Below are 576,716 nucleotides of genomic sequence, written 5' to 3'. Positions count from 1 at the left end.
ACTCCAATTATGCTTGAACTTTCTCAAGAGTAGTAGCGTTTTTTTTCCCCTTCAGTTATATTTTCTATAAGATCAGGTATAACTCCTAACTGTCACCGGTTCAGTAAAAGTTACAAGGATAATTTTGAGGCAAGACAAAAGTGACTAAATTCTATGCACCCTCATATCATACAGAATCCTTTTCTATTTATTTCCTTTTCCATTTTACTCTTTCAATATAGATTCTTCTTGCTAAGGAAACTATGTTGTCTACATACTTTTTTTTAACTAACGCAATGGTCATTTAGTGACAAGACTAAGGAAAGTTGCTAAAATTTTGTAACTGTTCCTATGGATTAGTAATTTAGGTCCCTTTCAATTTTTTTCTATGGATAAAAATAAAGAATAAAATTTCTTTAATTACTTTCACCTGCTGAACTATAGTAGTTGAACTTGGCATCGTTCATGGACTGATCCACTCGTGTCTCTGGGCTTAAGGATTGTAATTAAAGGGATAAAAGAAGCAAAGAAATGATGGCTCAATTGAAGTCTAAGTGTCTCTGGGCAGGTTGTTTAGTAAGTAGAAATATTGGCAAGAGTAACCTATGGGCTAAAATCATCAGAAAGTACTGGCAATTTTAATTTTTCTCCTTGAGTCTTCATAAGCTTCTTAACCTTCAGTTCAAGCTTGGATCTACTGTATAAATTTGAGAATCCAAGTTCAGTGTCATAACTCACAAAGCAAAAATAAAAATACATTCTCTTTTGTTGAATGCTCAGACTTTTTCTGAATACATACCACAGAAACAAGATCTTGTATAAGATACATCTCATTGGTTTATATATAATAACCAAGAAATAGACTTGAATTCAAAGTGTAGTTGGCCCACAGTCTCTAATTCTAGCTGCTCAGAACTGAGATGTGAAAGATCAAGGTTTGAAGGTAGTTTGAAAAGAAGTTTATGAGACATCATCTTCAAAATAACCAGTGAAAAGTAAGGTAGGAGGCATGACCCAAGTGGTAAAACACCAGTTGAATGAGCAACCAAGCAAACTAAACAAACTCAAGTACTACCACAAATAAAAATAATAAATATCCAAAAGTATAGAGCTAAATCATTTGCTATAATTACATTATGTGATCCTTATGAGAGAAACATGCTAATATAAATTCTTTATAGCTAAGTTAAGGTTATACATGGCTTATATTAAATGAATAATTCTAGTTATGTTCTCTTATGTGTAATATATATATATATATATATGTGTGTGTGTGTGTGTGTGTGTGTGTGTGTGTATGTACAGATTTGGCAATTTTCCCAAAATTTCTAAAATGAATATATGCATTTGAACATAGAGGGAAAAAAGAATTGGAAGCGTACTTGCTTGGCAAGTGCAAGACTCTGAGTTCAGTCTTCAGCTCTGAGGAAGGAAGGGAGGAAGGAAGAAAGGAAGGAAGAAAGGAAGGAAGGAAGGAAGGAAAGAAGGAAGGAAAGAAGGAAGAAAGGAAGGAGGGGAGGGAGGGAAGAAATGAAGGAAAGAAGGGGAGAAACGAAGGAAAGAAGGGGAGAAATGAAGGAAGGAAGAAAGAAGGGATAGAAAGAGAGAAAGAAGGAAAGAGTGAGAGAAAGAAAGAAAAGAAGAAAGTAAAAAGGAAGGAAGGAAGGAAGGAAAAAAAGGCCATAAATGCTTCTTTAAATGAGGGGGGTAACATATTTCATACTTACTTCATAGTATCTGTTGAGAACGTAACATTAAAGTAGAGTGTACATTTGTTGAAACTAAATCCATAAATCTCTGTTAATATCCAATTAAAATAAAATTCTTTCCTGGGGGTAGGAGAAAAAGGAGAGGTAAAGGGAGGAGAGGAGGAACCTTGCAGACCTCTCAGCTGTCCTGTTAAATGGAATCTGTCTGGGCATGCTGTGCTTAAGCTGCCAAACATCTTTTCTCAAAGAAATATTGAGGTGCTGCTGCTATGGCTGATGAAATCAACCTAACCCATTCTTTTTGTCTCCCTACTTCCTCCGCCTCCAGTGTATTGTGCAAGAGAAATCTTAAACCATCTTCCTGTCAGGTGAAAAGAGAGGATAAGTACCAGGTGGCCATTCTCCTTGTCCACATGATCAGGGCACAGCTGCTGGTTTAAATGGCCAGGCCTTGGCCTAGGGCACACACTCTCCCTGCACTGAGGGCTTACTAGGTACAAGACACTCACTCCGTGTCCAAAAGCCTGGGTATTCAGATTAAGGAGCCAGATTCTTGTGTTCTTAGGTTGAATGACTATCAGGAATGCATGAAACAAATTAATTCTTTTGCAAGAGGAATTTTACCTGGCAAGGTCAAGTCAGACACCCTCTAATGACTACAATAAAAGCTAGGATACAAGGAACAGCTAAAGCATAGCAGAAAGTCTGCATCTATTTGATCTAAAACTGGCAGAGATGGGTTCTGGTGGTTCATGCCTGTAATCCTAGCTACTCGGGAGGATGAGATCTAAGGTTACTAGCTCAAAGGCTGCTGGAGCAGTCTCTTGTCTCCATTTAACCAGCAAACAAAACCAGAAGTGGAAGTGTGGCTCAAGAAGTAGAGTGCCAACCTTGAGCAGAAAAATCTTAGGAACAACTTCCAAACTGAGTTTAAGTCCCAGTACTGGCCTACACATAAAGAAATTGAATATTTAGTAAGGTACCTTCTAGGTACCATGAGATAAACAAGCAAATTAGAGTGGCTAGCTATGTCCTTCAAGCCCTTTCACTTCCTACCTAGGTGACAGACATGCTAGCCACCGAGTCTGATGATTTCATGATGGGAAGAGGTATTGAGATTTGATATACCATCTGTCGCCACTGGTCTAAACTCATTGAACAAAGATGAGTGTCACCAAAATATAGACATTTTGGCTGCCTGAATTCTTGGATAACTAGATTGCTAACATGTTGGGCTAGAATAATAACCATAAATATAAGATTTGATAAATATCAGAATAAACAGTGTCTATCTTGGTTGAATGGTTGCCTGAAATTTGTACTTTGGAGGAAGTTACTTCCCTGTTCTGAATTGCATGTTTTTACTAAAGCGCTGCCAGGTTCTGGAATTTTTCTAATGATCACAGAAACAGCATTTCTATGAAAGTCAGTGAAGGAAGACTAGCCATGTTAGAACTGTTAACCTCTCAGCTGAAATTACAGAGTGAATCAGAGATAAAAGATCCCCATGTCAGTCCTTGAATTCTTCCTACTTTCTCTTCCTTTAGATTCCTTACTGCAACTCCACTCAATTCACGGCTGTGTTGTTGAATTCCCCAGAGATGCACCCTGACGGGAAGGCCAACATGCCAAATGTACTACCAGAAGTGCACGTTAACAAGTAAACCAGGAACTTTGAAGTTGGCTTAAGAAAACTTTTTGTCCACTGATAACCTGTCCAGTTCCTTTCAGCCTTAGCAAGCTCTGCTTCTGGCCCAGTTCAATTCTCTTTTATCTACCATAGAGCACACTGCTGGGTACAATGTAGGCCTTATCTCCATACCTGAGAGGAGTATACAACACATCAGTTTAGAAGACACAAGACAATCAGTGCTCTTCAAAAAAAGCGAAACAATGTGTGGTAATAAGATGAGCAGACATCTGGCTACATGATACATAGTGGAAGAGAGGTCATTTAAACTATATCTTGGAGTTAAGTACTCATATAGCTGGTATAAAGACTAAAGGAAGCCATACAGAGTGAGTTAGTATGGGTACAAATTAGATGTGTAGGTGAGAACATGTTTGGATAATAATATACACAGTAGGAAGACATACATGGAATGGTTGGTTATGCTTCATTATAGAATGCTTTGGACACACATGCTTAAAAGAAGAGACTCTATGATAGGGAACAGATATCTTCTCAGTGTTTCTGAGTATAGAAGTGATGTGACTAGGAAAGAATATGTGCCTCTAGAAATAACACTTGTCCAAGTAAATGATGATGAGATCTAGGTATTGAAGAGGGTATATCTATATGATAAGGAGAAAGTCTCTTGGACCTAGCCATGTGTCGGTCCAGTTATCCAGTCACAGGTTGGCAGAGTTGCAAAAGTCAAGGACACCAAGAGGAAAGGTTGCTCTTATGCAAGGCACGTGGGAGCACTGAGGACATAATAGAGATATTGACTCATCAATCTGAAAAGCAGGAGATGAGCTACAATTTCACTTCAGGTGATTTTCTAGGTTGGTAAGCATCACTTCCCAGAGGTGTGTTAAGCCATGAGTGTGGATGAAGAGTGTGTTTGTAAGATCTGTGTAAAGAAGAAAGAAGGTTGCCCTTCTGTCTAAAGCTTTCACTGAACTCTGCCCTGCATGTGTAGAAACATAAACTGTGGCTTTGTTGGATCCACTCACATTAGTGACTAGTCAATTCCAAAGCCTCAGCAATTGGTTTGGGTCTGAGTTTGACCACAGGAATCTGATTTCGACCAGAGTAAGCTCTAGTGGTCAACGTTGCTGCAGAGATGGCCTGGTGTGGATGCCACTGCTTCCGTGTGTTTTCTTTTCAACATAGTCACTTCCTGATCACGAACTGTGATGCTGAAATGTTTACTAGAGAATGAGACATCTAAAAAAAAAAACTTTAAAAAATTACTCATCATTGCTGGGAGCTAGTGGTTTATGCTTGCAATCCTAGCTACTCAGAAGCTGAGATCTGAGGACCTAGGATTAAAGCCAGCCTGTGCAGGCAAGTCTCTGAGACCCTTATCATCACCTAATCAGCAAAAAGCCAGAAATGGATATAGTAGGGCTCAGGTGGTCAAGTGCTATCCTAAAAAAAAAAAAAAAGCTAAGGAACAGAGCCTAGGCCACAAGTTCAGACCCCCAGTACTGGCACACACACACAAAATATAAATCATTATACTACCATTATAATTGTTACAGGTGATGAAGTGAATAACAGTAATCAAAATGATAGATCTTTCAAGAAAACTAGAGCTCAGAGTAGACAACAGTCTGCCAGACAGAAGTCATTCAAGGAAAGAATGTAGACCCCTGAACATCTTTCCACGTCTCATCCAAGGTAAGTCCTTCCATCACCTGTGGTGTTTTACAGTCTGTATAATATAATGTGATATCTGGTAGAAAAAGGTCTTATTTCTTCCCTTTCACTTTTAATTCTAAATTTAAAGATATTTTCCAAAAGATACCAGTAAGATGGACGATGGGGAACTACTTAAATTCAATACTATTGAAGTTGATTACATATTTAATTGGATAAACTATCTGAAAAATGCTCTTGAAGAAAAAGAGGTGAGTCATTCAGGCTCTCTCTTCCAGTACTTGAGTTCCTGTTTGGAGACAGACAAGCAAATGGCTATGACAAAGCTGAATGAGATCTGAACTGACCTGGAAAAAATCAACAGATTTAACGTTTTTGATTTTGTTCACTTCCTGAATGCAGAGAAAACTGGCCGTTCCAGTATTTGGTATCCCTAAGACATGCTAGAAAAGAAACAAAATAACACTTACATAGGACATTTTTCCATAGTGCCAGACATTTTAGAATAGTGTATTTTAAAACATGGGACATATCTCACCTGTGTTTATACACTATCCAACTCCACTGGTCTTCACAGTAGACTTTAGGAGAGGTGGATGGAAGCATCCTGTGACCCAGAACTCCCAGGACAAGAAGCTACAGGGTTTTGGGACCATTGCCAAGTGGTGAGAAGAATCTGATAGGGTTCCTAAATAACAGCATGCCCTCAGCCTCAGGCCTGACTTCATGCTATTCCAGTCGTGTGACCTGTCTCCTTCAGTGATCTAAGATAACACTTATCATGGCTGCCTTGGAATCAAGTTACTGATGTGTGTGCCTGCTTCACCACTAAATGACCATGACTTACTGAATTCTATCCCCTAGAGCACTTGGCACAGAACCTGGCACACAGTAGATGCCCAGAAGTCTTGCAAAGTTGGCTGGAATTTTGATGCGACTCCTCATTTAGCATTGGTTAAACCTATGGTGGTTCTTGCCAATTTTGAGAAGAATAAACAATACAATAGATTGAAGACTCTGGATTTGATTTTGGAGATCAAGTCTTTAAAGGAAAAGGATGTCTGTCATTTACTTCCTGTGGCTATCGGGGCCAATCTTATAAACCCCTACACCCCACCACACACATTTGTTTTTCTGTATCTACTCAAAAGGGTAGTATGTAATGCTCTCAAAGTTCAAAGTTCATGCTTTTTATGTTTCTTTTATTTTGTAATGCAGGTTCATGTGTAAAACCAGCTAGGTTCAATTTATTTTTCTCATAAATAATAGTCTAATAATATTCAAGGTAGTAAGCTATTATTCTACATTTAAAAAGATTTATTATGGACAATACAGTGATGTCTAAGAGAAAGAGTTTGGCACAATTATTCAATGAGAATAGTCATTCCATAACTGGTTGTTATCTTCTAAATTTTGGATGAAAAATTCTTTGTAAGAATTTATTTCCTATTACAAGGTTTTTTGTTGTTGTGTTTTGCTTTTGTTTGTTTTTTTAAAAATTAATTTTGGCTGACAGATAAGGAAACAGTAGAGATGTTAAAAAATTCTCTGAAAATCGTAAAATTCAGTCAGAGGTAGAATCAGAATCTCAGCTCAGATTGACTTACTATGTACCTCTCTGGATCTCAGTTTGAGTGTAAAAATGCACTTAAATTATACTTAGTCTTTGTGGGAAATTAAAACCATATATATAAAGTAGTAATAAGTCTGGAAACCTAGAAAGCTAAACAAGATTATTATAGTACTAAAAAGCCAGGGTAAATGACAAAATAAGGAAGCCTTACTTTGAAATTAAAGTGAAACAGTTGATCTGCTTAACAAAAAGTCCACAATCCTGATAGTTTTCAAAGCTTTGTTAAGTTGCATCCCTATATCAAGATAGTAAATTCTTTCTTTTCTTTTATATTGCCAGTCCTGGGGCCACAACTCCAGGCCTGGGCACTGTCCCTGAGCCTTTGTGCCCAAGGCTAGCATTCTTCTACTGGAGCCCAGCTCTACTTCCAGTTTTTTTTTTTTTTCTGAGTGTTAATCCAATGGACAGTAAAAGACAATTATACCTGGACATGATTAAACAGTAGTGTAAACATTCAAAAAAAAACAGTCTCACAGACTTTCTTGTCCAGGCTGGCTTCAAACTGGGTTCCTTAGCTTGCAGCCTCCTGAGTAGCCAGGATTACAGGTGTGAGACAGTAGCACCCAGTTTATATTGCATTTCTTATTAATTCAAATGTACTTGCTTATAGAACTATAAGTGTTAGGATAAAAACAAGAAACCTAAATATTATCCCTGTGTATTCTCTTATTATTAAGTTAAACATTCAAAAAGATAATCTTCACCAAGATACATGGAACAGTGCATTGGCATGTACAGCTTGTTGATATTATCAGATGATAATGTTCATATTTACATACAATCTGTCTGGTAACTGCTTCTCCAGTAATGACTTATAAGGCAGAAATATAATTGTAAGTATATGAATATACCTGTCTCTTTTCCATTTTAACATACTTGACTTTCACCCCAGTCAGAATAAAGCATCCATTTGCTGCTTATGAGAGTAAAGAATAGGGAAGCTCAGAGGGTAATTCTGGTTGCAAATTCAAGAATCCAGAGAGAAAAATGTAATAGTCAGTTTCTGGCAACCAAAATAGAAATTTTATGCCCATAGGAGGTTAATTAAAAAAGGCTTGTTAACAGGAAAGTTTTCTCGGTTTCTACATCTTCTCTACCAAAGCTTGAATGATTTGGTCTTAGCAGGATAGTCATGATAGGATGGGAAAAGGAAGCAGCCCATCCCTTCCCTCAATAATCACGGGAGAAGAGAAACCAAGATCAGATATCCAGCTCATCTTCCTTGTCCTAAGATCGTACTCTATGATTTACATGTCATGGACTAAATCCAGAAACTTCAAAGTAAGCTTAGGGTCACTCAAAGACAATTGGGATAATGGTTACTTTAAAATTCATAACATTCTGAAGTTTAATGCACTAAAAAATCTCCAATCCACTGCCACCTCCAAGACAGGCCAAGCAATGAGGATGAGATGGCTGGGGAAGGCAGATGTACCGGGGGTAATACATAGTATGTTCATGACCCTCTTGCTAGCAATGCTAAGAGGGTACACCTAGCTCACCTATTGATTACAAAAAGAGTAATGTTTAAATAAGATGAGATGCTCTCTTGTGACAGGGAATTATGGGAATATAATACAATCCTAATACATAAAATTCTGTAACATTTTCTCATTTTCTCCATGATTATCAAAGTAATTTTGACATGCTTAACTTCTTTGGCCATAAAAGAAATGCAAATCAGCTGGGCACCGTGGCTCATGCCTGTAATCCTAGCTACTCAGGAGGCTGAGACCTGAGGATCATGTTCAAGCCAACCGGAGCAGGAAAGTCAGTGAGACTCTTATCTCCAATAAACCACCAGAGAACCTGAAGTGGTGCTGTGGCTCAAGTGGTAGAGTGCTAGCCTTGAGCTGAAGAGTTGAGGGACAGTGACCAGGCCCAGAGTTCAAGCCTCACAATAGACAAAAAAAAAAAAAAGCAAATCAAAACAACATTGAGATTCCACCTCATCCCAGTTAGAATGGCTATAATCAAGAAATCAGATAATAACAGATGTTGGAGGGGATGTGGCCAAAAGGGAACCCTACTGCATTGTTGGTGGGAGTGTAAACTTGTTCAACCACTTTGGAAAGCAGTATGGAGGTTCCTCCAAAAACTACACATAGAGCTCCCCTATGACCCAGCAATCCCACTTTGGGGCATATACCCAAATGAAAACAAACAAGCCCATACTAAAGCTACCAGAACAACTATGTTTATTGCAGCATTAGTCACCAAAACTAAGATATGGAACCAACCCAGATGCCCCTCAGTAGTGAGTGGATCAAAAAAAAAGTGACATATATATATATTCGTATTTATATGAATTCTATGCTTCCATCAGAAAGAAAGACACTGCCCCATTTGTTAGGAAATGGAAAGACTTGGAAAAAATAATATTAAGTTAAGTAAGCCAGTCCCAAAGAAATTTAGGTCCCATGGTTTCCCTTATTCCCAATAATTAGTATACATATAGGATAATCTTACCAGATGAGTTCAAAAGCTCAAACACTATGTACTTTTGATCATATAAGATGATGCTAAGTGAAATGAATCCCAAGATATGAACACAAGAGGTCTGTCTTTGTTGTTATTGTTTTAAATGTACCATGCGATTTGTTTTTGTTTCTTTTGTATGTTCTTCCACCTATAGTATATCCCCTGTTGTCCCTGTACTTGATTTTGGTACCTTGCATCTTGTATATACATTTGTCTAATCTGAGGAGGGGAAGGGGAATAACAAAACGGTGAAACAAGGACACAAGATGGCCCGTAGCAACAACGGTACCCACAAGACAGTATATTGGAAATGAACTTTACAACTTTGGGTTGGGGCTGAGGAGGAGTGTGGGAGGTGGGGGAGGGAAGGGATAGTGGGACAACAACGAGGGCAAGGATCACAATGATCGACAATGGGCTGGGAAGGTGGCTCAGCGGTAGAGCGCTTGCCTTGCATGCCTGAGGCCCTGGGTTCAATTCCTCAGCACCACATAGGCAAAAAGAAAAAAGCCGGAAGTGGCGCTGTAGCTCAAGTGGTAGAGCGCTAGCCTTGAGCTGAAGAGCTGAGGGACAGTGCCCAGGCCCAGAGTTCAGGCCTCACGACTGGACCCAAAAATCAAAAAACAAAAAAACAAACAAACAATGATCGACAAGTCATGCACTCATTGTCTTACTCATGTAACTGTAACCCCTCTGTACAGCATCTTTACAATAAAATAAAAATAAAAAAAGAAGGTGGAGATGGGGAAATTTGTTATTTGAAGCCAGCCAGGGCATAGGAAAACAAGTCATTCTATGTTGAGGTCACAGATGTGTTTCCTCTACTTTCATATACACAAATTTATAACATTTTATAGAATAATTGTTCTTTTTGAAAATAGAAATTATATGGTTTATTTAGGTTTATCAGTGCTATGTCATCAATATTTTGGCTAACATAAAATTCCCAAAACTTTCATATTTTTAATTTTCCTTTTATTCTTCATATTATTTTGAACTGAACCCTGGCTACAGCACAGACATTTGTTCATACTGATCGATTTTATCCAGAACAAAGGCTACAGTTGGACACAGATCTTTTCATGTATAGGAAAAAGACAGGACTTTTTCAAAGAGCTTATACGACTGTACTCTATGGGGAATATTCTGAATTCCTCTCTCTTTTCTGTTACATATTAATATTTCAGATCACACTATCTTTACAAGAAGCGATTGTGTGAGAGAAACAAACACACTGAGAACAGAAGTGGCTGGTGTTCCTGGAGAAAGAGGGCGTAGAGTGTGTTATGGTTCCCTCTGAGCTTCCTATGTGGGACACTCTTACCTCTTCTGCATCTGTCAAAGCATCAGCTGCTCGAGATGTCCTTATTCCTTTCACCTCCAGATCCAGCCAAGGTAGCATTGACAAATGAGGTCAGACTTGGGGGCAAGGCTGTGAAGACAGTGAAGCATTTTGTATTTTTATCCACACGCACACACACACACACACACACACACACACACACACTTGCTCTGTGCTCCAGTGACTTCAGGGGACTTTCCGCTGGCGTGGGTGTCCTGTGTCTGGTGTGAGGTAACTGCCTGGCCAGGTCAGTGAAGTTTCTGCACGCAAATCCCTAGGTGAAGGGTTGGGTTCCAGTGCTGATTGACTGATGATGCTCATGAACCCTCTTCCTCTTCTGTTCTATCTGTTCAAAGTGACACTAACACAAATGCAGGACTTTTCATTCTGCTTTATTTTGTATTCTGGTCTCTCTCATGGCTGGTTCCAAGTTTGAGGATGCACTGATAAGGTGACCTCATAGTACCCAAGAGAAAGGCTGTAAATTTTATGGATGATTGTTCTGATAAAACTAACCAGGAGCAATACATCTCCATAATACAAATGAAACATTCAGACGGGTACCTGGCACAAAACACTACTAGATAGATATATGGAACTCAAGCTTTCTGTTTGGAGAGGAGTGCTGGTGTGGATAAAGAGACAGACCTAGCAAATAAAAAGAAATGGCATAAAATAAATGAGATTTGATAAATTAGAACATGTGGTGAGTCCCTATTTTTAGGTAAGGCACTGATTTAAGATGCAGAGAAAAAAACCATTAAGAAAATAGATTACCTTCCAGCCCTACAGCCAGAAAATCAAATGAGTGGAATGTTGTTCATTTAAATTTGCTACACAGTTATGAAAGCTGTACATATAATACCATAGGTATCAGTATATATGATACACATCCTACAAGATGGTATGTAAGTAACTGAATTAAGGAAAATTGAACAAATTTAATAAACTGAGAGGACTGTGGATATTCTCTTCTTATTACTACATTTTTTTGTTGCCCCACTACTGGCCCTGGATACTGTCTTTAGCTTTTTCACTCAAGGCTCTACCACTTGAACCACACCTCCACTTCCAACACTTTTTTCCCTGCTTTATTGGAGATAAGTGTCTCGTGGCCTTTCCTGCTAGGCCTGACTTCAGTCTTCTATCCTTAGATCTCAGCCTCTAAGCAATTAGGATTACAGGTGTGAGCCACCGACTCATACCCACATGTAAACCTGGCTGTATTACTGTATTTGGAACACAGCCTTTGGAATGCCATTTTTTCCACCTTGTACCACCAGAACAAAGAGAGTTTAAATACATTAAAATTGTATCGTGGTGGTTGTGGAAGAGACTGCCAAACTACTCAATATTTCGATGTATTTTTGTTAACACATTTGTTTGTGTTTTGCTTGAAGTATAGCTATGGGATAGGGTTTCCATTCATCCTTCCACTATCTCAGAAGATGGGTCTTGAGTATTTGAGGCGAAGGTTATGCTAGGGCTTCCTTCCTTGCTAATGACTAGCTCACTAGGGGCAGACAACCCAGTTCTGGCCCATGGAAAGCAAGGGAAAATGTGTTGGGAAATTACAAATAAAAGGGCTTGAGAATTAGATTCAACTGCAATATGATTGGATGGTTAAATTGATACAATAACATGCAAGTGTAGCCTTGGACATATCAATTAACTTTTCTACGTTCACTTTCTATATTGTACTATAACGATTAGTAATCCTTGAAGTGTCTAGTAAATAGAAAAATTGTTAGTATTGTGGAAAAAAGAATAAATATTGAAGTAATTTCCAACATGTAAGGATTACTATTAATTATTTTGAAATCAATTCAAAAATTGACATAGAATTAATCAAGAATATCTTGCAGATATATGCTAATTTGCTGACCTTTGGAAAATATAACTTATGTGGAGGTGTTTAAAAGATTGCCTATGTATTAACCATACATGCATGCTTTACTTGCAATTTCTTAATTAATTGCCTTTCAATCCACTATAGAGTTACTTTTCCTTCCTTCCTTCCTTCCTTCCTTCCTTCCTTCCTTCCTTCCTTCCTTCCTTCCTTCCTTCCTTCCTTCCTTCTTTCTTTCCTTTCTTTCTTTCTTTTTTTTTTTTTTGCCAGTCCTAGGGATTGAACTCAGGGCCTGGCACTGTTCCTCAGCCTCTTTGTGCTTAAGGCTAGTGCTCTACCATTTAAGCCATAGTGCCACTTCCAGCTTTTTCTGAGTAGCTTATTGGAGATAAGAGTCTCATGGACTTTTCTGCCTTGGCTGGCTTCAAACCATGATCCTCAGATCTCAGCCTCCTAGTAGCTAGAATTATAGGCATGAGCCACAGTTACTCAGCAGAATTACATATTTTAAGATACGCAATTTTGTCTTGAATATTTTATGTCCTTCCTATTAGTAGAAGCCTATTGCTTATTTTATTTTATTTATTTATTTATTTTGAGGTCCGGTTGTGGGGCCTGAACTCTGGGCCTGGGTGCTGTCCCTCAGCTCTTCAGCTCAAGGCTAGTGCTCTACCACTTGAGCCACAGCCCCACTTCCGGCTTTTTTCTTTTTGCTTATGTGGTGCTGAGGAATCTAACCCAGGGCCTCATGCATGCAAGGCAAGCACTCTACCACTGAGCCACCTTCCCAGCCCCCTATTGCTTATTTTAATGCTATTACATTACTATTTGATCCATAATTTATTTTGATTTTTTTTTTTTAGTTTTCTGAGAGCAGAAATTTGATTACCGTTCTATTGATTGCTAATTGTGCTACATTTCCTAAGATATTATTTGAATATTTAGAAGGGCTCCTCTGTTGTTGATAGTTCTAGGAAATGGTATATGGTTTGAGAGGTATTGCTTACTCTTTTTTCCCACCAAGAGATACTCTACCTAAAATTGAAGCCAATACAGGACCAAGACAGGAAGGAAAAGCAAGAGCTAAATATACTAGCCTATGAATCAAGCTGCTTCTACCATCTTAGCTGATGTTCCAATTGTATAACATTTCTCATTTTTTTCTCAAGCCTGTCTACACTCAGTAAGAAGAGGTAAATTAAAGACAGGATGTCAAGGAATATATTTCTTTATCCTCTGAAATCACAAGTCTTGGCTGTTCGAGAATGCCACAAATTATGCACTATGATTTCAGCTTTTATTACTCAGGAACTTTTGTTTCAAGTAAAATCTCATTTAAAATATATCTCTGACCACTATTCATATCACAAAGGCAGTGAGTGACACATTGCTTTATCAAGGCAAGAGATATACTAGTTCTGGTGTCCTCACTAATTTCCCTGGCTTTTGCCAGTATTTAGCAAATAGTAGTCCCTGGTGACAGTGTCCATGCTCAACCACTTTAGACTGCAGTGAACAGAACATATATATCCTAAAACTGATCTGGGTGATTTCAGCCTTCAGCACTTCCTGGAATAGCTACACATAATGGTTTAGTTTGTAAAATGCTTCAGAGTAAGCCAGAGAAACAAAGACCATCCTTCAATGGAAATGTAAGCAGAATACAGCCAGGAGTAAGTCACTTCTTTCTAACAGGCTTTCTGAACATTGTGGTTGTTTTCTTGTCTTTTTTTCACATTTCCTTGGCTCCTGGTCTTGGCTCACATGTCCATTTTCTCTTATATTGTTAGTAGTTAATCTTTGTGTTTCTTACATCTGACATAAGAAATTATGTCAACTGAAGAGAGGATCTATCCTCTCAACCTATCCTCTAATCTAGATGGCATTTTCCCCATTTTTACCCATGACAAACTTCGTATAAAAGAGGTCATTTCCTTTAGATTATATAGGTAACAGCAGCAGGGCTCAGACTACTAAAGAATTTTGTATGCTTGGGGTCATACAATATTTTTACCCTTCGACACTACTGTTTGAATTCAGCTGAATTAGTTACAGTAGGTCAATTAACAGCTTCAGTTCTGAATGAATTAACACAAGTTTATTGATCCTTCTTATAAAATTTGAAGATGGTGATTTCTCTATGCAATCATAAAGCTTCATAGGTCTACGGTGCACCTCTACCAGACTCCATCTTCCAAGTCCTCTCCTTGCAGCTGAAAATGAAGAGACAAGGGAAACGTGGGGTTACCTACCGAAAGTTTATGGGGTGGTTTGGATATGATGCTTATCAATTTTACTCACTTGTTATTGGCCAGAACTCAATCACATTGCTAGGATGATTGGCCTTGAAAGGGTTAAAAGGGGGAGGAATATGTGGAAGATAGGATCTATGGGATTCAGCAGAGCAAGAAACATGAATGGCTATTTTTATTTTCTTACAGTAGAATCTCTATGTCAACTGAACATAAGCTTTGGCCAGTCAAAAGATTGAACTTTCCATTTTCCTAGTAGTTATAATGGCTGTGAAAATAGCTTTTAGTGAATGAAATATATATCAAAGTTGAGAAGGATGTTTTGGGGAATTTCCATAAAGGATTCAGAAAAGATAGTTGGGGAAAGCCAACTTCTCTTTCCTCTTTCGAACTTGTAATATGGACAGGAGAAGGGAACGTAAGCCAATCAGAACCATGAGAGTCTAGATTTCTAATGTTGGTGGAGATTCCATGCTTGCTCTGAAACAATCCTAAGATTCTTTTGCACAAAAGAAAGAGGGTGAAAGAATTTTTTAACTAGTTGAAACTGATATTATTTTGTGATTATTGATATTTGTCTTTGATTCTAATTGATTTAAGGTAAATTATATATGTTGAAACAATATTAACAATCCTATATAAGGGTTTCTATTTCAAAATACACCTACCAATCATGAAACCTTACATGAGTAAGGTAATAAGTACATTTCTTGTCTAACATTGTTACCCTCTCCTTTGTTTTTCACCTACTATCCCTTCCCTCCCAAATCTCCCCCACTCCTATCCTCCCCCAGAAATTGTAAAGTTCATTTCCAACATGTCTTGTGAGTATCATTGTTGCAATGGATCATCCGGTGTCCTTGTTTCAGCATTTTGTTATTCCCCTTCCCCTTCCCAAATTAGATAAATGTATATACACGATGCAGGGTACCAAAATCAAATATGGTGACAACAGGGAATATAGCATAGGGAGAGAACATACAAAGGAAATAAGAAAAATTACATAATACCTTAAAAACAACAGCAACAACAAAGAAAAACCTCTTGTGTACATATCTTGGGGCTCATTTCGCTTAACATCATCTTTTAAATTTTTTTTGTATATATTTTTATTGTAAAGATACTGTACAGAGGGGTTACAGTTACATGAGTAAGGTAATGAGTTCATCGAGCACTGAAACCATTAATTTTTAAGGATATTTTAAGTCAACTAGCTCTGAATTACATTAGAGAAAGAAAAAATTGATGTTGGAAACATTATTTTTCCTTTTTCTGCTAGCAACTTAACTAAGCCCTATTTTTCAGACCCTAATGAAGTTGTTCTGAGTGAGCTCTGGTCAATGAGAAATGAGTAACTTGGTTAATGGTCCAACACAATGAGCTTTAAACATACTGGAATATTTGTTACTTCTGAAGTACTTTTATATATCTTGGTATTTTTAGATATCTTTGCTCATGATTGTTTGATTTATTTTTATTTCTCCTAATGGGAATTACTTTCAATTCAATTGTATCCACTTGAGATACTGTTCAGTTCATGGAGGTATTCCCAATATACTGGCTGGAATTAACTTTTATTTCTTCTGTGTTTCCATAACAGTTACTTTTTTACTGATATCAAAATGCTTATCACATTGCATGAGTTAGTTTTCATTTTTCATATTTATGTTTCTTTAGAAAGAAAATTCCATTTCAATACTAATCTTATACCTTTAAACAGATTTAATAATTCTTGATAGATAATTCAGCCTCTGCCTGAAGGATTAAGGTTTGTGCTCACTGATTCAGATTTCTGGTCAGCCTCTCCCATCTTGGTTTCTTTCCAAATAATTAGATAAGACTAGAAAAGAAGTAATTTAACCTCAAGACTGCAAGCCTGGCACATTCTTGATTTAGCATCCTCTGTATTCTTGCTGATACACTCAGTAATATCAGATGTTTGTGCTTCTGTTTGGATTGATGATAATTAAAGAATAGCTGGTTCTATGTTCCCCCACGCCCCAAGTGGGGAAACTTGGTGGGGTCTGAAGTTAGTCTTTTCCCATTTAGCTGCCTCCTGATACCTTCAAGTGCCATTCCCAAGGCAGGTAGACCCTGCCTTGGGAGATTCATTGCCTAGGGTTTTTACAATGTTGGTCACCGTCTCCCTGACATTGCTTCTAGATCTATATATATCCTGAAAGTAATGCCTAGCTGAACCATTGACTTTTGTTAAGGTTTTTAACTTCTCTGGGTCTTAAGCTTTCATTTTCTGAGTGCTCTCAATCTAAGTGTGGTGAATTTATATATTAAAAGTGTCTACTAAATTGTGGGTTTTAGTTTGTTTGCTAGTTCAGGGATTTGGACTCAGAGCCTTGCAGTGGTTCAGCTTTCTTTATTCAGGGCTAGTGCTCTACAACTTGAGCCATGCATCTAGTCTGAAATTTTAATGGTTAAATGGAGATGTAATCTCTTAGACTTTTCTGCTTGGGCTCATTTCAAAATACAACCTTCCCAGTATCAACTTCCTGAGTGGCTAAGATTACAGGCATGAGCCATTGGCACAGGGCTTGAAGTTTCTTAAAGTAGAAAAATAAGAATTTTGGTACCTGACCTCCTACTTTTTCTATCTTACTTCTTTTACTCAATATTGGTTTGACTGTATGATTTTGTCCTTTGTCATTTTTTTCTGTTTTGAGCATGAAGCCTCCATGGCACAGGCCAAAAGACAATGTCCATTGTACAAATATTTAGAGCCTAGTTCTGATGCTTATGAAAATTATTTTTGTTTTCCAGTACAAAAGTTTGAACTCAGAGTCTTACACTAGTCTGATGAGATTATATTTACAAGTATTACAAATTAGGACCAAAATGTATCTTTTCAGGAAGAACATAATTCAATTCATAAAAACCATCTTGGGGAAGTAAAGCTGTGGCTTAAGTGGTAGAGTGTCAACCTGGAGCAAATATGCTAAGGGACAATGCCTAGACCCTGAGGTCAAGCCCTAGTACTGGCACCAACAACAACTCTTTTTTTCTCATAGCAGAGAAAAAAAGAGTTGTACAAAATACAGAGACTTATCAGTAGTAAAAGGTTGAATACTCAAAGGAAGGGATGTTTCCAGAGTTTTAGTTGAGCTCAGATGCAGGACTTCCCTCCAACTCACTTCATTGTCTTCCAGATTTTTCTCTTACCCATGACAAAATAAACTATAATATATAATAAATTATACTATAGTAAATTGTGTATATAGCAAATATGTTAAATAGTAGTGAATAGTAAACAGTAAATAGTAAAATTGTAAATAAACTATACTGTAGTAAATTATATCCAACAGATATTATCAAATTAAGAGAACAGACTAAAAATACTATAGCCAGAAAAGGAAATATGGGATAACCTTTGGGACAAAGAGCTGAACCATTAGAGAAGCATTCATGAAGGTTATAGTCCTGAGACACAGGCTCATTAAAGACAGATCTAATCAGAGGATTACAGAACACTCTCCCTCCCAATACCTCACCCCCACACCAGTGAGGCTCCAGTGTAATAACATGGATTACAGCTGAAAGAGCTGCAAGACACAGACTTTCTTTGAAGAGGAGTACTTAAGAAAGCCAAAGTCAAAAAGAGAGACAAAAACAAGGGCACTACAGGAATCCAAATCGTCTGGCACGTATAGAAGAACAAACACTGCACACATCCCAACTCCTAGTCAGATTAGAATAAATCCTCATACTAAAGGCCTATTTATCTCTGTCTCTATCAGTCAATAAAATATATCCAGCTTTCAGAGCTTGCCAAAAGACAATAAAAAAAACAGTCTAAAGAGACAAATCATCCTCAAACATATCCTCAGATATGATACAGACATTGAAATAGTCACACAAAGAATTTGAGAACGATTTGATCTAAGGTCTAAGGGGAAAGTAGATACTACACAGGTTCACAGAGGGAATGAGGCAGAAAGATGGGGACATTAAGAATAATTTCTAGGAATCAAATACCCTGAAACAAAAGCAAAGGATGCTTTTATGTTTCATCAGTAAACTTGTTTGTACTTATGAATCAGAATACCCCAAGAAAGAGAAGTAAAGAGTTATCAAAGTGAAACTCAAAGTAGCAAAGGGGAAGGAAAGGAAAGTAAATAAGAAAGAAAAAGAAAGGAAGGAAGGAACGAAAAATATATGAATGTCTAACTGAACATTCTCTAGAATATAAGAAATAAAACAGAGAAGGGAAAACTATATTTATTTTATATTTATGTGTATATACATTATATATTATACATATATATATACACATCTATACATACAGACATACATTCGTATTTATAATGGCCTCAAAATTAGTTACAGGCACATACAACATGAAGTTCTGAGAACACCAGCAAAAATAATAAGCACATATTAAAAAAATGCACCATCCCTATTCTTAAATTTTCAAATTTCAGTTAAATAAGATTAAGAAAATAAGTTGGATAAAGTTGAGTGGATCAAGAGCTCATTTATCTGTAAAGAAACAAGGATAAGAGTTATAGCAGATTTGTTATCAGAAACCATGTACGCAGAAATAAAATGGAATGATATTTTCATTAAAAATATAAAAAAAATCAATCTAGGATTCCATATCTGGATACATTATGCAACAAATGTGAGAGGGAAAAAAATCTTGCTCAATCAAAAATTGAGAAAACTTATTTCTAGTACATTTTGCTCATATGAGATCTTTTAAAGAACTTTTTAGGCAAAATAACAATAAAATGGGTTAGGAAATTGGATCTAATGGCAACAAATCTTTTAAATGAGTTTGTGATTCTAGGTCTGCAGCAGGAACATCGAAGAGGTCCATGACATAAAGAATTGTTCAAAACCAATAAAATGAGCTGAGCTAGGGAACAAAGAGCCAATATGAAAGAATCCCCAATGGACAAATCTGAAATTACCTGAGTAAAAAGTTAAATAACTTAGCCTGGGTTGTTTCTGGGACTATGCATTGTTGTCTCCTACTTTGTTTCCCCTTCCCATCCCTTCCCATCTCCCACCCCCTCACCCCCCCCCCCACTCCACGCCCCTCTCCACCCCCGGGCAAAGTTGTAAAGTTCATTTTTCGACAGAACGACTTGTACATCTCATTGTTGCAATGGGTCCACCTGTATCTCTATTTAAACAATTTATTTTTTCTCTTCCCCTCCATCAATTATACCAACATCAAATACAATGAAAGTAGGGGTTATACCGTGGGGGAGGGACATACAAAGCAACAAAGAAATAATCTTATAAATATGTTAGAATCAAACCATTTTTTTTGGAGGGGGTCCGATCGTGGGGCCTGAACTCTGGGCCTGGGTGCTGTCCCTCAGCTCTTCAGCTCAAGGAGAGTGCTCTACCACTTGAGCCACAGTGCCACTTCTGGCTTTTTTCTTTTTTTCTTATGTGGTGCTGAGGAATCGAACCCAGGGCCTCAGGCATGCAAGGCAAGTGCTCTACCACTGAGCCACCTTCCCAGCCCTCAAACAATTTTTAAAGTGGAAGGTAGAGCAACATTCCTTACAGAAGAAAAGTCCACGTCATCCACATAGGTAGATTGTGTAGGTAGATTCCTTCCAGAGTCTTGAGCTTAATTTTCCCTCTTGTTGAGTACTTAAGATTCTTGTAGAATTTATTCCCAAATAAAATGTATTGGAATAAAATATACAGTGACTATAGTATATCTTATGTCTAGCAGATATAAGATCAAATTGGGGGATACTATAAAATGCCTGGCCTTACCTCTTTCAAATAATCAAGGTCATAAAAAGCAGAGAAGCCTGAGATATTGTCAGTCAGCAGAAGAAAAGAAGACATCATCAATAAATTTAAAAAAATATGATTAAATTCTGGATAAACTGGTATAACTTAAATAAAATCTAGAGCTAATATTAATTCACTAAAGCTAGTTTAAAACCCTTGCTTTTGTTTAAAAGTTTTGACAAATGTACATTTTCATAAAACGTTAACATCAGGGAGAAATATGTGCAAAATATATAGAAATAAAATACTGAAAACAAGGCACAACACAAATGAAACATTTTGAAGTGACTGTATCTGAAAAACACTTTAGGAAAAAAATCACTGAGATAAGGTGACATATTTCTAAAGGTAAGAAGGTAAATACCAAGGAGATGCAGCAATCTAAATTCAGCCAATAATTGAGCTTCAAAATACAAAGTGTAGATTATGGTCCAAATACTTTATATTCATGGACGTCAATAGAAGAATGAAATTCAGTAAGTAGTTCTAAGAAGGGAGAGACAATGAGGAAGAATGAATGAGAGTGAATACATTGAATGAATGAGTGTGAGTACATTGTATAGTACACGCAGGTATATGTTTTATGTATATCACAATGAACCCTCCCCCCACTTCCTACAATGAATGAAGCTAATTTTTTAAAATCTGAGAATGAAGAAGAGATGGTGAGAGGATGCAGTCGACAATTTAATGTATATCCTATAAAATTAAGAAATGTAAGGGAAGAAGTAGGTTCAGAGGAATGGATAAGAATGTTGAAAGGAGTGACATTAATCAAGATTGAATTTATAACAAAAGAAATCAGAAACACACAGGAAGGGAAGTTAGTAGAAGTAATACAAGAAAGCAAAAAGTATCAGTTATTTAGTACATGAGTTCATTTTCTCACGTAATTCTACAGTAACGGTAGGCTATTTCAACATTTCTAATACAATAATAAAAAAAAGTGAAGATATAGAGCAAGTCAGTGACTGAAAACAATACAAACTAATTGAGATTGTAAAATCTTTTTCCCACACCAACTGTATACCTTCCCCTCTACTAAATATGGAACATATATTCTAGGTTTGGTATGTTTATTTCTATGTTTACAGTGGTTCATAAACTAAAAATTAGTTAATACAAAAGGATAAACACCATAGAGTGTTTTTAACATAAATTAGAAACAAAAACAAGAACAAACTTGAATATTTCCAAATAGAAATTAAAAGGTTCTAAATTTCAAAAAGAATCACAAGGAAATTAGAAAATATTTTAAACTATGTAAAATATCACACTGTGTGTTTTTTTTTTTTTTTTTTTTTTTTTTGGTTGTGGGGCTTGAACTCTTGTACTTCTTCAGCTCAAGGCTAGTGCTCTACCTCGAGAGCCACAGCATTACTTCTGGTTTTCTGAGTGATTTATTGAAGATAAGAGTTTTATGATCTTTCCTGCCCAGGCTAGCTTTGAACCTCGATCCTCAGATCTCAGCCTCCTGAATAGCTAGGATTATAGACATGAGCTACTGGTGCCTGGCTATGTGTAATATTTAACTAAAACGAAATTTAGAGGGAAATTTCCTGCTTGAAATTCTTAAATTATAAAAGAAGAAAGGCTTGGCTCAAATGGTAGAGTCCTTTTCTAGAAAGGAAAAGAACCTAGTTTCAAATCCTAGAACCCATAGAGATAGACAGACAGACAGACAGATAGATGATAGGAAAAAATCTAGCAAGAAAACGGTAAATGTAAGGAAATAAAACCTAAGTAGATAGGAGAAAAGACTAAAAAGTGGGAAGCCATGTCAGAAAACCAAAAAATAGAAGACCTCAATGAAAACAATCTTGTCTTCAAAACAATAAACTCTTAATCATTCTCATTAAAGGGAAGAAAAGTCACAGGCTATAAATATCAAGCTGAGACACTGTACAATACTTAGAACAACAAAAAGGTATCTGGAGATATGAAAACCTTTAGGAGCAACTTAGATAACATGCACAATTTCTAGTTTGAAGACTAGGCAAGGGGTGGTGAGGATACAGAATAAATGAAATGTTCTTTTACTGCTGGTGAGATTTAAGCAGGTCGCAAACACTTTCTTAACACTTGGTGAAATGAAACCCTCTTTCCCTGAGCACTGACAGTCTTGGAAGCCCATCACCGTCAGCCTTACCCAACATTCTCAGTCCACCTGCCTTCAAACCACCATTCAAGACATTCCCTCTCACTTGGGACACTTCCAAGGCTCAACCAGATCCAAGGTTCTCGGTAGGATTGGTGGAAGCCATTGTTAATCAACTTTCTGCCCCAAAAGCACGCACACTACTACATGAGCCATTCTACCAGCCCCATAGACATTATATTGTAGGGCACCTGAATGGTGAACTCTCTACAACTTGTTATTCACTCTGCTCTTGTTCAGTTTGAGGCCTTCTACAAAGAACTAATAGGACCAAAATCAATCCTTTCTCATCATTCTCTTACATTTCATTTTGACTTCTGGATTTTATGATTTCTTAAATTAGTATGGTTTAGAATTAACATTTTAAAATCTTTATAATTTCTCACCACTTTCTTGACTGTGGAATAGTATCTCTTTAGTCTTTTTTTTTTTTTAACTCAAGGTTAGTACTTTACCACTTAAGCCACAGGAAGTGTCTCCCAGACGTTACTGCCTGAACTGGCTTCAGACTATGAACCTTAGATCTCAGCCTCCTGAGTAGCTAGGATTAATTACAGGTCAGTTTTCTCTTTGGGATTTTTAATATGTATTTCTCTCATGATGAATGCTGTTAACTTTTCGACATTTACCACATTTCTAGATATATTTATCTTATTTCTCTTAAAGTATGTGTTCTATTGATTTGCCCATTTTTTTCCAATGAACTTTTCTGTTTTCTCGTTATACTGGAAGGATTTATTACCCATTTTGGAGACAAGTGCTTTATCAAATGTATTTACTCATTAATATTTTCTTCCACCATGAGTAGCTTTCGCATTCTCTTCATACTGTTGATGAATACCTGTTCTTGAATTTTAAAGGCTGACAGGATGGCAGGTGTCTGTATTTGCAGCTACTTGGAATACTGAGTTAGGAGGATCTCCCAAGCCCAGAAACTTGCAAATATCCTGAGTAAACATAGTAAAGCTTCATATCAAAAGAGATTCTGTTTAATATTAATCAAATCCAAATTGATACTGCTTTGGAAACTTACATCTAATGTGCACTGTATATATTTACAAATGGCCATAGTATCTATTTTTTAATTGTAAGAAAGATTTTAAAAGTTTGTGTGTGTGATGTGTGTGGGGGTGGGTGAGAACTGGGTATAAGAATGAATAATAGGGAGTAAATATGCTCAAAGTATGTTGCATTTATATGTGGAAATATATCAATGATATTCCTTATATTGAATAGTTAGTAAACACTAATTTCTGGAAAGCTCTAGAAGAGAAATAAGCAATTGATACGCATCTATATCTCCATAAAAGACATAGTAGTAGAATATTGATAGGTAGCTTATTGCTAATAATAATTAACCACAAAAATAATAATAATGAAAAATTTCCATAATCATGTGGCTATATAATTGTGGAATAGTCATTAAATGGATTATTACACATCATTGACAAAGAATGGGATTAAATTATATCTAAAATTGTGAGTGAGTCTGATGAACAAGCAATGGAGCAAAAGAAGCTGTACACAAGGTCACATGTAGGAATGCATTTTAGTATAGAACAAAAGAAGGAAGTATTTTCCTGTAATGCTAGCTTCTAGGATGGTAGTTAACTTTGGGACTAGGATGTTCCATTACTAGAAGGGGTCACTTCCAGATGTCTGGAATTCTGTCAGTACCCTATTTCTTAGTTTTCCTGGATGTTCATTTGGATCTGATCATTGACCATGATTATGACAAAATATATTTGTGAACTCTTACTACTGTAATATACCTCAAAAACTCATTCTCCCAAATGTAAGACTGCATTTGTACCTACTAATATTCTCTGTAGAGTTTTGGTTAGAATGCCATTGTCAACATTTAAGAGATGAAGAAAATGGAGCCTTGAAATTTCAATTTAATGTAACGAATAGTTTTCCAGGCATATAATATGTGCCATAAAAAAAAAAAACACTCTGGTGGTATTATATAAATGGTCCTCATAGCTGAAAAACAAATGAAAACAACAACAAAATAAACCTTGAAATTTACCCTCAGAGCAAATGGCCTAAAAGTACCATAGAATTCTTGAGACATAAAGGACCACCACATTCTTTCTGGACCAAGAGTTTGGGATTTTCGGTGGCCTTGATTCAGCTTGGATTTCTTGTTGACATTTAATCTCTGGGGATGACTTTGGGTAAGATACCCTTACCCTTTAGGTGATACGAGGGGCTATTCACCTTTCCTCCCATGACTTTACAGTTCCCGTCACTAAATGCAGACAAAGTGTGTAGGATTGGGTATGCTGGGATGTTAGGGGCATGGCGCATGGCCCTGTCCACTTTCCAGGGAACCGGCCTGTACACAGTGTAGGTTTCATGACCTTCAGGTGATCCCTTGGCCCAGCAGGGAGACAGATGCTCTGAAGCTGTGAGGGTACAGCTGACTAATCCTTTCTGGGAGGAAAGCAGATACAGCAGCCTGGAAAGCACACGTTCAGGGAGGCTGAGGAGTGTGTCGAGCTTAGATGAGTAAGGACCACCATCCTGGGTATGTGATGCAAAGCCTCGGGAATGTGTCCGAATCCCATCCAGCGGCCGGCCGTCCTTATGCTGAGCCCTGACAGCTGTCAACATGACTGATAAGTGGCATCCAGACCTTTGCTGACGCTGCCTTTCCGTCTTCTCTCTCCCTCACTGCTGATCCTGATTTCCAGATACAAAGGAGAAATGGGATTTACAGAAAGTCAGTCCATCACCTTTCCCAGCACTGGTTCTCCACTCCCTATAGGTATTTCGATGGCTACTCCTGCTTAGCAGTCTCTTCTTGACTCTTCTTGACATAAGTTGTGTTTGTGCCTGAAAGATAAGCAACAAGTGGGCATTCTCTTGTATTCATTGTATTTCATCAAACTGGGGAAAGAGAATATACAAATCAAATGGAGAATCTGATATAACTTTGAAAATCACTCCGAATAGTTTCTTTAGGCAGTCATATCTAGTGACTGAAACTTAGGGTTGCCCTGCTCCCCTATTTTTGCTGTGATTGTACCCTATGCACACATTACACTGAATTTAAGTCCTCTCTTTAAACAATTGTCACCATACCTTAGATGTAAGACACTTTGCTCAAGAACATTTTACTCGTCCTTGTATTTTCTAGTATCTGAGCCTGGTAAGTGCTAACATTTCACTGAAGGTTTGATTGATCATGGAATAATAAAGTCACCAATAATTGAGAGTCAGATGATACAGAGGTAATAAAAAGGTGATATAACCTGACCTTTCTTCTATTGAGAACACTGAGTTTAGAGAGTAAACATGACAGATTCAAATTGAGTAAGAGAAAGATGACAGAGTATGCTTAGTCAAGTGCTACATCTTTTCAAATCACACCATTCTTCCCTTCAGTTTGCTATCAGGTAATTTTGATCACGGCAACAGAAAAGTAACTAACACATGCTTCCCATGTCTAGGTTCAGTTTTTTTTTGTTTTGTTTTGTTTTTTTTTTTGGGTCTGGTTGTGGGGCCTGAACTCTGGGCCCGGGCGCTGTCCCTCAGCTCTTCAGCTCAAGGCTAGCACTCTACCATTTGAACCACAGTGCCACTTCCGGCTTTTTTCTTTTTGCTTATGTGGTGCTGAGGAATCGAACCCAGGGCCTCAGGCATGCAAGGCAGACGCTGTACCACTGAGCCACCTTCCTAGCCCCTAGGTTCAGTTTTTTAAATGCAGTTTTTTGGTTGTTTTTTTGTTTTTACCAGCACCATTTGGTGAAGAGTTTTTGTGCTTTTGGATCCTTTGTGAAGGATCAGAGGACTGTAATTGTATGGTTTTATTACTGAGTCTTCGGTTCCACTGGTCTTTGTGTCTGTTTTTGTGCCCATACTACGCTGTTTTTATTACTATAGCTCTGTAGTATAATCTGAAGATGTATCGTAATAACTTCCATTGTTGCTCTTTTTGCTCCGTATTACTTTTACTACTTGAGGCCTTTTATGCTTTCATATGAGTATTAAGATGTTTTTTATATTTCTACCAAAAATGACATTGGGATGTCGGTAGGTGTTGCAATCTCAAGACCTTGAGTTCAAACCTGAGTTCTGCCAAATAAAAGAAACTTCTAATATGGAAAGGGAAAGATTCAAGAAAATGTCTCTCAGGTCAAATCCCAGGACTGGGTCATTATACATGTATAACCCCAACATCTCCCAAAATAGACCCTCCTATAAAAGAGAGTGGTATGCCACAAAGAATCCACAAGAATAAAATTTACAAGAAGCATAAAATATCCACTGTCATCTGTTAATCACGCATTTAGACATCCAAGCCTAAAACACTCTTCTCAATTTTGAGATCTACCTGAGTATGTCCATACAGCCAATGCCAACCATTATATTTCTGTGATTAACATTTAATGAATGGGTAATAATGGAAGGCAGTTGCTGAGCACTTCACCTACATTTTCTCCTTTAATCCTTCAGGGCATGCTTTAGGATGTGTCCATTCTGATGCCCTGAGCTAGTCCATCATTTCTCATGAAGAAAGTGCCGTTGTTATTAATGTCTGGGAAAGCCTGGGATTATTAAGTATGCTTGGAAAACACAGTTCAGGTCTGAGACTTAGGAGAATGAAGATTCTGTAGGCAGACCACATGCTCAGCTCTACTTAAACAGTCCACAATAAAGCATACTGTGGCCAGTTTCCTAAAGGAAAACTGAGAGTAGAAAAACACAGTCTGAAAATCTGACTTTAATCTGTGCCCAGTGAACTCAGGTTCACACGAAGTACTTTGGCATTTCTGCTTGCTACGAAGGATCCTAACAGTATGATGTAATAGGACAAAATTATCCTTCACAATGTATCAAGACACAGAGAAATACAGTCACTCATGCCTCAACTCATATTTTATGGAGGAAGAAGAAAACAAAGTTTAGTGAAGTTAATACCTTAATCACAATCACATGGATAGAAAAAATGGCATTCGAAAACAGGTTCTCTGACTCCACGTCCTTAGCTCTTACTAACAAATGTATAGATTGTTGATTCTTGCTGTATAGGATTTAGTATATAGAAATTAGCCCTAGCACACATCTCCCTAGTATTTCAGGGAACTTCCACCTACTGTCCTTCACCATTCTTATGAATGTGCTTTCTTTACCCGGCCCCCATCACGGCTTTTATCACCTGCTTCAGCATCTTTGGAGGTGTCACTGCCTATAAACCAGCTAGTGTTGCCTTTCCATGAATCCAAGTCAAAAAGAGATATCCCCATGTATATTGTTAGCAAAAATTTAAGGGACTTAAGTTGACTCTGGTCCTTGTGTTTGATAAAAGAAGAGTTCAAGAAAGACACAAACATAATAAAGGTGATAGGGAAATTTGTTAGAAGAGAAACATGACGGAAAGAGAGCATATGGTCTGGACATGCCATAGGAAGATGCTTCCATCTTGTATCATCTTCTTCATTATAGAGATTAGTCTTAGGTTAAAAAGGTCGAGTTGTTGTCCTTCAAGATGCTCTTGGATTAGTGGGATTCCTTTCTGTCTCCTGTAAGGTTATGGCATGAAGGATTTAGCACCTTGTTCTTGCATCTTCATTCTTTTTTCTTATTTCGAGATTCTTTCGTAGCCCCCCTGTTTTTATTATTGTTAGGCAGGTATTTATTTTCAGCTTAGTCTGCCATCTAGAAGCTCTATAGACCACAATCCCTTACTGCCTGGATTTCTTCTAATTCATATCACAAGAAGATTTTCTCTTATGGTTTCTGAAGATTGGTTTTGCTTTCCTGAAATCCATCTCACATCTGTGGCCCACTTACACTCTCTAGGCCCCAAGGGACTAGGAGTCTCATATTAGAATTGGGGGTTTTTTGTACTAATCCATATTAACTTCTATGGAAAGGTAGAAAGAAAAATCTCTTTCTTAACTACTTGAGGTGGATTTCAAGGAAACCCCATTTCGTTGCTGGCAGTTTTAAAGCAGTCTGCTCCTTCAGCATCAGTGTCTGCTTTTAGAATTGAATGCTGCTTATGTGACTGTTTGGGCTGACACTGTGTGAGTCAGCCAACTCTTCCATTTTCATGTTCACTATCCCAAATCAAATGGTTTTCTAAAGTTATTTTTTATGCCTCCCCCTCTTAAGTTTTTAAGATTTCAGATGACATTTGTCAATTCCTAGGATAAATGAGCCTTAATTTAATGAAGGTCCTTAAATGCTGAAAAATTGTTACCACAATCTTCAGAAAGACCTGGTGCATCTGTCATTTTAATGGGTAAGAAAGGACAAAATAAATATGAAGCATCATATTCTTCCTGGTCCTCCAATTGCAGCCAGTTTTCCTAAAGATAATGGATAAAGGGTTGATTTAGAATGTTTGTTGGGGATTGGATGATGGACTTAACAGATTCTCCTACTTGTCTTTTTCTCTCTGGTCTTTAACCTCAACTGTGTCCTTTGTCCTTTATAGTGTCATTTGCTTGGATTATGTCACTGATGGTATATTTGGTATAAGAGATTCCCCCCTTTCCCAAAACAGTCCACTCGCTTATCACCACTATTGTGAATTGAGGACTCTTCAATAGTTTTGGCTTCATGGATTGGAATCAATTGCTCATAGCACTCAAATAGGAAAATTAATCTTATATACTTTTGCTCTTGAACATTAATATTTCTAACTATTTAGTGATCTAAAACCAAGGAGCTAGCATTCACTAAGCTACCAATTTCCTGCATTTTGGGGAATATGAAAGTATTATTACTTAGGTAAGGAAAGGCTTATTGAACAGTTTCTTTCAATTTGCTCTTGCTGAGCACCCATTTTTGAAAGCTCTATACCATGAACTATAATAGTGACTTGGCAAAGCTGGACTATCAAGAAAATAAGTAATATATTTACAGCATTCTATTTAAAAAATGCTTATTTTGAAAGCCAGGACCTGATGCTTCAATCTGTAATCCCAGCTACCTCAGGAGGCTGAGAGTTGAAGATCACAGTTCACAGCCAGCCTGAGCAGAAAAGTCTATGAGACTTTTATCTCAAATTAAGCAACAAAAAGCCAGAAGTAGAGGTGTGGCTCAAGTGGTAAAGTGCCAGCCTTGAATGAAAAAACTAAAAGAGAGTGCTGTGACCCTGTTCAAGATCCTGTACTGTCACACACACACACACACACACACATACACACACACACACACACACACACACACATTTTGAAATTTAACATGTATCACTAGCATAACTAACTATAATTGAAAGCAGTTTTTTTTAATCTAGGGGTAATAAACCATATAAGCAAGTTTCTACTCAGCAGAGGCGATCAGGGTGAGGTAAGTATTAGAGGAAGTGTTGGTCCCCAAAATGGCAGGGCTCAAGTCCTTGAAAGTGGAAAGTTGAATCTGACGTTACTGGACCTGATGTGGAACTTGGATAGAGAAACAGGGAGTCATAAGCATAGACACTTGCCAACTCTGGAGAAATGGAGAGCTTAGCTGCTCATGTCAGAGATTTCAAACTTCCTTTCTGAAGCTGGGCAGAATTTTGAGGGAGGGTTCTGATTTGGGGAGCTCTGTGGCTACAAAGGGATCTTCACAACCTATCAATAGTGTGGAGAATAGAATGGGAGAGTAGCAGGGATTATCTTCCTCTGAGCAGTCTAGGGGCCATGTGGCCAGAAACAAGCTTGTGGCATGAACCGATAAAGTGAAAAAAATCTGTTTTTATTTTTTATATTTTGCTTACTTCTTATCATGTCTATGTTATCTCAATGTAGAAAGTTGTAAAAATAGTGACAAAAATAAAATGAATTTACAACTGCCCAGTTTAGAATGCAATAGTTTATGTTTTTGCTTCCCACTTGTCTTTTTTCTGTGAAATTGTGTACAAGTTGCTTTTTTCATTGTAAAGATTTTATTGGATATACAATGATGGATTTTAAGCTTCATATAACAACATGAGTAGTTTCCATACATCGTAACTAAGGTTTTAATAATATTTTAGATAAACTGATAAATAATCCAATAAAAATGTTTCTTAAGTGATTACAATTTTCTTAGGTTAGTCCTCTATTAATTAAAAGTCTAGAGACACAAGTAAAGAAAACCAATCTGTTATACTACAATTTGGAAGTAATCACTGGTGATTATCCTTCAAGTATATTTTAAGAATAAAAGCATATTGAAAAATTGGAATGATAGAGTATAAAATAGTTTAGAATATTTGTTTTTTAAAAATGCGAACTTTTCTGCTTATGATAAAAATCATTTGAAAGTACTTAAATGTTGCCTAATATTACATCATAGAGATACATTTATTCATACCTTGATATAATTACTAATTATTGCTTCATAGCCCAAACACTACTGATAGAAAGCCTATTTGTTAATGCTTTCACTGCAAATCAAGAAAGTAATTAACCATGACACAGAAAGACACCAAGAAAATGAGCTGGAGAAAAGTAGAACAGCACCAAGTAATAAGGAAATAAGAAACAGAAAAATATTAATAATAAAAAGTAGTGTAAGTCACACTAATTTTCTGAATCTAGCAATAATTTTCATTTTCAATGTTGATTTTCTTCCTGTGCCAATGGTTCCATGTGAATAAACATAATCTGGACTCTTTTTCAACACTATCAGCAATTAATTCAGTAGAGATCAGATAAACACAATCAAATTTTCACTATTAGAAGGTTTCTATTTCAAGTTAAAATATTTTAGCCTAAGTTGGTGGTTCATACCTATAACCCTAGTTCTTTTGGAGACTGAGAACAGGAGGATTGTGGTTTAAGGACAGCATGGGAAGAAGAAAATTTAAGACCCCCTTCTCTACCCATCGGTAGGCACAGTGTCATTTCAAGCTACATGTGAGGTTATGATTCGGAGGATCATGGTTCCAAGCCAGCCTGGGTAGAAAGTCCATGAGACACTAAAAAATATCCAAAGCCAGGCACCAGTGGTCACACTTATAATCTTAGCTACTCAGGAGGCTAAAATCTGAAGATCATGGTTCAAAGCTAGCCTGGGCAGGAAAGCCTGTGAGACTCTTATCTCCAATAAACTACTCAGAAAAAGCCAGAAGTGGCAATGTGGCTCAAGTGGTAGAGCATTGAACACAAAGAGGCAGAGCTCAGGCCCCAGGACTGGAAAAAAAATTCTCCAATTAACCATGGAAAGGCCAGAAGTATAAGTGTGGCTTAAGTGGTAGCTCACCAGCCTTGAAAGGAAAATGTTAAAGGATAATGACCAGGCCCTAAATTTAAGTGCTAAAATACACACACACACACACACACACACACACACACACACGAGTAAATAAGACAGCAATAAAACATGGTTTTTGTCCTAAGGTTTTTGAATTTTATAGGAATAGAACTCAAATCAAAGCAAAGAAAAAAAGATGTATGTGAATTGGGCTGGGTTACTTCTTTGGAAAAGGGATGACACAGCTATACCCTGAAAAATCAGGATTGTAGTTTTATGGAGTAGAAACCTGCTGAAGTAGGTCTTCAAAGTTCTGCTTCATTGTCCTAGGCAGTGAGGGTGTTTTCAATTTCTAGGAACACTTGCAGCCTTCACAACCTGTGATTTAGGAATGGTGTTCTGGCCCCAAAGTGAGAGGCAAGAGTTTATGGTATAGCTCCTTCCTTCTCCACCAAGCAGGAAGTCGAGTCTAGTGGGTATAGAGACATTGCAGTGAATTGAGTGCCCTCTGAAGCTTTGTGAGTGATAGTTACTGTCAAAGGAAGATTTCTTTGACATTAATGCTTATTTCAGAGATGTGAAGCATAGGTTGTGAGCATGAATTTGACTTTATTTACCTTCTCTAAATAGCTAACAGGTTCTGGAGCAAAGAAATCTTCGTGGCACATTAGGTTACTGAGACACTTTCTTTCCTGTACAACTAAATAGGCATGTCTGGCTCAGTCTGGAAAGTCTTGTGTGAATGCACTGATGCTTTGCACAAAAGCCTGAGATAGGGCCATGTGTTGGGAGCTTGGTAATTGATCATCTTTATTGTAATAAACTACAACTGTGGTACTTGATCTGGAACACACCCAACCCACTACTTAGCTGTGCATTCATATAGGAAAACATTATATCTTATCCCCACAGAAAGACTGGAAAGTTAATTTTGCTCCAAGATTGGAAGCAGACTCATGTTTGAGCAATTTAGACAAAAAGGTCTATTTTTCACCACAGTATCATTTGAAAATGTTTTTCACTCATTTACAAGAAAATGGTTACAGTTTATTTTAGGAGTAATCAGCTTTATCATCAGTTGTATAACGTCTGAGTACAATTTAGTTATTTTTGAAGTTTGAGCTATGTTCTTTTGTGAGTTTTCTTTCTGTGCTAATCCTCATACTGTGTAATTTACCAATTGGTTTTGTTCTATCTGTTAGGTCTAAATTTAGAAAGGAGCACCATGAAGAATAAATATAAATAATTTATGTATATATTCATTCATTGCCTTAGATGTTTCATAAGCACCTACTGTGTGTGTCAGCCACTGTTATAAATATCATGTGACGCTGTCTGATGAGGCTTTTTTTTTCCTTCTGGAACTTATATTTCTGTAAGAGTCTAAGCTTACCCACAAAAAATCTCTTCTGTAATTCAAATGATGTTATTAATTCATTAAAGGAGTTTGTTAAACTCTGTCCTTCCAGAGGACACTACATTGTAGATGAACTTAAAGAATGAGTGAGAGTTAAACTACTAGAAATGGGAAGATCAAATATAAGGACAGCTGTGTGAAAGAGTAAAACACTGTAATTTGTTTGAAAAAGTAGAAAGAGTAGGGAGACACAGACGTGTTGGAGTTATATTCAACCCTCAAATAGCTAGGGAACCTCAGGCAAGTTACCTAACTTCTGCTGAAAACTGATAATGCCTACTTCGAAGGGTTACTCTTTGATTAGGAGAGATAATGGTGTAAAAGCTCTCATTACCTTGAGAATGCTCACTGAATCTAGTCAAATATTACTGTGGAGGAGCAAGTTTCCTCAGGGTGGAGCATGGGTGTGTGGAGGGAGTGGAAAGAGAATCTAGATTAGAAAGATAAGTTGGGCCAAACCATGTGAATGTGAAGTTGAGTCATTTTAGATTTATTGTGAAGGCAACCAGGACCAATTGGATTTTTTTCCCCAACAGCTTATCTTTTTTGTTACTTCTTTCATCCCTAAAATTAAAAATTAGACTAGGTTTAATGAATAGTTATTTACTATAAGGAAAAGAAGCAGATGGAGCCCAAAACCTGGGTCTCAAGTTGCTCACTTTTCAAGGTAGCACATTACACAGTTGGGTTACTTGCCTGTTACTCCTTTTCTTCTTCTTCTTCTTCTTCTTCTTCTTATTTATTATTATCAGCATTATTTTGTTGGTCCAACAGATAACTCTCATTTCTCAGTGGCTCCTTGCCATTCTATATGGCCCTCATTTAGCAGACTGAGTTCCTTAAATTGAGCACTCAGTATTATTATTTCCAGAGAATATGCTTTATCCTAACACATATTGATTATACAAAGTCTTCATTGTGGTGTTTCAATACATATCTTATTCACAATCAGATTCACTTTATCTGTGTCTGTCCTTAGCCGCTTAAGTAGATCTAGGCTGTAGTCACATTTAAGTTCTAGGGAAATCAACCTGGGACAAGGAGAATATTAGCTTGAAGAAGAGCTAAATTAACCAGGGATTGCAAGGTTTTTGGAGCAGTTAAGGTCAGATAGGCTGAGAATTTAAACTGAGCACTGGTTGTGTCTAGAAAGATGGAATGGACCCACAAGAAATACGATGGAGGTGTCAAGATCTAATTGACAGTATTCAAAGCACTTGGGAATATGGAAGTGAAAAACCCCAAATTATCAGTGAAACACTGTTGCTTAACTGACACACTATTTTGTGTTGCTTCTGCAATTACATGAATGCTTTTGCTTATTTATTTGCCCAGCTGCTTGGCTTGGAGAAGTCTGAATCCACACTGAGAAAACAAAACTATTTTCTGCTACTTAGTCATTGATAGGCAGGTGGGGAGGGTGGAGGGGAAAGGATGTAGGAGAAATTTAATTGTACTGTCTCCTAAACTGGGGTATATGGCAGATCTTTAATTCTTTGGAGAAGGGTGTAAGTCAACTAGCAGATTCCACTCTTACTTGACAGTCCAGGAAATGGAATCCCAAACAGGAAGTGGTCTAACTAACAATTAGAGATTACACAGCACCAAGGTTTTCACAGTCTTAGCCCATTGAAAATTTCTTTTTAATCACTTCAATAAAACAAATTGTTGGGAATTGAAATTATGCATCACAAGTAGCATTAATAGAAGTGAACATTAATTTTTCTTGCTCCTAGTCACAAAAAGATAAGCATTTAACTTTTTTAAAGCTCAATTTCAAAAGCTTAAGCAAATGGAGCTAAATTTTCCCAAAGTTTCTAGATAAACTAATAATAAAATATTTGCTTGTGAAAGAATATATATATGTATGTACATACACAAAAATCTATATTACTAATCAAGCAAGATGAGTTTCTGTTTTCTTAATTTTGATTACAAATTCATAAGCATCTGTTAATAAAATGTTGCCCATGGCTAGGAGTTAGTCCAATGCTCATTATACATAAATAGGAAATAATAATCACCCAATTAAAGGTATAATTAGCAACAAAACTACTATTTAAAACACTGTGGGTGAGTGTGGTGGTTCAAGCCTATACTTCCAGCTATTTGAAAGGCAGAGATAGAAAAGAAACCCAGGGGGAAAAATAAGCAAAGCTGTCTTTCAACATAAGCCATGCCTGTGATATATGCCTGTAATCCCAGCTACTTGGGAGACGTAGATAAGAGGATTACATCTGAAGCTGGCCCTTGGTAGAAAAGTGAGACCCTATTTGAGAAACAACTAGTTGCCCCATGTGGCTCAAGTGGTAGAGCACTTGCCTAGCAAGCATGAAGCCATAAATTCAAATCCCATTACTTCCCCAACAAATAAACCCTGTAAATTATAATCAACCTTCTTTCGTTTCCACTGTCTAAACTATCCTTTTTACTTATGAACAAAATATTGCTCAGAGTATAATCTACATAATGAATACTTTAAGAATCATTTGAAAAGTCTTTTGGGATCTTAATTGTTGACTATATTGCTGTGATTTGTTTGACAGTGTATTCCAAAGCCATTTCAAAACATTTGGATTTGGATCATTATTATGAATAAAGAGTCACAGAATGTTATGTATAGATGTGTTCTTAGATATGCTCTACTCTTTTTTATTGTCTTTGTGATTTAATATATAGAGCTTGGTCCTGAGATCTTCTGGTAAAAAGGGAATAACAGATATAAATCTATTGGTACCCCTTATCTAATCGTGGAGCTATGTAGATGATCAGAAGGAGAAGAATATCCAATGTAGAAAGAAAATTTAAATGCATGCCAATTCACAGGATCCCAGAGCAAGACAGTAGTTGGTAGGGGCTGTGTGGAGGGGAAATGAGGAGGGGTGAATCAAATTTTCATCTACACACCAACAGGATGTACCTACAGCATATGTGGGGATAGATGCTTTAATCTGATTGATAATGCGTGCAAATATCAAATGAACACATTACATACCTTGAATACAGTCAATCTTCATATGGCACTTACACATATCTAAATTTAAGTAGGTCAAATATGAGGTACAATAAACATTGCTATCTGAGAGAATGGAGTAGGAGAAATGAGATCTGGATTCTAATTCCAGCTGTCTTTGCTCTGGGTTAAATCTCCTCTGTGCTTTTTTACCCTCCTCTTTCTTTCTTTGGGCTACAGCTGCTTTGTTTGTAACAAGGTATCAGGTCTGACCCTCAACGGTTCTTCCACTGACAGTGTCAGCAAAGTTCAGGACAGTCTGATTTAACTCAGTAAATACAATTCAAAATCATTCCCATATTTTGACAAAGTTTTTTTTTTTCTTTCTGAGACCTGACATTGAATGAACACTGGTAAGTGTCCCCAAACTCACAAAGCACATGAAGTGTATTCACTCATTAAATCTTTCAACTTGTATGAAGTAGGTACGCTTTGGTCTTAGCAACTTCTTCACATCATAGGATATTTTTATCATGGATCTAGTAGGAAATATAAACAGCCTTGCTAGTGTTACTGTAAGCAGGATGTGAATCCAAGACAGCGATCTCTAATTATTACCAGAGCATCTTTCTTCACTGGAGAAGGCTCATTGGCCACACGTGTCCCTGCTCTGCCCAATGGTGTATCTTCTTACCCACTGTTACCAGGATCACTAGGCTGGCAACCAGACTTAGGAAGTTTACATCATGTCTATATTTTTGAAGTTACTAAATGTGAAAAATATCATGACCTCAGTGTTCCCTCGCTGAGCCAGATTCATCCCATCACCACCACCTGCTCTTCCAAAGGTTTCCATTTAATACAGGTTTAAAAATAAGGTCTCTGAACTCTCTTGCTCTTTCTTTAGAGAAAAGGTGTAAGTTTGGCTGGAGTGTTTAAGAAACTCCAGGGGGGATGCCATGGAACGGCATATTTCAGTTTTTCCCTATGACCTTGAGGAAATCAATTTCACAGGCCTTGCATGTCTTCGTCTCTGAAAACACAGCAGTCAGCTAAGACAAGTTGGTTGAAGGAGAAGGTATATGGATTGCACTGTGTTGTTATTTATCTTTAAACTTCACCCCATGGTAGAGTGCTTGTTTAGCATGCACAAGGCCCTTGCTATAATCATTAGCACCTTTCTCTTTTTAGAAATGATCCACATAAATTGTTTTCATTATTATCTCCAAGTAGTTATACAAAGGAGTTTCAAGTCCATAAATTGATTTGTAAATATAATACATCTTCATCAATGACACCCCTTCCATTGTTCTCCCCCAACATTCCCAGACCTAACCATCTCCTCAAGCTACTTGCGTACATTCCCCTATATGTACATTTTATATAGTAACTCTGTATTCACCCAGTCTTCCTCTTTCCATTCATTTACCCCCTTCCCCTTGGCATCAGCTCCTTGCCCCCACCCCCAACACATTTCAACATTCTAGCATTCATTTTGTTAAACTGTTCATTAGGTGTTAGAGGTGTTTTACACTATTAGAATCCTCTCCTGAGTATACCATATTTTAGTCATTTTCTTGTGTGTGTGTATACATACATGGCCATGTAAATAGCTCTGTAAACACTAGAATGTGCAATGGGAACATTGTAGCTAAACTACAAGGGGTGGCAGAATCTCTTGGTTTTCTACAAAGACCTGTAGGTAGAGCCAAGATAATTCATCTATCCTGAATCTCAGGCCACAACTCTTCCTATTGCATCGTGCTGTGAAACCCACCCCTTGCAAAGAGAAGCTATCCCAAAGGTAAGGTGCTGCATTATTTTCTTTCAGTTTTATGGCTTTACAAACTGAATGTACAAGAAATTTCACATTTACACAGAGAGTAAGCAGGTATTATTCAGCCATTAAAATTATGTTTTCTTATATATATATATATATATATATATATATATATATATATACTGATATGGGAAAAATATAAAGCTACAAAATTACAAAAGCATAACATACAATTACATTTAATGGTCTCACAGCAGGACATCAATGACTTATGCCTATAATCTAACTACTTTGGAGGCTAAGTAGTTAGCTCCTAAGGACTGAAGTTCAAAATCAGCCTTGGTAGAAAAGTGCACAAGACCCTATTTCTAAAGTAACCATTAAAAAGCCAGACTGGAGACATGATTCAAAAGCAGTAGCTGAATTAAAGCCAGCAAGTCAAACAAAGGCAGGGCCTTGGGTTCAAACGCTTGTGTTGCCAAAAGTAAGTAGTTATAAATCATATAAAATAGAATATATGTATAACAAACAACAGAAGGGAATGTAATAATATTTTAAATGTATCATGGATTAAAAACTTAATGAAAATTTTCCTCCTTACTGTTTGTTCTTACTCAATGTTTGTTTAGCTAATTAATTTTTTAAACTTCATTATGTTTTTAATAAGTTTTTGTGAAAATACTGTACAGAGGGGTTACAGTTACATGAGCGAGGTAATGAGTACATTTCTTATCCCTTTAGACATAGTTAAGCCAGGTTCTTATTCCAATATGAGCACTCAACTAATGGATAAACTCAAATACCCAGCCTTTCTATGCTCTTGTGATTTTCCTTCTCTTCCAGAATATTAATCGTAGATATAAAGCAATTCATAAGTATCAGGAATTCTGGTAGTACTGAGAACTATTGTTAAATATGCTACCAACTATAAAGTGTTGTGTCAGCAATGTTAAGTAGCACACCAGAAGAAAATGGAACTTTATTTTTCACAAAGCAAATACCATGTTGTTGTGTTTTTTCATATTTATTTTTTATTTATATGACAGTGACAGACCACTAATTTTAGAGATTAATAAAGATGTTTCTCTCAGGATCCTCTAATTAACTCTTTTTTATCTCCAACAAGAGGGATATTTTATTCACAACTTTCAAAAAATATAAGGTGTTAAACCTCTGTTTAATATAAAATAAGAATTAGAATAGTAGTAATAACTATTTTGAACAGGATAAACCCTAATGTCTACAGGTACAGCTCATTTACATACTTTATTAGAGAGAGTGAAAATAGGAAAGAAGAGGAGGAGTCCTAAGATGATGTCACATAGGTGGGAACACAAGTAGGTTCCTTTTTCTAGAGAATGTCCTCTCTTAGAATGCTAATTTGAGATTACTAGCCCAGAACAGCATTCAGTAATCCCTCAGTAAATAGTAAATCCCATAATAACTACACTTGGAGTAGATCTGTTTAGTGGAGCAACAGAGTATATATTGACTGTTCTGATAACCGATGTTCATCCATGTGTTTCCCCCAAACCTCAAACCAACTAACCAATCACACTCAAATTCTAACTCAAGAAAACTTGTAAATAATGTATCTGTAGAGGAGGTTTTCTGAAGGTGCTATTGAGAACTTTCAATAGCCTAACACATTAACAGTTTCTAAACATTTTTGCATTCCTGCTATCTTTCCTCCATTTCCTCTTTCCCATTTATGTTTTATTGCTCCCAGAATGAGCAGTGTCTAATTGGCTTCCTTTTCTAGAGAAGGAAATTTTTTCCCCACAGAATATTCATAGGGTACATTGATGAGTAAAAGGATTGATTTTCAACAGGTAAGAAATGGAAGAGAAGGTGGAGAAGGGAAATTGGGAATGAGCAATACTTTCACCTAAGATGATCTAGGCAGATACTTCTCCATCTGGGAGACAGTGGGGTTTTAACCAGCTTAACTATCACCTTTTCACAGAACATTTTATTCTTCTGTTTTTGCATGAGTAATGCAGACTATCAGAGAGGGCTGAGTATCACAACAGATACATGAAGAATGAGAGTTTAGGAGTGGAGAATTGAACAGGAAAATTCTGTAAGGAAATCAATAATTGAAGATTGATTTTTGTATATGTATGTGTGCCATTGAATATTCTGGTTAGAATATTCCTAAGGTTTGTAACCTTCTAAAGCACACTGTTGTTGTTGTTGTTGTTTAAAAAAGGTAATACTTCAGCCTAATAAAGTAATTGAGGGCTGTAATTCTGATGGCTGTTTTGGGTGCTTAGACTCAAAGAGATTTATTTGGCAAGACAGCAGAGCTGTTTTATTTTCACATAGGGAAAATGAAATCTTCTTCTAGAGCCAAGGGAAGAATTTAGTACTTTTGAAGCAGTGGTGCACAGCTCTCACTGCAAATCAATATTACCTGTGGAGACTTAAAAAGTATGCTTGCCAGCCCCTACCCCAGATCCTCCTCAGGTGATTGATATAGGCTTCAGTAATTTTTTTACAACTCTCCCAGTAAATGTGAATATGCATGCAGTAGTTGAGGATCCTGCTTTGAAGGGGTTGAATAACGGAAAGAAAGTAAAAAGCGATACTTCACAAAAATAAAAGGTCAGATATTAATGAGAGAGTAACTGACATTTATAGATTTCACATCTATCAACCATACCTATGTAAACCAAAAACAATCCACTTTATTTTTATTGTGGTAGTAGTGCTGATGTTAAAATTCGCTTAAAAGATGATAAAATAAATTAATAGATGATTCTGGGTAACTATATATAGGGGAAGTGTTTTTTGTGTTTTTTTTTCTGATCCTCTATATTTATAATTCCTTCTGAAATAGCTTGGAATGTGTTAATTTTCTAATCAGAAGAAGATATAAATAAGATACAAAAATGTGCAAATTGAATCACACTATTTACATTATCTGGGAGTACGTATCTATAATGACATGATAATGGAGACCTAGCCAGCTAAGAAAAGATCTTTCAAATATGATAACAATTTGAACTTACAATTGTACCACTGATTTTTAAATATCTTTTGCTTTTGTTAAATAGCCTCATTCACAAGGACACCAACATGTGTGTGCACAGAAGTTTCTGTGTATAATCTTCTGAAATCACTGCAATGCTGGAGTAGGTATTCCTATGTATGCCATCTTATGTGGCAACAATGCTGAGGTTGGGGGCAAGAAGTTACAGCACATGGCATATGTTAGATGTGCCTGCTCTCCACGGTCTAGCATTACTTGCTGCCAATATGTTCTTATGTATTTTGCAGCCTTCAGAACATTCAAAGAGTTCAAGTTCTCCTTTCCCCAGAAATCATGCCCACTGATTTTAATGGCAAGGAAGGCATGTACGTCGTTGTCAAGTATATAGCAATACTCCCCACATGAAAGAGTTAGAAAAACCCTCAAATCTACAACTGTGAATGCGTTTCAAGCCCATTGCACAGTGAAAGCTCAATGTAGGCAGGGAAGGGTTATTTTCCACTTAAATAACAACAATCCCAGGAGGAGGTGGTTATCAGTCTTCATTAGCCCTCACTTTACTTTAATAGCCATTAGTGACAACAGAGATAAATTTTATAGGTGCTAATTGACCCTGCAGGAAGCCTTTGAAGCTTCCCTACTGGCTTAGGACTTCTTTGAAGTTTTGTTTAAACTAAAATACTCCAGTGAAGACCTGGGGAAAAACATGTACATTAGAGAAATAAATGCAGTTACCAAACCTTTGCACTAAATGACTAACTGTAAAACTGTGGTTTAGTGACTGTGACCAAAATGAACCTGACCTACATTTGACCATAAGGATTTTCCAAATTGCTCAAAAATTGTTCTACAGGGCATACTTGAGAATGTTTTGGAGGTGTTGCCACTATCTTCTTAGAGCATTAGAAAGAGTAGAAAGCAGCCTGTGTATTTACAGAGCTGTGCAGCTTTTATGTCTTATTTTGGACTACATAAAACCTCCATAAGTAAACTGAAATTCAGAGAAGTAAAACAAGTCCCCCAGTGCCTGGGAAGGTGTGGGGTGAGGGTTGTAGCTCAATGGTAAACTACTTACCCAGTACGTGTGTGGTCCTGGGTTCAATCCTCAGCACCACAAAATAATAATAATCATCTACCTGAGTTTACCCTACCAAAGGAAAGAGGTGTTGGCACTTGATCAGAGGGGTGCAGGATACCTTTCACTACAACATAGCTGTTGTGCACATTTACTCTAGGCTAAGTTGGAAAAGTTGAATTAGAAGAGACAGAGTTGCCAATCTAGCCATTGTGATGTAAGGGGCAAGTAGAGAGTTAAAAAGAAAACGTGATTTGCAATTACTAGTATATGTCTGAAACAAACAGAAACAGTCAGATAAGTTGATGTTAGTGAAATGAACCACAAGATAAGTATTCAAATGTTTTCTTTCTTGTGATTGTTTCTAACATATTTATAAGATGATTTCTTTGTTGCTTTGTATGTCCCTCCCCCACAGTATAACCCCTGCTTTCACTATATTTGATGTTGGTATAATTTGTGGAGGAGAAGGTGGACCCAATGCAACAATGAGATGTACAAGTCATTATGTTGAAAAACGAACTTTACAACTTTAGCCTGGGTGGGGGAGGGGGTGGTGGAAGGGGGTGATGGGAAGGGATGGGAAGGGGAAAAAAAGGAGGAGGCAACAATGCTTGATAAGAAATGTACTCATTATCTTGCCCATGTAATTGTAACCCTTCTGTATGGTATTTTCACAATAAAAAAAAAAAAAAGAAAATGTGCACTAGGACTAAAAGTTTATGTTCTAATTATGCTCCTAAATTGAATGATATCCAATTGAAGCGAGGTGTGAGAGAAAAGAATGCAACAGTCTAGAATGTGAATATTTCCTATTTATTTATTTATTTGCTAGTATTGTTCTTAACTCAGGGCCTGGGCACTACCCCTTAGCTTTTGTCCTCAAGGCCAATGTTCTACTGCTTTAACCACAGCTCCATTTCCATCTTTTTCATCATTAATTGAAGATAAGAATCTCATGGACTTTCCTAAACTGGCTGGCTTTGAACCATGATCCTCAGATCTCACCCTCCCGATTGGCTAGGATTTCAGGTGTGAAGTACTGGCTCCTGGCACATCCATTATCTTCTATTGTCTTCCAATCCCCCCTCTACCTTCTCATCACATTATTTAGATGTCAATTAGAGAAATGACAACAGAAGCCTGTCTTAAACAGTATGATATGCTAAGATAGTTGCAGAAAAAGCAAATCAAGGACTGTGTCAAGGGTGTCAAGGGTGAGAAGAAATCAGACTATTCACCCAGAGCCACAATGTTAGGGTATGAATGGCCATGAGTATCCTGTGAAGTGTTAACTCCAGAGCATTGAACTAGATCCAGATCCTCTCCATGGCTGGAAAGAGGATGAACCCTAGAGCTCTCTGCAGAGATGAGTCTATGCACCACAGAACTGTCTGCCTCAGAAGCTGTGACAGTACAGAACAATATACGAGTGCAATGCCATCCAGGAAGGCTTCTTGCAAATGTCTTCATCATGTAAAAAACATTCCTCCGTTGAATGGGAAACTGAAGTTTTTTTCTAAAACTTTTCTTGCAAGTGTTCCGAATGTTATCATATATTTCAATTTTGCATTATTAAAATGAAAACTCTTTCTAAAAATAGTGGAAAAAATATACTGAACTCTCTTTGGAGCTGTGGTGAAGACCAGCTGTCCCTCATTTCCAAAGATGGCAGCAAGAACACATGAACTTACAATATTAACTACAGAAATACAAAATACAGAAACACATTGAAACTATCAAGATTGCTGGGAACTGGTATATCCTACCTGTAATTCTAGCTACTCAAGAGGCTGAGATCTGAAAACTGAGGTTCAAAGTCAGCCGAGACAAGGAAAATCAGAGAGCTCTTACCTGTAATTACCCAGTAACAGGCTAGAAGTGATGGTGTGGCTCAAGTAGTTAAGTGCTAGTCTTGAGCAAAAAAAGCCAAAAGAAGGCTGGTGGTCCTTTGTTTAAGGTGCCAGTACCAGAAGAAAATAATAAACACATAAATGTCAAGGTTATCTAATTTTGCCAGGTTTCAAAGAATATTCACAGACGATTCTCTGAGAGACAGGGTGATATTATCCACAAAGAAATGTACTCATTACCTGACTATTTAACTGCAACTCCTCTGTAGATCACCTTTATAATAACAATAAAAATTAATAAAAAAGAAATTAGAAAGGACTATTCTCTACAGCAAAGGAGTTTGTTCTCTTGTGCAGGAATGGATATTCTTGGCAACAGAAGAAACTAAGTAGGTGGGAAAGATGGGGGAAAGAGGATAACTAGTTTAGCAACAGTTAATTTGCCTGAAGTCTCATACTCACACTTGAGAGTTATGACAGGAAAAATATAAAATCTTGTCCCAGCAGGATAATCATTGGTGGAAGGCCTCCTAAAGTAAAATACAACAGGGAAGATGGTGCCTGGGGATGATGTAGAATTAGCATTACCAAGGGGAAGGAGAAAAAATATCATAACTATTCCAGAAATGGGAACTATGGAGTAGATGAATTCTTCCAGGCATTTCCACTTGTCTGTTTTTCTTTGCAAAAATCTCTCTTTTATCCCTGAGAACATTGGAATGATTTCAAAAGACAAATAGTCTTAGCACATTCTGTGTCTCTTGAGAAGCGTGGATTAAAGGGGCACATAAATTTCAGTTATTAGTACTTACGTGAAGTAATTTTAGTTGGATTTCCCTGACACACCTTTTCCTTTGTAATATTTTTGAGGGAGTAGTGTATGTGTGTGTGTGTGTATGTGTATGTGTGTGTCTGTGTGTGTGTGTCTAAGTGGCTTTGACCCCAGGGCTCTCTTTGATTTATAAGCAGCTCTATAAGTTATGCTGGGGTGGTTTCAGAGAGCGCCTGTTTGTTCTGGCATCCCAATAAAGCCTTGCTTCCCATGGCAACTCCAGCCTACAAAGCACGGCCTAAGGGAAAACTTGGTTTTCCTTGCCAGAATGAAGCAATCACACTTTTGGGGGTGCTATTTTGTGGGGTGGCATATTATTTCTCAAGCAGCTCCATTTATGAAAAGCTCAAAAAACTTCTGGGACTGAGTATCACCATGAGATGGTGAAATCTGTTTTCCTCACATAAATTGATTTCATTAAAGCCTATTTAGTTTGGAGTTCATTTTTCATCTTGCCATCTGTATAGTGGCCAGACTTGTGGGTATGACTCCGATGAGTAGAAATAACATACGCACATTCCTCTTCTTTTTGTGTATGTTTTGGAGCTCAAGATTTAACTTTAAGATCAATTCTCTGCTGTCATTGATGCCTAGCCAAATTTACTTTACTTTTGGAAAGAACCTGTACTTGTCAGTCTCAGATATACATCAGAATATCAGGGCAGTGAGGGGGGGGAGGCTTTAAAAATAAATCAATGTCCAAACTCCATCAGTAGAGGTTATAAGGTATGAGAAAACCCTTGGGCATCAATTCTTTACAAAGGCCCCCAGGGGTTTTAATGTACTGCCAAAGTCTAGCACCACTGATGTGGATCAATCTCTCTGTCACTGAGAGAGAAGGATCTTCCTAATGGCTGTTAAGCAAATGGGAGAGCCTTTGACCACACATGTCGTCTTCAGGTTGATTAAAATGCCGATGTGTAGTTACTTGAGCTCTATTATTATCTAAATCGTTTTCTCCTAGTAAATTAGATAATCTAAAGCAGCTGAGTTCCAAAATACAGGTAATAACTTCCATTGCTTTTTAATCCAAACAAGCATCTTCCAGTTTGTTATAATCAATCTATGGCCAACGGATGAGGAAATGTAGTGTAGCGTTTGATCAGACTGGCACACCTTCTGCTTTGTGGACATTTCCTGGCATTATAAGTTCTCTATACTGGGAAAGTGATTCATTCTGGTGGTGGTAAAAAACACTGTTAGGTGTTTTCTGGGAATGAATTTATCCCTCAAAAAGGGATTTTTTTTTCAATTTTTGTATCAATGCCTTGACCTCTCACTTGGCTGGAGCTTTACCATGTGAGGCACACCTTTTTGATTTTTGCTAATTAGAGGTAAGAGGCTTGCAGACTTTCTTGTCCTGGATGGCTTTGAACTGTAATGTTCGGAACTCAGCCTTCTGAATAGGAGTACAGGGATGAAACACCAGAATTTGATTGAAGAAAAATTTTTGTGGACTCTGTATCCCCATTCTCTTGTTTGGTGATTCATGCAGATATGTGTATTTGTGTGTATATGTATGTGTTTATTTGTGTGTGTATGTATGTGTGTGTGTGGGGGGAGAGATAGAGACAGAGACAGAGAGGGGAAGTATGAGACTTTAGTAGCATTCTAAGCAAATTAGTTCATGATTATTCTAATACTGTACCAAGAGATCTCAACTTATCAATGCATGTATATATTAGAAACCCAAACGTGTGTGTGTGTGTGTGTGTGTGTGTGTGTACACATGTGTGTACACATGTGGTCTTTAATCTTTGCTTCAATATGATCCTTACCAATAAATGGAACTGTCTAGGCCATGATTTTTACTTCTCTGATATATTTTAATTATTTTCTACTAAGATTTCTTTCTTTTTTTTTTTTTTGTCCCGTCGTGGGGCCTGAACTTTGGGCCTGGGAGCTGTCCCTCAGCTCTTCAGCTCAAGGCTAGCGCTCTACCACTTGAGCCACAGCACCACTTCCAGTTTTTTTCTTTTTGCTTATGTGGTGCTGAGGAATCGAACCCAGGGCCTCTGGCATGCAAGGCAAGCGCTCTACTACTGAGCCACCTTCCCAGCCCTCTACTAAGATTTCTTTCAACTATTTTAATTCATTGTCTAGATGAAAGTTCTTTTATGTATTCTTTTTATCAAAAAAACCCCCAGTAACTCATTTATAGTCACTGTTAAAACACCACATGTATTTGGTATAAATGTGAACTTGATCTCATGCACACATATGATTTAGAATATAGCTTTCTGCAAGTGTGGTTGAGTTCATGTGAAAAAGACTAGCTATCGCTGTGTATCAGTTCTTTGGAAAAAAAAGGAGTTTCAGAGTACAGGAAGGGTGGGGCAGAAATCTTAAAAAAGACAGAATTCATTTTAACATTGGCTTCTTGTAGCCTCAATCTATCTTATTACTCTTCTTCCAACAAATGACTACTATGTCAGCACCAGTGGACACATTGGTGTGGACACTATGGTGTGTACCTATTATCCCAGAGAATATGGAAGGTCTAAAACAAGTGGGTCATATGTAGTCCAGGCATATGCCCAGGCACGAAGCAAAATCCCATCTTAAAAATACCAAGTGAAAAATAGTGCTAGAGACATGGCTCAGTGTCAAACAACTTGCCTAGCAAGTGTGAAGTCTACAATACTAGGAAGATAAATAAACACATAAATAAATACATACATACATAAAATAAACGAATTGAATTTAAAGAGTATTATTTGGGCTGTCTTAATGATCTCAGAGGAATATCTCTATTTTCTGCTTGTTAGTCCTATCAAATGTCAAATGGGGCATTAGCATGGAAAACAGACAATTAGCTCTTTTTGAAAAGACATTCTCTAAACTAGAAGCTTTGAGGACTCTATTACTGTGTAGTAAAAGAGTGACCCCATTTTTAAGCCATAGTCTACTTCCAAGTGCTTTTTTACCAAACTGAAAATGACTATAAAACTATATAGCCAGAAAACAGCCTCCTTCCCTCGTGTGTATGCATGTGCCCAACCCTTACCCTCAGCTTCTCTTGATAAAGACTATGTGAGTCATAAAACCACAGGAATAAGAAAGAAATGTGAAGCTCCTAAAATTTAAAAGCTGTACACATCATTTACAGCAATGTTTTCTCGTGAATCTTCTATCTTTCTAGAGGGAAGACATCCTGGGAGATCTCTTGAGAACAAGGGCCACCAGTACTGCTTCCAGTGATGAGTGTTAGAACCGAAAAAAAATAAGAAAAGGGGTTATACCATGGGAGAGGGACAGACAAAACAACAAAGAAATCATCTCATAAATGTGTTAGAAACAATCTCAAGAAGGAAAAAACATTTGAATCCTTATCTTGGGGTTCATTTCGCCTCACATCAACTTATCTGACCTTTTTGGCTTGTCTCAGGCATACACTAGTTATTGCAAATAAAGGAAACCATGTTTCTTTGGGCCTGGCTTACTTCAGTTAATATCATTTTTTCCAAGTCTTTCCATTTCCTAACAAATGGGGCAATGTCATTCTTTCTGATGGAGGCGTAGAATTCCATTGTGTATATATACAACATTTTTTGATCCATTTATCTACTGAGGGTCATCTGGGTTGGTTCCATATCTTAGCTATGTATTTGATGTTGGTATAATTTGTGGAGGGGAAGGGAAAAAACAAATAGTTTAAATAGGGATACAGGTGGACCCATTGCAACAATGAGATGTACAAGACGCTATGTTGAAGAAATGAACTTTACAACTTTGGTGGGGGGAGGGGTGGGCATGGGGAGGTGAGGGGGGGAGGCTGGGAAGGGGTGGGAAGGGGAAACAAAGGAGGAGGCAACAATGCTTGATAAGAAATGTACTCATTACCTTGCTCATGTAATTGTAACCCCTCTGTACGGTATTTTCACAATAAAAAAAAATAAGAAAAGGGGAAAAGTCAATGTAGTTAGCAGAAATAGGACAAAACATTTAAGGCAAAACCTCTTTGTATAGAGAAACTCCAAATTAATTATTAAAGCCAATTTTCAGAGATAGAGACTTAAGAGTAAATTATGGAGTTAAACAAATAAAGTGCAGTAAATGATGATAGAACTCAGAAAGAGCCAAAAAACCTGGAAGGTGGTTTAATTTTGGATGTAATAAGTAAAAAACTTCATATGTGTTCTGGTAAATGTTATCAAAACCCTTATAGGGAATGAACCAAAAAGGGAACCTGGGATGTTGTTTTTGCTTCGATGACATTACTTTGCTTATTGAGACTGTAATTGTTATTTTACTATTTTACTGCTAGTTCTGCTTCTGTAAACCTGCTAGCTCTCACGTTCACCACCACCTGCCCACCTGCGTGTGGTTTGCTTGTCCCTTTGAAACCCTGCTGCAAGAGAGTTTGGCTGCTGTTCTTTACTGTTCAGGTCGTCTGATTAACTGAGTGTTGGAAACTCCTTTCACCTATCCTGGGTCCCACCTGCCCCGGGAGGATTGGGATACTTCAATGAGTAACTTGGAGACTGTGTTATCACCAGCTCCACCGATCAAGAGTGTTCAGAAACTCTCTCCTCATCTTTACCCCATGGGTGATGTGGACTCCGGGCTCTTCAGAAAAGGAAGGTAGATGTAACCTGGTCTGGATAGCTCGTTCTGCCTGGGGTTTAAAATGGCTCCAGGGAGAAAGTTCAGACATGAGTAGCCCCACCCAGAATGAATGAACTCCTTTGAGCTCACACATTCTAATGAATGTCTGGAAAGAACCCCCACCTTAGGTGGTGGAAAAAGCAGCTCTGGAACTATAAAGTCCCTGCCAAGCTATGGAGCATTCTTTCTGGGACAGATAAAACAGTTCTTCTAACACAAATAAATGAGGTACTCTGACCTCAAGAATCAACCCACCAATTCAAAAAATGGTTTTTTTGGCATTCCAATTTTTGAGGATATGAAAAAGAAGTGTATTTTACTCCCAAGAGATAGAAAGGTTTTCAACTTCAGAAAACAAACTCTTCTCTTCATTGTAAATGGGAGAGTGAGTGTAGGTGTTTGCTTTGCATTAAGATGACAAGCGGTGCATACCTTTCCAAGGTGAGGTCTGGATGTACTGGGGTGTGTGTGTCTTAGAGGAAGTCAGTGTTCCGAGCTTTATTTTGTGTGTGAGCAATTTAGTTTAATTATGCCCATGCTGCTAACTTGCATTTTATTATTACTCTTATTCAGTTTAATACCCCTTTCCTTTGGCATAGCATAGAAAAAAAAACATTCATTTCTTATTTGAACAGCATCAAATTTATGATGTCCTATTAGTCTGCAGAGTTGGAGACTCTACTATGAACGTGCTGTAATAATAGTTAAGAGAAGATGAGCTCTGATCTAGTTTGGAGTTCAGAAGACAGGAGCTTCAAAATTTAAAGCACTTCCCTGATTTGAGGAATGAAAAAAACAGGGCAGAAGGGAAACAGGGGCCCAGGAGCAAGATCAGAGGAGTGAGACTGACAGTGCATATGTCTGTTCAAGTTTTAAATTGGTAAGTAGAATAACAGATTAGACACTGACATCCTGAGAATAACAGCTGTCAAAACTGTCAGTCAGCAAGAGATTGATTCCTTTCAATTACTGCTTGAACCAAGAAGTTAAGAGATGGAAAAGATCTATGAGGCCATCCACCTCACTTGCAGTCTTTCTACTTCGGCAAATTCCTTTGTTAAATTCAGTGTTCTTATTTGTGTTGATATGATAGAGAAGGCAAGGAAGAACATCTATCCATTGCTTTATCTCATTCAATTATCCAACCATATTCCATCTCACCTCCACTTTCTCTAGACTGGACCAAGTGTTACAGGTTTACATTCAGGTCATGCAGATACCAAGCACTAAATGCTGGTTGTTCAAAATCTGTAAGATTCAATCTCTGTTCCTGAGGAACAGAGTATGCAGTATGCAGCATGTTGGGTGCGCTCACTCAAAAGGTGTGCTGTGGGAACCGAAGCAAAACAAGAGAATAAAGGTGACCACTTTTCCTCACTGGTATCCAGAAAGAAAAAACATAGCTGAACTATATCTTGGAAGAAGAAGAGGAGTAAGCTTCTATTCCTTCGTAGGCAGACTGAGAGCCTTCTCCTTACCTCAAAGCCGTGAAGACTCAGTGCAATCCCAGCCTCTTGCTTTCTTTTCCATTGTCTAAGAGACATAAGAGTTTTGAAGAATTAGTTTAGCTTTATTTTCATCACCTGAGAAACTAGGATCTACACTTTGCAACTTTTCAAGTTCTGTTCCAGTTAGTCCAGAGGGAATTTGTAGTAATATGTAATTTTGGTTAATTAAGTAATTCCTACATATGATTATTACTAAGAATCACAGAAGAAGCAATTACTCACCAAATATGGTCTGCAGACCAACAGAATTCCCATCTCTTGGAAATTGATCTGAAATGCACATTCTAGAGCCCCATATGTTATTTATTCAAGCAAAAGTTTTGAAGAGTAAGATCAGAAGCCATGGCCAGTTGGTAGCTCACACCTATAACTGTAGCTACTCAGGAACCTGAGACCTGAGGATGTCAGCTGGAGTCAGCCCTAACATGCAAATCTATGAGACTCATCTCCAATTAGCCAACAAAAATGCAGAAGTGGAGGTATGGTGGTATGGTTCAAGTGGTAAAGCACCAGCCTTGAGCAGAAAAGTCAAGAGCCCAAAGCACTGAGTTCAGACTCTAGTACACACACACACACACACACACACACACACACGATTATCCAACCATAATTGGATACAAAAAAAGATTGGAAGCTATTAATCAGAGGCAATCAACTAGCTAAACAGATTGCTCATCCATTAATAACTGAAAAGTGTTTATAGGCAGACTGCTCTCATTGGTGTGAAAAGTCTTAGGAGGACAAAAAGGGATTATACAGAAGCTCTAGGGACATTTAAATAGTTTCACCAAGGCTTAGGGATAAATGGAAAGGAGAGATGTCTCAGGACTCTAGTAAGAGTTGGAGTTTGAAAGACAGGTCATGTTACAGGCCCTGTATTCTCGCAGATACAGGGAGGCAGTGATGGGAAGCAAAGCACATGTACACTGACCTCTCTTCTTGCCCCCTCTGACTTTGTACCTAGATTTTTCTATGTTTCAGATTCAAACAGAAATGGAAATTCAACAATATATCTCTTAATTAAAGTTGGGATAGTTCAACTATCCAGGGTATAGCATAAAGAAAACTAGAAGTGCCAGGAATTGGTTGGGCATAGAGTAGAAAACACATAGCCAAACCTTCCAGATTCTCCCTTCCAAAAGAATCATCAGAAGTGCCTTGAAATGTTTTCAACACACATACACACACACACACACACACACACACACACACACACACACACACACACACACACACACATCTTTCTAATGTGTCCAATCCCCCCAGACTTTGTTGTTAGTAGTTTTTTTCTGAAAAAAAAACCCAATGTTTTCTTCCTTTGTCTTGTGTACATATTGTTATCTTTTCTCCTTCTAGGTGGATGTAATCCTCTCTTGAGTTCATTCAATAGATCTTCAGCTCTGTGAAGATGTCTATCTTGTTCTCTTAGTATTGTTTATCATTTGGCTCAGACACCTGTGATTTGGTTTAATGTTCTTCCTCTGATTATGTCTGAAATACCTTCAAGTCTGTTTACCCTATTTTGTGCAGAGTGCAACTTATTCATCCAGGTAGAACAGAACATGAGGCTTACATCTCCATCAGAAACCTGAACAGACCAAACTGACTTAATTAGCCTTTGCCCGTATCTTATAAGACAAGGGAGTTGTCAAAGTCCTACCTCAGGCAGCTCACTGTAGGTTCTGTATCTTCGAAATTATGTCATGCTTTTTAAAGAATTATACAATCTTTGACTTGCCTTATTTCATGTATCATTCACATATTCTGCATAAGCAAAGATCAGTGTCTAATATTATGCCCATATTTTATGCCAGGGCTAAGGAATTTTCCCAACTTGCATGTCTTCTGGCTTGTTTTTGTGGTTTGTGCTTCCAAAAGGTAAGCTGTAGGAAGAAAAAGGTGCTGTATTTTATTTGGGGGAAGAGAAACATAGCACTATATACTCTCATATTTTGATGATAGTTTCTCTTAAGGAAACAAACTAATAGGTATTCTAAAGAGTCTAAAGTATCTTTATACCCATCTGGAAAATCTCTACTTTATCATCTTAGTAACATGATGGCCTCAGAGCCTTAGGGATGGAAAGCTCTTAGAACTTGTAGCCCACTTTCAGTCTTTAACATAATGAGTTGAGGGGCTTCAAAATCAGTTGAAGGATTTCAAGCCCCACCCTTTATTATTTCCCACTCAGCAGGATATTGGTGGAGCCTGAGAATTGGCATTTCCAACAGATTCCCAGTGATGCTGTTGCCTTTGGGAACCATACCTTGAAAGCCACTAATCTAGTCCTCCCCCTTTATTTTCAAGATAAGATCACAAAAGCTCAGAGTAACAAAGAAAGTTGCCTAAGAAAGCAAGGTCACGTCAGACAGCTGAGTCTTCCTTCACATTTCCTGGCTTTTCCATTACACAATTCCCATTACATGATTGCTACTTCTGTTTTTTGTTTGGTTAATTGGGGACAAGAGTCTTATTGGCTTCCTACCTGGGCTGGCTTTGAACTGTGATCCTCAGATCTCAGATCCTCCCCCACCCAAGTTGTTAGGATTATTGCCTTATTATCTAATTATTAGATTATTGACACCTGGCTTTGAAAGGCATTTCGTTCAGTCTCTTCATAATAGTATTAGGTCGCTGACAGTAACCAGTCAGTAGGTACCTCAATATCTTATGAAAGGCTGTGATTTCACTGTACAAAATGGCATCATGATATTTCCCTGGCTGTCCCTTTAATAAGAGATCTCAGCCAGCAACCACTACCTAAAGAACAAAACCCACAGCCAAGTACAATCTCCTTTTTTTGTAACTTTAATAAAAGACGAGTGCGGCTTACTAAATGAGCTCCTGTCCAATGGCAGATGTCTGAAAACTGATTAGAAACTTTGAGAAGTTCACTTAATCTCTCTGTGTTTCTATTCTCTCCATCTGTAAAACGGGGTCAGCTGTATTGTGCCTCATGTACAAATCTGTGTGTGGTGAGTTTTAGCGGGTAAGTGACTGCAAATCTGTGTATGGTGAGGTTTAGCGGGTAAGTGACTGCAAAACATGTTGCAGATGGATGTGTTATGGAGGAATGCTTAATATCAAAGCGAGATGTCATTTTCTTTCACTCTGCATCTGTAGTTTGTAAAACAAATGCTTCTAAATTCACAGTATTTTTCTCACATGAACTATTTTTTTCCAGGGTGATATTTTCCCAAAGACTCATGCTGACTTAAGCTTCTGGAACCTTGTGGGTGGATCTGCTAAATTAAAGACTTGTATTTAAATTTTCTGCATAACACTGGTGGGCTGATGGCATCAAAGTGACTGAGAGAAGTAGAAAAGATTTCTAGTCCCAGGGGCTTAAATTGAACTCTGGGTCAGAAAGCTGTGAATCCAACAAAATTGGAAGCTAGTTCTTTGCACAAATGGATGAAGAGAGCATCACTGATATTCTTAAAAACATCCCTCAAAGCTAAAGCTCACAGACTAGATAGATGATAGATAGGTAAACAAATGCATAGTTTAACCCTGTTTTTTCTAACATGATTCATTATCATAGTTTACATTGGTTTTAAACATGGCTTAACATCATGTTTTTCTGGAAATGTTTTTCTGAAGATGATACTGGCTTTAGTTCTGACTTCATTGCCCTACATATAGCATTGAACCAAATTCTAAGCTTTACTTTGTGAAATGGGTTAAGAACATTTGTACTTCCTACTGCTGAGTCCATTTGAAGGACTAAACTGAATACGAAAATGAAAGCTCTTTGGAAAGTCCTATGTCTATGTAAGGATTTTTAGAAATTTAATCTGTGCTCTTGTCTTTCACCAACCTCCATTTTCTACATGGAAGACTTGATGTTTTCATATTTTAATATCCTAGGGACACATCCTTAGACTATATTTAAAGGAATAAAGATGAACAAAAACAACTAAATAATACATTCATGCACATACATGTGTACATATAGCCATATATACTTTATATATTGATATATATTTATATATGTTTAGCTATATATCAATAATATGGTTATAGTTCAAACATAATTTCTATTCATAGAAATTTTGTTTAAATAATATGTAGAAAATGAAGAGAAGGAAAAGTCCTGTGTAGAATGAAAGAGACCTAGTTGTTTCACTCAGAGAAATGTTATCTCTCTGTATGCTACAGGACTGAATTACTTGGATTGAGATCCGAGTTTCTCGTAATTCAATATGAAAAGCTTATACAGCTCACATTGTAAGTAGTAGAGAATCTTCTGTAAATGTTTCTTGAATACAAGTCTTCATAACAAATAACAAGCAGGTTCTCAATTCATAACCTCAAAGTAGGTTCAGTCTTTGTTTTAATGCAGTCTTGACTGTGGTTAATTTACCTCATCACAATGGGTATACTAATTCTAAATGTTGAGCTGTCAGCCAGAAAACTTACACAAAAAATATACATCACCATGTATTTCATTGAAACAACCTAAAACATCCTAGGCATTCTGATGTCTGTTAGTTGAGAAATTGTTGGAGATCTGCTATAAATTTATGTTTATTATTGCTGATTATAGTCTGCCACCCTGACCTTTTAGGGAGCATTGGATAAACTGTTAAAGAAATGCAATGGTCTTATGAGAAAAGCTGACCTCCCCAGGCTTGAAAAATTCTCTTAGGATGAAGTAGCTCATACACAATCTGAGGAAAATAATATGTATCCCTATTTAAATAATTAGTTTTTTCCCTTCCGCTTCCCAAATTATACCAACATCAAATACAGTGAAAACAGGAGTTATACCGTGGGGGAGGGACATACAAAGCAACAATTGACACATTGCAACAATGAGATGTACAAGACACTATGTCAAAAAATGAACTTTACAATTTAGGCAGGGGAGGGGGGGTTAGGGAGGATGTAGCTGTAGAGATGGGAGGGAAGGAATGGTAGGGGGAAAACAAAGGAGGAAGCAACAATGCTTGATAAGAAATGTACTGATTACCTTGCTCATGTGGTTGTAGCTCCTCTGTACAGTATTTTCATAATAAAAAAACTTATTTAACAAAGAAAGAAAATAATGTGTATCTCAAGTATTGTCAAGAGAAGTTAAATATACAGTTAAATAATATTCCAAGCATATTATTCTGTTTTTTCCTCAGTGGGTTTGGTCAGCAACATTCTATTTAGTCCTGGGACAGTCTTCCTCTTCAGATTAATGAGACATAGAAAGTCAGATAAAAAGAAATACTTTAATGGATGAAGATTGAAGTACGAGAAAATGACAATGAAACTATAAAATTAGAAAGACATTACTACTAGGAGAATAGTGATTATGTACATTTTTGTCTCTTGATTTTCATCCCAGGAAGATTTAGATGCCAAGAAAGGAAAGCCTATCTCTCCTATGACCCCAGTATTCAAAACTGGCAAACCTTCATTTTGGAGCCTCTCAATTTTCTCAAGAAAGGTTACTTTGGCATAAATCTTCAAGTATCATGCACAACAAACTACATTAAATAACTCTTCTCTATCCAGTATTATAATCTTCACTCAGTCTAATTCACAGAGGCCAGAGCCTTTTTTTGGTATAAGTATAGATTGGTATAGGTCTGATCTAAAGAACTTTTCTCCTATTTTAAAAGTCACCTTCTTCCTCTCAGTTTTTTTACTATCTTTGGTGTGGGAATGAGGCTGTTCATCTTATGGCAATCTAGTGATTACACTAAAGAATGATCTTGCTTGCCAGCCTTGCCCATTTTTAGCATTTAATATATTGAAATTTCTCTGAAGATTTAGTTTATAAAAATTATTATTATCACTCCTTGGCCTTCAGGCTAAGATCAAGTATAAAAAGTATTATTATATGTTTTTGAAAGACATTAAAAATCTTGTTTTGGCTGGGTGCCGATGGCTCACACCTGTAATCCTAACTACTCATAAGGCTGAGATCTGAGGATCATGGTTCAAAGCCAGCCTGGGCAGGAAATGCCGTGAAACTCTTTTCTCCAATAAACCACCAGAAAACCAGAAGTGATGCTGTGGCTCAAATGGTAGAGCGCTAGCCTTGAGCTGAAATGCTGAGGGACAGGGCTCTGGCCCAGAGTTCAAGCCCTATGACCAACAAAAGAAAACCCAAAAACCCCCAAAACAAAACAAAAACAAACAAACAAAAAACTTGTTTATATATATGGAAATCTATTAAACTATTTGACCACAGCACTGAGTTCCTTGTGGTCAAGACTGGTCATAACTTTGTCCTCTAAAGTGACCACTGTGTGCCAGGCCCCTAATTTCTTTTCTTTTCTTTGTTTCTTTTCCTTTTCCTTTTTCTTTTCTTTTCTTTTTTATCGGTCATGGGGCTTGAATTCTGGGCCTGGGCGCTGTCCCTCAGCTCTTCAACTCAAAGCTAGTGCTTTACCACTTGAGCCACAGCGCCACTTATGGTTTTCTGGTGATTAATTGGAAATAAGAATCTCACAGACTTTCCTGTTTGGTCTGGCTTTGAGCCGCGATCCTCAGATCTCAACCTTCTCAATAGCTAGGATTACAGGCATGAGTCACCAGCGCTGGCTAAGCCCCTAATTTCTTACTGTTGTTTGTCATGATTGAGATATCTCAAAGTCTTAAAACCATGAATTAAAGTAATTAAAGTAATATAGAACTCAGTCATTAAGAATGTTCATTACCTCGCGTCAGTGGTACCATTGGCCCAAACAGCTTACACGTGGAACTCTGTCTTGTAGAAGAACAAATTGGAGTACATTATCTATCCTAAAGTCAATAGCACCCTTCATTTTGGATGGTTGCTACATTTTATTTGTTTGCCCTCCAAGGATATATATATATTTTTTAAAGTTATACTAATTATTTTTAAGCTACAGAATAACTTTTATAAGACAAGTCTTCAGAGAAATTCCAAGATATTAAATGCTAAAAATGGGCAAGGCTGGTAAGCAAGATTATTCTTTAGTGTAATCACTAGATTACCAGAAGATGAACAACCTCATTCCCACACCAAAGATAGTAGAAAAAGGGACTGAGAGGAGGAAGGTGAGTTTTAAAATAGGAGAAAAAATCTTCAGAGCAGACCTATACTAACCTGAGAGTCATTTTCAGGCAGGTACATGTATGGAGATGATGCTTTAATGGTGCCACCGAAGCTTTGGAAGTGAATAACATAACTGAGAATTTCTACAGATGTTCTGTCTCTATCTTGAACTCAAGGCCTCAACACTGCCTCTGTGTTCTTTTTGCTCAAGGCTAGAGCTCTACCACTTGAACCATAACACCACTTCCAGTTACTGTTGTTGTTGTTTTGAGTAGTTTAATGGTGATAAGAATCTCATGGACTTTCCTGCCTGGTCTGGCTTCATAGAGTAGCTAGGATTACAGGCAAGAGCCATGAGTGCCCAGCTTTTATCCTTTTTTTTTAACTGGTTGAATCTGTCTGTGAAGTAGTTTTGCTTTCTTGCATTGCCACACTGGGAGTTAAGAAGTTGTCAGGGATCCTGGATGGCATCTCAGTGTGGGGGCCTTCCATGAGGCTTAACACATCAAGCACTTTGCATAGCATGCCTATATTTCTCTATTCTATCCTCTTTTGTCTGGTTATGGTTAGCCCCCTGTAAAGATTCACCTGTTTTTCACATTTTGCAAAATAAGGATTCTCCTCTTTTTGGGAGTTGTGTATTGTGTCCTGGTGACAGTAGCTGCGGTGTGACTTAAATCGAACTACTTCTGCCAGCGCAGTGCCTTTATCGTATCTGCCTGCTTCTCTCTTCTCTCTACCTGTCCTCCACTATCAGTTCTTATTTGAGGATACATAAATACAAATTTATTCATATATACATTTCTTCATAATAAAGTTATGGGACCAGTGAAATCCGGAAAATTACTATTTAGATTCTTACTTGTTTTGGAAATAGTTCCAACAATTTACCATTCAAGTCCAAGCAAAATTTATGTACATATGTATATTTGAATACATGTACGTATATATTTGTCATCTACTATCGATCTTCTACCTCATCATAATCATCAGCTAATTAAAATTAAAACCATTCAGTTCCACAAATACATCATTGATAACCTTTCGTTTCTGTAGTTCTTCCATTTATGCCTTCTCTGAGAATCATTTCTATTTGTACAGATTTGTAGTCACACACACATGCACACAGACACACACACACACACGCACACATGCACACACACACACACACATGCTTGCTAAGGTTTAGTTTTTGCTTTGCTAAATACAATGCTTCCTTAGAGCTTTATGGATTTTGTTAAGAAAAATGGCATTTGTATTTTCTGTGGTGTGGTATAATACTTTATACATATAAATTAATAATTACCCTTTAATACTATTTATTAGAATCTATGCATATCTATCTATGGTATAAAAAAATCCACCTAGCTGAGATACAACCTATGATTTCTGACTTCTATTCCTAGGCTCTCAGCAAATTATTTCAGAGTTATTTGTGGTAGAAAATATCATCCTTCCACACACTGAATGAGAAGCTCAGAGTTGGAGAATAAAAGTTAATTTCTCAGGATCTAAGTAATCATTAGAGCTGTTCACTAAGTATTCTAGGCACATAGTATAATTGCATTTCTTTGAACAGTTTAAAATAAGACATGTCTTTGTGACTAGTTTGGACAATAGAGTGTGATGTTGTTGATGTAGGAGAAATGTTAAATGTCATTTCCAGGCAAAAGCCTTTAAAGAATCATGCCTGATTCATCCCATTCTTTTCTGCTTGCCATAGTGATTGCTGACACTCTATGGATCAGAGGCTCTGTCATCTTGCATACTTATGTTACAGTGATCTAGAGGCAGCCTCAAATCAATCCACAATGAACTCAAATTATGAGTGAGAAATAACCCTTTACTATTTTAAAACCTTGAAAACTTTACAATTATTTGTACAACAACACAACCTAACTTACCCTGATTTTTCAACCATTAGTTATTTGCTCTAGGACAAGAGGTAATTCAAATTGTTACCAAATGTGCTGAGCACCCAAAACATCCTGTTCAGTCATGATCCTTGTTGGGAAGGGAAGATGAAAAGACAGATCATGTGCCCTCCAGGCCTTACGGCAATGGCAGGATATGTACCCATAGCTATGAAACAAGACAGTATGAAGTAAGAACCTTAAAGCAAGGCCAAGAAATGTGCAAGGGACTTTCAAACAAGTAATAATTACTTCCTGTCTGAATGTCATAGAAACCTTCAAGGGCATGTGCACATACGGTAAGTTTTAAAGGATGGGGGAGGGTAATAATATAGGGGAGAGTGAACAGTCCCTAAGCCAATAAACAGAGGGCGTTCTCCAGAAGGGCGAATATGTTTGTCTGCTGATAGTAATACAGCCATGGATATCTTCATTGAGGTAAGGATGGCTGTTCCTTGGAACAAATGAAGCTCTGATTGTTTGTGACTGACAAAGGCCAATAGTGCTATCTTCCTTGTATAGTAGATTGCAACATTTTACTTCTAACCAGTGGTTGTATATTTACTTCAAAATTGGTATGGTCCATCCAATATATTATCCACATGTATCAGATCATATTATATCATATCTATCATATATTATATCTTAGCTATCAATATTAATTCTACAATAGATAGCCTTCCACAAAACTCAGATATATATCTATATATATCCTACATATTTATGCGATACCTGGCAATAATTTAATATAGCATGTATACAAAGGGTAATGAGGAAAACATGGCAATTACCATTTTTATCTCCTTTAAACATTTTTCATTTAGGTTAGAAAACTTTTAATTTTCCTAGTTTTCTCTTAAAACATTTACATTGTTGTAAGCTCTACTCACCCTACTAAGTGGGAGTTTACACAAGTGTAGTTGGATACTTGTTGCCTGAACTGCTTCTCACTTTCTTACCTCACACTTCTCCCACCTCAAGAGACCCTATTGCACCCTCTGCTTCTTTGAAATTAAATGTTTTATCTTCCTCAAGTGAGTAAGAACATTCATTCTTCTGTTCCTGAAGAAGAACTAAGGACATTCATTTGCCCTACTGTCTTTCCTCTCTCCCACATTTTTTACATGAAATTATTGATAGTCTACTAATTGCAAGTATTGCACTATTTTATTTGCTTCATGTTTTATAGAGCACTTCCTTTTTGTGTTTATTCTTTATTCATCTTTAATTTTTCTTTCATTCCTTGTCCCCTTTTAACCCAGAAATTTCCTGAATGCCCTAGATATTTTGTAGAATGGTTTCTCCTCATTCCCTCCTCAGATATGAAAACGATCATATTTGCCCAAAGGTGTTTCTAGCCATAGTGGATCACAGTGGGCACCCATTTATCATAGTATCTTGCCTTCTTTGTGCTAGCCAGAGGCCCAACTACCCTGTTTCAGCTGTGTAAATTGGAGTCAGATCACATGGCTGCCAGGGTATTTGTGGTTAAACTACTCAAACACCTTGAGATTATGTTAACTTTGTTTTCGTTTGAGGGAGGGTATATGGGCTAGAGACTGATCTGATTTACACTGTTGTTGTTTTATATATATATATATATATGTTGGAGCAGGTTCGCTTTGGTAAAATAAAACCAACTACAATGAGAACTGGTTTTGTTTGCTTGCCAACAATGTTGGATCAAAAGTAAAAACCCAAAACTGGTGCCCAAGTGAGGTGAGAGGCCATGAAAGTAATCTACTTGAAAGAGGGAGAAACTTCCTTCCTGGCATTCATATCGAATATAATCTAAAAGGTGCTTTGGAAAACTATACATGATGACAAACGGAGAAATCTTTTGTAAATGCTTTTAGAATTTGTGTTTGCCTCAGGATATGAAGTCTTCTTATTAGAAACAACTCTGATTAAGAAGCCTCCCAAGCCGGGCGCTGGTGGCTCACGCCTGTAATTCTAGGTACTCAGGAGTCTGAGATCTGAGTATTATGGTTCAAAGCCAGCCCAGGCATGAAAGTGGTACTGTGCAAGTGGTACTATGGTTCAAGTGGTAAAGCGCTCGCCTTGAGCTGAAGAGTGCAAGGACAGTGCCCAAGCCCAGAGTTCAAGGCCCACGACGGGACAAAAAAAAAAAAAAAGAGAGAAGCCTCCCAAAAGATGTATCTAGAATTCAGCTATAGTCAATAGGTTCTGATTTCTCATTAGTTTTCCATTTCTTGGGCTTAAACTTGTTGACTCCATCTGTAATGAAACTGAACTCCCTCTCTTTTGTTGTTTTCTTGCTGTTGAGAATTGATCAAATGTACGTGTTATTCTCCTTTAGTGGAAGGAGGATAGCAGGCAGTTGTCCTACCATTGATGATGGTCCATTCTGATAGTGTGAATAGATGCACACGTTACCATCTACGTTTTCAGACGATATATGACTGAATATAGGCAAGAAAATAGCCTAAGCTGTGGAACACAGAAAGCAAGTGACAGTTCCTAGAAGTTTTCAATCTGGAAATGGCCTCATGGGTCATTATATATAACTTCAATTGCCAGTCAAGACAATAACCACACAAGGCAAACATAGCGACTCAATGGTACATCGAAAGGGTCAATCAAGGAAGGGTTGAAAAACTGCTTTAGATAGAACAGAATGTGGAAAAATAATAATGAAAGGGAATGTAGGTTGTACTTTAAAAAAAACCACATTTTGGAGATGGCTGAGTGGAAGGAGAATGGAGTCTGAGGATTAAGTGGTAATGACAAGTCAACATGCCTGTCTCATTTTCATAGCTGTTTATGATTTATCCAAAAGAATGTCTTTGTCAGGACTATATGCTGTTATGTTCAAGGGTAGCATTGGCCTCATGAGAGCATAATCTTCACTAATATATATCTTCATATAATGCATAATACATAATCTTCAATTATATATATATATATATATATATATACATATCAGGAAAAATGTTGCACGATTCTTGCAACTTTTAAGTTTAAAACTATTTTAAAAGGAAAATAGCCTAAAATAAAGCAGAGAAAATAGCTATTTTTAATGAATTCCTCAGGATGTTTTGTTTGAACATTAAAGATGTGACACAAAGCATCTTGGTATTATCCACAAACGCTCAGACCTTTGCTATTCTCCTCCTTGCAACTTTCCATCAATAACAGTTAGAAAATCAAAGCATTCTTCTCCAGAGGAGTAATGGGGATTACCTTACCAAATAATTTCAACACGTTCCAATAGATATTTGACATTATTTGGGGGTAGAAAGCCATTAATAGAGTGTGGAAAATGTTTTGGGTTAGTTATTATGTGTCTTTCAATCCAGTGTAGTCCCTTCTCAATATTCATTTGTTGGCATTTATTTCACATAATCTGAGTCAGGGCCTCTGCTGAATGTACCTGTTTGCCTAGCTCCACCTTGTATCACCTAATATTTTCTTCTATCTGTTATATTACCCATAAACGCATAGCTGATGTGATACTTCTGTGCTATGGTGTAAAGCTTACCCAGTATCTCTAACTTGGTAATTCAGTGACTAGTTCAATCCTGATTCTAGCTCAAGATAGCTGCTTTCACAATATAAAAAAGTGTTGAGAATATTGTCAAGAACTTTAAGTACATTAGGCCACTTAAAATTACTGCCTTCATGGAAAAATGGCAATGGTAGCATAAGTTTTTCAGTCACGTGAACTCTACATAAACATAGAGCAGCTAGAGTGCGAATGCAAAGCAATCAGAACACAAACACCATGAACAACATACGCAGTTAAGGGCTGGGAAGTTGGCTCAGTGGTAGAGCGCTTGCCTTGCATGCTCGAGGCCCTGGGTTCGATTCCTCAGCACCACATAAGCAAAAAGAAAAAAGCCGGAAGTGGCGCTGTGGCTCAAGTGGTAGAGTGCTAGCCTTGAGCTGAAGAGCTGAGGGACAGCGCCCAGGCCCAGAGTTCAGGCCCCATGACCAGACCCAAAAAAAAAAAAAAGACTTATTTAAAAAAAAAGATAAATAAATAAAATAAGCTTGTCTTTAAAAAAAAAAAAACATACACAGTTAACTCCTGTGACAAAAACTTCACTAATGCCAAATATATCTACAATCAACATGCTGTCAACCTGTGTGAGAACACAGTCTGATTGGCCTGAAAAGAGGAAAATCCCAATGAAAAGGATGAATATTCATCCTAAACCAGGTTGGCCCAGTTTTGAACACATCTCTGAAAGTAGATGTCTCTGCCCAGGTAAGATCAGAAAAGACTGAGCAGTGTACCCCTATAAATACATAAAATTGACAGCCAGGATCCCTTGCCAAAACAGGGCCACACAAAGAGAAGAAGTGAATATCAAAATAGAACACAACTAAAAGTGTATGTGTGTGTGTTGGGGAGTTGCAGTCATAATAGGTAGTGCATATTCTGTGAAACTAGGAAAATTGAGGGGGGGATGGGGCAGAATGATGAAAGCGATAATACCGAACAAGATGAATTATACTTATAAACTGTCGTGTTGAATGGTAACCCTTTTGTACAACTACTTAATTTGAACACAACGGAAGGTAGACTAAAAACAAAAAAAAAAAGCAGAAACGCTGAGGAAGTAACCAGAAAACATGAGCTGAGTAACAAGAAAATGTGAGCTGAGGATTTTATATACAGAAAGACTGACTTTTCACGTAAGAAAGGCAAAAAGAAAGTTACCAGCAGGTAAGAATTCAGGAATAACTTCCCCCAAGACCTAGTCTTCTAGAGAAGCTGCCCAAAGACAAAATCGTTAAGGAGACCCACTTAAAAGGTTTGGATAGTAAGCACTTATTAATAATAGAACGTTAGGATTTGGATATGGTGTCCCTTCATTGGGCCACAGTGTTGAAAGTTCCCAGTTTGGGGGAGGGTCACTATGGGGAGGTAAAGGGGTCAAAATGACACTAATCTTGTCAATGAGTCACTTCATTGGTGAGCTCATAGCTCAACGTAAGGTTGATTTGGAAGTGGTAGGGCACAGTGGGAGGGGCGGCATGCCTTCGGAGGGTATAACTTGTCTGCTTCTTAGACACCATGATGTAAGTCTCTCTGATGTTCTATGCCTTTCTACCATCTTTTAAAATTGTTTTTACCCCAGATGTTGTGTCCAAGCAACAGAAAGTGACATCACAAATAGCTAAGGCTAAATGTGAATTAAAGGGGAGATCTTCATTAGCAACAGTCATATGTTCAGGCAGTGAATATGGTACAACCCTAGAAAATGCGAAAAGAATAAGGAGACTCTAAGCAACATGCATCGTCCTGTCCTCAGAAACTGTGTTTGTGGTAGTAGATGTAGTCTTGCCACTAAGATGTTACATGTACAAGACAAAGGAAGTGAATAGTTGTAGCATTCCCTTCACTCCTGTATCATGGAGAACTATGGGTTCTTTCTGAAACAAAAGGTGCCAATATAACGCAGAAATGAATAAATTAAAATTGTCTATAGTTTGAAGTTTACTTGGAAATATTAATGTGATCTTATGAGGTAATTTAAACACACACACACACATTCCCCATTGAACAGACCTAGAAACAATATTCAATTAGGTAGCATTAAGCATTGCTAAGAACTAGGCTATAATACTGAAATAACATTTCCTATGAAAATATTGAAGGTGTTAAGAGAAATGGGTAATCCTAGGCCTGGGACAGGAAGTGCAGAAGTTATGCCTGAAATAACAAAGATGCTATAACATCACAGAATTAAGGCTAGACCTTAGGCCTTGATTAGAATTAGGCCTAACATAACTCTGTTCTAAGAGTTTAGCCACTCTGTTGTTTAGCCACTCCATTAAGACCAGGAACTTCCTTTATAAGACCTGTCTGGATTACATGAGAATCTTTTAGGCTCTAACCCATCTGGTTCATAGTTAGGGATGATTTTATGACAAAAGCACCTGTTTCTTCAGATCTAAACCCTAATCCAGTGTGAGCTCCCTTCATACTGGCAGCAGTAATTTCCAGCCCCTATCTACTTAGGATGAATTTAAACAGGTGTCTTAGAGGCAAAAGTCCCCTTATAATATTACAAAATACCTCGGCATGTGGTAATGTCCATTAATGAAATCCTTCTTGAACAAGAATATAATAAATGTCAGGAGAATATCTTTTTCAATAGGACCATTGAAATTGCTGTTGTATCTTTGTTTCATATATGAAGCCATCAATTAATTAACTCAATGAATTTGAATTAGAGCCTACTGTGAGCCAGACACTGTAAGACTCTGAAGAGTGGGCACAAACCAAGGCATAATTGAGCCCTTGATTCCTGCTCTGAGAACTTCACATTTTTCCTTTCCTACAATAGGAAAGCTCACAAAGTTCAGGCTTTGCACAGCTTGATGTTATGCAATGCTGGACAAGATTTGTTGTCTCAGGCGAATAAATCTCCAAAATTAGAATGGCAAATTAGCAGTTTTCCCCATGACAGAGGTAATAAAGTGTTCTGTGAAAGGATTGTGTGTGTGTGTGTGTGTGTGTGTGTGTGTGTGTGTGAGTACACACACATGTTCACACACACCAAGGCTCAAAAACAAAAGACAAATGAAAAACAGAGCAAACTACATGGAATGAAAACATGCTTGTTGAATATACTCTTAATTCTTCCATTGTGTTCTAAGATGTATTGGGCAAAAAACTATTTTGTGTATGAATATTTATATGTAAGTGTGTATGTGTCTGTCTGTCTGTCTGTCTGTCTGTCTGTCTGTCTGTCTGTCTGTATGTATGTATTTGCCAGGGCTTGCACTCAGGGCTTGTCTCTGATCCTCTTTGTGTTCAAGGTTTGTGCTTCACTACGTGAGTCATATCACTACTTCTGGCTTTTTCTGAGTTTATTGGAGATAAGAGTCTCATGGACTTTCCTGCCCAAATTGGCTTCAAACCTTGATAATCTTAGCTCAGCCTCTGGAGTAGCTAGGATTACAAGTGTGAGCCACTGGCCTGGGCCATTTGGGCCATTTGGGCCCCCCATTTGGGCCTGTTTCATATATACACATTTCATATGTTTTAATTTTGTCTTTTCCATAAAAGCTGAGAACATCAAAAAGGTACACATTCATGGTGCTGGGTAGATCATAAATGACCAAAAGTTGTTTCCTGAGTACTTCAGAGTAATGTTTAATTCATTAAGAAAAACTTCAAAAATACTTTTCCCTTGGGGCTTTCTATACAAAAAATTAGGGAACAAATATCTCTTTCATTAATGACATGTTTAATTTTAAGCTATTTTTGCTTTAAAGAACATATTCACTCCTTCATACAAAGTCTAAGCACAGAAATTATTAAGCTATTTATTTTACCTGTATGTTTTGTCCAAGCGTGCAAAGGATGTAAAAGTACTAGTCACTTAAAAAGTCTCTTTCCTGCCTCTCTTTGTTTTCTTTTATGGTAAAGAAAATGTCTTGTTTGTATTCCCCTCTCTTGGCAGACTGCGGTGGATTTAAAAATTTTTAATCTGTGATCTGCATCTATTCTCATATTTACCTACCTCTAGATCTTTTCACAAATGGACATTGTCTGTATTCTTCAGAAATGGATGGCCAAGGATCTCATTTTTTGTTGTCTTTAGAGATTACTAATAATTTTTAACATCATACCAGAAAGTCAACCTTTACTTTTCACTTAGTGCTTTGCCAGGTTTGAAACGGAATTTTTGTTGTTATTGAGTAAGATGCACAAACTCATGAACAAAAATTGTTAACACCATAAATAGGGGTAAGGTCAGCTTATCCTAATCTTGATTCCTTTGTTGAAGAGTCCAAGATGACAGCTTGTAGAAAAAATTGATAACTGAAATATAGTCTTGTGTGTTTGTGTGAACAGTTCTTCTCTCTGGCGATTCTGAGTGTGCTTCTATGTATTTTTTAAAGAGATACTCTGCTATTTCCTTTTCCTCTCTAAGCTTGTGCCTTCAGCTTACTATAAAAGCATTGTTTGAGGTTGTTCAGATTCTCTCTTTTCTATCCCTCTTTCAAAACCGTCTCTTCCTTTTCCTTCCCTTTTCTTCCCTTCTTTTTCCTCTGTTCTTCCTTCTTTACTTTCTAACTAAAACTATAGAGATATATTTAAATATTCTTTTTCTTCTTTAGATTTCTCCTAGCATTTATCCTTGAGGAAGTAATTGTCTGCCTTTGGTGTGTATCATTCTTACACAAATTTTTCTATTTTATTACATATAACTATACAAAGCCAAAGTGGCATTATTGTGTGTGGTTAAAGCTTACAGAATTGATGTGCGTTCTCTGTATCTTTTTATAGTTTTTCCTTTCACCAAGATTATAACTTATTGTGTTTTCAAAGGAGGTGCTGGTAGGATGATCACACATTCCTTGATAAAAGTTTTGGAAGAAGTACAAAACCCACACTAACACAATATGGATTTTTTTTTACTTTCTTTCATTTGACTAATCCAGAGTTAGATTGACCAATCAGATTCAGATATTTCAATGTGAGCCAGGAAAATAAACTCAGTCACTCCACAGTGACACAAAAGAAATTGGGAGTAAGGGATTTCTCTGCAGCCATAGTTTTAATAAGGAAGAAAGGACATGTGATCTTAATGAATAGAGATGAAGAAACTCAAGGAACCCTTCAAGTGCATGTTCCCAATCTCTGAGGCAGATTGCCCTTCTCACAGTTTGATTTGTGAGGAATATGCAATTTTTTCTTAAATCCTACTCAATTTATGTTGGACCTCAGCAACAAATTTTCTTGTACAATTATCTTTTTTTTTCTTGACCACACAATACAGCTGAGGTGGAGAAGAAGGGAGGAAGAGAGGGGGAAGGAGAAAGAAAATAAGCCCATGTTGAAAGCCTCCTGTATGTTGATCTTTGCTTGGGCACTGCAAACATTATCTCAATATTTACAACAGAAATTCTTATTTACAATTAAGAGATTCATTTCTCAGAAGCTGAGACACAGAGAATGTTAATTGTTTAATAAGTACAAAGTCAAAATTCAAACTCAAGTGTTATTACTTTGACATCTATTCTATTTTGCTATTCCCAGTTATATCTATCCTATCAAGTAAGCCAATATCAAATCTGGTCTCTAAGGAAGCAACAGAATTCAGTGGAGGGATTTATCAGCAGCCATAGATTTATCTGCAGCCATAGTTAAGCAAAGAGATAAGTTCCATCTCTCTCTCTTTCCCATATTTAGCTATGTCACTAGATCAGCCAAAACCCTTTTTTGATTATTTTCCTTCATCTGTAGAATTTTATTTTATAGAAATTATAAACAGCCATCATTAGATTAGTATGATTTTATCATAATTTCTCCAATATGGTACATGTTTTCCAAAAGCATCCCACAAATCCCTTTTTCGGGATGAGACCAACTTGTTTTGAGATGACTGAAATGGGCTAATATTTTCCTTTGTCCACAGCCAAGACCAAAAATGAACAAAAGACTTGATTTAGGATTGAGCCTCCAAATTCAAACTCATACTGTTGTTCTCGCTTGGCTTTTATACTTGAAGCTGTTGCTCTACCACATTTGGCTCTTTGCATGTTAACTGGAGAGAATATGGGATTTGTCTGTCCAGTCTACTTTCAAACCTGAATCTGCAGACTCATCCTCTGGGAAGCTAGGATTAGAGAATATAGTTCTTAATCAATGATCATATACTAAATAATTACCCATAAGTTAGCTGTAGATATTAATTCCTTGTCATTTTCCAAATTCAGTTTTGCTATCAATAAATATGACTATCCCTTTATTTTGGCATAAATGAGAACTAATCTGGTAGTGTTCGATGCTGAAATTATATTATCATATTCTACTTACATGTTACAGGTTAAAATATACTTTCCAAAACATCACAACCTCCTTTTGCAAATCCTAAAGGAAAAATACAACGTTGAGGCAAAAGCTAGTTTGACTAGAAAACAAGTCTCAAAATATTAACTCTTAAGAAGAAGAAAATAAGTTACACTAACAGAATGAAAAAAGTTGTTTTCTCAAAGACTTGCTGTTGATCTGTAGGTGCAGCCAGGTTTTTCACACATCCTACACTCACCTAGAATTTGAATATTAATGTTTCTTTTTTATACTATAAATACTGTGTTTTGATATTTCAGGTTGGTTGAGCTTTTGTTGTTTTCTTTTTATGGCATTTGAAAACTTTATTCATTTCAAACTTTCTCCTACTGACATGACTTTGTTGACACAGAGAGCTCACGTGAAGAATAACAGTGAAAAGGTAGTTAATTTAGTCAAGCAACTGGTTCATCAATTACTATTCATTCATTGACTTAAAATTTTACTTGTCTTTCTTTTCAGATTTTCACCACAACTAAGACTAGGTACTGAAATTTCTCATATTCTACAGTTAAACAAACATTTTAGGTTACAATTCTTACTCTCTACTGCATTATGTATGAAACAATCAGCAGAATCTCACAGCTTGTGATATACCATGCTCTTTAGTGGGACCACTCTGAAAAATAAACTAGTGGCATTTTCAACCTAGAAGACACTTTTTCAATAACTCTATGAATTTTAAAAGGCTTTTACTTGAACTTTTTTTGTTGTTGTTGTTGCTCCAGATTCCTATTCCTTTGGACAAAACATTTTAATTTCTTTCTTTCTTATCAGTGATTTCTTATCTGTTGTGATTTTCCATTGTCAAACTTGGTCAAGAGAAAAAAAAAAAAAACACTTACCCAATTGGTGCAGGTGGCTCTCATCTATAATTCTAACTATGCAGGAGGCTGAAATTTGAGGATCCTGGTTGGAAACCAACCTAGGCAGCGAAGTCATGAGAGTCTTATTTCCAATTAATCAACAAAAAGCCCAAAGTGACTCAAGTGATAGAGCACTAGCCTTGAATGAAAAACCTTAAAGACAGCACCCAGGCCCTGAGTTCAAGCCCCAATATTGGCACAGAGAGGGGGGGCAGACAGACAGAGAGACAGAGACAGAGATAGAGGCAGAGACAGGGACAGACAGAGACGGAGAGAATCTAGAATTGCTGGCCGAAGAGTGACCATGACACATTAAAGTTTGATGATACAGAAAAACAAAAACTCAGAATTTCATCATCCTTCATTTCATCACACTAAAAATGGTAATTCTAAGATTGTTCTCTAAATAGATATTTCTTGGGAATGAGAGAGTGATTTCTTCTATTATTCTGATCCTTCCACAGAAGATCGTCACAACCTTAAAATGGAGAAATCTGCAGGCTACTTTGCAAATAGGACTCTGGCAATCACGTGTCCCTTGCTCTTTGGCTATCAGACTATTCTCAATCATCTGCATGGCTTCATCTTTTTCCCCTACTGGCTTCTAAGAGTACTGCCATGGAGTCAACCTGGAACTTTTTCTCAGTCTGCACATACATGTAAACTTCTCCATGATCGTTATGCATTATTTATTCAACTATATCTCTTTGAGCACTGTTTTCTCCTTTATTTCACGTTCCTGTGAACAAATGGCTTCTCCTCTGGAGTCCTCAAACTCAGCATACATTCTGCCTACATGAACAGTGTTGAGACGTTCAGGTTGAAAAGATCATATTCTGTTTTCCAGGAACTTAGAAAATGAATGAAGGTAGGAAATATAAGTGATTAGAACTTAGTCATTTTGATAGCAGTCAAGAAACAAGTCCTCCAATTTCCTGCTTGCCAGGTAGAGTCTCCAGAGGCATCTAGTTTCAAAGTGCAATTAGCGAGTTATAATTGGACATTCAAAATCTATAAACTTTGAAACATGAGCCTGATAGGGAGTTCAGTGAGATGCTCCTGGAAGGCAAAAGTTTCAGAGACTGGAACCAACTAAAGCATAACAGGGACATGTCTCCAATTCATTTGTATGCCATTAACCTCTTCCCTTTCCCCCTTTGTCTTCAGAAGTTAAATGCATGGTATAAATGAATGAGTGAACAGAACTCTGCTGGATTACTACTCTGTTATTGTCAAATTAGCTATTTTTATTTAATGTATCCACTTGGTAATTATTTCCCCCATTTGTAGGTAAGATATTGTAGTCTCAATGTTATTGGGCTGATTGAACTTGCAGTGAGAATTAGAATCCGAGATGAAAAACTCCAAAAATGTGTTGTTTACACATGGAACTAAACTGAACACTGGGGAGGATTTTTATGGCTGAGATGGTCCAAGGTAACATGGTGAGGAAGATAACCCATAAACATAAAAATAAAACATAAACATAAAAATTCAGACAACCTGGACAGCAGTTGAGGAGGAAGATAATAAGTTGAGGGAAGAATCTGAGAAAGATCTTTGATACATAAGATCAAAACATTTAGGAAAGGTAAGACTATTCCAGGACTTCAGAACATAATATGTATGTAGTGAGATGGGAGAAAACCAGGTCAAAAATATAAATTGAGAAAAAGAATTAGATATCACCAAAGAGTAAAGGAAATATGGAAAAAGAAGGAAGAAATGGAAACAAAGAAGGGAAGGTAGATAAAGAAGTCAAGATGTTATCAATGAATTTGTTCATTCTGTGTAATAAACTTTCCTAATTTTTTTGAGCATTTGAACTAGGACAGGGAACTATATAAACCTATTTTTGACTAGTTTAGATGAGACACATGGGTACTGGGCATTCTTATCCAACAATAATTCCTAAGAGGCAGGAAAAAGATGAAGAAAGTCCTGTGGTTACTCCCAATTTATGACCCTGGAGGAGTTTCGTGGCTGGATGGCATAAAAGAAGAATGCCCTTGGTTCTAAGTTCAAGTGTCTCTCTATATTGAGCAGAGACAGGATTTGGAGAAAGCCAGAAAAGCCAAAGTCCATAAGCAGAAGACGAGAGTAAGAGTGGAGGGTGATGATTTCTCAAATATTTATCAAAGCACTGATTAACGCTTGCTTGTGAGAAAGCTTGTTAAAACAGGAGATGAGTTGAGCAAAAAGGTATCTAAAACTATCTTGAAGAAAAGTAATTAGAGCTTGCACAGAGTGACATGTTTGTGCTTAATAGACAGAAAGGAAATTCTCATAATTTGGCGGGACATCAGAAATGTAAAGAGAATATTGTCTCATTTGTGGGAAGCAAAAACTGTACCTAGATCAAATGCTGTGTTGTTGGTTCCACCTAATAAAGGTTAATAGTGATACCAAGAAAATGAAAATGCCTCAGAGTATTTTAATAGAATAAAGCCAAAGTATTTATTTAGGAACACAAAACTGTCTTGTACTCTGAAATTTAAACCTTACAACAAAAAAGTGGAGAAGAAAACACAACCCATCCTGAAGAAAAAAAGCAATCGATTTAAACTAACCAAAGGATAGCACCAATTATAGAATTGTCATTCAAAAACATTGAAATGTCTACTGCCACTGCATCCAGTATGTTCTAGAAACTAGAGGGAAATGTAGAGCCACGGATGAGAAAATAGGATACAAACTTCTCGAGATGAAAAGTACAATGAAATAAAATACCTATAAGTAGGTCAGAATTTTAAAAGAAAAGGATTTGTGAAACTCAAAAGCTATCCATAAAATTACACTGCAACAATGAGATGTATAAGTTGTTATGTTGAAAAAACAAACTTTACAACTTTGGGGAGGGGGGGAGATGGGAAGGGATGGGAAGGGGAAACAAAGGAGGAGCCAACAATGCTTGATAAGAAATGTACTCATTACCTTGCCCATGTAATTGTAACACTTCTGTATGGTATTTTCACAATAAAAAATAAAATAATTATACCAAAAGAAATACAAGGAATATAGCAGACTAAAAGAAAACTCTCTACAATTCAAAGCTCAGTAATTCCAAAGAAATGAGGAAATTATACCAATGCACATGAGAATCCAATTCCTTCAAACTAGTGGTAAATGGAAAACTATTGAAATAGAACATTCAGAGGAAATAGATGATTTGTAGATACTTGCACACTATAAGACACATTATTAACAAAATTAGGAAAGAAACTAAACACAACCAGGAAAAAATTACATGACTATTTCAAAGTCAGAAGTGAAGTCTGGTGAAGAGCTGGGTGCCAATGGCTCACACCTGCAATCCTAGCTACTCAGGGAGGCTGAGATCTGAGGATCGAGGCTCAAAGACAGCCTGCGCAGGAAAGCCCGTGAGCCTCTTATCTCTAATTAACCACCAGAAAGCCAGAAGTAGTGCTGTGACTCAAGTGGTAGGACACTAGACTTGAGCTAAAGAGACAGTACCCAGGCCCAGATTTCAAGCCCCATGACTGACAATAAAACAAAAACAAAAACAAAAAATCTATATTCATTTATTAGTTAAACCATGGGCTAGCTCTACAAATATTTAGCACAATCTAATGAAAATATTCCATTCTATTTTCTATTACCATTTACAAATTTCATGCTACTTAAATATTCTCATTACATTATACAATACATTTAGATACATATAAATAGACATCCACATTTCTCTAAGAGTCAGCAGCTAGACACTTAGCAGTGTCTAACTGGACTTCTTTTTTCAGTTCATAAATTTACACCTTTAGCAGTTTTCTTCCTGGGCCTTTCTACCTTGGCCCTTTTAGGTAACTTGACGGCAGAAGCCAATTTACTTTCTTTTAATGGGACTTACCAGTCCATGATCTGTGAACCATTAATAAGAGTTTTTTAAATTTACATATCCATGACTAATTAATATCCTGGAGTAATTTTCACAATCTAAAACAGTCCGATTTCTTACAATGACAGTTTTCTTAGCTTGAGCTTTGCAGCTTCAATCAGCATATTCCTATATAACTTAAAAAAGATAAAAACCATGAGACTGTCTGATACAATAAAAAACAATATTTTGTACCACAAGAAATAACATTAACAAGGTTAAAAGCCAAACTAGAAAAACCAAAGGCAAAAACATTTCAAATAGTTAATAGCTGTAATCAGTAAATAATTTTTATGTGCGTACATAAGACAGTTTAAAAATCAGGTAGAAATTGTGAAGAAAACTTTCTCAAGGAAATTCAAATGACCAATAGAATACTGTAATAATCTCACCAGATTTCAAAGCAATTAATATTCAAATAAAACAGCAAGTCCACTTTTAGTTACTAAGATTTTAAACCAATAATTTTATTCAGACGCCAATGGCTCACGCCTGTAATCCTAGCTACTCAGGAGGCTGAGATCTGAGGAGCGTGGTTCAAAGCCAGTCTGGGGAGGAAAGTCCTTGAGACTCTTATCTCTAATAAACCACCTGGAAACCAGAAGTGGTACTATGGCTCAAGTGGTAAAGCACTACCCTTGAGTTGAAAAGCTAAGGGACAGTGCCCAGGCTCAGAGTTCAAGACACACTGCTGACAGGAGAGAAAAAAAAAAGTCCAATAATTTTGGAGATTTTGGGAAGAGAAGGGACCTTTTTTTTTGGTCATGGAGCTTGAACTCTGAGCCTGGGCGCTGTCCCTCCGTTCTTCAGCTCAAGGCTAGTGCTCTACCACAGCACCACTTCCAGTTTTCTGAGTGGATTATTGAAGATAAGAGTCTCATGGACTTTCCTGCCTGGGCTGGCTTAGAACCATGATCCTCAGATCTCAGCCTCCTGAGTAGCTAGGATTACAGGTGTGAGCCACTGGCGCTCAGCAAGAGAATGGATTTTAAGTATTCTGAATTGTATTAAACAGGCAGATTTCTTAGAGGGCTTTAGAGGAGGAGCTTTACTCTCCTGGTGCTGGGCCCTGCATTCTGCTCAACTGGTACTCTACAACTTGAATGGTGTTTCCAGCCCAGCTTTTTGTTGGTTATTTTTGAAGATGGAGTCTCGTGAACTTTACTGTTCCAGCTGGGTCTGACTGGGTCTGCTGCTCTTTACCTCCAAGTTCTACTTCAAGTCATTCTTCTTAAGATAGTAGTTAAGGATATATGAAAAGATGCAGCTCAGAGAAAGTTTGCCACTTTCTTTAAAATAATAATTTTTTTTCATGAATTTGTATTTCTAACAGGAATGCATATTTACATAAATGCAGATGATTAAGCAACCATAAGAAAATTAATTAAATGTGATTGACTTGCACTGAATGACTTTAAAGATACATACATTTGGTGTAAAAAAATGACAGATTTGGAAATGTGTTCACTATTACCTAACATTTTACAGAAATATATAGTTTATACATATAGTTATATACATTCATATATATATACATGTATTTATCTATCTATATAGCTATATAATTGGTGATAGAGAAGGTATATATGTATATCCATACACACAATGAATAAAGTCTTGAAGGAGCTTTATTTCAAGTACTTTTTTTTTTTAAATAGTATTCTTCATTTGTATTTCATTTTCTACTTCGAGTAGGCATTATTTGTATAAAAAAATTTTCAAACCTTACTCATACTACTTCAGCACTTTATGAATTGCATAATCAGGTGATTTGTTGGTCCTTACATTCTTTGGAAATGCAGCTGCTTTGCTTAGGGATGCATTTGGAAGGAGCTCAGCAGGATAAGTATAACCTAGCTGAGCACTCCTGGAGGGAGGAGAATTCCTTGGGTTTGCACTTTTTCTGGCTATACACATGCTGTGCTGACTCCAGCAGCCTGCAGGTGGCTTCTCCCTCCTGCCGGCCTGTGAAAATATGAAGTGACTGACTCATTTTACTAGTGATATGACTCTGGGTTTGGTTACCCACAGGCATTTCTGCTGTGACTGGGTCCCCTGGGGGAAGCTTTTTCTTTCTTTTTTTTTTCTCAACATATTAAGAGGCTTTTCCAGCCCAAGTGAGAGGTTGTGAATGGCCTTGAGGGAGACCTCACCCTCTCCTGTTATATCCATTTATAGCTTACAAGGGTTGGGACAATCTGACCTCTTGGGCTTGTATCCTTGGGCAACTCTGGGCAAAAAGCCTCAGACTTATGATTTCAAAGTTAGAATTTTGACTACAGGACTGTATCCCACAGTTCATCTATCTCTACTTCTCTAGACACCAACCATGAAAGGGCCAATATCTAGGCTACTGCTGAAGATTAGCTCAGAACTGAAGTTATCTGCCTGAGACAACAGAAAGGTTTTCAGGAAATGTGCTCTATACAATGAACAGTGTCCTCATCATTTATTTAACTAACTGCTGGCAAAGATAGTATTAAAAGCAATCAACTTTATCAAGCTTCAGGGGCTAGTGCCTGTAATCTGAGCTATTCAGGAGACTGAGATCTGAGAATCATGGTTTGAAGCTAGCCCGGGAAGACAAATGCTTGTGACTCTTATTTCCAAATAACCAGGGAAAAGCCAGAAGCAGAGGCATGGTTTAAGTGGTATAGCATTGGTAAGGAGCAAAAGGCCCTGAATTCAACTGGCACATTAATACATATATACATATATATATATATATATACACATACATACATGCATACATGTACATATATAATGTGTGTATATATACATATATATGTAATCAAGTTGATCATCTGTACAGAACTTTACAAATATTTTAAGAGCTACATCAGATGTTGGGAAGAGAAAAATAAAGACAAATTCCTGACTCTGGTAACAAAGTCTATAAAAGATTGGTTGTGAATTGTAAATAAATGTAACTTTTCATAAAGCCCAGAAACAAAGGCATAAATGTATAATACGTAATACCTGTGTTATGTCAAGGACGCCTTCAGTATACACAGCCTAGTCTGTAATATTATCCATGTCCCCCGACTCTTCAATGTAAAATGGTAAGTACTATGGTGAGAATATAGAGGCCAACTCTATATTCCAGTGAATGAGTACATCTGTGGAGACAAATTAGTCAGTGAAGAAGAAGACGAAGGCTTTTGGAGGTTGTTCATAAGGTAAAGAAGACTCAGGTTGCATAACATAGTGTCAAGGCCCTAGTGCAAAGTGCACAGAAGAAACCAAGGAAACTCACCTGATGTCACTTAATTAGCTATGAGAAATGAAGATTCTCTGTCCCTTTCAGGCCTAAACGATGGAAATTCCATTTTAACAAGCTTGTCTGATCATTTACATAGTCCAGATCTATATTCACCATACGTGAAGTAACAAAAGTCTAACCCACAGGTTTTCTCACTCAGATATACACTGGAATTAGCTGGGGCGTTTTACGATCTCTGATCTTTGGGTGGAAGAGAGGGGACATCATCGTGAAAAGATATGATCAAAGCATAGATTCTCGGGGCAGAACAAAAGAAAATGTGATGATATGAACTGATAAAGGATCAACAGACAGATTAATGATACAGACAGGTGTATTGGAAGAGGTTCGAGAATGCTTTTAAGAAGCGTTAGTCAGCATTTGGCACAATATCATCTGCAAATAACTATAAGGGAATACACATTGTAAAATGTAGTTTCTGGACTTCCCTATTCTGAATCAACATCTTCAAAAGGAGACCAAATGATCTGAATTTTCTATATATGACTCAGAGAAGAGTGCTACAAATACAAAAGTTTAAAATGTTCTTGTTTAGATAATATCCCAACTAACTGTAGACAATCTGAATGAAAGGATTTCACTTTGGAGGCTTTTTTGGTGAGTATTTGGACAGGATAATTCTTTATTTGTCAGTATTAAATTTCAAATTGGAAAATATTTAAAATACAAAGCTACTAAATGCTGTAAGTGGCTCTTGTCATTGTGACAATCAAAATGACCTTTCTTAAATTTCCCAATGGTACCTCCAGGGTGGAAAATCCTATAATAATTGATTATACTGAATATTGCTAGATGTAAATATATTGCTGTATGCAAAGTCTGAGTTTTAGCAAGTCAAATCATGCTTACTGGAGCTGCAAATGTGTCTATGTAAGAGTGGTAGGGCAGAGTGCAAAGAACAGGACCTGAGAGCTGTTGGGTCTGAATTATAATCTAGTTGCTCAACATCAGGTTACTTTTTTTGGGGGGGGAGCTATTTCCTTTGCTGTTAAATCAAAATTGCTTTAAACGCTTGATCCAGTTATCTAACTACTGGGAAACATGATACATGGGTACTTTGTGCTGTAACATTCTATTTAAATGGCACTTAGCATTTTCTAAATAATTACTTTTCTCTCTTTAAAATGGGAAGCTTCTGAGGTAAGTATCAACAGAAAGCCAGATACAATTTTATAAGCTTTACTGTAGCCGTGGTAGTGCCAGGCAGCAAGCCCTCCCTCCCATTAGTTGAAATTGTGCATCAAATGCTCAAGTAAAAATAAACTGCAGCTGCATTGTTAAAGGATGTTTTCATACTTTAGTCACTGTACCCTAAAACCTCTTAGAATTTCCCATACACACATTAAAATGAGGTGGTCAGTGGGAAATTCCCACCGCACAGCTTTTTGTTGTCATTTTGAGCCCCTTCTAGAGATTTTTCCTACTTTTCATTTTTACTGTATTTACTTACCTTTATCTATTTCTTGTTTATATAAATATATAAACCATACTCTGACTGTATAATATTCCTTCTGCTTTCTTCTACTTTCCAGGTAGATTCAGCCCGTGGATACTTCCAACAGGAAATTACGAAGTAGGGGAAAGTAAGGCTCTTTATCTCTGCAGTTACTAAATACTTATCTGTACTCCTTCACACAAGGTCGTCTACTCTTCCTTAAAACAGTTCTTCCATGGGTCTTACTTTCCCATGTTCATTTCTCCCATGTGTTGACTCTTTGGTTCTTGGGATGGGACATGGCTGCTAGAGCTGTTCTCAGTGTCATTGCTCTATCTCCTGTGTTCCATATGTTTGTGTGAATTTATTTTTTTGTTTATACAAAGTTTGAGTTCTTCTTATATGACTGGACATCTGCATTCTGCTGGGCCTTTTTCTAACACAGGAGCATAAGAAAAAATATGTAACTCTGATCATTGAGAATGTGGACTAAGTGTAATCTTTACTCTTCTACTAATTTTGCCCACTAATGCTTCAGGACTGTAATAAAATAAAAGATTTTGATTGTTTAATCTCAAAGATCCCTTCCCCAACACCAAATGAAAGGGTTACAACAGAATAAAATAAGAAAATTTCCTCAGAGATGTAAGGTTTTGCTATGATTATCCTGAGCTCAAATTTGCATACCTGCATTCTCTTTTCTGTCATTTCATCAACCAGGGCTTGTGGCATCTGTGCAGGTGAAAATGGAGCTTTCTGATGTTTGAATTACTTTGACACTTATTAATGTATGTGATTCCTGGTGGGCGATGGTTTTGATCGCTGTTTGCTTATTTGGAAATGGCATGCAAATTAAATTTAGACATGTCTGATTGTTGGCCTATGTTGTCCAAATTTGAATGGTTTCAAAAAGGAAACACAGCTTTCTGTTCTTTTAGACAACACTCATCATCGTCCATCAATCAATCAACAAGCTGTCTTGGAACACTTACTGTCACTCAAGCTGATGCCAGATTCTCCGTTACCATTGTTTTGACTCTTGGGAGGCAAAGAAAAGCACTCTGAGGAAAGGAAATGACAAGGAGCACTTGTCCGTGGCAGCCTCTCATTTGGAGCTGCAGGGACACTGCTGGCTTCCTTCGAAGCAGTGCTGTGATTTTGTCATGTTCCAATCTTATGTAAATTTCCATTGAAGGAGCCTAAATCAGAAAACTTGTAGTTTACTGTTTGGGATAGAAAGGATTTATGGTACTGATGGGCAACCTGTCAAGATTTATTCAGGACCAAATCACTCAAATATGTATTTCTTTGCAATCAGGACCAAATCACTCAAATATGTATTTCTTTGCAATCTAGCCTAGTGTTGTATTGCTTACTTTTTTCTTTCCTTTCAAACTTTCTGAATTGATTTTTAAAGAAAATGTTAAATATAACCTTTAAAAAAGTTATAATAATTAGTAATCTGTAGACAATATGTAACAGCTTGCATATTGTCTTACTCCCTCTCATTTTATTTGACCCCCGCTATTATAAACTATTATCATGTGTACCTGGGCTGTGGTGGTAAATGGTGACACTGTTATACTGTAGTATTTCCTATTACACAATCAAGGTTGCATTGTGCTGCGCTGGATAGGTGTCCTGTGCTCTGGGGGGAGTAGTCCATGCCTGGGGAAAAGGCTCAAATTCTTCCTCCTGAAGCCCAGGACAAGGGAAGCACAGAGTTGCTTCAATAATATGCAAGACGGAAATGAAGAGGCATCTGAAATGGTGTAAGGAGAGTTTCTTCTTTATCAAGAAGGAAAGCTCTTTACTCCACTTTTAACTCTTAATTCAAACTTCTTTTCAACTTAATTCATGGAAAGAGAGTCAGAGGCGATTTGCAATTAGGTTCTGTCACTACTAGCTGGGTAGCACCAATTATTGAAAGCTGTTTCCCCACTTATGGAACATGAGAAATGATGTCTGTTTTACCTAGCTATCTATAGATGTGTTAAAGGGTAACATGAGGTAATGTACAGTAACATGACAAACTGAAAAGTTATGTGCTGATGTGACTACTACCATGAATAAAGAGGAAGAAAGTAATGAACAGTCCCATATTAGTCAGAACTTCAAAGTGAAAATCAGAAATTCCCCTAGAGAAATACTCTTGAAACTTAGATCTGAAATCCCCTAGGCCTTCACAAAATGACATAAAGGGCGCAAGGGAATGAGGAATTTAAAACAAAGCAATTTCAGTGGCCATTGGCTAATCCCTGTAATCCTAGTTCCTTAGGAGGCTGAGATCTAAGGATTGTGGTTTAAAGTCAGCCTGAGGAGACAAGAGAAAAGTGACATCTCTAATTAACTAGCAAAAATCTGAAAATGGAGGTGTGCTTCAAGTGGTAGAGTATGATGACCTTGAATCAAAAAGCAAATCGAGGCTGGGTGCTGGTGGTTCACTACTATAATCCTAGCTACTCAGGAGGCTGAGATCTGAGGATTGTGATTCGAAGGCAGTCCAGGCAGGAAAGTCTATGAGACCCTTATCTTCAATTAACTACTTAAACAAAAAAAAAAAGAACAGAAAGGATGCTGTGGTTCAAGTGGTAGAGTGCTAGACTTGAGTAAAAAGAAGCTTAGGGACAGCACCCAGGATCTGAGTTCAAGCCCCAGAACTGGCCAAAAAAAAAAAGCCAAGCAAGAGCATAAGACCCTGAGTTCAAGCCTTGATACTTGTTAAATAAATAAATAAGTAAATACCTAAAACCAAAGCAATTTCTAGGTCCTTAGTGACCACAGGAGCTCTTCCTTGTGATAGTTGAAATAACAAAGCTAATGAGCAATGTGGATTTTAGAAAACTGTGTCATTTATCAAGTATTTATCATGAGGACTGGTCATGGCTATAAGTTGAGATAAAGGAGTCTCTTCTTTGGTCTAAAGGAAACATGATTTCAATATTTTTCCATTTACCACTAGTTTGAAGGAATTGAATTATCATGTGTGTTGGTATAATTTTCCTCATTTCTTTGGAATCACTGAGCTTTGAATTGTAGGGACTCTTTGTATAGTTGAAGTAGGATAAAAAGGCTCAGGGCTTACCCATTTGATTTCTCACATTTGATGACTGAAATAATTTTCTAATTGTTCCTTTGAATCATACTGTTGCACTATTTCTTGGAGCACTTGGTCAGAGACAGGAATAGCACATGTTAAAATAAGTTAATAGGATAAATGAGTGGGTTGAAGGATGAGACAGCAGATTGGTCCTTGGAAAGAGGAAGAAGCCCAAGTCCCTTGAGGGATGACATTATGTGGCTACACTGGTCATTTCTGCACTAGTTTCTTGGGAAGAATTTCCTTTGGGCTATGGTCTCAATCAAGCCTATAAGGATCATCTTAGTTAAAACTCTTCTTGGTAGATACTGGTAGCTCACGCCTGCAATCCTAGCTACTCAGGAGGTTGAGATCTGAGGATCGAGCGCGGTTCAAAGCCAGCCTGGGCAGCAAAGTCCTTGAGACTCTTACCTCCAATAAACCACTAGAAAACCGGAAGTGGAGCTGTGGCTCAAGTGGTTGAGCGCTTGCCTTGAGCTGAAGAGATCAGCCTGAGTTCAAGCCCCATGACTGACAAAAAAAAAAACCCAAAACTGTTCTTCTTTTCATCAGAGTAACTCCCATCTTCATTTTCTGCTCTATTTTCCATAGCATTTATTTCTTCCAACAATAGTTTACAATTTCTTTGTGCATTTTGATAACTGGACTGATTGTCTTTCTTGGCTCATTGCTCTGTCCCCAGATCTCCTAAATCAGAAAAGGCGAGAAACATAAATCACAGGTCCCAGGTTCCCTTACCAACTGTTTTCAACATAGATTTCTCAGTACAAGAGGCTAAAGACACAGATAAATCATTGTATTTTGTTTCTAGTCTTACCTTGACTAGCAAAAATAACTGGCAGTTACTGAGGGCACTGAGTGTCAGCCACTCGCTGGGGCAGCAATAGAGTCATGGTGGTATGGCATTCTGTGGTATGTATGTGTGTGTGATGTGTGTGATGTGTGTGTGTGTGTGTGTGTGTGTGTGTGTGTGTGTGTGTGTGTGTGTGTGTGTAGATAGGTAGGTGGGCCTGTGCTTGTCATGGTTCCTGAATACAGGACCTGGGTGCTAAAGGCTAATGCTCTATCACTTGAGCCACAGCTACACCTTCAGCATTTTAGTGGTTAATTGGAGTCAAGAGTCTCACAGACTCTCCTGCCCTGATTGGCTTTGAAATGTGGTTCTCACACCTCAGCCTCTTGAGTAGCTAGGATTACAAACAGGCCTGTAGCATTCTTAGTAGTAATCTTTGGGGCCACATTTTATCCGATCATTTGCGCATAGCTATTGAGCCACTGTGATCCTCTTCTAAGAATATCCTCCGTGAGTCTCACTGTGTGAATGTTTAGAGTCTTGTTTAATTAATATGCTCAAGTGTAATTTTTTTCTCTCTTAATATCTGTTTGGTTTGCTTGTAGATTTATAGGCACATTCTAATTTTTACAAATGAGGGAAAACATGCAACCTATGTTTCTTTGGATCTGGATTACTTTGCTTAGAATAATTTTTTCCAAGTTTTTCCATTTCCTTACAATTGAAGCAATGCCATTCTTTCTAATGGAAACATAGAATTCCATTTTCTTGATCCATTCATTCACTGAGGGACATTCCATAACTTAGCTAGGGTAAACAATGCTGCATTAAACATGGTTTTGCTGGTGGCTTTAGTGTGGCCTGGTTTGTGATCATTTGGATACAAACCCAGGAGTGGGATTGTTGACTTATAGGGAAGATAGTCTTTTAAGGAATCTCCATACTGCTTTCCAAAATGGTTGAACAGGTTTACATTCCTACCAACAGTGTAGTAGCATTCCACTTTTGGCCACAACTCTGCCAGTATCTGTTAAATTCCACATTTTTATCCAAAATCCAAAACAGAATTCTTAATGTTCTTATATTTCATTTCATTATGTCTTGTACGTGATACAGGTGAAACTCTAGTGTCTGAGCTGTCATGTAATATGAAAAATAGTTAATAGTATACTAATGAGTAGTTCATGACAAATAAAAAGTCCATACCACCAAATGGTTATGGATATGAAATCAGGAACACATGAGTAGGATATTACTGCTTTCTAAACTTGACTCTTTGTTTTCTCCTTTAGGAGCTTTTTGAGTTAGAATTATTGGCAAATGTAGAGAGTCATCTGAACTCTTCAACAATGCCCTTGAGTATGGGTCTACAAGTGCTTGATTTAGATGGCTAAAAATCTGCATTTTTGTTTATTCTCATTAGCATGCGATAGACCAAATTCATTATTTCTATGTCTAGAGAAAATTTTAACTCCTTGGATTAGCTGATATTTTTCTGAGATTATTAGATATGAGATTATTAGATTTCAGATCTACTAGTAACTATTCATCAAAGACTGGTTCAATCAAGCAAACTTTATAATTTACGATATTTCAAACACTATGCCATATTTATAATGGAGTAATGAAGGACTGTATAGGAAAAGGTAATATTTCCTCAGTGATATATGGTTAATTAGAATAAAAAGCCCAAGATTCATACTGGTGCTGTGACTCAAAGTGGTAGAATGCTAGCCTTGTGTGAAAAGCTTAGGGATAGCATCCAGGCCCTGAGTTCAACCCCATCAATCACTGTCAAAAATACAAAAAACAAACAAAAAACAAGACTGACAAGTCTTGCAATTCCTGAATGCTTTTCATTATGGCAGGAGTTTGAAAATTGTGGCCCATAAAGTAAACATGGCTAGCCTCTTGCTTTATCAATAAAATTTTATCAAAACACATCCATGTCTAGTTGTTTATGCATTGCCTATAGCTTCTTTCATGCTACAATGGTCAAACTGAGTCATTCCAACAGATAACAAATGTCCTTAAAATCTAAAAATATTCACCGATTACTTTTTGTGAGAAAAGGATTATTACGTACTGTACCATAGCACAATTACTGTTCATGGATTGCTTCTAAAAATGGTTTTAGGTCATGAACTTGGAAGTGGAAAAACAGAAATAATAATTACTGCCAACAACAATAACCCACATTTACTTTATAGCTTGAAATTTCCAAAAGCATTTTTTAAAATGTAACTACCAACAATGGAAACAATTAATGGATCTGTGTTACATATAGGTATTGGCTTCACATGTTTAGCGTATATAGAAGTTTACTCCATAATATAAAAACTGTTCTTGCTTGCCTAGGTATTGGAATCCTAACATGCTATTGTGACTTGATATTTGTCTTTCAGTTCAACTGAATTTGAATCATTGTGGCTACAAGGGACATTTTTGTTTGGGATTTCTAACTACAGCGAGTATAGCTGATCTAGGTTTAAAATCAGTACTATCAGTAGAAAGTCTTGTAGCAACAATTTTTAGTCCTATACTCTGACTCTAAAGCCCATGTACTTGAACATGAAGGCAATCATTTATCTTGACATTATTAATTTAATTTTCACTCACTATTACTATATTTGTATTGAGTCTGGCACATGATACAACCAGAAAAGTTATTGATTTTAGTCTCTTATAGCCTCAATTTCCTCAGCTCTGAAATAGAGATGTTTTGTTTTCTTTTGTTTTCAGGAAAGTGTCCCTGTCCTGGAGCTTGAACTCAGTGCCTATGTGCTGTCCTTGACCTTTTGTGCTCTAGCCTAGTGCTCTGCCACTGAAGTTACAGTTCCCCTTTCAGCTTGAGTTACTCGGAGATACAAGTCTCATGGATTTTTCTGCCTGAGCTGGCTTTGGACTATGATTCTCAGATGTCAAACTCCTGAGTATTTAGGATTCTAAGTAATGAGCCAATTGTGCCAGACCAGAAATAGAGATACTTTTAAAAAGTACCTTAGAGAAGTATATTAAGGCTTAAAGGAGATAAGCCATACAATGATCATTGTTATCAGTGATTTTTCCTGTAGATGTTATAACACAACAGAGATTTAATTAGGACACATAATCGTAAGGATGGAGCATCAAAAGGTACAACTGGCCACACTGAAGGTGGATGACTTCAGGAGTAGTATGGGTATGTAAGTTCTTGAGTACAAAATCAAAAATCGGCATCTGATAAATATACTTGGATGACAAATTGCTGACCTCTAACTGAAAAGGAGGGACCTTGTATATTACAAGTAGCCAATTGGTCTCCTAGAGAAATAGTACCATATCTAAGAATCAGTATTAATCTTTCTTGCTGACACAATAGATATGCAGAGGCAGCTGATCTGACTAAGTTGGTCTGACACAGTGGATATTCACAGCATTAAAAGTAGGCCTATCCTTCAACTCTGCCAGTATGAACACTTAACTTATTCTCTGTTTACATCTAACTTAAAGCAACCCTACTGGTTTGTATACCTGCTTGTGCAATGCTATCTCTTCTGATAGGTATTCATATATGATACAGAAATATTCATGCTTTGTAAAGCTTATCCATATTTATGTAACCACATTATTCTTACTACAACCCTCTTTAGTATACATTGTACAATGCTTACTCGAGGATAAACATATCTGTCTCAAACATTTATCATTATTTAATAGTTAAAAATATCTTTTACTCACACTACTATTACCAAATACCAGAGATTGAGTAGTTTATACACAACAGAAACTTATTTCTCACAGTTCAGAAAAATGAGAATCTCACGATCAGGTCACTTATAGATTTGGTGTCTGGTGTAGATTCCATTTTCTGCTTCAAAGATACTATCTTCTCCCTGTGTGGCCAACATAGTAAAATTGCATAGGCATTATGTCTCCTATTTTACAAAGTCATTAGTTTCACTTTGAGAGCTCTACTCTCCTTAACAAATTACATCTGAAGAGAACCTAGCTTTTGATAACATCATTTTGGGAGTGAGGATCTCATTATTTGGATTTTGGGAGACACAAATACTCAGACTGAAGTATATACGATGGTAAAATCTTAGCAATTACTTCTTTTTGTAAATTATTCCTTTTATGAACATATCTACTAAGTCAACAAAATAAGACTATAGGAGAGGGATACAGTACAATCACACTTAAAACTAAAATTGAACATGAAAGACAATAGTTGACTTAAACTAAAATTAACCAAAGTCCTTGTTTCAAAAAAGGAAAAGATCTGATCTGTAACATCAAGGAAAAATCTTTTTTATTATTATAATTTAACGATCCCTCTAAGTCATGTATGAATCTTATCGGTAATATCATCCTAAAGTTCAGAGAAGTCAAAAGTCTCTTTGGACCTGCCATAACTGGAATTTTCTGCAAGAAGTTTTGCTAGCAAAGTAGCTTGGCTCCTGGAAGGGTATGTGGAAAAATTCAGCACTGCAATTCGATTTTGTTCTGTGTCTTTAATGTTAATAATAAGGCCAACAATATAATCTGATGAAGAAAGCTAAGGTATGCAAGATTTCATCAGACAAGGCTGCACCCATGGCCTCTGGGAATTTTTGTCCTGTGGTTCTGAGCCCTGGGTGCCTATCTGGAGATCAGGAACTCCAGCATCTCAGTCATCAGCCCAGCTCTGAGCTGCAAAGGAGCATGCGAGCTACACTAACTATACCTTGCTGCAGCAAATTGACTCAGATGTGGTATTTTAATTGGTGTTAAGCAGAATTATCACTTAATTAAAGCAAAGCTAATTAATTTTCTGAGTCATTGTTTGTGCAAAAGATGTTAAATTCCAGTCAAAACCAATTTAATAGAATAATATCAAATACCCAATTTGGTGCCTGCAGGAGGTCTATTTTGTTTCTTTTCTTATCTAAAGAGATACTTTTATTAGAAATAGTTTAAGATAGAATATTTAGATGCATTAAATGTCACAGAGGAAGGGGTCTTTGAAGAATGCTGCCAGCTTACTCATTTTGTAGATGGCAAAACTCAAACGGAGAAAACAGTAGTAACCCAGGATCACACTTTGTTAAGGTTGAACTAATGACTACTCGCCTCATGACAAAGTGCTTCAGTGCATTCTAACATCCTGAGGAAGCAAGAGCTCTCTCAGAGAATCTATCACTTGCTACATAAAGGTAATTTCACAGATGATCTTTCTGATACCTCCATTTATTGTTGGGGGCACTGAGGACCAGTGGAAGAAAAACAAAATTGCCAGGATCACATATCTGGGCCAGGGGAGCCCTGATATTTACTCTAGTAACGGATTTACCACAATATATTCTCTGGACTAAAAACTTCAGAGTGGATGAGCCTTTGGTGGTAAAGAGTCATGATATGTAAACTGGGCAACAGTGGGTTACACCTGTAATCCTAGCTACTCAGGAGGTTGAGATCTGAGGATTGTGGTTGAAAATCCAGGCAGGAAAGTCCATGAGCCTATCATCTCCAATAAACTACTTTAATAAGCTTCAAGTGGTACTGTAGCTCAAGTGGTAGAGTGCTTGCCTTGAGCCAAAGAACTGAGGGATGGCGCCCAGGCCCAGAGTTCGAGCTCCAGGACCAGACAAAGTAAAAGAAAAAGAGACAGGATTGTGTCCCGTGCCACCATTTTTGAATTACTGAACATTTTGTTTGTGTGTATGCCAGTTCTGCCATTACTTAGTGTTACTTTATTTATTTCTTTGCTCAAGCCTAGAATTCTACCACTTTAACCAAAGCTCCACTTCGGAATTTTGGGTGGATAATTGGAGATTGGAGTTTCATGGACTTCCCTGCCAGGGCTGGATTTTAATGATGATCCTCAGATTTCAGCCTTCTTAGTAACCAAGATTATAAGTGTCAACCACCACCACTGGTGATTTCTGAACATTTGAAATAAAGACTCTAAAAAGAAGTTTTTCTTTTACGAGAAGGGAAATCTTGACTGACACATAAGACTCAGTATTCCCAAGGTACAACCCTTTCCCCTAGGTAAGTTTTGCTCTTTCAGAGACCAGTTCTTTAGTGAAGAAATTCTAGGGCTTAAGGTCACTATTTACTTACCAAGTGTCTTTGTGTCACTTAGATCTACTGTGTGCCTTGTTTTACCACTCTACACCACTTAATGAATTTCTGCACGTACCTCTCTAGAGTCAGTCTGGAAATGCTGTAAGGGAGGGTTTTCAGCTTTTTCAACTTCTATAAAATCTTAACAATAACTGGTCATTTTGACACAGATGGTCAGTATGATGATATCCACTACCTTAAGACATGGAATGAATACAACTTGTTAACAAGAGCTACAGACCTAAAACAACAAGTGGCTTAGAATGTATGAAGTTATATGGAACAAGATTTGAATCCAGTACTGGTTCACTTTCTGGCCTTCTGAATTAAATTTCCTCATGTGAAAGTGGTTGCTATAATACTTATTTTACATGTCATAATAAAGGAAAAAGGCAAGTATATTAGCCACCTGAATAATGCCAGACAAATTCTGTATATGCAAGCTAGAGTTCTTTAGTTAGGACTAAAAATCCTTTGCCATCTGAAAGGGGAATGACCCTGACACTTCATCCAATGTTTTTTAGTTCTTTGTGGCTTGGCCGTGGCTGTTGAGGTGGAAAGAATTATATTGATCACTTCTGTTCCACTATGCACATTGTCTGAAATAGCTTTGTAATATCCACTCTCAGAGATTTTTTGTTGTTGTTGTTTCCTTGCTCATGTTTAAAAAAGGAGAGGCTCTGTCAAATTGCTTGCACTTGTCTTAATTCTAATTTAGATAGTCTTTGTTTTTCCCTCCTTAAACTAAGGCAATGAAGAAGCTAATAATGGTGACTTGCTGCTGGAAGCTTGTAGGCATATTTATGTAGAGATGAAGAAAGGTCAGCACGGTGGGCAACTGAGATCAATATGGAGCCAGTGATCCTTTCTTTGGCAGGAACTTAGCCAGGGTGAAGACATCAGCCTATGCCTTCAGTGATTGTCTCCACGAGATAGATCCTTACTGATGAATTAAAGGTTTTGCATAAACCTCAGCCATGTCCTAGGAAATAATGGGCTAGTGCCAAGTTCTTCCTTCAGAAACATGTGTGTGACTCTGAGCTACATGAAGGGTGAGCTTAGAGCAGCTGGACAGGCATGTGGAAAAGGAAGATATGCAAAATCTTTCTCTACAATGGTTACATCAAGAGTATTATGGGTTTTCCTATACCCAGGCCTCCCATATTAGAGATTGGTGAATTGTTGGGGTTCCATTTGATGACTTTCCAGAATCTGTGAGTCTCAAGAGAAAAAAACAAAAAAACCTTAGGGGAGTTTTTAACTGTTGTGCCAGCAGAAACAGGCTTTAATGAATATCAGTGACAACCCCATGAGGAAGAATGACTCTTAAAAAGCCCTAGGGTGATGGCGAAATCCAGAGAAGCGTGGTGGAGAGTGAGCTGTGGATCTTCCTAGAGACAATCAAGGGCAAGGCTAGGGAAAAGAAAGAACTGTCCAGGGGAAGTTTAACATCTCAGCGTTGAGAGTGAGGGAGGAGCATGGTTATTCCCATGGATCAGATTGTAAGTCTGGGACTCCAGAACAACATTAGCGGAAGGATTCCCAGAGATGAGGTAAAGGCATGTCAGACTGTTTCCTGTAAGGATGAGGAAGTCTTTGATTCTTCTTGCCCTTGAAAAATAGAGCTAGATATGACCTTTACCTCCTCAGGACTTACACCAAAAAAGAAACATTACAAACTTCCTACGGGTGCCAATCAGAACTGTCCACTTAAAGAGCAGCATAAAGTAAGAAAGTTTTAGAATAAAAGGGGACCAATTGTAGTCAGAGAGGGAGAAGTCAATTAGAGCAAGTCACTTAAGCCTAGCCTAGGTTTCATCAACTATAAGTTGATGGTATAGTGGTAAGGTAAAGTCAGATACACAAACACACTATAAAACATTGTTAATGTAAGGGATATTACTTTCTCTTCTTCACTTTTCCAATTTCTTTTTTCTCATTTTTGTATTGAACCATGTTGGAGCCAAAGGAAAGAAGGTACTAAAGATAACCAAATCACAAGAGTGGAAAATTTCTTCACAAAGAAATGTTCAAATCTTTTCCCCCATGGTCAAAGAAAGAATGGATAGAATTCACAACTTCTGACACTTTTCCTTTGTGACATGTGTTTTACATAAATTACTTTGATCATCAAAAAACTTATTTTTTGCTGGTGTGGGGCTTGAACTCTGGGCCTGGGTGCTGTCCCTCAGCTCTTCAGCTCAAAGCTAACACTCTACCACTTGAGCCACAGCACCACTTCTGACTTTTTCTGCTTATGTGGTGCTGAGGTATTGAACCCAGGGCCTCATGTATGCGAGGCAAGCGCTCTACCACTGAGCCACCTTCCGAGCCTTCAAAAAACTTATTAAATGAACATCCCCATTTCTACTTGACAAATGAAGAAACTGAGACTCAAGTTACTTTCCCCAGGTGACAATTCAGCAAAGTGGAGAAGCCATGAGTCCCAACCCCAAGCACTTCTCATTGTACTGTCTCATGCAGTTCACAGGTCTTCTGGAATGATGAAGCAATCAGGTGTAATGCAATATCCCAAGAGGCTTTGGAACAATGAAAAAAAAATGTGGGAAGATATTCAGGACCTAGAAAGGATTCAGCCCGGGCTTAGAATAATAAGATATAGATTATATCCAGGCGATTGTAGTTAAATGTGTGCTGTCTCTCAACTAGGAAAGTGACTTTCTTGATAACATTCAAAACACAGACCCTTTTCCTGATTCTGGGTGATACATGCAATAGTAATGTCTAGGCTCCAGAGATCAGTGTGGGATATGCCTTGAAACCCAGGGTACCTGAATTATACCAGGAATGTGCATAACCCTTGCAGAGGCTAAGCAGTCTTGGGGAGAAGAGAGACTTCATCCCAACTTCTTTTATTTCAAGTTTATATTATATATATTTAAGTGAACTTATTTCAACTCAGTTATTTATGGTTTGGGGTAATAGTTCATGCTTGAGGACTACGGATCTAAGTACCAATTCCTGCCTTTTGTAAAGGAAAGAACAAACCCAAGGAAGGAAATAATTGGCTCAAAGCAACAGCATTATTTAGTGGAAAGCTAAACAACTTGGGCTCCCACTTCAGTGATGTTTGTTTTAAGATTAGCACAAATCCAAGTCCCAGTATTCCATTTTATTCTGAGGCCACTTTTTATATCTTGGGGAACTGATGGCATGCATTCTCCATCAGCTTGTCTGAACTACCTACAGAAGTCTAAGCTGGCAACCTAGCCTCAATTTCTCCATGCTTGGTATGTCCAAGTGCACTGTTAGATAGTTCTTATTGTTGGTAAAGCGAAATCATTTTACCTCCTTAGCACATTTTCCCCACATACTCATTTTGATTCCTTGTTGCTGTAAGAACAATCTCTGTTTCTCTATCAGTTGTTTCTCAACTAAACTAAATATCTTCAAAAGACTTCAGTTCTCTTTCTAAAGTCATTGTTCTATGTATCGTGAAATGCAGCAGGTTAGTTGTCCTTGTTTAAATGTCCTATTGTGCTTCTGGAATATTCAATATGAGTTGCTTTCTGACCCAGGGAGTGATCTTTGTGCCTGAATGTGTCATCCTGTGTGTCATCCTCTGGGTGTCTTTAAGCTTATCTTTAATAACTTAACCAGTTTTTTTTTCTTGCTTCTCCCTTTAGTCATCAAAGAGCTTGCCATTAGACTCTCATTTTAAATAGGTAACCACACAAAGAGGGACTGAAGAATCAGAATTGAAAGAGGAGGAAATGTGAAACTTTCCTCATGTAAAAATTGCACTCTAAGCTATGGTGGTGTTTTTTTTCCATTATTATTATTATTATTGTTAAAGAGCCATTTAACAAAGCAGTTTAAGAATATGGTGCATCGGTTTTGTTCTTACTGTTTTTGACAATCAGACTGAGAACTTATTAAAAATATGAAGAGATGTTGAACGTATCCCTTCTTTCCTTATTTTTCACTTCATCTACCCTAATAATACTACTAATAGTGTGGTGGCTACCTTGAAATCACTTCAAATCCCTATAATTATAACTTTGTTCCCTAAACCAACTTTGTGACTCAGCTCCTTCATTTCTGATATTGTGCTTATTGTCTTCAAAGATGTTAAAGTCTAATGAAATACAAAAGAATTAACCTGTAGATGCTGTTGGTTCACATCTATAATCTTAGTTTCTCAGGTGGCTGAGATTTGAGAATCACAGTTTGAAATCAGCCTCAGGAGGAAAGTCTGTGAGACTCTTATCTCTAATTCACCACCAAAATGCTGGCAGTAGAGCCAAATGGTAAGAATGCCAGTCTTGAGGGAAAAGGCTAAAGGCCAGCACCTAAGCCCTGAGTTCAAGACCCAGTAACTTTAAAATGTAGTGTTAGAAATAGCTCGGGATGTTGGAGTGTCATGTAGGAGGAACAGGATACCAACTCTAAAGGAACTCAGAAAGGCAAAGCTTACTTCTGCAGAAGAGTGCACCATTAGGCCTAAAATCTGGCAAGCAAGCACACAGAGCAGGCAGGCTGCTCTGTTTTATCCCTAACCCGGCAGACCCTGACCCTCTGATCAGATTGGCTCATCTCAGGTTCACAATCTGCAAAAGGGTGTGGTTAAATGAATAAGAAGTAATTAAAAGTGAAGGAGCGACTAACAGATTGTCTTAATTAAAGTGCTCAGGAAAAGGATGTAGGTAACTAAAATGTAATTAACAAAGACCAAGCATCCTGGTCAAAGAAGGAACTTTTCAGAAAAACAATTCTCTCAAGGTTAACAGAAGGGAAGAAAATTACTTTGATAGAAAAGATGCTTTTCTATTAAAATAATATATTAATCCAAAATTGCAGTTTAAAAAAAGTATTTCTGCAATACAAACAGAAGAACAGAGAGAGGGGGTGGGAAAGGAAGCTGGTTTGATAATTTATGAGACTTACACTGTATATCCATTCATTTGTTTTCCAATTACTTAGTGTCTGAAGGGAGTGAACATGGAAGCTGCATTTATCACAGAAACTAGAGGACAAGAGCGGATGGACATTGTATATCAATACTGCTTTGATGCATATGCATATAAGGGGAACTGGTGTCACTTAAAAGACATACAGGAGGGTTTCCCAGAGAGAAGCATGCTAAAATTTCCTAAAAGTTGCTTGTTGAGATTCTAATTTCCTCCAAAGTCAGAGTAACAGGAAAAGGGAAGAGAGATCTTTACATAATTTTAGCCCCAATAAACCAACACCTCTCTGCCTATTAAACCCCTCTAGTCCATGGGAGCATCTTAGAGATAGTCCCTGGAAATTTTTCTCAGCACCACCAAATGATGCATGTCAAGTTCTTTCCAACCAATGAGTCTGATGGAAAGACTGGAGGTCCAGAGTGGGAAGAATTTAAATTTGACAATTTATGATACTTGATATTAGCTTATTTAATCATTTATATTTGCAGTGACTTAATGCTGCAAATATTCTCCCTTGTTCAGTTAGGGTGCAAAGTGAATGAATAACAGAGTCTCATTTGTCCCAGAAAGGATAGTGGAGGACAAACTCTGGTGGAAGCTACATTTTGATTCATGAATTCAGAGGGGAAGTACATAGTAAATCCTTTTCTTCTTTTAATATTTAACACTTTAAAATTTATTATTTTTTTATTGTAAAGGTGATGCACAGAGGATTACCATTACATAAGTAAGGTAATGAGTACATTTCTTTTTTAAATACTTTTTTTTATTGTAAAAATACTGTACAGAGGGGTTACAGCTATATGAGCAAGCTAATGAGTACATTTCCTATCAAGCATTGTTGCTTCCTCCTTTGTGTAAATCCTTTTTTGAGTTGAAACTTCTGTCTAGATTCTGGGTATATAGAAATGATGTCACCCTCCATCACTTTGCAGTTCTTGACGTTTTGCTGCCCGAGGAACTAATAACGACCCAATAGAAAATTCCTTTTACATTAAAAGAGAAATATTGTGCTTGATCCTAGCTACTCAAGAGGCTGAGGATTGTGTCAGTTTGAACCCAAAACTCAGAAGACTATTATCTCTTATTAATCACCAGAATTATAGCAGTAGCTTACATGGTAGATGAGCATTGAGCAATAAAAAATAAATGACATGATCTAGGCCCTGAGTTCAAGACAGGGGATGTGGGGGGGGGGGGGGTGGAGAGAAAACAAAAACAGAGAAGGGGGAGGGATTATAAAAGAAACACCTTGTTTCTTGACCCGGATCCTAAAACATATTGGCCATAACTGGTGGCTGTAATCTGAGCTACTTAGGAGGCTGAGTTCTGAGAATCATGATTCAAAGCCAGCCCTGGGCAAGGAACTTTGTTAAACACTTATCTCCAATTATCTAGCAAAAAGCTGGAATTGGAAATGTGGTTTAAGTGGCAGAGCACAACCCTTGAAACTGAAAAGCTCAGGGAGAGTGCCTAGGCCCTGAATTCTAACCCCAGGACTAGCACGCACACATGTGTGCACATGTGCGCACATGCACACGTGCGCACACACACACACACACACACACACACACAATAAAAAACAAACAACAGCAAAAATATATTGGCTATAACTTAAAGTCTTCCAAGTCACGGAGTGAGATTATTAATTTTTCTCCATAAATTTCAATTTTGAATTTTAAATTCAAGAAAATTATGTCTGGATGGGAAAAAGTCCTTCATTTTGTAAATGTGACAACTGAAAGAAAGTTAAGCAGAAAGTGTGGGCTTTGAAGCCTTTATAATTGTTGAGCAGAAGAGACTTCATGCCGTCAGTCATGTGAAACTTTTACCAGTGGGTTGGCTGAAATGATTGTTATTCCTCCCCACACCATTTGCATTAGTGCTATTGTAATGTGTATTGCTGAGTATATAAATCTATACTTTGTCAGAAGTTAGCAGGGCCAGTCAGATAAGCCACAAATATGAAGAGAAAATCCTTAGGAACATAAATTTTTTTAAGTTTGTTAGGGTGGGATAAGTACTAAAGAGTAGAAGAACATCAGACACTTGAAGGAGAGGTGATAGGGCCATTAAATGACACATAAAGGATATCAGGAAAAAAAACACAGAGGAGAAGAGAACCCACACAGCACCATGTGTGGGCACTGAGTGCTGTCCTCTTGTTTATGTGTGACAATGATAACTATGCACGGCAATCTTGCCATGTGCACACATGCAGCCTAATTGGACCATTGTCACTGAGATGAATGACACATGGTAGCATGCTTTGCATGTTTATGAGCTATTGTCAATGCTGTCAACTTGATTATAAAGGAGCTTTGTTCCAAAAGCTATGTTAATTGGGGTATCACCGCAATGTTACAGATGGCTTAAACAAGATGCTGATGAAACTGGAAATTACCATCAAACCCTCCAAACTCCACAGCTGGAGTTATTTATCTATGGAAGAAGGGAGTAGTAAATTCTAAAGTCTGTAGCCAAAATCTGTCCCCTCTTTCATTTTTTCATTCATACCTTCATGTAACAAACATTATACTTCTTGGTTAAAGTCAATGTTGAGGTCTGCTATACCTACTAAGAAACAGAATAGTCTTACAATAGCATATAAGTTTGATCAGAATTCTAGCACATAATCATTCTATTAGTAATATATTGATACCAGTATATAGACATGCTTATTTGTAGGTTAGGCTAATGTCTGAACATGTAGGAACTACATTTGAAATATATATGTGAAATTTCCACAATGCCTAAATCCATTTGGATATTGTTAAAGAATTTGCTGGGCATGGTGACTCACACCTGTAATTCCAGATATTGGGAGGCTAAGATCAGGGAAATGGTATTTCAAGGCCCAAAGTAGCAAGATGACATCTCAATGACAAACATCTGGATATTATGGCACATGCTTGTAATCTCAGCTACATGGAAGGCATTAAGCAGATTGCAATTCAGTAGGTCTAGGGGAAAAAATCTGAGACTCTATCTGAAAAAAATAAGTAAAGCTAGGGACATGGCTTAAGTGGCATCCAGTCAGTGGAATGCTCTGAGTGGAAACCCCAGTACTGCAAACAGCAAAGTCAATGCATACTGGAATAATATGGATTAAAAATTAGTATTTATATTTTATTGATATTTTAAAAATAGAAAAAGAAAATACTGTCTAACTAACTATAAAAATGATGACTGAGGAACACACATCTTCTCATAACTCCTCACAGAAATATCAATTTGAAAGTTCATCCAAACATAAGAGATTACATTCAGGAGTGAGAAATTGCAATAACTGTAGAGCACAGCGGACAGAGGGCAGGAATGTGCTTCTCATTTCTCATGACACTCCTCCTCCAAGCCTTTACAGAGCAGACTGGAGATGCCTTCTTGTTCTAGTGTGGATCTATCATGAGTCCCAAAGATCTTTGTGGCAAAGGCTTGGTCCCCATGGTGAGGTTACTACAGAATATTTAAGAGGTTGTACTTGGTGGGAAATCTTAAATTGCTGAGAGAATGCTTGCAAAGGGGTTGATGAGATGCCAGTCTATCTCTCTTTCATATCTAGATTGCCTTTAGGCTATCATTTGCCATACATGGGCAAGCCAACCATATATGGAGATTTCCAAAACTGTGATACAAAATGAGCATTTTCCCTTTCTTAAACTGACATCACAGATACTTTGTTACAGTAATGGGAAACCAACTCATACATTTCCACCCCAGTAAAGAGATTAAATTAAATTAAACATCTGATACCACCATGGAACCTAGTATGAGATTCACTGCATGAACATGTAGCCTCCACAAACCCAAGCTCAGGGCCAGAACCTTTGTAGACTCTATGTCTAAAACCACTTAATATCCAAGTCACACACCAAAGCAGCAAGCCAGCCACTGTGAACCTACTTATGAGACCTTCCTTCCAGCTGACCTCAACACCAGACAAGCTCTCCTATGTCTGCAAAACAGCAAGCCCAGCATAGACCCCACAGCTTCCCCTCAGAGTTTTAGCCTCAGTGGGTAGGTGAAGTGGATTCTTGTCCCAGCTTATAAAAATGAACATGAAATTTATATATTCAGATGCACAAATACCAATGCAAAAATTTCAAAAGACGAATAATAAAGAATCAAAGCACATCACTATAAAAACAAATCACCAATGGTGTGAGACGTGGCTCACTTGGTAGAGTGTTAACCAATGCGCAAAAGCATCTGGTACTGACTTTTGAGTTCTGACCTTGAACCTAAAAACAGAAAAGAAAGGAAAGAAAAATAAATTACTAAAGAAGACAGAGAAGAAAGAAAACTTCAGCCAAATTATAATATAACAAAGTATGAGGTATAATTCCTTGCTTTCCATAACTACCTTAAATTTAAATAAATCAAATTCTGTTACCAAGATGTAGAGTGAAGAGATGCTGTTGCAACAGATTAACAAGAACACATAGGTTAAAAATGAAGGGAATGGAGCTGGGCTTCAGTGGCTTAAGCTGTAATTCCTGCTACTCAGGAAGCTGAGATCTGAGGATCACAATTTGAAGCCAACAGGGGCAGGAAAGTCCTTGTGACAATTATCTCCTAGTGTACACACACACACACACACACACACACCACATACACCACACACACATATACATGGAGCCAGAACTAGACCTGTGGCTCAAGTGGTAGAGTGAGAGCTATGAGCAACAAAAGCTAAGGAACAATTACCAGCCGGGCACTGGTGGCTCACGCCTGTAATCCTAGTTACTCAGGAGGCTGAGATCTGAGGATCTTGGTTCAAAGCCAGCCTGGCCAGGAAAGTCCATGAGACTCTTAGCGCCAATAAAAACCACTAGAAAACCGGGAGTGGCGCTGTGTCTCAAGTGGTAGAGCACTCGCCTTGAGCTGAAGAGCTCAGGGACAGTGCCCAGGCTCCAAGTTCAAGCTCCAGGACTGGAAAAAATAGAAATGGAAAAGATATTGCATATAAAAGTGGATTTAAAGTCAAAATCTATGATATGAGACAAAGGAAGAAATCGTACAGTGTGATAAATCAATTCATCAAGTAGTTCAAACAATTACAAATATGTAAGCACTCAAACCAATGTGTAAATGAAAAAATAAATATAATAGCAAAAATTTCAATGGCCCATTTTCAGCAATGGATATCATCCATGGAGTAATAAATACTGAAATAACAAATGTAAACCAAACAACAAAGCAAATGAACCTAACAGATAAAAGCAGAACATGCCAGTGAACAGCAGTAGCATGCACATTTTTTTTTAATATGGAACATACTCTCAGATGGAGTAGAAATTGCCACAAAGCAAGTCTTAACAAATTGAAGCTTAAAATTATCTTATATCTTTCCTCAATGCTATAAAACAAACAGGACAAAAATAAAGTTAGGAAATTTATAAATATGTAAAAGTTAAACAATTCATTCTTGAGCACTAAATTGGTAAAAGGAGAAAGAAAAAGAGAAATAAACTCTTTTAAGAGAAATGAAAGGGGAAAATAAAACATAAGATTTTTAGCAAAATCGCATGTAAGTGGGAATATTGTACTGATGAAAGGCTAGCTGAAGAGTAAAGAAATAACCAAACTTACATCTCAAGGAGAATAAATATACCTAAATTTTGCATAAGGAAAGAAATAAGAAAGATTAAAGTAGAAACAAGAGAGTAGATAAATAATTAAAAAGATGACTGGAAGTAAGACTTTGAAAAGATAAAATAGGCAAATTTTTAGACAAAGAAAAGGCAGAATTCAAATAAGTAAAATTAAAAACAGAAAAGGAATTATTTCACCTGATATCATGTAAACATTGACATTATAACTGGCAGCACTTGACAGAGCAAAATTATATGCCAACTAATATGATAATCTAGAAGAAATAGATTAATTCCTAGAAAAGGCAACTTGCTAATGCTGAAAAGTATAAAGAAAGTGAAATCTGAACAGGAGAACAGTAAAGAAAATAAAAACCTCAAAAACAATAATAAAAAACAAAATCAAGTGCCTCATGGCTTCTCTACTGTTTTGCCAAACACGTATCTCTCTAATTTTTCAAAACAAGAAAGAACACTTCTAACACATCGCACAAGGCTAGCACTAATTGTTATCAAATTGAGATAGATATTTTAAGAAAATAAAATTTCAAGCTGATATCTCTACATACACAAAGTCCTGAACAAATTACAAGCAGAAGAAATTCAACAGCCCATTAAAGGACAACGCAACACAACAAAGTGGTATTTATTCCTGGGATACAAAGATGGCTACATGCATGCATATCAATATATGCAATACAGGATATTACCAAAGTGAAGGTTAAAGTCATGTGATTATATCAAGAGATGCACCAAAAAGCATTTGACATTGTACAACATCCTTTCATGCCAAAAACCTCTCATTGAGTTAGATATGAATGAAGTATAACAAAATAATGAAGGCCATTTAGAGCAGCCATTGCTAACATTATATTTTTATTTTTCATCTGTTGTTCTCAGATCAAGAGTAAGACAAGGATGCTCATTCTAGTTTACTTCTATACAACATGGTACTTGAAGTCTCAAATGTAGGAATTAGGCAAGCAAAAGGAATGACCATACAAATCAGAAAGGTAAAAATGACTCTTTGCAATTGATATGATCTATATAAAGAAAACACTACAGACTTCACCAAAAAACAATCCTTCTCATATAAATAAATTCAGCAAAGTTTTAGAATTAATAATTTACAAAAATAAAATAAATATGAATCATTTAATAAACAAATTAAGAAATGAATCTCATTGATAATACTATCAGAAAGTACTTAAGAATAAATTTAGCTTCCTACAACACTTTTCCTAAATTATGGTAGATTTAAGACTAGTAAAAATCCCAACTATCAGGCTAATGTTCTAATAATTGAATTAACTTGCCTTTTCAGCAAATTTTCAAAGGGATACTCTTGCAAAAAGACATCTGCAGAATCTGCCAACAATATATTAACACTTAGACTTACTCTTAGATTTAAAAAAAATACGTTTGAAGTGACAGCAAATACCTTATTTGAAATCAGCATATATATGAATTTGAATGTCCATTAAAAGCATACATACTATCTGATACAGCTGTCTTTGTTATAGAGAGGCTAATTGAATCTCTAATCAGTGTAAAATGTGTTGAAAATTAGAGTTGTGTTTCTATTACCTTGTCGTTTTATATTTTCATATTTTCACTAGATGCTTATTTTTTTAAAAAGCTTATACTTCATTTTCTGCCTGGATAGTATTTATTTCTTATCTCACAGTTGAACCTATCTTTGCTTTAAATCGAATGGGCTCTATTAATGACCTTATTGTATGAATTTGAGCAACAAATTTATTTTCATGGAATTTATAAACTGTTTTCTACTTCCCACACCAGGGGAGGGGGAAAACATTTGTATTTATTGATGCTTCTTCAGAAATATTCCCAACTCTTGTTTGCAGAGAGGCAAGTGTCTGGCTGGAGTGAACATGGATGCCAGGAATCAAGTAGCTTCCCAGAGACTCTAGCTTGACCTGCCTGGGAATCATCTTCAAAACCTCCTAATTACTGATTCACAGATGCTTTAGAAATCATGGAAAATTTAGAAGCAGAAGGTTTAACTAGAAAATTAGAGGAAGAGCCCTCACACTCTCAAGTTCCTATATTGCCTTGGAATACTGAAAAACAACTTGTTTAGTTGAGTAACTTAGCTGTTGCTCATCTGTGAGTTATGCTATTAGTCAAATTCAGACAAAAAAGGGCAATGTGCTGCCAATATATGCTTTTTATTAAAAAAAATAAGAACACATAGATCTAGTGCCTATATTCAGAGATCCACATAAATTACAGAGAACTCTGAAGAAAGCAAGGCAACTTATTTGTAGAGTGTCCATTCCATACTCCCATGGTGCACAGCTTTTCTGTACCAACAGGAGGTCTTTGAAGAGGGGGTCAAGGAGAACTGGCAAAATTTTTCTCTTGTCAGTCATTGTGACTTGTTTCCCATACATCTCTGCTGTCCCATAGGGAACTTAAATAAACCCTCCATAGGATGCATGCATGTATTAGTATTAGCATCGCAGAGTTGTAGCCACTATATAAAGATGTGACTTTCAACATGATTCTGCCCCTGACCACTTTAATCATGTTAGAGGAAACCTCTAAACTCTCAGGACCTCTTCTACCACCAAAAGAAAAAAAAAAGAAAAACGGTGAAGACAACTTATTTATGAAATTTTCCAGAGTTAGAGAACTATTTGAAGTGATTGCACTGTAAATAAAATTAGAGCTACTTAAAATATGTCAAGGAGAAGGCATGTAGGAAAGTAGATATGAATGAGAAGTTACAGATGACCACAGTAGAAGAATAGCTGGCAAAGAGTCTGTAATCATGGTGGATGTGACTTATTAGTGGATGTAACAAGCTCAGACACCTCAGATCTTCAGAGTGATCTGTGTATCACACACGTTGTCTTGGTCTGTGAAGATTGTACCGTTGAAGGGAGAGTCCACAGGCCAAGAAAGGAGGGAGGAGAGCAGAGAGAGCCTGCCATGAAATCCCTCAGATCTTTTATATGGGTGGGAGTTGTGAAATGCTTTTTGCATCTATAATTAGGGAATGAAGTGGAGCAGATGGCTACAGCACAGTTATAATTAAAGTATAATGCACAGTAAAATCACCTTGTGCAGCCAGTGATACATCCAGCCAGAAAAAAATCTTTATTCTCCTCAACTGTGCTTTTAAGCTAGTTCTTAGGGCAGCAGGGAAAAGTTGTTGCATCATGAAACTGATTTCACAGACTTTGTGTACCAGAAGTTCCGTTTGCAAATTCTGGATTGCTGTGTATTAAATTATATAGCACACAGAGGCAGCAACTTTCAAATGAACATGATTGTCAAAATCAAGGCACATACTTCCCTTTAATGGTATTGAGCTAGTGGGCTGCAGCATAGCTTCTTGGGTAAAGAACTTGCTTCAAACTTTTCAGCTGCAATGGTAAATAAGATCTGAAAGATGAACATAAATATGTGAAACAGAAGGATCTCTTTGTTCCAGGACATAGTTGCTAGGCTGGAAAATAGTTACATATTAGGGAAAGCACATTCGTAGATTCCTAAAATCCAAAGGGTTATTTCTCTTCATTCTAGATAAACAGTATTACAGCAATGGAACAAGTATTGGGCTTAAACAGCACTGTGGTTATAATTTCAATTTCCTGTGTATTTTTAAGCCAGTCCCCTACCCTATAAAGTGAGAAAGTTCGATTAGCTAAGTTTCTGTATTTTCCTCCTATTCTATCTCTTGTTCTTCTATTCCTTTTCCTCCTCTTCGTTTCCCTTCTCTTCCATCTCCTTTGCCTCCTTCTTTCCCTCTCCTCTTCCTCCTTGCCTTCTTTCTTGATCTTCTTCTCCCTGTGCTCCTTCTCCTTTCCTTCCTCTTCCTCTTTCTTCTCCTCCTCCTTTTCCTTCTAATCTTCTTCTTTCTTTTCCTTTTTCTCTTCCTTCTCTTCTTCTTCTTCCCTTTCTTTCTCACTTATTTTCTCTTCAGATCAATTTTCTCTATAGTAATGTTACTCTTGACAATTTTGCTCATTTTTAAGAGGAACATGATGAGCAGAAATTGTCTCTCTTTTGATACATGTGTTATTTTATTTTGTTTTCAAGGAAGCTGAGAGATTGGTGATAAATTATTACTGTTATTCCTGTGCCATAAATCACTTGACATCCCGTGTATGCAATAAGTAGATAGTTTCTGTGACTTTTTCAACCCTAGTTGCTATTGCTTTCATGGATATAAGAAACACAATTCTGAAGTCACAGATTTTTTTTCCCTATTCACTGATTTATTTCAGCATTTCAGCTATTTATTTCCATCCTTTGTGTATTAAGCTAATTTTTGTTACTTTAAGGAAATTGGGTACATGACTCAAAGCCAATGGCTCTTAGCACTCACCTGGAAATTACAAGTATTGCTTCATTCTCACAATAGTAAAATTTTAAAAAAGAAGCCTAAGATAAACAAAATTCTTTTTAATTTCAGCATCTAAAAGTAGCACGTTAGCCACGTCTACTGACAATGTGTTTGGAACTTCTGAGCAACTGAATGGGTGACACAACACCAAAAACAAATGTACTTTCTTTAAGAAAGAATCACTATTCCAAAGGATTTTACACCATTCCAACCTCCCCTGCATATACCATATGTTAGTTAACAAAATGAATACCAGAAAGTTGGATTTGTTGTTGTTGTTGTTGGAAGATACACTGTGAGCGCAGGGTAGGGTACAGACACATGGAGAGGGGAAGGTTGGGAGAATGCAGTTCTATGTACATATGAGAAAATGAAATGAGGTAAACTGGGGGGATAGATAAATTGAGGTGATAGGTTAGAGGAGATGAAGGAGAATGCTGAAAGGAGCAACATTGACTGAGGTGCACATACTCACGTGCATTAACGTGACATGTTGAATTGAAGCCCCTTTTTATAATGACCTAGATATAATAAAAAACAAGGTAAAATTAAAAAGTGAGCATTTTTAATAAAATTGGTATATATTTTAAACATTTTAATTTAAAATATTGATGCTCCACTGAACATTAATTATTAATTTAATTAGTTTAAATCAAAATGTATTATAAAACCCGTAAACCAATTTATAGAGTCGCACAAATCACTCTATTTGCTGTTAAAATACAAATTTGAATTTGGCAACAAAAAAGGAAAGAATTAACAGAGAAAGAAAAATGACGGTTTCAGAGGAGCAATGTTCCAAGAACATTGTCTTTGAAATCAGATGGTCCTGAGACTGAATCTTAAATCTGCCAAAATCTGCCACCTCTTGGTGCTCAGACTTTGCAAAACACATACAAAAGTTTAAAAAGGAAATCTGTAACCTAATCAAATATTTTTGGGGAAGTACCAAATCTTTCTAGAAATTAAAAAAGTGAAAAGTTTAAAAGATCTCAGTAGATGAGAGAATAGAGACTTAGAGGTCAAATACAAAGAAATGACTCCAAATGACACATAGAGGTTAGAGATGACAATGAAGGAATCCAGGTGTGCTGGTATATGCCTGCAAGCAGGTAGTATGAGTTTGAGGCAAGAGGATTGTGAGTTTGAAGCACTATCTCAAATAACGAAGTGAAATAGAAGTACGAGTAGGACAAGAATACAGTCAATATTTAAAGATGTAGGCTAATCATTTTCTAGTAAGATGTGAGACAACTAATAGTATTAATGAGAAATTAATCTAAGTTTTCTTTCTTTATTGTTGGTTGTGGGGGTTGAACTCTATCTAGGTCTGGGCACTGTCCCTGAGCTCTTCAGTTCTACCACTTGAGCCACAGTGCCACTTCCAGCTTTTTCTGCCTATGTGGTGCTGAGGAATCGAACCCAGGGCCTTATGCATGTGAAGCAAGCACTCTACCATTGAGCCACCTTCCCAGCCCTCAATCTGAGTTTGATACATTGTAATAAAACTTCAGAGAGAGGACTATGGAATAAAAATATGTTCTGTCTGAAACCAGTTGATGCAGTCTGCAGGAGAAATTTTTAGATAACTATGGAAGCTTGATTTATACATTTCAGATAACCACTGAAACTTTATTATTAATAATAAAATCAATCTAAAAATAGAGAGGGAAAAGAAAAACATATATAAATCTTACCATCCAGACAGTAGTTTTACAATGCAAAATACCTTCTCTAACATTCTAAAATGCTGATGCATGGACATAATATTCTTTGAAGAATAACTTCTATATTTTGCAACTACAGGAAGAGCAACTTGGAACATCACAATGTTTAATTTCATTGGATTCTGCATGCCAATTTCAGCCACCTTAACGACTGTTGTTTTTCAGTTTGCTCTACTATTTTAAACGTTCCAAAGGTTTCCTCACTAGAGATAAGCCTAATATTTTATCATGTACACTTTGATATTATGGAAACAAGGCCACATTGCCATCCTGGATAGACTGAAGACCCCAATTTATTCATGAGAGAGCATCAGATAACTATGAATTGAAACACTTAAGAAATTACGTGGGGGAGTCCCCCAGTGTTAAGAGCATGCCCTCTCAGAGTGACACAGAACATGGGTGACTAAAGACATCTAAGAACAACTGCATTATGACATCCCACATCAGTCCCAGAGCAAGATGAAAGCTATTACTGCAAAAATGGGTGAAATATTTGTGGAATCTGGAGTTTCGTGAACGTTGACTTTAAAATCCTGCGACATAGAAGCTGCATGAAGTCATTGGCAACTCCTGGACTGTTTTCACAACTTTTTTCTTCATTAAAAACAATTTCAAAAATTTGAAAAACTTAATCACAAAAGTCAAGTATATAGAAGATTTGGAGAAGGTTTCCATTATTCACTGCAGCTTTACCTGTTATAATAATTACTTCTAATTAAAATTAAAATGAGTTTAATGATAGTAAAATGGCTAAGTAAAAGGATATGTTTTAAACCAGTAGGTATGAAATAGTTACATTGCTTTCTAGGACTATTATTAATTTATAAAAAATATTATAAGGGGAAATAAGAAACAGAACATGACATGTAACAGAGTTTCTGTCATAATGAGTGTTTTTTACATATATTTTAAATTTTACACACAGTAAGTTGTATGCTTTTGGACAAAATCCAGAAGGAAATGTCAAAATTTAGATAGTGGTGAGCTACTATAAAATTATGTTTTTTCTCTTCTATACATTTACAGTGAGCATAACATATTTTTTTAATATCATGTTGCTTCACAAACAATTCTAATATTGTAATATATGGTACTAGAAGGTTGAAAATATGATAAAAAAAAACTTAATTGAATTCAAAGAACCTACAATAAGAGTTAATCCTTACAAAGAAGGAGAGATCTTAGCTTGGGATAGAGTGTGTAAAACTTCAGTTTATTTTTCTCATCCTTCCAGAGCATCTGCCATCAGAATTCTAGAAATGAGTTTTCTGGCAATTACTTCTTTAGTCTGTGGACTTGAATTCTGCACACATGATCAACTATGTTTCCTAAAGTACAAATATATTTTACAGTTAGAAATACAAGCAAGGCAATGATTCAATTGAAGTAATGATGAATCCAAATTTTACAAACTGCAGGTTATATAAAAATCTGTATATATTTACATTTTTGGATGTTTAGTGAGCTTGACTTTGTTCATTTGTACCTCATTTCCAAACAAATTTAAGACAGAGTGACTTAATTAACAGCTATCTACATAAATTGCCCCTGAAGTTATTTTACTCAATGTCTTTTAATTTTTGACTTTCAGAATTCTAATGAGCAAAGCCATAATTTGTTTCCTAAACACTAAACTCGTATTACTTTTTAGAAATGCAATTGAGTATTTTAATATCTTTACATAGAAACCCTCAATCATACCACTTTGATATAAACTTCGGAAGATTACATTTTTTTTAAAAAGTTCACTAATTCTCTGTCTCTCGATAATATGTAATAATGTTTCCTCCAAAATTTGGAGCAACTAGTATAATTAATTTATTTTCACCTTTGTGCAGTGCTGGGGATCACACTCAGGGATTGGTACTAACTAAACAAATACTCTACCACTGTCCTATGGCCTCTGCACATTAATTATGAATTTAATGGGTGGTTTGAAATCTTAGACACTCAGGAGGCTGAGAACTGAGAATTGTAATACAGAACTAGCTCCAGGAACTAGCCCAGGCAGACAAATTGTAGAGACTCTTATTTCTAAATAACCACAAAAAGCCCTAAGTTGTCTGTGGCTCATGTGGTAGTGTTAGCTGTAAGCGAAAAAGCTAAGCAAGAGTATATAGTCCTGAGTTCAAACCCTAGTACCGAAACAATTAATAATAATGATAATATAACAACAACAATAAAAATTAATAATGATGATGAGTATAGGAGTTTCGATCTCAAGATTCAGGGAGAAAATTCTATTGTTTCATGTGATGATTCTTCCCCCTTTTTTATTATGAAATTGGCATACTGTCAATTGTGCCAGGCCAATTGTAACACTGAATCATATATTTTTTGAATTCATCATTGAGGTGTTGGTGTGTGAAAGAAGATATATGGGGGTAAATGGTACTGACATACTTTTGAAAATCTCTGGAGAATCTAAGAGGGAGATATTGTAGTGCATCACCCTGTGGGAAGAGGTTTGTTGGAAGCATCATTATCATTAAGAGGTTAGGTTAACATAAAAGTTCCTTACCTCTTTAGAACTACTCTTCAATGTCTTTCCACACATGAATGGCAGGTGCGTTTCACATAGCACAGAGCAGATGTGAACCAAGTGTATTTATATGAATGATTTCTCTTTATTCTTTTGGAAAACAATAATATTCAATGTGTTGACACCATAACAGCAGAAGCAAGAACTGAGTTAAGAGGTTCCCAGTGGAGTGTGTCATTACCACTCACTGAAAGTTTAGCAATCCAGTGGCCCACAATCAGACTTAACAAATGCTCTCCAGCACACTGTGGTCCTTTGGGATGAATGGTCCTGTATTACTACTAAAACCACAGCAACTTCTCTGACTCAACAAGTCTCAGTGAGACTTACTCCCTTTTCTTCTTCATCACTTTTCATCTCTTTGAAAGAAATCTAATGAGGGAAGGAAAACTGTGAGAGAGCCAGAGAAAGGGTGACATTGTCCAAAAAGAAAAGTACTATTTATTTGACTTATGTATCTGTAGCCCCTCTGTACAACACCTATGTAATAACAACTAAAAACTTAAAAGAAATCCAATAACTGTAGTTATCCATCCATTCATACATTTAATTTCCCTTCGTGTCTTTGGTTGTCTTGCTTTACTTCAATGTCTCCAGTGTCTTCCAAAGAGCCAAAGCTCTGATGAAATACATTTAATCTGAAATTGGCTGTAAAAGTTGGCTTTCAAAGCTTGGATGTGTCCAGGCACCGGTGGCTCACGCCTGTAGTCCCAGCTACTCAGTAGGCTGAGATCTGAGGATCATGGTTCAAAGCCAACCTGAGCAGGAAAGTCCGTGAGACTCTTATCTCCAATAAACCACTAGAAAACCGGATGTGACACTGTGGCTCAAGCAGTAGAGCGCTCACCTTGAGCTGAAAAGTGTAGGGACCCAAGCCCAGAGTTCAAGCCCCACAGCTGACCAAAAAAGAAAGAAAAAGAAAAAGAAAAGATTGGATGTGGTCAAAGATAATTGAGAGGTGTCACACAGGGGAGTAAGCTCTTAGTATTAACCCAATACAGATTACCTGAACTATAGGTGCACATGCCACCTGTGTTTGAGAAAGCAGGTCAAAATGTCAGACATCGGAATGCTAGCTGTGAGAGAAGGGCTGTGTCATCCACCCACAGAGCTACTTTCCCACCCAAGTGTAGACAATTCAGTTCATTCACAAGCTAGGTGAGGGCCTGCCTTGATCTGTATTGTTATTGATCCAAATGATGATTATATAGTTTCCTAAAGGATCTTCTGACAGGTAGGCCAGAATAATCCTTTTTAAATGCTAACTGGACCATATCATATCTCTAGTTAGAAACTTTCTAAAATTCCTCATTACTCTTTGAGTAAGAAAAGGCAAGATATAAATTGGCTCCTGCACACTTATGTCCTTTCTTGTACCATATCCCCTTATTCACACTGTCTTCTTCCAGTCCTTGGAACACTCCTATTCTTTGCTCGCCTCTTTGTTCTCTCCTCTTTGCATACTCTCCTCCTCACTCTTTGCCTGGCTCCATCTTTCACTACTACAGAAAGCCTTTACTATTTAAAGTAAGTTTACCTCTCCTGCCTGTCCTGCTCAGGTTACATAATTTCATACATAGAATTCCAGGTTCCCAGTATGGCAGTTGCTGCATTGCCAATTTTTTTGGGGGGGAGGGTCGATCATGGGGCTTGAACTCTGGGCTTGGGCACTGTCCCTGCACTTTTCAGCTCAAGGAGAGTGCTCTATTGCTTGAGCCACATCTCTGCTCCCAGTTTTCTAGTGGTTTACTGGTGATAAGAGTCTCATGGACTTTCCTGCTGGGCTGGCTTTGAACCTTGATCCTCAGATCTAAGCATCCTGAGTAGTTAGTATTACAGGCCTGAGCCACCAACGCCCAACCATAATTTTACATGTTTACTTCTTGAATCTATTTTTCCTGAATTCTGATACACATTAGCCTGTGATACAAAAATCTTCAAACACCATTCCTATTCTCCTACATCCATCCTCTGGATCTCCTTGCTCCAATCTTGCTATTCCTTTCTTCTTCAATCATTGACAAGAGAGCCATACCATTACATGTCAGTGCCCAGGCACCTATTTATTTTATTACCTACCTCAGGCCATGTCTCCTTCTTCACAAAGTGGATGACCAGGTTCATTCTTCTCAGATCCACCCTTTGGGAAGATTTCCTCTTTCTAGTGTCTTTCAAAACCATTCCCAAATGTTGATAGCTGTCCAGTTTAAGCCCATCCACAACACAATTTGACCTGCAGAAGAACACATGTAGTTCTGGCACTTAAGAGGTTGAAGTGGGAAGATTGTGAGATTGAGGTTAATGTAGGCTACACAATGAGACCCTAAAGAATAAGATTTTAATCAATATGGAAACCTTAAAAAATGATGAACATTATTAGAAACTCAAAATGACAACACTTTATGATATCACTCACTATACAGAAAAAAATTTACTTCCTTGAGCCCATCCCCAAATAAGGTGACACAAACCTAGATTCTATACAAACCCTTTGTAACATCTTTTTCATCGATCTTCATGGTTACCTCCTTACTTACTATAAAAGATAAGAAGTCCAACTTGTTCTACCAAAGACATTATTGATTAACTTTGCCCATAAGTACCCATATCAGAAGATAGCTGGTGGACTGCAAGGGAGAACAGAATGGCTCATGTTCACCAAAACCTCTTGTTCTGATTGGGCTCAATTTGTGTATGACCTTTTCATCATCACTTGGTTAATTTGGAAGAATCTAAATAACACAGCTTAAAATGTGCAGTTCTCGACCTAGGATCTTCTAGTGCTTTATGATCAAGTTTCCAATGGTACCATGACCTGTTTGACTAAAAGATTCTTTTCCCTTCTGTAGGTGGCTTGGTCTTACACCTCAATATCAAGGCTTGCACTATGATTCTCCCATTCAGACTTGTCATAAGCTGTCTGCTGACTTTTTTTTTTGCACAAGACACCTGAATCATTTCTTGTCACCCAGTACATAGACCAGACACTTTTCTTACTCTCTAGAACTCAAAAATAAATTCCAGATTCTCTGTTTCATTTTAGTAGGAGATGTGAGACCCATTTTCCTTTGTTTGAAAAGCATTGTTTGTGCAGTTCCTGAAAAGCAATTCCTAAAGATTTCATTGAGTATCATGACTGAATCTTTGTAAGGCAATGCCTTCCCTCTGAACTATATGTCTTACAAAGAGTTCCTGCTCACAAACATCCATTGTTGGCATTGCCTGATTAGCACGATGCTATTGACATAAGATAACCTCAGTGGCATACAACGTGATGTTCTGTGGATTGACCAAACAACCTAGATACCTTCAGCTCACAATATGACAAAAACATAAAAGTGATTCAGCTCTCAGGGGAAAGAAAAGAAAAAAGAACTTCAAATGAATATTGACTCATTAATTCTGATCCTCCTTTATCATTGAAATAAAGAAGAATACATTTCCCAAATCAATGACTGAATTATGTACTTGAAAATGTGTCAGTCTGCAACAGTAAAGATATTGCTTCCCCTTAGCAGTCAGGCTACCACTTAAATAAGATTTCAAGGGTCTGCCCTCAAGTCTCTAGGATCTATCCCAGATGTTTAAGATTCATGTACAGAAAATTAACAGGTAAATGATAAAATCTGTCCCATAACATTCTTGCAGAGCCACATTCTTTTCTACTTAATGAAAAACTAATATGCTTGATATTTATGATGTTTCTTTGTACATGTACTTTGTATATATACTCCCACTGGACATGTAGGAGTAGGGAGAGACAGTGATTTCCACTTCATCTGTTCCATTCCGATAGATCTTACTGTAAAGGCCAAGAACTCAAGGTGAGTATCATTCTAGTCACCAATTTTATTATTACCAATTAAACCCTTGACGCTGGAAAAAATGAATATGAGTGGGTTTCCAGATTCAGTGGACTCACTTTAAAGCTAGATTTTTAACAGTATTTGTTTCATGATGATATGAAATCCTACTATAGCAGAAATTCATGATTACCCTTGGGGGTTGTCTGGATATTAGAGTCAACAATATTCTCTGTACCTGCTATAACTACCCAACTCAATATCAGTAGTAAAAATGTATCTATACAGTGTGAACAATCAAATAGGAATGCAAATGTGGAGACTGCTCTTTAAAGAACTTGATTTAAAATTTCAGGGCAGTGACAGTAGGTCATTAAATGATCTATGATACATACAGTGACCATCCCTGACCTATTCATGTCTGCAGATCAATTTAGAGAAGACTGAAAGGATAGCCAGAGTATTGTCTGTTACATGGTTCTTTTTCCCTAGAAACTTAAATATCACATCAGTTAACAGATTCTAGATGTATAAATTGGCACCAGTCAAGGAATTCAATAAAGGATTATGATTTTGTATTGATATAACCACTCTCAACCTCCCAATTTCCCAGTTTTGATCACTTTTTTTTCTGGCTACAGGTGTGAAATATTCTACCCTTTGAAATGCCATGTTCTAGTTATGATCTCCACAACTCCTTGAAGATCAAGCTTCATTGGCCATGCCTCTAGTCTTTCTGTCCATTATGGCAATTACACCTTTCTGAAACCTTTCAGGAAAATATCATCACTTGATATCTATTTCTTGAGGCAAGAAAAGCTCTATCCATGTGAATATTAACAAACCCAACTCTGTAGTCAATTCTCTTACTACCAGGTATAAGCTACTGAGAAAAGCCAGCACTGATGTTGGCTTCTCAGTGATCCTATTACCCTTTTCTCCAGCATGTTCATGATAGCTGTGGTCAATTTTGTGTTTGTCCTCTTGGCCTGTCCATCTGACATCCTTCCCTGGTGGATCTTTTGGTTTTACATTGTGTATCTATTCCGACTAATCTACTTTATTTTCATTTTACCATCATGTGCTTCATCTTCACTCAACCTTGTTTGTTTTTCCAAACTTTTAATATCAATTTACATATCCTGGGTTGTCAGTAGCAGTAAGTTAAAGCTTGTAATCATAAGAAAATGTACCCAAGTTAATGAGCTTTTTATTATATCTTCTTAATTTCCAGCCCAATCAATGAAGCACAATAAAAATCCAACCTTAAAATTTCCTTGTCTTCTACTAGTACATTCTTCCTAACTCTGGAAACCCCTTTGGTATGCTATTGCTGCTTTCCCTTGCTATGACCAGCATATCTCAATCTGAGTTCTGCTAGGAGTTAACCATGGTTATGAGTCTGACAGCCAAGAGAAGTGACAGATGAACTCTTGAGGTGGGGTACCTGTTGACTTTCAGGAAAGCTACATTTTGAACACAGAGGATTGACAGCTCATCTAGAATCTGAGGGTTTAAGAGAGTCTTCAGAACCAATGTAACAGAGGAATCCAATGTCCTCATACTATAATTCAGGATAACAGCTGTTCTAAACAGCCTTTGCTAAGTAGTCAAATGCTTTTTGAAGCTTTGTGATTTTAACTGCCAGGTTAGTCTGATACTTAGTTGTGTTTGTTCTTGAAAAGAGGCTCTTGTACATGAAGAGACCATCTGGCTCTTTCATTTAGCCTTTAATGGAATGCTAAGAGCTCTCATGCAGTATCTCAACATCTATGTTGGGTGTTATTAAACTGTTGTAATAACCATACAACACTGTTGTCCTTGTAGGGGCTGTTTCCTTTGTATCCCCTCAAAAGACTAAATCTTAGTACCTATAAGATTCCACCCCGCCAATGGGTGTTTTCAGATCAATGTGAATGAAATCTCCAACTAGATTCTTACTTTCAACCCAGAACAAGCCATATTGCATACACCTCAGAAGATAAGACTAATTGCAGTCCTAAAATTTCAACTTCCTTCCCCAATTTTGGATCCCTCTCAGTATCTCCTATATCACTCTTTGCCTGTTAAGAAACAAAACTAAAGAAGCAATTGAACGTGCAAGAGAGATATGCAACGGGATACCTGTGAATAGCTGTGAATTGTAAGGGTGCGAGCAGAAGAGAGGCACCTTGGAGGATAATGAATCCACTTTCTTCAAGTCATGAAGAAGAAGAATGGATGGAGTAAAAACACTTTCAGATGGAAGGGCAATTTTAAGAAAGGTTTGGCCAAGCCAGTGAGACAGTCTCCACTCAGAATCACCCATCAGAGTTGTCTCATGTGCCTCTTGAGTGAATCTAGTTTAGCAACCCCACCAGGTTCAATCAATGACAAGAAACAGCCTAGAGGAAGTTGGTCCTCAGTGGAAAAAGCAATGTGTGTCCAAGGAGCAGCAGTGTGTTGCCACCCATCATATGCTCTGCAGTGTGAAATACTGCTCTTTAATCTAGCGACTTTTGTCACAAAATTCCACTCTCATTAGCTAGCCCATTGAAATACTCTGTATACCACCCTACACTCTCATAGTACATGTCTGGGTATACTTCAGATTAAGGAATGTATAACGTGTTCCCGTTCTTTTTTTCTCTTTGGTAATAGGGCTCACACTCAGGGCTTCTTATTCACTATTCTTGCTTGTTCATTATTGGCATTCTATTACTTGAGACCAAATCTCCAATCTGGCGTTTTTCTAGTTAATTAGAAAATTAACGTTTCTGCCTGAGCTAGCTTTGAACCAAGATCCTCCAAGTTTCTGTTTCCTGAGAAACTATAATTACAGATGTGAGCCACTGGCACCTGACAGTTTTCCCAATAGTTAGCATGTTTCTTTCCTTACAGCTTCCCAAGACAGACAATACAGAAACTGAGATAGATCCCTTTTAATACCATCTGTATTATTTGGCAGCCATGATGTTTCAATTCAGTTGTAGGTGTTCTACCATTGGAGCCACTACTCCTTCCTTTTTCGCTTTTGTTATTTCAAGTACAGTCTCACTTATGGTAGCCTTGGACTATCATCCTCCTATCTACTGTATCCTACATAGATGACAAACATGTACCACTATATCCATCTTATTGGTTGAGATGAGATTTTGGTAACATTTAGCCTAAGGCTGACATTGAACTGTGATAGTTCTAATGTGATATTAGAACTAAGATCACTTTCCTTTTCATATACAAATACTCAAGCTAAAAATTCCCCAGAAATTATTTTTGATGGTTATTTCTTGTTGGCTAGCAGTCTTTTTGTGTATGAAATCCATGGTCTTGCATATTCTAGGAAAGCATGAGATCGCTTAGCTACATTCCCAGAACTTGGACTTTTTGACTTGCTATGTTTCCCTGACTGGCCTTGGACTCTCTGGCTTCAAATTCATTGCCTGCTAATCTAGACTTCCAAAGTGCAACACTAAAGCTGGTAGTTATTTCTTCAGGCAAAAAAGATGTATATATACATACTGTATACTTTTTTTCAAAACAACATAAAACATGAAGAAAATCCTTTGTCCATTTCATGATCAAGAGGTAATAACTATTAAGAGTCCATGAATTGCCTTTGCGATATTTCAAGCCAGGATACAATAAAGACATTTGCACACCCATGCTCATCGCTATACTATTCACGATAACCATATTTTGGAGACACCTCAGATACCCTACAATTGGATGAGTGGATCAAGAAAATGCCATACATATATACAATGGAATTTTACTCATCTATCAGAAAGAATAATGTTATGGCATTCTCAGGGAAAGGGATGGACCTAAAAAGATAATTAAGTGAAGGCTCAGGCTCAGGGAGAGAAACAGTATACGAATTCTCATGTATGTGGAAACTGGATCTAAAATACAAGATAACATATATAGGGTTTTATGCATATACACAAAAACAAACTGATGACATAATTAGCAGATGAGTTCAATGGTATAACTCCTCTGAAATGTTAACAATTTAACAAAATAAGCACAAGGAAATAGGAACATATTTGGGAGCGAGGAGGGAAAATGGGTGCCACTAAAATAGGAGAAAAGATGGACAAATGTGGGCATTGTATTCAGTGTGCATTATGTAAAAATTGACCTATGTAACTTGAGGAGAGTGGAGAAGGAAAAATAGGGAAAATGACAGAAGAGGTGACATTAAGATGCACTATACTCATAAGCTGACTTATGAAATGGTAAACTCTGTACAGCTACTTAAAAATAAGAAAATAGTTTGTGAATTGCCTTTGTTCTGCATTTATGATACATGTTCTGCATCATGAGTATATTGCAGAGAATGTTTTCTTTCTCCATTAGAGCATTGATTTTTATTTTTACAAATAATTTTGCTTTGGTTGTTTAGAAAGCAGGGAAAAAAGAAAATTAGAGAAGAAACTTGACTAATAGGTTGTCTTTTGGATATGCATATATACAATTGAAATATTTGTATATATGCATGTAAAATTCAATAGTTAAAGTTAAAACATTAATATTAAATCACAAATATTTACAATATATTATTCATATCATATATAAATATGGACATACTTTATATTTTTATAAGTAAATATATATACTGCATACAATACATATGCACACATATTCACATGTGTGTATGTTTATTACATCTAATATTTATATGTATCTATATAAATATCATCAGTCTATTTTTAACATATGTATCTATTTTCTCTCTGATCACATTTTCTATATTTACACATATTCTAGATCTTTTGATACACAAAGATAGCTTTTAACTTGAAAAAAATCCATTCATGATCACTATAATAATATTAATAGCAGTGCAGTTCCATGGTAAAAATTATTCATTATATTCAGAAATATAATGTCAGAGATAATTAAACAGAAATCATTGAGGTAAGGTAGATGGGTAAGTAGAATGGGTAAACAGGGTGTTAACTCACCAAAGCAAACAAAAAGTAATCCTGTTTTTAGACTCAGTTTTAATTTACCATATAAAAGCTTGACACAGAGGGACTGATGGAAAGAAATTGCAATCAAGGCTTCTCATGGACATCCCCTGTCAGGATGCCCTGAGAATTATTTCCATCCCACAGAAGCATTTTATCAGTGTTTCCACCTCCACCTGCTTAGCAGTGCGTACAACCCTGATTTCAAAACAAGCAAAGTTAATATTCTTGACTCGTGACCCAAATGTGGGTACTCTTTATGAGCTCATGCCTTACCTTAGGGACTGGCATTTGTGGGATTTATAGCAGGCTAAGTGAATCAGAAAAACACATGGAAGGATGTGTGCTAGAAACCATACATAAGACGATTAAAAGTTAAAATATATGCAGAGGATGGGCCTGAAGTGGCTGCTGTGTCAAACTATGGCAATAACTTTAGGGAAATTGGTTTACATGAGTTCAGATCATGGTCCTATTGGGCAGTTCAGATCATGGATCTATTGGGCTGTTCAGATGATGGATCTATGGGGCAGACAACTATTGGGCAGTACCAAATGATTAATGCACTCCAGCTGTCTGTCTGTCTGTTTCTGTCTGCCTGCTCACTTGTCTCTCTCATAGTGCCAGTACTAGTGCTTGAACTCAGGGCCTATTGGGCACTGTCCCTTAGTTTTTTCTCTCAAAGCTGACACTATACCACTGGAGTCATAGCTCTACTTCCAGTTTTTTGGTGGTTAATTAGAGATAAGAGGGGAAAGCAAAGGCGGGGATAACAATGTTCAATAGGAAATGTACTCATTACCTTACTCATGTAACTCTAACCCCTCTGTACAGTATCTTTACAATAAAACATATATTTAATAAAAACAAGTAAAAAAATAAATTAAAAAAAGAATTTCATGGACTTTCCTGCCTGGGCTGACTTTGAACTGAGATCCTCAGATATCAGCCTTCTTAGTAGCTCAGATTACAGGGGATACCCCGCAACTCAGCTGTCTCTTCTTGTGTAAATGGATAAAAGTACTTTCCACTCCATTTACCTCCTAAGGATTTTAGTGCTTATCTAAGTAGGTAATGTACATAAAATATTTAATGAATGAGAATAAGCACAGAAATTCTGGTTTTGAAAATGTTATATATAAAGGGAAGAGATTTGGTTTTATTCACCTTTCTCAAGAGTCTTTTCAATGCCAAGCACAGCATAGGCATTTAATTAGAGTTGTCTAGCTGAGTGAATGGCTTCAAGTCTGGCTTGCACCCGAGTCCTTTACAGGCTACAGCCACTGATGGTGGGATCATGTCATGTTGAGTCTCAGCTTCCTCATACAATAAAACCAAGGTAATGACCCACACCTGTCCCAGACATTGATTTCTCACGACAATTGGAAGGCTGAGATAACGTCTGTGAATGTGTTCCGTAAAATCTAAGCGAGTGAGAAAGGCTTGTTTTTAAGCCATTCTACTTGCTGGAACTTTTCTTGTCAGTACATAATATAAAAATCCCTTTGTTACTTAGTGTATAATTTATTTTTAAATAGGCATTTATAAATATTTCTAGCCCATCTTTACAAGTTGAGTTCCATAGGTAAACACTATATTTCAGGATGTTAGCAAAAAGAAATCATCTTGCCATAGAATTCAGAATGTGCAGATTCTGGCTCATGCTAATCTTCTCTCCTGCCAGGAATACAGCTTTTATGATTTCCTAAGGAAAAGCACTGAAACAATAGGGCATAAATTTGTGAATGTGTGTCTGGGGAGAATTTCAGACACAGCTGTCTCTGTGGAGCTCAAGCCAACCACAGAAAAGCAAATAAAAATATTGCAGCCTCTTCTCTCCCACCTACACATGTGCTTTATGAATGCCAGTAAACATCTTATCTCATCAGTGTTAATCAGACAGCAGGTACACCAGACGAAAGCCCAGCAGGCAAATTGGTCATCAGTAACTCAAGGGTACAGCTATGTCACAGTCATTCTTCTGTCTGTAAAGTTTAAGATGCAGGAAGGGAAAGAAAATCATCCAGGAAGCCATTTGAACATAGGAATTGGTTTTAATTGATCTACTGGTTATGAACAATTCTGAACATACTGAATCTATTAATCAATAAATGACTTCTATATATCTTTGTGAGTATTGTAACAGAAACCCACAAGAAATTCAGGTCTTATTACAATGTCATCTCTGGATGTTCATTTGCAATGAGAAAATCACATTCAAGTACAAAACTAGAAAGCTAGTTTCAGTGTATTTTAATATTAAAATCATTTCAACAGATATTTACTTTTATATTTATAATATGCTATGTGTAATGAAAGTCTAGGCTATTAGTGGGAATTACAATTCTATCAAAGCTCTCCTTAGAACTTCACAAATTCATGACCCTTAAACACAAGTGTAGAATTAACTTTTTGTTACCTATACTGAAAACAATACTTTCCTTGGTTTGCTTTTCATTTTCTTACCTTTGATCTACATATTTTTATGTAAATTAAATATAGTATAAAAATATGGTTGCACCCTAAAGTATTTTAAGTGTACAGTTCAGTAATAATAAATATATTCATATTGCCATGCATTTGATAATCATTAAATTGCCATTCCTTAGTACTCCCCCCAATAATCTTGAACATGTACTTTTTTATTTTTGTATTTTATAATCTACAACAAATAACATGGAAACAATTTAATTGTTATAATGATAGATTAATAGATGGATTATCTTTAAAATTTTTTTAAGAAGTTCACATTGATAGAATCGAAGATTCCTGGAGTTAAATACAATCTTTTACGTCATATTTTTTTAAGTTTATGTTCTAGTTATAGCCCAGTCTCAGACTTAACATGGATACTTACTGTTTGTGGCATTTCATACGTTTGTGTTCCTACAACCCATAAATATCATCAAATCTACTTATACATTCCCATCATAAATGACCATAGCATGCCTAGTATATTTATAAATGTATATGAGAAAACTTGGGATTTGAATAAATAATATTGATGTTATTGATGTTGCTGTCCACAATTTTACATGCCTGATAAAAGGAGCCATGCAAACAATTCCCCTGCCATTACTGTAGGAGATATTAATGTTGTGATATGGCCTCCAGCCAGATCCTTCAGTGACTTCATCCACAAAGGTTAAGACATGGGCAGGAAGGGAATCCCAGGTAACAATTTGTATACCTGGAAGAGTAGCTCTCACTTAACTCTACACAAAGGAAACTGAAAACTACCTAAACACATCCTATTAAATCCAAGGTAAAACTGGTCTTCATCAACTTGTCTTTGACTGCACTGGAAAAAACCCCACAACTTTTCCACCTTAACCCCATATGAGACAGAAGTAAAGAGGAAGAAGAAGATGGAGTAGGCCAAGACAATAAGGTTAAAGAAAATTATAAAGCATTTCACACTCATGTATTTGACAAAACCATATGACAATGATATATAGGAACTATACTCCTTCCTAGGACTTTGGAAGAAACCCTGGGTCTCCTTGGCTCAGGCCGAAATTTTCTGAATAGAGACCCGGAAACACAACAAATCAAAGAAAGGTTGGACAAATGGGATTGCATAAGGTTGCAGAGCTTCTGCAGGGCAAATGACATAGCTAGCAAGATCAATAGAAAGCCCATGGATTGGGAGAAGATCTTTACTAGCCATACAACGGACAAGGGTCTCATATCTAAAATATACTTGGAACTCAAAAAATTAAACCACCCAACAACAAATCCTCAAAGAAACAACTGCCCAATAAGTAAGTGGGCGAAAGACTTAAAGAGAAGCTTCTCTGAAGAAGAAAGAAGGATGGCCAATAGACACATGAAGAAATGTTCAACATCCCTAGCCATAAAAGAAATGCAAATCAAAACAACATTGAGATATCACCTCACTCCAGTTAGAACAGCAAAAATCAAGAACTCTAACAACAACAGATGCTGGAGGGGATGTGGACAGAAAGGAACCTTACTTCATTGTTGGTGGGACTATGCAGTTTTTAGCATTTAAAATTTTTAGGTTCACAGCAAATTTGCTTATAAGACCCAGGGAAAATACATTGTTGAGCATTGAAAGCCAAGTAATTCCTGATATGACACACTGAGATGGACACTGTCTCACTTACGTGATGTTTCTACTAAAAGCGCATAACTGAATCTAACGATGAGGAAATACCAGTCAGACAAAAACTAAGATACCTTCCTCAAAACATCTGCATAAACATCTGTGTCATAAAATACACATACTGAGGGACTCTTTCTAACCAGATTTGAGTCATTGAAACCACTTGCAGCGCATGACCTGAGATTTTTCTCTTGACATAAAGACATGATAGCCAGACCACAGGTGAATTTAAGTAAACTATCCAGTGTAGGTAGTAGTTTGTAGATTTTAGTTTACTGATTACCAGATTGGACAGTGATTTTGTTAGCGATTTCCTTGTGCTAGGAAATACAAAGGAAAACCTGTAGAGCAAACATGTTTGCAACTGACACATGGTTTACGAAAAATAAATCAGGGAAGTGCCAAATAAGGACTTCCTGTGTTTCCTTATTTATCTCCTACTCAGCGTGGGCTTTGAAAAAGGAGGGGTGGGAGTGAGCAGCAGCCTCCACACAGCTGTTCAGGGATGTGTGGAAGAGAAGCCCACCCACATTGCTTTGGACACTGGGTGTGCCTTGGAGGGTATCAGGTTTGTCTGTTAGGGAAACTGCCAACCTCCTCCCTACCCAATTGGCTTCAAGTTTCCTTGAATGCCCTCTGAATAAAAAAAAAAAGTTTCATTTCCTGGGGACACCCCCTCTTCTGAAGCCACTTCTTTGTTCTCAGGAGATTCTACTACCTTCGCTTAGTTATAAACTCTTCTATTCGGTGAATTCCCAAAGCTACAAGAAAATAGAAGTTAAATCAGAAGTAGGTAGCTAAAACTGAATTGTATTTCCTTTGTCATAGAGCACATTTTTACATTTTTACATCATCCAGTACACCTAATTTCTAGCTCCGGCTTTACCTCACCTAATAGGAAATAGTCTATCTATAGAACATAAAGGTGGAAGAATGGGTAGGATCTCTCAAATCAGACCTTGATAACCACTTCTATGAAAACACAGACTGCATAACTAAACTGACATTAGGTACTGAAAAAGGTTATATAAGGAAAAATTACAAAATTCTTCAGTTCCTCTGATTTGAATGAGTTGGTAGAATATGCTATATGTTATGATGCCTTGGAAAAGCCAAGAGCACAAAGGAATTCATCACAGTGAACACATAGTCACAGACTTCCAAAGCTCTAAGGAACGTGGGAGATATGATCTAAATTCTTCCTGGTGGCATCTGTTGTTTTTGATCTTCCTTACCTATTTCCCACTTCCATGGCTAATTAAACCTGTATTTTCTCTTGACAGTTTTTACATTTGATGGGGCTCTTCATATAGGTGTTTAGAATTCTGACCCCTTCAAATCTGAATCTTAAACTGAATGACTGAAATGAAAAATACAACTGGATCTAATTTGTGCATATATTGCACAGTGGTTCTCTATTCATCCCATTAATTAGATCCTAGAACTATCTAGAGGTGGTCTTTATTAAAACTGAGTTTTCCAAGCTTTCTTGTTCATTCTGAACGTTTGTTAACCTCTTTTCACTTTTTTGTTTGTTTTGGGTAGGAAGAGTGTATTTCTGTTGGTTGTACAAAAGAATTCAATTTGACAAATTCTTTCTCCCTAATCTAAAACTCATGGAGAATAAGCTATTTGATTAAGGTCTGGGAGTAAGTTAGGACCAGAGCCCAGGTTAGCCAACATGTTTACATTAGAAACTTGAGTTGCTTTTGTTGGTTTTACAGCAGTCTTAGATGGAAGGAAGCTACTACATTTCCATGGAGCCCAGTAAGAGCAAGTACTAGGATGTGTTATTACTGGCTCTTATGATGTTTATTGAACTTTGGCTTCTGGAGTTGATTGAGTATCTGAGACCAGAATTTATTATTAATAGCCAAAAATAAAGAAAAAGGGTAAAGGAGGAAGAGGAGGAGGAGAAACAGTGAGAGGACAAAGGAGAAGGAAGAGAAAGGAAAGGTGGAAGAGAAGGAGGAAGGAGAAGAAAAGAAGATGAGGAAGAAGGGAAAAGATGGAGAAGAGGAATATAAAGGGGAAGATCAGAAGGAGAAGAAGTAGAAGGAAGAAGAAGAGAAAAAAGAAAGTAAAAGTGGAGAGGAGGGGGAGGGGGAGGGGAGAAAGGAGGAAGAGGAGAAGGAAAAGAAAGAAGGGGAAAAAAAGAAAACACACATGTTCAGTATTTATAAAAATATGAGTTTCTGATAAGGTAAACATGGCTATATCTCACAACCAATAACATCATGGAATGAAGGAATCTAGGCACAAAAGAATGTAAACACTTTCATTTATGTTACATTATAGCATTGTGCTATACAGCTTGTATCTGGCTACTTAAATTGAATTAATTAAAATTAAAAATTAAAAAGTCAATATGTTTAATCACATTGGTGGCATTAACTAGTGGCTACTATAACCAGGGAAAATAGAGAGTATTTCCTTCCTCATAGCAAGTCCTATTGGATAACATTGTAGTCAAAGACACAAGTAACTTTCAGTGACCAAAATCAAGAGCATGATTACTGTAGGACTGAAGTGAGGGAGGCCCGGTTGCAAAGGGGTTATGAAGGGACTTAAGTAGAATGGAAATATTTAATGTCTTCTTTATGATTCAGGGTATATGAGGTATGACATGTCAAAATTCTTCAGAATTGGTGAATTTCACTGTATGCAAATTTTAGAGTATGCAAATTATATACCATAAAACTGATTCGAAAAGGTTACACATGTTTCATTTTTAATTAGATGCAATATAATATTAAATGATTTTTACAAACACATTAATAAATTAATAGTGCAATACTGGGATAGTTCCTGGAGATACAAGATGAGTGAGAGATTAAGCCTGGCCTGAAATTGTTCCTAGTCCAGCACAGGAGATGAGTCTTACACAAAAGTAGATAGAACCCAAGAGGAACCCTTACAAAAACAAGTGTGGACAATATGATTTGGGACCTGAGAATTGAGGATGGTTCCTTTTGTTGTAAAGATACTGTACAGAGGGGTTACAGTTTCATGAGTAAGGTAATGAGTCCATTTCCTATTGAGTATTGTTACCCTCGCCATTGTTTTTCCCCTTGCCCTCCCCACCTCCCTAGCTCTTCCCTCCCTACCCCCAAGTTGTAAAGTTCTTTTTTTTTTTTTTTTTTGTCGGTCGTGGGGCTTGAACTCTGGGCCTGGGCGCTGTCCCTCAGCTCTTCAGCTCAAGGCGAGCGCTCTACCACTTGAGCTACAGCGCCACTTCCGGTTTTCTGGTGGTTTATTGGAGATAGGAGTCTCATGGTCTCTCTTGCCCGGGCTGGCTTTGAACCGCGATCCTCAGATCTCAGCCTCCTGAGTAGCTAGGATTACAGGCGTGAGCCACCAGCGCCCGGCTAAAGTTCTTTTTTAACATAGTGTCTTGTACTTCTCATTGTTACAATGGGTCAACCTGTATCATTGTTTCACTGTTTTGTTATTTCCCTTCCCCACCCCAAATTAGAAAAATGAATATACAAGATACAGGGCACTGGAACCAAACAGGTGTGTTATACCATGGGGGAACTATGTACAAAAAAAACAAAAAAAATTTCATAGTACATTAAAAACAACAACAACCAAGAAAAACATCTTGTGTCCCTAGCTTGGGGTTCATTTTGCTTAGCATCATCTTATATGGTCTTATGTACATAACTTTTGACCTTTTCGGCTTGTCTAGTAAGTTTACCTTAGACCTATATTAGTTATTGCAAATAAGGGAAACAATGTGCCAATCCTGGGGCTTGTTGTCCCTGAGCTTCCTTTGTTCAAGGACAGCAGTCTATCACTTGAATCACAGCTCCATTTCTGGCTTTTTCCATAGTTTGTTGGAGATAAAAGCCTCACAGAATTCTCCTGCCTCGTCTGGCTCTAACTGCAATCCTTAGATCTCAGTCTCTTGAGTAGCTAGGATTATAGGCATCTGGTACTGGCACCCTGTTAGATTGATTCCTCGTATCTCAAAGAATGAGGGAGATTTGATTCTTGAAGTCTATGCAGATGAAGGAGTGCGTGTATGCATGCGTGTGTGTGTGTGTGTGTGTGTGTGTGCATGCGTGCGTATGTGCACACGTGCCTGCCTATGGGTGTGTGTACCAGTACAATAGAGGGGCTTATTAACTTTTTCTCTCAAGGTGAATGCTCTAAAAATTGTGTCACCACTCCAGTCTGGCTTTTTGGTGGTTAATTGGAAATAAGAGTCTCATGGAGTTTTCTGTTCAGGGTGGCTTGCTTATTTATTTATTTACTTGAATGATATTTTTGGCATTACAACTAGTTTATGAAATTTGTACCTTTTCCCAAAAGTAATCATTGTCTTTAATTTTCCTTCTTTTATTTTTATTCTTATTTAATTTTATTGTCAAAGTGTACAGACAGGTTACAGTTATATAGGTCAGGTAATGCGTAAATTTCTTTTTGAACAGAGTCGCCTCCTCCCTCATTTTCTCCCAGTTTTGTTTCTTCCGGACTACTCTCCTCCACAACTTGTATAGTTCATTTCCAATGTGGTGTCTAGTGAATATCACTGCTGAATTAGTTCATCCTTTGTCCCACCATTTCTGTGCTTCCCAATATTTTTCAAAACTATTTAGTTTGTTGCCACCTAATATCTTAGAACTAAATCTTAAATCCTAAATTTAGGATTTTTGAATATTTATTAATGTCATGGCCTACATATTAAATGTTTTATAGTACAAAATAAGCGGTAAACCTTTTAAAATAAAAAAAATCACATCTGGGTACTAGTAGCTTAAGTATAATCTTAGCTTCTCAAGAGGCTGAGATCTGAGGAACTAAGTTTATAGCCAACTTGAGCAGGAAAATCCCCAAGTCTCTTTCTTATTTCCAATTAACTAGCAAAAGCTAGATGTGGAGCTGTAGATCAAGTGGTAGAGTGCCAGCCATGCACACTCATGCACACACACACACACACACACACACACACACACACACACCCCAATAGGAATATTTGCAAATCGTTTTTCTGGGAGTTTGTGGTCTTGGATGTAATTTAAAATATTTAAGAACGATTTATTCCTCAATTCCAAGAAGTATTGAATTCTAAATACCAAATCTGCAAAAAGCTCTAGATATTGACACATGGTCCCAGGGCCACCCATAATAGCACAACTTGGGAAAGTGTTATTACAAATGTAATGTCTCAGGAGGCTCATGTCAGACCACTGAGCCAGAATCCACATTAAGATGTCTCCTAGGCACAGTAAGTTTTGAGATACTGCCCTTGAAATCATCATTTCACTTTTTCACATTTTTTTCCCCCAAGAGTGCTGGAAACTAAATCTAGGGCCTCATGTGTGCTAGGTAAACATTCGGCCACTCAGACAAACTCCCTGTCTTTGGAATTTTGAAGCACAATCTTGCTACATAGCTTAAGGTGGCCTCAAACTTGAGATCTTCCTTCCTCTGCATTCTGAGAACTCTGTGGTAGAGCCCCTTGGCTATGGGCATGGCCATAGGCAATTATTTATTCACAATTTAAGAACTGTGTATTTTGGTCACCACTATCTGCTAATAGCAGGGAAGAAAGCCAAACATTTTAATTCCAATGAACAAATCTATAATTAATTAGCAAAGTGATCTTCCCTTCGAATTTCACATTTTGTAGAACAAGCTGTTTGATTTGGCTGGGGCTCAGGCCAGCATGTTTGTGAATTTCACAATTCACAGATGTTAGACACTCTCAGGCTAAGTAAAGGAAGAGAATGTCAAGTTTTAAATAGCTTCTCCCTGGCTGAAGCAACAAATAAAACATCTTTATGAACACATTTTGAACCAGAATTTCTTATAGGGAAATGTCAGATTTCTCAGAAAAGGACTGCAGATTGTCTCACAACTCTGGCATTTACTGATGTCATGAGTTTACAGGTGCCCTGTGATTTGGGGACGGATGGAATATGTTTGCTTGTCATGTTAGTGACACTTGGAATCATTTTTTTTCCTTGTTGGACTCTATTCTAACTTAGCTCCTGAATCATATTTCATTCAATTCCTAAATTTCAAGAACTAAGATTTGTTTACAGTGCACATGTAGAAAGGAAGGTGGTTATTTGAAATGTAGACTTTTCCTGGTACTATGTTAATTCTTGAATCTATAAGTTTTATTCCAAAGTAGATCACGTCAAAGCCACACCACAGAGCAAAATTGAGACCTAAGAGTGAGTGAGACTGATAGAGAGTGAAATAAACTAAAATGCTTTCATTCATAGGAACTATGAAATTATGTGGTCAACTTCAAAATATTCTAAAAAATTATATGATTTCCTGTCTTAAAATTGTGTTAAGAAAATTATTACATATATGTAGAGGTGTGTATAGGTAGGATATTTAAACAAGTTGATAAAGGTTATTTTATTTAGGGCAGGCAAAATTTCTAAAGAGATGTGAATGGATATCTTTTTCTCTTAGTTAAGAGGAAGACTGAGTTCTAGGTTAAATATAATCAAGGAATTTCCCTGTCTTTGCTATTTGAGATTGTGACCACAACAGGCGGTTGGCTGAAAGGGTGGCTGAAGCGGGGGAGGGAAGACAGATTAAACACACACACACACACACACACACACACACACACACATACACTTTCTTAAACAGCTTTGCAAAACTTTTTTTATCCCCAGAAGAGTGGACAGATACCATCAAATCAACTCAGTATCCAAACCCAAGGAAATGTAATGTAGCTGGAGTGAGATGGCCATTCCTCAGACTTGTTATAAAAGTCCAGGCTGCTGAAATTAAACTCTGATGCCATTCATGCCAACATCCAATCAGGAGAGAGATCAGAAGTTCAGAGATGCCTCCAAGTTGCCAGCAAGTGTGGCCACTGTATGTCAAGGACTCTAAAGCCGTGGAAGAAAGGGAAGAACAACTTTAGTGAGGATGCCCAGCTGGTAAGAATCAACTGTTTGTGATGTTTTAGTCACTTGAGGAATCTCATTGGCTAACTTGAAGAAAGGCTCCACCTCTTTGCAAATATGTGGAATGGGAGAGAGGGGGTGAGGAAGGGGAAGTGTCTGAACTTCTATATCTGATGGCATCTGACCCTAATGCTTTGAGCCTCCTGGCCATATATCTACATATACACAGGTATATGTGTATGTTTTATATAGTTGCTCTCCATTTGTTGATATCAAAGAGAGTTGAAGGAAATGAATTTTGAAACGTCACGGTGTGCTCCCCTACAGTACTGCCCCGACCCTTACATCCAGCGGTGAGTTTGAATGTGACATACTTCTATAAAAACTTAATTGGAGTACCTGGTGTGTAATGAATGTCTCTGCGTTATTAAAGGGGGACTTCCTTCTTGTTTACTAAACAAAGTGATACTATTTTGTACTTTAGGTAGACTTCAAGCGGTCTATGGGCTTCTCTTCTAGATTTCTCCTTGGATTTCTCTGGATTTACAAAGAAACAATGTTTGAGGTCACTTATTATTTTTTAAAATTATCATAATTTTTAAGATGTTTACAATACAATAAATGCTTTTCTCAGTATCAGCCACAAAAGAAATTTTACTGGGTAGAGAGTGAAGGATCTATGGACAAATCCTTCAAATCAAAATAAACACTGGATAATTCTGACTTACATGTTAAAATTGATAAATAGCCATTGTTACTTAGAACAGATGGTGGCTTGTCATTTTAGCTCCAAGAAATGTTTTCCTTTTGAAAAAATGTTTAATAACAAATATCATCTTCTGACAAATCTGACTTTTGGAACCTGTGATTCTACTGATTTTTATTTGTGTTTCCAAGAAGAAATATTTGCCTAGCACTGACAAGGAATATTAGAGTGAACAATTTGTGTGTGTGTGTGTGTGTGTGTGTGTGTGTGTGTGTGTGTGTGTGTGTGTGTGTGTGTGTGTGTATGAGGGGAGACTGTTTTAAATTAGAGTTTGCTATTTTTAAACTGGTAAATGAAATCTGAACAGTGTTTTCCAGTCATAGAGTTATGAGAGATATTCAAAGTCGCACAAAGCAGTGTGATGTTGTTAATTTAACAGTAGATTTGATGTAAGTTTGTACTTTATGCAATTTATGAGAGAGTTCTTCTGATTGTAGAAATGGCAGGGTTTGAAAGGGGTTAAACTGACATTTGCCACCTGTGCCTACTGGAACTTCATACTAGAAGTGGAGTCGAGTGGCTCTGGCTGGGACTCAGTAACTGTGCTATTGCCTAGCGGATTAGGAAAGACTTGTGATCCACTTTCATTAGCATGATTTGCTACCATGTAAAAACACTAATGTTTAGGACTATGCAGATACTATTCTCTTCCTGTGACTTTTCTGATGAGCTATTTGAGAAAGGAGAAGAGAACAAGTAAACCAGGAAAGCTAATGCAATGGGGAAGACAGGTAGAAAATAAAGGGAAGAAGAGGAAAGGAAGGCAAGAAAGAATCTAGGTTGTGGTTGGTCTAAAAGTTTGAAATGGGAAATGTGATTGGTGTATTTGATACCCAGCTTGTTGTCTGCTATAAACAGCAGTGTAAGTTAAAAACGTTGTCTTGGAGTTTATCTTCTTGGATGATGTGGAGTTGGGAATGGAGGTTGATTAAAAAAATAATAAAAAGCAATACCAAAGATGGTCTTGTCCTCAACATTATTCTAATCACAAAGTTATCTTTTGAAATTGTATTTCTAAGAATATAATTGTGAGGGAACATCAGCTCTATGTTTCTCTTCAAAGTCTTTCCTAAAGTAGATACTTGAATCCACAACAATTTTACTGAAACTTTTTTTCTGTTGACTAGCAGATATTGGTGTGGAGGAATTTCTAGTGCTGTGTGACAGAAGCCCATACGCATAAATTAATAAGGAAATGGCTTTTCATATTGCTTTGACAACATGCTAGCTCGTGGAGTAAATATAATTTCTCCTTTTACAATATTATAAAATTCTAGACAGTAGTAGTATTTTTTCCCATAGTTTAAATTTTCTTCAACTTCTTGGAACTTGAATTCTGGTGAGTGTGATTTGAATTTGGGGAGCTGGGACTGTAGCTCAGGAAGATCAGGAAGCACCCATTTTTGTAATGAATTATTTGGGACTGCACTATGTTCCTCTCATTTATAATAAAAAGTTATTCATCAAATGATTTAGGGAAAAGAAAAAAATGTTTGCTACTGAGCCAGTGAGTAAGAATCTCAGACATGGTAGCATACACTTGAAATCTAGTACTTGAGAGGAGAGACAGGAAAGGTAGCCTGTACTATATCGAGAAGCTTTATCAGAAAGAGAAAGAAAGAAAGGAAGGAAGAAAGAAGGAAGGAAGGAAGGAAGAAAAAGAAAGAAAGAAAGAAGGAGAGGAAGAAAGAAAGAAAGAAGGAGAGGAAGAAAGAAGGAGAGGACGAAAGAGAGAAAGAGAAAGAAAGAAGAAAATGAAGGAAGGAAGGAAGGAAGGAAGGAAAGCAGGCAGGACAGGAAGGAAGAAAGAAAGAGGGAAGGAGAAGGCGAGGGGAAGGAGGGAAAGAAGAAAAAGAGAACAAAGCAAAGATATACTTACAATGTTTACTTAATTCTTCATAATATATTTAATAGCAGACATTTTTCACAAATATTTTAATTATTTTTCAAAAACTTAAAGAACCGAATTATCATATTTTATCCCTCTTAGTGAATAAATGAAATTTATTATAAAGAATTCATATAGTACTATGCATTGTCAGTGCAAATACTGAAAAATTCTCACTCTGGTGCTCAATGAGTGAATGGATTTGACTTGGTTTTTCTAAGCAACCTTGTGGTTCTCAGTTTACAAAATCTATTTTAAGAAAGACCAAATTTAATCATTCCATAATCATAGTCATCTACATACTTAAATTTATCTTTCTTGACCTTGTCTTTAAAAAGAAGTCATGAAAAAGATTCTTAACAACAACAACAGAAATTTAGACAGCAGGATTTCTTGGTATTTTTAACTCTAAGTTGCCATAATTCATGAATTCCGGTTCACATATAATATAGTAAATAACATGCATTTTCATCACTTGCTGAATGTCATGTCCAAAAAGTCAGTTTTAATACATAGAAGAGAGCATGAAACTAGTAATTCCACTGAAAGTGAGATTTCATACTCCCTAGTTTGTTCTTGAGGTTTGGAGCGAATTTTTGTTTTTTGTGTTTTTTTTGCACCTGACATATCATGTACTTGGTTGTGTTCTTTCCAAATTTTTCTGAAAATATAAAAGCAGTTAAAACTATGGATCTTAATATATTATTCTTTTGATGATATTGACAATTTATATAAAGAAAGAACTTGTGGACAAAATTGATAACTTGTCATATGACTATTAATTTTAACAAAAATCTCAAAGCATGGTAAAATCATTCAAGATTAATAAATAAATCAGTGAGCTAGTTAACATTATTACCAAACCTCCATGAAATTGAGTTTATAGTTTATTTTCTTATTATATGGACACTTAAAATCAACCTAAAATTCAACATTTCAGAAACTAACTTCAGTAGGTGTAGGATACAATGGGTCATGTTATATTCCCTTGCTTTTAGAAAGCTCATCTAGTTTGTAAAATGTAATAATATTATTATATTTTTTTGTCAGTTATAGGGCCTGAACGCTGGGCCTGGACACTGTCCCTAAACTCTTCAGCTCAAGGCAAGTGCTCTACTACTTGAGCCACAGCACCACTTTCAGTTTTCTGAGTGGTTTATTGAAGATAAAAGTCTCGTGGACTTTCCTGCCCGGGCTGGCTTTGAACTACAATCCTCAGATCTCACCTTCTAAGTAACTAGGATTATAGGTGTGAGCCACCAGCACAGGCTAAAATGTAGTATTTTTAAACTAATATATTCTGGGATAGATTAAAGTATTTTGTTATCTTTTCAAAAATAGAACAGTTAAAGTAGTAAATATAAATCAAGATTAAATTTAGAAATAATGTGCTTATCAAGGCTTAAAAATAAAAGTAAACATAAATTACTATGTGATCCACTTGTAAATCTTTTGTATTCCTTTCATTGGAGACTCAAAAGAAACATGAAAAAGCTAAAATATTGTAAGAAGTATTTCTTGCATGGATTACATATTTGTAGGGAATTTTATGCCTTTAGTATCTTAAAGGTCAACTTCATTAACTGTGCTTTCTAAATAGGTCCTTATAGGGGTGTTGGTAAGGTCCTGATGAGGACTTATTCTCTCTGAAAGGCAGGTAAAGTCATGTCCTAGGCATCCTCCACTTACTTTCCACATCGGCCATCATCCTTCTTTCTAAATTCAATGCCTCAGCAAGCTCACTCCTGAAGAATATATTAACAGATCCTCTCTCCTCTGCTTTTCTGATGAGTTCAACGAGTAGAGTTTGTCAGCAAGAGAGGGACGCTCAGAGGGAACCTCAGATACTATTTTGCCTGACTGACTCCCCATTGAGTTTTGTGTTAAATGCTCTCTGTCGAAGGACCTTGCCACAGATTGAAGACTCTTGAAATAGAGTGACTACTCTCCACCCTTACTTTCTTTCAAACCGAGTGGTAGTAACCATTTCTAGCCACTACTGATTCCAGAGAGCAAATACTATATCCATTACCTTTAATTACTCCTTTTCCTGCCAGATTTACAAGAACAAAAGATAAAATATACCAAAGGTGGTAGCATTGTGATATATGCCAGCATCCAAGACAATTGATTAATATAATTTCTGTGTGTGTGTGTGTGTGTGTGTGTGTGTGTGTGTGTGTGTGTGTGTGTGTGTGTGTGTGTGTGTGTGTGTGTGTGTGTGTGTGTGTGTGTGTTGGTACTGGGGCTTGATTAAAGGCCTTAGTGTTGTCCCTTAGCTTTTTCTCTCTAAGCTAGTGCTTTATCACTTGAAACACAGTTCTTCTTCTGGCTTTTTGGTGGTCAATTGGGGATAAGAGCTTTTTTATGGACTTTACTGCTCTAGCTGGCTTTGAACCACAGTTCTCAGATCTCAGTCTCTTGAGTAGCTAGAATTACAGTGCGAGCCACTGATGTTTGGCTTAATACTATAATTTCTAATGGGAGATAAGGAATTTCTCCATTACAGTGAGGAAACAGAATTTAGCTTTCTCCATAATGAAAAAGTTTTTTTTTTATTGATTAAAAGGAACAAGCCAAGTGTCTCTGTTTATGTTCAATAGTAGAAGCAAGGCAAGTGATAGGAAAATTTAGTTATAAATGAATGTGGTTACAGTTTATGAACAGGATCTAATGTATGGATAGGTTGTGATTAAGAAAAAGTGCTTTGAACTGTTACAACTTAAGAAAAAGTTTCAAAATGCCCATAGGACCAACCACAATGAGCAACCTGCAGATACATGCATTCTCATTTCTGATTTTCTCACTGATGGAGAGAGATGTTTTTATCAACTTGGCAACTAAGATCCAATAGGTTTTGGTGGAGTCCGAAATTACAATATAAACAAGAGGAAATAAGTAGTTATCAGACTACACTGAGAGAAACAGCTCTTGACTTTTGTGCTCAAAGTCCTTTGTTGATTATTGGTTCCAGATGGATGCTTTCCTCTGATAATTTGGGCATAAAATCAAGGAACACAATTTGTTTTTTATTCCGCAATCCAGATTATTCTCTTGTTTGTACATTCACTTTTGAAAACTAGTACCTAAAGTCAGGCAAATTTACATGCAATTCCATAGTAGAAACCATCAAAAGGTAGCAAGTAATAATGAAGGATGAAGACACAGCTTTCCAGAGACTTCATGTTCTCACTTTACTTAAAAGCCAAATGGATTGGGAGATTAATGTGGCAATTTTCAATCGGTTTCAGGACAAGAAAGCCAAGTTTCTGATTAGCTGTTTTGAAGCTCAAATTTGTCCTGACAGGGTTTCTACCTCCTTTAAAGAACTCACCAAGAATAGTCCTCAAGCAACAAGTGATGGATGGATAAAACACTGTAATTACGATCAAAGTCCAAAGACTCCTGTCTGTGTAATTATGCGCTTCTCAGACTCCGAAAGACACTTTGTTCCATTTAAAAGAGGATGCAAAGTGGACAGAGTGATATGTACTTATTGGTTAGTCAAGGTTTGGGAAATGACAGTTATTAATATTTGTGTTTTACCTTAAGGCATAATATTTGGGGGGACAATTTAGATGGAGAAAATTAATTATCCTTCTATTCTTTTGCTTATTCTTATTGTTTGCTTTTCATTTTCCACTTAGGTCTTACCTGCTTATTACACATTAGACACTTTGAAAGTTAGGATGAAATTGTTAAAGCTTAGAAGCACAAATGTAAGGGCTCAAAATCTTTTGCCACCTGTGAATTTCCTTGACCTTTTACTTTTGTTTTGAATAAGCAAACTTAATCTGTCCAAGTTGAACAGTAAACATCCAATCTTAAAGTTTATTTAACTGAGGCAAGTCACTCATAATTGAGGGAAAAATCAATATCATCCCAATATTAAGTCAGAGAAAACTTTTGCATTCAAGAAAAAAAGAAATACAAAGTGAAAGTTTGCAATGATTTATCTCTGCCATATTCTTACTCAATATGAATTTTCAGTTTTATATATATATATATATATATATATATATATCCTTTATCCTTTGAGTGTGTGTGTGTGTGAGAGAGAGAGAGAGAGTGTATGTGTTGGCATGGGGACTTGAACTCAGGGCCTAGCATCTGTCCTTTTGTCTTTTTACTCATATACTTCCAAGACTTTTGCCTTTACAATTAAGAACATTATACTTGAAGCTTATTTGTTGTATTTAACTATCCACTGTATCTTGACATTTCTGTAAGGTGATAGTTTAAAATATCTTTATAAAATCCTAAACTTTAAACATTTAGTTTCAAATTCATCAATGAATATTCTTTCATCCTTATCTTTTTCTGTTTCAGTGAAACTTCCACTTTTTTTTTTTTTTTTGTCAGTCATGGGGCTTGAACTCTAGGCTTGGGCGCTATCCCTGCGCTTTTCAGCTGAAGGTGAGCGCTCTACCACTTGAGCCACAGGGCCACTTCTGGTTTTTCAGTGGTTTATTGGAGTAAGAGTCTCACAGACTTTCCTGCCCGGGCTGGCTTTGAACCTTGATCCTCAGATCTCAGCCTCCTGAGTAGCTAGGATTACAGGCGTGAGCCACCGGTGCCTGCATTTCATAGTGTCATTAACTTTTTACATATAAATAGAATATATTCCTTAGACCTTATAATAAAGAAACCTGCTTTCTTTCTTGTTTTCTCATCATTCTGCACCCACATATAAACTTAAAAATGCTAATAAGATACATATTTCTATTCTATTTTTTCTGAACATGTTTGTGCCCTCAGACAAGAAATGGCAACTTTCTCCTTGACAGGATCTTTCAAACTAAATTATAAGCAATCAAAGGAATTCTAATATGAGATTAGTATGCCTGATTTAATTGAAAAAAAAAAAACCAGCTTGCGACAGCATCCTAAGAATTGTGATTTATACATACATATTAACTCTTGTAATTCTTATTTGTGGCTGAAGTCATGGAAGCACTGAGATGGAATGTAGCCTCTACAGAGTAGTACAGTTAATCATTGGTGGAGAATAGGATCTTCATTCCTATTACAAAAGCTTTTTGCCAGTCCTGGGGCTTACATTCAGGGCCTGGCACATGTTCCCCGGGCTTCTTTTGCTCAAGGCTAGCAGTCTACCATTTGAGCCATAGTGCCACTTCCAGCTTCTTCTGTTTATGTGGTACTGAGGAATCGAACCCAGAGCTTCATGCATGCTAGGCAAGCATTCTACCCTTAAGCCACATTCCCAGCCCCTACAAAAGCTTTTTAAAATATATTTTATATTTTATATGTTGTTATTATCTTTAAGTAGTTATACAAAGGAGTTGCCATTCAGCAAAGGAATTTGTGAATTTAATACATTGTGATGAATCTCACCCCTTTCAATATGCTATAGAATCTTTTCTATGCTCAGAGCCACATTGCTCTCAGTAAATTCTATATAGGGATGCTTTTCAAATATAATGAAATGTGTAACACATACTTTCAAATTTAATAATGCAGCGCTGAGAAAAATGATGAGGCTTTGGTGAAGGCATGTCCTTCCAGATTATGCTATTAATAGAAACTTAATGAGCCCAATTTGAGGACAGTTATTTTCTGCCTCAAAATGAAAAGGTACATTAGAATAACAGGTCCTTTACAGACAGGGCTTAATCTTTGAAAGCTAGGAAATGTCCAGATGGGAAACTTGTAGCTCTTTAATTGATTGAAGAAGAAAAAACTTGGGAACTCTATTTTTTAATAAATATTTCAGCTTAATTTTTTTTATAATTTTGTTTTATCTTTAAGTAGTTGTACAAAGGAGTTGCCATTCAACAATTCAACAAAGCACCTTTCATCATTCTTCCCCATTTCTCCCAGCCCTACCCTTCCCTCAATTTTCTTTTTTTGTTTTGTTTTGTTTTGTTTTGTCGGTTGCGGGGCTTCAACTCTGGGCCTGGGCGCTGTCCCTGTGCTCTTCAGCTCAAGGCAAGTGCTCTACCTCTTCAGCCACAGCACCACTTCTGGTTTTCTAGTGGTTTATTTGAGTTTAGAGTCTCACAGACTTTTCTGCCCGGGCTGGCTTTGAACCATGATCCTCAGATCTCGGCCTCTGAGTAACTAGGATTACAGACGTGAGCCACTGGCACCTGGCCTCAATTTTCTTGTTTGTAGAATATGCTTGAATTTTATGAATGTATTCCCTCGTTCTCTCTTCCATCACGAACACATTCCACCAGAGAAGAATTGCACTATGTCCCCAAAGGGAACTCCTAAAAGAATAGTAGTAGTATCACCTGGGAATGTGTTACAAATGAAAATTCTCAGCCATGTCTGAATTTTAAGAAACTAACATGGCTACCTAGCAATCTCTATTATATCTTCTATGCCTCATCTTTTTTTAAATAACCTCCTTGTTTCAGCATTTTGTAATTCCCCTTCTGCTCCCCATATTAGATAAATGTATATACAAGATTCAGGGCACCAAAATCAAATAAAATGAAAACAGGAGATATACCATAGGGGAAGAACATACAAAAGAAACAAAAAAAATCAGTACATTAAAAACAACAACAAAGAAAGACCTCTTGTGTCCACATCTTGGGGTTCATATCGCTTAGCAGAAGATTAATGAGCAGAGTAAGATTATCCTAGACATATACTAATTATTGTAAATAAGGGAAACCGTGGGGCCTATATTTCTTTGGGTCTGGCTTACTGCACTTAATATGACCCATTACAACAATGATACTCAGAAGACACTGTGTTGGAGATGAACTTTACAACTTACAAGGGGTGGGAGAGTAGTGGGAGAAGCGGGGGTGGGAAGGGATAGTAGGAGAAAAACAAAGGAGGGGGTAACAATGCTCAACAAGAAATATACTCATTATCTTACTCATGTAACTGTAACCCCCGTGTACAGCATCTTTACAATAAAATAAAAGTAATAAAATAACCCCCTTCTTCCCCTTTCTAGAGACACAATACATTTTAAAGATGTTAGGGAAATACCTTGGCTTAGAAAAGATCATAACTCCATTGTGTGTGTGTTTGTGTGTGTGTGGGGGGGGGGTAGAGAGAGTAGTAAATCAACCTCTTTTACCTACATCAGGTACTTTTACAATAATGCAGAGCTAAGTATTTTGTTGTGGAAATACAAAACTGAATGAGACATACAACAACTGAGCTATATCCCTGTTTCATCCCATTGGGAAGACTAGATTGCTCATCTGACTTCTAGTTTGCAGGACTCCTTGGTGGCCAGATTTTGCTGATCTCCTGTGGTACTCAAGTTGTACCTCAGTCTTGTACTCCAATTATCTCTTGTCCACAATTGTCTTTCCCTTGTCTTTGATGTAATTTTCCAGGTACTGGGGTTTCCACTTTCTGCTCCACCAGAAGCCACATGGTAGTAGTCTGTATTTTATCATTACTAGTCAAAATATTAAGTGTAGCAGAAATTTGAGAACCTAAACATTTGTCTGGTTAGGGGAAACTATTAATAGTGCGTAGTTTGGTATTCCTTATGGTCATTGAGTAAGCATTTCAGTTATAATCATTGAATGAATGAATGAAGCTCTTGCCTAGCTCAATGAATAATGTGTTCTTTTCTTTCTTTGTTAGCCATAGAACTTTATTTCTCCTTCTTTTAAGGCATACTTATTTAAATGATTAATCACCTAATTATATCTGAATATATTCTACGTCTTGCATTGAGTACATGCATATTAAGTAGGTAACCAATAAATGTTTGATTTGATCGACATGCTTTATTCTGCACCTTTCCATTCTATACCTTTCTATTTTCCTACAACTCATACACACATGTGCATATGCATACATACCTACACAGAGATATACAGACTTTCTTTCCATGACACATTGTTTCAGATCAAGTGCAAACCCAAATAGCATGTATAACAATAATGAAAACTTGATCTGGGATTTATCTTCTCATATCCACAGAAATAAATCTTAGGAAATAAAGTTAAAAATGGAAGTAGTGAGAAAGATATTTTTTATTTTTATTTTTTTGGAGACTTAAGGTAGTTCCTGGCCAGGTTCATAACTTATTGTTTGATAAAATGGCTTTTCTTGCTATGTAAAAACATGTAGAATGAATGCAGTGTAAACACTGTTGGAAACCAAGGGCAGCCTGGGTCTGGATGGACCGAAGAATGCCATTCAGTTTCAGCCAATGAAAACCCTGAAATAAAATTGTCAAGAGAAATAACTAATGTTACTTTTGGCAACAGCATCTCATGGATCCTTTTCACTGAGCAGGAACAGACTGTAAATAATAGTATTTCTAGCACTCTGTCACCTTTGAGAACTCCAATGGCTTAGAAAAGTAGATTCTAATGTTCTTTGCCAGCTTACAGGTGGATAGCTTTTAACATAGTAGACCCTTGGTATCTACATGGATTTGATTCCAAGAAGAGAGCTTTTTAGTAAAAATTATGAATTCATAGTCAGCCCTGTACTGTGGATGCTTGTTTTTCCCCATAATATCACCAAATTTCCACTGAAGACATTTTGTCTTCCAACAAATCTAAAATATTCTCTATTCAGTTAAGCTCATTCATTTTTTTTCTTTACTTTTGGGGTTACCAGTTGCTTTGGGAGAGGTAGATCTTCACAAAATTAAACGTGAGAAACACTCAGCAGATCACAATGATTTACACACCTGATTATAATAGCAGACTTACTGACAGCTTGTCCACATAAACTGAGTTGTGTGATGCACATGGAAATCAAACATTTTTGTCAGGGAAGAGTCTTTTTATGTTTTATTGTTATTTCTTATTGTGAATTGCCATTGGTAATAGATCTACAGATTAAACCAGCTCACTACAAAACTGAAATGAACAATCTCTAATACTGATGAGATGCTTCAGTATAAGATCTTAGGCTGACAATGACTATTCTTTGATTCTGGTCAATTTCTGTAATGAGCTATGCACAAGACATTCTAAGCCTTCACTCAAGTATCATTTTTTCCATTTAACAATGGGATGGTAGGGGGACCAAGAAAGAGAGAGAAATAGATTATGTTAATTTGATTAAATTATAATAAATATACATATGAATTACATGGTGAAAATCTTTTATTCAATTAATATACTTTGAAAATTAGACTCAGAAAGTGAAATTTGAAAGCATATGGTAAATGACTCAACACCACACAGCAAGGAGACTCTAGCTTTGGAATTAATATGTCACAGAGTTTATTTTTCTCAATAAATCTTTTCACCTATCCTGTTAGTAAGTTTAGAAGTCTCCTTTGTCCATGTTACTCATAATTGTTTATGGGTTTTTCATGTAAATTTTTTTTCACATAGCGTAGTTAAACCTCAGAACTTCATTTTTTTTAGATAAACTGAAGGGATAGAGAAGCAGGGATTTGCTGAAGGGCCTAATTAATAGCAACATCAGGATTACATTCACCGAATCCCTTAGTTATTAGATATTTATCTCTTGCTATTGTTCATTTAAAAATGTCCCAAGTACAATTTATGTGTCAGTTTCTCTTCTAGGCAGTAGTGAGCAAAAACCAATACATCATAGGCTAGAATTCTTAAAAGTAATTGTATTGTTTAATTGTCCATGTTTATAATTGTTACCACCAGTTTTTATTTTATTTTTCTTACTTTGCACAATTTATCATTTTTATTTCAAAATTATAAACACTAGATCAAAACACTTTATACATATAGTTTTATACACATAATATGAACTACTTATAGTAAGTTACATGCCGATTAATTTTCTTTTTATAAAAATTTAATTATCTTTTAGTAGTTGTATAAAGGAGGTACCATTTAACAAAGCAATTTATGAACACAATACATCTTGATCAGTGTCACCTCCTTCTACATTCTCACCTCTCCTTCTCTCCACCCCTTCCCTTATGTTTCTAAATTTTGTGACTTATACAATGTACTTTAAGGACTCGATAGATTCCACACCCTCTTCCCCAAGTTACTAGAACTGATTTTAAACTTTGGCAAAGTAGCAGCTAAAAAAATCAACCCACAAAAGTCAGCAGCATTTCTATATGTGAACTATGAAAATATCAAGACTCAAATCAAGAAAGCAACCCCACTTGCAATAGCTTCAAAAATTACCTATGAAATAACTAAAGATCTGAAAGAACTCTGTTGTGAAAAGCTTAAAAATCTGAGAAAGGAAATTGAGGAAGCCTTAAGGAAATGGAAAGACTTTCCATGCTCCTTTGGAAGAATTAACATCATGTATTAGAATTATACCTTCATTCCACCAAGAATCACATGATATCTTGAGTAGAAATGTATATCTGCATAAAATAAAATTAGTAAGGGATCTACAGAGAGAATGACAGCATTGGAAAGAGCTGTTGATATGTGATGATCTTCTAATAAGGCCTTGCAACAAGTGAACGTTGGCTCTTAGGCAAGGATCTGAAGACAGTGAGGATATAATTTGGTAACCGAACATTCCAGGTAAGGAATGCAAGGAACAGAGAGGGGAGATGAGGCTATTTCTAAAGGGACAGGGTTATGGTGAGAAGAATGTAGCACTTAGGCATTTTTCTAATATTTGAGAAAGTCCCTTTAGCTGCATGTTGGATAGTGAATAGATAACTCATCTAGTGTCTCTTAATCTGTTTAAGGGTTGATGCTGATTTCCTAAGGGAGTAAAGTATGGTAGTGTGAGAGACAAATATCAATTTTTATCAATAAAAATCTTGAACATCATGAAGATAAACATTATCCTAGGCCTGGGTGTTATCTGTAGAGGGAGATATAGAGGTCATTACATTACCTGAGTAAATATGTGTCAATCCAAAGTTGGCCCTCCATCTTGAAAGTTTAGAAGCCTGATGTGTCAGTACAAGGTCAATTTTCAGAAACTGAAAGACAACACATTGCTTCTTACACTGAGAAACATTGCTGTCTTAAATAAGTTTCTGTCATTTTCTCCCAGGCTTCCTGTAGACAATTTTCAGTGGTCAGCAAATTAGAGTCTGAAGGTTGCTGATTGAAGATGGCATAACAGAGAAGTAGATACATGGAAAATTTGAGCGTCTGGCATATATATTTCCTGAGAGCTAATGCCATAAGGAAATATCTGTTAATAGAACATAGAGATACTGTATTCCGTTCTGAAACATACATGTACTACAACAAAACTGGAGATCCTATAGTCAGAATATACTTCTCTTCTGTTTTCTTTTGTCCTAATGACTAAAACCATCTCCACTGATGTAACAAGCACATTCTTCCTTTGGATAAGTTAATAGTTATCAACTAACTGTATTTTGGTTTTGGCTTGAGATTGTTCTGTCTCAGAAGGAGATCTGTTACATTCTCATTTTACTGATCAAGAGTAACCAGTCTTCTTCAGCTTTTGAATTATCCTTACTGTGTGTCACCTTATGAGCGATCTTGTATAATCCTCTTAGAAATCTACTCAATGACATTATCTGCTACATTTAAACTGATTGAATCAAAATATGTAATTTTGTTTTCAAGTTATGTGACATGTTTATCACTCTGCTTTTATACAAAGAATTCAAATTTCTTTTTTTATGATGGTAAAAATTTATGTGTATTTTTTATTGTGAAAATACTGTACAGAGGAGTTACAATTACATGGGCAAGATAATGAGTACATTTCCTATCAAGCAGTGTAGCCTCCTCCTTTGTTTCCCCTTCCTAAACCTTCCCATCTCCCCCCACCAACTCCCTATACCCCCCCATACTCCTGCCCCCCCCAACCCTCCACCCCCCGCCAAAGTTGTAAAGTTCGTTTTTCGACATAACGACTTGTACATCTCATTGTTGCAATGGGTCCACCTGTATCCCTAGTTAAAGTATTTGTTTTTTCCCTTCCCCTCCACAAATTATACCAACATTAAATACAGTGAAAGCAGGGTTATACTATGGAAGAGGGACATACAAAGCAACAAAGAAATAATCTTATAAATATGTTAGAAACAATCGCATGGAAGAAAAAAAAACATTTGAATACTTATCTTGGGGTTCATGCCCCTAACATCAACTTATCTGACCTTTTCTGCTTGTCTCAGACATATACTAGTTATTGCAAATAAGGGAAACCATGGGGCCTATGTTTCTTTGGGCCTGGCTTACTTCACTTAATATAATTTTTTTCAAGTCTTTCCATTTCCTAACTTATGGAAATTCTTTCTGATGGAGGCATAGAATTCCATTGTGTATATATATCTACCACATTTTCTTGATCCATTCATCTTCTTGATGTCTTACTTAAGTGTAGATGAAGCCACACTTTTATTTTTTTCCTGGACATATGTAGTCAAACCAAGGAATTATAATGTTAAGTAAAAAAATTTCAAGTGTTTGCTTTTCCTTAAACCTTTACCCTAACCATGTTTAATTTATAATAAGATAGTTTTCTATTTTCAAAAAACCTTTATGTTTTGAGAAATTAAATCTTATTCTTTGTTATTTTTACACCAAAATAGTGGGTTAGAGAGAAATACCTCATCTTTCTTATAGTCCTTTGTGCTTGGGAGAACAATATTTGAATTTTAAACTGTCCTCTACTAGAGCTGAAGAGATTAAAGAATCAAATGATAATTAAAGCCTCTCTTCATGTGTGCTTATGTTATTCATAATAAATTCCATGTACTTAATCTCCATTTATTTGTGAGACAACTTTGTTCTTATTAGCTAATGCTAGAAAATCTTTAGCTTTTTTTATTTCCAGTAAAATGTCTGGCAATATGAAACCAGTTGAAAAATCCTTCTAAATATATGGACAAAAGTATTTACTTAAGTAAAATAATGTCACTACTGAACTTAATAAAATTACCATCTTTCCACAGAACCAAAATGATAGATCTAATGGCAAAATGTAAAGTCTGGATTGTTCCATGAAAATGAATGTGAAAGAAGACGTATTTCCTCCATATGCACTAGAAATATAAAATCAATTTAATACTATATTAAATGACTATTTTATTTACTAGCTTTTATATTGAATATTAAGGTGTCTCAACTTACTATTTCAAGAATTAGCTAAGAGGTAAAAAGTAAAATGAGGGGTTATACTGTGGGGGAGGTACATACAAAGCAACATAGAAATCATCTTATAAATATGTTAGAAACAATCACATGAAAGAAAAAAAAACATTTAAATACTTACTAGGGGTTCATTCCCCTAACATCAACTTCTCTGACCTTTTCTGTTTGACGTTGACATATATCAGTTATTGCACATAAAGGAAACCATGGGACCTATGTTTCTTTGGGCCTGGCTTACTGCACTTAATATATTTTTTCCAAGTCTTTGCATTTCCTAACAAATGGGGCAATGTCATTCTTTCTGATGGTGGCATAGAATTCCATTGTATATATATGTACCACATTTTCTTGATCCATTCATCTACTGAGGGGCATCTGGGTTGGTTCCATATCTTAGCTATGGTCAATAATGCTCCAATAAAAATAGTTGTGCTGGTAGCTTTAGTATGGTCTTGTTTGTGATCATTTGAATAAATGCCCAAAAGTGGGATTGCTGGGTTATAGGGCAGCTCTATGTGGAGTCTTTTGAGGAACCTCCATACTGCTTTCCAAAGTGGTTGAACAAGTTTACACTCCCACCAACAATGTAGTAAGGTTCCCTTCTGTCCACATCCCCTCCAGCATCTGTTGTTATTAGAGTTCTTGATTATAGCCATTCTAACTGGGGTGAGGTGATACCTCAATGTTGTTTTGATTTGCATTTATTTTATGGCTAGAGAGGTTGAGCATTTCTTCATGTGTCTCTTTGCCATCTTTCTTTCCTCTTCAGAGAAGTTTCTCCTTAAGTCTTTAGCCCACTTATTTATTAGGTAGTTGTTTCTTTGAAGATATGTTTTTGGGGGATTTAATTTTTTGAGTTCCAGGTATATTTTAGACATGAGACCCTTGTCCATTGTATGGCTAGTGAAGATCTCCCAATCCAAGGGCTTGCTATTGATCTTGCTAGCTATGTCTTTTGCCATGCAGAAGCTCTGCAGCTTCATGCAATCCCATTTGTCCTACCTTTCTTTGATTTGTTGTGTTTCTGGCCTGTGCCAAGGAGACCTAGGGTTTCTCCTATTCCATCCTGTAATTTTCAGAGTGTCTGCTTTGACTCCGAGGTCTTTGATCCATTTGGAGTTGATTCTGGTGCAGGGTGATATAAAAGAATCTAGCTTTAGTTTTCTACTAGTAGTTCTACTAGTTAACTACTAACTAGTAGTTAACCAATTTTGCCAGCACCATTTACTGAAGAGGCTGTCTTTCTTCCATTCTATTTTTTTAGCTCCCTTATGGAACATTAGATGATATAGGTCTGTAGGTTCATTTCCGGGTTTTCAATTCTATTCCATTGGTCCTGAGGTCTGTTCTTGTGCCAGTACCAAGGTGGTTTGACTACTATGGCTTTGTAGTAGAGTTTGAAATTTGGTATTGATATTCCTCCAGCACTGTTCTTTCTGTTAAGGATTGTTTTTGCTATTCAGGGTCTTTTATTGTTCCATATGAATTTTTGGATTGCCTCTTCTATTTCTTTGAAAATGAGGTTGGAATATTGATAGGTATCACATTGAATTTGTAGACAGCCTTGGGAAGTATTGCCATTGTCATGATGTTGATCTTTCCAATCCAGGAGCATGAGAGTTTTTGCCACTTTCTAAGTTCTGTTGCTTTCACTGTATTTGATGTTAGCATAATTTGTGGAAGGGAAGGGCAAAAATAAATCGTTTAACTAGGGATACAGGCGGACCCATTGCAACAATGAGATGTACAAGTTGTTATGTCGAAAAATGAACTTTACAACTTTAGTGGGGGGGGGGGGGAGGGAGGTGGGGGGAAAATGGGAGGAGTATGGGAAGGGATGGGAAGGGGAAACAAAGAAGAGGCAACAATGATTGATAAGAAATGTACTCGTTATCTTGCCCATGTAATTGTAACTCCTCTGTACGATATTTTCACAATAAAAAAAAGTAAAATGAGTTTTTGTGTATATATTTGTTTTGTACAAGTTAATTTTAAAAAGGAATTTTCCACTGATTTTTTAAGAATAAATATATTAGCATTGTCGACTTCTGGGAGATGTGCATTCTCTGAACTAACAATGCTATGAAGCACTCACAAAGATCTCTGTATCTACAAATCAAACTGAAGAAATGATCAATAGAATAAAGTGAAAACATGTAGAAACTGTGAAGTGCTTCACATGTATTAAACAATGACTTAATAATTTAGAAATTTCCAGTGCACCCAGATACCCCATACTCAGAATACAATATAAAATTTCCTGGCTCAACTTTGCCATGCTGTGCAATCTAGTTTCCATTGTCACCTGCCTTCAATGCAATTTCTTGCTCAGCTTTGTGAGCTGGGAAGGCTTTTAATTGGGTTGGTGGAGAGAAGCCAGATTTTAACCTTTGCATCTCATTGAAAGCACTTGGAAGGGAGATCTTGAGATCATTTTTGAATTCATGGCCCTGCAATAGATTCTTAAGTGATTTCCAGTCTTGGTTACTAGTAGGAAGAAATGTCAAAACAGGTCTATCTATGAATTTACAGAATCTGGGAAAATGAAAGAAATATTACTGATTATTGGTAACTGTTTTTAGCTGATTGGAACATAATATAAGAAGAAATGAGATACCCATGTATATAAGAGAATGTTTCCTTATTTAGTTTCCAGAAGAGAGCTTGAAAGTTGCCAATCTTTTACAATAACTGAAAAAAAAAAACTGAAAAAAGCAACAGCTTTTCTGCAATCTATCAGAGTCTCCAAAGAATGAATACTGTTAACTGAAGAAAGCATGTCATAGTGAACATAGCTAAATATAAATATCAGATGTTCTAAGTTCCATATAATAGTGTGCATAGCTAAAACTAAAGAGTAAGATGTGGAAGGAATTCATGGGATCAATGTCAATGAAACCCTGTTTTATCAATGAAGGATGCATTATCATAAACTAGAGCCTCTTATAGAATCTCAGCTTAAAGTGGTGACACACTTGCCCTTGTAGTCACAAAGATAAGTTACTACAGAACTAACCTATCATTTCATGAGGCTTTATCTCATTATTAACATTTTTTAATTTTGGGAACAAGTAGCTAAAGTACGGCATATGCTGGAGTCCAATGGTGTAAGTTTGAACAAATAACTCGCTTCACAAAATGAATTAAGCTAGAACATGCGTTGTGTGTGTTGAAGAATGAGGTCAAGGGGAAGGTAATAGATAAGTGGAAAGGGGTGGGAGAATACAGCCATATTATTCAATGTACATATGTGGAAATGGAACCAGGTAACTTTAGTGATGGGTGAGGTTGGGAGAGATGGGAGAGTTGACATCAAGACACACTGCAGTCATAAACTGACACATTAAATAAACCCAGTTTGTACAACTATTTAAATATAATTTTTAAAAAAGCAATTAAAGAGTGAAATTAGCTGGGCACTGGTGGCTCATGCCTGTAATCCTAGCTACTCAGGAGGCAGAGATCTGAGGATAGCAGTTCAAAGCTAGCTTAGGCAGGAAAGTCTGTGAGACTCCTATCTCCAACTAACTACCAGAAAACTGGAAGTGGCGCTGTGGTAGAGTGCTAGCCTTGAGCTGAAGAGCTCAGGGACAAGCACCCAGGCCTAGAGTTCAAGCTCCACAACCATCCAAAAAAAAAAAAAAAAAGAATGCATGAAATTAATAAAATAACATAAATTATGTAAAATATGAAATATGAAGGTTAGTAAAATGCTACCCAAAGATACAAAGAAATACTTTTTTACCTTTATTGAGAATTTGAAGTCTTGGCCTCATAGTGTCTCAAGCTAGTGTTCCAGCGCTGAACCCTCATACATTTTCATTTTCATTTAAAGTAGTAAACTTTGCAGTTGGAGATGATGTCTAACATGGTGCAACATTTCTTCCATATTTTCTACTTGAGGTAAACTGTGTCTTTATGATAAGGTATGTTTCACACAGGAACCAGAGTCTAAACTGAGGAACACAGTGACTCAGGATTCAAAACTTTCAGTCCCATATCTTATTGAAGATGCTATTTTCAGTTTCACACTTCTTTTCTCTTGGTCAAATGTTCATCAACTGTGATAGTAAGACTTTTTAATTTGTGTTTTAGTTCCCTTTTAAGTTATAAAATACTTTAGGGAAGAGAGAGCTGAAGACCAATAAGCAAAAGCACTGGCTGAGCTTGGCAGAGAAAGAAGAGAAGAACTTTTGTTCTTGGAGGTGTTATTGAACCACAGAATTGATTCATTTTAGAATCAGATGTTAGGCATCTTATGAAAAAAATACTTTAAAGACACTTTCTATGGGGGTATATATTATTTGCAGCAGAAAGTAACCTAATATACCAATTACTCTTTTTATAGATTAAAGTCAGCTAATTCCTACAGCCAAGACATTTAGGAAAGTTCATTTAAGGTCTTATTAGCACTTCTATTTTGAAGACTTGCCTTTTTATTTTTAATTTTAAGTACAACTCTGACTTAATTATAGCTTCTAGTATATGAACATGTTATTTGAACTGAGGTCCTTTTCTGTGAGTTATAACCAGAAAAGAACCTTTAAAAAAGTGTGAGTGGTGCAAAAATATATTCATATATTTAAGAGCTCTATGGATAATGATGACAATGTAATATGTATCATAAAACAGTTTTCCTTAGTAAAAGAATCCAGTTCTTCAAATGGGTACTAGGTTGCTGTTATTTTTACAGGTCATTACAGCCATTTTAATGAAATATATTAGTAAGCTCAGATCCAATTAGAAACTGATGAATACCACTGAATTAACCATTATTTTTATAACTGCTTGAGAATTCTTTTAGTTATAGAAACAATACAAGGGTCCTAATTTTATTCTACTAAACATGTGCTCATTTTATTTGATTAAGAAGGAAGTAATCATCCAACTATCATTCAAAATACCCTGGGGATAAGTACACAAAATAATATCAACTAGTAAAAAATAATGATTGCTGGCTAATATTTCTCCTATGTAATGAAGGGTTAGAGAATAAGGTGATACTTCTCCACAAGTAAGCATGACATTCATATTCTAGCAAACCCATAAAGTTGAGAGTGTTTAATATCAACCTTCAACACATATTGCAATATTATTATTGTAAAAGAGGAATAAGAGGGAGAAGTAGATGACAGGAGGTGAATATTAATAATTGAATATAATAAGTATAGAATGGGTAAGCAATTTATTATTATTATTATTACAACATAGTATAATATTACTTAGTGACTTGGTTGATTTTTGCCTTGTGAGATGTCAGCTCACAAAGGAAAGTTAGCTGAAGAAAGTTGGAAGAGAATGATACATTCTCCTAAACTCCCTTCATTATATGAGTATTTCTTGCATAATATAAATGTAAATCCACTACTGATGCAATATTTATTAAAGGGTAAAATGTTTCTAGGTGTCAACCTGCTTGCTTAGACACATGCATTTACAAAGAAAGTAGGTTTAACATTTTAAAATGACAATAAGGGAACTTACTCTGGTGACCACAAAAAGCACTCTAATATCAAAAATAGAACATGAAGAACCATCCAAAAACCTTTTTTTTCAAGCACTGGAGAGGCTTACAATTCTCTTCAGAGAAGGAAAACAGAGTGTGCTCAATGATTGTCTCAACAATGTACCTAAGAAAAATTTCTAACACTATGAGAGGGACCTGAAATCTAGAGATTACAGCTGCAGTAAACATTAGAATGGACTGTGGCCCAGGTTGTTGAGATTGGTAAGGAGAGGGCACTAGAAAGTAGGCAAGGAAACTGAGTAGGGACTTCAGAGTTTGTGTCTGGGTGACCTTCAAGGCAAATGTCTAAGTGCTGAGTTGCCCATAAAATGAAAGAGTCTTTGGAGAGGCTAACCAGTAGCTAAATATTATACATTAGAAAAAAGAACTGAAGACTTAACAGTTCAGGGAAAATGGTGCTCCAACTCAGTCAGAGTGTGAAAATCTAGTCAATATCTCAGCATCCAACATTCAGCTGAGCTATCAGAAACGCCATGTCATGGAGAAGAGTTATCAGGTTCTTTTCTGTAAAGGAATTGAGAGCAAATATTTTAGAATCTAGAAGTCATATGGTTCTGTTGTCTACTTAACTCTGCTTTTGTGGCATGAAAACATCTATACACAATTCATAAATGAATGGGTGTAACTATGCGCTAATAAAGCTTTAATTATAAAATTACCAGGTGTTTGTCCGGCTTTGACCTGCAGGCCACAGTTTGCTGACTCCTGTTAGAGACCTGTGTTATACCTACTTATTAAAGCTTAAAACTCAGCTTTGATAATGCCAGAGAAACAGCTTCAGACTTAAAGACTACTAAGTTAGAGGAACTTGAGAAACATGGTTGGCAATACATTAAGACATCCTAACAATGCATAAAACTAAGCTTGTAGAGGTGCAAAGTAAATCTATTTGTTTGCTTGGACAAAAGCCATAATTTTAAAAGATAAACAACAAAATCCAGTAAATGTACAGCATAAAATTCTTTTTAAAATAACTACCTAGGAGAAAAAATTGAAATTAACAAATGAAGACTTAGAAAAGTCTTAATGTTTTATTTAGCAAATAAAAACTTAAAGTGAGTTATGGTTAATAATTTCAAAAGATAAAGGAAAAGAAAAATATACTCTTAATATTAGTCAAATGAGGAATCTAAGTAAAGGGCTGAGAGAAGTTTAAAAGAAAATGAAAGCAAAAATATACAACAAAATAACTGAATATAACTGAAAATAACGACAATAACTGAAAATTTTAAAGATGAGCTTTATAGATGACAGGAATTAGAAGAATGTAATGAAAGAACTTGAAGCAGATTAACAGAAAATCTTCAGAATTTAAGAAGAATGAGGTCGAAGAAATGTGAACAGGACCTCAAGAGAATATAATATTAAGTTAAAGGAGCTTAGAAATATTTCACTTTCATTTTAGAAAGAAAAGAAATTGATGAGTGAGAAAAGTGTGCAAGTGATTTCTGAGCTATCCTCAAAATTTCATGAAAAACAATAATTTACAAATAAGTAAGAATCCTAGCAAACAAGAAGTAGAAATAAAATGTACAGAGAATTAAACCCAGACATGTTATAAACACATTTCTAAAATCAAAGATAAGGAAAAGTCTTGAAAGCCACCAGAGCAAGTGATAAAAAATACTATTCAGGGAAAAAACACCTCCAAATTAGAAAAAAGAGAAGCCCAAGTATAATAAAATGGCATTATTTAAGCAGCAAAGGAAAATAAAACCTAACAAGAAAACCCCTGCAAACTACGAGTGCATATATGTAAAAAGCCATTGAAACACAATGATTAAAAGAAAACAGTTTCATAAAAGCAAATGATGATAAAGTTGTTGTTAGCAGGCTCATGTTACCACACAAACATGAAAAATGATGTGCTTTACGTTGGAAGGAAATTATAACAGACACTCATACATACAGGAAATAAAGTGTAACAGAAATGATAAATTGAGAAAATATAAAGGGGTTTTGTACTTTTCTTTAAAAGACAGTTTATTGAGGCAAAAGGAACACTGTGTATCTAATACACAGGAAGGAGTAAAGGAGGAGTAATATGTAAGATACTACATCCCAAACAACTGATGGAAGTGGCAAGAGGGAAATGTAAATGTGAACAGAGAAATTTAATTCTGAAATGATGTATATCGACTCTAAGTAGACAATAATAGGTTAAATACACATAACCTTGGCCCAGAATAAATAACATGCCATGAAAAAATCTAGAAAAGAAGTAGAGAACATAAAACAAATAATTAAAGTATATGATTAACCTAAGAAGGACAAGAAATGAACAAAGGGAAAACAAAACAGAAGGGTCAACTGGAAGGAAAGGCAATGGCAAAATGGTAGATGTATCTACAATGAGCAACATGTACACTGACCAGTAATTAAGCCCTCAACTAAAAAAGAGACTGATATTAAATTAAGTTAAAGGCCAGGGACAAAACTACTTCAGAAACTAAATTTAGGGAGCTGAAATAAATAAAATAGAAACCACAGAGTATTAATAGAAGTAAAACATAATTAAAATTATAAACAGCCAATGAATCAAGAAAAAAAAATTTAAATGTGTATACATCTAATGACAGAAATACAAAAACTGACAAAAATCAAAAATGAAATGGCTGTACCCAATCACATTATGTTATTTTATATCATAGTAATTGATAGAAGAGTAAAGAAAGTTCAGCAAAGATATAGAAGATCTGAACTATGTCATTAACCAAGTTGACCCAATGCTTATTGGTAATTTATGATATCTAACAGATACAGAATACATATTAATTTAAATATTTATTTACTACTCACTGAAACACACCATATGTTAAGTTATTAAATGTCTTGACAAATTTTGAAATGTTTAAATCATAGAGATAATGCTCTGTGACTGTAATGACAAAAATGACACTAATATAAATAGCATTTTAAAATTTCTATGTATCTGGAATTAAATTACAGTCTTCTAAATAACCCATGAGTGAGAGAAGAAATTACAAAAGAAAATTTGTTGAATTAAACGAAAACAAAAATAGATGAAAATGTGTATGTTGTAGAATAGATGGAAATGTGTATGTTGTAGTATAGGAGTACAGAGGGACCTGTGTCACTTCAAATATCTATTTTTGGAAGAAATAAAGGTTTAAAATGAATGATGTAAGTTTATACATTAAAATAGTAGTAAAAGAAAAACAAATTAAAGCCTACAAAATCAAAGGAAGGAAATCAAGCTTTTAGCAGAAATCAACATTCAAAAATTAGAATTTAAGCTGGGCGCCGATGGATTATGCCTGTAAGCCTAGCTATTCAGGAGGCTGAGATCTGAGGATCACAGTTCAAAAATAGCCTGGGCAGGAAAGTCTATGAGACTCCTATCTCCAATAAACCATGCAGAAAACCACAAGTGATGCTGTGGCTCAGGTGGTAGAGTGGTAGCCTTGAGCTGAAGAGCTCAGGGACAGCACCCAGGCCCAGAGTTCAAGCCCCACAACTACCACCACCATCAACAACACCAAAAAATTAGAATGTATAGTTGATTGAACTGAATTAATAAAAATAGCTAAAATTCTATAGAAAAACTAATCAAGAATAAAAAAGCACATTGTTAATGTCAAGAATAAATGAAGTGATATCAATGTAAGTCCTACAAAGAAAATTAAAATACCACAATACTATGAAAATTTTCATAAACAAATTCAGTAACTTAAAAATTAATGAATTTCTTGAAAAATATAATTTACCAAAATTGACATAGAGAAATAAGACTTCTGGATTTGCTACATTTTTTATTTAATAAATGAATTCAATTTTTAAAATCAAAGACATTTTAACACAGAAACCTTCAAACCCAGATAGTTTCATTCATGAATCTAATCAAAATATTAAATGATAATCAATACCAATTTCTGCTTGCCAAAATGAGATAAAGCTATTTAAAAAGGAAAAAAGAAAATGACCCAATTGGCTCTCACAAATGTAGATGAAAAAAATCCTAATGGCAACATTTGCTTATCAGTCTAATATTGTGTAATATTCTAATATGCTAAGTTGGTTTGTTCCAAAAATGTAACTTTTGCACAAAAGTTGAACATTGTTTATTTTCATTTACCATGTCATCAGAATAAGAGAGAAAGTCATATAATGATCCAAATAAATGTAGAATAAAATGCTTCAAAGAGTTAAACATCCTTTCTGGATGATAACCCTGTGATCTCACAGACTTTCCTGCCTAGGCTGGCTGCAAAAGTTGATCCTCAAGTCTCAGCCACCCGAGTAGCTAGGATTATAGGTATGATTCACTTGGACCTGGCTCTATGTTTCTTTTCAATGATATAAATTTAAGATAATGCCCATTGCATAGATAAGAGAATGTCTCAGAGCAACCATAAAGCTTACCCAAGTCTAAATATTAGCGTTAGAGTGAAGACATCCATTAGCTATTACTAACTTGTGAAGTCCCTGCCATGGATGTGATGTTTGGATAAATATTTGTAGTAATCAATTCTCTTTTAGAAACACATCCTTCTGGGACAACTGACTTGCAGAACTATAAGATGCTCAAGGTAGATGCTAGATGGCCAGTAGGCAGCAAGGGGGAAAATAAAGCTACTTCTAATCATGAAGAGTTCTATTTCTCCCTTAGCATCAGTGAGTCAGTTTCACCCCCTATCATATTTAACATATGGAATGTCCCACCATATAGTTGGACAAATTCAGTTCTCTAACAGCCAAGAAGATGATGTCATCCTCTGTTCCTTTGTTGGGAACTCAGCCTCCTCTTTATCCTTGAACATGAAGTCATTGTAGTAGCCTGCCAGTTGAACCTCACTGCTTCTGAATTTATAGCATCTCTGTCTTACATGACCTGAAATAACAACTCAGCACCTGCTCTCAAAGTGTTAAAGTGTCCAATGTTCTCACCAGAAGGAAATCTGCAGAATTCAGATATGTCACCTTGGATGAGAAATAGGTTCAGTAAAGTTTTATACTCAAAGATTGAATCAAAGATTTGATTACAGCCTTGACATCTGGCCTCAACAAGTGCAGGGAAGCAGTTGGTGTGGTAAAGTAGCATTATGACTGAAATGCAGGATATGAGCTGACCAAAGAGAATCCTTGCCATGAGGTAGATTTTCTATAGAATTATGATAGCACCTCAACATTACAGCTCTCTGTTTTCCAAGAGAAATACTTACCTTTTATCTTTTGTTCTTATAGTTGGTAATTCAGCATGCATTTTGTTCCAATAGTGTGCCCCATATTTTCCTAGGTGCCAGAAATACTTAGCTCAGCAGGATACTCTTGAAAGATAATGGATCCTGAAAGGAAAAAAAGATTAAATATTATAAATGCTGTACTTGACAGTTCACAACACATTGAGGGTTACACTCAAAGTGACTGTCCTCACCTTACAAAGAAAGAGAATGTGAGAGGGAATCACTGAATGGATGCATACCAGCAGGAATGAGGCAGTATTCTGAGAATTGTGTGTCGTTTCCTGGGTCTTAAAATGAGAACAGGAATTCGGAGTAGATAAAAACCATGGATATGAAGTTAAAGCACATAAAATCGATCTATTTCTATGAGAGACACAATTGTTAACTTTCAGGAAACTGAAGTAGAAAGAAATTTGCATCTAAAACTAAAAATAGAAATATTTATTAGTAATGCTAACCCTGAAAGCAGTAACAAAAAATATGGGCAAATAGGAGACTATCATCTTACACTATAATCTTTTGTAGTATTTAAACTCTTACATTGTGAAGCTACTCATATTGTCAAATATGTAATAGAGAGAAGCTAAAGTTAACCAATAAATGCAACATAGAATAGTTTCGAAGAAGTTTAAAAAGAATAATGAAGACTACAAAGTATGATAATCCCTAAGAAAAATGAAAACTAGAAGAGCCAAGCAGAATCTGATTTTTCAAAAAAGATTATGACATTTTTACTAAAACATGTGAGTAATTGTAAAAGGTAACAAAAGATAAAAAATAGTGAGTAGATTATCATAGCGCGAGAGATTTACAGTGATACCTCAAGGATTAGTGTAGGTGGAGGGGCTGCTCTGGAAGATTTAAGGTAGAAAGGCCAAGATCCCAAAGGACAGTGATCGCCTTTGTCTCTTCTTGGGAGATATTTCTGCCTTTGCCTTCTGCATGTTGACTCTTCCTTTCCTCACTATGTTCTAAAAAAACTTCCATAATTTTCATCCTCGGTTATCAATCGCACTCAACCTCTTGTGTTCCCTAGGGCCTAGCTTTGGGTCTTCCTCCTGTGAGTTCCTGTAGCATGAACTCCAGTAAGCCAGACACGTCTTAACTGTGCATTTCCAAGACTGTTTTGCAGTAAGTGTATGTCCAGTAAGTGTATGTCCAATGGAAGAAAGGAAAAAAGGCAGGCAGGAGGAGGATGCCCTTTCTCTTACAACTTGTTTTTCTACGGACTGGGAAATAGGATATTTATTTAGCACATTCATGTCTTCCAAGCAGTCTTGCTTCTAAAGGGATAAGAAGGTAAATCAGTCCTTCATAAGATAACCACCTTGAGAAAATGTGAGATCAAAAAGGAATGGAAACAGCTGGAAAGCAAGAGGACATGGAAAAGAATAGAGCAGTAACATTAGTCTTTGGGAAAGTGGAAATTCTGCATAAGTGCCTTGACCTTTCCCAAGTGCCAGCCCCACCTTGTATATTGTAGCCTCACATTTCTTTCTTTAAAAAATATTGTAAGGCGATGTACTGAGGGATTGCAGTTAACTAGATCAGGTAAGGAGTACATATCTTTTTTAACAGTGTCACCTTTTCCTTGTTTTCTCCCAGATTTCCCCTCCCAATTCCCTCTTCCATAAGTTGTATAGTTCATTTTCAACATAGTGTCTGTCGAGGATCACTGCTATATTAGTTCATCTTTTGTCCTACTTCTGTGCTCCTCTTACCCTCTCCAATTCAGATAAACAGACATATAAGAAAAAAGGTACAGAAATCAAAAACAACAAACTGGGGGGGGGGGGGGGGGGGCAGGAAAAAAAAACAGAAAAAAACCACAAAAAGTAAAAAAACCTCTTGTTTCCATTTCTTGGAGTTCATTTCGATAAGCATTATTTTATAAATATGATCACATGCACATAGCCATTGAGCCCTATTGATCCTCTCCTAAGAAAATGTCCTCCTTTGTACCCATGGTGTGAATGTTTACAGTCCTGTTTAATTGATCATGTCCCAGTGTAATTTTTGTGTTTTTTTTTCTTTTTACTATCCACTGGGATTACTTATAGATTTATAGGCAGCCTCGTATTTCTAAGTCACAGTTCCTGCTCCTGAAAAATGATGAGTTGGACTAAGAGTTTACTCAGTTATTTCATTTTGTGGTAGAAGGACAGGAAAAGAGGTTCAAAGGTGACATTCATTATTTCAGGAAAGGAGAGAAAAGCAAAGAGGAAGGTGTACTCAGAGTTCAGGGCTAGACTCCATCTTGGTTACTGAATTTTGAGTTTGCCCTTGTACTTTTTTGTGAAACAAAAAAGAAGAAAAATTAAATTGAATCTTTGCAGCTTCTCCTTCTCAATACTGAGGTTGAGAGTGAAAGAAAGCAAATAAGAATCATTCTATATATAAACAGCCAGGAAATGAATAGTGTTATGATCAGGTTGGTATGGCTGGCCAATAAGATGTGCTATAGAAGAGTTCTTCAGGACCAAGACCTTTTCAGTCTTCAAAGATTTGAATTGTAGGTGGCTATTGACTATGGCTTCTTCAGAAACATAAGATTCATGGAGTAATAAAAAAAAATTTAAAAAGTGTTCCAGAGATACAAAAATAATAGCAAAGTCTATTAATTTTCGAGCTAGCGGAACAGCACCAGGAAACATCTTTACTGAGAAATTCACTAAGAGAAATGACTCAAAGTTTTTAAGTGGTACAAAGAAGAGGCTCATGTGGTTGAGTTAATGAAGAACTGAAAATTAACACTCTGGGTAGTGGAGATGTAGTCTGTGGTTCTGAAAAGAGTTGAGCAGAGTCAGCCTCACTGTTTACTAGTCAGAAAAAGTCTAAGCTTTAGAGTATAGAGTGCTACTACCAGTCCAAATCCATGATCTTTTATCAGCTTCATTTGATTTCACTCAATGGTGGCATAGATGTGTGTGTGTGTGTGTGTGTGTGTGTGTGTGTATATATATATATATATATATATATATATATGTATGTATTTATATACATATGTATTTATATACATATATAGTATGTGTATATATGCAAATGTATGTATGTACATAAATACATATATATCCCCCCCAGATTGAGTTCACATAAATGTGACACTCTCTCTCTCTTTTTTCTGTTGGTCCTGGGACTTGAACTCTGGGCCTGAATACTGTCCCTGAGCTCTTCAACTCAAGGCGAGTGCTCTACCGATTGAGCCACAGTGCCACCTCTGGTTTTCTGGTCGTTTATTGGAGATAGGAGTCTCACAGAATTTCCTGCCTGGTCTGGCTTTGAACCATGATCCTCAGATCTCAGCCTCTTGAGTTGCTAAGATTATAGGCATGAGCCACCCCCCACCCCCCGGCCGGCATCTGGCTGATGCTGTCTTTTTACATAATGTGATGATGCCTTTCATTCAGAGATAGGAGAACCAACCAAATGTGTGCAAGCCCTTGCCTTGTTTGCAAATGCTCAGCTCAATGTCAGACATCAGTTTGTATTGTCCCCTTGACACCAGCTACTTGTATGCCCTCAATCATCCCTTTCCATCTGGCCCGGAGTTAAAGACTTTACTTCCCTTGTAATTGGTGCTCTCTCATATAATTTCAAAGGCATGGAGAAGTATAAATGAAAAGGAAATAGACAAGTAAAAGAACCGATGCCTTTCAGTTTTCTAGGTTATTGCAGACAGCCGAGCAACCACATGGTAGGGCCACTGTAAGGAAATGGCAAGCTTCTCATGGTAACTGGGCAGAAGGCTGTTCCAAGTGGTACAGAATTCTAACGTTCTATGGTAGAGGAGCCATGACCATCTTCTCTCCACCTTGAACATTTTGTGTGCAAAAATAATGAGTGACTCAACAATGCTCTGGGACCTAGCACATATCCAATACATATATGTTCAAAGAAATGTGGAATTGGGGGCCTCTTGGCAAGTATATTTATCCAAGATAAGACTCTGCTATGTTTCTCTGTTTCCCTTTGATCTAGAAGAAATACTTAATGTAATTTGGTCTGAAGAAAAAAATAAAAATAAAACTAGCATCTCTTAACTCTCAGCAATTCTATCAGAGGTAAAGGGAAGTAATGTTCCTATCAAAGAGCTTAGAAATAAGGCTCAGTGGCTGGCTTGATGTCTGAAACTTGAAAGAATTGAGTTTAAAGTAATATTTCAGTTGTAAGAAAAATGTACTGAAATTAAAGTCTTCCAACTGTAAAATGCCTTAGAAGTGAACTTGTCTGACCCCTCTTTCACACACATTTTAGAGATGAGTAACTGGAGACCTAGAAGAGGGCTATAAATTAACCCAAGTCACAAATTTTAGAAACATTATTAGTGAATGTGAGCAGAGCTGGTGATCTTTCCTAAGATAAGGAAGATTTATTCTAGCGTTTCTGTGCCTGAGGAAAGCTCCTTGATCATAAATAGACCCTTGGTTGCTTATGAGGATGCAGTTTATACCAACTTCTGACACTGGGAGCTTTGGCTAAAGCAGCCCTGGATCTGAAAAACAGCTGTTCCATATCCTCTGGCTCTGCAGCTACTTCCTGCTGATTCTCACTCAAAACTCAATTGACTCCTTATCTCTGTATCCTATTGCCCAGGAAGATGTGGCTGCGATAAAGTTCAGTCCTCCAGAGGTTTATGGCTGCTAGACTTGAAAAGGAAGCTGATGGGAAAACTGATATCCAAAGCAACACTCTTCATCCTCACCTTCCACAAGCTAAGACTTGGCCAGGAGCAGTGTGTTTTCTTATCTACAGAATTGTGATGAAGACACCCTAAAAAAATTTCTATTTGGGGTAGGCAAATCTATTTCTAAGGGCTTATTAGGGAGATCAAGTTGGGTTATTATTATTATTTTTGCCCAGCTTACATTTCCCTGAATAAAGAAGTTCAAAGTTTTAGAGCTATAAGGCACTTAAGGAACATCTTTAATCATGCCTAACTTCACAACTGCAGAGACCAAGCCCCAGGAAGAAAATATACTTCTTAAATCACAACACCAGGACAGTGACCAGTGTTTTACAGACTCCTGGAATCACGTCTTTACAGTCATCTTCTTTCACTAGTTATGTAAAATGACAGACTATGTCCAAGTCTATTCCTGTATAGGTAGACAAAAAGACCAGGAGGCTCATTAACTTGTTCAAAATCATATGTACTTAGTGGCAGCCTGTTCAACTACAGATATAGTTCATGTAAAAGTTTTGAGCTGATAAAAAATAGAATGGAAGAAAGCCTCTTCAGTAAATGGTGCTGGCAAAATTAGTTAATCACATGTAGAAAACTAAAGCTAGATCCTTATATATCACCCTGCACCAGAATCAACTCCAAATGGATCAAAGACCTCAGAGTCAAAGCAGACACTCTGAAAACATTACAGGACAGAAAAGGAGAAACCCTAGGTCTCCTTGGCACAGGGCGAAATTTTCTTAATAGAGATCCATAAACACAACAAATAAAACAAAGGTTGGACAAATGGGATTTCATGAAGTTGCAGAGCTTCTGCATGGCAAAGGACATAGCTAGCAAGATCAATAGAAAGCCCATGGATTGGGAGAAGATCTTCACTATCTATACAATGGACAAGGGTCTCATGTCTAAAATATACCTGGAATTCAAAAAATTAAATCCCCAACAACAAATCCTCAAAGAAACAACTGCCCAATAAATAAGTAGGCTAAAGAATTACAGAGAAACTTCTCTGAAGAGGAAAGAAGGATGGCCAATAAACACATGAAGAAATGCTCAACCTCCTTAGCCATAAAAAAATGCAAATCAAAACACTGAGATTCCACCTCACCCCAGTTAGAATGGCTATAATCAAGAACTCTAATAACAACAGATACTGGAGGGGATGTGGACAGAAGGAAATCTTACTGCATTATTGGTGGGAATGTAAACTTGTTCAGCCACTTTGGAAAGTAGTATGGAGGTTCCTCAAAAGACTGCACATGGAGCTCCCCTATGACCCAGCAACCCCACTTTTGGGCATTTACCCAAATGATCACAAACAAGACCATACTAAAACTACCAGCACAACTATGCTTATTGCAGCATTATTGACCAGAGCTAAGATATGGAACCAACCCAGATGCCCCTCAGTAGATGAATGGATCAAGAAAATGTGGTATATATACACAATGGAATTCTATGCCTCCATCAGAAAGAATGACATTGCCCCATTTGTTAGGAAATGGAAAGACTTGGAAAAAATTATATTAAGTGCAGTAAGCCAGGCCCAAAGAAACATAGGTCCCATGGTTTCCCTTATTTGCAATAACTAGTATATGTCTGAGACAATCAGAAAAGTTCAGATAAGATGATGTTAGGCGAAATGAACCCCAGGATAAGGACACAAGTGGTTTTTCTTTCTTGCTATTGTTTCTAACATATTTATAAGGTGATTTTTTTGTTGTTGTTTGTATGTCCCTCCCTTACAGTGTAACCCCTGTTTTCACTGTATTTGATGTTGGTATAATTTGGGGAGGGGAAGGAAAAAAAAAACAAATAGTTTAAGTAGTGATACAGGACCTATTGCAACAATGAGATGTACAAGATGCTATGTTGAAAAACAAATTTAAAACTTTGGCAGGGGTGGTGGGGAGAATGTGGTCCTGGAGATGGGAGGGCAGGGATCGTAGGGGAAAAACAAAGGAGAAGGCAACAATGCTTGATAAGAAATGTACTCATTACCTTGCTCATGTAATTGTAATCCCTCTGTACAGTATTTTCACAATTTAAAAAATTACATTAGTTCATCTTAAAAAAAAAAAGTTTTGAGCCGAACATTGGTGGCTCACTCCTGTAATCCTAGCTACTCAGGAGGCTGAGATCTGAGGATTGCGGTTCAAAGCCAGCCCCTGCTGGAAAGGCTGTGTAACCCTTACCTCCAATTATCCACCAGAAAACTGGACACAGCTCTGTGGCCCAGGAGGTAGAGTGCTTATCTTGAGCTGAACAGCATAGCGACAAGCGTCCACAACCAGAGTTCAAGCAAGTTTTGAGAATTCTTGACATTTTTCTAGCATTTTTATAAATTATATGCATATAAACAAATACTGAAATTGCATGCAAATATGTACTTCTTTTCTTTTGTTTTCTCTTTTGTTTGTTGTGGGGCTTGAACTCAAGACATGGATGCTGTTCCTAAGCTTTATCACTCAAGGATAGTGCTCAGTCACTTTGAGCCACAGCACCACTTCCATTTTCTGGTGGTTCATTGGGGATAAGAGTCTCATGGCGACTTTCCTGCCTGGGCTGACTTTGAACCACAATCCTCAGATTTTGACCTCCTGAGTAACTAGGATTATAGATGTGAGCCTAGTACCTTGCCAATAGTTCTGAGGGATTAAAATCTTCAGTTCCAACTACTGGTGCCTCTTGCCTATAACCCCTAGCTCATCAAGAGACTAAGATCTGAAGATTGCAGTTTAAAGCCAGCCTGAGGCTGGGAATGTGGCTTAGTGGTAGAGTGCTTGCCTAGCATGCATGAGACCTCGGTATAATTCCTTGGTGCCACGTAAACAAAAAAGTAAATGAATAAAGTTAATTTTTTTTAAAAGCCAGCCTGAAAAGACAAATCTATGAGACTCATATTGAATTAACCATTCAAAGCTGGAAGCAGAGACGTGGCTCAAATGGTAGTGCACCAACCTTGAACAAAAAAGCAAAACAAGAGTGCAAAGGTCCTAAGTTCAAGCAACAGCACTGGCATAGGCACGCACACACAAGCTGGTTTATTATATAGCTTTTAAAGTGCATGAAATCATACACAGGAAGAGTGCCTTGAATTGTTGGAGAACTCTTTCCAGTAGATTTTCCCTTCTGAAAGTTATGGTTACCATGATGTTCTATTCCTGATGATACCAGCCACTTTATGGGGCAGGAAGCTGACAGGTGGTGAAGCAGGTTCGTTTTTGGAATGTTCTCATATTGTATCCTATTTTTAGCAGAAAATGTTCTGGGGATTTTTCATCCCAAAGCCATTCAGAAAACGTATAAGGAATCCTTCCTGCCTGTCTTCCACCTCACCACCTTCCTCTCTGCCACCCCGGGGGTCTCAGACACACTTAGGGACTGTGTATGAGATGGCATAGGTTTAAATTCCTGCTCTTCAACCTGATAGCTCGGCAGCCTGGGAACAGCACTTTTTCTTCTCAGACTTCCAACATTTTGGAAAATGTCTTAATAAGTCCTAAAGAAATCTATCTGACTAGATTGTATGTGTGCGCACGCATACCCATGCATGGGACACCCTCGGGATTGAATCCAGTACTCATGCTTGCTAAGCAACCAGCAGGCAACATCACTAACTTCCTTTGAGTAGACTCTTGATCCCAGTAATTTAAAAGCTATCTGGAGTTATCACTGCCATGATTTTCAGTCTCTGTTCCACCATAACAAACAAGATTCAAAGTGATTGAAATTGCTTACAATATATTCAGTATATTAACTTTGCCCATTTATTGCCAAACACATGCAAAGGTAATTCACTGTATATGGCAACTTAGAAACTGCAATTGGAGGCTGCGAAACTTTGCTGTGGAGAGCTCTCCAGTGCATTGTAAAATGATTATCAGTATTTCTGGACTCTGCACTAGTTGCTTATGGTACCCATGGTCTCTCCGCTGCATTAAACAACAATGCCTCTATGTATTCCCACATTTCCAGAGGGACAGAATTGCATCTGGTTTAAAGCCACTGCTTTAATTGACCCCTTTCTTTCCTTGTTTGGGTGTCATGGTTCTTATCTCTAAAATGAGAGCATACCAGGTGTTGAGTCTATATTGCTATCCTCTTATGTAGACAACAGAAGCAATTTCCTGCTAGGAACTATTGTCTTTTGTTCTGCTATTATTGTCCTTTGTCTTTTATTGCTACATACCATATAAACAAGCCAGATTTTTTTTACTGGGTGACTAATAGAAGCATGGAATAATATAACTATAACAACTATTTGAATACATCATCAATTCATGTTGCCCAAGAGACATACATTTAAGATATAATAGAAAATGAGGTGCTCAAGGCTTGGCTGGCTCAAATTAGAACTGAAACACAGTATTCTTAACCCTTTCTCTCTATTAAAATTCAAATACAGCCCAGCACTGATGGCTCAGACCTGTAATCCTAGCTATTCAAGAGGCTGAGAGCTGAGGATCACAGTTCAAAGCCAGCCGGGGCATGAAAGTCCGTGAAACTCTTCTCTCCAATAAACCACCAGAAAACCAAAAGTGGCACTGTAGCTCAACTGGGAGAGCACTAGCCTTGAGCTGAAGGGCTGAAGGACAGTGCTCAGGCCCGAGTTAAAGCCCCATGACCACCACCACGAACAACAACAAAATTCACATACTTTGAGTTGTTTATGGCCAAAATCCACCCCCCCACCCCCACTCCTCCCACCCTCTACTGGTCCTAGGCCTTGAACTCTGGGCCTGGGCACTGCCAAAGCTTCTTTGGCTCAAGGGTAGTGCTCTACCACTTGAGCCAAAGTGCCACTACCTGCTTTTCTTAGTAGTTTATTGGAGATAAGAGTCTCAAGTGCTGGCTTCGATCCTCAGATCTCAGTGCAATCCTCAGATCACAGCCTCATGAGTAGCTAGGATTACAAGTGTGAGCCACTGGTTCCTGGCCAGCCATCCTTTTTTAAAGCAGCTGTATATTACTTAAAATAATTATTTCTAGCACTCTTTATTTCCTTGATAGCACTTAGGTGTTAAAGCTTATGTGAATGAATACTTAGCAAACTCACCAAAGTTTGTCTCTACTTACTACTGTTACCTTTTTAAAGGCTGTTTTATTTGGGGGCTTTAATACATACAAAATGGCTTTTGCTTTTAGAATATAGTCTTCATTGTTTCCCTTTTGTCTTTTAACTTTTTATCTTTCTCTTTGTTTTGTCTCTTTTTCTTTTTTCCTTTTCTCTATATTTTTCTTTTTATTTCTCCTATCTTTTCTTTCTCTCTTTTTCTTTTCTTTTTTCTTTTATTTTAATACAGGTTACCCATCAGCCCCAAAAGCATGTGATATACTTAAAATTCTGTATCATCCTGGAAACAGTCATTAGCAAGTATATTGCAATCTACTTAGCATGGTCTCCAAGGATATCTCTTAAATAAAAGAGCTCAGGAAAGTCTTTAGAATGGTATATACTCATCATTCCAAAGAAAGTAATTGTTTTCAGATAACTTTGTCATGATTACTAATTCAAAACCATCTTTGATTTGTATCCTATCTCCAGCATCCTCTCACTGTGTGGCATAATGGGAAAATACAGATGACATTTTCTGACTCCAGAATTTTTTATTTCATTACTCTTTAATGTTACATGATAAAGGGAAACAAAGATATTCTCTAAATGTATATATTTTAATATGTATATATTTTAGAATTCAAGCAAACTGATTCAAAATTAATACTTTAGAGATGACAAAAATCTTCCTTACATTCACATTCTACAGAATCATTTGGATTTTGAATTATGAATAGCCTAGAAAATACTTTAATTAGAGCCAAGGGAGAGGTAAACAAAGTGTGGTAATTTTTTCTCTAAGAATTATATATAGTAAACACCTAAAATATTAGCTTTTGTTTGGGGAAAGATAAAAACTAAATCCAAGGTTTTGTTCATCATTAACCAATAAACTATTTCATGAAGTATAGGACATAATATATGCTAAAAAAAAAGTTTGAAAGCATCATTGAATAACACTTAAATGAAGGCCATTATTTTGAATTTGTATTAATATAAAATAAAAGAGTACTGTGACATAAATTAGGACTTTTTTCCTGCTTATTTGAATGGATGAAGCCACAGTAAAGTGGAAAGCCTTGAAAGCATGGAATTTGACTAGCCAAAATGAAGGTTCTTTAATTCTTGGGCAGTCTAATTTGCCTCCCTGGGTCTAGTGTGTTCACATAAAAATGAGTGTATACAGTGCTGAACATGCACTCTGCAAGGTCCTAGAAATGTTCAATGAGCAAATACTGGAAGATCACACAGGAGAATTTCTGACCTGAGCAGTAATAGTAATGTGTTCTTATTACATAGTCAAATAGTTTATATGTGCACAATATGTGCATGAATTACTTATCTTAACTCTTCCAGAATTTTGATGTGAGAAGCATAAATGTGACTAAGCACTTATGAAATGATATCAGTAATAAGTACTTTTCAGAAATATTTTTAGATTTTACTAAATTTGGAGTTTTAAAAGTCTAAGGTTTACCACCAAAGCCCTACCATGGTAGATTTATCGATACATGGGTATATATTTTAGACTTTGGGTTGTAACTAAATGCTATTTATCTTCTTCAAATTACTCCAATATTAGTACTGGAAACTAAGCTCCTGTTTCCTCTTTCTCCCATCATTAGTTTTCCTTTTTGCTTCTTAGTTCTTCTTTAATTTCTGGTGTTCTAAGATACTCCAGACTCATCACACATGTTTCTTTCTTCAGTCCTACCATCAGCTATTTAACCAAGGATCCCTGTTTTTCTTTTAGTGGGGAAGGTTATTAGAATCCAAGAGTTGAGCATTACAGGAATTTCCATTGCTGCCAGGGTATTGTTCTTCTGAATGCTCTCAGATGACAGAATAAGGAAATTATGGGCATATTCTGACCTATGTAAATACACTATTCTCATCTTTTTCCCATTTAATTTTTTTCTATTGTTAAGTTCTAGTCCTTTGCATATTTTAGAAAAAGTTCTTCTACCACGTATACAGATAGCAAATACTTTCTGCTTGCTAGTCTTGGTTCTCTTACAAAAGTTTTCTTCATAAAGCAGAAAGTTTTAATTTAGTAAAGTCTATTTTAATATTGTTTTCTTTTGTGGTATTGATTTTTATTTAAACTAAGTGATAGGATAATAAGAGTTTATTGCTCGAGATAAATTTTTACATCAGTTTTTGAATAATTGCATCATGTGTTTTTGGATAAAGGGGCATAATATTATGAAAGTCACGGTGAATAGTAAAAAGAAAAATCTCTATCATATATAATTGTATTGGAAAGAAAGCAAATGACAGACATCATAATAATTAATAATTAACCTTGATTTTTCAATTTGATTGGACTGAGAAGCATGTAGGAGACTAGTGGAATATCTGGGTCTATCTCTGGGAGTATTTCTAGACAGCATTTAGTAAGAGGGAAAGCCCCTTCCTAAATGTGAGGCTAAATGATATGTTGAGGCTCCCAGAGTGATAAAAGAGGAAAAAGGAAAAGCCAGTTCACACTAATATATTCTCTGTGTCCTGGCCACCATTAAGTCTGTTCATCATACCCTCCCTTCCTTAATGAACTGAAATATCTGAAACTGTGAGCCAAAATCAAATCATCCTCTAAGTTGTTTACATCAAGTATTTTCACATGTAAAAAAACAATGCTATTCCAGACAGTATTGTAAGTCTAGAAAGAGCTGACCATGGCACATGAGGAAGTGTCAAGTATTGTCCCTGATTATAGTGTTTGTAAATTCTTCCTCCATGCAGAACAGTAGATATCTCTGTCTAAAATGTCCACACTCACTGTCCCAAGCTACTCTTTTCTGTGTATGTGTACGTGCCAGTCCAGGGGTTGGATATTATCCATGCTGTCATGCCTGGCTTTCTACCACTTTAGCCATAGTTTCACCTCCAAAGTTTTGATATTTAATTGGAGATGACAGTCTCATTGCCTTTCCTGGGACTGGCTTTGAATTGCAATCCTCAGATGTACTCTTAATACACTTATCTTGCTTATACAGAGAAATGAACGTACAGATTGATATTGATTTGGGTCATGAAATCAATAAATGATTTTAAACTCTGGACTCAGGCATTGCTCTCCATGTGAAATTCCCTGCCTTCTATATTTTGTCATGCTGTCCGCCAAAAAAACTATTCTATTATTTTTTTGCATATGAAATTTGAATTGAAAACCAAATTAAACATTTAGCTCTGTGTGTAGCTCAACAATAGGGCATGTGCTTGCTTTGCATGAGGACCTGGGATCCATCACCAGTATAAAAAAGTAAAAAGCTTAGAAATCCCCTTCTTATTTGTGGTGGGGTTGGATAAGCACCTAGAAACTTCATTCAAATATTATGAAACATTGCATTTGAATGAAAATATCACAAACTAATAATCCACTTATCAATTGTTTTGTCCAAAGCAATAATGCAAAAAGTCTAACATGACTAAATAGTTAACATCAGGAAATTAGGAACAACCTTCAACTTGTCAATATAAATTCCATACCTTTGGGTAAAAAATGGCATACATATTCACACACATATGCATATATACACACATGTATACATATATATATATATGTATGTACATATTCACATATGTATTTATACACACATACACACTTATATACACACATATATAAATATATAATATCATCCTATAGTTTACAAAACCATAAATCTAAATTTTCAGGAACAGCCTTATGCATACTGGCATTGTTACTACAGAGAATTTGAATTCATTCTACCCTTGACATGAATGGAGAATAAGAAATTAATTTTTACATTTTAAATTATAATGTGGAACAGTTAATTAACCTTTAGTTCTTTACTCAAATCAGATTTTAGCTATTAAAGGTTATCTCAGGTTTGGCCATATCCTGTTTAGGAGACAGAAGAGTTGTAAGTACTGACGTTGTCTGGTGACGAAGGAACATTTGTCTGATTGTAGTGCTGAGTGGATAAATCCCTTGTATCTTTTAGAAGTCTTAGCCACTTAATCTTAGTTGGACATTTGAGGTGTCTACAGTGAGCCTTGATAAAAGGTGGATCAGCAGGTTGTGCAATAACTTGAGGTTAAATGCCTTCCCAGAGGCTTGCAAAGATGATCTTTTTGATTTTTCTAATTGAAGTCGTTAAACAGCTCCTGCAGGGCAGCCTGGTGATGAGCAAGAACACTAGCAGGATGGTGGATATAATCCTGTCTGAAGTCTGAACTCAGACATTATAAAAGGATGGTGTCCCACCTCAGAGCTTCAGCTCAATAAGCATTTATTGCACACCTCACTGAATCAGGCTAGTGTTTGGGGCTCGCTTGGTTCTCACTTTTATATATACATATATATATATAATAACTGGATGCAAACAAATGGAGAGAAATTGGATTCAAAATTTAATGAAGCACATACCCATTGCAGAAGATATGAGGGAAAAATTCAACCATCTTTCAGGACATTACAGACAAGGGTTTATGAGAACTGATATGAAGCAACGAGAGGAGATATATACATATATATATATAAATTAATTAATATAAATTACATAGATATACATTATAAATATTATACCTAATATATAGTATATATTCTAAATAATATGTAATATATAAGATACAATACATTCTATGTTGTATAATATGTGATATATTGCATATATTATATATTACATATATGTAATATTTTATATTTATACATAATTTTTAAACAGAATAAATGTGGGAGGAATGTAAAACAGAAACTCTTGGGCTAGTACTGACTTCTTCAAAAAAAAGAAAAACAAAAGGCTCACAAACTTATAGATTTGTTCTATAAGTTCTGGTGCATAGAAGCCTGGACTTGAACTTCTCCATGTGGAGCTCAGCCCCTTTCCCCTATTTGCAAGTTCAATACACTTGAATGGGTTACGTCTGTGTCTATACTACATTGTAAAACAAGAGTGATTGCACCTGGCACACAGATGATGTTTAGCCCTGTCAACGGAATATAACCTCAAACCTGAAATACCTTTTCTTTGATGTTCTAGTTTTCTTTTTTCCTGTTTCCTCTTCTTTCCCCATGGTAGATAAACATGGCGTGCACAGTTTAACCTTGATAATTTAAGTAAGGGCAACTTCTCTACACATTTGAAATTTCTGAGGGCAAGCACATTCATCCGAGGGCAAGTACACTTCCTTCACAACCTTGAATCCACCAAAACACCCCTCAAACAGCACTAGAGAGTCTCTAGAGGGTTTGCCCTTGATTATTGGACCTGCTATGGGCCTTTGGGTTTCTTTGGTTCTGGAGGTTAGAACTAACCTTCCAATGGACTCCTGTTATTTTAGTAGCTTTCTTGAGAATTAAAGGTTTTAACTGAATGTGAAACATCAGACAGAAACTGTAGCAACTATTTATTGAATGAATCTAAACTTTCCAAAGGTTCATTTGAAACCAACTTCCTTTTAAGCCCAAATGATTCAGATTTGAAAGCCTCCAGGGGGCTCTAAAGCTCCCTTTAGAGCTTTGGGGAGGCTTTACCTTTCTATCATAGATTATCTTTCCATTGTTTCTTGACTTGTAGAGGGGCAAGTTTGATTGGTAAGTCACTTCTTCCCTAAGGCCTGAAATTCTTTACTCATTCAGAAGCTAAGTAGGACTCTGACTGTGCATTCCATAAAGCTTTCACTCCTGCACAGGTCCCAAGGCAACTAGCCTGAGCCCTGCCAAGGGCATGGTGAACAAGGCTGATGCCACAGGAAAGACATGGTTGAGAAGTGTGGGTTACCATTACGGGTGCATTGTTTTTGTTTTTTCTTTTTTTTTCCCCATCAAAGTAATGAATTGTAATTGGGTATACTAGAAGCACAGACTTAAATTTGAGTCTTAGCTGTCATTTGAAAAACTGATCTTAGTAAACTCAATAATGTCTTTCCAGTGTTCTTTTACCTTGACTATAAAGTGGCAAGAATTCCTGCTATCAACAGAAATGTTGCATGCTCGATGAATAGTAGGAAAGGAATAAATGTCATCATTAGCAGTGGTGTTATCCACTGACTCCAGCTCCGTGTGCAAGGCCCTGTGTTCTGCCATTTATTCATTATCACATTGATTCCTCTGGAGATCTACAAAGTGCACTGTTAGCATTTCTGCTTTGCAGATGGAAATAAATACTAGGTTTGGGGGAGTTAAGTAACTTTCTCCCAGCTATCTGGTAAGTGCTGCAGTCAGAATGAGGACCAGGTTATCTCCAAAGTCCACTCTGTGTTCATAAACCCCTCTGAAGGATTCTACTTTTCCAGGGGCCCAATCCAAGACTAGTTAAATGACAAGTAAAATGAAAAGGCAACAGATTGCCAGTTTGAGCACCATTTGTATATTATAGAGTGAAAAGAAGAGATAGATGGAAGGGGGAGGGGTTAGGGTTTAAAATGAAAGTGATTTTCAATATCTAGAGCCTTAAATCCTAACACTGAGAAGAGCCAGAAAGTATATGAACATTCCATTACTACGTTTGTGTGTCATGCGTGTCACATAAGGGAATCTAGGTCTCTGCTGATTTATCTTTTCCTCTAAAGAGAAAGAAACAGAAGCTCAGTAAGTGGCCATGACTCATCTAGAGTCACACCAAGAACTGTTGAGAGAATTGAGGCCCCAATACCATTACCAAGCACTACAATCCATCCTACCTTATGCAACCTCATCCTGCTTTCTGACAAAAGAGTAAGAACCAGTGTGAGAGAGCACAAAGACTGGTAACGAAAATCCTTCTGCTGGCTAAGAAGTGAGAGTAATTGCTTATATTTTGTGTCAATTACAGGCATTTTACTCTTGCCTTTCTCAGAGAGCATTATCTTGGGTTTTTATTTGGGTAGCCAACCTATAGATACATCCTCTTTCTACTTACCAGCCAGATTTTGCTTACTTCAATCAAGTTCTGTGGGACACACATAATGGTGACAGATCATTTTGTACAAAATCCATTTTATATATATGTGGTCAATACTTGGATAAATATTAAGGTAGAAATGTAGAAATGCCCTTTGGCCAGTGCACAAGTATGTGTGTATAAAGTACATATGGGTGCCTATGTGGGAATTCCCATCTTACTTTGACTTAAAAAGAGTAATCAGTGAGGTCATCTCGCTTCAGGTATTTTTTTTTTCTTTCCAGAATGTTCTTTGACATTCAACAGGATAATCTTGAATTACCTTTTCAAATGCTGATTCCCATTACTTCCCTCAGGAAGCCACCAGATAACTTACAAAATAGTTTCTGCAGCTTTCTAGACAGCCAAATATATAGATAACATCTACCTATTGTTTGGCTCTCACTTTAAATGTCACCATCTCAGAGACATATATCAAGATATGTGGCTTGGAGTCCCTAACACAAGCTTTCATTCTAGCTTCTATTTTTCCCCCTGAATTTACTTGCTTGAGTTCTTAGTATCAGCACATTTGTGTACTTGACCATAAGCTTTAAAGTCTGTTCTCAAAATTCTTGTCCTAAGCTCAACTTCCTCAACACTTAACAGCACATTCTGCTTAGAACAGACCTTCAATAAAGATTCCTTAGCTGAAGGAGTAGCCATCAATGTCTTGTATATAACTTTGTGTACTTCACCAGATCTTTTTTTTCTTAGAGTTTAGTGACTCTAAGCAACTGTGGGCCACTAGGAAAAGCTAACATGAAAATTTCGATGAGTTAAAATGAATAATAAAATGAAAATCCCTTGCCCTAGAAAGTTTTGTAAATTAACACATGTGGCCAACTAACTAGAAAGTTTCCTAGGTGTGGTTTATCATTTATTTCACGTTTTGAGAGGAAAATATAAATGTCACAGAAATATTGTCTCTAAATATTTGTAAAATATTTTGATTTTAAAATTATGTTCCCCAGATGTGTGATTTTTCTAAATTATTATCCAGATCATTGTAACTCTTTTTTTTTGTATACTAGGTGTTAAATCCAGGGCCTTGCACATTCTAACAAGTGCACTATTACAGGAACTATACCTCTAGCCCAAGTATACAAATTTTATAGATATACCATAAATTTTATAAATATCATAATTATTCTTTATTTAATGGGCTAGTGATGTAGCTCACTGATAGAGCATTTACTAGGCATGTTTAAGGCCCTGTGTTTTATCCCCAACAATGAACAAAAAATTAAATGATTGATTATGTCGGTTTTTCAATGTCTTAGCAATCTCAAAAGCTCTTCAGTATTTGGAGTTTTCGAATTTGGAATTTTGAGCCAGGCTTGGTGGTGTATGCCTGTAACCCTAACACTTGGAAAATTGAGGCAGGAAGATCATGGGTTTAATTAAGGTCAACCTGATCTACTTATCAAGAGTTTATGTGAAAAAGTAAATAAATAACACCAGTGGGGCATGGCTCAAGTGGTAGAGTACCTATCTGGCAAGTGCAAGTCTGTAAATTCAAACATTACCTTTAAAAAACAAGTTATGGTCTCTGTTTCTCTTACTAGAAGAGTCCTTCAGGAAAGGTACCCAACCTGAGTCTTAATTCCTTCCTGGTTAAATAGGTTTAGTAAGAGAAACTACTTCATAGGATTAACGTTATGGTAAAATGAGATATGGCATGGTTTAGCTTCCAGTAAATTGTAAGCGTGAGCTAAGAAGAACAAAAAGAAAACCTTGTTATTTTAACTTCTCAGTTATATTTTAGTCTTTAAAGAATTTAGGGCTGGGACATTCCTCAGTGGTAGACAAGGGTGTGCTTAGGGAGTGTTAAACCCTTTGAGCACACACACACACAAAATTACTAAATAAACACTAGTTTTTAGTAATTTAAAGAAGTCAAAAAAATGAAACTGAATGGAAACAGAATGGAAACAGACATAAAATCATCTCTCTTGAGAGTTGTTAAGGACTTCAGTTCTAGTTGTGTGTAAGATGCATACCATCAACTAATCAATATGTTGCTGCAAACCAAAGTATTCCATACATTATCCCATACTGAAAAATATTTATGCATAATAGGATGTCAGGGCCACAAGCACAGCTGCTTCATTGCTGCTGCTCTTGGATTAGTGCACTTCCTGCAAAAACAGAGACATCTTCATACTGTGGGAGCAGGATGGAGAAATCAAGAAGCCAAGGACATGCTGTAATTTCTAAAGCTACATCCTTGAATGAGAAAATGCCACTTTCTGGGCCTCAGTCTTCCATGCTTGCTGTCTTCCTTTTCCCTTACTTCTGCACTTTTGCTTCTAATGGCATTTTACTAAGGACCGTAAACAACTCAAATGAACCCGGTCCCACTGTTTGTGATGGCATAAAAAAGAAAAGAAACATAGATGAAGAGGCATTGGATAAGATTATCTCTGAGAATTTCCTGCAATCTCTGAACCAGGGGGTATTTTCACTCTTGGGCTCCACATGGGAAATGGGTAGAGATACTGTGAAAACTGTAGATATTCTGACCCAAACTCTATAGCCTGCTCTGATGAAGCTAGGGTGCTTCTTGTGCACTGGTAATTTATTTTGCATTTATCTAACTCTTTGCATGCATGCAATTTTTACATGCATGTAGAAAGTTTCACAAATGTATTGATTCTCAAACATGCTCATTCTCCCTACTTTCCCATAAGAACTTAAAAATCAGTCACTTGAGTGCCTAGGGTAGTTCTGTGAAATGACTGGAAACATTGGAACATACAACTGCATTTAAAAGATTCCTATGGGATTAGCTTCTATGTCACATACAATGGTGGATTTTTTTTTTATTTGAATTTTCATGATTTTCCTTATTGGATTGTGTTTGGAGAAACCTACCACATGCTACTATGGATCTAGAGTTCCACGTAAACTCAGATCCATCTTTCTTAGAGAGGGCATACTTCCTGTTTCCATGCTAATGCAGAAAACCTCTGGTAAACAGAAGAACATGTGTTTTGTTTGTTTCTGTTGCTCTGGGAACTTGAATTCAGGTCCTCCCACTCTTGTTTGGCTTTACCAATTGAGCCACACTTTCACTTCTGGCTTTCTGCCCTGCTTAATTGGAGATAAGAGTCTCATAGATTTTTCTTTCTAGACTTGCTTCAAACCAGGATCCTCTGATTTCAGCCTCCTGTGTATCTAGGATTACAGATGTGAGCCACTTGTGTTTGGCTACATGTAAGGTTTTTAAAGTATTTTTTAAAAATAAAATATAATTTTATATTTGGAAAACTGAAAATGAATCTGTTGCTTTCATGATGCTTGGAGAAAATTCTCTTGAGGGCTTATTGGATTAGCCAGGTGTATGTAAGAATTATTTTCCACTTCCAAAGGCAGAAATAGCTACTAGTTTAGGCTTGAAAGGAAATTATTTGCTACTTTAAATTGCTCGTATGAATAAGAAAATACCAATCTACTATGAATGCATACTGCTAGCCATTCTTTAAGTGTAGCTGGCTCAGTCAAGGCCTTAGACTATCGAAGGGAGGCCAAATATGACAGGTATTGCACATGCAATACCATTTACCAAGACCTGGGCTTTGGGCTTTTCCTGCTTTGCTCTGAACTGTGCATTTTAAGAATGGAGAGTGTTCTTATAACATATTGTAACATTTCACCTCCCAGATATGTAACAGATATGGCAAAATTATTTTAGCTAACAATTAGAGAAAACAGCATGCCATTGTGACCTTCGTCCTTAATTCTCTGTGTGTGTGTGTGTGTGTGTGTGTGTGTGTGTGTGTGTGTGTGTGTGTGTGTGTGTGTGTGTGTGTGTGTCTTAGCACTGGAGAATGTGCCAGTTGTATGCCTGTGGACCTTCAGAATCTTGTGATGTTCACACATATATCTGATGCTGGAATACCAGTCCTCCATCCAGTACTGATAAATCAAACCTAGAATTAGCTAGACTCCACGTATCAGCCAGGGGAAAGGTAAAACTCTCTAAGACCAAAGAAATGGTCAATATTTCAACAAAGCTCTGATTGATAAGAGAGTAACAGAGGGCTTGTATGTTGTTTAATGCTATGACTCAAGACTTCTGCTATTTTAATGGTGAGCCCAAATAGGCCTCTGAATCTAGTCAGGTGATCTCAGTATATTGCACAAGGTCTTCTACATGCAAGAACTCCATATCATACAATTGTTTTCACTTTATTTTTCTATGATTCCTTTTCACTTTATTTTTCTATGATTCCTTGAAATCATTCTCTTGTTAGCTCATTTTCCTGAAATTTTAGCAGGATTTGCAGATTAAGTATGTAATGGTTGTCAACACTGATTGCATTTCAAAACATACAATAAGGTTTAAGAATATGGCTTTAGGATAATATATCTAAGAGCAGGGTATTACATAAAAACATCTACTACTTTATGATTCCAGCAAATTAAACATTTCTATTTTTCTGATTCCCTTTGAAAGTCTAGCTGGATGCTTGCATAATATTTGCATATCTGTAATCATGCCATAGATCAAATTATATTACTTAAATATATCTTAAATGCATTTTCTGAATTTGCCATGGTGATCATTTTAATGATTGTATATAGTAGTATATTATTTTTCTAAAGTATATTAAAATAATATTTTTTTGGGGTCCAGTCGTGGGGCCTGAACTCTGGGCTTGGGTGCTGTCCCTCAGCTCTTCAGCTCAAGGCTAGCACTCTACCCCTTGAGCCACAGCGCCACTTCTGGCTTTTTTCTTTTTGCTTATGTGGTGCTGAGTAATCGAACCCAGGGCCTCAGGCATGCAAGGCAAGCACTCTACCACTGAGCCACCTTCCCAACCCCTATTAAAATAATATTTTATGTTCCATTTAGGTATTATGCAATTTTGTTATTGTCAATGAATCTATGGTTATCTTTGTATACATGTATATTCTGTTATTTTAAAAATTGACTTCTAGAGATAATCCCATGTCAGAGGGTAAAGATATATTTATAGCTTGGCATATGACTTTTTTGTTCTCTTACATATTTTATAATAGAATCTTTGTAAGCAGAATGCCATCAATTTAAAATTTAGATAATTGTTTTAGGAAATTATTAGTTTCTTTTTGGTGTGTGTGTGTGTGTGTGTGTGTGTGTGTGTGTGTGTGTATGTGTGTGTGTGTGCGTGTGTGTGTGTACAGTCCTGGTGCTGTACATTGCCTTTGAACTTTTTCTCAAGGTTAGTGCTCTAGCCCTTGAGCCGAAGCTCTACTTCTGGATTTTTTTTGTGTGATTTATTGGAGATGAGATTCTTATGGAGTTTTCTTTCCTGGGCTGGTTTTGAACTTTGATTTTCAGATCTCAAGCTCCTGAGTAGCTAGGATTATAGGCATGAACCAGTGACACTTGAGTAGGAAATGATTGGTTTTAATATATTATATTATATTATATTATATTGGTTTTAATATATTATATTATAATACAATTATAAATATTAATACCACAAATACTATGACTATTAGTATACGAGATGATAAATCAGCAAGCTAAATTCAAGGCCTATATTTATTATACTACAAACATTTCCCATGTATACTACTGCCAGTTAAAAATGGATATTAACCAGTGTGTGTGCACGTGTGTGTCTTGGTACTGGGGCTGGATCTCAGGGCCTAGTCCTTTTGCTTGCTTTTTTTTTTTAATTCACAGCTAATGCTGACAATTGAGCCACACATCCAATTTCAGCTTTTTGCTGGTTATTTGGGGATAAGCATCTCTTGCATTTGTTTGTCCAGACTGGATTTGAACCAAGAGCCTAAGATCTTAGCTTCTGGAGTAGCTAGGTTTATAGACACAAGCCATTGGTACCTGGTTTAACTATTCTTAAGCGCGGTTTTCCAAGATTTTTACCACTAGTCATAATAGAGATGCTATTTATGTGGCATATGTGTCCTGTATACACACAGTATGAGTGTATGCACAAAAGCACACAACTGTCCATATCTATAATTAAGCTTCAGAATTACATAAAATAATACTCATACTGCTTGCAATCTGGTATGTTCCAAGTTGTTCTATGTAAATGTATTGTATTTCAGAGTCATCTATTGTTTCTTTTCTTCTTTCTTATATTTACTCTTTTATTTTCTTATGCTGCTAAGTTGCTTTCCTGATCTGGATCAGCAGACTGAAAAACAGTCTTACAACAGTGTTGACAATATCTAGAGCTTAAGAAGTGTTTACTAACATGGAATCCAAACAACTCTATGCACTATCTTTTAACTTCAAATTTGGAGTCAGTTGTAGCAAACACTTCTTTTCTGCCAGTTGTAGTTGTCATAAGAAATATTTTCACTTAAGGAACCCAACCTGTTGTTTTTTTATTTGAACAAAAGTATGAGAGAAACCACAAGCTATCTTTTTGTTTCCTCTTTGGTTTGTTAACTAGAGATTGAATTTCAGTTCTCTCATTTGTGTGTTTTATTCCAAAGTCTAAATTCTGATGGCATGCAACAGCATACTGTTTGGTTAGTGAAATTGCCTTCGTGCCCTGAATGAATCTAATTTCTGGGAAAAAATCCAAACAGTACATCCTTATGGCAATATGACTTGCCAAAAAGGCTAATGGTACTTTATCCATGAGTAGAACCATAAAACCAATCATAGTAAAGCTGGTTACAGAAAGAGCACTCACTAAGCCCTAAGCATCCCAAACCTACTGGCCCTCAAGGACTGACTGATTCTTTCCTTAACTATTCTTTTACTAGTCTCTATAACGAGCATAGCCTAAAATACTAGAAAATCACATTATGTGCAGAAGACTACAATTTTTTGATGAGGAGAGGGGTAGGACTGTGGTTTGTATTCAGCGCTCTACTCTGTCCAGGGTTGTTTGCTTGGCTGGTGCTCTACCACTTGAACAACACTTCCAGCTCTTCATTTTATTGGTTACTTTGGAAATGGACTCTTACAGACTTTTCTACCTAAGCTGTCCTTGAACCACCATTCTCTGGATCTCAGCCTTTTGAAATGTTATAAGTACAGGTGTGAGAAACTGTGCCTGAATTCTTTTTGTATTATTATTATTGTTCTTATTATTATTAGTCTTTGATAGCTATACAAAGGAGTTGTCATTCAACAAAACAGTTTATGAATACAATGCATCCTGATCAATGTCCCCCCCTTCAACGTTTTCCCTCATCCCTCCCAATTCTACACTTTCCCTCAATTTTCTTAATTTTGTAGGGTATGCATTAAATTTTAGGGCTGATTTCTCCATCTCTCCCTGTCATCTTAAATGTATTTACTCTTTATACACTTTTTTATACTTACAGATTATTCCACAGCTAAGACACTAGTATAAGAGCAGAGCTGAGAAGCTTTATGTTTATGAAACTCCAATGTGCCGAATTTTTTTTTACAATACCTACAGAAAGTAATCTTCTTACACACCAGGAATAGTATTTAATGTTGTATGTTTCATTGCTTCCCCATGTAGTAATATATCTATATCCATCTATGTATCTAATATATATGGTTGTAGTTATGTAGCTCTTTCAAATATACTTTTGCTTTTAATCTATTAACTTACTGTAATAATATTTACTTATTATTAATAGGTATTATGGTATATGCTATTTATCTTATGAATCCTTTAAACTTATATCAACTGAAATGTTGATTTTATTTTCAGTAGTTGATACTTAGCTTTATTAAAAGTATAGGAGATAAAAGATTAAATGAATTATTACTTCATTCTTTTAGGATGCTTTGAAATTTGCTTATAACCAGTTATTATGATGGTTTTTTCTGCTTTTAAACTTTTAATTTCGTCATAACTGTGCTTCACAAAAGTTTAACAAACGTAAATATTTTACTTATAGCCCTTTAACAAATTCTTTGTCTTCTTCCTTTGCTTTTTCCATTACAGTCAACCTTAAACTGCAGTATAATGTTTATTTAAGTGTTGATTTATTTTTGTACTTATTTAGTGTTGGCTTTTTGAGGCAGGTCTCACTGCGTAGTACAGCATGACCTTGAACTAGCGATTCCTGTGTGCTTACCTCCCCTGGGCTGAGATGACAGGCACCAGCCCCCATGCCCAGCTTGTTATCTATTCTGAATGGAATGAAGAGTGAAGAAAACATTATTTGCGCTTTCATTGAAAATTACCATTGCTTTAAGTATATATTCAAATGTTTCTGTGGGTCATTTGTCCTGTGTCTCATTTATGACTCCAAAGCTGACACACTTTGGGAGTTCAGTGTGATATGAGGAGAGATACATTAAGAGATCACAAAACTCAAGGAAGGTACTTCTTCTCTGAAGCTATGGCTCATACATCTGAGCCTTTGTTCTAGTTTCCTCTGTGCATATCTTGCATACAATTTATAGGAATATTTTAGAAGTGAAAAGATATATACCTACAAATGCTTTGAATTATTTGAAGTAGAGGCACTATAATTATATTCTTTATAATGTACTGATTGCAGTTATTTCCTTTTTTATTTCTTTTTTCCTTTGGTTTATTTCCTTTTTTCACTGTTTTTGATTTCTGTACCCTATGTCTTGCGTATAAGTTTATCTGATTTGGGAAGGGGAAATCACAGAAACAGTGGGACAAGGTGTGAACCAATTCAGCAGTGATATTCACCAGACACTATGTTAGAAATGAACTTTCTAACTTGGGGGTGGGGAGTTGGAGATTGGGATGGGGAAAAGTGGAAGAAAATGGAGGGAGTAACACTGTTCAAAAAGAAATGTCCTCATTACCTGATGTATGTAGCTGTAATCTCTCTGTACATCACCTTTACAAGAAAATTTAAATTTAAAAACATACTGTTTTCATATACATATGGAGACTATCACATATTCAAAAGCAGTCTATATTGACTACACCTATTGAAACACTTAGAAATTATGTCATGTAGTTCTGAGTATGTGTCAGGGGAATGGATGAGGAGAGGAAATAAAGTGAGAAAATATATCTTAACAACGTCCTTGGTGAATATATTTATAAGTAATTCTCTTAAACCTAGATGGGCACTGTGGAAGAGGAAAATACAGCTCAAAAACCCAAAATAGCTCATTCAAATATTTTGATCAATAAGTTATTGAGCTAGGATTTGTACTTAGCTACCAGCTTCACCAAAGGGTTTCTCTGCTTTCAAACTGCTGCTGTGGAAACTTCTGTTTACAGCTAAAACAAGAATAGGACAGGGTTAATTTAATTGAAAAGAAACAATTTACAATATTACCAAAGAGATTTCTTTGTTAGCTTCTGTCAGTGTTTCCATTACAGTTTTAGCTGAAGATTGGGATCATTTCTTATTTTATCTTGCTGTTTTGTCCAGCTCTAGTTCCTGGACTTACAAAAATATACTTGCTAAAGATGAATACAAGGGCAGGACTTAGACCGCAATTTCTCTGTTCAGTTATTTATGTTCCGAAAATGGTTGTTTCAGAGAGTGCCTGAAGGTTGGGCGAGAGGTGGGTGATGGAGGGAGGGGTGGCTTGACAAGAGTTAGGGAAATTCCAGATGACAGAGACTGCCAGATTTCCTTCTGGCTCTTAATTGCCAAACTCCTCCTCCTGCTCTCCTTGGACAGCTGTGCTCTTCATTAAATAGTCATGTCTACAAATCACAGCAGTGTTAAAATGCAGAGCAGGGGGAATTCCTGTGCGGTGGCTGCTGCCAAGTTCCTAGAGTTTTAACAGTACACTCATCAAACTGCCTCTATCTCCTCTATAAATAAGTTCAATATCAGGAGTGTTTTCATCAAGGATAGTGCCTTTCTGTTCTCTTGCAGTGTTTGGATAGTGAGCAGAGACATTGGTAATGGTATCTAATGTCTAAGGCAGAATGCCATGGGTTGTGTGTTATCAGTGGTGAGACTTGGTCCTGCTTCTGATCTTCCAGTGGAGTAAACCATTGCTTAATTTTTGAAAGTACAAATATTCGCCTTCAAAACCTGAGAGATAGATGGGTGGAGTTGGGAGAGGTGAGGGGAAGGATAAAAGAGATGGCGTGGATCAAGATGCATTGTCCTCATACGCTGACATGTTCAGTCGAAATCCCTTTGTACAACTCCTTAGTGATAATATAAATAAATGCGTAAATAGCTTTTCAGAAACTGCCTTGTCTAGCTGTTACTGCTCCAGGGAGGTTTGAAAAAAAAGAGAGTGATGGACATTTATTTTAATAGAGATATGTATTTTATTCAATATACTTAGGGTTTATATATGCAAGGTCCCGTGTTGGATGAAGGAGAAAATAACACTAAAGTACAACAGGGCTTAGGTAAGCTCTGAGGTATTTCAGTGTTGCTAAAAAGATGCATGGTCACACTGGAGGAGAAAGGGAAATTCTATCCAGAGGTATGGGATAAACTTCCAGGAGGAAGTCTTTGAAGGATGGGAAATTGCGTGGATAATGATGGAGACACTCCAGTGTTGGGAGAAAATTAAAATCAACCTACAGAAAATAAAGTTCACAGTGTCAGCAGCACTATGTGATGCCTGATGTGGAAATTGTACTAAAATAATTAACAGTTCACTTTACTCTCATTTCTGGCGTTTAAATAATAAAATAACCAATTTACCTCAAATGAACATATTTTTGTTAGCTAGGCCAAGACATTTCTTATTATTTCTTATTCATGAGCTTAGGTAAGGAAAGACAAGCAGATTGATGGAACATCTCTATTAGGAAGCTGATAGGTTGGAAGTCTAAGGATGGATAGAAGAAAAGCAAGTATATGAAGGACTAGAGTACGTCTAGAGATCCCTAAAAGACAAGCAGTAGGGGCTGGGAATGTGGCTTAGTGGTAGAGTACTTGCCTAGCATGCATAAAGCCATGGGTTCGATTCTTTAATACCACAAAAAACAGAAAAAGCCAAAAGTGGCACTGTGGTTCAAGAAGTAGAGTGCTAACCTTGAGCAAAAGCAGCCCAGGGACAATGTTCAGACCCTGAATTCAAGCCTAGGACTGGCAAAAAAAAAAAGAAAAAACAGAAAAAGAAAAAAACAAGCAGTAGACAGGAGGTAGGCAGAACTTTTTTTTTATCTTCTTCCCTCTGGAATGTTCTAGTGCCCAATCTGGAGAAGAAAAACATATAACCTTTCAAATTAATGATTATTGTTGAACACAAACCAGATACAACCACTAGAGAAGGCAGAGATAGATATTAAAATACAATCTATTTCCCCGGTCTTCAATTTTTGAGGAAAAGAGAAAAGAGAAAAAAACATGCACATAGCTATTATTGCACTCAGTGAACTTAGTAAGAGCTAGATGTTTACCATAGAACTATGGATGAAGACAGATTTTGATTGGGAAATATTCTTTAAAAATTCTATCTGAAAGCCAGGTGCTGGTGGCTCATTCCTATAAATAACCCTACCTGCTCAGGAGGCAGAGATCTGAGGATCACCGTTCCAAGTCTGGTGTGGGCTAGCCTTTCCAAGATGGCATATTCTGGTTCTGTGCTCACATGATGGAAGAACAAAGCAGTTTTCGGAGTCTTCTTTTTATTTATTATTGATTTATTCATTTTTGTGTGAGTAATGAGGCTTACACTCAGAACCTCAAGAACTTGTTTCAAGCTAGCACTCTGCTGAGCCACACTTCCCACTTTCTTCTTTTTTTGCTGGTTAATTGTAGATAACTGTATAGTTATAGGTATGAACCACCAGTGCCTAGCCAGGTTCTCTTTCCTATGGCCACTAATCCTATCCCTGAGGGCTCGCATCTCCTCATCTATTCACCTACCCAAAACTCAATCTCTTAATACCATCATCTTGGGGGTTCGGTTTCAAAATATAAAATTTAGGGAGATACAAACATTCAGACTGTGCTACAAAGTAAAAAAAAAAAAAAAAACATGGAAAGTTATTATTTTTCAAGAACACAGAGAAACTCTGAGATGCAAGTAACTATTTCAGAAATTAAGACAAGGATATGAATTAGGGTTTATTATGAGATACAATTAGGATCAGATAGGCAAGTATGGTATGGCGTTGATGCCATGCCACTGAGTTTGAACTTAAAACACACTTGGGAGCTTTCTGAAACAAGAAGGTCTATGGATAAACCCAGGAGTTCTGGGGAACTCTTATTGCTGCATCTCAAAGTGCCAAGAAAGAGCTAGCTGTAAATGGTGTTCTGCAGAACCAGCCCAGCACAGGGAGGTAGGTCAGGACTGGAATTCTTAATTATTTGAATCAAGGTTCAGCTAGGGATTGAGATAGGCAAACCTAACCTAATGTATTTTCTGGCCACTTCATCTCCATTCCCACCCCACCCCCACTGGTGGGCTTTTATAGCATTCTATTTATTCTCTGTACTTCTGACACTTAAAAAACTCCATGGCAAGTAATAGGTACTCAGTAAATGTTTGCTGAATGAAGGGACAAACTACTAACTTGTTTCAGCACTAGAGAAGAATCTGGTTATCAGTGCTTGAGTAAACAGTCTACATATGTTCATCTGGTTTGGAGCAGGAGAGAAAAACCAGTCTTGGGTTCTGTTCCTTTTATCATCCAGTTCTGGACAACTATTTTATTGTCTTGAGATGAGTTTCCTTTATTTGAAACAAGATTTTTTCCATTTTAACTCCTTCAGGGTACTGTTCTTCCAGTGGACTAAATCCAGTTTCAATTTCAAAAAGCCAAGTTTCACATTTACCTAAAATATTTGCTCTTTAAAGCCTGAAATGAACAGTGATTAAAGCCTGACATAAAATAATAAAACCATTTTTTCAAAAATATTTCCTTATAAATATATACCAGAATAATATTAAAAGCATTGAAAGTTAATGGTCTGAGCTAATTATTAAATACCTAACATTATATTAGGTATATATTTTATGGAAATGTTTTATACTCATTTTAATTATAATTAATGAGTTTATAACATTCATAATTGCATATTATATTGACAAACAAGCCCATAGTATTATAAAAATAAATACTAAACTTTTTTTTAATATTAGGGTGTGGATTAAGGGACGCACACTTGCTAGGCAGGTACGCTACCACTTGAGCTCTACTTCAGCCCATTTGAGCTTTAGTTATTTGTCAGATAAAGTCATGTAGTTTAGGCTTGGGGCTTGCTTTGGACCAGCATACTCCTACATATGACCTCACACATAACTAGTATTACAGACATGTGCCACTGTACCCAGCCCAAACCAATATCAAAGTCTTTTAAGAAACTTTGTAAATTACTAATTAGGGAATATTAGATCAAGTAGAATGTTTTGAGCTTATGATGGTGAGAGTGATTAAAGCCTTGTCTTTATTCACTTCATGGTGTGCTTTTATTACTGTCCATTCATTACTAACACATCAGTTAATAGTGATGTTTGGATAAATAAGAGGTTTTCAAATCTCTAGATTACATGGGTATTCACAGATCAGTGCTATGTTATTTAACTGAAGATGAATTAAAGGCACCATTTAAATGGCAAGGTATGTTAAGCAATAGTTGTGAATGTAGATTTGGCTATGTGATTTATAACCACACAGTATATATGTGGCATCTATTTTGTATTTTTGTGCTGGCCCTAGGGCTTGAACTCAATGCCTGGCCACTGTCCCTGAGCTCTTTTACTCGAGGTTAGAACTCTACTACTTGAGCCACAACCTCACTTCTGAGTTTGTGGTGATGAATGAGAGATGTGTGATGATTAACTGAGATGTAAGAAATGGTCTTTCCTGCACAAGCTGACTTCAAAGCCCCATGCTCACATCTTAGCCTACTGAGTAGCTAGGATTTCAGGCATGAGCCAGCACCTGGCGTGTGTGTGTGTGTGTGTGTGTGTGTGTGTGTGTGTGTGCGCGCGCGCGCGTGTGCATGTGTGCGCATGCACATGTGTGAACATTTGTGCTAAAAATCAAACCAAATAAAAAGTCCAAGAACTTAACAAATTTCCCACTCGGTCAGGAAGGTGAGGGACAGAGAATTCCGTGTTTACCAAAGTAGTTTTTTTTTCTTCTTGTGCCCACTTCAGTATATTTTACAGCTTCCTTTAAAGCCATGCCTAGCCATTTGACTGGGTTTAGGGAGTTCTTTCATTTGTCCTTAAAATTACTCTAACATCCTCTGCTTCCTTCCTAGTTTTCCTCTCTCCTCTCAGACTCCTCCAGTTTTCTTTCTTCCACCTCTCTCCACTCAGAGGCTGGATGGAAAGCACCCAAAAGAAAGCTTTTACATTGGAGAAGACCACTGAGCGGCCAGGATTTCTAGTTCTGTGAACCATTGCTTGCAAGAAAACTAGGAAGTGGGGGAGGGGCCGCCTTAGGGAACTATCCTAAGACTTGGTGTGAGTAAGAAACGAAGTTTGATGGTGGCATTGGGTTTACAGTTACAGCATTTACGTTTTGCCTTAGCTTTCAATCTCAAACAGGGATCATTGGAAATGGGTGCTGATCTTCTGGGAGATTAAGTTCTCAAGAATGGAACATTTGGTTTCTCCATGAATTAAAACTTTTGTTCTCAGAGGGAATGTGCCTTGATAAACACTAAGACCTGGGAGGTGTGTACATGTCAGCAAAATGTGATTGTAATTATAGACTGATGTTGGTGATAAATGCCTCTAAACACTTAATATTAGGTCTCAGGGAGTGAGTCTGAGACCATCCCTCCGGTGGTTTGGGATATAGTAAATCTGACACACAAAAAAAATAATCATAATTAAAGCAGCTAGCCATGTGAAACATTTGGATGCTATACACAAGCGACAATACAACGTGCTATGAATTGGAAATTTATGTGCACCAGGTTGGTTTGTTTGTTTTCCTTTTATTGAAAAATCAAGAGACCATAAAATTACCTGAGAAATAAATTTAAGTCTGAAAGAATATTGACTCTCCCCCCCACACCAGGTACTGAACCACTTTCCTTGTCAATCCTGTGCCCATTGTTCTCAGAGGGAGGGCCATTTAACGTCAGCCCTCACTTCTGCTTAGTGATAGCCATTTACTGGGTACCTGCTAGCTACTGTCCTAGTCATGTTTTGTACATTTCACTTAGTCTTGCAACAAAATCACTTGTTAGATATTTTTGTCTTTATTGCTGATATGAGGAAACTGAGATTTTAAAAGGATAAATAACTTGGTCCATGTTAAAGATCTATAGGAAAGAAAACTAAGGCTTTAAAATGGATATTCCTCTGCTGTTGATGTAGGTTAATGGCATAACATCAACCTTGCTTACCCAGGACCCTGGCTAATCCACAACACCACGATAATAACAATAACAATAATAATAGCAACAAAATTCATGTACACACATAGTGCTCAATGCTTCCAGTATAGAACTTCATATTTTTTGAAATCTTTAGCTGTATTAAAACCTCCCTGATATGCATAATGCCCATTTTTGTAAAATACATTTATACATGCTCTTTAAATATGGCTCAACCTCCAAGGAATAGCATATTTGCTTAAGAACATTTGTCTTCATGAGTATTTTTAAATGTATTTTTAAAATTTATTTACTTACTCTTTTCCTTATGTGTGTGTGTGTGTGTGTGTGTGTGTGTGTGTGTGTGTGTGTGTATGCACATCAGAACTGGGGCTTGAACTCAGAGCCTTACATGCCACTTGGCTTTTCCCCTCAAAGGTAGTACTCTACTACTTGAGCCACAGTTCCATTTCTGACTTTTTACTGGTTAATTGGAAATAAAGGTCTCTTGGATTTATCTTCCTGGGCTCCTCAGATTTCAGCATTCTGAAAAGCTTGAATTACAGATGACTAGCTCTAGAAGTGTTTTTAAATTCTCTGTCACTGAACAGTGGGTGTATCAGAGAATTGATGGTATAGTGTAGGATACCCTTCACTTATTTTGAATTTCAGTGTTAAAGTATCCTGAAACTGTTCCTTCTACGATGACTTACCTTTAAGGTTTCTGGTCATTCCCCCACTCAGTGAAAGGCTTGGAAAGGCATCATTAGAAATGGGACTTTCCAGTTCTCACATCACATAACACAAGGGAGATGAACTAAACCCAATACTCTTACTCTCACAGAGCTAAACACTTTTATGAAGGCCAATGTTTTTAAAGGTCCCCAAAGAAAACCTCAACTGTCTTCCCTACATTTTCTGAATTTTGTTTTCAGTCCTTCTGCATATCATAGCACTAGCCTTCTTTGATTAGATGCTCCTGTGTCTTTATACTTAATTCACACAACTCAGAAACACATCCATCCAATATCAGTGAATACTGTGTGTACCAACACACATACACACACACACACACACACAAAACACACACACGCACACAGTTTTCTGCCAGAAAGCTGCACCTATGTTTCTACTGCTATCCAGTAAATCTAACATGCAAACACACACATGCTACTCTTGACCAATTATAGAATTATTTCATAATAAATAACATACTAAATGGTTCTCACACTAATTAAGGGATCAACTTGAAAAGGGATGTCATTACTTTTGATAAATTTGGGAAAACCTGAAAAACTATAAGGTCAGATGTATAGTATATATGTTTATTATATACTATATTATACATAACATATATAGTATATTCACATATACTATATATGTATATTTAAAATGTGAAGAGCTGACATCTTCTCAAAATAAATGAGAAGAGAGAATGGGTGTCATTTTTACTCAGCTATGCTGAATTTGAATTCTTCTATGCTACAAGTCATAGAAAAATCTAAAGTTAGGAATATAGACATCCAAATGAAATGAAGTTGCTCTCACTAATCAAAAGCAAAGCAGCATTTATCCCATACCTTAGTTGTTTCCTGCTGAGCATTTGGCTAAAGAATTTCTGTTCTACACTGGATAAACCTTTTCTTTTAGAGAAATCATCTTCTTTCATTTTTCCTTTTAGCTTGAAATCAGATATAGCTTCCAGAAGTCATTCTTTTTCTTGACATGGAAGAAGCAGAAGCAGGAACGTACACTCATAGAACACAATTAACAGAAGGTGTTCATGTGGGCAAAGGTGATAGCTTGCCATGTAATCTGATGTTTCAAACTTTAATAGGATAACACTGGAAAAATCATATGACAGCAAAAGGTGTTCTGTTGGACAAAAGATAAAATTAGAAAAGAGAATAGGCTATGGGATAATAGAAATTGCTAATCTTGAGATAATAAACCACAAGGAACCTTTGCAAGCATTTCCATGTGATGATCTTTGATAGACTTGAGGGACTTCTGTAGGTGTGACCTTCCAGGGATGAAGCAACACGATACAGGTTCCTGAGCAAGTGGGCAGCGTGTGTTTTAGTTTTTGAATTAACTATTTAAAGAAAAAAATAAAATATAAATCTCACAGATAATGTTTAATTACCTAAGGATGAACACCCTTGATATACCACTTAAAACTTTAGTGCTTACTGTAGGAGATATATTGTTAAAAAATATGTAAGCATACAACAATTTTACTTACTTAACTAGCACACAATTTGATTTTCCCAGAGAGACTACAAATGTAAGATGATCTAGGGGTAGGTTGAAAAGATGGAAATGGCTTTTAAAATCTTAAAAACTATTCATTTACCTATAAAAAACAAAAATGAAAAAACCCCACTGAACTCAGAATATTACATATGCCAACCATGCATTCTACTATTGAGCTGGAAAGAGGAACAATTAACCAGATGTAGACTGTAACAATACAGTATTTATATCTGTGGATGTGTTTAGTTTAAGTGGTCTGCATGAGGAACTCCAATATTTTTCAGCTATACCACAAATATGACTGAGAAAGTATAGATTTAATTACCAAATCCAGGTACATTGGAAGAAAACATTAATACAGAGATCATGACCTATGTGTGCTAGAGCAAGCTGCCAATCCATAGAAGACAATGTCCCAAATTTGGAGAAAGAATTTCTATTTATGAATTTATTTATTTAATTTTGTTGTCACTACTGTGGCTTGAACTCAGAATCTAGGCACTATCCCTTAGTTCAGGGCTAGTGCTCTGTCACTTGAAACACAGCTCCACTTCCAGATTTTTGCTGATTAATTGGAGGTAAGAGTCTCTTAGACTTTTCCTCCCAGGGCTGGCTTTGAACCTTGCTTGTCAGATTTCAGCCTCTTGAGTAGCTAGGGTTTAGGGGTGAGCCAGTGGTGCCAAGCCTGAGAGAGTTTATTCTTTAGGAATTGTGGCTCCTTCTGGTAATGTCAACTTTTATTTATATATAGCCATAGAGCATCTATTTACAAACTAAGCTGCAGCTGGTTTTGAAAAGCTCAACTGTTGATCAGTTCCAAGCTTCCCGATCTGACTTGCGACTCCCATGGTACTCAGCTTGTTCTCTCCCATTACTTACATACCATTCACACTTTTATAGCTGTTTTTTTGCCTCCAGTTTATCAGAAATAACATTATGCCATTAAATCATTACTATAACCATTCTACCTGATCAACAACAAGTATACCTATTTCTTTCCTTTGGAAATTGAAATATTTTTAATTGGGCAAGGAATTTTCTTTTTACATTTTAGGTAGGGTTTGAAGTTTTTAATATAGTATCATATGGAAAATATTTTCAGCTGTGGGGCTGTTCTCTATCACAAGCCTTTAACTCTGCCACTGGAATGTGAAATCTATAGACTATACCTCACTAAATGGGCATTGTCTAAACATCTGGCAGAAAGGCATAGTGGCTAGCAGTTTTTATACTTCTGTTTAAGAAAGAGTAATACATCGAAAAGAAAAAAAAAACCTGTTGAGGATGCTATTTCTTAGAGGGAATGGTGCAGGGAGTGTAATAAAGGTGTGTGAAATTGATTGGAATTCAGCATTAACTGGGGTGAGTTGTAAAAATAAAATAAAAATAAAATATATTGTGGCTCATGCCTGTAATCCTAACTACTCAGTAGGTTAAGGTCTATGGATCAAGTTTTGGAGCCAGAACAAGCAGAAAAGTCTATGAAATTCTTCTCTCTATTTAACTAGCACAAAGCCAGAACTGAGACTGTGGCTCAAAAGGTAGAGAGCCCTCAGGAGTGAGACAAGGATGTCCACTCTCTCCACTTCTCTTCAATTTAGTATTAGAATGCCTAGCTACAGCAATAAGACAAGATACAAGCATAAAGGGGATCCAAGTAGAGAAAGATGAAGTAAAACTCGCTCTCTTTGCAGATGACATTATCTTGTATTTAAAGAATCCCCTAGACTCCACTCCCAATTACTCGAGCTGATTTGAAACTTTGGCAGAGTAGCAGGGTATAAAATTAACCCTCAAAAATCATTGGCTTTTCTGTATGCCAACAATGAAACGAGTGCAGCTGAAATCAGGAAAGCAACTCAATTCATAATGGCCCCATAAAAAATGAAATATATAGGAATTAACTCAACCAAAGAAGTGAAGGACCTCTATGAAGAAAACTTTAAAAACCTGAAAAAGGAAATCAAAGCACAACTTAGAAAGTGGAAAAACCTCCCATGCTCCTGGATTGGAAGGAGCAACATCATGACAATGGCAATACTTTCCAAGGCTATCTACAAATTCAATGCTATACCTATCAATATTCCAACCTCATTCTTCAAGGAAATAGAAGAGACAATCCAAAAAATCATATGGAACAATAAAAGAACCCGATTAGCAAAAACTATCCTTAACAGAAAGAACAGTACTGGAGGAATATCAATACCAAATTTCAAACTCTACTACAAAGCCATGGTAATCAAAACAGCTTGGTACTGGCACAAGAGACCTCAGGACCAATAGACTAGAATTGAAAACCCAGAAATGAACCTAAAGACCTATAGTCACCTAATCTTTGAAAAGGGAGCTAAAAAAATAGAATGGAAGAAAGACAGCCTCTTCAGTAAATGGTGCTGGCAAAATTGGTTAATTACCTGCAGAAAACTAAAGCTAGATCCTCATATATCACCCTGCACCAGAATCAACTCTAAATGGATCAAAGACCTCAGAGTCAAAGCAGACACCTTGAAAACATTACAGGATGGAATAGGACAAACCTTAGGTTTCCTTGGCACAGGCCGAAATTTTCTTAATAGAGACCCAGAAACACAACAAATCAAAGAAAGGTTGGACAAATGAGATTGCATGAAACTGCAGACCTTCTGCATGGCAAAGGACATAGCTAGCAAGATCAATAGAAAACCCTCGGATTGGGAGAAGATCTTCACTAGCCATACAACAGACAAGGGTCTCATATCTAAAATATACTTGGAACTCAAAAATTAAATCTCCTAACAACAAATCCTCAAAGAAACACCTGCCTGGTAAATAAGTGGGCTAAAGACTTAAGGAGAAACTTCTCTGAAGAGGAAATAAGAATGGCCAATAGACACATGAAGAAATGCTCAACCTCTCTAGCCTTAAAAGAAATGTAAATCAAAATAATATTGAGATTCCACCTCACCCCAGTTAGAATGGTTATAATCAAGAACTCTAATAACAACAGATGCTGGAGGGGATGTGGACAGAAGGGGACCCTACTGCATTGTTATGGGAGTGTAAACGTGTTCAACCATTTTGGAAAGTAGTATGGAGGTTCCTCAAAAGATTCCACATAGAGCTCCCCTATGACCCAGCAATCCCACTTTTGGGCATTTACCCAAATGATCACAAACAAGACCATACTAAAGCTACCAGCACAACTATGCTTATTGCAGCATTATTTACCATGGCTAAGATATGGAACCAACCCAGATGCCCCTCAGTAGATGAATGAATCAAGAAAATGTGGATATATGCACAATGGAATTCTATGCCTCCATCAGAAAAAATGACATTGCCCCATTTGTTAGGAAATGGAAAGGCTTGGAAAAAATTATATTGAGTGCAGTAAGCCAGGCCCAAAGAAACATAGGTCCCATGGTTTCCCTTTTTTACAATAACTAGTATATGTCTGGGACAAGCAAAAAGGTCAGATAAGATTACGTTAACAATGTATGAGTCAAGTGGAAAAGGTCAGATAATGTGATGTTAGGAAAATGAACCCTTAGATATGTATTTTAATGTTTTTTTCTTTCATGCATTTGTTTCTAATGCATTTATAAGATTATCTCTTTGTTGCTTTGTCTGTCCCTCCCCCACAGTATAACCCCTGCTTTCACTATATTTGATATCAGTATAACTTGTGGAGGAGATGGGGAAAAACAAGTCGTTTAAGGATACAGGTGGAACTGTTGCAACAATGAGAAGTACAAGTTGTCATGTCGAAAATGAACTTTACAACGTTGGTGTGGGGGGGGGAGGGGGGGGGAAGAGGGGAGGATTGGGTGGGGGGGGTAGGAGGGGAGGCTGGGAAGGGATGTGAAGGGTAAACAAAGGAGGAGGCTGCAAGGCTTGATAAGAAATGTATGCATTATCCTGCCCATGTAATTGTAACCCCTCTGTACAGTATGTTTACAAAAAATAAAAATAAAAAAAAAGATTACGTTAACAAAATGAACCTCAAGATAGGAGCACAAGTGTTTTTTTCTTCCTTGCTATTATTTCTAATGTATTTATAATGTACCATGTGATTTTTTTTTGTTTCTTTGTATGTTCCTCCCCCATGGTATAACCCCTGTTTTCACTATATTTGATGTCGATATAATTTTGGGAGAGGAAGGGAAAAAAACAAATTGTTTAAATCAAGATACAGATTGACCCATTGCAACAATGAGATGTACAAGATGCTATGTCGAAAAAATGAACTTTACAATTCAGCCAGGGGAGGAGGGTTGGGGGGTGCTGTTGAGGAGGTGGGAGGGATGGAATGGGGGATGGTAGGGGAAAAACAAAGGAGGAGGCAACAATGCTGGATAAGAAAAGTCCTCATCACTTTGCTCATGTAGCTGTAATCCCTCTGTACATTATTTTCACAATAAAAATCTTATTTAAAAAAAAAAAGAGGTAGAGAGCCAACCTGGAGCAAAAAAAACTAATAATCAGCACCTAGGCCTCAAATTTAAGCCCACACACAAAGGGAAAAAAAGAAAACAAAAGAAAAAGGAGTCATCAATTTTCTTGAATCAAATTTCCTTTGAGAACCATTTTCTTTTTTTTTTATTTTTATTATTTTTATTATTTTTTTATTGTGAAACTACTGTACAGAGGGGTTACAATTACATGGGCAAGATAATGAGTACATCTCTTATTTTTTTTTTTTTTTTTTTTTTTTAAATTTTATTTTATTTTATTTGAGAACATACTGTACAGAGGGGTTACAATTACATGGGCAGGATAATGCATACATTTCTTACCAAGCATTGCATCCTCCTCCTTTGTTTACCCTTCACCTCCCTTCCCAGCCTCCCCCCTCCCTCCCACCCAATCATACCCCCCCTCCCCCCCCCCCACCGACATTGTAAAGCTGGTTTTGACATGACATTTTGTACTTCTCATTGTTGCAACAGGTCCACCTGAATCCTTAAACGACTTGTTTGTCCCCGTCTCCTCCACATGTTATACTGACATCAAATATAGTGAAAGCAGGGGTTACACTGTGGGGGAGGGACACACAACGCAACAAAGAAATAATCTTATAAATGCATTAGAAACACATGCATGAAAGAAACAAAAACATTAAAATACATATTTGAGGTTTTGTTTTCCTAACATCACATTATCTGACTTTTTCCGCTTGACTCATACCTATACTAGATATTGCAAATAAGGGAAACCATGGGACCTATGTTTCTTTGGGCCTGGCTTACTTCACTTAATATAATTTTTTCCAAGCCTTTCCATTTCCTAACAAATGGGGCAATGTCATTCTTTCTGATGGAGGCATAGAATTCCATTGTGTATATATACCACATCTTCTTGATCCATTCATCTACTGAGGGGCATCTGGGTTGGTTCCATGTCTTAGCTATGGTAAATAATGCTGCAATAAACATATATCACCCTGCACCAGAATCAACTCCAAATGGATCAAAGACCTTGAACTCAAAGCAGACACTCTGAAAACATTACAGGATGGAATAGGAGAAACCCTGGGTCTCCTTGGCTCAGGCCGAAATTTTCTGAATAGAGACCCGGAAACACAACAAATCAAAGAAAGGCTGGACAAATGGGATTGTATAAGGTTGCAGAGCTTCTGCAGGGCAAATGACATAGCTAGCAAGATCAATAGAAAGCCCACGGACTGGGAGAAGATCTTTACTAGCCATACAACGGACAAGGGTCTCATATCTAAAATATACTTGGAACTCAAAAAATTAAACCACCCAACAACAAATCCTCAAAGAAACAACTGCCCAATAAGTAAGTGGGCGAAAGACTTAAAGAGAAGCTTCTCTGAAGAAGAAAGAAGGATGGCCAATAGACACATGAAGAAATGTTCAACATCCCTAGCCATAAAAGAAATGCAAATCAAAACAACATTGAGATATCACCTCACTCCAGTTAGAACAGCAAAAATCAAGAACTCTAACAACAACAGATGCTGGAGGGGATGTGGACAGAAAGGAACCTTACTTCATTGTTGGTGGGAATGTAAACTTGTTCAACCACTTTGGAAAGCAGTATGGAGGTTCCTCAAAAGACTCCACATAGAGCTCCCCAACGACCCAGCAATCCCACTTTTGGGCATTTACCCAAATGATCACAAACAAGGCCACACTAAAGCTACCAGCACATCTCTTATTTTTTTTAATTTAATTTTATTTTATTTGTGAACATACTGTACAGAGGGGTTACAATTACATGGGCAGGATAATGCGTACATTTCTTACCAAGCATTGCAGCCTTCTCCTTTGGTTTACCCTTCACATCCCTTCCCAGCCTCCCCCCTCCCCCCCAATCCCAATCCTTCTCCTTCCCCCCCCTTTCTCCCCCCCCCCCCCCCCCCCCCCGCACCGACGTTGTAAAGCTCGTTTTGGACATGACAACTTGCTCCAACTCAGGCCTTTGAGAACCATTTTCTATAGAAATATGCCTCTTATACTAGATGAACATTGTGTGTGTGTGTGTGTGTGTGTGTGTGTGTGTGTGTGTGTGTGTGTGTGTGTCTGCCTGTTACTGGGACTTGAACTCAAAGCCTCATTCTCTTACTTGGCTTTTACACTAAAGTTGGCACATACTATACCACTTGGGCCATACCTCCATTTCCATTTTTTTTCTCTTGCTGGGCTAATTGGAGACAAGGGTATCACAGATTTTTCAGCCCTTGTAGTCTTTGAACAAAGATCCTCAAATCTCAGCCTTCTAAGTATCTAGGATTACAGGCATGAGCAACCAACATCTGTCAATGAACTTTAAAAAAAGTTTCTATCCTGAAATGTACATAGTTGTCTTAATAACATAACGCTTTGGATACCTCTGAAGCCCTGACCCAAATGATTTTATCTTCTAAGTGGTATTAAGAGGTAAAAATAAACACATTTTATTTTATTTATTTATTATTTATTTTTGGTCAGTCGTGGTGCCTGAACTCTGGGCCTGGGTGCTGTCCCTCAGCTCTTCAGCTCAAGGCTAGCGCTCTACCACTTGAGCCGCAATACCACTTCTGGCTTTTTCCTGCGTATGTGGTGTTGAGGAATGGAACCCAGGGCCTCATGCATGCAAGGCATGCACTCTTCCACTGAGCCACCTTCCCAGCCCAAATAAACACATTTTAAAGGCTTTATTGTTACTCATCCAATCCCATCTTTTTGAAATTTTCCTTTGTGTTTGTAGAATATTAAAGACCTAGAGATAAAGTCTGGCAGAGATAGCTCCTGGCACAGTAAGGAAGAGTGAAGAGGTCTGAAGTCATGCTACTGGCTTCCAGTGGGCATCATGATACCATCTTTACCAGGTGCCCTGAAAAGGTTTTCCTAGATGAGTTGCCTATTATCAATTGAATGCAGAAAGTACAGAGGCTGCTTTTGTCAGTGAGGAACAAATACGAGTGTGCCTTAAATTAATAGAATAATAAAATGGAAAGAAAGCTTAGAGATTATCTAATAATCCAATAGCCTTCTTTTACATAGTCACCTCACCAGTTAGTTCAGACAGCAGCAAAGAATGTGATCCTTACTGCACTGCCTAGTATTTTCAGCTCTGCATGGATCTTTAGGATTCAAGAAAACAACCAGAAATTTTAAAAAAAGAAAAGAAAACAACCAGGAGTAGGACACAACAAGATGCCTAGGGTTGTGTGGAGAATGCAGGTGAGAAGAGAAAATAATGATCCATAGATTACAATTCTTTTTCTTTCTTTTTTTCTTTCTCCTCTCTCTCTCTCTCTCTCTGTCTCTCTCTGCCTTTCTCTCTCTCTGCCTCTCTCTCTGAATCTCTCTCTCCCTTTTCTCTGTCTCTCTCTGCCTTTCTCTCTCTCTGCCTCTCTCTCTGAATCTCTCTCTCCCTTTCTTTTTTGTGCCAGTATTGAGGCTTGAATTCAGGGTCTAGACACCATTTCTTAGCTTTTCCCCTCAAGGCTCATTCTCTACCATTTGTGTCACACTGCCACTTCTAGCTTTTTGGTGGCTAATTGGAGAAAAAGCCTGAGCTGGCTTCAAACTGGAATCCTCAGCTCTCTTGTCTACTGAGTAGCTAGGATTATAGATATGAGCCTCCAGTGCCTTTTTACAACTCTGCTTCCTAAAGAGACTTCTTGAAACCACTGGAGAGTCATTTGCCCCTGTGCTTCACATGTCCAGACTTCCCTCCCTGGAATCAGTTGTGCCCAGTTGCCCAGTGATTGTAATCAGTTGATCCTGTACACTTGGGGATCCTAGGTAGAGACAGTAATGGTTCTCTACTGCATCATACTGTAGATCTTCTGGTGAAATGCTAAACTTTTAAGTAATACTTCTTCATTGTTTCTACTCTTACAAGTTCTGACTTAGACTGAAGTCATGCTCTCCTTGATATATTCTAAGCATCCCAGGTTTGAGAAATCAGGGCTAAGGGGAGACTGAGAGGCTAAGTGGTTAAGGCTGGAGAGGAGAGAGGGAGAAGAGGGGCCTGAACCTGATAGGCCTCCCTGAGAAAGTTATGAGGCTTCAACAGGATCAGGTGGATGTACTTAGAAAGCCAGAGTAAACAAAGGCCGCAGAGGTTAGAAGGGTACGTGGGAAGGCAGATCTCTCCTGTCTAGGCTGAGATACACTTGGTTTCCTCAGTAAGAAGGAATCACAGAGGACAGCATTTTGAACTGACAGGTAAAATAATAATAATAATAATAATAATGGGCAATGTTAGAAAAGGGAGTGCTATTTTGGTGTCAGCAACCCTTGGGCATTAGTGTATCAGAAGTTTCCTGTAAAATAAATGGTAGAAACTTTTGACCACAGAGTTTTACAGTTCATCAGAGCTAGCCAGCTCTCAGAGGGACATGTGAGCCAAAAGGGCACAGACCTGCCCAACTTCTCAGCCACCAAACTCATCAGGCCTAGAAGGCAGGGATCTCCCTTCCATGACCCCGCCCTCCCATGTCCAGAGCTCTGACCTCTGACTACCCTTAGGAAAATCAGAGTGTGACAGTTAAAAACACAGGCCCTGCATCCAGCCTGCTGGGCTTGAACCTTCATTGTTTTCATTGACTATACATATTACTTTGGAAATGTTTGTGTGAGTCTTCTGCCACAGTTTACTATATTATGAATTAAAGATTTTTAATGGGGATCAGAACTGTATCATTTATTAAGCATGCCAAAAGGCATATTTTTAAATGCTGAGTGTGCAATATTTGTTATGTAATAGTGTTACCATTATATTGCTTTGTTCAAATATTAACATGATACTTGAGTCCTGGAGATATAGCTCAGGGGTAGAGCATTTGCTTAGCATGCATGAGATTCTGCATGTTATCCTCAGAACTGTCCAATAAAGACAAGCTATCTGAATGAATAAAAACTGAATAAGAGCTTGCCTTCTTAAGGATGGCTATTTAGACAAATGCACTTTTAAGAAGGGAATCTCAAATAAAACCTCTAAACAGATTGAAATGTAGTTGAATCTTGAAATTGTGTGTTTTCAAAAATAATTGGTTTAACGTATGCATTTGTTATTTCATGAGACATTTGAAATAGGAATTCTGAGAAGAGACAGGGACTATCATTTTCCAAATATAACCCAGGCCATTTTATTGATTATTAAGTTATGAATACCTACTGCCCCTTACTGGAAAAGAGTAAGGGTTTTCATTTTTTTCAAGGTAAGGACTGCAATACTTCCCTAGTTCTTTGAGATTTATGCTATTCTCTTTTTCACTGATACCAATATGGAATGTAAGCATACAGGAAGTGAGTTGCTTGTACAGTCATTAATCTTGAAAAACATCAAATTAGGCACCCTCAAACTATATCCTTAACAACCGAATTCTCTTCCAGGTGTAGTGGCTCATGTCTAATCCTAGCTGTTTCAGGAAGCTGAGATCTGAGAATCACCATTCAAAGCCAGCCTGGGCAAGACGGTCTATGCGGCTCTTATTTCCAATTAGCCACCAAAAATCTGGAAATGGGAGTTGTGGCTTAAGTGGTAGAGCCCTAGCTAGCTTTAAGTAGAAAAGTTCAGGGATAGCACCCAGGCCCTGAATTTAAGCCTCTGATCTCTCCCTCTCTCTCTCTCCCTCTCTCTCTTCCTTCCTCCTCCTCTCTCTCTCTCTCCCCCTCTCTCTCTCCATCCCCCTCTCTCTTTCCTTCTCCTCTCTCTTTCTTCCCCTCTCCTCCCTCTCTTTTTCTCTCAATTCCCATGTAATCCTGAGCATGCTTTGATCTGTAAAATGTGGTAGTATTGATATTTACCTCAAAAGTTGTTGTGAAATAATGTCTATCAGGTATACTGCAGAGTAACTTGCTCATGAAAGCAAGCAGATGTTAGCTTTCCTTTTACTGATGTTGGAATTGCTGTTTCTGCTTTGCTTTTCAAGTATTTCCTTTCTCGATTCAAATCTTCCCTTCTCCAGTATTTTCTTTACATCTGCTCTGTGTTAGGTTTTGTGTTAGAGCGAAACCAAGAATGGACAAAAACTAAAATATGGTTCTTACTTCCAAGGACCTACCAGGACCCTAGAGGCCATATTTAAAAAGAGAAGAGAAGGAAAGGAAAGGAAAGGAGAGAAGTGTACCATAAATCAAAATGTGATTCTGATCAGAAAAACAACAGCAACGAAAATGTTATGATTTCTTAAAATTTATTTTTGAAATCTACATGGGAAACGGGAAATATGTTATTCAGGATAGTTGAGTTTTCTGCATAATTGAACATAAACTACTTACATAATATATTGTTTTTCTTATACATACTTTCCTGCTTTTTCTTTTGTCTTTCCCTTTTTTAGTTCTGGTACTGGGGTTTGAACTTAGGGTCTGAGCACTGTCCTTCAGTTGTTTCATTCAACGCTGGTACTCTACCACTTGAGCCACAGGTCCACCTTTGACTTTTTGCTGGTTAAATGGAGATAACTCTCCCATGGATTTGGCTTCAAGCCCTGATCCTCAGAGCTCAACCTCCTGAGTAGCGAGGCTTGAGCCATTCCTGCTCAGATTTCTGCTTTCTTCAACAACAACAAAATATGCATTTTTGTGAATTTTTCTTGAACCTGCAGGGTCACTTTTGCGACTGTACTTACTGAGTTGTGGCATCACACCTGCATTCTTAGGGACTCAGGGGAACTCTCTTTATTCTTGTATTTTGTTTTTAACTTTTTCTGCTTCACTATTGTAAACTATCTGCCACATTCTTTATAGAAGACATTATTATAATAAGCAGAAAGAGGAGTAGAGATATATTTCAAGTGCAGAGTACATGTCTAGCATCGCAAGCCCTGGATGTGATCCCCAACATGGATCTGTGCCTATGGCCATCCACAGGACAGTCATTTATTATACACATTTTAGAGTTTACATGTTTGTTCATGTCGATTTTTACTACTAGTTAGAGCTTTTTACAATTTTGTTGTTTTGTTCATGCAGTGTGAAGGACTGAACAAAGGTTCTAAAACACATGTGTGACAAGTGATCTGATACTGAGCTATAATCATGGCCCTTGTATGTATTTTATTTTATTTTGAGGGCTGGTATTGAGGATTGACTGCAGGGCTTGGGTACAGTTCCTTTGCTTTTTTTGTTTAAGGCTGGTCTACTACCACTTCAGCCACAGCTCCACTGATAGCTTTTTGGTGGTTAATTGGAGATAAGACTCTCATGGACTTTTCTGTCCAGGCTGGCTTGGAACCACAATCCTCAGATCTCAGCCTCCTCATTAAGTAGGATTATAATCATAGTTCACCATTTTCTTCTTTTTGCTATTTCATTTTGACCAGAAGACAAATTTTAAAATAATTTAAACATACCTAAAGGGTCACACAGGTATTTATAACTTTCACTTTAGCAACAAGTCCACTGATTTTCAACTCCCTCCTGTTCATTAATTGGTAGAATGTGAAAATCTGATGTCTGCCCACATTCAAAAGTAAGATTAAATTGAATTTCACTTTTAATTTAAAGATATGGGTTTTCAGATGCTTTTCTAATTATAGAAAAGTTTTCAAATTGTGTCCAGAAAAGCCATAACAAAGACTGACATTCCATTCTTCTATTTCCACCCATTTAAATTTATCATTACACTGGATAGCTGCTTTTCTAAACTCATAGAAACACCTACCTCTCTTGCTCTCTTCTAGCTACAATTTTCTCACATGTCCCAAGCTATTGTAATACGGTAGAGCAGTATTTACCTAAATAGTTTTTTGTGTTACTGTCATACAGTGCTCCACGCCTGGCTAATTTGCCCTCATCATTTTCATTTTTCCCTGGTCCTGTAAACTACACTGTAAACTTTGTGTTCAGTCTTATTCATTTTACGTGTCCATTGCCAATTATGTTTCCTGACAAACAAAACATTTTTCTATATGTTTAAGTTGAGCAAATGGCTAAATTTCTACAGATAGCTTGAAATGTTAGTAAATCTTCAATATATTTCAAAATTGAAGGGGATAGTTAGTAGACTGTCCAAGTTTATTATTTATTTAACTGTTTATAGTATCAACAGATAAGATTCAGAGTTTAGCTTATTTTATTCTAGGGTAGAATTAGGGGGTGGGATCTCCACAGATAATGTTCCAATTCGGAGAATGTCTCACCTGAGCTCAACAGGATTCCCCTGCGATATGTAGGGATCAAAGTTGAAAAAGACAAGTGAAGGTAACTTGAGGAGCCAGCAACGAACAAAGCCAACAGATATGATATTAATTTGTAGTGTTTCAATGTTTATTCCTTAGTCTATTACAGAATTCTAAACTCTGATTAAGAATTACCTCCCCCACCCCTCAACACACCAATGTGAGTAACTAGAAATTTATTATGATTACTCTGAGGTTGAAATTTAAGTTTTCCAAGCTCATTCCGGTTTTATAATTTGACTCCTTAACTGCTGGAGGCAGAACAGGCAGCTAATCAGTTGAGACATGTATAACATGGGTTTAATGTTAGACTTGGTGTCAGGCTTAATGAGGAAATGTTTATTTTCTTTTGGAAATCTGAAGAACACAGATGTTGGATAGTGAGAGAATAGCACATAATAACAACATTATTAATTTGGAAATATGTATTTTGATAGGAGACTTGATTATTTAGTCATCTAAGTCTGTCTGACTTTGTGGCAAAGTGGGATTCATAGTGTTACCTAAAGAAATATATCAGTTGTGCAAGTGTTAAAATGTACTCTACAGAACTGCATAACTGTATAGATTCACTTGATGTTTTCTTGATAGACTATGGTTTGATTTAAACATTGAGTATCATAAATACAGAAATTATAATAGCTTCATTTTTTTTGTCTTCTTAAGTTTCATAGAAACCCCAGCGCATTTCTCTTGGAAAGAAAGTTATTACCGATCCACCATGTCCCAGAGCACACAAACAAGTGAATTCCTCAGTCCAGAGGTTTTCCAGCATATCTGGGATTTTCTGGAACAGTAAGTATCAAAAGAGCAAGAAATATACCTAAAACTACTAATAATTGGTAAATGGAGGTCAAATATGGTCAAATATTAGGGCTTTCTGTTTTCTAGAACCAGAAATTAGTTAATGTTGTTGGAGAAAATTCATTGCCTCCAATATTGTCTATGTTCAAAATACAGTAGTTATTTGTCCACCATCCTATACCAAACCATAATTGTTATTAAAAGCAGTATCATTTGGGGAACTCTAGAATGGACAAAGTTGAAATAATGTCCCTAGGGTTTCTCTGATAACTTAAATAAATCCATTCCTGGAACTTTGAAGACATACATCAAATTTTGGGGGCATATTTTTTATCTTTTTAGGAAATTATTATTACCCTTTTATTAGATTTGGATTAGTGGATATATTAAGGTGTTGGTGAAGAGAATATCATTGCCCTGAAAATCCTATAGGATAGGTAGAAAAGACTATATATTTAATCCATCCATTCTGTTCCAATTCTTACCCAGCAATTCAGATTGCTATCATGATTCCCTTTTAGCCAGCATGGTCCACACATGTGCAACTTGAAATTACCCATCTGAGAAAGGGGTTCAGCCAGGATTCAAATTTGGAGTTTCTGATTCTAAGCTACTAAGGAGTTTTGTCATCTTTGAAGCACAACATGTTCCTTTTACCAATGGGGTGAATGTGTTTTACTTTGTGCCAGTGTCTCATAAATAATATACTTTCCTTGGGATTGTCAGGCCTATATGTTCAGTTCAACCCATTGACTTGAACTTTGTGGATGAGCCATCAGAAAATGGTGCAACAAACAAGATTGAAATTAGCATGGACTGTATCCGCATGCAAGACTCAGACCTCAGTGATCCCATGTGGGTGAGTAGAATGGGGTTCCTCTTTCATCTGTAGGCCATGCTATCCACCATTCTGCTATGTACTTAAAGGCATATACAAAGGCAATCGGCTCTGAACTGGCAAGTTCATTATGTTTGCTGAGAAATGATTAGTAGTTGTCTATGGGTTCTAGATCTTCCTCAACTTCCTGTAATATGTAGGCAAAGAGGAGGGAAATAACTCTTTATATCTCTATTCTGTATGCCAATCTCACTTCACTTGGGTTTACCAGGTAAAAGAGGGACAGAATCTGGACTTAATTCTACTCTACACAGAGAATGCTTCATAAGTAGCAAACCACCTCTCTCTGAAATTTCATTTACTGAAGAAGGAAGAAGTAGGCACATGCACAGGTTTAAGTACTTAGTAATAAAGAATGAAGGTTACCTGGTACATTAAAAAGACATTTGGCTTTAGCACTGAGACATTAATTCCCTCATTCCCTCAGGCTTCAGTTTCCTGTTTTGTCTTTTTTTTTTTTCCTGGGCCTGGGCACTGTCCCTCAGCTCTTCAGCTCAAGGCTAGCACTCTACCACTTGAGCCACTGCACCACTTCCAGTTTTGTTTATTGGAGGTAAGAGTCTCTCGGACTTTCGTACCCAGGCTGGCTTTGAATCACAATCCTTAGATCTCAGCCTCCTGAGTAGCTCGAATTACAGGCATAAGCCACCAGCACCTGGCTAGTATAAATATTTCTAAAGTTTCCTGTTTTTTAAGTGTTGACACCTCATATATTATGTACCTCCTGGAAATGCTAGAGAATGACAATAGTTGATGGTGCAAAAATGCTTTTCTGAGATGTTTTGTTGAGATGAAATTTTCTGTGTCCATGCACAAGATAGTGCTGTTGGGTTGCCTTTCCTTTTATTTATTTTTTATGCTGGTACAGAAGCTTCAATTCGTGGCCTGGGTTCTGTTCCTTAGCTTTTTCACTCAAAGCTAGCACTCTACCACTTTAGCCACAGATCTATTTCCAGCTTTATGTAATTGGAGAATAATTAAACGTAAGAATTCAATGGAATTTCCTGCCCAGGCTTCTCTGACTGCTAAAGGGTTGGGAGTCATATTGTATCATGCCTAGTGCTTGAGAGCACATAGTAGGTCCCCATAAAGGAATTCAGAAAAAGCTAAGTGAGGCATTGACAATAATGGAAACAAAACAGAGCCAGCTCTACTTCCAGGCTGTATTGAAAGGAAGTAAAAACTGAGAATGAACTTCACCTAATAAGCAAGCCTGCCTATCTGTTATGTACTCTATGTCTCAATAGAATTGGCATTATTCATAATTAGCTTTTCAAAAGTTTTTCAAGGGTCTTTCCTTGCCTTAGGACTATCTTAATATCTTCAGATTCCATATATTTACATGTGACAATTACACAGCAAGGCCTAGAGTACCATAGCCCTCAGATGCAGGACTGACAAAGTACAAGACTTGCTCAGGATAGTAGAAATGAGTGTTCTGAAGAAGTAGAGCCTCTTCAGCCCCTAATGCTTTTAACCTGTGATAGCTAGTTGTGTGGTTCTTTTGTTATTGTAAAGGTGATGTATAGAGGAGTTACAATTACATAAGTAAGGTAAGGAGTTCATTTCTTTTCAAACAGTGTTAGCCACCCTCATTTTCTCCCTCCTCTCCACTTCCCCCCCACTCCCCCCCCCCCCCGCCCACCTCAAGTTGTAAAGTTCATCTCCAACATAGTATCTAGTGAGTATCACTATTGCAATGGTTTAGCCTTTGTTTTGTCTCACCATTTCTGTAATTCCCCTTCCCATCCCCAAATCAGATAAACTTACATACAATAAAAAGGGTATTGAAATAAAAAGTGACAAGGGGGGTAAACAAAAAAATAACTGCATAGAGTATACGAAGAAAAACAAAAACAAAAAACTCTCTTATTTCCATATCTTGTAGTTAATTTTGATTCGCACCATTTTATAAGTTTAAATGTACATAGCTATTGAGTTATTGTGATCCCCTGCTAGAGCTATCGAACAAGGCCACACTAAAGTTACCAGCACAACTATGTTCACTGCATCATTATTTACCATAGTCAAGACATGGAATCAACCCAAATACCCCTCAGTGGATGAGTGGATCAAGAAAATATGGTATACATACACATGGAATTCTATCCATCCATCAGAAATCACCCCATTCTCAGGAAATGGAAAGATTTGGAAAAAATCCTATTAAGTGAAGTAAGCCAGATCCAAAGAAACATAGGCTTCCTTGTTTCCCTTATTTGTAATACTTAGTATATTGTTTTATTTTGTTTTCACTGCCTGATAGTGTATTTTCTTCCATGTTAATCTTGCTAACTTTAGTCAGTACATATTTTACTTTCCTTTTTGATATGTACATTGGATGTTGGAATCTCAGCCCAGTATTTTCTCACTTTTCAAGAAATACAACTCTATAATGCATATGAGATGACATGTCAGATTATTAGGGAAAGAAATATTGAAATTGAGAAATTCATCTTATTTTTAGTAATTCTTGATAAATGTTTACCTTACTAATCAAGACAGGCAATCTTATTGTTTTGCCTTTCATTGCTAATAGGACATTTTAATTGCAGCACTCAGTATTAACTCCAGGGCCTTGCATGGTGCTACGCAAGTAATGTTACTGCTTGATCCATGTCTCCAGGCCTTTTGTTTTGTCTTTTTATCTTACTAACATTGCTCAAACTTTTGATCTTCCTTCTCCTCTGCCTCCTGAGTAGCTAGGGTTATATTTGTGTGCTACCACACTTAGTCTGGGTCTTTTGAATTAGAGAAACATTTGTAATGTTACTAAGAATAAGCTCCCTTAAATAGTAGAGTGAATAGAATTTCTCAACAAAGAGTTTCTCAAAAGAAATTCATAGTTTAATCTATCTTTACCAAAACCTTCTTGGTTTTTGACTCTGTTGACTACTATATTACTTTATTTCTCATATTTATACAGATTGAGCATATGAAATATGCCTTTCATACCTTTAAGAGGTAATATTAACAACTGAACCTTGTGTATGTTATTATGCATAGTTATATTTTAGGTCTAATTTCCACATGTGAGAGAAAACTTGTGTTGTCTCTGAGCCTGGATTACTTCACTTAACATGATTTGTCCTAGGTTTGTCCATTTCCCTTCAAATCACAAAATTCTTTCCAATGGATGGGCAAAATTCCATAGGGTGTATGTATATATATATTTTTTTCTCCATTCTTTTACTTTTGACCTATCTTTATCATTATATTTGAAGTTATTTATCCTACACAACCTATATTCAGATCACATCTCTCTTCTGGCAGTCTCTGTTTTTTAATTGGTATATTTTCAATTGCATAAAACATAATTATATTTTCAGCATTTTTAGGATTTATTTAGTTCTTCAATTCTTTTTTCCTTTATTCTATCTTTTAGATGATTTGACTTATTTTTATTTATTTTAATTTGTAATTATATTTGAGGTATTTTGAGGACTTTTCCCCCATTTGTTCCCTCAATTCTTTTTTTGTCTTTTAGATGATTTGACTTCTATTATTTAATTTTAATTTATTTATTTTATTATTAATTTTATCTCTTTTTACATTTTCCCTAAATAACTCAGTGTTAATGTTTCCCCCAAATCTACTGAGAATCAATATTTGATCACTTCAAACAGAATATGAAGCCTTACTGTAATGTTAATTTATCATTATTTACCATTTGTTTCATAGTTATCATATCTATTACATGTTTGCACTGAAAATTAAATCACGGTAGTAATTTTTATTTTTAACTGTTAATGTAATTAAATCAAGACAATATGTTCCTATTTTATTGAGTAAGCTGTTTCTTGATGTTGGTACTCTTTGTTTTCATCAATGCTATACTTCTCACTGGATATTACCAAGAAAAATATGGAACTATACATAGTTTATCAGAATGATATTTTTTCTAAGTTTTACATTTTCTAAGCAGTACCACAAATCAGACCAAAGTTTTTACTTGTGGGATTTAAAGTTGATTTGTATTTTATAGATATTATTTCCATGCCTCCTATCTTCTTTTGCTCTCTGCTAATGCTTGTAGGTATATTGCCAACACATACATGCACATGCACGCGCGCGCGCGAGCACAGACACACACACACACACCGACTCATATATAATTTGATGGGAAACACACCTGTAGACATATCTTTGTATTAGAAAATTGAGTTAAGGGGCTGGGAAGGTGGCTTAGTGGTAGAGTGCTTGTCTTGCATGCATGAGGCCCTGGGTTCGATTCCTCAGCACCAAATAAGCAAAAAGAAAAAAGCCGGAAGTGGCGCTGTGGCTTAAGTGGTAGAGCGCTAGCCTTGAGCTCAAGAGCTGAGAGACAGAGCCCAGGCCCAGAGTTCAGGCCCCACGACCAGACCCCCCCCCCCAAAAAAAAAAAAAAAAAAAAGAAAATTGAGCCAAAATAATTTGTTTTGCAAGTTGTTTCAAATTTTCATTTGAGGATGTTTAGTATTTTAGTATAGAGGTTAAGCATATATTCTATTGACAGAGTATATTTTATGTCAAATTTCATTGGCTGACTTAATTACAGTCAGAGCCCAAGATGCCAGTCGATAATACCATAATATGAGTCACACAAACACACTCAATCCTCTTCCCTGCATGCTTCCTCTGGGCTATAGAAAGTGGAAAGGATCTGAATCCTGGTTTTATACCAGCAGCAATCATCTTCTACATATCTTAATCTCCCAAACTTTTGAGATGTACATTAACATCAAAAGCTTGCTCTTCTCTATTCTCCTACATATCCCCTTATTTGTTTTCATGTTCTCTTGGTGTCAGCTATGTGCTTGTATGGTCATTCAGAAAATCACTAGAATTCAGTATAAACAAGTTTGATAAGAAGGCTTTTAAAAAGTTGATGGCTACCTTATTTTTAATATAAAGACTTTACCATTTACGATTTGCTTTGGAATTAGAGTATTAGATTGGTCATTGAATTGGACTTGGGTCTTTATTAATTTTAATGAAATGACATCAAAATAATTGAGTATCTGTCTTTCCTTGGCTGTATAAATCAATATATCAGCAATTACTAGCCTCAGAGAATTGTGACAATTTCTTTCACTTATTTCATTCAAGGTCCTTGACACATAAAAATATAGTCAAATAAAAACTTGTTATTTTTTTATTATTGTCTATTCTAGTTTTCTAGTTCCCTCTGTACAGCATCTTTACAATAAAATAAAACTTAAAAAGGATATGTATTATCTTTTATTATAAAATACCAATTAATAAATTTATCTGATTATTGAAATAAAATTAGAAAGAACTTTATAACTGCCACAATGATGTATATCCCTGAAGATTGATAATACTTAAGAATGTTTGTTTTGCATTTTTTCTAAAAGTTTTATGAAACACATTGAAGCTATGTTAGAGAGAAAATTTACAATATGTGATTTTTCAAATAATTTCTTTTTTTTTTTTTTTTTGGTTGGTCATGGGGCTTGAACTCTGGGCCTGGGTACTGTCCCTCAGCTCTTCAGCTCAAGGCTAGCACTCTACCACTTGAAACACAGCACCACTTCTGGTTTTCTGGTGGTTAAGAGATGAGTCTCACAGACTTTCTTGCCCGGGCTGGCTTTGAACCCCGATCTTCAGATCTCAGCCTTCTTAGTAGCTAGGATTACAGGCATGAGTCACCCGACGTCCGACAAATTTCATTATTTTTAAGTAGCCATACAAAGGAGTTGCTGTTTTACAAGACAGTACATAAATACATAAATGTAGCCAGGAGCTGGTGCCTCATGCCTGTAATCCTAGCTACTCAGAAAGCTGAGAGAGGATCACAGTTCAAAGCCAGAATAAACTACTCAGAGAAAGCCGGAAATGGCCCTGTGGCTCCAGTGGCAGAGCACTAGCCTGGAGCACAAAAAGGCTCAGGGATAGAGCGCAGGACCTGAGTTCAAGCTCCAGGACTGGTAATAAATAAATAAAATAAATAAGTAAACATAAATACATACAATGCATCTTAATCAATGTCCCCCCTTCGACATCCTCCCCTGTTCCTCCCAAACTGCCCCTTTTCTCGCTTTCCTTAATGTTGTAGGATAGACATTGAATGTCTTCATTGCTTTCTCCCCACTTCTCTTTATTCATCTGTCCCTCCCTTTAGGGCCCTCCCCCGCCATTTCAAGTGCCTGTTTTCTGGTGTTCATTTTGTTGAACTTTGACATTGCCTTTCCAAAGTTTTGGAGTTCTCTCTTGGATTTACCATAGTTTAGTTAATATACTTGTATATACTTGCATACTACCTAATGTATTTACTTATTAGTTTGTAAGCTAATTCTAGCTTCTATATATAAAGGAAAACATAAAACCTTGGTCTCTCTAGGTCTGACTTAAATTTTTTTTTCTAAATATTTCCGTTTCTTTAAAAAATGATATATTATTCTAATGTGTGAGAAAAACTCCATTTAATATAGTATGGTATATATAATAGTATATTATATATAAAATCCCATTTTATACATATATATATATAATCCCATTATATGTATATGGTATATAAACCACATATACACCACATTTATATTCTGAGCAACCTGTTTGTTTACTGACCTCCCAAGCAATCAATATGTTTATATCATTGCCAAAATACACCATAATTTAAACGTTCTACTCATAATTCTTAGAAGCACATTATTTTCTCATGTTAAATTCTAACAGGATATAATTTTTAGGTAAGGTGATATGAACAATATTGTTATCAACTTACTTTCCTTAATTTTCCCCTTCATTAATGTTACTGTCTATTTATACACACACTGTGTAAGGGGGTTTACAAAATTGACATCAGTTTTAGCTGTGTCTCTTCTTTGAAATTCATAAAGACTAGCCAGGTATATTTCTTTCAAATCTATGATCCTAAAACTAAGGAGTCAGAATCAGAAGAGTTGTGAGTTTGAGGCTAACATGGGCCATATAGTGAGATCTTGTCTCAAAAAATGCAAATACTTGTAAGTTACTGAAGTAAGTTTGGTTATTTGCATGTCTAGATGAAAGAGTCTCTTTGACTGAAATTAAAGCTGTATTGAAATAAAATGGTAGGGGTGGTAGTTTGGGCCACAAATGAGGAAGGCAGTGGAGACTGGAAGACCTTTGTCTTGAGGTGAACTGATGTATTTGAGATTATAATGAAATAAGGAAAGATGTAGTGGAAAAATCAGTATTTCCAACTATATTTCCAATCTTTCTCCTAGAATAGTCCTTGAAAAGGCAGAGGGATAGCATTTTTTTCCTTTTCTTCTAGAATTTCTTTTTTCTTTTAATGTGCCTGTCCTGAGGCTTAAACTCAGGGCCTGGTTAGTTTTCCTGAGCTTTGTTGCTCAAGGCTAGGACTCTGCCACTTTAGCCATACCTCCGTTTTCAGCTTTTTGGTGGTTAATTGGAACTGAGAGTCTCAGGGACTTCTTCCCAGGCTAGCTTCAAAGCATGAGTCTCAGATCTCATCCTCCTGAATAGCTAGGTTTATAAGCATAAGCCCCTGGCAGGCACCTAACTTCTTCTAGCTCTTGCCTTAAGATTCTTAACCCTTGGTTATTATCATTTTAAAAATCATTCAGATGCAATTTGTCTAATGTAGAGTTTATTCATTCTAGGAATATAAAAACATACAAACAAGAAAACACATTCCACATGGTAAGATATTGCTTTCATTTTTATAAAATGGAGTTGTAATTACCAGCATTGTTTAGGAGGTAGCTCACTGTAGACTCGGTTTAGACTAATTCAGGTGTCCCAATAAGAGCAGACTCTATTCTCTTCTTTGTGTAGCATAGCCAATGAGAAAGTATCACTTTGTTCAAGAGAGCCAATTCAGAGACTTTACCTTAAACCCAAGTATGCATTTCTAACCTTGAACAAACAGGCTGCTTAATAAAACAAGGGAAGAGGTTTTCTTTTTCTTCTCTCAAAATTCACAAATATCACTTGACAGGTGACAGTTCTTCCTTTACAAAAAGGGGCTGTTTGCTTTTGGCTTGGTGTTTGGGTATACTACTGCACACACTGGCAGAAAATGTATTGCCTAGGGCAAGGTGTTTGCTGTCTCTGTGTTTAATCTGAAAAGAACCGCTTTTCCTTCTTTGCTCCCGCATTTTTTTTTTTTTTGAGAAGGGAGAGTTAGAATTGATAGCCCCCAGGGAAATAGTTCCCTTAACACCTGTCTCTGGTGTAACCTCAGTAATGTTACTTAAGCCACTGTGCTCAGCATGTATGCATTTGGAATGACAAAGTTGAAGAGGGCAGATCAACACCAGGGGATTGCCGCCCGAAACACGGGAGCTGATTCTGACCTTGTGTCCTCTCAAACACTGATCAGGTTGAAATCCTAGCATGCTGGTTAAAACGCACATGATTTCTTTCCTGTTAGTCACCTTAGCTTTTGTTTGGCAAGAAAATAAAATTTCCATCTACAAAAGATAGAAAACTGTAGAATGTTATACATAAAAATTTTTAAGAATACTCTAGAGTCCAGCCTTGAAGATAGAAAACCAAGATCCAATTCGAATACTTCTCCAACATTTCTCATAAAGTTTGCAAGTAGGTCAGGGCTAAGCCACAACATCTTAAATTCTCTAAACCTGCTTCTCCACCTGTTATGAAAAGTAGGATAAAGTGTTCAGGTTCTGGAGGTACATGGCCAACCTATCTATATTTGATTCCGTCTTCATCATTAATTATTTGGATGACCTTAGAAAAATTAGATTGTTTCAGAGCCTCCGTTTCTCCATTCACAAAATGAAGCTAATTGTCCTAATAGCATACAGTAGGAGAACAATTTTGATAATTTAAATACAGCATCTGAAGCAGCTACCATGTATGTACCTGCCTGGGCCCAAGTCTCACTGGAAGTGGGCATGTGACATGTGTGAAGACATTGAAGTATTAATCACAAGTAGAACAATATACATTCCTGATGCAAGAAGAAAAAAGAAATTTGAATAGATTTATCATTTTGGTATTTCCTAATTTTAAAATCTGATAGTATTTGAAGATAGGATAGCATTTCATAAAACATTGACTATCCTTTTCTATATGAAACATGAGAAAAGTGAATTTTCTTTATATGATAATCAGTGGTTTGAAGTAGACAAATTTCTTTTGGAAACCAAGATAATCAGTGTTGGTTCAGGTCTCATAGAATTAACAAAACAAACTTATACTTAAAAAATATTTGGGGGTGTGGGAAGGTGGCTCAGTGGTAGAGTGCTTGCCTTACATACATGAGGCCTTTGGTTCGATTCCTCAGCACCACAGAAGCAGAAAAAGCCGGAAGTGGCTCTGTGGCTCAAATGGTAAAGCGCTAGCCTTGAGCTGAAGAGCTGAAGGACAGCACCCAGACCCAGAGTTCAGGCCCCATGACTGACCAAAACAAAACAAAAAACTATCATTGAGTGATCTTAATTTAATGTTCTCTTTTCCAGTCTAATGGTTAAGAAAATTTGTAATTAGAAATGCATATGTACCTGGGTTAGAATCTTAGCATAATAATAAAGTCAGAGATGCATAGACTCCTATATAGTTTAATTCAACAGTTCTTACAATATGGTCTCAGGGTGAGCAACATCAACACTAAATATCACTCCAGATCTAGAATCATAAATTGGATGGAAAGAAGACCAATATCTCTTCACACATTTTCAAGATTATTCTGGAGTTGATAGGGCCACTGAGACAATCATTTCATATATAAATTGATAGATGAAGAATGACCGGCCTGAAGGTATACAGCTAATCTGATAGAGAAGAAACATACACCAGTCTCTACAATGGATATTTCTAATGCTTATATATAAAAAAACTTAAGGATTTACTACATTGTGAAATTTATAAATTAAAAGTTAAAATTAGGCCTAGTGGTACACACTTATTGTCCCAGATATTAAGACAGGAAAATAACTGGAGATACAGCGGTGTCAACAGGAGTGAATGATTTCAAACTCCACACTCTCTTGTACTTATTTGTCAATAAATTAGGCATTTTGGAAGTTGCCTTGGAAGACTTTTCATATAAGGCAATATTTATTGTCCAATTTTTCTTTTCCAACATAGGCTGGGTGCTAATTTTTGGAGTAGGAACAGAAAACGAGTATTCTCTTAGTCTGTTTGTTGTTTTGTTTTGGTGCTGGTACTAGGGCTTGAACTCAGATTATGGGTACTTCTCTGCTCAAGGCTGACACTCTACCACTTGAGCTACAGTTCTACTTAACTGCTTTTTGGTGATTAATTGGAAATCTCAGGGATTTTCCTGGCTTTGAACCATGATCCTCAGATCTCAGTCCTCAGAGTAGCTAGGATTACAGGTGTGAACCACCAATATCCAACTTTCTTAGCGTAAAGTCTCATCTGGAATACAGCTGTGTATGTCACTAACTATAAAAGTAGATCCATACTAATAAGATATTCAAATAAGGATATGAAACAAAGCTGATAAACCCAGAAGCTGTATATATTATGTCTGATTAGAAAGATTATAGGAGACATTGCCAGGTAAAGGAAAAAATTGAAAATATACACATGTATTTCCGATTCTTTTTTTCTCCCATTGGGAGCTTTTTTGAAGAGGTTCCTTTGACTTTCCACCAGTTTGCTTGTAGACAATTGGTGCCAAACAGGAGTATCTTGTCTACAGTGATGCAAGCTTCCTTCTTGTCTCTTCTGTCTACAAAGTTATTCTTGTGTATAGAAAAGACATTCATTGATATGCTTAACAAATCAATTCTAACTTCATTTTGTTTATTTAACATTGTCCCAAGAATCTGAGAGCTCTTAATTCACATTGTTTAAGTCATTTCTCGGCACACCCTTTACTTTAACATCTGAAATTTTGTAACTCTCCAGCCCAGAGTAATGAAATAGAAATAACATTAAAAATAAAAACCATGTGTTTTATCTAGGAGTTGAGTACACGTTGTTCCAGAGAAAGTTGCTACCTGCTTTTGTTCAAATTAAAACTAGATGGCCTTATAAAACATGGCTTTTTAAAGTAACTCTCTATAATTAAAGAAAAGGAAAAGATTCTGGGAAAGGAAAGATTCCGTTTTATGAATGATTAACACAGAGATATCCTTCTGTGTTATCTCTTTTTCCTTCAGATTTTGGAATTAATAAGTTATTTATAAGATTCAACTCTCTGGTAGTTCTTTGACATGGAAAGGAAACAGACTTTTCCACTTGGGGCTTTATGCCTCCTTCAATTTTTTTTTCTTTTGTGTCAGTACTGGGGCTTGAACTCAGAGCTTTGTACTCTTGCTTAGTTTTTTTTTTTTCCACTCAACTCTTAGTTTTTTTTTAGTTCGGTCGTGGGGCCTGAACTCTGGGCCTGGGCACTGTCCCTCAGCTCTTCAGCTCAAGGCTAGCGCTTTACCACTTGAGCCACAGCACCACTTCCGGCTTTTTTTCTTTTTGCTTATGTGGTGCTGAGGAGTCGAACCCACGGCCTCATGCATGCAAGGCAAGCGCTCTACCACTGAGCCACCTTCCCAGCCCTCAAGTCTTAGTTTGTTCCATGCTACCACATGGATTTTAGCTAGTGACTGGAGATAAGATTTTCATGAGTTTTTCTGCCCCAGCCGGCTTCAAACTGTGGTCCTCAGGACCTCAACTTTGTGAGTAGCTAGGATTACAGGAGTGAGCCACTAGTGCCTTGCTGTCTCCTGCATTTTTTAAAACAAAAATTTTCCACTGTTATTAGAAAGGTGATGTACAGAGGGATCACAGTTGTATAAGTCAGGTAAAGAGAACATCCCTGAATTTTAATGACACTCCAACTTTAGGAATCATGAAATCTGATTAAACAACAACAGCAAGGAAACAACAACAACAACAAAAGACTGGGAGTTTGAGCTTTTTCCAGATTCTACCCTGCTGGTGCTAATTGGTTTTACATTGATAAACAGGCTATCTCTCCCTCTGGTCCTTATAGAAAAGAGCATGGAGTTGGTCTACATGAGTGAGTGCTCAGCCTCTTGCACTTGGTAATGATGAATGTCACTTCCTAGCTTTTGAATTATATCTTTTTAAGACTCCCTACATACTTCCATACAATGCCTAGGCGAGCTGTCAAGAGGTATTTATGAAAGGGCGCATATACCAATGCCACTGTCAGGAAACGTAACACAACATGTCTTCTAAGCAGTCCTCATGTGGCATAGGATCTAAAGAGTTTGGGATGATGTATCTCTTTTCTATTTATTCTTGGTGTATGAGGGGAGGGAACAGGCATATTACAAAAATCCCAACTACGAAAGCAGTATTTTTTTCTCTCTCTGGGAAAATGATTGGTTCCTAATCAGAATCTTTTGTGGAGGCAGAGTGGGCGGCAACAATTGCCCTAATAAAGATTAGTCATAAATATGAACACTGTCTGGCTTGCTGAAGGCAGAAGTACCTAACTTCTGTTGCTCTTACTCGCTTCTCTGAAGCTGCCTGTATCTCCTTGGAGCCTCAGGCAGTGTTCCTTCAAAACAACTACTTGCCTAACCAGTTCGCTGGAATGTCTTTCTGTAGCTGATCTCTTCATTGAGATTTCTTCTGGAACTAAACCTCTAAAACATAAATCATGCTTTAAAAACAGTGGTTGAACATTTGTGCGTGCGTGAGCCTGTGTGCACACACGCACACACACAATCTCTTTGATTTTTTTTTTTTTGAACAAGATGTGCTTTCTTTAACCAACAATTGTTTACTATTAATAAAAGATCTCACACTTGGGAAAGTGACATGTAAACGCAAACACTTTTGTCCAGTAAACTGACAAGTCACTTTTGCCCAATTAAATGGATGATCAGTAAATTGTAGAATGTTTTCTCCTGGAAGGACAATATGTTCTTTGTTGTTGTTGTTGTTTTTTCATGCACAGACTTACCTATCACTTTGAACAACAAAATCCAAACGAAATTGTATCTCTCTTTCCTTTGAAAGAGTGTTTATTTTCTTGGTTGTGTATTTTTCCCCCTTTGGGTGACAGGGATTAAGATTCTCTTGATGTAACCTGTTCTTGTTCTTGTTGTTACACACCTTTTCAATCCTTCTCTCTGGTTGCATAAAGTGATTTTATGAAAAATAGTAAGTATATGCTGTCTTTACTGTTAGATTTTGATTAATAAATGAATGTGCAGCAAAAGATATAAATCCCACAGGTACAAATAAGTTGCCATATACTCAGTCTTGCATTAATAAATTGTATACAAATGGTTCATCAGAAGTGAAGTTGTAGTTCATGTGGTAGAGTGCCACACACACACACACACACACACACACACACACACACACACACAAGCATGCACGCATGCACGCATACATGAACGCACACAGACACCCCACTTTCTTAATCTATGCTGAAAAGTTTAGTAATCATGAGTTTTATGCTTCAAAAACTTATCTTCAGTGTATACAACATCATAAGCAATAATTGAGCTGCCTGGATGATTTTTCTGAGCCAATTGTTTATCCAGTTTGGGATGAACATTTTCTTATTTTGATTATATATAGAGCCTAATTAGGGCTATTTTTGTAACTTTTATTTGATAAGGAAAAACAATGAAAGTATATCTGTTTCTCAATTTATGGAAATAGGATCCCATTCAATATGAAATAAGCTGAGTTTTTTTCATTCTCTGTTTAAAACTTGAGTGGCAATTCAGGATGAAATGGGCATTTTATTTGTTGAATTCTATTTTGGAAAAAACAATCTCAGAATCATTTGAATCAATCTGAAGCTTAGTTTTCCTTTCTATCTCTCCTTCTGCAGCAACACCGTAAAATGAACTGTACTCATTAAGAAATTCAAGTCATAATTAGTACATACTTGAAAAATATAAGCCTTGATATAGGACACACCCTGGGAAATGAAATGGTCCAAAAGCCAATAAAAACTATTATCATATGCCTCAATTATCTCACAATATATGCAGATTCTATGTCTTCATAGGCAGATTGTGGTACAGAGAAGAAGGAGCTGTGTAGAAGCTCTGGAACTTAGATTCTGGCCAGGGATTTTCTATTTACATGTGACCTGGTGCATGTCACACATTCTCTCTCCGGTGTTTGATCACTCACAAAATAGCCCAGGTAATTGATGGTTCAATCTAGATGAGAGAGATTTTTCTTTTAAGAATAACCATAAATATTAAGTTTTGTATAGTAATGCCAATATACAAAAACATTTAATATTAGAGATTTATTTTAGAGGCTACCTACTCCACGGTGTGTTCAAATACCTTGGATACAGGAATAACTAATTATTACTGAACTTTCGAGTCTTTTCCTTCTCTCTTTTCTCTCCCCTCTCTCTCTACCTTCTCCTCTCTTCCCTTCCTTCCCTTTCCTTCACTTTCTTCCCATTTCCTCTTTCTTCCCCTTCTTCTGTCCTCTTCCTCTCCTCTCTCCTCTTTTCTAAAACTGACATTAGTATGAGATCGTAAGTATAAATAGTTATGACAATAGCTTGTTCAATAAATGGTATCTTTTCTTTAAGACTCACTTTTTGTTAGGTCATTTGTTGAACACATGGGATATTTTAAATAAATACAAGCCAAGAGGTGGCTTTGTGTTGATGTTACAATGGTTTGCTAGCCTCCAGTTCCAATTCCTCTTTATTTGTGAAACAGTGTTAATTCTATTATTAGATATTTGTTGCCAAATATTTCAAATTACAAATAATGATAGGGGCAAATTATTCAGGTTACTTTTTGTCAGTTATGGGTCTTGAATTGGGGGCCTGGGCGCTGTCCATGAGCTCTTTTGGTCAAAGCTAGAGCTCTACCAGTTTGAGACTCACCTCTACTTCTGGCAAATTATTTTTGAAAAATGTTCTTTGCCAAACTGGTGGTATAGCTCAGGTGTTAGAGCACCAGCTGTGAGCTGAAATTGCTCTTTTTGCAATCTTATTAATAAACTTGCTCCAAAATTCTTAACAATGAGTAGTAAAAAGTGATTTTAAAGTTAAATACTATTATCAAACAATTGCTTTCCTTCTTTATCATACGTAATTCTAACAGAGCATCCAAAATTTCTCATTGGCATTAGAACTACCTATGACATAATATCACCCAAATGTACATAGGGTTGTCACTGGAGATGATTGATGTAACATTAGTTTGTGACAAGAGCTTGTTCCGAATGTATATTTGATAGTGACCTGTGATTGTCATTTTGAAATTTTGTCTACTGATTTAAGGACACATAGCAGATAGAGCACAGGGCCATAAAACAAAATAAAACCAAAACAACTAGGAGAGTTACAATTTCCCAGTTAATATCAGATACATACGTGTAGGTAGCCATAGCAATGGATGGAGAAGTTTTATCTGGAAGTCAGCAGGAAAGCAAGTTAATGTTTCTGCAGAAGATCTGGCCAATGTCCAATTCTATCACTTACTACTTGTGTGATATCAGGCAAATTCTTCTTTTTCATCTATAAAATGTGAATTTTAACAACACTTTCCTCCTAGGCTGATATGTTAAATTAGTCCATGTATGCAAAGTGCTAAGAATCATGCTTTGCCTCAATAAGCATCTCAGCCAGACACCAGTTGCCCATGTCTCTAATCTTAGCTACTTGCCAGGCTGAGATCTGAGGATAGCAGTTTAAAGCCAACCCAGTCAGAAAAATTCTACAGTCTTATCTTCAATCAATCAGTAAAAAACTACAAGTGGGCCCAAGTGGTAGAATGTCAGCCTTCAGCAATAAGGCTAAGGGAGAGTGCCCAGCCCTGAGTTCAAGCCCCAGTACTAGCATATGCATATGAGTAGACACAAAGTAATGTAAGATAATTTTATTTTACTAAATGTTATTAATGCTTACTCCTGTGGAGAATATTGGATAATGAAGCAATAATATATATATATATAGTGATTTATTTCTGTTACTCAACATTATCTTCTGTTGAGATTAGAAATTTTGTGCTATGCTTAGCCTTACTTTTTTGTCTTATTTGATATTTATTTCAAACAAATAATTATTTGTTCATAATTAAGTAGATGGCAATATTGTCTTTGAATAAGGATATAATCACAATAAATAATAGATCATAATAGGTATCATAATAGTTTATATACTCTAGAAGAAAAATATTAAAAGAACAATGGAACTATTTCATTTTCTGCTAGTATCAGAATGTAAACATATTTCCAAGAGGCCCTCTTGGCCAATTATGTCTCTTCAACTCCTTGTCACTCATGTTCAACAAAATCTTATTAGAAACACAAAAAAATCCTTATTTTAATGCTAATTTTCCCCCAAATTTAAGACACAGTATCTAATTTGATAACTCAATTTATGTATTCAATTTGGATGAAGGTGTTTTTTTAAAAGATGAAAATGTATCACCATTGATAATCATCCAGTAGTGAATCACAGACTGATTCATAAATCCTAGCAGATTTCTCAGCAGGCTCCCAGCTCCATGGAAGCAGAAGTCATATTTTTCTCTTCTATTAAAGATATTACAAAGCCCATAGGGTTAGAACTTGTTTGATGAATGCTTTGGGGATTCATAGTCCCCTTTAATAAATCTGTTAACTCCTACAAAAAAGTAGTGGCTCTGAGATTTCTACATTTCGCACATCTGCTCTGGGGCTGGAGTTGAACACAAGGGCTAACAGACATTAATAGTATGTGCACTATCCACATTGTCTTGAAATGAGATTGCAAACTAGACACAGCCCCTCTAATGCTTGCTGGACATTGTTGTTAGATTTCATGTTAGTCTCATATGTTATCTATTGCTTTCATGTTCATCTGGAGTGAGTAAATATTCATCTAAGGTGCTTCTTTGACATCTATTAAACAATACAATTAAGCAGCAAAAGTGTAGCCATTTAGGCAATTGTCAGAAAAGCATTGTGCCTAGAAGGATGTTATTTTTTTTCTTCTTTTTCTCTGAGATTATGCAAATTAGAGAAGGATAGTCCAAGTTATTATTCCAGATTGTTAGGCAGGGCAAAATGTTTAATGTTACAAGTTTTTTCTTGAAATCAGTGAGTCACTTCCATTTTATAAATCATGTAATATGTCAGAGGTTTCCATTTGAATGAACCAAAGCTAATTGCAGGAAGGGTTTAAAAATATAACCTATTTTCTGGAAATAAATAAAAACTTTCTTCTTGCATAACTCTCTACAGCTTAAAAAATTATTTCATGATCTTCCTGACAACAAGCGATGTGTACCTAACACTATTCTATCTTTGGGGTTAATTATTTGTTATTCAAAGCCACTTAATTCCATTACCATGCAAGGAAATGTGTATAACTAAATAAAAGGTCCTCATAATATTTTATACTAACATGAAACAAATGAAAATATGGTACTTGTTCTGAAGCTCAAGTTAAAAAATTAAGATCTGAAAGACACATTTTCTTTAAAAATATATCATGTTGTTTTACTTGACAGTAACAGTTACAATGAAACACAGAACTCAAGGCTTGAGCTTCAGAAAGGCCTGAATTCTATCCCCAGAACTACAAAACGGGAGGGGAGTGGAGAAATGATGATGATGGTGTTTTGTTTTGTACCAGCACTGAAGCTTGAACTCGGGTCCTAGACACTTTCTCTTAGCTTTTTGCTGAAGGCTATCACTCTACCCTGTGAACCATAGTAGCTCCACTTTGGGCGTTTTAGTGGATAATTAGAGATAAGCATCTCACAGATTTTTCTAACTGGTTGGCTTTGAACTCTGATCCTCAGATCTCAGCCTCCTGAGTAGCTAATATTACAGATGTGAGCCATCTGAACCTGGCTTGGGTGAAGGAATTTTTTTTTTTAATTTCCAGACTGTCATCTGGTTGAAACGGAGGGCCTGGGCACTATCCCTGAGGTTTTTCACTCAGAGCTAGTGTTCCACCACTTTAAGCCACAGAACCACTTCTGGTTTTCTGGTAGTTAATTGGAGATTAGAGTCTCATGGACTTTTCTGCTTTGTCTGGCTTTGAACCAGGATCCTCAAACGTCAGCCTCCTGAGTGCTGGATTATGGGCATGAGCCATGGGCAACTGGCCAGGGTGACGGAATTTCTAACATTAATCAACTAGTTGGCCTTGAAGATTACTTACTTTTCTGATTACTGATGTTTGCCTTCTCCTCAACAAAGTTCCACACACACTTTTAGACCTGCTTAGTTGAAGAGTTGTACAGACTTGTGTACAGGTAGTGTTAGTACCACTGTGACTTAATACAGGTTTGTTTGAGTGGGAGATACTGGCTCTTGGCTAATGTGGAAATTATCTGAGCATGCTGAGCACTGTGCATAGTGCTCAGCAGAGTGCACATCAATGTGCAGCAAAATTGTCATGTGATTCATTTCCTATTAAAATGGGTTGGAAACTTGCTGTGTGTAATAATACTGTTTAGTGTTTCTCTGTCTAGCCTGATAGTTTTAGTAGGGATGTTATCCTCAAGAGGATTTGGTGGTATATCAGACATGTTTATTGAGTATGGCAAAGTGATAAATGATGCTTTTGTTTGCATGACTAATTACAAAGGGTTGGAAACATTCCTTTGATGTATTAAGAGCAGCTAATGAAGACAGATAAACAAACCATTATAATGTGTCTAGTAGTTCATATAGACATTCTGCTAATTTGCTTCTTGTCCCTGACCCAAATTTTTGTGTATATCCTTTTATACAGAACACCTATGTAAAGACAAGCCAGCTTGTATGTATGTGTTTATGTATATGTATATGTATATATATATATATATATATATATATATATATATATAATCTGAGAGATCTCTATATATATCTATGTATCCCAATTTTCTACTCAGAATGTCCTTGTTGAAACTGACTTTAAAATCATCTAGTAGCTAATGCTTTTAAAATATATAAAAACATAAATAAGAGCCCGGAATCATGGAAAGTGAAGTGGCAATCTCTAGTTCAATTATCAGGTGGTATAGTAGCCAGCCATGAACTCATATTTCTTCCTTATATAATAATTTCTCTTAAAAAATTCAGCACTTATATATTATCTCTTGAACCTAAGTCTATATCTCACCAATCAAGGTATACCAACTTGGAACTACCAAATGTTGAGGTGTAATAGTACACAGTTTATTTCACCCTGTCCTATAACTAATTGGAAAAAAGTGTTAAGACTTTTCCTCTGATGCACTTATTTCTTCCTTGATGGTTGGCGTCAAGACTCCATTGTGTTTAGTAGAAAATTAGATTGAATTTCTGCCATAATTTTTTTAATCAGCCTATAGGCTTTATCCTTTAGCTATTTTGTGCAAGATTGGTGCTCCACCACTTAAACCACAGCTTCACTTCTTGTTTTAGGGGGTAATTGGAGATAGAGTCTCATGGAATTTTCTGTTGGCATTAGCTTTGAAACATGATCCTCAGATCTCAGCCTCCTGAATAGCTACTCAGATACAGGTGTGAGCCACCACTGTTCAAGTTTTGCCATATTTTAAAGACTAATACTGTAAGAGCATATCATAATTCCCATCCTTCAGTGTCTTCCCACAGCATCAGTGGTGTAATGAATTCATTTTACGTGAGTCAGCTGCTTCTCAAGGACTAAACAGGGAATCAAATCTTCCCTTTGTAGTAAGTCAAACTGCCAAAGTGATTGATACTGCAGACAGAAGTAGGACTCCAAGGAAGAAATAAGGATGTAAGCGGGGTAATAAGTGGATAGCACTAGTACTTTGCATGTAGTGTCTTTTAGTTGTGTAGCTGATAACAGCTGTGTCTTCAGGTATCAGGGCCCCTTGTGTTTGTGGACCTCCTCTGTGACTGATAAATCAATTAACTCATTTCCAAAGATGACCAGTGGTGAGTATTTTTCTCTGGAAAGCGATGTCACTACAATACTAAACTATGAAACAATCACTCTCCAAGTTATCTCCATCTTTTTTTTTGGTCATGGGGCTTGAACTCTGGGCTTGGAAACTATCCCTGTACTCTTCAGCTCAAGACGAGTGGGCTACTGCTTGAGCCACAGTGCCACTTCTGGTTTTCTGAGTAGTTAATTGGAGATAATAGTCTCATGGACTTGGGCTGGGAAGGTGGCTCAGTGGTAGAATGTTTGCCTTGCATGCATGAGGTCCTGGGTTCGATTCCTCAGCACCACATAAGCAAAAAAGAAAAAAGCTGGAAGTGGCACTGTGGCTCAGGTGGTAGAGTGCTAGCCTTGAGCTGAAGAGTTGAGGGACAGTGCCCAGGCCCAGAGTTCAGGCCCCATGACCGGACCCCCCCCCAAAAAAAAAAAAAAAATAAAGAGTCTCATGTACTTTTCTGGCCGGGCTGGCTTTGAACCATTATCCTCAGATCTCAGCCTCCTGAGTAGCGAGGATTACTGGTGTGAGCCACCAGCACCTGGCAGTTATCTCCATCTCAATGCAGTGTTTTATTGTGCACTTTCCTCTACAACATTTGGATGTGAAAAGAAAAACTTCAGCTATTCCATGTAAGGCATATACTGTATTCTTTAATCCCTTCTCATTGTGTCAGATTCACTCCCTCTGAGTAATTCTCATTCTTGCATTTATGTTGCTCCTCAAAAATTTCCTTTGTAAATCTTCTTTTAGGTCAAAGTCCTTACACAGTAAATTTTCCAGACAGCTTCAAGCCATTATAGCTCCAAGGAACTATTGTGAAGTAAAGCTGTCTTGAATAAAGTTGATGGGCCCTGTTAGAGATCTCTATAAGTATACCTTCATTAATTTTGTACACATCTAGTTAATTCAGACAAAGAGGGGACATTGCCAAGCCAAAAATTGTTTCCTTTTAGTAGAGTATGACTCAAAAGTCAGAAGCCAACTCCTAGGAGAGCTAGAGAACAATACTGGCTGCCTCATGTTTGTTTTTAAGTAACTTTATTCCTTATTTAACAGAGACAAGAATGATTTTCTAGACATTAAACGACCAGACATAAATACTAAATGACATTAAAAATATCAGTTAGACATCATGTCTGTTTATGGCTGTATTTGTTTGCTGGTTTAACTCTCTCCCTTTTTCTCTCCCTTCCCCCTCCCCTCCCTTCCTCCTTCTTTCCATCTTTCCTTTTTTCCTTCTCCTTTTGTTTGTGTGTGTGTGTGTGTGTGTGAATTATAAAAACCTTTGGGCTAGGAGAGATCCACTAATGTCATCATATCTAACCACCCAAGTAGTTACCTTTAATTCTATAATCTCACTGTGGAGTTACAGAAAAATGAATAAACATGAAACAGAAACAAAACAAAAACACTAGGTTAAACATGTGCTTCAAATTTTATACCTCTAAAGACAGATCTGCTTTGTTTTCTGTTTTTTTTTTCACATCTTTGTAAAATAACAGTGGGGTTTTGAACTCGGAGTCTAATGCTTCTTAGGCAGGTGCTCTATAGTTTTACCATTTGAACCATATGTCTAGGTCTAGTTTTTGCTGAATGCTTTTGAAATAGGATTTCCCTTCCTCTCTGAGCACATGTATGATTTCTGTTCTTGGCTGGGATGTCTAATATAGTATCCATCTTTTTGAGAAAGAATCTTTCCTATGTGGGCTGGGCAGGCTTTGAACTACAATTCTATTCTCAGCTTCCCAAGTAGCTATTATGACAGGGATATGCCACTGGTCCTTAGCAAGATCTGCTTTCTTTAATAAATATTTCATTTTAAACATAAATTTTAAGCTGATCCCCAGTGCTCATGCCTATAATTGTAGCTACTCAGAAGGCTGAGATCTGAGGATCATGGTTCTTAGCCAGCTCAGACAAAGAAATTCATGAAATTCATATTTCTAATTAAAAAACAAAATGCCAGAAGTAGAGCCATGGCTCAAGTGGTAGAGTACTAGCCTTGAGCACAAAAGCTCAGGGATAGTGCCCAGGCTCTGAGTTCAAGCCTTAGGACTGTCAAAACAACAATAACAACAACAACAAAACCAAATGATAAAAACCAATCAATTTCAGGGTCAAATATAGCTCAGTGAATTTTTTTTCTAATTTTCCCAAGGGGCAGTTTATTGGGCAGCAACTAAGAAATCAGCTATTGGACTTGGCCACATGATCTTTACTAGCTATACATCAGACAAGAGCCTCATATCTAAAATATACTTAGAGTTCAAAACTTAAACCCCACCAAAAATGAATCCTCAAAAAAACAACAGCCCCATAAATAAGTGGGCTAAAGACTTAAAGAGACACTTCTCTGAAGAAGAAATAAGAATGGCCAATAGCCACATGAAGAAATGTTCAACATCCCTAAAAGAAATGTAAATCAAAACTGCATTGCTTCCACCTCACCCCAGTAAAAATGGCCATTATCAAGAAAGCTAATAATAACGGATGCTGGTAGGGATGTGGCCAAAAAGGAATGTTACTACACTGTTGGTGGGGATGTAAACTTTTTCAACCACTCTGGAAAGCAGTTTGGATTTTCCTCAAAAGTTTAAACATAAAGCTCCCTTATGACCCAACAATCCCACTAATGGGCATTTATACCCAGATGGCCACAAAGAAGGTCATACTAAAGCTACCAGCATAACCATGTTCATTGCAGCATTATTTATCATGGCTAAAATATGGAATAAGCCCACATGCCCTTCAGTGGATAAATGGAAGAAAAGATTATATATACACAAGAAAAGGTATGATATATACACAATGGAATTATAGGCTTCCATCAGAGAGAATAGCATTGCACAATTTGTAAGGAAATGGAAAGACTTGAAAAAAAATTATATTAAGCAAATAAGCCAGACCCAAAGAAACTGCTTAGTCTCCCTCATTTGTAATAACTCGAATAATTGTCCAAGATATTTTTAGCAGAGGATCACAATAGTTCAATAGCTATGTGCATATGACCATATTAAATGATGCTTATTGAAATGAACTAGAGTACAAGTATACTGCTTGCAGTTACTTCTTTTTCCTTTTCTTTTTCTTTTTCTCCTTTGGTTTATTCCCTGTTGCCACTGTTTTTGATTTCTGTGTCCTCTGTCTTGTATATAAGTTTATCTGATTTGGGGAAGGGAATGTCCACCACAGAAATGGTGGGATAAAGGGTGAACCAGTGCAGCAGTGATACTCACTAGACACTATACTGGAAATAAACTTTACAGCTTTGGGGGAAAGGAAGGAGGGGGAGTGGGTGAAACTGAGGAAGGTGGCAACACTGTTCAAAAAGAAATGTACTCATTACCTTACTTATGTAACTGTACCCCCTCTGTACAATAAAAGAAAATGTTAAAAAAAATATATGAGTCAGTGGTAGAGCACTTGCTTAGTATGTATGAGGCCCCGAGTTTAATCCATAGCATTAAATATAAATTTGAGGTCTTGACCAGACCTCAAGAAAGGTGTGTTTATTCCAAGTCATGACAGAAGAGCTTACAGCACATAGAGCAAATCAAGTGTATTGGTAGCAAGTGGTGTTATCAGGATCTGGATAGAACATTGGTCATTTTGGATACAGATCTTTCCTGCAGAAAGGAAATCAACTTATAAGCCAAATATGAAGAAGTCATTTGTCATGATTGAGTACATTTTTGATAAGGATTTAGGATTCCTACATTATTGTCTCCTATCATAGTCCAATTTCCTTTTATTGCCCTAAACTTAGAGGCTAACTTGTCATGCTAGAGTTGATGTGCTATTCTTACCATAAAACTACCCTTTATATGACTTTTTAGATGTTGTCTCATTGTTTCTCATTTGTGTGTGTGTATGTGTGTGTGTGTGCACGCACACACGCGTGTGTGTGCACCTGTGCCTGTACTTGTGTGTGTGTGTGTGTGTGTGTGTGTGTGTGTGTGTGTGTGTCCTGGAGTTTAAAGTCAAGACCTAGGTGCTGTCCCTGAGCTTTATTGCTCAAGGCTATATCACTTGATCCAAGCTCTACTTCTGGCTTTTTTGTAGTGAATGGGAGGGAAAGCCTCATGAATTTTTTTGCCTGTCCTGGATTCAAACTTCAATTGTCAGATTTTAGTCTCCTGAGTAGCTAGGTGTACAGGCATGAGCCACCAGCTCCTAGCTTTGTTTCTATGTTTTGTAGGTTAACCTTGAAAATTCTCCCGCACTCTTGTGCCTCTTTGTCTGAAGTAGCTTGCTTTCACTATCCACTGATACCTAATCTTCCATTCCTCACTTAACTTACAAGTGGTGTCTTCCATCTTTTATAAGACTATAACCAAGAATTCAACAATCTTTCTCAGAGACAGAGGTTATCTTTTGCTAACACCTTAGAAAACTGTCCGAGTCACTAAAATTTAACTGATTTTACAGAAAAAAACTTGAGGAAAATTTCTGGTACCCTTGGAATACTGGCCATTGGCCACGGGTGGAAATACATGCGTTTAAATGTTATGATCAGTTCTTTTATTTCTGGGCTACAATACTAAGGAGAGAAACTTGGTGTTCACAAAACAGTAGCAGAGCGATGGGGCACTTTTTTTCTATCCTTTCGTCTTACCCTGTTTATTTCTAAAGTATAAAAGTTTGGCTATATGATGTCTAAATCCCTTAAAGATGTAAAATTTTAGTTCAGTCTTTACTAGTGCTGAGAAATACTGCTCATAATATTCATCTCTTCAAGCCAGTCCTTCTTGCTATTTTCCCATCTTTTATCTTGGATTTCTACATTTCCTCAAAGAGCCAAGATCAGAGCCCCATCTCTCTTCCCTGCTTTTCTTCCTGGAGCACAAGAAGTGAAAATGGAAATATCACTATGGGTGTGTGCATAGAACCAGGAAATAATTTAAACAGAATTTATGAGTGGATGCTTAACTGAATCCTGTTTAATATTCACTTGAGTAACTAACTACTCATTACTCAATACAGAAGAGTAATGGCTTAAAAAACCTGAATGATCCTATCATTGTAAAAGAAATTCAGTTAAAAAAAAAACAGTTGTTTTTATATTAATGTTTATTTGATTTTTTTAAATAAAAGGAATCCTACATTTCTCCTAAGAACATAAGCCAGCCCCAACTGGGTTAGTATCCTCAATGGCCAGGGGTCAATTAGGAAGTTGGTGTTTTATAGGTTTAAATGTAAATGTTAGTCTCATATGGGTAGAGTTTAACTCTAATTAACCTGCAGGTTGGTTTTTAAAGAAGCAAGGGTGTAGCATTCAGCATTGTACAAAGGCATCCTGTGCCATTGTTTGCTAAAGGTCAGAGGGTAAATGCTGTTGTGACATTTGGGTGGACTGGGCACACTTCTTAGGGAGAATGAGCCAGAGAAGAGGAGTTGATGTTGATCTTTAGTGATAGCAAAAAAAAAAGGCAGTCCTCGGAATTCTAGGTTATCTTTTCTGCATATTTTAATTCACATAATTTTCTACTTTTAATGCAAGGGGTTAGAAAAATGAGAGGAAATAAGGAATAACCTAGCCCATACTTTTCCAGCCAGGGAATTTAAGTCATAAAGGCTCTGGTATCCCAAGGTTGCCTTTAGTATGAGAAAGATGCAAACAATTCAAGCCTACCTCAGTCTTATTCCAACATTCCTTTCCTGCTCCATCTTCTATCTTTCATGTCTTACTTGGCTCACTAACTCTACTGTCTGATTCTGAGTCGTTTTATGTCGGTCTTTTGGCCAGTACTACTACTTTAATTTGAGAAAGTCTTCTTTTCTTCCCCTTCTTTCCAAGTTTTGTTCTCAATCCTAAAGGTTTAACATCCATTATCTCTATGAAGATTTCATCAGTCTACCTACTTTAATTTTCCAAAGAACTTGCAACTTAGTACTTGTTAGGTTTTTAAGAAGCTGCTGAGTAAGAACACCATGCACATTGTATTCAGGAAAGGGGTAGGTTTATTCATCGTTCCAGCTGGCACCAGGCCAGGTTGACACTCCACGAGGCTGGCCAAAGAGAGCGTCTGGCCTTGGGCTAGGCCTTATCTAGGGTAGGGGTGGAGAAAAGTGTGGCCACATCAAATCCAGATGTGACCTCAGTGGATGCAGATGTGACCTATTCCAGGTGTGCCAGTTGTCTAGGCAATGCAGCTACTGGACAGAGACTTGGCTGCAAGGAGGGCGGAGTCTGCTCATCATCAAGGAGCGGACCTTACATTCCAGCCTTTTAATAATCATGAAATAGGGTGCAGATTCTCTCTGGCTACTTCCTGCTGACAAGGGGCATTGACATTAGGGATAAAAGGCCGGAATGTGGTCCTCTCCCAGAGAAGGCAGCAGCCAGCAGTACCTGTCCCTTGGTAGGTGTGAATCCTTAGATGAAGTCTGGAGGAGGCAAGTCTCTTGGATGAAGTCTGGAGAAGTCTCAGGAGGCATTGAGGGGCTGGACAAAAAACAACAATACTAGAGAGCAAACAAATAGCAAGAGGAAGGGCTTAGAGCTGAAAACTTAAAATTGGATGACTTGGCTAGAATGGCTAGTTCTTATCTCCTTACAGTATTTAACATCAATTTTATCCATTTCACACATATTTTAACCTGACTTCATAAACATATTACTGTGTATAGTATATAAATATATATATAGTATTTCTTAAACATATATATTCCTTTCTCACTACATACTGAAACTTATTCTTTTTTTAAGTCTATTTATGGGATAATGTGCAATAAAATAATACAGATAATGTTTGGAATAAAATGTATGTTTGCAAGAAATAAAGTGGTGTCAGATGGTCTGCAATACATCATCTAGCCTTAACATCTTATCAAATGGGTCTATTGTTGATGACATAATCAAAACAATTATTGGATACTATAGTCTTCATAAGTTTGGCTTTCATTTTTTGGTCTAGATTTTCAATTGCTTAAGGGACAAATTGTCAAATTTGATAATTTTCCAAATTAGGTGAACCCAGAAGCCTTTTTGACTTGGACTAAAATAGTGAGATCAAAAGGAATTTTGGTATGTTTGGGGACAATGAGCAGCTATTTACCATGACTAAGAATATATGATAGTAGCTAGATGAAATGATGAAATGGACCTTTTTAATATTTCATTTTGTATTGTTACTATAGAGTGTATATACAGAGGGGTTACAGTTACATAAGATAGGTAATTCTTTTTTGGACAGTGTTACTACCTTCCCTCATTCTCTCCCAGAAAAACTGGCCTCTTGAAGAATGAGTTAGGAAGCTGGACATATCTTTAAAAAAAATTATTGTATTGTGAAGATGCTGAACAGGTCTTTTAAAGCAATGCTCAGACTGAAGCCCCAGTAACTAACTTTGGCCACAATCCTACAAATCCAAGACATAGCACTTACACTCTAATCAGTGACAGATTCCCTGTGGTAGAACATATGTGTGTTTTAAAGTACATGTCAGTCTTTTCTGGGAATTATTTATATTTCTTAGGTGCTTCACTCCTCTAGTGAGTTTTAAAAATCTCTTTCTCACAGAGTTGACCAGTTAATGATCTGTACAGATAATATTTCCTGACAAAATCAAACCAGCGGCCTTCAGAGGCCAGAAGATCTGGCTCAACAACCTGGTCACAGAGGCACACCTACTTGGTTGCACCACTTTTTAATCAAGTTGTGAATCACGATTGGGAAACTAGAGTTAAGTCCATTTATTGTGTGTATATCAGTAGGAAGCTCCAGAGAACCGTATTTAGGGAAAACTACTGGTACGGGGGAAAGAGTCATCTGTGCTACAAAACCTCTCATCTTCCCTCACAGAGCAGGCATACACAAAAAGTTTCTTTCCTCAGAGACTACATTTCCTCCACCCTGTTGGTGCATGTGCAAAGATCTCCTTGTGAGGAGCAACTTGTGCTGTGTACTCAGAGTACATGGTTTGGAGACAACAGACTTGAGTTTCCAGTACTAGCTTGGATGTGTGAACTTCATTATCATATTTAACCCCTCTGTAAGCTGTTGTCTTTATCTGAGAATTAGGGATGATTAGATCATGCCTACTTCACAGACTGCTAGGAGGAGGAACAAAACTAGGAAGATTTTGTGTAGCAAAACATTGTTTGAATGCTGACTTTGCATACTCTCAAAGCTTCAGGAACCATAGAGCAAAATCTGGGCAGAACTGTTTCTGTGAGGTTCCTATTTTACTGTGATTCATGAAAACATGATTAAAAGGCAATGAGATGAGATCTACAATAATAGAGACATTGCTTTTGGAGAGCAACTGGCTGCCAAGAAAATCTAAGAATGACAAAGCAAAACCAAAAAGAGGGAGGTGGGGGGGGGCAGAGAGAAAGAGAGAGAAAACATCTAAGCTAACTAAGCACTTATCAGACACTCAAAAAGTACCAGTAGAAAAGGAGATAATGTGTGCTATGTTTGTATTAATGCATTTGAGTTTGCCTCTCAGGGGAAAAAAAAAGAGGTACTGTCATTTTCAAAGCTACAAAATGGCAAAATCAAAACATACAATATATACACTGGTGCTTTTAGTATACATCGCCAAATTATTGACTTCTTTTGGGAAAGTTAATGTGGCTTTTGTTGTTGTTCATAGGGCTTGAACTCATGGCCGAGGCAGTGTCCCTAAGCTCTTTTTGCTGGTTTTCTGGTAGTTAATTGGAGATTAGAGACTTTCCTGTCCAGGCTGGCTTTGAAACATGATTCTCAGAATAGCTAGGATGAGAGGCATGAGTCACTAGTGCCCAGCATGGAGCACTGTCTATAGACATACTCAACCACACCAGATACCTTAATGAGGATCTTAATTTAAAGCTGGCCTGGGCAAATAAATCTGAAAGACTCTTCAATTAGCAAAAAGCTGGAAGTAGAATGTGGCATAAGTAGTAGACTGTCAGCTTTGAGTGAAAGAGCTAAGTAAGAGCTTGTTGCTCTGAGCTCAAACCTCTGTACTAGTACATATACATGCATATACACTCCAATAATAATAATAATAATAACAGTAGTAATATCCAAGTCTCTGCTCAGCAGAAATAGAGTATTAGAATTGACCATGAGAAACTTTCCAACACTTTTTCATACAGTTTTAAGTTAATATTTATCTATTATTTAAGCACTGAAAACAGTACAAAATTACTTCCTAATTTTACATTATGGATCCTTTCTCTTTTTTTCTTTGATAATTCCATACATTTCTCTCTCTCCTGTACTCTGGGACTGTAGAATAAAAATAACAGTAGGAAGTCAATTACTTCGGGGTTAATTTTTTGGACCAGGGTGAGACAGATCATGCTAGCTGATGATCTTTATGCCTGAGAAAAGAAGCCATTGCAAACTTTGTCATCAGTTCTTAAAAGCACTGTAGTTGGTTGTGCCTGAAGTGGCTTCAAAACTTTGTTGGCAGGCTGGGAAGGTGGCTCAGTGGTAGAGCGCTTGCCTTGCATGCATGAGGCCCTGGGTTCAATTCCTCAGCACCACATAATAAGGAAAAAAAGCCAGAAGTGGTGCTGTGGCTCAATTGGTAGAGCGCTAGCCTTGAGCTGAAGAGCCGGGGGACAGTGCCCAGGCCTAGAGTTCAAGCCCCACGAACAGAACCAAAAAAAGAAAAAAAAAACTTTGTTGGCACGTCAGTAGCCCTAGGTCTAGGCAGAGTGTCAAGTTTTTACTGGATCATCTCAAGTCTTTAATAATGTAGTTTTTCCTTGTAAAGACCTGATTTCTGCCACAGAAATCAGTATCAAAGCCTTTGCATCAGAAGGAAGTGGCAACTCTTAGAAGTATATAGAGAATCAGAGAATGTCAGGCCAGGGAAGGCTTTAGAAATGCTGCAGGATTTGATCGATCTTTTGTTGTAGAGAGTTAGGACACAGGGTAGAAAGCAATGTCCAGAGCAGACAGTAAGTCATGAAATAGGTAAAGTGAAACTTTAAAAACTTATAAACCATTATTATAGATAGCTTATTTGAAGACTTAGCATCTAGAAGCAGTGCCATTCTGAAGAGTGGAACAGGGCACGCATTTAGTTCATTCCCCAGGGTGTATGGTGTTGAGCTGGTATGCATGCTGGCCAGAAGAAGCACAGATGCAATTATTGAATTTTACACAGACTTCTCCGTCTGTGTTTTTGAATCAGAAGCCACAAGTGTACACATAGCTACAACTGAAAATGCATACCTTTAGGAATTGAAAAGAGAGAAGGATGTTGAAGCTCTTAGAGTAAAATGTAATTCTCCCCTCTGGAGATCAAAAGTAAATTCAGCTTCTTCTTATGTTGTCTAGGGATCATTCTCTTCCCTTAAATGGTAGAGAAGATCTGTATTAGAAAGTAAGAACAAAAACTGAAGTAATTCAAAGTACAGAGTGTGGGAAGAAAGAGGTCTGTCCTGTTGAGGAGAGAAAAAAAAATGAAGAATAAAAATGAAGCCAAAAAGTCACCAGGTTGAAATACTTTATAGAAGTCAAGTGTTCTGTGAAACCAACTATCTTTGGGGAGAAATTTCCATGACAGGCAGATATCTAAGCTGTCTGTCTTCATCAGAAAGTAGACAAATACAAATTCCTTAAAGGCTGGAATCACAGTTATATTGTATGCAAATATATTACAACATTGGGTCTAATTGGCAAACTGAAAGAAACAGAGGGACAGCTAGGGGAAATGCTATGCTTCAGTTTACTGGAAGGAGGCAGGACTTATTACTAAGTCCATGACTCTTCAGACAACGCCCTTTCATGCATCATCCTTACAGGCAAGTAGAATTGCCTTTTCTATAATTTTAGGTAAATTATTGAAATCTAGAATTGCATGGGAAATAGCCCAGTCTGGACTCAGAAGGAAAGGTGATGTGTTGTGTAATTACTGTGAGCTAACACTTTTTCATTATCTACTCAGTAAAAGAAACTAACTTAAAATCAAATAAATGAGATTTTTTTTCACTGCTCTTCACCCTCTCTCTTGTTGGCAGTTGAATGCATCATGTGTAATCAATGGGAATGGAGATGAATGAGCCTGTTATGTTTTGTTTTGTTTTTTTTTTGTTTTTGGTCGGTTGTGGGGCTTGAACTCTAGGCCTGGGCACTGTCCCTGAGCTCTTCCGCTCAAAGGTAGCACTCTACCACTTGGGTCACAGAGCCACTTCTGGCCTTTTCAAACCCAGGGCCTCATATATGCAAGGCAAGCACTCTACAACTAAGCTACCTTCCCAAACCCAGAATGAAGCTGTTTAATGAGTAAAATAAAATAGCAATTTACTAGACATTTGTGGCTCATGCCCGTAATCCTAACTACTTAGGAGAATGAGATATGAGTGTCACGGTTTGAAGTCAGCATGGGCAGAAAAGTCTATGAGATTCTTACCACCATTTAACCAACAAAAAGCCAGAAATAAAGGAGTGACATTGTCAAAAAGAAATGTACTCATTACCTGACTTGTGAAGCTGTAACCCCTCTGTATATTACCTTTATAATAACAATAAAAACATATATTACAAAAAGCCAAACATAGAGCTGTGGCTCAAGCCTTGAGCATAAAAGTTCAGGGATAGGACCCAGCCCTGAATTCAAGCCCCAGGACTGACACCAAAGAAATAAATACCATGGAGGAAGAACATACAAGAGAAACAAAAGAATCACATAGTACATTTTAGATACATTAAAAACAATAGCAAGAAAAGAAAAACAAATTGTGTCCCTATCTTGGGGTTCATTTCACTTAGCATCATCTTATATGGTCATATGTACATAGCTTTTGACCTTTTCTGCTTGTGCTCAACTTATGCTAGTTATTGGAAATAAGGGAAACCATGGGACCTATGTTTCTTTGTGCCTGGTTTATCTCACTTAATATAATTATTTCTAAGTCTTTCCATTTCCTAACAAATGGGGTAATGTCATTCTTTCTGATGGAGGCATAGAATTCCATTATATGTGTGTGTACATATATATATATATATATACATATATATATATATGTATATATATATATATATATCACATTTTCTTGATCCATTCATCTACTGAGGGGCATCTGCGTTGGTTCCACATATTAGCTATTGTAAATAATGCTGCAATAAACATAGTTGTGCTGGTAGCTTTAAAACTTGGTGGGGGGAGGGGGAAGTTGGGGAAGTGAGGAGGGAAGGGATGGTAGGGGAAAAACAAAGGAGGAGGTAACAATGCTCAATAGGAAATGTAGTCATTACTTTACTCATGTAACTGTAACCCATCTGTACAGTATTTTTACAATAAAAACCATAAAAAAGAAAAAATAAAATAAGATAGCAATTTGACAAATCTAGCTTCTTCTTAAGTTTTTATAGCAAAATGTTTGAAAGAATTTTAAATAATATGAGGTGGTCGTAAGGGGAACACTGTTCTATTTTCTTGATCAGTTTCATCCAGCTTCGTGTCACTGTAAGAAAATACCTCAAAAATAAAAACTTAGAGGAGAAAATATTCATTTTGGCTCATGGTTTTAGAGGATTTTTGTTCTGCCTCTCATTGCTTGAGGCTTGTTGTCAATCGTGGGTTGCTTTGGTCATGTTGTCAGGCAATAATTCATTATGGTAGGCTGTGTAGTACATGCACTATGATGGGTTGTCTTGGTACTATGGTCTGGCAATATACCATCACACAGAAGAGGAAAGCTGAACATGTAGTATAGCTACGAATCTGGGTGTCAATATACCTTTCAAGGACATTCCCCAGTGATACTTTCTCCATTGAATCCCCATTGCTAAATGTCCACCACTTCTCAGTAGCTTCATCAACTGGGGATGGAGCCCTCAATAATGGAACTCTTGGAGCATATTTAAGATCCAAATCATAAAATTGTCAGCCCTATACTAATATGATGTCTTGAAATCAATGTACAGGCATCTGTTAGCCTTAGAATATCATTTAAATTGAATAACTAGCTTATATTAGTGCATTCTAATTAAGCATACTTTTCTGGTCTTCAGTATAGTATTAAAAACTGTGATATAAAATGAATTCCCAATTAATGGGAAATGATTAATTCAGTAGTACTGTAATAACAATTTAAAGTTAAAATGATTTTTAAAGTATTTTTAATTATATGTATATTCACAAGTTAATTTTATTAAATTGGTGAATGCATGGGTATATGCAGGTACATTATATATTAAAATATGTTTTTAAATTGATAATATTATATATGTATAAGTTATATACATATGTATAAGTATATACATATTCTTTTTACATACTTGGGTATAATATACCAAAAATTTAACAGTGGTTACTTGTAAATTCTGGGTTACTTGAGTTTTTTCTATATTTTCTATATTTTCCTTGTATTTTCCTTTTCCTTATATATGGAAATATATACTAAAAATGAAACTAACATGAAAATATTTGGTAGATTTGTCAAAGCGTTAATTATTTTTTTTTAAGTCGGTCATTGGGCTAGAACTCTGGGCCTGGTTGTTGCCCCTCAGCTCTGCAGCTCAAGGTTAGTGTTTTACCACTTGAGCCACAATTCCACTTCCAGATAAGAGTCTCATGGACTTGCCTGCCCGGGCTGGCTTTGAACCACCATCTTCAGATCTCAGCCTCCTGAGTAGCTAGGATTACAGGTGTGAGCCATCAGCGCCCAGCTAATATTTTTATTAATAAGGAATTTATTACTAATCCAATGTGAGAAGGCAGAGGGAAAAATATTAAAAATGAATTTAGGACATGAATACATCATTTAAAGAACAAATTAAAAGGGGGTAATAGATACACTACTAGTAGGTTGGGCTAGGTGGCACAACTCTATAATCCTAGCTACTGCAGAGGTGGAGTTTGAGAAGACTATGGTTTGAGACCAGCATGAGCAAAATAGTAGGAAGAACTCCAACTCAATAAACAATAAGGAACAGCTGGAAATTATCATGTATATCTGTGAGCCCAATTATTGACAAGCATAAGAAGGAATATGAGACTCTATCTGAAACAAAAAGGCAAATAAGGGCTGAGAGTATGATTCAAGTGCTAGAGCACCAACCTAGTAAGCAAGAATCCCAAATAAACAACAACAAAATCCTCAGACGAAAGAATGAATATTGAAATGAGATTTGTTTTTCATCTTTTAAGTTGCAAAGAGATGAGCCTGAAGGCTGTGGTAGTTATCCTTATACAATATGTATTTTGGTGCAATCTTTTCGGACAATATGTTGACATCATATCTATTTAACATTTTAAATTATAGCGTTTGGCCTAGTACTTTTCATTGTATGGATACTTGGCAAGAGAAATGGTCAGAATACTACGATAACTAGCAAGACTATATTAAACATGCTTTTAACTTTACTGGTATGAATATGCAGGATGATGCCAGTAGGAACTTTAGCAATAATTTTGAGTGTTATGCTTAGAATTGGCATTCTTGCAGTTTGGATTTTATTATTAATTTTTGCTTCTAATTATTGTATTTTTAATAAAAATATTTTCAGTGCACAATGCAAAAGACTATGAAGAAAGGTGATTTTTATCTCAGTTCTTCATCTATTGGGTTGAACTGTTTGTGAAGCCCTTTAGTAGTAAGGCAATCTTTAAATCCAGGGAAGTAGTTAAAAAATACTGTTATTATTATAATCACAGAGTGGACTGTCTGGCAAATGAGCTGTAGGGCTGCTGTGGACATGACACTGAGTGAGGGATAAATATGGGGTAAGGGGAGGAGAAATGGAGATGCAATTTAATCATAACAGTAGAGGTTTTGTGTAAATTTGGGAGCTAAAATATATGGGTTCTGACCTTGATTCCATCATTTAGCATCTGTCTGCACTAAAGCAATGATCAGATGCCTACATCATAAATTTTCATGAGGATTAAATGAATATACTATATGTAACATACTCTGAAAAGGATTAGACATAAAGAATCTAAACCCTGTTTAATATTTTACTTTATTTATTTAGCTGGTACTAGGGCATGTACTCAGGCCCTGGTCACTGACCCTTACCTTTTCACTGAAGGCTAAAGCTCAACTCTTCTTCTGGCTTTTTGGTGTTTAAATGACAATCAATAGTCTCACAGACTTTTTTCTATGGGCTGGCTTCTAACTCTAATCCTCAGATCTCAGCCTCCTAAGTAGCTAGGATTACAAGTGTCAGACAAAGATATCTGGCATTAATTTTTCTTTTTATAACAAATTTTATTTTATTTTTTGTAAACATACTGCACAAAGAGGTTATAGTTACATCAGTAAGGTGATGAGTATGTTTCTTGTCAGGCATTGTTACCTCCTCTGTTGTTTTTCTCCCACTATCCCTTTTCCTTCCCCTCCTCCCTCTCCCCCCCCCCCTCCTCCATCTCCCCTCACCACCACCTTGGCAAAATTGTAAGGTTCATTTCCAACATACTATTTTTATGTGAATATTTACACCAGTACTTTTTTAAAAAATTTTTTTGAATACAACTGTAGGATTTAGAATGGGATTAATTTTCCCTTCTATGCTTACAAAGATTCCCCATTTTTCAACAGAGCTGGTGACCTTAAAATGGATAGGTTTTATATCTTGCTTTGGAATGTGGCCTTTAAAGAAAAATTTGATTGGGTGGATGCCTTAATTTAGTGGCCTTCTGACTTCTAAAAATGCTTGCTTGTTTCACCTATGTGAGGAAGAGGTGGAAGCAAAACACTTAACTCAGGAGTGATTAGAGCTTCACAAGTTACTCAGTGTTCTATGTGGATCATCCTTTAATTTAAGGTTAGCTGATGTTGAAAAAGATCTAATTGATTTTGTTCTGGAACAGCGTGGAAAGTCCCAGCATTTCTTAGCTTTCACACATAATCTGAAAACCTCAGTCTTTTTTTTTTTTTTTTTTCGGTTTCTCTATTACAGGTTTACCTTGTTGGCAGCTTCCCTTTTGAAAAATAATTGCTAAGCATATTAAATACTGAGCTTGGATTGAGAGTATGATTATTTTTTTTCAATTTTAATTAAGTGCTATGCTTTGATTCAGAGAGGAAAGGCATCTCTTCAAAATAAGTACCTCATAAACTTTTGGAATGAATCCACTGTTCAAATTTCATAAAGAATAAAACCAATTTACTTGAATTTATATTCCTTGAGATTTTAGACACTAGATATGATATGGACAGAAACATACTCTGACTTATAAAATTGGATGGAAAAGGCAGAATACAACTTTTTGCATTAAAAGGCACAATTTTGTTACTGTATTTACACACATTTGTGGAAAGATTAAGCTTTAACATTGGGGATTGGAGAAATCCTCACAAAAATATTATTAAAAGAATCCCAACACAAATGTCTTAGGTAAAATTATGAATATATACCAAACTGAGGGATGGAGCAGAAGCCAAGTGTCAGCAGCTCATACCTGTAATCCTAGCTACTCAGGAAGACTACTGAGATCTGAGCGTTAAGGTTCAAACCTAGCATAGGCAGAAAAGTATGGGAGACTGCTCTCAAATTAACCAGCAAAAAATGTAGAGGTGTGGTTCAAGTGGTAGAGTACCAGCCTTGAGCACATAAAGCCAAAGGAAACTATAAGACCTTGAGTTCTAGGACCAGTACCAACACAAAATGAAAATAATGAATCAATCAATAAATATGAATAAATAAAATAGATGGAGCAGAAGGACAGAAATGGTTGTGCGGAAACTCATGGAGTAAGTGGAGTGAAATATAAGAAAGATGAAGTAGAGCAGATATCTATCCAGATTGTGAAAGGCTCTGAATACCTATCTAAGAAGTTGGTTGTTCCAGTGGCATCAGGGCCCCCAAAGAGTGACAAGGTCAGGGTTGTTTTTAAGAAATACAGTTGTTGAGAAGCCTCTGGAAGAGGATGAAAGAGGACTAGAGTACTACTGTCTCCAGAGCCATCTAAAGGCTCTTGAAATCATTTAGTATGCTTCTCATTGATTGTCCATGGTCTGTTTGTATCTGCTTGTATGATGATTTTTTAAGCCCATGATGATATAATAAATATCCAAATCGTCCTTGGTAGAAGAGAGGGCTCCTACCCTTGATTGATACATTTAGAATTAGCTACACGCTCTTTCTTAGGGTCTCATCTATTGCTATTAAAAGCAAAAGCAATTTTTATTCCCTTTGATAACTACTTAGTTCCAGCCAAATATACCCAGTCCTTGGCTTTTTTCTAATCTTCTCTTTCAACTCAAAAGAACTAATACTGTAATAAGATACCTCACTATCTCCTTAACTAAGCTTTGCAAAACCTAAACATTTCCCTTCTACACCTATTTTTACCCATAGAATACAGACATAGATTGAAGAGCACAAAATTGTCTCAATTTCTAACTTTCCAGAAGTTTGTAAGTACCATCTTGTTCCTTATTTAAATCTACATGACATGCATAAAGAACATAAAGCAACTGTTTCTTTTTCTTTCTTTTCTTTTTCTTTTTTCTTTTTGTTGTTGTTGGTTATGGGGCTTGAACTCTGGGCCTAGGCGGTCTCCCTCAGTAATTCAGCTCAAGGCTAGTGCTCTACCACTTGAGGAACAGCACCACTTCTGGTTTTCTGGTGGTTTATTGGACATAAGAGTCTCATGGACTTTCCTGCCCAGGCTGCCTTTAAACCTCAATCCTCATATCTCAGCCTCCTGAGTAGCTAGGATTACAGGCCTAAGCCACCAATGCCTAGCAAAACAACTATTTTCTATGTGTAAAGATTTATCTGAATGCTTATTTTTCTCCCACAGTGATATAAAATGAAGCTATTTGATATATTATGACAAGGACAGTGACATTTCAAATTAGAGAAAAAATGTGTTATTCAATACATGATAAATATACTTTTGTTTTTAACAAGCACTTAGAGACATTTTGTTTCTCATAAAAATTCTGGAAAACAAGACTTCTATGTAAAAAGAATATAAATTCTGTTGCTGTGATTTTGAAATATATTAGCAGCTCTTTATAGTGTTGAGATCAAAGGCCTTATCTAAAAGACTTTTCTGAAAACCAACAGATCATACAGTAAAAAATAATATAGCCAGGTGTTGGTGGCTCACACCTGTAATCCTAGCTACTCAGGAGGTTGAGATCTGAGGATCGCAGTTCAAAGCTGGCCTCATCAGAAAAGTCCCTATGAGACTTTTATCACAATTAACCACTCAAAAAACAGAAGTGGTGGGGCTGGGAAGGTGGCTCAGTGGTAGAGCACTTGCCTTGCATGCATGAGGCCCTGGATTCGATTCCTTAGCACCACATAAGCAAAAAAAAAAAAGAAAAAAGCTGGAAGTGGCGCTGTGGCTCAAGAGGTAGAGCGCTAGCCTTGAGCTGAAGAGCTGAGGGACAGCGTCCAGGCCCAGAGTTCAGGCCCCACGACCAGACCCCCCCTAAAAAAACCAAAAAACAGAAGTGGTTCTGTGGCTCAAAAGTGGTTGAGTGCTAGCCTTCAGCAAGATCTCAGGGACAGGGCCCAGGCCCTGAGTTCAAGCCCCATGACAGGAAAACAATAATAATGATAACAATAACAATAATTTGTCCATAGAAAGATTAAAATTCCAGACTGTCATGAAAGTTGGGGAACCAGATAAACAGAAAAGTATTCATAGCACTTACAGGAAGTAAAGCATATTCAGCAAAATTCTAGTTTTTCTGCATAGCATATGTTTTGACCCCACATGTAAAAATTCTTTTTTCCAGAGTTGTGACTTTATAACAGTGATATGCTAATTCAGGGGTGACACTAATCCCTAAGTCTGAGGCCAGTAAGCTTTAAGACATCTGGAGAAATGACTGAGAATACAAAGTTACGAATTTTAAATGGAGTTAGTACCAATTCCTGAGGAATATTAACTTAAGATCTTTAGTTTTGTTCATTTATCTTTAAAAGATGGATAATAATGATTCTTAGATTATTAGGTTGTTGGAAAATTAAAGCACATTACCAAACCCCTGATGTTTACAGCTCAGTGCTATTTTGTAATGAGCATACAGAAGTGTTACTTCTTTGTGACCTCTGCTTAAATAAATGCATGATTCTTACATCAGCTACCTACACTCATTCCAGACTCAAGCATTGTCAGAGGTTCTTTAATTAACTAGCTCTCTTATGGAAATGTTTGTGTTAAGTTCCAATTAATGCTCACTAGTAGCTAGTTTTTCACTTGGAGAATATTATAAAGAAAAAAAAACGCATACCCATGCATTGCTCCATTTTCTCTGTATTATTTAATATCTAAGTACAGATTCCACTGTTTTACTTATACAATATAGACAGGGGCAAATTAAGGGGAACTATCCAAGTAAAGTAAGAGAAATATGACTAATCATCTAAAACATGTCTCTGTATTCTGGGCAAAGGCACAGGTCTTCTCTGTAATAGTCTTTAGAAATCATTTAGTTCTGCAGCTCTCTCATTTCACAAATGAGGAATTGGAATCCAGAGTGGTTAAGTAACTTGCCCTTGGGGCACAGAGCTAGTTAAAGACAGACCTAGAAACACAGTCCCTAACTCCCAGTCCAGGGCTCTTTTCTTCAACTACCCGAAGTTGTTAAGTAGTGCAGTGGACAGACTGTCTTGGATTTTTGTCTAGGATCTGGGAACATATATGCTAGACTGAGAAAATTGTGAGATTCCTTCATACTGTGAATTTGACTTTTCACCCAGAGATCCCACAGGAAATCTATTAACTCTGGAAGACAACATTTGTTTACCTTTTGATTGTATACCATAAAAAACTTGAAATCTTGCCTTTAGATTTAGGGGTCAAATGACTACATTATCCCATTAGTGGACCAAAAGAACTTACCACAGTAATGGTGCAGCTGTATAGCTGTACTCACAGCATCTATTCTAGAGCAGTCCTACCCAGGCATGGTGCATTCAGGACTGCCTGAAAATATCTAAGGATTGGGCTTGCAGCTCTGGAGTATCTAATGTAGTAGAGCTGGGGCCCATCTACATTGGTTCTCCAAAAATACCTTGGGTGATTCCTAGGATTATCCTAGTGTTGAACCACTGTAATAAAACACACAGCTTTAAAGAAGCAATGCTCTGCATTCCATTACCATTAACCTGACAGTATAAAGTTGAAACTCTGTAAAATTGTTATAAATATTTGTGCTATATACTATAAGTTTTTGTTTCTTTGCTTTGTACCCAACATTTACATGGTTCATGGCAGGAGTAAGAGAGGTTGTTCTTGCTAAAATTTACATGAGGAAATAAATGTTTTGTGCAACCTAGGTTTGTGGTGTGGCAATATTATCAGATTCTTGAATATTTGAGATCAACTGTTATGTTAGGGGAGATGGATGTTAATTAACAAAAGCAATATTGCCAATAATTCAATGGCATTAAGATAACTTTTAGTCCAATGACTGTATCATTTTTATATGCATGTATATAGATGCATTTTATAGATACCAAGGTGAAAGGAAAGAGGAAGCAAATGCAAAGTCATAAACATAGTTGCAAACTCAGTTTCTGAAATTGATATAATAATCTATTCTGACTTCTAATTTTCTTTTCATCTAACTAGATTCAAGCACTGAGCAATAATGAAAGAATACTTTACTGATTCATATAACCAGCAGGTTGCATTGTACTTTCATTGTGCTGTGATAACCAAAACCAGATTCTACATGACTATTCTTTTGATTATTAGGACTTGAATACAGGGCCTGATTCTCTCACTTGGCTTTTTCACTCAAGAATTGTGTTCTACCATTTGAGCCACACCTCTACTTTCAGATTTTTGCTATTTGAATGAAAATAAGAGTCTCACAGATTTTTCTGCTCCACCTGGTTTTAAACCTTGGTCCTCAGATGTCAGCCTCTTGAGTAGCTAGGATTACAGATATGAGCCACCAGAACCCAGTTTACATGATTATTCTTATGTATTTACACAAATACATGTTTAAGTTAAAAAAAACACTGTCATGCTTCATGAAAAATTCTATTAGTCATTTGAGTGGAGAGAACATGTAAAATAATAGGTTTCATTACCCACTTACAGGAAAAAGTATCTTTCTTTGAGTCTTAATTTTAAAAAAGTGTTTAATAGAGGAAATGCAAAAGAAAATTGAAAAATTTTGTTTTTATTATGCACATATTTCCTAGAATTTCTATTGATTTTATGTATTATAGAAGTTTTGACAAGCTAACAAGACTAATCGCTTATATTATTATGGAAATAAGTTCTGAAAAAAATCAAATGGCTCATGTCATTGAGTGGTTTGAAACCACTAGTATTTATCAGAGGAAAATAGGTGAATACTTTTTAGCCAACAGGCAGTAGGTATGGATTTTTATATCGAGGAAATATAACAGTAGAATTAAGTATATTCCTCTAGTTTGTAACTCAGTATAATCAGTTTTGAAGTCCCAAATGTAGTTGTTTTTTTTTAAGAGCCTTTCCCTGAAGTTTTAGTTTTGTAAAACTTAAAAATAACTTTCTGAAATGCCTTCTGTAAGTGGTAGTAGTGGTATGTGGTAAATTTGTTTGGGGAGATTCTGATTTGTTTTTAGGAGAGAGTTCACTTTCTTATGAAAGAGACAGGTAAAGTTTTACCTGTCTGTCTCTCTCCTTTTTTTTTTCTCCTTTTCTTTTAAAGATTGGTGATAAGGAATTCTAACTACTTAATGAGATGGGAGAGGCTTCACTCCATTGGAGTGGAGGAGTCCAGGTGGAAGTTGATGGATTGGACAGGTAAAGAGAAGAGTCCCGCCCCCTCATGCCTATGGTTGGGTATATATTAGAGAACCTTAAACTATGTACAGAGAGAGAAAGAGAGAGAGGGATTTGAGTTCTGTTATCTTCTTGGTAGATTCCTATTGTAAGGGTCTCAGAGGGGGTGGGGGGGTTGCAAAAATCCTGGAACCAGAAGAGAAGACAACAGCCTTGATCAATCTTACAGCTAACATGTTGTACCTGGAAAACAATGCCCAGACTCAATTTAGTGAGGTAAGGATTCTAGATTTTTAACGTTCTATTTAGAGATGATTTTTCAGTCTTAGTTTTTTAAATAGAAACTTACATATTTGTGGTTCTTGGTTATCCAATGTAATTTTTTTTTTTTTTGCAAATTGTATATAGGAATCTCCTTTACTTAGCGAATGTTTTCTATTTAGTGAATCTGAGATATTCTTTCTGATTCCATTGATTTTGTTTTTAAATTTAAGTGAAAGATAAAATAGTGGGAGAAAAGAGAAAAGTAAAGTCCTGGGTAGCACTATGTATGTAAAGAAATTTAGTATTTTATTTTTAAAAAAAATCACTTTTTATGAAAAATAGACTGCGAAAGCAGATCACATTCTGCTAGCTATACTGGAATAACTCAGTTGATGGGTATTCTTGTATCAGTGAGACAAAGTAGGTGATGTGTCTTTAACTTTTTATCTCAGATCTATATATCCAGATTTCATCCTAAAAACAAATAGAGTTTAGTTTTTCAAAGTAATCAGGAGTTATTTTTTTAAAGAGCCATCTTCGTTTATTACTTATATCAATCCATACACGCATTTAAATTCAGAAGAAACTTTAGTAATGTCTGTATCATCTGGCTGTTTGCTTAAACGTTTACTGTATAATGACAAATAAAGGTATTTCAGGCTATAAATGAATAACTGTTTATGCATGCATCCATGTAAGTGTGCAGGAGGGCATTTCAGATCCTGTTCAAGATCCCAGTGTCGGACTTAGGCAGCCTCAGACTTAACAAATTTGACTTAAGGATTTACAACATTGAGCCAAGGGATAAAGGGAAAGAAAAGTACTGAAGGGACTGTAAGGCTTTGAAGAAGTTTCCTAAAGTTGAGGGAGGTCTGACAACAATATTAGTTTACATTCCTCCAAATAGGGCAGCTGTGTTGACACTAATCAGATGGGGTGGAGGGGGGAGAAGGCTAGTTGTTCAGTGTTTGAGATAAAAATGCTTGCAGGTGAATGCTTGGAAAAATAGGTTAGAGTACTCAAATCAAGCTTCTTGAACGTCAAAACAAAATGCATAGTACTCAGTACAGACCGCAAAAGGAAGCGCCAGCAAAGAGCAACCAAGCAGGGCCGAGGCACTATGGAATGACCATGCTATTGTCTAGACACCTGAACTGTGTAAATATAGCAGGGGAAATATCAAGTTATCTAAAGAAGCAAAAGGAAGTGTCTATTTTCCTTTAAAACACTCATGCAGCCACGCTTGTGTTCAGGAACAGAAACTTGAGTTTCTTGTTTAATATTGAAAGTTAGCTTAAAATCTTAGCAAACTTTTTTTTTTTTTAATGGAGGTCACTTTTTTGATTAGCTTGTGGTTTCTCCTGGAGCCAATTCTGCTCAGTCTGTAAAAGAAATGATTCGTCAGGTCATATATGATTTTATCTATAGTTGTTACTAAGCTATGTTAAATAAGATTTCTAAACAGGGTGCAATCTGACTAAGTATGTTGAAGAATTAAAGAGAAGAACCAAAAGTTGGTTCAGAGATAGAAGAAAAAAAATACTGGTGGAAAGTGGAGAAAATGTTTTTTGTTTTTGATTTTTTGTTTTGTTTCTTTGTTTTGTTTCCAGTGAAATGTTCTGAAATAAAAGAACTGCATAATTGTAATCATTAAAAGGTATTTTTTTAGAATTATTGTCTTCTACAGAGGCAATGAATTATGCTATATGTGAAAATATAATGTCCTTATGATGTTTGGACCTATCTTTACAAAGTGGTTTACATTTTCCTAATATTAGGGAAATGTGTGGTTCTGAGTTCAAAAGGCTGTACTTGTCTCTTTTCTATTGGAATGCTGATAACATGTGAAGAAATCTCTGAAAAAATATGGCTGAACTTTTCTACCTTCCCTGTGTGTTTTTGTGTTCTTAATATGACTTCCAGATTCTTCTGCCAGTGTACCTATTATGCGATAACTTCATGGTGGGATTTCTGTGCCATTTAAGTTCATCTCTTTTTTTCTGCTTAGAATTCTTCTGTAAGATATAGTCCTGTCTTAAAATGCTGTCTACATGCAAGTGTCTGAAATCCTAGGTCCCTGTGACCCTAAGACTCCTTAAATATCAAAATTGTGATGTTGTGGTGTCAAGTTTATTACGAAATTCGGGAGTAGCAACCTACTATTACTGCACAAGAACACTTAAAATAGTCCAGACTATCAACAGAAAAGGTGCAGATTTTCCAGTGAGAGGAAAACTTATTTAAAACCTATAATCAATTCTTAGACTTCAAATCATTTTTAATTTGCTTAACATTTTGAGTTGATATCTCTAAAACAATATAAAAGCAGGGCCTCCTCTCTCTCTCTCTCTCTCTCTCTCTCTCTCTCTTTCTCTCTCTCACTCTCTCTTTCACAACCTTCTAGTTATTTCCCCTCCAGCAGGGTTGGATTTAAGGAAACTGTTCATGAACAGGAAGGGTCCGGAAGGGAGGAGAAAATGGACAAGATGTAACAGGCAGGGCTTGGGCTTAAGGTGCGACTCTAGGGTGACAACTGGAAATTTCAAGCAAGCTCCACATCTCAGACATGGAGAAAGAGAGCTTGAAAGGAAAGAGGTTTCTTCATTCCTGGAGTTTTACAGGAACTTTCTTGCCAGAGTTATGTCAGAGATATGTGTGTGTGTGTGTGTGTGTGTGTGTGTGTGTGTGTATGTGTGTGTGTGTGTGCATGCATGCATGTGTGTGTATGTATGCATACAAACACTGAGTCTCAAATTCCATCTTAGAAAGATATATTTACTGAAACTGGGTTGGTAAATTAATTATCATACCAAACAGAACTCAAGTTCCATATACCATTTTGCAAATCAGTGCTTAATGAGTTTTCTTTTCATATTTGGGAAAGCTGTGTATAAATCATGGAGTTCTACTAATCCATAATGTCTCCTTAATTCCAGGGAGAGATTGAATATGTGTCGTTCAGAGTGTAAGTTCCAGAAAGCATTCTGGGAAAAGCTACTTGCAAAGCTACTTGCATTCAAGAAGAAAGTGGCCAAGGCAGCAGTAGGAGCTCTGAGAATCAAGACTTTCCCATGATGTGTTTCTCAGGTGTTTTAATTACCCAGACAAAAGAACAGTGGTCAAGAAGCAGAGCTGTTCGTTAAATTCAAGTGCTGGCTAGGCCTCTTCCCTGATTCTGTGCTATGGCATTAGATCACACTACTTGTTTTCCAATTGGGTGCCCTCCAGCCCGGCCCAGAGGGGACTGGGAGAAAGAGATCTTAGATGGGAGATCACAGATCATACTCCCTTCACTACTATTAGAAAAATGACTTGGCGATAGTAAACTACCTATTCTTTATCTAGATCAGGGAAAGTATGTTTGTTTGGTTTTGACTTTTTAGAAGAGCAGTGATCCTCAACGGGCTGTGAGGAACAGGGAGCATGAATGGATGTCTGGATTTTCTATAGAAACCAAAAGAGGGCTGATTGCTTTTTCTTCATGTTTAGTAAGATTTTCTAGACACATTATTGCTAACATTTTCCCAGAGATGACCATATAGAGACATTAGATTTCATATTCTACGTATTTAAGGAAGTATATATGTGAGATCATGAGATTTTTGTTTATCAAAGAAGAATATGGGTCAAATAGTTGAGAAATATATTGTCACAAATGCCCTCTAGCTTTCTTTGATGTATATACGATTGTTTAGGGTGTGACTTGAGCCCTTCCTTGAAAGAGAAGTATAAATTAAATATATATATATATATATATATATATATTTCCTTCATACTACAATTATGAAGCTAGAGATTTTTCTCCTGCTGAATGTTCTCACATTCTAATTATTTTATGTCAATAGCCAAGGAAGAATGAGCAAAGATAAACAAAAGATGATTCAGTTACTTCATAATTATTGTAACTTACATGAAGTTTTATAGTTTTGTTTTGTTTGGTTTGGGATTTTGGTGTGTGTGTGTGCACACACGTGTGCATATGTTCATGTGCATATACACACATGCACATGTGTCTTGGTCCTGGGCTTGAACTCAGAGCCTGGGTACTGTCCCTGAACTTTCTCAACCAAAGCTAGCACTCTACTACTTGAGCTACAGTTCCATTTCCAGTTGTTCTTGGTGGTTACTTGGAATCCCACATACTTTCCTGCCCAGGCTGGCTTTGTACCATGAGCCTCCGATCTCAGCCTCTTGAGTAGCTAAGATTAAGGCCTGAGACATAGCCCAGCTACTATTTGGAAAGGAAGATTTTTTTTCTTTTTCAAACCAGTGGACTTTCCATTTTCTTTTCGTATCTCATGAGCAATAGTTATGATAATACATTATTTTCCAGTGCCAATTTTGAGGAGCCTGTATAATGTGTTCAATAGGAAAGGTTTGTTTGGGATCTGGAAGATAATGAATTGAACTATTAAGGGAAAACTTGTTGTAGAAGTTAATCTTAGTCCTAATCTACTCCTAAAAACACACAATTTGGAAGCATGATGAAGAGAAATGTGTCTCCTTTTTTAATTTTTGATTGTCAGTCATAAGGCTTGAATTCTGGGCCTGGGCACCATCCCTGAGCTCTTTAGCTCAAGGCTAGCACTCTACCACTTGAGCCACAGCACCACTTCCAGTTTTCTGGTGGTTAATTGGAGATAAGAGTCTCACAAACTTTCCTGCCCTGGCTGGCTTTGAACTGTGATCCTCAGATCTCAGCTTCCTGAGTAGATAGGATTAAACAGCTATGAGCCACTGGTGCCTGGCTTACTATGGCTTATTAATGTACTACTTCTCTAAACATTTTATAATTTTTTTTGGGGTCCGGTCGTGGGGCCTGAACTCTGAGCCTGGGCGCTGTCCCTCAGCTCTTCAGCTCAAGGCTAGCGCTCTACCACTTGAGCCACAGTGCCACTTCTGGCTTTTTTCTTTTTGCTTATGTGGTGCTGAGGAATCGAACCCAGGTCCTCAAGCATGCAAGGCAAGCACTCTACCACTGAGCCACCTTCCCAGCCCCACATTTTATAATTTTTATTTATGATTTTTAGCTGAGTTGTACTTTGCCAATATCTATCAGAAGCAGTATTCAATAGATGAAACAGAAGTTAGGGAAAAATCTTACTTATTCTTTTCAAATAAAGATTTGTGAAGCACCAATTATGTATATAATATTATGTAAGATCTAGAATGGGGTACAAATTATTTCCTAGACTGACATTTAAACCTCATTGGGAAAATGAAACAATTATACATAAACATATACTTAAAACAAGCCAGATCTTAAATGCTATATGAAAAACATGAGCAAAATAAAATGGCAAAGAAAATGGAAGGCCATAATAAGGAAATCAAGAAAGCCTGTATGTATATGCAATATGCGGCTGTACTTGGAAAGAGAAGGAGAACTTCCCACCTCTTAAAGATGCAAGACCAAAGGAAGATTTCGGGTAAAGCCAAAATAAGAAGGGCACAGGGATGGGCCGATGATTGATGTACTCAGAAATGTCAAATAAATGGTTCATATAGAATTGAAAGCAGGTGGTATTAGGAGATCAAATTAGAATCCTAAGATAGAGTGGCTTAGGAAAGTCCATACCACTGGGAGGTGAATAGATTTAGTGTAGTGGCAATGTTAAGCCTTGGAAGGGTTTGTAAGAGGAGTGGTAGAATTGAAGGTCTCCGAGAGAGCCCTTGGTGTGTATGCATGGCTTTGTGTGACTGGTTGGAAGTATAAAACTGCATTTCTCTGAACTCCACAACAGTTGCCTGTTTTGCAAGAATATCAATCACTCTTGTGGAACCTTTGAAAGAGGAAGAATGAGGTCCTATTCAACTTACGTTGGTTTTGTTTGTATCTCTCTTCAATAGCCATACATAAACTCTGCCATACATAAACTGGAAACCATTGCTCTTAGTTTGATCTTATTTATGCCTGTTATTTCACTATGGTTATTAATAACACTTCTCAGTTTCAAAAGTATCCTACTTGGAACATAAATTAGTCACTCCAAAATTAGATTGCAATATTTTTCTCATTCTTTTCCTCAATATATCATCCCCAAATGGAAAGCTTGTAAAATTTTGCCTATTAACTGGATATACTGCTTTTGATGGAACAGCCTTGAACCACTCAGACTATATCTCCCACTGAAGGAGCATTTTTTTTTCTAATTCAGCACTGGCTGAAAGCCAACGAAGTATAGACATGGTGTTAACTGCCATGAAGCAAGCAGAAATAAGTAAGGTTTACCCATACACCTCTTAAGAACTCAACAGCCCAGGAAGTATTGAATGACTCCAATGTAAAACTGCCTGCTAGAAGACATGAGAGAATCTAAGGAGAGAGTTTAACCTGTTCGCAGTGTCTGCTTGAGTTTAGATGACTCTCCCAGATAATATTTACCTGTCAATTGAATATTCAAAAACTAGACTTCATATGAAGCACCTTTTAGTCCTAGGTAGGATAAAAACTGGAAAGAATAAACATTTCTGGACCATTACTGGATATGTGTAGAACATAAATTGATATTTCATGCTTGTAATCTGAGTTATAGCTTGTCTCTGTTACTTAAATGGAAAATAAAATCCATGTAAAAGTGAGAGAGAGAATTTTGAGTATGCTGCCAGACGCGGGAATTTATGAAACACTCTTGTCAGCTACTCTGGAAACACTACAAAAGAAAACGTTCTACTTTCTTATTGGTGTTAAAGCCACTAATAGGTGCAGTTTAGTATAATACCACCATGAGAATTACCACCCCCAAAGTGAGCTTGCTTTGGACAAAATTCTACACAGGCATTTTCTCCTTCCTTTTAATCTTGTGCAAAATACCCAAAGGGGCCATTTCCAATCCAAGCAGTGATCTTTCTCAAGTTGATTCTTTCTCAGATCACAGAGACAATGGAGAATAGGCCCTGTTTACTCAAATCAGTCTGGATTAGTGTCACTGCATTGATGGAATCAGAATTAAAAGGAAACCCATTACTTCTCAAAAGGTACCATCAGATGTCTGGGGGAATAGCTGGTTACATTTAAATAGACTGTGTAAGGAGGTGTAGGATTCTACAAGATATATACAACAGAGAATTGGTAAAATGGGGCAAGGTAGGAAGCGTATCTCAGCCTTAGGCCTGGAAGAATACAAGTGCTTGAAAGGCTGAATATCAGAACAGGGGAAGACTCTCTTCTCCTGCCTTTTTTGTTTCTATACTCTAACATCTACACTCAAATGTTTATCTGTAGGCCAAGTTCTTTCCAGTCATTAAGGCTCTGGTGGAGAGCTACAGCATCCTCAAAAGTTTCTCAGATCCTTCCACACAGAAGAAAGCCTCTTCCCTTTTAACTCTTTATTTTGTCAGATGCCTCCACTCCTAAAAAAGTGTTTTCTTTAGTCCTGTATCCTCTACAGGGCCAATAAATTGTATTCCGTGAATACAAGCATCCGTGGATACAAGCATCTGTTGCTATGGTTTTGAAGTGCTATCTTCAGATAGAAATGTAGCGCATGGTATCTATTTAAAGAAAAGGTTGTTACTGTCCTGCAGAAAAAGTTAAAGTAATCCCCACACATTACACAAACCTTGTTCACCTAAATGTTCTGTAGGTAACTAAAACATTTGTTTTTGTGGACAATATGCAACCTGAATTTTGAAAGTGAGTCAGATGTTACTCTATTTTAATTCAAATGGCAAGAAAGGTTTTCAAATGGAGGGCAGTTTCCTAAATGACTTACACTCTGCCAGGTAAATAATGTTAAGTGTGTGCTGCTTCCACATAATTGATTACCTACAGGATAGATAATGTGTTTGATTAAAAGAAAAAAAAAACAACAGAACAGATCAGGTTTTTATCTGGTATTGCCATCACTTTTAAAAGTGTTTACTTGCTTCCATGCTATTTGCTTGATTCAGTCTGTCCCTTGAATGTATGTCTCTTAGTCATGGCCAGAAAGGTGAGTGGTTTGATCTGGGTGAATAGGCTTGATGATTGGCAAACACTGTCGCCTTTTTATTTTCTATGGTCTTATTACTGAAGGAGGCCTAAGAAGGCTTGAAATCATTTCACTCAGACATGGTGTCTCAGGATTATTTTTACTCAAAGACATTAATAAGCTATTGCAGTTACTAACCTGACATATATGGTGGTGTAAATAAAATGGAACAGATAAATGCTCTTTTGGAGTAAAGCATGTCTTCTATATATCTGGAAACCTCAGTTTTAATTTGAGGTAAAAGTGACAGCTTAAAGGAACATTCCAATGGTATTTAAATCTCCATGTCTAATCCCAAAGCTTAGGAAATTACTGAAAACTTTACACCAACTAAAATACGTAGCAAACAACAAAGCACTTGACAAACCAAGTTAAGTTGGAGAACTGGGGCCATTGTACACTTTGCCTAGCATGTGTGAGGCCTTGGGATACAAAAGAAATGAGAAGAGAAGAAATAAAGTAAATTAGAACTCATGAAAGAATACTCCTCATTTGAGGAGTAGTATGATCCCTGCTTTCTGCTTCTTATTGGCTTCTGATTTGGTCTCAGTGTATATGTTATAAATCTGGACAATGAAGTCATGAATTTATATCATTTCCAAGAAATAGTTTGTAAAGTCTGACAAACCACAATCTTAGTTCCTCAAAAAATACATTTGTATGCCATTAATTATGTTATTATTCTAAACTGAATTCTGACTAACTGGGCAGAAAATCATAGAAATTATACAAGGAGAGGCCAATTTTGTGGCCAGTCTTCCAGAAATGAATAGTCTTAATTCTAAATTTGTTTTCCAGGTGGTTTCTTTCCAAAGTAGTCTACATTTGGCCATAATTGACATTAGTAGGAAGTGAATAATGACATGACCACAAAGATTTGTATCCTTAGTGCTGACTGAGGTGCAAAATCTAAATGATTGGATCAGAAACATTGCTTTGGCACAAACAAGAGTGTGTTATGTGTTCATTTTGAGGAAGTAGAAACTCATTAATAAACTCGGCAGCTATGTGTGAACCTCCAAAGATTATTACTCATTGCATCGTGAGTGACAATACTGGCTATTCTGCTACTAGTTCCCATCAAAGCTGAAGCTGAAAACACAGTTCCCACCTAACCAGACAAAGCCTAGCACAAAGGAAAGGTCATAGAGATTACTTGAGAATACATTATAACATTTACTTGGCAGTAGAATGTATAGAAATCAGCTCAGGGGCTGGGAAGGTGGCTCAGTGGTAGAGTGCTTGCCTTGCATGCTCGAGGCCCTGGGTTCGATTCCTCAGCACCATATAAGCAAAAAGAAAAAAGCCGGAAGTGGTGCTGTGGCTCAAGTGGTAGAGCGCTAGCCTTGAGCTGAAGAGCTGAGGGACAGCGCCCAGGCCCAGAGTTCAGGCCCCACGACCGGACCCCCCCCAAAAAAAGAAATCAGCCCAATTGGGGCACACACTTGCTTCAGGATTAAAAACTAAAAAACAAAAAACAATACCCTACTGAGTTAGAATAAAAGAGGTAGTTTTGCAAAGTAATTTTTAATTTCAAAGTGTTCTGCATGCATTTTTTAAAGAAGTATTTGAGCATCTACTGTGTCTCAAACACTGGTCTAGATACTAGAGATTTCCTAGTAAATCCTAGTAAATATGCCAGGTAAGAATGCATTATCTAGCAGAGAAAAGCATCATTGTTAAATATCTATACAGATAGTCCGTTTTGACTATTATTATGTGATGCAAATGGAAAATCCTATAAAAGTGTGAGGCAGAAAGCAGTGGTCTTTTCAGCAGTGAGAGAAGGTGCTTTGCAGAGGAAAATTAAATTGAACACTGGGAAAGCTATTGCATAATGAACCCTGGAGCGGTTGGGATGTGCCAAAAGCATTAGAACTAAAGGAGTTGGTCTTTGAAAAGCTACAGGAAAACCCATTTGCTAAAGGAGAGCATGGGGTGACATAACTAGAGCTGGTAGTAGCTCAAAGGAGTTAGAGCTCTTTTTTCTTTTTATTCCTTTTGTGCCACTACTGGGGCTTGAACGCAGTGTCTGGCTCTGTCCTTTAGCATTTTAACTTGAGGCAGCTAGTGTACTGTTTGAGCAACACCTCCACTTCTGACTTTTTAGTGGTTAATAGGAAATAAATGTCTTATAGATTTTTCCTGCTTGAGCTTGGTTTAAACCACAGTTCCCAGATCTCAGCTTCCTGAGTAGCAGGACTATACATGTGAGCCTACAATGGATTTCTTAACTCAGGTTTCTTAACTCTCCACAAATATCCACATTCTAGGAGTACAGATATGGCTAAAATGGTAGAGTACCAGTTAAGAGTAAACACACCCTGTGGGAACACAAGGTCAGGCTGGAGTTTAAGCCTCAGTATGGAACAAAATGGACAGAGCATTACTATTGAACTTGAAAAGTCTCAAGGGTTCATTTCCATACAAATAGACTAACTTTCACTAAAGAGTTCAGTTATTCTACACTTCCTAATCTCAACTATGTAGGCAAAGCAGAGGTAGTAAGATGACTATTATTTTTATAGATTGAAATGTCTTCAAGAAATAGAAGAGAAAATTGCCTCAATAATAGTTTCATTTGTACCTTTATAAATAGCTTTTGGTTTGAACAAACTGAAATTGCTTACATTTCTCTAATAAGTGGATGGAGAATTATAGACTATTAGAATTACATTCATCTGCTTGTATTCAGCCTGTATTTGCCTGAACATAGTGATGTCAGTTTCCTATAGATTCCTTATAATTTTATTTTGTTCATCCTAATTTCTAGAAGGGAACATTTTCTAAAGTCATATAATTTACCATTTATTTCTCTCTAACTGAACAATGTACATTTTAATTTGGCTATCTTTGGTTGTGTCATTTCTTCCTATTTTTTCAAATGCTATCTGTGATATTAGTTGATATTTTGTTTGCTTGATCAGCCAACTTTGAATTTAATTTCTTTCACCTGTCAGTTTGAATTTCAAGGGAGCTCTTTCTTCCACTATAGATTCTTGGTCATCCAATAATCTTGCCATTTTGTGTCATAAAATAAAATGTTGTAGTTGACTTTCTGTCTATATGCCTTCTAGAATTTTGTGTGACAAATTATTTATTGTTATATTTGGCTTACTATAAGATATGGGAAAGTTATACTTTCAGACATTCCCTTTCCAAAATTATTTTAGAACACAAACAAAAGTAAAAAGTTTTACATTTAACAAAACGTGATTTTTATAAATGTGACAGTAAGTAAATTAATTTTTTTTTTTTTGTCGGTCATGGGGCTTGAACTCTAGGCCTGGGCGCTGTCCCTGCACTCTTCAGCTCAAGGCAAGCACTCTACCTCTTGAGCCACAGCACCACTTCTGGTTTTCTAGTGGTTTATTGGAGATCAGAGTCTCACAGATTTTTCTGCCCGGGCTGGCTTTGAACCATGATCCTCAGATCTCAGCCTCCTGAGTAGCTAGGATTATAGACGTGAGCCACCGGTGCCCAGCTAGTCAGTCAATTTTTAAGGTTGAACCATGCTACTTATCTTCTTGACTTCAAATGTAGTTAATTGTATTTAATTCTAGTATAAAACAAACTATTCTCTGAAGTGAGACAGGTAGTAAAATACTTAAAAATGACAAGTATTTTCCCCTTGGGCAGGGTTTGTTGAAAATTTGTATCCTGCTAATATTAGAAGATAGAAATGCAGTACTGTGTGCAAAAATATAATATAGGCTTTGTAAATTCAGGGTCATGAAGAAACTGTTTTCTTTTTCCCAGGAGCGTCTATAGAATGTTCACAAAATCTTCTTCAGGAAGTGAAAGGTCTTACTTAACTGAAGAAACTATAGATACTGTCTGAGATGTTTTTGATTTTCAGATTTGGCCAGAGAAATATGTGCAAAGAAAAAGCAGTTATTTTATGCACCTGTTTTGAAAATGGTCTGATAGCATTACTATAAAATAGCTTCCCATGGAGGGTGATTAAGGTGCTTCAGATGAATGGAGAGTAGAAGGGTAGGTGAATACAGTCATTATATTCAATGTTCATATATAAAAATGGAACCATCACTTGAATTTATGGGTGGAACTGGGAGAGATGAGGAAGAAGAATGGAAAGGGTGACACTGATCCAGTGCATTGTGTTTATAAACTGACAAGAGTTGAAACTACTTCTTATCCATGAGTATAAAAAATATAGATAAATAGCTTCACCATGGAGCTAGAAGAATGTTAAGAGCTGGGGCAAACATTGTATCCCATCTTCAGATCCAGTTTCCTCAACTTTACATGGATTTTTACCTTATATGAAGCTCAGTGTCAAGCTGTTCAACTAGATTACCTGGAGGTACATAACATATTAGTGGCTAAGGCTGGCCTCAAATTCAGTTCTACTATATCAGCCTCACAAGTGCTGGGATTACAGGATTGTACTACTACATGTGGATAAATCATGATTATATATTCCAATAGTAATCTCTCTTGTCTCTGACTTAATTCTGTTCCCCATTTTCATGACTCTCTTGGTATATGCTATTGGCTATTGTTGCTATATGAATATCACATAACTAGTACAGAGAGTAATACCTAGGAAAGAGGACCTTTGTCTTTTGCAGACATGGTAGAAAGAGAGTTTTGGAAACACAAATTGCATTTAAGGTTCTGTTTGCACTGCATTTATCAAATGACTTGATGGTAATCTGTTTTTGATATTAACTTGTTTCAGAACCAGAGGCTTGACTCATTCTTGACCTGGCATTCTGGTGGCCCTAGGTTTAATCCCTAGTATGGAAATAAATGGGTTAATTAAGTAATGTTTCATATGAAAATAATTAAAGCATCAATTTTAATTGCACAGAAATCCAGATATTTAATATTCAGCTTTGTTTACAGAAGTCCACCAATACATTATTATGGAGCCTGTCTGGGAAAATCCATGATTTATTCAGAATTCATGATCATCAGAAGGGTTTAATTCAAGAAAGCAAAATAAAACATCACTAGAGAGACTATATTCAGAGAGCATTTTATAAAGGACACACAGAGAAAATCTGGTCATATATAATTTATTTCTTACCTATCTTTATTGTAGCACCTTCTACAATTTAGTGGGGAAGTGGAGCAGAGGCTAGAAATGGCCATAATATTAAGTGTTTTTGTCCCAAGTCTGTATCATCCTTCTTATGGAACTGTTGGCTCACCTGGTTTGAACTTGAATATGTTATGAACATTGATAACAAGCCAGGGTCCACTCAGAGAGTCTGCTCTCTCCAAGTTCATAAGGAATAAAATGTCTATTGAAACTCACAGGGAGTCTACTGGTTTATTCAATCAGGATTACAGCAGTTCAAAAACACAGCTCAGTTTTGTCTTTTATGTTTTGTAGAAGGAAGACTACCTCATCTTTCACATGTGATTGGATAGACACATAATATGCATTCATTATCCATATATATGCAGAGTATATGAAGTTTATTCTGAAACCAATGAACTTTATGTTTAGAAAGGGAGAATATATACATTATTTCATTTCAGACACTCTAATAATCTTTGTTACATGAGACATATAAAGACCAGTAAGTTCTTCCAAGGGTAGTGTTTATGCCATATATGCACATGTCATGTCCTAATCTCTGGAACTCTTTTAAAGGCATTGTCAATAAGCATTGTATTAGCATTCTGGCATAACCTGTTTCTTCCTTCTGTGTTTATGGAATGTCTGAGAGTAAGAAGGGAACTGTTCCTTTCCTTCCAGCAGCTTCACTATGATGGGAAATGAGGGGATAAATATTCTTCACATTGTCCTGGAGAGAGAGCCACTTCCTGGGCAAGAAAACTGTGTGGTAACCTCCTTAGAAGAGCGCTGTGCTTTGCTTCATGCTGTACTATCACCATGTACAAATGCTTAGTAATTTATGAACAGAAGGCCCTGAATTTTTGTTTTGCACAGAGCTACAAATGATTTCCCTGTCCTATCTTAGTAACACTTGTTCTTCTTGGCTCTGTTGCTTTGCCCATGGCCTCCAAATCATACTCTGTCAACATATGTAATCTCTCTTCAAATCAAAAAATAAACAAATAAGAACCTTTAAAAAAAAACTAAATATTTTAAAACTCCATTTCTAATGAGCTATATCCGTGGTAGTTTCTTGACTTACTGGTTTGTGTGGTGGTAGTGTTGGGATGTGTGTGTGTGTGTATGTGTGGGTGGGTGGGTGGGTGTGAGTGTGTCTATGTGTGTGCAAGAGAGAGAGAGAGAGAGGAGAGATGGTCCTGAGACTTGAACTCAAGGCTAGCAACATATTACTTGAACCACAGCTCTACTTCCAGCTTTTGGTGATTAATTGGAGACTTTCCTGTCTGGGCTGGTTTTGGACGCTGATTCTCAGATATCAACTTCCTTAGTCTGATTACAGACATGAGCCACCAGCACTGGTGACTTACTGTTATTTTTTTTTTCTTTTTTAGTTTTTTGTTTGTTTGTTTGTTTTCAGTTAGTGATGGGGCTTGACTGTGGGGCTTGAACTCAGGGCCTGGACATTGTCCCTGAGCTCATTTGCCCAAGGCTAGTGCTCCATCACTTTGAACCACAATTCCACTTGCAGTTTTCCAGCGATTAATTGAAGATGTTTCTCATGGACTTTCTTGCCCCAGCTGGCTTTGAATGGTGATCCTTAGATCTCAGCCTCCTCAGTAACTAGGGTTATAGGTGAGCCTGTAACAGGCTGTTTATTTATTTATTTTTTAAAATAAACTAAGATAAGTATTCAAATAGATTTCCAATGATGCAACTCTTACTTGAGTGGTCTCATTGATTGTGTTTTTTAAAAAACAAGTTAATAGGGCTGGGAAGTTGGCTCAGTGGTAGAGCACTTGCCTTGCATGCCTGAGGCCCTGGGTTTGATTCCTCAGCACCACATAAGCAAAAAGAAAAAAGCTAGAAGTGGCACTGTGGCTCAAGTGGTAGAGCACTAGCCTTGAGCTGAAGAGCTGAGGGACAGCACCCAGGCCCAGAGTTCAGGACCCACGACCTGACCCCCCCCCAAAAAAAAAAGTTAATAGTGCTGGCATTACTACTACTAAAAAAAAAATAAGCATGCTATTTGAATTCTGATTATTTGAAATTAAATTGGGGAAGAATTTAAATTAAAATATGTTCCCAAATTTTAGATGGAATTTTATTTTGAATTATTATGCTAATAATTATGCCCAGGACTGAGAAATCTAGCTTGATGCTGTATGAACTGAGCCATTAACCTTAGAAACAAATTCTTTTGTCTCTCAGTATGATATTTTATCTGGAACGTATGCAACTTAAAAATATGTCATTTACAAAAAAGATCCATCAGCTCCCACCATGCTTATTAATGAGTTTTGGAATACAGCTTGAGCTTCATTGGTTCCAAACAGCATGGTTAATCTTATTGCAAAGGTTGAGAAGTCCTTTTGTGACCCCTTTTGTATTTCCATTTCTCTTAAATCCTTGGAGAAACTATGAGTGTTTCCCTCACTGCCTGATAAAGCTGGGCCTCCCACCTTAACCTTTCGCTTTATATGTACATATTGTGGCGGGAAATTCAAAGGGTCAGTGGGTGTTTCTTTGTTCTCATTCAAGCCCACAATTAGCTGCTGTGCCTCTGGGAGGGGAGGAGGAGGTAGAGGTGGCCCAATGGCCCTTTTACTGCCTGCAGAAAGTGCTCAGCCAGTTTCTTTGTCCTTTCTGTCAGGCATGGCTGCCTCCCTAATTGTAGCGCTGTAGGGAAACACGTGCCTTTGTGAACATTATCTGATTCCTACAGGACTTTCAGGAGTGCTTTGTATACTGACCCCTAACAAACACAAATAAGATCTTCTCAATTCCTTTTGCAGGCTGATATCAGCCTCAGGCTTCAGTTCAGCCAGGCGACCCTGAATACTTGTGTGTGTCAGCCTCAGTCTCTGATTTTTCTTTCTTCCTTTTCTACACCTACAGTGTTATTTATTCATTTCTTTTGCCCAGTCCTTCAGAGGTTGAAGATGGAGGATAGGAAAGGAGCAGGAGCTATAGAAGTCAGAGGGGAGAAGAGGCGAGACAAACAGCTGCTCTTGTCAGCATGGGGATAAGTGTGGATAGATTAATAGCAATCTGCAGAGCAAATGGGGAGGTGGCATTCGCGGGGAATGTGAACGCATGAATGTAATGGAATGGGCATGCGACTGTTAAGGTTTAGACAGATGCTCTCTCTGGACTGAATGGAATGGTCGAGTCAGTTTCTTCTCCCCATGTGGCAGAATGAATGCTGGGTAACTTTATTAAAGTTTAAATATAAAACAAAGGAGGAGGCAACAATGCTTGATAAGAAATGTACTCATTACCTTGCTCATGTAATTGTAACCCCTTTGTATGGTATTTTCACAAAAAAAAAAAGTTTAAATATTTAAAAGGCACAAGCCCTAATTTCTTTGTGACATTATTTCTTTTCTTTCCCCCTAATGTTCTTTAGCTTGGGTCTCTGATTTAATTGAAAAGCCTTGTTTTCTTTATAAGATACGCACCAACATATGTACCTTCCTCTTGCTCTTGATTAGCTTAAGGAGAAAATGAGATTTCCCTGTCTCAGAAGGGTTCACAAAAGGAAACTACCACAGGCTGCTTTTCCCTTTTGGAAACGTGTTCATTTTGACTCAGGTTTCAGGATGGACTGCAGGCTGTTTGACAGTTATGAGGTTCTGAACAGAGTTCTGAGCATATGTACATGTAAATACACACACATACACATGAAGCAGTTTTACATTTTCTTCTCTGCTTATTAACCAATGCTTGGACAAATTATTTTCCCTCTCTGATATTAATGTGATAATGTTGGTTTGCAGGTAAAATGAGAAGAATTTAATCCATTCCTTCCATCAACACCTTCCTGAGTATGTATTTATGCTCACGTTCACACACATTGAGGAGATAAAAGCATCTCCCAGCATAGCTACATGAGCTAATACTCTCCTGAATTCTATCAAGAGCAGAATTTTATCCATAGCTACTTGATGTTTTGTTGACTTTCACGTTCTCTACTCTGAAGTGAATGTTGCCACTGAAAATGAAACAAAAACATATTTAAAAGATAAATTAGTAAGTTATCTATTATAATATATAGTTGAAATCAGACAGAGTGATGGAGATACTAACTGGTGAGTCCCAGTCAGGGAAGCACTTCACTCCAGTAGTTAAAGAACAGCTTGGGCGATATAGGAAGACCTGCATCTCAGAATATGACTAGATCAACAAGAGAAAATAAATCAATACGCAAAATAAAATTGTATTTTTCGGCTTCCCTAACCCTGTTGCCCATTTGCGTGAATCTTTGTGAAATTCGTTCCTAGGATTGGATTGGATGGGATGGGGTGGGGGTGAGTACAAAGCATAATGTAGGACAACAGAATTTAGAATTAAAACAAAGGAAATTTGAAAATCATCTGATTTTTGTCCCACATATGCGAAGATTTTGATGTGTAAACTCCCTTCAATTGATCAAGTTGGTCCTTTTCAGTATGAATATTATGAATACTCTTCCTCTCACAAAGGAATAAAGCAAAGTATGTCTTCATTATAAAATACTTCTAGATGAGGCTAAGTGGCTCTGGTCTGTTAACTCTGTTATTCAGGAGGCTGAGATTTGAGGGTCACAGTTCAAAATCAGCTCAGGCAGACAAATCTGAGAGATTCGTACCTCTAAATAATCGGTTAAAATGTTGGAAATAAATGAGTGGATGCCAGCCTTGAGTGAAAAAGCTAAACCAGGGTAGAAGGCCCTGAGTTCAAGCCCCAGCATCGGCACATATACAAACAATAATTCTATGCAGTTCTTGAGCACTGGACACATTCTGCCTAGCTAGAGTACTATATATTCTTTCACACATTCTTCAGGATACCAGTCACCAAGGTGATGTAATCTTTGAAGGTCATTCAAGGTCATTAGGGCTCAGACTTGATGTTTTCCAGTGAGTCACAAATGGTTGATTTTTTACTTTGTATATGAAGTTTTAGACTTGGAGTGGGTTTTGGGCATGTGCAGGCAACAAATAATGTCTTTTTTTTTCTGGAGTTTCCATGACTAACGTTGGGGTTCTGGGTGTTCACGCAGCCACAGTACACGAACCTGGGGCTCCTGAACAGCATGGACCAGCAGATCCAGAATGGCTCCTCGTCCACCAGCCCCTACAACACAGACCATGCACAGAACAGCGTCACGGCGCCCTCGCCCTATGCGCAGCCCAGCTCCACCTTTGACGCCCTCTCTCCATCACCTGCCATTCCCTCCAACACAGACTACCCAGGCCCGCACAGCTTCGATGTGTCTTTCCAGCAATCGAGTACCGCCAAGTCAGCCACCTGGACGGTAAGAGCACAGGATCCCCAGGCCATCAAGCTTCACTTCCAACCATAAGGAAGGTGCTCATCACCTGGCAGGGTGATTCCTCTGCCAAAGTTAGAGTGTCATTGTTTCCTGATTGGAAACTTTTGTTGTTTTGGATATTTAATGCTTAAAACAGAGAAAAAGAAAGACCAGGTGCCATTTAACAAGGAAAGTCACATTTGGACCCAAATGCCCCTCTCCATTCCATACAGGTCCTAGTCACTGCAATCGTTGTGACATTCTTGCTTTGTGATGTCTTTTTATTTTTGAGGATTTCCAGAAAAACAATGAAACATTATGCCAGTAAGAAGTATCATAATCATAGCCTAAAGATAGAATGTATGTTTACCATCTACAAAATTTCAAGAACTTTATATCTCTTTATGGTAAAGATGTAAATATTATAGGAATTGATTTTTCAAAAATATGTTTATTCTACTTCATAGTTTATTTTAGAATATATAATAATATGAATAAAGCTCAGATGTGTAGGTGACACCTACAGAGACGTTGTTTACTAATTGGTCAAAGTATGCTCATGGCCCAAGTACCATTTATTAATTAATTTAATGTTTGCATGGATCACAGAAGTTCATCTAACTAATCCTCACCACGTCAAAAAAAAAAAGTAGCTTCAGTATTTTCTGAAGTTCTTTTCTCTCCTGCTTTGGCAAATACAATTCTCTGATAAACATTTCCATTCTTTACTTTACCTATAATATCTAGTGCACTATTGTCTTTTGTGCAACTGAAGAAGTTATTAGGTATCTGATTTGGTAACTCTACACTTGACATAATTTCACATCTGCCCACTGATTTTGACTTCATATCTTTATCAAATAGGCACAAACATTTTATTTTGTTTTGTTAACTCCTAATATGCCAGTGAGGAAGCCTGGAAAACTGGAGACTAAGTGACATGTGAAAGTTGCAGAGGCTCTATAAGAGCTAGATGTATTTCTGGTTCCTACCTTTCCTCAATGAACTATGTTCTTTTTTACTTTTTATATCAGAATGTCCCCAAATTGTCTCAGAACCTGTTTTGTCATTGGACTTTGTTTTGTTATTTGAAAAGAGGCCATGTTATGATTCATATTTATACATAAAGTATAAACATTAGCTTAACTTTTTCTTCCTGGTGTCCTTTATCAATTATCTCATAATCCTTGCTACCATTTGCCTTTATAATCCTGGACATGGACCTGAAGGTGAGTAAACTTGAATTTATAGGCTTTCTAGAGTTGGTTGGTTGATCCAGGTGATATTTTTTTGGATGGGGGGAGAGTGGTCACCTAGGGCACATTCACAAACACTAATCTTCAAGGTGAATAGTACATGTCATTCTGAGTTCAAGGTCCATTATAATATGAGTGAGCTTGTCTGAAGGAATGATTGTCTTGTGGAGGCAGCCAAATTAAAAAAAAATCACTTCCCTTCTAAAATCATTTAAGAATTGAAGGGGTAGAGCTTGTCATACATTCACCAGGATGATTAGTTTTCTCCTTTCTTCTTCCTTTACCACCTCATCATCCAGAAATCCTAAGCTTTATTTGCAAATTCAGCACAACGAGAAACCATTCCCATTCAAAACCTCTGTTTCAGGGAAGTAGGATCTAGAAAAGAAATGATGTTGGTGTAATACACTGTAAAATACTTTTTACATATGACAGGCACTTTAGGTGATGAGAAAAGATTAGTGAGGGAGAGCCAGAAAACCTAGATTCTAGTGTGGTCATCTGAGTGACCTTAGTCAAATCACTTCACCTTTCTGGAATTCAGTAGGTGCCTCAAGCTAAGATAATGAAATCTACTTATTTTCTGAAGGCCAAGTGATAGCATTAATGATCTGTTTTAGAAGTAATTAGGTTCTTATTGAATATTTGGTCATATGGAATGAACTTCAACGGTTTTTCATGTCTTGAATTTCTGCTTCGTTGTCTATTGTCTTAACACATTTTACAGAATAAGTATATTCTAAGTTTATTATAGGACATATTTTTACAAACTTATCAGCAGGCTTATTTCAAATTTATTTTGCATTTCCTCTAAGTCTAGTGCCCTTGAACTCTGGTAGCTGCTCAGGTTACCTAAAAACTCACTGTATACATGGACACCTGTACCTTGGATATAGCAGCATTTAGCTCTTTCAGACAAATTATGTATCCTTTCCTTTATGCAGAGGTGTTGCTGCTTAAAAGGATTGTATCATATATTTATCTTAGTTGAACCAAATGACCAAGTCTGTGAAGAAACTTTCAGCAGTAGTCACAAGGTTCATCATAAGCCAAAATGAGAGAGGAGCCCAGGGCCTCACATTCTAGGTATAACTCCCACCATCCTATCTAGACTGTCTCGCCTTGTGCTTGACAGAAAGAAGGTTGGAGGTACAGTACTTCTCTGCACATTCTCAGGTTGGCCTTGAATAGTATAGAGCTGGTATCTTAGTGGCTAAGGTATTTTGTGTGCCATTTTACACAGTACCAATTTGTTAGGCATGTACACTTAAAAATACTCACTCAAAATAAAATGCTTCCTTTGGAATTGCCCACAGACTGGTAGCTGGCTGAAGTTGCTGTCATTAGCGAGATGCAATGCTTCTTGCATAGTCTTTCTGGTAAATCATTAATTGAAAAAAAAAAGTTTTCAGAGCTCCTTTTATCACTTGCCATCCCCTGTGGTTTTTTTCCCTTAGAGTATTTCTGATTTTCCTTTCAGGATTACTGTCAAAATATAACTAACATTTAAAGTAACTACACATTTTTCTTTGCTTTCTCTATTTCCTAAATAATCAATGTCATTATGATTCCACTTGTCTTAAAATATAGTATTTATTTTAAAGTTCTTCTAATGAAAGCAAGTGGTGTCCTATCATTATTTTATATACATAGCACATGCCCAAGGTAATGTTCAAGATTTTTGTTTCAGATTTTCTTCTTTCCACAATTTAATTGATACTAATAATAGAAGCTTGCTATTTAATGTGTTGCATTACTGGTCTCGTATGTTAGCTGAGGATATCAGTCATAGGATAGTTGAAAGAATGGCAGTTTGTGAATGACATGAAACATGCATAGATTTCAGTTCTGAAGTTTACTAGCAGCATATACCCTTCAAGTCCAGACTCTCTCAAAGTTACTCTGTTCACCTACAAATGGAGTTGTCATTACTTCATTGTCACATAATAATAACAGAGTAAATATAACTTCAGTGCCTGGTTAGTGTTAGGCAAACAAATACTCGGTGAGTTTGAATTCGAATCCTTTTGTCAGGAGAGTTTACAATAATTTTCTTGAGGGTTCAATTTGAAAAGCAGACAATAATTTGAATGAATAAAAAGTGTTTATTACGGGTTTTTTTCTTAATGTTTTAGGGCTCTTAGAATGCATATTACAAGCCAGATGCTGGTGGCTCATGCTTATAATCCTAATTACCCAGGTGGTTGAACCCAAGGGTTCAAAACCAGCCTGAGCAGACAAGTCCATAAGACTTTTGTCTCTAATTAATGAACAAAAAGCTAGAAATGAAGTATGCCTCAAGTAGTAGAGTGCCAGCCTTGAACAGAAAAGCTGAGAGAGTGTTCTGCCCTGAGTTCAAGTCCCAGTACCAACACAAACTAAAAAGAAAATAATAACAACCAAAAAATGAATACTAGAGCCTAAAAGGACTGCAGGTAATATTAACCACTATCAAATAGATGAATAGATGGCAGAAGACAGTAACAGGCTCTCCTAGATGCCAATCCAGAGAGTGCTGCCCTACTTACTACCTTCCCAAGCAGATGCAAGCTCACCTTCCCAGCACAAGGAAGGATCCTTTCTGGATTTAAAGTATGCTGACCTGGGCTGGAGGTGTGACTCTAGTGGCAGAGCTCCAGTTCAGTAACCTGTCGACTAAATGCAATTACTCACCTTGTTGTTTTTTGTTGTTTGTTTGTTTGTTTGTTTTTGGTTGTGAGGCTTGAACGTTTGGGCCTGGGCACTGTTCTTCAGCTCTTCAGCTCAAGGCAAGCACTCTACCACTTGAGCCACAGCACCACTTCCGGTTTTCTGGTGGTTACTTGGAGTTAAGAGTCTTTAGGACTTTCCTGCCCGACTTTCTTGCCAGTGCTGTCTTTGAACCTTGATCCTCAGATCTCAGCCTCCTGAGTAGCTAAGATTACAGGCGTGAGCCAACATCGACTTAAGGTTAGCCACATTTAACTCGGATCCAGCACAACATCAGATGTAGGGTAAGGCCTTTAAGACTTACTCAGAAGCTTTTTTTCCCCTTACTCATGGTTAAAAGAAACAATTCTAATTTCAAGCAGTACCCTTCAGTGCGAATCCTGATTGTTAAGTATCTATGGTTTGGTCCCTTTGGGCAGAGTGGCCCAGGAATTTTGGAGAACATTCTTTCTTCTCGTTGCTTAATCATGCCAGGCTCCTATAACATTTAGAGCTTTGAAGAATTTGACTTGAGCTCCTGGAGAGATTAGGGAGGTGTCTTTTGAAATGGGAACAGCCAGTTCCCGGGAGAGTTCCATTGATCCCAGCGTATCAGTCTTGGTCTCCATCTGGCAAGCTGGCTCCTCTTGGCTCTACAGGCAGGCAGGCTGAGATGTGCGTCTGGGGCCCACCCTGCCTGTCATCAGGTTACCTGTAATGTAAGACTTTCAGAAAACGGCTGCCAGCTCTGCAGAAATCAAATGTAAGCCAGACCATTGCATGGCCCTCTGGAATGTAGAGACTCTTAAGAATAGCTATCAAAGGACATGATGTCCAGACGAACTTCGAGGTTGGATAGGATTTATCAGCTGGCTTCACAGGGCAAATACTTTTGGGCTAGAGTGTAACTCAGTGATAGAATATAAGCTCAGCATGCACAAGGTTCTAGTGTGATCTATAGCACATACATACCCACACTGGTACACTTTACCCTTTAAAATTGGTAAGCCTTAATTTGGACTTGATGTAATCTTACAGTTGAACATCTGTTAGGTGCTTTTCTTTGGTTTTATTTTTTGTTTGTTAATTTCCTTCAAGACAAGATCTTGCTGTGTAGCAGAGGATGGCCTCAAACATGTTTACTGGCATGTGTCACCATGCCCAACAATGGCTGTTAGGTTTTATTGATGATGGAAAGGAGAGAAATTTTGTAACTCATACCAGTGATACACTTATTCATAGCTGTTTTATACATCACCTGTAATACATATAGAGCTGCCTTTTTGCACCCCTCCTGTAACTGATATAAGAATGACACTGAGGATATTAAGCTTCTAACCAAGGTATTTGTTAGTTGTCAGCATTGTGAAGAAGAATCCTCAATAAAGTGCTTGGTGATTGTTGGTGATAGCTCATGAAACTTCCTTCTAGGACTTGGGCTTACAAATATCCATGGTAAGGCATGCTGCAGTAATGTTCTTCTCTAGTCAAGCAAAATAACTTAATCACCATGCCTGCCCAAATTCATTTAGATTGACTCTGGGTTAATACATTTGCGATAAGCTGCTTTCACCTAATCTAATGTTTATCACCTTCTCAATTATTCAGAATGATTCGTTGACTGCAACCTGGAGTTTCTATTTAAAAGAAAAAAGCATCAGTCGTGATTTATTGCATATGAATATTGCTATTGTACAACAGAAACAAATGAAGCTTACTTGCTATTTTTCCTACTAAGAGGATAATAGCATTTTTCCCTTCTTTTTGTTCTTTGTCTTCCTCTTCCTCCTAGTTCTCTGGCCTTAGAACCTGGTTTTCCTCTTCATCCTCATCCTTCTCTTTCAGTTGGCATTTGTAGTTTTCACCATCCAAGCTGGTATCTTATTTTTCTACTTCCCTGGGATGGTTAGTTCATATGAGGAAGATCATGATAGAAGCAATCACAAAGGCATTTTCATCAAGATCACAAATCAGTTTATCAGCCCTTTGTATCCAGCCAATCACTTTGGCTAACAATGGGCTAATAATGCCAAATGGGCAAGGAGAGAACCATAATACTTGAGCCAGATGATGACTACAGGGACTATGGAGATATGAGCCGGCATGCCTGACTGTAGGATCATCTGCTTTGTAATCCCAGCAGTGTTGTTGTAGGGAGAAAGAACCATATATCTGATATTCACTGGTAGCTCATGCTATAATCCTACTTACTAAGGAGACTGAGATCTAAGGAGAGATTTGAGGATCACAATTCAAAGCCATGTTAGGTAGGAAAGTCTCGTACAGCCTTATCTCCAGTTAACTGCCAAAAAATGGAATGTAGAGTCATGGCTCAAGTGGTATAGTGCCAGCCTTTAGCGAAAAAGCTAAGGAACAGCATTCAGGCCCTGATTTCAAGGCTCAGTACTGGCACCTCACACCCCACACATACAAATTAAAAATATTTCAGGTTAAACAGTTAGTTTAACATTTAGTTAACAGTTAGTTTGACATTTTCTGCAAAGCACTAACAAGGAAAGATAATTCAAATTGAGGAAGATAAAGTAAAGCGTACACAAGGGAAAGGTTACTAGTAGATGTATTTCATTATGGGTTGATAATTTTCTATCCCTTTAAAGAATACATATTCAAGTAAGCAATACATTATGGGATTATATTTTTATTAATTTTTCTTATAGTATATATCTTCTTTCCCTCATATTTCTATAATATTTATTTATAAAAACTAAGGCTGGTTGGGCACCTGTGGCTCACTCCTGTATCCCAGTGACTCAGAAGGCTGAGATCTGAAGATCATGGTTTAAAGCCAGCCCGAGTAGGAAAGTCCATGAGACTCTTTTCTCCAATAAACCATCAGAAAACTGGAAGTGACGCTGTGGCTCAAGTGGTAGAGCACTTGTCTTCTGCTGAAGAGCTGAGGGACAGCACCCAGGCCCAGAGTTCAAGCCCCATGACCAGAAAAATACAAAAACAAAAAACCAGTCTGATAATATGCAGTGTTAGTTACTTGGCATAAAGTATTTTTTAACTTGGTTTTGCTCTTACCCTGTTGGAGAATTTATGGAATTCTGAAACTTAACTCTAAAATTGGCCAAAGCCATAATCAGAAAAGGGCAGTGAGATTTAAAGGTCTTCAAATCAATTTTCCCAGCTTGCTAACGGAAGGTGTATTTTTAATTGGCCCATTGAGCATGTGGGGGAGCAAAAATCACCTGAAAATTGATATATAAACAGTGGATAACATCCTAAGAATTTCTTAATGACTCAAGACAACTATAGTATATCATTAAAGTCAACAGAGATACCTTGAAATGAATGTGTATTTGAAATCAGCATTGAATGATGAGTGCCTCTTGTGGGATTGTTGCTCCTGGTGTTTTCCCATATATGTGTTTTGTATTTTCTCTGGTTTGTAACCTGCCTCCCAAAGTAGGTATTCCTATAATGTACCTGCTCTGTTCAATAGTTGCCACCCCTTTTAGGGAAGGGCAGATGCATGTTTCTCATGAAAGAGATTTAGCTAGCAATTAACTGTATTTCATGAGTAGAAGCAAATAGAAAGTCTTGTGATTTTTATATCAGCAACCATGAGTATATTTACTCAGATCACTGTGAATGAATGAATGAAGCTTTAAGTAATTCAACTTTCCTGCTCAAAACACTGATAATCCCTCTAGATACAAGAAGAATTTATTGTTGAACAGGAAGGTAAATCTTAGACGCTTTGAAGCCTTACAGATGTGTCTGTAGACTTGGAAAGGTTTTTAAAACAAGGGGTCCTATAATTAGGCATTCAGAGGCCTAGAGGTAATGATCTTAGGAGAAGGCTCTCCTGTGGTTTTTAATAATGATGTTGACCCTATCATCAGACACAACGTAAAAGAAAATTTGATAGTAGCCAGGGACCCTACATCTAATTTACTGTGTGGTAAATTAGGGAGAGTTTCCTACCTTATGTTTTAGGCTGAGTTAATACTAAAAATTTAAATTCACAAATAGAGAACTCATTCTCAGGTTACTAAGTTTTCACTTTATTCATTTTCATGTTACTTAACCATTATCATCTTCACTGAGTTTTGTGAAAAATGTAATGAATAAGTTAAGGAGACTATTTCAAAAGACTTTTTCTTTTAATGACTTCCACACTGAATTCTATACAAAGAACAAGGATGGGGGTTGGTAATAACAAAATACATTATGTCTCTATAGCATAAGGAAACCCAATAAAAGCTGTTAAAAATGAGATGAGGGAAAGAGAGAGCAACAGAGGGGTCTAATCTGACCAAAGTATAATAAGGCATGTGTGAAATACTACAGTGAAATCCCCTGGTACAGTTCATACATGGTAATAAACCAATAAGATTGAACAAAGGTTGCTTAATTTGAAGGTATACACTTGAACTTCTGAGGTCATCTAACAGGATCCTGATCAGTGTGGCTCATTAAGTAAAACAGAACACTCAGAGGCTGCTTTGGGGTATAAGTGATATGAACTGGGGCAGGTGGTTTTGTCTCTGCCCATCTGTTAAATGGGTATTATAATATTTACTTGGCAGAATGGCTGTGAGGCTTAATTAAAGTTTATGGGGTGATTTGAGAGCCTGAGAGATGAAGCTTTGAAAACTTAGCATGTTATTATCTCATCTGAGATTTCTGTTGCTTACATTTCTCGTCTTGAACACTGCAGCATATCCATGCCTATCATTCAGAAAGCGCTCTGTGATTTTTTTTGTTTTGTATAAAGACATCACATAAGACAAGAGAAATATGTCCCTAGATATGATCATATGATTATATATAGAGAGATAATTTTGTAAGCTTAAAAAAGTTCTCTTAAAAAGTTCTATCTGATGAAGCCTATATCTATTAATCAGCTACATTTTTAGTGCCTATATATTTTAATTGGTGACATTTCATTAGAACCAATAAAAATGTTTTAAAATGAGAGGGCCATAAGAAGAAAGTTTTACTTTCTTTGATGAAATGAAAAGCCTATTGTGCATGCATATATATATTTGCATGTCTATATTAATTTACACACAGAAGAATGCCACTTGAGTAGCAGTGGAACTAATTTTCAATAATTTTAAGTTGATAAAACATATTTGTTCGTTTTCTTTCCATCTTGCTTACCTTTCCCTTCTGCTTTATGAGTTAACTTGAGGTTGTCATATTCATGAATTTATAACTCATACTCCTGAGTTACTAACTGCCACTTCTCTATCATTGGGAATAATTCTCTATCATTAGAATAATGTAAATAATGTAATAATTTTGAATTACATTCTGGCTAAAGAATTATTATCAAATAAGCCTTAGAAATATGACCAAACATAATTCCTATAAAGTTTAAATGTCATGTATTCTTTGGCACATGTAAGTTTTTTATTATTTATTTAATTTTTTTTATTGTGAGAATACCGTACAGAGGAGTTACAATTACATGGGCAAGATAACAACATGTAAGTTTATTTAAAACAAAACTGTAAGTTATTTTTGTGAATTTATCTTACCTAAAGTTAACTGCTACTATAATAAATCACATTTTCTCAATTCAGAATTATAGCACATTAATATAACATAACTTGAGAAAACCATGTAACAAATTTTCTAAAGGGAAATTAGATTCTCACATAATATATTCCTATAGCTAAAAACAATAGTTAAAAAAATACTGACCAGGTGCTGGTGGCTTGTACTTGTAACCCTAGCTACTCAGGAAGCTAAGAATTGAGGATCACAATTTGAAGTCATCCTGGGTGGGAAAGTATGTGAGACTCATCTCCAGTTAATCACCAGAAAACCAGAAGTGGAGCTGTGGCTCAAAGCATTAGAGTAAGAGAAAAACTCAGAAATAGTGCCCCATGACTGACAAAAACAAAATAAAAAACCCGATAGTGTAAAATTGTTAAAGAAATTCTATCAATAATTGACAATATCATCAAGGATTTCACTTGTAAGAAAAATCCTGCATCTTACTATATTTGAAAAGTGTGTGTGTGTGTGTGTGTGTGTGTGTGTGTGTGTGTGTGTGTGTGTGTGTGTGTGTGTGTGTGTGTGTGTGTGTGTGTGTGTGTGTGTGTGTGTGTGTGTGTGTGGTCCCTGCCTGACATGCCACTCTTAAAGTAGTCTTGAGGCAGAAAACTGCAAAGGCAGTAGCTGCAAGAAGGGCTTGTTGTATTGATGAGGAAAGTCTTTTGCTGATGTCAGAAAAACTCAACTCTGCAACAATAGACAGTACGTTGTTCAACATCAGGAATAGGATGGCAAAGAGAAAGTGTATATTAACAGCAAAACAATAAGATAATGGAAAATTGGTGACAGAATTCATAAATAACATCATCTTTACTCAGGTCCATGAAAAAGTAGAAAAATTTCATCATCACTTTGGACAGGAAGAAACTGAGAAGGAAAGTGATTTGTTGAATGAACAAATATCCTTTTTGCTTCATTAATCTTTTCATTGTATTTAATTATCTTTATTACAAATATCTTACATGAAGCAATTTCTAAGTTTTTGGTTTAACATGGATCAAGTCCTTTGGTTAGTAAATACATACATTTGGGTAATAACAACCAGAGTTATGCTGGCAACAGTCTTTTAAGTTTTATAGACCCTTCCCATCCCCACCTTCTACCCAACAGTAATTATCATCTTAGGCACTTTGGGATTAAGAGTAGGGATGGAAGAAGATAATTAGAAGGAAGAATAGGAGAGAGGGGAAGTAAAAGAACTCATTAGAAAGTTGTGTGTGAAGCCTTTTACGAAAGTATTTTTTAAAATGTTAGATATTTTAAGACATATTTTTAGCACTGATAATATATATTTATGGACATAAGCTTCTGCTTTGGGGAGGAAATCCACACTAATTCAAATAGAATGTTCAAAATTAAGCTAAAAAATACATTTTCCCTTTCTTTCTTTCTTTCTTTCTTTCTTTCTTTCTTTCTTTCTTTCTTTCTTTCTTTCTTTCTTTCTTTCTTTCTTTCTTTCTTTCTTTTCTTCCTTCCTTCCTTCCTTCCTTCCTTCCTTCCTTCCTTCCTTCCTTCCTTCCTTCCTTCCTTCCTTCCTTCCTTCCTTCCTTTCTTTCTTTCTTTCTTTTTCTGGGCACTGTCCTTGAACTCTTCAGCTCAACGCGAGCACTCTATCACTTGAGCCACAGCTCCACTTCCAGTTTTCTGGTGGTTAATTAAAGATAAGAGTCTCAGGGACTTCCTGCCTAACTTTCCTGCCCGGTCTGGCTTTGAACCATGATCCTTAGATCTCAGCCTCCTGAGTAGCTAGTATTATAGCCATGAGCTACTGGTACCTGGCTGTTTTCATAATAATATAGCAACTTAGATATCATTATAATCCTAGCTACTAAGGAGGCTGTGGTCAGAGAATCATGGTTTGAACCTAGCCATGGGAGAGAAATCCAAGAGAGTCTTGAAATAAGTATAAGTGTGGCTCAGGTAGTAGAGTAACAGCATTGAAGGAAAAATGTAAAAAAGCCAAGTGAAAACATGAGACCTGGAGTTCAAATCCCAGTATTAACAAAACAAAAATAAACAAAAAAATCCTTATTTTCTTTTAGAAGTGTTGATTGAACTATTTCAGGAAATGAAAGAAATAATTGGTAAATTCTCCTTCTTCTTTCTTCTTCCTCCTCCCTCCTCCCTCCTCCCTCTTCCCTTATCGTCTTTCTCCTCCTTCTCCTCCTCCTCCTCGTCCTCTTCCCCCTCCTTTTTCTTCTCCTACTCTTCCTCCTTCTATTCTTCTTCCTCTTCTGTTTCATTAGGAGAAATGTGTAATTTTTCCCCCAAAATATACTTCAAGTAGACTTAATGAATAAATACATAATTCTATATATGTACCCAAATTGCTTTGGAATTTCTAAGAAAGGTCTCATTCAAAATCTGCCAATATTTTAGTGAAAAAAAGAGCATTGAAATGCTAAGACTCATCACTATTACTGAGATTGAAACAGTTCTCATGTAGAACAATTTTTTCTTGTTTATATGACCTTTCTACTTGCTAAAACTACCACTTCATTTTAGACATACGTTTTGTGAAAGACAAGGTTTCACCCTGCTGTGAAGTCTAGCATCAAGTGATCCTTCTGCCTCGGTTTCCTGAGTAGCTGGGATTATTATAGGCATATGCTACTAGACCCAGAAGTTATTTTTTATAATTACTTTGGAATCTAGATTGTCTTTTCTACTAACTCAGAATACAATTTAACTTTGTAATGTTTGGATTAGATGCTTCTGTTCTTAGGTTTACCTTTGGGGGCGTGGGGGTCTATGTGACTTCAATGATCCCTCTAAAGAGGATGAGTACCTATATAAAGAAGAAATGGCCAGAGCTACATTGCCACCTTTTGTCACTGGTCCTAAGAGAGGGGTAACTGTACTTCACACATGGGAGATGCCATGAGAGAATGAAAATTAGAACAGAAGGAATTAGGATGTACATTTGTTCCCTGGGCATAATCCACATTGTTCAGTAACCACTAAGAGAGTTTATACCTGTCTAAGGCTGACTTGCATTTTCAAGCTAACAGGTTGTCTTTATTCTAAATCCTTTGAAAATTGTTTTTGAAGTTGTCACTTAAGTATATGCTTGGGGGGTAGAGTTAACTCCTGATTTGTTGCTTTCTTAATTTTTTTTTTTGCATTGGAGTTTAGACATCAGACACAGAAAATGAAATACATTGAATGTGTATCTTTTCACACATTCCTGATTTAATATTTAGAAAAAAATAAATTTTCTTATAAATTAAAATTAGCTATCATATGTCAAATAATATGTACTATTGTAAAATATAGGAAGTTCTAAGAGGTTAAAAATATTGTTTCTGGAAATTTTCTCTTCTTTTGGAGATAAGGGAAATTAATAGTTTTATTCTGTTTTTACAAAAGTATTTCAATCTTGCATTTTGATATAAACATATTTGAATATATTTTTCCTTCTTTGAAAGATATCTCTAAAAACATTATCCTGGGAAAATGAGAAATGTGTATTTTGTGTCTTTGGGTTAGACCTAAAAACACTACCATCTATACTTCTGATAAACAATTTCCATCAACACTTGTCTAAAAAGCACAATGTTGAGGTAAATTATACAGTGCTAAGATAAAAGCAGAGAGACGTATTTCTCTTTGTAACTTCAACATATAAAGGACTAGGACCCATGTGAAGGAATGGCAAGATTATGTGGCCAGAATTATTTTATCACGCACTGTCCTGGAACCAGCTACATTCTAGATTTGGCTAGAATGGATCCTAAAGACACAGTAACCGCTTAAAAGGCAAGTCACTGTGAGGTGGCTCTGGCTCCAAACGGAAAGCTGTCAGGATTCTCAGGGCCAAGTGGTGTATGTTTGTAGGCTGTAAGCTGTAACCTTTAGAGAGCATGAAACCGGAAGTGAGGCCTGTGGCCCATGATTTAGATGAAAAATGAATCAAGCAAGTTTCCAAGTGAATTCAAATTCTGTACGTCTTTAAGAAAAATCATTTATAGTGAGAGAGAGAGAGAGAAGGAAAAAGACAGAGAGAAAAAAAGAAAAAAGAACAACTGAATTATTCTGTGCAGAGAATTGTTGCGTGGGAGGCAGATTCCACTTTTCACACACACAGTGGAGGTAACTAAGGTAAGTGAAAACACAATGAGTCTGCACTGTGTTTCCCAAGTCAGTGGCTGCTCTCCTCCTCTGCTTCAAGTTGTGGTCCAATATGGGATCTATGCAAGGGAAGAGTAAAATGGAACCAGACTGTGTAGTTCAAAGTGTTCAGAACATAACTTCTCGGCCAAGTGCTCATCTTTAAAACCTTTAAAACATCAATGTGAAGTTGGCGGTGGCAGTGGAGGTAAAGAGAGCAGTGTGAAAATGCCAGTTTATTTCAGGTACAGTGGTAGGGTACAGGGCTCCAGTGTGACAGGATTACACTTGATATTGGGAAGATAGAGATGAAGGAGGACAAGATTAGTGATGATTGCCATCTCTGGTGTCTCATGTCTATAATCCTAGCTGAGATCTGAGGTTCCTGGTTCAAAGCTGGCTCAAGAAGAAAAGTCCTTCAATGTTATTGAATTTGGACAAGTTTGCTTTGTGACCTAAAATGTGATCTATTTTGGAAAATGTTCCGTGTGCTCCTGAGAAAAACGTGAACTCTGATGCTGTTGGGTGAAATATTCGGTAGATGTCTGTTAAATCTAGTTGATCTATACGGTTGTTTAGGTCTGTGGTTTCTCTGTTGAGTTTTTGCCAAGTTGATCTATCTAGTGGGGTCTATCCAGTCTTTGGATCTATGTGGGATTTGAGGGAAAGTAGTGTTTCTTGGATAAATTTGGGTGCTCCGTTGTTTGGCAAATGGAAATTTAGAATTGTAACATCCTCCTGAAGCAGAGATCCCTTAATTAGTATGTAGCGACCGTCTTTATCTCTTCTCACTAATTTTAATTGGAAGTCTATTTTATCAGATACTAAGATTGCAACTCCTGCCTGTTTATGGGGGCTGTTTGCTTGGCAGATTTTGTTCCAACCTTTCACTTTCAATATATGTTTGTTTTTATGGGCAGGGTGTGACTTCTGAAGACAGCAGATAGAAGGATCTTGCTTTTTAATCCAACTAGACAGTCTGTGTGGCTTAATTGGAGAGTTAAGTCCATTAATGTTTAGAGTTAGGACTGAGAGGTGTTTGGTAGTTCCTGCCATATTATCCACCTTCTTGGAGACTACAACAACTGGATTCTTCCAATGGTTCTTGGATTCTCAGTTTGGGTGCAGTTTCTTGGCCTTTATTGTGGTCTTGTTGGTTTTCTATGCATAGAAAATGTGGTAGATATACACAATGGAATTCTATGCCTCCATCAGAAAGAATGGCATTGCCCCATTTGTTAGGAAATGGAAAGACCTGGAAAAAATATTAAGTGAAGTAAAACAGGCCCAAAGAAACATAGGTCCCATGGTTTCTCTTATTTGCAATAACTAGTATATGTCTGAGACAAGCAGAAACGGTCAGATAAGTTGATGTTACGTGAAATGAACCCCAAGATAAGGATTCAAGTGTTTTTTTTTTCTTCTTGCTATTGTTTCTAACATATTTATACAATATTTCTTTGGTGCTTTGTATGTCCCTCCCCCACAGTATAACCCCTGTTTTCACTGTATTTGATGCTGGTATAATTTGGGGAGGGAAAGGAAAAAAACAAATTGTTTAAATAGAATACAGGTGGATCCATTGCAACAATGAGATGTACAAAACGTTATGTCGAAAAACGAACTTTACAACTTTGGCGAGGGGAAGGGGGAGACAGGGGCGGGAGTGGGGGAGGATGGGAAGGGATGAGAAGGGGAAACAAAGGAGTAGGCAACAATGCTTGATAAGAAATGTACTCATTACCTTGCCCATGTAATTGTAACCCCTCTATACAGTATTTTCACAATAAAAAAAGAAGAATAGTCCACGGTAATGTGGCCAGCCTTCAGAAGAAAAAGCCAAGCAAGTGAGTTAGGCCCTGAGTTTAAGCCCCAGTACCATCATGCACACATGATCATCATGCACACACACACACACACACACACACATACATTTTAGGGGGGAGGATAAATAGAATTTAACAGCCACTGGGGACTCACATCTACAATCCTAGCTACTCAGGAGGTTGAGATCTGAGGATCCTGGTTTGAGTCCAGACAGACAAATCTGTGAGACTCTTATCTCAAAGTAAACAGCCGAAAAAAAAAAAAAAACCCAGAAATGAAAGTGTGGTTCAAGTGGTGGAACACTAGTCTTAAGCAAAAGAAGCTCAGGGACAGCACCCAGGCATTCCTTTTTGTTGTTGGTGGTGGTAGTCCTGGGGCTTAAACTCTGGGTCTGGGCACTGTCTCTGAGCGCTTTAGCTCAAGGCTAGCACTCTACCACTTGAGCCACAGTGCCACTTCTGGTTTTCTGGTAGCTAATTGAAGATAAGAGTCTCATGGACTTTCTTGCCCAGGCTGGCTTTGAACCACGATTCTCAGATCTCAACCCAGCACTCCATTTTTAAGCCCCAGGACCAGCACACCACATACACAAAAAAGAAGTTGAAATCACTGCTTTTTTTAGGAGCTAGATAAAAAAGGAGGGAGGCAAAATGGAAAGTCAGAGAGGAAGCCAAGGTGATTACCCAACATTACTAGAGCAACTCTGTTGGAAAAGTGGGCTTGCTTGTTCCAGCTAGGACCTTAGCAAATGGTATGACCCCAATTGCCCCCCACACTCCTACTTGCCCCCTTATCTTTAAATGAGGATAGAGATCCCTACCCTAGGAGGAAGTTGTCAGGATCCAATGAGATAATGAGGTAAAAGTGTTTCCAGAACTCAGAAGTCTATCCCCATGTGAGGTGTGGCTGCTCTTTGGGGATAGAAACCGCAGCTTCCTGCCTTACAATGAACTTCACGTCCTCTCACTTGGTGTTCAAGCTCAAGGTCATACTTGAATGAGATGATTCCTATCCAGCCTATTTCAAAACCTCCTACCACATTCTCTCTTATCCCTGGTAATAAAAGCTAAGAACCTGCTCCACGGCCAGAGCTTTGTGATCCTTCTGCCTTTTCTGTGCTCCTCAAGGAGAAACCAAAGCAGTGTCAAGAATAGAATGTACACTTTTGTCCTGGGAAGCTGGCTATGGGAGAGGAGGGCCTTTCTGTGGGATTGTCCCGAGTGGGGTGGGGTGTGTTGTGGATGCCGTTAGGTTACTGCTTCTCGGTAGAGACAGCTGTGTCCGTATTACCTCTTTCCTCGCCATACTGATCACAGACATGTTAGGTAGTGACTATGCCTCAATCACGGGCTGTCCCTACGAAGAAATGATTTCCCCTCACTAAGCTCCAATAAGGGGAGAGGCTCATCAGAATTCTCACGACTGAATCATTGCCATGAGCTAATGTCTCCAGCTTTATGAGTCAGTGCTAGCCTAGGCATTGGTTTTGCAGGTAACCAAAAAAAAAAAAAAATGAGGACACAGGTTAAGCTCCCTCATTGTCATTTGCTTGTGCAGGAAGAAAGCAAACAGAGCTGTCACTAGATAGTGACATTTCATAGGCTCTGATGTTGAGTCCTTCTCTGGGCAGGAGGTAGGATGAGAAGAGTTGAAGAGTTAAATATCATCACAATAAAAATCTCTGTGATTTGTGTGTGTGTGTGTGTGTGTGTGTGTGTGTGTGTGTGTGTGTGTGTGTGTGTGTATGTTGCCTGGCTTCTGGCAAAGTAGACGAAATGATGTGTTTGGAAGATGAATGTACATGTAACAGGCAAGACGTAGCTTGCAGAAGAACATCTGTAACCAACCCATTCTGTATGAGATAGGGCCAAGACTTGTTTGTGCTTTAGCACCTGTTTGAACATGTTGAATATTTTAAAAGATTTATAAAGTTTTAGAGGATATATCTTCTATTGTTATTTTCTCATATAACAGGCATATGTATTAACAGCCTGCTTAAAAAAAACGCATGTACATATCCTGAATTTGGATAGTGCCACTATTGAACTAAATGATACAAAAGTGAATTGTTAGCATTATAAAGTACTTATGAAAACATTTGGAATCATATTGATTTTATGTTAAGTATTAAAAATCATATTGAATTCATATCAAGTTATTAAAATGAAGTAAGCAGCTAACGAATCTACCTACTAATCTAGCAGTAGGTAAAAATACATAGTGCTTTCCATGTTTCTACATGTTCATTGTAGAGATTTTGTAGAAAGAATAACAGAAGTACCTGTATATTTTGCTCAAAGCTTGATCAAAGGGCTAGAGTATGGCTTTAACCAGAAATCTTTGCCTCACAAGTCTCAACTTCCTAGTTCAAATCTTAGTACCATAACAAACCAACCAACCAACAAACACTACAAACTTCATTCCAAAGAAAAGCAATGGAGTGGAGAAGAGAAATCAGTGAGGGATAGTAGGTTTAAATAATATCTATCAATCAAATTACAGGATTGTTAACTGCCCTTGTCTTTAAGATATGTGTGTAAATGTGTACATACATGGAAAATCTTGAGAGAAGTCTCTTATCTTGAGTAAACTACCAAAAAGCTGGAATTAGAACTGTGGCTTAAGTGATAGTGCATCAGCCTTGAGCTAGGCCCTGAGTTCAATCCCCAGAACTGGCACACACATGAAAACATGTGCAATCTTCTGTGATGGTAATGTTCTTCACAACACACCTTTTGGGAAGAAAATGAAAGATATATGCTATGACTGGTAACAAATATTCAGAATTCACAAAAGGACTGTTCTTCCCATCGGTCCATTACCTTCTCTTCTGTTCTTCCTCTCCCTCATCTCTTTCTTGTTTCCTGCTTCATTCTCTCAAGAAGGAAATGACATAAAGAAAAAGACAAAGGAAGAAAGGAATAGGAAATGGTGACAGAAATATTGAGAAACTTAAATTTTAGTTGTTCTTCAGTGAAATGAATCATTTAAGCTTCCACAGGTTAAACTAGCTTAAATAAAGTCTTTGGGTTCATATATCAAGCCTTTTCAAAACGTCTGAGCCAACTATACATATTGTATACAGCAAAGACAAATGTTGTCTTCTGACATGGAAAACTCAGAAATGTTTTGACACAAGCATCTGAGTTGATTCCATTTGATCAACTTCTTGGAAAAAGCATTAGTTCAACAGGCAAAAAAGTAATTTCTAGTTTTCCTTAGACATTAAAATAGCTTAATAGATACCAAAATGTTAACAATGGGTCTCTCTAGGAAGTAAGAACACATATTTTTTTTAATTTTTAGTTTGTATTGGCTTTATCACACACACACACACACACACACACACACACACACACACAAGAAACTTTACTGGAGAGAAATCAATAAAATGTACTATGAAAGAACTATACCAAAGTAGTCTTGATCTAAATGAAGTGTCCCAATAAAGACATAAAAATCTTTTTCTTCCTCAGTAAGTTCTAAGAAATAACAGCTATGTTTAGAACTCCATGATTTCAAGGGGGAAAAAGCCAATGTTAAAGAATTTTGCTTAGCATTTTTCAAATTTTATCTTCTCAGAAATTTCAAAATGACAAGCCACTCAAGCTGATATGTCCAAATGGAGGCTTTTAATAGCTGTCACATGATTTGGTCAATGGCTGTTGTATAGGTTTTGTATCATAAAGTGAGGATCTGGTAAGGATCTGGGGACCAATACCCTTTGTTGTAGCTAAACTGAGACTCTCCATCAGGTCTCAACTGTTATTGTAGACTGAAGAGTGCCATTAGTTTTAAAATACATTTCTTGAACGCTAGTGTTTTTTTGGAGAATAACAGGTATAACTGCACAGTTTATTACCTGGGGTAAATAGGCAAGTGACCAGACCTCTTTAAAATTTAATTTCTTCATCTTTCAGGTGGAAATAATCTCTCTTGAAGGTTGTTAACTTTCAACTTATGAAGCTTATAGTCCAAAGCCTGCCTGTGAGCAGGCCCTTGACGAATCATGCTGGATGCTGTAGGGTAATCATATTAATAGACAGATAAGAGCCCTTCTTCAAAGAATTCATAGTCAATCAGGGCAAACGGAGAAAGCTGCTAGCTATAATTCAGTGTGACAGGTGCTATAATCTTCCTGGAATGTCCCTCTACCCACTACCACCTTTGTCTTCCAGGCAGACTCCTACTCATCCAATTAAACTCACTGGAAGCTTAATTGTAGATGAAACCTTTCCTTACTCTCCCCTTCCCCCCACTCCTATGTACACCCACTTACTCTGTGGTTCACTGGCATTAGCCTGGCCTTTTCATGTGGGTGTCTGACACTTGTAATGGGTCTAAAGAAATATCTATCAGAGAATATTTCTTTCAGATTTGCTAGCTAGACTGATGCTTTGTCACTTATTTTTTGTTGTTAATTTTTGAGATAGAATCTTGCAAACTTGTCTGCCTGAACTAGACATGAATTGCAGTCCTCCTCTTCTCAGCCTCCTAAGTAGCTAGGATTATTAGTGTGAGCTACTAGCTCTTCTTGTCTAAACAAAATGTGATTCAGCACACACACACACACACACACACACACACACACACCTAGTTTTGTAGATAGTTTAATGTTCAGTGGTAGCTCTCAAAGTGGTAGCTCTCAAATCAGAGCCTTGAAATTAGGAGAAAAATAAAATGTAGAGTGAATAAGGATGAACGAAAACAGGCAAATGTCAACATTTGAGAGAGGAAAAGTTGAAGCTAGGGAGAAGTCCACTGAGCCAGAGTGAGCAGGGCTTGGAATATTATCCTTAAATATGTATCTGTAGTTTTCAAAGAATGGAGACACAAGAGAGACTGGTGATGTCAGGTTCTCCTGAAGGAGATAGCAGATCCAGTTAGGAGGCTGGAAGGCAAGGGCAGGAAGACTGATTGGGAGTGTGTAAGGATTCGGAGAAGAGATAAGAGATAGGGGAAAGGTATGGTGAGTGTGGGACTGGAAGTAGATTTGCAGTATATATTTCAGACAGAGAGAAGACCCACTTCCTACAATTGAGGTGATTTTTGACTCCTGAAATTGTGGTATTTCCTGTATGTTGGTTTTAAGATTACTTCTTATCAAGATTGTACTCATAAATAGGTCAAATTGTTAGATTCCTCAAGTGTTTGGGGATGTTACTGAGGGATATGTTTTGCTTTCTTCATTTTTGCATCTTTGCATTCTTCATTGGCTGTTTAGCCTACTTCCTTGTGTATGACAAGACCCAAATGTAAATAGTTGGCCCAATAAGGAAATTCTTCATGATATATGTAGCTTGACTTTAGTTTGAAGGGTTATGGGTCAAAAGGGAAGACATATATATAGGGGTCCAGTGACTGACTTCCTGGCTATGAACAGGCCATTCTTCTGTTTGAGGTCTCAACTTTTTTTAATCTATGAAATATATAAATATGTGTGTATACATACATATATTAATATGTATTAAGCCTTCCTCCTGTTTTTTATCCTAATAAGAGTGAATAATTCTGTGAAAATAATGTCACTAACAGTAGTTTATAAAAGAGCAATATCTTAAGTTTTAGACTAATGAAGAAGAGCATATGCTATTCATGAGTAATGCTATTGCCCAAAATTACCAACCAGAAATGTACTTATTCTCTGATCCATGGTGGTCCTCAGTAAATATTGAGCAAATATCTTCTTTCCTGAATAATAGGGACATGAATTTATTACAAAGAATATTTACCTAGTATTGAGTTGATAAGCTACTTTTATTTTCACAAGAACTCAAAGGAAGATTAAGAATTCTTGACAAAAAACCCCATATTATTCAATACTGTATTATTAAATCTTGCTATAGCAGCTGGACCAAACTAAGAAGGCAGAATTGTCTGCCTAGAGAACCAAGAGTTAGGAAAATAAATCAGGAATCTAATGAAATGTTTCTCTTTGCTTTAATGCCTAAAAATATACTACAGAGATTGTTCTGACACTGAATATGATATGGTTGTGAGCTTTAAGAATTTATACTGAAAGGTAGTTACAAGCAAACATGTTAGATGCCATCTGTCAATGCTTAGAAAATGACCTTCTCTATTTTCTAATGGTTTGACCTGAGATTAGGAAGAGTAGCAAATAGCTGGAGATGAGCTGCTGTGTTTATTTTAAAGTGATAGCAGGATAGTGGTTGGGGACAGTTCCAGAGTTTATTTCACTTCTAACTAAATTCAGTGCCAAACATTTCTATGCTACATTCAACTATACTCTCAATCCTCCATCTTGGTAGAAAGACATCAGTGGAAATTTACTAGGATGGCAATTGGATGGGTGAAAGGCTTTGGCCAGGGAGTCTTAAACTATTGTTTGCAGAAAGATGGTTGAGATGTAACTGAAGACTTGAATAGGAGACTCTAGTTGGTAAATACAACTATACCTTTAAAAAATATAGTTAAGAGCTATCCTTAGAGCAGTTTGTCACAGTTCCTGATACAAAGATTGATAACTTGTGGATTTGCAAAGCAAAACAAAACACATTTACCCTTCAACTTGATTAACTGCAGTTCTGATAATCATGAGTTTCACGGCAAAGGTTAGGGACAAAGTTCATTCTATAAAACTAAGTATTGGAAATTGGATATCAGCATTCAGTTCTAAGGAGTGAAAGACTTCAAATTTGGCAGCAAGACTAAAAATCATCAACATCTTTTCTATTGTCATAGTTGTACTGTTCATATCAGTGATATAATTATCATCCTATTTTCATTGGTTTTGTACAAGTAACATCTCACTTTACAGAGCAAACATGCAATTTTGTTGTTGGTAGTATTGTCATATTTAGTCTATCACTAGATTGAAAGATACATAAAGTAAGATTTCTATGTAGAAATTTAGTGTCTTGACAGGAAAAACAAATGAAGGACTATGGTTTTAATAAATAAAAGATATATATGTATGTTTGTATATATATGCATTACAAAGAAAACAAATACAAATTCTTTGAGAGACTTTGAAGGAAAAATGATATAACTGCTATTCTATAAATGTTGTTTGAATAAAGGAATGAGTGTGTAAAAGTGAGAAAAATATCCCACGCAAATCTAGAGTAAATTAAACAGAGACTGCTCACACAGATTTACTTAGGGCCTGAAAATGTCATTTTAAGTTATCCATGAGCAATATAAGAGAAATGGAGGTGGGGGGGGAGAAAGAAACAAACCAAAGCTTCTTGCCCCAGCCTCTGCCTGTTGAGATGACCAGCAGAGCTAACTCAGATGAGCAGCCCTGCTTCCCTCTGCTCTCTGTGTGGTTCCCTTCTCACTACCAGTTGCCAACTTCTTGGCAACGCAAACCCCATCAGGAGTACAGAGTCTAGCCAAATGAGAACAGTGTGGTGCTATCTACAACAACATAAATCCTTATAATTTCAACATGGAAGATAGTTATTTAAATCAGTTGCTTGAGGTTCCTTGGCTCCTGAGTGTTTTCTGTACCTAATAAAGATTTCCACTTGATTATTGTCTATCCAATGATTGCATTAAGTATACATCTTTATTTTATAAATAAATTATGTAGGAACACATTTCCCCCCCCCCCCAATTATCTTTGAAAACATTTCTGGTGTTATTTTCTTAAGGAGTTGCTATTATTTTTCCATGTGTAAGTTGCAGGACACTTCTATTTTGTGGTATCATTTGATCATGCACTCTGAGATGTTAAGGATGAGAACACAGACTGAACAGATAGTCTCTAAACTTCCTATGTGGTAGAATTGAGATTCTGATTCCCTGGTGAGCTATTCATGTGACAATGGCAGTGTGAATCTACTTCCAGTCTGCACTGTTTAATCTTCTTCTCCTCCTAAGTTTATTTCTCTATTATAGGAACATTACAATTAAAGAAGCAGAATTTCTGGCTGGGAAGGTGGCAGAGCGCTTGCCTTGCATGCCTGAGGCCCTGGGTTCGATTCCTCAGCACCACATAAGCAAAACGAAAAAAAAAGCTGGAAGTGGCGCTGTGGCTCAAGTGGTAAAGCGCTAGCCTTGAGCTGAAGAGCTGAGGGACAGTGCCCAGGCCCAGAGTTCAGGCCCCACGACTGGACGCCCCCCCCCCAAAAAAAAGCAGAATTTGGCTGATAAACAGTAGGTTTTAATTTTTAATATGTAAGGCTAGCATTATAATTTTCAACCTAAAAGTCAGTGTTCTATGAAAATGACCCTGCTCTCATTAGAGGAAAATGAATCTTCAGATGATGTGAGTAACTAACTTCTTTTTGCCATTGAGCTTTTACTAAATAACTAGATGATGGAAAACATGAACAACATTATCTTGATGGAGTACAGTATTCTCATAGTCACCCGGATAGATAACTGTTAGATCCAAAGTCCTTGATACAATGATTGTTAAGGGTCAACTCTCTGCTTTAACTAGTTCTCAGCTAAAATGGCTTTAGTACAGCTCAAGTTCAATGGCTGTAGCTGTAGTAAGCTCACCAGCCAAAAACCAAAAGTATTAGTGACAACACAATGACAAAGGCTAAAATTGAAAGCTCTTTGCTATCATCCTCATTTTCTAGTAATATATAATGTGTGGCCTAAATTTCAACCTCCAGCATTTTGCTTATTTTCCTATGTATGTTGTTATGATATCAGGAGTTGACAATTGATGACCAACTCTGAAGTTTGGAAGATGAACTGCAACTTGTAGTTACCATTAGTTAACTATAAAGCCAAGCAATCCATAGATATTTGGCCGTGTCATAATAATTCTCCAAAACAGGGAATTAATATTTCCATTGTATATTGGCTTTAAGTCACCTGTTGAATACAGAGCTCTTCTTATATCTGGGAATGCCTGGCCCTTGTAAACAGAGTTGTTCCTGCTATTATCATGACATCAAATGTTTTTGTTTTTGTTGGTCATGGGTCTTGAACTCTGGGCCTGGGCACTGTCCCTCAGCTCTTCAGCTCAAGGCTAGCGCTGTACCACTTGAGCCACAGCACCACTTCCAGCTTCTTTCTGCTTATGTGGTGCTGAGGAATCGAACCCATGGCCTCATGCATGCAAGGCAAGCACTCTACCACTGAGCCACCTTCTCAGTCCCCAACATCAAATGTTTTAAGCACATTAACTGTTGTATAGTTCCTATTTTTGCTTGCTTAAAATTAAGCACTTATAAGATAAAGAGAGCAAGGGCAGAGGTGGGACTGGACTTTCTCTTATGCATCACTGTAAACAGTGAATGGCATCAAATTTGCTCAGGGTTTTTTCTTTTACCTTGCCCCCCAACAACCTGAGGTTAGGAAATAATATAAGCTCCACCTAAGCTAAGTTTATATCACTCATGATTCAACTATCTTTCCAATTTAAATTTTTATCTGAAAGAAATCATGTATGCTGCTGGAGAGCTGGGAGGTAAGGAGAAGTATGGCCTGGAGAAGAAAATGCAGTGAATGAGTAGAAGCAAATAAGTACTTCAAACCAAAGGATTGGCTCATCTCTACTGCAAAACATGCATTTGCTTTGGCTCAAAAAGTGTCTTCCTCGTTTGTGAGCATGTTCCGGATTATGTAAGCAGTGTCCAAATAACAAACCCAATACCTCTTACCTAAAGAATGCAAAACACTTTGCAAACAGTAGAACTTAGTCCCTGTGTAATAGAGCAACATCTTTTTAAAATGCTCTATTTTATAGATTGGGAAGTAAACTCAAGGAGACATACCAATCTGTCCGTGTTGACAAAATAGACTAAACTCTAACTGTAGCTTCCTGTCTCCTTAGAGGTAGACCACACTGAAAGACAAGTCTTAAGTCAAGGGTAGCAATTTTCTCTTTCTCTCTCTCTCTCTCTCTCTCTCTCTCTCTCTCTCTCTCTCTCTCTCTGTCTTTCTCTCTCTCTCTCTCTCTACTCTCTCTCTCTGAAAAACACAAATTACAGGAGACCTATTTGCATAAAGATAGATCTCTAAAAACGTTGACTTTTCCTTTTACTTCGGACAGAAATTAGAAAGATTAGATCTCTTCCCCCACTGGATTTTAGAGTAGAGAAGTTTACCAAGAAGAAAAGACCATCTTTTTGCATTCTCTCGTCTTTTCATGAAAAAAAAAACATTAATCCATTCAGAATGAGAAATATTTTATTTGGAAAGTGCACAAGAAAGAATAGTTATAAAGCAGATATACTTAGAATATGCATAGATATAAATTAAAAGTAATTCGAAGAAAATAAACGTGTGTGCCCGCATCTGTGCATGTGTGCTGCAGCTAGAGCTGATTTTGAAAGTTGGGAGACATGACGCTACTTGTAAGGTATGAGGGAGACAAGACCAGAGGCGCCGAGAGGCTTGACTACCGTGGAGTGCTCAGTTGAGACTTGTCTTTGCCCCATGGCCTGCAGCGTTTATGTAGAAATTGGGGACGCTTTTACTTGTTCCAAAGCCTTACCTGATCAGACCTGCCCATGTTGGAGTTTGGGAAAAAAAGTGTTTGAAGTAAACAGGAAAATTACTCACCTTAATGATGTGTTTTACTGGCACTGACAGTGCTTTGATAGTCTGACAGATTCCTTTTTTTTTTTTCTTTTTGCTTTCTTTTTTTTTTTTTAAGTTTTAAGAGGGGAGATTTGGGGGGAAATTACTGATGTACTGTTTGGACAACATTGACTTTGGTGCTTTCTTTTCTGACAATAAGGGGGGAAAGTGGGCATTGTGCCACTTAAACTTGTGGGCTTACCCCTCCTAATAAAGTCTCAATCGGGAATTTTCCATTAGGAATTCTGGTGGAAAAATCACAACGATCGTGATACCACGTATTCTGAGTGCATTTGTGGGCCACATGTCTCCACACTCCAAAGAACAAATTGTTCCCATTCAGGTTCCTCAACATGGAGGTAGCTTTCTTCCCTAATTGGTGATGAAGGTGTAAACCTACTGGCTTGATGGAAGCATTTAATACCCAAAACAGAACAAACACCTCCTTCCTCCTACTTGGTATCACAAACTATAATCTCCACACCTAAATCTGCTTGGGTGGGTCATTGACGTTAAATCTCTACTTTTCTTTCTCCTTCCCTCTCTCTCTTTTGCTTTCTCATTTTTCTCTCCCTCTCTCGATAAATTGTTAAGGAATGAGTATGTTCCCCCTGTTTGGCTGAGAACTCTGTCATTTTTTTCTAAATGTTTGATCTATATTGATCCTCTGATAGGATTCTTGTGATAATGAAATTTGTGTTTTGAATCTGCTCTTAATTCACTAAGATCTTGGTGGGGTAAAATCCTTTAATCCTATTTGGATCTAGACATTTAAATTAATAATATTTTTTAGGATGACATTCTCTCCCCCTGTATATTCTCAGATTTTATATGGCTTTTCCAACTAGAGAGGGATGTTTGTACAATCTGAAAAGACGTGGCTGATCCATTGATTTTTGGCTTAAAGACCAAATAAGGGAAAAACAAATGGCAGATTATGAAAGTACTTAAACAAAGTAGTCTGGAAGCCAGGTTTCTCCTCTTAGCACTCTGACTGGGACTAACCTGAGCATGTTTTCTTTGTCTTAGTCTTAAGTGAAAAAGAACCTCGTGGCCAGAAAGATAAAATAGGTGGAGAAATTGGCTATGTGGTGTATATTCCAGCCCTCTGGTGTCTCAGGTATAATTAGCATAATGAAGGGATTGCAGCACCTTTTTATGGCATGTACAGCCTATGTTCGTCAGCTGCTATTGGACTGCCTCTAGAGCAAGTCTGGGTTCAAATTCTTCTAAGATGTTCCACAGAAGTGGGCTAAGAAAGATCTGGCTCCTTAGTCAGATGTTACTAGTTACTATTGCTGAGTCTATCTTTGAAACAGATACTCTATTGTCTATCTCTTTGATTGGCTGGATAGTTGTTTATTTCCATGGGTATTCACTGCTTTCAAAATATTCACTCTTAGTGCTATTCATACTCCACATTCAGAATAATTCCAGTTTTGGAAGCGGAGACCATGTGTATTTGGCTATCCTAAAGAAATGAATCAAGTGGTACATGTATCAATTAGAATGTCAAACAATTCACTATTTGATTTTTGGTTTTTTTGTTTGTTTTGTCTTTATCCTTTAGTGTCTGTACCAGTGTTTAAACTTAGGGCATCAAGGGAGCTTAGCTTTTTCATTAGCAGCTGGCATTCTACTACTGGAACCACACTTCTACTTATACCTTTTTGGTAATTAATTGAAGATAAGAGTCTCACAAATTTTTCTGCCCAGGCTAGCTTTGAAAACAATCCTCAGATCTCTGCCTCCTGAGTAAATAGAATTGCAGATGTGAACCACCAGCACCCAGCTAGAATTCATGGTTTTAACAAAGATTTTTCTTATATTATTTGATATAAGATAAAGAGTATATTGAGTATTGGAGTTTTATAAAAAGCAATCAGCAGTTATGAGAGTTTTCAGCTAAAGAATATGGAACTGCTTAATAGATCCCTTCTAGCATTGTGAGAGATAAGCAATATATCTGTGTTCCTATATTGAGAAATATAGCTGTTCCCTGTATGGGCAAGCTAATATGCTTTCCCTGTCACTTATAGAAATAATAGCATTGGCTAGCCAAATTATGCCATCGTCTCTCATCTCTTTTACTAGAAATTTGGTCAGTGCTATAGCTCTTCTAATCTCATTTTCCCTACTTCATAGCAAGCTCTTCCATATATTGGCATCTTGTTTAATGGGTACTATGTCCCCATTCTTGCTTCTGGACTTTTTCTTCCTAACTTTTTAATCTTCAGCATCAGGCAGAAGGATCTTTTTCACATATAACTCAGATCAGAAATCACTGTTGGTGACTGTATACTGACCTCCTAAGCATGTCACACTCTGATAGGGGTGTTTTCTTTGAGCGCAATTTTGAACCATTAACGATAATCCCCTTCTGTTTGTAAAATGCCTTAACATTTTCAAAACAAACATGTATACATCATCATATTTAATCCTAATAACATACCTGCCATGTTGGCAGGTATGATCATTTCTCAAATGTACAGTTATGTAACTTTTCTTGAGATTATAGATCAATTTGAAACAGAGAGAGTTGAGCTTCTGCCTGTCTGAGCAGCATCCTTAATTGTATGTTTTGCTTTTAGATAAATACCCTGCCCCACCACCAGAGGACCTACTTTGTAGTCTCCACAAAATGAACTTTGTTCTCCTAACACATGCTTCCTTTCCGGCTATCTATTTGTCCCTTGGCCCTAAATTTTCTCTGTCCTTTCTAGTTTCTGCTTGTGAAGATCTCTTTCTTTTGAAAGGAGATTGATAAAATATCTCTCTATTGTCAATAAATGACAGCTGTATGCACTTCCTTAAATTTGATATTTTCAATATGAGTAATATAAAGTTAAGAAAATTTATATCTATCCTACTTTGCTAGAGTTGCTACGTGTAGCAAATAATAATCCAGATGTCCAGTTAGGAATAAATCTCAATTTAATAATGAAAATGTAGTTTCTATAAGTACATTGAGCAAGCTGTTTGGTATTTACATCAAAATAATTATTCATTATTTTTAAAATTGAACTTTAACTGAATATGCTGAGTTTTCTTCAGTAACCACATTCTCAAATCATGCAACAACTCTCTAAGCAGGAGTTAAATTTTCATCTCTCACCATCCTGTATTTAATATTACTGATCTGACCAAAAGTTAAAATGAGTTTAACAAGAACTCAATAATAACATTTATTTTTCCCAACCTCTTGGACCTTCTTTTCCCTTATCTTTTACCTTCTTCTCTCCCTCCATGTTTTTCTTTTTCTAAAAAAAAATGTTTCTTAACCTTTTTCTCTTATCTATTATAATGTTTCCTTTTCCTTCTTTGAGATGAAGTCTTGATATGTTGTTTAACCTTGAATTCCTCAAAAGATTTTCCTGACTCAGACTCCCAAGAATCTAAAACTATAGGCACACATCACCTACCTGAGATTTCCAATCTGTTGGCAAAAGGCACTACTCTTAACAGGCTTCCTTGATTTTTTTTTTTTTTTGTAATTTCTAGAATATTTTGATAAATACACTCTAACTTCATGGCATGGTATTGACAGGTAGGTTGCATTCTTTTCCCCGTTGAGACTAGTAAGTTAAGAATAAACAAGGGGGCTGAAAGGTGGTTCAGTAGTAGAGTGCTTGCCTTACATGCATGAGGCCCTGGGTTCAATTCCTCAGCACCACATAAACAGAAAAAGCCAGAAGTGGTGCTGTGGCTCAAGTGGTAGAGCGCTCGCCTTGAGCTGAAGAGCTGAGGGACAGTGCCCAGGCCCAGAGTTCAGGTCCATGACTGGCAAAAAAAAAAAAAAGAAAGAAAAAGAAAAAAGGCCAAAAAAAAAAAAAAAAAAAAAAAAGCAAGAAGAAGCATGGTCCCATCTTAAATAGAAGAAATGTAAAGACACAAGAAGTCACTTTATGATGTTTTCAGGAGGCCTTGTAAGGAGAGGAAAGAGTTTGTTTAAATCTCTTCTTCAATTGCCATGGATACCTATATAATACTGGCACATGGGGGAAAATAGACAACCATGGAAATAGACATTTCAGAATTATTTTAGTTCTAAAAGATTTAATTTAAAAGAGTGAGAAACCAAGAGTTTGAGTTGGCTTAAAGCTATTGAACACTAAACTTGATCTAATTTATTAAGTTACACCTTCCCTTTTTGGTAGTCTGTTAACAATAACCCCAAGATCTCAGTATTTCAGCAGGTTCGCTTCCTGTACTTATCTGAAATAGAGAAACTCAGCAATTGGCCTTTATGATGGGGCAGCATGGAAAGCAATCTGTCTCACCATTGTTCATTTGGAAACTTGGGGACAGCTGTTAAGCAAAGAGACTTTAAAGTCCCTTATACTTTTCTTAGAATGTGTAATTACTCTCCTAGCACAGGAAAAGCTCCTTGCATCATCCAGCAAGTTGAAGAGGAGCAAGCATGGCCTCTGTTTATGTTTTGAAATCTACTTGCTACTCATTGCCCTCATTAAAAAAAATCCTATTATATTTACACCTGGCATCTATTTCTCAGGGGTTAAAGGAATAAAGGATATAAAATATCAGAGTAATAATGATTCTCAACAATTAGTGTCTGTCCTCTTTCATGGAATTAAAACTCTGTGCTAATCTGACTTAGTTCTTGGCAAAAGGAGTATAGTTTAAATATCATAGATAGAGCATAAAGTGTAACCAGTACTTCCCCATACACTGGGAAAAAAGTAAAAGAACCTTAGAAACAGAATTGAGAAGACCAGCTGCTGGCTCATGCTTGTAATCCTAGCTACTAGGGAGGTAGAAATCAGGAGGATTGAGATCCTAGGCTAGTTTGCACACAAACATTAGCAAGAACTCAATATCAGTAGGTAAAAATCTGTTTATAGTGGCATGGGCCTATCCAGGATACCCCAGATATAAATTGAAGAATATTTGATAAATAAAACAAATGAAAATAATTCTGGGAACATCTGTCTAGTAAATATAAGACCCTGAGTTCAAACCTTAGTATAATTCAAAATAAATTAATAAAAGCTGAGAATCTAATTGCATCGATTTCACTTTCTGTGCTAAGAACAGCCTTGACTTTCCTTTTCTTTCTTTTCTTTCTTGTTTTGTTTACAGATCCATCCCAGGAACCTATCTTCCCAGATGATAGTATCAGCTAGTACCCAAGTCAAAGAGGGGGTCCTCTAGAAGTTTGTTTAAAAAGTATTTTGTGTCCCTAAAATAAATTTTACAGTTATTGATCTAACCACAAAGACCTGCAGCAAAAATAACTGCAGAGACTAGACAATGTCTACAATAATGGTAGCTCTTCTAGAATTTTTCACAGAACAAGCACTCTGTGGGCCCCATGGAGTGGTTCCTTTTCATTAAACACTCCGAGCAAGCTTGGGGAAAGGCAGTAGTAGTTCTTATCTATCCTAAAGAGAAAGAGAAAGGCAGAATCAACTCCGAGTTACGTTTCTTGACTCAAGTCACATAGGAGCATGCATTCTATGCTTTTCCCTGGGCAAGTAAAGAACAGAAGCCTTGAAGTCAGGGAGATCTAGCATGCAGCTGAGTGCTTCCAGGTAGTAGCTATGAAGGATGGCAACTTATTTAACCACTTGGAGTCTCATTTCACTTCTTGGTAATTGGCAACAACTGTACCAACTTAATAAGCAACTAAGCATTTAACATAGAAAGACTTTATCAAAGTGCATAGACTATAAGTCATATTCAATAGATGTCAGCTTTTTGGATTTTTTTATAAACCAGGCATGGCTCTTTTTACATCTGTCTTTTCATCTTGTGACCAGTTTGCATGCAATTAAGGTATGAACCTAATGCTGATATATGCTGTGGTTTACTATTATGTATTTATTCTCAATATGTAGATATGTATTCATAATTTGTCTTGTGTATTAAAACTTGTAATTGAAATCTAAACAATTGAATTGTTTTTCTTTGAATTTAGGCAGATAGTATTAAATAATGTTCTAAAAAGAATTTCACTGTGAACACATTATAGGTGTGTATCTGTGGGGGAGGTAGCTGGAGAGAGAGAGAGAGAGAGAGAGAGAACATGTGCCTAGAAGATGTTTGTTGTGATATTTATAATCCCTCATCCATGAAAAATATTTTTAAAATATTCAAGTTTTCTCAATAACCTCCTTGGAGTTTGAACTCAGAAAGCACTTACAATTCAATTTTTCCTATATTCATATTTTATAGCCTGTGATTGGTCATAAGTATTTGTATATATTAATGTTTCCCAAATGGAGTGTGTTACTTGGTATCTCTTCCTATCCTAACATGTAGTATAATAATTTGAACATAGTAGGGAACACATAGAAAAATATTACAAAATACATGTATATGGTATGCATATATGTATGTAAGTACCCTAGACTTGAACCTGGAGTTCTACCCATTTAAAAATAGTTAAATAGTTTACCCACTTAAGCCTCTAATTCTGATTCTTTGTTGACAAGAAGGAATGAAGATAATTCTCATATAGTGTTAGCCAAGAAGTAAGTGGATAGGCTGTTTTAAAATTCTCTTTAAACGGTTAAAGACTGTACAGATGCATGAATAATGGTGTCATTTATGACTATCAGTATATGCTCTGACATTTGTACTGTCAATACATACTGACCTATTTCTTCTTAACAGTGTATTTTTTCTCTTCCATTACAAAGATTATTCCACAGATACAAATTACCATCATTGGAATAGAGGCTCACTTTTGGAGTGGACATACAAATGGAGCTCCAAAACAAGCAACAGATTTTTTTTAAAGCAATCATTGCTAATGTGTTTGGTGTTATCTTGCCAAGGATGCCTGAGCCATTACACAGGAGTAAAGCTCTAAATGCTCGCAGCCATGAATGGTTTTTCAGTGTGTTCCTATTAGGAATGATGTGGCTCTCATTAGGAACTAGAGATTTAAGAAGTGTTTACAATGAGTCATTTTAAAAGACAAGGAAAGAACATGCGTAATGGAGTAGACACTAACCTTCAACTGTAGCATGTAGGGAAAAGACACCTACTTTGAGTGTAAAGCTTTCTCTTGTTACAGGATACAGATACATTATTGTAGGCAATGAGAAACCAGAGCTCTGGACAGAGCCTTATGAGCAACGCCTGCCATTTTGATCAGCTGAGGGCAAGCTGAAGAAAGATCAGGGCAGCAGATTTGGGCCCAGAACAGAGACAAGAATAGTTATAGTAGCTCTAGGCTGCTGTTAGGGAGCCATGAGTCACCCTGAGGGCCAAGGATAATACTTTTGGTTACCTTGAGGGTAAATGCCAGCTAACAGCTAGAACAATACCCCTCATTGGACATGCTGCTTTTCTAGGTATTTGGCCCTATCTTGTCTTCTGGAGAGAGGCAGAGACAGAGACAGAGTGAAAAAAAGAGAAGAGTGTATGCATGCATATCTACAGGTCTATAAAGCTTTCTTATCTGTCCCTGAAGCCTCCACCATCAGATACCATCTTTTTAAAGAACAGAGGTACTGGTACATTGTAGAGTAAAATAATTATGGGCTTAGAAATTAGAAGGCATGGGTGCTAGTCTTGTCTTCCTGATAACTTCTTGTGTCATTATTTCTTTCCCTCTGCATCCCTCATTTATTTTTTTAAGGGATTGAAATTGAATGTGCTCAGTGGGGCAGCGTTCTCTGCCCACCAAGGTTCCTGCTAGAATTTTCACTCCCTAGATACCTGTTTCTCCACTTATGGGTGAAGAATAGCCATGTTTCTTTTACTGAGAGGCAAGGAACATGCATATGTCAGGCAATCTGGAATACTCTTTGCAGATGTTTGACCAGAACACTTAGAGTTCCTATCTCTACACTTACTGTTTAAATACGGCTTTCAATATTTGAACTCTTTCTTAATAAATAGCAGAATCAAGTCACTCTAGCCTTCTACTTAATTTTATGGCTGTGACTTTGGGAAACATATGAAGGTAAGCTCACATCTACTGAGCACCTGCTGTATACCAACATTGACAAATGCCTTCCAGGATCTGCTTAGAGAAGGTACCTGTGACTACTGTTTCTATTCATACAGGGTTTACACAAGACAATGGTGGCAGAATATTTTATTCTTCTTGGGTTTTAACAATCAAATCAAATCTTACCAATCAAGTCCTTTAAGACTGGCTTTCTAAATTCAAATCCTCAGGCAACTAGAATAGACTGTCAAGCTCCAATCCCACCCCTTCCCAAAGATGGAGAAAACAGGCTGCCCTCTAGCCTTCCTGGCAGTGCCCTTGTATAGAGGTGCACAGAGGTCCCAGGGCACATTCCTGTCTGCAGAGGTGTTGCTGCTTCATGATGCAGTGTAAGTGTCTCCCCAACCCCCCACCTGCCTGGCCCCATGGGCTTTCTCTGGTCTTCACAGTAAGCAGGTAGCAGACAGCCCACCTGCTTGATGTCAACATCTGTGGGTGAGGCCCCAGGAAGAATGTGCCGCTCCCAGCCTTAGCTCAGGTAATTAATCCCCACAACTGACAGGTGGCAACAGGCGGCCCTTTGGCTGGGGCCGTCAGGAAAAGTGCTTGGAGGAAGGATTTTTTTTTAAACTATCAAGAGCACAATTCGTACATGTCTGGCAGCTAGACGGCTGTGGCAGGAAGGGAGGTGGGGAGAAGTAAATACCTTGCCAGAAGCCTGTGGGGCCCATTTGGGGATCTGCTCTTACCTGATCCTATAGATTCCAACAGGATATGGTGGCCTGGAAGCTGTTTGCAAGCTCACTTGCAAAGTTCCCATTATTTGCTGCGGATTCAGTCTTAAGGTGGAAAGCCCAATGTCTGAATCAAGTGGTTGCGGCCAGAGAGAGGAAATGACTTGTCACTGAAGATGCCAGAAGTCAGTGGACAGGTCAAAGGCTAGAATTCTGTCCTCTTGACTTCATTAGACATAGGAAACCCAGAAACCAGGAGAGAAAACAGAGGCTTTGCTCAGAGGAAGGATAATTAGATAGTTCTTGGATGCTACTTTGGTTTTCAAACAAACTTCTGACAGCAGGCTTTTCAAGAGAACCCTGTTACTCCATTCCCAGACCACACAAAATTCATTAGTTCTTACTTTTTTTTTTGTTTCTGGAGTTTTGGTACATGATCCATTATAGATCATGAAATTTGTTTAGAGTGGACATATTGAAACTTTAAGTGAACACTTTCGGTAACTTTTCATTTTTAGTAATTAGAAAAAAAATCTTTCCCTAGTTGTAAAATGTTTAGTGTTTCTGATTTATAGATGACAGATTCAGAATTCCATAATTACCCAAGCACAATTCAATGTGATACTTGCTGGCTATGTTCAAAACATAGCACACTGAAGGTGAATCTCATTCTTTCTGACTATAACTTCCCATATCTGAGTGAGATGTTTTGGGTTCATTTTCCAAAGTCTCCTTATTAAAATTGAATCTTTTTTTATCTACTGAAAAGGTTGAGGAGCAGAGGTTTTCAGTCAAATAAGTAATGAGTACAATTTGTTTTTAAATACTATTACCCCATTCCTCATTTTCTCTTAATTCACATGTACTTTAATTTTCTTCTGTGTTCATTTGCTTCTCCCCCCACTCCCCCCCCCCCCCCCACACACCAAGTCAAATGTTAGGATTTCATTTGGTTATCTCTGAACACATTGTGTGTTTCACCAATTCTAATCATTGACTCCATTATCTTCTTGGCCTTATGAAAAGCAAACTCTTGATTGTCACTTGTCAGGAATAGAATTTAGGAAGGAAAATGCTGAGACACTAGATATCGTAGAATAGCAAGAAAGCAGGTTATGGAAGTTGACCATGGCAAAAATGCGATTCACAGATTTTTCATAATAGCCTTTGGCTTGACCTTTGTATTTCTTGTCAAGGGCTATTTGATGTAGTACAGGCCATGTGTTATCTCTTGAAGTCTTTTGAATTCTTTGCAAATAGGAACCATACATTAGAAATCCATCCAGCATTTCCTGTTAGTGAATGGTGGCTATTTTACAGATTGCAGATCTCATTGTATTTTCTATTTATTTTTTTTCTGCTAGTGCCACAATTTGAACTCAGAAACTGGAACTTACTGTGCTTGCCTTCTTGGTTGGTGGTGTAAAACTTGAGCCACACCCCCAACTGCCTTTTGGCTGGTTATTTTAGAAACCTATCTTGAGAACTTGGCTGTCTAGCAGGCATCGTACCATAGTCCTCCAGATCTCAGCCTCCTGAGTAGCTAGGGTTACAGGTGTGAGCCTCGTTTCTTTTCTATTTTTTAAATAAATCCAAATCCATTTAGAAGCACAGAAGTAAAATTAGACTCATGCATTAATTTATGTATTTGAAATGTATTCATTTCTTTCCATCTTCTTCAGATCCAGCCATCCTCTCTCAGTGAAGAAACATGCCATAAATGTTAATAGGCCACAGCTGCATCTGGTTTTATAAGCTGAGGTTAATTATTTTGTGGGCAAACATCCAATAAATCATAATGTGTATAGTATTACATTAAAAGAGAATTTTCAAACGTTCCCTTGGAGTATTATAGCATACCAGAGATGAGTTGATCTGGATTTGTTGAATTGTGATGATTTTGACATTGGCTTGTATAGTTGCTTCCCTTAAGAGATATAATTATTTACTTATTTGTTTCATTGAGAATCAATTCATCCATATTTAATCCAATATGTGCATACAATAATGTGTTTTGTTTTCTGGGAGAGATTGAAAGAAGTGAAGGTTTTATTTATTTTGTTTTTGATGCAGTAGGGAGGAAGGGTCTTGAATGTACCTTGAGGACTAGGAGCTGTTGAAAAATTATGCAGGTGTGTACTGATACTAGCTGGCATCTCTATGCATTGTGATACAGAATTACCAGTCTGGCAGCCAAGAGTGTGTAATATAGAATGTCACTAAGGCAGGTGGTAAGGATAGGGTCCTAGTGACAGGAATGCTTTTTTTCTCTGCTATTTGCAGCAGATTATTAGTAAAGGAACTGAATTTGCTCTTGTTTTTTTTTTTTAATACCCTGGAATCATTTTATTTGAACATGATACTTAGCTATAAGCAGCTCACCCTCTCAATATACCAAACCTCCTTCCTTCCATATCCATGCAAAACAAAGCTTAAGCAAAGCTTGCTTTTCCATTCTGTGAGGAGTATTGTATAAAAAGAGGGAGTTTAGTTTAGTTGATGGTTTTCAGACACTTGTCTGGTATGCCACTGAAGACATACTTTGTTCATTTTGATATTTAAAACGGTCATGACTATGTATGAGGAAATTTGATTGAAGCCCAACAAAAGCTAAGACTCCTTGCTGGTGAGCTAGTGCTTCATTGGCATGAATATAATGAAGAACAAATACTGATTCCTACTCTTTTAATATATTTCTGATTTTTCAAAAATCACCATTTTGTTTTTGTCATTCTTTTTAATGTATTCTTTTTTTAAAATTTTTTTATTGTGAAAATACCATCCAGAGGAGTTACAATTACATGGGCAAGATAATGAGTTCATTTCTTATCAAGCATTGTTGCTTCCTCCTTTGTTTCCCCTTCCTATCCCTTCCCATATCCCACCCCCCCTTCCCTCCCCCTTCCCTTCTTCCTTCCACTCTCCCCCTCTCCCCTCCAAAGTTGTAAAGTTCGTTTTTTGACATAACGACTTGTACATCTCATTGTTGCAATGGGTCCACCTGTATCCCTATTTAAACGATTTGTTTTTTCCCTTCCCCTTCACAAATTATACCAACATCAAATACAGTGAAAGCAGAGGTTATATCATGGGGGAGGGACTTACAAAGCAACAAAGAAATCATCTTATAAATACGTTAGAAACAATCGCATAAAAGTAAAAAAGATTTGAATATTTATCTTGGGGTTCATTTCACCTAACATCAACATATCTGTCCTTTTCTGCTTGTCTCAGACATATACTAGTTATTGCAAATAAGGGAAACCATGGGTCCTGTGTTTCTTTGGGCCTGGCTTACTTCACTTAGTATAATTTTTTCCAAGTCTTTCCACTTCCTAACAAATGGGGCAATGTCATTCTTTCTGATCGAGACATGTATTCTTGACAATATAAAACCTGAGACTAAGATTCTCTAGGAAGTTTGCATGGAACCATCAAATAAAGCTGGATGCTGGTGGCTCATCTCTTTAAATCCTCACTACTCAGGAGGGACTATCTAATGATTGAGGTTCAATCTTATCTCCAGTTAACCACAAAGAAAGCCAGAAATGGAAGTGTGGCTCAAGTGGTAGAACTCCAGTCTTGAATGGAAATTGCCAAGCAAGAGTTTAAAGCCCTGGGTTCAAGCCTAGTATGGGCTTCAACACAAAGAGCAGCAACCACATAGTCCATGACAATAGTCATCTCACAGGCTTCTGAATTTCCTAAATAGGAATGATGAACTCAAGATCCAGGGAGGATCTGGTGCAAGGCCTGAAATTCCTTCTGAGTTCTTGTTCATATCCATGATTCCTTTGGAGAAACCAATCACTTTCATCTTCAGACATTCATTAATTTAAATGTGCTTTCTTAGCACCTTGCTATAAGTGTTAAAGCCATGTGATACATAGTGATCAACATTGAGCTACATGTCAAGATGGTTCTAGTTGTTGAGTGTTCATGATAAAATCTTGTCTCCTTTCTGGGGTTTTGGTTTCTCATCTGTGTCTGACGTACTTTGAATCAAATGATCTCGAAGCTTGAAGCCTTCTGATTTAACATTCTAGGATAATCTTAGCAAAGTTATCTTAAGCCTAAAAATGCCTTAAAATAGGGTGATTCGATTATAGAAATGTAGACGCAAACCCTTGCTTTAAAAATGTCAAGTTGTTTTCTATAGAAACTGTGATGAAACTATGACATGTAATGCAAACATTACCTTCACAGAAGTGTGTGTGTCTGAATTCAGGCTCTTGTTGCCTAGATTTAGATGTGCCGCTAAATTGCCTCCATTTCATGTTTAGAAATCATGTTTTTAGAAATCACGTTTTCTAGAGATGTCTTCCAAACTAAGTAAGCCCTCAATTTTTCTTTTGTTTTTTTTTTTTTTACTTTCTCTCTTTTTTTCTTCAGAAGCCACATTGTAATTCTAGAAGTCACTTATTGAGTGTGAAGAGTTTCCTTTAGACCCATTTCTTTAGGGCCAACTCCTGGGTCCCTTGTACCCATACAAAGCCAGAGATGAAGCACAGGCTCTGTAAATATTTGTTGATGAACAAATTTCATCTCTACATCTCAGTTCTACATGTGACGATTAGAGAAAAAGGAATACACAAAACATTTTCTACATTCCACCTAAGTTCAAACATATTCAGTGTTCTCTGTCTTCTGAAATCATAGATGTGTCACACTTTTAGAGGTGGGAGCTGTTTCTGCCAAATTTATTCATCAAAAATTAAAAAAAATAAACTTAATCATCTTTGCTAGGTTGATTCTATTCATGTTATTACAAGGTGATTTTAGATGAAAATATCATTGCTAAGTGTTTCTTAGGGTGTTAAATAAGAAGGCTGGGCAGCTACCTTTAAAAGTAAAGCAGAAGTTTAGCATACAAAGGCACTGAATTCAATTCCTGACAACACACACACACACACACACACACACACACACACACACACACACACACACACACACACACTTAAGAAACACTCTCAAAAACTTAAGAAAAAACCTAAGACATCTGAGTATCTTTAAGAACATTAATATTTCTCCATACTGTCTCACATATTTTTAATAAACAAAATACTAGAGATAAAACTTAAAGTTGCCCTACCATCTTATCTGATGCCCCTCTTTTCTAGCTATTAAAATGAAAGAAATACATCTGTGTGCAAGAATATGGTCAAATAGGTAAAGTGTATGAATTGAAAATAGTAAATTGCTGAGGATAAATATTGGACAATATTATGTAGGCAAGTTTTGAAGTTGCAAAATTGTAACTTCAATGAATGTAGGGATGTATATTTCAAATGTATGGAGGTGGACAAACCAAATTCTGTAAACAAGTGAATCAATTTTTTACGTCATTTAGAACTTACTGATTATTAGCAGATAAATCAGCTGTATAGGATTCATTATAAATGGTTACTCATAAAGCTTCAACAGACTTATTATTTGGCAAATAATTGAGAATTGAGAATTGAAATAACGTTTCACAGTACACACCAAATTAGTTATGCTACATTAAACACTATGTGAAGAATCTTAGAAATATGAGGCTTCAGAAATATTCTTAATATGCAGCTTTTGTGTCAGTTTTTGCCATTGACTAAGGATTTTCACATTGATAATAATGTTACACTTTTTTCTGTTTTTATATTAATGAATGGTGAAGTAGCTATAGGAAAAGACAGGGTATAAATTGAAGAGGCAGCACTTAAATCTGATGTTTTGATTCCTAATCCAGTAATTGTTGCCTACAATTGTTGGATTTGGACAAGAATTTTTTTCTGGCTTTGGGAACTCTTTCTTTTTGTCTTTCACACAAAATTGGCCTATTGGTCCCAGTGTTACCTTATTTATTTTGTCTAGAATTAAAACTTTTGTTTTCTCTATTTGTTCATGACTTCATTGACTACAACTTGTTTTAGTTGCCAGATAATAGCAAAATCTCTACTTGAAAACTAGCTGATTCATTCTGCTTTGGTTATAGAAAGGGATATGAAACTAACTGGTACTGTTTCTATAAGCATTCTTTGTTCTAAATAATAATATTTCCTGGACTGTTTTTGTGCTTTAATGCAGGGCTTTTATAACAAAAACAAGAATACTATATTTTACCAAGCCCATGTGTCTCTTCCATCTTTCCATTCCTTTCTACTGTCTTAGTTTAGCTTCTCTTCCCTTTGTGCCTGAATAGCTCCTTGGGTTCCTTCTGCTTCCCACTTTCCTCTAGCTTTGTGTGAACTTCTCAGTTGGTAGTGTGTTATGTTATGGTTTAATTTTCTGAAACCTGAGTCTCCTGAGAATCTTCTTTCCTAGGTTAGCCTCATGGCTGTCTGCTCTGCTTCTCCACATTCCCTAGCACAAGGGTATTTCCCATGGATAGCATAACTGTAGTTTCACTCATGATGTTTTCTTCTCATGGAAAGCCTATGCCAACCTCTGGCTTCTCTTCATCTTTGGTTGGATACATTATCCAGCTGATGAATGCTGACTTGTCCTGGAAGACCTAGTTTAAATGCCATTACCACTGGGAAATTCAGTACCACTATGACAGTTTTTCTTCTCCACTTTAGGTGAATATGTTTGTTTTTCTCTTTCCCTCTTGTCCACAGCCAATCCATCAGCAAATGTGGCTAACATTTATTTGGAAAATGAATTGCTTTTCACTTCTCCCATTTTTGGCTCAAGACCCTCTCTCATTTGTTTTTTGTTTTAATATGGATTGCTGCAGTAGCTTTATGATTGAATGTTCCTGTTTCCAACTCTGATCCATGAAGTCTATCCTTCATGTGATAATTAGAGTGACCCCATTAAAAGAAAAATTCTCAGTGGATTTTTTCTTTACATTAGTTAAAAAATCATTTTCCTAAATTGGAAATAAAAAGAAAAATAATAAAATAAATATAAGTAAAACAAAAGTAATGAAATAAATATAAAATAAGTTTAAGTAGAAATGAAAAGAAAAAACTAGATAACGCCCTCTACTTGCTCAGACTTCTCTGATGGCTTTGATCTCACATCTAGAAAAACTCAGGTCTTTATTCTGGACTATAAGACCTAAGATAATGAAGACAGATATTCTCTGACCTCTGTAGCCTTTGTTTATTGTTCTCTAGATTCCTGGTAGCCATGATGGGTATACTTACCCTTCTAGGTAGAAGACACTAAAGCACCTTCCAAAAAACAAAACAACAACAACAAACCTACTAGAAATAATAGGTGAAATTACCAAATTCATAGGCTATGTGGTTAAATTATAAAAATCCATTTTTATATACTAGAAAAAATTGTATACTATAAAAATTGTATTTTGAAATAGAACAAAATAGAAGAACTCAGTCTGATTTAAAGTATAAAATTAAAGTGATATGACATCACTTTAGATATATCATATATAAATATATAACATATAGAGATAAATATAAGTCAACAGAAGAAAATATCCAGACATAGACCTGAACAAATTGGCCCAATGATTTTCAAAAACAACAAGAGAATGGTTGCCAATGAAATAGTATGCAAACAATTGGGTATCTGTTAAAAGGCAAAAGGACAAAACAAACAAAAAGAACCAGTGGCTCACCTGTGATCCTAGCTACTCTGAAGGCTGCAAACTGAAGACCCATACAATAAAAAGCATAAATGAGGATTTTAGAAAATCTCAAGTCAATGATAGGGAGCAAATTAGAAGTCAACTTTAGAAATCAGAGAGAGAAAGAGAGTCTGTAGGTGTTCAAACTTGCAGTCTTTGCTGACATGAATCATCAGTGTATTTAAAAATCGTGGTGCAAGTCAGCTTCCCATTTTGGCCATCTTACAGAGGCCTGGAAAATTGGAAATGATGATGATGTTAGTGAAGAGGATGTAGCAAAGCCTAAGGAATGATTAATACACTATATAGGTCAGGGAGCCAGAATTTAGTACTGGAAAAAATATTAAGTGTCATCACAGAACTGATTTGCCACCAGTGAGGCAAATAAAGGAGCAAAGAATTGATTTTGTAAAGAATGGGGCCTGTTGGTCCCATTAATGAACAGAAGGCCTGGTAGTTGAATCAGAAGCAATACATGTAATACATCCTGGCTCTGGTCAGGTATTTTGATTTAGTCAAATATGAAACACTCATCATTAATATTGAAGAATTTGAAAAGTACAGTATCACATGCATTCTAGCTAGAAAGAATATCTCAATTGTCCTAACACAAGGGACAGAAGAAAGGAAAAATGGGACTATTCCCAAATAGAATAGTACACTTAAATCATGTGGGATAAATGTGCCATTGTATTTAAGAAGTTTGTATGGGTATAACATGGAGGGTAAATTGGAGTAGTGAGGAAAGGCGTGGGTGCTGAAAGGGAGAGAGAGCTACATAGGGTCAGAACAAGTTCTTAACAATCCACATTAAAAAGCCATCCAGAAGTACATCCCAGAGCCATATCAGAAGTACAACAGGCAGTGCCACTACAGCTCAGGCAGACTTTCCACCTACCCCAAGATGTTTTCAGTTCTATCACTAGCTTAGTCTCCTCATCATTAAATGAACAATTATTAAACTAAGAAATTGTGGACATAGAACACTTTTGAGATGCATTACAGGGCTAGAGCAGACAGTCTACATGTTTCCTTCACCTTGAAAAAAACAAAAAGGAGCCATAATGTTGTATATAAGAAAACTGTAAAAATTCAAGAGTTCACTTTTGCAAGAGAACGGAGAGGTGAGGAATGGTTTGACCTCAGGCAAGTCTTCCCTGTCCTTTAATTTTCTTATCTATAAAATGGGGATAATAATACAGGCCCATTATCTACCATCTGCAATTCTGAAGTTCTAGAAGCTGAAAGCCAAAAATTTGGTGTTGATTTTTGAAGTTGGTAGATGCACTCACTTGTTGGTGAATTGCATGCAACTGCAAACTATGAGGCTATGCAGTTGATTTTCCCATTGAGTATATTTATGAATTTTACAGAAGTGTTAATGTTTGAGTATGAAGTATTACCCTAGTTTACTAGATGTGTTTGTGATCTGTGTTATATGAACTTTCCCCGCTTTCTCAAATCTAAACCATTCTGGATTCTGAAACTTCTGGCCTCTGGAGTTTCAGATAAGATGTTAAGGACCTATAATACTTTCCTTACAGTGTTATGTGAAAACTGACTTTCTAATAACATAACTAAGTGAATGACAAACCTATTATTACTGGTCATAATTTAAGCTTAGAAACTTGATTTCTCATCTGTATCACTGAGCTTTCACAAGGATTAGTTCCTTGACAATATCAAAAATTATTGTTAGACTTTCGTTCTTTAGTCTGTCAAATTTGTCTTGTAATATATTAATTATTGTAAAATAATGCTTCTTGTAAGAAACTAAACTACTAAGAACATTTATTCTCTTCCTAGCCATCTTTATGTACTTGGAAGGATTCCTTAATTGCCTTTGAATTTTTGCTGACAGACTTAAGATTTTTAGCTACTTTTCCTGAGGTTCATTTTATGAAGTTCAGGATTAAAACACATATTATGCTCTTTCTGAGTAAAACACAAATGCATATGCCCATTTCTTGGGAGTTCTCCTTAAAGTGAGTTCTTAATATTCCCTAAAACAATGTTTTTGTTAGTGAAGTCATGATTTCAAAGCAGAAGAGTAAAACTATTTGTCTACGTTTCACTCAGAGTTTTCCAAATTTTATTTCTGTGGTGGTTTGTTGGCAGGCTTCCTTTACTTCAAGCTACATAAACCCCTTTTTACTTTATTTAATCCTTGGCCTGTGGGCAGGCAAGACTGATTTTGCAATGTTCTTCCCGAAGTAGGAACGTTTTAACTGAAAATTTCCTACACTGAAAAACTAGGGAAGAAAATACATGATTTTCTTAAATATCATATTTCAAAAGTAAGAGATAAAGCAGTCATTTTAAACAATGTGGTCTTTTTTGTGTGTATATTGTAGGATGTTTGTCTTGTGTCGGAATTTGTTTGTTCCTCTGACTCCAGCTCTCTGGGTCTTTCCCTGACAGGATGGCTCTGCCAACTTATGCCTGAAATTGCAGTGTGTTTACCCTTTGTTTGGGTTACTAGGTGCTCCACTCTTGGCCAGAATCTACAATGCTCCAGTGGTTTCATATCAGTATCTGAGTAGAGATGCAGCAAAAGAGGCATTGACCGAGAGAGCACAGATGATAAAGTTTAATATAAATTACAATTAGAATGTAGAGAAGTGATGAAGGAAAGCAGCATAGGAGGGGAGTGTGTGTGTGTGTGTGTGTGTGTGTGTGTGTGTGTGTGTGTGTGTGTGTGTGTGTGTGTGTGTGTGATATGTTTGGTTCAAGGTCACATGCCTTGTGTATCCCATTTTGCCACTTCTGTAAACAAACAACCATAGCCAACATCTTTCTGAAGGAAGGATGGATGGAGAGAAAAAGCTTCATTCAGCTGTGAATGTTTAAGAGATCTGCACGTGGCTCCTTTAGTGCTATGACTAGCTGTGCTTGCCATTTAGGCAAAGGAATATTGCATCAAGTTACCCCTTTCAGATCGTGCATTCTCTGTCATTATGATCTCAGGATAGAAATGCACTAGATGGGCCAGGAGAGTCTGTCTTGTGGACCCTCACTCCTCCGTGTACTCCATCTGATTAAAGCACCTGAGCACTCTATATATGTCTTTGGAGTATTACAAAGACAAGGTTTATTATAATCCTCTAAGCATAAAACAGTCCTCATGGTTTGTTTAGCATCACTCAAAGTATGAAAGAAGTTTTGCTTTTAGTTCTGGTAATCAATAAAGTTGCTTGTGGTGCTATTTTTAAAAAAAAAAAAATCTTTCAGACCTGTTTTATTATCCTAAATAAAAGGTAAACTGGGCACCAGTGGCTCATACCTATAATCTAATTACTCAAGAGGCTGATATCTGAGTATTAATGGTGTCAAAGCCAACCTAAGCAGCAAAGTCCTTGAGACTTTTATGTCTAAGCAATAAAAAAAAATAGCTGGAAGTACAGATGTGACTCGAGTGGTAGAGCACCAACCTTGAGGGAAAAAGCCCTGAATTCAAGCTTTCCAATACAGGAACAAATAGTGACATAATTGTACTATCTTGTAGAAAAGTAAAATTTTATGGTATCAATTTGATTCATACAAGTACTGGATGTCATATGTTTACTCACCTATGATTAACAAGTGTAAAACATTGTAAAAATTAGAGGTATTTTCATTGTCTTACTTGTAACAATATCTCCCCTTGGCTCTCTCCTTCTTTCCCATTTGCCTGGGCCTTTCTCTAAGCAGTATTCCACAGAGCTGAAGAAGCTATACTGCCAAATCGCAAAGACATGTCCCATCCAGATCAAGGTGATGACCCCTCCACCCCAGGGTGCTGTTATCCGTGCAATGCCTGTCTACAAGAAAGCTGAGCATGTCACTGAGGTGGTGAAGCGGTGCCCCAACCATGAGCTGAGCCGAGAATTCAATGAGGGTAAGGACATTGGAGTGTTTAACTGGTCAATTGAGCTCCTTGAAGGTCAGGATCCTGTGAGCATTATTTTCTGATTTTCTGCCTACTCGTTATCAGTTCAGGCTGCCAGTTTAGCTGATAGGGTATCCAAGAATAATGGTACATTCATATGTGGCTCTCACAGTGGTTCTGCCCAGGCCCAGAGTTCAAGACCCACAACCCACAAAAAAAAAAAAAAAAAAAAGGAAAGGGGAAAAAAAAGTGAACAGATATTTACAAGAAAGAAATAAAGCCCCAATTCTCCTTAGCACAAGAAGACTTTTCACTGATTTCTAGTTCCTGTCTACATGTATGCATTGTCTGTACCCTAGTGACCTGCTTTTTACTTAAAAATATACCATAAAGTCATAACCTGACTTATGGAATTGGAACCAATTTGTACAATTACTTAATAATTTTAAAAAAATGTTTAAAAGAATATTCCATGTAAATAGGCATCATTAGCAATTTACCTCAGTTTATGCTTCATTTTTAAATGTTTTCTCATTTATGTTACATGATAGTTATTTGGTTTTTATAAAAATAGATGATGCTTCCCATTTTCTTGTCCCCTACCTAGAACTCTTTCAGCATAGTTAACCCAGAAATTATTGATATGTTTATATCTAAAGATGGAGTGCTGGGCGCTGGTGGCTCACATGAGTAAACCTAGTTACTCAGGAGGCTGAGATCTGAGGATTGTGGTTCAAAGCCAACCCCAGCAGAAAAGTCCCTGAGACTCTTATCTCCAATTAACCACCAGAAAACCAGAAGTAGTGCTGTGCCTCAAAGTGGTAGAATGCCTTGAGCTGAAGAGCTGAGGGACAGTACTCAGGCCCAGAGTTCAAGCCCTATGATCTCTCTTCTACCTCCTCAGCCCCTCCCCCAAAAGAAATATCTAAAGATGGAAAAGGAGAAAATAACAATTAAGGTGAAAGTCCTGATTTTATACTCTTCTGCTGCTTATTTAGTATTTTGCTAAATTTGAGGGTAGCATTGCTTCTTGAATTGATATTTTTTAAATTAACTTTCTAACTCCTTCAATTTTCCAGGGAAGTTTGCAGAATGTGTTCCCGTGATGAAGTCGGAGGTGTGATCATGAGTTCTATAAAAATTTAAATGGTTAACCTTACACTCCAAAGCATAGATTAGGACTACTATCTTCAATAAAGTTTTGCATTGCATTAGTTATTACTAATAAGGTTCTGCTCTCTTCCTGTATCCTGTATGAGATCTGTTCCTTTTTTCAAAGATGCATCTTTACTCCTTTATGTGGACTATTTCCTTGTCCACAGTATACTCTGTCCATGGAGCTTCATTTGGTTTTATCCTGAGAGTAAATAAATAAATGAACCATTTTGTCTCTTTCTGCTCTACAGGACAGATGGCTCCTCCTAGTCATTTGATCCGAGTGGAAGGGAACAGCCACGCCCAATATGTAGAAGACCCTATCACAGGAAGGCAGAGTGTACTGGTACCTTATGAGCCACCTCAGGTAAAATCAATGAATAAGTAAAAATAAGAGATACAGAATAACAATAACTGATTGGTAGGCTTGAGATAGGATTCATTTTGGTGACTGAGATATCCCCAGTGTTTATCACTGGGTTAGTCCTTGTCATTAAATATATGAGTTGTAAACAGCTTTTCACATGCCTCCTCTTAAAATCATCTAAATGTGTATGTATAGTGAATTAATTGGTAATATAACTCTTTGTCCTCATAACTCTGGAAATAAGTTTTATGCACAGCATACTTAATCCAGCTAACAGTTGAATGGGTGATGGACTGGTCTGTAAATGGGAGAGTTTACCAGACATCTCTGAGCTCAAGTTTCACCAAACAACATGGCAAATGTGTACATCTGCTGTGGAAAGCCAAGTAGTGAGGTGGAATGTACACAGGAGTAATAAGACCCAGGTTTTGGGTAGCTGTCTGGATCTTTAGCATGTGACTTTCCCTCACTGGGCTTCCGTTGATTTACCCATAAATAACCACATCAGATGCTTTAATTCTAAGGACTTTTTAGCCTGGGGCTTTTATTTGTGGAAGTGTATATTCAAATCAATGTCCCGTTTTATCTACATAGGGAAAATATCTACTATCCTTGAGGTGATATTGTGATTTTTAGAAATTTTGTTTAGCTCTCCATTTTCAGTGCTCTTGAGCAAGGTGATAGAGTTTATTTGAACTGGATGATGTAGTTCAGCCTACAAAAGCACAGGGTCAAAGATCAAAACTCTGGTTAAGGCTATCTCAAGTTTTCCAGAAGGCAAGGCAAAGGGATCCACAGTGGAATTTCAGAGTGTGTCATGAGAACATCCCATTAGAAGTGGAGGTCTTTCAACAGAGGGAAGAACTAAGAGGGCCGAACCTCAACTCAAACCATCACTAACACAGTGTTCTTGTCTGTACTCAGGTTGGCACGGAATTTACCACTGTCCTGTATAATTTCATGTGCAACAGCAGCTGTGTTGGAGGGATGAACCGTCGTCCAATTTTAATCATCGTTACTCTGGAAACCAGAGAGTAAGTGTTCTGCGGAGAGCTCACTGTCAATAATCACAAACACAGGGCACAAGAAATGGCGTCTCTCCTATCCTTATCTCTCACTTTGCCTGGCACAAGAGAAAACTGCCCTTAATTCTGTTCTTTGTGCTTTAAATCCTTGCTGTAAACACTTACATAAAAGATCTAAGAAGTGGAGACAGAAAAGGGTGGGTAAAAGTAGACAAAGAAAAAAAAAAAAGCAAGCAAGAAAACCTGGAAAGGTGTAAAAGTCTCTTCATACCTGAATTCTTGACATTTGACTGGAATTGTTTCTGATCAGACAGTGTTTGTTTTCATGTGGCCCCAAGGCATTTAGCAGTTTCTTTGAGTGAGTCTGGGCTGCCTAAGGGGATTTTATTGGAGACATCCCCTGGCTTAACTCAAGTTTCCTTCAAAATATGTAGCTAAATACAGCTGCTCAGCTAATGGCTTGGAGATTCTTTGCAGAACAAATGGAATGTTGTACCAATATTGCTTGTGGCAGAGAAGTGCTTTTGTGTGCTGCCAGGTTTTGGAGGTCCTTACTCAGGGCAGCCATGCTGAAAGGGTGTTGGTAATGGCCTACAGCAGCAACAATAAAAGTGGGAAAACTCTGAAGGGCCTTCAAAAATCCTGTGATTTTAATCTTTTCTTTCCCTGATTCTCTCATTCCTTAGTGGACAAGTCCTGGGCCGCCGTTGCTTTGAGGCCCGGATCTGCGCTTGTCCTGGAAGAGACAGGAAGGCAGATGAAGACAGCATCCGCAAGCAGCAAGTTTCGGACAGTACAAAGAACGGTGATGGTACGAAGCGCCGTAAGTAGATGTAGTGACCAAATAGGGCGGGGGTGAGTCTTCTCCAGAGAGCTAGGGCTACAGAAACTAAATAGGAGATACCACTGGCTCCAGGAGGAGAATGCTGCGCTTAGCAGGTTGACTAGTAGCTGACTAGGTTGAATGGTAAGCATTAAAGGAGGCACCGTGGCGGATTCCAGGTGTGACCCCAGCTTTACAAAGCCAATAGGCATTGCTTAGGATTTCTTTTTAATGCGGGGCTACTCAGAACATGAGTTCTACACCAGTAGCATGAGCATCATTGGCTAAATTTTTGTAGCAGGATCGTCTTTGTACCGTGGATCCTGAATGGGTGTGATTTCTAATTTAGGAAAAATTGGAATTTGAGGAACCTCTTCCTGCCTTTTATTTTTACCATTACCAACCCAGTCTCTATAGCATACACTTTCCTCCATAAGAGAGGAATGATCTAGAAAATAAAATAAAAAATTCAAAGCTACCATTTGCATTCTACCATTGGAGCCATACCCCAAACCTTTTCATTTTAGTTGGATTTTTTTTTTTTTTTCAAATAAAGTCTAGCACTTTGGTCCAGGCTAGCCTCAGACCGTATTGCTCCTACCTCTGTTTCCCAAGTAAGTGGAATTGTAGATGTGGACAGCAACACTCAGCTTGTTTAAAAGACAGAGTCTTACAGCTAGGTGCTGATCACTGCAGTCCTAAATATGTAGATACTCAGATGACTGAGACCTGGAGGATTATAGTTTGAAGCCAGTCTTGGCAGAAAAGTCCTCAAGACTGTGTCTCCAATTAAACAAAAATTACATTACTAGAGGCATGGCTCAAATGCAAAAGAGCCAGCTTCTCATGAAAAAAGAATGAAGCCCTGGGTTAAGTTCCTTCACTACCAGAGGTGGGAGGAGGCATTGGAATAATAGTTTTGCTAAACCTTGCCCAGGCTGGCCTGAACTGCAATCCTCCTATTTCTACCTCCCAAATAAATAGCTGAGATTATAGACATGTACTTATAATCCACAACTGCATTTTCTTCCTTTTCTTAAAAGTTCTTCAGAGACACAAGCAAGACACAAGCTTTCCTGCAGCATTACTAAAACAAAAGAACATTTCTCAGAACCCTAAATTTTCTTCTTTTACTTATTGCTTCCAACCTTTCCTATAATGCTCATATTACATTTAATGAAAAAGCAGTTATCATCCATTACATGGATGCTTGGGACTAGAATTCTGTATCTCATAAGCCTTGCTGCTGCTGAGTCTGTTTAGAATATGTTATTAAATATTAATGTTTAATAACCCAATTTGTATAATATGTACTCTTGCTTCAGACACATTCCCAGAGTGAAAGTTGAATTAATTTTCTCTACTAGCTTTTCGTCAGAACACACATGGCATCCAGATGACATCTATCAAGAAACGAAGATCCCCAGATGATGAGCTTCTATACTTACCAGTGAGTATCCTTTGTACATTCATCGTTGCTTCACTTAACCTCGTATGAATGAGCTTTCCCTAAGAAGACACATGCAGTTATCTACAGCAATAGGAAAGAAACAATTGCAGTCAGTTAAAGCTGTAACAACAAAGGAACTATATGAGATATCTGAGACCCAAAAGCAATTTATGTCTCACAGTCCTGTAAAATGTAAGTCCCAGGTTAAAGTGCCACCTCTTCAGTTCTGGTAAGGGCCCACTTTTTCAGAGGCACATGACTGTCTTTGCCTTGTATCTAAATTTTAGGGATTGAAAGCCCAAGTGAAAACACTTGCATTTCTTTCTGAAAGATGTAAATCCTATTCTAGAAGGATCCTCTTTCATGACCTATACAACCTGCAAAAAGTCCTGTTTCTGAATATCACCTTGTTGATTGGGATTTAAGATTTCAAAATATAAAGACAGAAATATACATTCAATTTATGATGATGGAAAGGAACAGTAAAATTAAGTATAGAAAAGGCAACTTTTTTCCTTAAAAAAAGAATCATGCAGTTATTCTTTTGTCCACAGCTAGTTTTAGCTCTTCTACTCACTTTTGTACCCAATCAAGACTAGCCCTGCTAGTAGAACATTTTTACACACATATTTAAAATTAATTTGCTCATTTATCTGTGAATAATGAGATTATCCTACATGTCATGACCATCCCAAGTTTGTCACAAATTGTTTACAAATAACTTACCAATTTTAGAGAGTTCTATGCTTTCTATTTGTACTTGTCTATTTCTACTGGGATATTTTATTATGGGGGTATAGTATTATAACTTGATACAAGTAGACAGTGCTGCATAATCATCAACCCCAGGTAAGGAACACTTCAGCCACCTTAGTCATAAATCATTTCTGTGAGTTAGGCTAAACAAGGCAGAATCATCATTCATATGTGAATAGTGAGAGGAATATTATGTAAGACTTACTATGTAAGGATATCATTTATACCTACAATGACAGTTTATTGCCTCTCTGGGTCACTAATAAGGACATTATTATTAGATTATGGTTGCAGTTTATTGAATCCTTATTTCCTGAGGTCTTTACCATTGAGAGTGGCAAAATTTGGGTGACCATTTTAGCCCTAATGCCATCTAAACTGAATGGAGACACTGGTAGGCAGGTCTAGGGAACATGACTGGGCTACCTCTCTATGTGGACTGGACCTAAAGCAACTCAACAGTGTTGGGTGTGCCACGCCCCCTCCTCTCCTTCCTTGGATCCTAGCCTTTAGGGAAATAAGTTGCCTGTCTACCTGTCAGTCAGACATCCAGTCAGCTCATTTCTCAGTTTCTTGTTTTTCAGGGCACATGTGAGAAACTGACTTGTGACCTCTAAGTAAAACATTATTATTCCGATATCCTGAAAGACTTGCATATGTTGTTGAATGATAAAATGGGATGAGAGATATGTGAAATTTTAGCCAGATTTCAGTGCTGATGAAGGAATTACTTGTAATGAGTTACATATTAAGATTAGTGAAAACTGGATGAGAAGGGGAAACAAAGGAGGAGGCTACAATGCTTGATAAGAAATGTACTCATTATCTTGCCCATGTAATTGTAACCCCTCTGTACAGTATTTTCACTATAAATAAATAAATGCAAAATTAAAAAAAAAAAGATTAGTGAAAACTTAGGCCAACAAAGGAAAAGGTGGGGGTGGGAACCTGTAAGTTTTTAGTATGCTCTTGTTGAGTGACAGAGAACCTGGACTCATACAAATTAGCGACAGGGGGACCCAATTCTTACCATCAAAGAACTTGTTTGCTTTTGGCTAAGGACACAAAGCCTTATAATATCATGAAATCAATGCCTCACTAGAGCAAAGCACTCACACCAGAAGGAATAATGTTAGAAATCAAAAGATCTCAGAGAAGGGAGTCCAGGTCTGGGATGAGTGGAGTAACATTCCTTTCTAAGGCTTGTTCACCTAACACAAGAAAAAGTAAGTCAACATTTTTTTGTTGTTGTTTCTGGCAATTTTTGTCTCTTGTGCTTAGGGCAGGGACTGAGTAAGGCCGGTAAAGGTGTCTGGAGTCCAGAATTGAAATGTATACTCCCTCCCAGGGCCTTCCTAATTTCCTGAATACTGCTTGCCCCGTTTCAAGCCTGGCCCTTATCTTTCCTTTTGAATGCTTCCAGGAGACTTTCTTTAAAAGCACTCATGTTTGAAAACTTTTGTTTTCATGCTGAAAACTTTTGTCCGTTCAGAAATAGTTACACTTGATGGTCCTTTTTCATTGTAGTTATGTCTTACACAGTTGCATAACGAATGAGTCATTGCTCCTGGGATAAACATAGGATTAGGTTCCTGTGAGTCTCCCATTCCCATATTTCTCCCACCAATCACTGTATCACTCTGTAACCTATGTGTCTTTAAATAGACACCTACAGTATCTCCTGTTGATTCATTTAACACTGAAGTTACAGCCAACAACTCTTAGATGAAGATGAGCTAATAAAAGTTTTTTCCATAAGTCACAGCATGGCCATAGGGACATGAATGGGTACTTGAGCATTATATTTGCGATCTATTTTAAACAACAAAATCTCTCACCAAACAATGTGGTACTAGAAGACTGTAAAAACTACCCTTATTCACAGCTAAGTGTTGAAACAAGAAAGCAGAACACCTCTCCCCTCACCCTGAATTGAGAACATGCTTAGGTGTCTCAACTGTTCATTGCGGTTCACATCTGTTAAATGACTGCGGAAGTGTCAGGAATGTTGATCTTCATCTCACAAATACGTGTGAGCAAGCAGGCCAGATTACAAAGGCAGAATTTATGAATGCTGAGGATTGATTGACTGACTGACTTTCACCAGTTCTGAGTTTTTCCTTCTGCTCTCTTGCATAGGTGAGAGGCCGTGAGACTTATGAGATGCTGTTGAAGATCAAAGAATCCCTGGAGCTCATGCAGTACCTTCCTCAGCACACAATTGAAACCTACAGGCAGCAGCAACAGCAGCAGCACCAGCACTTACTTCAGAAACAGTGAGTGTCATTGTGTCATTTCAGAAAGCATGAACAGGGTGATTTCTTATTTGTATCAGCAAGAGAGTGGTTGATGGGCAGTGGAGAAATGGCTGTTACTAGACAGTAGTTCACTATAGATTCAGCAGGAGTGCTGCTTACTATTCTATATATATAGAATTTCACCTGTACTATAAAATGGATTCAAAGACTCCCACTAACATTTACTAACACTCAATTCTAATAATAACGTGTATATTTAGAAACAGAAACCTTTCCCTCATTTGGATACACTGTCATGTACATCTCCTGGAATGTATATAATCTACTTTTGGGACACTACTATAGACTGGGGAAAGAAGGTTTTACTGCACTAGGACTTGCTTGCTTTATTGAAAAGAATTCTTCATGTTATTAGAGTATGTATATTATGTTTGAAGCAGGTCTTTGATATGTAGCTCAGTCTGGCCTGGTTTGTTGAAAAGTATTCTGCAACCTATGGAATAGTCATTGAGACCATGTCTGAAAGCAGAAGGTCAAAGTCATATTGTCTTGCCAAGTCTTAATATCCTAACTCTGGATTGTCTTGGAGCAATACATTTTTATATACATTGGAGAGATTTTGCAACCATATTAACATATGCATATAACATATTTGCATATTGAGTTTATCCTTTGCTCTTGGATCTCTGATGATGTTAATTGTTTTATGACTAACAATAGAGAATAGCTCTTATGAAAGGATGAGAGGTTGGCCAATGAGGGCTTTGTTTATACTTACCTTTAGTGGTTAAGAATCACCATTGTTAGTCTAATTAGGACGCTGTATGTGTGCTAGAAGTTTTGCTGACTACTGTAAAAACTTAGCACAGAATAAATCAGCTATTGATTGACAATACCAAGTTTTGAACTCGGGCCTTGCACTTGCTAAGCAGACACGCTTTCATTTGATCCATACCCCAGTCCTTTATTTTTTTAAAGTTATTTCAGTTAGTGTTTCATGTTTTTGATAGGGATTGACTTGAGTCCACAATCCTCTTACTTATGTATTTGCATAGCTGTGGTTATAAATGCATACTGTCCTGTGTGGCATATTTGTTGATCTAGGTTCCCCCTAACTTTTCATCTAGTCTGGCCTTGATCTGCAATTCTCTTCATCTCTTCCTCCCAAGTAGCTGGGATGACAAATTTGAGCCACCGCGTAGGGTAGCATTTAACATTGAAGCAGAAACAAATGAAGTAACAAACTGTCTTGCCTGAGCAGAGATGATACTTTGCAAAAGAAAGGCAAATGGACAATAAATAAAGGTTCTGTTCTGCTGTTATTGGCTATTATTGGGAGGTAGTTATAGAAACTGTAATGAAATGGATCTTTGTTCAAAAATTTTAAGACAAGACAAATGTGATTGAGGAGGCTGGGATGTGTCTGCTGTAGTCAGGGGTCATTTCTACGTACCTGTGAAGGTACTGCGCATGAGCAGCAGAGGAATGAGTAATAAGCATGCTCTCTTCAAAAGACTGTAAGCTATTTGAACATTTAAGATCCTTAAAAGCTGGAAGGAATTTCATCATTTGCTTTTAGCATGGAAGTTTGGCAATTTAGAGATAAATGGTTTTGTACATAAAGCTGATCAAAATGTTTCATTGAGTGAGTCCTTGAGGACATAGAGTATTGCAGAAGAGAATCTGAACTCTTAGTTGCTGACAGGATTTCTATAGCCAATCAGATGGATTCTTTGGAGTATTCGATGGAAAAGTATGTTAATATATTCAAGTACAAAATTGACTTAGTTCTTATAAAAATTATACAAGGAAGATCAAAGCAACAGAGACCTGGAGCAGCACTGACAGACCTAAAGCGGCTAAGAGCCTTCCCTGAGGAGAGTTATTGCATGTCATGGAACTAGGCAACACTCCCAGATTAACTTTGGTTCACTGTGGAAAAGCTCAACTCAGCCAAAATGACTCCAGGAGAATTACACAGTAGCATATTGTGCTGAATTAGTTTTGTCATTCTGTTTCTGATCTTTTCCAGTTGGCAGTAAAGAGTCTGACTATGTAGCACAGGGGTTGGTAAATACTATTTTTCTGTAAAACAGAGGCAATAAATATTTTAGACTTTTTCATTCAGATAATCTCAGTTATGTGGTGTAAATGAAAAGTAACAGTAGATTACATTGTAAAAAATGATGAAAGGGGCTGTTACAATCAGACTTTATGGACACTGACACTTGAATATTATATCATTTTTATATGTCATGAAATGTTCTCCTTTGAATAGCCCTTCCCAATTAAAAAAATTTAAATCCATGTTGATTTATGGATGGGATTTGAGCCATGCCACTAAACACAACATTCTTTGTAGATAAATAAATGGCTCTTCTCTCTTTGCTTAATGTACAGCTTTTGTTTGGTCCATAATATGTAGATTCTGAGATAGAGAGTTATTAAAAGAAGAGAAATCCTGAAGTGAGATTTTAAGTGACATGCTGCTAATAAAAATCACAACTGCCTTTAACAGAAATTTTTCTATCTTAGGGATTGAGGCAGTCTTATCCAGATACAAAATATAGTTGATGACATAATTCCCTTGTTTATTATTGCAGTATTTGACTTTCTGCAATAATTGACTTTCTGAGAGAGCTGGGAAAGATGGAATGCTTACCTTCCCTTAATTTACAATTTAGTGGCCAATTCTAAACACATGACTCTTAGAATTGTCAGAATGCTCTAGAATTTATTCTAAGTATTGTATAAGTGAAGACAATTGAAAATAACTAATATAAATTACTCTAGAATCTGAGAGTACAATCTAGGAGGAATAACAAACATCATTCATTGGGCATATGCTATTCATGCTTGTTCACAGAGTATACAGGGAACTATATAGCCTAATGTCCTCATAAATTAGCCAGTATTTGTTGTCTAATTGGCTTGCATTGCTCTAAAAGAATTTTCATGTATCTATATTTTGTAAAAAAAAAAAAAAAAAACTACTCTAGCAGAGAAGAAAATTATTCTAAAAATTCTACTTGTGATACAAACTCAAAAGATTTTTAGGAATATACTTTCAATCCTTTATATAGATGGGCAGAGATAAATAGTGAGGAATTAGCTTCATAGTTCTCTAGAGACTAAAAAAATCCTATGCATGTTTTGTGTTTATATCTCACAATTGTGATAACTCGTACATGGAAATCTAACAGAGTGAAAAATCATTGCAGAATATAGATATTTAGTCTAATTACACCTTTGCAATATTATATATACACATGAATCTCCAAACATTGACATGCAGCTATATACATTCCCCCATCGTTCTGTTCATCAACTAAGCTTTTTCCCCCAATTAAAAAAATGTATGCAGATCTCTCAGAAAAGCAAGAGTGACTAGATAAAGAAAAAATATAAATGGAATTTCTTGGTCATGATTGGAAAAGGGTAAATCAATGTAGGAAACACCTAATAGCCTATGATTGCCCTTCCAAAATATATCACCAATTGTAGGATGGTAAGAAATCAGTTGTATAGTTTTTCACAGTAGAGGGAAAACTGGTGAGAAAGAATATACTTTCTATATGGCAACAGTTAAGTATTTCTAGTTTAATCACTTCTGTTAGATTCCCAACATGTTGTTTTTTTTTTTTCTCAGCTTGCTGTGCATTTGTGCATGCTTTTTCTTTTTAAGTTTCTTCACAATTACCTTCATGAACGTAGACTTTATGGAAGACAAATTTCATGCTGAATTGCTGTAAATTAAATCATTATAATATTTTCATTAACATGCCCACATTGGTTAAAAAAAATAGGCTGCTATGTTTGTAGAAGCCAGAATCAAATAAGAGGATATTTTAGACCCATTTTTTACTCTAAATTCCTATCTTTCTATTTTCAAGGAATAGTGGCTCTTAATACAGCTCTACTGAAGTTAGTTGGTAACTATTTAGCAGTCTTTGACTTTTATGTTTCAACCTGTACTATTTCATTTTTTATTTTAAATTTTTAGTGTAGCTTACCCTCCTTCTTGGCTTCCATTCTGTTTTCAAACAACATGACTTAGTTACACTTTGATGTAGTGCAGTTTCTTTCTTCCTACCAGAAAATTTTCTTAGTATCTTTACAGGTTCACACCTGTGAGCCTACTTATTCAGAAGGCTGAGATCTCAGAATCTCAATTTGAAGCCAGCCCAGGTAGAAAAGTCTGTGAAATTCATCTCTAGTAAATTATCATATAAAGTCTAATTAGAGCTGTGGCTCAAGTGTTTGGGAACAAAAGCTCTCAGACAGTGCCCAGGCCCTGAATTCAAGCCTCCAGGACCAGTACAAGAAAGGAAAAAAAAGAACTCTTGGCTATGATTATCTTCAAGAAAGCTGTTATTTGTTCCTCAGCTTCATGTAGCTAAGGAACAAGCTAGAAGTATTTTCAACATTATTAATACAGGACACAGAAGAAAACATAAATATCCAAACTATCTAAACTGATAATGCTATTATGTCTAAATTGAAGGAGATGTTCTCCACATTTCCAGAATATTTGAACATGCCAGCTCTGCAGATTAAAAATAACAATAGTAGCAGCAGTAATAGTGATAATAATAATAATAAAAGCATTGACAATTTCATTGGATTCCAGCCTAGAGTTGTCATAAAAATTCACATGTTCTTTCATAGCTTAAACCATGTAATTTTTGAATCTCCCGTATCTGTTATGACATTTTCAAGACTGAGATTTATTATCCCTAAATTGGCATAAAGAAAAACTCTAAATTCAAATTCAATTATTTCTCTACATTTGCATAACTCATCACTGATCTGATATTGGTTCTAGGTCTTAAAGTTTGAATGCTTGTGATCTATCAATATACTGGGACCATAGCTAGAGCATTAGTTTGATCTGTGCATATTGCTAATCCTTGCTACAAGAAAAGGGCCCCAATGTTAGTACCTGAAAAAGTTAAGAAAGTTTTTTTTGTTTGTTTTTTAGTTGGGAATAATGTATTTTCCTTCTAATATGTATTCTGGAGTATTTTGTTAAGAACCTACAAATTCTTGCTGGTTTATTGAATTGCAAAACAAGTAAACATGGCTTGTTCCTTTGAAAGGAATAAACAAATACACGATTCAAAAAGCCAGTCTGGGAAACAGTTCCCAAATAGTTCTTAGGGTTGCACAACCTTTAGCCAAATAACAGGGCTTGTTCCTGACATAGTTATGGTATAATTGATTTCTTAATTATGCAAAAGTTGCTTTTATGAGTTTGATATATGCATTTATAGGCCAAGTTTGTGACTGCAGGGATTAAGATATTTATCCACCTCAATCTGGGCACATACAAAATGCTCATTAATAGTTCTTTACAAATACATGATGACACAGCCCCCATACTGATAAGATCATATTTCTTCATACTTCATATTTTGACTAAACAAAAGAGTAATGAGGTATAATAATTGGACAGATGACATTTTTCATAAGATGGAGGTTTATTCTTGTTTCTGCATTCCTTTTTTTTTTTCAATTAATTGAGTGAGTCTAGTAACCCTTTTGCCAAACCCTGTGCTAGGCATCTCCACTTACCTTGTCTCCATAATCCCCAAATGACTCGCCTTAGTGAACTTATTTAGACAGACAGACAGACAGAGAGACAGACATACAGACAGACAGACAGACAGACAGACAGACAGACAGACAGACAGACAGACAGACAGACAGATAGATAGATAGATAGATAGATAGATAGATAGATAGATAGATAGATAGATAGATAGACAGATAGACCTGAGCCATAACCTGATCTCAGAAGGGATCAGGAGAAGTAAAATTAAAACAAAACAAAACAATTTCCTCCAGTGATTCTGGTTAACTACTACTGCCTTTCCCACTTCTTTTTCATCTGGTTCTTGAGAAGATTTCTATTATAAAAGAGGATAAAAAGGAAGGAACGAAAATAGTTTCTTGGGCATTTGTTTCTCTCTACACTATGATCATGAAGGTGTGAGGAATATGTTTCTATATTCATTTGATGTGAATATATGGAGCCCTAAGCCTTCATCTTCTCTTTTCTCTGGTTCCTCTCTGCAGTCTCCTTTCAGCCTGCTTCAGGAATGAGCTTGTGGAGCCCCGGAGAGAAACTCCGAAACAATCTGACATCTTCTTTAGACATTCCAACCCCCCAAACCAGTCAGTGTACCCATAGAACCCCATTTCTGTATTTGAGTGTGTGAGGTCATTATGTTTCCGTGTATGTGTGTGTGTGTGTGTTGTGTGTGTGTGTGTGTGTGTGTGTGTGTGTGTGTGTGTGTGTGTGTGTGTTGTGTGTGTGTTTATACCCAGCTCTCATAAATAGAACTTGAAGACATTTTGGCTCAGAGACTCAACTGCTCAAAGGCACACTGCCACTAGTGAGAAAGACTCTTTTGAAGGGACTCAAAACTTTACAAGAAAGTATGCTTGCTGCAGATTTTGTATCCTTAGATCCAGCATTGGTTGGACAGGAACCACTGTTGTGTATGTTTTGTGAGCTTTTTGTTGTTTCCTGGGAGGGAGGGGATCAGGTGGGGAAAGGGTATTACAATGTTTATGAGACTCCTCTTCTGTTGCTTTCTGTTGTATTTCTAAAACTCATAATGAAGCTTTTGAGCAGGTCTCAAACTTAAGATGTCTTTTTTTGAAAAGGAGAAAAAACAAGTTAATGTCTATTAATTGTTATAAATTGTAGTTGACTGAGAATCAGTCAGACTCTTTAGATGCTGGTCATGCAGTAATACTGCAAGTAGTGAAGACTAAGATGTCAAATGTACTGCTGGGCAGAGTGGTGATTACTATAACTAGCTAGTATTTGGGGGGGCATTCTTTTCTTCTTTTACAGAACCTGCATTATTAGAATCCTCTCTTCATATATAGGTAGAAGTTAATTAATGCTGTCAAATCCTATCTCTGCTACCAAATATTAATATCTGATATAACAGCCCTATTTGCATTTGAAACCTTAGTGTTCTGTGCCCAAAACTGTTGTGTAGATCCCAAAGCAGGGAAACTAATTTTGTGGTGTAAATAGAAAGATAAAGCCAACCCACTAGTAATACCCTAGATACTAATTTACCATTGTTAAAGACCCCAAAAGTAGTTCAAAGTACTCTCACCAAATCTATGGTTCATTTGTTTAATTGGAGCTCTAGGCCATCTCTTTTGCCTAACATAAAACCAGCTGGATTATGATACTGTTTAGTACGTGGATTATGATACTGTTTAGTACGTTTATCCTGGAGAATTAGGTTGTAATTAAGTGACTTCTAAGCAGGCACATGGTCATATCAATTCCTCTGGACTAGAAATTATAGATAGAAAAAATAAATGACTTTTGTTTTACTTTTTATTTCTAACCCAAAGAGTTTACAGAATCTCTGTTTCTTTCCATTTTAAAAACACTTTATAATACTAATGTAAAGGCTCTCCCCCACCTTCCCACACCAGATCACCAGCACTTCATTCTCTGTCACCAGGACAATGATTTCTTGTTATTGAGGCTGTTGTTTTATGGATGTGTGATTTTAATTTTCAATAAACTTTTGCATCTTGGTTTATCTCAAAGTTTTGGTTTCTGTTTCTCTTGCTTTTATTTCCCCTTAAATACAAGAATATGTCTATACAAGTGCTTGAAGTATTGTATTAAGAACAGGAGCAATAGAACATTCAGTTTGGGTTCTGTTTACATTTCCTCTGTTACTAGTTGTTGCTTTTGTTTGGAAGACTTTGTATCAAGATCATCAATATGAAAAATGAATTACAATGTCTAAACTAACTTAAAACACCATTTAGCCCTATGATCATTTGTTGCATCCCAAAACACCAAAGTGGTATTGATGTCACTGAGCAACCCCCAAATTGTATATTAAATTGTGAAATCTATTAAAACAAATTTAAATTAAATCTATATTTAGTAAATACTTTGGTAGAAATTGCTTGGCCAGAAATCTCTAGTGGGGATGTGGAGAGAATTCTTGCCATGTATACACACACACACACACACACACACACACACACACACACACACACATATATAATATATATATACATACATATGTTTCTTGCTATATATATGCATACATATATACATGTGTATGTATGTATGTATAAACACATACATATTTAAGTATGTCTACATGCCTATATAATATATCATATATACACACACTATATTTTGACTAATTGTTAAACCTTCAAAAGAAATTGTCCTAAATGAAATAACTTCAGTATTGTATTTAGATAAGCAATAAAAACTTTATATTTGATGAAAAATTATTAGTAAAATGAGATGGTCTTGTTACATTTGCCAAGGGTTTTTGGTTGGATAAACCAATTTATAAATATTTCAAATAATTGGTAAGTTTAGTTTAGTTTGTTTTTTTTTTTGTCAGTCATGGGGCTTGAACTCTGGACTTGGACGCTATTCCTGCGCTCTTCAGCTCAAGGCAAGCGCTCTACCGTTGAGCCACGGTGCCACTTCCTGTTTTCTAGTGGTTTATTGGAGACAAGAGTCTCATGGACTTTCCTTCCAGGGCTGGCTTTGAACCATCATCCTCAGAACTCAGCCTACTGAGTAGCTAGGATTACACGCGTGAGCCACCAATGCTCAGCTAAGTTTAGTTTTTAACATTAACTCTTGCTTTCAGGATTTTTATTTTCTTTCAGCAGATTCTTATGTAATTTTTTGATGTGTTTATAGTAAGTTTTGTATAATACACACATTTAAAATAATAGAATCTATTTTAAAACTTCATTGACCTACCAGAGAGTCAGTGATGACCTTGAGTCTTTGGACTCAATATTACTCAGATGGAAAGGTCACAAATAGGACAGCACTGGGAAATATTTAGAAGAGTTTCAATTCTTTCCTCATATTTTATGTGTCTTCATTACCCCCTTTTATGATCTTCCTAATAGCAGGGTTATTCTGCTCTCCCCTCGCTAATCCTTTACCTTCTCAAATTCTGCATTCCGAAATGGTTTAATGAAGTCAAATTTTCCAAACATCTTTCCAAATTCTATTAGACTGTTGCCTTTTAAACTAGCAATGGAACATTTAACTCAAATGAATCTAGCAGAATTCTAGGCCTCTTTGGCAAATTAAAAGGATAATTGTGCCTTATTAGAACACATACCTTACCACATGAATCTCATCACATAGATAGTAGAGCTGGAATCAGGAAATCTGATTTCTAAACCTGGATGATCTGAAATCCACCTAGCTCTAAAAGTCTGATTTTTTTTTTGTTACTCTTAGCAATGTATAGAGTCAATAACTGGCATTACAGATATTTTTCTTTCAAAATTAAAAAAATAGAATATATGCCTTTCTATATCTTAGTTAGACTGAAAGCCATGAAAATTCTAGTAACTCTTCATAGGAAGAAATAAAACTGGCCTTTACATTGGCTATGGACGTAGGCAACTAATAACCTGCATGCATAAAGATTATCAGATCCTTCATTTCATTTGATGGGAACTTGATACTAAACCAACTACTCTGGTCTCCTTCCTTGTATTGTATCTAAAATTTACATCATGGATGTGTTCAGAATTTCAGATCTTTTCTGATTTTATTCTCAAATTTTTTTCTACATTTGGCCAAATTAAGAATCCATATCCATGTCTCCCTATATATTCCTCAATTGTTTACCTTCCATTCCTTTGACCATTTTCATCTCCTTAAACATAGAGTACATAGTTTCAAGCCTACTTTCCTCAAATTAAGTGAATTATGATAACAAATAATAAAGGAACTAATAAAACAATAAAAATGGATGGCCTCAAGAGGAAGGAAGTTGTAATAGGATGCAAAAGGTGTTATTTTGCTTTCTTTCTTTTTTTTTTTTTTAACTACAACTCAGGGTGCAGACAAAGTGAGAAATAAACTTTTATTTTCCTGTGGTCATTAAAAATTCAAATTACTCTTTCCATAAACTCTTGAATATATTCAATGGATTTAGGAGAAGTAGAAAGGCAGGTGGAGATCTCTAGATCTTTATGGAGAGGTTCAACTTACACTAAGAATACTAGTTACAAGGCATCTTGGGTACTTTGTAATGGGCAATGATTTAAAGAAACAGCCCCTAGCAATGCACCTCTTTGCTGCCTTGCCCTGTGCTTTTCTTTTATACTGCATTAAGGATTTCATCAGTTAATCAGAATGTGCTGACTCTCCACCAGCCTCCTACACATGGAAGGAGTGGATTCTGAAATACTTAGTAGGAGCTAGAATGATACCCTTTACTCTATTCCTTGCTTGCTTCTTGCCTAATTTGTCTCCAATATTTCTCTCGCCACTTAACCCATTTCTTCGATTCTATAAGCTTTTGCCTGTCATCACTTTATTTCTGAGTAGATATCACAGGACAAAACTTTAAAAAATGCTTGGGTTGGGTGTTAGGAGACCTACCTCTATCATCAGCCCATCTGCCTCAGGCACCATGTTTTACGTACAAACTCATATTTACTCATCTTCATAATAGTGGTAATTTCTGCACTTCTCTGACTTGCAATACCACTATCTATTCCATGGTAAAAATCTCACAATCACTCAGAACAGAAATGAAAGAGAGCTAATTAATATGAAATGCTTTTCAATCGGGAAGTTTTATTACATGAACACATATTTATATACATTTGGATGTATGAATGTAGTTGGGGAAGGCTAAAGAAAAAAATCGATATACATCTCCATTAAAAGTACTGATTATAAAATACAATGGATTTATTAGATTGTTCCTTTTACATGGTCATGCTAATTCATGCCAATAACTGTTGTTCGCATGAACTCTTGGCTCTGCAGTGGTTTGGAATGGAAGATTCCATGATTCCACTAATTTATATATATATATATGTATATATATATATATATATATATATATAGTTATTGTAAAGATACTGTACAGAGGGGTTGCAGTTACATAAGTAAGGTAATGAGTACATTTCCTATTGAGCATTATTACACCCTCCTTTGTTTTCCCCTTACCATCCCTTCCCTCCCCAGCTCTCAACCTCCTCCCTCCCCTCTGCACCCCCCTACAAAGTTCATTATCAACATAGTGTCTTATACATCTCATTATTACAATGGATCATCCTGTATCCTTGTTTCAGCATTTTGCTATTTCCCTTCCCCTCCCCAAATTAGAAAAATGTATATACAAGATGCAGGGCAACAGAATCAAATACAGTGACATCAGGGGTTGTACCACGGGGGAAGAACATACAAAGAAACAAAAAAAAAATCATGTAGTACATTATAGGTACATTACAAAGAACAGCAACAAAAATAAAACCTCTTGTGTCCCTATTTTGGGGTTCATTTCATTTAGCATCAGGTTATATGGTCATACATACATAACTTTTGACCTCTTCTGTTTGTCCTAGACATATACTAGTTATTGCAGATAAAAGAAACCATGGTACCTATGTTTCTTTGAGTCTGGCTTGCTTCACTTAATATAATTTTTTCCAAGTCTTTCTATTTCCTAACAAATGGGAACGTGTCATTCTTTCTGATGGAGTCATAGAATTCCATATATATATATGTATATATATATACACAAACACACACACATACATGCACACGCGCACACACACACACCATTTTCTTAATCCATTCATCTACTGAGGGGCATCTGGGTTAGTTCCATATTTTAGCTATGATGAATAATGCTGCAATAAACATAGTTGTGCTGGTAGCTTTAGTGTGGCCTTGTTTGTGACTGATTCCACTAATTATGGAGAAAGCAGACTGATTTCTTCAATGATGAAGATCTATAACACTCAAGCACTTAGAGCCACTTACAAAAACTGTTTCCAACATTATACTGGACTCACTTATACCGCCTTCAAAATTGATCATATACACATACTGTATATATGTGTGTGTATACATGTACAAATTGATCATATACACACTGTTCATATATGTATACTGTATATATATATATCACACTGTATATATGTGCGTGTATACATGTACAAATTGATCATATACACACTGTTCATATATGTATACTGTATATATATATATATATATATATATAATTCAAAGAAAGTTTTGTTTGTCCTTTAATGCAAATATGGCTACAACAATAAGGAGGAAAATCAGGATAAATAATACATTCTGTTTGAGAATTGTTAATTTTTAAAAAGCTTTTTTGTTTTGTTTTGTGTTTTCTATACCACATGTAGTGTTTAGAGGACAAGTCATTAAATGTGCTCATCAAAAACTCTATCATTAAGCCCAGCTGTAACAACTGTGTAGAATTTGGGCCAGTGCAAAGATCTAGGGGTGGTAGTTGTACAAAGGGGTTTCAATTCAACCCATCAGTTTATCAGTACCATGTATCTGGATCAATCACCTGGTCCATCAGTCTTCCCCACCTTTCCCAACCCCATCCATACCCTCAAGTTACATGATTCTATTGTGATTGAATATAATGACTGTTGGACCACCCTTACACTTTCCATCTACCTCTATCCCTTGATGCTTCCTGCCAGCCCAGACAAATCATGTTTCAGCTTTCTAGAATTCATTTTTAGTATTCTTCTTCTTTTTTTCTGGGGTGGTCAGTAATGGAGCTTGAACTTAGGACTTGGGTGCTGTCCCTGAGCTCTTTTGTTCAAGGATAGCACCGTACCTCTGTGAGCCACAGCATAACTTCTGGTTTTCTTGTGGTTAATTGGAAATAAGATTCTCATAGACTTTTCTTCTCCAGACTGGCTTCATACTGAGATCCTCAGATCTCAACCTCCTAAGTACCTAGAAGGCATTTTGAGGATTCTTAAAGGGGAACTATTTCTCATTACAGTTTAGCAACATGATCAAGATCAAGTCTTAAATCTCTGGTCACAAGAACTACACACTATCATTGCTGCAGTCTATGAAGTCCTTCTCATCTTCCCTGTTTTCAGTTCGTATCTTAGCCCTGCGGGAGAGGATGCCTTATCACCCCAGTTGTCACCATTTCCATAGGAGCAGCTCAAAGATCAGGACCATTTTTTTTTTCCTTTTCCAGGCTTAACATCCAACATATACCTCAAGGGTAACAGATGTTCATATAGTTTTCTCTTAAGGCAAAAGCAGGAAGTGGGTTGTATAGGCCCCTATAGCTTCCCAATATACAGTAGAAGAGGGTTTAAACTTCATTTGGTCTTCATTCTAGTCTATTTTACCAGTCAGGAATGTGAGTAAGTTAAGGTATACTTTGAGAAATATGATACTTAATATGACAAATCCAAGTAAATACCCAAATGGAAGATTATATACTGAAGGGGAAGATATGGTGTGGTCTTCTTTTTCCATTTGTCCCAGGAGACTTGTAGAAAGTTAACCCAACAGTGGTTTGGACTCCAGGGTCACCTGCATAGAAAGGCTGTTCCTCACAGCCCCATGAACATCTCAGCTAGAAGTGTTTGCTCCTATGATGGGGGTCTCTGTACGGGGGCAGGATGTGCTGCCAAATGCCCTGTTTGATGGGCTTTATAGTTACTTCATGCTCATCCTGGGTGACGCAGGATATCTACACATGCATTGCCTGAGCCACATTTCTTCTCTGTGTCTTACTCAGTTCATATCCTTCAACTATATAATCTTAACAAAGAGTCAGACGATGGAGAAAAATGGAGGATGTTATTATTTTCCTCTCACAAAGGAGATTCATAAGAAAGACATTCAGTTCCCGACTGCACATCTGTGAAAAATAACCTGGCTGGTTGATAGTATTGCAGTCTCTCCTTAGTCAGAAAATATTCTCAGCTAGAAACCTAAATACTATCTTACATTCTCAATCCTGGAGAACGTTTCTGCACACGTACAACATTAAGGTTATGTTTTTCACACAAGACCTTTTGGAAATACCCACTCCCCATTCATTCTTTGGTGTCCTGTGCTGATCCTCATTCTGATGTTTCTTTTCTTAGGACCTCGATGCAGTCTCAGTCTACATATGGTAACAGCTCCCCGCCTCTGAACAAAATGAACAGCATGAACAAGCTGCCTTCCGTGAGCCAGCTTATCAACCCTCAGCAGCGCAACGCCCTCACTCCCACCACCATGCCAGATGGCATGGGAGCCAACAGTAAGCATCCCTCCCTTTAGCTTCAGCCAAAGAGTATCATGGCTGTTACAGGACAAGACATCTTGGAGATGGGAAAAATACAACAGATCAGACCAAAGCTGGCTTTCTTATCATTAATGTCTTAGACCTTAGATGTGTGTTTCACTATGAATGGGACTGGTAGATACAGAGGAGGCTTGTACTTGAGTATGGCTAAGGGACAGGCTACTGAAACCTGGATGGAGACCCACCTCCTGCCACCTTTCAGATAGTAAAAGAAATGTATATTTTTAACAGAAGCGGTGGATAGAGGTAGGGAAGTCTGTTCCTTGAGTCAAGAATATGCCCCATCCTGCCAATGTGATGGTGAACTACCTCCTAACACCTTTGAGATATTTTTTAAAAAAATGCATTCATCAGTCAGGAAGTAGAAAAATGGGATAGACTTTAAAAGTAAATAAATAGGGAAGTGGCGCTGTAGCTCAAGTGGTAGAGCGCTAGCCTTGAGCTGAAGAGCTGAGGGACAGCGCCCAGGCCCAGAGTTCAGGCCCCACGACCAACCAAAAAAAAAAAAAAAAGATTAAAAAGTAAATAAATAGATTTGTGGTCTGAACTCTATTAGTACGTTAGCTGTGTAATTATGGATAAGTTCTATCTCTGCTCTACTGCTCAACTTTCCATCCATAAAATTGCCACCTTGCACCTTTAAGATGTTATAAATTTGTGTCTTAACAATTTTAGACCCATCAAGTCATCTACTCCATCTCATGCACTATCAGTTAGAAACTGACATACAGTGGGGCTTTTCTCTTCATTTATTCATACCAAATTCCTCATGTCCATAAATATGGAAGGCAATAGGAGAATTGTCTCCAGTTGGATGATGATTTGGTGTCTTTGCCATAAATATGATTATCTTATCTATTAGAACCAAATCTAGCAACGTGGATACACATACTTGAAAGAAATAAAGGCTTGCAAAAGTACCGAAGGATGTATGATGCCTTTGGGACACAGCAGACTGAATGCCAGACACTTGGTCTCCACTTCTCCACTAATGTTCACCTTATCAAAAAGTACCATCACTGTCTATCTTATCTTTCGTTATTTTGATTAAGCCTGTAAGCTTGCATTTTGATGTTGCTTGGAGAAAATGGGTTTTCTAAAAGAAGGTAGGGAAGCTCTGATTCTGAGTCTCTGTGGTATGATGGCCTGTGTTCCTGTGACAATGACATAGAGTATGTATGTGGTATCACTGCATGGCATGGCAACAAGGAGCTTAGATCCAGACTGCTTTCTCATTCCTGTTCATGTGTCCTAATACACAAAACCTGACCCCACACGGGTCAGCCCCTTTGACAAGAATACAAAGCGTTCATCTTCATTCTTGTGACTTTTAGAGTAACTAAGATGACCCAACTCTTTTCTTTTTCTTTCTTTCTTCTTTTTTTTTTGGTTGGTCATGGGGCTTGAACTCTGGGCCTGGGCGCTGTCCCTCAGCTCTTCAGCTAATGGCTAGGGCTCTACCACTTGAGCCACAGTGCCACTTCTGGTTTTCTTGTAGTTTATTGGAGATAAAAGTCTCACAGACTTTCCTGCCCCAGCTGGCTTTGAACCATGATCCTCAGATCTCAGCCTCCTGAGTTTCTAGGATTATATGTGTGAGCCACCGGTGCCCAGCCCAACTCTTCTTGAGATGATAAAAATAGTGATGACAAGGCTTCACATGTGTATAATTGAGCATTTACCTGTGTCTTACTTATAGATGACTCATAACCTCTGATTTCCTCTGGAAAGTCAGACAGATAACAAACTGAGATGAAGGCTGCTTTGTTCTGCCTTTGGCTAGTAGTAGAGACTCTGCCCTTGGGCACTTTCTTATTTACTAAAGTAGAAATTAATTACATTTATCTTTTTTGTAAATATATTATCTTTATGATTTTTGCCTTCAAGGCAAAAATTGTTTCATAAATAGTATTAATCTATTCTTCTCTATCAATAAATGACTTTATATTACTTATTAGGCATAACATTCCCTAAAAAATATGCAATAAGGCCACCTGTGCCCAAGTACATATTCTAAAGTAGTCCTTTCTTTCTTACTCTTTCTTTCTCTCTTTCTTTCTTTCTTTCTTTCTTTCTTTCTTTCTTTCTTTCTTTCTTTCTTTCTTTCTTTCTTTCTTTCTTTCTTTCTTTCTTTCTTTCTTTCTTTCTTTTTTTTGTTGGTCGTGGGGCTTGAACTCTGGGCCTGGGTGCTGTCCCTCAGCTCTTCAGCTCAAGGCGAGCTCTCTACCACTTGACCTACCGCGCCACTTCCGGTTTTCTGGTGGTTTATTGGAGATAGGAGTCTCACAGTCTTTCCTGCCCAGGCTGGCTTTGAACTGCAATCCTCAGATCTCAGCCTCCTGAGTAGCTAGGATTACAGGCGTGAGCCACCAGCGCCTGGCAAATAGTTCGTTCTTATTCACAAGTTTGTCATTTCTTCACTTTAAGTTTATTGAACATTACTGGGTAAGGCAGTGTGTTATGTTCTATAGACACCTGCCATGGGTAAGATCTACTATATACTTCAAAGAGAGTCTGGTAGGGAAGCAGAAAGGTTAAGAATAGGAAAAATAACCAACTCAACAGAGAATTACAAGTAGTGAAGGAGAAGGACAAGATTGTCCTCAGAGAACAAGATTCAATATAATTTGTGAGGAGTCTGTTAACTGTTCTGTTAGATTCTCTGTGGGATGTGTGAAGGGGTGTAACAAGATAACACAGGAAAGCAGGGCTGGTGGTCTAGGCCCTTGGTAACATGACTCTTTGGGGTGCTGGTCCATGCATGATAACAGCAGTAATCTTCTCTGTTCCTCCTGCTTCTGTCCAGTTCCCATGATGGGCACCCACATGCCAATGGCTGGAGACATGAATGGCCTCAGTCCAACCCAGACCCTCCCTCCCCCTCTCTCCATGCCTTCCACCTCCCACTGCACGCCCCCACCTCCATACCCCACAGATTGCAGCATTGTCAGGTGAGTCCACAGCGTATGCTCCTGGGGCATCTCCTAAGCATTTCTGGGTGGTGGAGGGTGGACAGCATCCAAATTGAGAAGAAAGAAAGCAGCCTTAAGGTTGAAACGGAGCCACTCTTTTCTTGGATCTGTGGAATGGTCAGCAAATGTTAATCAAGGGGAACACTGATAGTTAACCTGGGAAAAAGTGAAAATATGAATACAGGTTGCCTACCTGTTTTCATCTTCACTTACCCCCTTCACTCCTTCAGATTTTTTTTTTCACCTTGTCAATTATGGCCCTCAAATTGGTGCTCAGGGGTGGGTTTTCCAAAAGGACAGTAAACTTGCTATCTCGCTCCTTTTCCTGCTCTCTAGAGTTCATAGCTCTCAGCTATCACAGACCATTATTTTGGAATTGGATGTCCATCGAATTTAAATGTTAGCAAAAACAAAGAAACCAAAGAGAGACTTTCAAGAAGCTGGTAGCCTCCACTGCTCTGTATGTGGGAAGTGGAGCCTTCCTGGGAAGGAGAGTTTGGACAGGCAAAGCTTTTGAATGCATAGGTACCAAAATTTCCTAATTTTATTCTAGCTCAAGTGCTTTTTCTTTTTAAACCTCTGCTTCATGTGAAGAATGGCTCTCTTCTTTAGCTGAATGATATGTGATAGGTCTTAGGAAGTATCAATCACACAGAGGAATTAGCCTTGTGATGTGAATGAGTTCATCAGTTTCAGACCAGTATCACAAAAAGGAAGATGTATAATCTGAGAAGAACATAAAAAAGCATTAATGACTTTCTAAAGTAGTAACCCACATTTGTGTGTGTGTGTGTGTGTGTGTGTGTGTGTGTGTGTGTGCATGCATGCATGCATGTATGTATGTTTGCCTGTTCCAGTGCCTGGGTGCTGTCCCTGAGTATTTTTGCTCAAGGATAACACTCTACCACTTGTGCTACACCTCCATTTTCCTGCTTCCCCCCCCCCCACACACACATACCTTTTCTGTAGTTAATTGGTGATAAAAGTCCCATGGACTTTCCTATCTGGGCTGGCTTCAAACCAGGATCCTCAGATCTCAGCCTCATTAGCTAGGATTTACAGGTGTGAGCCACTGGAACCTGATATGACCCACATTATTTTTTTGGACCATACAATCCATTCCCAGAAACTACATGTGAAAATACAATATAGAATGACTAAAGTGAAGTAAGGTAGCAGGAAGCAAAAGCACCAGGAATCTGATCTTCCCAAGTTTTTACCTTCAGCTTCTGAAATGTCCCCAGAGGGATTTTCATAAAACCCTACTACACTGGAGATCCTCATTGGACAGATATGGTCTTCAGGACACCCTCTAGCTGATTTTATTTTCTGTAGATCTAAAGTTCAAGTTATTGAATATTTCTCAAACCTCAAATCCAAGGCCCCATGTATATTTTATCTGTTTAGTCTCTTATTCAGGGCATCCAAGGGCAAAATGTTGGGTTTTCTTTAATCTTGCCAATGCAGTCAGGGTGAACTTTCTTTTTCTGTTTCCTCCTTCCTTTCCCCTCCTCCCTCTGCAGTTTCTTAGCGAGGTTGGGCTGTTCATCATGTCTGGACTATTTCACGACCCAAGGGCTGACCACCATCTATCAGATTGAGCATTACTCCATGGATGTAAGTAACTGTTAGACTCTTCTCATGATTTTTATTTCATTCTCCTCCCTCCCCCCATCCCGGTGACATATACCTAATGGTTTGATCCCCACTAGTTTTATAGTTTGTTTTTGTCCTGTACTCAATCTTCACGTCTGAAAGAACCCTTGGAAAGGGTTGCTCTATCTAGTAGAACCCCAGCCAATCAATCATCCTTAGCTGTTCTGATCAACCAGTACTTATCTATTGTCCATAGTATATGGTGGTAGTGTTCTCACTTACAAATTGTAGAGGGGTAACAAAATGATAATGTACCATCCTGGGTTGATGTCAGACTCAGGAATAGTGGGCATACCCTGGGGTATGTCTACTCTAGAATTAACTCATCTTTTGTTATTATTAAATTAGGACTTTATGAGGGATTTAGCCATTTCTCCTAAACTATATGCCCCTTTACTTGTTTTCCATGTTTCACAATGTGACCCAGCTCTCCCTGAACACTGAGAAGGTTCTTTGGCCTTGGGTTTAAGCCCTAGCCAAGCAATGAAAACCTAGAGTTGTTATTTTGCCTCTCTGAGCCTCAGTGAATCAAACTAAGCTTAACCAGAGCTCCCTTATGGCTTTTGTTATTCTTTAATTGGTCTTTTGATGCAATCTGGACAAAAGGGAACTTTCTGTTGCTTCCTACCTTTCTTGGACACTACTCAAATGGGCACTTGTATCATTCTATTTTTCATCAATCTAAGTTTTTCTCCCAGACTGCTCCTCATCTGGCTCTCTTTGGGGGCTCACTATTCTCTCCTCTGGCTCTTGGAGGACACTGTGGACTGCTTGGAAAAGGTAGTCTCTACCTCTGCTGCTGCTTCTGTAGTCAGGACCTTTTCTCCTCCCTCCTTGAGCACCGATGCTAGAGGTGGCTGTGCAGCATGAGAATGCTCATGTCACTGGTGATGGTGTGTATGCCCATCCCAGAGACCACACCTGCTGATCCGGGATAAGATACATTCTAAGTGAAAGCTCTAATGTTTGGAGAATATGTCAACAGGATGAGGATCACTTTAAGACCAGTTCCATTCACCAAGAACAGTGAATTTGTCCTATATTTGAGGGCTTCTTGTAGTGGAATACCACCTCGTGGGTCGGAGAATCTGTCTCGTCTTTTTGTCTGTTTTTATTTGTTGTTTGTTTGTTTGTTTTTTGTAGCAGTGATACTACATGTTCATTTGTCCCCACTGAGGACTATGTCAGAATGTTCCTGTAACTGTTAGATCTAGATGCTCTCTGTAAAACTATCTCTACTGATGTTAGTGGAGTCTAGCTTACAAAGAGCTCTGGAAGTACTGAGTCTCAAAAACTATGAAGAATATACTGTCTTACCTATTTGTGGGCTACTTTTTTTTCCCCTCTGTCACAATATGAAGCTGGAGTGCCTGAAATGTCCATAATTCATGCCATAGGAAATTGTGACTCCTTATGGGAGTACTCAGAATTGGGATATGTTGGAAAGCTATACAGTTTTTTCATCCCTACCTCAGCTTCTTCCTTTCCATTTCTGAAAAAAAAAATCACTTTCTTCGCTTGTTTCTTGGTATCTGTCTAAGATAGGTGGCATTCCTTTTGGAAAGTAGGATGTGATTAAGTTGGGATCATCAGTATTGTCCTCTATAAGATGCAAAGCTGTTAATAATGTAGTAAATAATACAAACGACTAACATTTATATAGTAGCAAAGTTAAAATTTATATAATACTGTTATAGTCACATTTAACCTATAAGTTTGCAATGTGTATTAGCCTAAGAAAGCAATTATATCCAGTTTTGACTGATGAAGAAACTGAGGTCAGAACTGCTAAAATTCTAGAGTGGAAAAAGTTTGGCCAAGATCTGAATTCCAAGCACAACATGCTTTCTACCTATCACCATGCTGCTCCATTAAAGACATGAGCTATTACTAATACTGATAAAAAGGACTGCTATTATATGTAATGAAGATTGATCCTATTTGTAATACTTCTACCTCTTGCCATACTGCATGGACACAGTTGCTTTTCATTTTTTTTTTTTTTGCTTTGTTTTTGTTGGTTGTAGGGCCTGAATTGAGGGTCTGGGAACTGTCCCTTTTGCTCAAGACTAGTGCTCTACTACTTTGAGCCACACAGTGCCACTTCTGGTTTTTGAGTGGTTAACTGGAGATAAGTCTCATTGGGACCTTTCTGCCTGGGCTGGCTTCAAACTGTGATCTCAGATCTCAGCCTCCTGAGTAGCTAGGATTACAGGTGTGAGCCACCTGATTTGCATTTTGCTACCCTCTTTTATCCAAACATCAAGAGACATGTGGGCCAATATGTCATTGTTCTGAGTCCATAGCTTATTCACCTAGACTTTACACTTATGAACCCCTCTGACCCTCACTTATTATATTAATAAAACAGATATACTAATAGATATATGACAGATATACTGATGGCTGTAGCACTGTGTCTGTTGCTAATCTGCAGACTAAATGAGTTTATGAATAAAAACATGATTAGTTCAGTGCCTGACATGTAAGCATTGCTCAGTCCCCACAGTGTTTTTTTTTCTAGAGACTAAAGTTAGTAGATTTAAGAAGAAACCTGTATTTGTGTTTAGAATATCTGCCCTCTTACTATTATATTTTTACCAATGAAGAAATTGGAGACCCTGAATTGTTTTTCAAAAGCAAAGATGGTAACCTGAAGATTGTGCCCTTGTTTCTAGTTACCTATGACATTGAAATGCATCAAAAATTGACCTTTATTTTCTAGGCTAGAGATCAATAACATTGGATTACTTAAAACTGCCAGGAATGAAAAAAAAATGGTATGGAATAAGAATCAATTTGTTTCTTTGCTCTAATTCTCCCTGATTCCCTTCCCTCTTCTACAGGATTTGGCAAGTTTAAAGATCCCTGAGCAATTTCGACATGCCATCTGGAAGGGAATCCTGGACCACCGACAGCTTCACGACTTCTCCTCACCTCCTCATCTTCTGCGGACCCCAAGCAGTGCTTCTACTGTCAGTGTGGGCTCCAGTGAGACCCGAGGCGAGCGTGTGATCGATGCTGTGCGCTTTACTCTTCGCCAGACCATCTCCTTCCCACCCCGGGATGAATGGAACGAGTTCAACTTTGACATGGATGCCCGTCGCAATAAGCAACAGCGCATCAAAGAGGAAGGGGAGTGAACCACCTGGTGTCAGCTCTTCCATCGTCTTCCTCCTGCCCACCCACCCCATCATCAAGGCACTTCTGCTTGGTCGTCAAAGCATTCTCCCTAGATCTTCCCTTTCTTCTCAGTCTGATTTCTTAAGGGAAGGAGAAGTAAGAGGCTGCCTCTTACCTAAAATCTGAGCTGGCATCTGAGTTTGATTCTGGCTATAAGCCTTTGACAACTATTGCTTGCAGACTGAGCTGTCACAACTAGATAGAAGTAAACAGGAAGGCAGTGGGTGTCTCCTTATGCTGCAGAGATTTCTCATTGACTTTTATAAAGAATTTTCACTCCTATAGTCTAAGACTATATGTATATATATAAATAAATAAATGTATAAATATACAGTATATATTTTGGTGTGGGAACACTGAATATTGTTTAAAATGTAATTTAAGTCATGGAAAATGATTTGCACTTACTAACTTTTTTTAATATGCTTATTTTCAATTTCTTGTCTATAACCCTTTTCTCAGAGCTATCTTGACTAGTGACACCTATTTCAAACCTGATGCCCCATAGATGTTAAATACATACCACCATCAAACCATGGATAGATCCAGTTGAACTTTCCATAGTTGACTATGTGGTCAGACTGTATATATGTACATGGTTCTCTGTGGTGAAGTGTTATATATTACTGGCATTCTTTTAAGGGGTGTTAGTTCACTTTGTGGTTATCAGAAACACAAAAGGAAAAGGACTTCTTCATTTGCCTTTGTTTGAGAATGAGGAATGAGGTCAGGCAGAAAATTCCTGAAAGTCCATGGCAATGAGTTCCAAACACCTGGTACAATGTACCTGGGTATATCAGCAGTATCAAAGTTCAATGCTGAACACATTAATACTTATTGAAAACATGTTTGCTACCATCATAGAGGCTGTAAACTATATTTCACTACTAGGTTGGCCAACTTAGATAGGGCTGTGGTTCCAGTTTAGTTGGCATGGATGAATGAAATCTGTCTAATTCATACAGTAGAATTGGGGCATATGCTAAGACTACCAAGAGGGGGGAAAAACAGGAACAATTCAGAAATGTTGAGATACAAATATCTCATCCAACTATGAAGTTAAATTCCTGAATTATCTGTTGAAAGCTAGACAATTTGGGGGCCCATTTTGCTTCAAAAGACCATGGAGAGGCTTCTTTACTTTCCTATTTTCAAGGTTGAAAACTGGGGTGGTGAGTTGGGAAATAGAAACACATGAGCACATGTTTCATGTGACATCAGTGGCTTTTGTCTCTCATTTTCTCTTTTTATCATTAATGTTCCAGTATTTCTGGAGGTAACTGTGAGGGTCATTTCCTGTCTACCTCCTTTGGGACTATTCAGAGACTTCCCTCCAGGGGTAGCCCTCTTTTGAAAGCTGTTGCTTAACCTACATGGACAGCTTTATGAAAATCTAACTCACAACATTCCTCCTCGATGGTTTGGAACTATACTTTTTTCCCCCATAAAATAGAACATGTATTTTGTATACATTTTAATGAGCTGTAAAATCTTCCTGTGCATTTGGGCAAAGGGCTGTCATTGCACATAGCTTTCACTTTTATTTTAAAGTGCAAAAAGGGCAAATGTAATGTGTGAGTTTCATCTGAAAAGTGTATATAGACTGAAGGTGTGGAACTGTATATTTTTTTGTGTGTTGTTTATTTCCTTCTTGGGGTAGAGGGTATTGCAGAACCACATTTGAAATCGTTTTTTTTTTCCTTTTAAATGATTTTATATTTTCATGGAAATACCATTTAGTAAGAACACAACTTCAAGTAAACAGAATACCATAATTGTAAGATGGGAGGAAAGACAATTTGTCATTTTTTATTATTATTATTATTTTAATTTTGTATGCTAAAGAGAGTGAGTCCTGAATTTCAATGTTTTGTTGTGCTTAAATAATGATAAGCACTGTTAATTTCTGGAAAAAGCATGCAGCTTTGGAAATTCATCAGGGGAAGAATGAAAGCTGTGACTAGGCCGTTAGGAAGAAAGATCACTTCCTTTATGTCCTGAGTGCTTGAATAAACCTGGGACTGTTCAGCACTGTTCAGGAGGCACTAAGGACTCAGAAATTCCTGTACTGTATCTCTTGGGTTTGGTGGTAGCCATAGCTAGGCAGTTATTGGCTTCACTTACACCTGGTGTCTAGTTATAGTCCTTGAGTGTATGAATAGCTAGGAATGAAAACACAGAGGACAGGCATCCATGTGTGGCCTCCTCTGAGTTTTGTGGCTTTAGCTCAATGAAGCCATTTGCTTTGGTTTAGAGGTGGAATAGGAAACAATTAAGTTCATTGAATCCATTTATTTTATATTTTTTTCATATTCCCCTAAAATACAGTGTGTGGGATGCTGAATGTTAGAGATGTGGGATTTTTTTATTATTTTTATAATTGTACAAAAATAAGCAAATGTCAAAAGTTTTATATGCTTTATTAATGTTTTCAAAAGGCATTCTTAGATATGTGATACTTTTTTTAAGCTTCAGTTGCTTGTCTTTTGGTATTGTTTGTGTATGGACTTTTGGTGAGCCAAAGGCAAATCTATAAGCCACTTATATTTGCCAAGACATGCAATAAAATTTAAAAATGCATTGAGAAATGGTCCTGATATGCATGTAATGGAGTCCCATTTGTCCATCCTTTCTACCTTGGGTCTATTTCTATCACTGGGGAAGAGAAGAAGACATTGAGAGAAGCATTGGAGATATTAAACAATGTTTCTAATTATATCACAAATGATCATTCTTCTAATGTTAGACAATCTATTAAATAGAAAAAAAGAAGTCATCCTCTTTAGATACGCAAGTCACTCACAAGTTTAGTAACTTTCTTTGAGGTAAAAAATTGTCTTCACTATAGAACACTGTAGACCACAGTACTTCCTAATGTCTAACTTGGTGACAGCCCTACAATGCATAGAAATGTCCTTATTTGATGTAAATTATATGCAAATCATGAGAACACACTGACTAGATGTTCCACTTTAAATGTAGATGAATTTTTCCTTTCAAATGTGTGCATAGATAACATGTTGGGAGATCTACTGTCTGGATCAAAATAGCATAAAAATTTTTATTAAAGCAATGAAAAAGTTCATTATGGGCTAACATTAGATAGCATGAAAACATTTTTATGCTCATAGAAAAATGACAATACAAATGTGAAAATAATATAAAGATGCTAGCATATTTCTAGTCATAGCATATTTTGAAGACCTTAATTTTATAGGCAAGGCAAGAAAATCTTAAATTTTGGTGATATTAAAATCCTTATGTCTTGAAGTCTAGGTGAGAGATTTCCCAAAATAAAGTGATTGATACACAGGTGCCAGCATGAGTTATAAAAATTTTTCATGTACCACAAAATTCGGGATTCAGTTTTGGCTTAGCTTTCTTTCTTTTCTTTTTCTTTTACTTTTTTTTTTTTTTTTAACTTAAAGCATCTAGCCAGTTTCATGAACTGATACATCATACATTTCATTCCCTCTTATGATCGTCTGAAGTACAATGGAAAACACTTTTAAGAATAAGAATAGGGCTGGGAAGGTGGCTCAGCGGTAGAGTGCTTGCCTTGCATGCATGAGGCCCTGGGTTTGATTCCTCAGCACCACATAAGCAGAAAAAAAAAGCCATAAGTGGCGCTGTGGCTCTAGTGGTAGTGTGCTAGCCTTGAGCTGAAGAGCTGAGGGAGAGTGCCTAGGCCCAGAATTCAGGCCTTACAACCAACAAAACAACAACAACAAAAATAATAAGAATAACATTTATCTTCTACATTTATTATAGGATTTGTTAAACTAAAATATCTTATGAAAAATGCCTTTCTAGGAATTATTATATGCTATTTAATAATTCCATCGAGCCAAAACAAGACAGGCTAGGGGTGTGTGTGTGTGTGTGTGTGTGTGTGTGTGTGTGTGTGTATCAATTCTGGGGCTTGCACTCAGGGTACCATTTCTGAGCTTTTTTTCTCAAGGCTAGCACTCTACCACTTTAGCCACAGATCTATTTCTGGCATTTTGGTGGTTAATTGCAGATAAGGTCAAAGGGTCTTTCCCGTTCATGCAGGCTTTGAACCTTGATCCTCAGATCCTCCTGAATAACTAGATTATAGGCTTAAGCCACTGGTACATAGCTGACTTAAGTGTTTTTTTTAATATGAATAAAAATAGGACAAGACAAGATACACTGTCTCCTAGGTAGGAAATACTACATGTGACTATTGAGCGTATATATGGGCTTGTCAACATTGAGATATGTTGAAAATAAGATTTCAGAGTTATAGAATAGAGAATTTTAAAATGTGGAAGATCTGGGTGTCAGCAGCTCATACTTGTAAGCTGAGATCTGAAGATCACCACTCAAAGCCAGCTCAGGAAGAAAACCTGTATGACTTTTTCCAATTAGCCATCAAAAATGCCAACTAGAGATGTTCAAGTTGTAGAATGCATCCATGAACTAGAACACAAGCTCCTGAGTTTAAGCGCTAGTAATGAACATAAGTTGGAAACGTTCCTTGATTATTTTTTCATTGATTATATGTTAAAAAGATGCCACTTTGCATTAAATGAAATCTATTAAATGCTACTCTTTATATGCCTTAAAGCATTTAAAATAATACAAGTGACTTTTTTTAGCTCTTTTGTACAGCTGGTCTAGAAAGATGATGAAATAAGAACATATAGAAAAATGATGGAATACATTTACCACTATATAATTCCAGTTTTAATTGTATTTTCTATAAGTATTGCACCACCTTGCAAGAAACTATAGAGTAATAGATGATATAATATATTGATAATCAGAATATTTCATTTTCCTCTTCATAACTGTAGAAAGCTTAAAATCAAGAGAGGAGATACTTCAAAAAATTAGGTGAATATGAAGAGAGCATTGTAGACCCTAATGATTTTGAAATTGATCATGCTAAGTTAAATTTCAGACATGTAATGATTTCCTAGATTAAATTTGTCAAACATAATGCTTGATAGATAATCAATGTAGTTCTAAGCACATAGTGCTCTTATCCAGATAGTCATTTGAAAAGGAGAATCGGTAATATTTTGCAATAAAACCTAGACCATCCTCTTTTCTTAAGAGAACACATGATAGTATTCTTTTACTTTTAATGATTCTTGTATACCTACATTCCTACATTTATAATAAGCTTCACAAATGGACAAAAATCTAATGGTAGGTGTATCAAAGGTAATTAGAATTAAATAGTTCATGTAGAAATTTAACTCATTGAATTCACTTTTCTAGTTAATATTATAAACCACAAAATAATTTGAAATTCTAGAGCCAAGACTATGAATTTTCTCTCTTCAAAAGTATTACATTGAGCTATTACACTGAGCACCATACATCAAGCCTATAATCTTAGCTATTAGGAAACAAAAATTGAAGGAATCACAGTTTGAGGCCAGTCCTGGCATAAAAGCACACAAGACTCCATATCAATTGATGGCTGAGTGAGGTGGTACACATCTGCTGTCTCAAAGTAAAGGGAAAGAGCAATGGCTGAGTAAAGTGAGAGGTTCCTGTCACCCAATCACACTGGATGGCACAAGCAGGAGAATCACAGACCAGTCTGGCTTACTGAACATTAACCAAAACTCACCCAAAATAATTATATGAAGACTGAAGGAGTGGCTCAAGTAGTAAAGTGCCTGTCTAGCAATAAGGAGGCCCTGGATTCTCTCACTAGTATGGCCCCTCCAAAGAAGCCATCAGATGTTCCCAAATATTTAAGGTATTACATTTTCATGATGCAAAAGAGGTTGATCAAACAGAAATAATGATTAACTAAAGCTGACCAGGGGTGCATTTAAAATCAGTATTTAGAGCCATGTGCCAGTGGCTCACACCTGTAATCCTAGCTACTCTGGGGGCTGAGATCGAAGGCTCATGGTTCAAAACCAGCCTGGGTAGGAAAGTCCATGAGACTTTTATTCCAATTAACCACCAGAAAACTACAAGTTGTGCTGTGGCTCAAAGTGGTAGAGAGCTAGCCTTGAGCAACAAAACTCAGGGACAGCACCCAGCCCTTGAGTGCAAGCCCCAGGGCAGAAAAAAATAAATTAAAATTAAAAACAGACCCATCTCTATTGCATACCATTGTATAAGGAGTTAATCGCCTCCAGAAGATATTTCCCGTTGTTTCAAATATACAGCTAAATTCAATAGAAAAATAATTCTCACTAGAATTTATGAATTTGGTTTCTACTCTTTAACTAATACATTAATAAAATTACTAATCTGTGAAAAGTGAAACTGATTATTTAGAATCAGAAAAAGGTGGATAATGACAATATTTTATTATTGTTCTGAGAGCTTCCAGAATTTTTACCTAATATGAATAGTTAAGGCACAATGAAGACCTAATGCTGAATAAACATTTGGAGTTCTCTAAAATTGACATAAGCTCGTTGAGATCCAGGGGCTGTATTTCAACGGTTGGATACAGGTAGCATGATCTATTATGGTAACTCAGGGATCGTAGTTGTTGTGCAGGTGCTTTTATTAGCAAAATAAAAGTGTGCAGTAAGTGGATGTATAAGAAAAGTGGGTCTACACTGCAATATTTCTAGACCTGAGAAACTCCTAATTTTGAGTCAGGAAGGCACAGACTGGCAGAAGTCAACGTCCATTTTTCCTATGGCCATCCTTCACATTCCTATTCTCATTCCTATTTTCTTGCTTGGTACTCTAGAAAATAAGACCCATGCAATCTGAGTACAGATTTCCCAACATCCTCTTTGTCACCATAAAGGCTAATTCCTATTATTATTTTTATAAACATGATGGACAGCTATGCAATTTTTATTACTTTAGAACTTGCTTGAAAAATAAGTTATACAGATCTGAACTGAATCTGGTGACCTAGACTAGATGTTTAATCTTCTTTACCTCTGTATTAAAATCTGTAGGATAAATGTGCTGAACCCTTCCTTACTTGTCATTATTTCAGCAATAGCCTTTGGGGAAGATAGTTGAAGAATAGCATAAAAGAAACTCTGCTAAGACAGAAATCAATGGCCAGATGCTGGTGGCTCTTATCTGTCATCGTAGCTGCTTAGAAGGCTGTGATCTGAAGATCACAGTTCAAAGCCAACCCAGGCAGAAAAGTCCTTGAGACTCTTAACAGTAATTCAACACACACACAAAGCCAGAAATAGAACTGTGGCTCAAATTGTAGAGGGCTAGCCTTGATCACAAAAGCTCAGGAACAGCCTAGGCTCTCAGCTGTAATCTGCATTAAATGAGCTAAATTCATCTTGAAACTCCCATTTTTCCTCTAGAAAGAAAATTCATGGAGTACTGCATACTCTATATGTATATTTCAGATATAAGGAGTTAATTAGTTTAAAGCAATGCTTTTAGAGTCATGTTGGGTGTGTCTTTGAAGTCTGTGAGATTTGTGACTCCTCACTCAAATCCCAAATCTGAGAATGTGCCAAAGGGTGGCAAGTGCTGGCAGGAGAATTTCACTTTTGCAGTTTTTTATCAGAACTCTAAGGCTAGGACCTCAGAGGACTAACACCAATTCAAATAAAATTCACTGAGAGACAAGGAATGGGAAGTAACTTCTGGCACAGTACATTTGGAATAAAAGGAAAAAAAAGTTTTGTGAAGATATTAGCTCATCTAACATTCTATAATTTGAGAAGACCATTGTTTTATCTGTATGGCAAATAGTGATGATATTAATTAGGAATACCTAAACTCTAGGTATTCCTTTCGATAAGCATAATTGTGCTGCTCATCCATTTGTTTAGCTAATCTCACCTTAGATATAGCTAATATTTTCCCAATTCATTACTGCTTTACTTCTATTCCTCTGTCATATTAATAATTAAGTTACAATTTGCCCCATGAAGGTTAGAATGTGTTTGTGACTTTAACTAAATATCACTATCCCACAATACTATGAAATTTATGTAATCACTTAATCACAATAAAAAAAATTGCGATAAAAATAATTAAGTTACAAAAAGTATTTGACCACATTCCTGGTTTTTACGGTGCCTAATTTTGGAATTGTAGAAGACAGAGAAAGAAGAAATGGAAGAGATCACCCCATTGCCATATTCCAGACTGCCAAAAAAAAAAAAAAAAACAGAAAATTCTGCTGTGTCATTCCATAAGGCTTCCTGCCCAAAGCATTTTTGGAAGTATTCATGGAGTTTGTTCTTAAGCATTCTGGAATTACAGTGGCATCCAGGTACTGACACATTTGGTAGGTTAGACCAAATGCTTACACTTGAAACATTCAAAAAAGAGGTCAGGCAAGATTGTTCCAAGAAACACTACACTTCTGTGAATCTCAGCCATGCTGACAACGTGTTAATAGTTGCCAATACCACCTGGTGTTCAAAAGGACTCCTGGGTCACTGTGCAGAATGTACATGCATGCATGTGTGTTTTATTTTTTACTACTCTTAGAATAGGGGCACTTTCCTTTTCTTGCCGTTCTTACCTTTTCTTCATGACGGTTAAAGTATTGTTACCTTAAGTACTTCAGTTAGAAACAGCGAAAACTCTCAGCCAAAGCAAAACAAAACTGGCCAGGTGCTAGCCATCAGCCGGTGGCTCCTGATTGCAGCCCTAGCTACTTACTAGGTACAGATCAGAAAGATCACAGTTTGAGGCTAAATTGGGTATAAAGTCCCTAAATCCTAAAGACTCCATATCAACAGAAAACTCTAATTGTAGTAGTGTGGTCTGTCATCCCAGATACTGTGGGAAGCATGAATAGGAGGATTATTGTTCAGGACAGCCCAGTCACAAAGCCAGACTTTAAATAAAAAAAGACTGGATGGATAGATCTAGAACAATTATGTTAAGTGAGGTGAATAAAGCTCAAAGAGAGTGTTTTCTCTCATATGAAGAAGCTAGATACAGGTCTCTAGGCATTGACACACAGTGTTTCTTGGGGAGAAACACAAAGGCACAATGCTTTTGTGTTTCTGATTATATAAAATAATACTTACTGAAATGAACTCCAGAAAACGGAAATGAGTTTTTTTTCCTTTGTTATTGTTTTTGTTTACTTTTCTTTTTGTCTTTTTTATTCATTTATCTGTCTTTGGGAGGGTAAGGGGAAGCATAGAAATGGAGAGACAAAGAGTGAACAAATTCAGCAGTGGTATCCACTAGACACTATGTTGAAAATGAACTCTACAACTTGGAGGTGGGAATAGGAGGGAACAAAATGGGAGAGAGTAAGGAAAGGAGTGAAATTGTCCACAAAGAAATGTCCTCATCACATGAGTTATGTAACTGTAACCACTCTGTGCATCTTCTTTATAATAACAATAAAAAATAAATAGCTAGAGCAAAAGGGATGGAGGCATGGTTCAAGCAAAACTCCTGACTAGCAATTGTAAAGAGTTGAGTTCAAAACCAAGTAGTGGGAGAAAAAAAAAATCAAAGCTGTCTTTAGATTATTCCTTTCTTTGACCAATTCCCTTCCTTTTTTATTTTCTTTCTTCTTCAGATCTTTGTTGTATTCTATGCTCTACACAAGCATGCTGTTTCTGGTTTAGTGGCAATGTCCTTTATGGTGGAAAAGGCTCAGGATTATTTCTTTTTGCCAAAAGTTTCAAAGCATACCTTGAAAGTGGCTGCCTGATGTCTGGTTCTTAGGAGCCTCCACTTCAAGCCCGGAATGCCTTTAAGAGAACACATGCTACTCAGAAAGCCATGTCTAAACCTGGTCTCATCAAAGGTTGTCCCTTGGCTAGCTTGCATTCAGACAGCATTGAGCAATCAATGAGAGTCTGTCTGCAGATACTGCCCCGCTTCTTCCCTGGAATAATATCCTATTCATAAGAATGCCGTTTGGCTGGCTTTCCCCTCCATCTTTCAACTCCATGGCCTCATTACTTCTTGTCCTAAAGTACAATACCACAATCTTTGCTCATCATCACAGCCTGTATAACACTTTGACCTCCTTTGGTAAGGGTGGCAGGTGTGGTGAATGCCCGCCTCGCTCCCATGATGGTAATGCGTTCTTTCCTTCCCTGAGGAAAACAACTACCCTGTCTCTTGGCTGAAAGATGAATTTCTTCTAAACTCCACTCCAATTATTTCCCCAGTGCTCTTGTGTAATGCCAGGCTCTCCTCCTCACATTGAATGGATCGGGTGTACTCATGGTGAGGACAGCAACGATGATACCTGTTAGGAAGTGTGAGAATCTGGTGTGGCAGGTGGAGCTCAGAAAAAGTCTGCACAGAGGTCATGCCACATGGCCTTTGGTGCTTTCAGAACTCTCTTTGTTCTTCCTGTCCAAAGGATTACTCAGCTTCTTTCTGGAACTACCTGACAGATACACTCTCTTAAGGTATGTGGAAATCCCGAGTTGACAAAGGCACAGCTCTATAATCCTAAGGAAACAAACCTTGGGGGAATTCAGAAATCATTGGGTTTAAGCCCATCATTAGAGAAAGTAGAAACTGAGGCCAGCAGAAAAGGCAGTACCTAGATTCTCACAGAAAAGGATGTCATGTGTTTTCTTTTTATGTTACACTATACAAGAAAGAACCATCTGGCCCAGATCTTCTTTCCTGGTTAGTGCCACACTACAAAATCTGTATTTAAAGTCTCTCTTCCATACTACAGCAACATAGTAATCTCTTTTTCTCACTGCAAGTTAAAGAAAAGCACTTTAAAAATGATCATTGTCTTTAAGTAGTTTTACAAAAGAGTTGCCATTTAACATACCTTGATCAATGCCATCCCTTTAAGAATGCTGCTTACAAGTAGTTGTTGACTATTAGCTGTTTTAAACCTGTATGCTGGTTTTAGCCATAAATCCTCAAGCCTGGAAAACTCTAAAATCCAGACAAGATGATATTGGAGTTAGTTAGAGACTTCATGTGTTCACCTGTGCATATCATCTACTACTGCCTCTTGGACTTGACTTGACAATTGGGTTTATTCATTATTTTTTGTTTGTTTGTTTGCTCTGAATTACAGGCCTGGTGATGTAGCAGGGCTACATGAATGAATTCTTCACAGACATGGATTCACAGTTGTTTTTTTTTAAAGAAACTTCCTAGAAATTATCTCTTTTACTTCCACAATCCTATAAAACAGGAAGAACAGAGATTATCAGTTAAAGAGTTGAGGAAACAATCTGAGCATGATGGCTGCTGCCTGTAATTGTAACTACTCAGAAGAGTGAGAGAAGGAAGATCATGATTTGAAACCAGCCCAGGCAGAATGTTCATAAGACTCCATCTCTATCAATAGCTAGGGGCTTTGGTACACACTGTCATGCATCTATAGGCCTCTATGTCATCTTCTGTCACAAGCCCTTGGCTTAAAGTGAATTCCCTCCAAATCTATATTTTGGCTGATCTCTATATTAAAGCCAGATAAAATCCACACAGTTGTAATCATAGTCATCAATATACTCATAATCATAAGAATTGCTACAATTCAGTTTTTGTTTGTTTGGTTGGTTTGTATAAGAAGAGATAGAAACGTCATGCACTAATTGCATTACTCAGGGTTCCTTAGGGAAATAGATGCCAGCATTGGCTTACTTGATTTGAGAGGACCAGAAGTCTAGTTTGCAAGCTGAAGGAACAGGCAGTCAATGGTGGGATGCAGGGCGAGTCTGAAAGCCTGAGAGCAGGCAGGAGATGCTGTAAGTTCCTGTGACTGAGCTGGGAATGCTGATGTCTGAGGGCAGAAAGAGACAGAGTTACAAGTTCCAATGACAAGCAAACTGACCTGTGCATCTTTTTGTTCTCCATGGATGATAACACATGTGCTAGAGGTGACACTCCTCCCCATACAGCCCATTGAACCAAATGATAATCACTTTCAGAAAGACCCTCCAGACACATCAGAAATAATGTCTTATCAACTCGCTAGGCATCTCTTGGCTATTTCAAATTGTCACACACAGTTAAGAATCTAACCGAAAGCAGAGTTCAAAGGTTTAGAACAAGTTGCTCAAGGCCTCTCAGAGATGAAGGAGAAAAAAGGAAATGATTGAAATATTACTTTTTCTTCCCTCTCCCTCCATACCACAGTTTGAACGAGAGGCTTCATGCTCACTCAGCTTGTTTCTTCACAGCTTACTTAGCTGGTCTGATACTTGAGCTACACCTTCAGACTGCCTTTTTTCTGGTTAATTGGAGATGGAATCTTGAGACTTTTCTTCTCGATCTGGCTCTAAACCTCATCTTTTCCAGATCATCATCTCCTAAATAGCTAGGATTACAGGTGTAAGTCACTGGCAACCCCCCGAAATACTGCTTTTTAATTCCCAGGTCTTCTCCCTCTCTTCTTCCTGCCTTTTTTTAAATGCGTGAATAAATATGCACCAATACAACTGAGCCTGGAAGCCCATAGGAATTCAATTATTTGCTTGAGTTTTTGAGACAGGATTTCACTAGGTACCCCAAGTTGGCCTTAGCCTTATCATGCAGCCCAGATAAGCCTTGAACCCAGATCTTCTTTCATCTTCCCAAAGACTATGATTTCAGAAATAGCACCACTGCACTTTACTTAGAAGTCTATGGGGTTTTTTGATTGTTGTTGTTTAATATTCTACTTTCTACTTGGTATCTTTAGAACAAATGTATATCCTAGCTTTGCCCTTTTGGTGCACATAATCTAAAGTTTGGGGAGAATGGTAGACGATCAAGATGAATAAACAAATATCAACAAGACCTTTCATAAAAAGACTGCTGTGTACACACACCATTTTGGAGAATCCAGAGGAAGAGACCATGCTTCTGATTAAAGAGATCTGAAGCAAGGTCAGACAAAAGCAGAATTCTTATGGAATGCTGTTTTATGTAATGATCACCACATGTAAACTACAGTGGTCTGACAATATAGATTGCACACAAGTGGGTGGCTTCATTGTGATAGAAACATGAATGGGAAACTAGCCTCTCATACGATCAAAGTCCAGGAAAGAGAGGATATTATGTGCACTTGGGGAATATTTGCCTCTAAAAGGATGACTTAATTTTAGGAAAAGCCTGTTTACCTAGCATTCTCAAATTCGGCTAAGCATCCAAATATTGCCAGTGGTGCCACATTCTTAGAATGTTCAGATAGCTGCTCACTTGTCCCCGTAGTAACTTGCAGTTTCTACACCAAGTCCTAAAGATGGTAGGTAGGAAGTCTCCAATGCCATGATGTTAACACTGTATGGAATTTCCATCTTCTCTGCTGAGGCTAGTTGATACAGGAGTTATTCAATTCCACGGAAACTATGAATAACATAGAATGATGGAAAGTGTGGAGATCTGACAAGAATAAACTCAGACACTACGAAGATGGATAATGTTATCCAATAATTTAAGGTAATTTCTTAAATTCATGAAGCTACTCTGGGATTGATCTGGGATGATTTCCTAGGTCTCTTCTTCATATGTGATGTCATATTCTTTCCATCACTTCATGACAACAACATTACTAAATGCTTCTCTGACCTTCTTAGGCAAAACATGATCCAGTTCAGCTTGAGCCAAGCAAGCAGCACACTAGCCAGATGATGAGAGTAAAATTTACTCCCTCGGAGATGAAATGAGGCCTGAAATCTCATTCATGTTCCCATCTCAACATGGTATAAAGGTAAATCTGTTGGGAAGTCTCCCTTGGCCACAGAGAAGAAGGTGAGTTCTGGTCATTTTTTTCCCCAGTAAACATTATTTTATTTTCTGTTTACTACCAAGAAATTGAACCCAGGGCCTCATTCATATTAGGCAAACACTCTACAGTAAGCCACATTCCCAGTCCACAGTTCTGGTCATTTGATATAGTTTTCTTGAGCCTCTGAACCCATGTGCTATGTTTCTACAATTTTTCTTATTTTTTAAAGAGAAGGTGACATGTTTAAGTCCAATTGAAGAGCCAGTTCCATCTGTTAGAAAATACCTGCATTCCTCAGAGAGCTTCACTATTCATTCTGTTGCAGTACAACCAAACCCTGCCTTAAAAAGAGACCCATCATGCCTTTTGTCCACAGCAAAGCTAATCCCTCTGAAAGCTTCTTCAATTAAACTAACCTCTGAGGGCCAAAATATAGAATAAATGAATTAAGCCTCCATGACTCAGCTCCGCTTTTCTCCTTGTCCTTGTCTTCTAGCCAGGAATGTGGGGAAGGAAATGAGTTAGGTCAAATCTATGCTTCGGCTCCACAAAGCAAAGACCCAGGATCTAGACACACCCAAGGTGATTTTCCTACACAAGGTTCTTCGTTTACAGTAAGTTTCTTTTAGCACTTGGTTCCAGTAAGAATCACATATTTGCAACACTGAAAAAAAAAAAAACATGAATGAAGAGAAAGGCATGAGGGCCCAGGAAAAGGCAATTTAGTTGTAGCCATTAAGAGAGTTCCGTTGGCACTAATAGGAACCTGTTGATTCATTACCTTAGGTTAGATCTACATTATCAGATCAGAGACAATAGTCATAATGTACTAATGATTTATTTACAAAGTGCTCCAAGGGAGAACAGTATGAAAGTGGAGGAGACAAGACGGGAGCAGAGGCAAGAGTCCTGAGAGAACTCAGCCTGAACTTGAATTTGAGTAACTATAGGCTAAGTCTTCTTGACTCTAGAATGTCAAATTGCTTCAGAGTTCCAACCTGAGGCAAGGAGCTTGAGATTTCATCATCTTATATCTATCAATCACTGGGAAAGGGCTCTACCAGGCAATTCCAGCTCTTTTGTTCCTGTAAACCTAGGGGTTGTCACCAACAAAAGCCATAACAGCAAGCTATTGGAACTGAAATAAAGCATATAACTGATATTTAAGAAGAAAAAGGTATGTGAAAAAATCTTATGAAGCCTGGCACCCGTGGTTTCACACTTGCAACCCTAGCTACTCAGGAGGCTGAGATCTGAGGATGGAAGTCCAAAGTCATCCATGACAGGAAAACCCATAAGATTCTTTTCTCTAATTAACCACCAGAAAGCTGGTAGTGGAACTGAGGCTCAAGTGATTAGAATGCCAGCTTCGAATGAAAACTTTAAGAAACAATGTCTAGGCCCTAAGTTCTAGCTCCAGTACTGGCACACACAAAAAAACATTCTTAAGGTCTCCAGATCTTAAGCTAATAGTATTCTACTTGATCCTTTATGGGGATCTTTATTAGTAACTTGGAGACCTGAGTTATATAGAGTTAATTTTGTTTAGTAATTTGTAGACAGTGTACTAATGTTTTCAAATGTACTGCAGAGGATAGAAAGGTAGCTATTACAACAGAGGGTTGTAATAGCCAGAGAGTAGGCCCAGGAGCTCAGCACTCCTGATTTTAGGTCTTGTCTCAGGCATTTACTAGTTGGTTGACTTATTCAAGTTACTTCACCTGGCGGTGACGCAGGAAGTAGAGAACTATATGTAAGAAATAAATGAAATAAACCAAGTTCCACCATTAATAACTCAGAGATGCCACATAATTAAATCTCCATAAATACTGATTATCAGGAATAATGACAAAACAATAATAATGTTCTTCATTTTTGCCATACTTACCTCATACCTTTCAAGTACTGTAGTTTCCTCTAGACCAGGAGTTATAGAGATGTTAGAAAAAGACTTGTAATAGAGCTTTCATTTTAGCACAAGAGAAAAATAATAAGCAATCATAAAAAAAATAAAAAATACAAAATAAGTAACCTATCTATCAGATGCAGATGAGTACAATAAAAAAATGAAATCAAGGCAAAAAGAACAGGCCTGGTGTGGTGGGAGATTGCATCTACATTAGATATGATACTTAAGGAACTTCTCACTGGGAAGAACAACTGATCAGAGATCTGAATAAATGCAAAGACAGGGCCTTTCAAGGGGGTAGCAATAAAGAAAGAAGTAACAGTGAAAGCAAAATCTCTACAGGGAAATATATTTATAATGGTAAAATAATAAGAAAGACAGTATGGCTGCCATATTGGGAGAAGGGCCCAAGAGTACTAGGAGACATTGTCAGAGATGGAGCAGGGGCTAGGGCAGATCATGTAAATCCAAGTAACCCATGGTAAAGAACATTAACTTTATTTAATCTCACTGAAAGGAAGTCATTGTAGGGTTTTGAGTAGTCGGGGGCAAATCCGAGTCATGGTTATAAAACTCTGCTACTTCTTTCCACACATGCTCCCAAATTTCTAATAGTACACATTATACAATCACCATTTATTCAGGTTGTAGTGTTATCTTTTAAATAACTGTAATTGCTCTATTTTTCACAAAGAAGCTTCACAGAAAAAGAAGGATGCTGACCAACGTCTTTTGTTATGTTGCTAGTTTCCAATTTACGTCTAGCTTTTCTTGCTTCTTTGGAGTACAGTATCTTTCCTTGACATATCAGTCCAAGAAAATTTTATATAGCCACGTGCCTGGTTTACTAGAAGCACAGTTGCATATTTTAATGTATTCTGTTTCATAGTATACCCCTCAATTTATGCCTCTTGTGGTTTTCTGCTGGCTCCAAGGTTAAGCTCAATGGATTATTTTGTAACGATTCCATACTTCTATTACCCTGCACTAAAAAATCCTTTATAGTGTGCCCTACTTAACCATGCCCAGGCACAAATAGTCTACATTTCCCTCAAACGCATCATGCACATTCTTGCCAGATCATTATTTCATGTATTGGCTCAAGTGTGACATTTGTCTCATGGCCAAGGTCAAGTCTCATCTCGGTTGTACATCCTTCCTGGGTGCCTCAGACCTCACTGATCATTTCTTTTCTGACTTGTTTCTCCAGCTGTCACACTTAGCTTAACATCCCTCCATTTAGTTCTGATCTTCTGAAGAAGACATCTTTACAAGCATCTGTAAACTTCTCAAGGATATCTTACGTGTCTTTGTGTTCTACACACTACATAGAGCACTTGCAATAGGTAATTCAAACTCTACTCATTCATGCTATGTCCATGTCTATTTTTACATCCTCAGTGCACCTTTTTTTTTTTTTGCTTGTCTTTTCTGAGATAAGATCTTACTGTGTAGTCCAGGATGGTATAAAGTTTGGGATTCTACTACCTCATCCTCTGGAGAGCTAAGATAATAGTTAAGCACTACTATACCATGTCACACCTATATTCTTTTATTTTTCCTTTTACAGCACATATGCATCTCAGTTCTCGACCTAAATGTGTTAAATTTTAACTTAGTTTCTTTCTCAAGTTACTTTTTAACACTGACATTGCAAAAATCACAATCTTTTTCCTCTGGACTAATATTTAGTGTAAGTTCTAATGGGTTGCCTCAGATCAATTCATACTCCAGCACACCCAAATTCCATGGTTTTACCTGGTGCTTAGTCATTAACCCATAAACATCATATCTGGGAGTATTTTTCTCTTGTGCTCATGACCATCCCAAGCTGGCAGTTTTCCCCATGGCAGACACAGAATTATGATCATCTCTCAGATGCTGTGTAGGGCTCCACCTGCATATACTTATGCATGTACTTATGTCCATATAGAAGTCTTGCTTCCTTTCCATTGCACTGTTTTATTTCACGGAGCAAAGTTTCTTCTCCAGAGCTCACCAATGCCTATCTTTTCATCTCTTCATTACAGTTCTCTATCACGCTCTGAGGAAAGGTTGTATAGTCTTGAGGAAACAAATTCCTATGTTATTTCAAATGTTTTTTTGTGCCCAAATTCTCTAAGGAGTTTGTTTTTCTAATTCTAATTCTACTTTGAAACTTCTCTTTCTATATTAGCAATACCTGAAAGCCATTTGGCTTGACAAAGCAGGTGTCTGGACATGTAGGTAAATTATGAGGAAAAAAAAAAGTCCAGAGTGATCATGAGTTTAAAATACTATCCTATTGCAATTATTTTAGTAAGTAACATAAATTTTTACTTCTCATATATATAATTTATCACCTTGGGACTTGATTGAGACTTCTTCCTCTTAGCTATCTCCAGTGATTTTGTTGTGCATGAAATCAATACCATAGAGAACTTTGTGACCTAAAATTAGGTCAAACAATAACAAGCCTGGAAACAAATATAGTGCATGAATGAATAAAAAATTCTGCAGCAGCTGTACATGCAACACAGTGTTTTGGTGAAGAAACCATTTTCTTTCACTGATTTTCCCTGTAACTCACTCAACTGCTAACATGTAGACATTCAGTGAGAAGTATAAAAGCATATTCAAATGCATGAACTGAAATATGATGGATTCAAGAAAGAACTCAATTAGTGTAATAACTTATAAAGGCAAAGGCAAAGTACAGTAAGACAAAAAAACTGAAGAGGGTACTTGAAAGGGGAAGAGTGGGGTCAAGGGGAAAGGGAGAGAAGAAGCTGGGGGAGAATGTAGTGAAGAATTCTATGTATGTCCCGCAAAATTAAGAAAAATAAAGCCAGGGGTGGATTGCGAAGAGTGGCTGAGACTGTTGAAAGGAGTGACGTTTACCAATATGCATTGTATTCATAAACTGCCTGTTAAATGGTAACTCATCTGTGCAACTACTTAAATAAAAAATGAATGGTAATGGTAATAGTGTGCATTTATAGCTTACCTTCCAAGTTATTGGATTTTTTTCTCAACTTGGAGGTTTTGTTTTGACTTTCTTGTTGGGTTGTTGTGGATCAGCAGGATTTTATATGGAAAATAAAATTTATATTATTATTATTGTACTTTTTATTGTAAAAATGCTGTACAGAGGAGTTAAGTACTGAGTACACTTCCTATTGAGCCTTGTTGCCTCCTCCTTTGTTTTCCCCCTATCGTTACTTCCCTCCCACCTCCACAACTTACTCGACCCCTGCTGAAGTTGTAAAGTTCGTTTTCAACATAGTGTTTTGTACATCTCATTGTTACAATGGGTCAACCTGTATCCTTAGTTAAGCATTTTGTTTTATCCCTTCCCCTCCCAAATTAGAGAAGTGTATATACAAGATGCAGGGCACAGACATCAAATACAGTGGAAATAGGGGTTATACTCTGTGTGTGTGTGTGAGTATGTGTGTGTGTGTGTGTGTGAACATACAAAGCAACAAGTTATTGTTTTTTACCTGCTGAAAAGACTCTTTATAATGGAGAGCATACTATTCAAAAGCTTACACACATCATTGTTCAGGCTCAACACTATACTTGAGCACAAAGTCCAATGGTGTAACCTTACTGGAGATATCACAGACTTTATATTAACAGCAACTGTTGTGGAAAGTGGACAAAAACACTGTTTTGTTCTAACAAAACCAGGATAGGATGACATCAAGTTTCCAAAAGCTACAACTGGAAGGGTCTTGAGGAAAGTATAGTATTTTGTAATTTGCACTCTGTTGCCTATATGGGCTAGGAGGCCATTGTTTGTTCTAAGAATCATAATGCTCTGTAACATAGCCCTTAAATTTTGCTTTTAAGAGCCACCTGTATCCTTGATTTCACTTAGCTGAACAGGCTTTGGAAGTATACCAGTGGGTCACTATTTAGAGAAGCAGGAAGAAAAGAAGGGGGAGGGGGAGGGGGAGGGGAGGGGGGAGGGGGAGGGGGAGGTTAGGGGAGGGGGAGGGGAGGGGGAGGAGGAGAGGGAGGAGGAGGAGGAGGAGGAGGAGGAGGAGGAGGAGGAGGAGGAGGAGGAAGAAAAGGAGGAAGAAGAAGAGGAGGAAGAAGAAGAGGAAGAAGAAGAAGAAGAAGAAGAAGAAGAAGAAGAAGAAGAAGAAGAAGAAGAAGAAGAAGAAGAAGAAGAAGAAGAAGAAGGAAGAAGGAAGAAGAAGAAGAAGAAGAAGAAGAAGAAGAAGAAGAAGAAGAAGAAGAAGAAGAAGAAGAAGAAGAAGAAGAAGAAGAAGAAGAAGAAGAAGAAGAAGAAGAAGAAGAAGAAGAAGAAGAAGAAGAAGAAGAAGAAGAAGAAGAAGAAGAAGAAGAAGAAGAAGAAGAAGAAGAAGAAGAAGAAGAAGAAGAAAAGAAGAAGAAGAAGAAGAAGAAAAGTGGTGACTGGCTTTATCTCCAGGCTTGGGGAGGAAATCACCCCTGACCTAGATAGTATAACTTTTCTGGGAGAAGAAATGGAGCAATGCTTCCCAGAAAAAGAAAATCATGCCTTTTCCAAAGGAAGTGAATAATCTTCCTACTAAGTCCTAACTGAGGTTCTAACTTGCTGTGCAAAGGGTGTGGAAAAGATTGATGTGAAGCAAATCTGGTAAGGCCGGTTGGAGTCTGGCAGGATCCCGGTGTGCTCAGACTGCCCTTGAAACTGATTTCATGTAAATATGGAAGCGAGCACTACAACCATGTGAAAAGAGCAACTTCAGAAGGTGTTGAAGGAAAAATAAGGTGTAGTTGGATCTGTTTTAGAAATTTCTCTCCGCAAGTGATTTGGAGATGGATTAGAGGAATGTTAGGGTCTGCTGAATGTTCTGGTCCTGGTGGAAGAAAAATCCAATTTCCTGAAATTCTCAGGAAACTTTGGTGCTTAGGAACATCAAAGCAAACCTGTGACCATCCAGAGAACAAAAATCTACAGAGACTCCTGCTCCTTCCCTAACACCAAGAAACTCATTGTGCCAACTTCCCCCATGCCTTCACTTCTGAAGTTTAAAAAGGTCAAGGCATATTTCTTACAATGTTTTCCAGTTAATTCTTGCAGAATTAGGTTTCTTTCTTCAGAACATTTTTTTCTCTTTATTCTTTGATATGTGTGATCATATGACAAATGTTTGAGGATGCTCAGCTAACTGATCTCTGAGTCGAAAATTTCCACCTGGGTTTATCCAAGAGTCTCTGGAGACTAGCAAAGAATGGCATATAATACAATTAATATGTGTTGGCTAAAGGAAGACTTAATAAACTATTGAGAAATGAGAGATGGGATATCATACTGCTTGGAAAAAAATGGTTTTTTTTCTTTGTCTTTTAAATTTGTAAGCCAAACATGAATTTGGTCACTGGGTTGCTGTTTAAAACATTATTGTTTCTTGTTCTTTGTTCCCACATTTTTTTCTCCAATATATATTAAATCACAGATCTGAAATTTACTTAAAATAGGAAGCCTATCTGACCAAATTATTTTATTCTTTGGACTTTAAATCCCCAAATAAAATAACACCAACTGCTAAACCCAGCTTTGATTATTAACATTTCCTTCTTTTCTCTATAACTAAGAGAATATTTTTTAATCATGACTTTAAGTTTGATGAAATTCCATTAAGAAATTCTATGCACGTCCTACTTCTAATAGGCACACACATGAAGACACAGTCAAAGCACTTCATTAAAAGCAGAAAGATTAAGGTAAAAGATTACACAACAAAACCACCCACATTCAGTTGTGCAAGTCTAACAGTCATCCTGACTCATCAGCCTAGAGCAGCCTGCATTCTGTTCCAACTCGCAACTTCAGCTTACCACTCAAGATACAAGAGACTAAAATATTAGTATTGGTGACCCAAAAGGCAGGTGTGTTTCTTTTACTTTGGTTCCTCTTAGCCCTGCAGGCATCAATTGTTCCTTGTGTTTTACTTGGTGAACAAATCATTTGGGAGGAAATTAAAGAATGAGTACAAAATTTAAGATCATCAAAGAATAACATTTGGTCATATTTCTAGCTATAGAAACACTGGTTAAGAATCTCAAAGTAGCTTTTAAATAATCCTTACCTATACATGGCTCACTTCCATACTAGTCTCCATACACTTCACCCCTTCCTGTACCAGACACTCCTCTAAATACTCTATTTCTATCATCATTGCCTTTGTTCATATTATGTTGCTAGCCTGCAGTAGTAAATACCCACATATATACCAACATGACTACTTTCAGCCTCATCCTGCTAAGTAAACTCTATAATTCCCCTATCAGTATTTTTACATGTGGTTTATACACCTACTGCATGGGTTTTCCACTCTCTTTCTTGCGTACCCAGGAACTCACACAGTACCGGTTGGGCCACTTCTCCATATGTGGCTTTTTTTTTTTTTTGTGGGGCTTAAACTCTGGGCCTGGGCACTGTCCCTCGGCTCTTCAGCTCAAGGCTAGCACTCTACCACTTGAGCCAAAGTGCCACTTCCAGCTTTTTCTGCTTATGTGTTGCTGAGGAATTGAACCGAGGGCCTCATGCATGCAAGGCAAGCACTATTCCACTGAGCCACCTTCCCAGCCCCATATGTGGCTTTTTGGTGGTTAGTTTGAGATAAAATCTCTTGTTTTGAACCCAGATCTTTTCATCTCAGAATTATAGGCATCAACCACTGGTACCTGGCTTCTAGTCTTGTAATCTAGAAATCGGCTTGTCTGTGAACATATAATTAGATTACAATCTGTATTAAATAAAGAAATCTAGGTTTCATCCATATAAGCCTAGATAGAACCCAATTTGGTGTACCAAATGTAAATGTAATGTAAACTAGTAATAATAAGAGTAAATAATAATAAATAAATAATAAATAATAAAAATAAAGTAAATCATTTGGAAAAACGTTTAATAATCTTGGCAATAAAAGATATAAGTATAAAACAGTCAATCTATAAGTAGAAGAAGTGTTTGTTATAGGAACAAGAAATAAATATTCAAAGCAAGATTAATAAGGTTTTACTTGATCACTAAAGTTTACATGAAACTTCTGGCAACCAGTAATCCTGGACTAAATAATACTGATGACTTGGTTAAGAGTCAGAGAAATCTCGAGCTAGATCAGTTCTCATAAAAATTGAAATTTAGCCAGGTGCGGGTAGCTCATGTCTGTGATCCTAAACTACTCAGGAGGTTGAGATCTCAGGATTGTGTTTCAAACCAGCCTACGAAGAAAAGTCCATGAAATTCTTATCTTCAATTAACTACCCAAAAATCCAGAAATGGTGCTGTGGCTCTAAGTGGTAGAGTGCTAGCCTTGAGCACAAAATCTCAGTAACAATGCCAAAGCCCTGAGTTAAAATTCCAAATTCCACAGACATAGGCGCATGATTGAAATTTAGCCTTAGATTGGAGTAGTTCACAAGAGAATTGAGATGATCCACCAGTAATCAATGTAAAATATTCAATTCAAAATTACTGGTTAAGCAAACATAACACAAAATGAATATGGGAGGTGATAATACCACTGGAAATAGCCAGAAGGTGAAATGTATACAGAAAAAAAGTTTTCTAAAATGACATAATAAATTTACTCAAGAATTCAAGAACATCTATGTGTTTTCATCAGGATATATTTAAGCACAACCACTTTTGGATATATTAGTAAAATTTTTTAAAAAAAGAAAAAAGAAAAATTTGAAAGCATCAAAAAAGAGATACATTTCTTTCAGGGGAATAACCAAAAGACTGGTAATACAGCTCTTCAAAAAATTTTGAATGCTAGAAGACAGCAAGGTGATAATGTTCAAATATTAAAATGTAAAATTCATGTCTAAAATTATATGTCAATTACAGGTATCCTCAAGAAATGCATGTACAGAAAGACTTTTTCAGAAAAGTAGCAAGAGAATTCACTGGCTTCAGATATTTACTAAAAGATAAACTAAAGATTGCCTTCCAGGTATGAAGAACAAAGAAAATGATTCCCAATAAAAATCCAAGAAATAAATTATCCTCAGTACAATTGTAAGGAAAAATCACTAAAAAAAAGTATAGCATCAGATGAATAGTAATATTGATAATACATAACAACAGGGTACTAAGGGGAGGTTTTTTGTGTTTGTTTTTCTTTTTGTCCATCATGGGGCTTGAACTCAGGGAGGTCCCTGAATTATTTTGCTCAAGGCTACTGCTCCATCACTTTGAGCCACAGCATCACCTCTGTTTTTTGAGTGGTTTATTAGAGAGAAGCATCTGTAGACCTTCCTGCCCAGTCTGGGCATGGTCCTCAGATTTCAGCTTCCTGAGTAGTTAGAATTACAGGTGTGAGCCTGTACAGGTGTGTGCCTGGCTACATGGAGGGTTTTTAACAAGGTTATAATTAAAATAACACACAATGATATCACAAAAGTTGACACATGGAAAATGGAATTTAAAAGTCCTTAAGGCTTTGTGCTTCCTAAGAAATATGCAAAATACTAATGTAAAATAGGTACGAACAAATCAAGGATTCATGCTGAGAGAAGTAATTTATAACAAATAAGCTAATATATGGAAAAATAGAATGAGAATTAAAGCAAAGGAAAAAAGAAGCAGATGGGGAAAGCAGAAAAAACAATTAGGAATGTGTATATTTAAATATAAAAATAACAGTTATAAAGTTTCTATAAACAGACTACATTCCAGATTTGGTAAAAATAAAAGTGCATATTCAATTTATGAATCACACCTTGAACATAAAGATGTGGAGAGGTTAAAAATAAAAGGACTGATGAAGATATGCTATGAAGATATTCATCAAAATTCATCTTCAGTAAATCTAGCAATATCAGAGAAAGCAGGCTTTAGGACAGAAAACATTAATACAGTTAGTAAGAAACAAAATTTGTAACAGTTACAATAACCTCAATATATTACTAAGATAATAACATAACAAAAATACAAAGTGAGATATTAAAACTTTCAAAAACCAAGTGAACTAGTAGACAGATGTCAGCACTGACATTTAACACTTGAAATATATAACTAATAATGTATTTTACCAGAACTTACTATGTAGTACTTTCAAAATTTAAAATCAAAGTAAGAACAAATCTAACCACATCAGTCTCTTAGCAAATGAGGTATAAGAGGAGCTTTCTAAACTAGGTAAAGAAGAGCTACCTCATATTTAATGGTAAGAAACAGGATGCTTCCCCCATAAGATGAACAGACAAGCCAGGTACTGGTAGCTCAGGCCTATAAGCTTAGCTACCCAAGAGGCTGAGATCTGAGGATCGTAGGTAAAAGCCAGCAAGAGAGAAAAATCCATGAGATTCTTGTCTCCAACTAGACAGCTAAAATCTGGAGGTGGAGCTATAACTCAAGTGGTAGAGCTCCAACATAGAGTGGAAAAGCCAAGGGAGAGCATTAAGCCCTGAGTTGCAACGCCAGTACTAACAACATAACACAACAAAACAGAATACAGAAAGAAAGAAAAAAATTTCTTTCTTATCGTTCCTATCTATCCTTGTGCTGAAAGTTCTATCTACTGTGACAAAATAGGTAACATGTATAAAGTATATGTGAGAAGAAGGAGGACTATCTAACATTCTTTGCAGAAAAAGTGATCATTTGTGCAGCAAATCCCTCCTGGAACAAACAATTACAGGAAGTTGATGCATTATCAGCTTAATATTCCAAACACTATTGCTTGTCTATATTCTAGTATTAAAAATGAAATTTGACATTATTAAATGTTGACATTATTAAATTATTTTATGTTTTCAGTAAAACATAAAGAGATAATTTATATTACAAAATAAGCATTTAATATAATTGTGGAAAAGTTGTGCTGATACAAATTAAATATCCAAATAAATCCAACAGTGTTGCAATATCAATTCTCCTCAACTTGATTAATAAACTAATGCAAAATTAATCAAATCCCAGCAAATTGCCTTCCAGATATCAGCCAAAATAGTCTCAAGTTTATATTTAAAAGCTAAAGACCTCGAAGAGTTACCTGCTCAGCAAGAACAGGGCCAAGGATGTGGCTTCATGATGGAATACTGGCATGGAATACTGGCTTAACATGCTCAAGACCCTGGGTGGAATTCTCAGCAGCATTCCCACGTATGCGTGTGCATGGGCATCCCCAAGCCCCACTTGCACACACACACACACACACACATACACACACACACACACACACACACACACACACACCTATGGAATAGAATAGAGTCCAGAAATAGACCCATTCATATGAAGTCTACAGACAAATTTGCACTGCCAATTCAATTGGAAAAGCATAGCTTTCAACAGGCAGTGCTGGATAGCTCTGTACCAAAAAAGTCAAACTTCTCACTTCCCATAAAAAATAAGTGGATATGGATCTGAGATTAGAATGTACATTGCAAAGCCACATACTATCTGAAAATATAAAGAAAATTGACATGCTGAGTTTTAAGATAAAAGATGCACACATGCTCTGAAATTTAAAAACTCAGGTGTTTTTGCAAATTGGAAAACTCCTTTCCTAAAGACAATGTTGAGAGTAAAAATATAAGCTACAGAAGCAGACAAAATGTTTGCAAAACATTTACCTCACACAGAGCTTATATCCAAAATGTAGCACGAATGTTAACAAGTCAACAATATGGAAACAAACAGCCCAATAAAATAGACAAAGGATCTGAATAGACATCTCATCAAGAAGATACAGATGACAGATAAATACATAAAAACATTCCTAATCACATTTGTCATAAGGATTTGGACTGAAAACAATGAAGTACAACTGCATTATTACTATAAAAAGAGATGCTAAGGGGCTGGGAAGGTAGCTCAGTGGTAGAGTGCTTGCCTTGCATGCATGAGGCCCTGGGTTCAATTCCTCAGCACCACATAAACAGAAAAAGCTGGAAGTGGTGCTATGGTTCAAGGGGTAGAGTCCTAGCCTTGAGCTGAAGAGCTGAGGGACAGTGTCCAGGCCCAGAGTTTAGGCCCCATGACCGGCAAAAAAAAAAAAAAAAAAAAAAGAGAGAGATGCTAAGGAAAGAATCAGAAAAGCCAATGTCTTTCAGAAAACTCCTACATAATATTAGCAGCTTGAACCAAGCAATATATGAAAATGTTAATATCAAGTGGGGTTTATTCCAGAAATGCAAAACTCGTTGATTAGGCATTTAATCAATGGAATTTATCATATAAGTAGACTAAATGTGAGACAATTATCTTTTAAATAAATGCCGACATAGCACTTAACAAAATCTAACTCACAGACATGATTAAAACTCTCATGAAATTTGAAATAGAAGCAATTTCTTCTAGGAGAAAGGAGTTGAGTTCATGCATAGGGATAGAAGAATCTGACACAGTGATATTGATTATAGAAGATTTATGATAAATAAGAAAAATATTTCTTTGATTCCTGCTTATTAATTGTCAGCCATTAAACTATGGAAGGCAAAGTCAAGTGGTTACTTTATTCACATTGATTAGAGAATAAATTAGTATAATTGTTTGAAAATTAGCTTGTAACATGTTCAGAGAACTTTGAAATGATCACATCCTTTGACCTAGAGTTTTCATGTCCTAGAATCTACTAGAGGATCTTATCAAAGATACAGGTAAATATTTATGTATAAGAAAGTTCACTGAATAGTGTGTTTTATTTGTGAAGTATGAATTGAGGCTGAACTTTAACTTTCTGATGGTGTAGATTTCTTAACTATCCTTCCAGAGTACACAATTTGCCTCCAACCTGTTTAGAAGCCAAATTGTTCCTGCCTTTTCCCATAGGCAACTGTTCTGCCACTTTTGCTTAAGAAAGTGGCAAAGAAACACTTTCCTGTGGATAATAGGACAGATGTAGAGAAACTCAAAGATGTATGAAAAAAAAACACAAACAATCCCATCCCTACAATAACAAAAAAAAAATCCACCTATATTCATTAAGGAATTTCAAGGTAGGTACTCATTAGGGAAACTGGGGTCTTAGAATAATTGAATAAAAATATTCAATTAAGTACAGCATTGATTTGTAAGTGTTGTACTAGAAACTATGGTGGAGAATCTAGTGGATATAATTTCTCTGTTGAGATTTTGGTCTTTTTCTTTATGAGCTCTTGGAATAATTCTACTTATCATCTACCTTAAGTGGCTTACCTCTTAAATAAGTTTTTCTTTCTGTCATCTTAGGTTATTTCAAGATGTATACGGCATAATAGAAATAGTTTAGTAATTTTATAATGTATATACACATATGCATGCACACATGAACACATTCAATTCTGTGTATACATATATATACATACATACATATCTATGTAAAGTATATGTCAATGCAAATGTATGTATATCATATTCTTTTTCACATAATGCATGCAAACATAAACATTTCATATTTAATGTGAGCTATGGTTTCAAAGGATTTGCAGAGGATGCTTTGAATAGTGAGGAATTTTTTCTGAAACCTTAAATCAGAATAGCAGCAAAATTCTTGCATGTGTGAGCTGGTCCAAGAATTAAACTCGGGGCCCAGGGACTGTTCCATAGCTTTTTTACTAAAAACTTGAGCTCTACCATTAAGCTACAGCTCCACTTGTACCTTTTTGGTGGTTAGTTGGCAATAAGAGTCTCTTGGACATTCCTGTCTGGGCTGCCCTCAGATTTTAATACTTAGATCTCAGCCTTATTATTATTCCATTTGCAACTTAAGACATCTTCATCATATTGTCATGCTGCAGTCCAGAGAACTTAACTGATTTAACCAGTGCTACCTGGATATGTCTTAGCAAACCAAGACAGTCTTTCAACACTAAATTAATAGTGCTTCTTTCACTAGACCTTGGGTTATATGATATGGTTCTGTAACTAAGAGAAACCATTTGTCAATGATCTTGCATGAGAAGCCTGTTATTTCTGACCTATATATAGTCAATATTTATAGATCTGGCTTTTGCCAAATTTATCCACTTGAACCTCAGACAGAATGAAATTCCAGTATAAATCTTTCTTTCTTTCTTTCTTTCTTTCTTTCTTTCTTTCTTTCTTTCTTTCTTTCTTTCTTTCTTTCTTTCTTTCTTTCTTTCTTTTCCTTCTTTCTTTCTTTCTTTCTTCCTTTCTTTCTTTCTTTCTTTCTTTCTTTCTATCCTCTCTCTCTCTCTCTCTCTCTCTCTCTTTTTGGGCAAGGGGATTGGTCATAGAGTTTGAACTCTGGGCCTGGGTGCTGTCCCTTAGTTCTTCAGCTCAAAGAGAGAATTCTACCCTACCACTTAAGCCACAGCACCACTTCCAGTTTTCTGGTGGTTAATTGGAGATGAGTCTCATGGATTTTCCTGCCTGGGCTAGTTTTGAACAGCAATCCTCAGAGCTCAGCCTCCTGAATATCTAGGATTATAGGCGTGAGCCACCAACACCTGACTTGTATAAATATTTCTAAAGCCTCAACCACCACATTTGAGGGCCCTTGGGTTCTTACGTTAGAAAATATTTTATGTGCCATTATATCTTCATTCTAGCTATACACTGGTGGCTTACAATTCTAATTCTAGCTATCCAAGAGCCTGAGATCTGAGGATCTCAGCTCAAAGCAAGCCCAGTCAGGAAAGTCCATGAGACTTTTATATCCAATTTATTTATCTTCAATAAAATGGAGAAAAAGTTCCATGTTCAAGGAACTGTAAGGCAAAAATCAACAATCCCTTACTGGTGCAGCGCTGGGAGTATTCCTGGAAATGAAAATGAGTACTAATAGATGTGAGAAAAGTTTGAAAAGAAAATCTCGAAACAAAGGGCATTTATCATATTAGCAATTCTCATTTTTCCTTGTCATATTAGAATCTGAGGATCTTTGAACTTTTTTATTTTTTAAAATATAATTGTAGGGGCTGTGAAGTTGGCTCAATGGTAAAGTGCTTGCCTTGCATGCATGATGCCCTGGGTTCGATTCCTCAGCACCACATAAACAGAAAAAGCTGGAAGTGGCACTGTGGCTCTAGTGGTAGAGAGCTAGCCTTGAGCTGAAGAGCTCAAGCCCAGGCCCAGAGTTCAGCCCCCACAACCGACAAAAAAAAAAGGATCTTAAAATATAACTTTATTTTATTATTAAGGTGTTGTGCAGAAGTGTTACCGCTTCATAAGTCAGGTAATAAGTACATTTTTTGGGACAATGTCACCTCTTCCTTTACTTCTCCCCAGAGTCCCCCCATTCCCATCCCTGTCCATAAGCTACAATAGTTCATTTCCACATAATGTATACTGAATAGCATGATTGCATTTGTTCACCCTTCCTCCTTTTCCTTTTGCATCCTCTTTTCCCCCCTTCAAAAAACCCAAAAACATAAACAAAACACCACAAATAATAACAACAATCACAATAAAGATATGATGATCTTAAAATACAGTACCATAAAGTTAAAAAATAACCAACCAAATTGATGGGAGAGGATAAGGGAAAAAGGCAACATGCCTTCTTCCTCCGATTTCATCGAATCGGAAACAACACCCTTTCCCCACCAGACACTGTAAAAATGTTACTATAAATCTCTTTAGCAGTACTATAATCATCACTTCAAATATGCTCCAACACTGATGGTTCATTTTAACTACTTAGATTGATCTGTTTGAAAAGCATTTAATATTCACTGAGTTGGCAGACAACGTTTTTACTTAAGTATGATTTGAAATGCAAGTAGATTAACAGTACTAAAATAAATGGGCCTCCTAAACTTAACCTAATAAAATGTTGATATCATTTCAAGTTATGATGTGAGTGTCTTACATCACCTTGGAAGCTAATTGTTCTAATTGTTTTGCTTGTTTATTTCAAACTAACAGTTGGTTTAGACACTCACACCTTAAAGGTCTCTTGTTTCTTCTTTCATTTTCGGCTCTCAAGAATGAGAGCCCAAACTTCACCTAGGAGCTGGAGAGGGATTCCTTTGTAGATTTTCCTATGAAACTTTTCAGTGTTCTTGTATTTTTCCCATCCCTTTAACATTTTAGCCATTTGGTAGTTTTTTTCGATTTCCAAATGTTTTTTGCCATTCCGTAGCTGCATTATGATATGGAAGCTCCTCCTCAGGTAAAAAGACAAATCTATCCGTGACTTTGTAAACGAGTGTAATCCGCATCTTCACAAGGTTCAATCTCTGCACCTTCTCTTACACTGTCATACTTAGCAGCTGTTTCGGCTCATTCCTGGGCAAGTTTGAGTGCTACATCCTGGTCCGAATTCATGACTGGAAATGTCTCTCTCTGTTGTCCCAATCCAATACTGAACCAAAATCTACTGTCCAGGGCTTCTCAGCTTCTCAGGGCATGTCTAATTCGGCCACCACCATCTTGGCCAGCCCGGGGAAGCCCCTTCTTGGCGGCACCCTTTGAACTTCTTTTATGGCTACATATTAATATTTTCTTTAAAACTCACTTAAAGATTTTAATGTGTAGCCAAGTCGAAGCTTCGCCACTTTTTATGTGAATGTGTATGATTTGGGCAATGACCAAATGCTCATAAATCTCTGTGTGAAGTCAATTCATCCCATGCTCAAGGATCAGCTTCATTTCCAGCATACAGTAGTAAATCAGTAGTGTTTGCATGGTAAACGTGAGCAGAATGGCTCAACACACCATTTTTCAATTTTCCTTCAACGTCGCTTCTATGTACAAACTGGCCTTGGGTTGAGGCAGATGACAAGGGAAACAGCTGCCATACTGTACCTTGCTGTAGGGGAAAAAAGCAGTCTTTCATTTCTGAGAAGAGTTAGTCATAAGACAAATCATCATTCTTACCAACCATTTAGCTCCTCTTCCCTTCCTTCAGGTGAGACTGAGTCACTTTTCTAGAATGAGGACAGCAATAAGAGATAGTAGGGGAAAGAGATGTATTACCAACACAAGGATAAACATAGCTTATCTCACCTAATTTATTCAATCTATCTGCCTCTGGGTGCCATTAGTCCAGAAAACCATTAAATTATTCAGGCAGCAGCCTCGATAAGACTCTATACCTCATAAAAGATTCATTTTAGTTTAGTCCCTTGTTGCTGATAGAGATCAGTACCTAATCTTGGAACTAAGAAGTAAAATGTAACTGAAGGAACATATGGACCATAATCATTTCAAAAGTGTCTGAGTCTGCAACTTTTCTCCAAGTGCCTTCATATTTACCTATACCAGAAGATCAAGGTCACTGATTTGCTCTCCTAATTATTATGGCAGACTGGGTATCATCTTCAGTGCAAACTGACTACTCCTCCCACCACCATTAATTCCGACTGCAACATCCCATGCCATCAGCTGTCTTTTCCAGACCCTCTTAAACTTCAATACCAGGAGTGTGAAGAGCTGTATTTGTATTTACCTTTGATCCAGCCAGAAGACTATAAGTAATTTATATAGTACATTCTTATTTTTCTCATCTCTAAAAGAGAGCCTGTAATTCTGACTCAATATAACATTGTTGGAAGATGTTAAGTAACATGAAAGAGTGAAGAAGGAACTTTCTAAACTATAATACGATTACAAATGGGACTATATTATTATCTAGAACCCCACAATGCCCAAAGAATTTTTTTCTCTATTTGCCATAGTATCTGGTCATCCCGACTCTAAAAGACTCTAAAAAAGAATGCCTGTGTCTTGAGTAAGATTTGCTTTAATCAATGACTTCTCCAATATGCCTTCCAGATTTCCTCTTACTTGAAAAATAATCCTAGTCTAATGAAGCTGTCAAGGGTCAACTAATTTTATTATATTTAATGACTTCACCCTACCTGCTGCATCTGTGATTCCCTTAGACATGTTAATTGTCCACAAATGCTCAGTGAATGACATTGAATCCAATAAAAACTGCAATACTATGTTAACTCATCAGTAGAGTTAGACTATCTCTCCTGAGCAATCTCATAATTTTATCAGCAGATGAAAACATTTTCAACATACATTAGACTTCAGTATTAACTGGTGTATGGCTCCCAAGAGATCATTGAGGAAGCCCAGGGATATTCAAGATGCATACTATTCTAAAGTTGCTCAAGTTTATCTAATATGTATGGGCAGTAGGTCTTGGCACTCAGAACATGGAGGTACATGGAGTAGGCTACATGACTGTCACAAAACCACTGGGGTACATATGAGCACTACTCACTAAATGCTTCATCTTATTTCATGCTCTATGTCTTGAATAATGCATATGCTTGATTCATGTTCCCGTAAAGCTGCTGAACTTCTGTTAAAGATGTACCACCTTTCAACAAATACTAAATATTCAGCTCATTGCTTACATAAAGCACACTGCATGCTCCTTTGGGTGGGGAGAATTACTATGACACATATTTTGCTTTATACGATTTGCTTTGGAAGATGGAGACTCAAAGCAGTACATATAAGTAAAATATGTATCTGTTACAGAAGGGTTAAGAAGTGCAGTCTGTGAGAATAATGGAAGAGGGAATTTTAGTTTTGTATTCCTTCAACAACTCAATTTACTTTATTTCCTTCCTTTTTATTCTCCTCTATCTCTGGAAGTTATTTCCACCTCACAGAAACCAATGAAGTGTATATTTAAGATGGTAAGTAAAGCAGTGTCCAAAAGTGTGCAGTCACCAAACCAGGACAAATGTGTGGTATCGTTTTCTTTACTCAAGGGTAGCATAGAACCTTAATTATGGGAAACTGAAAAATAGCAAAAGAGGGCATTTATCTATGAATTAGAAGGATATTCAGAGGGGTTCATCATTTACAAGGATATTCTTTCATTCCCTATATTATTTACTGGACAACAGTTTACCATTTCTTAGCAAAGGATATGATCTAAATCCTTTACATGTCTATATTTTGTCAGGGACACAATGCCAAGAGGAAAATGTTAAGATGAATAGGTAAATAATGCTACTATACTGTCTCATGTAGTATAGATACTCAATATACATTTATTGAAACATAAACAAATTAATGTGTTTTATAGAACATCAAGCACTTGCCAGACATTATTCTGAGATTTACCAGACAAGACACAAACCTTTGCCTCTAAAATGCTTCTGTCCTCACAAGGGAAAACCTCCGTAATAACTGAAAGAGAGAAGTTACAAGTATCTGGATGACAAATACAAATAAAATGCTATACGTTTCCTACTGGAAGCTAAAGAAGCTATATTGGACTATGAAGCATGAATAAATGTGAGCCATGAATTACATACTTCTTTGCTTTGCTTTCTGGAAATTAAAAAAAAATGCAATCCAAGCAGAAAAAGACAGATGAGTCATTCTCTGGTGGACAAGGTGGCATGTGTTGTAGTAGATTCTCGAGTACTTTATGGTTGCTAGGTATGCTGAATACAGGGTTAGGACTTCTAAGACATAAAGTTGGAAAGTTTTAGAAGAGTATGACTATATAGCCTAGATTTTTGTCTTAAAATCAGAGGGGAACTAATGAAGTCTTAAAAAATAAAAGAAGAATGAACTTCTCCTAGCATTGCTTCTGGAGTGTTAGATACAGTAGTGTGATTGAGGACTGGAGGGAAGCATTGGAGGCAGAGCTATGTTTGTTTAAAATAAACATGCTCCTGGTCCCTGTTTCAGTTGAAGGTCAGAAATAGTTTATCTCTATGGATTCTACTCCCTAATGTGTGATCTTGAAAGAATACACTGAAAAACTAGAGAATATTCTGGAAAGGCTTGATTAATCTTTTGCAACTACCTTGAAATAATAGACACTCCAGGAGCTTCTACTTAGTCTAGGAAATGAAATAACAAAGTTTAGAGTTATAATTTAAGGGCCCATAATCAATCTACTGCATCAAGTAAAGCAAAAAAATCTTTGCTCATGTTAATACAATGTTTATTCAAATTGTGTTAATGCAATGGCCCTACCACTTTGCTTGTGTTTATCTCCAGAAAAAAAAGAAAGTGTGTGGGAAGTGGCGCTGTAGCTCAACTGGTAGAGCACTAGCCTTGAGCTGAAGAGCTGAGGGACAGCGCCCAAGCAGAGTTCAAGCCCCACAACTGACAAAACAAAACAAAAAAAAGTGTGTGTGTGTGTGTGTGTGTGTGTGTGTGTGTGTGTGTGTGTGTGTGTGTGTGTGTTTGTGTGTGCGTGCTAGCCCTGAGACTCGAACTTGGGGCCTGAGCCCTAACCCTGAGCTTTTGTGCTCAACTAGTGGTCTACCACTTGAGCTATAGAGCCACTTCCAGCTTTTTCTGAGTGGTTAATTGGCAATAAGAGTCTCACGGACATTCTTGCCCAAACTGGTATCAAACTACAATCATCAGCTCTCAGCCTCCTGAGTAGTTAGGATAACAGATGTGAGCCACCAGTGCCAGGCTAGGATAGCTAACTCTTCAGTCCCAGCAGTCTCAGTATCAATAATTGTACCCACACCTTTTTTTTTCTCTTCCTCTTCCTCTTCTTCTTCCACCTCCTCCTCCTCCTCTTCTTTCTCATCCTCTCCCTTCTCTTGCTTGTTTTGTGATATTACATTTAAAAGTATTTTTCTTTACGTATCAGTTTGAGCTGAAGGAGTGAGTGAAGGAGGAGGAATGAGTAGAAGGCACTCCAGCCTTGCGCGGGTGGTTATGCTCTCAGGGAAGAAGGGAAGTGATAAACATGTGAAAGGAGGGTCACACTGACAAAATGTTGACAAGCATGTACCTATCACCCAAATGCGCCAAGCAGTGTCATGTAAATGTCTTACAAACCCAGGCCAGGGCAAGTGGGAAATGAGGAAAATAAAAGCAAGAGATAAAACATGAAGAATAACAATATGAAAATGCAAATGCATGTACCAACAGACAGCCATGCGTGGTTCCCAGCATCCTGGTAAGAAGATGTATTAAATATTGGCGTCGGCTTATGGAGTGGAAGAATTACCTAGAACAAATGCAGTATTGGCCTTTGCTACTGAGATACAGCAGCCTAGAGCCTCCAGGGAACATTCATCTTTCTCTTTTTTTTCCTTCCTTCCTTCCTTCCTTCCTTCCATTCTTTCTTTTGTTCTTTCTTTCTCTCTCCCTTTCTTTCTTTTTCTTTTTTCTTGTCCTTCTTTCTTTCTTTCTTTCTCTTTTTTCTTTCTCTCTTCCTCCTTTCCCTTCACTTTTCTTCCTTCCTTCCTCCCTCCCTTCCCTCCCTCCCTCTTTCACCTCCCTTCCCTCCCTCCCTCCCTCTCTCCCCTCCCTTCCCTCCCTTCCTTCCTTTCTTTCTTCCTTCCTTCCTTCCTTCCTTCCTTCCTTCCTTCCTTTCTTTCTTTCTTTCTTTCTTTCTTTCTTTCTTTCTTTCTTTCTTTCTTTCTTTCTTTCTTTCTTTCTTTCTTTCTTTCTTTCTTTCTTTCTTTCTCACTCTCTTTCTCCAAAAATACTTTTTTTGGTCAATTCCTCTTTGTTAGGCTACTTTGGAAATATAGATCTGACTGTGAGCTTTAGATGTAGTAAAAGATTCATTGCAATGTCAGAAACTGACATAGCTGATGGCTGAGGACTCTGGAATGTTCAGGAAATGACTTTAACTTTCAAAGCCATATGGTTTGCTTGAGCTCATTTGTTGTTATTTACCTTGTTATGTACATTATTTTTCTTTTAACCAGCATACTTTACAGTGTCAGGTTAGTACCCACTCACCCTTTTACATCTAACTCTCATATGAATCCTTTCCTGGCCATGTTTTCCTCTCAGTCTAAGCTACACCTGGCTTTTTAATTCCATGGCTTCTTGTATATGGCTTTGTTTTTAGTAAATTAGAAAGTATTTAGTATGTTAAGGTCCATATTTCTCTATAACTAGACCTTAATGTCAGGGATGTATGCTTCATCTTTGTTTTTCCCATAGCAAACAAAGCTAGGTGCGTTGAGAGCAGACAATATGTTTATGCATAGACAAGGCATATAATTAAAAAAAACAAATGAGTAAATGAAGTAGCTGACCTCTTCCCTTCTCTTCTTGATACCATGGACATAACAAGTCCATGAGGACCTGTTACACCTATGCATCAGCCTTGTGACTGGCCCATAAGAATTTGACTCCTCTTTGCCATACAAGTAGCTCAGTTTTAGAGCTGGAGAGCTGTCAGACCTGGATGTTGGAAGACAATTCCACACTTGAATCACGCTGCCTTTGGGCGCTGTTCTTCCCTTCTAAGTGAAAGGTTGTTATAGCATTCTTGCCTGATGATTTTTCTAATTAGCTTTCCCTTATAAGGTGCCAGAGGGTTTGGTTGGTCAGCAACAGGTCCCTTGGATGACCAGGAGACTTTGCCTTAGGCTACTGGGTGGGCCTAGCCTCTAAGTTGACATCTGGTAAGAATTTAATGACTCAGAGCTTTATTCTCCACCCAACGTTTGCTCACCCACCAGTTTTCTTCATCCTGCCAGTCCTAGATGTTGAGAGCAGGGATTATTGCAGGATGTGATTTTTGTGGCTGCATTGTTAGCTGCATTTCACATGGGTCAAGGAAGCACAATCATTAAATGACTCTGAAGAGTACAGGTTGCTCCTCTGGTACCCTTTAAACGTAGCATGCTTTCCAGGGTCTGCCTTCCTGGAAAAGGGTGAATGGAGGTCCTAGACAGAATGGCTGAAAGATTGAATACTGACTGATTAACAATAGATCTCAGATGTCTACGTCTTTGACTATACAAAGGACTTTACATGCTATTTCATGCAGCTTTTTAATGTAGATTTTTTTAAATGTGTCTTAAGATTAAAAAGCAACACATTTTTAGTAGTATAAAAGGGAAAATATGGGAGGAAAGATAACAAAAAATTTAAGTTCATTTATAATCTTAACATCTAGAAGTTAGCCATTGTTGATTGCTAGATATTTTCTCCTTTATATGTTAACACATTTTTCACAAAATAAAAAGTTGCTAAGTGAAATGAACCCTAAGATAGGGACACAAAAGATTTTAACTTTTTTGTTGTTCTTTTTTAATGTACTTATAATGTACTATGTGATTTTTTTTTGTCTCTTTGTATGTTCCTCCCCCGTGGTACAACCCCTGTTGTCACTATATTTGATTTCAGTGTCCTGCATCTTGTATATACACTTTTCTAATTTGGGGAGGGGAAGGGAAAAAACAAAATGGTGAAGTAAGGATACAAGTTGACCCATTGTAACAATGAGATGTACAAGACACTAAGTTGAAAACGAACTTTACAACTTTGCAGCAGGGGAGGTGGGGGGAGGGGGGAAGGGTTCCACAGGGGGTGGGAGGAGGGAAGGGAGGGGAAAAACAAAGGAGGGGTAACTCCTTAGGAAATGTACTCATTACCTTGCTCATGTAACTGTAATCCCTTTGTAGAGTAACTTTACAATAAAAATATATATTTAAAAATTTTCAACAAGTGCTAGCTATGATTTTTTCTTATTTTTATTATCTTTAAGTAGTTGTACAAAGGAGTTGCCATTCAAGCAAACAGTTTATGAATACAGTATATCTTGATCAATGTCATCCCTTTCAATATTCTCACTCACCCCTCCCAACCCAGTCCTTTACTCAGCTTTCTTAATTCATAGGATATATGTTGAATTATTTTTTTGCCATTTAACAAAGCAGTTTATGTGTATAATACATCTTGATCTGTTTCATCCCTTCAACATTTTTACCCCCTTCAACCCAACTGTTTCCTATTTTTTCTCAATTCTGTAGTATATATGTATGTACATATATGTATATATGTCTATATATGTATATATATGCATATATATGATATATGTATTCTTGACTGCATTCTCTTTGTCTACCCCTCTCCCATTAATCCCATCCCTTCCTTTTGCACATTTTATTTTATAGAGAATGGCTGGATGAGTAACTGGGGAATGAAGACAGTCAGAAGTTCTGACACTAGGTATATAAGATCATTCAGTAATCTCTTGCTCATTTTTTTCTAATTTTCCATTCTGGAAATTCCTCCTAGTTCTTAATTTTTGCCTCCAAGAGAGATAAAAGAATTCAGATCAAATGTCAAACAAAGCTCCAAAACCTAATATGAAAGTTGATTTTTAAATTCTAACTATAAGTGTGATGAAAAATTTCCATCCATTCAATGGGCACTGACACCTAAATCAAATCTTTAGATAGTCTGTCAGCATTCTTAGGAATGAAGGGACTGCCTGCAAATAATTGTATTATGTATCCCATACCTCTTTATGTGATGTTTATATTTGTAGTTGTTAAGGTCTAAGAAGAGAAGGAGAGGAGGAGCATTAGGAACAGCAAATCCAGAGATTCTCTCTTATTCACATTCAGAAAACAGGCAACAAGTCAGTTATAAAAACAGCTTTTCCTACACAAGTAGTTAGCTAAGGTGTAAAAGGTAGTTTTCTACATGCAAATTGTCTCTCATCTTCTGATGTAAACATACTCCAAACCACACCTTGTTCTTTGATTCCTAGACATCAGGACAAGAAAAAATCTACAAAAGGTGAATTCTAAGAGAGAGAGAAAATATTCTTACTGAGTTCAAGGACTGACCCCGTGTTCAGCACATACTTCTCCAAACCAGTAAAGCTAATGCAAAAGGAAAGAAAAAGCACTTTTAGGTTTTCATAAGTGTATTGGCAATCTGCAGTTTCTTAGAATTCTTTACCGTGAAATTGCCTTCTGTTTAGGTGAGAAGTTTGTCTGTTGGTTTTTGGAACTGGGAATTCAACTTAGGGTCTTGTATTTGATAGGTTAGTGTTCTACTAAATGAGTTATCCCCCAAAACTTCTGTGTGTGTGTGTGTGTGTGTGTGTGTGCGCGCGCGCGTGCGTGTGTGCACTTGTGCCAATCCTAAGGTTTGAACTCAGGTCCTGTGTGCTGTTTCTCAGCTTTTTTGTGGGGGCGGGGGGATGGTGTGAGGCTTGAACTCAAGGCCTGGGTGCTGTCTTGGAGTTCTTTTACTCGGGGCGTGTTTCTACCACTTTGATCCACAGTTTTTTGAGTGATTATTTGGAGATAAGAATTTCACGGGTACTTTACTGCCAAACTGGCTTTGAACCACAATCCCTAGATCTCAGCTTCCTGAGTAAATAGGATTGCAGATGTGAGCCAGTGTTTCTAAGCTTTAGTTGCTCAAGATTAGTGCTCTGCCCCTTGAACACTGCTTCTTTTTCTAGCTTTTTGGTGGTTAATTGGAGACATGAGTCTTATATTTTCTTGTCCAGGCTGGCCTCAAACCACGGTTCTCAGATCTCAGCCTTCTGAATAGGTAGGATTATAGATATGAGCCACAGGCACCCAGCACTGCAACCTTTTGCTTTTTTTTCTAGAAGGGTTCTTTTTTCCCCCCAGAGAGTGCCTCAGACTACTTTGTTCCAGACTGTAATTGAACCTATTCCTCCTCCTATGACTCCCAAGAAGTTGGGATTTCTGTCAAATACCACCACACCCAACTTGCTTTGAGATAAAGTCTTGCTCACTTTTTTCTTATCTTTCTTTTTTTTTTTCTGTACAGGATGGCTTTGGAGCAGGATCCTTCTATCTCCACCTTCCAAATAGCTGTGATTACAGATGTGAACCATGACACCTGACTAGGAGACAACTTTTATTTGGCTAGACTAGAACAGTCAGTAAAAAATTCTGAAGAAATGGGCAGAGGCTCTGGGCTCTGAAGTCTGAGCTCTAAACTTTGGGAGAAGATTCTTTAGTGTACTTCTTGGTGTGTTACACAGTTTAAGATGCCAAAGTATAATTTTTTCCAAGCCTTTCCATTTCCTAACAAATGGGGCAATGTCATTCTTTCTGATGGAGGCATAGAATTCCATTGTGTATATATACCACATCTTCTTGATCCATTCATCTACTGAGGGGCATCTGGGTTGGTTCCATCTCTTAGCTATGGTAAATAATGCTGCAATAAACATAGTTGTGCTGGTAGCTTTAGCGTGGCCTTGTTTGTGGCCATTTGGGTAAATGCCCAAAAGTGGGATTGCTGGGTCATTGGGGAGCTCTATATGGAGTCTTTTGAGGAACCTCCATACTGCTTTCCAAAGTGGTTGAACAAGTTTACATTCCCACCAACAATGAAGTAAGGTTCCTTTCTGTCCACATCCCCTCCAGCATCTGTTGTTGTTAGAGTTCTTGATTTTTGCTGTTAAGCCAGGCCCAAAGAAACATAGGTCCCATGGTTTCCCTTATTTGCAATATCTAGTATAGGTATGAGTCAAGCAGAAAAAGTCAGAGAATGTGATGTTAGGAAAACGAACCCTCAAATATGTATTTTAATGTTTTTGTTTCTTTCATGCAAGTGTTTCTAACGCATTTATAATATTATTTCTTTGTTGCTTTGTATGTCCCTCCCCCACAGTGTAACCCCCGCTTTCACTATATTTGATATCAGTATAACATGTGGAGGAGATGGGGACAAACAAGTCTTTTAAGGATTCAGGTGGACCTGTTGCAACAATGAGAAGTACAAAATGTCATGTCAAAACCAGCTTTACAATGTCGTTGGGGGGGGGGGGGAGGGGGGGTATGATTGGGTGGGGGGGGGAGGGGGGAGGCTGGGAAGGGAGGTGAAGGGTAAACAAAGGAGGAGGCTGCAATGCTTGGTAAGAAATGTATGCATTTTCCTGCCCATGTAATTGTAACCCCTCTGTACAGTATGTTCTCAATTAAAATAAAATAAAATTAAAAAAAAAAAAAAAAAAGATGCCAAAGTAGACGCTCTAAGGGAATGCATAGTACTCAGAAATCAAGACTTAGCATTGTAGCAAAGGTGGTAATTCTAAAGGGAAGGAGCAACCACAATTTATTTCCTCGGGTATCTTCTAAGGGAAGAAAGAAGGAAGGTTGAGATCTCAGGATGATGTGGAAGAAGCTCCCACGAGGCCCAGGATGGGAGACGAGGCCTGTGGCTGCTCAGTCAAGGCAGATCCATCACTGTCAAGGCAGATCACAACTCACTTATCTTCCTTCAGCATCAGAAAAGAGATTGCTTTTGGACAAAGGTGTCACCAACATCTTGCCACTCTGATTAAAAGTAGAAGGATGATAAAAATCGCTTTTCTATCCCTCTTGGCCTAGGAAGCCAACTCCTCCCAGGGAAATGGCCATCTCCCAGCGGCATCCTGGCTCTCCACCTTTGAAGTTGCCTCTAAATCTGTTTGCTTTTGGAGCTCCAATAAGATTTGTGCTTGCTTGCTGCAGGCTGGCCCAACTAGGCGGCTCATGCTGAGACCATGGCTGGCTTCCCAGGTGAACAACCAGAACAGTTAATTACATCAACCCAATTAGCAGCAGCACCCATCTTGTGCAAGCAAAGCTCACCTGCAGTCTCACCCGTGTGCCACCCCCGGGCCTTGGTAGACTGGGAGGCTAAGTGTTTAGCGGTGACCCCTTCTCCAAAACCTCTTCTCTTAGGGATAAGTAAAGCAACTGGAAAAAGACCGATCACTGACACCAGAGTCTGCTAAGCAGCCTGCAGATAGTAATGGTTTGCAGATGATTCCACTGGATAGGAACAGTCTTCCCTCAACACCTAGTGAATGATCAGAGGTAGAACATTATCAGATCTTGCCTTCAGTCATGAGGCTGGGTTTGCCTGCTTGTAACAGAGCACCAGAGATAGAGCTGTCTCTGTGGAAGATGGGAGGTATGCAAGAAAATGTGGCAGCTGTTTTCCTTGGCTTTACACTTACGTTTTCCCACATTTACGGGAATCAAAAGTGCCGAGTTTAAGGACAAAATTGAATTCCTATAGCTGCTTACCTTTGAGCAAGTTGCTTAAACTCTCCTGAACATTGGTTTTCTATTTGTTAAAAATGTGATTATGGATGGAGAAGAGATCATTGTTTACCAGGGAACAACTGGGGAAGGAATTCCTATGAAGAACAGCACAGGGGGACAGAACAGACAGATAGCATAATTAAAATGGTGGGCATCTCGTTCCACATATTTCTCAAAATTCCATGGTCTGCATTCTGAAAAAAAAATAGAGGGGGGATTTCTTTGCATACAAATAAATAACTTTCTCACAGTGTAGTGAAAATAACTTTTCAAAGGCCAGTTCTAAGATTGAAGAAAAGCTGGGGAGCAGTAGCTTATATCTACAATCTAAACTACTCAGGAAGCTAAGATTGGAGGGTTTTGTTTAAAGCTAGCTTGGGAAGAAAAGTCTATGAGATTCTTATTTCAAATTAACCACCAAAAAGCCAGATGTGGAAATGTGGCTCAAGTAGTAGAGCACCAGCCTAGAGCAAAATAGCTAAGAAAAAGCATGAGGCCCTGAATTCGGGCCCCAGTACTGGTCTTTGCAGGTACACACACACACACACACACACACACACACACACACACACACACACACACACACACACTTAAAGAAATAAGTGAATGACCTATATGTTTTCTAAATATATAAATACATATTTTCTAAAGTTGCTTTCCTTTCCCTATGACCCTGAATTCCTTGTATATAAAAAACAAAGTTAAAATATATTTTTCATAAGCATAGCACAATAACAATGATGAATTTATGGACATAAACACTTCATCTTCATTCATTGAAGCATGTGGGCATTTTGAGTGTCCTGTTGGGCTGAGCCTTGTACCAAGACCTGCTTTAAAAGCATAGCAGGGCCAATCTCACCCTTTTTAATGTAGCTTATAGTCTAGAAAGTCAGACAGAGAGGAAAACACGGAATGTCACTTGTGAGATGTTGCAGCGGCTAAACTTGTTCTAAGGGACTTCTAAATGCAAGGCACAGAGACTTCTAAAAGAAAGCAACATTCAAAAATAATACTTGGAAGGCTAGCAGTACAGACCCTCTCCCCTGACCCCAAAAGTATCAGGGGAAAGACTGGTGCCCATGGCTCCTGCTTGTAATCCTGGCTCATCAGGAGGCTAAGATCTGAGGATGGTGGTTCGAAGCCAGCTCAGGCAGGAAAGTCTGTGAGACTCTTATCCACAATAAATTACCCAGAGAAAGCCAGATGTGACACTGTGGTTCAAGTGGTAGAGTGCAAGCTTTGAGCACAAAGAGGCTCAGGGATAGGACGCAGGCCCTGAGTTCAAGCCCCAGGACAGGCAAAAGCAAAACAAAACAACAACAACTAAAAAGAATCAGGGGAAGAGGGAATACTACTACAAGCTGACAAAACTATAAAGATCTAGATATTAGGCTCGTTCAAGAAGGCTTGATCTATTGGTCTGGTTTGGGTCAAAGCCGATTCAAGTCTTGTACAAACTGTTGGACTAAATACAGAGCCCTGGTGCATAATACCATAATTCTTAGATCCCTTGTACATATCTATCCATAATTTGTACCTCAGCCCTTTGCTTTCCCTTGGGAATCTCAGTGAGAAACTAAGGGAAACCTTTCCTTTGAGGACAGTGACTTTTCTAACTTCTTTCATTTGCTTTTGCATAATCACTTCTTAATGTGGGGTTTTCACCACCAGACTGGAGGTGACAGGCGCCATGGAAGGGATTCAAACCCTCTAACGTGGCTCAGTGATGTCAGCCCAATTACCGGAGACAGCACTATGTGCACAGCCATGCCTTCAAGCTATCTGCGCCTGTGTGGACCTGGCTGGAATGTTTGGTGTGACACTTGGCTGGCAGAAAATCGACTTCTTCCAGCCTCTTTTTCTCTTTCTGAAAATGAACCAGCACCAGCAGTAGGACCATGCCTAGCAACTTTGGATGAGTTCTGGAAATAGTATAAAGCACTATAACCCATTTTGAATAAGCTAGTGAAGGGAGGCATAAAGTCTAGACCTGATATCCCACGGCTCTGCACTAGGGGCCCAATCTCAGTTATTAACCAATTCCAAGTTATTTTTAAGTTGCCATTTTCCTGAGTTTCAGCCTCTGGACTGCCCCAGACCCTGTTGTGCTGACTACCTGAGTTCCTCCTCCAGAACCTCCGGGGCCTCTACAGAATCAAGATTGAGAAGATGCGGTTGGGCATCCAGGGGTGCCAATGCTGTGTGTGTTTTGATCCGGTAGAATACACAGGTTGTTCCACTGTATTGTATAGATCACATCTTTGGAAGACAGAAGATAACTAACCAGATCACTATGCAGGGCTTCCCATGACTTCCTACTTCATTCAGTATGTATAATTAGTAGGCGTCTTGCTTTCTACTGTGTGTTCACCATCTATGACCCTGTAAATGATGGGAACATATATGATGATCTCTATAGCTGCAGTATTTGCTTACTCATGCAGAGGAGCTGTCTACAGTCTGCAACTGAGTATTTTAGGACCTTCTCAGATTCTTCCATCCATACCACATCAAAGCAGGATATGCTGGAGTTGACCTTCCAGGGCTTTATTTTTTGTTGGCCGTGGGGCTTGAACTCCGAGCTTGGGCACTGTTCCTGAGTTCTTCAGCTCAAGGCAAGTTCTCTATCACTTGAGCCTCAGCACCACTTCTGGTTTTCTGGTGTTTGATTGGTGATAAAAGTTTCATGGTCATTTCTGCTCAGGCTGGCTTTGAACCATGATCCTCAGACCTCAACCTCCTCAGTAGCTAGGATTATAGGCATGAGCGATCCTCCAGGCCTTTGGGGTGTGTTATTTAGCACTCTGGGAAGACCTCAGAGGAACATGTCAGTGGATGGGGGAGGTGTTAATACATGAGCTTCAAATGGCTGGTGCCATTGGAGAGGCTGGTATCTGTTGGTTAGATCTAAATGCAACTTACTTCCGGGATTGGAAACTGAAGTTCCCACAGCTACTCTGTAAAGACATAAGGGGATGATAAACACACCAATATGCCAACACACACACACACACACACACACACACACACACGCACCAGAAACTGCCAAGAGAACATTTCAACAATGACAATCACAACACTTACATTGTTGTGCTATCAAATGAGGTGACAGCAGCGAAATCCTATTGGACCACAGCAGCAGAGGAGGATGTGCCTGATAATCTGAGCAACACTGCAGATTTGGTTACTGGAGAGTAACTCACTGACCTCCTTGGGCTCAAGTTTGTCTCTGCAGCAGTAGTTGTACCTCAGAAGTAGAAAAACCAGTCTGGCCCCTTGAGCTTGGGGCTTGGGTGTGTCAGTGCCGGCACTTAGAATTATCTCCTTTGGTTGGTTACCTCAGCCACTTGCACCCTGTCTCCACGTATCCTCTCTGAGATAGTGGCCACCAGCTTGTTTCTTCCACCAGAGAACCCATGGAAAGAAATATGTATGCATGGTGTGCACCTTTCCTTTTCTGAGGAGATGGTGTTCCAGTGGGATAAGCTAGAATTTTCATGTGTCCTCTCAATAGTCTCTGTCTATATTTGAGAATCGATCTATTCTTGGGGCTCTGACATAGGGCTAGTTGGGGTTCTAGTCCCAGACTGCAGGACTTTGTCTCCAGGCCATTAGGGTAACTCATCCCAAGGGTGAAGCTTCACTGTAACCCTATTTTGAATGATCGGGCTCAGTTGCCTGCTGTCTTTGGGCTTCTTTGCATATGGAATTCCCATGTCTCTTGCACACATGTTTTTCTCCCTTGAAACTTGCATGACGCTTTCTGTTCCCTTGCTAAGGGTCTCTTCCTTTCAGATTCCCTTTAATAAGCAAGTTCGGATTCTTGCCATTGCCTCAATACCTCTCCTTGTAATATCCTTAAAGGGTCCTGAGCCTAAAGCCTCATTTTGTAGTTGGAGAATAACAAGAACTAGAATTAGATCGTGTTTTTTCCCCATGTCTCCCCAGTCTTGAGTGGCTGAGCTAAAAGATATCATGTCATCCCATTGCTCTTCTCCTTTTTATACCTTGAATGCTGTGGGTGAAACATTTATTTCTTCATTCAGTGAAGGACTGTGTTGTATAATATTTTTAAACTTTGGAAATAGAGCGACAAATAAATTCCTGTATTTAATATACTTTTCTAGATGGAGGAAATCAGCCAATAAACAACAACAACAAAACGGTCACATAAAATGAGAGCAGAAGTGTAGATAATAAGTGCAGGAGACAATTAAAGTGAAGTTGCCGGGGTAGCCTTCCCTGGGGAGGTGTCCTTTGATCTCTACTGGATGGACAAGAGAGATTTGCCACACAGATACTGAGGGAAAAGTCTCATTTAGGCACAAGTAATAGTAAACGCAAAGACCCTGGGGCAGAAGCACTTTGGCTTGTTCCAGGAGTTGTAAGGAAAACAATCAGGAGGCCAGAAACAGTCGAAGGGTACTGGGATTAACTAAATCAGGGTACACTGTAAGGCAGACAGTTGAAAGAGACCTGGTTCCAGTCCATGGGCCACTGTAATAGTGACAGGCAACAGATGAGAATGATTTCAACCAGAGGCATGATACAATCTCACATGGTTAAACTCTTTCTCTGGCTTTGTGTTAAGAATAGACTGGGGAAGGGGACAAGAAGAGAAGCAAGGAGAAAGGTTAGGACAGTAATTGGCAGAGGGATTTTGGTGGTCTGGACCTTGTTGCTGAGGGTGGGGTTGACATACAAAAGCAGGGGTGTTGGACCTGGATGTTAGGACTATGAGAAAGGTCATGATAGGGGAAAGGAGGGTGGAGCTGACTACTCAGCAGTATGACCAAACTTAGCCTGGAAGAGTAGGTGCTCACTGAAGGCTTCCCAAAGGAAGACTGTTCCAAAGATAAAGTAGAAACATGATGTAGGGTGAACAACTCCCCACATTTACCCAGGATTATCCTGATCTTAACATTTCTTAGGAAATCACTCAGCTGGGAAGGCTTCCAAGTAAAGCCAGAGGGGTGGTAGAAGAATAAGAATGTCCTAGATAGATTGAATAGAAAATAAACATCCAGACACAAGGAAAGGAGATGGTAGGGATTGGCAGCTAAGGGAAGAGAAAGGCATGATGTAGTATGGGGGAGAGATCCAGAGCTTCCAATGTGTACAGTTTATGGTGTCATAAAAACACCACAACTTTTCCTGATGTCACTGGAAAGCATTTTAAGCAAGGAGCAATAATACTAATAACCTGGCAAGACTTTTCTTCAGTTTATTTTCTAAACTAAAAAAAAAAAAAGAAGGGAAAAACTGAGAGAGCAAAGGAAGAGTTGACCCTGTCCAAAAAGGAATGTGCTCAGTAGCTGACTTACGTAACTAACTCTTTTATACATCACCTTTTAATAGCATTTTTTTAAATGCTTGTTAAAGAAGGATGCTAATGATCACTTATACATTTTTAGGTAAAAGATGAGGAAGATGAAATACATGAGTACAGTTTGAAATAATTTGCCTCTGGACATTCCAGACTAGTGTGGATTTGCTTTTAAAAGTTCTAAGGAAGTTCTATGGTCCAGTTGACATTTCCCTGGTTTCCCAGCTTGAAGAAATGATACCATGAAATAACAATGGCTCACATCTCACACTTGTGATTTTATTTTTCTTTTTTTTTGTTTAGTGACTGTGTCAGCCACTAGGCTGTTATTCCTTTTACCTTTAACATGTCTCCTCTTAGTCTTTGTCAAGTCAAAGATTACACCGTCAAATGCTCTTTGATAGGAATAGATTTAGTATGTGGAAGGAGGTCAGTAGAATTCCTCCTCTCCGCCATGGAGGCAGGCAATAACTGGGGGATGTTGTCTGTAGCTAATTTAAAGCCAATGCAAAACCAATTAGAAGCCAGCCTGCTTTGGATGGTTCCCATGTGCCCAAAATTTTAGATAATGACAATGATAACATCTCCCTCAAACTGGGACAGACAGCTTCCCTGTTCCTTCCCATCAACCTTGAGTGTTTAATGTTTTCTTCCTTATCAAAAAGGTCATCTGTTTTTTGTCTTCCAATTTACCTTATGCCAGTTCTGTTGGTGTGCTAACCAAGACACATAACGATCTAGCTCTGGCTTTTCCAAATTTCAGAGTCCTTCTTGAGATTGCATCCCCTGTGTAGCTTTCAGTCAAGCTTTAGCCAGCTGCAACTTAGCCCATTTATTCTTCATTCTTTATCCTCATTTCCAAGAGTATATATCACAAAATTCACTTCTCTCCTTCAGTAGCAGGGAGAAAAATGAGTTTTATTCCTAATGTTAACCAGAGAATTCTGGTGTGACCTGACGCAAGTGACTGTCCTTCAAAGAAGTTCAAATTTCTCATTAGTGAGATTCAAATAATTCCTTTAGGGCTGAAGTCACAGAGTTACAGTAAGGGCCAAATGACATTATGCTAGTGAAAGCTGCTGCCCAGAGGGGCTATGTTGATGATTCTACATGTCAGCGTGCTGGCAGTCAGTTATATGAAGATGTTCATGACAATGCAGGATCCTTTGTTTTTGCTTGGCTTGTCTATGTTGCCTGCAATATCTTTTGTCTTAACCATTCTTTATCATATTCATCATTTAAGGAACCGTTTTGCATCAACTGCCTTGAACATTTTTTCCAGGCTATGTAATCCTGTTCTGAGCTCTTATCTTGAAAACCCCCTAAACCATGAACCCTTTGCCTCCAAGCTTGTACCTATTATCTTATTGTGTGAAGGTTTCGCATTTAGTCTGTTTGTACCACATGTGTTCATTTAGTTTGTTCTCATGGCAGAACTCCTTAGCAAAATGAGTGAGTGAATGAATGAATGCTCAGACAGCTCTTGTTTTTACCCCTCAAAGCAAATTATGCAAATAGTGCCCTCTGCTGCTGACCAATAAGTTTCTGTTTGTGTTTTCCATACTGTGAGAAAGCATTCTCAATTTTCTGAGTAAATCACCTCTCTCTCAGTCTTTCTCTCTCTCTCTGTCTTTCTGTATGTGTGTCTCCCTCTGTGTCTGTCTGTTTCTCTGTTTTTCTGTGCAACATTTTTTTCTTCTCTTGTGCTCATAAACCAACATTAAGTATGCCATGGTGGCATAAGCCTATTTCAAATGTAATTGTATAAAAATAATTCTCAGGATTCTGAAGTTTTTTTTTCCTGGAATAATGCATTTACATCAAACAACAAAAGTTTCATGAGAGCTGGAAAAACACCTCTAGGGAATTTATAGGCATATTTTTTTCTATGAGACCAGAGATAGTAAGAATATTCACTCTTTTAATGATCCCCCCGTATATTCATCTATGGTCACAATTAAATCTCCTGGTAACACATGACATAGGTATTATTGGTCTTGGCATAGGTATTATTATTGGTCTTTTCTTCACAAATGAAGAATAAAAATGAGTGGATTGGGAATATGTCTGTCTATCATCAAAGAACTAGTAAAAGACCGTAAGGGATGGGTGCCAGGTCTGTGTGACCCAAAGTCTGAATTCTTCTCTGCTATTCTCTATATGGATTCTCTATATGGGTCTGGAAGATGAGTCAGGAGTTCTGGTTTTTAGTACATATACCACTCTTTTAGTAAATTTGAGAAAATCAACTCTCTCCCTCTCTCTGGGTATGTCTCTGGATATTTCTTTTGGTCTTATTGGCTCTCCATATTTCTCCCTCTCTTCTCTCTGTTTTTGTGTTTCTGTTTCTCAATCTCTTTCTCCCTCTCTCTCCCCCCACCCCCTCTTCCTTAGTGTTTCCAAAGCTAAATATAGAGAGTATAGCTCTAGGGGAATTGACTTCAACTTTCACTCAGTATTTGCTGGCTTTCCTTTGTTGAACTTTCCTTAGTACTTTCACCATGGCCTTCGTCACTTCAGTCCACTGGCTCTGAATTCAAATGCTGACCCCAGATCAACAATGAAAAGCACCATATGCTGGGCCTGGATGTCACTTCAACCATCTTTCTATTGAATTTAGTAATCTTCCTGCATATAAACGAGGTGTTGACCCACATAATTCCAGGCGCAATGACAGTGTCCATCTTATCCCTGCAGAGCGGGTGGTTTAAAGTTTTGAGCATGATGATTAGTCATATTTGACTAATCAGTCTCAAATGAGTGTCATAGAGGCTAATGTGTCCCCAGTGATGGGAGTCCTTGGAGTCTCCAGACCTGCACCAGTGGTGCCCAGTCTTTGAAGTGGGGCATCAGGGCCTTCCTGGTGCAGGGAGCCACATCTGATGTACTTTAGAAACAACAACAATATCAAAAATCAAAAACAAAAACTATCACTCAGAAGCCAAATGTCTGGAAGGAAAAATCTGTACCCTCTGCTCAGCCCTGCAGCCTGGAAGTTCAGAGGAGGCTCAGAGTGCTCCTGTGAGGAAACCAGGGCATGTCTGGACACAACAGTAATTATGCCTGACCCGCTCAGAGCAGAGGCTCCAACCATCTTGCTCAAGACAGTCACCTCCTTCTGTATTTCCACTTAAATACCAAGGGGAGAGAGAAAGAGAGAAAGGGAGAGAGAGAGAGAGGGAGAGAGAGAGAGAACATGTGTGTGGTGGAAAACCAAGGTCCAATAGTTCATAAGAACTACTTGTAGAGTTACCTGAAAACCTGAAAAGGGCTTACACTGAAATCTGTCATAAGAAAGTAGAACCATTTCATTTTATTCCTAGGAAAACTGGCATTCTAGAATTCGACTTAAAAAGTCAAATTATGTCCGTCGCTGGTGTCTCAGGCCTATAATCTTAACTATCCAGGAGGTTGAGATCTGAGGATTGAAGATTTGAGGTCAGCCCAAGCAGATATATCTGGGAACCTCTGGCCTCCAATTCACCAACAGCAGTAGGGATATGGCCTACAGAGGAAATGCTAAGGCAGAACATTAGTCCTTGAGCTCAAGCCCCAGTACCTGCACACGTGCACACACACACACACACACACACACACTAACACACACGTCAAATTATTTATGCAAAGTTTCCTTTCCCCTACTTATGAGTAGTAATTACATCTCCTGAGATGTTGCACAAAGCTTAGTCACTCCAGGGCTAAATGATGCAGTGAGCAGCATTCTTCTGAGAATCTATTCTCTGTGCAATCCAAGGAATTCTCTCAGTGCCCTCCTTGCCAGATTTATGCTTGATACTAGTAGAAATTAGAATAAGTTGCCTATTAAGTCCACCCAGGAGACAACTGCGTGGAAAAACATGACATGGCTTAGACTTGGAAACTGACAATGTGGTAGAACCTACTCTTTATTTAATTACCAATATTAACTTCAAAGAAATAGAATTCTAGTTTATTTTATCTTGCAAGAAAACCATCTCCTGAAATTCTAAACTTCAAATACATGTATGCTTAAAGCAGTGTTCAGAAAATGTTACATGATAAATTAAACAGGACTCTAAACATTCACACCCTGAGACCAAAGAAGGACATTCTTAGGAGAGGATCACAAGGGATCAATAGCTACATGCATATGATCATATAAAATGATGCTTATTGAAATGAACTTCAAGAAATGAAAACAAGAGGTTTTGGAGTGTTTTTGTTTTTTGTTTTGTTCAGTCATGGGGCTTGACTCTGGACCTGGGTGCTGTCCCTCAGCTCTTCAGCTCAAGGTTAGTGCTCTACCACTTGAGCCATAGCACCATTTCTGGTTTTCTGGTGGTTTATTGGAGATAAGAGTCTCATGGACTTTCCTACCCCAGCTGGCTTTGAACCATGATCCTCAGATCTCAGCCTTCTGAGTAGCTAGGATTACAGACATGAGCCACCAGTGCCCAGCTACAAGAGGTTTTTTATTGTACTCTGTGGGATTTTTCCCCTGTTTTTTTCCCTTTTGTTGCTATTTTTTTTGATTTCTGTATCCTTTGACTTATATGTAAATTTATCTGATTTGGGGAGAGGAAGGGGAAACCCAGAAATGGTGGGACAAAGTAAAATAATTCAGCAGTGATACTCACTAGACACTATGTTGGAAATGAACTATACAACTGGGGGTGGGGAGGGGGATGGGGAGGGAAAACACTGGGAGAAAATGAGGGGGGAGGGGACACTGTTCAAAAAGAAATGTACTCATTACCTGATTTATGTAACTGTAACGCCTCCGTATATCACCTTTAAAATAAAAATTTAGCAAAATCATGAGAAATCAAAATATTCTTTGGTGACTGAAGCCTTGAAGCCAGTTTCTGAACCCTGGTGAATCTAAAGAATATGGTGGTTGTGTAAGACGTTCAAAGGCATATGCAAAGTTCAAACCAAAAAACAGGCAGCAAGAACAAACAAAATAAGTATGATTGGACACCTGTTGCATAATGTCTTCTTTGACCCTTTGGCTTTAAGTGAAATAACTTGGCTCTATTAACTCCTGTTGGATGATTTGTTTCCCATGATTCCCAAGGATTCTGAAACTCTACTCTCAACAAAAAAGCAAAAAAGAAAAGAGATCCTAAAGAGAGCAATACATGGCCCTCTGATTTTGTTAAAAGAGAGTAACTGAGGTTACCAACATGGTTTCAGCTTTTAAAACATCATATCCCTGAGGGTTGGAATGTCCTCATCATTCCAACTTCTAACGTGAAAGGGTGAGGGTTTTCTTGGACAGGCTCCAGGGCATGAGGGATAGAAAGTTTCATGGGTTCAAAGGTAGAGGGAAGGCTCCCAGGGAGCCCAGGGGCTCCAATTGTCTGACCAGAAGCCACCTTTGACCTTGGCTTCTCTCTTCCTCTCCATTGAGAAGCATGTTCCTCCAGGGCTCTTTTCCCCACCCACTTAAATAATACCTCCTTCACAAGGGAATGAAATCAAACTTCCTCTTTAACTGGTATTTATTTGGATTTTCACAGCATTCATTAAAGTATTTTCCCAAGGCAACCTGTAGTAAAGAGCTCATTCCACTCCACCCCAAAATACCAACTTTAATAGGGACTCTCTTTACTTCTCTAAAGAAGGCTCCATGTTTTAGAATCCAAGAAACCACACAGTTGAAATATGCGGCTTTTTCGTTGAAGACACTGTGGTGAAGAGTAAAGTCAGTTGACTCATAACCTGCTCATTGGTGGCAAAAGGGGTGCTTAAGAAGCAGTTTAACTGTCACCTCTCTGAAGCTTTCCTTGTTTTCAACCAACCCTCTTCTCTGAAACCAAGTGTTTTGTTTTTGTTTTTGTTTTTTCCTCCTAAGTCCACCACATTCCCCCTAGGTATAATATACCATATTTCATTTTGATCATTTTGTATACACTGAATTTTTTTTTTCATTTGATTTAGGGCTCTATAAAAACAGATGCAATTTTATTCATCTTTGAATACCTCTTTCAACCTACTCCTTAATAACCACTGAAAAACAACTAGAGGAATGGATTAAACAATTGCCAGAGGTTCACCATTCCACAACTTTCCCTGTGACTATTCAGCTTACCTATTTACAAAAATGAAGATGGCATTACATGTCTCTTGAGATAATTATGTAGTTATATATGATTGCTAAGTGCTTTAAGACCATAAAAATGCCAACCATGATTATAACCTTTCGAAACAATGGACTATACTGTGAACAAGTGGAAAAAAAAGATGACACATAACACTAATGCTTCTTGCTCAGCCCCTGCTTCTATCCCCACCCAACATCAGATAGTAATGCAAATGTGAAAACTTGATTCTGGAAAGAGGAAGGAGGGTTTGTTTAACGAGGGTCTGTAGGATTTCTAGGACCTCTGCCATTGAACTGTCATCATGCAGGAAGATTCCCAGTGTGACTAAGGCCCAGGGCAAAGTTTTCCACATAGTCATATAACATATGAATGGCACCTAGTTCATAGTTGAGATGAAAACTAGTGAAAAAGGGTTTGCTCAAATCTATTCAAAGTTGGTTGACCTTTTAAGAAGAGATGAGTAATGTAGGCCTGAGACTGTTCAGGAAAAGAGTGAACAAATTCTATCCTGGATTTCCTCCTGGCTGACCTACCAGAGAAAGGAAGTTTTCCTTTTTTTCCTTCTTCTTCCACTTTTTTTGTATCATATAAAGTGACCAGAAGAAGAATCTTGTAAGTTGCATACATGGAGCGTTCAGATTTTCCTCTCCAGTAGGATTGACAAGAAAATGGAGGACACAAGGACATCTTGTCTGGCTGTTGTGGGGAGTCCTCAATAAGATTTTTGAAGGCAGAGGTGACTCATGAATCGACTGTTCACATGGCTGCTGCCATCCATTGTCAAGCAAGCCAGGATCAATGATCAGATTGTTCCAGACTTGACATTGTCTGGCCTCAGAGGTCAGCAGTGAGCCCCAGAACACATCATAATTTACCCAAGGGGAAGGAAGAGAGGGAGAGCTCTCACAAGCAGGCATCTGCAGCTCCAGCCCAACAGTGAGCTCAAACAGTAGTTGATGTGACTTGTCTCGATGTGTCTGAAGATATCACCCAGGTCCAAAACAAAACAAGTCCTGTGTCTCCTCTTGGAAGCTTCACACTCCCCAGGAGTGGAGGATTTGTGGGTGGGCTGCTGTAATGGTGTTGAGGATGTCATTGCACATCACAGACATCTTAGCAGGAGGTGGAAAGAGCAGAACCGTGGACTGGTGGTTTCAGAAATTTTGCCAAATGGCTCCTGTTTCGCTGAAGAGTTTACCAGCTGTGGGATCGGTTCAACTTCTCACAACTTCTCAGTCACCTCCAAATGCTTACTGCCTTGGCATGAGAAGCTGGTGAGGTGGCCTTCATCTCTCCCCGCTTGACGTCAGTGAGGGAGTTGTTCCCTGTGGCTGTCTTATGTGAAATAATTCAGCATTCGTACTTCAATTAAAATTCACAGGTATATATTATTAAATGGCACTGACTCATTCCGTGGCTTGTTTTCAGCTGAATGAGAGCCAAAAACGTAAACTAAAATAAAATAAACTTATCTCTGTGTGTGAATGATGAAAAATACTCTTAAAACTAGGATTTCATAAATAATAATAATAATAAAAAAAAAACTAGGATTTCCTTGTCAGAGGACCAGGCAGTAAATAAAGAAGGCACTTCACATATAAAGGTATTTCTCTGCTGTCTGGCAGTCTCTTATAAACAAGGAATTCTAAAGGAATTCTATGTTCAAGATTACTTCCGTCTTTGAGGGAGAAATAGAGGACACTTGACCAGACTCTTCTTCCTCTTTGTGAGCATAAAAGCTATACTGAGAATTAGGTTTGTTTCAGAAATGAGGCACTAGTAGCTTACACTTCAAATCCTAGTGACTCTGGAAGCTGAGATCTGAGGACTGTAATTCAAAACTAGCCTAAGCAGAAAAATCTGAGAGTTTTAACTCCAATTAACCGCCAAAAAGCTGGTAGGAGAGGTGTAGCTCAAGTGGTTGAGCACTTGCCTCAAAGAAAAGAGTACAAGGCACTGAGTTTAAGCTCCAGTACTAGCACGCACATGCACACACCCAAAACAGAGCCTTATTAAATTGAATTATGCAACTCATATTCAATCTATCACAGGAGAGGAAGTAAGTATATCATCATACATTACAGGAAAACATAAAGGAACTTGCTTGATCTCAGAAAACAAAACTTACTCTTCAATTATTTCATATTCAACATGCTTAGGAGGATGAAGAAAAACCCTGGTTCTTTTTGAAACTCCTCTTTGGCTCAAAATACCATGCTTACAGTTCAGACGTGTTTTGAGCTGTGACCACAGGTGGTCACTGAACTCCTTTCCAAGTTCTTTCCTTCTTACAATAGAGGCCAGGCCCAGAGCTCCCTTTGACACCCATGTGGGAACATGCATTTAACACAATAACAAAGAACAAAAACTTTGTGAATGGTAGAACTTCTTTTACACAAGGCCAGAACAGCCATGGAAACCAGCATTCATTTAGTAAGTGATACAGCTGAAGAATGGTAGTTGTACAAGCAGGGCTTGTTCAGGGCTTTCTGCAGTTACCTCTTCTGTGTGAACTGGAAAAGAGTGCCCCTTCGGGACAGACACAGTAGTGCAAACCTATGGGTTATCTTTGGCCAAATAGCAAAAAAGGAAGCCTTGTGCTTAGGTTCTAGTCCCCAAGAGCCTTCCCCAGACATTCTTACATAAGCATATCCAACAGCCTGAGCTGTATCTCTGCTTCTCCCTGCTCTAAGTCTGTAAAGCTTAGGATTACTCATCCTTGGGCCTCCATTCTTAACCAAAGGGAAAGATGGAACTGAATTGTGGTTTCTGTGGTTTTCTTCAGTTCTCAAAGCCACAAGAAAACACCATGAGCTTTTCCAAAGGACACTTTAACATATAGATTGTGATTTCTGAGTCTGATTTTTTTAAGTCATCTGCTGGCACTCCCTAAATATTTGAATGAAATTATGTATGGCTTGATGTGAGAGAGATTAACAACTCAATGCTCTGCTCCATGCATGATGTTCTAGGTGTAAAGCAACGGGATTAACCAGCCCAACAGGAATCTCTACTCTGTGCTGTCAGCAAATGACACAAGATGTGAATCTCACACAGCAGCGTCCACCGGAGTCTTTATCCACTTTCCGTGGGACCGCACGTCAGACTCAGCTGAAGTTGCTGCTCCCAGAGTGTGCATTGCACCCAGGAAGTAAGAACTGCATGGAGCCAACGTGTGTTTTCTTTGTTGATGCCTTGTTGCCAGAAAACAGAAATGCGATCCTTGCCCAGATCTTCCTACTGGCACTTCTGAGTGTCAGTTAGTACTTCATAGCAGAACAAATAAATAACAATCTACTTCAAGTCTCAAGAACTCTGAGTCCTAAAATTGGGTTTCAAGTTTCATAATCATTTACATGTGGGATGAACCCATTCACACGTCTCTAAACATTAGCAGAAAGAATGTTGGCTGTATCTTTTAACCATTTCTATGATTACTATCACTTTAGTTTGTTTTTTGTTTTGTATCTTGAGCAAGAAAGGGGTTCTAGAAATATTTATAATAACCAATGATGTCATTTTTTTAGAAAAATTCAAAGCCCAGAAAGGGACAGAGACTAGCTCCAGGTCATCCAGCAGGGTAAATCTGATAGGGCGGGGATTAGTATCTAATGCCCTTTCCACTCTTCCAAGATGGAAATGTAACCAGGAGGGTTTGGTGGAAAGCAGATGGCACAAAAATCACTGTAACTGCAATTTTCAGTCTCAATGGGTAAACACTGTTACCATTCATTGAGATCACACTTGACAGAAAGTAAATCTTACCAGTGCCCATCAGGAGGTAAGCCCCATCTCCCATGGTTCAGGTAGCACAAGTTCCCAGAGGCCAGAGAAATCCCAGAAGACAGTGAGTGATGTCCCCAGCAAGGGACTGGGTCTGCTCCATGCTGGGACAGAGAATCAGACACCCAGTTGATGATCAGATCAACCCTTGGCTTTTTTAACCACGGTCAAAGCAGGGTTTTCATGTTCTTGGAGCCTCTATAATGGTGAGCAAAATAGTCATGACCTACCATTGCTCCTGGATTGTCCAGAGCGCCTGTATGATCTCAAAACCAGTATCCCAACATACAAAGGAGACGTTCTGGGGAACAGAAATGAAAGCAGATCTCAAAGTAAGAGTGTGTGTGTTGTTGTTTTAATTAAATAATTCAGACACAAGCACGGGTCTGTCCGCTGGATAGCAGCAATGAGGAGGAAACACTGAGATACAGGCAGAGATGGCTGGAATCAGACTCTTTTCTTTCAAAGTACAACATGTTCCTCTTTCCGGTGATAGGCTCTCTCTGGCAGCCAGACGGGGTTAAAGATTCTCTTCTGAAGCCACTAGAGACCCATTCTGTTTCAGCGTTTCTATAGTTGTTGTTGTTTTGTTTCACTTTGCTCTTTTCTTGGAGGCAGGGCTTGCTCTATAACTCAGACTGGCCTCAAACTCATCTCGCTAAGTGCTGGGATTATAGGCGTGAACCACCATGCCCGGTCTATATGATACAACTCCATATAGTCCTTTCCATCGCACAGTGGAGAAGAATGGCAACTTCCAGTGTATGTTTATTGTCTGGGCTTCCCTGTTTCACACAGGACTCATCTGAGAGGTGCCTTCCTAGAGCCTGGGCAGGGCGGCGGGGGGGAGGAGAGGGGAGCTTCTGTCTTCTCAATATCTGAGGCAGTGCAGACTCTGCCTGAAGCTCCAAAGACCCGAAGCTGAGCTGATCCTGGAGGATCCAAGTGTATGAAGTGTACGACTGTCAGCCCCAGAAAGAATATGGAGGAGAGGCCCTGAGCCACACAGGCCTTATGAGCCAAGCACACAGCTGTGCCCTTGCTAAGAACCAGCTGAGGTACTGAGATGTTGGATGTGCAGCAAATTAATTGTGTTTAATGTGTGTGTGTGTTGATGTGTGTGGTATGTGCGGTGTGTGTGTTGTATGTGTATGTGTGTTTGCATATGTGCATTTGTATGTGTATACAGTATTGTTGTGGAATATTTGTATATTTATTTTGATGTAGTAGGTGTGGTGGTATTTGTGTGTGTGTGTTTGCTTGTGTGTGGTGTCTATGGTATGTATGTGCTATGTGTCTGCTTATGTGGCATATGTGCAGATAGTGTGTGTCTGTGTGGCACACATGTTTCTGTGTTCTCTGTGATGAATGTGAGTATAACATCTATGTGGTGTGTTTCTGTTTGCATGTTGTATGATATGTGAGTGTTCATGTGTGGGTAGTGTTATGTGCTTGCATGAGTGTGTGTGTGTGTGTGTGTGTGTGTGTGTGTGTGTGTGTGTGTGTGTGTGTTTGGAGTATAGAGAAGTGACTGGGCTTGGAGAGATGAACTAGCGCGCTAATGGACACCAAGTGGTACAGGAGCACAGTTTCGGCAGAAGAATGGAGGTTCTGGTGACTCCTAGTATCCGGTTAACTTATACCATGGCTCTGTACAAAAATAAAACAGTTCTTCTAAGATTAACAATTTAAATAAATATCTGATAGAACTTTCTTTCCCGCTTGTTTATAGCTCATCTCTGGGGTTGATATTCAGTTCATGCTTCCCTTGCTGTTCCCGGTCCAGGATGGCGATCACTTCATCTGCCTGTATTCGCTCCTGCAAACAACAACAACAAAAAGACAAGGGACACATTTGTGTTACCAGCAGGATGATGATCAGTCTCCTCACAGATGCTTTCTGAACACTTCCAGGCAGCCATCTTGGCATGGAGGGTTGATAAACCTAGCCAAGGATTCAACGGACTTCATCCCCAGACTGGTGTCTTCTGCAGACGTCCCTATGTTCTGAAACCATTACCCTCCAAGATTCCTTTCCTGCAGCCAGCTCTCCTGTTGAATGAGCTCCTTGCTAATTCACGGTCCCCTCAGCTTCTCCAGCATCATGCAATGTTCAGAGGCATGCATCCTTCACCACATGTACCCTTCTACACCCATACGCCTCTTCTGCTCTTCCTATTTCTAGGTAAACACCTCTACACTGCTCACCCATTTGTCTTGAAAAAGCCATGGTTTCTTGAGCATGTGGTGCGTCATTGGCTGGCTTCTGTCCCTTCTGCCAAATTTTCTCACCATTGGCACTACTGACATTTTAGTAGTGCCAGGTAATTTCTTTATGGGGTGAGATGGGGGTCCTCTGTTTTCTTAGGGTGTTAAGCAACATCTCTGGCCTCTACTTACTGCAGGACACGAAACAGTAACACCAATGGCTAAGTTGTGACAGCTAAAAATGTCTCCAGATATTGCCACACGTCCCCTAGGGGGCAGTGTGTCCTCTCCTGAGTACCAGTGGTTGAGGTGGTCAGCATCGTGTAACTCAGGACTTCAGATGTCCCCAGATTGCTGGATTCTTCCTTCCTATCCCTGTCCTTGGTGGATCTGCGTGAATGAGCCAAATGAGCTGCCTCTGCATACCCAGCCTCCGGAGGTCCAGTTCCTCCACTTCTACACTGTGATCCAGCTTTGCACACCTCCCACCTGCTCCGTCACCTTTCTTGTCTGAGTCCATGTGGCTAGCTAGAATAATCCTTTGGATCCAGAGGTTGCTCCGACTATGGGAATCTCTGGGGGAGGCCCAAAGGCCCTGCACCATTTAGAATAAAATTCACCTTAAAAACAATTTTGGCCGCGCTGGGGTTTGATTGATAATCTCACACGTGCTAAGCAAGTGTTGACCACTGGAGCCACATCTCCAGCCACATCTCCAGCCCTTTTTACTTTTAATTGTTTTCCAGACGAGATCTTGTATTTTCTGCTCAGGGCCAGATTCTCCTACTTACACTTTTTGTTGTTGTTGTTTTGGTTTTTAGGTCCAAGACCAGGACTCAAATTTGGTACCTGACACTTCTGCTCATTGGCAGCTGAGCCACTTCTCCAAGCCCTTATACTTCCTATGTGGCTAAGATCACAAGTGTGAACCACCATATCCTGTTTGTCTGCTTGTTTGTTGTTTGTTGTTGTTTTGGTAGGTCATGGGGTTTGAACTTGGGGCTTCAGTGCTGTCTCTGAGCTCTTTTGCTCAAGCTTAGTGCTCTACTACTTTGAGCCACAGTGGCACTTCCAATTTTCTGGGGGTTAATTGGAGATAAGAGTCTCACAAATTTTCCTGCCCAGGCTGGCTTTGAATCACGATCCTTAGATCTCAACCTCCTGAGTAGCTAGGATTGTTGGTGTGGGGCATTAGTGTCCCACTTCATACTTTGCTTGTTGGTTGAGACATGGTCTAACTAACTTCTTAATTGGCCTGTTCTCAAGTCATGAGTATCTGGGGTTTCATATGTGCCCTACCAGTCTGGCTTGAAATTCACATTTCTTAATGAACCTATATAATGGGATGCCTGCCCCTTCTGCACTTTCTTTCCATATCACTCTCATCTGCACACACATTCAGACAGTCTGGCCTGCTCTACATCTTGTGGATTGTATTCCTGTCTGCTAGGCATTGAATTGAAGATGTTGCACCGGATAAGCTCTCATTTTAACACTCAGTCAGTCACACACTACTCTCTCCCTCCTTTCTTCTTCTTCCCTCCTTTCCTTCATTTTTGGATTGTATGGCAGTACTGGGATTTGAACTTGAGGCCCAGCAAGCACAGAACCTTTCAAGCCACACTCTCAAACCTTTGTGCTGAGAGTTTATTTTTCAGATATGGTTTCAGGTTTTTGCTAAGGGACATGCTCAGACTTAAAGCCTATGTAGCTGGATTAAAATGTACACCACCACGCCTTGGTGTGAGATAGAGGTCTTGCTTACTTTTTGCCCATTTGGGCACTGAACTATAATCCTCCTATATCTGCCTCTGAAGTAGCTGAGATTGTAGAAGTGAGATTCTGTAGCTGTGTTTTGTTTTATTGTCCACACATTACTTATGACTCTCAGAAAATCTCTGAATTATTGATATTCTTACTTATTTGTTATCTGTCTCTTTCCTCTACAACGTTAGCTCCAAAATAGTAAGGAATTTTATTTTCTTAGTCGCTGCCGTATTTCTAGTGCCTACAAAGGCTACTGACATTTTGCAAGGGCTCCACTGTATTGATGACATTATACTGATTCCTGTCTTTGAAAATGCCTCTTCCTAAACAATGTAACTCATCCTGTAAAGCTTATTTCAAATGCTATTTGCTACAGCCAAATTTTACTTTGGATTTTACTTTTTTGGCCCTGGATTAACCCTCCTCAAAACCAGGGGTTATTTCTTATTCATTTCCTCTCCCTCACTGGTGGTCTCCAGCACAGAAGGTACCATTGAAGATGATCTTGACGCAATAACAACAATAAGAACCAACATGCAAAATAATAGGAAACAAAATTTTCATGCCTAAAATCATGCCCGATGTTATTGCAAGAAAACGAGGAGAACAATTTCAATACTGAACAAATTGGCACACATGAAAAGATTTCATATCTGATAACCTCAGGAAGCTATCACAACCTAGCTATGTAGGAGGCGGAGACATAGAGGTTTACAGTTTAAAGCTAGTCCTGGCAGAAAAGTCTGTGAGACTCCATCTAATTAACCAGTAGAAAAACAGACTGGAAACATGGCTCAATGACAGAGTAGCATAATAAGAGCTCAAGGCCCTGAGTTAAAGCTTTCATGCAGAAGGAGGAAGAGGAGGAGGAGGAGGAACAGGAAAAGAACGAGGAAAAGGAGGAGGAAGAAGAGGGCACTCTCATGAAGGGAAGAAATTTGAGAGCTGGAATTGATGCATTTCTAGCCTCCAACATCTTTTCATCCTTGAATGTGTATGTTAATAAATGTGTCTTGAGACACTGTCTTAATCTGTGATGTTCATACCATCTACTCATGGGGACATTTCACCGACAGGCTCTCCTGGCTCAAGGATCCAAAATGAGAAAAGGCATTTGAGCCATAAACTTCACCTGGAGAGCTTTAAAATTCTGGTATTCAGGTAACACCCCGAGTCAAATCATTCTGATCCTTAGTATTTTGTAAGGACCTCCAGGTGAGAAGCAAAAGTTGGGAGTCACTGAATAGGCTACATTTTCCTGTCATTTTTCCATTTGGCCACAAGATGTCGCTAATTGCCAAGCTGGGATTTTTGTAATTTTTATTTATTTATCGGTACTTTTCCATCAAAAGAAGTTCTTTCTTTTATTTCATTTTAGGCACTGATGTTTCCTGATTAGGAAGGAACAGACAGCTCAGTTTGTGCTACTTTACTTTGGAAGAACAATGAGTCAGAGAGAATGATGAGTATATAATGGTGAGTTCACCTCCTGAATAAGAACTGAGATAGTGAGGTGATTTTTCAACCATTTATGATCTTCACAAGCTATTCACTTGCCTGGGTACCTTAGTCATTCTAGCAGGAGTGGTGCAGGTATTTTCAATGTGGAGAAATACAAGGCAATAAACAAAGTCCAGGTCAGCCGGAATGCTTAGCACCACTTGATGCTTTTAGGACTCTAGGACTTCATGGACTGCTTTCTCTTTCCATGCGAGGCTTCTGTGTCTGAGCTGCTGTGAGTTTTTCTGGATTCTTCCACTGCGAGCTACTTAGGGCTGTCTTCTCCTTCCCTCCCTTATGCAGGGGGTCTCACAAGCTCCTGGTAGCCAGGGACTATGTTTTGTTCATCCCTATCCCCTAAGAGCCTACCTAGCAGTGTCCCAAGAACACAAGAGTTCTTCTCTAAAGACTGTCAAGTGTATCCACAGAATACTCAGAGAATAGGAGGAACACTTTCTAGTCTGTCTTGGTGGAGAGTCGATGAGAATAAGGGGTCCTTTTTAAAGTATTTTCTGATGAAACTAGATTCCATTTTTATCCATAGAGGTAAGCTGGACTTAATGTCATTTTAAAAATATGATTTCATAGTGTCTCCACCATGCTGGGCTGGAGAAGACTGGAAGGCATTGGTGCTGGCCTGAGCCATGAGGCTTCAGCAGCAACTTCAGTGTTTCTGGCCAGGCTGCTTCCCAAGCTTCACTAATGCAGACAACCGTACTCAGCAGTGGTGGAAGGAACAATGGCTCCTCCTACAGTGGCCCAGGTATTTCTTCCTGGGTTCCATTGATGGGTCTCTATTCAGCCTCCTCCCAGGTAGACAGAGACTGCTCTGAACAAGGGAGAACCACAGGATACGAGCAACTTGTCTTATTCAATCGAATCCCCAGCTACTTTAAATAGGATACTATTTCAATATTATTTTAATGCTAACATTAATATTTAACTAAATGTTAGCACGTGATTCAATGGTACTAATAAGCAATGCGTGTAACGTTATTTTTGTATTTTATTACTTTGATATCACTTTAATATTTTGTCATTAATATTTCAGTATGCAATGAAATTAAATGTCTTATGCAATTAAATTTTGACAGCCATTTTGGTATGTGAATATTAAATTAATATTTTAATATTTTAAATAATAAAATGTTTTAATATTTAACAACATCAATAAGTCACCATAATCTTGCATGCCCCCTAAACCTATTTTGTGAGTGTTTCATAAACTCTGCAGTGCTGGCTTTTGAAGTGTGTGTGTGTGTGTGTGTGTGTGTGTGTGTGTGTGTGTGTGTGTGTGCACCTGTACTAGAGTTTGAATTTAGGGTCGTCTCACTTAGCATTGTTTTGCCCACTGCTAGTGCTCTACCATGAGTCATGCCTCCATTTATGTTTTTTTGATAGTTAATTGGAGATAAGAGTGTCTAGTATTTATCTGCCAAATCTGGCTTCTCAGGCCTCAGTCTCTGGAGAAACTAGAATTATTGCGTGAATCCCCAGTGCTCAGCGTCAGTGCTCTTTTTAATGTCTTGTAGTAATACTACGCTCTTTCTCACCCAGAGTGAGGTGCACTTCCCTGAGGATACTGCACTGCTCAGGAGCTCAGAACAGACAGGTGAGTGTGAACACCATTTTTGCAAATATCTTCGTGCCTAGAATTAGAACTCCATGGATAAAGAATCACCTTCACAGCCCTTCTTCTTTTCCCCAGGACGTTATTACATAAGCTGGATGTGCAATCGGTAAGTCAGAATTAGGAAAAATTGGATCGGACAATTTTCTGTGGCTTAGAAGATGATGGCAGGTAGATTTCTATTGCAAGCTAGAAATAATTCTATCAAAGCTTTGTCCAAATCTCAGGTCTCTGCTGGGTAGGGGCCAAGTTGAAGGGCTCATTGGCAAAGGTCTGTTGGCAAAGCAGGCCTCCCTGACCTGCAGATGTGTGCAGACTCACCAGCTCTCTGTACAATGGGTCCAGGGTAAACCACAGAGCCACGGCGCATCTCTGGCCTTTGGTGACGGCCTTCACTCCGTGCGGGTTCTCTCCTCCTGACGAGAAGCTGATCATGCGCCCACACTTGGGTTTTATTGAGGCCTGATAAAGAAAGTAAAAACAAGGCTGTCAATCCTTTATCCTGAACATTTCCCTCTGGGATCTTGTGTGTGAAGATTTGAATCACAGCAACACAAAACAAACCAACAATAGAATCCTGAAGTGGAAGAAGACATAGATCACCTCCATGTTCTTACCCATAAAAGTTATAATTCATAAAATAACAACTTTTAGGTCCCAGGTATATTACAGCACACATGTAAGTTCTCATGTGTTGTAGTGATGACCTACACATTCCAAGAAAGCTAATTCATGCATACAACATCTGTGCATTAGATAAGTACATTGACCATGGATGGCATTATAAAGAAAGCGAAAGGACATCTGAGTACCAGAAGAACTTTGCTAATTGTCTATGGAGTATTCACATGCGTGTAACCTTTTCTAATTCCTTAATTTTACATTGACGGGTTTCTATCGTTTTAACACATTTTAAATGCCAAGTCTAACTCGCTGGGACACATCAAGCCCTTCACAGCATCATGCCCAGTGGTCATTCAAGCATGGCTTGACTGCCTCCAGGGATGAGACCCCTGCACCCTTGAGGTGAACCTGCTCCACCGACTCCAGGTGTTTTGAGGTGATTGACATGGAATGTCAAAGCTTGCGTGCTGCAGGTGGAGCTGTCTATTGATGTTTGGGTAGAGAAGTTCAGGGAACGTGGGAATGGGCATGGCTGGCGGCACGCAGCTAGAATAGAAGATGAACAGGCAGGTGCTTTGGGCAGCTGAATAATAGGAGTTGTAGCTGTGTGTTTGAAAAAGAGTCCTGTATAAGTTGAGACCATTTTTCTTCCTAAGGGAAATGCTAAGACCTTGCTCTCTTCCCCTTGGAGAGCTGAGAAAGGTCGTACAAACGCAGATGAGCAGAGCCAGGATTTGTCATGTGTGGCCACACAGAGCCCTTCTAACTACCTACTCTCTGAATTGACTTGAGGTGCGCTCAATAGAACTGTGTGTTTTCCTTTTGCATAAAAATCAGACTGCCATGGTGGCATTTTCACAGCTGCCTTTGAGAAAGCTTCTGAAAGTCCACAAATGCCCCATAATAACTTTTACTCAAGATTCGGCAACTGCATATTGAATGTTACAGGTGGTGAAGTCAAAATTCAGAGACCAGTTGAGAGTGTATATCTATGTGTGCCCAGAGTGTATGTGTCTGTGTATATACGTGTATACTTATGTGTGTGCAAATGTTAATAGAAAAAGCAATACGGAACCATTTCTGGTTACTGGTTACTCTCCTACCCATAGTCAGTGATGAGTGATTTGTCTTTTCTCGATCAAGTAGATTTCCAGAACAGACAGCTTCAGTCAGGTGGCTTTTCTGATAATAGACTACAGAGCTGTCTAGATGCTTGTGCCCACAATATCAGTCTGATTCTTGTTGTCTGGAGAAAGAACTTGCTGAATATTTCTATATAGAAATGGAATAAATAAACCAACCTAACTGGGCCCTAGTGGCTTATGCCTTTAATCCTAACTGCTCAGGAAGATGAGATCTAAAGACCTTGGTTTTAAGCCAACAAGAGAAAGGAAGTCTATGAATACTTTTCTTCAAGTAACCAGCAAAAAGCTGAAAGTGGAACCACGTCACAAGTGGTAGAGTGCTAGCCATAAGTGAAAAAGCTAAGGGACAGTACCCAGCACCCTGAGTTCAAGCTCCAATGTACACACACACACACACACACACACACACGAAAGATAAAAGAAACAGAAATATAAATGATACAGAGGCCTGTGGTGGAAGATGGGAATGCCTTCCTAGGGAAAGCCTTGGGAAGGTGGCTGCAGGGTCATTGGCTGTCATTTGTTTCCTGTATTCACTGAACCCCACCCCTCATGGAAGCCTTTGCTTCAACAAGATCGCCAGCTCTTGACAGCAACCTCTGGAGATAGGAGGGAAGAATGTTGAGAGGCAATGCTGTGTTCTTTCTTTGATGAAATGAAAGTTGAAAGTATTTTGCCCACGTTTTATCAGAACTTGTCGTTTAATTCTGGAGGTTGTGTAACCCTTGTTTCCTTGGCTACTGGAATCCCATTCAAGAAACTTCTTGCCTGTCCTTCATGTATTTTCCCTAAGTTTGCTTGTAGTAAATTCAAACTTTCAGGCCTCTCGCTTAGGTATTTACTCCATGTTGAGTTGATTTTTGTACAGGAGGAGAGGCATCTAATTTCAGTCTTCTACATATGGAATGTATCCTTTTTCTTTTTCCAATGTAAGAATTTGGGGCAAGTTTAGCAATCAAGGTACCCAGTGCCTTGAAGGAGTTAGAATGGGTCTGAGCAACTCTGGGATGAACCTCAGCTATCTGGGAGCTTATCTGCCCACACCAGCAATCGCAGGAGTGAAGCGTCCATCAGTCTGCTTCTGTTTCTGAAAAGGTTTCTTCAGGGAGGCCTGCTCTCAAGTTCAGACAAATGACTTGGTTTTTTGCCAGCCCTGGGGCTTGAGCTCAGGGCCTGGGCCCTGAGCTTCTTTTGCTCCAGGCAAGTGCTCTACCACTTGAGCCACACAGCTCCCCTTCCGGCTTTTTCTGTTTATGGGGTACTGAGGAATTGAACCCAAGGGCTTCACATGCTAGCTAGGCAAGTACTCTACCACTGAGCCACATGCTAAGCCTGTGCTCATACTTTTGCAACATAATCTAGTCACATTGAATTTACATGAGTTCTGGTCTAGGGTCTTTTAAATTTGAATGGAAGCTTCCATGAAGCAAACAGGCTGGGTTATGAAACTTAACCTTCAAACGTACACAAAGAATATCATATTCCTCAATTCCTGTACCTCACAAGTACATGTTTTTGTACAGAGTAACCCACCTATCTCCCTTATATCATACTCTTCAAGTAAGATTGTGGAAAACTGTGCTTTCCATCTAATCCATGGTCAACAGTCAGAAATGCATTTGTGATGAACTTTTGTCAAATAAAGGTAAATTCACCATCAATCAATTAATTTAAAAATTGCAGTGTGTTACAAAATAAAAGACTTAAAAGATACTAATTCCTTGTGTGGCTTCAGGTTAGATCATTTCTCTGTTCCTTCAGCTGAAAAAGGAGTGAAGTTGTCATGAGAAAGAAATAAGAACTGGAATTCAATTTTAAGAATTCATCACATTCTTATCTAGGAATTTCATTTATCTATTATGAACAAATGTCTTAAAAATCTGTGCCATAATCAAAGAAACACAACAAATCAAAGAAAGGTCGGACAAATGGGATTGCATGAAATTGCAGAGCTTCTGCATGGCAAAGGACATAGCTAGCAAGATCAATAGAAAGCCCATGGATTGGGAGAAGATCTTAACTAGCCATACAATGGACAAGGGTCTCATATCTAAAATATACTTAGAACTCAAAAAACTAAATCCTCTAATGACAAATCCTCAAAGAAACAACTGCCCAATAAATAAGAGAGCTAAAGACTTAAAGAGAAACTTCTCTGAAGAGGAAATAAGAATGGCCAATATATACATGAAGAAATGTTCAACCTCTCTAGCCATAAAAGAAATGCGAATCAAAAAAACATTGAGATTCCACCTCACTCCAGTTAGAATGGCTAAAATCAAGAAATCTAATAACAACCGATGCTGGAGGGAATGTGGCCAGAAGGGAACCCTACTGTTGGTGGGAGTGTAAACTTGTTCAACCACTTTGGAAAGCAGTATGGAGGTTCCTCAAAAGACTCCACATAGAGCTCCCTTATGACCCAGCAATCCCACTTTTGGGCATTTACTCAAATGATCACAAACACCATACTAAAGCTACCAGCACAACTATGTTTATTACAGCATTATTTGCCACAGCTAAGATATGGAACCAACCCAGATGCCCCTCACTAGATGAATGGATCAAGAAAATGTGGTATATTTATAATATGGAATTTTATGCCTCTATCAGAAAGAATGATATCGCCCCATTTGTTAGGAAACAGAAATGGAAAATTTATATTAAGTGAAGAAAGCCAGGCCCAAAGAAACATAGATCTCATGGTTTCCCTTATTTGCAATAAGTAGTATAAGTCTAGGACAAGCAGAAAAGGTCAAAAGCTATGTGCATATGACTATGTAAGATAATGTTAAGCGAAATGAACCCCAAGATAGAAACATGAGTGGTTTTTTTCTTTCTTGCTATTGTTTTTAGCATATTTAAAATGTACTATGTGATTTTTTTGTTTCTCTTGGATGCTCTTCCCCCATGGTATAATCCCTGTTTTCACTGTGTTTGATTCCAGGGCCCTACATCTTGTATATACATTTTTCTAATTTGTGGGGGAGAAGGAAATAACAAAATGCTAAAATAAGGATACAGGTTGACCCATTGTAACAATGAGATGTACAAGACACTATGTTGAAAACAAACTTTACAACTTGGGGGCAGAGAGGGAGGAATTGGGGAGGCAGAGAGGGAAGGGATTACAGGGGAAAAACAAAGGAGGAGGTAACAATGCTGGACAGGAAATGTACTCATTACCTTACTCGTGTAACTGTAACCCTTCTCTACAGTATTTTTACAATAAAATCTGTGCCATATAAAGTCATATAAAGTAATATAAACGACTCAGCTTTTGGTTTAAAATACTGTTAAAGAGATTTTCATTTAGTTTTTGTGGGGAAGTAATATTCAGTGCTTTGGAACATACACCAGTTCTTAGGATAATAGGATGTGAAAGGAGAATGTGACCTGGTTTCAATGTGGTAAAATGGAAGTGTAATTAGCTTACATTCTACAGTGAATGAAATTAATTCAGACAGTACTTCAGTAATTCCTTTCTTTTCTCATACATTGATCATTTTCAAATATGACCACTAGATGGAGTAAAAGCAAAGACATCTTTTCAACCACCTGTCTGCATTCTGTTCCAACTATGATTTTCTTCGAAACTGTGAACTTTGTTTTTCTCCTTCGGTTTCAGGATTAGCAAAGCTCAAGAGCAAAATGCTTTTCACACACAGACTTCCCAAAATTCAGAATCCCGGGCAAGGCTTTTAAACTACATCAATTTTGACTGAATCTCCCCAGTTATAAAGCATATTAATATTTCTACAAAGAGTGAGGCAAGATGCCCTTTTAAACAGATATTGTATTAAATCACACAAATTTTTAAAAAATCACTTAACCATGTTTCTGGATAGTTTTAACCAGAATCCTCGGAGGCTCCTTTAAATCCAGTACAAACAGCTTGGGGTATGTTTCTTGTACCCTAGTTGTGTGTCATGGTAATACAAGATATAATACACACTACAAGGTTGTTTCCTATTGAGAAAAGTGTGTGCACTAAAAGGGAAAAGAATAAAACTCAGCTAAAGTCTTCAGGATAGTTTAGACAATGCCAAAACTTTGGAATTTATCATATCCATGTTCTGACAACTTAGGTTTTACATGGAGAAAATGATGCTCCATGGTTGACTTGTGTTTCTGTTGTTTCTTCAAATGGAGAAAATGCTTTTCTAGCATTGTGTGTGATTTTGGGCTTAAACATTAATAGATGCCCACATTATCTTCTCTAAGGGTGCAGCAAACTGGCTTTCTAAATACCTTGGTTTTTTTAGGAAGATGGTAGCTGAATTTATCTTTTGATACAGATGTGTGTGTGTGTGTGTGTGTGTGTGTGAGAGAGAGAGAGAGAGAGAGAGAGAGAGAGAGAAACACACACAGAGACAGAGAGAAAGAGAGAGACAGAGAGAGGGAGAGAAAGAGAGAGAGAAAAAGAGAGATGGAGAGAGACAGAGAGACAGGAGAGAGACAGAGAGAGTATGTGTTCTGGGGCTTGAACTTAGCTCCTCAGGCTCTTGCTTGACTTCTTTACTTCAGGATTTTACCACTCGAGCCACACCTTCTGGGTTTTTGCTGATTAATTAGAATAAGAATCTCATGGACTTTTCTGCCCAGCCTGACTTTGAATCATGACCCTCAGATTTTAGCTTCCTGAGTACAGGCATGATACACCAATACCTGGCTTAGCGTGTATATCTGTGAGTATGCATATCAATGTGGAAGCAAGGGAGTGATGTATATTTGCACAAGTATTTATTTATATACACACACCCACGCTTATACCTATAACTGCATATGATTATTTTGATAACTTGGGTATTGGAGGACAATGCTCAGTCCAAGAATGCAGAACAGCAGGTTACTTGGAAGACATTTTGTGTAATCATTTAACTTTTCCTGGATTTGGGTGACTTAGGAACTTCTGTCACATTGTTTGACAGAACTCAGAACACTTTTGTTCCAAGTCTAACATTAGTTACACAATCACATTAAATAGTTACAAAACTGTTTTATTTTATTTTATATTATTTTAATGCTGGTTCTGGGGCTTGAGCTCAGAGCCCAGATATTATCCCAGAGCTTTTAAGCTCAAAGCTAGTATCTACCACTTGAGCCACAGATCCTCTTCTAGCATTTTGAGTGGTGAATTGGAGATTAGAGTGTTAGAGACTTTCCTGCCCAAGCTTAACCACGATCCTCAGATCTCAGACTCCTGATTCGTTAGGATTACAGGTGTGGGCTACCAGTGCGCGGCTATGTTTTTTTGTTTTGTTTCATTTTTAATTTACTCATTTTTTAGATGGATTCAGATGTGCCTATAGATGCTTTCATGTCTTATATTTTATGACCTACAAATTCACTAGTGATTTCTCCATTTCTTGGATTCTTGATCTATGAGTCTGGAAAATGGAGACTGAAGCTTTAAGAGTTCCAAATGAGTTTGCAGGAGAGATTTACTTACTGTCACAGTCTTAGCATCCATTTCGGTGAATATGAATTCTCCTCCTTCAAAGTCATCGTTCATATATAGGAGCGCGCTATAAGAAGAAAGAGGACAGTGTTCATATGGTGATACATGCTTCCAGCCTCACAGAGACTGCTGATGAATGCACTAGCTTCATCAGTAAGTTCCCCTTGAAGTTGATATTGAAATAAACGACCCTCCATTCTGTGAAGATTAGGTATTATATAGGTTATACCCCTGAAGTGCTCATTGGTTCCATTTACATTCATGTTTCAATCATATTTCAAGTCTTATGCCACATTTTACTTCTTTTGGAAGGTGGTGCCTAATCAGATTTAATTTCATTCTCTAATCTCACTGATATAACTTGTAACTCTTGTATTCCCTTATTTAATAGGGCTTTTAAAAAATGCTAGACAATTCCTCGCTGTGAAGCATAGCCTCAGAGATAGGGGGCGCTCAATAACTGATTTTTGAGCAGAGCAGGGTGTAGTAATAATAATTAGTACACTTTTATATACAATACATGATGACTACAATGATTCTTTACATATTGATAGCCTTCCATACGTTGAAAGGGTATTTCATTCTGGGAGCTTCTAAATACAAGCAGAGTTCTTTATGGGTGTGAATACTAGCTAAGTCATGCATTGTGATGCTATGTTATTGTCTTCTGAGACCTACAAACACATGCTCAAGGACAAGCCTGTGAGACACTGTGGTTAATTAGATGCAAAATGAGTTTCTGTTAAAGATATCAAAGAAATCGATGCTTCTCTGTGATTACAGCTGCTTCGGGAGACCACTGGACAAGCTCTCCTGAAGCAAAATGAAGAGTGAATGCCCAACAGAAGCTTTCCAGTGTCCGTGAGGTTTTGATAACTGTTATGAGAAAGTCTGGCTTTGAAGTCAGTGGTGTCTGTACCTATAGTCGCGGAAAGTGTATGCCGGAGGCTCCTTCCAGCACTCATTGGCTTCTGGGTCCAACAGGCAGTTATCAGCATGGATGGGATGGCTGAGGTCATTTCTCCTGTCCTGCTGGCCTGCCAGGAGAATAGGAGATGGATTGCAGCAACTTCCAACAGAAAAGCAGACACTATCACTGTCTTCTCATGTTTCCAGTGTCATCCATGAGTGTGGAGACACAGAAGACTCGTCAGAAGACATGGAAGGACAGTGGACAAGTCAGACTCTGGTCCAGTCTGGACATCAACTTCATGTAGAATCTTGGGCAAATGATACCTGTCTCTTCAATTATAAAATTCCTCCTCAGTCAACTCTGATTTCATGGATTCTATTTCAAGGATTAAAAATAATGGCCAGAATAATTAAAGATAATTTAAAAAGAGAAAGAAAAGGAAGAAAGAGGAGGGGGAGGAGGGGGAGGAAGAGGAGGAGGAAGAGGAGGAAGAGGAGCAGGAGGAGGAGGAGGAGGAGGAGGAGGAAGAGGAGGAGGAGGAGGAGGAGGAGGAGGAGGAGGAGGAGGAGGAGGAGGAGGAGGAGGGAGTATGATAGCCTGGCACCAGTGGCTCACTGCTGTCACACTAGCTACTCAGGAGACTGAGGTCTGAGGATCCCAGTTTGAAGAAAGTCTGGGCAGGAATATACAAGAAACTCTTTTCCCTAATTAACCACCAAAAAGCTGGAGGTGAAGCTGCGGCTCAAGCGGTAGCACACTAGCCTTGAGTAAAAATGCTCAGGGACAGCATCCAGACCCCAGGAATAGCATGTGAAGAAATAAATGCATGATTTGGGTTTTAAGATAACATGTCATACAAGTAAAGTCTACAGGGCATCCTTCTAGTTCCCGTTGAAGTTGGGGGGAGAAAAGACACAGAGGGACTAGCAATGAGTGGGGTGTGAGGATGCTTCCTTTCAAATAAGGTTTTATGTGAGGATGCACATATGTATGTATTTGTGTGCATGCATGTACATATGCATGCATGCATGCATGTATGTATGTATATATTTTATTTTATTTTATATTGTTGGTTATGGGGCTTGAACTCAGCCTGGACATTCTCCCTGAGCTCTTCAGCTCAAGGCAAGCGTTCTTCCACTTGAGCCAGAGCATCACTTCTAGGTTTCAGGTGGTTAATTGGAGAGAAGAGCCTCACGTACTTTCCTGCCCAGACTGGCCTTGAACCTTGATCCTCAGCCTCTTGAGTAAATAGGATTACAAGCAAGAGCCACCAGTGCCTGGCTTATTTATTTATTGTGTTGGTACTAAGGCTTGAACTCAGGGACCGGGCGCTGTTCCTCAGCTTTTTCTGTCCAAAGCTGGTGCTCTACCACTTAAACCACTACTTCTTACTTTTTTGCAACTTGTAGATAAGAGCCTCAAGTACTTTTCTGCCTGGGCTAGCTTGAACCTGTGATACTCAGATCTCAGCCTCCTGAGTAGCTAGGATTATAGGTGTGAGTCGCTGGCACTTGGCTTAAAGAACACTGATTAAATAATCTCTTTTATCACCAAAGCTTCCACTCAGTGCTTGCAAGCCTAACAACTGTAAGATCCAGGGATCTGGCTGTAGAAGCTGCAGTAGGAAAGCAGTTTGTTTTTTTCTTTCTTTCCCTCCTTGATTTTAGCCATTGCGGAAAAACAGATTTGAAGACAGAAAGTGTTCAGAGTGAAGGTTTCTGGCAACTGTAGGAAATCAAAGAATAAGGCTGAGCAAGAAAGACTTGGTAGGTGCCTGCAATGTAGGAATGTTACCCAACATCATCAAAGGAGTACTAGAGCTTGGCTTGGCTTGGAAGAGCCTTCACTAGGCATGGTGGATCGCAGGGTGACAGGCTCGGAATCTCACCGGACAGGGCTGTTCGGCAGACCATGTGTGTATAGGAGAAATACAGGGTGGAATTCAGCATGAAATAGGATTCCACGATCTTTCTAGCCTTTTCACTGATGTCATAAAACAGACGGGCGCTCTTCAGAGGCACTCGGCCTTCATAACCAAACTGAAAAGACAAAGAGGAAAGCAAGGTCACTGGAAGACTGGAGGCAGTCTCCAGATTTCATTAAGCCGAGACATCATTGTCCTTTCTGAGCTGGCTACTGGGAATAGAACCCCATGTTTATAGGTCTGGAAGAGACCAGGCAACCATTAAAGGAGGCTCCTCTCCCTCACAGAGGGAGAGTTAAAGACTGTTTGCTGGAGCCTTCTTCTCTTCTTCTATTCTTCTCTTCTATTCTTCATCAGCCCCCACCCCCAACAGCACTTGTTTTGATGTTTATGTAATTAGCTCACAAACTCCTTGAGGACAGTGGCTGCATATATGTTTTTGGTCAGGGACAGGTTTCAGGAGACGTAAAGTTTGAGAACTTGGTGAATGAATGAGGAAATGATCAAAGACAATGAAGGTGGCTAGGAGTGAAGCTCCGCCCCCCACCCCCCCCACCCCCGCCCCATGCCCTAGAGAACACATATCACCCATCACACATTAGGATGGAGGAAGATCTGGGACCAAAGCTTACATTCTATAGCAAACACACAAAACCACCCAACCAGGGGTCCACCCCTTCCTCTCCCTTTTTGCTCTGTTTGACATTCACAAGAGCCTGTGGCCTGTAGCCTGACACTGAAGAAACCAAGCCCACAGAAAGCAAAGACTTTACTCGGAGTGCTTTCAGGACCGTTGCCCCTTCAAACTTTTCGTTGGGTGTGTGAGGTGATGTTTTCCCTCGATAGCCGTCACCGACAAGCATGATTCCCTGGAAGAAAAATACAAGAAGAAGCTTTATCAGTAATAAGTATGTCATCCATCACCTCTGTCTTTATGCTCTAGCTGCCAGAAAGCAGGGTGCAAAAGTCAATTTGCAGAGTCATTCCCATTGTATTCCAAAACCCAGGTTCAACTCTTTCTTATTAGGAATCATCATCATAATAACGACAACATGGATAGGGCTTAATGGGAGGAGGGGGCAGACAAAGGAAAAGAAGAAAGGTGGGTCGGTACATCGTGATAATCAATGTTCACCTGTGAAACTGGAGCCAGGTAACTTGAGGGGATGGGTGGGGTGGGGATAGATGAGAGGGGGCAGATTGATGGAAAAAGTGATGCTGATCAAGATACAATGCTCAAGTAAACTGATGTGTTGGATTAAAACCCCTTCGAACAATTACTTAGAGGTAATGATAAAAAACATAAATAAAGATAAAATCAGAGCATCCCTTAAAAGAAGATAGCTATTAATCTTCAGTCTACATATTTATAGAAACAAAAAAGTAATCGATTCACATATTCAATCATTATGGATTAAAATGAAAGGATTTTCCCCAGAAACTTTATATGGTAGGCAGATCATAAAACAGGTGGTCATCCTGTCCTAGAGATAAAGCCAGGTGGTATTCTACGGTGGAATCTGAGAAAACTGAAGTAATTGCAACTGAAAAGCTATGAAAGTGCTTCCATAACCAGTGTGGATTGATTCTAAAGCTAGTGCATTTCTAGACCTTATTCCCTGGGTACAAAGGAAAGCAGGATCCCTATCCTGTAGGCTCTGGAGAGGGCAGCAGAGTGGACCCATCCTCTCCCAGAATCCTCCTCCCTGCCAGGACCCTCCCCTGCCAGGACCCTCCCCTCCTCCAGCCTCACACTGGCCACACTGTGCAGCTCCCGGCACTGTTCTTCAGACAGGACATTATCCAGAAGAACCCGCTGCGTCCCGTTCAGTTGCTCTGAGTTGTAAACAAAGGTGATGTTCTCAAACAGCAAAGGCCCACCTGGAATGACAGAGCATGCGCATGACCCGTTTTGCCTGCTACCTCTGTCCTCCAAAAAGGAAGCACAGAATACCCAATGGCTTCAGTGGAAACACAAGAGAAGCCTTCTCAGAATGGATGCCCAGGGATGGGAGGATAAATTATGGATTAGCCAGCTCTGTAAATACGACGTGCAATCAATCAGGAAAGTGGAGATGTCTTGCAGACCAGCTTACCTATGTTTGATCTTTTAGGATGGGTAAGGGTTTTTTTTTTTTTTTTTTTTCCAAGTAATTCAGAAAAATAGACTGGACAATTCTCGGGATTCTCCTCTGAGAAGCCTAGCCTTCTCCTTAGCCCTTTGCTTGTGTCTCTGTCAACATCAAATCAAGTCATTGACTACATCTCTCTGTCCCTCACACTTGATATGCCCCTGCACCCATGCCTTACTTGGAGAAATGGCATCAGCAGTCACCAGCAGGTAATACCTGTCTCCTTCCCACGTGCCTTCCCAATACCCACCTGAGCACTCTTGTGTTTAGAGTGATTACTTTTCTCTGATTTCTGTGTAACATCTTCACATTGTTGTTTTGGGGAACACCTTTAGAAAAGTAGCCGCCAGAGGCCCTTCAAAAAGAGGTTCTTTGGGGTCCCATGGGCAAGGTCCCATAACAAGGTCCCTTGCTTTTAAAGAACAGAAGGAGAAAGCCTGTGCTGATGAGGAGCACGTTAAGGGAGGCACAGGGCAAACGCCTTCTGCCAGAAACTGAACAGAAAGGAAAATGGTGCTTGTTATTCCTTTTACTGGAAACATTCCCACCTCTTAGCAACAGCTCACCATAGAAGGAGCTCGGGAGAACCACAGCCACGCTTCCCTGCCCAATCGAGCAATGGACACTGGTACAGAGTCTAAGACACTTTCCAAGAAAGAAGAGACATCAAGACAGATATCTGCTTTTATCTCGGAAAAGCAGATTAGCTGAACGGGGAGCAGCTCCCTGCACGTATTACTAGTCAAGTACAGATGAAAGTTCCCCACAGCCCATGACTCATGGAGTCTTCGAGGAGCCAATGTTTCTCAGTCTTGAGCAATGCATGGTTATCAGTTAAAACAAATGCTCCTAAAGGAGCTCTGGTGCCGACAAACTATTTTTACTGTGATTTTCATTCCGTATTTATAGTCACAAAATTTTTGTGTATTATAGAAGTAAGGCAGACATTATTGATTTCCATAGTTTCATATAACTACAATACCATCATCAAATTTTAAGATTAAATGGACGCTGCCAGGAATTGGTGGCTCACCTATAATCCTAGCTACTCAGGAGGCTGAGATCTGAGGAGTGATTGAAGCCAGGCAGGGCAATTATTTCCAATTAACCACCAAAAAGTTAGGAGTGGAGCTGAGGCTTAAGTAGTAGAGTGCTAGTCTTGAGAGAAAGAGAATTTAAAAAAAAAAAAAGCACAGGGATAGCACTCAGGCCCTGAGTTCAAGCCCTAGGACTCTCTCTCTCTTCTCTCTCTCTCTCTCTCTCTCTCTCTCTCTCTCTCTCTCTCACACACACACACACACACATACACACACACACACACACGGCAGAAACAGCTTGAGTGGAAGAGCACAGGCTTTAAATAAAGGGGCATGGCCCAGGTCCCGAGTTGAAGCCCTACTACTTACCAAGAGTAAATTAATAAATAAACAAAAGCCAGATAATAAACTAGCTACATTTTAAATGAACATTATTACAATTAACATTATTAATAAAACGATTCTTGTTATTTGGCTTGATTTAAGGCACGGGATTCCATACAAATGTTACTATTACTCAATGATCTGGACCAGGTTGCTACTGCTTGTTTGCTTGTTTGTTTCTGATAGGATTGTGTTATGTAGCTCAGTCTGGTCTTATACTGGCAACCCTCCTGCTTCAGCCTTACAAGGGCTAGGATTGTAGGTATGTACCATATGCTCAACTATTTACAAGGTTCTGTTTATTTACTATCATTTTTTGCATTATCTTGCTGTATAATGACACATTTTACCATTCCTTTTCTCTATTGAAGCTATTATATATAATTTTAGTGTATTTGATGAATGTTGGCCTTTATCAGGTCTTAATACATTACTTATAATTTTATTATAAATTTATTGCTAGTCTTCATTTATTGCTAGTCTCCCACCAACAATGTATTAAACGGTACCAAGATGACCAGAAGTGCACTCACTCTAATCAAGATGTGAAATTTCATGGCACTATAACCCAAAAGTACTCATTCACATGTCCACTTAAGGCTCCTATTAATTTTTTAAGTTGTTATCAAAATGTATAAACACAAAATGTCTTAGATTTCAAGAATATATTAACAAGGGCTAGTAAGGTGGCTCAGTGGTAGAGTGCTTGCCTACAATGCATGAGGCCCTGGGTTCAATTCCTTAGCACCACATAAGCAGAAAAAGCCAGAAGTGGTGTTGTGGCTCTCAAGTAGTAGAGTGCTAGCCTTGAGCTGAAGAGCTGAGGGACAGCGCCCAGGCCCAGAGTTCAGACCTCACGACCAAAAAAAAAAAAGAATATATTAACAAGTATTCAGTTTCAGTATCACATCCCTTAAGCCAGAAGAGAAATAAATACATTTTTCTACCTCTTAGTATTTCTCATGCTATGAAGTTTTGGGACAGTACTGGATTATAGAAAATTTAAATGGACTTGAGAACTTCTAATATATAACTAGGCCTTATGAATCTCTGAAGCAGTGAGGCAATAATATGAAGTGTTTTTTTAGCTCTCACTGAACCTAATTCTTCTCTGCCACCCTCTCTTCTTCTTCCCTTCCTTCTTCTCCTTTCTTCTTTCCTTTCTCTCTCTTTCCTTCTTTCCTTTCTCCTTCTTACCTTCTTTTCTTCCAACGGCAGATATATTCTAGATAGCCCCCAATGGTTATTGCACCCGGCTCCTGTGCCCTGTGTGAACTACTTCTCATGCATGTGGGTATGGCCTAGGACTTGCTTCTAACCAGTAGAATATAGCCAAGATGAGGAGCTATCACATCATAACATTGTGGTTTTTATCCTGCTGGCAGACTCGGCCTGTTACCTTCTCTGCTTGCATGCTTCCGTGAAGCAGTGGTTCTATCACAGCTGATACAGCACAGAATTAGGGGCAGCCTCAGGCCAATAACCAATGAGGAACTGAAGAATCATTAGCTAACACTCCTTTAGAAACTGAATTCTGCCATCTAACATCAAAGAAAATATTTCACAGACAGGCCTCAGAAGAGAATCTAACCTTGGTCACCAAAATGATCGCAGCCTCGTGAGAAAACTTGAAGAAATTGATACCGTAACCCCTGACCTCTGAGCCACAAAAACTATGAGTAATAAATGGATGTTGGTGTGAGCTGCTACATTTGTACTGACGTTTTAGAGCTATAAAACAAAACAAAGCAAAGTCAAACAGAACAGTAGCTCCTTCCATAATACCTCTAAGTATAGAACACATTCTGAAGAAAGTTGCTTTAGTCTGTGTAGCTAGTTGGGATTCATAATCATACGGATTCAGAGCCTTCTTCAATTATTTGAAAAAGTAAATTTCATATTCATTCTAAATTAGAAATATATATATGAAATGTCCTTCAACAAGAAAGTCATCTCCAGATCCACTCAGAAGCATTTGCGGATATAAGCTTCAAAAAGAAATGGAAGACAGAAGAAAGGAGGAGTTAAGAAAACTGGATTGGTTTGTACTTTGCTGAATTTACAATGTTTGCTATTTTCAAGATAATACTCTTTTGCATATGATGATTCTAAAAGCAGGTGAAGGCAGGGTGCCATATAACCTTGAATATCCAGATCCTCCAGGTTCAGGAGGAACTGGTATGAGAATAGAGCTAATTTAATTATCACAAGGTTATTATCACTAAGTATATAATTTTATATAGAAATTTCTCACCACACTCTCAATTGGTTGTTTCTTAACAACCAGTTACCCGCCCACTAGCCAAAAGGGAAAAAAATAAATAAGCTTCATTCATAAAGTGAGTCAACCAGCCTGAAGTTGACTTGTAACACACCAGCAGAAGAAAACATTAAAATGAACACAAAAATGCAGTCCAATAGGTTGTGGTTCCTGAAGCTTCCACCAGTTCTTAACCACAGCACAACGAGATTAAGTTCAACAACTTAATTCTCTCATTCATAAAGTATGTGCCTGGCTCTGATTCTACATTTGCAACAAAGAGGTGATCTAGGAAAGAACTCCTTGGTGTTTCTTAAGTGTGGCTTCGGGTAAGAAAACTAACTTTTCCATAAAGACCACAATATCACTCCAGGCATGGTAGGGGTGTACAAAATAACAAGCCCTTAGATGAGCACTGCCTTTTATGCTTTACAAAAGTCTTCCACATTTGCCATGTTAAATAAAAAGTTATCATCCTTATGTTACAGATAAGTGCCACAGGACCCAGCACCAGGGAGATGAGGTTTCTCCTGGCACACAAGAACATCAGCTAAGAAAATCCTAAAACCAAGTCTCTAGATCCCAAGTTAAGTGTTAACTTCTACCTCACCCCCAAGATCATATCAAGTGTAATCTTTAGTGATGATTGAAAGGAGGGTGGATGAGTAATGAGAATGTTTTCATAATAGTGTTACCCTGTACCGTAGGTGTCTTGGATTGGTGTCACTCTGCTATATAAGATTGAGTGATTCTCATATTAACGTTTACAAGTCGCCCATATGAATCCTCGTAAGTACTATTAGGTAACTCAAGGAGGTGTCATTCTTTGTAGCATTCTTTATTTTGTAGCATGTGGATCCTTCCTTGACTCCTTGGCATCTGCCTTCACGCAGACTAAGATAGGACAGTTTTCTCTTGTTGACAACTTTGCTTCCATTGGCTAGCGTTCTTAATTTAGGTTCTATGTCAAGTGTTTGATGATTGGACCCAAAACTTCCCAGTTGTGGAAGAAAGAAATATGTTTGGTCTTTACCTACAGTTCTTAGTTTGAATGCTTTGTAAGTAAACTCAAGATTTTTCTGAATGATACAGTGAGTATCTTTTGTTACTCATAATAAGTCCTGTTTTAATTGCACTGGAGTTAGGTTAACAAAACAACTTCCAGTGTAGCTTCTGGATGAACTCAGGGTAGAAGGAGGTCATATGAAACACCAGGTGATTAGAGAATTGAAACCAGCAGTCCTCACATGGGCCTCTGGAAGTAGAGTAGAAGGACTGGAAAATAGCATACTCTTGGGCAACAAGGTTTAATGAGATTTCAGTATGCTGGGATTATGGGCTGTCAAGAGAGGGCATGGAAGATCTGTGAACTCCCTCCCCAGTGCCTGGCCCAATATACCATTTCCTCTGGTTGTCCATTTGTCTCTATTATGATGCCCTTTGTAAAACAAAACAAACCTGACAAATGTGTTTCCCTGAATTTTATGTACAGCTTCAGCAAATTAGTAAAATCCAGAGTGCATGGGGAGAGCTGATGTTTGTAGTTGGTCTGTGAGAAGCTCAGTCAGAAGAATAGGTAATCATTGACTACTGCTGTTGGCCTCTGAAGCAGGGCAGTCTTACGGGGCTTGGCCCTCGGCTGGGAAATCTGACCCTGTCTCAAGCAGACTGTCAGAGTTGAACTGAATTGTGGGACACCAAGTGGGGTGTTCCTTGTAGAACTTGATGGTGGGCAAGAGGCAAACTCTCTACATACCTGGTCACAGAAGTATTCTGAGTTAAGCATATGAGTAGAGAAAGAAAAATAGTTATGATTTTCTTCATATCAGTAGGCTTCCAGACAATATCCTGCGATTCATTCTGCAGTTCAACCAAGGAAACTGCAGATACAAGCTTGATGCTGGTGAGTAAAAAGCCTGTGATCATAGCTACTCAGGAAATTGAGACCTAGAGGATCACTGTTTGAAGCTAACTCGGACAGAAAAGTTCAAGAGATTCTATCTCCAATTACCCACCAAAAAGCTGTGTTTATACTTCAGCTTAACAATCCTGAGGTCCTGAGTTCAAACCCCAGTACCACCAAAAAAAAACAACAAACAAAATCATAAAGGAATGAAAGATTTTGTAGAATTTGCTGACATAATCAATCATTGCATAGCACTGGTCCTTTGTTCTGCTTTTTCCATTCATCTTCCCTAGTTAGTTACCAGATATCAGATTCTCTGATAGCCAAATAAACAAATAAAAAGCCTTAAAATTTGGCAATTGTCCTGGAGTTTCCCAAACATTTACAGCAAAATGCTATCCTGGCATGCGCTTCCTGGGTGATTTCTCAGCTTAAAAAGCATCATGAACTCTGGATGACCATAAAGCTTTCTGGCAGTTATAAAACAGCCTGGGCTCCGTGGCTACACACTGAGGTGTAGGTCACATTAGATGGGCCCATTATCCTGTTTATGGCTTCAAACAGACTTGGAAGCTGGGGAAGGAAAGGGCTGGAGAAATATAAGGGCTGTAGAGTGCCAAGAAGTCTTCAAATTGAGAGGAATGTGCTGACAAGCTCTCCTGGGGAAAGAAGTACTGTACTTCCCAATGCAGGTTTCTTATATTTACAGTTGGGCCTCTGTGTCTGGGACTTTGCATCTGTGAATTGAACCAAGCATGGGCTGAAAAACAGCTGAAAAAAAATGTGCCTGGACTGAGTGCATCTAGCCTTTTTCTGTCATGCTCCCTTAACCCATGCAGATTAATAACTATTTCTTTATATACCCTGGCATTGGAGTAGGTAGTATAAGTAATTCACAGATGATTTAATAGGAAGCTATGAGTCAGTTATATGTTAATTCTATGCTATTTCATGGAAGGGACTGATGCATCCTAAGATTTCAATATACTTTGTCAGGGTCTCCATTGATCCCCAGGGATGACTATTTAATTAATATAGCTTATACATATTTATTTGTCTAGTAGAAGCCAATAAAAGGATAAAATATGGGATTTAGATTCCAAAGACTGGGTTCAAATACCCAGTGAATACGGTTATGGGTGCTGAGATTTTAGAAAAGTCAGCACATCCCTGCACATCAGACACTACTAGTATTAAAATAGATTATGTGCAGCTTGTTTGAAAATTACAAACCCAATAGGAACAGTAATAATGATCAAGAATTAGTATTTCTCTTAGTGCTTACTCTTGCTAATATTGTATTAGTATCACAATGTTTGGCTTCATTTAAAGACTATTTTGGAGATACTTTATTTGTAATTTATTACTATATTTCTGATGCAAATATATAGATAATGTTCTACTCTCCCCATCTTGATGCTTTTGCCCTATTCCTTTCATTTTAACATAATCAACAAATTTAATTATTTTCTCAATAGTTTCTCTTGTTTTTTAAAATTGTTACTATAAAGGTCTTATACAGAGGGGTTACTGTTTCATTAGTCAGGAAATGAGTACATTTTTTTTTGGACAGTGTTACCTCTTCACTCATGCTCTCTCCCAGATTTTCCTTCCCTTCCCCATGCACAATTTGGATAGTTCCAAATTAGTGTCTAGTGAGTACCACTGCTACATTTCTTTACCCTTTGTCCCTCCATTTCTGGGCCTGCCTTATCTCCCCTAAAGACAGTTAAACAGAAACAAGACAAAAAGCCCCAAAGACTGTTAAACAGAAAGAAGACAAAAACTGGAAAAAAATCTTGTTTTTCCTTTTTCTTGAATTTATTTTGATAACATTATTTTATATGATCAGAGGCACAGATGCATTGCTTCTTGGTGTTTCTCCCCTAAGAATATTCTCTTTTGGTCTCACTGTGTGTAAATGCTTACAGACCTGTAGAATTTATCATATCCTGGTGTATTTTAGATCTTGCTTCTGCCTATGAAAGAAAACATACACAATTGGTCTCTCTGGGTTTGGCTAACCTCACTTAACGTGATTTATTCTAGGTCCATCCATTTCCCTGCAAATGGACACAATATAATTCTTTCTAATGGTTGTGTAACATTACATTGTATATAGGTACCACATGTTTTGGATTCACTCATCTAATGTAGATCATCTGGGCTGTTTCCATAACTTGGTTATTATGAACAGTGTAGCTATCAACATGTATGTGCAAGTGTCTTTATGGAATCCTAGCTTGTGATGTTCTGGGTAGATGTCCAGGAGTGGTATGGCTAGGTCACAGAGAAGTTCTATGATCAGTTTTTATTGTTTTGAGGTGCCCCATTCTTTTTTTTCTTTTTTTCTCCCCATTCTTTTTTATCCACTAGAGTGACTGCTTTCATGTCCGTGTCACTTAAATCCAAAGTCTACCTTTCAGGTAGAGATGTAGCTCAGTGGTAGAGCACTCGCCTAGCATGGAAAGGTCCTGTGTTTGATCTCCATCAGGCTAAAAATACTAAAAAAGTAAAAATAAAGCCCTGCTCAGATATATATTCTTTGGAGAATGAATCTAATATTCCATGCGAACTACTTCCCTGAACATGCAGTCTTTCCCATATCATCTAGCACTGATTGACAATGTGACAGAAGTTAGTCTTATGACCTCATTCAATCTCCAGTTTTCAACTCAGGATGTGTGGGGACCCCAGAGCCCATGGGAGTTAAACTGGGTGCAGGAAGCATGAGCGGATGGAATGTGTAAAGAAAGCCTGATGTCAGGAAACAATACAATTAAAAAAAAACACCTTATCTTGTGGTTGAGTAAAGGCATAGGGTTCTGAATATTTTGACATTACATGGTAACACTGTCCACAACAAAATGAGTGTCTGCTCTTTAGTGTCTCAATCTTTACTGCTTCCTGAAATCCTATTAGTTTCCCCTTGGAATGCGCCCTCTGATCCGTAACCAAACTGGCCCAAGCTGGGCACTGGTAGCTCACCCTTGTAAACTCAGGAGGCTGAGATCTGAGGACTGTGGTTTGTAGCCAGCCTGAAAAGGAAAGTCTAATTAACCAACAACAACAACAAAAAGCCAGAGATGGAGCTATGGCTCAAGTGTCAGAGCACTAAGCTTGAATGAAACAAACCAAACCAAACAAAAACAAGACCACAGAGATAGCTGTAGGGCCCTGAGTTCAAGCCCCAGGACTGACACAAATGAAAACAAACAAACAAAAGTACCTCAAGCTACCATGTATTCTCTGACCCATTATAAACAGAAGATGGAGGATATTCAGCTCTTTCCTTGGATCCGCCATTAAACTCTGCCTCACTCTATATAGCACATCAATCTGTATCCTGTTGTTATCCATACTGTGTATAAGTAATTCTTTTTCCACCCTCACAGTATCCACAAGGCTGGGGATGACCGAGCAATCCACAGAATTCTTGTGGAAAACAGAAGAAGGATTGAATGTGAATACAGTTTGGTGATGACGTAGCAACAGGATATTTTTGTTTTAAAAGCTTGCTTTCGCTTTGATCAACTGCAGTGGTATGGTAGTATTCTTAATTTTTTTTTTTTTTTTAGAGAAAATGGGTTCTGCACTAATCTAACAGAGAACCCAGGAAACCCATGTCACCCCTTCCCATTCTTGTGGGAGTAAGCTTATACAGGTACTTACCTTCTCTCAGGTCTCGAACTATATTTGGTGACTTTTTCCTCATTGACAAACCATGCACTTCTGCCTCCTCTATGTTCACTCCTGAAGGAATCCTGTCCATTCAAAAGAGTTGACATGGTCAAAGGCCAAGAATACTACAACTGATCAGTCTAGGATTCTATGTTGTATATTTCTGTTGTACACAGTGACCTGCCTTTGTAAATCAAACTGAGTATCCTTTCCTCCATGTAGTGCTGTTTCCTCAATGAATATGCTCCATTTCACTTGTCTACATCAGCTTTGCAATGCTTATTACAGTTCATTATATCTATGGCTTAACTCCCTTCATATTAAAATATCTTCCTAATGGGGCAGGGAAAAGTGATCATGTACATCTTTGTAATTGTACCTTGAATATGGGATGTTCATTAACTAATAACTGAATTGAAATAAACTGTGTCCACATGTAGAAGATAAGTCACACAGATTGTGTCTTATTTTTCAAGCATGCACGTGAGAGTTGGATGTCTTTCAATGTATGTGTATGTACACATACACACACATTGGATAAGAACAAATTACACATGTATGTTCTTAGATCTTGTAATAATCTCATGTCACACAAGGGTTGAATCTTTAAAAGCAACTGGAGGAGTTCATGATTCTAAGTCATTTATGTATCTGTCACTCCTTGTGGTGAAACTCTAAGCAAGTCCCTTTCTTTGACAGATCCTGTTTTCCAGGTTGAAAATGGATAAAATGGACCATTTGATTTCAAATATGCTGTAAGTAGGTGTCATTAAAATGATGTAAATTGACTTGATCATGTTAAAAATGAGTTCTTTTCATTTTTTATTCAGCTAGTGATTCCTAACATTTTAGCTTGCAGAAAATCTTCCTGAACTCACTGAATTTCAAATCAATATAATAAAAGAATTCGTCACCAGAAAGAAACAAAATCTAAACATTGTTTTCTATTAATGTATCAAAAATAGCATCAAGTTCTTCTGGTTCAGAGGTCTCAGAATGATGACGTTCATAGAAAAGATGATCAGACTCCTTCATTTGAGAAAAAAGTGAGACCCAGGAAGAAAGATCATGAAAATAATATAAAAATAATTGGACGAATTGGGACTAGGAATGAGAAATTTTAATTTGGAGCTCAAATTTCTTAATTATGTTTATCCCCCAACTGAAGAAATCCAAGATCTGTATACCATCATCCAACTCACAATCATTTCTTCCTATTAAAATGAAAAAATATGTGATAGGGCACTCACCGATTTTCATCCTGTCGTCCTCCATAGCTGATCCAATAATTCTGTTTTTAGTTAAGAAAAATGCAACTTTATCATTAAAATATCACTTATAAAAATAAAAATGCATTTAAAAGAATCAAGAGACCTAAAATACTTGGAAATATGCATCTTATGTAAAAAAATATATTTTATTTACAAAATGATGAAAAGAAAGACTTTTAAAAGAATAATGCAATTCTGAGAAGTACAAAATGAATTTAAAAGTAGCTTGCAATTAGCCTTCAGTTCCCAAAGCCTACTGGGAATCTGGTGGTAAAAAAAAAAATATTCAAATGTAATTCAATACAACTGATTGAAAAAAAAATGGAATGGAGGGGAAAATATATTAGAGGTGTGAACACTGTGGGTATAAGGGGAGGAGGGGGAGAAGGTGTGTTTGGAGAAAAGATAAAGAAGGTTAAATGACATTGAATTAAACGATTTGCAGCTATTTAAATTGAACAATAAAACCTGTCAGAGATGCCATTTCTTAGAGGGAATGGTACAGGGGGTGTGACAATGAAATCCACCATCCTGTATAACTGAGATAAGCCAATAAAAAACCAAGATAAATAGATTGGAGGTGTTACATTAAGAATATTATCTTATAATAATCTAATTGTCTAAAATGTGCCAGTATAAACATGTCATAAAGACAGTAGAAAAACTGTGGTGAAGATCGACTATACCATAAAAAGTGATTTCATAAATATATATTCAATATTCAATATATCATGGATAGTATATGAGGAAGAGATTCAGTAAGTGATGGTTAAATGGACAACACATATGTCAAGGTCGTTTAAAGGGGAAATAGTTAATGCTATAGGTAAAGGAATATTCTATTGGTCATAAAATTGTTCAAGTTAAAATGACAAAGATTTCTATGTAATGTATGAATAGTACATGTGATTTCTTGCTGTTGACAAGTTAGTGGAAAACTGGTACTATTATTTATTCCTAGGAATGGCAAAGATATCAAAACAATTCTCTCAGAAAAGCAATTTACTCCAAGAACTTTAAACCTCACATCCTTTGATAGCACAGTAATCCCAGTCCTGGGTAGTTATATTAACTCTATAGTTCAATAGAGAGGAAAATGTTTAATGCCTTGCATATGGTTGAAAAGAGAAATAATTCAGACTTCCAGCAATAGGTGAAGAGTTAATTATTGCACATGGGATCTACATATGTAGCTAAAATAATTTAAATATTTGTATGTACATATACGTTGCAGTGGTTCTTAAATAAAAATGAGAACAAAAATCTATCTATACCATTGCACCAGCTCTGCAGATGCAATGTCTTAATATGAACAATATCTGGGAGAAAACTTGAGAAGAGGAGAGACAGCACATGATGAGTTGTAGTTAGTTTTGGCATTCGTATATCCATATAAAGTGTAAAAATTCATTAAGTGTTGGCTCTTGTCTGTAATCCTAGCTACTCAGGAGGTCGGGACTTAAGGATCTTAGTTTGAAGCCAGCTCAGGCAGAAAAGTCCTTAATACCTTATATTTCTAATTAATTAGCAAAAAAGCTAGAAATGGAGCTATAGCTCACATGTTAAGGCACCAGATTTGAGTGAAAAGGCTAAGGTCAGGTCCTGAGTTCAAGCCTTAGTACTGACACACACACATGAAGAAAAGATGTAAAGGGAAAATATGAAAGACTGTATACCAAATAGGGTTGCAAATGTAAGACTTCTACCAAATATATATATATTTTTTGGGTCTCATTGGTCTGGAGATAAAAGACACCTCCCACATTGATTTTTAAGTTAAGGAGGGTTAAATGGGGATGCCAAATTTTAAAAAAAAATAAATGAGAATTTCTCTGAGAAGTTGTTTTACTAAATAAAACAAAAATGACTTCCCTTTCCCACTTTGCACTTACTGGTTCTGTATATAAAAATCCCAGACCTTCTGCAGCTGACTTTATCAGTTCAGATTCCAATTTATGACGTTTCACAAACATCACCAAATCCTTGAGAGAAAAAGAAAGAAAATTTATAGCTTACAGCTAAGACATTTGTATCTTGCAGCTATGAAACATGTGTTCAAATGAAAATATTTTTCACTAGATATTGACTAATGAACTGAAAAATGTCCCTGTGTTAACACCTTTCCACAAGATAGCAGAGAATGAATACAATTTGAAAGAATTAAGTTCTGGAATCTTTATTAATTGTTCAATACATTTTTAGTATATTTTTTGTTGTAAAGATACTGTACAGAGGGGTTACAGTTATGTAAGTAAGGTAATGAGTACATTTCCTATTGAGCATTATTACCTCCTCCTTTGTTTTTCTTTTACCATCCCTTCCCTCCACACCTTACAACTGGTCAACCTGTATCCTTATTTCAGCTTTTTGTTTTCTGAGCACTCAGGAGGCTGAGATCTGTGGACTGTGGTTCCACCACCACCTCCAACAAAATGCTGGAAGCAATGTGGCTCAAGTGGTAAAAGTGAAAGACTTCAGTGACAGCGCCAAGGCCCTGACTTCAAAGCCCTGCTGGGGCTTGAACTCAGAACCTGGGTGCTGTCCCTGAGCCTTTTATACTCAAGGCCACCTCTTAAGCCATAGCACCACTAAAGGCTTTCTGGGTAGTTTATTAAGATAAGAGTCTCACAGGTATGTACACATGTAACATATATGCATATGTATTTGTTTTTTAAATCAGTTCTTCCTAGTGTGCAGAGCAGAATGGACCTGCCTCTGAGAACATTCATCTCACCTCTCTGGCCTCGATGGATGCCGGGTCGATGTTCTCATCCAGCAGACTCTCATAGTAGTCCACATTATCGAGCACATCCTCATCGTCCGGGTGGAACAGAAGATAGGCCTTGGCACACTCCAAGGCCTTCACGTATTCACCAACTGGAAGGCCAAGGAGTTGCACCAATAGTTTCAGATTAGGTCTACCCAGAGATGCCACCTTATCTATTAATGTGAGTAGTAATCATGAAAACAAAACAGTGGGAACATAAGCTGAGGGTGACCAAAGTGAGCAGAAACACTTCCTAAAAGAAGACGGAAACTGATTTCAGGTGTTCACAAAGGAGGACATTTTGTCAGTGTTGGTGTGGGATTTTTGGTGTAAATCATCAGCCATTCTGCCTGAAAATGCTTGTTGGTGGATTTTTTTTTAATCAATTCAGAGAACTGTATGAGTTAATTCTGCTTATTTCTCCCCTACTAACTTTGGATTAAGAAAATATCCTGACCATGACCTTCTAATACTATTTTACACCAATAAAAAAAGTGATTTAAAAATCCTGTTTTCTCTTGCTGTAAAGTTTGTTGTGAAGTAGTACTTTCATGGCAAGTTTTTTTCAGAGTTCCCCAAATAGAGTTCCAATCCCTCACCATTCAACCATAATAGCCAACTACCAAAAGAAGCAATCCAGTTTCAACTAGGCTATCTCTATATTTTCAGTTTTGCTACAGAATTATTTAGCTACTACAAAATGAATATTTATGTATACCTAGCTGTTATGAACAGAATTATAAAAAGTTGTATTTTTCAAATAGGTCATGACACAGATTTTTTTCTTTTTTTTTTTTGGTTGGGTGTGGGGCCTGAACTGTGGGCCTGGGCACTGTCCCTGAGCTCTTTGGCTCAAGGCTGGTGCTCTACCACTTGAGCCACAGCACCACTTCCTGATCTTTCTGCTTATGTGGTGTTGAGGAATCGAACCCAGGGCCTCATGCATGCAAGGCAAGCACTTTACCACTGAGCCACCTTCCCAGCACCCAGAATTTCTTTAAAAAAATTTTTTTCCAATTTTGTGTGTGTGTGTGTGTGTGTGTGTGAGAGAGAGAGAGAGAGAGAGAGAGAGAGAGAGAGAGAGAGAGAGAGGGAGAGAGAGAGAGAGATGACTCTGACTTTTCATAAGTATACTAACAACCCACTCTCAACTTCTTTGCATTCACTGCTCATGACAAGCACATGATATATAATTGCCTTCATTGTCAGGAGAATGAATAATGTTTTACCTTTGGAAAAGGAAAGGACTTGCCAAAGTAGCTTTCATATGTTGGCTAATACTTCTTTCTTATTCTTACTTAAAAAGGGAAGTGGTTTATTTCCTATTGACCTCTGCATAGGACACAGATGCTGGCTGGTGTCAGTGAGAAACAATGAGAAAAGCATAGACCCAGGAATTAAGTGACTTTCAGCAAATCACTTGTGTACACAATAAAGACATAGGACAATGTGACAAAATTAATCTCAACAACCAGAATTCTATTAATTGCTTTCAAGCAGGAGATATGATCCTCATTATCTATTTCTCAATAAGATAAATCTATAGTGAGACATGAATTTTTACCCCATGGTTTGAAGATTCTTTAAACATTTCATAATATATTCTGAAGTTTAGCCACAGAAAATGTAAACCATATGGACAAAAATTTGGCAACATCTCTCAGTAAATCACCAAACCCAGCAATTTCACTCCCGGATATTTATACTATGGATATTTGTGTGCAGATATGCAATGACATACATATAAAATGTTATTCATTTTGAATGTTCATTGCAGAAGCCAAGATAATCAGCAATTAAACTGCTCATTGACAAGAGTACACATATAAATTAGAACAATAAGACAAATGTGAAGAAAAGTGGATGATAATGATCTCTTAATACTAAGTTGAACTGCATAAAATTGTTAAGGTTCATTTTTACCCAAGAAAACAGTAATTTCATAGGTCTAACCTACTTTAAAAAAACTGTCATGTATCAAGTGAAGAAACAGCACAGAGAGGAGAGGGTAGTATAAACTGTGTTGATTTTTATGTAAAAGAAGAGGAAATATATTTCTATGTGTAACTGTTATGTATATATACTGTAATATTTTGTGTGTGTAAATAAGAAACCACTTGGCGGAAACAGGAATGAAGGCTTATACATTGGGACTTTCACCAAAGTGAATTATTCCCATCAAACAAAGTTCAAAAGTTAATTTTACAAGCCATATGGTGTGTCTCTAGTATCATTTGCAGAATATTTATTGTGGTAATAAATTCTGTAGTTTGCCCATTTGTGGTGTTGCCTTCTGCTTTTCTCGTCTAGAGCTACCGTGGGTTGAAATGAAAAAAAAATGAGAAAATGAATTGCATACAACTATATTACCTTGGTGGTAAAGGAAAGAAAAGGCAGGCGACTGAATGACAAACGTGGGCTGTAAACAATGATAAAAAGCAGCCCTCACAGGTCATTGTGGATGACACACTGTTTACCTCTGTAGTAGGCGAACTGTAGGTAATCATAATGCAGGGGAAGAAAGTTCTCAATTGGTGAGAGGCGGCCAGGGCGAGTGGCAAGTTCCCTCACACATTCATGCTGACACACCAGCACCTGCATGTAGTGATCTGGAAGATAAGGGCAGGGGTGAGCCCCCAGGCTGTTCAGGAATACAACTGCCACTGTACCACACTCAAAAACAAACAAACAACAACAAAAACAAAAAAACCCACCTCATTATCATCAATCTCTCCCTGAAAACCTCACACTGACTTGGCACTGTGCCCCGACCTGTGATTACTGGAGTAGCACTAAATCCCACAGGCTTTTGCTCTTGGTCTTTTCTCTTTGTCCCTGTCCCTCTCCTGATTCCCCTTTTTCTACCCTTTCTGACATACCACCACACCTGCACCTAGCTGAACATGGACTTCCTTATCTCATCACTTGTTGGTTACAGTAGAGGGACTGAGCAAGCCTGACTTGAGAATTGTAGGGTTCAGATGAGAACGTGAAGAAACTGTTCAGAGAATGGAATCCCTGTTTACATGGAAGGGTCAGGCAGAGGTGCAAAACTGAAACCTCAAATGCTCCTTTTCCTGGTCAAGAATTTCTGGCTAGTTTTTTCCTAAATGGGAATCTTTCTTTTTAAATAATTGTTTCTTGACAACCTACTCTGTCCAGTTTACATCAGTCCAATACCCGATCACTGCATACTCTAGTACTGGAGACAATTTATTCTTGAACAGGTCTGATAAAGTAAGGAAAGGATGGATGAAAGTTAAAGAATTTGAATAAGAATATATGTCTCTTTTTTCTCCTGGCTCTTCTTTTTCATGGCTCTCGTTCTTCTCACTTGCAGACAGGGAGAAGGCTGTGAAGTGGAAGGATTTTCATGTCCTTTTAGCTCTGTCTAGACTCCATCTCATCAAAGCATGTGCTAAGGAAACACAAGTGGCTAATGTCTCAGGGAAGAAAACAGCTCCTCCCTTTTGCTCAATATTGATTTTTACAATGAACATGGAGGGAGTCTCTTTTAGGGAGAGAATGGTTCATTCATGCTAGGGCCAAGTAGATTCCCTTGAGAAGGCTGAAAAAAAATTGCTGACTCCATGGCTGTACAATTTAATTTACCACCACTGCCTTCTTTCAAGAGGTTCTCTGTGCAGTCAGAGCTCTGCTTGGATCTGCATGATGTTGCAGAGCAATTTTAGGACCCAACAGGAAGAAAAGGTGTATTTTCTGGTGTGTGTATGTGTGTGGGGGGAGAGAGGGGGGAACAGAGGTAATGATCCAGATTCATAAGGCCAAGTTAATCAATCTTACTTAGCCACAGCTAACAGAATCCAAAACCTGGCACTTTGTAAGTCCATGTGGGAGATGCAAGGGGAAGCATGATCTCTATTATTTGATTAACATTTTGCAATTAAACCCTCATTACATTTCATAAGGAATCAACAAACAATCTCAAATTGTTTTGTGCTACCTAACTATTTATATTCCTCTTGATCTTCTAAGACACATTCCACTTGATCCCAAATGCCAAGCCAAAGGGAAAGGTGGACTATATACCTATCAATTTGTCTAAATCTGAGGGGGAAAAAATTCAAAGCAGACTATAAATAGCAACAGATTAAGAGGAACAAAATAATGTCTTTCAGAGCTACATATAAAGAGCCACATTCAGCAGCATTTTGTAGTTTTCAGCAACATTTAAAGTCACTTTTAACTCTAATTTTTAAGTATTATATCTTTCTCATGCATTCTGTATCTTAAATGCTGTTCTCCTAATTTAGAACATTTTGAACCTGTAAGAATTTGCATAGTGAGATATGGGACACTTTTTGTTAGTTGTATTCCTTGCTTGCTTTTCAGCTCAAATGTCTTTGGGCAATCAATACACTTTTCTTTTGTTAGTCGTGGGGCTTGAACTGTGGGCCTGGGCGTTGTCCCTCAGCAGTTCAGCTCAAGGCGAGTGCTCTACCACTGAGCCATAGCGTCACTTACAGTTTTCTGGTGGTTTACTGGAGATAGAGTCTCATGGACTTTTCTGCCTGGGCTGGCTTTGAACTATGATCTTCAGATCTCAACCTCCTGAGTAGCCCGGATTGTAGGTATGAGCCACTGACACCCGACTTAATACACTTTTAATCAGTTTGAGATCCAAGACACTTCTGTGGGAAGATATATTTTTTTTTAATTTCCTTCCTATTACAAGTTGGAGACATTTCAGATTTCCAAGAAGCTTTACATATTTCTTTAATTGGTAATATTCGGTTTGGACTTAGCAATTATGACTTTTTTAAAAAGCAATTTTCTCTTTCATTGAAAGCTGTGATGATGACAATGGAGATGGTAGTGGTGTGTTAAAAAATTAAAGAATCTAGCCAAGTGCCAGTGGCTCACTCCTGTAATCCTAGCTACTGAGGAAAGGATTGTAGTTTCCCCAGCCCAGTCAGGAAAGTCCACAAGATTCTTATGTCCAATAAAACTACTACTAAAACAAAAAGGCCAGAAGTGGAAATGGGCTAAGTGGTAGAGTGCTAGCCTTGAGTTCAACCCCAGAATCAACACACACACACACACACACGTGTGTGCACATGTGTACTCTCATATACACACAAAGAAATAGAGAGAGAGAGAGAGGCAAGAAAGAAAAAAGAAAGAGGAAGGAAGGAAGGAAGAAAGGAAGAAAACCTACTTTGGAGGTATAGCACAAGTGGTAGAGCACATGTCTAACAAATCCAAGACCCTGAGTTCAAACCCTAATACCTCCAAGAAAATAATGATGATGTTACTGATAACAATAAACCTAGAATATTCCCAAGTTTTCTAGCAACGCAATGTGCTACCGTGACCTTGACCATCATTTGTGGAAAACATCCAGTTAGTTTCCTACAATGGATCTGGATCAGTTGCCAGAATTGTTCCATAGACATTCATGGAGGCAGTATGTAGGGGTAATGTGACACTGAAGGAAGAGCCTATGTTCCCCCAAAATGACAACATAGTAAACTATGAAAGAAGAGGCCAGACCATTTCCAAATGATTAAATACAGAGAATCTTTTGGTCACTGAGTTTAGGCACTGAGGACCGAGCACTGAGAGACAGTATTGTAGCCATGTGATACACAAAAAGATGTTTAGGTTTGCAAGGAGAAGAGTATGGCATCTCCAAGGAATTAAATTAAGGGAAGAAGATATGCATCAAAGAGAAAGAAAGGGGGAGAGAATGAGATCTTACATGTGAACATCAGCAATGATTTTGGGTTTTTCCTAAGAGGAATCTAACCTAGGAGGGAAAGTAGTTATGTAGCTCTGTGAGTATAGAGTTTTAGCTCTGTCTGTTAAGAATCAAACATAGATTCTATACTATGAGCAGCAATGGGGTGGTCACAGTAGTTCAGCTATAAGATGATGCAAGTTTGTAGGAAAAAAGATGAGAGCCTGGAATTCTAAATTGGGGTTAGGAGGTAGTAGTGTTTAGTTTGTTAACAACAAATCAGATGGGACTAGAAACTTACGAAGAATGAAAGATAATTTCCTTGGATTGGATTAGAGATTACTGTATAAATTTGTTTTAGGGAACTAGAAAATGGAAGAAATTGGGAAAGTAAGTTGACTCCAGTAACATGTCTTGGCTGAGAAAGTTGATGTAAGGAACATTGGTGTTAGTAGTTGCGAGCTGTTGAGAAGTATCCTGATTTTCTTGACATGTGTTGACTTTAATTTTTTTAAAGTTTCGTTTAGCCCTTTTGGACAAGTGTGTGTTATTTACTTTATGGTTCTCATCTGATCCTTGCACTGTTTTATTATTTTATTGTTGGATGGGTTGACATAACATCATTACTAAAATCTGGCATCTCTGAGATGTTTGATGTCATTATAAGCAGGAAGCTTAAAGCAGAAGTAGATGTGAACTTGGGACTTCAAACTAGATGAATAATAACTATTACAGTGTATGGAAGTAGAAATATAAAGAAAGTGCTAATAACGTGTGTTTCATAGTGTTTGTAACTTACTCCATGCCATTGCTGTCTAGTCCTTGTCCTTAGAGGTATCTCTTGGTTCACATTTTTTATTAAAAACATTTATATTAAGGTTTGTCAAAAATGTTGGAAACAGGGAAAAATTAATTGACTCCAATAATTTGCATTTCAATTGAATATTATTTTTAGTATATGTATATCCAGGAACAACATATTGATAGAATAAATTCCCTCTGTTATCTTTCCAGTTTCTATAGATCTGTAAGGACACAGAGATACACATCTGTGGGAAAACCCTGATAGACAAGATCCTTCCTAATAAGCTGAACCCTGTGACACCATCAAAAACGTGAAAGCCAAACCCTAAGTTAAGGAGGGCATCCTCAGATGACCAGCATCCTTTGGTATTTGTAGGCAAAGAGTCAGGAGATAGATTCACTCATTATGACTACAGCAACCAGTGCAGCACATCCTGCATTTTGGTTTGACCTATTGAGTGTCATCATCAAGCTCGCCCAGAAACACAACGGTTGCTCTCAAGTTCCATGCTGTCAACTGAGCAAATATTGTGCCCATACCAACAGACTCTCTGCCAGGAAGGTCAAACAAGATCCTTCCATGGGCTCCTCCTTCACACACAGGGAAACTCCTACCCCAGCCTTGTAGCCCAGCAGATTCAATAAAGCTTCCTTTTCATTCACTGGAGCAGACATAGAAAAAGCCAATAAGAAAGGTAGATACCAAAGTATCTATCTACAAAGTTGCTTAGAGTGTTAAAAGAAATACAAATATGTAAAATGCTTTGTTTCTTCTAATTGTTCCATACAGGCAATTATTACTACTAATAACTAAAATACATTTTAGTTAATGATTATATTTAGTTAATGATTATTAGCAAGCTCCTTTTACATGGAAGTTATTAAGTATGCAAAACATTTTCAATATTTTTCATGTGTCTTTTGTAAATCAGTTTAGTTTATCATATAAGTTAATTTATATGTGTCTCATATAAAGTCTTTCTCTTCAGTTCTTTGCTATGTCTAGAAGACACTTTCTTCTCCTAATATTATACAAATACCTTCCTAATTTTCTTTTTTACTCTTCACACCTCCATTGTTAGTGCAAGCAGATTTTTTTTTGTATATGGAATACAGCAGAGAACTCACTTCCTTCCATAAATGACAAAAAACCTAACCCCTCTAATACTATATAATGTATATTACCTACTGTTTTAAAATACTATTTGTATACTTAGTAAACCACTCTTCTACACAATTGTAGAAGACTAGCCCAATGTGTTCGCTACTATATTGCTCACAATAATGAAAAATTGCAATAAAGTGAATAATTATCCATAAAAGACTGATCAAGCTGGATGCTGGTGGCTCAGACCTGTAATCCTAGCTACTCCTAGCTGAGACATTAGGATCAAGGTTCCAAGCAAGCCCACACAGGAAAGTCTATAAGACTGTTATCTCCAATAAATTATTCAGAAAAAGCCAGAAGTCACACTGTGGGTCAGATGGTAGAGAGCTAGTCTTGAGCACAAAGAAACTGGGACAGTGCCCAGGACTGACAAAACAACAACAACAAAAAAGACTAGATTATCAGAATAAACTATGATGTACTCACAAAATAGTATTACATAAAACATGGTAAATTTCCATCTACTTACACGAGAAGTCCATATTTTGTGATGCATTAAATACAATAAAACAAAAAATGTTGTAATATAGTAAATGTTGTAATATAGTAAAATATAGTAAATATAGTAAAATATAGTAAAAATGTTGTAATATAGTAAAATGTTGCTTATAATAATTTCCTTGTCTTATAAAAATAAAACTATTATAAATAGACATATCAATGCCTATGAATGAATTTGACAATTTTTGAATATGGTCATCAATATTACCCAAATTTATCAAGAAATAGAATGGGATAAGCATACCAAAGTCTTTCACATGTTTATATGCATTCCTCTAATGGAAGAATATTTTTTGCGACACAGGTGCACAGACTTGTTAATAGGAACATACACAGTGAGGAAAAATAAGCTTTACCTGCAATGGCTTCATACAGACCAGCTTTATACCGTAAGTAGTCATACTCCTCAAATCTCTGAGGTCCCTCACAGAGAGTTCGACATTCCACATCTTCACTGAAATATTCTCTTAATGCCTGTTCAAAGTACTTGATAGCCACTTCAAAGTCATCAGCCTCATAATGTTTCACTCCTGCACTGTAGCTCTCCTTCAAAGAAACAGAAAAGAAAGTATTTGTAAAGAGCAGCCGTAGGCAGCTTTGGGATCACTTAGGAAGCTGGGATGTGTAAATCCTCTGCTACAGAATGATGAAGTTTTGCATGGGGCCACAAATTGGAATTCCCCAGAGCTTACCTAACTGCACGTGAGAGGGGCCGTACTGAACCCATGAACTGCAATGTCACCTATGATTCATTTTCCTCCCACAGACACAGAAACTGTATATTCTAATCTTCTTGCTACTAGGTAGGCCCATAGACAAGTAAGTGCAAAAGAGCAGATCTGTATGGAAATGACACCTACTTCCAGGAATTACCAAATTCCAACTAAAATCATTTTCTATCTCTTTCTTTTCCTGTTTCTTGGTTGTTTGGGGGAAGTGTTGGGGTTATAGATATCATTATAATCTAGGCTTTTGTGTATACTGATTTTCCAAGTTAATTCCATTTCTTTTTTTAAAAATGTTTATTTTATTGTAAGGAGGCTGTACAGGGGGCTGCAGTTACATGGGTAAGGTAATACTCATTATTTCTTCTCCATTTTTAAAACTTTGATTTCAGTGTTTTAAAAACTTTAATTTAAAAGCAATCGCCATTCTTTCATATTTTTTAACCCTGATAATTACAATAGTTCATTTGAAATCTCTGAAGGTTTAATCATTACCGAAAATTGAGAATTGATTTGAAATACCCACTCATAGGAATATGCTTTGGATCAGATAAAACACTGAGCATTCGGTTCCACGTGAACTCACAAGGTGTGGTTTGGCTTCTCGATCTACCAACTGGAAGTCTTCCACTCCAGCCATTGTTCGGTAATTCTCAATGTTCTGCTGAATTTCCATGTGTTCAGGGTTGGCCATGAAAAATGTATGGGCGGCTTCCACTGCCTTTTCCAACTGGTTAAGCTATGAAGACAAGGAAAAAGAGAGAATGAATATACTGCCCTGTAAACTTGATCAATCCAAGGTCACATGGCTTGAAAGTGGTAAGGCCAAGAGCCAGTGCAGATTTACTACACACACACACACACACACACACACACACACCACTCACACACACACAGACATACTCACACATACTCACAGACTATCACATTTTATTTGCACCAGTACATACATATGTGTGATTTCTACTATATAGTATTCTACCTCCACAATTTAGTACCAGGAGGTTAATATGTGTTTTTGAAATTAAACATGCATTTTTGTATTATGTTTCAAGTTATTTGCTGCTTTCACTTTTCTTTCTTTTTTATTTTAAGGATACTCTACAGAGGGGTTACAGTTACATGAGTAAGGTAATGAGTACATTTCCTCTTGAGCATTGTTATCCCCTCCTTTGTTTTTCCCTAACCATCTCTTCCCTTACTTCCTACCCAACTCCTTCCTTCCCCCCATCCCCCCAAAGTCGTAAAGTTCACTTTTAACATAGTGTCTTGTACATCTCATTGTTACAATGTGTCAGCCTGTATCCTTGTTTCAGCATTTTGTTATTTCCCTTCTCCTCCCCAAATTAGAAAAATGTTTATATAAGATGCAGGGTACTGAAATCAAATACAGTGAAAACAGGGGTTATATCATGGGGGAAGAACATATAAAAGAAATAAAAGAAATCACATGGTACATTATAAGCATATTAAAAACAATAGCAACAAAGATAAAACCTCTTATGTTTCTATCTTGGGATTCATTTTGCTTAGCAGCATCTTATATGGTCATATGTGCGTAGTTTTTGACCTTTTCTACTTGTCTGGTAAGAGTATCCTAGATGTACACTAGTTATTGCAAATAATGGAAACCATGGGACCCATATTTCTTTGGGTCTGGCTTACTTCACTTAGTATACTTTTTTCTAAGTCTTTCCATTTCCTAACAAATGGGGTGGTGCCATTCTTCCTGATGGAGGCATAGAATTCCATTGTGTATATATATATACCACATTTTCTTGATCCATTCATCTACTGAGGGGCATCTGGGTTGGTTCCATATTTTGCTATGGAGAATAATGCTGCAATAAACAGAGTTGTGCTGGTAGCTTTAGTAAGAAATGCAAATCAAAACAACATTGAGATTCTACCTCACCCCAGAATGGTTATAATCAAGAAATCTAATAACAACAGATGCTGGAGGGGATGTGGCCAAAACGGAACCTTACTGCATTGTTCGTGAGAGTGTAAACTTGTTCAAGCACTTTGGAAAGCAGTATGGAGGTTCCTCAAAAGACTACACATAGAGCAATCCCATTTTGGGGCATTTACCCAAAGGATCACAAACAAGGCCATGCTTCCTTCACTTTTCTAAGACATCTATGTCTTCTAGGAAATTGAATCTAAAACTTATGTTGGCTTTATGACTAATCAAAGCTACAAACTGCCAGGATTATTCAGTTCCAATTCACATTTTCTGTAATTTTTGTCTTATTTACAAGCATATATTATATGTACAAGCAAGTATATATTGCTGTTCTTTTTGTTCATTTTGCCATTAATCCTGAAAATAGTACAAACATACTGCTGATGTTTTAAGTGATAAATTTGGATCAGAAGTGTGGAATATTTGGCCTAAGGGTCATGTAAGGCCAGTGAACTCATTTAGTGCAACACATATGCTTCTATGAGTCTCATTCGCTGTCTGTGGCCATCTGCCTGTATTGATAATTTTATATGGCCTACAAATAATGTGATAAATACTCAAATTGGTCTTGACAGAAAAAAATGTTATTTATGCCTACTTGTAAATTAGTCCAATGATAAAAGATGCCCAATTCATGTAATTCTCATTAATGCAAATGGAAGGATTTTTAAAAATGTAATCACGATCAGATATTTCCTAAAACCACTTAGCACCATTATTTACAAATAAAAGCAATGAGGTATTTTAAACAAAATAGAATTGAATTAGCTTAATTTATAACATCAGTGTGTGTGTGTGTGTGTGTGTGTGTGTGTGTGTGCGTGTGTGTGTGTACATGCACACGTATGCTCGTGCCAATATACTGGGTCTTGAACTCAGAGTCTGGACACTGCTCCTTAGTTGTTTTTCTCAAGACCAGTATTCTATCATTTGAGACACCTCTATTTCTGATATTTTGGTGGTTAATAGGCAACAAAAGTTTCAGGGATTATTTTTTTTGCCCTAGCTGGCTTTGTGATTCTCCTGAGTGACTACTATTACAGGATTGAGCCACTAGTCGCCTCCAATGTTTTTGAATTTAGGCTTTCATATTAAAAAAAAAAATTTAGACATTCAAGGGGATAGTCTATGGAAAGATCCATTTATCTCCTATCAGAAAAACAAAATGAAACAAATATTCACTTTAGTAATTTTTTTTCATGGCTAAACACAAAATATATTTGATCTAGATTTTAAACATGAAAACCCACTGCTATTGAGCAAGTAATGATAAAATTTCAGGGTACATATAATATTCAATTAGTCTTCCTATCTTAAGAACTTACGATTTTAAAATACGTGGATTTTTAAGTCCTCAGTCATTGCAGTCTGGTGACATATAAAGAACCAGTTCTCATCATAGATAATACACATTACTCAATTCACAATCAAGTAACCTTAATTTCATTTAATAGCAATTACGTTATGTTCCCATTTAATCTTCATGTCCTTAACAATGGACCTCCCCCTTCTATTAAACCTTGCCTGAAGCCAGCTTTCCCATTATCCATTATCCTTACTCCTATGTACCAGGTACATCCAAATATTATTTGGATACCTGCATAGTAACAAATGTATGGGTGCAGAAAATAAAAAGATTGTGTTCGCAATTGTGTGTGAGTGTGTACACATTTTGGCCAAGTAAATCTGGGGGAAAAAAACCTAAATATTTCTGCTTTATTCTCTTTGAAACACAAAAGGCTCATAAAACTTCTTATCACCATCAACTAAATAGGATTTTGGAAAATATATAATTATGCATTATATGTGACTGTGCTTCAGAAATACTAAAGCACTCAGAAATCACAATAATATGCAATTTATAAATGATCTATGTACCTCAATGATATGAATTTACTCCCATTAGTGAGGTGTAGAAAGTATGGTTGCTAGGAGCAGATAATTTGTGAGGATAGATATGTATGATGAAACAGTTTTATCTTTATGTTCATTTTCCTGATTGTCTGCCTTGGCTGAAGCTCTTCCACTAATTCAGAGAAACCTGGTGTCTGTTATCACTTCTTATTGATATGTAACTGATTTACCTTTTTTTTCTACCTAGTTTACATATAAATTAAGTCTTGGTAAACAGGAAAAAATGTTAGAACCTTTTAAATGCAAATAGACTAAAAGCATATAGAATGACAATGTGCCTCATAAACCATACAACACTGAAGGCTATAAATCTAATAAAAAATAAATCTTTGAAGACATCATTCACAATGAAAGTTAAAGGTACTGGTTATCACAGACCAATATGATATGGTGGTGTTCAAAATCTAATGTTGATGAAACTAGTTTCCTGTCTAAAATTTGAGCACATTGGCTTTCTGCTGATTTGGGGATTTCCTTCTTGACAATTCAGTACGCAACATAATACTAAACTTCCCATATAAATATAAAGGAGATTCTGTGACCTCCCATTGAACCATAAGACAGAGCTGGCTCTGGATTTTTAATTAGTCTCTAAAATTAGATAATTATTTTGACTGGAAGACTGATATATTTGTATTTCCTTGAGAAACTAAATTCACACACCTGACCTTGATGAGAAATTCCGTGTGTACCCGTATATACGTTGTAATATATTATTAAATAAAGATCATCATAAGGCCATGGGTGTACTAGGGCTCAACAAATGATGGAATCATCCATTACTGCACTGACACATGCCAAAAGCAAACTGAATTTCAAGGCACCTAACTGGAGTTCCCTTCTTACATAAGTAAAACAAACCCACAGGAAAAGTGACTCTAATATGAGATTGATACTATTCAGTACAGAATTAATTGTAAAACTGTCAAGCAAGGTGGAATGATTTGACATGAAGATTCGATCAGACGTTTAAGGGAGGCACAGCCCCCGGAGATGCGAGAAATATAGTAAGAAACACCTTCGCAAGGCTCTGTGCTATCTCAGTCAGGCTATCAAGATTGAAGGCAGCCCAGACGTACAACTGTATGTCGCAGTCTTGCTGCATGGAAAAAGAAAGGAATACTGACTAAATTAATACCTTGCTAACATTGATAAATAATAGTGTCGTGAACCACAGAGGGAATAGAGCAGGCATATCCAAACACACATTGGCTACTCAAATATTTTCAGGAGCCATCCAGTGACCACAGAAGAGATTGCACATGCTGCAACAGGATAGCCACGGAGTTCAGAATGGAGATGGGCTACATGTACTGAGCATGCACAAGGCCCTGGGTTCAGTGTCTAGCACAAAACAGAACAATATTTAAAAAGAAGACCTCAAGAATTAGGCTACAATCATTCCAGTGTGACTCCTCAGATCAGTCAGTAAGTCAATTTTTTCCAGTTGAACTTAATTTAGATACATTTTTAATTTACTATTTTATTGAAGAACACATACAAGTCCAGTAACCCAGCCATATTCAAATTCTTATTCACATATTCAATGAACATCTATTTTGCATAAACTCTATTCTAGACTCTGAGATAAATTATTTGGTCAAAACAAAGGCCTGCTTCCTAGATTACCATCAGAGGAGAAAAATCTCAAATAGTAATCAGTGAAACTAATTTCTGATTATGCCAAGTGCTATGAAAGAATAAATGAAGAAACATGACTTTTAGTTTGGGCAGCAAAGGAAGATTCCTTTGGATACGTTAGTCAAGGAAGATCTCTCGCTGTTTTAGAGCTTAGAATCAAAACTTGAGAAACCAGTCATAAACTTAAGAGGAGAAAGAGCTTTTCAGGCAAAATAAAGTCCACGAAAATTCCGTTTGGAAAAAGCCTTGGAAGGTTTTAAAAGCAGAGTAGAAACTATGGAGGGAGATTTGAGAAAAGGGAGGGCAGATTACTTACAAGCTATGGCAAAGAATTAGAATGTCATCCTAACTAAAATAGAAAACTATTAAAGATAACAAAAGACTAAGCAAGATCTTACACACACTATGACTAGGTGTTTAACTGATTTTTGTGGCGGGCAGGAGAATAGTGGGTCAGATTTGATGTTTTCACTTTACGACATAAAGATAGGACAGCACAGGCCTGCCACCATCTCCCCCCCTCCCATTTCTCTTTGCCCTCCTTTCTTTTTCTATTCCTTTCCATTTTTTCCATGTCTCTATACAGCAATGTTTTTGAACTCAAAATGTGCATAGCACAAAACAAAAACAAGTAAGTTTCCAAAAGTCCCTTCTCTTTTGAATAGGACTGATAGAGAGCTGAAATAATTTGACTATGACATTTATAGCAGTTTGTGGGATGTATCTAACAAAGAGAAAGCCTGATTCTAAATAACTAGCCAGATCAAGAACACTGGGCTCTTCAAAAGGAAAATATTGACATCATTTTTTTCTCTTCTGATGAGATTTTGGACACTGAGGAGAACAAACAATTCTAAAATGAGTAAGTTCCAGACTTCTACTCAAACATCAACAGGCTCAATGAAAATAATTCCTTCTTCATATTCACCTCCTGTATTTGATGTCGGTATAATTTGTGGAGGGGAAGGGGAAAAACAAGTCGTTTAAATAAGGATACAAGTGGACCCGTTGCAACAATGAGAAGTACAAGTTGTCATGTCCAAAATGAACTTTACAACTTTGGTGTGGGGGGGGGAGGATTTGGCAGGGGGGTGGGGTGAGGCTGGGAAGGGATGGGAAGGGTAAACAAAGGAGGAGGCTACAATGCTTGATAAGAAATGTACTCACTATCTTGCCCATGTAATTGTAACTCCTCTGTACAGTATTTTCTCAAAAAAAAAAAGAATTTATAGAAAATAATCCACTATTTTTTTATGAGCAAATGTATTTTTGCCTTGGCATTTTACTTAAATTTCACTCAAGTTTCTCAATTGAGCAATCATTAGAAATTTTTAGACCACATAAGTGTTGCTTACCAACTGACAAAGCCTGCAAGTAGACAGAGACAGAAACTATAGCATATTGCTTAAGTTCCAACTAGTACACTAGCTGAAGAAAAAAGGAGTTATCAGAGTCAACCTAAACATTTCTTTGTTGAAAATGTGTGTGTTCACACACAGGACTTTTTTGTATATAATTTTTCACTTGTTAAAAGTCTCCAAAGTTACTCTGAGTTCTTGTTAACCCAAGTTAATTGTTCTTCCTAAAACAAAAGAGTTAAATGAATTTGGAAGTGAATTACAAACATATTAAAAGAATAATCTTGGTTTAGAAGCAGTTTGACTCACTTGATTAAATCAACTCCTACAAACTGTGGTTTTTCAAAAGTTTATAAAGGCCAGGTTGTTCAGGTGAATTGTACCTTAAGTAACTCCTAAATATTTCTGAAAGATAGACTTGGATGTTTAGAAAACTGAAAAATTAGCCACATAAAATGACTTTCTATTTTATTTCCTTTTTAGCAATATAATTTCTTTTTATTAATATAACTTACAGAAAGACAATATTCAGACTTGTTTCCTGTATGAAGAAATATTCAGCAAAGAAAAATAGGAGTTTGTTCCACTGACAAATTTAGAAAACTAACTTCAGCATATAATGAAAACTACATAACATCCTGTGTTGTCTGTTTAGCCTTGACAGAAGTTCAGAACTAAATTCTATCTTTTTTTCCTTTTATTTATTTATTTATTTTTATTGTGAAAATACTGTACAGAGGGGTTACAATTACATGGGCAAGATAATGAGTACATTTCTTAACAAGCATACAGTAATTATATTGAGTTTCAAATATGTCTAACATAAGCTGGTATATTTTCCTCCCATTTTTTAAAAAGAATATTCCATTGCAAATCCAATTATAAAACTATTTGGTTTAGTCAAGTAAATCAAAATCCTTTCAGACACAGGAAAGATACAATTTGGTAAAAAAACAAAAAAGATTTATCTTCATCATAAGGGAAAATTCTAAATATTTTCCCCTTGCATTTCAAGGTAGAACATTTGGAAATATCTAGAACACATAGTTAGGTGTCTGTGGTGGTGTTGAAAATAAACTCCTCATTGCATTTAGGGAATGTTAACCTAAAATGTAGTCATGGTTATTAGTAAATATTTATAGCATTCAGAATGCTATTTGGTAAGGATTAAAGGGGAAATGAGATTTCTAAAGGGTAACATTTCCTCTGTGGAATAATTTGGAAAGGAAGAATATGTCTTTTTAAAATACTTTATTTTGGCACACTACTTGTGCACTTTTCTTCAATTGCTTACGGTCCTGAGTCTGATTAATAGAGTCTACTGTGTTACTTCTCCAGTGATATTCTTATCTGGTGCTTATATTTTATTTTTTATTTTTATAATTTTTTAAAATTGAATATATTTAGTATATTTAAGTGGTTGTACAAAGGAGTTGCTATTTAATGAAGCAGTTTATGAATATGATCTATCTTGATCAATAACTACCCCTTCCCTCAATTTTCTTAATTTTGTGGTATAGACATTGAATTTTATGACTGAATTCCCCTCATTCCTTCTCTTCATTCTACTACCTCCTTTCTCTTGACCTCACCTCTTCCCCTTTAAGTATCCCTTTTTCTTGCGTTTACTTAGTTGGACTGTGAGTTAGCCTTTCTAAGGAGCTACACCTTTTGAGTTCTTCCCCAAATCTGCCAAATTCGGTGAATACATTTGTGTACACTTGCAAACCACCCAAAATGTTTACTTATTTTATAAATTAATTGTAGCTTCCACCTATGAGAGAAAACATGCAACCTTTGTCTCTCTGGGGACCTGACTTACTTCACTTAATGTGATTTTTTTCCAGGCCCTTCTATTTCTTTGAAATGAGGTAATATCCTTTTATTTTCGAATGGATGAGTCAAATTCATTGTGTATACATACCACATTTTCTTGACCCATTCGTCCATTGAGGGGAATCTGTGATAATTACATAGACAGGCTATGGTGAATAGTGTTACAATGAACATGGTTGTGCAGGTGGCCTAACTGTATCCTCCTTAGTATCTTGCTTACATCTTAAAGTTAAACACTTATGATGGATAGTTCTGTGAACCAACTTACCCTATGAGCTCATTGCAACAACACATTTGGTCAGCTAAATTTTCTCAGTAGTCTCTTACCTAAATCAGACTTATCTTTCTGGGTAAGTAGTCAATGAAGAAGCAGAAATTTTAAGCAGGCTTTTTCACATGAGAGATTATTTTAAACAAAAACTCTTGATGTTAAAACTAATCAAAGTGTCTTTCCATTTCCTAACAAAGGAGGCAATGCCATTCTTTCTGATGGAAGCATAGAATTCCATTGTGTGTGTGTGTGTGTGTGTGTGTGTGTATAAACATATATATATATATATATATATATCACATTTTCTTGATCCATTCATCTACTGATGGGCATCTGGGTTAGTTCCATATCTTAGCTATGGTAAATAATGCTTAGCTATGGTGAATAATAGTTGTGCTGGTACCTTTAGTATGACCTTGTTTGTGATCATTTGGGTAAATAACTAAAAGTGGGATTACTGGGTCATAGAGGAGCTCTATGTGGAGTCTTTTGAGGAACCTCCATACTGCTTTCCAAAGTGGTCGAACAAGTTTACACTCCCACCAACAATGCAGTAGGCTTCCCTTCTGGCCATATCCGCTCCAGCATTGCTTGTTATTAGATTTCTTGATTATAGCCATTCTAACTGTGGTGAGGTAGAATGTCAATGTTGTTTTAATTTGCATTTCTTTTATTGCTAGAGAGGTTGAGCATTTCTTCATGTGTCTATTGGCCATTCTTATTTTCTCTTCAGAGAAGTTTCTCTTTAAATCTTTATGTTTGATGCCGGTGCCCTGCATCTTGTATATTCACTTCTCTAATTCGGGGAGGGGAAGGAAAAAACAAAACATTTAAATAAGGATACAGATTGACCCATTGTAACAATGAGATATACAAGACAGTATGTTGAAAACAAACCTTACAACTTCGGCTGTGAGGAGGGGGGAGGGGGGAGGAGGAGGGGGTAGTTGTGGAGGTGGGAGGGAAGGGATGGTAGGGGGAAAACAAAGGAAGAGGCAACAATGCTCAATAGGAAGTGTACTCATTACCTTGCTCATGTAACTGTAACCCCTCTGTACAGCATTCTCACAATTACAAATGTATACAAAATAAATAAAATAAAAAAAAACTAATCAAAGTGTTAGCGCAAAATAAATGCACAGTTAATTGGACAGAGTCCCTTCAATCAATCTGTAAAACATTAAACTTCCTAACAGAACATTAACCGAAATGGGAATGGCTGCCAGGCAATGGCGTGAGGGCTCTATCTTAGTTGTGGAAGGTGGACCAGTCATCTTGGCCTTGGATCTAAGAAAATTGGTATCTGTGGTTTGTTGGTGTGCTCTTGCTGCTTTTGATCTAAGCGCTAGGCCAGGGTCCAAATGAACAAGTGAATACCTCTTAATCTCTGCAGTCTTTCCAGCACTGTCCCTTGAGGTGTTAGAGGATGACTAATGGTTCCTGGAAAGAGAGCTGAAGCCAAGACCTCTCTGACATTTGCTTCCTGCTACTGTTTCTGGAAACATAACCTTAATCCTTGTTGAAAATTTCCTTTGACGGTATATGCTACCTACTTCATTATCCAAGATTACTGAAGCCTCAGGGCTATGTCGTTAGTCATACCCATAATGTATCATCTTATTAGTGAAATTTTTGATAAAAAGTTAAACCTTAGGGGCTGAGAAGGTGGCTCAGTGGTAGAGCACTTGCCTTGCATGCATGAGGCCCTGGGTTCGATTCCTCAGCACCACATAAGCAGAAAAAAAAAAAAGCCAGAAGTGGTGCTATGGCTTAAGTGGTAGAGCGCTAGCCTTGAGCTGAAGAGCTGAGGGACAGTGCCCAGGCCCAGAGTTCAGGCCCCACGACCGGACCAAAAAAAAAAAAAAAAAAAAAAAAAATTAAACCTTAAATTCCTATATATGAGCACAGAATAATACTCCTCTCCTATGCAACCATTATTTTAGTGAGAACAAAGTATGTTGTCAGGTTTGTTTGTTAATAATAAGAATTTACCTTTGTCTATTACTCTACAGTTTTCAAAGCACTTCACAATACTACTAATAACATTAAAAATAGTTAAAATGATCCTTCAATGGGGGTCTATCTAATAGAAATGCAAAATTCTTTAAAAGGATGTGTGATGAACTCCTATGCTTTAAACCCAGTGTAGAAGCTGTTGATTATTCTTTTAAAAGAGACATTATGATGCCAACATTTTTCATAGCATCAAGTAGAAAAATGCTTTGGGACAGAGTTGTTATTAGTAACCTTCATGGTATAGAAACGTTATCTTCTGTTAACTAATTTCTTATGTTTTGTTATTGCCTGGCTTTTCATTATAATAAGGGAGGTAAATGTTGTTTTCCTTCGTTAGTTATCCACTAAAACGTTCTGGCTAACCATCACTTTGCTACAGCCAAAGGCTGCTTTCCTAACTATTCATTCTTGAAGTTTATGCTCTGTAGCTATTGGCAGCTAAATCACATCCTCTTCCCTAAACACTGCAAGGTCCCAATTATTTGAAATTGTCCACTACAATAGCTCAATAACAAATTCCTTATGGATTTCTACTTCTAAAATACCCTTTGAAAATCAGCAGTGTGAAACAGCTTAATATACACTTAGGACTGGTTTTTTTATTATTAATAAGTTTTTTATTGTGAAAATACTATACAGAGGGGTTACGATTACATGAGCAAGGTAATGAGTGCATTTCTTATCAAGCATTGTTGCTTCCTCCTTTGTTTCCCCTTCCCATCCCTTCCTACCCCACCCCCACCAAAGTTGTAAAGTTGGTTTTCGACATAACATCTTGTACCTCTCATTGTTGCAATGGGTCCACCTGTATCCCTATTTAAACAATTTGTTTTTTCCCTTCCCCTACACAAATTATACCAACATCAAATACAGTGAAAACAGGGGTTAATACCGTGGGGCAGGGGCATACAAAGCAACAAAGAAATCATCTTATAAATATGTTAGAAACAATAGCAAGAAAGAAAAACCATTTGAGTCCTAATCTTGGGGTTCAAATGCCTGACATCAACTTCTCTGACCTTTTCTGCTTGTCTCAGACATATACTAATTATTGCAAATAAGGGAAACCATGGGACCTATATTTCTTTGGGCCTGGCTTATTTCACTTAATATAATTTTTTCCAAGTCTTTCCATTTCCTAACAAATGGGTTATGTCATTCTTTCTGATGGCGCATAATCTTGAGAGTAGTTTGAAAAAAAAAGTTTTTTTTCTGTGTCTTGAAACATTGTTCTGTGAAATAATGAAGTAGCAGGCTTAAGGAAGGCTAAGGACTGAGCCTCCAGAATTATGGGCTTCTTTCCCATTTTTCCCATAAGCTCCCATGTTTCCTGAGTAGACTGCTGCAGAAGGCTTGTAAACTAGAAGGGGAGAAAAACACATCAATAAATTGGACCTCAGGCTGCTGCACGCTGTTAACAGTACTAGAATCACACTGGAAATATCCAGGCAAATTTAATGATATGTAAAGGACTTTAGGATTTAGTTAACATACAAATAAACTCTACTGAAATCATTTCTAATGCTTGATATCTCCCTTCTATGCCATGCTTACAAAGAGAATTTAATATTCCACCCTAACTGCTCCACTGTAAGAAATGCAAGAAAAACAAAACAAGTAAATGAAAAGTTTTTCCACTTCTACCATTTTGGTAACATAAATACATCAAATTATTCTGTGAAATATAAACTTCTGCTCTTATAGAGATTGGAGATTTACTTCAAAAAGTATTTCACAACACCCACTTACAGCTCATATAAAGGAATAAACCATGGCTGTAAGTCAAAGCAAAATTGACTCCCAAAAGCCTTTCCTGAAGGAAATTTCCAAAACAGTCTAAGGGCCCTTCAAATTTTTAACCCATCAAGCCATTCAGTGGCTACTCCAAACCTGAGAAGCCCTTGTTAGAAGGCAGTTGGGTGAGTTTTTTGTAAATTCCTCTGGTGTCACACCTGAACCTTTTTAAATACTCAGCCACAGCAATGACCTTCAGGCTGCATAGTAACTGCAATATTTTTACTGTATACACAGGTTATGTATAAAGTCAAACATTCTTTGTACCTCAGCCAACAGACTACCCTCGAAAGAAATTCCAATCCATCTGAATTTTTCTGAGAATGTTGAAATTTAAGGGAAAAAATATACTTTAGGAAGGAAATACTGAGGAGGCATGTCAGAACCTATCAGTTCTGTTACTCCTGTGACATGTGCTTCGGTCTTATGAATACTGCCTTCCAACAACCACAGAGAATTTGGCCCACAAGCCTTGTTGAAACTATAGAGTTCCACTCATTTATTTTATAGGTAAAAGATTTTCCCCCCCAAAATGTAACAGGACTATCATTCGAATGTAGCTCTATGATGAAAATAAAGAGTAGAGATTTTAGTCAGCATCATCATCTCAATGTACAGATAAGTCTGTGCATGTTTTACCCATGTAAAAAAGGCTTCTTGATCACCTGTCAGAGAAAACTGTGGTAGGCCCAATGCTTCTGAGAATAACACATAAATGTAACATGGCTCAGTTAGGAAAAGAAAACACACCAGCTATGAATATCTATCAGTCATTAAGGTTCTACACGATTAGGGGTCAGAGTGAGTAGATGGCAGGCAGCAGAGTAGTATATGTAAGAAGAACTGTGGAATCACAGCAACTCAGACATTTTGGAAAAGGTGCAAAGAGAGGATCATGAAGCAAAGGACACCTGGGTGTTTCAGACATAGAAGAGCATGAGCAGAGAGCAACCAATGTACCACAGGCATGAGGGACACAGTCATTTGATTGACCTGGTTCATATGGAAGATGTGAATGGCAGAGTCGTGTGAAACCACCTTAAACAGGACTGGAAAGTGGGGAATCTGAGACATTTTGCTTTGCACTCCTCAAAGAAGGGAAGCAAGCCTATCTGTATATGTATCTGTATGTGCATGTCTCTGGTATATTCATAAAAAATATATCCTGTTTCACTTCAAAGAAGGCATTGACAAATGAAAACTGAACCCTGTGAGGTGCCTACCACCACTTTGTCTCTCAGCAGGGAGAAGGGTGTGAAACCAGAGACACAAGATCAACACCATGATAGCCTTTGAGTTGCAGAAACATCAGCCTGGTTATTGTAGGATTTCCTGGAAGTAAGAGGACACTGAAGAAGAGGCAAAGTTTTTGAGAGATGCAAAGTTCTTTTTTTGTCTAAAGAAGGACCAAGTTAGTAAAATGAAATGTAAAATTAAGGCCATCTTTAAAATGACAAAGCCAGTCAATGTGGTGGTAACATGGTAACATGAACACAAATTAAAATATACTGTCATAAATTTTGGACGGAGGAAATTATTTTATTTTAAGCAAGGTTATATCTGATATAATGGGAAGGCACCCACAGAAATAAGTCCTCTTAGGAGTAAAAAAATTTGAACTGAGATCTGATCCATTGAGTGCTGAGCAGTGTTTACTGGAGACATTCTGAAGGTATTTGTCCCAATAGGTAGGTGAAGGGAAAGTTTTCAAAGTCAGGAGAAGGCCAATAAGTCAGATTAGTCAACCCTTATCTTGCAATGTACTCCATAGGATATTCAAAGACTGACACAATGGTTTTATAGTTAATAAAGGAAATATGAGATGAAGTTGGGCACCAGTGACTGCTCATCCCCCATAATTCTTCCTGTTCAGGAAGATGAAGCCGAGAGGATCATGGTTTCAAAGCATTGTGGGAAGAAAACTAGATAGACTTTATCTTCAATTGCACAGCAAAATGCTAGAGTTGTGGCACAAGGTGGTAGAGGGTCAGTTTTAGCCTGAGCTAAAAACTGACTGAAAAAGTGGGATGTCCTGACTTCAAGTCCTCAAGCCTCAGGACTAGTGCACACACGCACGTGCACACACACACACCATACATACATACATACATATGCAGAAGCACATACACAGACATACACACATATCTACAGGCATGCACACAGACACACACAGTCACACATATGCATAAGATTAAACCATACTAAGAGTAAATATATTTCCTTAGTGAAAAGTTCTGAATGGCTTGATTGTTTTTCTTTATAGATTATCTCCATGATCTCAGTGAGTGGGTTATTTTATTCCATATTTTTCAACCTCTTTTGACAAAAGACCTCTACTTTCCATGTCAGATTGACTCCAAATATGCATATATTTCTGAGGCTGTATTTAACTGAAGATAAACTTCATTGTATTTAATGAAAGAATGGCTTTGATTGTGAAGTAATCTCCTAACTGATCCGTGAACCTCAAAATAGATAGGGATCTAGCCTTTTGATATCTTTGCATGTGATACTTCATTCCCCATCATACTAATATGAATAAAATATAAAACTAGTGTAAAAGGTGTCCTCAAAGCACATGTGTCCAGATAGAAGAGCTGAGCCCCTCAATCTGGTCTTCCTTTGCCAAAGTAAAAACTTTTGGTAGTATATTGCACTGTACCTGACATTAAGTAGCCAGAATAAAAAGAATCTCTTATACTTTCAGAAATACACATTTAAAATAAAAGGTTATACCTAAATATATCCTAAAAGTCAGCATCAGCCAGAATAAGCCAAATTGAAGCTCTTTCTCCATGCCTCTCTGAATGAGAGAAATTAAACTTGTAAAGTGACAGTTAAAGAATGTAGAAGAGAATTCTGGGATTGGGTCCAAGTGAAGAGACTGGTATGAATTGAAAACCAGCCTAGAAACATCATATCAAATAGGCTGAGAAATTATGTTTCATGGTTAAATAAAGAACTTGGCTTCTGATTTTGATTTTTCACATACTGTGTGCTGGCACTGGATCCTTTTCTCTTGAAATGATATGTGCTGGCAGGATTTAGCAACTGCATGTCTGTCCTGGCCTAAGAAAAGACTACTGCTATGAACTTCCTCAATCTTTCTCCTCCTTCTCTACAACGTGCTATGGAGGCCCTGAGGACCAGTTTCCTCTACTTCATCCCCCAGTTCCACCTGCCCAACTTTTTTTTGTTGTTATTGTAAAGGTGATGTACAGAGAGGTTATAGTTTCATAAGTCAGTAAAGAGTACATTTAGTTTTGGACAATGGCACCGCTGATCAACATTTCATGAGTATCCTTGTCGCCAGTAAATAGATGAGATGGTGGGAAGAAAATATAAATATAAATATATCTCTGGCTTTTTAGTAGCTAATTGGGGGCGTTGGGTAGGAAAATCAGACACTCATTAGGGTTGAATAAGGGATTTTAAGAGAAGTGAATACAATTGCTATGAGATTTAAAATAGGACAAAGCATATCTGAATAGGTGAGTTTGGAACAGGAAAACATTTATGGAGATCTTATTACAAATAATGCACTTGTAATGGACTGAAAAGGATGGGTGGAATTTCAAGAGACCCTGAAGGTTGGATGGGAGGAGTATCCACCCAAAGGAAGATAGAAGGGGAGAGCTAAGTACCTGTGGAGAATGTTTATTAGGAGCCTAAGCCATGGGACTGTGGCTCAGAGAAAAAGGCATTACTGAAAAAGTAAACTGCCAAAGAGCAGTTTGAAAGCTAAGTTTATGCCACATTGTATTTTGGGAAGCACAAGAAACATCACCACATGCCTACACAGGGGTGAATCTAGGTTACTCATTTGCACTGGTCTCATAAGATGGTCAGTGTGAGATCACTGAATTGGGTAAATCCCAGTGACTAGCAGCTGCCTGTACCTTACTCCTATCAGCCAGATCTCTATCTGGCCTTGAATCCTAAATGTTAGGAAACCAGGCCACATACACTCCAAAAGTTCACAGATTGGGGATACTGATAAGGTGCTATGTTGTCTTATTTCCTATTTTTTAGGAGATCCACTTTCTGATCGTCAAGAGTTTTGTTGTTGTTGTTCTTGTTGCTTTGTTTTGTAGTACTGGTCCTTGGACTTGAATTGAGTGCCCAGGTGCTGTCCCTGAGCTTTTATTCTCAAGGCTAGCACTCTATTACTTGAGACAGAGCTTCACTTCTGACTTTTTTGGGGTAGGATATGGTCTCACAGACTTTCCTTCCTGGGTGGTTTTGAACCGTAATCCTGAGATTGCACACTTCGGGGTAACTAGAATTGCAGGTGAGAGCCCAGCTTTTCTGTCTTTTCAAATGCATGTGCACACATGCACGCATGCAAACACACACCCAAACACACACACACACACACCACACACACACACATTTTATGCCTAGTAATGATGAAATCCTAATTCCTCAGAAGCTAAGATTTGAGGATCATGGTTTAATGCCAGCCTAGCAGAAAAGATACTCTTATCAATACCCAACAAAATACTGGAATGGAGCTGTGGCTCAATTAGTAGGCACCAACCTTAAGCAAAAAAAAAAAAAAAAAAAAAAAAGCCCAGGGCCTGAGTTCAAGCCCATAGCCAGCACCAAAAAGAACAAAAAAGGTTTTTATTTCTAAAGATTGCGTCACAAGTCAAATTTTAAACTAGAGAAAAATCCCACCCAAGTCATTAAAATGACCTGTGCCTTTGAATATTGCCACTTCAATACTTCTTGCCCATAAGAACATGTGGTCCTATCACCAAATAATACAAGCAGCTTTTGTTCCTTTCCTTTGAAAACAATCTATGAGACACTAGAAGAATTCCCAGTAGCCCCTACTTGAAGAGAGAGAGAGAGTGCCAGAGAGACAGGAGAGAGAAAGAGAGAGGGGGGAAGAAAGAGATACACTTGAATTAATCATTGCTCTCTGTGCTACGGGAATAGAGAGATTCACATAGGAGAAAGCTCAATGATGATTAGGAACCTTCTACCTTCCTATTCTAGGAGCTGAAGATGCTGGAGATTCTTCAAGAAGAAAAGGATGGAATCAGGTAATCTGAGGGCATAAGTGGGCTTGGGAGTAATGGGAAAGAACAATGGAAGGGTTTAATGATCTATCAAGATGCATTGAATTTATAAATTGATATGTTGTATTGAAACACCTTTGTACAATTAACTTAAAGATAATTAAATACGTAAAAATTATAAAATGAAATGAAAAAGGAGTGAAAGAACTTGGATGGAAGCCTAATTTTATTCTTCTGATTTTAGCATTAAGGTAAAAAGAGACAGAAATGCAAATTCCTGGATGTAGTTAGTATAGTCTCAAAAAGATAAAGGTTGAGCATTTCTTCATGTGTCTATTGGCCATCCTTCTTTCTTCTTCAGAGAAGTTTCTCTGTAAGTCTTTAGCACACTTATTTATTGGGCAGTTGTTTCTTTGAGGATTTGTTGTTGAGGGATTTAATTTTTTGAGTTCCAGGTATATTTTAGATATGAGACCCTTGTCCGTTGTATGGTTAGTGAAGATCTTCTCCCCATCTGTGGGCTTTCTATTGATGCTAGCTATGTCCTTTGTCATACAGAAGCTCTGTAACTTCATGCCATCCCATTTGCCTAACCTTTCTTTGATTTGTTATGTTTCAGGGTCTCTATTAAGAAAATTTCACCCTGTGCCAAGGAGACCTAGAGTTTCTCCTATTCTGTCCTGTAATGTTTACAGGGTGTCTGCTTTGATTCCGAGGTCTTTGATCCATTTGGAGTTGATTCTGGTGCAGGGTGATATATAAGGATCTAGCTTTAGTATTCTAAAAGTGATTAACCAATTTTGCCAGCACCATTTACTGAAGAGGCTGTCTTACTTCCATTCTATTTTTTTATCAGCTCAAAACTTTTACATGAACTATTTTTGTTGTTGAACAGTCTGCCACTAAGTACATATGATTTTGAACAAGTTAATGAGCCTCCTGGTCTTTTTGTCTACCTGTAAAGAAATGACATGGTCTGTCATTTGCAATAACTAGTATAAGTCTGAGACAAGCAGAAATGGTCAGAACAAGTTGATCTTAGGCGAAATGAACCCCAAGATAAGGACTCAAATGGTTTTCCTTTCTCGCTATTGTTCTTAACATATTTATCAGATATTTCTTTGTTGCTTTGTATGTCCCTCCCCCATGGTCTGACCCCTGTTTTCACTGTATTTGATGTTGGTATAATTTGTGGAGGGGAAGGGAAAAAAACAAATTGTTTAAATAGGGATACAGGTGGACCCATTGCAGCAATGAGATGTATAAGACATTATATCGAAAAACCAACTTTACATCTTTGGCATGGGGGGAGCGGTGTGAGGGAGGGGATAGGGGGGAGATGGGAAGGGATGGGAAGGGGAAACAAAGGAGGAGGCAACAATGCTTGATAAGAAATGTACTCATTACCTTGCTCATGTAATTGTAACCCTCCTGTATGGTATTTTCACAATAAAAAACTTATTAATAGAAAAAAAGATTAAGGTAAGAATGTGTGTGTATACCTAAAATTAAACAATGGCTTCCTTGTAGTTTCCTTACAATGAATGTTTAACATAAATTATCTCCTATTGCTTTCATATGTGGATTGGATAAAACAAAATCCTCCAAAGGGATGACCATCAGGGAGGTCAAGCAATCATAGCTGCTACTAGTATTGAACATTTACTATTCTAATGACTTGGAATTAGTGTCTTACACATGATCATGCACTATGAGGTGAATTGTGTTTTCCATTAAATTCATATCATGAAGCTCTAATTACTAGTACTTCAGAATGTGATTAAACTTGGAAGGTGGAAAGAAGAAATTAAATAAACCTGAAGCCATTAGAGTGGGTACTGTTATTATCTGTCTCATGTTCATGTTACTAAAAGTGATTAGGACATATAGAGAGAAAGCAGAGATGACAGTGGAAAGAGGAGAGACCTAGTGAAGATATCAAGAGAATGCAGATATCTGCACATTAAGGACAGAGGTCTCAAGAAAAACCAAGCCTGCTTCTCCTTATTCATGGACTTTGACTCTCAGAACTGAGGACATAAATGTGAGAAAATAAATGTTCAAACCACTGAGATTGTTGTCTTTTGTTTCAGCAGCTCTGGAGAACTCATATACCACAGTTTACAACTGAAAATTATAGGGAAGTTTTCCTCAATATTATAATTGAAAAAAAACCTAAACAAAATAATCAATACACTCCTGACTTTAAAGTCAGTTCTATCTTACACTAGAACTGAAACCCATAGTCTGTACGCTATATTATCAATTACTATGCTGACAATTAAATTAAGGCATTTTGATTTTTAATTGGGAGTTCTTTCTAGAAAAAAACTGTGAAGTAATTCTGGTACAAATTAAAATAACATGATTCCAAATGAAAGTTCATCAAAATACCTGCTTTATTTTATTATTTCTCAGGAAAAGAATAAAGAATCAAGGCAATGGGATAGACAGATGTACTATTCCAGGATGGCATGTAGACCTCCCATTTTGGTTTATTCTATGAAAGGGTTTGATCAAGACTCCTTTCCTCCAGGAATCTCCTTTCATTTTATTGTAAGAGAAAAGTTTGCCTAATGCAGAAAAGTCCCACAGGACAGATAACTTCACTAATATTATTTTGATTAGTTGGTATGGTTCCTGAAAAATGTCAAAATGCAACATACCAGAGGAGTGTTCCTGGCAAATGCCATCTCAATCTGGTAAAGAAGAATTTCTAAGACTTCACAGAATTTTTGGTAGAGTTAAGTTAAAAGCAAATTTTCTAACAAGAATGGATTAAATTAGGACTCAAATAAAAGAATATTATAGGGCCACTGAAAATAATGAGGCATGAATGATGTCCATGATTTACTACTGAATGAAAAATAAACCCCTTTGTACAGCATAAAAAAATAGTCTTGGAAAAACAAAACAAAACACACTGAGTAACACTGTGTAGGATGCTCTGGTTACATAGTATAAACCCCAAAGAAAAATTTTATACTCCAACATCCAATAATTGTTCTGAGTACAGGCAAAGGACTTAATGACTATTTTTTCTTATTCTGATTTTTAAATAACCATATGGCATATATGAACATCATATGAAGAATCAAATAGAAGCAGAAGGTGAAAGTAATCAACAATCGAGGTGAATCATAACTTCCCAAACAAAGAAATATGTCAGACCCGTGCACAGGCAGGGAAGGGCATCGACTTAGAAGAAGGGCTGATAGGATCTAATGAATTTGATTTATGTTATTTGTATAAAAGTGAAATTCTGAAAAAATGTGTGTGTGCTCCTGTGTGTGTGTGTGTGTGTGTGTGTGTGTGAAGGACATGATATTCACAGAGAAAAACAACTGCAAAGTTACTTGTTATGAACTACAGCTTTCCTTAATCTTTTTATTTAAAGACAAGAAGAATTACATCCCTAAAATGGCAATCTGCTCTTAATTCCCTCCCCATTGGTTTCTCAGTGGTCTGAGGATACATTTCAAATTTCTCAAGGAGATTGATTCACTGGATGGTCCTGGCTTACCTGCCCACATGCACTGCTCACTATTCTGTTTTGTTTTTCTAAATGGTAGGCCTATTTGATATTTTGTCTTTGTTCCATTACTGAGTTGCACTACTGCCAATTTGGTAGTATTCTTCTTTGGGGACCATTTCCCTCCAAAACCTTTGTCTGATATTTTCCCTTCATCTTTAAGGGTTTAGATTAGGTAATATGAATAACAAATAGCATATCTACGGATGTCTGAACTTTGCCTCATAGTGCTCTCCAACAGCACTGTGATCATCCACTAACCTGCCTAACTTCTCCAATGGTTCCCTGGGGGCAGAGTTCTGAACACATGACTTTACCAATTCACAGAAGAAGACTCAGTAGTTAGCAAGATTTAAAAACATGGACTGATTTGTAGAGAAATAAAATAGAACTTGCTTCTATTTCTAATGTGAAGGTCCTTTCAGCTCAAGATACATTATATCCTATTGTTTCTCTAATTATTTCTACCAGTGACCAACTCTCCTTGGCTCATGGTGGGTTCTCATTAAGAAATGTATACAGAATAATTATGAAAGGAGTGACATTGATCAAGATGCACTGAATTCATAACCTAGCATGCGAAATTGAAACCTCTGTGCAACTACTGAAAATAATTTTTAAGCTGGGTGCTGGTGGCTTACACCTGAAATCCTAGCTACTTAGAAGGCTGAGATCTGAGAATCATAGTTCAAATCTAGTTCTGTCAGGAAACTCCGCAAGACTCTTATTTCCAGCAAACAACTCAAAAAAGCTGGAAGTAACACTGTGGATCAAGTGGTAGAGTGCTAGCTTTGAGCCAAAGAAGCTCAGGGACAGTGTTCAGGTCCAGATTCAAGCCCCAGAACCGACAATAATAATAATAATAATTTTTAAAAGAACAGCTGAATGATTGTGTACATGCTTATCCACATGTCCTTACATCAAATACTTTGGGGGCATGCAATGTGTCAATATATCAGTCATAAATCATGCATGATCTCTCTACAGGACACAGAATCCCTTAACATGTACAAATATCAACATAACAAGAGGCTACACATTATGAGGGATACAGCAAGCATATAAATAAGACAACAATCAGGTATTAGTCAAATGCAAAGGAATGTGATATGGGGACACAAAGAAGAAATAGTTCAAAATGATGACATTTACTATATAAGCAAGTTTTTAAAAATTCTGGTAGGAGTCTCTATGCTAGGCATCAGTGTCTTACATCTATAATCCTAGCTACTCAAAAGGCTAAGAATTTCCATTAGAAGCTAGCCTGTCACACAGATCCTTAAGACTTATCTCCAATTAACTACCAAAAGTTCAGAAATGGAGCTGTGGCTCAAAGTGAAAGAGCAGCACCCAGTCTTGAGTTCACGCCCCACAGTTGACAAAAAGCTAGAACTGAAGTTGTGGCTCATATGTAGAGTGTCAGCTATGAGTGATATAGTTGAATGAGATCATGATGCTGTGAGTTCCAGCCCTACTACTGGTACAGACAGACAGACAGACAGACAGACAGACACACACACACACATTATACAAGTTTCCTGATAAGAGAAATTATTTATTGTAAATAATAGGTCATTCTTAAGTTTATTTAAAAAATAGAAATAAACAAATCATTATCTTCAGGATTTTTTTTTAGCAAACTGATTAAGGAATTTAGTTGAAAAAGCACAGATTTCATTGAGCTACCAACAAGGGATCTGTTCTTGCCACGTTGGGATTAGACAAGGTAAACTTGTAAGAAGAGAAAAATAGACAAATAAAAATCTGTAAATTCCAAAGGAAAAACAGATTTTCCTTGTAAATATTTCCTGTTAGGACTTGTGATATCCTTTAGGGAAATGATGATTTTTTTAACAACCCTGGCATTGCCTGCTGCCACATTTTCAAATGTCTTTTCCAGGACCAGAAAGTAAGTAGAATTGTTCTAGTTGCCACATGTTAATGACTTAAAAATGTTTCACAAGGGAGCAAAGTCCAATTAAGATCCAATTAAATCATCATCTAATTCTTTCTGCACATATACTGTGGTGCAGAGACCAAGAATTTAGTGTGGCTTTTAATAGTATCTTGAAAAAAATAGGAAAAAAAATCTATTTGTGCTATTTTCTTGGTAGGTATCTTGGTATTTTTCCTGAAGAAAACAATCCTCTGGGAATTTATTGAGTGATTGGTAGGAAGAAGCAAACAACAACAAAAAACTTTGGTGGTAAATGATAAGCAGGAAACAGTTGATTTTTGATTTATGAAAAGTATTTATTACTTACAGGTGAGGGATTAGGAAAGACTCATGAGGAACATAATATGTGTGCTAACCCTTGAAAAGGCATGTGAGTTGGGTATGAAGTATGATTAACAGAAATGATTTGCTAAACTGATGTGAGATAACTGACAGATTGCTTAGGGCTTTACAAATGCATATTAAGAGGGTATTTGTTCTAGGTGACTTAGCTGTAAGTGTGAAATCTAGGGAGTCCAGAAAGTACCAGCAATAGACTGGACAAGAACTTCCCCTGGCTGCTGCTGAGATTGACCCATGGGAAAAACAGAGCTATTAGACAATAGAGGACATTTGCATGGTGGATGTATTTGAATGAATATAAACACAAATATAAACACATCACCCAAAAGCTTTGTGCCTTTTTGCAATACTGCAGTGGTTCCTCCAGGTCTGGGCCTTACTGAGCAAAGAGTTCTTCTTTACCTTTCTGCTATTTGTCATTCTGCCCACACTTCAAGATGGTATCTTCAAAAGATACAGCAGTTTCTTTAATAGGTTTGTGAGGAAGGAAAGGGAACTAGTAAAAGAGGAATATGTGGAAACAGAAGTAAAGATATGGATGCTAATTCAGGTGTCTGCATTACTGAGTGATCCTTAGCAAAGTGTTCAATATTTGTTAATCTGCTATTTTATCTGCAGGATGAATACACTGGGCCAGATGATCCTAGTGATGATTTCCAGCTTGCTATATTATCCAATTATCTTGGATACAAAATTATTTTGGCTTAATCCACTTTAGAAACAATACATGAAAATTTTAGAAGGTTATTTCAGTATTTAGCAAGTCTTAGTTAATTGTAGACCTTTTGGTCTTCTTCACTCACTGAAAAATATTTGATACCCAATCTTAGAATCATTTCTTCATGATAAGGGAGTGTCCTATAATAGAATTAGCACTGATGAAGGAGTTGGCAATGAACCTGTCTCTCATACTCATCTTCTTTTGAACAGTCTCAGGCTATTCATCAAAATTAAACATGCACAGGAGAATATACTAGTAAGGTCTGGTTTAGCTCAGTATCCTTATACCCCCTGGGCTTGTCCTACAGAAAACATAAACTAAGACTTTTGCTGCAGTATTTTAGGGAATTGAGATGAAGTTTAATTGATGATTTTGGATATCTTTGGCGGGGGAGGAGTAAGATTATAGTTACAGTATGCTTGCCTGGCCTGCCACTTTGCTTAAGAATAGAGCTGGTTGTTGCGGGCAGTGGCTCATCCTATGATCCTAGCTACTCAGGAGGTTGAGATCTGAGGGTTGTGATTCATAGCTAGTCTGGGAAGGAAAGTCCAATTAATCTCCAAAAGGCTGGAAGGGGAACTGTGGCTCAAGTAGTAGAGTTCTAGCCTTGAACAACAACAACAAAAAGCTCAAGGGTAGCACCCAAACCCTAAGTTCAAGCCCAAGGACTGGCACACTCACACAGACACACAGACACAGGAGACACACAGACACACACACAGACACACAAACACACAGACCACAGAATTGAGCTGGTTATGAACTATCTACTGAATGTAGACAACAGAAGTTTCGATGGAGATGATGGTGTATGTGTGGGTGGTGAAAGGAGGTGGTATTTACATTCTGCTTCCTGGCTAGTATGCTAGTAGGCCTGTATGAAATGCTTAATTTTTTACTTTGGCATCCTACTTTTCCAATGACTGCTTCCATGATCAAGACTACACCCATGGCCCCTCGTTGTGGAGGGAGGAAAAATCCATTCAGAAAACATTAGAGGAATTTTCTATTATCCTGTCAGTTTTGGTGTGTAATCTTTTTAATTTAGTGATCTCATATTTATAATAGGAATATAGACTCACTCCTTAATTTTTATCTTTAATCTTGAATGTGATTTGTGAAAAGAATTCCAAGCTTATGAATTAAAAACCCCGACATGGACTTAATATAATCCCACAGTGTTCTACACTGAAATCTCAGAGGTTGAAAAGTCCTTAAGAGATTCGTTTTCTGTTTTCTGTGATCTTCTGGTTTGGACTCTGTAGAAGTAAAGATTCCTGGTGGGCTAATAGCATTCATCTTGCTTTTTTGGGTGTGTCAATTCATGCTTGTGATTATTTATCTGTAAACTCTTCTGCTTACAGACTCCAGGTCAAACTTAGAACAACACCTTCTGTGAATGAGCTGGAGTTCCAGCCTTATGAACTATATCTTCGAATGGTCTGTCTTGCAAACTACTGCCTGACTCCTTTGATTTGATTTATCCTCTTTCCTATTTGGATCAGTTCTTTCTTTGAAAGAACGTGCATTATCACATATCACATGGGGCTTTTAAATATCATAGGTCAAGCCCCACTATCACATTCTGCCCAAAGTAACTTGAAATTCATCTTTATAGAGCAAAAGATAGAGAGAAATAATAGTATATTTGGGCAATGACCCAAGTGCTACTGGCAATGAAATTCTCAACATCTCAAGTTGGTGAGCTATTAAATTTGGAGACTTATTCAGAAGGCTTACTTGGAAACAGTTTATCTTTTGCTAGATTAACTAATTTTTTCTTTCTCAGTTTTGAGTAGAGGAAGTAAGCAACAAAGACAATCTTACTTTTATACCGACTGACCAACTACCTGTGGGTCCACTCACTGACTCTAAGTCACAATATCTCCCTGTAGAGATTTTATTTTACCTTTCACATGTTCCTATAAATGTTAGTTTGCTCAACTTTGCATTTTTATATCAGGCCTTTGGGTGTGGGAAGAAGGAGCTTCATCACCTTTTAAAATCTGAAATCAATAAACTTTTATTATTATTATTATTATTATTATTAAGTTTTTATGGTGAAAATACTGTACAGAGGGGTTACAATTATATGAGCAAGGTAATGAGTACATTTCTTATCAAGCATTGTTGCCTCCTCCTTTGTTTTCCCCTACCATCCCTTCCCTCCCACCTCCACAACTACACTCCCCGCCACCCGCTTCTTCCCCTCTCCCCCTGTGCCTAAATTGTAAAGCTCGTTTTTCAACATAGTGTCTTCTACATCTCATTGTTGCAATGGGTCAACCTGTATCCCTATTTAAACATTTTGGTTTTTTTTCCCTTCCTCTCCCTAAATTATACCAACATCAAATACAGTGAAAACAGAGGTTATACCATGGGGGAGGGACATAAAAAGCAACAAAATAATCACATGGTACCTTATATATGGTCCTTATCTTGGGGTTCATTTCACTTAACTTCATCTTATCTGGTCATATGTATATAGCTTTTACCTTTTCTACTTGTCCCAGACATATACTAGTTGTTGCAAATAAGGGAAACCATGGGACCTATGTTTCTTTGGGCCTGGCTTACTCACTTAATATAATTTTCTCCAAGTCTTTCCATTTCCTAACAAATAGGGCAATGTCATTCTTTCTGATGGAGGCATAAAATTCCATTGTGTGTGGAAAAAATTCCATATTTTCTTGATCCATTCATCTACTGAGGGGCATCTGAGATCAACTGGTCAATCCCCACACTCTATTCTTTTTTTTCATTGTGAAAATACCATATATTCTGATATTTGAAACTTTTGCAAACTTCTGTCTCAACTTATGCTTTAATCCAGCCACTCACATGGAATTCACCATCCACCAAGACATCCTTTTCCAGCTTTGAACGGCTTTGGTAATTCTAAAGTTCTTTTGCCCACTGGCCAGAATCTATCTTAGAATAATTACCAATTGGTCTTCAATCAGCCAGTCATAGCTATTGACTGACTGTCCTAGTGCAAGCTTGGGCACACTGACATTATCCCTTTGAGAATATTGTTATCATAGGATGTCAATAGCTTAGCTCTGAAGCAGGACAGGTGGCAGAGCTTTCGGAGTCAGGGAACTTGAGCCTCTTCTTTGTGTTCCCTTGCATTTGTTCTTCAGTTTCTTTCCAGCTGTCCTGTCCATCAGCTCTGCCTTGCCATAACCTAAATGATTCTGTTTATGGAAGCAGTGATATGTGAGACATAGAATAGTATCATTTCTTTTTCCATGGTAAGTCTTCCATTACTGCTGTGAAGTATTATGTTTAGGAGTATAAAATTAAGCCACCTCAGCTGCTCTCTCAGGAAAGGAAAAATAATAACTATTTTATTGTTGGTTCTCCAGTTACGAAAATTTGGGAATCATCCCCCAACTATTTCAAAAACAGATATTATTTCCAGAGACCAAATAACACACACACACACACACATACACACACACACACACACATACACACACACACACACAGACACACAGACACACACACACACACACACACAGAGAATACAAAAGATGTTGACTATAAGAAGCCAGCAACATCATGGTAAATATATTTGACTCCTGACAGTAACCAAAACAAGTCTCAAAGTCAGCTTGGGTAATAGGAAATAGATCTGAGAAGGAAAAAGCAAAAACAAAAACAAAAAAAATGAAAAGAAGTCTTCTCCTCTGGATTTCTCCTTAGCACATCCTCTGCCAGCAGTACACAGTTATGTTCGCCACTGAACCACACCCCTAAGTAGCAATGTATTATGCATGTGTGGCTGGCGATGCTGAGTGTTGCTGATGCTACAGTCCTGGTTAGTCTTGGAGCAGGATGTAAGCTTTATTTGTGGATTCCCAAGAAAACAGGCTGACAGTGGTTCTCAGTATACTCCTTCCTGAAAGGTTTCTCTCTTGAGTGATCTTATCTGCATAATTAAATCCAAATTATAGTGAAAACTGGGCTTAGGAAAGCAGAAAAATGCTCATGACAGAGAGAACATGATAATAGTATACATGCATAAACTCCATATATATATATGCATACATAGGAACCCAGTCATCATAGATATGCGAGCGTGGGAATATGTTTATTTTTACATGACATAATTGGCAGATGGCTTTCTTTTAATGTTTTAGAACTTTCAACTGTGTTAGCATATTTTATCTGAACATTGCTATGAGGTAAGTATTACCATTACCATTTTTTTAGATAAGAAACCAAAGATGAAGCACTTTAGATCTTCCTAATTCAACTAAGCAAGGAGTGGGCCACAGTGACTATTTATGCATGGTTGTATTCATCACTTGGGATTATGCCCTCTTATCTACATTTTTCACTATTTCTGGACAGAGAAAATACGTCTGTTTTTCTTCTAATGCAGCCATCTGAAAACTCCTTATATGGTGATAGCCCAACCAGTATGAGCACACATGCAATCTTAGTACCACCGTGAGATACATGAGGAGGAAATACCACACTCCATGCCACTCATCCCTCTCCACAACACACAAGGACTCGGAGCAGAGTCTGAAGTATCTCCAGAAAAGGTCAAGAAAATTCCTGTTCATTTCAATAACCAGGGAGGTTCAATGCAGTCATTCTTTTGACCTGGTATTTAAGGATGGATTAAATAGACAAAGAGCAAATATAAAAACCTGAAGACACCTGATCCTCCCCAGGCCCTCAAAGGCAATGGATGAATGGTGTTGATGTGTTTACTCACATTTTCCCTTAGAATTAAAACTTGTTTCTATATTAGAAAGGAGGGTCATTCTTTCCATCACAATCATACAATGTGATCGCCTGAGATCAGAACACCTGAGAAATGTTATGCTTAATTTCCAGAACATGGCAATGGCCAAAATACTCAGTGGTATTGGTTCACTGATATATTTATTCTTCTATGAGACTGTCCCTGGGTCTCTACTTTCTAATATGCCACAGTGCTTACAGTCATCGTAAGTTGGCAGTTTGTAATAGTAAGAGGGCAGATGGGTTGAGTTTGTTTTCCATTTATGGAACCTCAGCCAAGTTGCTTTATTTTCCTCTGACTTTCAAGGACCTCATTAATAAAAAATAATAGTGATATCATCACTGCTTAGGTTGCTTCAAGGACTTGCTGGAAGGAAAAATGAGAAAACTCACATGACAGTCATTAAAAAACAATAAAAATTATGTTAGTTATATGTCTATTGTGTATGTATGTATGCATACATATATGTTTGTATCTTTAGCTATCTCTAGCTATCCATTATGTTTTCTACAATCATTTCTCTACAAGTTTGTCTCGACTTTGATTGAAAGGATTTATCTGATGTTGTATAATATCTTGGGGCTTAGAAATTGAGTAGTCATTCTGTGGATCCAGTGATAATGATGAGCCAGAAATGTAACTTACCTTACAAGATAAATGCACCAGAAAAATGCATAGTTGATTTACTTAGGTTACAAGATGCAAAGTTATCAAACCAATTGAACATTTCTATTACTAGTTGCAGTGGCTACCACCTTCCCTAAAACCAAAGCATTCGATATCAAGTTTCTGTGAACATAAATGTAAACGATTGAAGAAACAAAATGTGGATCAGATATCTCAACAGAATTGGATATGAAATCAAGGATAACTTTTGTTATATAATTGTATGATGTTAATAATGTAGAAGTCCAAGATTCAGAAAACAAGTAAAAATCTTGGAACATTCCTTTGGGGAAGGGTAGATTTGAACTTGCCTTTTATTTGTGTGTGTGTGTGTGTGTTTGTGTGTGTGTGTGTGTGTGTGTGTTTGCATGCACACACACCAGTCCAGGAGTTTGAATTTAAGTTCTGGGTGCCATGCCTTAGCTTTATCCCTCAAGGCTGGCTTTCTACCACTTGAGCCACAGCTCCACTTCTGGCTTTTTGCTATTTAATTGAATATAAAAGTTTCATGAACTTTCCTGCCTGGGTTGGCTTTGAATCCTTATCCTCAGACCTCAGCCTCTTGAGTAGCTATAACTACAGGCAAGAGCCACTGGCGCCTGACTTTCTCTTCCATCTTAACGTGGTCTTTTAACATGGTCTTTTAACATTTTTTTCCTTCTTTTTGAAAATTGAAGTAGCTTAGTGGGTCCCTAAATATAGCCTCAGTGGCTACTTCAAGGAAGCCAGCATGAGCTCTTCACAGACTTTCCCTCTTCACCTCTTTTCATGGCTCAACAGTGTTGACCCCCAGGTCTCATCTTTAAAGCAAAGCTTTCCAGGTCTATGAAAGCCTCTATGTCTGCAAAGTTAAACAGGGTCACAGTGTGGGTCTCTAGTGTGAAGTCCATCCCAGGGGTGGGGTCATGTTTCCCTGTGCATGGTCTGGCTGGGTGGCTGCCACACACACATTGATTTCTTTAAGCCTGTTGAAGTGCCCAGAGCCTCAGTAGCCTTTGAGAAAGACTTCCTAAGAAGATATTTTCCGAAGAGGCGTGGACTCTCTCCAACACATAAAACCAATGGAAGCCATGTCCATAGAATCTCAGCAAATATATTGGGAGTGGAGAGGAATTGTGGGACTATTTTGGTCCAAGTCTCACAAAAATTTAGCAAAAAGAGAAACGGAGTCCCCGCAATGGGCAATAATTTTGATAGTCACTTGGGAAGCACCAATTCCCAGGATCCTACCAATTTTGCCTTACACCAGGCTAGTGTCTTCCAGATGTTTAGTTCTAAATCATGCCAAACTGCAGACATCTGGAAACCTGTATTTACACAACACCCAACATGAACTTCTTTCAAATTATCAGAAATGTGCTTTGAAAATGTAATATAACAACAAATTCATTGGCTTGTCTCAGAGTTCTCACACCATTTAGGCAGATTTTTCACCTGCTGGAGAAATAAGCACAGCTAGGGAAAATATAGGTGGTTCCCTTTCTAATGCATCAATGCAGCTCACTACAATAGTAATTTGCATTTTTTTCTCTGCTTAATTCCTTAGCATTTTCTTAAGCTTAGACAAATAAAAATTCAGTTGGCCTCTTTCACTTTGTTTTTAAAGTGTTCTTTTTCACTGCTGGGTTTATAGTAATTAGGTTTTCAACACTGTTTTAATGCACAAATCAAAACCAAACACATTTTTTTCTTTCAGATTTTTTTCAGATTTTTTTTCTTTTAAAGTAACTTTTTCATCTCTGAAAATGATTTTTTGAAGTTGTGAAACCTTTTTCTCATCCAGTATTTAAAAGTAAAATCCATTTTTTTGTTTCTATCATACAAATTTGTAATGTTCATACTAACACTTCCCTATCCAACTAACTCAGATTTGAAGCCAGCAGAGGCAGAATAGTCCATGAGACTCTTATCTCCAATAAACCACTAAAAAGCCATAAGTGAAGGTGTGATTGAAGATGGAGTACCAGCTTTGAGCAAAAACCTAACAGACAGCTAAGTTCAAGCCCCAGTACTGACAAAGAGGGGAAAAAAGTAAATTTACTCCGCAGAGGGGAAAAAATAAACCAACCACATAGCTTGGATTCATTCTGAGGGCTTTGATCAATTGCAGTTGGCTATGCTGGATTCATTGTGTCAAAGTTCTATATAATATTCCAAAGATAACATGATGCCCAGAAAGCTGTCAACAAATCTACTTGGTGTTAGCCAGGCATTGGTGATGGCTCAGCTCATGATTGTAATCATACTTTCTCAGGAGGCTGAGATATAGAAAATCAGAGGTCAAAACCAGCCTGAGCAGAAAAATCCACAGGACTCCTCCAAAATAATGAATAAAATGCTGAAGTGCTAGTCAGCCAGTCAAAAGAGCTAATCAGCACAAGAACTTTAAACTCCATTATCATCAAACAACTAACAAGCAAACAAACCTCAGGGTTTCTGTGTGTTTTTTTTTGGTACAAGTTACATATGTATGGCAAGATAGCAAATAAATGAAAGAAACCTTCTCAACCTATCTGCTTCAAAGAAAAAATTATAATATTCAATGAGCTAAGGACATGTAAATGATACTCTTGAATTTTCTAATGCAACACCCTACTGGTTAGAAAAATCAATAAAACATAATAATATATAATTTAATGGCTCTTAAGTTTTAAAATGACTCCCATAGTACTTCATGCACACAGTAATCACCTACTATATAAATGTTAGTAATAAAAATCATATTCAAACTTCGTTGTTGGGAATAAGTGGATTTAAACAGTTTGGAGTTGCTTTTCTTTTCATCTGCCTTAACCAAACTATAGACAATGTTTGTTACTTGCTGTTTTCTGTGTACTGTAGGATTCTCTACTGACTTATACTAACCATAGTGTGAAATTACTAGGCTAGTCATGCAGACCTATTTAATTTTCCTAAATCTAACAAGTATTAGGAAGATAAAGGGAAATTGCAGGCAAATTTAATAAAAGCACATGGGTTTACAGTTTTCTTTCTTTCTTTTCTTTCTTTCTTTCTTTCTTTCTTTCTTTCTTTCTTTCTTTCTTTCTTTCTTTCTTTCTTTTCTTTCTTTCTTTCTTTCTTTCTTTCTTTCTTTCTTTCTTTCTTTCTTTCTTTCAAGGCCACAGTTAGTATACTGAATCATGGCCAATCACAGAAACACTTTTCCACTCTATTAGTCACCACTCTTAAGTGTGCCAAATATTTTTGTCCTGGATGACTAGAATGAAATATAGTTAATAATAGATTGATAAAGAAAGACAAAATCAAACTAACAAAACAACAACAACCCAAAGCAACTCTGAAGAGGATCTTTTTTGGGAGGAGGGGTGTGGCGGGTGATGGTCGTGGGGCTTCAACTCTTGGCCTGAGTACTGTCCCTGGGCTTTTCAGCCCAAGGCTAGTGCTCTACCACTTTGAGCCACACACCACTTCTGGTTTTCTGATGGTTAATTGGAGATGAGAGTCTCACAGATTTTCCTGCCTGGGTTTGCTTTGAACAGTGATCCTCAGATCTCAGCCTCCTGAGTAGCTAGGATAACAGGCGTGAGCCACTGACACCCATCTGGAAAGGATCTTAAGTGAAATATATAATGGGTACTGTATAAATTTTTTGATAGAGGCTATCTGACTGAGCACTTAAAATACCCTACAAATATTTAAAGAAAGCAGATACAAGTTCTTGCTTAGTAATTTTTCAACTACATCCACTGGTAGAACTTTTCATTTTTCTTTTTGTTTCTAACTTAGTGCCTCTGCAAGAATCGTTTTCCACCTGGGACATTTGTGTTTTATCCTCAGAAGACTAAAAGTCCATAAAACTGTTACCATTTGTTTCTCTTTCTGTATACCCTCAAAAGCAACTTTATCTTTCAAAAATGCATTCCTTATCTGTTCATCGTAGATAGGAAGCATAGTAAGTTAGTTACAACTAACTTCTGTTAAAGCGGCTGGATAGGGCATTAAATTCAAACTTTGTCACTTAAATATGGTTTACTTGGGCATGAGTCTCTGTGCCTCAGTTTCCTCATCCCTCAGGCAGAGGTAATGAGATTGATTACCTCAGAGGTAGGGTGAGAATTATGTAATTGGATATTGGTCAAATATTTACAATTGCTCTTTGTATATAAGGATAAATCAATGAACTATTGTCCTTACTTAGATCTCTTATTTCTTCATTCGGTAGACCCCATCAAATGAAGCGAAACAAATATAAATGTGTATGAAGATAATAGTGAATTCAAGCTATTGTGAGGTTATATTCTTAGAAATTGATTCATTTAAAAATGGAGTAAATAATTAGGGGTATGAATCAAGTGGTAGAATGCCTGCCTGCAAAACAGCAGGTCTGAGTTCAAACCACAGTGACACACACACACACACACACACACACACACACACAGACTTCCAATAATAAAAATCTTTATCAATATATCTTTATTGTAGATTGAAAAAAATCTACATTGAATGTTCTTTTGAAAAGCTAATTGTAGAAGTCCCTTAGTGAATTTACTGTCCATCTGTTTAAGATAAAAAATAGCATTTGTCTTTCCAGTAGGTAAAGGCTCCCTTTAAAGTTGCTAGCTTTATTTTGACTTTATTCTTTGTTCTCATTAACCATATTTCTTGAGCTCTAGATCTTTGTTTTTCACTAGGGGAGGTCCTCTCTGGCTGCTTATAAACTTACAGTATTTTATTTGAAATTTATTAAATTTAATGAAATTTCAAATAAAATTTTACAGTGCTTTACTCCAGATTTTACATGATGTGTGTGAACTTGAATAATCTCTTCTTTCTTTTATCTTTTTTTTTTTTTTTACTTACGAATGGGACTTCTGGGACTTCTTACCATGCATTTTATAAGGTTAAATAAAAATGACTAATGCTTTGTACAGATATCACAAGGATTCTTTGTCATACTCTGTGATGTTTTAATTAGTGATGCACAAGTTGTTTATCAGATCTCAATTATTATTTGCTGGGCATAGAAGTTATAAACTGAAGAAAGTTGGACTGTAAGAGAATATCTTACTTTATTTTTTAACTGTTTTTTTCATCTTTATTGAAAAGGTGATGGGGGGGAGGTACAATTACATAAGTAAGATAATGAGTACATTTAAACAGTGTTATCCTATCCCTCATTTTCTCTTGTTCAACATAGTATTTTATATGACAAGCACTGTGCAACATTTGTGTAAAGTGGCATTGCTGTTATTCTCTTTTATATATGACCAGAATAGAGGCACTGAGAGCTGTGATGGTTAAACTTGATAGCTAATGATTGGATAGAGAAGCACCTAGGAAATTACCAAAACCCATCACTGGGTGTATCTGTGAGGGTGACTCCAGAGCTGATTAATTAGGCATTGGAAGGCCCATCCTGATTGTGAGAGGTACCATCCCCTAAGCTAGGAATTCAGATGGAATAAAAGGAAGGAAATGCCTGCCCCTCCCCCCTGTTTCCTCTCCCCTCTCTCTACTCCCACACAACCTGATATGATCATCCTCTCCCACGATGGACTAAAACTTCAGAAGCCTTGATATAAAATAACGCTTCATCCCTTCAGCTAGACGTCAGGCCCTGAATCACAGTAATTGACCACAATGAAAAAAGTAACTCTCTCAAGTGAATAGAGCTAGAGATCACAGAAAGCATAATGCAAGACCAAGTAGTTTGGCTCTGACATCTGTGATTTTCATCAACAATGCCTATGTAGCTCTATACAGAGAAATCACCAAACAGATCATAACTTATCTATCATAACAAAACAGGGTCTACCAGCTTGCCTGGTGGCATTTTACCTTACTGTTATATTTATAAGGCAACTAAAAAGGGCATCAGAGAGAACTAACTACACTGCTATATAAAATAGAGTGACTCATCCTTAATCAATGTGAGGAAAGGTAGCTGAGTACCTGAAATGTGTTGAAATAAAAGGAATTAAGTAGCACTGGAACATTCATTTATAGTGAAATTAATCTATATAAATGCTTGCAAACATTTGTACCTTCACTAAAAGAAAATAAAATGAATGTCTAGCTGCATGTGGTTAACATTCAGTAAATCTTAGGTGGGCAAAGAACTCATACATTATTAATTTTTATTTGTCATTCCTGCTTAGAGCTTTGCTGTTTTCCTTCTGCTGCTCTTCCTACCCAGTGCTGGTGCATTTATTTCATACACAGGATATTTTCTGTGCCAATCTGAGCACCTGTTTCCTTTCTGCATTACAGAATACAGTTCTAAGGCCAACCTACTATCAACTTCTTTCCCCTATTATTCCCTGGACTCTGCACTTGGCCTCTCTTTGGAGGTGGCTTCTCCATCTTTCCCTAACAAAAAGTCCCCTCTGTTTCCACACATTTCTAGAACAAATGACTATATTTTTATAATTTCTATGACATATTGGCCCCAAATGTCACAGTGCTATATATGAAATGAGAGTCAAAAAATTAAATGTCATTCATGTTCTTAGAGAGAAAACTATCATAGCCAGCAAAATAAATAGCAAAGCCTTCTCATCAGGTAATAGTTCTTGACTGGCCTTTGTCCCAAAAAAAGAAAATCCAGGTGATTAACACTCCCCTCAAGTCTTACTTGAGCAGTGTCAGGTTTAGGGACTTGGTACAATAAAGTATAAGACAGAAGAGAGGAAGTCCGGAGGAAGTTGACAGAGAAGCTGGGGGCTAAACAAGCTCTCTTATAGAAAGCAGTTTTAGTGTTCCAGTGAAAAGTCTAAGGCTAGAGAGTCACAGTAATGTGCCATCATAGTACAGATGGTATAACCCCTGTTTTCACTGTATTTGCTTCCGGTGCCCTGCATCTTGTATACACATCTTTCTAATATGAGGAGGGGAAGGGAAATAACAAAATGCTGAAATAAGGATACAGGTTGACCCATTGTAACAATGAGATGTACAAGACAGTATGTTGAAAACGAACTTTACAACTTCAGGGGGGTGGAGGGAGGAGTTGGGGAGCTGGGGAGGGAAGGGATGGTAGGTGAAAAACAAAGAAGGAGGAAATGTACTCATTACTCATGTAACTGTAACTCCTCTGTACAGTAGTTTTACAATAAAAATATATACAAAATAAAACAAAAAACCCAAACAAAAGACAGAAGAGAGACACACATGGTTTGAAGAGGCATCCTTAGCCTAGTTGTGGGGACCAAGCGCTCTCCCTCATCCTCTCAGTTAACACACGTCAGCTTTCCCCATACCTAAGAAGCTATCTCAGTGATGCATACAAATCAGAGGCCACAACTCAGACCAATGGCATTTTGACCACAAGTGCCATAGTTTAATCTTCCTAATAGTGCCCTCCCAAATGTCTGGTATTCTTGTGAATGCTGCCAGAATTAGTTAACACTCTGTAGTTCTTGGAAAGAAGAAAAATCATTGTGTTCGTAAACTGCTTTCTTAAATGACAACTCCTTTGTACAACTACTTAAAGGTAATGTCTTGCCCATGTAATTGTAACCCCTCTATATGGTATTTTCACAATAAAAAAAGATAATGTTTTTTTAAAAAGAAGAAAGGTATGCTCTGAATTTATTTATTATTCCTCTAATTTTTATTTAGGATTTCTCTAACGTTACTTTAAAAGTTTATTCATTTAAACTCCAAACTGATACAAAAGAGATGATATATCTCGTCCAAACTACGTAGGTCTAGGGAGAGAAGTGTGTGAGAAGCCAGGGAAAATTTTCCAGTATGCTAAGGTAGGAGCAGAAGGCCTGAAATTACCCTGTCTTCACAAAAACATTCACAGACTTTGTTAAACATTTCAGCACAGTGACAGATTACCTGACAAAACAACTTAAAAGGAATAAAGGTTTGTTTTGGCTCATGGTTACAGAGGATTCAGAACTAGGTTACTTGGCTTCATGTTCTGGACCTATTGCAAGGTAGAACATCATAATATGAGAATGTGTGGAGCGGGAGATGGCTCACCTTACGACGGATAGGAAGTAGACTGGGAAGGGGTCAAGACCAGGTATAACCTTCAATGGTATGTCCCTTGGGACCTACTTCCTCCAGCAAGACCCTACCTATTCATTTTTCTCACAAGCCTCTGAAATGGTGTTGCCAACTGTGAGTCAATTATCCCACACAAAAGCCTACAGGGGACATTTCATATTCAAGCTATAACTCAGGGCTTGAAAAAATTGTATTTGGCTTTTGTCAACTCCCAGAGTGATAATGGCCTGAATAAATGTTTCATTATCTTTTAACAGGATGGTGAGGTCTAATATTTATTGTCTGTTGTGACTTTGGCATCTTCCTGGCACCTACTATATATAGATAGATAGATATAACCTGACTTCATGAAGCTCTCAGCAGGTAAAAAAAAAAAGTCTGTTATTCAAGCAATACAGACCTTCATTCAATTCAGTTTGAAATCACTCAATGAAAGGTACCCTTCCTATCTAACTTCATTAGCCTGATGATAACTACAAACAATATTTTAGGAGATCAGATAAAATTGAGGATTTTAAACATTCATAGTCTGCAGTCTATAATGATTCTTAAGTATCCTCAACATATTTTCATTTTTTTGAAAGGGGCAGAAGAGTAGTCAGAGATGGAAGGGAGAGGAGAACTGGTTATAGAAGAACAGGAGGAAATATTTTAGAGTGATGGAATAGGAACATGTATTCATTTACTGTATGGCATAACTACGTGTACTATGCATAACTATGAATACTGCATAACTATATATTACCAGAAAGCAGAAGATCTGTACATTAAAAAGAGAAAAGTTTAATGTTTGTAAATTTAAAATAAGCAAACAAAGCTAGGCACCTGTGTCTCATACCTTATAATCCTAGCTACTCGGGAGGCTAAGAGTTGAGAATTGTGATTAAAAGTCAGCCTCAGCAGACAAATCTATTATCTACAATAAACCACCACCAACAAAAACACACACACACACACACACAACTGGAAGTGAAGGTGTAGCCCAGTTGGCAGAATGCCAGCCATGAGTGAAAAAGTTGAGAAAGAACACTGATGGGAATCTGCTGTTTTCTTACAACTCCATGTTGCTCCCTTCTCTGTCCAATCATTTTATTCATCCAAAGACCCTATATGAAGGACTTACCTCTACCTCTTGGCCCAGTCTTCTTTATGTACATTAAGCAGGAAAATGAAGGATTGACTCCTACCTTCTTCCTCCAGGTGAAGCAAAACACCAGGTTTGTGCTTACCTGCTTGCCCCCAGGCAGGCCACTCTGACCTGGGTTCAGCCGAAAGTCTCCATCACCCTAGCTGGGACATTCCACTCTGGACCTAACCAGAAGTATCCACCCCTAGCTTGAGTAACTACAGCCTGATTTTCACTCCTTTGTTTCCTTCTTAAGATCCATATAAGTGGGACCCTGAATCCAGTCCCTTGCACAACCTCTGTACCTGTGACTAGGTCTGTACCTCTGGCTGGCAATAAACAGTCCTAGCCGGTTGCCTATGAGTCCAGTCTATTCCTTTTCCATTCTCCTCCATTTTCCTAACAAACACAGGGCAGGAAGTTTAAACTAAACATCAGCATGGTGGAGGAGAAGGAGGGGGAAGGGGAGGAGGGGGTGGGGAGGGGGGTGGGGGAGGAGGAGGAAGAAATAGCAAACAAAATTAAAGCCTTTGGAAAACTAAGTCAGGATGAATAGCTATTTTTTTTTTGTTTTATATTTTCTTCGTGGAAGCAATAATTTGATAACAAAAAACATTGAGACATTGGCTCACACATTATTTGCTGCATGATTTTAGGGAAAACACTTGGACTTTTCTGACCCATTATAGATGTATAATGCCACTCTACCTACCTCATTGTTTTTGGCAATTGAATCAGTTTACATAAAAATTTTATTAAAATTTTATATGAATATAAATTCTACTAAAGAGTAGTTAAAAGATTTAAACCTTGTACAGCAAAGAGTCTTTTAAATGCTGAGAGAACATTTTCTATTTTGAACACTCTCTCTCCCAAGGCATTTGTGCTATTTTAGTCCACCCACTACCATCTCTATAGCAATTTTCTGTTACCCATTAATGACCCTGTGGGTTTCCTTTTGAACTTCTGCTGTTTCACTGATACCGTATCATTTCCTTTGCCTTAACACTAAAGGACAGCAGGGTGAAAGGCTTGTACTTTACTGAATGTGAAGTCTTTCTCATTGAGCAAAGCACCAAGTCAAGAACCATCTGTGAAGCTTTAGGGTATTTGGGAGATCTTAAAGCAAAGCCAGACATCATATTAGAATGTCTCACTGGACCTCTGTCCTTAACACAAGCTGCTAATTAGCAGTGAGACTGAGATGTAGGTAGGTAAATAGAAGAACAAACAGGTATGTGCCCAATTATTTAGTAATTTCAATCAAGCACAGGGAATTGTAAGAAACAGTTCCTGGAAACTGTCCCATAGACAGAAAATAACTGTTTCTTTACAGTTATTTTGTCTATGGAAAATTACTTTTTCTTTCCACACTGTTTGATTTCCCATTTTTCTACATTTAGAGTGATATTTTCCTCTTCATTGCTAATATTTTCCTACTTCTTTTGCTCTTTAAAAGTAAGTAGCTGTGTCTGACCTTAAAATACACACACGCGCACACACACACACACATACACACACACCTTCCTCTCTTTTCTCCCAAACTGTCTCATTTTTTAAAGTTTTATTCGTCTCTTACTTCTTAAGAACTTGCTCTTGACTAATTAGGCATCCCATATAATTTTGTGTCTCCAAACAAAACAGTAACTAATATATATGTACAGAAATACACAGGTTTGAGTACACAAAATAATAATGAATGCAAGGGAAGAAACGAATGGTTTTCCACCTCAGAGATCTGTTGAAAGGATTATTCCTGTACCTCTATACAAACCGATATAACACTTAAGAGTTAAGGTATCACATGGACACAATTATTTCACGTCTAGCACATTTTTATGAGATCCTTCTCATATCCATTTTAAATATAAGTAATTTTGAGTCTCATCAAGGATTATGATTTGCTTAAAACTGCACCATGGACAAAGCAGTCAAGTCACTTTTTATTCCATCCTCAATTTCACTTACTCAATCTACCTTTGGCTTTAATTCAAAGAAAGCAAATTACTTCCTCCAAATTCCCTCCATAGAATCAGAGACAGGGCAGTGACACCTCTGCTTTCATCCTGAGTCATGACCCCTCCCTCTCCACAATGATGGAGAGCGGGCAGCAACCAGGCTACTCCAAACACTTCTGCTGATTCATTACATCATATTCATAGACTGTGTTGTTAAAAGGCCAACTCTTTCCTACAACTACTTAAAGCTAATCATAAGGCAAGAAATGTACTTAATACCTTAATTATGTAACAGTAACCCCTCTAAACATCACCTTGACAATAAATAAAAGAAAAAAATTCCTAGAAGTTGGATTGTTGGGTCATAGGGGAGCTCTATGTGTAGTCTTTTGAAGAACCTCCATACTGATTTCCAGAGTGGTTGAACAAGTTTATACTCCCACCAACAATGCAGTAGGGTTCCCTTTTGGCCACATCCCCTCCAGCATCTGTTGTTATTATATTTCTTGATTATAACCATTCTAACATTCTCAGTGTTTTGATTTGCATTTCTTTTATGGCTATACAAGTTTAACATTTCTTCATGTGTCTATTGGCCATTCTTATTTCCTCTTCAGAGAAGTTTCTCTTTAAGTCTTTAGCCCACTTATTAATGGGGCAGTTGTTTCTTTGAGGATATGTTATTAGAGGATTTAATTCTTTGAGTTCTAAGTATATTTTAGATATGAGGCCCTTGTCTGTTGTATGGCTAGTGAAGATCTTTTCCCAATCTGTGGGCTTTCTATTGATCTTGCTAGCTATGTCCTTTGCTGTGCAGAAGCTCTGCAGTTTCATGCAATCCCATTTGTCAAAGCTTTCTTTGCTTTGTTGTATTTCTGGGTCTTTATTAAAAAAAATTCGGCCTGTGCAAAGAGCCCTAGAGTTTCCCCTTTCATATCCTGTAATATTTTCAGGGTATCTGATTTTACCTTCAGGTCTTTGATCCATTTGGAGTTGATTCTGGTACAGGTGATATGTAAGGATCTAGCTTTAGTTTTCTACAGGTGTTTAACCAATTTTGCCAGCACCATTTACTGAAGAGGCTATCTTTCTTACATTCTATTTTTTAGCTCCCTTATTTAAGAGTACGTGGCAATAGGTCTGCAGGTTCATTTCTGGGTCTTCAGTTTTATTCCATTGGTCCTCAGGTCTGTTCTTGTGCCAGTACCAAACTGTTTTGAATGATCACAAACGAGGCCATAATAGAGCTACTAGCACAACTGTTTCTTGCAGCATTAGTCACCATAGTTAAGATATGGAACCAGCCCAGATGCCCCTCAGTAGATGGACGGATCAAACAAATGTGACATACCTCTCTCTCTCTCTCTCTCTCTCTCTCTCTCTCTCTCTCCATATGTATATGTATATATATTTATATGAGATAGAATTCTATGCTTCCAACAGGAAAAATAACACCTCCCTATTTGTTAGGAAATAGGAAGACTTGGAAAAAAATCATATTAAGTGAAGTAAGCCAGACACAAAGATATACAGGTCCATGGTTTCTCTTATTTGCAATAACTAGTATATGTTCAGGAAAATCTTATCAGATGAGCAGAAAAACTCAAAAACTAAGCATAAATGATCATATAAGATGATGCTAAGCAAAATAAACCTTAAGATATGGATATAAGAGGTTTTTGTTGTTGTTGTTTTTAATGTACTATGTGATTTTTTTTGTTTCTTTTGTATGTTCTTACCCCTATGATATATCCCCTGTTGTCACTGTATTTGATTTTAATACCCTGCATCTTGTATACACATTCTAATTTGGAGAGGGGAAGAGGAATAACAAAATGCTGAAACAAGGACACAGGATGACCCATTGTAACAACGGTATTCACAAGACACTATGTTGGAAATGAACTTTACAACTTTGGGGACAGAGGAGCAGTGGTTCAACAAGAAATATATCTATTACCTAACATAACTGTAACCACTCTGTACAACATCTTTACAATAAAATAAAATTTTAAAAAAGAAAAAAACAAAAGAAGAAAACAAACAGAAGCCAGATGGGAGTCAGAAGCCACACAGGAGGCTGAGATCTGAACATCTTGGTTTGAAGCTAGCCTAAGCAGACAAATCTGTGAGACTCTTAATCCCCACGAACTAGCAAAAACCAGAAGTGGAGGTGTATCCCAAGTGGCAGAGTGCCAAGCTTGAGTAAAAAATACTAAGCAAGCATATGAGGGCCCTGAGTTAAAAAATCCCATGTCTCCAAAGGTGTTGAAAAAAAATAATCAAACCTGGGTGCCCATGGCTCATGCCTGTAACCCTAAAGACCACAGTTTGAAGCCAGCTGGGCAGGAAAGGCTGTGATACTCTTATCTTCAATTAACCACCAGAAAATCAGAAGTGGCACTGTGGCTCAAGTGGTAGAGCACTAGCCTTGAGCTGAAAAGAGCTGAGGGACAGCGCCCAAACCCAGAGTTCAAGCCCAGGTCTGGCAAAAAAGAAAAATAAATAAATAAATAAATAATCATCCATGGAGAAACTAGATTGATATCATTGGAAAAATATGAAGGACGTATTTGGTTCATGATGAAATAAATTTTTACCTAACAAAAATATCAAATTTGGGCCAATTTAAATGCCCAACAGTTGTGATCTATGTTTGTAAGGAGATTATTATTACTTATTATGACCAACCAGATAACATGTCCCTTTTGGTTATAGAGAGTGAAGGAATTAGATGATCAACCTACTTTGTATATAAAGACAATTTAGGTAAGTGATTTTCTAAGATTACATATCATAAAATGTGGGAAGTATTTTATGCATTTTAACTCAGATCTAGGCTCCTACTACTAAATACACTGTCTTCCTTAAGAGAAAAAGGCAATTGTAAGTTAAAATAAGAATATTAATAGCTTTAACATCCCTAGATTGTTAATTTAGAATATACAATGAACTTTACACACCATCCTCCACCCCTGCCAAAGAGTTTTATATTTGCTCAGTGTTGCCTAATCTTAAGGGTTTCATACAATTACATTTTTGAAATTATGAGACTTTTTGACTATTAGTCTCAAAGAGAATAGGAACACCAGTACCAGTTGCTATTTTGCTAACCTAGTAAGAGTTTACAAAAGAATATTACTAATAAGTAATATATCTTTTCTCTTAGCCTCAATATATCGGCCTCCTCCACCTATATATACCATCTGCATTTCATATAGCCAGTTACTGGTGTGTGTGTGTGTGTGTTTGTGTGTGTGTGTGTATGTGTGTGAATGTGTATGTAAATGCAGGCACACTTGTATTCTGCACACCGTATAACCCCTGTGTTCACTGTATTTGATGTCAGTGTCCTGCATCTTGTATATACAATTTTCTCATTTGGGGAGGGGAAATAACAAAATGCTGAAACAAGGATACAGGATGACTCATTGTGACAATGAGATGTACAAGAGACTATGTAGGAAATGAACTTTACAACTTGGGAGGGGGGAGTTGGGAAAGTGGGGAGGGAAGGGATGGTAGGGGAAAAACAAAGGAGGAGGTAACAATGCTCTATGGGAAATGTACTCATTGCCCTACTCATGTAACTGTAACCCCTCTCTACACTATTTTTACAATAAGAAAATTTAAAAAAAAGATTTGTCACAAACAAGGCATGCTTACTGGATGGCTCTGTGCTTCCTGAAGAACCAGCACAGTGAGATGCGCAGAGCTCTGGGACACTGGAACTGCTCAGAGCTTGCCTGGCTCCTCAGGGTCCACTGTACCTTCACACAAGCAGAATCAGCTCTGCATAATCTCAATTGCTCCCATTGTCTTTCTATACTCTCACTGCAGAATGAAAAAGAATGAGAGCAATTCTAACGAAGGTAGAATAAAAGTCATCTAAAATAAATGCTGGTGAATTTTAAGTTCATATTATGTCTTTAAAACCCTGAGAATTAAAAAAACAACCCTGAGAATTAAGTAGAGATAGAAACTGTTATTATAACTTAATGAATGTTACTCCTCTAGAATGAAACTACTGAAATCAAAGATGAAAATGACTGCATAGGCCATTTATTTCTGCCTCAAGTCAAGCCAGAAACATACCTTATAGTTTCCTTCCTACAATGCATATAGTATTTATCATGCCCTGACTGGAACCATATGTCACAATAATTCACATTTTATGGGCAAAATAGAGGTTTAAAGTTTAAAAATAAATAAACTAGACTTACTAAACTTCATTGGATAGAACTTTTTAAATTTTTGTTTAACAATTGAGCACCATAAGGAAGGAAATTTTTAGAGGATGTATGGTAGTCTCTCAAAGATCATTCACAAATATAGGTAAGTGGCAACTCATAAATGAGATTACACGTTCTGTTTTAATAAAAATGATGGTGTATATCAGTACATTGCCACCCCAGTTTGTAAAATTTAATCCAACTATTTCTAAAACCCTAACTTCATAATGGATAATGTTATTATTTTCATAGATGAAGAAACAGACCTCAGAAATTTTAAAAAAAATCAGTAGCTAAAAGTCTTACACACTTGTAATGACAAACTGTTAGTTCATCCATTCAAAAAATGCTAAGCATGCATTTTGAGCTAAAAAACTATATTGGGAAGAGAGCTACACACGTAAGGAAGATAGTCTTTGCTTTTCATAACTTTAAGTCTACCAAGGAGCATGAAAAAAATAATACACCGAACTCTATATAGTAACAGAGAACCAGGCACTGGTGGCCCACACCTGCACTCCTAGCTACTCAGGAGGCTGAGATCTGAGAATCACAATTTGAAGCCAGCATAGACAGGAAAGTCCTGAGACATTTATCTCCAACTAACCAACAATATGCCAGAAGTGGAGCTGTGGCTCAAGTGGTAGAGCACCAATCTTCAGCAAAAAGAAGCTAAGGGACAACATACTACAGGTCCTGATTTCAAGCCCCAGCAATAGCATGAAAATAAATGAATATGTCAATAAAGTAATAGAGAGTTTGACAGATTCTCCAAAATGATTCTAATATGACATAGGAAAGAGGAATAAATGAAAGATAAATTTAAGTTTTCTATTGATCTTTTAATAATGATAAGTGCATCATTTACTAATAAGAAGGTTTCAATTGATCTAGAATAGTAACAGGATTTATTCATTGTTGTTTTCCCATAGAACTAGAATATACAAGTGTTCAGCAAATGTGAAATTTGAGGAATGAATGAATGAATGAATGTACTAGCTGTTTATTCTCTGTACTTTTTTTTAATGTGGTATTAAATCCACAGAAGAGAAACAAAACAATGGAAAAACTTCCTGAACTATAAGGGAAATGAGAATGGTGCTTATTATTTTCCTCACATGCTTATGAAATTGATATTTGACTTTTGCATCTTTCTCTGTGTGTGTCCTAATGATCATGGTAACTGGCATCATAGGAATTTGTTTTATAGTTTAGTAAATGGCAGATCACCATTTATATTACAATTGCTCACTAAGAGATATTCCAGGAGAGCTTTGAAGGATCTGGGATAGAGATATGAGGAAAACACTGCCAAACATTTAAATAGTTTTTATTGGGTCTATAAACTGCTGCGATATTCATTTAGTCTACATTCCAGGTGTTCAGAGAGAGGTTACCTGAAGCTTGTAAGGACAGCATGCCAACAAATGGTTCTGGATTTGCCATCTGCAGAATGAATTTAGAAAATCAGCTTGTTCCCTCTGAGTCAAGATACAAGTGCACAGTCTTTTCATGAGACATAAAACATGACCTAACTGGTCATTTGAGGACATCAGAGGCAGAGACTAAAAAATATGCATTCTCTGGGGCTGGGAAGGTGGCTCAGTGGTAGAGTACTTGCCCTGGGTTCAATTCCTCAGCACCACATAAGCAGAAAAAATGCCCAAAGTGCTATGGCTCAAGTGGTAGAGCACTGAGCTGAAGAGCTGAGGGACAGCATCCAGTTCCTGAGTTCAAGCCCTATAACCAACCAAAAAATGCATACTCAATGCCTAGGAAGACAATTTATTTATGTTTATGGCTATGAGTATGTTTTCTTGTTCTTATACCAAGTGGCTCTGCTTAAGACAAACTGATTGTCTTTGCAAAGTCACTAAACTTTCAGAGATTGCACACATTTCTAGTACACCTACGTAAGAGCTGAAGCAGTCAACACTCAAGGGTAATGTAGCAAATACTAAATGAACACCTCCTCCAAAGCTAGTATGTAATGGTCATACATTAAGCTCCATATGGTGGAGTTCATGACCCTAAAGTAAGTACTAAAATCTGTGCTTCACACTAGTTCTTCATTTGTTATTTTCATATCCTGTTTCCTTGAAGCCTGCTAAAGAGTAAATGCTCACAAAGCAAGTGGGAGTAAACATTTGCCAACTCAGCAAATGTTTAAAACTTTCAGTCCCATAAGAAGGTCCTTGCTCAGAGGCTCACAGCTGGGTTCTGCTCAGTGCAATTACAGAATTCAAGCTAGCCCTTAGCTTTAAAAGTTTCCATGCCTGATTTGCAAAAGCTTAAAGGCAGAGTCAGCTATTCAGCAACCTTAGAAGTCCCAAAGACCTGGGTCAATAGCTGAACATCTGGACTCGTTGTTGCTGACCCTCTGTTAACACATTAAAAACTAAGTCAAATGACTTCTCCCAAATGGCTTCCTGTGATTTTGTATGTCTTTAGGCATAGGGAGACAGTATTTTTGTGTCTGCAATTTTCACTTTTTAAGTGGAAAGCAAGGTTTTAAAATTCATGATCACTAGAAATTAAACTTTAAATTTTTCTCAACATATAAGACAATATGAAATAGAAACAAAACAAAATGCTTATCTAGTTTTTTTAGTTTAATTTCATGTGTGCAGATGAAAATATATTACCTCTGAGAAATATCTCAATCATAATAAATAAAACCTGTATATGCTTAAGGCAGTGTTGTCTGGTAATTAGCAGATTAATCCAAACTGCCCATTACTGTGAATGCAAAGGACAGATGGAGGTCGGGTATGAGAAAGTTATTTACTTAATTGGTCTGTCTGGAGTAATATCCCTGCTATGTAACTAACCTAAAAGATATGGATAGAAATCTAAGATGCTGTGCTGGTTTGAGGGTTAGGGTCCATATTTGTAAGCAATCCTTATTGGTTAACTGATCTAGTACACAAAGCTTATGGCAAATATCCAGAAAAATCTCAGTGTAGTCAGCAGAAAAGATGTAATATTGGAGATTAGGTAACATGATTCCAAAACATTCTGTTGACCTTCCTTGTCCTTGGACAAGAAAACTAGGATTTTCGGCTCAAAGTCCAGGAGTTCCAAGTTAGGTCCAGCTACTTGCCCCTAGATGGTAAATAAAGAGCCTCCGTAAAGGTTTTTTTTTTTTTTGGTCAAGGTGGTGTACAGAGGGGATACAGTTACATAAGTAAGGTAATAAGTAAGTATGTTTCTTGTTGAACTTGTTACCCCTTCCCTCATTTTTTTCCCTCTTCCCTCCTCCCCAATGCCCCCCTAAGTTGTACAGATCATTGTTTAACTAAGGATACAGGTGGACCCTTGCAACAATGAGATGTACAAGTCATTATGTCTGAAAAACGAACTTTACAACTTTGGTAGTGGGAGGGGAAGGATGGAGTAAGGGGGTGGGGGGGTATGGGAAGGGATGGGAAGGGGAAACAAAGGAGGAAGCAACAATGCTTGATAAGAAATGTACTCGTTATTTTGCCCATGTAATTGTAACCCCTCTGTACGGTATTTTCACAATAATAATAATAATAATAAAAAACAGTAGCAGGTACACCCTAGCTGACCAATTAAGTCTTTGTCTCTGCAGGAGTTCTGGAGAAGTTGTAACTTCTCTACCAATGAGATAAGTTTCCTGGTAAGTGATCTCCTGCGTGTTGGGCTGTTTCCTTTAAGACTGTGAGAAGGCATTGCCTGTTTGGAGGGCAGTTTGACTCTTACACAGGATACTTACCAATAAGTTTGCTATTTTTTGGAGCCCAGGATGGTAGTAAAATGATCACAGCAGAAAATACTTTAGATCAAAAGGCACAGATAACAAAATTGAGGGACTTTAAACTTTCAGGGCCCAGTAAAAGCATCCTATAAGTTGTCTCTTACAGTCAGGACATCTTAAGAATGTCATTGTCTCTTGGGAGAGATATATTTGTTATGGCCATCTATCTCACAGGAATATTATGGGATTTCTCAAAATATAGGCAGCATTGTAACTCTAGTTACATAGCAATGTGATTATTACCTTTATATGGAAAAATCTTTTAAAAATTCATATAGTATCTTCAAAATGTCCTAGAGATACAAGTACTGAGTTTTCTATTTATACCACTTGCAGTTTTTCTACTAAACCTTTTGGCTTGAATTCAAAGGAATACTTATTTGATAACTGTTTTACTGTTTTCTTTTCAGGGTAAGTGAGACTCCAGCATACTGACTGTCCTTAAGACATTAGAGGCAGAAGAAGGCAGTGAAAATGTATCTCCAGAGCTCTACATTTTGGAGAAAAGCAGTGTGTGCTTATGTTTGTTTTGTGATCATAAAATAATCCTTTGGTAATGCAAGGAGATATGAAAAAGTAAACAGGACTTGAGAAACAAAGAACTTCCACTCATTTTGTCATATCATTGTTAAGTGACTCCATGTTCTTTACCACATAGAGGTATACATATGTGCACATCTGAGGGAAACTAGGAGGACACAGAATCAGAGGGAAATGGGAAAACATACAACAGAGAGGCCTTCAGCTGCACTGGACATAGATGAAAATGAACTAAGCAGCTCAAAGGCAGCGATGGGAGGGAAGGAATGAGAGGAAAAGAGGGACCAGCTTACACTAAGCAAAGGGAAAGAAATGTACAACTATTCTTCCACCTGACTGGAAGAAATAGTTGTATTGTCAAAGCTCATAGAATTCATAAACTTTACAGACCATGATAATGACAATTTGCCTTGTGAAGGTTAAAATGTGTTTGTGACTTTAACTAAATATCACTATTCCATAATCCTGTGAAATATGTGATATTTATGTAATCACCTAATCTCAATAAAAAAATATTAAAAAAAAACAATCTTTGGCCGGATGCCCGTGGCTCATGCCTGTAATCCTAGCTACTCAGGAGGCTGAGATTTGAGGATTGCGGTTCAAAGCCAGCCCAGGCAGGAAAGTCTGTGAAACTCTTATCTCCAATAAACCACCAGAAAACCGGAAGTGGCACTGTAGCTCAAGTGGTAGAGTTCTAGCCTTGAGCTGAAGAGCTGAGGGACAGGGCTCTGGCCCAGAGTTCAAGCCCCACGACCGACGAAAAGAAAAAGAAAAGAAAAGAAAAGAAATAATCCTTTGGTAGGAAGAAGCCAGACCTAGAAAGTAGGCCAATAAATTTATACTAATAATGCTAAAACTGAAGGCAGTTAGATCTTACCATTTGAACTGTAACAATGAAAACAGTCATTACAATAGCCTACAAGCCAGCCACCAGTGACTCACTCCTGTAATCCTAACTCAGGAGGCCAAGATTTGCAGATCATTATTCCACGCCTGTATGGTAAGAAAAGTCTGTGAGACTCTTATCTCTAACCAACAAACAGTGGGAGATGGAGATGTGGATCAAGTGATAGAGCAGCAGCCTTCATAGGATAAAGCCAAGCAAGAGAGTGAGGCCCTGAGTCTAAGGCCCAGTCCCAGCACAAAAATAAATAAGTAAATAAATAAATAAGGAAACAATAAAATATCCCCTAATAGTGACCGCAGGTAAGATTCAGGGCTTATTAGTAAAAAGTTGTAAGAGTAAGTATTATACAGGACTTGGGGGACATGGAAATGACTACCAAAGATCATAGAATACTGAATCCACTTTTTATTAACATTATTATACAGTAATAGAATAGTGTGCAAAGTGTAGAAGCCCATGTGGTTCTTCTTTGAAATGCAAGTATTGCTCACAAACCCTGGCCCACAGGCTTCACAAATCCTCTCTGTGTTTCTGAGCATGAGTTAGAGGAAGTGAAAGTTGAAGGATGACACACAGTCTTATGCCAGTTATAGCAGAGTTATCCAGACTGGCCTCATGGGTACATAGATGCTCAGGAATAAATGTGGTGAAGGTAGGAGATTTGTTTGGGGTTCTTGATGCTTATTTTCAGAATCAGAGCTAAATTTTCAGGGTTGGTTTTTGTTTGTTTGTTTGTTTGGTTTGGTTTTCTGACCCATAGGAAGCTGGTGTTCTTTCCAAGGTACTATCTCTCTTTTCTTACCTAGCAAATACAGAAGGTGAGGAAGATCCTAGTCGTTTGCCAAATCGGAAAATACATTGTGAAGGGATGAAAGCAAAGTAAGAAAAAAATTCTACAATTAAGCTTCTGGGATTAGCTTGGAATCTCAGGAGTTATCAACTACCACAGAAAATACTAAGCCTCTGTGACCCCTCCTTGCTCATTTAAAGTTAAAGCTAAAGAGTTTTAATTGGTTCCCTTTTATTTCCCAATTTAAGGTTCCAAAGATATTAAGTAGGGAAAATTCAACTTGAAACAATTGAACAGTCTCATATAAAGTTATTCCTGAAATTATATTTGTAAGTCTCTCATCTATCAAATAATTGAAACCATTTTCAAAAAAAGAGAAATAAATACATTTCACTTCATATGCAAAGAGTTGACATAGGTTGTCAAAGTTCTCCTGAATCTTGGTATAGTTTTAATCATGGAAATCTGTAAATTTCCTGCAAAGGTTTTGAATAAATATTTAAATTTTAAAAAGAAAAGAAAAATAAATAAATTTGAAGCTAGAGTGTATTAAAAACTTTGTTCCCAGTTTGCAGGGCAATATTTTACATTTAGTAAATGCTCAGGAAATGTCAGTGTCAAAAGGAGATGGGAACGTTTAAATAACATCCATGGTTTTATGAATACTCCAGCTAATTTCTACATACATGTTTGCACCTGTGCTGTGTCTGAGATGTCCAGGCTTTGAAGGAAATCCTTAGAGATGAGAAACACTACACATTGGACTGGATTTGACACCTTTGTATTGAATTGTAACCTTATGAGATGCTCCCATTGTACTGTGTCTGAATTCTTCACACACTTCTAAGTTCATGTTTTGACCCCATAGTCTTTCCAGAACATGATGACAGCTCTCATATCCCCATGATATCTCTTTTCCAGATGAAACTTACCAGTTTTCTTCCAGTTTCATGAGCTGCTTAACTTTTTCTGATTGGTAGCTACTATGAGTTGTATTTATTACTCAGATTTCAATGAGAGGACATGACTGGTAACATAGTTCAATAGAGAGCTTCATCAGAGGAATAGCACTTAGATACAATTTTTCCCTCCTGTCCATAGGAGCACCAAAATTGGTACAGATAACAGGCTGCAATCTGGACTTCTATGTGTAATATTTTTCTTAATTAGTCTTTGAAGTTTATAATCACAAAACCACATTCAGCTGCAGAAAATATTCTTTTTTTGAATTCATGAAAGTTAGCAAAGCTACTGATTATAAGTCAAGATCAACCACTTGCAAACTAAATAGCCATGAAACATAAATATGAGTTGCCTGCCTTTATCTGTGTGTTGTAAACATTTCCCTCAAGGAAATAAGATCCAGTCTCTGAATTATTTCATAAGCAAATAAGACAATGTAGGTGGTCTTATTAGCATTTTAGGATACAGACCTAAAATGTGTTCTTGCAAAAATGACCTCCCTAAAAGCAAATGACATTTGAGGAAACTTTCTCCTTCTGCAACTAGAACACTCACATCTGCAGAAGAACAGTAATAAATCACAAGTGTTATTTCTTGATAATTGCTTCTTGGAAAATACCATTATTTCTTCTAAATTCAGTTGTGGTCAGCATCCACTGCCTGACTTATTGCATGTCTTCTTATGATCATCAAAGTAGCTGGTGAATTTTTCTGCAGATCCTTTACGTTTCAGAAATTCCCACTTAGGATAATAATTGATTATTAAAAACTGCCTTTATCATATCTTTGTAAGTTCCATCTGTCCTTCCCACTCAGGAGCAACATAGACAATCTAGAAAACAGAGTGCATATTTTGTCATAAACTATCTGCTAGCTTTGATATACAAACAGTAATTAAAAGTTCCCAAAAAGAAAGCGCTGCTTTTATAAACATGCAAATCTAACATAATGGAATATAGTTAAATAAACCAGGCATTGGTGGCTACTCAGGAGGCTGAGATCAGAGGATTATGGTTGAAGCCAGCCTGGACAGCCTTATCTCCAATTAACAATGAAAAAGCTAGAAGTATAGATGTAACTAAAAAGGGACAGTGCCCAGGACTGGCGCCCCCGCCCTTTTTCTCTCTCTCTCTGTCTAGTCTGTCTGTCTGTCTGTCCGTCTCTGTCTCTTTTTCTCTAGCTCTCTCTCCTGGTTCTATCTATCTATCTATCTACTGAAGTAAAATAAATTCTTTAAATTAAAAAAAACTTGTTGCAAATTTTCTGGTAAATCTGCTTTAAACTAAGTCTTTTTTCTTTCTGAGAGCTGTTCTTTAGCTTCTTTGGCACTCTACCACTTGAGTCACTGCTCTGGTTTTGTTGTGGTTAACTGGCAATAAGAGTCTTAGTTTCATGGACTTTTCTGCCTGGATTGGTTTCAAACATGATTCATATGTGATTCTCAGATTTCAGCTTCCTGAGGAGCTAAGATCATAGGCATGACCATCATCAGTTAGTCTATTTACCCCTGAACTATGGGTTTGAGGATGCTAATAGGCTGAATTCTAGAGAGAAATACAAACAACACAAACGATACAAAGGAATGCTTGGGTAGTAATTCTATTGTTTGTGTTGTTTTTATTTGCAAAATAAAAAACGAAAGCAAATGTCCTACAATTTTAGCTTATATATTTCACATCTGCTAGATATAGTCAAGGTTAAATAAGTGGTTTCCTAAATAAAAACAAAACAAAAGCACAAGCCAGGGGTGGATAGGTACCAATGCCAATACCATGATAGTTTGAAAATTGCCACTCAGTCCTTTGTCAGCACTTGGTAGAAGGAGAATGTATTCCCTGAAGCCCAGGGCCTTCTCACTGTGCTTCACAGTCCTAACACATGACATTAGTTTTGGCTGCAGCAGATGCCAAATGGGAGAGATTTTACAGTGTAGAGGAATCAGCCGGGTGGAATAATACAGAAACTTGCAGCCAAGGCACATTCCCTCAGCTCTCAATTCCTTCGCAGGGGCCACACTTCCTGCTAGGGCACTGCACACAGAATACAGATTTGACATGTTGCCTCCCTTGTGGTCCCAGAAAGAATTCTGTGACATTGCATGTATGTTCCACTCAGGAATGGAGCAAGAATTGTCTCACTAGGGACAATTTGATTAATTCTGCAAAAGCACGCATTTATCAAAAGCATACATACCAACAGCATCCAGAAATAATATTTTAAGGTAGCTTGCAATAAAATGTACATAGCCAGAAAAATGGTGTTTTCTGAAAGAACAAAACAAATCATACAGGAATAATTGATTATACCTGGAAAATGAATTAGGATCTATATATTCAGGCCATAAGAATGGTGTACACCTACTGAATATCAGGTAAGACTCTGATTACTGTGATTTAGTGTCGCACAAATGGGATTGATTCCCTGAAGTGAAAGATGAAAAGCAAAGACATGAAACAATCAAGAAAAATTTTAACCACTTGGATAATTGCAGATATAACTTCTAGCCATAACTACTAAAACTGAAGAGTGAGGTTAAGTTTATGAAGAGAGTCTTTTCAGTACAGTAGTCAGGAGTTCCTCCCCAATGGGCTAACACTTAAACTGAGAATTCAGTAGCAATGACAGGAGAGAGAAGACTTGGAGGAAGGTATCCAAGGTTAAGAAAAAAGCAACTGCAAAGACTCTTCAAAGCAACCCTTCATGTTAGATATTTGGGAAATAATGAAACACGAGACGAGTTGAAAACAGGCAGATTGCCCAACACATTGAAGTACACGTTAAAGATCTTGGATTTATTTCTGAATAATGAGAAAATTAATCACATTGAGATTTGCACATACATTTGAGCTGTTAGGTACAAACCGCATTATTGCTTACTGGCTTTCATTTTTATCTCCTCCTTTAAGACTTCCATTATATATCCCAATTCTAAGTATGGAAGAGAGAGGAGGGAAGGAGAGCTACCAAAGTATCCTAGGAAGTTTTATTGCCACATTATGTAGATTATTGTCTCGATACACTAATTGAGGTGTACCTATAAAGATATTCAGTAGATGTGAATACAGTCCACAATCAGCTGACTTTCAATAAAAAAAGACTATCCCAGATAACCTGTATGGAATTGATATAACCTATTAGAAGACCATCAGAGCAGAACTGAAAGCCTTATGAAGAGAGTTTCTCCCCTTTGACAAGCTCCAGCTCTTGGACATGAGCTCCAGGTAGGGACGTGTTTTCATGAGGACCTGAATTTTGCTGAGCTAGTTTGCACAATAACACATCTTCATGTTATCAAACCTTTACTATATACCACATTCTGTATTTTTCTTGATGAACCCTGTGAATACACTTAATTTTCAAGTAATGTCTTGAAAATAGTTTGCACCAAACATCAAAGGGATATAGATCAACATCCTCCCTTCATTTCTGTGACCCATGCAATATGGGTACAATTATGTGAAAGATGAAAAAAGGAAGAGCCATCTGCCATGGTATAAGGCTGCCAAACCACGTTGTTCTGACAAGTAAAATCATGGTTACATTAGAATGAAGACAGAATTGGAACGTGGGAGCTCTCCCGCTTTAGACATGCAAGTCACTCTACTCCTAGATACTACTACCAGAAATGTGCCATCATCATCAGAAATATTAAATAGATTTTATAGGTTTAAAAGATGAGAAAAACTTCAAGGGGATATAGTTTAGTGTCTGAGTACCTGTCTAATATATACAAGGCCCTGGGTTGATATTTGGTTTGAAAAAAAATCTTAAATAACTAGGTACAAATTGTTATATTCTTCAATAAAACATGTAATTGGCCAAAAGAATATTAAACTAACTAAATGTCTAACGTTAGTGTGAAGCAAAGAAATGTATGGCAATTCATATTGGGGAAAACCCCAATTACGCTAATGGTTGTAATAGCAGAAGATTTAAGAACATTGACATTTTTTGTACTGAAAGGTAAAATTTATGAGTTATAAATAGCAATATTTAAAATAAATATTCAAAAATAGGGGAGGGAAGACTAGGAAGATGTATTTCATAATATTACCAATGATTATACTTAGGCATTGATATTATCTAATAATTACCATTTACTTGTTTTTGCCAGACTGGACAGGAAAGCCAGCAAGGCTCCATCTCTATTTAACCAGTCAAATGCAGCCCTAGGTTCAAGCTCTGGTATCATCGTGAGGAGGAAGGAAATGAAGCTCCAGTTGTTTCTATGTCTAGAATATGTCCTTATAGGTCACTATTGGTGATACAGTCACAAGATGAATAACAAAACACATACTTGGCCATATTATTAAAAAAAAAAAATAAGCAGGGTGCCGATAGCTCACGCCTGTAATCCTAGCTACTCAGGAGGCTGAGATCTGAGGACCACAGTTCAAAGCCAGCCCGGTCAGGAAAGTTCGTGAGACTCTAATCTCCAATAAACCACCAGAAAACCGAAAGTGACATTGTGGCTCAAGTGGTAGGGTGCTAGCCTTGAGCTGAAGAGCTGAAGGACAGCGCCCAAGCTCAGAGTTCAAGCCCCATATCTGACAAAAAAAAAAAGGTAATCCTTGTTCTATGTTTAGAAATTGGTTCAATGTTGGTGTAATGTGGATATGTCTGCTACTTCACAGGAAAGGTCTTCAGATTTTCTATATTGGAGCAGTGATTATCACACTAAGCTCCTGAAAGAAACACAGGGTTATATCCAGGCCAATAGAATCTAGAAGAGGTAAATTTATTAGCACAGCTATCTCCATTTATTCTTGATTTTCTTTATATTTCAATATAATAATTGAAAATTTTTTAAATTAGCTTCTACTAACATGATAAATATGGTTTGAAAATAACTATGCTAGATTGTGCTTAGAGGACAGTTGTTCAAACCTCTAATCCTAGCTACAAAAAGGCAGAGATTGGGAGATTGCAGTTTAAGGCCAGTCCAAGCATAAAATCTCCAGAGATTCTATCTCACTTAATGGATGGATGAGGTGGTAGTCATCCGTTTTCCCAACTACAGGGTACTCACAATGGCTAGACATAGTGACATACTCTTGTTATCCTCAGACTCAGCTACCATGAATAGGAGGATCACTACCCAGGTCAGCCTGGGCATGAGCAAGACCTTACCTTGAAAATAACCAACTTGAAAGAAGAGCTGGAGACATGGCACAATAGGTATAACTTCTGCCTAACAAATATGAGGCCCTGAGTTCAATTCACAGCACTATAAAAAATAAACAAAAATTAAAATAAAGAATATAAAATTAAAGATTTTATTTTATTTTTTATAGCTGGTGGGTTAATAATGACCTATAATATTAATAATCAAGTACATTTAAGAGCAAAGAAAAAATCAAAACAAAATCTAAATTTAAGCTTGACGTTATTGGCCATAAAATTTAAACTTGACTCCTTCGGCTTATTTAAAAGCTTTTCTTTCTCCATCATTGTGACCAACTGTATTGAGGTATGAAATATTTACATAAAATAGTTTTCTTCAAGATGTTATCTGAATTTAAAGCTTCTCATGTGTCATAGGACATAGGGTCAACAGCTGAAGAAAAGTTACCACATTTCCCAAAGCAATTTTTGTTGTAGGTCAGGATCATATTTCCAGGAGAAAGAGAGAAAGAAGGAAAGAAAGAAAGAAAGAAAGAAAGAAAGAAAGAAAGAAAGAAAGAAAGAAAGAAAGAAAGAAAGAAAGAAAGAAAGAAAGAAAGAAAGGAAGAAAGAAAGGAAGAAAGAAAGAAAGAAAGAAAGAGAGGAAAGAAAGAAAAGAAAGAAAGAGAGAGAGAGAAAGAGAGAGGAAAGAAAGAAAAAAAAGAAAGAAGAAAGGAAAGAAAGAAAAAAAGAAAGAAAGAAAATCCACAACTGAGAAGAAAGGAATTGCCCTTGCTGTCTTCTTTTTACATATCCTCCTAGCCTTGGAACCTTCCAGAAGAACCAGAAGGCTGCAGGTGTGAGCAATGTGCAGATAGTTTTTCAAGAAGGAAACCAGCTGTCCGTCACAGCTGTGCTGAAATTTGCTTCAGATTCTGGTTTCAAATTGCCGAAGACGTGAGTAAGGGCACGTCCATGACTCATGGCTCAGTCTTCATTCATTGCCAGAGTAGTAGTTTTCTAGATAGAAAACCACAGGAAAAGAAAAATAAGGGAGTTAGAAGAGGCAAGAGGAAGAGAAAGAAGTCCTGCTCTTTACTGAGTCTTAAAGTTATGCTTTAAAGATAGGGTTGCAGAAAGTTTAAGAAACGTGACTGCATGGAGTTAGCATTTCAATATACACATGGTTATTTTCAGTCACATTAATTACATTTTCTGCATCGTGCTTGCACATAAATAAAACCAGATGTTTAAGATGTGGTTGAACCACTACCTCATATTTGCTCTTACCCCCTCCTACCTTCCTGTACCACTTTCAAGAAATTGGCTGTTTTCCTAAATGTCAGAGGAGGGAAGATAGGGGGTAGAAAGAAAAAAAAAATCATAGACTTATAGCTCTGCTCTCCTGTTTCTGAGTGGTTGTTGATATGTGGTGAACACATTTGGCTTTCAAGATCTCTCTGAGGGAAAGTTAAAAATGTATGTTTTTTTTGAGGTAGTTAAGATTCTTAAAGGATTATTTATTCATCATACTATCAATTCATAATTCCTTTAGGAAACTCTCAAAATTGTCAACTATACATACATAATCCTTGATATCCACCTTCTGTTACACAGACACACATGTGTGTGCATGTGCATGTGAACACACAGGAATGTGTTCAGATGTATGGATAGAATAGATTCGTGGTATCAAATTCATCTGGTCCACTTCCTACAAGTTCATTCCTCAGGGTGTGAGCTGAAGCATATTTGTTTTCATAATTTGTGAAAAGGTTTTGGGAAATACTGGGTTATACAATTCTTTCTTTGAATACTTTTTTATTGTAAAAATACTGTACAGAAAGGTTACAGTTACATGAGCAAGGTAATGAGTACATTTCTTATCAAGCATTGTTTTTCCTCCTTTGTTTTTCCCCTACCCTCTCTTCCCTCCCACCTCCACAGCTACATTCCCCCCGCCCCAGGTTATACAATTCTAAACAGATTTCTATATTGATGAACTTTCCATCTTTAATCACATTGCTGATATGTTGTGAATATTCTATTGTCTCTCAAAGTGACCTCACTTAGAATCTTGCAAGATACCTTACAAAGGTACAGCCCAGTGCTAGTGGCTCATGCTTGTAATCTGAGCTATACCGGAGGCTGTCAGCTAAGGATTGAAGTTCAAAGCCAGTCCATGAGACTCTTATCTCCAAATAACCACACAAGACCATGAAATGAAGATGTAGTTCATGTAGTTGAGTGTTAGACTTGAGCAAAAAAAGTTCAGGAACAGTGCTCAGGCCCTACTATCGACACAAAAAGAAAAAGAAAGTCTTACAAAAAGTAGTGATATTTTGGCAATGCAATAAGACAGGTCAATCTACATTAACCCGGGATGTTTGTGCAATCGTTGAGTAAATTTCCTCTATGTGAAAAAAAATCACCACTTTCCAAAAGAGTGAATTCGGTCCTAGAAAAGATCTATGTCACAATGTAACTATTTCTTACATAGATGCATTGTCTACTTCCTTATAAATTTCACCATTCCTTCTCATTTTTCACTTTGTAAGAAAAAAATTCAAGTGTAATATAATCCGTTTTCCCTGTGATAGCATGTCAGATTATTTGAAAGCAACAACAAAATTACCACATCTTCCATATATTTCTTAAATCACTGTGTCAAGTTATCAGTTATTGTCCCATCTATGGAAGTCTTCCTCAAGACTTTGATAAAGACCTTCCTCAAGGTCCCAGAATTAAACACAAAAGTTCATATATGCTTCTATGGATGTAGCCCTAGATATCATTAATTAGTTCCTTAGTTAATTAGTGAGCTTGCTTACTTGTTTCTGGCAAACAGCTCTCATAATTAATTTCAATTAACTTACTGAAACTTTTGAGTATTCATAAATGTCACAGGTAAGTCATTGCTCTACAGTTCTCTGTATTTCTCTGCTTAAAGCAGAGAGATTTGGCTTCAAAACTACTGATCTTTTCCCAGTTATCTTCTATTAAAAACTTACCTCAGTTTTGTGAAAATGTTTTCACTTTACCCAGAATCTTACCACTGGCTGAAGTTTCTTCATTTAATGCTAACTCATTATTTGGTGCCTGGTAAATCCTTTCAATCAAATACAAATCCACATACTAAAAATCAAAAAACACTTCTCTAGGCTTGTAACCAATATCAAAATAAAATAGAAGATACTGTCAAATGCCTTCTGAAATTAAAGTGTTAATATGTAACAACTAACAAGCAACAGTGACTTATGCCTGTAATCCTTGCTATTTGTGATCTGAGGATCACCATTAAAAGTCAAACCATGCAAGTAAATCCATGAGATTTTTATTTCCAATTAACCACCAAAAAGCTGGAAGTGGAACTGTGGCTCAAATGGTAGAGTGCTAGCTTTGAACAATAAGCTCAGGACCAAAGTCCAGCCCATGAATTCAACACACATACACACACACACACACACACACACACACACACACACACACACACTCCTGTAAGGTAGCCCCATCTCATAGCTATACAAAATCCAGTTCTTATTGCATTATGGGGGTCATTAACTGGACCATCAAGTTCATAAATGTCTGTAGACAAGCACCCAGTGATGTTTGTGGGTGAAGGATGCAATATGAAGGAAATAGGCTGCTAAAAGCAGAAGGTTCACAGAAGTGTCAGGATGTAAGTGAGGGAAAATCCACCACAGACAAGTAGAACTTGTTTTCATTTTTGTTAAATATAGGAAGATGGGTAAAATGACATAGCATTTTATATCACTTAGAAAAATAGTGTCATTTCAATCTTTGCCCAACGTGAAAATGGTAAAAGAATTCATTCAATCTTCTTTATGAATTTATTCCTTTGTTAAAAAGTAGACACCAATCTTGGACAGTTAATGCCTTAGCAATTCCTAAAATAAATGATCTTTTAAAATTACAGCCTTATTTATTTTATTTTAAAATCTTTAAAAAAGCAAGCAAATCTGCTATTTGGCAAATTCAAGTGTCTTTGTAGGTGACTATAATTGGAGCACAGAAATAACCAAAATCTGCAAATACTGGTTTGTCTTTTTGAAAACAATTATTTCTTTAAAATCATTTTCTGCCCCAAGATCTGCTCTGCCCAGTTTCAGCCCACAGTGAATTCTTGCAGCTTGTTTAGAATCCCTCAAGAATGGACATTTGGAACACAAGTGCTGAGAAGGGCAGTTCAGCCAAGAAAGGCATTTCAGCTGTGGGGAGGATGGAAAATTTCTGTGCACAAGCATTTCTCTTCTCCCTCATGGGAAATCCACTTCCAGTGGCTTCTTTATGCACTTGTCTTACTGACTTCTGCAGGCACCAGACTTGCAAATGACAACAGAAAAAGGATAGAATGCTAGCAAGACAAATCAAAAACCCACAGAATGGGAGAAGATCTTTACTAGCTATGCATCAGACAAGGGCCTCATATCTAAAATACACTTGGAGCTCAAAAGCTTAAAGCCTCCAAAAATAAACCCTCAAAGAAACAACAATCCAATTAATACATGAGCTAAAGATTTAAAGAGATACATTTCAGAAAAAAATAAGAATGATAACTAAAGAATAGATACATGAAGAACTGTTCAACATCTCTGGTAATCAAAGGAATGTAAATTGCCAGGCACCAGTGGCTCATGCCTGTAATCCTAGCTACTCAGGAGGTTGAGATCGGAGGATCGCGGTTCAAAGCCAGCCCAGGCAGGAAAGTCTGTAAGACACTTATCTCCAATAAACCACCAGAAAACCAGAAGTGGTGCTGTGGCTCAAGTGGTAGAGTGCTGGCCTTGAGCTGAAGAGCTGAGGGACAGCGCCCAGCCCAGAGTTCAAGCCCCATGACCAACCAAAAAAGAAAGGACGAAAGGAAGAAAAGAAGAAAGGAAGAAAGAAAGGAAGGAAGGAAGGAAGGAAGAAAGGAAGGAAAATCAAAACAACATTGAGATTCGACTTCCTTCCAGTTAGAATGGCCATTATCAAGAAAACTAACAATATCAGATCTGGCAAGGATGTGGCCAACAATGAACTCTGCTATACTGTTGGTGAGAATACAAACTTCTTCAGTCACTTTGGAAAATAGTATGGAGGTTCCTCAAAAATCTAAACATAGAACTTCCCTAAGACCCAGCAATTCTACTCCTGGGCATTTATCCAATAGAACACAAACAAGGTCACACTAAAGCTACCAGAACAACTATGCTCATTGCAGCATATGGAATCAACCCAGATGCTCCTCAAAGGATGAATGGATCAAGAAAATGTGGTATATATACACACAGAATTTTATATTTTCATTATGTACCACTTGTAAGGAAATGTTAAGACTTGGAAAAAATTGTATTAAGAGAAATAAACCAGACCCAAAGAAACCTATGTTGTATGGTTTCCCTCTTTGAGGTAATTAGAATTTGTCTTTAAATATACAAGTAAACACAACGGATTGTAAAAATAAAATTATACTTGGCCATGATAAATTAAACAGGACTCTATTCACACAATGAGACCAAAGGAGGATTTTCTTAAGAGAGGATCACAAAGGCTTAATAGATATGTGCATATGATCATACAAAATGCTATTTATCGAAATGAATTCCATGAAACAGAAATGAGGCTCTTTGCTATTTTTCTCCATTGTTGCTATTCATGACTTCTGCATTTTTTGTATTATATGTAAGTTTATCAGATTGGGGAGGGTAAAGTGAGAGCACAGAAATGGTGGTACATAGAGTAAACAAATATAACAGTGATTCTCAGTAGAAAATTAAGTATTCAACTTATAGGGTGGTTTGGGAAGGAAAAACACTGGGAGAAAGTGAGGAAAGGGGTGGTAAGTGTTCAAAAAGAAATGTACTTATTACCTGACTTATGTAACTGTAGCTTCTTTGTGTATCACCTTTACAATAACTTATTTTAAATTTTAAAAAGAAATAAAAATGAATGGTAGAAAACAGTTCTTGGGGACACTCTAATTCTTCCAAATAACATACTACAACCTAAAAAAAAAAGAGAGAAAATTGGGCTAGGAAGGTGGCTTAGTGGTAGAGCGCTTGCCTTGCATGCATGAGGCCCTGGGTTCGATTCCTCAGCACCACATAAGCAAAAAGAAAAAAGCCAGAAGTGGTGCTGTGGCTCAAGTGGTAGAGTGCTAACCTTGAGCTGAAGAGCTGAGTGAGAGCGCCCAGGCCCAGAGCTCAGGCCCCACAACCTGACCCCCCCAAAAAAAGAGAGAGAGAGAAAATACAACAACTGAGAGGCCAGAAACATAAAAATTAAGGTTTTAAAGCAGTAGAGTTATCACCATACAATAATAATTTTGCTGACATTTATTGAGATCCTACTGTATATTCAGTACTGTTTTTCTCCCTGAAGTCAGTAATATTATATTCCCAATTTGTACAAATGTAAACTGAGGACAGAAAAGTTATTAACTTGCCTAAGAACATATGCATGTATGTACTTGTATACACTTATGGTGTATAAGTACATTTGTAGTATATGAAGTATAATTTATTGATTTCTTTCTTTTGGAGTTTGGATATTTTATGTCCCAATAAAAAAATAATTGCTAAATCCCAAGTTATTAAGATTTTCCCTACTTTATTATGGACATTCTGTAATGTAGCTCCTATTTGTAAGCCTACTCTAGATGAGCTAATTTTTCATTCAAGTTTAAAAGTGAGTTTTACCTTTGTAAATGACTATCCATTGTTTCAATCGTCATTTATTGAAACACTATATATTCTTTACCCATTTAATTCATTGATATCCTAGCTGAATATTAATTATCCATGTATGTGGCACCTATATTTGGATTCTGTTCTGCTCTCAACCTTTAGACTAAATTGCCACCGGTACAATGACAAGGTCTTTGAAATACTGCCTAATCAGAACTCCATTCCCACCTTTTGCTTCCTTCCTACATGACTAATTACCAATAAAATAATATGTGGTGAAAGAGTCTGACTTAAATAATTATGGGGCTGAAAAGAATATCACAGGGGGCTATATTCTAAATAATTTGCAGGTAGACTGACTTGTGTGAATGTGAGAATGTGGTGAAGCCGACACCCACAGCTAGAGCTGGCCTGAGATCCTACACCAGAATGGAATGGATGGATGCCCAGCCTTGTCCTGTGTTTGGAATGAGGTGAGAGAAATACTTTAAGCTGATTGGCACCAGAACCCTCTTTATCATATAAAATACTTTTACTCACTCATCAAGCTTTGCCTGAACTCCATAGATGTGCCAACCTCACTCCTATTGCTTTTCATGGTGGCCCAGTAATCAATGGACAGTCCTCACAGCCCTAAAGCTCTTTCTCGCATTGTGTGATGTTTATGATTTTGCATCTTTCACCTGTTAATCCAAGTACCAGGCTTACATTCCCTCTTCTTTAGAGATTCATTCCTCTTTGCCATGATATTCTCCCTTTTCAGTAACTCTCCTTTTCCAAGATCTCTTTTAAATGTTAGCCTCAAAATCAGGACAGTTCTCCAAGAACCATTTCACAAGTAGAAGTCTAAGAAAGTCAAGCTACATGTTAGTATTTGCTTCCAAAGCTCTTTCCCATTCCTCAGAGTTGAAGTGTGAGCACACCATCTTGTAGACTGATAGAAAGCCTTCAATCAATGAGCAGCATCTTCCATCACTCGTAATAGAATCAGGGATGGGTGATATGGGCACCATATACTAGCATAGAACTGCCATTTGTGCTCTTAAACCAACTTTAGTAATATTGTTCACAATTATTAATAATAAAACATGTGGCACAATGTATAGTCTCATGTTCAGGAATCTCCCTATTCATCCATATGTGTTTTAGTTTGAGTCTTAAATTCTAATCATATTGCATTTAATTAACAATACTGTTTAAAAAGATTGAAATTCACATTAAGGCAATCTTCATTGTACCTTTTGTATTGAAATATCATATGAAAAAGAAAAAGGTTTCTTTTGTGTGTGCTGATACTGAGAATTGAACCTAGAGCTTTGTGCTCCTGGTTTGATTATTTTGCTCAAGGCTAGCACTCTACCACTTAAACCATAGCACTACTTCTGGCTCTTTACTGGTCAATTGGAGATAAGAGTCTGATGAAATTTCATACACAGCCTGGCTTAGAACCCAGATCCTCAGATCTTAACCTGCTAATATTATAGGCATGAGTCACCAGGCTCCTAGTCAAAAATATTTTCAATTCCTTATTTTTAAAAAAGTACTGTAAAATGATACATCAAAATACAAATTGAATTTGGGAAAGGAACCCAGATTTATTTTCCACTTTCTCTGGTTTTATTGACTATCAAAAGGTCCAGTATTTAGATCTGTAAGGTACCTAGTAGTTACATTTCAAGAATAAGGCAACTCTCAGAGCTACATTCCACAAAATGATCATGTTCTTTTTCAGGAAATCAAACATTATAGTGTGAGTGTCAAGGGTAAGTATGAATAAAATAGGATTCTGAAACAGAATACAGAGTTGTAGTATAATTCTCGATTTCATTTGCTTTACTCTTCTGATTTCGATTTTTCATGGGCAATAAAAAGCAATCTTTATAAAGTAATTTCAGGGAATATATTTCTTAAAAGATCACCTATCTTTTTCATTGTAACATAAATACTTTATGATTATACTTGTGCAGTCAACTGAATGTTTATTTCCTTTAAGAATCATGTTGAAGCCCGAACTCCAGCCCTAAGAGCTCAAAGGAAGTAATTACAATCAAATGAGGTCTGGTGATAGGATCAGTATCCTTGTAAGAAGAAATACCAGAGGGTTCTTTCTTATTCTACCTCTGTCTTCTTGTGTGTGTGTTTTTCTGTTTCTCTGTCTCTGTCTTTCATACACTCTTTCTCTCTGTCTCTCTATTTCTGTCTCTGCCTGTCTGTCTGTCTGTCTGTCTCTCTCTCTCTCTCTCTCTCTCTCTCTCACACACACACACACACACACACACACACACACACACACACACACATGCTTGCTTGCTTGCTTGCTCTCTAGTTCCCCACCCTCTCTTGGACATGAAGGAAAAGCCACTGTGGACTTAGGAATGAGGTGGACAATGGCAAGCTGAGGAGAGTCCTCATTAGAAGCTAAGTCATTCGGAGACTTGATCTTGCACCTGTAGTTTCCAAAACTGTGAGAAAATTAACATCTGGTTTTGTAACTCAATCTGTGCTATTTTATTATGGCACCTTGGGCATAGAAATGCAATTTGTTGGGGTGGGGGGTTGGTCTCCTACTCAGGAGGGGCAGCAACCTCTACCCTTGGATTCCCCATTATACTCCCAAGCATTTAACACAGGCTCTACACAGCAGGTGCTCAATGAACAGTCTTTAGCAAAAGATATAGTTTTAAACTAGATAGTTTAAGACCCAGTTAAGAAACTCTTAGTTCTTTCAATGTATTTAGAATATTTGTTATAGGGACCCCTCTGAAAAGCCCTATCCATTGAGCATATCATCTTAAGTAGTCATTAACGACAATCAGGTTGAGCATCCTTTCTTCAAGTCTTAAACTATGACTAAGCTAATAGTCACTGGTCACTCCTGTCTGTAATCCTAGCTACACTAGAGACAGAGATTGGACAACCACAGTTTGAAGCCAGTCTGAGCAGGGAAGTCTATGAGAGTCTTATCTCCAATTAGCCAGCAAGAAAGCCAGAAGTAGAGGTGTGGGTCAGTGGTAGAGTACCAGCTTGAGCAAAACAGCAAAGACAGTCAAGAGCTCATAGTTTACACCTGTAATCCTAACTTCTCAGGAGGCTAAGATCTGAGGACCACAGTTTGAAGCCAGACTGGGCAGAAAACTCTGTGAGACTCTCATCTCCAATAATCTACACAGAAAAAGCCAGAAGTGGTGCTGTGCCTCAAGTGATTATTCTTGAGCAAAGAAGCTCAGGGACAGTGCCCAGGCCCTGAATTTAAGCCCCAGGACTGGCAAGAAAGAAAAAAAAAAAAAAGCTAAGTGAGAGCATGAAGACCTGAGTTCAAGTTCCACTACTGACAAACACACACAACTGTGACTAAGCTGTTGGGTACTGACAGAAGCAATGGAGACTTTGCCAACAACAATTAGCAGAGATGTCTAGGACACAGCAGTGCAGTCTTTCTCAGTAAGTCAGGCAGTCTGGATTAGAAAAGCACATGGGGTTCATTGTCTCAGACATGTACTAGTTATTGCAAATAAGGGAAACCATGGGACCTATGTTTCTTTGGGCCTAGCTTACTTCACTTAATATAATTTTTTTCAAGTCTTTCCATTTCCCAACAAATGGGGCAAGGTCATTCTTTCTGATGGAGGCATAGAATTCCATTTTCTTGATCCATTCATCTACTAATGAACCCTAAGATAAGGACACAAGTGGTTTTCTTTCTTGCTATTGTTCCTAACGTATTTATAAGGTGATTTTTTTGTTGCTTTGTATGTCCCTCCCCCATGGTATAACCCCTGTTTTCGGTGTATTTGAGGTTGGTATAATTTGGGGAGGAGAAGGGAAAAAACAAACTGTTTAAATAGGGTTACAGGTGGACCCCTTGCAACAATGAGATGTACAAGATACTATGTCGAAAAATTAACTTTACAACTTTGGCGGGGGGAGGAGGGGCCAGTGTAGTCGTGGAGGTGGGAGGGCAGGGATGGTAGGGGAAAAACAAAGGAGGAGGCTACAATGCTTGATAAGAAATGTACTCATTACCTTGCTCATGTAATTGTAACCCCTCTTTATCGTATTTTCACAATAAAAAACTTATTAAGAACAGAAAAAAAAAGAAAGAAAGAAAAAGCACATGGGGTTGCCCAGAGCCTCCTCTCTTCCTCTGCCTGGGGAATGTCCTTAAATCCTGGCTGGGCCCAGACTGCTGTCTTACAAAGGACCAGCTTCCCAGGCCTTGATGGCTCAAACAGACCCTCCCCTTCACCGCAGACTAGAAACACGTTTTTGGAAAATGTGACCTCATCCCAGGGTGACTTAGGTTCATTTATAGCGGAGTGCATTTCAGAGCTGCTGCCAGTCTTGTAGACACAGGAAGGAGGAGGGGAAGGGGAAAACTGTAACCAGAAGACATGGAATTTCAAGGAGTTCTCTACACTACTTAGGAATCTTTTTTTTTTTTTTAATTTGGAAGGATTAACCTTGTTTCCTTTTACAAAAGGATAGGTAAAGTCTTGCTGCATGAAGTGTATACTCTTTGGACCAAAAACAAAGGCATCACCCAGGGACTTGTTAGGGAGGCTACTTTCATACTTCAGCCAAAACTTTCTGAATGAAAATTACATTTCATTAATGTACAAAAGATGCATGTCCCCAGGAAAGTTTGAGAGGCACAGGCTTTCTGGGCTAGGGTGAAGAACTATGGAGGTTAAGCCTCAGAGACTACTGGTTGAGTCAATTGGTTCCCATCCCTGACCAGGCCTGGGCAGGCTTCACAGCTCTCAGCTGGCTCGTCAAATCTGCCTTCCTGGAGAATTAGTTCTCTACCTACTTCCTATGGCAGTGAGCCATCTGAAGCAAGCACTTCCCTGTGGGTGTCCGTTGTGCATGCTCAGAGGAAATAAAACATCTGTTATGTTCTCCTTCCCAGGACACTCTGGGAGAAGGAAGAGGACAAACACATGGTGTAGGTGTCAGCTTTTCACTTCAAACAGCTTAAAACTCATCTGTATTTGAGGGGAGAATCAAACCTTGGCTGCTAGGAACATTGCATCCCACAAAAAGGAAGTGAAGAGAAAGCTATAGAAGGAAAAAGCAAAGTATTCTGTGGTAGCTGTCTATGTCTCCAGTGTAAGGAAGATGGGTGAGGGTCAGCATTGGAGCTCCTAATCTCTTCACTCTCTTTCTTACACACTTTTCAACATAAATGCATAGTTTACCTTCAACTTGAAAATAGTCATGGACAAAACGAAATCATTTTGATGGCCAGATGTGATGGTCTGCCTCTAAAATCACAGCTTGTTGGAAGTTAGATGAAATAGGCTGTCTTCAAAGAAAAAAATCAAACTGAGAGCAAAATGACTAGTGGTCTAACTGATAAAGCACTTGCCTAGCAAGTACAGCTCTGAGTTCAATTCCCAGTATTGTAAATATTATTATTATTATATTAGTATCATCATCATGATCATCATGATCATCATTATTTTGGATCTTGCCATGTAAGGTGGAGGGTATTAGAAATGAAAAAAGCAGCAGAGGAAGATCCAGAAGAAAATTGAAAGGTCTTCCCCTTTATTACCTTGTAACCCACAAAAGCAGAAGGGAGATTATTGAAATTCCAGGTATTGCATCAGTCATTCTAGACAACCTAGTTTAAGAGAATGCCTACTCTTCTACACACATCCTCAAGTGGCTAGCAAAAATGCCTTGTGTCTAGACTTTAATCTGTATCTGTTGGTTGTCTTGTGGAAGAATTAGTCTTTTCTCAAGAAAATGATTATAAGCTACACTTTCCCGTAGCAGTAGCACTCTTCAAATTTCTCATGTCAATCTGTTGACCTCATAGTAAAGACATTGCTCCTGACGGCTTCCTTGCCCCCGCCAAGAAGTAAGAGTCTACAGTATTTACTAGAGCCCAACTTGGAATTTGAAACACAGGTCAAAGTTCAGAGATGGAATGGGAGCAAATAGTCCCAGGAATGCTAAAAACAACTTCGCAACAGAGTGGGAGTGAGGGGAAAAAGAGGAATGGAAAGGGTGAAACGTGTATGTCAAGTTAAAAGAGTAAAGAGACTTAATTGACCTGACAGGCTCAATAGAATGATGGGAGGGTTGGGTGGGAAGGGCCCACTGCTTTGCTGATACAGACAGCAAGTTCTAGGAAGAACACAAACAGTCAGCAAAACTCAAACTTTCACTTGAGCTACTGCTGTTGTTTTAACCCTGTGCAAAAGGGTCATGGCGTTCTGTCCCTCATCATAAAAGGATGCTGGGAAAAGAGCAGCAAAGGCTCAGAACCAAAGGAAATTCCCTAAACAAAGGCAAGATTTAGGTCAGGGAGGAAACTGACTTTGGCCAGTCTTCATGATGACTCTGTGGCTCCTTTCTTCTTCCACTTAGTAGACTGAGGAACCAATTTTGTCACCAGTATAGAGGTACATTGGAAGTTCTTCTTTGATATCCCCCTTCCTGGATTGTTTCTTGTTAATTAGGACATCTCTCAGAAAGGCCGAGTGGCACTGGGTAAACCAGAACAGATATACAATACATACCTCATGCCAACACTTCATTACCTATACCTCACTCCAGGCTTCTCTATGGTTCCACAACCTCTGCTACAATATTTATTTGCTTGTCTTGCTGATTATCTTCCTCACTGATTATAAGTTTCTTAAGCTGCACATCTGTTCATCAATACTTTATACAGCACATAAATTTAGGCAATATGTTTTTGGCAAATATATTCAGGAGGATGATTTTGTTGAGTAAAGAACACCAGGCATGGTTGCATCAGAGAACATTAAAAGCATGTAGTTATCACCCAACAGTGAAAACTGCAGTGGTCACTGGTTCATTTCATAGTACATCTTTCCTTCCCTGTGTCTCTAGTCTCGATGTCATGTTGAAAGCAGCACAGATCAAAATAGGAAAGCTCTGAATCAAAAAAGGTGACATGGCCTTACACATCATAGGCTTACTCCAGTGCTCTTTGCCACCTCTAGACTCATTTTCCTCCGCTGTAGCTGCCACTCAGCCTTCCAACAACAGACACCACCAATTCCACTAAGAACTGCCTCTATCCTGGTAGCATCTTTAAGCTGGGGAAGAAAATTGATTGCCAGCTGAAGTCTTAAGAAACAAAAGCAAAGATACTTCGGAGGGTGGCTGGGGAGATTCTATCCCCTAAGAATCCGATCCCTAATCACATCATAATGTGTTCTCATTTAGAAACTGTATAATTGTATAATTTGCCTACTGCTTCCCACTCTGAATGTGAAGACTTATGCTTAGTAATCCGAGATTTTGCAAAACTAAAGATGCCGAGTCGATTCTATGTAAGTTGTACTGGGAAGCCCTAGTAGTAATGATTCCATTTTTAGAGAAACATTTTTAAAAATACAAGTAGGAAAGGTTAATGAGAAAGAAATTTAGAGGAACCCTAGGCTGCTGAGATATTAAGGGTTGGGATCAAGAATTGTTTTCTAAGCCAGTTAAGCTTAAAATTTTTGAGCAGCTTGCCTCAGGCTAAAGCAATAGCTAAGAAATACCTGGGTTTTGAAGCAAATAGCTGGAAGTGCTGTCCAGAAACAAGCTTTCGAGGCACTAACCTTACATGAGCAGCTTTGAAGTTCTTTAAATGCTTTTCAAAGATGTGGCCACCAAAAAATATAGTAATTATCACTAATATGAAAGTAGTCAGCTAAATACTTAATACTGGTATATTTTGTAAATTAGGCTTGAGGGACGTACAGAAGCTTCTACCTAATTTTCAACTTTTACAACAGCCTAAGTGGCCAACTTTATGAAAATAAAATCTCCTGAAGTGTACGTATTAATTTTGTGGAGCTAGAGGAAACCATGATTGCCAACTCAGACTTAAGAGAAAAATTTGAATAATCAGAGAGTCATGGAAATATTTTCCTCTCAGCTGCTCTGATTCCAGTCTTCTAAGCTTGTCAATGTACAGTCAAGTCACACTTGTCACTTCTGGGGTGTTTCTTCTTAGGTGGCCTTGTTTGGATTCTACTTTCTTCTCCCTTACATGATTTACATTATCAAGAGACCAAAGCCAAGATTGGACTTTACACGAAAGCTTGTTGGTCTTTAGTCCCGCTGTTTCATAAATGGGTGAGTATACACGTTAAAAACTTCAGAAGAATGGGTTGTAAACTAAACTGTAAGGTAGCAGGGAACAGAAATATCAGGAATGATTGCATGATTTGCTTTATTTTGACCACTCATAGATCTCTAACAGCTTACTGTACTGGTGAGTGAAGAACTTTCAGGAAAACCAAGACCAGTGTTGCTGATCACAGGACATAAACAAAGTGAGACCACATGAGGTTTAACAAATTGCCATTCTTTTTATTTCTCCCACTATTTTGTGGAAATTCCCTCCCTGATTTCTTTTCTCTGGGTCTCAGGATCACATTTCCATAATATGCTGTGTTTAGGAATTTTCTGAGTACAAAATCAAAAGGAAGGAGAATTGACATTCATAACACACATTACACCGAAGGCCTGAAGCTAGGAGCTTATCATTCATTTGATTTCACCCAATATAGTTCTGCATTTACAAGGCAAAACCCTCATCAAAACGTGGAAGGGAGGGTGGAAGCTCAATGAAAGGGTAAGACTTGGAAAGGCCAACAGGATGTTGGGCCTGTGGAATTTTTAAACACAAAATTGAGACAGAAATAGGTCATCTAGTGTGTGTTTACCAGTGCCTCCTACTCTCTACTCCTGCAAAACCTAAACAATGCTAAAAGAGTTTAATTTCAGGGACTGGGGAAATAGTTCTGTGAGTTCACTTTCATATCTTTCCTGAAAACCATTTTTACTCTCCATTTACTTGAAATATTGTGCTGAAAACACCAGGTCATAATGTCTTTGCACCTTCCAGAAGTCATATTTGATTTCAGATTCTGAACTCCAAAGAAATGTTCAATGGATTTCATTGCCCTCCAGCAACAATATTGCTAAAATCCAGGCAAACCTGGACTTGTATCTCCATATATTACCAAGTGACCTCCAGAAATCTCCTTCATATGCCAGGCTTAAGTTATTATTTTCCCTTTTAGAACTGTGAAAATTACATGAAACAAAGCAGGTTATATGCCTGGTATATATTAGATACTCAACAAATAATAGTTAGATTTTCTTCTCAAGGGTCTTCCTGATCGACCAACACATTTTCCACCGTGTAAGGAAGAGAAATTTACTGTTCCTTCCCTTCCATCTGTCTCAACTATGTTCATATGACATCTTTCCGTCAAAATAACACTGTATTCTGTCAAATTGCTTTCAAACCCTTCCCTATTTGTTGCAACTCTGGTCCTCTGGTTTGACAATTTCTGATGCTTATCTTTCTTTTGTAATTTCCTAATTTTTGCCTGAAGGATTTATGGCCAGATGTACAGGACATCTGTTTTCCCTTGTGAAACAATCCTTGAGGCAAACTCCATTTAGTTAGCTAGTCTCATTTAGTTAGTCTCCATTTAGTTAGCTAGTCTTGCATAGTAGAATAACCTAATTTGGCAAATTCAAATTCAACGAGTAATTTCTCACTCAGACAAGAACTACTTCTAGTATGTAAAAATCTAGGGTACTTACATTATCTCACTGTATATTGAGTGTAGAAAATTTAAACTTTTGCAGTACCCCTTAATAAAAGTCCAATGAACATTTATTGCTTACTGATAACAGCACTATTATGTCTAAGAATTGCATTTGATTTACTATTTTCTTTTATGAGACACATGGTCTCATTATATTGTTCAGTTTGGCCTTGACCTCACAAATCTCCTGCTTCAGACTCCTGGGTATCTGGGACAACAGACGCATGTCACTGTTCCAGGCTTGTATTGTGTTTTGAAAGCAGTGCCTTACTTCTTGTGTTGAAACCTCAGCCTTGCAATTTACTAATATGGAACCCTGAGCAAATTACTCAATCCTCTGTATTGGTTTTGCTATTAATGTCGTTGCTATTTTTATTCGTGGGTGTTTTTTTTGGTAGGTTCCAGGAATTGACCTCAGGTCCTTGAGCTTTTTAAGCAAGTACTCTCACTAGAGCCATGCCCTAGCGTCTTTTGCCTTTTAATTTATTTTTTCAGATAGGGTCTGGAGCTTTGGTTCAGATGACTACAAACTCTCTATCTCTTATCTCCTCCTCCCACGTACCTAGAACAAGAAGTATCCATCATTGCATGGACACTATTTTTGATATAGATTCTTACTAACTTTTTACTTGAGCTGACCTTGAACTGCAATTCTCTTATATCTACCTTCTGAGTAGCTGAGATTGTCTATGTGTTGGTTTTAAGCATCTGAAAAACAGGATTTACAATCATATATTGCTTCAATATCTACAAGGCTCATTGTCTAACTATCACCAAAGACTTTAAAGAGGAAAAATACCTTGGTATAATTAACTAATAGGAAGTGAGCACCATGGTATTCTCTGCCAGAAGCAAGAGTTGGGAGATGAGTGGTAAATGGGAACCATGTGCAAATCTGGGTTCAACCCAAACGCTCCCCACCTTAAATGGCTCATACAATGCTTGACATTTAAATCAGGAGTCTACCTTTATAAATTGTTTTATAATCTATAAAAAGTAAAAAGTATGCACTGAGTGGACTGAATACAGCCATCAATGAAGGACTAACTTTTAGTTAGTAATACACAGCTTCTGAAGTTCCTTTCAAAATGTTTTTAAAAATGTATCTTCCTGAGATCTTCTGAGACAAGATGTTATAAGTCTCATATATTTTAGTCTTACAATATTTTTTATAAATACTTGCTATAATATTTTATCAGACACTTAAAAGGGGGACAGAAAAATCTTAAGTATATACTTAGCAGGAGAATGTGTCAGCATGACATGCAAATTATTGTCTAATACCAAAAAATAGCACAGAACCAGTAATAATGCAAAATACAAACTCCAGAGAATCTGAGATGACAAATGAACTGAGGGACATTACTGTCCCATAGCTAGGCCCTGAGTTCAAGCCCCAGTATGAGAAAAAAAAATTCTGAGGAGCTGGAAAAACTATACAGTGTAATATTACATAAAGGGCTGTTCTGTGAAAAACTACTACTTGCTGAGTTTACCAATGAAGTTCTCTTAGATGAAGATTTAGGCATTAACAGGGTTATATTATAAAAGTGAGAAGGAATATTACTTAAAAAAGATTACCTATTTTGTTCAATTGAAAGATTGTCATTTGCATTCTATATAATATATATTTTCTTCTTTGCCATAACATTTATCTCTCTCTCTATATATATATATATATAGCTTTATAATTTAAGAAATAGAAACCAAAGTATAATTTCTAAGACCTTTGCATCTAACTTTCAAACAAGAATAGAAGAAAAGAAACTGAAGAATGTTATTTAATCTTCTATTGCAACCAAGTAAATTCTTTCTGTTTATACCATCCCATGCCCAGCAGTACCCTGGGAAACCAAAAAAAATACTTATTAATGAGGTCACTGCTATATTTGTGGCTCAAGTGGTAGAGTATTTGCCTACCTTGAGTTTAACACTTAATACTGACAAATAATAACAATAATAATGAGGTCAGTATTCTCCTTAGAGAGTTACAATGAAAGCTCGCTTTTCTTTCAATTTCTCTGTGACAACCTTGCCTATCTGTAACTTTCACACAATTAGAAATTTCAATAATCATTTAAGCAATTATGAGATAAATGTCAGTCTTGATGAGGTTTAACCCAAGATCCTAAAATACCCTTTGGAGGAAGAACAACAAAAATTATGAAGTTCTACAGTAACATATGCCTGGATCTTCTTCTGGGACATGGCTAAGATTTGAATTTTAATGAAAGGAAATTGCTACAGTCAGTCTGAGTTCTTAATTAGCTTTGTAACATCATCATGCCAGCCTCTAACTTCTCAATTCAAGGAGTAGAAAAAAATGGAGAACTCATCAGTCCAGGAAATCTTTTCTTAGATTCAAAATAAATATGATTTAGTTCAAGCTTCTTTAATAACTAAATTTATCTTTTACATACCCACATTTCCAGACTTTCTCTAGAGTTTCAACCTGTTCACCTTTCTATTCCCAGTCCTCCTTGTTTGCATCCTCATGTGTTAAAATTCTGATCGTATCTTCTTATACAATACTGAAATACAGCATTCAGAAAAAATACAGGAGAAAAAGAACCAATGAAGGAGATAGAAGAAATAAGACAGTTAACCAGGAAGAAATCTAGCCAGGGTAGTTGAAAGAGTTCCAAGCAGTAATCCCATGCGGGTGAAATGCTGCTGACAGAACCAGAGCACTGGCAGCAGAAAACTAACCATTGGCTCTAGTGAGGCATAAACAATTTAGGGACTTTTTGAATGGCATGCTGTGGTGTAGATGGAAATTCAATTAGCATGAATGGGGAGAAAATAGGAGAAAATGAGGTGGAGACAGAAAGTACAGAGAAAGTTGTTTTTAAAGTTGTAATAATGGGAGAAATGGTAATAGGTAAAATATTGTCTTGAGGTGGGGACATTAAAAGTAGATTTGGGGTTGGGAAGGTGGCTTAGCGGTAGAGTGCTTGCCTTGCATGCCTGAGGCCCTGAGTTTGATTCCTCAGTACCACATAAGCAGAATAATCCAGAAGTGGTGCTGTGGCTCAAGTGGTAGAGCGCTAGCCTTGAGCTGAAGCACTAAGGGACAGCGCCCAGGCCCAGAGTTCAGGCCCCACAACCGACAAAAAAAAAAAAAAAAACAAAAAAAAAGTAGATTTGTATGCTGGTAGCGAGTATCCAATTATAAAAATGCTGATGAAAGAGCTGCCACAAATATAATAACAAGCATGAACCCATTTGGAAGGCTAGAGGGAAATAGCTAGGACCTGGTACTACACAAAGTGGTTAAAATCATGTAGATTTCATGTAGAGACCTATTAGTATGGTAAAGTTAAAAGGAAAAGCAGCTCCTGATGAAGGAGATGGGGGGAGGTGGGAAGATCACTATGTGTTTATCTTATGCATCTTGTCTCAGAAGTCATAGTGATTAGAAGATGCGAGTTGGATTCCTAAAGGGATCTGGTTAAACTTTCTTGCCTTGCATGTGTGGAAACAGGGTCTTGGGAGTATTAAGTTCCTAAAATCATGAAATGGAGTGCAGCTGGGTGTCAGTGGCCTCAAGCCAATAAAGCTACTATTTGAATGGCTGAGATCTGAGAATTGAGGTTTGAAGCTAGCTAGTAAGAAGTCTGAGACTCTTATCTCCATTTAACTGTGAGACTATTATTGCCAAAAAGCCTAATGTGTAGCTGTGTCTGAAGTGGTAGAATATCACCTTTGAGGGAAAAAGCTCAAGGACAATACACAGGTCTTGAATTCAAGTCCCAGTAGCAGCTCCTGTGTGCATGCACGTGCGCACACACACACACACACACACACACACACACACACACACACACACACACACACAGAATGTATCAGCTACAGAAGTGTCTAAAGACTTTACTTTGTCATGATGCTCCCTCCCCTTCTGCATTATATTGTAATAGTCCTATAATCAAGAGCATCCCAAAGAGACAATGCTTATGGACCAAGAATTCCTATCTTTCCATATGTACCTATTTTCCCTTCTTACATTAAACTCTCCACTGACTACCAATCCACGTTAACAGTTGGTCTTCTCAAAAACTCTTTGTAATAAAAACACATTGTCTGCCTGAAGTAGTATTTTTCCATTACCTCAAACTTCTCTCCCTTTCCAGCCACTTGCTAAGGCTTCAGTTTTCATGTTTTTTGTACTGTAATTGAGTAATTGAGTCAAAAATCACTCATCTTTAAGCTAACCAGAAAAGAACATCAAAATCGTTACATGTAGAATTTAAAACATCTTTGTAAGTCATGTAAAAGTAAGTAAACTAATCAAGAAAACTTAAGAGAATTTGTCATTAGAAAATCTTGGCTCTGATTCTAAACTATTTTTTCACCAGTTTCCAAGAGCTCCATCAAATCTGAGATACCCAATCTCCTCAGTAAATGCCAGCCTGCCCCAGGATGATATATTTTCACTGAAGCTGATGAACTAAGCAATCCCCCATGGCACTGATTTTTAGCTATCACAGTTAATTCTAGACATTCAGACAGTATCCAGACGTTTGCTGAATAAATTCTGAAATAAACACCCTTCAAATGGCTTATATTACTGTTGAAATCTCTTATTAGAAATACCACAATAAACAGGTCATTCAGTGCCAGTCCCTAAAAGGAATCTGCCACCTGGAATAAACATTGAATTAAGCTCCAAATATTCAGTAAAATTCTTTTCTGGCAATTAAACCTACTTGCAGCTCTAGGGATATGTAAACCCAGTCAATTCTACACTTATCTTGACTTACAGGAATCAGTGAGCAAATATTGGTTGATGGCCACTGCAAATTTTTACTTAATAAAAAGAATAATTATAGTTTTTCCTGTACTTTTTATCCTAGGTACAGGATAACTGTACTTTTATCCTGAGACTTTTAAAAGCATTTTGGGCTCTTTCATTACCATCTCTTTGTTCTATTCCTGGACTTTCTAGAAATATACCTAATTTTATTTTCTGGTGCCATCACTAGGGCCTGAACTCAGGGTCTGGGTACTTTTCCTTAGCCTTTATTGCTTAAGGCTGGTGCTCTGCCACTTGGGTGACAACCTTATTTCTGGCTTTTTGCTGATTAATTGGAGATAATATTCTCACAAATTTGTGTGCTCAAGCTAGCTTGGAACCTTGATCCTCAAATCTCAGCCTCCTGAGTTGCTAGTATTACTGATATGAGCCACCAACACCCAACTGAAATATGCCTTTTGAGATCAAAAAGAAGATCATGCCAATGAGGCTGATCTGTGTGTGATGGAAGAGAGTATATTTTCCTGCTTCCTAGGACTTGTTTTGTATTCATTCTAGGTAAATGTGTTAATTTCAGGTCTGTGTGTGCATGGAAAATAATTCAAATGACAATGCTGAACTAGGAAAAATGTATAAGGTAATTTTTTAAGAAGCTAATACTTCAATAAGGTAAGCAATGAGCAGTAAACACTTTAAAATACTGTCTCATTGATCCAAGTGCATATTATGACAAAATGAATTTTTTATCAAATTTTATTATTTCACTTTATGTAAAGTTTAATCTAGGTCAGAAGCATGAATGAAGTGGTAGAGCATCTCTGAAGCAAGTATGATACCTAGAGTTCAAAGCTCCAGTACTAAAATAAAAATAATAAATTAAATTAAAATAACTTTAAGAACTTTAAAGAGTTAGCAGTGATTTTAGAAATAAAAGGTAATAACTTTTCAAAAGACTATCTGAATATTCATGTGAATTAAAGTGTGTATACTATTGGACACAACCTTGCAATGAACCTAATGGAAATAGTAAGAAATTAGTATTCCAATATAGCAATAAGCATCATAAGCAATGAGTGAAAAGATATATACAAGTAGAAGAGGAATTTGGAAAGTAGATGCTAATGTATTCATACAAAAGGATCCATCCAGCCTACTTTACAAACTAAGAAACACACTTCTGTGTACTTAAATTAATAAAAGTTACAGAAAACCCTGAGTTGAATGTTGTTTGAATAGCCGTGTCCACATGGTGCATGTGAAATAGCATTTGCTATCTACAGTGAATATATATTATTTCAAAAAGTTCATAGTTTACCTGGCACCAGTGGCTCACATCTGTAATCCTAGGTACTCACACTGGGACCTGAGTATCAGGTTTGAAGGCAGAGCAGGAAAGCCCATGAGACCCTTATCACCAATTAGCTACCAAAAGGCTGGAAGTGAAACTGATTCAAGTGGTAGACTATCAGCCTTGAGGAAAAAAGCTAAGGGACAATATCCAGGATGTGAGTGCAAGCCCTAATACTAAAAAAAGAAAGAAAAAAGAAAAGGAAAGAAAAGTATTAAAAACATTCTTACATCATCATAACAGTCTCAGATTAGTTAGTATCTCTGCACCCTTTCTTAACTATATTTATGTCATTTTGTGAATAAGAAGAATCATAACTATGAGATGTCTACAGACAAAATATGAATAATAACTTTTGACCAACCTAATTGAAAAAGTATATTTATTATCAGAATTTGGCTCTAGAAGACAGATCTTTCTTATTTGGAGTGGAGAAGTAATCACAGGTAATGGTAAAGAAAGTTCATTCAATGAAATTGTGGTTTTTAATCTGTGTAGTCTTCCATATGCATATTAGACTATAGTTTCAAAGGTTTAAATAGTTCCAGCCTGTGACCCCTGGCTTGTGTATTACAGTCACACAGCAGAGCAAGAAGGAAATCTCAGAAGCCATTTACTCCAGCCTCTCACCTTACTTCCTTAGATTGACAATAAATAAATGAATGAATAAATAAATAAGAGAATGAAATGGCTTAGATGTGGCTCCATTACTACATACAGCCTGATAGGACCCTCTTTCTCAGGGCAAACCTCCAGCAGTCTGCCTCTTTTCGACATACAAGCTCGTAATCAGCAGCAGGAATGCTTGAGTACAGATAGTAAGAGGATCACCAACTACCCAGGCCTGAAAACCATAGCTACTACAGCAGTTCTGGTGGACAAGACATAAGGATGATGACAGCAGGGTGCCTCAAAACTACTGAGGAGTCAAGGAAAATAGGACAAGTGCAAACAGCAGAGCCAGAGTTTGTAAGGCTCAGTTAGAGAGAACTTCATCTCATCTTCAAAGCTAGTGGTGTACAGATGCCCACGACTTGAGTGTTAATGAAGATGCCAAGTGCAACCAGAGCCATTTTCTCTCTTTGTATTAATGCCACACCACAACTGAGCTACAAATAGGACTGTTGGGTGAATCATGTCTGCAGTTGTATATAATTTGTTTGAAATATTTGAATGATAATCAAGAGCTTCGAAGAATGTTTTCTGAGAGGAGTGTACTTATATTTTTTTCTAGGAAGGTTGAGCTATTTAAGTTAAATACAGAGTCATTCATTTATCATTAAATTTAGAAGAACTTCTGCATAAATACAGGACAGGACAATTAATATATGAGTCAATCTAGGTCCTGGTGGCTCATGACTGTAATCCTAGCTACTTAGGAAACAGAGATAGGCATATTGCAGTTCGAATCCATCCAGGGCAGAAAAATCTATAAGATTCTTATCTTAACAAAGCAAAAAACCAACACCAAAGTAGCAGAAAGCCAGAAATAGAATGATGGCTCAAGAGGTAGAGTGCCAACCTTGACAGAAAAATCAAAAGGACAGGGAAAGGCCCTGAGTTAAAGTCCTACTACTGGCACAAAACAAAACAAACAACAATAAAAAAGGAGTCAGGACTCTGATTTTACTATTGAGTTTCTATGAAAAATCTAATTTCTTCAAAAATACAATATTATCCTCCTATTTAGAAAAACTGCACCTATACATATTACAGCACCTTTCACATTTCATTACAGTTACCAGGAGAAATGACAGAAGAAAGGTAGGATGAATGCACACATGAACTCATACTTAATAATTTCCCATTCTCCTCATTTCAACTATTTGCTTCATGACTTTCGTTTCTCTTCCTTACTTATCTCCTTAGTTCTCTTTAATAAGCTGCAAAACCTAATTGAAGGACAGATCTTTGAGTCCAAGAAAGATAGGATCATATACTCAGAAAGTCACATCTTGCCGGGCACAGGTGGCTCATACCTGTAATCCTCGCTACTGAGGAGGCTGAGATCTGAGGATCACAGTTCAAAGCCCAGGCAGAAAAGTCCGTGAGACTTTTATCTCCAATAAACCACTAGAAAACCGGAAGTGACACTGTGGCTCAAGTGGTAGAGTGCTCACCGAGCTGAAGAGCACAGGGAAACACCCCAGGACAACAAAAACAAAACAAAACAAAACAAAACAGGTCATATCTTTGTATAATGTGAACACCTGTTTAGTCTCTTCCTTTGAAAACTTTTATTGGGGATTTTTCCCTCTGAATTTTCAGGGTGCTCCTCTCAACTGAACCTAAATGAGGACGCTTGGCAAACACCACTTAAGAGCCAGACTTCCACTCCACTCCTCCTTTTCAGTACCTAAAAAAAGTGATGCAAAGATAAACGAGAGAAACAATTGCAAGAAGAAAAAAAAAAACATTTGAATCCTTATCTTGGGGCTCATTTTGCCTCACATCAACTTATCTGACCTTTTCTTCTTGTCTCAGACATACACTAGTTATTGCAAATAATGGAAACCATGGGACCTATGTTTCTTTGGGTCTGGCTTATTTCACTTAATATAATTTTTTCCAAATCTTTCCATTTCCTAACAAATGGGCAATGTCATCCTTTCTGATGGAGGCATAGAATTCCATTGTGTATATATACCACATTTTCTTGATCCATTCATCTACTGAGGGGCATCTGGGTTAGTTCCATATCTTAGCTATGGTAAATAATACTGCAATAAACATAGTTGTGCTGGTAGCTTTAGTCTGGTCTTGTTTGTGATCATTTGGGTAAATGCCCAAAAGTGAGATTGCTGGGTCATAGGGGAGCTCTATGTGGAGTCTTTTGAAGAATTTCAAAAGACTCCACATAGAGATATTTATAAGACGATTTCTTTGTTGCTTTGTATGTCCCTCCCCCACAGTATAACCCCTGTTTTCACTGTATTTGAGGTTGGTATAATTTGGGGAGGGTAAGGGAAAAAACAAATTGTTTAAATAGGGATACAGGTGGACCCATTGCAACAATGAGATGTACTTTACAACTTTGGCTGGGGGGCGGGGGAGGTGGATGGGAAGTGATGGGAAGGGGAAACAAAGGAGGAGGCAACAATGCTTGATAAGAAATGTACTCATTACCTTGCCCATGTAATTGTAACCCCTCTGTACGGTATTTTCACAATTAAAAAATAAAATAAACCAGAGAGACTGCTTTCAAGAAGCTCATAAGCTAACTATAAGAGAAGACTTGAACCAAGAACTGCCATGCCAGGTAAACACAGGAAGTATATGCAGTTGGAATGCATTGTATTTGATGTTAGTATAATTTGTGGAGGGGGAGGCGAAAAACAAATCGTTTAAATAGGGATACAGGTGGACCCATTGCAACAATGAGATGTACAAGTCGTTATGTTGAAAAACAAACTTTACAACTTTGGCCCGAGCAGGGGATGGGGAGGAAGGGGGAGATGGGAAGAGATGGGTAGGGGAAACAAAGGAGGAAGCAACAATGCTTGATAAGAAATGTACTCATTACCTTGCCCATGTAATTGTAACTCTTCTGTACAGTATTTTTACAATAAAAATTTAAAAAAAGATCTCAGAAGATTTCAGAGGTGAGAAACTTTCTTAAAAGCTTCAAGAATCCAAAAAAGCTTCGTGAAAGACATGGTCTTTGAAGAGAGGCTACCAGGTTCTATATTCTGTGTAAGAAAAATTACAGGATTGCACTGTGGAAAAGCTATATGATTAAATCCATACGTTAGTATGATTCATAGCTAATGTTTCCAAACTAAAACATTTCTTTCTGCCCATACATCAATTACCTTTCAAAAAAAATCTCCAAGGAAATTTGAATGCAATTTTGTGTTCATGATAACTCTCTGTTTGCAAGCTAGTCAATGTGAACTGTACACACTTTATCTCATCTATTCAATTCATAGTTCTTGGAAAACTTGAGTTTGTTTATTCCTGAGTTCAACCTTCAATGGTTAGCAGTGATGGCGTCTAGCCTCTTTAAGATATGAAATGCATGTGTGTGCATATTTACACGTTGAAACCATTGAGGATATGCCCTTTATTCTGGTATATTCATGTGTGTTGGCCCTATCTCACTCAAGAGGCTGAGAGCCAAGTGATTCCCACATCTTGGCATTTTGACAAGAAAGAGAATTCTCTTGACCATAAACTGTCAAAAGCCAGAACACTCTGCGGTTCTCTTCTGGTTTGAGGGAATGGAATACTGGGCAATTCTTCAAAACAGTGAAGTGCTACCCAAGTCATAAAAAGGTGAGATGGCATGGGTAGGGCTCCGGCATATTGAGAGACTATTCTCTCATTCACACACTTCTCCCTCTTTCGGTCTCCCTGACGATCCCAAATAAGGCAGATTATAAGATATCCTTATCCCCACTTCAGGGCTCATTCATCTGAGAAGATGGAAACTCACAAAGAAAGATGATGTGTCTGTGGTCACATGGCTGCTTAGGGGAAGCCCAGAGAATAATGTTAAGATCTTTTGAGTCTAATTAAGGACACAGCACACTGTCTTCTCTTGTAAACAGTACAGAGGGAAACTGTTGGTCAGTAGTGATGATTCATTTGATCAATAATTTCTACCTCAAAGGAACTCTAATGACAAACAAGTTTAAATGTCCCTGTATTGACAGAAAGTTTTTTATTTTTCATTTTCAACAGTGTCTTAAAAACACAGTACTCTCTTATCTCATTGTGTCACTAAAAACTTCCAGACATTCCACATATACACTGCTGAATTTTTAATGAGGAACTTTCAAAGGGAAATTCAGAAAGAGGTAGGAAAATGTTCCTGACTGCTTTCAGCTCTGGCTGATTCTGACTCAGCCTCACTGGCATGCATGATTCAATGGTTTGTGTCAAGCACAAATTCCAGCCTGGTGCCCTCCATCTGACATGTTCTCATTCCTGAACTGACAGCAGACTTGGTCTCCTAGCAACACTGAACATTTTCTCTGCCTACTCATCTGTAGCAATTGGCTCTTTTTCATGGTTGTCTTTTTCTCATCCTCAGTCCAGACACATCAAAAACCTTCCATATCATCAAAGGTGTCTGATGTCTGGATTCAGATCTGGAAAACTGAGATGAAACACCTTCTCTCTCCTTCTAGGTCTCTCTCCTTTTCCTCTCTCTCTCTCTTTCTCATGTCTTTTAGTCTCTTTGATTTACTTCCTATCAACGACAAAGGGGACGAGATAAATATATACTGAGACTTAAGGGATATAATGAATGAAATAAATGATATAAATTGTATAGTAAGGACTGCATATGTTAGTTATTACATGAATTGTGTTAATTGTAGTAGGAAGAAAGTGGAATGTCTCCTATTATGGTCTGTGACATGAGATATCTCTCTCTTCATCATTCAGATTTCAAGTTTTACCACAGCTTCCCACAGATCCTTAGAGAATACTGATGGCAATTCATGAGGCAGATAGGAGGAGGTCAATCAAAATGTCATTAACTCTAACAAGTTTTACCTGGCTCAAACCTAGCCCTCCTGGCCCAAAGGAGAGAGAGCCAGGGTCCCTGAAATCAATTCCAACATGCTTGAGATTTCATGGAAATACAGACAGGAAACAATGCTAAAACCTCTATCTTTTTTCATGGATAAGAAAGTAAAACTGGATTTAGCAGATAGGAAGAAATTAGGAGGCTGACTAACATGGCGTGGAACTCATATTCCTCAAAGCCCTGGCCTCTGTGAACCCCAAAGCCTTACTTTTTACTTATTCTACACGTCATTTATCATTATAACTTCCATATTTACTTGGGGCTGAGCCTTTGCTTATCTTCTGATAAACATTTGTTGAAGGATAAAACAAATACAGGAGTCAGGAGAGGCTTTGAAACTATCCCTCTTTAGCAGCTCTGATTGCATTTATGATGAATTTGGTTTTAAAACCTATGTGCCTATTACTGGTAAATGAAAAAAAAATGTATCAAAGATTTGGTCTTTTATAGGATTTCAAACCGATGAGCCATTGTTTTATAATCTAATTCAATTTAATATATTCTAATGTGAATACAATTTAACTCTCTCTCTATCACCACCTAATAGCAAATGAGTAGAGGAATTATGTTTAAAGAGCTGTGCCATCTAGCAATGAAGAAAAAGTTACTATAGTATCCCAAATGAAAGCAGAAGTGTAACCTAAGACCCACATATGCTCATCAGCTGGAAAGCAGCTAGCCCTATTTCAAATGTCACTATTTCTATAAATAAGAACAAAGAACCCCAATTTTTTTCGTTCTTATTGAACACACAAAGTTGATGGTTCTTTTAGTTTTGTTTTTCTCCCTTCCTTTCTTTTCCTTTACTATCTTTTCCATTTTTTCCTTTCCATTTCCTTTTACGTTTCCTTCCTTTATCTTGCTTCCTTGTCTTTTTATTTATAGGATGATTTCTTTTTTCCTGCAGAGGAAAAAATTGCCCTTATACACAAGTGGCAAAGAAATCAAAGTGTACATATTGTTGTTCTTAGTTAAAGGATGAAAGGATGGCCAGATAGCTCCTGGAATACCTTCGCTGGCAGGTGTAGAAACGTCTGCACACAGGCCACATTCACAGTGGTTGTGAGCTTTGCAGTATGAGTGCCCATACAGCTCCAATTCTAGAAAGTCACTCATTGGCTGTGAGTGAACCTTGACATCATCTTAACTTTCCTGTGCCTCAAATCATACACATTTATAAACATAGGCTCATAAGATTACTTATTACAGATGACGAATCTGAGATAGGTATTATTATATAAGCACAAGTGAAAAATAAATACAATTAGTTTGTTTTTAATGGATTAATATTTGGAAAACCCCTTTCGATACATGCCCACAGCTAATAACACCTTATTTCGTCAGTAATGGATCTTCTTAGAATTAAGAATCCACTAGTGGGGCTGGGAAGGTGACTCAATGGTAGAGCGTTTGCCTTGCATGCATGAGGCCCTGGGTTTGATTCCTCAGCACCACATAAGCAAAAAGAAAAAAGCTGGAAGTGGCTCTGTGGCTCAAGTGGTAGAGTGCTAGCCTTGAGCTGAAGAGCTGAGGGAGCGTCCAGGCCCAGAGTTCAGGCCCCATGACTGGACCAAAAAAAAAAAAATCCACTAGTGTCCTAAAGATACATAATGACATTATTCAGTATATATCACACTCCATCTTTGTAACTAAGGACAGACCAATACTGTTTATGGAGTTAGGAACACAAGTATAGAAATGAATGACATTGAAATTCTGTTGTTGTTGTTGCCAGTACTAGAGCTTGAACTCAGGGTCAGGACACTATACCTTAGCTATTCCTCAAAGACTAACACTCTACCACTTAAGCCACAGGCTCTCTTCTGTTTTGTTGTTTTGTTTTCTGGTCAATTGAAGTTAAGAGTCTCAAGAACTTTTCTTTCCAGTCTGGCTTCTAATCAAGATCCTCATATCTCACTCACCCAATTAGCTAGGATTATAAGTATGAGCTACTGGCACCCAGCAAACCTCCTCTCTCCTAATTTACTGGCTTGTAGTAAGTTTTTGTTATCAAGAGCTCTAACTTTAAGGTTTATACTGGTGGTCATTTACTCATTGCATGATCTACCAGTCACCTACCAGTGCCATTTCTTCATGCATAAAGAAAAGAGAGCATTAATGATCAGTTTCAGAGATTAATATTATGTCACTTATGGAAAGTACGAAAAGTGGTTAGCACAGCTATTACCCAATAAGATTACTCAACGAATACTTCTACTGTTAGTTTATTATAGTAGGGAAAAGCAATTCATCTCTTTTAGTAGAAAACAAATATTATGAAAATTCAAAGTCATAGAAGGCAAATAGTACGGAAGACAAGCAGATCTCCCATCTCCAAAAATCAGGAAGTGGATTTAAGGCCTGGTGAGTAAAAAGAGCATAGACAAAATCACAGACAGTAAGCAGGATGCATCCAGGCAATCCCTGAATGAAGTTACAAATGTAAGTAGTGCGCAAGGATGCAACAAGGTAACCAACCCTGCCATATGTAAAAGGCCTGGGGTATGTAACATGCGTTTTTCTGTATCTGCTCGTACCCAAACGGCCACCCAGTATCTAATCTCGCTGATAAAGCTGGAAGTAAGCTATGTTTGAGTAATTTTTCTGAACCCCATTGTAGGTATTCTCCATAAATTTGAGTGGCACATCACAGCAGCATCAACTAGTAGTAGTTAAGGCGGCATCTATGAAGGAGAAATAAGAAAACATACAACTTCGGGCGGTGAGGGGGGACTTGAGGGGCGAATAGGAGTGTGAAAGGAGAGGAGGGAAGGGATGGTGGGACAATAACAAGGAAGGGAAGGGTAACAGTGATCGACAAGTAATGCACTCACTGCCTTACTCATGTAACTGTAACCCTCTGTACAACATCTTAACACTATTTTTTTAAAAAGAAAACATACAAAAGTAATTGCCTTGTCATCTGGCTTCACAGAACCTTCTAGAACCTCAATACAAAGAATATGCTGGTATTTCTTTCCTACACAGACAATACTTCTTTAGAAAGTTAGATCTTAGATTGTCATATTCATGTGGGCAGTTATGGCTGATACTGACATCCAGTTAGAAGATCTGAGGCATAAGTGACTGATATTATTGGCAATTCTATTGTCCAGTTCTGCATAATAAGTGAAGCATAAAATATTTTTTGTTACATAAAGCATAAATTGTATTGTGTTTTCTTTAAGTAGTTGTGCAAAAGGGATACCATTCTACAAGTTAATTTATAAGTGCCATGCACCTTCTTGATCGATATCACCACTCCCACAACCCTAACCCTCTTCTAGCTTTATAGGATATACATTAAATACTTTCCCCTTTCTCTGTTTTTCAGCTATAAAAATGATCATGTAACATGACACAAATAAGTCTAATCTGTCACCCTGTTTAAGGTAACATTTTTGTTGTAAGGTAAGTACCAAGATGACTGAAGCATGGAAGACTAAAAATAGACTCATGATTGTACACGTAAATACAAAGAAAACATTTTTAAGATTTTCTTAACTTATCCTCTGATGTATAGTTACAATATACAGCTGGCCAGAGTCCAGTGGCTCCCACCTATGATCATAGTTACTCAGAGAGGCTGGGTCTTATGCATGGCAAAAGAGGAAAATTGACACTCTTCTCCCATTTTAAGGGAAGCACCCTTTCTCTTCTGTATAAGGAAAATGCATCAGTTGGCTGTTGTGTTCTCTTTTTTTTACTAAAACCTACAGTTTCCATAGATCTACTGAAGATTGAAACAAATCTCCATTTGTGAAAAGGATCACATATTTTCAAAGGATTTTTAAATGCCAATCTCTTAACTAAGGAAAAATGAGAGGGTAGAAAGTACATCTGTCATCAAAGAAGCCTCCCTTCTAGAAATGTGTAATTATGGTGTGCTGTGTCACATCACAGGCATAAAGACAGCTCTAAATAAAAAGTCTAAAATTAACTGAGTAGGAGAATTCCCTAGACCCTCAGAGACTTCTAATGCATTCTCAAACCATGTGCAGCCTCTCAGAGACATTTGGGATTAATACCAAAAAAATTTTTCTCTCCTTTACCCAAGAACAACCCTCAGCTCCATAAACTATAATCCTGCCTCCTGGCTCTTACTGAGACTGTTATAGCTTATGTCTAAAATAGTGCTTTTAAAATAAATCAATAACCACAAACTTGGTTGGATTTTCAAATGAAAATACAGAAAATACTCAGGAGGTGCAGAGTCTCTTTAGCATGTTTCATGCTGCTCATTATTTAGAAATAAAAAGTAAAAATAGCCCAAACGAAAAGTACTTCCCAAATCACCTGGGGCTCTAAAAAGAAGGTAATGTGAAGTGTGTTCTATTCCCTTAATGACTTAAACACATAATGAAGAATAGAGCAAGGATTTGAACCTGCTCATAAAGTTAAGACTCAAGTACTCTATGTATTGTTTCTACTGGATAAAGAGCTAGTTACTTCTCTTATCATTCACCCCCCAAAAGCCCACTTCAATGTGTTTGCAACTAAGAAGCTTGAGTAGGAAGTTGACATAGGTAAGTGATCCAAAAGAGGGAATTTGGACAATTAGTCTAATAACTTTTCAGCAATGTTTGCCATCATTTTTAATAATGCACTAAAAGCATTCTTTGTCCCTAAGTTATATAGAAAATTATCTTAGTTTTCCACATCTCTTGGAAGACATGCATTTAGTCTTAACTTACTTGTTTATAAGAACTAAAAACCTATTTAAAAGGAAAGGAGACCAAACCTTGGAAAAATCTATTTAAAAGAATCTATAAAAGCTAACATGCAGGAATCATAATCACTGAAATGACCTTGAGAGATAAAGTTGGATTTGTTACTTTGACTAGCATTTTTTTCACTTTAAAAACCTATCATTGTTAAGCATAAAATATCAATCCATCTATATTTAAATATAAATGCCCACTCTAATGGCATTATTTCTTTGTGATTTTTTCTTATAATGAAATAATATAGAGCAAAGAGAAATGCACAATCTTTGATTTATAGACCATGGCTTCAACATTTTCTGAATTGAACTACTTTATCTTCATGTCTTTAATCTATATAACATAAGTCTATCTCTCTAAGTAGGCATTTGCATCTATAAGAGTACATACAATACTCAGAATATGTCTTTCATTTGGAGACAAGATATATTATTATATTGCCTTAGGTATAGCTGTCATTTTATAGATATGTCTGAGACATAGAGAAGAAATAAAATTATGCTTAAGGTCACTGCTCTTCAAAAAGAGGACCAGGAACAAGAATCTGCTGTTCATTTTGTTGTACAGCATTGCCTCTAAAGATGTAGTCATTTGTAATGTCTTTTATTGTGGTATTTTAGTATAAAAGTGTTATAAACCAAGAAGGTCAAAATAATGACATATCTGTTTAATGACACAGACCTACTTAAAGAGATCTAAATTTCCTGAGATGAGACAAATGTCTTGCCACATGTAGTTAAATACACAAGCTACTGAATAGAGAGCAGAAATACTGCTAGAAGGAAAATGATTGATTTTCTAATTGCCTGAAAAGTACTCAGATTATCTAACCATTTTCAGCCTTGCAGAGTTCGATAGTTAAAATACGTTCCTTGTAAATAAGCAACACTTGATAATTGTTGCTCTGATCAGATATGTACATTTCCCTTTTGTGGTGTATTATTCATTGTTCAGTAGCAATTATATTTAACCCTTTGTTTGAACCAGACCAGAAAATATGGAAGGAAAGATACACATTTTTATGAACAAAATTGAATTTTAAATTATTATATTTCAACATCTCTATTTTCTCCACTGATTAACTAATGCATATCATAAAATATGGCATGCTTTTACTTTCTGGATAAAACTCTCTTTACCTTACTTACTTGGATAACAAAATTTTAAATCCACACATTTTAAAAATATTCCCAATGGTTTTATAATAAGAAATAATCAAATCTTTGACTTGTTGAACTTTTAGCATACCATTTTCATTGGACAGGTAAAGATAAGATGAGAATATCATTTTGAGTACAAGTATACTGAAAAGATGTTATAAAGCACGTTCTTCACTACCCCAACCAATCTCACTAAACTTTCCCCCAAGCTCATCACTTTAACCTATATGCCATAACTCCCTACTTTATAAACCAATGCTTATATGCTGATTTTGCCTAGAATTATTCCTCTCTCAAATGTAAAGCAATAATCAATTTGATTCAAATCTTACTGATGCATCTTGGATCCATTATCTCCAAAACTATTGTTCCATTTTTGCATCTCTTTATCTATCACCTATTGTTTCCTAAATGTTATCATTAAATTGTTACTTCCTGCATGGACATCCCATAGTGAAATTTCAATAGACAGTTTTAGACATCTGTGGAGGAACCTAAGTCCACACATCAGATGTCAGCCTTCCTAGTGTCTCTCCAGGAAAGCTGCGTGCCTCCAGATTTCCAGATCTTCCTTTTACCTCATAGTGTGTACGTGCTCTCCTGGATTTCTCAGCCTCAATATAATTGAGCAGGAGAGCTAGACTCCCATGACCCAGGAGATATCTCAAAACTGATAAGATTGTGCTTATACAGGGGTTTAAGGAGGTCATGCATTCAGGTGTCAATGCATAAAGATAATTTTGTGAGGGTTAGAATTGGAGAAATCATGAGTCTTGTGATTTGAATAAAACCAAATACTACAGGCTTTACCAGCCCAGAGACCAAAACAAGCCAAGAGCCAGAGAATTCCATGATAATTGGAATGAATCTTTCCCTTACTACCAACAAAGCACACAAAGCCTTTCAAATATTGAGACATTGCCTTAGAAAAGAGCCTGGAAAAAGAGAGGAAATGAGAATGACTGAGCACTTTCATATAAAATTCAAATGATTCAAAATACACGAAACAGAAAAGAAATGAGATGTTATTACCTAAGAAGTTAAAGCCCCCTCCACAACTCAACCCTTTGTCCCCCTTATTCACAAGGATAGAAACTTGCAAGGATTATAGCAGCTACTTAGCAACTCATTTTGCTAAAAGAAAAAAAAATCACTGACTACTTATTGATCTCTCAAGTTAACTAAAAGTGAGATAAAATTGGTGTTTCTGTCTCCCTTGTCTTAAATCTGGGTCCTGTTCTTCCTTAACTCTGCCTAAAAGCATGGCATTTATTCAAAGAGTGCTCATCTAAAATGTGGTGGTACCTCAACATTCTTATTCTATTTAGAAGCTGAAAATAAGAGCACCTAAGTCATCTTACTATGAGCATTTACAATGTCCTCTTGCAGATCTCCCAAAAGTGCTTTTAAAAGTTGTTATCCTACTTGCATTCACCTTGGAATCTAGGAGTAGTAGACAGGTATGCTCTGCTTCTAAACAGGAGCAATCATGCCTCTCAAATAAGAAGCACTTGGGAACCACTTCAAACTACTTTGTGTAAGCAGGACTGAAATAATGACCAACCACTACTCAAAACTTTGAGACTATTTAATCATGCACATCTCTTGCTCCTTCACCAGTTATTCCCCTGTTTAAACCAAAGGTTCGCATGTCATTACCTCAAAGAAGAGCTGAAATGCTTACTACCCTTTTTGCCAAGGTTACTAGCCAGCCTCCCATGTTAATAATTCTTCTTTCTCTACCTTTTCGCACTACTCATCTCTTCATTTGGTGTAGTAGGGTAAGTGGCTAGATTTGACATGTTGGAATGCCTAGAATTGAGATTCTAACCTACAATTCTGGTTACAAGAAGATTTGGTTTGTTGTGAAAAATAAGCGTCATGTTTTATTATTATTGTTGCTGTTGTTTAGTTGTACAAAGAGGTTACAATTCTCTATGCCAGATTATGAGTACAATGCATCTTGGTCAATGCTACCCTTTCCATCGTACTAAATAAATTTATCACTTCTATAAAATAATCTATATGATTTATTCTGTTGAAACCTACAAACTCCTATTTGTCTGTTCAGCCCCAGTGAAGAGCTTATATATTCTACAGCACTCTGAATTTACCTTTATAAAAAACTTTCCAAATCCTTATACATTGGTATAAAAAGTTCCTTATACATCAGTATTAGCTGCTTTAATGTAAAATCAAGGAAACAACAATGCCACCAATCTACTTGGTTGTTCAATATAAATTAAAAAACTTAGTGCATTGTTACAAAGTCAATGTATGATCAAGTATAGCTCAATAGTGCTAAATTCAGATCCATAAATATCCACAATGATCTCAACTTTTGTTGGGTTTTATTCATGTTGTTTTTGTTGGTAATTCTTCGCTAGGAGATGAATGGGAGAAAAGTTCAGGAAGGCAGAGGAAGGAGCACTTTAAGAGAAAAGTGTTACTGTGAATTACAAGCAGTTTTCTTTGTACTTAAACTGATGTCTCTGCACAATACTGAGAGAAGTAATTGAAATGTCTTAGAAGAGAACAAACAACTCCTTAAGCACAAAGGTACTATGTATTTCTCCTTTGTTGATTTGAAAAGTAGTATGTGCACATAAGAAAAAGATGCTCCTTTCTACATCCTGTTGTGTTAAGAAAATATGTGAAACTCTCTTGTGATCTGTTGCTGAACAGTTATAGTAGGGGATGAAAATATAAATACTGACTCATATTATATGTTCAGTTCTTGGTTGATACTTGGTAACTGCAATGTTAGGATGTTGGTCAACAAAAAATGTGAGGTCAAATCAGATGGATGTTAGAGAGTTATTGCATTTCTTTTCCAGAAAGAATGTCAATAAAAAGGAACAAACAAAAACACTTAGTGAAATTATGCATTATTAAAATGAACAACTTTAGAAAATCTCTCTCTCTTTCTCTCTCTCTCTCTGTCTCTCTCTCTCTCTCTCTCCCTCTCTCTCTCTCTCCCTCTCCTTCTCTTTTGTCGGTCATCGGGCTTGAACTCTGGGCCTGGGCACTGTCCCTCAGCTCTTCAGCTTAAGACTAGAGCTCTACCACTTGAGCCACAGTGCCACTTGCAGTTTTCTGAGTGAACCAACCTCTCTTTACCCATGGAATAAACAGTACTTGACACCCATTTCACTTATCTTTCCCATACTTAAGCCATCCTGAGTACTAAAAATGTGCTAGAACCAGGAGAAACAAACAAAGAAAAAAATTCAGCTTTGTGTAAAGTCTTCATTGCCGCCTCTCTGGTATCATCAGGCAGATGTTAGGCTTCTAGTGTGACAATTTGTTTTATAATTTTATTTCCTAGGGCCTCTGCTGCCACCATTCACACAAAATGACTAAGAAAGCTTCCAACGGAATGAATCACAGGTTGAAATTAATTAAAATTTTCCAAGTACTCTTTTGAGACACAGTCAACACAGGATGGGTCTTCATGTCCTGGGGCTGAAATATTAGAACTGTTTAATCCTTCATTCCTGTGACCTTCTACCTCTGCCCTTTAAGCTGGAAACAGAACTGGATAGTCTGTTCTGGTCACGCAAAGTGGTCACAAATGCTTACCTAAGCCCCATACTCCACCTCCTTGCCTTCTCTATTTTGTCTGTTCAGGAATGTAACATTTATGAGATCAAATCATAGAGGTATTTGAGATACGTGTGCGGAAACTAGGAAAACCTGACTGTCATTCTGAAGCTATTCAAACCCACAGAGTCACAAGAGTTTGGGTAGGACAAGATGGGTGTCCTGTTTGTGGAATCTGTTAAAAAAAAAAAAAAAGACATGGATACCACAAGGTTACCACCCTAGAGCAACTGGGGTTTTAGCCCTATATTTAGTTAGTAAACACTGATACCACATAACACTTCAATCACAGAGTGAAGAAATGATGAATAGAGTCTTGCTAAGAAGACACACTGGGCCTGGTGAAGTCTCCGTGGTTGGTGAGGTAAAGAGTTTGTGGTCTGCTGTCTGTGTCCAAAAGTGGAAAGAATTTGCAGTCAATGAATTCTCTCTGTTAGGTGGATTTGCCCAGGGCTTGTAAGATTTTAGAGCGACTCTCTTCTGTGTCACCACAGTGTCTTTTCATTTCTCTTTAAGCATCAGGGGAAAATCTGATTCTTAACCAAATAAATGTCACTGTGTTTTCAAATAGATTGGAAACTTCTTTTGACGACATCATCTATTTCTTTACTAGTTCTCTTTTTCCATCTGGAGTCTACAAGATCATAAGCAATAAAAAAATGCATTGAATAAAGTGCTCAATGAAAACAAAAAGAGTAATAGGTAATAAATCTTTTGTTGACGTAATTCTTGTAGCTCTTACTGTGTATATATTTAAATATAAAGCTTTTCCACATATTATCTTAGAAGATGAGTGTACATTGGGTACAATTCCTCAGTGAGCCTGTACACTTCCAAGTCATCATTCCACTATTCTTTTGGATCCTACCCTTTCTAACTGGGATCTCCTACTCATTGGAAGTCATAAGTTAGTTGTCTGTGTCTTCAAAGGTTGTTTTTCACCACCCAGAGTTAGGTACATCCTCATAATTGTTGTCAGAGTCTTGCTTATGTACTGGGATTTCTAATACAGGGAGATGTGTCTACCATACCCTTTCTAAAGTATGGCCAGACAGGCTAAGTCTCCACCACTAACAGAGGGATTCTACTCAGTTCCCAATGTGAGGCTTATGATTAAATATTAAGCTATTAATTGCATAAATGAAGGACACTTACCAGCCACACACAAAAACAAAATTATGTAACCGGAGAGTATATATTGACTTTATTATTAATCCTTTTTTTTTTGCTCATGCTAGAGATTGAGCCCAAGTCTTCATACACACACCATACCTATATTCTGCCACTGACTTAAGTCCTTATTCCTATTTTTGAATTAATTTTGACTTGAAGAAGAAGGTTTACCTGTTACATTCTGGTTGCCAAAGTGCTAAATTGAATTCAAATTTGCTGAATGCTTTTTGGCCTGGAGTAAAGCTTTCAGATTGATGAAGGTAGAGTCCCATTTGTCATAGGAAAATTCAAAATGAGCACATGTGATCTCATTTTCTTGCTTAATAATAATTCAGCCAGGGACATACATGCCCATCCTGTATGGCCCATGTTTCCAATGAGGTCAGGAGCTATTTTTAATAAACAGACACATCTTCAAGCTGCTGTAAAATTCATTGATATTGAAATGATGTGAAATATAGCATGATGACAGCTAAATTTCAGAAAAGGTAGATCTTCATGCCTGCAAATACATAATTTGATACTAATATACATATACATATATACACACAATATATGTGCACACATATACATATATACACACATACCTGTACACATGCACACATATTTGCCATTAACTTTAAAAGAAAAAATACCAATTAAGTTTTAAAATAAAAATGAAACATGCCAACCCTCCAAAAGTAGAATATTTGGGTAATTCTGAAAAGATTGATTACAAGTGAAGTTTTTGAAGAATACATAGACTGGCACTGAAAAATAGTATTTTGACAGTAAGGAAAGATATGTTGAGAACTTAAGATGTGTTTTTTTATGCTTTGATGTACTTGATGACATGAAGAAGGCCAGAAACAAAGAGACTGGAATATTAAAGAGAAATCTGTAAAGAGAGCAGAAAAAACTTAATTTGATGTGTTACAGCAGAACTATCTTGTTTCTAGGTTCTATTAATTTATTATTTAAAATATCATTCCCTTTAAGTACTTAAAGGGAAATAATTCAGCTAAAATCATATACAAAAGCCACATAGATATTCAGTACAAGTATGTGATAGTAAAATTATCTCAATACCAGTATCTCTTTATCACAAACCATGTTGATCTTTGACTTGGAACAAAAAAAAAAATGGGGGTGACAGTTGCTTGGCAAAATAGTGATTTTGCAAGAAAGGCAAAATTCCATAAAATATTCTCATGAGCACTACATTTTACTTACATAGCTATTTTTTAAGAAATAAAAGGGACTAAAAGCATTTTCCCAAAGGCAAAAAATGTTATTCTCATTATCTAACATTGGAGAGCTTAGACCAGACTTATTTAGTGGATTACTCTTTCTGGAAGCCAAGACTGAAACTCCTTTTAGTCTTTCTGGTATGTGCCCTGTTATTTTGACAGATCATTCATTTCAATAAGCTTTTCTGTTTTATTTAAGGCAATTAATCAGAAGCAATTAGACTTTAATGGAGGACAAAGAGCAACAGAAGAAGCAAACGAAAATTACATTCTCTTCCCTATTCTATATCCTCTCCTGGATTTCTAGTTCCTGTTCATGTAATAACAGTACACCCCTTATCCAAGCATTAAATCTCTTAGCCAGTTCTGAGACCACTGTTTTGCCTTTGTTTTCCAATGTGTAAAAATATACTAAGAACTTCTGGGTCACCCTGCTTAGTATCTCCCATTGGTGCCCTCTCTTCTCCTTTTCTAATACTCCACCATATTTTGTATTCATTTATAAAGCCTGCGTTAGTAGTGTTGGAGATAAAGTTATCCATAGAATGGATGGTTTGAAGATCACCAATGATTCTGAACACCAAACTGAGAAAAAGTAAACCAATGGCATCAGAAAATTTCTAGTTCTAGTTCTAAAACCTGGGCTGTGATCTTGAATTGATAGACCCCCCAAAGCACTGCTGCCTGTTACTGAACAGAGGTTAAGCTCCATAAAGCTTGACAAGACACAAGGTTTGAGGAAAGTAAGACAGACACATGCCTCCACACAGGAAATTCACTAACTTGGCTGCCTTGAGAATGGCCTGGAGAGAGATGTAAAGATGAGGCAAAGTCCTAAGATACTGAACAATTACTAATAAGGACAAAAGTAGGTAAGCTGAGAAAAATTAAAAGAATACTATTAAAACAATATCCTTATGATGCTTTCATTCAAACGAGTTGGGAGCAAGAGTGGACAAAAAAAAGGAAGGTCGGTATGAGCCAACCATCAGAAGCTGAAGTCCTCAAGGAAGACAGGAGGGGTCTGGGGTGGCCCTGTTGGGAATGCAAAAATAGGAATAAAAATAGCAATGGTTATAATTTGGAGTATCTATATGCTTGATTTTGAGGAATATCACAGTTACAAGAATTAGCAATGCATACACAAAATAACTTAAAAGCTTTGAGCTTGTTTTTTTTTTTAATTTTGCTAATTTTCCCCTACTCATCTTTAACAACAACAAAAAAAGAGAGAGAAGAAAAAAATTCCACCAAGCATCAGTGGTTTATACCTATAATCCTAGCTAATCAGAAAATGCAGACCTGAAGCTCATGGTTTGAAGCCAGCCCAAGCAGGAAAGTCCATGAGACTCTTATCTCCACTAAATTGAAAGAAAGAAAGAAAGAAAGAAAGAAAGAAAGAAAGAAAGAAAGAAAGAAAGAAAGAAAGAAAGAAAGAAAGAAAGAAAGAAAGAAAGAAAGGAAGGAAGGAAGGAAGGAAGGAAGGAAGGAAGAAAGAAAGGAGGGAAGGGAAGGAGGGAGGGAAGGGAGGGAGGGAAGGAAGGAAGGAAGGAAAGAAGAAAAGAAAAGAAAGGAAAGAAAGAAAGGGAAAAACAAATTATTTACTAGGGATGCAGGTGGACCCATTGCAACTATGAGATGTACAAGTCATTATGTTGAAAACGAACTTTACAACTTTGGTGGGGGGGGGGGAGGGGAGAATTGGGTGGGGGGAGGAGGGAAGATGGGAAGGGATGGGAAGGGGAAACAAAGGAGCAGGCTACAATGCTTGCCAAGAAAGAAAGAAAGAAAGAAGGAAGGAAGGAAGGAAGGAAGGAAGGAAGGAAGGAAGGAAGGAAGGAAGGAAGGAAGGAAGGAAGGAAGGAAGGAAAGAAGGAAAGAAAGAAAGGAAAGAAAGAAAGAGCTGGAAAGAGCGCTGTGGTGCAAGTGATAGAGCAAAAGATGTGAGCAAAAGAAGCTCAGGAATAGTGTCCAGGCCCAGAGTTCAAGATACAGCACCAGCAAAATAAAACCCAGAAACCTAAATGTTACAAGGTTGAGAAACAAATGATTTTGAACATCCTGGATCACTTTTGGAAAGATTAGGGTAAAATCATTAACATTTCCTTTTCATCATGGTGGAAAAACAAACTATCTTTACCCTTGTTACCTCTACTTCCAAGAAGGAAAATGATGCTGGGTAGCAAATACTGATCTAATTCTGATTGGTTCTAATTATTTCACAAACGTTAATAGAAAGACATGGTTAGCCATCTGACATATCAACAGAACTGAGAATGAATTGCTCTGGAAAATGCATCTCAACTTTGTTGACTGGATTTGTGGAGTTACATCACTGAAAAGACACTAGCCACAATTCAATACTGATTCTATTCCTTCCACTCAGGAGAGTAAAAGCTTGGACCACTTCCTCTAGTCTATATCCACATCCGTTTTAGATTACAAGCAGGAAATCCCAAGCCTCCAGCTGTAGCCCCTATTTACCTTTCATCAGCACGGTAACTGGCCTTGGAATTACTGCAGAAGACATTACGTTGGGAAGTTATTTTCCATTTTTCTTGCATATCTGATGTCCTTCAGTTCTATGACCCTGGTTGCTGGTGACGACCAAAGCTTTTCTAGACAGATTTATCCTGATTTATGAAACAGGGAGCTAAATTTAGCAACCAAGTCAAATAGCCTACTGATTCATATTTTCCCTTGTAGTCTCTACAGAACTCAGGCACAGTTCCATAAGCACTGGGACAATGGTGGCTTTAGAGAGGCCAACTCAAGGTCACAAAATTGATGGAACAATTGAGTGGTGTCTGAGTTCATTAAACCAACAATACTGAATCTTTTTCCCATGCTGCCTAACTCAAAATAGGAATTGACAAGGCTAGGATAACATGAAGACATACATTTTGTATTTTGTAATTTGCAAGGTACTTAAGGCAGGCAATAGAAAGAAACATCCAAGGATACTGTGAACAAAGAAAACAAATACAAGTATATGGTATGCTATACTTTTTCTTGAGAAGACAAACATGAGATCAAAAAGTGAAATGATTGGTCCAAGGTCATTCATCCTAAAAGAAGATGACCAGGACAATTATATAAATTGATTGACTCATAAACAATGGTTATACAAAGGAGTTAAAAAATCATCAATATGACACATTTTGAGACTTGCTTAAAAATATATCAATTGTTTCGTGAAGAGAGGTCCATTCATTTAGACAGAAATGTCACGATGTGCTTTTTTGTTTGTGACATACCAAACATAAGCATGTTATATTCATTGTACCATTCATTCTCATAACTCCTAGGAACTGTCCTGGTTTTTTATAGAGATTGGGAAACTGAGGCTGATTATCATTTGCATTTTAGAAAAGATAAAGCTGAAGTTTGGAAACATTAAACAGAGCTTGATTCTGCACTCTGTTTTAAAGAGAAATACTTTTACAAGCATGAAGAAAAAACCCTCAAAATGTTAATTAACGGGGCCAAATTTTCTCAAACGAGTGATATAATGTTCAACATTTTGTTTATAATTACCCAATGTAAACAAATTAAAACAATAATAAATCTCACCAAATTTTGAAAGAATAAAGTATCAGTTCAAATTTATTGCATGTGCACATGTGTTTGTGCACACGCACTAGGAGTTTCTGAGGCATGAACTCAGGCTGCTATCCTTTAGCTTTTTTGCTCAAGGCTAGAATTCTACCACTTGAGCCACCACAACCTTCTCAATATTTGGTGGTTAATTGGAGATAGGAGTCTCATAGCCTTTCCTACCTGGGCTGGCTTCAAACAACAATCCTCAGGTCTCGACCTCCTGAATAGCTAGAATTATAAGTATGAGTCACCAGTACCCATTATTTCAGATTTATCTTGGGTCTCATAAGACTATGTGGTTGAGGGAACATTAGCACAGGCAAGAACTGAAAAAACAAACCAGGTTCTAAGTCATTAACACTTCAGAAAGTATAGCATAAAAAGCAACAACAATGAAACAGTCACATGCCATCAAAAAATATCTGCAAATTCCAGCATTGTATTCAATGTATGTTATGTAAATACTGAACTACATACCTTAGAAAAGGAATGGGAGGCAGAAAAATGGGGGGAGAGGGCTGGGAAGATGGCTCAGTGGTAGACCGCGTGCCTTGCATGCCTGAGGCCCTGGGTTCGATTCCTCAGCACCACATAAGCAAAAAGAAAAAAGCCGGAAGTGGCGCTGTGGCTCAAGTGGTAGAGCGCTAGCCTTGAGCTGAAGAGCTGAGGGACAGCGCTCAGGCCCAGAGTTCAGGCCCCACGACCGGACCAAAAAAAAAAAGAAAAATGGGGGAGAATGACGGAAGGGGTGACATTGACCAACATGCACTATACTCATAATCTCTTCTGACAACTACTTCATAATAAAAATTAAAATATATGACATGAAATTCAATATTGTACCTTAGATTTGGAAAATCTTTGCTAGATTAGAGAGTGAAAATTCTGTGTGTGTCAGTGCTTACAAACAACATCAGCAGAGAGTTGGCAAACAAAACACAGACATCCACACGAGCCACATCACAACCTGTACATATATAAGTATTTCTGTCAAGTGTAATAGACAATTAGGAATCTTATCCAGGGGACTTGAGGAAGGAAGAGGGAGAAGATAGAAAAGCTTTTGTGTGATCCCACATTGGTTTTGTGATTATGCTAACTTTTGATCAGAGACAGAATTCTCATACCCATCTCCTTGTATGTCTATCATAGATCAAATGCAACAAATCTAGGTTAAGTAAATTGCTCTCTTTCTCTTTATGTCTCCCTCTTGTCTCCTCCATCCCTCTCGCCACCTCTCTTTCTTTCCTTCCTTTGTTTTTACATCCTTAAAATCAACTTCCTTAAGATACAATTCAAAAAACTTACTCATATATAGAACTTGATGTGTTTGGCATATTCAAACCTGAACCAACATCACTGCAATCTAATCCTATAACATTTTCTTTTCTTTTTTGGGGGTGGGGTGGGGGAGGGGTCCAGTCGTGGAGCCTGAACTCTGGGCCTGGGTGCTGTCCCTCAGCTCTTCAGCTCAAGGCTAGAGCTCTACCACTTGAGCCACAGCGCCACTTCCGGCTTTTTCCTTTTTGCTTATGTGGTGCTGAGGAATCGAACCCAGGGCCTCTGGCATGCAAGGCAAGCGCTCTACCACTGAGCCACCTTCCCAACCCCTCCTATAACATTTTCATCCATTGAAAGAAACTGTACTTACTAACTCACTTTCAAATATCTTATCCTACACAAATCCTTTGCACATGCTTACATATTTCCTGTCTGTCTATAATGACCATTCTGGACATTTCATTTATATGTAGTCATACAAAAAGTGAGATTTGCAACTCCTTAGTTTAGAAATGCATGTGTCAGCCAGGTGCTGGTGGCTCACACCTGTAATCTTAGCTAATCAGGAGGTTGAGATCTGAGGATCGCAGTTCAAAGCCAGCCCGAGCAGGAAAGTCCATGAGACTCTAATCTCCAAGTAACCACTAGAAAATTGAAGGTGGAATTGTGGCTCAAGTGGTAGAACGCTTTGCCTTGAGCTGAAGAACTGAGGGACAGGGCTCAGGCCCAGAGTTTAAGCCTCACAATGAAAGAGAGAAAGAAAAGAAAGAAAGAAAGAAAGAAAGAAAGAAAGAAAGAAGAAAGAAAGGAAGGAAGGAAGGAAGGAAGGAAGGAAGGAAGGAAGGAAGGAAGGAAGGAAGGAAGGAAGGAAGGAAGAAAGAAAGAAAGAAAGAAAGAAAGAAAGAAAGAAAGAAAGAAAGAAAGAAAGAAAGAAAGAAAGAAAGAAAGAAAGAGAAAGAGGGAGGGAGGGAGGGAGAGAGAGAGAGGGAGGGAGGGAGGGAAGGAGGGAAGGAGGGAAGGAGGGAAGGAGGGAGGGAGGAAAGAAAAGCAAGCAAGCAAGCAAGCAAGCAAGCAAGCAAGAAAGAAAGAAAGAAAGAAAGAAATGCATGTTTCAGAACAGAGAGACAAAAGCAACATCATGATGTCCTTGAAATGGAAATGTCTTTGATTTTGTAGCTTTGTGTCTACAAACTTGTATCCTGAACAGATGGCAGCTGTGACATTTTTGCAAAAACATTGGTCTCAAATCTGAAATTCTCCGAGTCACAGATCTGCTGCACTTTCCTCATGTCTGACTAGAAAAGTCCTTGAATCTCAGCTTTCTCAGAGGATCTTCAGGAAGAAGCAAGGACATCCTTAAACTGCATTTCACAACATTTCAAAGCAAGATACAAACATGAGAGGTGATTATCTTAAATACCATTGTAATTGTTGCTGTTCAAAGGCAGATATCAGCTCAAGATGCTTAATGCTGGAACCCATTATGCACAAATTCACTCTCACTGTTGGACTGCATGATTTAAAGAGAGTGAACAAATGCAGCAGTGATACTCACTAAACACTAAATTGAAAATGAAATGAACTATACAACTTGTTGTGGGGGACATTCAACAGAGAAAAACTGGGAGAGAACAAGGGAAGGTGTGACACTGTTCAAAAAGAAGTGTATTCATTACCCAACCTATGGTACTGTAACCACTCTGTACATCACCTTTACAGGAACAATAATTTTAAGTGCATATAATACTGAAAAAAGAAATCATCTTAAAATAAATGTAGTGTATTTCATTTAAGGAAGGAAGGAAAGAAGGAAGGAAGGAAGGAAGGAAGGAAGGAAGGAAGGAAGGAAGGAAGGAAGGAAGGAAGGAAGGAAAGAAGGAAGGAATTCAAGGGCTACATGCAGCAACTCAAGGCTGCAATCCTACTTGAGAGGTGGAGATCAGAAGATCATAGGTCCCGGCCAGCCAGCCATGGTGGGGCATACTAGCTGTTATCCAGCTAAGAGAGAAGCACAATAGCTTGGTAAGAGCTGTGTGCGCTTATCATCTCCATTGACAAAGGAGAGCACTAACAGGAGGACTACAGCCCAAAACATCCCTGGGTATAAAGTAAAACCCTATCTTGCAAGTAACCAGTGCAAAAAGGAACTGGAAGCATGGCTTAAGTGGTAGAGAAATTGCAAGGAATTGCTCTGGTTTTCTTAGCACCGTTCATGCCAAACACTTAGAAACCAGAAATGGTGTTACTTTCTCATGTACAGTTCAATAAAGAAGTCAAGTCAATGAGATACACATAAGCTAACAATAAATGAGCTCTACACATATACACACACACACACACACACACACACACACACACACTTTAATGTTAGAATTTGAAAAGTAATGAGACTCATGCTTTCCATAATATGAGGCTAACTCAGAACTCTATCACAAGTTACCCTTCCTTCCTTTCTTCTTCCTTCCTTCCCTCCCTCCCTCCCTCCCTCCCTCCCTCCCTCCCCTTCCTTCCTTCCTTCCTTCCTTCCTTCCTTCCTTCCTTCCTTCCTTCCTTCCTTCCTTCCTTCTTTTTTTCTTTCTTTCTTTTTCTCTTCTTTCCCTTTTTCCTTCTTTCTGCCTTTTTACCTCATTTTTACATGAAGGCCACATTCTTATTGTTAAATTTCCCACAAATTACAGGCTAACCTTAGGAAGCTGATTTTATCACTAGAATTCAAAAACAAGAAGCTGCAAATATTCTAACCATAGGCCTTATCACACAACTCCTGCCTTCAGTGTTGTTTTAAGCAGCAGCTTCCTCCCCACCCCACCCCCCTTCTCCAAGGATAAAAGCATTCATGGGTCTGGAATGCATTAAAGGAGGACAGAGGCCTTAAACATTTCCAGGACAAAAAGAAACTAGGTATCCTCTTTTATGTCTACACAATCCTTATTTAATGTCTGTAAGCAAGAAAGCATTATAAAAAAATTATTTAGGGTATATTAACCTTTATGGTCACTATGGGTATTGTCACTGATACAGAAAAAGTGAGCAATTTCAAGTGGCGAAAGATAAATGGAAACATTGTATATGTAATGAAAGTGATGCAATATTATAAAAGTAATTTTTTTTTTTTTGGGTCTGGTCATGGGGCCAGAACTCTGGGCCTGGGTGCTGTCCCTCAGCTCTTCAGCTAGCACTCTACCACTTGAGCCACAGCACCACTTTCCGGCTTTTTTCTTTTTTGCTTATATGGTGCTGAGGAATCGAACCCAGGGCCTCAGGCTTGCAAGGCAAGCGCTCTACCACTGAGCCACCTTCCCAGCCCCTATAAAAGTAATTTTTAAAGGCAAGCAACTTTGCAAATGAAACAAATTATCACATATATGAGAAATGAACTTACATGACATTCAGAAGGAATTTAAACATATCCAAAATACTTCCCTTTCTGCAAATTACCCCCATGAAACAAACATCGGTAGACCCCATTTTATAGAAAGGACAACAGCATTTTATAAAAAGTAATGCATTTTTTCAAGGCCTTATGACATCAGGCTCACTATTTTATTATTATCTTCAAATAGTTGTACAAAAGGGTTTCAATTCAACATGTCAGTTTATAAATAAAATGCATCTTGATCAATGTCATCTCTTCCATTTTTTCTCCCCATCTCTCCCAGCCGCACGCATTCCCTCTCAATTTATCTGGGTCCATTTTAACATATGCAATCATCCACCTCCACCTTTCCTCTTGTCATTGGTCAGACTTACTGCTTTATAATCAGTGTGAGCTCAGGTCCTAAATGACAAGATGATAGGGTTAATCTCTTGCAAAGTTAAAAATGAAGAGATAAGCTTTGAAAATGATAATCATTTAGTCATTATGTAAAATAGGATCATAGATGACAGATACTCATTCAAGAACAGTAATGGTAGCTGGATACTGGTGGTTCATACTTGTGGCTGAGATCTGAGGATTGCAGACTGAAACCAGCCTAGGCAGGAAAGTCCATAAGACTCTTATCTCCAATTGAACACCAAAAAACATCTACAAGTGGAGCTGTGGCTCAAGTGGTAGAGTATCATTCTGGAGTGAAAAGCTCAGGGACAGTGCTCAAGCCCTGAGTTCAAGCCCCAGAACTGGCACAAAATAACATGAAAGAGATGAGAGAGAGAGAGAGAAGAGAGGGAGGAAGAGGGGGAGAGAAATGTTAACATAACCATCAGGTCAGTACATAATCTGTTTTCACTAATGAGTTCCAAATGATACTAATAATACATCACCCAACCTTTCCAGCAAGGAAACAGAAGCATAGAGGCCTTACAAACATATTCAAGATCAGAAATCATAAGCTCATTTATTTCCCTACATCTGTGTTTTTCAGACTATATCAACCCTGCATAGCTAATTCCATGTAATAACAACAATTTCAGACTATTTTATGGATTTGAAATACAGGCTTTATTATGATTTTTCAAAGCAATCTCATTATGTTCTTCATAATTATGACATTCTTAAGTTCACATAAGCTTTTCACTGGATTCCACTAGATGTTTCCAGAGAACGACCAGCCTGTTATCAAGGGGTATGCAATCTTGACATGAAATATATCTGTTTAAAGTGATTTACCTTTTAAATGTATATTTTTAGTGCCATTGCTATGCTTTGCTGAAGTTCCATTTTGTATACACTTGCATTTTATATACTTTATACATTTTATACACTTTATACATTTTATACACTTGCATACACACACACATACACACACACACACACACACACACACACAAAGCCACCATTGTGTAGTGATTCACTGAGTAACAACCATAACAAACAGTAAAAAAGCAGTAACAAAAGGGGCACTAGTGGCTCACACCTGTAATCCTAGCTACTTAGAAGGCTGAGATCTGAGGATCTTGATTCAAAGTCAGCCAGGGTCTGTGGGACTCTTACCTTCAATTAATCAATACAAAGCTGGAAGTGGAGCTATGGTTCAAGTGGTGGACTGCTAGCCTTGAGCACAAAAGCTCAGGGACAATTCCCAGGCCCTAAGTTCAAGCCTGGGGACTGTCACATACACAAAAAAGGTAATAAATATTAGGCCCAAAAACATACAAAACTATTTTTAAAATGACATTGAAGCAAAAATAGCTACATTAAATACTATTACCTAGAAGCTTATAAAATATACCTCAACAGTAACAACCCATATTGATTGGAAAGAAAAAAGAAAGAGCCTTGTGAAATATTTTCATTTTCAAATGACTAATGTATGCATACATATAATTAAACATATTAAATGAAGAGCAATCATTGTAGATAGTTGAACAAACCACTAGAGAAGAATCACAGGTAGAAATGAGGAATGGTTTCTTGTTTTTTGTTCTATTACTAACAGCCTACCCATCAAAGAAAATACTATTTTTCAAGGTTAGTTCACAGCATTGTATGAACCAGAACAAGAGGTATGGAAAATCAAAATGGGTTGAAATAAAAATGGATGCCAGAGGACCAGCCTTTTTAGTGAAGAAAGTACATTTTGAATAAGAGACTTAATCTGGATGCTAGTCTATGAACCACTTAATTTGTAGAGAACAGATGGTGTTAGCCACTTATTTATTGATATTGATTTTCACATTATAGGGAATACTGAAAACCTTGACTAAAATTGAATCTGAGCCATTGTTTTATATAATCTTGGAAAGGAGTCTGCAGAACTATGTAAACGAGTGTAATACTTTAACTATCACTTAAGTTAGTGGCCTGAAGTACTAAGGCTGGTTTTTGGACTGAGTTATGATGAAGAAAAAATACTTCTTCAGGTTACAAATTTAAATGCAAAATGTTATTTCTATGATTGTACAGGGCTTGTCCATGTGGTTTTCCTCCCTGATACATTCAGGAATGAATGAGAGACACAAGCCTATCATTTGAATGTCTAAATATCACAATTTTTAGCATGGAGTAGAGAACACTAGGATTTACAAAAATCAAGCTGACGCACAAAACGCTGAGAGTTTCACATTCTAGTAACATCTAATGACTTTGTTTATGAGAGGGAAGATTCTGCCAAATATTAAAATATATTAAAGCTAGTAGAGAGTTCAAAGGTTATGTATTCCAATCACATTCAATCACCAGTTTAGTGTGTGCAAGACCGTAGGTTTGATCTGCAACACCACAAAAGGAAGACAGAAAAAGAGGGGTGGGGGAGGCAATCATGAAAGAGTCAGTTATCATTGGAACAGGTAAAATTAGAGTCATAATTTCCTGTGTTTGAACCAATTCAATGTGATTAATCTTAAATTCATCCTCACAGTTCATCCTCCATTAAGTAGGTTGCTTTAAAAAATTACAATCAAGTAAAAAGAACTGTCTTAAAATAAGTATTTCTAAATATCTAATTCTTCAAAGAATGATAGGAAAACCCTCATTCCAGGAGAACTGACCATTCAACTTCAAAGAACATATACTGAAATTCTACCATATGGTAAGAATTAGAGATTAAATATTTATATCAAATGCTCATATGTAAGAATTTGGAATTTAGGAAGTGCCCATTACATGAATTCTATATTTATTCTCAGGGAATGTGTTAGAGTACAAGAAATCATCTACTTGTTTTTTCTTATTCCAAATCCTAAATGAATTGCTTTTGCAAATATAACATATTGGGTAAATTATTTGTTTATCCATATGTTTATCCAACAGCTTGTTATGTTGCGCAGGATGGTTTTGAACTCTTGGGTTCAAATATCCTCTGTCTCAGCTTTTACAGTAGCTGGGACTATAGATGTGTTCCCCTACTCCCAGCTCTTAAATCTTTGTTAACTGTCTTTTGGCTAAAATGGACTTAAATGAGTGTGACTTATGAAGAATCATCATGTTCCAAAGAAGCCTCCTCTCTTACCTCTGGTTGGGGAAAAGGGCAGGTTGACAGCAATGCAGCAAGAGTACTGAAACCTTAATCCAACCACAAGCAGAAGTCAGAATGAATAGTGGTAACAAAGCTCTGCTGGAGTTCTGCAATCCAGTCTACTCCAGATAGTACTGATCATCATGATTTATGGTTTTCATGCAGAATTCTGGTTCTGAAAAGATGAAGTCAAGTAGATTTCTTCCAACCTGCTCTGAAGTACAACTAAAAGCTCTGGGACATAGGCAACATGCACACATAAAAATGGTACCTTAAAATGGGAAAGAAAGCTGGGCGCCGGTGGCTCACGCCTATAATCCTAGCTACTCCGGAGGCTGAGATCTGAGGATCGCGGTTCAAAGCCAGCCCGGGCAGGAAAGCCTGTGAGACTCCTATCTCCAATAAACCCCTAAAAACCGGAAGTGGTGCCGTGGCTCAAGCAGTAGAGCGCTCGCTTTGAGCTGAAGAGCGCAAACACAACACACAAACCCAGAGTTCAAGCCCCACAACCCCCCCCCCCAAAATGGGAAAGAACAGGGAAGATTGACTAGGATCCTTGGTACCGAAGAAGACTCCTGAGTTCCCATATATCTTTGACCAGGTTACAAACAAGTCTGCAATTTGAAAATGCATTTGAGAGCAGACAGAAAAAAAAGCTACATCTAAATAATGAAATCATGCTCTCTCTAGTCAGAGGACCAGAAAAAATAAAGCGATAAAGCATAGAAGAACAGAAAAAATTCTGATATTTCTGCAATACCTGCTAAACTCTAGCCACACAGCATGAGGGGAAAAGTCCTAACTCACTGCAGTGTTAGCTTGCTATCTAGAGAGTCTGTACTTTTACTCACTTCCCTCCTTCCCTGGACATCCCCTCACTGTCTTTCTGTCCTGGATTCCTTGTTTTGGTCTTTATTCACTGTCCTGCCCTAGATATGTCTTTCCTGATCTCCTGCCATTGATTTCTGCTCACTATTCTTCTCTGCAATTGTGCCAATCCATACCAACTGGAAACCTTGATAGAAATTTTAGAGAGGAGGGAGCTAGATAAAGGTATTAACTAAATATTTTAGTACTATTTTATATATTCATATCTGTTAATATTATTTAAGTATAATGTGGTGATATTTAGTATCCTTTAAATCTTCTGCAATATGATGTCTTGGGAAGGTGCCATAACAATCCAGGAATAAAGAGGCCAGAATTAGCACTTGTAAAGGTATAAGAGCTTCAGCCTAGGGTAGAACTCCTCCAGATTTTGGACACTGTACCACTGAAGAAAATCAGAATAAGATTGTAAGGGTTTTGTAGATGATTTTTTTTCTCCTTAGTACATCCTGAAGAAAACTATAGCCACTTTCAATTCCAAGCATGGATATGCTGGTCAGTTGCAATAAAACTCTTACAGTGTTACACTGTCATCAAAATTAGTCTAACTCAAATGTTATTTCAGAGAGATTCAAGTCAGAAGTCAATGTACTGCTATGGACCATGCAGGCAGATGCCGTTACTGCTAAATATTCTGTTCCTGCCTGTGTGTTTTCATGCCTAGGTACAGGTATATTATAATACTTTGTGTCTTCATACTATGTACATGATTTACAGGGCCACTAGACCAAACTATAGGCAGTTTTTTGGTTTTGTTTTGTCGGTCCTGGGGCTTGAACTCTGGGCCTGGGTGCTGTCCCTCAGCTCTTCAGCTCAAGGATAGTGCTCCACCACTTGAGCCACAGTGCGCCACTTCCGGATTTTTTTTCTACTTATGTGGTGCTGAGGAATCGAACCCAGGGCCTCATGCATGCAAGGCAAGCGCTCTACCACTGAACCACCTTCCCAGCCCCAAACTATAGGCAGTTTTTAATGAAAAGACTTCAATGTGCCCATCTATGGATAAAAGACAAATTTTCACCTCATGAAATCATTGAATCTAATTGAGTCCACATTAGAAAAATCCAATCTTTTCAACCTCATTGTAGTGGTTAAACCATAAATTCAACTGCCCTGTTAGATATTTGTCTAAATCCTCTTTTAAACACATTCTTCTGGAGTTTCCTATTATGTTTTAGGATAACTGTTAGTGTTAAGAAAGTTTTTCATATTAAATGAAAAATATTGTTCTCTAACTTCTATTACTTGATAACAGTCATTCCATTCCTTGATGTCATTATGATCAAAAGTCATTGAGATCATGAATAATTGTCTCAAATGATGATCTAGGAGTCTCTGGTTGTCTATTCTCTTTCTCTTTATTAGTAAATGTATCCACATTTTAACTCTCATTTAATGCAGTTTTGAGTTTTCATCAGTGTTCATTGTCCCCGTCAAAGCCGTACTTTATCTTCTCCTCTAAAAGTACCATCACGTTAAATATTAGTATAAACAGTAGTGTGACTTCTTTTCAAATATTTACATCTGAAAATGAACAAGCATCTAAATTATTGACTCCACATCAGACATACTAGAAGCATCTCCTTTCCTATAACTTTCAAAGCTTCCTCTAATTCCAGGGTGTAGTTTATGTTTCTTATGTTGCTATTCATCAGTTTTCTCTTTTCATAGGTAAATTGTTGGCTTGCTGTACCAGGGTACTAAAGAATTTTAGGAGCTCACATTGGCAGTGGTAGATCATGCCTGCTTGTCATCCCAGATTTCCATGAGGCACAGATAGGGAGTGTGACTACCTGAGGCCATTAACAAGATCCCTTGTAGATCAATACGATGGGCATGGTAGAACTTGCCTGTTATACCAGCTACAGCAGACAGTAGGTAGGAGGATCATAGTCAGAAGGTGACCTAAGCAAAATGCAAGACCATATCAGAAGAATAACCTAAAAGCAAAAATGACTGAAGCAGCTCAAGTGGTAGAGCAAGTTATAAACCTGAATTCAAGCTCCAGCACCATAAGAAAAGGAAGGACGGAAGGAGTGGGGATGGACAAAAAGGAGAAAAAAAGGGAAAGAAGAAAGAGAAGGAAGGGAGGGAGGAAAGGAGGGAGGGGATAAATGAGAACATTAAGAATAAAATAGCTATTATTAGCCACTTGGTCCAAAGCCGTTCTTGTCCAAATATTTACCCTCAAGGGTTAGAAATACCAGTGACCAAGATGAGGATGGATGAGTAATCATAGACTTTTGTATTTGAGTCAATTTTGCATGCCAGTCCATTATTAAGTGATAGTTTAACTATAGGTATTTATGTTGAGAAGTCTGTTGGTTCCAAAGCCTAGTTTATTCCCCACCTATTTATAAGAGTAAAGCAGGGAAGAGGCTTCAAGGGATTTTTAAATTCCCAAGATGTGCTGGTCTGTGGGAAGGGATTTTTATCCATTAATATGAACCAGAAAAGTTTTGGAATGTGTTTAAACAAAACCCATGCTTTAAAAACAGGGCAAAGGAGAGCCCACAATCACTAGGCAATTATGAAATCCGTAAAATGAAATGAAGAAGAGAACAAAACCAGTCCCAAGTTTCCACTTACAGGAACATTTCTTTATTTAGCTGAAGGCTAAGTCTGTATTCCCATATGCACATATTAAACCTGAAGCTAGTTACTGAAATTAAACAGGTCAACCTTTTGTTTTCAATATACACTATATTACACATGTAACTATTTTCTCCATTCATGATAACACATTTGTCCAAATCTTTTTTCTGCCTTTCGTCTTCCTCCACCAATCTATTCTAGCAGCAAGGGAAGCAAAGATTAGCTTTTTTTTATTGACTTTTCAAGAGAACCTTACAATATAAACAATACATGATGAGCCTTATTTTTCAAAGTAGCTATGTAATATGTGTTTTCATCTGACCTTTTATTTCTCTACTCCACAGATATCTATAATGTGGCCTTTTTTTAAAAAAAAAAAAAACTGAGTCAAGCTCCTTCCTAAGATGATATATGATACAGAGCTAAGTTCATGAACTTTAAGCCTTATTTGGGTACTTTCAAGTTGAATAAGAAATATAAGTAATTCTGGAATTTGGAGTTTACAAGTATGATGTATTAGTCTATATTGTTAAATCTCCTTGTTCCTGATTTGCTGAGAGTAACAAAATGTCATATATATTGACTTCATCTTCAAGTCAACATTTGCAGTTATTAAAGACAAAATATGAGATAGCAGAAGCCCACTACTTTGTATCTAGGGACAGAGACCTTATATCCAATGGATTTCCCCTCATAACATATGTCGAAATTGTTTATAAATAATTGATTCATCAGCAGACAGCTTGTCAACTCACATATATTGTCAGAAACTTGAATTGTACTTCTCTAAACCAGATGGCAGTCATCTTAAAGATGACTAAATGTTTAAAAGAATGGTTCTCAATGTGTGGTTAAAAAAAAAGTGTGATGTATGGGGATTTTTGTTTGTTTGTTTGTTTTTGTCATCCTAACTTAGGAGACATGAGGGTATGTTATTACTAGCATCTGGTAGTTAAAGACCAGGGGTTTTCTAATAATTTAAAAGTGCTCAGGGAAGTCTGCAACAACAAAGAATTACTCATCTCCAAACATTAATAAGCCTAAATTGAGAAACCTTGGCTTACATGTCGGCTGAGCATAATTGAGCCCTTGGTAATCCTACAGAAACAGGGTTTGTGAAGGTTTTGCCTCTGAAAGCATTTATAAATACCAGGTATGAGAATCTAATGTTCATCTCCAATTTGATCTTTATTAAGAAACAGCCCTGGCTTCAATGGAGAAATCATTTGCATGGCTTACTGGATTAGTCTTTGATACTATAACTTGAGATCATTTTTATAAACAGCCAAATTCGATGTTAAGGTGATTCTCTATGTCTGAATCCTTACTTGTATTGATTGTCTCTATCCAAGATTATTGATCTTGGCAGAATTACAACCAAGTATTTAGCATTCAATAAATCCAAATAGGCTCAGTTAACTTTCTTGTGCTTCTGTTTGTGAGGAGTTTCTTTGTTCTGTACTTCTTTATTTTATTATATTCTTTTGCTTTTCCTCATCCCTTCCCGGGGTCCCAATCCAAGTACACTTCAGTCTCCAGTAGTGTTCCATTACTTGCCCAAAAACTTAATCTATTATTTTCAGATAATGAATTCCAGCAGGTCATTATGATAGCATTGAAATTCTGGAAAATCTGACATGTTGGATTTCACTCTTCTGGCTGTTATTCTGTCTTTTCTCTTCCAAAGAATAATCTTTTCCTAATTCACTTTCATTAAGCCTACTGAAGGATAGCACAGACTCTGGTTTCATTTGTGATTTCCCCTCCCCCTCCTTGACTCCCCCCACACAAAGCAAGCACAATAGTACAAGAAGCAGTCCTGTATAGTGGGATGGGGGCTTTTTAAGTTCAGGACATCTTCTATTTAGCAAATCGTGTAAGTTGTGGCATTCTATGAGCTTCCCTTGAATTTGGTTGAGTTTGTAGTTTTAGCATGAGTCTAACAAGTGGTTCCAGTGGCAGTGTCACAGAGACGGAAATCAAGCTTTTTAAGTTCTAATCCTGGATTGTCCTTTGATTTATGAATAAATTTGGTCATTTCTTTCTCTTTGGAGGATTATTTTCCTTCTCCAAAAAAGGATGGTTGGAATCTCTGTACTCCATGAAAGCATCATGGTGCAGCTGCAGAAAGATGAGAAGGTGAAAGAGAGATGTAGGAGGAATACTTTCTTCTGTTCAACTAGCGGGGCTCAACTTGAACAACTTTATGCAGAGGGGCCACAGGTTTTCATCATTATAGTTGACACTGCTATTTGGAAACCACTTTTTCTAGGAAATCTATTTTTAGTTCTTCCTACTCCCCAGTTGGATATGAATTTTCCTTTCTTATCCATGAAGAGTCAGAATTTTAAGGGGAAGAAAAGTCATGGAATTGGACTCGACTTGATGCATAATTTCTCAGTAGAAACAATATCATTGACAAACTCGGTGTAAGAGTCATACAATGAAGTGAAGCTGGTCTTATCACAGCTTTTAGTTCACAGAATGTCACAGAGCAAGCACAGAAAAAGAAAAGGAAACTTGTGGAAGTGATTCTGACCCTTCGGGTTAAGTTACATCCCTACTGTTAATGATACAGCTGGAAGCACAATAACGTAGTTTTTCCACGTGTAACACAGTTGGCACTTTCCCCTGTGAGATTTTATATTACAAGCATGTGCCATGTCCTATGTACTAGATGTGAGGGTTGAGCCCTCGTTTAGCCCACATCCTACAAATAGCAATGAATGGAGATACCACAGAGGTGAAAGAGAATCTGAGTTCTTGAAATGTATTCCTAGATCTTTTATTTAATTGCATGAAATTTGGTGGCTGGCCCATCCCATGTAAAGTGGGATGGACGGAGGACAAATGTCCCATGGATGTAGCAGGTGACCATTGCACAAAGATAGGGAGCTGGAGGGGAATATCTTCCACTAATCTATGCCTGAGTTCAAAGCTCTGATGGAGGAGGAACTAAAAATAAAAATTCCAAAGAAATAGATGTCCATGATGTCCATGAGTGTTTGCCAAGTTAAATAAGAAGCTCTAGGCTTTCGGCTTATTAGAAGTAGCTACCTTTCCTTTCCTCTACCACTGACTTTGTCTTTCATTCCCTTCCCTCCACCCCCACACGTACTTTAACCCTCTACTTCTCAGAGGGACTTTCACAGTGTTAATCAGTAGTCGGACAATGTAGGGGAGGAGCTGGGAAGAAAGCAGAGAAAGAAACACAGAAAAGTATACAGCAGAGTAAAGCAGAACCCAGTATGATCAAGTGAAATCAGCTGATTCCCACAATAGTCTGCATGTCTCATCAGTACTAAAAACATCAAGTCACACACACGAAGCGGACCACGCAGAAAGATGACTCCAAATTATCCTGTGAAGATATGCCTGAGACATTTGGCAAATAATGCCCAGCTCTGGTAGAAATTATAGAGCTAGAAAGTCAGACAGCAGGAAAGTAGGGGTGGATTAAATGACAGAAAAAGAATTATGAAAGAAAGCAGAATGAAAACAAAACAAAAGAAAACAAAAGGCAGGAAGAATTATTGTTGTTAATGAGAAATGTAAAATTTTCCACCAGACAACTGTGAGTGTTGGCTGAGTGACCTGTGTATCATGTGAATGAAAATGAAGGATGGAAGAAATATGGCCTCCTGTCTGCTCTGCTTCTGAAGGCCAGCAGTTCACTGCAGGCCTTCCTGATTCACCAGATGGCTCATCCAGACACAGACATGCCCTCTGCATAGACTGCAAGGATCTCAGGATTGTAAATTAGGATGCCCACAATTTGGGCCACCCACTGACTGTCCTTGATTTGCCAAGCAGAGCCAGGTACCACCACATGAAGAGTGACAGGAATATACTTCTGATTGATCTTTGAGACGTTTTCAACCCGTAGTACCTTTATAGTTTCAACAACTGCCATCCATACCATTTGCTAGATCATAAATTTCTGGTTTTTTGTTTTGGGGTGTATTGGGGGGTCTGGTCATTATCCCTGAGCTTTTTTTGCTCAAAGCTCTATCATTTGAACCACGGCTCTACCTCTACCTTTGGTTTTCTGGTGGTTAATTGTGAATAAGACTCTCACAGACTTCCCTGCAGGGCTGGCTTTGAACTGTGATCCTCAGATCTCAGCCCTTTGAGTAGCTAAGATTTCAGGCATGAGCCACCAGTACTGGGCTTAAATCACATTTCTTGAGGGGAAAAAAATAGCTATCCTTCTCTATCTCACTTTTACTTAATTGACCCAGGGCAATTATTTTAACCCTAAAATCTGTACTTTTGAGAAGTAAATTCCTTAGTATTACAAAAGAACCATTGTTCTACCAAATCCAATTAAGTCTACCTTACAGAATTTATCAAATCGTACCCATTTGGCAGGCTGACATTTTATCAAACATGGCCTAAAGAATTCTATGCAGCTACCTCTTTGGAGCTCGCCAATGAATAAATGATACTACTGACTGATTGTGATTCTCAAAGATGTTAAAGATCTGTTAAAAAGAGAGAGCGAGAAACAAGAGGTTTATGGCTTTTCTTCATTAAAACTTGTAGAGGAATTTAGTGCCTGGAGCTGAGAAGGGAGAAGAGGTTTAAGCAGTTGCTGCCCTCATCCAGTTGAATTTTAATCAGTGGTACTGCTTAGCATTTATAAGGGAATGGAGGAGTGGTGAGGGGTGGACTGGCCTTTCCAGAGACCACACTCTATAAGGAAACAAAGGTGATTCTAGCACCTAAAACCCAGGATCTGGCTAGAAAGTGAACTTCCCAGATTCCCTTCCTAAGGCAGGAGAGAAAAAGGTAGTGAAGAACGCATTTTGATGATCCAAACTCCACCCCCTCCCCCCAACCACCACTTACACAATAGCTCAATTATAAGACAGACAAAAGCCTCATCCCCTGAGGAAATAATTTCAGAACAGCTGTGGCAAGAAGGTAGCATCAGAGGCTGGGAAGGTGGCTCAGTAGTAGAGCGCTTGCCTTGCATGCATGAGGTCCTGGGTTTGATTCCTCAGCACCACATAAGCAAAAAGAAAAAAGCCGGAAGTGGTGTTGTGGCTCAAGTTGTAGAGCACTAGCCTTGAGCTGAAGAGCTGAGGGACAGTGCCCAGGCCCAGAGTTCAGGCCCCACGACCGGACTCCCTCACCCCCCCAAAAAAAGAAGGTAGAATTACATCCAGTTTGAAATGACTTAGAATGAAATGTACATATTTTACAAATTGGAGAAAAAAGATATAAATATTGTATTCAGAAAACTTTTATTGAGAGCTAAGGATGGCAAAGCTCTTGGCTGGGTGTTCACTTTCCCTTTGAATGCATTTATTTTAGAAAGAGAAAGTGGTCAGTGAAGTGGCGTGAGGAAATAACATGAACTTACTATTTTATTTCTTTTCTACGAACCAGGCATATAATAGATTCAGTCAAGATAACGAGGTTTTAGAAAGATGGCACCGTTCATTGCATTGCCCCACATCTCTCTCCTTTAATCCTGGGAAGCAAAACAAATGTCAAAGAGCAGAAATCATGGACTCAAGAAGAAAACCTGCAGAAGCAAGACTCTTTGAAGTCAAATAAATAAACAAACAGCATGAGTTTGCTGCTTTTTCATCCATTAAATTGTAGGGTTTCTGGGAGAAAAAAATATATATATGGTCAAATCATGTCTGATTATCCAGGACACAGATGAGAAGGGAAGTTATCTCTCAGGTATTTGTTTCATTTCTAGAAAAAAAGTATATATATATATATAAAGTATGTACCACATGTTACTTATTTCTGAATCACAATTTTAACTAGCAAGAATTAAATGAGCACTAAAAACATAAAGTGGCACGCTGAGGAGATTTGTAACACTAGCCAGAACTTGTAAGCATTACCTAGTGAGAAGTCAGGCAGTCTGGACCTCTGTCACTCCTCCTCCCCTCCCCCCACATACCAAATGGATTCCACACACCTACTGTGACAAAACTGTCCGCCACCAAACAAGAATCATTCTCTATGATATTGCATATACAAAGAATCAAACCATTCATTCTACACACACATATTGAGCATCTATTGATTGCTCTCATTTTGGGGTTTAGACATTGGGAGTATGTATGATTATTGGTTACCCAAATCAGAATCTAATGCTCAATTTTCAATCAGATTTTAGTGCCCCAGCATTTAATAAATAGTCATCTGTTTAATAATCATCTAGATCTGAGACTCTACACTTTGGGAGATGAAAACATAAAATAGATCCTTCCCCTTCCTCCCTCCCTCCCTCCTTTCCTTTCTTCCTTTCTACCTCCTTACCCTCCTTCCCTTCCTCTCTCCATCCCTTCCTTCTTTCCTTCCTTTGTTTTTTTCATAAGATAGATGATTGAACTCAGGGCTTCTCATTTATTAGGCTAAGGCTCCACCACATGAATCACTGCTTCTTTGTTGTTGTTTGGTTTGGGCTTTTTATTTTATTTTTTTTTGCTGAGGGGTATTTTGTTCTTGTTGTTATTGCTGCTGTTTTTATTTTATTTATTTGTTTGTTTGTTTCAACAGTCTCCATTCCCACCAGGGCACAAAGGCTGAGCAGTTGAGTACTAATCCACCAACATAGGCTTTCCATTGTTGCAGGGGTTACAGGAATGTATGTATCAGAGAGTCCTGCTGCTTTTTGTTTGTTTGTTTTCTTTTGCTTTTTTCTCAGACTGGTCTTGAACCAGGATTCCTCTCTTCCCAGCTGCCAAAGTAGGGAGGATTACATGTGTGAACCATTGACACTTGGCATCAAAAGAGTTCTTAACTTCAGGGAGCTCACATAAGTGATGGCAATATATCAATTTTTAAAGAATGAAGTAAAAAGTGAAAAAAACTGGCAGAAGAAGAACAAATTCCCTTCTGAGCAATCAGGAAAGAGAGCAATGATAGAGGTTGAGTTTGAAGTTAGTTGTGAAGGAAATTGGAGGACCTCACAGAAATAAGCATTTATTTTTTGTAACAGAAGAATTAGAATTTGAACATGTAAAAGAGAAAAAGGAAAAATTTACTAGTATAGTTAATAATAAGAAACTAAGTCAGGTATAGCCCAGCAATTGAAAGATTGAGAGAGGTTAATGAAGACTATCTTGGAACAAGATCCTATGTTTAAAAGCCAAAAACAAATAAATACATACAAGAAGGAGGAAGAGGAAGAGGAAGAGGAAGAGGAGGAGGAAGAGGAGGAGGAGGAAGAAAAGGAGGAAGAGGAGGAGGGGGAGGAGGAGGAAGAGGAGGAGGAGGAAGAAGAGGAAGAAGAAGAGGAGGAAGAGGAGGAGGGGGCGAAAGAAGAAGAAGAAGAAGAAGAAGAAGAAGAAGAGGAGGAGGAGGAGGAGGAGGAGGAGGAGGAGGAGGAGGAGGAGGAGGAGGAGGAGGAGGAGGAGGAGGAGGAGGAGGAGGAGGAGGAGGAGGAGGAGGAGGAAGAGGGGAGGAGGAGGAGGACGAGGAGGACGAGGAGGGGAGGAGGAGGAGGAGGAGGAGGAGGAGGAGGAGGGGAGTGGGAGGAGGAGGAGGAGTAGGAGGAGGAGGAGGAGGAGGAGAAGGCGGAGGAGGGGAAGAAGAAGACTGAAGTTTGCTGAGAATGAAGTCTTGTTTTGGGACATTTGTATCCATCACCTTTGAAACAACTAAACTTAAGCCAAGCAGATAGTCCTAGCATGTCCCCATTTTGCAGATAAGATATCTAAAACTCTGAAGGCTTTTGCAATTTTTTCACAGACCTGAATCTCTGACCTACATATTTCTAAGGAAGAATGGACAAGGATAAGTGATATAAGTGTTATACAGAAAACCAAGGGTGTCCATTGGTCTCTTTGGCGGGGGCAGAACTGAGGGAGACGAAAATGGGATGGAAGAAAGGGGAAATGAGGCTGAGAATGCTGTATGAAACTAGTAGGGCTCTATGGAGTACCAAAAAGAAAACACTGGAGGTTTCTCAGTAGAGATTGCTACTATAAAAGCAATCTTAGAGGGGGCGCCAGTGGCCCATGCCTGTGACATTAGCTACTCTGGAAGCTGAGATCTGAGAATCACAGTTGGAAGCCAGTCTGGGAAAGAAAGTCTTTTGAGACTCTTCTCAAAAGTCACAGGTAGAAAAAAGGAGAATTACAGACCAATTTCCTTGATGAACACAGATGCAAAGATCCTTAACAAGATTCTAGCTAACAGAATCCAGAAACACATAAAAAAAATTATACACTATGACCAGGTAGGCTTCATCCCAGAGACACAGGGATGGTTTAACATACATAAATCAATAAATGTAATCCAACACATCAACAGAGCCAAGGTCAAGAATCACATGATTATCACCACAGATGCAGAAAAGGCCTTTGATAAAATTCAACATTCATTCATGCTAAAAGCTCTGGAGAAAATAGGAATAGAAGGAACATTTCTAAAAACAATAAAAGCCATTTTTGACAGACCAATAGCCAATATTATACTTAATGAGGAAAAGCTACAACCAATTCTCCTAAAATCAGGAACAAGGCAGGGATGCCCACTGTCTCCACTCCTCTTCAATATAGTCCTGGAACCCTTAACTAGGGCAATAAGACAAGAAAAAGACATTAAAGGGATCCGCATAGGGAAAGAAGAACTTAAACTATCCCTTTTTGCAGATGACATGATACTATACCTTCATGATCCCAAAAACTCCATCCCCAAACTCTTAGAAATCATAAATCACTTCGGCAAAATAGCAGGATACAAAATAAACCCACAAAAATCAGTTGCCTTCCTGTACACTGACAATGTACAAGAAGAGAGGGAAATAAAGGGAGCAACCCCATTCACAATAACCTCCCAAAAAATAAAATATTTAGGAATTAACCTAACCAAAGATATAAAAGAACTATTTAATGAAAACTATAAAAAGTTAAAGAAAGAAATTGCAGAAGACACTAGGAAATGGAAAGATCTCCCATGCTCCTGGATAGGCCGACTTAATATAGTAAAGATGGTAATACTTCCAAAACTAATATACAAATTCAATGCAATTCCTATTAAAATCCCAATGACATACATCACTGAAATACAGAAAACAGTCCAAAAATTCATATGGAACAACAAAAGACCTAGAATAGCCAAAACAATTCTAGGGAATAAAGACAATATGGGAGGGCTATCCATGCCGAACTTCAAACTCTACTACAGAGCTGTAATAACAAAGACAGCATGGTACTGGCACAAAAACAGACCCGAAGACCAATGGAACAGAATAGAAGATCCAGAAATAAATTCACAGGCCTACAGCCAGCTGATATTCGACAAAGGAGCCAAAGACATACAATGGAAGAAACACAGCCTGTTCAACCGCTGGTGCTGGGAAAACAGGGTGGCCACATGCAGAAAACTAAAAGTGGACCCTAGCCTATCACCATGCACCAACATCAACTCAAAATGGATTAAAGACCTTAACATTAAACCTGAATCTCTGAAACTACTGCAGGACAGAGTAGGAGAGACACTTGACCTAATAGGCACAGGAAGGAACTTCCTGAACAGAGTCCCAGGGTCACAACAAATTGGAGAGAGACTCAACAAATGGGACTACCTTAAAATAAAAAGCTTCTGCACAGCTAAATCTATCGCAACTAAGCTAGAAAGACAACCAACTAATTGGGAAAAAATATTTACCAGCAATATATCAGACAAGGGGTTAACATCCTGTATATACAGGGAACTCAAGAAACCAATCCCTCCCAAACCTAACAAACCAATTACTAAATGGGCAAGGGAACTAAAGAGGGACTTCTCAAATGAAGAAATAAAAATGGCAAAGAAACACATGAGAAAATGTTCATCATCCCTGGTGGTGAAGGAAATGCAAATAAAGACAACCCTGAGATACCACCTTACCCCAGTCAGAATGTCCCACATCCACAAATCAGCCAACGACAAATGCTGGAGGGGATGTAGAGAAAGAAGAACCTATTACACTGCTGGTGGGAATGTACACTTATACAACCACTTTGGAAAGCAGTCTGGAGGGTCCTCAGAAAGCTAAAGATTGACCTCCCTTACGACCCAGTCATACCACTTCTAGGCATCTACCCTGAACAACAGGAACCAATATACAAGGACACGTGCACCTCCATGTTTATTGCAGCACTGTTCACCATAGCTAGGATATGGAAACAACCCAGATGCCCCACCACAGATGAATGGATCCAAAAATTGTGGTATCTATACACAATGGAATATTATGCAGCCATTAGAAATGACAAAATAATGGCATTTGCAGGGAAATGGATGGAGCTAGAAGGAATCATGTTGAGCGAGGTAAGCCAAGAACGAAGAGACAAACGGTCCATGGTCTCCCTGATAAGTGGATGCTAAATCCAAAATGTTAGGTGATACGACAAAACTAACAGGACTTAAGAAACAAAGAACTCCCACTCATCTGGTTGAACCACTACTAAATATCCCCATGCTGCTGATCACATATATGGTATATAACATGTGAACACCGTTATATGTTACAGACTGTGATAGACAATTTGCTCTATGAAAGTTAGAATGAACTTGTGACTTTAAATGAGCATCATTATTCCACAATACTGTGAAATTCCGGAAATTATGTAATCACTTAATCACAATCAAAAAAAAAAAAGAACCTTGGGGAAGGTAGGGAGGGAGGGGATGGTAGGGGGAAACAATGGAGGGGGTAACAATGTTCAAGAGGAAGTGTACTCATTACCTCACTCATGTAACTGTAACCCTCTGTATAGTATCTTTACAATAAAAAAGAAAAAGAAAAAGTCACAGGTAGAGGCATGACTCAAGTGGTAGACTGCTAACCTTGAACACAAAAGCTCAGAGACAATGCCCAGGTCCTGAGTTCAAGCCACACACACACACACACACACACACACACACACACACACACACACACACACAAGCAGTCTTAGGTCTTAAGCATGAGTTAGATATTTTATCTTACAGGCTAAAGTGATAAAAAAAAAAAAGTAAATAAATAAAAAACTTGGAGTCTCACCTTGCTTTTACCAAAAAATAAATTAAATTAAAAAAATAAATATGGCTAAAAGCCAGATGGAACAACTGCTTCATAACTGCCCAAATTCCCAGCATGCCAGATGTCAAGAAGATTCTTCACAGCAGCCACTAAGTGAAATGTAATGAAAGTCAGCGACCCCGCAGGACAAGGACCTACTCATCCCTGGAGCTGTCCAAATCTGGCATGAGAACAGCCCTGGGGAAGGCAGCAAGCTGAAACCTGAGGCCATCATCTGTGGCTGAGATCAGTTCTCAGAGAGCCCAGACTCCTGACTCCCAGTCCTAGGCTCATTTCACCAAATCTTGTTGGTCTTCCATGAACTATGTGACACTAAGTATGACCTTTCCTTTTCTGAATAGTCTTTTTCTCATCTGGGGAAAGTTCACTCAATAGGCCTGAGATATCACACCTCTCAAGTCTTCTTCCTCTTTAATACACTATTGAAGGGTTTGCTTCTATTAGTAGCTAGCAGTTTATAAACCTTCTCCTAGCTGAGAAACACCGTAATAAGCTAATGAGGCTAGCTCAATCTGGCCAGGATGTTACTCCAACTGGTTCGCTGATGTCCAAAGTAATTCACTATTACAAGGCATAGGATCATATCCAAGCACAAGTAAAGATCACCTCATTTGAACAATGAATGAAACCCTAGAATCCAGAGCTATGAGATCCTGACCATGTCCTGTTGCTGTTTGAGAGTTTTGTTATAGTCTCCAATGACTGTGTGTATGTGTGTGTCTGTGTTAAGTCCCCCGGGAGCCAAGTAGATGCTAAAACTGTGCTTCTCCGGTATATAGAGAGCAAAGAACCATGTTTCAGATTTCAATAAACTCCCAATACAAAACAAATTCCCAAAGGGGAAATTGCCAGTTACGCAATGTGGGTAAAGGTGGAAGAAAAGAAATGAAAAGAAAGATGCAAAAATTGTTCTGCTTCCAGAATCACACAAAGCCAAATTTGTGGAAGGACATCTTCATAAAGTTTATTGATTTAACAACAATGATAAATAGTTTACCACAAAGATGTCTATGCATGACTTGCTCTTCTATTTCACTGCAAAAATTTGAAGGCTGTTAAACCACTGATTTCACCTTCTTTAACCTCCACACAGGAGACAGGGACAAGGGAATGACTGACAGACAAATGCTAACCTCAACAGTGAAGCAAACATAATTACAGAACCAAAGTAACCCACATATTGACAGTTTCCACATGGTTATTTACTTTTAATAAAACCAAGCATGGATATGCATTTCTTACTCAAATATGAAAAAAGAAAATCTTTCCAAGATATGTGACAGAAACATCAATGAAAGAGCCCACCTTATATCTGAGACTCCAGGGAGGAACATTTTATGGTGACCATGTTGTAACATAGCCACCTACATTCTGCTGGGGGAATTAGCTTAGGGCATCTTTGCTGTCGGGTATTCAAAGTCCTTTCTCTGCCAATAATTGATCAATATCTTGAAGACCACATCCTCCATATATAAATCAGGCCATTTATTTTAAAGAAGCCATGGTTATGCTTAATGAATGGCTTAACAAATCCATCAGAAAACACAAGTAAGCAAGTACGTAAGAGACAAGTCCTGGAGAAGCTTTGGTTTTCCTCCCCATTTCTTACCCAAGGCCCTAATGTATAATTGCCAGGATCTTCCCACAGCACACTGGAGTTAAGAGTCCCATTTGTGAGTTAGGCACCAGTGGCTCAGGCCTGACTCTAGTTAATGAGGAGGCTGAGATCTGAAGATCAAGGTTCAAAGTCAGCCCAGGCAGGAAAATCTGTAAGACTCTTATTTCCAATAAATTACCCAAAAAAGCTGAAAATGAAGGAAGCTGTGGTAGAATGCTAGCCTTGAGCAAAAGAAGCTCAAGAATAGCACTCCGGTCCTGAGTTCAAGCCCCAAGACTTGGGGGTGGGGGAGAGAGAGTCACAGTTGCAACTTTATGAACTCCACATGACAGTTGTAAATCCCAGAGCCTTATTGTCTATAATGGCAGAGACTTTGGGGCTAATCTGCTAACTACCTCAGGGCATCTGAACATGGTGCGTATTTCCATCTCCTTAAGAACAGTCTGAAGCCAGGCACTTGTGGTTCACAGCTGTAATCCTAGCTACTCAGTGGGCTCAAATCTGAGGATCATGGTTTGAAACCAGCACAGGCAGAAAAGCCAACGAAACTCTTATCTCCAATTAATCACCAAATACTAGAAGTGTAGCTGTGGCTCAAAGTGGTAGAGCACTAGCCTTGAACAAGAAAGCTCAGGGACAGCACCTAGGCACTGGGTTCAAGCCCTACAATGGACCAAAGAAAGAACAAAGCAAGCAAAAAACAGCCTGATCTTTCCCCAGCTGACATGACCTTTGACCCTTCTCCAAGGGCTATGGAAAAGACTTGATGCATTGACTTGAAAAGTTGGAAGTTGGGAATATCAAATGTAACTTCAGAGCAACATAGGTGAGTAGCGTTGAGGGGTGAGGAACTCATTCTAAATTCTCTCTGTTGAAATACTCAAATCTCCTAAATCATGCATATGATAAATATGCCCAGATCTACCTCCTGACAGTAACTTCAGGGAAATTAAATACATTAAACTCTAAACCAGAAAGAGAGCACTGGGCGTCTGATAGCAGGTAACCCACACCAAGTTGAACCTCCAGGTACTGAAGCCTTCTATCAAGTGAGAAATAGCACTTGTGGATACTCTAAATGAGATACCTCGCACCACCTTTCCCTCAAAGGAACCTCTGGAACCTTTGCTGTTTCTTTGTGTGTTTGTACCTGCCCTGGGGCTCACACTCAGAGCCTGGGCATTGTCCTTTCTTTACCTTTCTTTTTCTCTTTTATCCGTTCAAGGAGGGCTCTCTCATGAAGGACAGCTCCACTTCTAGCTTTCGAGTGGTGTCTGGGCTAGGCCTTGCACCTCTATCCTCAGATCCATATCAGCCTCCTCCCTCCTAGCTACGATTACAGGCAGGAGCCACTGGCACCTGGATGCTCTTTTCTATTTCTTTTAATAGATAGATAAAATAAAACACCTTGGCTTACCAGTGGGTCTACTTTTAAACCGACCAAACTTTAGAGAAAAGGCGCACACCCTTGTGTAACAGGGGGTCAGGAAGAGGAGACAGAAGAGAGATGAGGATGGAGCTGTGTTCACAACCATTCTCAAGAACCAAACTTAGGCTGGACCTGCCGCTGCCCAAACCTCAGGGGTGCTTCAAACATCTTCGTATCATTACCACCCTCTTTTTTGTTTGGGGGGGATGGGTTGGGAGGGAAAAGGGAAAGGGGGAGAGGGAGGGAGGGAAAGAGGAAGGGAAAAAGAGAGAGAGATGCTGGGAGGGAAAGAAATCAGAGTTCCCTTAGTCTGGGTTGCATGGCTCGGACCACCTGATGCCAATCCCCCATGGAGACCCATGGAGAAGGCTAAAGGGGCAGAGCAAAGCCAAAAGGACCCGATTCCTAGTAGGGGAGTTCTGGCGACGGCCCGCCCGGCGCGGCGGCGGGGATGCGAGGCGTGGGCAGGCGCGCGCGGGGTACCTTGATGTAGGCCCGCTGCAGGTAGTTGTAGGGCACTCGGCGCTGGAAGTCGCTGCGCACGTCCTCGCTGACGCGGTGTCGGGACTCGGGTCCTCCCAGGCGTTGGTGCTCACAGCTGCGGTAGCAGCGAGCCCGCTCTAACAGGGCACGGAAGAAAGGTAGCTCAGCCCCGGGCCCGGGCCCGGCCCCGGGGGGCACGAGCGGGCGGCGCGCCGCACAATGCCGGGCACAGCGCGCGCGGATCTCCCGCAGTCGCCGGTGGCTGCGCAGCGCCGCTTCCAAGTCGCGCACCGCTCGTTGGAAATCTCCGCTGTAATAGGCGGCTATGCCGCTGGCGTAGAGCAGATCGTAGGGCTGCAGGGGCCCGCGCTCGGGCTGGGGCTCGGGCTGGGGCTCCTGGCGCCGGCTGTCCTGGGGGCCGCCCCACAGTGGCGGCGGTAGCAGCAGCAGCAGCAGCAGCAGCAGCAGCTTCGTCCAGATGCGCTCCCGCATCCTCTGCCGCAGAGAGGCGCAACGCGGGCGGCTGAGCACCAACCAACACGGGGACCCCTCGCGTCTGCTTTCCTCTCCCACCTCCGCCCGCTGAAGCGCGTGGGTCCCACGAGCGATCGGCCCCTTCTCACAGCTCCAGGTGACCGCCCGGCGCTCTTGGTTGAGCCTACAGGCGGAGGCCCGGCCCGGCCAGCTGCTCTTAAAGGGACGCCCACAGCTCACACGCTCCTCCTGCTGACCAGTGTCTGCAAGCCGCGCTCCCAGGCGCACAGCCTGGACTGTGGGGCTGCCGGCGGTGTGTGTATGCCCAAGTCCGAGGGGCTGGTCGGAGCTTTACCCATAGGTTCCCCTCTAGGTTACTCCGAGTGCATGCGATCCCTCTCCTTGAGCACGGAATGAGGTCTTGATCATTCTCTGAAATCGACATGGGCCTCTGGTAGTTTGCACCACGGGTGCTGGTGGCTCCTGCCTGTAATCCTAGCTACTCAGGTGGCTGATGACTGAGGATCGGAGGTTCAAAGCCAGTCCTGGCAGGAAAATCCCGTGAGACTCTTATCTCCAATTAACTCTTCAGAAAAAGCCAGAAGTGGCACTGTGGCTCAAGTGGTAGAGAGCTAGCCTTGAGCAGAGAGGCTCAGAGACAGAGCTCAAGCCCTGAGTTCAAACCTCAGGACTGTCCCTCCCTACCCCATTACCAAAAAAAAAAAAAAAATCCCCAAATCCAAAGCTCTTCACCTTCAGATGATGTCACACGGCTCCATCTCAAGCCCTGGGCAAAGTGCCTCATTGAGAGATCTCAGAAAGAAAGCGATAGTCTCAAGTTTATGTAGCTGAGAAATAGGAAAGGAAGGAATCCTCGGCCTTTGTCATCAGAGGTCACAGCTCCTTCTGTATGGAAGGGTCTCTCGCATCTGACTGTGCATGTACCTAGAAGTTCCTGCTTTAGAGCAGGGGATTGGGTGAGGGAAAGAAAAATAAACAGCCGGCCTCTCCTTGCAGACCATAGCAGCTGGACACAGAGAATAGCTGGAGGAAAGTGATGCTGTATTTAGATTCCGGGTCTGTGCGTGGTTGTGGGCAACCTAGCCTCGGGTTTCCTCATGGTAAAGCAGTCAAACAACAAACATGCCAAAGGATATCCAGATGTAATAAGTTCTTATTGTAAGAGTTGAACAAAGAAGCAATGCAACATATTCACAATCCCAGGAGTTAAGCAACGAACATCAATCTGGGAATGGGAAAACTGACAGAAAAAACCACTGCCAGACTCCATGGGGCTAGCCAGAGGTTTTCTGACTCCTCTGTTTCTCCTTTACCATAAATACCTTCGTTACCAAGGTGTTCCCTTCTTTCCCGTCCTTTGGCTCCATATCCTCTGAAGAATTTGTGCCAGTCCCATGTGCCAAACCCCAGATTCCATGATGCTTAACACCTCCCCTGGGGAAGTATTTTCATTGTCTCCAGTTGCCTGTGGAAATTTGATGGTAATCTCTTGGCCACTGGATTGGTGATCCAGAAGGAAGGGTAATGATTAAGAGCTGTACATATCATCTGCTCTATCAGAACTTCACACAGAAAGCTTTTGTTCTGAAGTTACTGGTGGAGGAGGAGGCCAGAGTCATGCTTGGTCCTTCATTCATTTTGTTGGGTTTCACCACTCTGACCATAAACAATTTTAGCTGTATAACTCCAAAGGACAATATATCACCTTTTTTTCCCACCAAACCTCACTAATTTGCCTAAATTGTCATATCCCACTGAAGGAAAAGCTCCAGGTTAGAGCTATCTGTACATAGAATGACTTGGATCTTCATTGTTCTGGAATTAGCACTTGGGTCATCGTCTAGATTTTTTTTTAATCTCTAGGGATTGTCTTTATTTTTACATAAAGATTCTGGAATCTAGATTTATCAGTCCACTTGTGGAAGATTTTGAAACTCATTAAGATAGAAAACAGTACTGGAGGACTCTGAATAAAATTGCCAGAGGTTTGTGTAATTGAGTTATGTCATTTTTTAAAAAAAAGTTTTGGATTCATTGTGGTATTTCAGCTCTATGTTCACAAATACATCTATATTATTAAAATGTGTCTGGTAAACTCATATTGTGAATGCCTAACTTCAAAACATGTATTACCCAAAAGAACAAATAAGTAATCCAGGTCCTGGGAGCTCAGTTTTGTGGAAGAAATGAGACGGACAACAATACAAAGTAAGAGCATAGCATGTGTTAGATTAAATATGTTGTGGGAACACAGAGGCTGCAAAGATGAAATATCTAGGGAAAAAATGCGAGAAATTATAACTGTCAGAGTCAAAAGCCTATGGGCTCCAACTACACACACATCCTTCAGCTGTCCAGCCCAGTCTTGTCCTTTCAATATTTCTCTATGTTCTACTACCCTGTCCTTCTGCACAAATCCTGTTTAACACGAGAGAAACCATTTAATGAAGGCCTCTGATTTTTGGAACATTGGGGTGACTCAATAAAATTGAAGTATTCATATCTAGTTCCTGCTCTGCGAGAGTCTGAGGTAGTTGATTGGTGTGGGGTAGGACCTGGAATTTTTAGAAGTTTTCTAGATGATTTTAAGATATGGGAAATCACTAGTCGAAAGAAAATGCTTCAGTGTCATGGGGACCGGTGAGTCTGAGATCTGGGAGTAGGTACAGCTTTGTGCTATCCTTCAGATCCATCTTCCCCAAGAAAACCAATGAAACTTGCCTTTTAAGGCTGAATCAGGTAACTCAAACATACTTGACGATGTAGTTATAAGAGCTATGTTGTGTAGATAAATAATTTCCCTGTTGTGCTCTGCCCAGTGGTACTTTCTGTGTTGAAAGACAGTTTTCTGATGGTCTCTTGCACTACTGAACTTCTTGCTGGATGTGCCAAGAACATATTTCATCCTTTTTTTTGATATAAGAATCTTACTACATGAAAAGAGTCTCTCTATGTAGCCCAAGATATCCTCCCAACTCCAGTTGGCCTCAAACAGTGATCCTCCTCCTTCAGCCTCCAAAACACTAGAATAGCAGTCTTGTTAGACAACATCTGGTCCACTTTGCATTGATAACAAAAGTCCTTTGCTGATGCTGAGGCTCTTAGTGCATAAACCATCCTTCATAGTCCAATTCATTGTGACTTGCCATTCTCAAACCTTTTTTGTGTGTGTTATCAAAATCCCAATCAAAGAGTAAAAGTAGAGCCAAGTGGATAATACTCAAGAGCTGAGATCTGGTGGATTACAGTTTGAAGTCTGTCTAGGCAGAAAAGTCCCAGAGACTCTATCTCTAAAACAAACAGCAGCCTAGAGGCGTGGCTCAAGTGGTAGATACCAGCTGAGCAAGCAGACCTAAGAAGCACAAGGCCCTGAGTTCAAACTCTAGTACTAGCAAGATTTTAAATAAATAGATACAAAAGCACTGGCATTCTGAAGTGGAATCAAATGGGGGCTTCCTGTTTTTGGCAAGTCCTCAGTTATTCTGATACTCAAGCTTTAACAACTGAGAATTGGCAACTGGAGATAATTGTGTGCACGCAGAGACAAAGGACAATGTCTGTTGAGTAGGGGTGGAGGAAGGGATCATTGTTGTCAGTATCTAGTGAGGAGAAGGTGGGGTTAGTGCTAATTTGACTGTGAGATCTAGGACAAGTCTCTAACAGGAGAATTAACCATCTTAAGCAACAATGGCAATGTCAATATTGCCAAAGTTGACCCTGAAGGAACCTGGACAGCACACTGTGGGTAGTGCAATCATCACCCATTTCCTTACACAAATAAGGATCCTTAGTCCCACTGGCTACAAGCATAGGCAGTGACAAAAGGAAGACCCTTACTCTGATGTACTGAACTCTAAACCACACTTGCTAAATGTCATGGAGCTCCAGGTGATAAAAGTTTTGGAGAAAGAAATGCATGAAGAAAGAAACCATAAGTGGAGAAGTGTTGGGAATGTAGTCTTCTGTGAAGATAGGTATAAACTCAGAGCTGCAATTTCACTTTTGTTCTCTATTCCTTACAAAGAACAGCCAAAGCACCAAAGAGGCCATCCAAAAAATGCTAAGAGTGATTCAATCATTTCCCTTCTTATTATATTTGGCATGAATCTTGACAGAAGCTAGAATTTCCTTTTTGACTTCTGTTTATATGTCAGCAGCATCATTCCACTCTCTGGCTTTAGCAAACGATCAGCAGAAAGGAATTCAGAAAGAGATCTTCAAATACTTCTGATTTTCCCCAAATCAACTAAACTTTTGGGACATGACGTTTCTCCTTCTTAAATCCTTAGGGAAGACTATAAAGCCTACTCAGACTTGAACTGTAGAGTTAGTCAACACTTTCCACCAGCAAATCTGATATTAGTTTATTTTAATCATGTGTAAGCAGGGCTTTTACCTACCCCAAACATCTTTGACTCCTTTGAAATGAAAGGAATAATTCTCACTGTGCAACAACCCAGTCTGTGTTTGGATGTTTTTGATGCTGGCCACAAGAAGACTTGTTTGGAATAGTTTTTTTTTTTCTTATACAAATAGGATCGTCTGAAAACATTTTGGTTTTCTCTAAATAACTTGGTGTGAAAGGCAAGCTAACAACAATCTGTGACATAAGAGAGTGAGGGGAAGAGGCCTTCCTAGAGGAAGAGGGTTTTTTTCCCCTTTAAAGTAAAATTAATATTTAACTTACATTTGAAATCAAACAGGGACTGCCACATTCCAGGACTGTCTGTTTCTTTCCAAAGCTCTTTCCCCATGCTTACCTTCATTCTTGATCACGCTTTGAAATTCCAAATCAAACAGAACTTGCAAACACTCTCTACTTATATTCATGTAGAAATTCTAACTGCATTCCTTGGGAGACTTACATTTTGTTGAGTGAAAAAAAAATATGAGATAAATAAATAATGCACATGTTTCCCCAAATAATCTAAGCTAAAAAACACAAATCACATGAAATCCATAGGCTACTATGTCAATTCTTTTCACAAATATTAAGTCCCTTCAGTTTCAAAAGTTCCTTTGAGTAAGCAATAGTACTGTGACTATTTTTCCTGAGTGAGAAAAGGGATGCTTGTCAAGGAGAAATAATTTGCCTCAGGCCATACTTTGCAAAAGTCCATGCCAATAGTGAGCCTACTTGATCCTTTCTATTGCCTCCTTCCTCCTAAGCCTCAAATATTCACATAGCTCTTGTCAAAATTCTCTTTTGATTCAACTTGTAAAACCATCTTCTTCATTAATCACTAGCTATTTTATTAGTCATTCAACTGGAGTCACAGGGACCTAAAATTATTCTGAACAATAACTATGAACAAGGGATGTGGGCTGGGAAGGTGGCTCATTGGGAGAGTGCTTGCCTTGCATGCATGAGGCCCTGGGTTCGATTCCTCAGCACCACATAAGCAAAAAAAAAGAAAAAAGCCGGAAGTGGCGCTGTGGCTCAAGTGGTAGAGTGCTTGCCTTGAGTTGAAGAGCTAAGGAACAGCGCCCAGGCCCAGAGTTCAGGTCCATGACCAGCAAAAAAACCAAAAAAACAAGGGGTGTGTGTGTATATCCTTATACATTGAATAGGAGCTGAATATGATCATGAGTTCATGGTCATATAGTCATATATGTATGCATATTAATACTTATATCAGCAGAAAAAAAATAGATCTTAATTCATGTCCACACAAGAAATGTTAGATCCCTGGGCATGAATGTAAGAAAGATTAACAAAAAAGGAAAACACAAAGAAAAACATAATGAAACTAAACAACAACAAAGTCCCTATCAGTAATTGGAGAACAGCATAATACCATGTCTGCCACGAGCTATTTTTTCACATTGATATACAACGTTACGGGGTTTTAACTCCTCTTCTCTCTTCTTAGCAAGGTCACTGACCTCATATTTCCTGCTGAGGAGCCTGCAGTAATTGAGTCTGGCTCTAGCTGTCCAGTACCTCAAGGAGGTTTTGTGATATCAGCCTTTGCTTTGTTGGTCTGCTCTTCTGCTGCCTTGAACCCTGATTTAGAAACTGAACCTTTCCATTCTCTTTTTAGCCGACATGAAGACTGATGTACTTTTGTTTTCCAACTTCAAATTTGAATTGTGTGTTTCAGAAATGAGAAAGATTAATACAAAAATGTTAACTTTATCACAGAAAAACAGGTATTTTAGTAAGCAATTTGGTCTTCCTAGTTCTTCTGCCACTCATACCCTCAAATCAAACTTACCTCTCTATTCTAGGTGATCCTGGAGATATGTGAAGTATTATACTAAAAGTTTCCTCATTGAGACACTTAGAGAATTCCCCTATAACAAAAGTAGAATAACTACCCCTGAGTTTTCTCTGAAACAAGGCCTGTGCCTTGATTCAAACTCCAAGCTCTTGTTCCAGGCTGTCAGACATTGTTAGTAAGACCCTCTGCCTGAGCAGTACCTCATTCTTGCTAACCTATTCCTTATTGAGCTTCATCTCTCCATTAGGCTTTCTCCTTGTCTCTTCCTAAAGCCCTCTTAATATTAACTACATTAGACATCTGTAGTACATCCTGTTACTTGTTGTGTGTTCTTTTAGCCCACCAACATGTCCTGAATGATTGTGGAGGCCTTCCCGTTAGAGTTTAGTTTCTGACAGAGCTCCCACACTGACACTCTGCACTGGGTTTGACTAAACAAAGCTGTGATGTGTTTATCACTGAGGCCTCAACTTCATGGGGAAAGGTTGGAGAAGCCTTCTTCAAAGCATTTTATCTTGCCAGTGGTTCATGCTGATAATCTTAGCTATGACAGAGGCTTAGACCTGAGGATGGGGTTCAAAGCCAGACTGGGCAGGAAAGTTCATGAGACTCTACTCCAATTAACCACCAAAAAAGCCAGAAGCAGAACTGTGACTTAAACGGAAAAGAACGAGCCTAGAGCACAAAAGCTAAAGAACAGTACTTAGGCCCTGAATTGAAGCCTCAGTACCAGCACCAAAAAAACACAAAACAAAAATCTATCTTAAAATCAGGCTATTGCACTTTTTGTTTCTCTTTTTTCCCTCCTTCCCTCCCTCCCTCTCTCTCTCTCTCTCTCTTGCTCTCTCCCTTCCTCCCTTCCTCCCTTTCTCTCTCTCTCTCTTTCTTTCTCTCTCTCTCTTTCTTTCTTTCTTTCTGCTCTACATGGAAGTCCAAACAGAAAACCCAAAACCAAATGCAAAGATGTGGTTGAGTGGTAAGGGATGTGCATTAAACTCCTTATAGCACTAAATTTCATTCTGGGTTTCAACCAAAATTAAACAAAGATACTGAATTAGAAATGCATGATAAATTCACTTGATTCTTAGAATTGGGTGAGGGAAAGAAATTCAGAGATGAGCTCTAATTCAGACTGCACAAATGAAGAAAAGGGAATCCTAGATACTCAGGAAACTGACATATGAAGATTGTAGTTCAAAGCCAGCCTTGGCAGGAAAGCCCATGAGACTCTTTATCTCCAATTAACCACCAGAAAACTTGAAGTGCCACTGGGACTAGCACTGGTAGAGTGTTAGCCAAAGCTTAGGGACAGCACCTAGGCTCTTAGTTCAAGCCCCATCACACACACACACACACACACACACACACACACACACACACACACAGATAAAATGTACAGAACTGTACAGACAAATACGTTATAGAGTTATGACTTGAATCTACATCCAGAGCCAGCTTTACTGATGATTTCCCCCTTCTAATAGGGTCTCCAGACAGGATTTTCTCTTACGAACAGGAGACCTTTAATTAATCAACTTTTCTGGCCACCTTCTCAAAGAATCTAAATTTATTGTATTATGATAATGGTTTAGGGAAATCACAGAGAACTAAAACCAGCCAAATATTAGGGCAGTAAAATCTTAGCTGCTAAGCTTCCTTGAATTCTGGTGCTATCTCTCCTTTTCTTCCAGGCTGCTTTATCCAATTTATCACCACTTTTTATCTTCTTCAGACTTTCCCTAACAAGTTTCACATTGTGAGTAATGTGACCCGTGATATCTTTTGCAATAAGTTTCTTCTGCCCCCTCTGCTTCTGTAGATAGCATCTACAAGAGCCTGTTGCAGAACTGTTCAGCATTTACTCTTTTCTAGTAGCCCATTCCATGCACCTGGAGGCTGAAGTCACTCCATGTCCCAGATGATACATAGAGCCCTTCCCTACTACTGGCCTCAGAAATCTCAGTCCCTCATTAATAAGCAGTCTGTGACAAATCTAGAATAAATTTCCTTTCAGGTAAGAAAATAATTTTATTGCAAATATTTATATTTAAATACCTTATATTTTACCAAAATAGGATTAGCAACTGATAGTTTTCTACCAACTACAGAACAAAAGATAAGATGCTGAACTTCATATATATGTACACACATACATATGGAGAAAAAATGAATGGAAAAATATGGTTTTGCTTTGCTTTTGAATAAACTTGTATCTGCAGAAATTCTGACTGTTCAATAAATCTTAGTAATCAAAATAAAACCATCACAGGAAGTACCATGTATATATTTCATTAAAATTGAAGGCTTTCCCCCATTAGTTATTTCAGAGAATTTATTTAAATAAAAACTATGGGTGGCAGAACCCAAAAAATTCACCAGCATAGCTTTGCTAGACATCTGCTTACCCATTCTATGCGGCTGTTTTAGATTCATCACAATTGTCCCCTCTGGAGATAGTTTGCACCCTGGTGACAACTAGCCTGCCATCTTTACAAGTCTATCCAAGTCCAATGCTACTGTGCTCACTTTTAAACGACTTCTCTATAGCAGGTATATTTTGGGCAAATGGAAAAAAAAAACTTATTTCAAGAGACAAAGCAATGATTATCATCTTCTTAGTCTCTTGGGAAGAAAGAAATTCCTCAGATCTCACAAGTCTCACACCTATAATCATAGCTACTCAGGAGGCTGAGATCTGAGGCTCACAGTTTGAAATCAGACGAACCCAAGATATTCTTCTCTCCAGTTAACCAGCCAAAATCGGGAACTGGAACTATGGTTCAAGTAGCACAACACCAGCCATGGTTAAAAGAACGGAGTGAAAGCTTGGGGCTCTGAATTCAAGCCCTAATACTAGCATTAAAAAGGGAAGGGAATGGAAGAGAAGAAAAGGGAAGAGAAGGGAAAGGAAGGGGAGGGAAGGGAAGGAGAGGGGAAGGGAGGGGAGGGGAGGGGAGGGGAAGCTAGTCCTTGAAGATCTCAACACTTCGCTTACTTTCTAGCAAAGAATACTTGAATCCGTGGAAAAACAATCTGTATGTCAAAAGAGATGCACACATATTCTGGCAGGAAATCAGAGTACTTTAGCTCCGGTCTGGTTCTTCCATGAAGGAATGAATGATGATAAGTTACTTTTCTGTAGGCCTTTTATACCTCCCTCAGTAAAAGAAAGTGTGGAACTCAACTTCTGAGACCCTTCCCACTTCTCTGTCTTCTTTGATACTTCATTTTAAAAAGCATAATGTTATCACATGCCTAGAGGTTCTCAAAGCATTGTTCCCTCTCTTCCTACATCAATCTCTGTGATGAAGTTAAACGTTGCTTCTCAAGCAAATTTCCGAGTTTTCTCTGGGACCATCAAAAGGGCTCAATTTATTCAGAGCATGTAATTTTTGCCTGGAAATATCAGCCGACCTCAGCCAGGAGAGCAGGCTGCTACTGTTGTTGTTTTGAGCCACCTGGTAGCATAGTAACCACTTTGGACATTGCAGACTTGATCCATATGCCCAGATCCCTAAGGGAACCTCCCAACTTCAGCCTGACCAGAAAGTGGCCTCCCTTGACTCTGCTTTTACTCAGAGGAGAGAAGAGTCATAAAATTAGTCAAGGACAGACAGAAAATAAAGAGCAAAGGCACAGTTATCCTATAAATCCCACTCTATTTAATAAATGGATAAACACTCAGGCATAACGATGAAAAAAATCCATAATAATTAGCTAATTCAATAGCTTACCCAATTTTTTTTATAAAGAAGAAGAAGATCACTTTCATTTTGATGGTGCTTGAGCATTTCCAAAGTTTTTCCAGTTCTGTAAAATTATAATGATACAACTTTCACCTTATCACCTGGCCTTTTCTGCTGGTAATTTCCTTTGGTTATGTTGTTAAGCTAGGAAATTCAGAATCTTGGTTGTCCCTTCCATTTTACCAGAATCCCATCAACTATCTTATGTTATTATTTCAAACATAATTTGAGAGGTAAACTGTCTTATTCTAGTGATTTTTCTAGAGCCATTCTCTGTACTTGAGTTTGCGGCACTTTGAGAAAGAAAACTAATGAAATGCATTTTTAATCTTTGGATCTTTTTTTTTTTTTTAAAGTCACTGTGAAGTTTCCTTTCTGGATTCCTGCCCTCACCTCATTCCTAATAAACCCACAAGAAAACAAGAGAGACCCTGCATCTGACAGATTGCCAGACCTCAGATTCTATAACACAAAATTTGAAATTCTCCAGGGATCTGCTTCTGTATTACTGCAAGAAGAGCAGAAGAGGTGAAAATTGGACTTTATCCTTGTTATTACAATCCTTGTCTCATTTTAATTGGCAAAATGTATGACCTTTCCCTTAGAATATTGTGCCACAACTGACTAAGGCTTTCTGATAAGGACACTGCAAATTATAAGTTTTATTTATTCATTTTTCATCAAGGACTTTCTTTTTCAGAGATCCTTTCATCTGACATTTTAAGTATCGAGCAATGGGACTGGATTCTATAATTAGTATCTTCTTAAATGTTTCTGAGAAGTCATGCTGAGGATTTGCTTTATTTTAAATCCCATAGTGCAGTGTAAAGTTCAATGACTAGCTTTCTTTTTTTAATATATATATTTTTTACTGTACAGAGGGGTTACAGTTACATGAATAAGGTAATAAGTACACTTTCTATCGAGCCTTGTTATCCCTTCTTTGTTTTTCCCCTACTATCCCTTTCCTCCCCACCTCCACAGCTCCTCCCTCTCCTACCTCCTATGACTAGCTTTCTTATAGCTGTCGACCAACTATACAACATCCCATTACCACACTTTCCAAAATTCCCACTCTTTTTCCTTTCCTAAAACCACATATAACCTACTATCAAGAGTCAAGCTTGTATGATACTCCAGACTGAGACCCAGTAAGATCACGTGAGCTAAAGATCTAAAGGTCTCAAATGGAACAAAAAAATCAAGCTAAATCAACATAAGCATTACACTTTTGTGGATGGGCTCTATTTTGGGGGAAACTACCTTGTTGTCAAGATTGAAGTCTATCTAGAAGCATGGCTTAGCAGGAAAGCTCTTGCCTTTCAAGCAGGAGGGCTGAGTTCAAACCCTAGCACCACTGGAGAGACTGGTTTGTACTCTTCCTTGGTGATCTACCTAGAATCTTGGTTAGACTGTCCAATGTGGGATTCTTAAATCTGCCTTAGAGTCCTTGACAAATTTTGAACCTTATACTCCCACCTCCATGAGAGCTTCAGATTTTTATCTGCACATAGTATATTAGAAAAGCAATGATATTGCTGTGTTGAGACTTGGAAAACTCTCACTTGAAATATAGAGTACATTCAACCAAGGTACACTAATAAAATTACAACCAAGAGAAGGTTAGTCTCCTCTAACTTTCTTCATTCTTTCTCATATCAATGCATATACCATCATTTTACAAATGCTTAAGTCAAAATATTTAATATTCTTTTCGATATCTACTCTTCCTCCTACTCACTAGTTAATGACCAGTAGTATTTATTCAGAATTAAACATATGGACAGAGTATTGCTCAGTCTAAGCTCAGTTGTAAAACTACCTGCCTATCAGAGAAGAGGATCTGAGTTAGGTCCCCAGCATTGAAGTAGATAAATAAGCAGGTAGATAAGTAAATAATCTGTATCATAAATCCACTCCTTTTTGCTTTGGTCTAGTCCTTCCCTATATGTAATCACATTCTTTCAGATCTCTGAGCGTCTGTTCTCATTCTTTCTAATCTTTTCCCCA

At 37.6% G+C, this 576,716-nt stretch overlaps 2 protein-coding genes and 1 long non-coding RNA gene across 10 annotated transcripts; 1 reads left to right on the top strand and 2 right to left on the bottom strand.

Annotated features, from left to right (window-relative positions):
- Positions 1 to 128,172: 128,172 nt before the first annotated feature.
- Positions 128,173 to 339,693, top strand: Tp63 (tumor protein p63). Of its 8 annotated transcripts, XM_042669700.1 has the most exons (14): positions 128,173 to 128,234; positions 201,616 to 201,744; positions 202,480 to 202,612; positions 262,433 to 262,687; positions 308,537 to 308,723; positions 310,121 to 310,236; positions 311,161 to 311,270; positions 311,948 to 312,084; positions 313,452 to 313,534; positions 316,430 to 316,566; positions 330,499 to 330,656; positions 333,508 to 333,652; positions 335,197 to 335,290; positions 338,176 to 338,753. In XM_042669700.1, the coding sequence occupies exons 1-14, from the start codon at positions 128,173 to 128,175 to the stop codon at positions 338,470 to 338,472; spliced, it is 2,043 nt and encodes a 680-aa protein (XP_042525634.1). In that variant the 3' UTR covers positions 338,473 to 338,753. The 8 variants fall into 8 exon arrangements, with proteins under 8 accessions (XP_042525634.1, XP_042525666.1, XP_042525658.1 ...); XM_042669742.1 differs by lacking the exon at positions 128,173 to 128,234 and having other exon boundaries at positions 201,725 to 201,744; positions 311,948 to 312,072; XM_042669708.1 differs by lacking the exons at positions 128,173 to 128,234; positions 201,616 to 201,744; positions 202,480 to 202,612 and adding an exon at positions 244,195 to 244,374 and having other exon boundaries at positions 338,176 to 339,693.
- LOC122099160 lies at positions 148,791 to 154,597 on the bottom strand. The gene is made up of 3 exons (XR_006145858.1): positions 154,468 to 154,597; positions 154,256 to 154,378; positions 148,791 to 149,576 (listed from the first exon to the last, which is right to left on the bottom strand). It is a non-coding gene; the product is annotated as an uncharacterized LOC122099160 (long non-coding RNA).
- Positions 339,694 to 397,623: 57,930 nt separating the features above from the next.
- On the bottom strand, positions 397,624 to 564,903 carry P3h2 (prolyl 3-hydroxylase 2). The gene is made up of 15 exons (XM_042669066.1): positions 564,242 to 564,903; positions 437,997 to 438,149; positions 437,042 to 437,231; positions 430,989 to 431,120; positions 428,479 to 428,621; positions 427,637 to 427,726; positions 425,724 to 425,764; positions 424,465 to 424,556; positions 414,827 to 414,954; positions 413,847 to 413,942; positions 413,038 to 413,188; positions 411,153 to 411,270; positions 410,225 to 410,300; positions 403,325 to 403,465; positions 397,624 to 397,717 (listed from the first exon to the last, which is right to left on the bottom strand). The coding sequence occupies exons 1-15, from the start codon at positions 564,731 to 564,733 to the stop codon at positions 397,625 to 397,627; spliced, it is 2,136 nt and encodes a 711-aa protein (XP_042525000.1). The 5' UTR covers positions 564,734 to 564,903; the 3' UTR covers position 397,624.
- Positions 564,904 to 576,716: the final 11,813 nt, after the last annotated feature.

Source organism: Dipodomys spectabilis, unplaced genomic scaffold (genome assembly GCF_019054845.1).
Source record: "Dipodomys spectabilis isolate Male_0828 unplaced genomic scaffold, ASM1905484v1 ptg000017l, whole genome shotgun sequence".
In the NCBI taxonomy this organism is placed as follows: Eukaryota; Metazoa; Chordata; class Mammalia; order Rodentia; family Heteromyidae; genus Dipodomys; species Dipodomys spectabilis.
Note: the sequence above shows the minus strand (reverse complement) of the source record. Positions and strands in the feature narration are given on the sequence as shown.

Excerpts from the sequence above, each read along its gene's own strand:
- Tp63 (XM_042669700.1), top strand. The coding sequence starts at position 128,173 with ATGAATTTTGAAACGTCACGGTGTGCTCCCCTACAGTACTGCCCCGAC. Across the intron at positions 311,271-311,947 it reads GTTACTCTGGAAACCAGAGA|TGGACAAGTCCTGGGCCGCC; the intron begins GTAAGTGTTCTG and ends CTCATTCCTTAG. Across the intron at positions 335,291-338,175 it reads TTGAGCATTACTCCATGGAT|GATTTGGCAAGTTTAAAGAT; the intron begins GTAAGTAACTGT and ends CCTCTTCTACAG.
- P3h2 (XM_042669066.1), bottom strand. The coding sequence starts at position 564,733 with ATGCGGGAGCGCATCTGGACGAAGCTGCTGCTGCTGCTGCTGCTGCTG. Across the intron at positions 403,466-410,224 it reads TGGATGCTAAGACTGTGACA|GCCTCAATAAAACCCAAGTG; the intron begins GTAAGTAAATCT and ends TTTCTTTATCAG. Across the intron at positions 397,718-403,324 it reads ACCCATTGTACAGAGAGCTG|GAGCGAATACAGGCAGATGA; the intron begins GTGAGTCTGCAC and ends TGTTGTTTGCAG.